At 38.2% G+C, this 576,716-nt stretch overlaps 2 protein-coding genes, 1 long non-coding RNA gene and 1 pseudogene across 15 annotated transcripts; 2 read left to right on the forward strand and 2 right to left on the reverse strand.

Moving 5' to 3' along the window:
• Positions 1-7,259: 7,259 nt before the first annotated feature.
• Positions 7,260-8,054, reverse strand: LOC108405444 (PABIR family member 2 pseudogene; annotated as a pseudogene).
• A 21,484-nt stretch (positions 8,055-29,538) lies between these two features.
• Positions 29,539-334,128, reverse strand: CCDC91 (coiled-coil domain containing 91). 11 transcript variants are annotated; one of them, XM_073223938.1, is made up of 13 exons: positions 333,452-333,667; positions 254,372-254,414; positions 252,130-252,208; positions 219,392-219,528; positions 218,232-218,435; positions 217,412-217,516; positions 168,185-168,262; positions 141,120-141,227; positions 111,977-112,069; positions 111,813-111,881; positions 108,784-108,960; positions 86,994-87,107; positions 29,539-30,542 (listed from the first exon to the last, which is right to left on the reverse strand). In XM_073223938.1, the coding sequence occupies exons 2-13, from the start codon at positions 254,399-254,401 to the stop codon at positions 30,432-30,434; spliced, it is 1,305 nt and encodes a 434-aa protein (XP_073080039.1). In that variant the 5' UTR covers positions 254,402-254,414; positions 333,452-333,667; the 3' UTR covers positions 29,539-30,431. The 11 variants fall into 11 exon arrangements, with proteins under 11 accessions (XP_073080039.1, XP_036876280.2, XP_073080043.1 ...); XM_037020385.2 differs by having other exon boundaries at positions 219,392-219,552; positions 333,452-333,659; XM_073223942.1 differs by having other exon boundaries at positions 218,232-218,367; positions 333,452-333,649.
• Positions 334,129-337,554: 3,426 nt separating this feature from the next.
• On the forward strand, positions 337,555-342,353 carry LOC140846475 (uncharacterized). The gene is made up of 3 exons (XR_012125597.1): positions 337,555-337,721; positions 341,999-342,155; positions 342,238-342,353. It is a non-coding gene; the product is annotated as an uncharacterized lncRNA (long non-coding RNA).
• Positions 342,354-504,174: 161,821 nt separating this feature from the next.
• On the forward strand, positions 504,175-515,690 carry PTHLH (parathyroid hormone like hormone). 3 transcript variants are annotated; one of them, XM_017651130.3, is made up of 4 exons: positions 504,175-504,471; positions 504,973-505,095; positions 510,652-511,074; positions 515,218-515,690. In XM_017651130.3, the coding sequence occupies exons 2-4, from the start codon at positions 504,995-504,997 to the stop codon at positions 515,225-515,227; spliced, it is 534 nt and encodes a 177-aa protein (XP_017506619.1). In that variant the 5' UTR covers positions 504,175-504,471; positions 504,973-504,994; the 3' UTR covers positions 515,228-515,690. The 3 variants fall into 3 exon arrangements, with proteins under 3 accessions (XP_017506619.1, XP_017506621.1, XP_017506620.1); XM_017651132.3 differs by having other exon boundaries at positions 504,175-504,426; XM_017651131.3 differs by lacking the exon at positions 504,175-504,471 and adding an exon at positions 504,501-504,793.
• Positions 515,691-576,716: the final 61,026 nt, after the last annotated feature.

Here is a 576,716-nt window from a genome sequence, read left to right on the forward strand (position 1 = left end):
GAAAACAGGTCTGGCTATTGTAACGAAAGTCAAAATAATTGGCTTAAAAGAGGCAGGAATTTATTTTTCTGTCCTGGTACAGTCTGAACATAACCAGTCCAGAGCTCAGAGGGCAGCTCAAGTTTCGCAAAGGCCCCTCCAGTCCTGTTTTGCATTGTCAACCTCTCGGCTTTCATCTCTGGGCTAAACTGTCCGTAGCTCTCGCCTTGACACACACCGTGGGAAAGGAGAGCGCCGGGAGCGCAGGACCTGCCAGTTTGCGCGCATCGTTCCGGCTCGCATCCCATTGGCTGGCCCTTCGTCACGTGGCCTCGTCGAGCTGTAAGACCAGCAGGACGAGGGAGGCCCCATCGGGGATGCCATGAGCTAAAATTCACGACTTGTCTTGCTAACAAAGAAAGGGAGAATAGGTACTCAAGGAAGCTGGCAATTATCCGTAGGGTTCTTTGTGGTTTCTGCTAAAAAATGTTTGACAGAAAGTCAATGTTCAATTGGTAGGAGATCACTTTTTTTTTAATAAACAAAAATTTAAATCAGTCAGTTTGCTTTTATTCTTGAAGAGATGAAAGAAAGAGGTATGTGTACCTCCACACAGACATACAGCGTGGGTCAGATGAGGAATGACTGAGGTCGGAGGTGAAGTCACTAGCGCTGCTGCTGCTGAGTTTAGGTCGCGAAGGACCCATCCACCAGCCCAGCCCTGCCCCGTTCCTCGACCAGCCCTGACCGGGCTCCCACTGGTGGGCGGCCTTACAGCGACATGAGTAGGATCCAGTGTGTCTCGGGGGGTCCAGACTGAAGCTTGGCTTTAAGGCCCGTTCATTTCTTCAGTTCATACATCTAAGCTTCGGTTGCATTTCCTCCCCACTGGTCCTAACATACCTCAGCGAACAAGCCTACCCAACACATTCCACAAGGGGACGTTGCCCCCAGCCCCGGTGTACACTGCTGTGCTGTGAGCATCAGCTTTCACACACGGACTCTTTTTCCCTCCAGTTCAAAGGGCAGCGAAGACGAGGACCATCAGCAGCCGAGGCAGTTGTAAACTCTGCCCAAGAGGGATGCATCCAGAAGAGAAATGAAGACAAGAAGAACCGCCATGCGGCAGGGGGTCTCTGCGGTGTTGAGTGGCCACACGGTGGTGCTCCGTAAGTTCCCGATCACAACGTAAGGAAACATTTAAGTCCTACCATATTGTGTATGTGTGTGTGTGTGTGTTGGGGGGGGGAGCATTGATGGTAGTGGAAGGAGGTGCTTCATGCCTCATCACGTGTTCAAATGATTCTCAACATCTAGCAGGACCCCCCAAGCAGGACACACCCACAAAGCCGAGTGAAAAGCTACTTGGCCATTTGGCAAGGTTACTTTCTAACTAAGACATTCCACTGACAACTAGAAAATTAAAATCAAACTGCGGAGTGCTTCCCTGTAAGTGTGGAAAGGGGTAACATTGTATAACAGGTGTCTTATGGATTTTTCTGTCAAAAGTACAATAGTCTGACCAATAAGACTAGGACTCAGTAATGGGAGAAATTTCTTATGGATTCTGACTATATAACTAACTCAGTGTGAGGGATCTAGTGGCCTCCCAAATTAATGTTTTATGGTTGAGAAAGCTATGGACCTGCTTAGCCCACGTGGCCACACAGTGGCAGTGCAAAATTAAAACCTATGTACTGGGGGCTCACGGTCCAGCAAGCCTCGTTGGGCACATTCTAACACCAGAGGACTCTCATTCTGCAAAGAAAATATATTTTGTGGGAAATCATTAATATGACCTTACAATGATTATTATCAAAAAGGATGAGACTTTTTGATGAGATGATGAAACAAATGCTGAGTGTATAAACACTGTCATTCAACTGTGGGCTAATGGCCACATTCCTGAGGAGTTTCCAGAGTGACAGAAGACCTCAAACAAACATTTGGTTCTGGCTGCACACTTTGTAAAAGGCATTAGAGCAAACGCTGAATGCAGGAGGGACTGGCTGACCTCAGTAGGCTGGGAATGAGGAAAATTCTATGTTAACTGACTGGGACAGAGATCAAGGAAAATGTTTATGAAACCGCCCTCTCTGTGTGAAACGATAGGACCGCGTTGAGCGGAGATGCTCCCTTGCAGTGGCCTGCTGCTCCATCTGCTCTGGGACACAGGCAGATCAGCGGGCATGAGGAGAGCAGCCGTCAGACTGTCCTTATCAGCAGTGACAGTGGGCAGTGGCTGGCAGGTGGTGGGGGGCTTTGGAGGCAGTGGGTTGAGGTGACAGTGCACGGCGCAAGGATTCAGAGGACTGCGGTTCCAGCCAGAGCTCTGTCTCTAGTTCTCCTAGTTGAAGCACTTGGGGCCAGTGACTTTACCTCTCTGAATGGGCTTCAGTTTCCTCCTCCATAAAAGGAGAGGGATCTCCTACATTTTTTTCCCAGCTCTAAAATTCTGCTTTCTGGGGATCACTATTCAAATGCCTGTAGCAGTGTTTCCCACCCTGAAGAAATCTGCCCCTTCCTCCTGGGGACATTTGACTATGTCACAACTTGCTGCCACAGGGGGGAAGGTGGGACTGCTGCTGGTATCTGGTGGGTATAGGACAGGGGGTCCCACCAAACCTCCCAAATACACCGGGCAGCCCCCACAGCAAAGAATGCTCCAGCCCAAAATGTCATAGTGCCAAGTTAAAAAACACTAACTAAAAAGAGAGTATCATGAACCTGTTTCAGCCAGTTATGGTCATGGTGCCAGATTATGTTTTGTTTCTTTTTGAGAGAATCTGAAAATTGGATTTTTTTTTATGTAAAACATGTCAAATTGAAGATATAGTAACATGTCAAATTTCTTTATAAAACACTTTGGGAGCCAAATAAAACAGGGCTTTAGGACAAATTCTGTCTGCAAGCTGTCAATTTCTGAAATGGTATTTAGCCACATACTGTCCAAGCAGTTACTGCACTTTAGCTGAAAGCTTGGGTTTTTTCATCTGCATCTAGTTATCTGAGCTAGAGCTAAGCAGGTCAAGTTTTATCCACATGTGTGCTCACACACATGCATGGCAAAGTGGAAAAAACACTACACACACACACGTGTGATAAAGTGGAAACAGCACTACATGTAGCGTCCAGAGGCTTTACCATTTATCATCTAGATAACTCTGGGGCAGGAATCACTGGCTTCTCTCCATTTTTGAGGAGGGTATCAATATCCTTCCTGTCTACTTTTGCACGTTGACCCAGAATAATAGTATCTTGGAGCAGGAAGAAACTTCAGAGATCACCTAATACACAATTAAACCCCAAGAAGAGACAGGACCTGGCCCTTGAACTCAGTCAACGGGAGCACCAGGACTTAGAAGCCAGGTGTCTTGACTCCCGGTCTGAGCTCTGAGAATGAGAGGAAGGACGGGGCGGGGCTGGGGGGATGGATATGGCCAGATGCGCCTCCCTGACACACACTCTTCCAGATGTGACCCGAGGACTAAATGAGGGGGGCAGCGACAGCGCTCCGGAGCCCGTAAACTGTCAGCGTCTCCCGGAGTAAAGACGGGCATCGCTTCTCTGGTGCATGAGCACAGGCTCTTTGGCCAGTGGCGATGCTAGTGCCTGATGCTGGTCACCACCGAGCCAGGGCGTGGGGCTTGTGGCACAGACACGTAACCACTGTGCAGAAGCCACACACATCACTGTGGCTACCGAGAAGAACGGTGTTGTCACAGTGCCATCAGGACAGCAAGCGCAGGAAGCTCCCATTCTTTGTGACCGGGGGCTCCTGGTATTAGGAGATGGGTCCCCAAGGTTCACCCGGTTTGGAAGTCAGACTCCTCTCCGCACTGCCCCTTCCCTAAGCACCTCCCAGCGTTCCTGCCTGAGACCCCTGCTCACTTCCCGCCTCCTGCGGGGCTTTCCTCATCTTACCCTCTCTCAGGCCAGGACACCGGGGCTCTCTCTGAGGCTTTGCCCTGAGAACGGGCGTGCCCTTGTGCTGTGCAGCTGGTTTTCCTGGGTTATGCCAGGTCAGGGTCCGCCTGCCACTGCCGGCTCAGACACAGGCCGAGCCAGCTGCCCTCGGGCTTCACGTTCTCAGGGCCAGTTCCAGCTTTGCTTAGCATGCTCACTGTGGCGACGTGGGGGGCCCGGGTTCTGCATCAGCCTTCGGAGCTTTTCTGTCTTCCCTAAATATCATGCTTATGTAGTGCTAAAATGTCTCCCGAGTCCCTGGTGAACATCGCTGCCAGCTGCGGTGTCTCTGCCACCGATGGGCAGGAGCACGCTGATGTCGAAGCTGCTGCCACGGACATGGCTGCCGCAGCAGGTTTTTTTTTTTTGTGTGTGTAGTGATACAGTTTTTGTTTACTTACAGGGTGTAATTATCAATATGTATTTACAACAGAGCCAGCTTGATGTGCTTACTTTTCCATTAATAGAAGACTGTGCTTTATGGAATGTGTACACCACCCTTTCCTTAAAGCTCAGCTGAAGTCTTACCTCCCTACCAGGCTTTCTGGCCAGCGTCTTTCTGCTCCAACTCCTCAGGTCTTACGTCTGTGCCACTCACGTGGGCCCACAGACTCTCTCTTACTGCTTCTTATCCCTCTGTGGTGACACATTATCTCCCTTGAAGGAGGGAAGGGCTGCCTGCTCTTTGTTCTAACTAATACAAAATACTAACCTTGCAAAACAACCAATATTTCTTACACTATTTGTATCCAGATTATGTGGCCTGGTGAATATAGGCCATATTCACTAATACAATATAAGCTGTATTCACTAGATCCCCAGCAGGAGTTCAGAGTGGCTGGAGCTATGAGGGCCAGTCTAATAAACAGTATCTCACGTCTGTGTTAGAGTTATGAACACTTAAAAAATAAGACACGAGAGTAGCAGAGATAGAGGCCAAATTACTAAGATTGAGTCGGAAGACAGCTCAGGTGGGAGTCAGCTGAGGGTCCTGGTATTGAGTGAGCAGGGCTGCCATGGGGCAGGCCTCTCGCTGCTGGGGAGAAAACGGCCCCTGGGAGCAGTGGAGACGAGTTCTCAAATAGTTCACCTTCAAGAAGAAGGGCAGAGTTATAAATCTCCATTTTATTTATCTCAAATTTACCAATCTAAAAAGCAGTTTAGCTGCCTGGAGGCCAAGTAAGTAAAGAGATGGAGAGAAACTGGGGTTAGACATGCAAATTCTCTCCATATGGAAGGACACATGAGAAATGGGGGGGGGGGAATATGTTCCCCCTTAACAATTATTTTTAAATAATGGCAACTTCCAAGTCATTTTTTCAAATATCGTTGTTTTAAATTTTGAACACATTTCTTTCAAACCTTGTCCAAATCCCAACACAATCTTCTGATATCACCTATCCTTCTGCAAATGAGTGAAAGCAAGAGTGGGTTTATGTCATAAGATGATTATATTGCTAAGGATAGATATACTAACACTTCTTAATTTATTAACTGAACTAAATCATCTCTTCAATGGCGGCATTAGTACCACCTAACACATGCCATCTGCCTCTCAGAGACTGGGGAGGGCGCCATGGAGGAACGGCTCAGAACTGAGTGAAGCCTGCCCACCCCACAGAGACTGGCAAGAAGGGCAACATCTGTTGAAGGGCTTGATTAGGCCAATTCAGAGAGTAAATTCAAAACTGGGACCAGAATTTTTTAGGCTATGGGAGCAGCATTACAAGCTTGGTAGCTAAGTCTTTTCTTGTTCTTTCCCTTTTCTTTACATAAAATACTGTATTTTTGAAAAGCAGTTTTAGGTATGCAGAAAATTGAGGAAAGGTTCAGAGATTTCCCATAAACCTCCAGCTCCCAAACCTGCTTGGCCTCCCTCATGATCAACAACCCCCACCAGGGCAGGGCATCTCTTACAATCGATGAACCTATATAGACACACATGGTCACCCACAGTCCATGGTTTATACTAGGGTTTACTCTTTGTGTTGCACATTGTACGGGTTTGGACAAATGGATGGTAACATCCATCCATCCACTAGGGTATCATACAGAGTATTTTCACTGCCCTGAAGATCGTCCGTGCTCTGCCTAGTCACCTCCCCCCACCGAGCCCCTGCCAACTGATCTTTCCACTGTCTCCACAGTTTTACCTTCTCCAGAATGTCATGCAGTTGGAATCATACAGTATGGAGCCTTTTCAGATCGACTTGTTTCCTCAACATCGTTTCATGCTTTGATAGATCATTTCTTTTTTTTTGTATCAAACATTTATTGATATTATTTATTTCATGGTGCCTGGAATGCATTTTTAAAATTGGAATAAAGTTGATATACAATATTATATTCATGTCAGATGTACAACATAGTGACTTGATAATTATATTTGCTAGTTGCTTGCCACAGTAAGTATAGTTATTCCATTATCATACCAAAATATTACAATATTACTGGTTATATTCTCTACATTGTGCTTCCATCCCTATGTCTAATTTATTTTACAATTTGCAGTTTGTACCTCTTTATCCCCTTCATCTATTTCACCCATCCCCTAACCACCCTCCTTATGGTAAACAATAGTTAGTTGTCCATATTTTGGGGTCTATTTCTTTTTCTGTTTGTTTTGCTTTTTAGATTTCACATTTAAGTGAAACCATATGGTATCTTTCTCTGCCCAGCTTATTTCACTTAGCATGATACCATTGATGTCCATCCAAGTTGTTGCAAATGGCAAGATTTCCTTTTATGTGACTGAGTAATATTCCATTGTGTACATGTACCACATCTTCTTTATCTGTTTCTCTATTGATGGGCACTTGGGTTGCTTCCATAGCTTGGCGACTGTAAACAAGGCTGCAATAAACATAGGTGTGCATATATCTCTTTTGAATTGGTGATTTTGTTTTCTTTGGATAAATTATCAGCAGTGGAATTGCTGGGTCGTGTGATATTTCTATTTTGTTTTTTGAGGAACCTCCATGTTGTTTTCCACAGTGGCTGGACAAATGTACATTCCCACCAACAGTGTAGGAGGGTTCCCTTTTCTCCACATCCTCACCAACACTTGTTATTTCTTATTTCTTGTCTTCTGGACAGTAGCCATTCTGACTGGTGTGATTTTGATGTGCATTTCCCTGATGATTAGTGATGTGGAGCATCTTTTCATGCATCTGTTGGCAATCTGTATGTCTTTAGAAAAATGTCTGTTTAGGTTCTTTTCCCATATTTTCATTGGATTATTTGGGGTTTTTTTTCGTGTTGAATTGTATGAGTTCTTTATGTTTTGGATATTAGTCCCTTATCAGACATGTCATTTACAAATATATCCTCCCATTCAGTAGGTTGTCTTTTTGTTTTGTTGAGGGTTTCCTTTGCTGTAGAATGAATTTCCATGAACTGAGATCAGACAGCTGTGCAGCCTCTGGAGACAGCATATTGGCAGTGCCTTGGAAAAGCCTCTTGGGCTGGCTTCCTGTCTCCATTTCACCTTTTCTTTTGAGAGGACCAAGAACGCTGGGCCTCATGCACTTGACTGGACTCTGACTCCTCCTGGGAAAGTGTCTTGGACTAGGAATGGGACTTGGTGGCAGCCCACTGCTGCTCACAAACATTTGTAAGGATGGTGAAAAACATTGCTTTCCAAATCCTCTGGTGGGTGATGGTGCCGGAGAAACCGGGGTGAAGTCGATCCTTTTAGGAGAATATAATTTCTCCGGCTTGCCAAAATCACTATCACTCAGGCTCAAGCTCTCATCCCATGATTGGCTTATCTGCATGGCTGTTTACACTTCCTTTCATGCGCAGCTTCTTTGTTCATCACATCCGTGCCTTCCTCCCTCCTGATTTGATGCAGTCTGCTCCTAGGAATACAATTAGGGGAGGATGACAGCAACAGGCTGTGACGGCTCATAATTGTTGTACTATTCCTCCAAGTTCTGAATGTGTACGGTTGAAAAACCTGTGAAAGGTCACTGGGCCCATGGATCAGGGGAGCGCTGCTAGATCTCCTTAGGATGCGCCATCAGATGTGTCAGGCCCGAAGTCCAGCTCCATTTTCTCCTGAGCCGTGTGAGAGCGTCGCAGGCAGGCACAGCGGACAGTGCTCGCAGCCCCCGGTGCTTAGCTACCGCAGGACTGAGCTGCTGGGGGCTGGCAGTTGGGGGCGGGGGCTAAGGGGCGGAGAAGGGCCGGAGATCCAGGGCGAGGAGGGAAGGAGGGTGAGGATGAGGAAGGGAGGATGACAGGAAGGAAGGCGAGGTGGCGGTGGAGGTAGACAGAGGAGAGAGGGACAGAAGAGGGGAGTAAAAGAGCAAGAGGGGAAAAGGACAGACGGAAAAGCAGGGAGACAGAAGGGGGAAAGGAAGAGGGCAGAGGGGAGGAAAGAGGAGCGCAAGGGAGGAAAAGAAGGGCGACGTACGGGGAAGAGGAGAGACGAAGGAGGAGGAGGGCAGGGCCAGGGGAAGGAGGCGGAGGAAGCGAGGCAGCGGCGGAACCCATGCTGCTGTCTTTCGGCCGACGACCTCAAGCGGGGCCGGGCTAGAGACAACGCGGCTGCCCTGGCAAAGCTGGCTCCGAGGAGCTGGCAGACAGGCTGGGCCCGGCCGGGCGGCCTCGGTGGCTCCAGCTCCCCATGCTCGGGGACCCGGTCCCGGAGGCTCCTCAGCCCTGTGTTCAGTACTTCTCCCCTTCCCACTCCCAACTCTCCGCCTGGAGGACAGGTCGGGGGTTCTGCCCCTCGGCCGCCCCCACGGTGCCTCTGCTTCCTCTCTTGGGTTCAAATGGCCCAGGGGAACCCCTTGGGGCCCAGAGCAAAATCTACAACCTGCCGCCTCTTCCGCCTCCCACGTTTCAGTAGCAGGAACCTCCGCGGGGCCAGATCTTCCGCGTGCAGGCACCCATCGGGTCCTCTAGATTATTTCTTTTTAACATTGATATTCCATTGTCTGGATGTACCACTGTTTATTTACCCATCCACCTACTAAAGGACATTTTGGTTGCCCACAAGTTATGGCAGTTATGAATAAATTGCTATAAACAGCTATGTGCAGGTTTTTGTGTGGACATGTTTTTAACTATTTTGAGTAAATACCAAGGAGTGCATTTTGCTGGACCATACAGTAAGAGTGTGTTTCACTTTGTAAAAAACCACCAAATTGTCTACCAAGGTGGCTTTATCATTGTGCATTCCCACCAGCAATGAATGAAAGTTCCTGTTGCCCCACATCCTCACCAGCATTTCATAATATCAGTGTTCCAGATTTTGGCCATTCTAATAGGAATATAATGGTATCTTGTTTCATTATTCCAATGACATGTGATATGGAACATCTTTTCATATGCTTATTTGCCATCTGTATTCTTCTTTAGTGAGGTGTCTGTTGAAGTCTTTGGCCCATTTTTTAATCAGGGTATTTTCTTATTATTGAGTTTTAAGAATTCTTTGTGTGTTTTGGTCTACAGTCTTTTATCAGATGTGTCTTATAAAAATTTTTTTCTCTCAGTCTGTGTCTTATCTTCTCATTCTCTTGACATTATCTTTCATAGAGCAGTTTTAAATTTTAATGAATTCTAGCTTATCAATTATTTCTTTCATGGATTGTACCTTTGGTATTGTACCTAAAAAGTCATACCCATGTTCATCTAGTTTTCTCCTATGATACATTCAATGAGTTTTATAGTTTTGCATTTTACATTTAGGTATAGGATTCATTTTCAGTTAATTTTTGTGAAAAGGGTAAGATCTGTGTCTAGATTAATTTTTTTGCACATGAATGTCCAGTTGTCCCAGCACCATTTGTCAAAAAAGATTATTTTTTCACCATTGTATTGTCTTTGCTCCTTTGTCAAAGACTTGTTGACCTTATTTATGCTGGTTTATTTCTGGACCATTTTTCTATTCCACTGATCTATTTGTCTGTTCCTTCATCAATATCACACTATCTTGATTACCATAAATTTAATAGTGAGTCTTGAAGTTGGGCAGCAACAGCCCTCCAACTTTATTCTTCTCTTTCAATATTGTGCTGGCTATTTGGGGTCTTTTGCCTCTCCGTATAAACTTTAAAATCAATTTATCCATATTCATAAAATAACTTCGGATTTTGATTGGGATTTCATTGAATCTATAGATCAAGTTGGGAAGAACTGGCATCTTGACAATATTGCTTTCCTATCCATAGACATGGAATATCTCTGTATATTTAGTTCTTCTTTGATTTCATTCATCAGAATTTTATAGTTTTCCTCATATAGATCTTGAACATGTTTTTTAGATTTATAGTTAAGCATTTCATTTTTGGGGGGTGCTAAAGTACTGGCATGTACTGATATGATTAATGGTGATATTATCAATAGCCTGTGATATGATGATTATATTAATTGATTTTTGAATGTTGCATCAGCCTTACATATTTGAGATAAATCCCACTTGTTCATTGTGTTTAATTCTTTTTCTACTTTTTTTGAATACTGTTTGTTAATAAATTGTTGAGGATTTTTGCATCTATGTTCATGAAAGATATTGGTCTGTAGTTTTTTCATACTGTCTTAGTTTGTTTTTGGTATTAGGGTAATGCTAGACACATAGAAAGAGTTAGGAAGTAGTCATTCTATTTCTATCCTCAGAAAGAGATTGTAGAGAACTGGCATAATTTCTTTTTTAAATGTTTGGTAGAATTAACCAGTGAACCCATCTGGTCCTAGTACTTTCTCTTTTCATAGGGTTATTATTGATTTACTTTCTTAAATAGATGTATATCTATTCAGGTTGTCTATTTCTTCTTATGTGAGTTTTGGCAAATTGTGTCTTTCAGGGAATTGGTCCATTTCAACTGTTATCAAATATTATTCTCCTCTTAATATCCATAGGTTCTGTAGTGATCCCTTCTTTCATTTCTGGTGTTCGCAATTTGTGTTCTCTATTTTTCTTAGTTAGCCTGACAAGAGGGTTATTGATTGTATTGATTTTTTCCAAAGAACCAGCTTTTGGTATCATTGATATTCTGTATTGATTTCCTGTTTTCAACTTCGTTGATTTCTGTTCTAATTCTTATAATTTCTTTTCTTTTTCTTGTTTTGGATTTAACTTGTTCTTTTTTTTTCCTAGTTTCCTAAAGTGGCAACTTAGACTATTGAATTTATATCTTTCTTCTTTTTTAATATATGCATTTGTTATAAATTTCTCTCTAAGTACAGCTTTTGCTACACCCCCGAGATTTTGTTGTGATCACTTTCTTGTTTTTACCAGTCCCACAAATAAGCTTAGAGTTAAGGAAATGTAATGCTGGGCCAGATGAATCCTTGGATAATAACCCTTGTGGATAGTAAGTGAAATTTCCCCAAAAGTAGGTGTTGATTTAAAAGGGTGGAGGAATAACAAAGGGAATTATTTCTGGCAAATAAAAGTAGAACTTGGGACAAGTAATAAAGTTAAGAACTAACCTATATTCTATAGGGTAGCTATAGAATACTGCCTGTTAAGACTTAAATTCTGGGTTTTTAGTTGTTTTTTTTTGACTATGGAAAATAGTAAGCAGATGGTCAGACTTTTTCTGAAGTACATCACAATTTTCTTGTTTACTCAGGATTTCAAAGAGATACTTGCAGTTCCAAGTTCACTGCTGCATTATTCACAGTAGCCAAGAAATGGAAATAAACTAAAATTCACTGATGGATGAATGGATAAAGAAAATGTGGTGTGTGTGTGTATATATATATATATATATATATATATATATATACACACACACACACACACACACAATGGAATATTATTCAGTCTTAAAAAAGAAGGAAATCCTACCATTTGCAAAAACATGGATACACCTGGAAGACATTACACTAAGTAAAAGAAATCAAACACAGAAAGATAAATACCACATGATCTTATTTACATGTGGAATCTAAAATAGTCAAACCATAGAAGCAGAGGGTATGAGGGTGATGGCCAGGGTCTAGAGCTATAGGGATATAGGGAGATGATAATTAAAGGGTATCAAATTTCAGTTAGGTAAGATAAATAAATCCTGGAGATTTACTATACAGCACAGAGCTATAGCTAATAATACTGTATTGTATACTTAAAATTCTCTAAGAGGGTAAATCTTAAGTGTTCTTATTACAAAATAATAATAATTATTATTAAGTACAGCACGTGGATTATGATTATAATAAAGGAGGTCGGAGGACACTTTGGGAGGTGAAGGATGTGTCTACGACCTTGATGACAGTGATGGTCTCATGATGCATACTTATGTCCAAACTCATCAGGTTGGGCACATTAAATATGTACAGCTTTTTACATGTAATTCATACCTCAACAGCTATGATAGCAAAAAAGATAGACATGACAGAACGATCAATAGAAGTGAAGCCCATCCCATGTTCAACCACTACCATCTTGACCATCTCTTCTATGGAACCGTTTGACGAGGTGGCAGTGACACATCCAGAAGGAGAAAGGAGAACTATACATCTTAGGTGAGTAGCCATCAGGGTGGACTCCGAAGCAAATGTAAACCAATTACCTCTTTTCTTTTCTAAATACACCATAGCAATGTGACTCTGGGAAGAAAAACCCAATCCTGGGGTTATTTATGGAAAAGGTGCTGCTGCCTTCATAATACCATTATCTATTACCTTTGCACATTGTAGCAGGAGCCATTCCATTCCATCTGAATATTTCTTCATAAACAAACATAGATCCTCACCAGGGATTTTTTAATCCCAGCATATTGCAGAATTGCTTTCTTTTCCTAACTTCCGTTTCTATGAATAACTTACAGCATTGTGCAACATGCAGATGACACATGGAGATCAGGATTACTATGTTTATGTAGACCATGTTGCTTTTTGCCTGTCAAGTGCCTCCAAATGGCTTGGAAAAGAATACTGTTTTTTATAGCTTTCAGCCAAGAGCTACCTGACGTTCAGTAGAGCATATTTCTGGGCTCCTCTATCATGCCATTCAGGTAGACTGTATCAGTGTTTCTTTTTTTTTTTTTAATTAAGGTATCATTGATATACAACCTTATGAAATTTCATGTGAACAACATTGTGATTTCAACATTCACCCATATTATCAAGTCCTCAACCCCCCAATTTCAGTTACTGTCTATCTGCATAGTAAGATGCTAGAGAGTAATTATTTGTCTTCTCTGTGCTGTACTGCCTTCCCTGTGACCTACTTATATTGTGATTGTGAATTGTAATGCCCCTTAATCCTTCTCCCACCCTTCCAAACCCTTCCCTTTGGTAACCACTTGTCCCTTCTTGGAGTCTGTGAGTCTGCTGCTGTTTTATTCCTTCAGTTTTGCTTTATTTTTATACTCAACAAATGAGTGAAGTCATTTGGTACTTGTCTTTCTCTGCCTGGCTTATTTCACTGAGCATAATACCCTCTAGCTCCATCCATGTTGTTGCAAATGGTAGAATTTCTTTTCTTTTTATGGCTGAATGATATTCCATTGGGTATATGTACCACATCTTCTTTATCTATTCATCTACTGATGGACACTTAGGTTGCTTCCATATCTTGGCTATTGTAAATAGTGCTGTGATAAACATAGGGTGCATATATGTCTTTTTGAATCAGGGATCTTGTTTTCTTAGAGTAAATTCCTAGGAGTGGAATTCATGGGTCAAATGGTATTTCTATTTTTAGTTTTTTAAGGAACCTTCATATTGTTTTCCACAACTGTTTAACTAATTTACATTCCCATCAACAGTGTAAGAAGGTTTCCCTTTCTCCGCATCCTTGCCAGCATTTGTTGTTCTTTGTCTTTGGGATGTTGGCCATCCATTTAGTGTTTCTTTTTAAGGAAAAACTGCAGTAGGGTACAGGAGAGTTGAGAATTTGTAAAAGGTAAAGGAAGAAAGCACAATAGACAACTCTTTGGAAGAACTTGGGAGAATCCTAAAAGTCACTCTAATGAAAACACAGCAGTTGTAAATATTCTGAAGGGGAGAAAAGTGGTAGGAAAGGCTTAAAAACACTAATGTGGTCACACTGCCACATTAATTGAGTTGGACAGATGTGATATCCTCAGATGGACTTCAAACTAGATGGAAAGCTTAAAACAAATGAAAATGCAATATATGAGGTGGAAAAAGCAGTGGGTTTGAAGTCACTGGAGTGTAATTAGGTCTGCCATTGACTAACCGACTGACCTTTGGCAATTCATGGAACTTCATTCTGACTCAAATTTTGAAACTGCAAAACAGGATACTAACACTTAACCTAAGATTAAAAGAATGTGTGTAAAGGTTATTTTCTGTTTTCAAACGCTGCCCTCCACACCTCCCTCTTGCCTCTGTTTCTCTTCTCTCCACCCAGGGATAGACAACTTCTCTACCAGCCACCGGCTTCATTTTCATTTTCATATCAAATTCTTCCTTAGCATAAGCCTGCAAATGTATGAAATAAAAAAAAAATACTTCCTAGAGCCACCAATTAATGTCACATTTTAAAATTAACCCATTCATTTTCAGTGTTTCTTCAAATTACATTTCAAATTAAGAAAAACATATTCCTGTCGTGACCTCTTTGCCCTTCACCCGCCCCTGCCTCCCCTTGGCCCCTAGTATCAGCTGAACTTATCCCACTACTCAGATTCCTGAGTCAGGGGAGCGGTCAGACGCAAAGGGGCGTGGTGAGGTATTCCTGTGGTCAAGTCCGAGTCTCCTCTAGACTGGCTTAGAGATGTCGCCCCAATTGTTTAGGGATAATGCTTGTAATTATGTTTCAGCATAAGTTCTCAAACTTTACTGTGTATTAGAGTCATCTGGAAAGTATGTTAGAAACACAAATTTCTGAAGCTTTGAGAAGATTCTGTTTTGGAAAGTTTGGGTAGGGGACCAGGAATCTGACTTTTGAACAAACATTCCAGATGATTCGGATGCAGATGATCCACAGACCACCCTTCAGACATGCTGCCAAAGATTACTTAGGCAATTCTACAAGTAATTTGGAGGGTTCTTATTATGGTTTAAAGAGGGAGATTTTATAAAGAGGAATATTTGCAAATAGATTTTTTTAACATTAAAAAATGTGATGACATGTCATCGGAGCAAAGGCTTCAGTTTGGGTGGTAGTTTGTTCACTTGATAACCTGTGTTTCTTAGAGAAGCTAGTTAGTTGTACTTTCTTAATACGTAACATGATAACGCCATCAGTCACTCCAAGGGGGTAATGTAGGGGTGAAATATGTTAAAAACAAAAAACAAAAAACACCTTACTCATGAAAAGTAGGCTAGAAACATTAATAATGATTATCCCTTTAGCACTGGCAATTTCAAGAACAGATTATTCAACTAAATGAAGAAAGGCTAAGTCCAGATTTTCCACAAATCAGTGTTTCACTCACATGAAGCATGAAGGCTGTGTTTGTCGGCCCCCAGGAGCACACCTAGGCCAGAGGCAGGCCAAGTTGCCATCATGAAACAATTATGTGGTTAAATAGCAGTTATCTGGCATTAACAGTAATTAAATAAAACCGACATTTGATTTAGTGCCAGGAACTGCTACCAAGTGTAAACACAATAATAGCAAAAACAATTTTTTTCTCATTTCAAAAATTCATGTCTGACAATTCTGACCCACTCTGCAAGAGAAAAGAGGGCAGAAGGGATATCACCAGCTACAGACTGGCTGGAAGTGAATTATGTGAGCTTTCCTATTATCTGGGAGCCACTTCTTATTCTGTGCAAGACGGTGTCAGGCAGATACACATCACTAATTACAAATTTATTTTGTCTGGATTTTGGAATTCAGTGAAAGACCTATAAAGGATGTAATGCCTTGTCTTTCTCCCTCCTCAACCACTTCAAATGCACATATACATGTATGTTTAGAACATTCATACAGGCAAATGCATACCAATGTATGACATACACAAACTATGTGTGTGTGTGTGTGTGTGTGTGTGTGTGTGTGTGTGTCTGTGTCTGTGCGTGCGCCATTTTCAGACTAACATTTTTTGGTAAGAAAAGTTTTCAGTAATAGTTCTCAACTTTGAATGGCTCACCTAATCCTGGGAAGTACTTTTATGGCAATCTGAGGGCAAGGGGATGCATCCGCATTGTCTCTGTATCCTAGGCATCTTGTGTTGTATGTATAAACATTAGACACCGAACAAATATTCAGTATTGTTGAAGGTGATGAGAACTTCAGAACAAAGACCTAGGCAGGTCTTGGTGAGATTCTCAAGGAAGTGAAAATGTAAATAGGCCAGATTACCTCCTGACTTTTGTTATCTTGCTAGTCATATTAAGATAGATCAGGTTTCACTGCAATAGAAAACTCAGCGACTTAACACACAACAAAGTTTATATTTTATTCAATTAAAACCATTTAATTGTGGACATTGGAGACCCTCCAAGCCAACTGCCCTTCATGTGGCAACTCAGTGATGGAGGCTGTTTTTTTCTCGTGTCTGTACAATTTTGACACAAGATCTCCTCCACGGTCAACCAGCACAGGAAGGCAGTTTGGGCTGGTGGGTCTGGCAGCAGTAATTAGATATTTGACGTGGATGTGATACGCATCGTTTCTGCTCATAGCCCACTGGTGCTGTAGCATTGGTCTACAAGCCGTGGTATAGGGCTATACAACCCGTCTTACGTCCCGGACACAGAGAACTGGATAGAGTAAGACCAGAAGTCTCTCCTATACAGTTTAAATGGTTTCTAAAGAAATACATAACACAGCAATAAGCTTCTTTTAAGAGGGGAAATCATAAAAAGATAAATTGAAGAAACTACTTAACCATATATAAAATAATATCTTAGATGCTGATTATGAAGAATTGTTCAGTACGAATACTTTTTTAATGTACCTAACTTTAAAATTGATATGTGTATTTTAAAACAACTTTAAGATGCCATGTATCTAAAATTTTATAGCAATCTATCATTTCTTTGTCAACTTATAGCTGATGAACAACTCCAATAATAAACTGTGATGATAGAAGGCCCAATGGAAAGCTGATTAAAATGCTGTTCAAAAGTAAATCTTCATTCTGTCACTAAATATATAGTATTAAACCACTGGGACTTTGCTTAAAGCAATTTTTCCTTCCTTTGATCATATACTTTTTTTTTTCTTAGAGAATTCTTAGGAAAATAAAATGTAATATAATTTAAATTTAAATTCACACTAGGCCAAAGCTTGAAGAGTTGTGACAATGCAGTTTCTGGTCATCCCCAAATCTCCATAGAAAGGGTTGCCAGAACTGAGTTAATTCTCTGAGTTCTTTAGAATAGCTTTTCTCTGGGAGTTTTCAACACTAGATCCCTGATGGATTAAAAAATGGACCAATCTCAAACCTGACACTTAAAAGCTGACACAAAGAATTTAGAACAACTAAATTGTTAACATATTTTATGATATTTAGTTTCCTTCTTTGTCACAGAGGTGTGATTAAACTTCCTGGTTCAGCCACTGGCGTTGGCTAGAGATCCTTGAACAAGAAAGAAAGAATTATACGAATTTATAAGAAAAGGAAACCAAACTTAATTTTAACCTTTGCGTGAAAGTCTTTAATAACATAATTAATCTTCTTGTATGGATGCCCTTTAGGATATTTTGAAATACCATCTGCTTTGGGAAACACAGGACTTTCTGGGGCTGGACTAAGGAAAGTCTGAATTCCCCTCCAGACCTAGGATTTGATGTGTAGACAGAGCGTGCAATTTTGCAATCTGCTGAGCCAGAAGAGGATTTAATATTACATTCAGAACTGTACTCAAATTGTCAAAAAAAATGTCCAATAAAATAACACTGCAAATCATACTTGAGTTAAACTAGCTGGCAGAGGAAGCATGACAAAATTGAGAAATAAAGCTTAGGGGACGTAGTGTTATTTACATGTTTTCGGGGCTCCCGCCCTGGGTGGCTCGCTATTTACAAGCCGGCAGTTTCCACCCTTCCCCTCTGCGTTAGGTTTGATGCAAAGCCAAGGCCTCCATCTGACTTCATCTGACTGTGGTCTAGTTCAGATTAGCATTTGTCACCACTCTTCACGGCAGACAGGGACACAGCAGAGGTGGAGGAGGAGGGGAGGGGAGGAGACGAGACTAAGGGGGCAAGGCTGTTGGAGGTAAACATACGTGAGACAAGCACAACAGTGAAATAGGAGGGTTACGTGACAGACAGATTGCTCACCACTTAATTTTAGATAACAGAAGGAAAGAGAATTTCAGAATTCTCAAAATATTTGTTGCCACCAGAAAATAAGCTCATTCAGTAAAGCATTATTGTGCACCCTCTCTGAAGATGTTTTATAGAAGTCTAAGCTTCTTACTTAGCAGCTAATGGGACATCTGGCTGAAAGATGACAGATAAATTCTTCCCAGAAAAATTAAGAGAAACTCTCTTCTGGTTTAACAGAAGAGAAAAACTATCAGAAAGAACAAATGAATCAATGTAATGCAAGTCCTTTTAAAAGCTAAAAAAATGACATTCTAGCAATATGAAAGTATTATCAAAAATAATGGTAATGAAAATATTTTAAGTAAAGATGATGTAAACAGCAACTTTTTTTCTTTATGAATACAGAACATAAACTCTTCACTATGGGCCAGACATTATTTTCATGCCTTCACATGTATTAACCTTCTAACAACCTTATGAAGTGAATTCTAGTGTCTCTCTATAACTGAGGAAACTGAGGCAGGGGGGAGGTTACATATCAGGCTGGAAAATGATGAACATGAGACTTGAACCCAGACAGCCCGGCTCCATCCTGCATAAACTGTGACAAATTATAAAAGGGAAGGACACGAATCTGTCAGTAAAGTTTTGCATTGGGAAAAATACTCCATCATGTATTTCCAAATTCTTAATTCTTGATGTAATTTCTGATGTTCCTATCACCGGTGGGCTGGATCCGTTTCAAGTAAGAGGTAAAATCTGAGGAAAGGAGCTACTGATTCTTGGCTCCGTGTTGTGCTCTATGACTCAGACTTAAAATAGCATTAAGTGATTTTATTCAGCCATTTTCATTTTCTTTTCGGAAAACGCAAGGTTGTACTGCTCATCACACCATCAAGGTATTGATTTGGACTGATGAGTTCCCTTAAGAATTGATTCGAGCTTGGGAGAAGATCAGTCTTCAGGAAGAATCTATATGGTTACATTATATGAGTTAGTACCATAGTAGCTGATTCTTTGACTGTATATTCCAACCAGTCTTTCTTGTCCTTTAGGTCATGTTTCTCCAGGTTAAATCACCGTATTAAGGAGTATCGATTTGCTTGAGCTGTGGGTCATAAATCTTTCCCCACCAGGTAAATGATAGCAATTAAATGGAATTTTGCTTAGAAGGGAAATGATTTTCCCACAACTTTGACCTGTCAGTGTAAGTCCTGACACTCCCATAAATCACAGGGCTTAGTGCAGGCTTTGTGACGAACCGCTTAGCCTAGACTGGTTGCCAGGAGGCTGTACCTGGAGCTTGCACTGAGAACGATCGGCATCCTTTCGTGGGAGATACATTACAGAAGTGAATCCACAGACTGAATGGCCAGATCAAATAGGTAAATGCAGCTGGCAAAGGAAATACTTCATCTGGAAAGTGCACGCTTTGTTATCAGGCAGACCTGGGATGGAACCCAGCTTTGCACGTTACAAAAATGATCACTGATGAGGTACTGAAGTTCTCTCAGCTCTAGTTTCCTCTTCTTTAAGACAACTGTTAAAAGCATTAACTAGTCATAATATGTCTGGTACAATGCATGACATAATAAGTGCTCAGTTGATTTTTTTAATAATGAAAGGCTACTTTTCAACAAATTCAATTATTGGAGAAGAGGTGTGAATATTTTTGAAGACTTCTAACTAATTAGACATTATTTTTCATTCATCAAAACCTATTAATTAGAAATCTGAATCCTTATTATTCAATTTCTGAATAATGAATAGTTTGAATTACTCTGAATTAATTGAATACTACTACTCTGAATTAATTTGAAAAGTATTCAAATTATTGAGGTTGTTCAATCTGCTAAAGTCATACTGATTTTCCAGGTCCCTCCCTCTCCGAAGCAAACCAAACCTGAATCTATCATATTTCCTCAAACTTCAGAGATGAGTTTCTGATTTTAAGTACTATTTTGGGCAAAGATCAGAGCTATGCCTTCTCTTCGCAGGCATTCAATCTGAAATGCTCGTAGCTCCAAGAGTCATATGGTAGTCGGGGTTATTCAAGGGTCTCTTGCACACTTTGTTTGTGATAAAACTAAGCAATCATCAACAGCATTGCCTTCTCCACCTTCTGAGGTAAGATACCCTTCCTCAGAGCATTGTCACACGCACTTGTGGTAGTGAGATGCCTCCTCCCCACGCCCATCTTAAGAAGGATGAGAGGAAACAAATCTTATTGTGGTAAAGATCAGGGGCCATAATCTAGTCACTGTTTCTCCCTGCCAAGGGAATTTTGAGATTCACACACTCCAGTATGGTAGCTACTAGTTACATGTGTAGCTACATAAATTTAAATTTGGTCAAAATTAAATACAAAACTGAGTTTCCTCAGTCATGCTAGCCACATGTCAAAGTGTGCAATAGCCACATATAGCTGGCGGCTACCATTTTAGACAATGCATATATAGAAAGTTTCCATCAGCTCTGAAAGTTCTATCTGGAAGTATTGCTAAATGATTGATAGTAGCAAAGGTATCCAATTATAATTTTTCCTTCCCATGGAGCATACTCAGATATGGGCTTCCTCTTATTTTCTTTTATTCTTTAAGAGTCAGAAATATGCAAAAGTGCTTATAGCACAAAATGTAAGGCTGAACACCATCTCATGCTTTTACTCCCATTCCTTGTTTGGACTACTTTAAATTATTTCATGGAACGGAATCACTACCACCTCCTGGTCCCGGGTTCTCCATTTCACAGGGGAGGGAAGCATGGCCACTGACAGTGACCTCAGCTTGCGGAGGCGAGCCTGACTGCCCAGTGGTTACTTGGCACATTCTGCCTCTCAAGTACTTCTACTGGTCAACTGTGTACGTAATAGTTGTAGCAGCTTTTGACAAGGGGCTGGACCTGCTGCCTAAGCCAGATAGATAGGCAGTGAGATGGCCCTTTCCGGACCTACTGCTCCTGCTTCGAGTCTCTCTGGATTTTGCTGTTTCCCTTCCTCACCCCCATCTTGTTTACGCTGCCCAGCTTGTTAGTTGTCAGTGTTCACCATAATGGCAGGATTGATGGTGCCACGTGGCAAGGAGATGAGATAATCAACTTTCCATGAGGGCTGAGAAGCCTCTGTCTCTCCCCCCTAGAAGGCTAATCAAGGCCGAGAGAATGTTGGTGCATTGCACCCCAAGCCAGGGCTCTTCACTTCCCTGTACCCAGGTCCTATGCAGCCTAGACTCTACAGCAAAGGCCCAGAATAGCCTAAGCTGCACATTCATCTGTAATATATATGATTCTGTATGAAAAAGATTCAGCATTAGCTCAAGGGCTACAGGGTAAAGAAGGGGGTGCCTTTTTAATCCCACTTTTCCTACAATCACAAATAAAATTCATAACCAATCTTTAAAAGATTATCTAAGAGACTGTGGATATTTATAATGTGGAGTTCTGTTCCACAGTAAGCCTTCAAAAAGAGACACTCTGGTTTAAAAAGTACATAATAGTGAAGAGAAGCGGGCAGGTCAAACTTTAAGCCATATAGAAGCAGAGGGGGTGGAAAAGGCACCAGCCAGCTCCCTGCAGTGACATACAGACCCGCCGGAGACTGGCAGATCGCTTAGCCATTCATTTGCCAGCTTGCTCCTTTTCATCAACTCCCTTGTGATTTCACCCTCTACACCCAGTCCTGTCAGTGTCCCTGCCCCGGTGACAGAAACCACCATGACGACTTCTATTCCTACTATGCTGTGTGTGTTCCTAGCATCCAAAGTGAAATCATGAATGCCTTTTTCTGGAGAGGCATTCGATGGTTCAATAAATGTCGGTCCTAGGAGATCATTAGCTGTAATTGGGTAACTGATTATTTAGGAGCAAGAATGGAAGCAGAGGTTCACTTATGAGGCTATTTCAGAAGTCTAGGCAAGAGATGATAAAGGCTTTCATGAGGTAGGTAGTAGTAGAATGAATGGAAAAAAGTGGATGGATTAAGGATAAGTCTTAGGATAACACCAAGTGGACTGAATTTGAAGTAGGTGGGGTGGGGGAAAGAGAGAGAAGTGGCGGGGGGCAAGAGTAATAGTGACATTCATTGGGATGGGAAATATTAGAAAAGACAGAGAAGACCCCTGGGGGCAGAGGTGGGGTGGCAATGGACAGCACTGTTTTGATATGCTAATATTTCCACATCTTGAAGTGGAAATATTAAGTAGGCAGCTGATATAGGAATCTGGATTTAAAAGAAGAGGGCTGGAGATACAAATGTGATGGCCTTAAGCATATGGACAGTATATAAAGCCATGGAATCTGAAGAGGTCACATAGGAAGAGAGAATAAAAACACGAGGGGACCAATCGTGCTACGTTTAAGGTTAGGTCTATAGAAAGTGTTCTGCTTTATGGGTTACATAGAATATATAGGCTTCTCCAGTAGAATACTTAATGTATATGATAGAGAATATGCAGATAATACTTAATATATATGATAAAGAAGGAGAACAGATAAAACACATTTCTGAACACAAGTATTCTTTATGTGAGAAACTGCCAACATAAAGGGTTTATGTTAGGTAGCATCGCTGTGACACTCGGAAAGCAGGTCATTCATAAAAAAGTAAATGTATCTTACTTTTCAGTTACTGTAGCTGGATATTTACCTGGACTGCCTGCAATCTACAGAGTTTTCTAAAACACCTGACCTGACATTTCTACCTAGTTTACTAACATGCCTATTTTGATACAATGTGTAAAAGTTCCCTGTTTTGTTTCTTTTTTTTGGGAAAAAAGACAATTACAAGAAAAATAAAATGTGTTGCTTATTTGTAGCTCTCTAAAAGTCCATGAACCTAAAAACATATTGTTTTGCCTGTAAAACTAGTATAATGAGTTTTAAAGAATAGCTCACTGAGAAAATAATGAAAAGTTTACTAATTGAATCACTGCTTAAGATTTTTATAGTTTAAATCAAACATTTCTATTTTTGGCAGTTATAGGAAGCAGACAGAAATAAAAATATTACAGGAAAAATACGTTTCATGTAAGGTAGTTCTCTTCACTTCCCAGTGGTTACTAACATTCTAGAAAAGAGTACCTACAGAAAAGAGCAAATACTCAAAATTCATTACATAAACATATTTTGCCACAAGGAATTTCCTATAATCTTTCAGTGTCTGAGCTGTGTTGAAGTCAGTGATCTGTATGTTCTGTGACTTCAGTTTTTTCTTTTTAAATCAAGCTCCCAGACTTCTGAGAACTGAATATCTGCCAGGACTGGGTCAAGGCTTTCTACCTTTTGAATGAGTTTGTTCCTTTATTTCTGTGTAGTTCTCAAAAATAGAAGGCTACAATTGTATCACAATTGGGAGACAGAGATGGATTTTAAAGACTATCAGATTTTCTTTGGCATCCAGCATCACCAGGACTCTTACACCACATTGCCACGGACAGACCCTGACGTGACCCACAACCAAACACCTCTCCTGTCCTCACTCACACCTCCTGCTGGGCCCTCTGAATCCCTTTCTCTCAATCACAAAACCCCATGCACACATTCTCTTCTCTGAACTTTCTTCCACCCTTCTTGTTGTAACTGAAACCTGATAGACCAGGACCAGTGAGTATGATGTTTACACTACAGACCACTCAGTGGGAGATTCTTATTTTTATGGCCAGGCATCTCTCTACACCATATGATTTCACATATGATTTTCCATATGTTCTTCCTACTTACATTGTTCGAGGATCTTCTAAATTTGGGTAGCACATTTCTATCAATTTAGTAGCGCTCCAGTAGCTGTGATTTAGTGATTTAGTCTAGTAGCATTTGGAAATGCAGAATTCATTTTAGTGTTCAGAAGTTTTGTTGGTTCACAGAAGGATGTTTTATGAGAGTTAAGTTTAACTTTCTTATGGGACCTCATTTAGAAACACAGCAATTTTAGGTAATCTTTAAATTAGTAGTCAGAATCTTTTAGCTCAGGATTAGTCAATCTATTACATTATAGGTACAATGAATGATTGATCTGATTATTTATGAAATCATTCATTTATACACTAAGTCCATCACGATAGGCTAGGCATTATGAAATGCTGTCAGGATGCAATAAAAAAAACAAATGTGAACAAAATGGGTATAGAGGGCAAGTACCTCAACATAATAAAGGCCATATATGATACACCCACAGCCAACATCATACTTAACAGTGAGAAGCTGAAAGCTTTTCCTCTAAGAGTGGGAATAAGACAGGGACGCCCACTCTCCCAACTTTTATTCAACACAGTACTGGAGGTCCTAGGCACAGCAATCAGACAACACAAAGAAATAAAAAGTATCCAGATCAGCAAGGAACAAGTTAAACTGTCACAATTTGCAACTGACATGATATTGTACATAAAAAACCCTAAAGAATCCACTCCAAAACTACTAGTACTAATATCTGAATTCAGCAAAGTTGCAGAATACAAAATTAATACACAGAAATCTATTCCATTCTTATATACTAATGATGAACTAGCAGAAAGAGAAATCAGGAAAACAATTCCATTTACAATTGCATTAAAAATAATAAAATACCTAGGAATAGACCTAACCAAGGAAGTGAAAGACCTATACCCTGAAAACTATAAGACACTATTGAGAGAAATTAAAGAAGACACTAATAAATGGAAATACATCCCATGCTCATGGTTAAGAAGAATTAATATTGTCAAAATGGCCATACTGCCTAAAGCAATCTAGAGATTCAATGCCATCCTTATCAAAATACCAAAAGCATTCTTCAATGAACTGGAAAAAATAGTTTGAAAATTCATATGGAACCACAAAAGACCCTAAATAGCCAAAACAATCCTTAGAAGGAAGAATAAAGAGGGGGGGATTATGCTTCCCAACTTCAAACTCTACTACAAAGCCACAGTAATCAAGACAATTTGGTACCGGCACAAGAACAGACCCATAGACTAATGGAACAGACTAGATAGAGAGCCCTGATATAAACCCAAGCATATATGGTCAGTTAATACACAATAAAGGAGCCATGGATATACAATGGGGAAATGACAGCCTCTTCAACAACTGGTGTTGGCAAAACTGGACAGCTGCATGTAAAAGAATAAAACTGGATTATTGCCTAACTCCATACACAAAAGTAAACTCGAAATGGATCAAAGACCTGAATGTAATTCATGAAACCATAAAACTCTTAGAAGAAAACATAGGTAAAACTCTCTTGAATATAAACATGGGCATTTTTTTCATGAACATATCTCCTCAGGCAAGGGAAACAGAAGGAAAAATGAACAAATGGGACTATATCAAACTAAAAAGCTTCACACAGCAAAGGACACCATCAGTAGAACAAAAAGGCATCCTATAGTATGGGAGAATATATTTGTAAATGACATATCCAACAAGGGGTTAACATCCAAAATATATGAAGAACTCACATGCCTCAACACTCAAAAAGCAAGTAACCCAATTAAAAAATGGGCAAAGGATCTGAACAGACACTTCTCCAAAGAAGAAATTCAGATGGCCAACAGGCACATGAAAAGATGCTCCACATCCCTAATCATCAGGGAAATGCAAAAACCACAAGGTATCACCTCATACCAGTTAGGATGGCCACCATCCAAAAGACAAGCAACAAATGCTGGTGAGGATGTAGAGAAAGGGGAACCCTCCTACACTGTTGGTGGGGAAGTAAATTAGTTCAATCACTTTGAAAAGCAGTATGGAGGTTCCTTAAAAAACTAAAAATAGAAATACCACTTGACCCAGGAATTCCACTCCCAGGAATTTACCCAAAGAAAACAAGATCCCTGATTCAAAAAGACAGATGCACCCCTATGTTTATCGCAGCACTATTTACAATAGCCAAGAAATGGAACCAACCTAAGTGTCCATCAGTAGATGAATGGATAAAGATGATGTGGTACATGTACACAATGGAATATTATTCAGCCATAAGAAGAAAACGAATCCTATCATTTGCAACATGAATGGAGCTAGAGGGTATTACGCTCAGTGAAATAAGCCAGGCGGAGAAAGACAAATACCAAATGATTTCCATCATCTGTGGAGTATAACAACAATGCAAAAACTGAAGGAACAAAGCAGCAGCAGACTCAACAGAACCCAAAAACGGACTAGTGGTTACCAAAGGAATAGGGGTTGGGGAGAGTGGGTGGGAAGGGAGGGAGAAGGGGATTATGGGATATTATGAATTAGCACATGTAGTATGGGGGGCACGGGGAAGGCAGTACAGCACAGAGAAGATAAGCAGTGACTCTATAGCATCTTACTATGCTGATGGACAGTGCCTATAATGGGGCATGTGGGGGGGACTTGATAATGGGATTGTAGTAACCACAATGCTGCTCATGTGAAACCTTCGTTAAGGATTGTATATCAATGATACCATAATAAAAAGAATGTGACCTATTCCTTCAGAAGGAGATATGAAAAATAACACAGACTATTATTCATGACAAGTAACACAAATTATTTAATTCTAGGAGTACTCCCTAGGAAAATACCAATATGTGTGCCGACAGCAGGGGGAGGTGGAATTTAAAGATCAACTTATGAGAATGGAAGGTCCTCCGAAAAAGAAACAGAAAACTAGACAAAAACAGAAAAATTTACCAGCTCTTTTCTATGAATACATACCAATACCAGTGACCGACGGCCAGGTAGCCCCTGCATTATGGCAGACTGGGTGTCTAAAATGTGTTTGTTTTTCAATTAATAAAGGGAAGAGTTTTACTTTTGCCCGGCTTAAAGAAAAGAATTCTGGCAGTCACAGCAGTGAATTCTCATATGCTGTTTCTGCGCTCTTGCTCCGTGATGCTGGGGGTGATTCTTAGGAGCAGCCTGTGGATTCAGAGCACTTTGGCTTTCTGCTTCTTGTTAGCAGAGTTTTTACAGTAGAGTTGTTTACTGGTATGTAAACAGAGTACTAGGAGCTAAGTGCTTTGATCCAACTATCCTTTTTTTTTGGAGTTTTAAGAATGTTTTCCAGGTTTGTACTTATGGCTTTTCCCTTCTTATCCAGGATTTATTACACAAAGTTTATCTTTTTAATTCAGTGAATGAATAATTCTTTTATTTCTATTCTTTTAAAGTGTAGATATTTCCCAATTCCATTTGGTTTAACTGTCAAGTAAAAAAAAAACATAATTGCAGACACCTGACTCAGTGCAGAGTAACACCAGTCAGGGGGACGTCCTTCTGGTTTTGATTTCAAAGCCATCAACGAGCGAGGCTCCTTTGTCTCAGAACATGAATCAGCATGTAGCGAAGCTGAGTTTAAACCTCTACTCTAGATTCTGAGTAACAGAGAACTAAGCAGGGTACTGTTTACTCAGTTTTAGGTTATCTGTGATTTACTCAGCTTTGTTAGACAATAGGGGCTTTGGTTTAGTTATATTTTTAACATTCCTTAAAATAAATCAAAGAGTGTTCCCATTTTGGTTGTGGATTATTATGGTGGCAGGAAATGAAGAATTTACGAGGGCTGAGTATCCAGAGATTATGTGCTCGACTCTGGGCTGGATTGCCATGGTTAGTATTTTTTTTGGTTGTACATAATAGAAACTAGCTCTGGCTAGTTTAAGGGAAAAAAGTAAGTGGTCCTGGCATAGGGGAAGAGTATTTAGATAGGCAGGGATCAGGGCCCTTGCGACCTCAGAGGTAGAGTTCATGTCTGTCTCCCCAGGGTAAAGTAACTGAAGTGTCTCATCTATGACCCTTAACAGGAGGCCTAGCTGGGGTCAAGTATTCACCTGGGGGTTAGTCAGGTCACAGGGGCAGAATAATATTGTTTAGCAATTGTTTGTGGGCAATCACACCTGTATTTTGCAGGCAGTTCCCAGAGAAAGGGAAATTATTGTGAACTGGTGGTCACGCTAGTGAGGTCTACTATAAGGGGTATTTTACAGACTTAATGTCTTTACAAAAAGCCTGTCAAAATCACTATTTCCACCTCACAAATGAGAAAACTGAGACTCAAACTGGTTAGGCAATTTGTCCAACACCCTGCACCTAGAATGTGTCAGAGCTAGGATTCCCACTAGGTTAGTAAGGGGGCCTAGTGTCCTTCTTAAAAGGTTAAGATAATGTGGTAAGACTACAAGATAGGAACTTCCGGAAGGTTTCTCATGGACAGAATATTAGATAAATCCAGGGCACCAGAAAGAGCAAAAACTATGTGCTGAAAGCTCTGGAATCCCAACTGTACCTGGTCCCCAGGGGCAAATAAACACTTAACCCTCTCCACTAATAAATGTGGTGTGTCCTCCCCTTCACAGGGTTATTGAGATAACAGGTGAAAAGAGCTGGCATAAAGAAGTCATTTTTGGGGGAAGGAACTTTTCTATCAAGCATACTACTAAGAATGCACTGTCTGATCGTGGCTTTATCATTCAAAACATCTAACGGTTCCCTTACTTTCCGCTTTTCAAATGGTGCCTTATTCAACATAAAGATCGGAAATGCTCTGTAAGAAGAGTTAAGGAAACCATATAATGGACAAAGAAAATCTTAAATATAAAACATTTGACTACTCTTTGAGACTTTGGGCTCATGTTTTTCAGGGAAAAACTCTTACCTTTGGTCAGAGCACAGCACTTAATCATCGAATTCTCTCAGTGACTACTACCTGAGATGGCCTATGTACTTCCGGTAAGCAGAGCAAAATCCGAATACTATTCTCCATGTGGAAATCTCTAACCTGAACACCACTGAAAAGATTATTAGCTTATTCAGTTTGGAAGGATTAATGTATTCAATTCTATGCCCAGATGATTATTCTGAGTTATCTTTAAGGTCAGCTCTGTGGAAAAAAAGCAATCCAAGAGTTTATTATTGGGCATGCTGGGTGTTGTGCAAATAGTCATGGACTGATAGGTATCAATTTGTTCCAAGTTACTTTGGGCAACAATTAGTCTATATCAACAGCAAAGGTGTGACCCCAAATGGAAGAAGAAAAAATCATTCTGTGGTGGTAAGGGGTGAAAGAGCAGTGCAGACTATTATATTCTCTTGACATTTCTACTATCTCTGCATCTAAGTCTTTCTGAATCAGTTTCAGTGACCTCTGTGCTCCATTTTCATCTAAAATGAAGTAACTTGTAAAATGCCCTATCATTTTAAATTTGATGACAGTCAAGTGATTTTAATATGACCAAAACATTGTGTTACTGGCTCGCTCCTGAATTAAAAGCCAGGACCTCCCCTTTTTACTGTGCTGCACTTAAGTCAGTGGCCTACTTGCCTTATTTCTTATTTAATTTGTAAGAGAAAACTAAGCAGTCATTAACATTTAAAGAATCTTGGTAAATACTATTGTAAATATTTTGGGGGATCCATGGATATAGAAGTTTAAGTAAGAAAAAATTTTAAAGAAGAAAACCACTTAATTTTTTTAAAAGGATTAAAGAAGAGAAGTAATAACCAAATACAATTTTGCAGCTCGTTTTATTACACCGAGAAATCCCAGCAAAGTACAAAGCCCATGAAAGTAGAAGCATTTCAGAAAACAAGACAAATTCTTTGCATACCTGTTAATGACATTTGAGTTTTGACATTAAAAAAACTCATGATTTTGCATTGAAGTATTACTGCTTCGAATTAAGTACATATTTTTAGTTACATTCTCTTTCTAGACAGTGAGTTCACCGTAAGAAAAATGACTTTATTGATTTATACTGACTTTGAAGAACAAAAATAGGAAATAAGCATATATTACAAACATACTCCTTTAAGTGGTATGTCAGATTAAAGTTGAACTAACGTTCAGTGTTTGTAATTGTTACCAGTGAAAATACATAGATTTCACTACAGAAAAGAGGTCTGGTAATGTCAGAATGTTCTCCATCAGAGCGGTGCGCTCGTTCCAAGCCACACGGATAAAAAGGTGATGCTGAAGTCCATGCTGTTGCCATCCTCAAAATCCAACAAAGGATCACATTCGCAGCAATCTTACTAAGAGTCTGTGATATTATAAATAAGGATATTTACTCTCTTTGCCAATTACAGTATTAACAGGCCACAAGGTGGTATAAAGTTTACTTAATTAACTCATGGCACTGTGGCAATTTTGAATGGTTTTTGGGTCTCATCATACTTTCTGTTGCTATTACTACTAATAAAATGATAGTAAATGAAAAGGAGAAAACAAAGAAAATAACTTAGATCTCTTGATAGTTCTAAATGTTTTGTTTTGGTTTACTCTTAAAGTGGAAATCAAGATTTGGAAAGAAAACAGAAGCATCTTTATAATTCACAGCGTGTATTTCAGAGGCCTAATGATTCATCCATTGCCAGTGTGGGTTCACTTGTCATGTCCGCTTTATTCAATGTCAACTGGTTCCGTAGCTATTAAAGCACTTAACTGTTTCTGAGCACAGGAGAGGAACAGTTCCAGGCTGGACAGGCTTCTTTGGCGGATGACTTGATCAAGCTGTTTGTTTTGTTGTTGTTTTTTAGAGAGAGAGAGAAAGAGAAAGAGAAAATACACTTAGTTGAGGGATAAACAATATGATGTCACTGAAGCCTACTGGAGAAAAGAGAAATCTTCTCAGATAATGATTTAGAAAATCAAGTAAGTGCTTTTAACTCAGAGACAGTGCAGTCACTCATTATCATATTTCTAGCTTATTATCCAAGGTGGGCTGATAATCATTGCAAGTTTATAATTGTGGTATATTTATGATTTTGGTATTCAGTTATTGGAGAAATATCAGAAATTTGGTAAGAGTGATTTTAAAAAATATAAAATTGCACAAAAATGCCAGTTCTTAATGAAAATACAGACCACACATCACAAAGATCATGTAAATATAACAGAGGCAAAAAACAAAAGAAAAACAGCATTATTACCTCATGCATAGGGTTGAAAAGCACAAAGGATAAGAAGGGGGATAAACAATTTCCCAAAGTTACAGAAAGTTCTTGGGCAAGGTGTACTTCAAGAAAAATCTGATACTGTTGAATCTTATCTGACGTGTTTTTCCAGCTGAGTTAGAGATTCCTTATTAGGATTGTAATATCAAAAACAAATTAATATAGTGAACAAACCAAGTAGTTATAAAAGTTGTATAATAAAGAACTTTCTGGATGGTAGGGAGTGCTGAGTACAGTAGTTTCCTCTTATCGGTGGTTTCGCTTTCTACAGTTCAGTTGCTCGAGGTCAACCGCAGCCCAGAAGCAGACGATCCTCCTCCCACCGTGTGGTCGGAAGGGCGGCAGCGGCCTGACGCTGCATCACAGTGGCTGTGCCATTCACCTCACTTCATTTAATCCCGTGGGCATTTTATCATCTCACGTCATCACAAGAAGAAGGTGAGTACAGTACAATAAGGTATTCAGAGAGAGACCACATTCATGTAACTTCTTTTACAGCATAGTTGTAATTGTTCTATTTTATTATTATTGCTGTCAATCTCTTACTGAGATGAAGCTTTATCATATCTTTATTATCTCTTACTGACAATTAAGCTGTATCATAGGTATGCATGTATAGAAAAAACATAGTATATATAAGACTCAGTACTAATTTGTGGTTTCAGGCATCCATGGAGGGTCTAGGAAGGTATCCCCCGTAGATAAGGGGGCACTGCTGTACTCAAGAAAAGTTTCTAACTTTTTGCTGCCATAAAAAATTTTCTCCTGGTGTAAAAATAACCAATGACAACACGTTGCCTACCGGTTACAGAGCAATGGAAGAATCCAAAAGAAAGCCAAATAAATTCCTTTTCACAATATTTACCTGTCATATTTATATAAAAGTTGACATATTCCTTCCCACAATCTCCCCCAACATAAAAGAAAAAAAAAATGAATCTAAATAAGAATTCTCTGTTAAATTACATCTCTATGAGCCACTGATATTTAAAATGACTGAAAACTGGAAGATTAAGATTCTGAAGTATCCTAAGAATTAATCTGAAAAGAATACATTATAACTACTAAGAACTCCCTATCAACTGCTAGGACTCCCTTCAACCCTAACACTTCGGGAGTTTAATATACATGTAGGAATAGGACTTCTGCTTATCCCTTTTCCTCTCTTTTTTTCCCATTCTCTCTCAGGTGATATCTTTATGTGAATATTTACCTTCTGCTTACAAGACCCTGTGAAACAATACAGTTCATTACACTATAAACCCAATGAGCAGAAATCTTGCCTGTCTTGGGGACTATGTACCTTAGCATCTAGAAAAGGGTCTGGCATTTAGACACTCAGTATATATTGGCTGAGATGGAATGAATCAATAAATACCTCTAATAGAGCAAGGCAATCTCCTAGGAAATGACAGATGCACTTTTCATTCTAAAAGTGAAAACATGCTAACCTAATCCAAAAGATGTGTAGGGTATTATAGTCGAATTATTAAAAGGTTCATTTTAATATGTAAAACACTGAGATCTAAATATTTGCCTTTTGAAAAGTTATTTTATACTTGGTCCAAATTCAAATAGTACAGAAGAGTTCCAGTCCATTCCCAGGGGCTTCTGTTTACTTTTGGATGCTTTCAAGCATTTCAAGACAGGTTTTTAAAAATATGTGGTTGAGATCTTATACTTGCAAACTATGGGAGGGTTCACACAATCACTTTGTTTCACTGCCACTACTGGGAATTTCCCTGTCTCATTTTTAAGAAATTATCTGACTGTACTCCATGATATGTTTGGCCACTTTCCCATTGATAGACATCTAAGTTATTCCACTTCCATCTTGTTTCTGAAGCACCAAGGACATTTACGATCTGAGTACATTCCATTCAGAAGATGTTCAGGGGTTTTTCTTACGATTCTAATATGTGGAATTTCTATGTCACTAGACTGGTATATTTCAAAATGTGACAGATATTGCCAAACTACTTTCCAGAATGAGGGTACCAATTTCCCAGTCCCATCTGCAATGCATGAGAGGACCCCCTTTCCCTAGTTTCTTCTTTTTAAATGGCTGTATAGTTGCCCACTGTCCATTTATAATTGAATACATGTAATGGATATTTTATAATTTAAAACTTCTTCTATTGACACACATTTGGATTGTCCCTAACCTTGTTATTATAATCCATATTGTAATGAGCATTCTTTAATACAGATCTATGCATACCTATGCTAGTATATATTGTAGAAATTGCTTAAGCCAAAGAGTATGTCATCTGCAATGTTACTTCCATGGTAAATCAGGTTTTCATATATGTATCAATCTATCTTTGGGCTCTCTAGTCTGTTCCCATAGACAATTCACCTACCCCTACAAAAATATAATGCTGTCTTAATTACTAAGACTTTGTGATAAATGTTAATATATTACCAATCATACCATCAAATATTTTAGGAGAATATAAATTAGTGAACACTTGTAATGAAATTGAATTTAAAAGTAAAAAGACTATACATAGTCTGATACCCCTTTTCCATAGCAAAATTCAAAAGTTTATTATTTTGAGTTACATGGCAATAAAACATTTCTGTTTAAGCCAGGAAATCCACAATCAAAACTGGAGATAGAGTTGTATTTGGAGCTGTACTTGGAGGGTAGAGTCAGGCACAAAGAGATACACAGATTCATCTTGCAAGTGGCTTCATGAATGTTTGTTTTATTATACTTTGTAACTTATGTGCATATATGTTAGCTTTAATAATTCAAAGTCTTTTAGAAGCTGCCTAAAACTGTTGAAAGGCATTTAAAGCATAGATGAAATTGCCTAGGAAATTAATGTAGGTAAAAGAGAAAAGGTCAGAAGATGAAGCCCCGGGGCACTGAGACACATGACCTGTCAAAAGAGCAGCGACATACGAGGCTTGACAGATAATGACCGTTACTGTAAGGGGCTGAACTGTGTCCCCCCAAAACATATGTTCAAGTCCTAAGCCCCCGTCCCTGTGAACATGACCCTATTTGGAAATGGGGTATTTATTTGCACATGTAGTTAAGATATAAGTTGAGAGGTCTGGATTAGGATGGCCTCTAAATCCAGCCCCTGGTGTCCCTATAAAAAAGGCACCAAAACAGAAACCACCTCAGGAAGACCCCCACGTGAGGATGGAGGCAGAGACCGGGTGACGCAGCTGCAGACACGGAAATGCAAAGGACAGCCGGCAACACCAGAAGGCAGGGGACAGGCACAACAGAGCGTCCGAGGCCTTCAGAGAGAGCACAGCCTGCCGACACCTGGACTCAGACTTCCTGCCTCTAGAACCGTGGCCGAATGCGTCTCTGTTGTGTCAAACCACCCAGAGTAACCATCCCCTTGGTCACAGCAGCCTTAGGGGACTACTGGCGAGGGTTTTTCCAGACTGCGGAGGCCCTTCTACACCAGAGGAGTGTTTCTCACAACGTGTAAGACACCATTTCTATGCAGCACATTTTCTATTTAAACAGCAAACAAACAAACAGTATTTTCAGTCAGGTAAGCTTGGGAAATGCAGGATCGAGAAAGCTTCCTTTCTATGGGGCTTCTCGAAGCTTCTGTGCTGGTGAGTGTTCTGAATTGCCAGATTGGCTATAGGATCGGTATGTTTCTCAAACTGTTTAAACCCTGGAATTGTATGTGCCTATTTACATAAAGCATTCTTTGGAAAATGCCCACAAATTGATTTTTTTTGAGAACTTCCCTTGACTCAAATTGCAGATACAGGGAGAAGACTGCTCTGATTCAGTATCTCCTTAATAACAAGGAATCACGGAATTTTAATTGTGATAAACTTCTTAGTTGAACATCTACATTTTATGGTTGTGGAAAACTGATGCTGAGTAGTTAAGTGGCCAATTTCACAAACCTGTTATGTCCTCTTATACTTGAAAAAAAAAATATATATATATATATTTAAAATGTTTAAATATAAACACAAATTTATCTTTGCTTAAGAAACCCTACTATGCATCATACAGATACTAGGGCCTCACTAGGTTTTTGACAATGAACAGATTAGACGTATACCCAGATGACAAGTATTACAGCCAGAAAGGGGCTCAAGACCATTCTGGGTGCTATGACCACTCTTAATGTCAATGGAGACATGGGACTAAGGATCATTATTAAAACTTAATATGCAAACATAACTGTATGACCTGGTTCATTTTATGAAATCATCCATATGAGGGCCGACAGGCTTGAAGAAAATTAAGTTACTGGGAGGTGACTATTTTTATTGTGATACTTAAACATTTTTGCTCCAAATACCACCATCTTTACTTTGCTCCTTTATCATCAAATTCTGCTTCTCATCATTCAGCCTAATAAATTTAGACTTACCTGTAACATCACTAGTTGCATTAATAGAGTTCTGTAGTATCTGTTTTATTACTGGCATACTAACAACTATAAACAGTTTCTTCTTTAAAATAGCCTTTTAAAAAATATTTTCAGATCATTAAATTTGATTGTGAGATAAATAGATTGGATATAAACTTAGGTTTGGACATGAAATCCTCTCTCTGGGAATGTACCTATATCATTATTGTAAATCATGTTGAAGGAAATTTGAACCAACTTTAGGATAATAGTGTTACATAAAATACTCCAACTTTCTAAAAGATACAACAAAATCAGGGAAGTGGTCTAAACTAAGGCAGCACCAGTTACCTTAACCTTGAACTTCAGAAAATGCAGGTCTAGCCTCTTTACCAGAACACTCACGCCATCATTCATGTCCCATGAAGGCTTTCAATCCAGAGTTCACATCTACTTTCCTCTTTGGGACTACTTTTCAACTTTAAAGTATATTCCAAGCCTATCTAACTATTTATGTAGTTAAAAAAATGCCAACACATAATGAAGTTGTGCAACTTTCTATCATGCACAAGATGAATTACAGATGCTCTTTTAAAGTAAATGAAAAACAGGTATAAAGAGTCATAAACCCTATTGGCCACAACTAAAGAGCTATGTTTCTTTGCTTTGTTTTGTTTTGTTTTAAGATGACTTAGGGTAAGTAAATTCTCTGTTTTTGAATCATCTAAAGTAAGTTCCACATATTTGGGCAATTCTGCCTTTTTATCCCAAACTACCATAGAATCCACTGGGAAATGGGAATATTCGTTTTGCTCTTCACTAAATCATCTGGGCAGAATAAACCAATAAGTATTCCAGACTCTTATGTGCAGACAAACGACCTTGGAATACAATCTTAATCGATCACATATTTTAGGCCACAGCAGGTGGCCGGGAGAGGAGGTAATGTAGTGGTGAGTGAAGGTTATACTTCTACTTGCCTGACAGCAGGCACTAGACTTCCCAGGAGAAGCTTCCACGTGTGAGGTTTTCCAAATTTGAAAAGAAAGAATTCTGGTAAGGACTGCTTTTTCCTAACTCTGGCAACTTCAAGGCAAATCTAAAAATGTCTACAACTTAAAAAAAGAAAGCCATAGATTTAAAGACATTTCAGAAGACAGTTAAGGCAGATGAAATGTATAGTAGTTGGACAGAAATCCTACCTTAGGGCTCTGACCCACAAGGTTATATTTACCTACCAATAAGTGCTGCATCCTACTTACCTAGTGTTCAGTGGCAAGTAAGAATTTCAAATACAAGACGGGTTGATTCTGGCGAGGCACACTAGAATTTAAATGTGACATTCCCCAGAAAGTTTTTAATACAATTTATTACATGCTCCTAAACCAGGAACAACCTTTGCCTACATTATTTTTTCAAGGTCTTGGTTAGTGGAAGATCTTGCAATCTGTAGGATGGCCTTTTATAAGTTAAAGATCCCACGCAAATACTGTTAAGTAACAAACTAGTCAAGTAACACACGAGCGCTTGTTGTATTTTTATTAACCCAACTTTTAAAGATTTTAGCAATTCTTTTTTGTCAGTCTAGAGAACAACACCTGCTCAGCAATTTAAATTTCATCTGATTTTGAAGCAGAAGAAAGGACCACCTGCCCTTCCCTTGTTTTGTGAGCCCTGGTACACCAGCACTTGCGTGGCAGCGCTCGCTACCCTGATGTGCACAACACATGCACAGGGAGCCTCTCGATGTGTTAATTAGTTATCTAACTGTGGAACAAATGACCCCAAGCCTAGTGGTTTAAAACAAAAAAAGAACAAAGATTCGTCATCTCACCATTCTTGTGGGTCAGGAAACTGGGCGCCGCCTGAGTGCCTCTGGGTCAAGCTCTCTACAGAGGGGTTGCAATCAAGTCGTAGGCTGGTCTGCAGCCAACTCGGAGTGCAGCTGGGGAAGAATCTGTTTCCAAGCTCACTCAGTGGCCACTGCCAGGTCTCAAAATATCCACTTCCAACAGGGCTCATGTGAGCTTGTTCACAAGGCTGCCTGAGAATATGGCAGCTGACTTCCCCCAAGAGAGGAGGGAGACCAAGAGCGCACCAGGAGCGCAAGAGAGCGAGCACCCAAGACGGAAGCCCGATCTCTTAGTAACACAGTTTCAGTCAGTCCAGCCTAGGCTCAAGTGGAAGAGATTACGTAAGTGCAGGACATCATGGGGAAACACCTACTATGTATCATCTCATTTTTATTCCTTGAACCTCTATGTGAGGCCACCAAGGATTAGAAATACTGTAACGTGCCCAATAGGCAGGGCCAGGATTCAAATCCAGCTGTCTATGATACCAAACCTGTCTTCCAAACCGCAATACTCCATTGCCTTCTCAGATAAGAGCTTCAGTTTTTACTGCGCCTTGACACAAGGTCTGTTTTGCTATAAATATGTAAGGGTTTCTTGCCTTGTATACACTAATGCAAAAACCTGCCAAAATGCCAAAAGCCCTAGAGATACAGTCATTAAAACATGTGATTATCTTCTCTTTTTAAACACTAGGTTCAGGAAGGTTTCTGTCATATTAACATACAAATGGTCCTCTGAAAATGCAACAGAAATATTTAAAGAAAAACTGGCACATAAATACATCATATAAGATACATTGCCTTAAAGAATCTGTAAACCTCAGTGGGTATAAAAAAAAAACAGACTACTTCCTTCTAAGTCCATAATGAAAGAAAGGGGAAACACACATAAGGCAGTGAGTGCTACGGATCTCACCTTGCACCTTTGAGGCCTAGACAGTCTTACTTGCTTGCCCATTTCCACTACTGACAGAACCAGCGAGGTGCACAGGTGTGAGCTGCTGCACGGCTGTGACGCGCACCTGATTCCCGTGGGGAAATCCTCAGTCGCCAGAGCTGAACCAGTGGAACAAAGTGCCATTTAATCAAATGGAAGTTAGTGTGAACAGACTTTTTTCTCCCATTTTTAAATGAATAGGACTGTTCTTTCTCATCATTCAGGATTTTATGGGGTGTGCTTGATCACTGAAGCCTTAAAGAAGAACAATACCATGTGTCTGGCACATTTTAAAACAGAGTTATCCTACTGAGGGAACCAAGTGGGAAAACGCCCTGTCGGTCCTCCTAGAAACCCTGCTGCTTCCCAGCTGGCCTGAGTAACGGAGGAAAACCCTGACCTTCCTCCTCCTTGTAAACAAGTAAAGGAGGTTTGCTTTCAATTAAGAGAGCTAAAGTTGGATTTATGGCCTAAGAATGGCAATAGCACCTGCTCAAACAGAAGATGCTGGAAAATAACAGAGGATATGAGAAGTCAGGAAATACATATGTGCGTTCTCTCTCCAATATCCATTCTTCTTTCTTACCAGTAAAATTCCAGTTTAGTTCTACGGACAATGTGAACATCCTCAAGCCATTCCCAAGACTCCCTTCCAGCCTGGGGTAGCTGAGGAGATGTGAAGGGAAGTGACTGGGCAGGACCTCCAAGAGAGCTCCTGAAGGGGACAGATACCTGCCCCCAGTTCTTTCTCCTTTATTGGTTCGTTCATTTTTCCCTTCTCCTCCATCACAAATGTGTTTACTGGAGCTCCAGCTGCCATTGTGTGGCATCTTAATGATGTAAACTAGTGCTAAAGATAGAAAAATATGAAGACAGAAGGATCCTGAATCCTTTATACTGCACTAAGCTCCTAGCCTAGCTCTAAACTGCTTACATCTGGACTTGTTTATGCCATTGTTATTTCTAGTTTCTATTACTAGGAGGCAGACAAAAATTCTGGTGGAAAAGGTACCAATTTGAACTTGTGCATGCCTACTACTACACAGGAAACTAAAATTTACTTCCTGGAGGGTAACTCAAAATGTTAAGCAAATGAGACTGAAATTTCTGGCAAGGTGGAAGTTTTAATTTGGGGGCTGAAAAACAATTAATGGGATAAAATCTCCTGCAACAGCTTAAGAGTGTACGAATGGTAGAAAATAAAGATGAAATAATCCTGATGACCACGTTATAGCAGTCGCCTGACCATATATGTCTGCAGTCACAGTGGCATGTGTCTCTTTTTTCTTTTCTCTGCTACATGGAGTGTTTGCCCACACAAACTAGGAGCGTGAAAAAAAAAAGAAAAAAAACTCCTAAAAGTGTGAAAAAAAAACATGTAATGGGGATGGATTTAAAATGATAGCAATGAGGAAAGCAGTGTATAGGCATCTCAAAAAATAAAAATAGAAATACCATCTGACCAGCAATCCCACTTCTGGGGATTTATCCAAAGAAAACAAAATCACTAATTGGAAAAGATACATGCACTCCTATGTTTATCATCATAGCATTAGTTGCAATAGTCAAAAACATGGAGGCAACAGAGAACAGACTGGTGGTCTCCCTCGGCCAGGTGTGGGATGGGTGAGACAGGTAAAGGGGATAGAGAGGCATAGAATTCCAATTATAAAATGAGTTGCAGAGACGGAAGTACAGTGTAGGGAATATAGTGAACAATATTCAGTATCCTTGTACACTGACAGATGTTACTATACTTATTGTGGCAAACATTTTGTAATGTATATAATTGCCTAATCACTATGTATACCTGAAACCAATAATAATATTGTATATTAACTATATTTCAATTAAAATATACATATATTCTAGGAAACAAAAATCATTTGCAGTAAATAAATAAATAATAAAACCACAATGAAATGTACCTAACCAAAGAAGTTAACTTGCGATGTCTGGAAAGAAATATCAAGTACTTAATCAATCAAAAATTGAGACTATTATGAATAAAATATGCTAGTAGTTTTGTCACGAGGAAACTTGAAATTGATTCTGCAAATTAACTTGATAAGCAGTCAGAACCTTATGGTTTGTATATGTGTACACTGAATCTCCATCAGTTTCACACTCATTATTTGATGCTTATTTTTCATTCACCAAGAGTTTTAACAATACATATATTTTAAGATGTCACAAATCTCTTCTGGAACAAAGAGGTATTTAAAACTAATAAATATTCCAGAAAGAGTGGGAAGAACCAAAGATATGAGATCTAAACCATACTGTTAGGAAAACTTAACTTCAACAATAAAATCACAGCACAAATAACTGACACTGAAAGTGAACATTTGATATGCTAGTTAAAGGCGTAAGCACTTTACATGTGCTAACTCATTTAATTATCATAACAAGCCTATGTGAAGTAGGTACTGTTTTTTATGTCCATTTTATAGATTAATAGAATGTGGCTCAGAGATGTTGAAGTACTTGCCTATTTACAAAACTAATAAATAACAAAGCATGATTTTAGTCCAGGAAATCCGATTCAAAAACCCACAGCCCTAATCAGATACTATGTTTCCCTTACTAAGATGAAAAGTACACCTATGTCATGCTGCAATGTTAATGTTTAAAGGCTTCCATAAAATAGGGCAATCCAGTAATGTTAAACAAATTAAGATAAGGCCAACAATCTTTCTCTTTAAAAATCTGTGGGAAATTTGCCCAGAAGAATTGGTGGTATTTTGGATAGAAATTTCGTAAGTTGACGGTCCATAGCCCAGAGACATTTGTAAACCTGGTATAAAAACTATTATATAACGTTTTAATTCTATTCCCATTATTTACTTTTCTTGTCAACTAAGTAACACTGACCTTGCTTTTTATGCATCCAAAAGAAGCAAATGATTATAAAACTAGAATTCCTACAGAAACACACATCTCAATTTGTAAAAATTCCCATTTCTCCCTATATTTAAAGAATAAAATCTGGCAGTTACTTAAAATATTTTATATAACCAGTCTTTACCAAGCATCATTACAAAAGCATTAAATAGAACTAGTAAGATTAATCAAGGTGGAAATAGGTTTCTTAAAAAAAAAAAAAGTTATCTGTAAGTGCACACTGAAGTCGAGGTGCCTCTGAAATACCACATAAAGCAACACCACAGTCCCAAGACGGGCTTTTTCTCTGCCGCACAGTGTGCTGACCTGAGCACCCAAAGAATCATGGCAGTGTAGCCAACGTGCTGAAACTTTTCTCCCTATTTTAATGTGAACAAATGTAGTCAAAACACTGAAACTCTTTTTCTTTATTTTAATGTAAATAAATGACATTATGCAAGGGAATGGAAGGATCAAGTAATCTAAATGGTGTGTGGTGAACCAAATGCAGACTGTTACCATATAGGAATTCCATGGGTATGACCTATCCAAATGACTTACCACCTCATTTACTCTACAGGTATCATTACGCTTGAATGAAAATAGAGTTTTGCTGATGTACATACAGATTATTCTAAATAAAAGACAAAATGGAGTTTAAAATTGTCAGGACTACCAAGATAGTAATGCTGCATATAACTATACATTAATAATCTATTAAATTTAAGTATGTCAAACCAAAAATCTAATCATATTCTCTGAACACTTGGATGTCTTACCTATTTTTCTGTGAGAAAACAGACAAAAAGCTACATGGCTTTGGAGGACAGAAGCGGAGGGAATATTTCCTAACTCATTCTATGAGGCCAGAGACCTAACTAAGACTTTACAAGGGAAGAAAACTATAGACCATTATCTCTCATGAACATAAATGCAAAAATCTGCAATAAAATATTAGCAAATTGAATCCAAAATGTATAGAAATAATTAAATACAATGACCAAGTATGATTTATCTCAGGCATGCAAGGCTGGTTCATTTAAAAAAAAATCAGTTAATGTAAAAAAAATCAATTAATGTAATTATCATTTCAGCAAATTAAAAAAGAACAAAATCACATGATCAAATCAATATATACAGAAAAATCATTTGACAAAATCCAACACCCATTCATGATAAAAACTCTCTGCCAAGTAGGAATACAGAGAACTTCTTCAATGTGATAAAGACTATCCACAAAAAACCTAGAGCTAATATCATAGTTAATGCGACAATCTCAAAGCTTTCCCACTAAGATTAGGTACAAGTTAAGGATGTCCCCTCTCAACCATTCCTTTTCAACATCTAATAGAAGTCCTTACTAGTGCAATAAGGAAAGGAAATAAAAGGTATTTAGATTGAGAAAGAACACATAAAATTGTCATGTTTTACAATAAATATGACTGTGGAAAATTTGGAAGAATTGCCAAAAAGTTGCTGGAACTAATAAGCAATTATTACAAGGTTGCTAGATACAAGCTTCATATATGAAGGTCAATTTCTTTCCTATGTAACAATGAACAAGTGGAATTTGAACTTAAAAAACACAAAACACTTGGGTATAAACTTAATAAACATGTACAAGATCTACATGAGGAAAACTCTGATGAGCAAAATCAAAAAACTAAATAAATGGACAGATACTTTATATGCATGGATAGAAAGACTCAGTAGATGTCAGTTCTTCTGAACTTGAATTACAGATTCAATGCAATCCCAATCAAAATCCCAGAAAGTTATTTTGTGGATACAAATAAACTAATTCAAAAGTTTACATGGAGAGGCAAAAGACCCAGAATAGTCAATTCAATATTGAAAGAGAAGAACAAAGCTGGAGAACTGACACTACCAGACTTCAAGAGTTACTATAAAGCCACTGGGTGGTGCTGGTGAAAGAACAGACAAATAGATCAGTGGAACAGAACAGAGAGTCTAAAATAGATACCCATAAATATAATCAACTGATTTTTGAAAAAGAAGCAAAGATAATACAATGGAGAAAAGATAAATCTTTTCAATAAATGGTGCTGGAACAACTGGACATCCACGGGATTTTATGTAATCCAAAATACATAAAAAACTCTACAAGCTCAGTAAGAGAACAACCTAATTAAAAAATGGGCCAAAGACTTCAACAGACACATCACCAAAGAAGACATAAAAGTGGCAAATAAGCATAGGAAAAGATGACCCATATCACATATCATCAGAGAAATGAACATTAAAACAACAAGATAACATTATACTCCCATTAGAATGGCCAAAATTTGGACCACTGGTATCATAAAATACTGGTGAGGATGTGGAGCAACACGAACTTTCACTCATTGCTGGTGAAATGCAAAATGCCACAGCCACCTTGGAAGACAATTTGGTGGTTTCTTACAAAGCTAAATGTATTCTTACCCTATGGTCCAGAAAATTGCACTTGTTATTTACTCAAAGGAGTTGAAAACTTGTATCTACACAAAACGGTGCATGTGGATGTTTACAGCAACTTTATTCATAATTGTCCAAACTTGGGAGTAACCAAGATGTCGTTCAATAGGCAAATGGATAACAATGTGGACAATGGACTATATTACTCAATGCAAAAAAAGAAACGAGCTGTGAAACTATGAAAAGACATGAATAAAACTTAAATGTACATGAGTAAGTCAAAGAACACAATCTGACGAGGTTATATGATATACAAGTCCAACTATATGGCATTTTGTAAAAAGCAAAACTATGGAGACATTGAAAAGATGAATGGCTGCCAAGGTTGGGTGGGAGGTAAATAGGTAGACCACAGAGGATTTTTAGAGCAGGGAAAATATTCTGTATATTATAATGATGGATACAAATCATTATAATTTGTCCAGACCCACAGAATGTACAACACAAAAAGTGAACCCTAGTGCAAACTGGGACTTTGGGTGATTATGATGTGCCAACATAGGTTCATCAGTAGTAACGAATGTACTAATCTGGTGGGGATGTTGATGATTTGGGAGGCTATGCATGTTCAGGGGAGGGAATATATGTGAAATCTCTGTATCTTCCTCTTAATTTCATTGTAAACCTTAAACTACTCTAAAAAATTAAGTTTCTTTTAAGCTATAAGGTCTCATTTTACATTTCTTTATTTCTTTAAATAAAACACTGAAATGTGTATATAGATATATTTTTTCTTTTTTTAAATTTATTTTTCATTGAAGTATAGTTGGTATACATTATATTGGTTTCAAGTACATAACAGTGATTCAAGAGGTATAAATATTATTAAATCCTCACCCCAAGTAGTATAGTTACTATCTGTCAACACAGAATGATATCACAGAATGGTTGACTATATTCCCTATGCTGTTCTTTCATCCCTGTGACTAATTTATATTATGATGGAGATTTTACACCTCTTTATCCCCTTCACCCACCCATTTCAGCCACCCCAATCTCTCTCCCATCATAACCACCAGTCACTTCTCAGTGTCTGTGAGTCTACTGCTGTGTTGTTCACTTTATAAAACATGGGAGTACATTTTTAAAAGAGTATATTTAGAAATACAAACTTTACCCCCAAAAAGCGGTCTTTTTGGTGATAGGAGACTTTCATATAAAAATGAAAGAAGTGTGCAGCCTTGCGTGGGTTGTTAGCTGAGAAAAAGTGGGGAAAGGTAGGGATAATGTTCAGAGAGGAAGACCACCAAACGTCTTGGAGACCTCTGCAGGAGTTGTCTTCCTTTAATGTGGATGTAAAGCTGAGACTGCAAAAGGTTCATTAGTTCAGGATTACTCTAAAAATTACCAATGTAATTTTCATTTTTGAAGAAGTTTTAAACCGTAGTTAAGAATGAGCATGTTTGAGTTTTGCTTAGTTAAGGCCGGCAGGAGGAGGAGTGATGCTGCCTTGGGGAACATCACGGATAGTTGCGACATGTATCCTGTAACTAAGAAACAAACGCGCAGCTGCTTGGTTTGAGGAACCGCGTGGAACAATCAAAAGGTGGGATGAAGTCCCAGGAAGTAAAGAAAGCTGACCGGCATTTCCCTCCCTTGGGGTACTTCATGCCACTATTTGATGATCAACACTCCACAGAGGTTCCTTGTATTGAAAAAGCCAACGATCTGCAATGGTTATTTTTAGGCAACTCTTCACAAAAAGTCATGCAAAGTATTGATATTAGAATTCAGCATTCATTCCTTCATTTCATCAGGTTAATTTAATATTTTCAAAGGAAGTCTCAAAAGATTCAGGGAAGCACTGACTGAATTATGTCATCACTCCTACTTTGATGAGGAAATAAAGACATAAAAATTTCTGTATCTGATACGATATGAGGAGGAGCTTCCGGCATCAGCACTCTCTGGAGGACTTGTGCCGGGGGATGATCATCAAAAAGCCTCCACAGGTATCTGGGCGATGCTGCGGTTGTGGCTGCATCCAGCCCACCATCTCCTGGACTTGCCATAGGAATGAGGAGGGAGATGTCTAGGCGGGCATGTGCATACAGTGAGACAACGAATTTGACCGGATCTGTATTGTTGGAACTCAACCAGGAGTTGGGAGGGGTGCAAGTTGTAGCGCTCTAAAATCTTACGATGATAGACTATCTACTGTTAAAAGAACATATGGGATGTGAACAGATCCCAGAAATGGGTTGCTTTAATTTGTCTGATTTCTCTCAGACTGTTCAAGTACAGTTGGACAATATCCATCATATCATAAACAAATTTTCACAAATGCCTAGGGTGCCTAACTGGTTTTCTTGGCTTCACTGGATATGGCTGGTAATTATAGATTTGCTTTGTTTATGTCATCGTATTCCTATTATGTTAATATGTGTGCACAAGTTAGTAGTTTAAAACCTATACATGCTTAAGTTACTCTACAAGAAGATATGTCAAAGAAATAATCAATCCTCCCATGTTTTCTTCCATATGCTATCTCTATAGCTTTTCTTCTTCCTTCCTAATTACAACCCTTAAATAGAATTCGTGCCTCATATTGAATTTACCGAGCATCATAATTCCTCCAGGTGGCAAAGATACCTCGAGACAAGTGCTGGGCATAGAAGCCACAGGGCATAAATCTGCAAAGAAATAAAAAGCTAACCTTTTCAAACAATATGGCTTCTCTCTCACTTATCAACTTTACATCTCCCTGTATGGCCCCAGAAGAGGACTGGTTAGCCAGAGACGGGTAAGATTCCTCAAGGGAGGAACAACCTAAGACAGGCACAGTCACAGGGGGGCCATCAGGTGAGAAATCGGGGAACAACAGTCGTGAAGCTTAGAACCTCACCCCCACCCTGTGTTGAGAGAAAGCTTCTGCATCCGTGGATGTTTTATTGCCCTTGTCTAGCTCAGATTAGCACATAGTCTACAGGCACAAACCTGATCATCTACAATTGCTCTCTTACAACACTGAACTATGTCTTCTACCTTTATCTTGCATCTACCTACCACTTCAGCATTTTATTAAAAATAAAAATAATAATAATAAAGGGAGAAATGTGGGATCCACATATAAATCAAGTATAAAAATCAAACGAATATTCATATTTGACCTGATTGTTTATAGTTCATAATGCATGATCAAAACTGAAAGTTTCTGTGATGAATGCCCTTGTACTGTTCACCACGTAAGAACTTGTTCGTTATGCTTCAGAAGATTGGAGACTGACGAGAATTTGGCTTGAGATGGATTAATGATTGTGCATTGAGCACTGACCCCCCTATACAGAATTTTATTGTTGTTAACAACCATTTGATCAATAAATATGAGAGATGCCCTCTCAAAAAAAAAAAATTTCTGTATCTGAGAATTGGTAGAAACACCTATTTAGAACATTTAAGTTCCTGACTCCCGCGTATACATTCATACTGTCACACTGAATTAATGTACAACACTTCATGATAGAAGATGAAGACTTAGAGAAAATACTGCTTGTGGGGAGGTTATCATTTTAAATCAACTTTAGTAAGCTGTGTAGGAAGCACAAATAACACTGTAAAAGACTATTCAGATCATAAAATATATAAACTATACAGGAAAAGTATACATATAAACTATACAGCCAAACATGTGATAAGAAAATTATAACAAAATATCCATATGTGGTAAAGACCACAGTCTACTTGTTGTCCCGGTCACATAGGGAAGGTGCTGGAAAGGCTAAGGAAACACCTTTCAAATAATGTTTGAAAAAAAATAATCACAACAAGGCAATATTTTATAATCTGGTTCTCATTATCCTGCTATTTTATCCAAAAAAGGTAGGGGGAAGGGGGAGTACTGTAAGTAAATATTAAGGATCCTTTTAGTGGCTTTACTTTTTGTATTCTTGAATTCTTATAAAGGGAACCACATTATTTTTAATTACAGACATCTCAAAATAATCTCTGGTAATGCAGAGAAGGGAAAGTAAAATTGAAAAATGTATTAGATAAGCAAAATGTCAAGATGAGAGTTACCAGTAACAAACACTCATGTGACTTACTGAAAAATTAACTTAATCATAAACTGCTTGATAAATGGACATAACTACAAACATCAGTCTGGAAGAAAATATTTCAAAGATAGTGTGTTTTACAGGCAAGAAACTATTGTTAGAAAATGAACAGATTTCACATACAAATAAGGACTATTTGTTTTGGAAATGTACTTCTAACTAAGAGATTGTAGGTGCCTGATTTTGAGTAAGAATAAACTTGTGTACAAATCTCAAAAAATGGGAAAAAGACTCAACGAAAATATTTTAAACTAGAATTATGCTTATAGAAAGCAGGCAACTGGATTAAAGCTTCATGTGAATGTGTTTTGCAAAATGATTATTAAAGATATGCACTGATACAATTCCTCAGATCAAATATGGCATTAGGGCCACCATAACTAATCAAAAGTGTATAAATATCACATACTGCAAGGAAATAATAGTGGTAGTAACTTCTTCTTGGTAAATATTTAGTAGTTTTGTGAATGAATGGTACTGACCCATGTGCTTCAAGTAGTTTCTCATATAGAATTCATATTGACTCATCCCACCCAATTCCTGGACACACATATGGCCAATGTTACCTATTTTCTTAACAGCTGATAAAGGTTAGAGATACACCGTGTCACATGGAAGGAAGAAAATGAACTGCACATCGGTACTTCACAAATCCATGACACCGTTCTCAACTTGATTTAATTCAGTGGTCTCCAAACATTTTGGCCTTGTATGCCCTCTTACACATTTTTAGATTGACATCTAGAACTTTTTATAAGTTACATAGTTATAAAAGATGGAATTTCCAGTGTATTATGCTTGTTGACAGCATAAATTCAATTACTTTTTAAATATATCCTGTAGATATGCTCCACATCACTCAGTAAAAAAATATACACATTTCTTTAAAATCTAAAAATTTTACATTCTTGCTTCTTTCCTTAAAATTATGCATTCATCTACTGTTCCTGCCTATTTTTATCTCATGTCTTATGCTTAACACTTGTACTGATCACTCTATCCTACTTCTCTGAAATGAATAAATTTAAAAATTGAAAACTGTTGTGATCACAAAGATACTGACCCCTTTTAGACTGTTATGATTTTTGAAGTCCCTTGACTATGAGATCAGACAGTCATTAACTGAGGCCCGCTCGTCTGTGAGTCTACACTAGACTCGGCAGCAGCGTTTGATCCTCAGACCTCCACCTAAGCAGCTTCTCCACTTCCCGTCTGGCAAACGTTGTTCCCTTCATCTTCTCACAGTCTTGCCTGTACTCACGTGGCCCCGGCCACCCTGTCTTTCTTGCCTTTCTCAAGTACAAGCACGCCCTCTTCTACATCAGGCCTCAGCACTTGATGCTCCCTCCATCGGAAACAACCTCCTAGATAGCTGCGTACACATTTTGATCACTCTATACATTCAAGTCTCTTCTTAACTGCCAACTCAGTTCACCTCTGAGGCCTGCTTTCACTCACTGTATCCAGAATAGCACCCGTGCTCTTCATCTGCACCACCTGCCACCAGACCCTCCCTCATTGCACTTATCATTGCCAAATATCAAATGCTTGCTTGACAGTCTCAGGCCCCAGTAAAATGCAGGCTCTGTAAGAAAACCCTGGGAAACAGAGATCCTGATGCATTTACTTCTGTATCTCCAAGACCTACAGCAGTACCTGGCACATAATAGGGCCTCAACTAAATGCCTGCATTTTTAAAATAAAGAACAAAAAGAGAAGAGATCAATAAGGGGTTGACATCCAAAATATATAAAGAGCTCATATGCCTCAACAACCAAAAAGCAAATGACCTGATTAAAAAATGGGCAGGGGATCTGGACACTTCTCCAAAGAAGAAATTCAGATGGCCAACAGGCACATGAAAAGATGCTCCACATCACTAATCATCAGAGAAATGCAAATTAAAACCACAATGAGATATCACCTCACACTAGTTAGGATCACCACCATCCAAAAGGCAAACAACAACAAATGCTGTCCAGGGTGTGGATAAAGGGGGAACCCTCCTACAGTGCTGGTGGGAACATAAATTAGTTCAACTATTGTGGAAAGCAGTATGGAGGTTCCTCAAAACACTAAAAATAGAAATACCATTTGATGTGGGAATTCCACTCCTAGGAATTTACCCTAAGAATGCAGGAGCCCAGTTTCGAACAGACATATGCCCCCCTATGTTTATCGCAGCACTATTTACAATAGCCAAGATATTGAAGCAACTTAAGTGTCTATCAATAGATGAGTGAATAAAGAAGATGTGGCACATATACACAATGGAATATTATTCAGCCATAAGAAGAAAACAAATCCTACAATTTCCAACAACATGAGTGGAGCTAGAGGGTATTATGCTCAGTGAAATAAGCCCGGTGGATAGAGACAAGCATCAAATGATCTCGCTCATCTCTGGAGTATAACAACAAAGCAAAAACTGAAGGAAGAAAACAGCAGCAGACGCACAGAACCCAAGAATGGACTAACAGTTACCAAAGGGAAAAGGACTGGGGAGGATGGGTGGGAAGATAGGGATAAGGGGATTAAGGGGCATTATGATTAGCATACATAATGTAGGGGGGCATGGGTAGGCAGTATTGCACAGAGAAAGTAGTGACTCTACAGAATTTTACTACGCTGATGGACAGCAACTGTAATGGGGTATGTGGTGGGGACTTGATAATGGGGGGAATGTAGTAACCACAATGTTGCTCATGTGATTGTATATCAAGGATACCATAATAAAATAAAAAAGAGAGAAGAGATCATTACTAAATTTATTTCAGCATTTATGCTTCAGAAAAAAATATGTTTTAATAAATGTCAAGAGTCAGAGCGTATTTTCCCCTTCAGTATAAAGGATTTAAAATTATTAAAAGAAATTGCAAATTATTTTATAAAGAACTCAGTACACCAGTGAAGGTATGCTTCAAATTTATATCTATTAATAAAATACAGTATTACATGAAATGGAGGTTTGTATCACTAAATAATGGATAGTAGACTCCTTTTTTTTCTGGTACATAAACATAATTAAGATAAATGGGGGAATAAAATAATTACTAATAATAATTTATAAAATTACTTGAAAATTATGTAACTTTGAAACTTACAAGAAAACCTTAAGTGAAAAAGAATCTGTCAAGTTTCTTAACATCTATCACTGAAAATTGTTACTGAGAATCATTGGCTTTCTAAATTTTGTTAGATACATTTAATTTACTGAGTGTTTCAGCTCAATTTCTTTATGGCATTATTGAAGTTGTACTTCTGAAACTAGAACAATAAGTAATGACATGTTGAAATCTCTCTACAAAGATAGTACTCTGGGCGGCTCCTTCCATCCAGCCGATATTCCAAGTGCTAACACAGCCTGGAATTTAGGAGCAGTTCATCAGACCTACAGGAGGCTCCTTCCAGTAGTTTCTGGATGCATTCATTCTGCTTGTTTAGGCACTTTTAATAACCAGTCCTCTGGTCTCCCTCCTCTGAGAAGTTCATATAAAATATTAGCTACATATATGCCTTTTAAAAATTACTCTTTGGCTCCAAGTCACACTGTGGAGAGAGATGATCTCTCGAAAACAATTTTGCCTGCAGAGACTTCCTAACCCGTCTCTGAGTGGAGGAGTGGCCTGAACCAGATACTGTGGCTGCACAAGTCACCCCAGAACTCAGGGGGGTAGAACCACCCTGAATGATGAATTCCGTGGGTGAGGCGTTTGAATGTGGCACTGAATTAGGAGCTCTGACAGACTGTCTCAGCTCCATGACGGCTGGGACCTCGGCTGGGGCTGAGTGAGCTTGTCTGCTCTTCACTTCAGGTGGTTGACGCTGGCCGGAGGCGAGGCCTCAGTCCCTCCGCATGAGGGCCTCCCCACCCACACAGGCTGGCTGGATTCCAAAAGTGAGTGTTTCAAAAGAGAAAGAGAGAGGTGGACACCTTATTGCCTTTAAAGATCTAGCCTCAAAGTCGCAGTGTCATATCCACCACGTCCTATCTGTTGAGGCCGTCACAAAGCAGATTCAAGGGGCTCTGCTTTTGACAATGAGGGGCAAGGGCACGCTGGACCGGGAACACTGCTGTGGCCGTTTCTGGAGACTAGATCCTGCCACAGTCCTAATTAGACACTATTTCTTAGCATTCTCAATTTCCTTAGGGTGTTAATCCTATCTCCTGCTCAGATAACTGTTAGAGTAAGTCAATATTCACCTAAATGTAGGAGGTAAATTATGGGTCTCTGAATTGTAGTCAGGAGGAATAACCTCAGTCTTTACTGACTCAAAGCATAGGAAGAAGCAAGCTTGAGAAGTAATATATATGGAAGCTTAAAACAAATAATGACAGAAATCATATGTTTGAGACATACATTATTTTCCATATTAATCTTATTTCCAACAAATCACTTGCACTTGGGTTTGCTTTTCTTAAAAAAGGTGAAACAACTTCCTTAAGAATACATCACATCTCTCTGAAAATTATGCCCATGCCTACACACACATTTCTGTCCCCACTGTTGCAGAGTGCCTTCCTCAGCAAGTAGCAAACAAGGAGAGACCCAGGTGCATTTATTCATCTTACCCTACAGACTTTACAGAAATCCGTTCTTAATCCTGTGGGTTTATATTGCTCTGTGACTTGACCAGTGTGAAAATGCTCTTTAAGCCTCAATGTAAATGTCTCTCTAGTCCTATTATACCCACAAAACAGACCCAGATGAATGAGTAGGAAACTGAGCTCAGGAACTCTTCCTGCCTGAATACCACTGTCAGCGTGGGCACTGACGTCATGGGTCAGCCTGTCCCTCTAAGAACAGCAAGATTCAAATGGGAAACCCGAACTCCAGCCTTCTCCTGCCCAGTGTACCCCAGGCCAGCCTGCATGCTGTGCTGGACCAAGCTCTGGAGAGGATTCTGAATATACTTCTAAAAGTTAAAGGAGAAGGGATGAAATACTAGACATATACAAAACAGACACAAAACAGCACAATTTATTTAAATTGGTTTTCTCTTTTTAAAGCTAAGATATAATCAATATGTCATATATTTAAACACGGGAGTATAAAGCAGGAAGCAAAATCTCTCCCATCCCACCTCCCAGAAAAGAGAATTACCTCTGTCTTTTTCTTATTTAGATATATTTGCCATACAATATACAGGTCTATAGCAAAATATATTTAAATATAAAGCATCATATCATTCAGGCAGTTTTGAAACCACACCAACAAATACAGATAAATATCACTTTTTAGGTGGACACACAGCATTCCACTGTTAACGCTACTCATTTAACCAGTCTCGTTACTGATGGGCATTTAGGTCGTTTATAATTTTGAAAGTATCAAAAAATAAAACTCTATTGTGTGATTATATGCCATGGGATACTGAACAGAAGCACAACTTCTAATTTGATAAAAATTTCCTGTTATACTTTCTGTAGTAGCTTAAAGCGCATTTGAAAGGCAAGAGAAAGCTGCTCACAGGTATACACACTTGACACTCGACAGAACAGAAACGGCAGCCACTTCAAATACGCCGGTGACATTCAGCGTCGAGCTCTCGCCAGTGAGACCCTTGGGAAAAGAGACGCTCCTCCTGAGCTCAGATTTCTGGCCTGCCGGCCACATTCTTGTTCTCAGCTTGAGTTTCGGGTACTCTTGCCTCAGATGCCAAGTTGAACATTGGGCAGTAAGAATTGTAATGACCTCTTTTCTCTCATTTGTTTGTTTTAAGGAATTTAAAGATATATAACATGAAGTAAAACAGAAAAATTAGGATGGGAAACAACTTTAAAAAACAGGAAACGATATCTGTCAAAGCATTTTCTTGGATACTGATTCAGGGCACATACGTAATTGTCAGTATAGGTTAGCATGGCCTTTGGAGCAGAGAAGACAGACGGGGAGATGATTCCTTCACAGACGTTGAAAACTACAAAAAATGAAAATACCTGAATGCATAGGGTAATGGCAGAACAGGTATTCATTCATGTTTGCCTCCCACATTTCCAAGTCTAGCTAAGGTTGCATGACTGACTAACGGGCATTATAGTGAAACTGCAACAGATTGAGTGTTGTTTTTAATCGTGAATTTTTTTCACGTAGTTAAGTCCTGCCTCTCAATTTTAAGCGAGGAAAATAACTGTTGCCCCTGAAGGCTTTCATATTAAACATGTCAAAGCACATTACCAATGATGTCAAAAGCACTTTGACGTGTTGAACATGAAATACTTCAGTTTCAGACTATTGTCTTCTTAAGATGAGAGATTATTCTCAAAGGCCTAAAGGGGTGTGTGGACTTACTAGAAGAACATTCTTACATCTCCCTGATTAGTCTTTGCAATGTAGTTTGTATCATAACAGAGTGGTTCCTTTTGGGGGGTGGTAGTGATGGAAGGAGGCCTGGGGGGTGGTCTGCGATGCTGGTATTATTCTGCTTGACCTCAGTGCTGGTTACGCAGGTGAGCTTCCTTTGTGAAAAGTCACTCAGTGGTAGTCTTAAATTTGATGTTAAATTAAAATAAAATGTTTTAATAAAAGAAAGAAGCTGAGAAGATGCAGCCTTACATAGTTAATTTCTCTTGATATTTAAAAGATATTAATGGGTTATTATTGATAATCAGCGCACTGGAATAAAGAAATGCTTCTACATTGATAAAACAACATTACATTATTGTGAATCACTATTGTGTATTTCCTGATACAGATGTGTTCTTAATACTAGGGAGTGATCAATCAAGAGCTAACCTATATGCTTTTCTTACTTTCATGCATATCAATATAATTAGTACTATGAAGGAAAACACACAATTTCTTCTAAATGATGGCAAAGACTTATTAAGCACTTATCATGTGTCATGTGTCAGGCACTGAGCTAAGTGGTTTACATGGTACTACGACTTACTCTTTAAAGAACCTGTATCTTTCCTGCTGAGAAACAACCTTCCTGAGGTGGCACATTATCAATACTCAATAACATTAGGTATTATATGCACGGAATTTCTCTTCCTTTACAGAGTCTGCATGTTCTTTCATTTGTTCAAACAGAGCTGAGGATTTATGGTATGTCAACCATGGTTCTGAAGCAATGCTGCAATCTTAAGAATCTTGTCCTATTTCTTTGATTCATCTCTTTGGGGGAATTAGGAGGACATATAGCTTGGGAAAGTTTTGCTAACAAAGTTTTGAATATCTTTTAATTTTATAGACTACCTGGGACTTGACAAAGGAAAGCACAGAACGAGGGAGGAAAGGCAGTGTAAACATGCATTGGAGATACTACAGTTTGATTCCAGACCACTGCAATCATGGGAACATTGCAATAAAATCAGGTGACGTTTTGGTTTCCCAGTACATATAAAAGTTATGTTTTCACTACACTGCAATCTATTAAGTGTGCAATAGCATTGTATCTAAAATATAATGTGTGTACCTTAATTAAAAAATACTTTATTGCTAAAAAATGCTAATCATCATGTGGGCTTTCAGTGAGTCCTAATCATTTGCTGGGTGAGGGTCTTGCCACGACGCTCAGGCTGCTGACCGATCGGGTGGTAGCTGCTGAATGCTGGGACTGGCGTAGCAATTTCTTGAAACAGGACAACAGTGAAGTTTGCCATACTGACTGGCTCTTCTTCCGCAAGTCATTTCTCGGTAGCATGTGATGCTATTTGGTAGCATTTCCCCTACAAGAGAAGTTTCAAAAAATGGAGCCAGTTCTCCTCTCAAACTCTGCCACTGCTTTATCAACAAAGTTTATGTAATATTCTAGATCCTTTGCTGTCATTTCAACAATCTGCACCAGATTGTTGCAGATTGGTAGTGATGGAAGGAGGCCTGGGGAGTGGTCTGCGATGCTGGTATTATTCTGCTTGACCTCAGTGCTGGTTATGCAGGTGAGTTTCCTTTGTGAAAAGTCACTCAGTGGTAGTCTTAAATTTGATGTTAAATTAAAATAAAATGTTTTAATAAAAGAAAGAAGCTGAGAACATGCAGCCTTACATAGTTAATTTCTCTTGATATTTAAAAGATATTAATGGGTTATTATTGATAATCAGCGCACTGGAATAAAGAAATGCTTCTATATTGATAAAACAACATTACATTATTGTGAATCTACCAGGATTAGATTACATGTTATGAAACCGTTTTCTTTGCTCCTCTATACCAAGCAACTACACACTGGTAAGAGTTTTATCCTGAGATGAAGCAGTTCAGCCACGTCTTCAGGCTCCACGTCTAATTCTAGTTCTTCTGATGTTTCCACATCTGCAGTGACTTCCTCTACCGAAGTCTTAACTCCCTCAAAGTCACCCTTGAGGGTTGGAATTACCTTCCAAACTCCTGTTAATGTTGGTATTTTGACCCCTTCCCATGATTCATAAATTCTTAATGGCATCTAGAATGGCGAATCCTTTCCAGAAGATTTGCAGTTTACTTTGCCCAGATCCATCAGAGGAATCACTTCCTATGGCAGCTCTAGCCTTACCAAATGTATTTCATGAACAATAAGACTTGAAAGTCAAAATGGCTCCTTGATCCATGGATTCTTCTCTCTGCGTATCTCCATCAGAGCTCTTGCGTGACCAGGTAAATTGTCAGTGAGCAGTAATGTTTTGAAAGCAATCTTTTTCCGAGTAGCAGGTCTCAACAGTGGGCTTAAAATATTCGGTAACCCATGTTGTAAACAGCTGTGCTGTTATCCAGGCTTTGTTGCCCCATTTATAGAGCACAGGCAGTAGGGCGAGTATAGTTCGTAAGGGCCCTGGGCTTCTCAGAATGGTCAGTGAGCAGGGGCTTCAACTTTAAATCAACCACCTACATCAGCTCCTAACAAGAGAGTCAGCCTGCCCTTTGAAGCCTTGAATCCAGGCCTTGACGTCTCCTTTCCAGCTATGAAAGTCCTCTAGATGGCATTTTCTTCCAATTGAAGCCTGTTTTGTCCACCTGAAACTCTATTGTTTAGTGCAGCCACCTTCAGTAATGATCTCGGCTAGCTCTTCTGGGCACCTGCTGCAGCTTCTCCAACAGCACTTGATGCTTCCCCTGCACCTTTTTGTTATGGAGATGCCTTCTTTCCTTAAACCTCAGGAACCAGCCTCTCCTGGCTTCCAACTTCCCTTCTGCGGCTTCCTCACCCTTTTGCTCCTTCATGTACTGAAGAGAGTCAGGGCCTTGCTCTGGATTAATCCCTGCCTTAAGGAAATGTGGCTGGCGTGATGTTCTATCCAGACCACTAAAACTTTCTCCATATCAGCAATAAGACTATTTTACTTTCTTTTCATTCATGTGTTTACTGGAGCAGCACTTTTAATTTCCTTTAAGAACTTTCCCTTTGTCTTCGCACTTTGTCTATTTGGCCCCAGAGGCCGAGCTTTCCGCTTGTCTCAGCTTTTGACAAGCCTTCCTCTCTCAGCTTCATCATTTCCCGCTTGTGACTTAAAGTGAGAGTTCTGAGACTCCTCCTCTCACTTGCACACTTAGAGGCCATTGTAAGAGTATTAACTGGCCTAATTTTAATATTGCTGTGTCTCAGGAAACAGGGAGGCCCAAGGAGAGGGAGAGAGATGGGGGACGGCTGGCTGGTGGGGCGGTCGGCACACACACAGTATTTATTGGCTAAGCTCTGTCTTATGTGGGAGTCGTTTTTGGTGCCCCAAAACAAAGACCACAGTAACACTAATGATCTCTGATCAGATATCACTGTAAAAAATATAATAATAATGAAAAAGCTTGAAATATTGTAAGAATTACCAAAATGCAACACAGAGGCACAAAGTGAGCAAATGTTGTTGGAAAAATGGCACCAATACACTTGCTTGAGGTTGGGTTTGCCATAAACCTTCCATTACAAAAAAAAAATATGCAGTGTCCGTAAAGCACAACGAAGTGAAGAGCAATACAATGAGGAATGCCTGCCTGTGTAAGGAGCTGAGCTGCACGTCAACTTGCTTTAAAAATCAGCTCATTTGTAAATGAGATTTATTTCCAACTAATAGCCATTCTGTGGTATCTGTTCTCTTTCAAGATCATACAGTTTGTAATGGATACCATTGTAACTCACCAATCACTCCTGTTGTAACAACCAATCCAGTTAATTCATAAACTCCATGAGAAAGGAGGTCATAGTTTATACAACAGGGATTGGCAAATGTTTTTGTATAGAGATAAATATTTTAGGCTTTCTGGGCATATATCTCTCACAATTACTTACCTCTGCCCATGTAGCATGCATGAAGCCATAAGTAGTAACATGTAAACAAATGGATATAGTCGTGTTCCAATAAAACTTTATTTAAAAAAAAAACAGGCAGCAAGCTGGATTTGGCACATTCGTCACATATGGCCAATCCCTGCTTTGTCCCATGATACCTTTGACAGTGCTGAACAGAGAGCTGGCCTCAGTCAGACATCTTGCTTGGTAGAGCCAATGGCATTGGAAAAGGGAACACAGAACGTGGGGAAGGAAGTGGCATTGACTCTGAGTTCTCCTAAGAATTTCCTCTGCTTCTAATCTGGAATGCACCTCTTCCTCCCCTAAATCAGATTCTGGAGCTATATAGAATCTTCCTTCTACTGATTTAAGGAGTTTTCTCTTACTAGGAAAAGGGAAAAAAATCTGACAAGAAATTCAACCTGATGAGGGAACACAAAAACTCAGTGCTCAGTGTCATATCTTTTCCCCTAAAGGTAGAAAATAGACATTTGTAGATAAGGTAAGAAAATTCACTGGAAAAAAGAAACTTTTCACAAAAGAAGGCACTGGAGAAACCAAATATGGGTGGTCCAACCAGGCAAAAGTGGTTAGAGTGGGATTTAAAAAATAAGATTAACACAAGATGTTCAGTACTGAAATCTATCTAGTCACAAACACGTGTGTTTTTAATGACATTCAGAGCCATTTCCATAAAATGAAAGAACAGAGGTTAATTTATTTCACCAAAAGCATTATGAAAAATCCTAGAGTATCCTTGAACTAAGAACCTTCTATTATTTTTCCCACGGCTGAAAATCATGTTCATCTGCCTGTGACCGTGATGGTCATGGTCATGGTGGAGATGCACAGAGCACACGACGACAGCAAAGGGCCACACCAGCACACTTTTTTGTCAACATAAAATTGACATGAGCTGCAGACACAGTACAAGGGGTCCTTCATAAAGCAAAGCGACAAAATAAGTGCAGCTTTTTCTCAGACTCTACTGACCAGAACAACTATTTTGCAGTAAGAGGACTAATCCCAGGATCACACCAAGGCCTAGCTCTTGCTGTGACCTCCACTCTCATTTACTCAGCAAATACTTGCTGAATGCCTAGTTATCAGGCACTAGTGGTATGTACTGGAACATACGGCTTTTTTTGTTTCAGAGCACATCATTCTTCTTGGGGTGAAACAACAACCATTTTGAACAGTAAACAAAATAATTTTAGTTACTGGTAAGTGCTGGGGAAAAAAGTCAGGCACTGACGCTAGGGCACAGCAGGGGGAGGGAGGAAAGCATGGAGAGATTTTACCCTAGATGGCAGGGCAGGCCTTTCTGAAAAGGGAACACTGGAAACCTTTAGAAGATTTCAAGTCTGGTAATGTGATGATCAGGTTTATGCTCTGAGAAGGCAGAACACTAGCTGCTGCATGGAAGACACTCCGCGGTGGGGGCAGGAAGCACGAGAAGGGACCAAGTAGCCCTGGTAAAGATGATGGTGGCTTGGTCTTCTGACACCGTGGTGGAGATGGGGATAAAATGACATATACAAGAGAGAGTCTGGATGCATATTTGACCTGCTGAAAAATGATGTTGCCTTGCGTTAGAGAGCGAACAACGGAAAGGGGGCAATGAGCCAACGGATTGTTCTGGAGTAGATTTTGTCAGTCTTGCTGGAAGACTTTTGGAGCTGTCAAAAAAGACTTCTAGGATTTTGGTTTGAGTTACTGGTACCATTTATTGAGATAAGACAGACTTCTGAAAGAGAAAACCTGGCAGAGGATAGGTGATAGAAATCAAGAAATCTGCTTTAGACAATTTAAGTCTTTCTCCCCAACCCTATCCTAGGATAGACTTCACAGGAGAGCAAGTTTGTGTTATGTTCCTTTAGGGAAAAATAATTATCTCATATTTCTTTATATTATGTACAGGACTAAGCACATAGTACAGGTTCAGTATATACATGATAATTTATTAAATAAATCATTATTCAACTATTTTTCAAAGTCTAATTATGTGAAAAGAATTAGCAAGTTGGATATGGAGCACGAAAGGCTTGCAGGAAAACTATTTCTTACTTTCATTTCTTATCTAAAAACAAGTTTCTCCACTCTTTCCAAATCAAGATTCAAATTTTGGTGGCTATCGTCCCTTCTACACTGGCACCTCTCCCTGCTGATATAACCGTGTTTTCAAGAGGGAATGCAAGAACGAATACCGATGTATTGCTAAAGTCTGCAAAACTATTAGCATTCCAGAAATACAAGAAGAGTTCTTGGTTCAAGACACATCAATTTTACATCTAAGTAAAAATAATACTCCTTTCACCAAACATTTTAGACTAGAAGTAGACTTGAAACATGACAATACTATATTAATGCCTACTCATAAAAAATAGAAATTCTGTAAATTAGGCTTCAGAGCCATTTTTCCCCTTCCTGTTCCCATAATTATCAGCCTTGAAAAGCAATCCAAATATAGGGATAGTAGCTAGCTAGCTACCACACATATTCTTTTTATACAGCATACAACCTAAAAATAACTCTCTGAATATGTTTAATTATGTAACGATTATCTATAAACTTATTTTTAGAGTCTGTAATTAAAACAAAATGATTAAAAAACTTTAAGTCCCTTGTGTTACCATCCAGAATTGAGCTCTATTTAACTGTAAAGTATATAAAACTTCTATCTAGAGCCTAGCACTCCTTTGTTGCTGGAAGACAATAAAGAGCCATCTGCCCTGCAATATGACACCTGCACTGCCACCACCACCACCCTTCCCCTGCCTCTAGGATTCATACCTACCTTGTCAAGACTGGGCCCCCAGGCCAATGCCATGGATGAGTTACACCTTAATTCAACCTGAGAAGTGCTGTGCCTGCTAAGGGAAGAAAGGAACTGTAGGACCTACCAACATGTACAGGCAGGAAGCGGGAGGCTCTGTATGAGAGAGTGCTGGGTCAAGGGGAGATGTTATATGAGTCTGCATAATGGAGTTTATTGATATAGAAGCATTCTCTCATTGGATTTAATACCCTAGCAAGACTACATGAGACGATGCTAAAATACTGCTATGCTGGCTCTTGGATGCATATAGAAAGCAATGGTCCACAATGGTCCTATAATGTGAAATAGAAACACTATCTGCTATGGCAGACAGCGGACGTTCTATCACCAACTACACACCCCAGAAGCTGTTGGCCTAACAGAGTAATGGAATGGTTTATTGAAGTGTTCACCTTGAAGATCATACCCTATAATCCAGTCTGTAGGTCTAGGAACCAAGAGACAGCAGTAGGAGCTGCCCTACTTATCATCATTCCTAATGACTGACTTGGAGAATTTGTGCTTCCAACTCCTGCAAACTCTAGGCATTAGAGGTCTTAATTCCTGGGAGGGTGATATTCTACCAAAGGATACAGTGTAAGTCTCGTTAAACATTAGGCCGTTACCGCCATCTGGTCACTTTGGGCTTCTCATGCCAAGAACTATAGGCAAACAAAGGCGGGGGGACAGAGCCTATTCCGCTGGCGTTGCCAGGGCTGCGGCACAGCGAGGTGACATCCCCGCGATCCAGCAGGGGTCATTCAGAATCATCTTGATCGATTTGACCATTAATAGGCAAGTTCAGCAGCTAAAGCCTGAGAAACACACGGCAACAGAGCCTAGGTCTGAGGATGTGGGTCTGGTTTATCTCATCAGGTAAGCCCCTAGAAGGTAGAGTTCAGCCAAGAATAAAAGGAATCTAGAAAAAGGACCGGAGGAGGGAGATGAGAATCGGTTGTGGCCTTGAGGCCAGCAAAAGCAGGAGTTACACCTCATCACACCAACTCTCCTTTTTTAAGTTTCCCCACAAAAGGCCAGAAGACCAAACAGAATCCTAGAGGAACTGCCCGAAGAACTTAAATGAAAGAAGTGGATTTGAGTAGTGCCAGGGATGGACTGTCGAGCGCCACCTGGAGTTCACCTTCGGAACTGACAGACCAATTCCTCCAGTTGCGGGGAGTGTTGGTAGCTGGTGGGGCTCAGCTGAGTCCCTCTGTGGGAACTGCTACCTTGGCCAAGGTCATGCCCTCCTCCTGAGAGCCTCCCACACTCAATGACTCGTCACTGAAGGGGTATAAAGGCCCAGAATCAAGGTGATTCAACTCGGAAGGGCCATCCAGCACAAGGCTCTATGGGATTGGCTGAAGCCCTTGTGCAACTGGACTGCAACCCCTCCCTTTGCCCAGTCCCACTTCCTCCACCCGGCTTAGGTCTTCACCCTAAACACAGGCCCTCATAAGTTTCCTGCACACGAATCTCAACCTGAGAGTTTCTTTTTTGGAGGCATCCAACTTAAGACAAACTGGCAGGGTTATACTAGCATCAGCTGCTTATTAGATCTGGATATGGCATGAAGATATTAATTAACTCTTACAGCTGGAAGAGATCAGGAAGAACATTCGTTCCATGGTAAGCACTTTCCCCTCCAAAAGATGAATTCAGAAAAGCAGTGGGAGGGTAGGAAGACCACTGACTTTTGAGTCCCTTGGAAAAATATCTTTATAACTTAGAATACTTATTTTCGCAAATAGAAGAATGTTACTGAGAAAATTGATAGTGTTTTGGAATTAGAGCTAGATTTTTGGTTGTTACAAATAGGGGCTGGTTGGGCACTACTAGCATCTACTGGGTAGAGGCTAAAGATGATGCTAAACATCTGACAATATGACAGCACAACACCCACCTTGTCCCCCGCCATTCCAACAAAGAATTATCTGGCCCAAAATGTCAACAGTGCCAATGCTGAGAAATTCTGTTTTAGAGGTCAGCAAGTATATTTTGCTCATCATCTCATTTCATTCTCAGGATTACAGGGATTATGTGCATGGCTTCATTACAGGTGGGGGAATATGGCTCAGTGAAGGAAACTGATTTGCCAAAGGTCAAAAAGAAATCTACCAGTAAAAAAGGGGTCTAATAGTTCATTCCATTTTACACAATTATTTCTTGTCGGATGGTAGTCACTACCTAACTGGAGAACAGTGGAAACTTTTTACTGTCTTTTAATCTCTCCCCCACAAACCAAGAGGTAGCAAGCCTATTTATAAAGCCTGACCTGCAGGCTCAAGACTGTCATTCACTGATAAACTCTTCATTATACTAAGAAACTAAACCCTGAATTTAGGGTTTTCATCACAGAAAATAACTGCAAACTTACACATTCTGCATTTATATAAATAATATTTATACCCAAAGCTTGATTTTAATAAAAACTTCCACATTATACAGGATAATTGGTGGATTTAATATATTTATATATAACATTTAAGAAAATAACGTTGTTTGTTTTGTCTTTTACTCCTAAGCAATAGGCTCAGGAAATACTGTCACCAATGATGATGTATAGACCTGTCAGGTGGGAAGCATGGAGTCTAGTTGTTAGGAAGAATGTGCTCTCTGGTGTCCCAATTCTGACATTTTTGGCAGTGTGACCTTGAACAAGTTACCTAACCTAAACTTTCTCAAAGCTTAAGTTTTCTTACTTATAAATAGTAACTGATACAAGGCCTGTTCATAAGGCTTTAACAAGACAATACACATGAAACAGCGAATAAACCACACACACTGAATAAATGAAGCTGTATTGAACATTTGTTGCATTTTGGCAAATTAATTCTTCTCCCTGGGATAGTCTGGTGGACTGTAATTAGGAGTCTTGCCCTGCCCTAGCCAAAGGGCAGGCATATAACCCTAACTAAGGAAATCAGGTATTGTCTCCCTGGAACTTACATACTGAGCAGAGAAGCAAAGATATGGAAAATGCTTAGTTTGGTCCACGCCTAGTAGTGGTACTTGACCAGTTTATTTTTCATTGTGACACCATTGTTAATGTTGCTGCCTCTGAACTTTCTAGAGATGACTTGCTTCTTTGGCCCATTTCTAAGTCTGGTGTCTAGCCTCCCATCAATTCTGCAAGCCTTCAATATCTTTTCAGGAAAATCCCTTTTCCTAAAGTTAGCCTGATGCAGTTCTACTGATTGTAAACAACAAATCCTCCAGATATATAGTAGCTATGTCTCACATCTACACAAATTATTAAATCTAATATTTAATTAAAGTAAAAGCAAGTAAGATTTAGTGACTTCTCTCTGCTTTCAGAAATACTTTTAGTCACTGACTTGTCTTTTGGTTTTAGCCCTAAAATAGTGAAATCCACATGCAGTGAAATCTACATAGGAATTGAAGACTGTTTACCTAAAAGAAAGTTTTCCTGTGGAGCAAAGGTGCTGTTTAAGCAGTCGTCTCTGTCTGCTCTCTGTTGGGGCACTTCTTGGTAGGACTTCAAGAAATACAAGGCAAATGAAAAGAAACTGAATGTCTGATTGATGTTTGATCGCCTGAGTCCATGATTCTATAGGCTCACCTGAGATCTTAAATAAGAATCTTTTCAGAGACAGAGGCTTTCATTATTTTTGGCTTCCCTTCCGCGTCTTGGATGTGGTCGCTCTTCGGGTATAGCTCTGGGGCAGACTGGGTGGTCAATCCGAATTTGCAATTACTGGCATCAGGGCCAGAGGAGAGCAGGGTATGTAGCAGTAGTCTAACTGCATGTTTCTTAAACAAGGAATAAAATGAATAATCACTTTGGTTTCTGCTTTACAGATGCTTTGACCCATTTCATTTTTCACGGTGGGAAGATAGAATGGCAATTCTCTGAGTTACCTTGGGGTTCATTTCCCAGAGTAACTCTTGCAAGGCCATGGAATATTATGCCTGTCCATTGGGTTGCAATATGAAGAAGCCAGTAAGTTAGCATTGCAGTGCAGGGTACAAAAACACGCTCCTTGCCATCGCTTGGCATACAAAATTCAGTATTCCACTAGCTTTCCCAAATCTCAGATTAAATGAGTCCAAAGGCAAACAGTAACAATTCTTCGAGAAAGGAAATCTGGAAAAACTAAATACATACTAATGAAGGGCACAGACTCCTTGCTTCTTGCTGAATAGTTATGCCAAACGCCAGCTTTTTGTTTACAAAAGTAAGGAAAAGAAGTCTATTAGCAAATACTACCATGGGTAAAGTAAGTTTTTACTGAAGTAGATTTTAGTAATCACAGTAAGTGTAGTTTAGGTTGTTGTATAGTGCCATTACCCATCTGTCATTTTGTAGCAAGTTTCTAAAACTGAAATGGCAACTCTAATAGGATCTCTGCAGATTAATTTATAGCTACGTAGAAGCTGTTCTGCTAACCTTCATTTAGGTCACTTAATGCCCAGATAGGGCATTTTTCTCTTGATCTATATATGATGAGTGAAATATATGCATAAGAATCTTTAAAGTGACATGAGCATTTCAATGAATATAGTGTAGTAATTGTTTCAAAACAAACAGAAATGTGGGGGAAGGCATGGAAATATTTAGTGATTATATAATTTATCCCTTTTCCTAGAAGTATTTTACCCCCCCCGGTAGTATAAGGAAGCAATTGATTCAGGGTGGTCTTTTTATTATTCATTCTTCTTAGTTGTAAGCTCTCTTTTCTCAGTCCACTAGTTAGCAATTCTACATTTCATGAGAAGTTTAAGGACCCTGGTTGCAAGGGATTTACTCTTCTTACGGATTTTGCTGTACCCAACACATAACAGAACTCATCAAAGATCTTTTTAATTTCTAAAGTGACACTGTCAAATTATGTCTTATGGTAATACCCTTATTCATAATAAAAAGTCAATTGTCAACAATTATGTCAGTAGGTACTTTGTAAACCATAATCTAATTTTGCAATTTATAGCTTAGTTCAAAACATGCAATGAGATGTAGAATACACCAATTTCTGCTATGAAAGCAGAGCAAATATTCCCCAGTGTATAGCTACGCCTATTCATCCTTTCACTCCCCATGGGGAGAAGAATGAGCTACCACAGTGATCCCCACTAGTCCCCTGAAACATTACTAGCCCTTTCTCACAGAGCCAAGCTGAATGCTAACTACTTTTTTTAGGTACAAAAGTAGATATGAGTGGGATGGAGAGAGAATTAAGGCCAGTAAAGCCCACTACAAGGGACTCAAAGTTAACCAATTAAAACTAGAGAGCCAGAAAAGACTCAGAGTTAATGAGTTAATCAGTCAAAGCTCAAAAGGCCAAGAACAACTTGGCCCGGAATGTCTGAATATTCCCCAGATAAAGAAAAGTTTCTGAGCTCAGCCCATGTCTTCGTTATGCCGATTAGATGATGCCATTGTAAGATTTACTTTAACCTGCTAAAAGGCCCAGCTATAAACAACATAATAAAGACATTAAGATTCCACCTTAAAGCTAAAATTCCATTTTAAAACCCAGGAAGTTAAGAAATAAGATTTTTAACATACTTTTAAACAAACAATAATTTGGCCACCCTGGGGGTAGGGTAGGTGATCTTAACTGATATGCTCCCAGACCAGGAAGCTGCTATTCTGGGAAGAAATCAGTGTAAATTTCTTATGTTAATTTTGCAGAATTATGGGGGAGGGCTGATAAGAAAAGAAACCTAATGTCTCATCAAAGGTGAACATCTTGAGACCACTTAAGTCCACAACACTAGCCCTTTGTCACATTCTTGAAAAAATCCTTAAAAGGGGGAACCCCCAACCTTTCAGTGCGCCTCTCTCTCTGAGGTGGCCCCAACTCCCTCTCAAATATATTTTCCAATTAGGAGAAATAAAACAGATCAAACAGTTACAGTCTTGAAAAGACAGTGAAACTTTCTAAAAAATGTATGAAAGTGTTCCCATCACCACACTGTCTCTTCTTAAAAAAATCTCCCAGGGTGTCATTTTTAGATATAAGTGTGAAGAAACCACCAGTCAAAAACAGAAACTCTGCACCCCAAACAAATGCTTATTAATTTATGAATACATATTGTATTTTTCTACTAATATGTTACACATGTTATGAAATATGTACTTTAAAAAAAGTAAGACTGATGTAAATGAATACGGTTTCATTATATTTGAAAATCTGGTGCAATACTTTGGAATACAGCAATTCGGCTCTAGATAATAGTTTACTTACTTAATACTTGGTTTCAATGGCCATTGTAGCTGGAAAAGATACCTCAAAACAATAGGCAGATCGACTCTGAAACAGTGTACAGTTAACTGTACTTACTAAATCATGACTCTCATTCTCAATTTTACCCATAGATTAAGTTTAGTGAAATTTTTGACACTGAATTAAATATTATATTACACTAAAAACCCATGAAAAAATTTTCATGTTTTGTTTTCATGTTTAGTGTTTTCAGAAGATGAGAGAAGAAATAGGAGGCTGGGTCATGCAGGACCTACTGGCCACTGGCAATGACTCTGGCTTTACTCTGAGTGAGACGGAGCCATTTCAAGGTTTTACACAGAGAAGTGATGTGCCTACTTAAGTTTCAGAAAAGGTCTTTGCCTACTGTAGTAAGAATAGACTCTGGAGCACAAGAGTAGACTTGAAGATACCAGTTAGCAGGCTTTGTAGAAGTCTAGGCAAAAGATGTCTGGCCTGCACAGCGGTGATAGCAATCAAGTTGGACAGAATCTGGCTCTACTTTAAAGACAGACTTCCCTACGTATTGTATGTAGAGAGAGAGAGCGGTAATTCCTAAATGTTTTAGCTTAGACATAAGTTTGCTGGGAAGGACTCTATGATCTCATTGGACTTCATTAAGTCCCCATTCCATGTACTTATTTCTACAGCACCCTTTCTCACTTCTCTCATAGCACTATCATAGATGTGGCAATTTCTGTTTATTTCCCCATATCCATATTAGCCTTGAAAGTGTAGGATCATGTCTAGCTTGTTTATAGTATATACTTAGTATATAAATATTCAATAAGCATTTGTTAATGAATGAGTAAAGTAAATCTATACAATAGAACTCACCACTCTGTTGGCAATAAAAATACTGCGAACATTTTCTTGGGATAGGACTATACAGAACCTTGGTTCTTATTCTTCAATAGCGCTGTATCACCAATATATAAAATAGTTCAGAATCACTTATATTTTATTATGAACCTCTGCAGTTAAATAATACTATAGTCTTCAGCAAATGGTATTAACTCTTGGTTACCATGTAAAGGGCAGCTAGTATTTTTCATAGTCTAATGCAAGAAAAAGTTTAAAGAACTTAAAGTATATGAGAATTGCTTTGACTGGTTTCATTTGAAATGTGAACTAGGCCAGACCATATACTATTGGACACTAATAAGGTGAGTGCAAAAATAAAACAATTACAGCTTTAGAAACGGGGATTGGGAGCATTCATATGTTGGGTATTAATAATACAGTTCAAGTCTCTATGGAATAGATACATTCTGACAATCTTTTGTTTTTACTTGGTTTTATACAGTATATACTTTGAGACAAAGTTATTGAAACAGAGCTTTAAAAGCCCTAAGTAAATTAGTAGCATGGCCTTTCATGACTCAAAACTTGATAGTGTCTAGTTATTAATTTAGCTCTTCACCATATTCTTTGTGCTTAGTATGTATAAGCCTAACAAAAAAAGGAATAGTGTCTTATCTTTAAAACTATTTTTGGTAGAAACCTTGAAGCAAAGAAGATAAATGAGTGGAACTGTCATGAGACACTGGGTGTCATATATTCTGTATAAAATCCCTTTGCATTTATCTTTAATGTTGTTACGTGCTCAGAAGAGAACCAAAGTGTATTTAGCTTATGGTGTCTCTCTCTTAAGAAGCTTCTCCGGGTACTTTTACCTTGGTGAGTTTACTACATTCAAGGGTTGGTTTTCAGCTGTGCAGGTTCAGATCCCAGATTTGCCAAAATACTAAGCATAGATCTTTCTCTCAAGAGAAGACTTGGAGTAACTCAAGTCCACAGATTGACTATAAAAACTTCTAAACAAATCATCTCAATGAACATGAGCTCTGAGCAAATGAAATTAGATTACATAAGTGTTTAATCGCATTCCTGCACTGATGAAATTAAATTTTACTGACCATCTGCTATGGACCAGGCTTATTCTAGATAACAGAATAGAGTGGTGAATATAAATATTAACAACTTTTTCTTTACTATATCCCCTCAGGAAAGGGAAACAAAAGCAAAATAAACAAATGGGACTACATCATACTAAAAAGTTTCTGCACAGCAAAGGACACCATCAGCAGAACAAAAAGGCACCCTACAGCATGGAAGAATATATTTGTAATTGTATCCAATAAGGGGTTAACATCCAAAATATACAGAGAACTCAGATGCCTCGACACCCAAAAAACAAATAACCCAATTAAAAATGGGCAGAGAATCTGAACAGACACTTCTCCAAAGAAGAAATTCGGATGGCCAGCAGGCACATGAAAAGATGCTCCACATCACTAATTATCAGAAAATGCAAATTAAAACCACAATGAGCTATCACCTCACACCAGTTAGGATGGCCAACTTTTAAAAGATGAGAAACAACAAATTTTGGAGAGGATGTGGAGAAAGGGGAACTCTCCTACACTGTTGGTGGGAATGTAAATTAGTTTAACCACTGTGGAAAGCAATATGGAGGTTCCTCAAAAAACTAAAAATAGAAATACCATTTGACCGAGGAATTCCACTCCTAGGAATTTACCTGAAGAAAACAAGACCCCTGATTCAGAAAGACATATGCACCCCTATGTTTACTGAAGCAATATTTACAATAGCCAAGATACAGAAGCAACCTAAATGTCCATAAGTAGATGAATGGATGAAAAAGAGGTGGTACTTATACACAATGGAATATTATTCAGCCATAAGAAGAAAACAAATCCTACCAAAATTTGCAACAACATGGATAGAGCTAGAGGATATTATGCTCAGTGAAATAAACCAGGCGGAGAAAGACAAGTACCAAATGATTTCACTCATTTGTGGAGTATAAGAACAAAGCAAAACTGAAGGAACAAAATAGCAGCAGATTCAGACTCCAAGAAGGGACTAGCAGTTACCAAAGGGGAGGGGTGGGAGAGGATGGGGAGAGAGGGAGAAAGGGATTAAGGGGTATTATAATTAGCACACATAACATAGGTAGGTCACAGGGAAGGCAGTACAGCACAGAGAAAACAAGCAATGACTCTATAGCATCTTACTATGCTGATGGACAGTGACTGCAATGGGGTAGGGGTGCTTGATAATATGAGTGAATGTAGTAATCACAATGTTGCTCATGTGAAACCTTCATAAGATTGTATATCAATGATACCTTAATTAAAAGAAAAATTTAAAAAGGGAATATAGTGGTGAACAAAATAGATAAGGTCCTTTCTCTCTCCAAGCTTATATTTCAGAGGGGAAGACAGACAAATAACATGGTTTTTATTGTTTTATTTAATGATGTATCCCTAGTACTTAGAGTGTGGCCTAGCACTTATTAGGCATTTGATATTTGTTGACTGAATGAATAATGTAACTTAAACTATCAACATATTTTCAGATAATGATATGTGCTAAAAAGAAAATAAAACAGGGTAGTGATACGATAAAGTAAGAGGTAGGAAAGAGAATGGCTAACCTAGATTGGGTGGTATGGTAGATTAAATTATCATTTGGCCAATGTTTATCCATTCTTTCTCCCCATCTCCATGGGAGGACAAGACTTTTCCACTCCACTAACATTAAATCTGACTATGCAACATGCTCGGCCTGATGGGGGTGGAATGTGCTTCTCTGCCTTTTGGTCTTGGGTTTGGCCATGTGACTTGCTTTAGCCAAGATGTCAGAGATATGAAACAACCAGGAGAAAGGGGTACCTTTTTTTTGTGTTTATGTGTTTGGGCTTTCCCTCTTACACTTGCCTTAGATAGCCCATCACAGATTCCTTCTGAGTTTTGGAAACTGTTCATTGGCTTAATTTCTTTCACAAAATTCAAGGCCTTTGATTATTGAATGTCTATGCTACTTTCACTCAACTAATGATGTGAGAGTCTTAAATATAAAAGAAATATGAGTGAACAAGTGGCGCTTTGGTGGAGAGGTGAAAGGAAGGAAATATTACTAACTATGAAAGCACACAATAAAAATGGCTGATGTAAAACTTTTTATTTTTTATTAATAGGACTTCTTAGTAATTTAACCACTAAAATCAACCAAGGGCAGAAGGAGGGCATGTTTGTTTAGTCCGGTGTCTAAGCTCCACCCCAGACAAGATGTTTTCATTTTCAACATATGATACATAAGAAAAGGAAAATGTGAACCACAGGAATGGAATAAATATTGAGGACAAAAGCAAAGTGTTGAATATATTACAGTCACACTAAATCTTAAATGAGTAAGCACTCTACACTATAAAGGAAAAATAAAGGAAAATACTTATTTTATATGCCAAATGTCCCCACAGATGAATAAGAAATTATGATTAATATGTTCCTGGTACAAGGTAATAATCACATTATACATGCAAAAAATACAAAAATATGAAAAGCCATGGTGAGAAGAATAGTGGGATTATTTAATGAATCAATCTTAATGTACACTGAATGTTAGATACAGGATTTATCCTAAAATACTGTACTTCAAATCAAATGTAGAAAGTCATCTACATTGTCTGGAAAGTAACACAAATGGATTGGAGGGATTTAACTTTGAAATTAACTAGTATAATAATGTTCCACTGACATGCAAGTTTTGAGCAGCTATAATCTACAACAAACCAGAATCTCAAAGAAAGATAGAAGTGAAAAGGACTGGTGAAAATAAATGTAACAAAAACTATATAGTTATGACATGGTTAAGGACTGAAGCCTCCTGTTTCTCTGGCTTAGAATTTATGTGACAATTTGATCAACAGTACCTTGCTGTCTGGGTTCTCACTGTTTTCTTCAGTTTTACACATAATCAGAGTTGAAAAAACAGCAGAGGTCATAGATCACTACTTTGATAGCAAGAAAACAGAGAAGATGTAGAAGAAATAGACCCACTGATAGGAGTATAAAGTAAATGTAAAAAACAAAGATGGTGCCAAGGACCCAACAGACAACTAATATTTAATCTAGGTGAACGCAGTAGAACAACAAGGCGAGCTCTTTTTACTTTAGTAACCTTTGGGGCCATCATTCTGTGGAAACAAGTGCTATAACTAATGTATATAAGGTGCCCCTGAATTGCCAGTGAGGAAAAAATGCTGGTTAACTCGAGGATAAGTTTAACCATTCAAGCTTAAAAACCTAAAAAATAAAATCTATTTATATATACCTTCTAAAACTATTTTTAGCATAAGTACATGGAAACAAAAATTTTATCTATCTAAAATACTGCATTTCTTCTGAATAGTGTCACACAATTTAGGCATTAACTATAGAAACCTCGCATTATTTGAAAAAGAATGAAATCGTGGTGGCCAAGTGGCAACCTTTCTACAAGATGTCTGATGCACTTGGTGATTGCTAAAGCCCTGTCTTATTAAGAATGAAATCCATGTAGTTTGGCTTCAAAGGATCAGTTTTAGAATTAGCCAAAAGACTAAAAATCTGGAAAAATATTTCTTCAGCAACCATAGCAACCTAGAAAAAAATTTCCAAAGTATGTAGTGGTCATTTATAATGTTCTCTGATTTCTGATACCCTTCCTATGTCTGATGAATTTCTAGCCTTATGAATTATGACTCTTCTAGGTAATATCCAGAAAAACTCAGTTATCTCTTCTCAAGACTGCTCGTCAGAGTCCACTGTGAAAGACTTGGAGTCAGAGGAGAACCAGAGAGGAAGGAGGCTCCGTGGAGCATCCACTAAGCTCACAGGGACAAGATGCACTCAACTGTTGGGTATCATAATGGTTTAATTAAACAATGGGTTCTCAAAGCACTTGATGGGAAATGCAGCAAAGAGGGCCTTACATGTAAGCAAGCTTTGCGGTGTAGTTTTGGTACTGCTTCCCAAAGTTTTACCTTGACTCTGGTTCTCCAGCTTTTAACAATTTGGTCAACTACTCAATTGCTTTTAATAAACTTTTCTACTGCTTAACTTGCTAAAAGCAGCTTCTATTGCTTGAAAAAAGAGCCCTGGTTGATATTAAATGGATATTAGAAGTGGCTGAAGACAATATAACCTCAGGAAAATAAAAAAATCTATGACTAGCTTTCTAACTCTGTAAGGGCTAATGGATCTAAAAATTTATGTTTTCTGAGAAAAGAAAAGAAAAAAAGTAAACTGATAATCTATAGCCTACAGTAGTAAAATAAACTATTAACTATAGTCACTTGAATGAAGTGACCAAAGGTGGAAAGTTTTTGAGAGATTCAGTGGCTACTAAAATGGAACAACAATATGAAGAATATAAAGACTTGTACCCCCTAATGTTGTTCATGTTGTTCCTGGGATGGACAAGCCAGCATTTGTCAGCAGACCTGTCTATCTTCCACAGGCCAGGAGTGCCAACATCAAGCACTGCTTTCAACGGGATGATGGGAGGCAGACCTCAGGAAGAGGCACTTGAATTCAAGAGACAGGAGGAAATGGCTACTGTTACTGCTGTGAGGGCTGAGCTGTTTAGAATGCTTTGACCTGCAGTGACCATTAGCTTTGGCTATGATTGGATGAGCCATATGGACCAAAGAGATGGGCATCCAAAAACCCCAATTTAATAAATTGTTAAGATATCTAGTTTAATGAAGAGTAGACTGACTTGAGCCACTGTAACAAAAAATGTTTACTCTTCCCCCACTTCTACTCCTTAGTCAATTCACAGACCCAGAGTTTTGTGAGTGAAGAAGAGAATGCAAGTCCTTAAAGCCATAGACTGTATGATACCAGGTGTGAACTGTTGTACTACAGCTGTGAACTCACACTGAAAACCGGGGGTCTCCTGAAATCCCACTGTGGACCAGTGGTCAGATCAGATGCATGTAGGAATGAAACTGAATGGAGCTGTAGGCTGAGTGTGCCTCGTATCCAGCCCAGTAGGGCCCTAAACATGCACAGAGTTTACGGTTGGCATTTGAGAAGAAGAGCAGATTACTAGAGGCTTAATCATACAGTGATCTCAAGTGCAGCTGCTGCCGCAGACGTGCAGCCTTGACTAGAGCTCTTAGCACAGGTACATGAGTATTAACTTGGCAAATGCATTTTCCCCTCTATCCCAATAGATAGAGAACACCTGTAATAGCTGTTTTCCTATGACAGGTACAGCAATAAACCATTTTATCTTAGGGTTACATAAATTACTTGGCTCCAAACCCACAATGTATTTCACAAAGACCACTCCTGTCTCACCATCATGTGAGAAAATAACATTGATGACATGTGTCTGCAGGACCTGGAAAGCAGGAAGTAACAGGCACTCAGGATTCTTTGTGAAGAACAGGTACGTAAAACACACCCATGAGTCCCAGATGAGTGCAGGAAGGTGGGAGACAGATCCCAGAGCTACACCTCAGTGAAGTTTCTGAAGGCCCACTGATCTTGAGCACACCAGGACAGGACAGCCTCAACAAAGACAAAGGTAACTTACTGCGCCTTGCACCTCCTGCTGCTAGGAAAGGTACAGTGCTTGGTGGGTCTCTTTGAAGGTAATATATCTAACTTTGGGTTACTTTGACCCTTATATGAAGTGACCCGAAAGCCTCTAATTGCGGGTGGGCCCCAGAGGAAAGAGGATGATTCCTAGTTAGTCCAGGCCTAGCTAGTGTATTTACCTGGCCTCCAGGACTCAGTGGGTATTAGAACCATCAACAGTGTATCAGCAGGCTATTTGGAGCCTGTGGCCAGTTCTGACAGAGGAGTTCCAGCAGAGATCTGAAGGCTATGGGACAAAGTCTTCAGGCAGCAAAGTCTTGGCCCTCTGAAAAGCAGCATTTAATTCACTACTAAGTGCTAGTCCAGCCTGTATATTTGATTATGAAACAATAAATGAGATCTGATCTGCCCCAAATGACCTTGGTTTAGCTGATTCACCTAACTATGAAATCAGTCATGCCTGGTAGCAACCCATACGAAGTGCCTGACACCTAAGGAATGAGAGCTGGCAAAGTTCTGACCAGCAGAAGTTGCACGATCTGATCAGTCACAACCTCGGCCATACTTGCTGGTGGTGGGATGCCCCAAAGACCTCAGACCATTCTCTTTATGGCTTATTTTGTTTTAAAAGGAATAGTCAAAATATTTTATTATTTTAGTTAATGTTACTATGTTTAAGTATGGAAGAATGGTGTTTTTTGAAAATTACGATTAAGTACTGGCAAAGGATGTATATTGATGTTGAATGGTAGTGAACACTTGTCAAGTTTTCTTGTTCAGATACATTTTGAAAACCCTTAACATATCAGGGGCGTCTAAGCTTCTAAGTTCTGCTCCTGCAAGGCAGAATGCACAAAAGGGTTTCCTTAGCTTCTTTTATGCCCAATACCCAGGCATGTGACCAAAATTCTACCAAACAGGTTTGCCCTATGAGATTTTAATAAGAAATGAGTAATTTTAAGGATGAAACTCATGCGGACCTCCTTGGTTACTGAGGGTGGTAGAAACTTTGGCTGTCGGGGGCAGCAGAGGTTGTGAGATGTTAGTTCAACACACGAGGCGCAAGTGGGCAAGTGGAGGCGACCACGGCTCTCTAGTGGTTGGCAGGGGAGGGGGGCAGCAGCATTTCCTCGTCGGGCCAGTTCTATGTCATGGTTTTAGGTTTTGCTTCTGGAAGCTGAGCTTCAAAGCCTGTGTTTCCCATCCACTATTATCCTTACTAAATAAATTTCTGCTTAACCAAAGTCAACTTCTATTATTTAGCATGAGGAATTTGATCTGCATTTTAAAAATTACATAGCTTTCAAATCGACCAACAGCCTGTCAAATATTTACAGGATCTTAATATTGGGTTAATCTCAAATTATCTGATAAAGGGGTACAATGATAAAAAGTATTTCTTAGAGGGTACAATGATGTGAAAGTTGGAACTTGATGTATAAAACTGAGGATTATGGAATATCATGCATGAAATCTCAACTGAACCAATCAATGATGAAGGGAATGAATGAAAAATTACTAGAAAAGGCTGTAGGATAATAAATATCTTTAAAAAGAGAAAGAATGGGAAGACATGTACACTGGTACATCATTCCCAGAGAAGGAAAAGAGTGCTGGCAAAAGTATTGCTTTGCGTTATTCATCTGGTATTCCTTGTTTATAACAAAAATACTCTGACAATTTAGTCAAAGGCTAAGTCAGACATGTAATTCACCCATAATCTAATGGGTTTCATTCAAAAAGAACCTCAGTATAAATGGTTATGTGTTTCCTCTCTGTCAGACTAGAGAGGCTCAGCCTTACTCTACAGGGTGAGCATGAAGCTTCAGAGCAAGACAGGAGCACAAAGAGGTCATGTCGGTGCATATGAATCAGCAACAACCAGAATGTCAAGGAGGTTTTTTTTTTGTTTTCATATGAGAAGAAAAATACCGCATCTTTTAGAAAATGATTTTTTCATGATATTTCCAAGGCACTATTAGTTACAAACCAAATTGTTATTTTTGCTATTTTTTTCAAAGGAAGAACTGATGGCTAAGGAGATACATAGGATGGAAAAAAACTATACAATAAATCAAATTAAAAAACTTCCAATGTCTTTTAGTAATAATACCACCTCCTTTCTATTTAAAGTTAGAGGTTTTGATAGTGGAAGGAAATAAAAAAAAGTCATTTCATTTCAAAGTACCACACGAAAAATAACTCATCTCTTAGCTATTTAACAATTGAGAAATAAGGCAAAGAAAAAGAAGCAACAGACTGTTCATAAATATTTAAGGTAGTTTAAGAGTATGAGCCTAAATGGAATATGCCCATAATTCCATAAATATAATTTCTATACTCCAATTGTTTAAAGTACATAAGAGGAAAATGCTATATTTCTAAATGTTCTACAAGAAACTCTTGTACATAAGTGCAAAGGCTGAACTGTTATTGTTCAATTATTTTATCTTTCTCATAAATCATTTCTTCTCCCTACCTAGCAAGATGAAGAATCAAAAGCCACTAAAAAGAAGTGTCAGACTGGAGTAAACACGAGGGTTATATTGCTTAGATCCATGCTAAATAGAGTGAAATTAAGTTTTTAAAAATAACATTCTCTGAGCCAACACAACTTCAAGATTTAACAAAATGAGTGTTTTTTTAAATAGAATGTATTGGGATCATGATTCAGTTTTCCTAATTTGCTACATAAAAAACTTGTTTGCCAAAATGACTTGTATATTTGTATATATTTTAAAGGAGAGAAATAACCCTGACATGTTAGTTTTATTTTTTAATTTCTAGAGGAAATATAAATCTAAGGGAGTTTGGCATTAGCCTGTATGTCAGCAGAAATGTACATTAATTCCAAGGTATACCTATGAGGACTTCTGAGAACAAAAAGAGAATTGACTAAGGGTTTTAGTTTTAAACACTGGTATTAATGGACTGGATAGAATAAAAGGTACAGATAATATTACCTGGAATAGTAGAACTAGACTGGGTTTAAAAACACAAAACTATTGTTCCATATAAACTTAGGGTGGTTTTAACTTCACAGCCCAATTCACATTGCACATTTTATAGAAACATCATCCTAAGATTTTGTTATTAATCTTTTACTACCACCTAATATGGTCATGCCAATTAGGAAAATGCTAGGCCTGTTTTTTTAATATATGAATCAAAACCTTAAAACCCTGCAGGAATGAAATAATATTTCAAGTATCTGAGCCAACAGTCTTTGCTACTCAATATCCAACTCAAAAGTTGAGAGTAGGTGAAAATGTATTTAAAAATAATATATAAATTGAATGCAATACATAATTTCAAGTAATTCTCCAAATGAGGGTGTGTGTATATGCACATTGTCCATGTCATGTGTTTCTACTGTTCTTCCTAATTTATCTGAATGGAGCTTATCTATCTATGTAGATGAAGCCCGTAAATTTATTTAATTTACTCAGATGAAGCCTGTAAAGTAGAAAGGCACAATAAAAACCTGTTAGTGGAGAAACTGACAATCCCAGAATACCCTATGAAAAATAATGCATAAAGTAAATTATCCAATAAGACTGAGAACCTCCCTCCACGGTCTGCAGTCAGGCACAGCGAAGCTAAAATCTTGAATCTCTTTCTTACTGATCCTGGGCAATTACTGACCAATCTAATAGTGATGACTCCCTATTTTCCTTGTCTGTAAAGTGCAGATGATATTTCTGGGCTATTCTGAGGGTTGTGTGTAACAGCATAAAGCAGCTACCACAGTATCTTGGACAAACACGGCACTCAATAAATGGTGGTGGTTTTATATTTTTTTTTTCTGATGTAGAACATTCCTTTTCACTTAGATTCCAGTAGAGCTGAACATTTTTAGGTATTCCTTTAGTGTTAAGGTGATTTAAGATAATGTTTTCTGGTTTCTAGACTGAATTTCCAGAGTTATTTTTTCTTTAACTGAACAAACTCAGATCTTTCAAACTCTTTTCCTAGGTTATATACTCAACAGCTCACTCTGAACCCAAGAACCCATGAAAATATCAACATTTTTCCCTAAACATGGAACCCAAAACTGGGCACAGTTCTATAGTTCAAGCACCATAAGAGAAGAGAGCAGTAACACATGGGCTCCTGGTTCCATGATCGGTCCTTTTCTGCATCACCGAGGATCTCATGCCATTCTAATTCTTCCAGCTGTTTGTGCTAAGGTTGTACCTCTTCACCAGTTCTAATTACCGTGGGCTTTTATAATCATCTTTAGATACCAGGTTCACTCTAGATAATAAAATGAAACTGATAGTACACATGAAGTTGGCAAGGCCAGACGGTGTGAGGTAGAGGGAAAGAGGACAGGCCAAGGATAGGAAAACTCAAGTCTCAGCTGTGCTATTTACCAGATGTAACCTTGAAAAAATCAACATTCCTATTATATTTCATTTTCTGGCTTTTAAAATCAGAATAATAGCCATGCAGGTGTTTTTAAGAGTCAAATAACATACGTAAAAATCTTCATAAATTTTAGTTTTTATAAACAAATATATATTGTTTATTTAGTTTTTATAAACAAATATATATATATATATTGTTTATATATTTAACAAACAAATATATATTGACTTTATGGATACTAGGGTATAAACTCTCTTGGCTATTTCATTTATCCTGCGTCCTGAACACACAGTGGTGATGATACTGGGGTTCTTGTTCAAGGAGTGGAAGAATGAACTTTGCAAACGCTCAAGGTATGCAAGTCAGGGAGAGGCTTTTATTTAGAGGGAAAGCGAAAATACGGAGCTCCTGGGGGATGGGACAAGAGTGCCCATGGCTAGGCTTTGTCTAGGGGTTTATATCCTACTGAGTTGTCTGTTTCTTACTGGTTCTTGCCTGAATGCTTACACTGAATTGCAGGTTCTCCATTGGCTCCCGCCCGAATGCGGGCATTTGTTTTAACCAATGCCACTGAAGATTGTCTATGCTCCTAATCTGGTATTTTTAATCCTAAAGAATCTCTGTGGCTCTAATTTTATTACTGTTTAACACTGAGTTTCAATAAGAGTTTCCTTGTACATTGTTATATTGTTCTGACTGTAATTATCCTGTTTTGCTTCTCCCAGAGGCCCTCACCCCACTCTATCTAAACCCACAGCCACTGCCTCATTGAGACATAAAGATGCTTAATATTTCTTTACAGAATGGAAGAAACATTTATACTGAAGTTTCTCAGTACATAGCGTAGGAACAGGGAAGGGCACGCTCAGATGCATGCTGTGTATGGACAGATCAAGACGCTGGAAATTTGGAATACCACTTCACTTTTCATTGTTTTCTACACAGTATCATACCTGGAGATGGGGCAGCACAGTGAAAAGCAATTGTGGGCCTTTAGTAAATAGTTCATGAATAAATGAAGGTGTACATATATATATATATATACACACACACATATATATGCTTTTTAACTTCTAAGGTTGGCTAAAGGGTAAATCAACAAAAACTTTTTAAAAAATCTGTACATCTCCACTGCTCACAATATGAACTTTATAACCCAAGACATTCTAGAACTACAACCAAAAAGTTTATCAAGAAACTAGAAATAGATGTTTTAATAAAAATCTTTATAAATTCGCTTACTTCTATAAAAGAGGAAACCTTTGGTTTCTGACAGACTGTTGTCCATTCTCTTTCAACTACATAGCCTAGTCCAGCTGGGTTGAAATAAAAAAGCCCACTCCAATCACCACAGCCTTGAATAAGCTTCTGGAGTTCTACTGTCAGCATAATGTTTCTGACCTTTACTCAAGCCTGCTGTGTGCTATGGTTCTGCTATAGCTTCAAGCCATTATTTTGACCTCCCATAATTACTTAAAGTACTAGGCTCTTTCACTTTCCTTCAAAAACAAGACAGCTTTTTAAAGACACGGTGCTCTTGGGTCTCCATAGCTGCTGTGATCTGGCAGATACTTCATGGCACCATATAGCTAACGAACACAGTCTCTGTAATCCTTTTGTTCTTGGCTTTTAATCTGAAAAATTTAATTTCTGACCTACTTACAGACTTTTGTCCCTATTCTGTATGGTTGCATCTTGCCCACAGAGATGATTTGCCTCACGGTTAACAGCTCAGATTCCTAGAACCAGGCTGTACTTTCCAGCTTTGTGATTTGGTGGTTAATATTACTGTGAGTAATGAATACACATACATACATAAACACACATACATTTAAATAATGCTGTGTTGTTATATATGCCCAGACTAGTGCTGGGACATATATAATGCTATATAAGCATTAGCTTTCATCATCATTGTTATCACAATCATTTCAATTTTAAGGCCTTTAATAGGTACCACTTCCTCTAGGTCTGAACTCTGGTTTTCCTTCTTATAATATCAGCTGCTCACCACTGATATTATGAAATATTTAGCCTTCGGAGTCAAAATTTCACTCGGTTTGGCCCATCTCAAGAAGCTATACCTCACTGCAGACCTTCAATGATAGTGTATCCATCCTGTGTGTAATTCCTAACTGCTACAGCTGATGACTCAACGTAGACACTTTGACTTCATTGATTTGTCTTTGATTTGAATCAATTTTTATCACCATCTAAATTTTAAGAAGTTTAGTATAGTGCACTAATGGACAAAAATAATCTGAATATTTATGAAAAAGTTAAAAACATTTTGCTATAGAATAAGGCTAATATTACAATAATTCAAGTGATTGAGTAATTATTTAGATGAACGTTTTAAATTATTACAAAAACACAGAGAGATAAAAATTTAGAAACTAAATGAACCAAACAGAGGTATTCACACTTACTATACTTTGATTTAGAAATTTTTTTTAAACAAAAATGTTACCCCCTAAAACAGTTCAAGTACATTAACTGCTGTACCAACCCAGCTCTTCTGTGCTCAGGCATTGATTTTAAATTGGAATATATGTTGTGCTCCCTGAAACAAGACTAATGGGATTTAACTTAAGCATTAAGCTTTAGCTACAGTATCTTCTCAACTACCCCACTATTGAAATGGACATGATCAATAGATTTGCCTCAACAAAGTCCATGGTTGTCATATGTCACTAAGTCCTTTTAAGGTAATTCTTAGGCAAGTGAGTGAGCAAAACAGTAAGAAAGGGGATCAGGAAGATTGTTAAAATGTATAGTGGGGGATAGAGAGAAATTTTATTTTAAAGTATATTGTACAAGATGAGCTTTCAAAGAAGATAAAGGTAAAGTGTAAGGCAGAAATACTGTAAACAATTTTAAAAACCATACCTATATAAGCTTTGTAAAACTACAAAACATTTTAAAACATTCACCTTATTGGTTTCCACTAATCCCTACTTCCAAATAGAATCAAATTCTTCTTTAAATTTAGATGGAAGGATAAATTTACAACCCAGTGGGACACCACTTTTCAGAAAGATTTGTACTAGCAATTTCTAAATCCAAATATATTTCCATTTATTTGTTATTGTACCACTTGAAATCGGTGAAATTTTACAAAGTTTTAAGGTTTTAATGGCTTGCATTAAAATACAGGTTGTATGGAGTAGATTAAACTCCCTTTGGCATAAAAAAATGAAATTCACCTGAAAGTGCGGACAACAATTCCATATGACGGTGTATACTGCGCTTTCCTATGCTCAGGTCAAATAAAAGCATTTTGTAATATGAGATTCAAATCAAAAGTTACAAGCACGCACACTGGATTGCTACTGAGCTGTTCCGGGCATAGCCAACTGAACTGTCTGCCTCACGACGGGTAGGAGCAGGGCTAACCAAGTACAAGAAGAATGGGGCCGGAGGCTGCGGAATGCCAAAAAAGGGCCATTTTTCTGAACTAAAATATAAATAATTTATATGATAATTACTATAATGCAACTGATTTATACCAAGAATTAAAAACCTGCTGGGAGTCTCATGAGTGGTCAAAGAAAACGTTACTCATAATCTTAATAGATTTGAGAACTGTAAGAGACATTAGAGATTAGCTAGTCCAACTTCCATGTCAATAAGAAGAGAAAAGTAAGACACCACAAGATGTTCAATAACTTGCCTTGAAATCATGTTTAATTCAAGTAATTAGAACTAGTAGAAACTAAAGAGAGTTCATTTTGGCCAAATATTTCTTCTTAATAAATAGTTTCAGATACAAGCACTCAAGAATATTTCAGCAGAACTGGATTAAGTGGGTCCTCTTACAATTATGAAATTCTGACAATGCCTTGACCACAAAAACTTTGAAGTGAAGATAACTGCTCCTTACTCTTTCCTAAAGATCTAAATTAAAAGGATCCTCTAATGTGAAGATTATTTTCCTGGAGGTGATTTAGAAAACACAGGCCATAATTCTGCATCTTAAGAGGAAAAAATAATAATCTTTTATTACATTTGGAAGAGATTTTATTTTTTAGGAATCACTGCCTGGCTGTGAGCAGCTGCTGCTTGCTGAATGTCATCCACACTTCCTCCCTCATAGCTAGTTCATGTGTAACGGGCTCAGCTTGTGGGATGGGTTGGAATACTTCATTCTAATCCAAGGGCCACAGGTCATTATAAACCACAAATTCATCCTCCCTGGGGGAGTGTGAAGGGATGTGGTCTTTCCCATCTCAGTTCTCTTCAATCTCCTTTAGACTAAAACAATATTTTTGGCACTAATGAGCAGATCTAATATATTGTAATACCTTATCTGGCAATTAATATCAACTACTCAATTCGGTTGCAGCATGAAACCAAAGAACAATATATAAATGAATGAATGTGTATTTCAATAAAACTTTACTTATACAAACAGGAAGCAAGTCAGATTTGACCCACTTGCACTGTAGTGTGCAATCCCTTAACTGGAATTTATAATGATTTAAGAGAGTTTTGAACCAAAATTTAAATTTTAATAAAATGTAGTATGGCCTGACAATGCAAACCACTATACTTGTAGGTACCCAACTGATTCTCAGACAAATTAAATATATTTTTTAAGCTTTTCAGGTTTTTTTATTTGCCATTTCTTTTCTATTGTACAAATTACAATGGAATTTCTAAAGTCATTTAAAAATTGGGCAATTACTATGATCTAATATGGAAACTTTGAGAGCTGAGGCTACAAAACATTAACTTTCAACTCAATAATAAATTTGTGAATATAATAATATTTTTTCTTAGATTAACAAGATAGATTTACAGAGGAATTAAAAAAAATAACTATCATTTAGAATTCTTATCAGAAAGCATTTTTATCACTGGAAAAGATTCATTATTGAATTTTTTTTCTGGCTGATCATTTTAAAAATTCTTCTTGTTTGGATATTTTGATCATATACTAATTTTTGGTTACATACTAATAATTATATACATTACTAATTACATACTAATTATTATAACTCAGACTAATAATATAAGTATGAAGTATCTGACTTAGTAAATAATGTAGGATGCAATGTCAGTGTAAATTATGACTCATTTAATTAGCACATGAATAAGTTAGCCCCCTTGGCCCTGTCCAAGGTGTTCAGACCAGGTGAATAGTAAATATTTATAAAGTTTGATGATATCCCTATCGATTTGATGCAAAACATATAAAAAAAAGCCTGGTAAATTACATTTAAAAGTAAAATATTTTCTCAGTATGATTCTGATTTTAATTCTCAGTATAACTATAATATTCAAAAGGATTGGGTAATTGATTAAAAACTTGTTGACTGCAGATACATAGAAGCAATGCTCTCTATGGTGATTTGTAATTCTACTGCATTTATATTGTAGGGAAAGTGTAAGTTACATGAAAAGTTAAGCATTTGGATTTTTCATTTTATGACACTCTGTTCTTTTAAAAGTAAAAGAATGAAGAAAAAATAAAGGGAAAAGAGTCTTCATTTCAGTCTTTCAGTGAATTTGGTAAGGGTAAGATGATGTCAAAGGAAATATTCAGAACAAAAGACATAAAGACAGGAACTAACAAACATTGGACTTCTTTTCTTTCAAAGATTTTTTAAAACTTCAAAAGGGGAAGATTACTTCACAGACTGGAATGTAAGCCCAGTTGGAACCAAGGTCTACCGGGTTTTTGAGGTGTCTAATGTTGAAAATCTCAAGTTGACTCTCTAGTTATAAAAAGCTGGACAGGAGAAAGGAAAATTTCTGTTCTGGAAAACACTGGAGAAGTGTTCTCTGATGCAAATAGAAACCCGTCTTACAAAGGAAGAAGTAGAGATGAGTTGCCCGAATTTAGTCTTTTGGAAAACATCAAGAAGATTATGAATCTGCTAAAAAAACTTTAGTTTCTACTAAATATTACTTTATAAGCTATGAGATATCTTATTTTTGGTGAAAAATTTCCAAGCCCTAAAATATTCATGAAAATTAACTTGAAACACTGAAATACATTTTGGGAAAGAAGAGGAGTATTGAGAATCTTAATTTTTAAAAAGTTATATAAAAAAAGAAGCCTAGAAATTAGTTGGTGCTTTCATTTCAGATATTTTACCCACTTCCTTTTTTATAGCATTTCTGTTTGAAGAGATGGAAAGATTCAAATATTAGAAGTATTCCACAAAGTGCGTTATGAAAAAACCCTCCAAATCCCAAAGTGGAAGTAATAAACTTCCTACTAGTACTCTGATTAAATCAGTTCGACTCTTCTGTGACTCTAGTAACAAGAACAGAATAAACTTTTAGAATCACACTGTAAACTCCAGAGAAAATAGAATGCCAAATATTAATCTGAAAAGCACATTTTTTAATCAGCAAAAAATAATGCAATTAGGAGTGTCCTTTTTTTTTTAATAATGTGGCACCACTGATAAAAATCAGAGCACATAGTTATTGAGTCCTTACTCTAGCTGTTCTATTTTATTACACACATTGATTTCTGACACTCCTTAAGATATTAAATTTATTCTCCTTAAGATAGAACAAACACAGAGAAGTGGAACTTTGGTGCAAAGAGAATCTAATGGTGTCATGATTTTGTTATTATTAATGGACTTTTCTACATGTGATGACTAGTATACCCAATACAAATGAATACTAATCCTTAAGGTAATTTGCAAGAACATATAGATTAAATGGCAGAGCTCATTGTCCATTCACCTCACACAGGGAACAAATAACTCCCATACACGCATTTCTTGCTCTCATTTTAAATATTTTTTATGGCAGTAACATCATTCTATTGAGGGGAAAATATGATTTTTACATTTTTTAATGAAAAACCTCCCATTTTGATAAAAGAAGTATTAATCTAAGATAATCTTATGAATGGGTTTGCTTTGCTATGTAATATTTTGTGCAGATTTAGCACTCAAATAAGGATTGGTCATATATTACTAAAACAACATGGTAAAGAAGGATATGCCCACAAGACATCTTAGATTCTTAGAACAAGACTTCAGGTCTATGTTCTTTCACTACTGCAGTTCCTGTATGTGTGCAAACCCTTTGTGGGATGACTTCCAAACCAGCTTATTTAAAATAAACTCTAGGGGGTTACATAAAGAAATAGGCATTTTCTGAGAATATATCACTTCATGAAAAATCCACTGACTATTTTTGGCTCAGAATTTTCTCTTCAGAATGTTTGGTCATCAAGAATTTGGGTGACAAGGCTTTTAAAAACATATTGGTAACAAGCACAAAGATTTAGTCCCACACAAAATAATTCTGTGAATGGTTAATTTATCTGTAAAGCCTACTTAGCAATTTTTACCAAAATTCTCCTTTGGTGAAATGCTAAGGTAGTAACTGGAGGTAAGAATTTTCTTTGAATCATATCAAATTTGACTTCAAATGAAGAGTGTGGGACTAAAGAGTTGTCACAAGCTTTTTACACTCCATGCCTTCAACTTAACTGCCAACTGAGGATAATCTTATATTTTCCATTTATTTTGCCATTTAGACTTCCATTAACTTAGTCTAAGCATTATGTGTCAAGTTTCTTCAAACAGTATGTTTTATATTTTATTTGTTTTTATCATATGTAATATTACATAACACAAGATATATATTGTTTATATTATATATTTATACCTAATATCATATATAATCCTAGAATATATTGCTTATATAGCATGTTGTAAACATAAAAATAAAACATAAAACACTGTGAGAGAACTTATACATTATAATACAATGTTTATTTCAGAATTTACATTAAACATCTCACCTTAAGGGATTTTCATCTTGGATATTACTTAAGACTAAAGATTTGATGAAAAGATTATCAATTAAGTTTGACCTATTATTTTTGGTCACTGTTCAGACTCACACGTTAATAAACCATGTTGTACTGAAATTTATTTTGTAAATTTCATGTTGCACTGAAATGATTAAACTGTACATTTATTTTGTAAAGCTTCAGTATACATGCTAAATCCTGACAAACATATTCTGAATTACGTTGTGGAAATGGAGCTATGGCAAAAGAGCCTTAATTTGCTGTTACAAAGTCCTTAGAACCACAGTGGTGTTAACAGGCCCGACATAAAGACTTCAACGTGGAAAAAATTAACAAACTTACAGCAAAAAGCTAAAAATCTGACACTGTCTACTTTTCATGTGTCCCATTGAATTGGAAATGCTATAGGTCATTTTCTAGGAATCTAGCAAAGAATTACTGAGTGTTGCTTCTTGGTTGATGAGATGGGTTTTATGTTTACAGATGTAACTATTAGAAAATATAATTATATCAGAAAAATAATCTTACATGGAGATTCCTAAATTAGATAAAGGACATTTTACATATTTTAAAATTTCATGTTATTGCATGTCAGTTTATGGAAGCACAAATTAAAATCCTTCAGGGGGACACTTACCCTCTTCTGCTCTTTCACATAGTCTATCAATTCATCTCTTGTTCTTTTCACTGCCTCTTCCACAGCCTTTTCACTTCGCTGCTGCTCTTCTATTATTGCTGCCTTAACAGTTTCCTGTTTGTGGGAGGAAAAAAAGTCAGGGAGGTTTGCACTATGACATATTTGTGTCCATTTCATATAAACTAAAAACTCCTCAATGAGCTGAGCTCATTCTGTTCAAAGTGTTACTGTTAAACAAGAGTAAGAAGTTACAAAATCTCTTGGTGTCTGTTAGAGATTCCACAGAATTCTTTTCTAAACTGAGTGAAAAGGAAAAGCACTGGAATAAGCCATTTATTGAAGGGAGCGCCTGACAGTCTCCAATGGCTTCCTTACCCACCTTTCATTTGATGTTTACATGATTGATTGCCTTCCTGTACTTTGCACTATCCACATAAGACTTCCAACTTGTGTTTATTCTTCCAAGAACACCCTAATGCTCTAGCTGTTTTATTCACGTTTAATTTTCCCATCATACAATAATCAAGTGTGGTCTGGGTGGTAAGATTTACAGCTAGTTTGGTCCTCTTGCCAGGTTAAGATGTTGGGAGCTGGACACCATGAATAAGGTAAAAATTCCACCCTGTGTGCTGATATTTGAAATGAGAGATTTGGGAGAAAAGTGGTATTCCCCATTTTACTGAAATAGTAATTAGGTACCTAAGAGATTTCAGAATTTCAGATAAGGAGAAAGCAAGGTAAAATGAACACTTCTCAAAAAGTAATGGATTTTCTTCTACAATAGCTTTCATGGATTGGATCAATGCCACAAAATAAACTGACTTGACTTCATTTTTCTGTATAGGTATCATCTGTTTTTTAGACAGGAAACTGATGAGAAAATAAATGCCTTGAAATTTCTCATGAGTATTTCCTTCATTTTGCCACTTCTGAAGACTCTTCCCTGTGTAGCTTGTATGTTTACATTTAGTTTTCCACAATTAAATTTAGGTATGTATATATAACCCAGAAAATATGAAGTAATATTAAGAATTTCCTTTCCTGAATATATTTCCTGTAGAAAATTCGAATACAGAAAAATATGAACACAAAACAATACACACGCACACAGACTTCAATATCTACAGAGGATGGGACTCAAACTGTACAAACTATTTTCTAACTGGCATTTTTCACTTAAAATATATTTGGAATATTTTTAGCCCTTATCTATTGTTTTATAATATGCTGTATATTCTATTACAGGGATGTATAATAATTTATTTTACCAATTCTTAGTCATGAGTATTCTGGTTCTTTTTTAATCAAACAGAGCAGTGACAAGCATCTATGGCACATGCCAGGCATTTTCTTAGAATCAATTCAAGAAGTCGATTCATGTTGACCAAAGGATAATTTTTGAAACTCTCCTATAGATTTTGATAATTTGTACATTTTTTTCTTATAAGCAGCCCGTTAAAATGGCTGTTTTCTTGCATCCTTGATTACATTTAGTCTCATTTATGCTTGAGGGAGAATGACATCTAATTTTATTCTGCATTTTTTAAAAGATTATGTGATACTGAACATTTTTCTTAGAAATATCAGCAATACACATCATTTGCTTGTTCTCTTCCCACTTTAATATTGGTATACTCATATTTTTTTGATTCCCTTCCTAATATATAAAATTAAGTCACAAATCTGAAAATCCCTGTAATACTAACTTTGAGAATTGTTACTATTTGATTTTTAATCACTGAGTACATTAAGTTTTAGTTCCATTTATAAAATAATAAGTGCTGAATTGTTTCTATAACTATTTGGAAAGATTAAAGTAGAAAATCTATAATAATTTTTAAAAGAAAAAAATAGGGATAAATAAGATTATTTAAAGTAAAAACATCTACTATTACAATTCCTACTGGTTTCACTCTAGTTTGGAACTTGAAAATGTTCAGATTTTAGAAAGGCAAAAAATGTTGCATATATTACTAACCTCCTGAAATATAACACACTAAAAGTTCTGCAGTAGAGTATGAATATTTGCACTATGTGGGTAAATTAAAAATATAAATAACTTCACGTCGGTTCAGGTCAGGTTTTGCCAACAGATGAGTGACAAAAATCCTTAGTTTTCAGGATTAGAGGAAAGCTATGCTTTCGTACCCATTAAAGCTACCACACAACCTAGTAAAGACAGGATCATGATGAACTAATGAATGGTCTGTGGTTCTTCTTTATTAGCACAACTTAGTTAAGGACTGTAAACACAATTAAATTATTTATGTAACAAATCTCAGCAATCAACTCAATTTTTTGGTGCATGGGCTGTAAACTGTAGTATCAAAAATTCTGAGGCAACTGTGTCCTTATCTAACTTTCTGTTTATATACATGATGTATTCATATTATCTCATTAAGCATTATTTTAAAAGTTGCATGTGGTTGTGGAAATGCACCTTAGAAAATAAGTCTCTGAATCATAAGTAAAGCTGCTTTATACATTCTTATGCAACAGTTAAAAAGAGGTGAGACTTTCATTCCTACACAAATTTATGAGCTCAAACTATAGTTCCAACAGTACTTTTCAGACACTGATGCAAGTGCAAATTAGATTTCCATATTTCAAAATCCATGTACTGTGCAGCTGAGGTTCCCTCTAACCTTCAGTTGGAAGTAATTAATCTGCACTGCCATGATGTGCTAAATGGAAAATATTAATAGAATAACTGAATTCTATAAATGCTTCTCAAGTGATGAATATGCTCAATTAAAATCATATGTTCACTGATTTATGTCAATATTTGGAGTACCCATCTGTATGAGATAATTTTAAAGATGAAATATGTAGAATCTCCTTAGATACCAGCATTAATGAGTATTTGCAATCATTTTTGTTGAGATACCTAACTTTGAACCACAATTAACCAAAATGTTGTCCTCCCCAAAGAGAATTCACTAGATCTATATTATAAGAAATTATTCTTATTACTCTATTTCAAATTTCATCAATAAATCTTTTATGAAGATTTCTTTTTTCTCTTGTATATAAGTACCTACACAATATTCTTGATTAAGCCTCGGCTCATGAAGCCTCTAATATTTATTATCTGGTCTTACAGAAAAAACTTGCCAATCCCTAGTTTAGGTCATGAGGCTGCAGTCTGGCAATCTGACCTGGGCTCAGCTAGACGGTTCTTTGGGTCTTGGCTGAGCTCTTCCATGTATCAGCAATCACCTACTGGGGCTAACATGGCTGCTACTACTAGAACGGCCTCAGATAGGAGGGCTTATTTCTCCTTCCTGTGGTCTACCCGTCTCCAGCACACTAGCTCAAGATTTTTCACACTGCAGCCAGACAGAATTGCAAAAGAAAAAAGTGAAAGCATTAAGGTCTCTTAAAACATGGGTTCAGAAATTACACAATGTTACTACAGCCAGATTATATAGGCCTGAGCAGATGGGTATTATAATTTGATTCCCAAATTCTTATCTAATTGTCTAAATACTTTTTCAATGTTCAAAGGTATCAGGTATTCTATTCTATTATCTTCTCAGAGACATATCTCCTAGATATCTCTCGAAACTGTATTGGTTGTTCTCTATGTCTGCTATGTAATGTCTATTCTGGGATCTCCTCAGGCATATTTCTGGGGATTTGCTACATTTCTCTTGAACTATATCTTTCTAGATAGCATCTGATTCTTCTTTCTTGATTTACTCCTTTGTTTTCAAGGAGCTCCTCCTGAATGGTTAATTTACAGTTTGGCTAACTGTAGATTTCTAGCTTGGAAATTTCTGCAGTTTTAAAAGTTGTTGAGAAGACTGATTCCTCATAATTTGCACACATTTTTTCCCTTCACAATAACTTTTATGCACTTTATCCCTGTTTTTCTAAAGTTTCATGACAAATCCATTTATAGGCCTATCTAGAAGCTCATGTCTTACAATCAAGAAATTCATGTCCTTCAATTCTGGGAGATGAAATAAGACTAATGAGAATGACAGTAATAATAATAATCCTGAATTCTGTTATTTCTCAAGATAATATGATAGAGCTAATGAATATCTTGAACTGATTACTTAATTTTCTGGTCTTTTAAATCCTATTTTCCATTACTTTGTATTTTTACACCCTTTTCTTCAGATTTCTACAATTCATCTTCTGACTCCTGCTTTTTTTTTAACCTTCTACTATAGTTTCTCATGTTTTTATTTGACTTGAAAAATATCATCCTCTTCTGTTTCATAATGCAAAATATTCTCTCACCTCTGAGGAAATTAATGATCTTTTAAAAAAAACTTTTCATCTGAATTCAGCAAAGTTGCAGGATAAAATATTAATACACAGAAATCTGTTGCTTTCCTATACACTAACAATGAGCTAGCAGAAAGAGAAACCAAGAAAACAATTCCATTCAATTGCATCAAAAAGAATAAAATACCTAGAAATAAACCTAACCAAGGAAGTGAAAGACCTATACACTGAAAACTACAAGACACTCCTAAGAGAAATTTAAAGAGGGCACTAACAAATGGAAATTCATCCCATGCTCTTGGCTAGGAAGAATTAATATTGTCAAAATGGCCATCCTGCCTAAAACAATCTACAGATTCAATGCAATCCCTATCAAAAGACCAACAGCATTCTTCAATGAACTGGAAAAAATAGTTCTAAAATTCATATGGGAACACCAAAGACCCTGAATAGCCAAAGCAATACTGAGAAGGAAGAATAAAGCAGGGGGGATCTCGCTTCCCAACTTCAAACTCTACTACAAGCCACAGTAATCAAGACAATTTGGTACTGGCACAAGAACAGACCCACAGACCAGTGGAACAGAATAGAGAGTAAAGATATTAACCCAACCATATATGGTCACCTTAATATACAATAAAGGAGCCATGGATATACAATGGGGAAATGACAGCCTCTTCAACAGTTGGTGTTGGCAAAACTGGACAGCTACATGTAAGAGAATGAAAACTGGATCACTGTCTAATCCCATACACAAAAGTAAATTCAGAATGGATCAAAGAACTCAATGTAAGTCATGAAACCATAAAACTCTTAGAAAAAAACATAGGCAAAAATCTCTTGGACAGAAACATGAGCAACTTCTTCATGAATATATCCCCCTGGGCAAGGGAGACAAAAGCAAAGCTGAACAAGTGGACTATATCAAGCTGAAAAGCTTCTGTACAGGAAAGGACATCATCAATAGGACAAAAAGACATCCTACAGTATGGGAGAATATATTCATAAATGACAGATCCGATAAAGGGTTGACATCCAAAATATATAAAGAGTTCATACACCTCAACAAACAAAAAGCAAATAATCCAATTAAAAAATGGGCAGAGGATCTGAACAGACAACTCTACAAAGAAATTCTGATAGCCAACAGGCACATGAAAAGATGCTCCACATCACTAGTCATCAGAGAAATGCAAATTAAAACCACAATGAGGTATCACCTCACATGGGTAAGGATGTCCACCATCCAAAAGACCAACAACAACAAACGTTGGTGAGGATGCAGAGAAAGGGGAACCCTCCTACCCTGCTGGTGGGAAGGTAAATTAGTTCAACCATTGTGGAAAGCAGTATGGAGGTTCCCCAAAGAACTCAAAATAGAAATATCATTTGACCCAGGAATTCCACTACTAGGAATTTACCCTAAGAATGCAGCAGCACAGTCTGAAAAAGACATATGCACTCCTATGTTTATTGCAGCACTATTTACAATAGCCAAGAAATGGAAGCAACCTAAGTGTCCATCAGTAGATGAATGGATTAAGATGTGGTACATATGCACAATGGAATATTATTCAGCCATTAGAAGAAAGTAAATTCTACGATTTGCAATAACATGGATGGAGCTGGAGGGTACTATGCTCAGTGAAATAAGCCAGGTGGAAAAAGACAAGTATCAAATGATTTCACTCATCTGTGGAGTATAAGAACAAAGAAAAAAACTGAAGGAACAAAACAGCAGCAGACTCACAGAACCCAAGAATGGACTAATAGTTACCAAAGGGAAAAGGACTGGGGAGGATGGGTGGGAAGGAAGGGTCAAGGGGGGAAAAGGGGCATTACGATTAGCAGACATAATGTAGGTGGGGGGGGCATGGGGAGGGCTGTACAACACATAGAAGACAAGTAGTGACTCTATAGCATCTTACTACTCTGACAGACAGTGACTGTAATGGGTATGTGGGGGGAACCTGATGATGGGGGAGTCTAGTAAACATAATGTCACTCATGTAATAATAGATTGATACCAAAAAAATAATAATAACTAATTAATATATAAAATTAAAAACTTTTCATGTCTCCACAGAATTTGTTTTATTATCTGCTTTTCATGAAGACTTATCTGTTCATACTTGACTATTTGCTCATGTTTAGAGTAGAGTACTAAAATGCTGAGTAACATATCTGTCCTTGCAGTTGTTCATGGACTGTAATCTTAAGAGAGGAGCAATCTGGCTGGGCTGTTTCCTTGGGGCAATTTCTGATACCAATATATGGGTCTTGTATCTTCGACTGAAAAGATTCCCTGGATATAATCCTGATTGGTTTTGTATCGGGAGCTGTCTCTCTCTTGCAGGGCCCAAGGTCTGGAGTGCCTGATGTTGGCCACAAACTCCTCACTCCTCAGGGAAAAAGTTCAATATTTTTGAGATTATCTCCTGATTGTGGTTGCTGGGGAAGAGTTTTTTGGCAAGAGTATGTGTCTGCCATACTCAACCTGCCTACTCAACCTAATGTGACCCTTTTATTCTATGCTGCAGAGGCACTATTCATCTAGTTTTCAGGACTTTTCCTGTGGAAATTATTCCATGTGTAGCTATAGATTTGTTGGGTCCATGGGAGAAGACGACTTCGGGATCTTTCTATGATGCCATCTTGAACTGCCTCCTGTTTAAAAGAGTTCTTTAAAATATTATTTAATCTTTAAATTCCACAGAATCTGAAATATTTGTTTCTTTTGTCACTCAATATATATTTTTTCTCCTTTCACATAATTTTTTGTGGATAGGAATAATGCTATCACTGCACAAGGGACTCAGCAGAAACCGCAGTGATGTGGTAAAAGAGAACCTAACACTGAAACTTGTGAAACATACACATTAACATATCTATGGGATATAATGGTAACCACACCTGGGTCAGATAAATGTAAACTATATAAAAGATGGGGAAATAGAGGGAAAAAATTATTAAATATTCTCCTTCCCGCAAGTAAAATGTGAATAGAAGGGTTATCTATTACTTGAAAATGAAGTTATTAGGAATAAATTATATAATTATAGAACTATGAAGCACTTAAACCTCACCAGTTTGTTAAAATATATTTATTTTGTTTACTTACTGTTATTCAGAACAGGGTTACACTATAAATGGTAAATTTTTTGTTGTTTGCTCCAGATACAGAGTTATTGAATTACACCCATTGGAATGAAATTTTAGTAGTCAGTGAAATTTCAAACCTTAGAGACATGTTTTATCTCATATTCTATTTCCAGTCACCAGGTTGTGTTCTTCTCTTTAAAATGTTTGTCTTTTCTTTGTCATTTCAACTGCCATCATTTGGGCTAGGCTGCCTAATTTTGCATATAAGGTATTCCGGCAACTTTCAGAATCTATTCTTAACTTCAGGCTCTCCCCAATGTATCACATTTAAGGCTGCCACGTTAATATTCCATAAAGGATATCTAGGCCTAGTCACTCATGCTCATGAAGTCTTTAGCCGCATTCTATTTCTGATAATACTAAATGTGAATTTGATTTCAAGATTCTCACAATCTACCAAAGCATATCAATTTCATATCAAAACAATTCCATCTTTGTTTTATAATACTTTTCCAAGAATCACCTCAATTCCTGTGAAACTGAAATCCAACATCAACTATGCTTATTCTCTTCTTTATGTTTTCAAATTCCTCGACCAGATGTGCCTTGTCTTATCTCATTCTGCCTTCCAGTAGAGCAATCTATGGATCTGACATATTCCTTAGTTCGTTTTGAGATCCCTGAAGATAATGGCAGATTCTCATTTATGTTTGTCACCTCTGTAGAAACTACCATTCTTGTCACACGCCTAGTAAGTAGTCAATTTGCAGTTCCCTGGACACATCATGTTCTCTCAGCTTGGAATGATTTGCCTTAATTCTTCTCTTCTGATGAGCAAGCCTATCCCTTCTTCTGCATGATTCAGTTTAAGCATTAGCAGCTCTAGTAGCCTTTTCTGAAATGCTCCAGATTTTTCACATCTCCTCACAGTGTGGGTAGATTTAGTATTGCTTATATGTGCTCAAAGTACACCCTATATTTTCTCTCTCAAAATACTCTATAACTCAGAATTGTAGTAATGGCTTTCCTTGTCTATCTTGCCAACTTAGTGAGCTGGCACTATGCTATGTGTTAAAACTACAAAGGTGATTACATGGTTGTAATAGTAATAATAATAAATAGTATCAACACCAGCAGTAGCCATCTCAACAATAACAACACATACTATGCTCCAATCACTATGCTAAGAAAGTTAAACGAATTTAAGTTGGGTTATAAGCTCGTTAATGGTACTTACAATTAAAGATTCTGTGACCTGACAGAGATCTATGTGAAAGACATAGCAGAGTTTAATAAAATATATTATAAAAGTATTAAAATAAAAACATAAAAGCAATATTCGGTGTTTGAAATTAAGAAAATAGCTATGTGAATTTTCATTTAATCCTTGTAACCACTCAGAGGCATGTATGCCCTGAGATTTAAAGCATTCTATAGTTTTATGTTTAAAAAGTGGTAATATAAGTATTTTTAAGGGATTTCACAGTATATCTGAAAGAAAATTTTCAAAAATGAAATTACAAGAATGGTTGATTTTTGGAATGTTAGTAATTGGATATAAATCTGTGGGAGTTGTAAATTGCCACATACCTCTAATGACACAGGAATAGAAATAAAGCTCATCAGAGCAAAAAATGAACATAGAAATTATATTCTCAATACATACATTCTTTAGTTTCACACCCAACCCATTCTCCACAATCCTGAATAAAAAAATGATATACTTTTTGCTAGACATTGTGGGATTTGATAGCTTCATATTGTATTGAATGAGATTTTTTTCACCTACTTCTTCTAATCTGTCCCTCTTCATCTAAATAAAACAAAAAATCCTTTTACAGCAGCCTTTAAAATAGGTGAAGAATCTTGCCATATCTATACTTTTTTGTTCTCTGACCTAAATAAATACTCCAATTCCTCCAATAATATGTGGCAAGGTTTTCTGCTGGCTTGACACAATACTATCTAATACCTGCATGATATTTTACAGTCTCTAAAGATATTTCATCCATCTTAGTTTTTATGCTTGTTTTTAACATGTTTCCAAGGGCCACACAATAACTCTTTAAAGCACATATTATTAATTCTACTTTACAGATCTGGAAATGCAGCCTTATTATACATGAGCACAGCTAGTACTCAAATCTAAGTCCCAAGTGAGCATTTATTAGATTTATTAGATTTATTTGATAATCAGTTAAAATCCTTTTTATCACAGGTAGCAGTGAATTCAGCATGAACTAACTTAAAAAAACAACTTTCAGCCTCATATAAGAGAAAACAAAAGAACCAAGAGTAGGCCCCATTCGGTGCCCAGGAACTGTGGCCGGGATGCCAGTCTCTCCCTCTCCAGTTCTCAGCACTCTCTGCCTTTGCTACTGACTCCGTTTTCACAAAAGCTCTACACATACGGTCCCAAGATGGTCACTAACAGTTACAAGTATTTTCTCATTTTCTGACGGTGAGTAAGAGTGTTTACATACCTGAGGACTCAGGTCCCAAAACGGAGTCTCAGAGGCTTGACTCAGAATAATGTGTGAATTAGTGGACTCACTAGTCTGGGGGTAGGATATAATCATTAGGTTAAGTAAATAAGGGTTTATGCCTAGATTAGAAAGTAAGTTAAATCTCACCTAGAGAACAGTTTGGGAAGAGAGGAATAGAGGCTGAGGTGGCACCAATAAATGTCTAAGATAGTCTCCTGATTTGGAAACGTCTGTCTTACAACAGTCTGTGGGGCTGAATAGGAGGCCCTCATCTTCCCAGTGAAACAACATGAACTAAAAATTCTATTTGGACTCATACAGCCACTCATCACCTTGGAGCAAACCTGTACCAGTTGTTCAAAGTAAACACTTTTTCTGGAGCTGAAAGTAATTATCCTTGTTTCTCCCAGAATACTTTCTAAGTATCTCTTGGAATAACGGTAAGAATCATTTCAGTCTGGCATCCAACAGACAATCTCTTGGAATAACGGTAAGAATCATTTCAGTCTGGCATCCAACAGACAATCTGATTAATAAATTTTTAAAGGGATCATAACATCCAAAGCATTAACTTTCAGTAAAATGTTCCATTTAAAGGCAACCAAAACTCTAAAAGAGCCAAATTGTGTTGTTGGAGATCAAGTCCATTTTTTTAAGATTAATATGTTTCCTTAAAACAGTGCTGGTCTTGCACCATCTTATAATCTATTTTGATTTGTTCAAGACTCAGCTCCTACTTTCAAGGTGCTTATAACCAAGTGGAGAAGACATAGAAACAGCTCCTTTTACTTTAATAGTGTCTGGGCAGTGGGAAGGTTATATACCAACTGCCAAAGAAGAAGGACGAACATGTGACTTAATCTAACAAGTGGAAAAATAAGCTTTCATAGATTAAAAAAAAAAAGCTAAATTATTAACTAAGAGTGGGTTTTGCAAGTTAGGACAGCAATGACACCCTAGGCTGAAGAAACAGCCTGGTGTGTGTGCCAGCAATTTGGTACTAAAAGCATGAAAGGTGAAGCAGAGGGGCAGAAGGTAAGCAGAGGTGGCAAGGACCAGGTCACTGTAAGATTTGTATTTCATGCTTTGAAGCACTTAGAGTTTGCACTAGTAGCTTGAACGATATCCTCTAAGCTATGGGGAGGCCCTGAAGAATTTAAAGTGGGAGAATGACATTTGGTTTTTACTCTAAACTGAAAGGGAACAAAACTGGAAGGAAGGAAGTCAATGTAAGAATTCAGGGTAAGCAACCCTAATTAAGATGATGATAGCAGGTAGGAAGCAAATGCATGTGCTTAAGGATTATGTAACAGGTAAAAAGGGAAGGTTTTAATGATTAAAAAGGTAAGAAAATGAGGATGAGACAGGGAGTGTCTAGGAGGAATTCCGGTTCTCTGGACTGGGTAACTTGGTAGACAGTTCTGTAACTGACTGAAGTAGGAAATGTAACAGGAGAGAAAGGTCTTAAGAGATGAGAAGGCAAGTTGATGTACTATTTGTTCACTTGTCTCTACAATCAATACAATACTTTCAACAATTAAAAGTGTAAGATTTCATGTGTAAATAATTAAATTACTATGATAATTTTGTAAATAAAATTTTAAGACAAACTAATGAATCAAAACTAAATCATTCAATACAAAAAGTTATTTCATGGTTCTAAAACTAGCCTGCTAAGCTAAAACAGAAATGCTATTTCCTTTTTTTAAAGAAGGGTCAGGTGGCAACACTAAATTTCTTAAAATTTAACCACTGATTATAATGTTTGTGGCTTTTGGGGAAAACATAACCCTAAATTATAGTGGCTGTGGTTAAAAACTATTATCAAGAGCTTCCAACGTCAGACATAGTTTAAGTGTCTGTATGCACTAGAGTTCTTTTACAGGACTTTGCTAGAACAGCAAAATTAATGACTCTCTTCTTTTTACCCACTTTGGTGTCAATAACAAATGTACTTTCCTTTCTCTAACAAAAATTTTCAAGGAACACAGTATTAATTTAATACTAAAATAAACAAAGCCACAGTCATAAACTTTCTTCTGAATCTCTCAGAAAAAAAATGTACAAGTCTAAAATCAACACTATGACTTAGTCTTAATTTATGACCAAGGCCAAACAAAATCCTCTCTCAAAAAATGCCATAATTCTTAGGTATTGTGCTTTTTGTCAGAGTTTAACATTTCTCTCCTCAGGGAAGGTCAGTATTAACACAGAGAAAATCCTGAGGTAAATTCTAAAGCAGATGCCACTTTTTCCCCCTTTTATTTCTCAGAAGTAATTTTACTTGCTTAAGTTTATACTGATTGTTTTTTGTGTTGCCATACTGCATCCTTTCCTCGTTTCTAGTGTGACTTAGTGGCCAAAGATGCTAATTTCTATTATTTACAAGTTGTATTTTCAAAATTCCTTTAATTAAAGAAAAACTTGAGTGCTTTGAAGTGCCATGAAACTTAGGATGGAAAAAACAGCTTCCAGGTTTTTATAAAACGAGTCCCTTTGGTCGGGATTCAAGTAGTCCGTCGTTTCCTGAATGGTCGCCCTTCAGCCTCCACGGATCCCACCCAGCTTCCCAAGGACTAGAGGACAGAACGAGCGCTGGCCTCTGACACTGGACAGGAGCTGGGCAGAAGGTGGAGACGCTGCTGGAATAATGGTGGTCCTAAGCTTCCCAGAAAACGTACATGCAGCTCTGGCCACGCAATCTTGGCTAACAGTGGGAAACAGAAAGCAGCGATATCCTTAACAACTTCACAATTTCATGGAAAGGTAACAACTGAAGTGTGAGACTATTTCCACTACTACACAATTAATCTGAAGTGGCCATATTTTTCCTAGGTAAAAAATAGCCACATTTCATAAAACAATGTCATATAGAGTCCTGGCCAGAAAATTTTTCTTTTTTATGTATTTGGCTTTAAACCCCAAATATATGCCTACTAATCTCAAGTTTTGATCTCCATCTCTGTAACTCACCTGAACTCCAGACCTGTATATCTGCCTACTCAACATTTCCTCTAGGATTATGAATAGGTACCTTCAATTTAATATGCACAAATCAATGTTTATCCCCATAAAACTCAACCTTCCTCACCAGAGTAAATGAATAAGAATTATAAAAGTTTATTAAAATTTATGGACATACAGTAAAATTTATCAGTATGAAATATATAACTTGATAAGTTTTGTACAGTGTAAGTACCACTATAATTATAATGAGAACACTTCCATCACCTTCAAAATGTAACCTCCCCAATCTCACCCCAGGCAACAAATGGTTTCTTTCCTCTCAAATTAATTTTGCCTTCTCCAGAATTTAATATAAATAGAATCATGCAGCATGCAAATTATTTTGAATCTGGTTTCTTTCCTTATCTAAACAAGTCCCCTACCACCAATTCTCAACCAAACACATAATCCTGATTTTTTTCTTCACAGCCCACGTTACAATGTGGAATTACCATATGTACTGTAGGTCTTGTTCAACTTGACTCTGTGCTCTAGGAGGGCCTGAGGACTCTCTCTTGTTTGACACCATATGCCAAAACTTTCAACAATGCCAACACACAGTAGATGCTCAATAAATACTACTGAAAGAAGAAATGAAAATAATCCCTTAAAGTTCTTCCTTTTTAAATTATCTATATATTAATGATCAATAAGATGAATTCTTTCTACAATGAAAACATTGGGAGGGAGAAGCGTGTGGTGGCGAGTTGCAAGGCCTCTGGAGCAGGACTGCCTGGTTTTTTTTTTTGTTTGTTTGTTATCATTAATCTACAATTACATGAAGAACATTATGTTTACTAGACTCCCCCCTTCACCAAGCCCCCCCCCACGATCCCCATTACAGTCACTGTCCATCAGCATAGTAAGATGCTGTAGAATCACTACTTGTCTTCTCCGTGGGGACTGCCTGGTTTTAAATACAGCCTCTTTCCTCTTCTAAGGAGTTACCATGGCCTTGTGCAAGCTATATCATCTCCCTAAACTGTAATTTCCTCATCTGTAAAAATGGGGACACTAGTTTCTGCCTCACAAGGTAGTTGTGAGGATTAAATGAGATCAAATATGTAAAACAATTAGCAAAATGCCTTGCACTTACAAATGAATATATGATAGCCAATATTGTTTTAATTATTGCCATCTTTGTCACCACTACCATAAGCTTACTCTTTCCTACCACCAAAGCTGAAGAAAAAATCCCATAAAAATATATTCTTAGCTAATAGCCTAAAATATTTGTTAAGAATAAAGTCTAGTAAATGAACTTGAATATGGAGAACTGTCAGTTTTCCTTATTGTTATAAGAGACAATACCATTCTGTCAACTTTTATAATGTTTAATATTCCAGATCTTTTATTAAAAGGAGTAGCATGGACATTAAATATAAATCTGAAGCTCACAGTTAAAATCCTCAAGGGTATGAACAAGTTCAGAAGGTAGGACTTCAGATTCATATCACTAGCAGCCCAGGGGTAAAGCTTACTTATAAATTATATTTCTAGTCATTCAACTAAGGAAATTTAGGGTAATGAATTAATTGCATGGGATTCTTTACAAACCTGTTGTAATACATCATTGCTTTTTCCAATTTGCTATTCTAGAAAATTAATGTGATTGGTTAGTGGAGTCTAGAAATTCATTTAAAAATTTTGGAAGAATACAACTAAATCTTAGAAAGTCATCTTCCTGAAAGTGTTCACTTCATGCATATTTATTGCATGTTTTTTTCTAAATCTACTTACAGAAATACCAGCCTATTTTCCTTGCAGCTGGTATTTTACACCTAGCATAATCCTTGTTTTTCTGAATTATTTTAATCACAGAAATGTGATTTTTCTTTCACCTTGGGGATTTAGAAAAATAATAAAATATGATCACTCCTTGCAGGTATCTTACTTTCTAAATTATTTCTTACCTGTTTCTTAAAGTATGTCTATCCCGTAAGAAAAAGAAAGAGTAATAATGTTTTACACAGCCTATCATTATTTTCATTTATTACACTGAAATTGAACTGAGAGAGTGACATCTGGTTTTCAGTAAAAAAGAAAAAAACAACAGTAAACACATGGACAGAGACAGACGAGGGGCGTCACAAATTGACATCGATACTAACATGAATCATGCTGCATGTGTGGTATCTTATGTGCCAGATATTGGCTGAGCAAAATTTTACATGCTGATGGGAAACTCACTGATGGTAGTCTATTTATTATGAGAAATGCAAGGCAATCTGAATACCAATCTAAATTTTATTCTATTCTATTTTATAGCATAATGCACTTTATTTTGAAATGTAGTGAAAACCAGTGTTACCCAGACCACTGGCAGTCTGGAACGTTCTCTCAAGATAGAATAAAAACTTAAACAATTCTTTTGTATTTGATGATCCCCTAAAATGCCAGAATTAAAATGTTAATGCAGTGTTCCCTGAACTTTGGGAATGATGTGAAATTTCTTCCTATCAAAAATGTCCCTCTAAGAAAAATTGTACATAGACCAAATCTAAGAATATACATATTATATAAAGTTTACTCTGTAATAAGTATACTCTTCTATGATAATCAACCTACCTAATTCCTCACCTCCTATCTATTTGTCTATTAAAATATCATTACTTTCTGATAACCCACATGGTGATTACTTATGTCAGGCAGAAACTTAACACTAAGAATTGTCTCTCCAAGTGTAAGGAAAAGGCAATTCGTGGTTTCCCTGTTCGTCAAATTTGGTGCTCCAGGATCGCTTGTTTTTCTCTCTTGAGCACTACTAGCAACAGCCTTCAGTGAAGAACTGAAATAAGACAAGCTTGACTACACTTCATATACTGATAGGCGCCGATGCCCTGACCATATCTCAAGCTTATCAGCCGCAGATAGGAAAGCTCGTGTATGTGTTGAGGGAGAAGGTGACAAGTTTTATAGGGTCTGGGGGCATGAAATTTCCGCTCCCTTACAATGGCAAATCAGGGTCGAGTACGGTGAGGCTATACTATAACATCAATGTTGCTATTAAAACAACTGTATGAAAGACATACCAGGGCCCAGCCCTCATGGGCCCAAGGGTGAGAATAAAACCTGAAAACAGGATGGGTGTTAGGGCTTTAAAGACCAGGACCATGTTTAGCGATTTCACTTAGACATGGTCCGGTAAGTCCTCAACTTAGCGCTGCCTTTTCAAAGTTGGAGCCCAAACCACGTGCACTTTTCACCAAAAAATGTTGACACTAAAATTTAAAGTGTCATAACAAATAACTCAAAACATTCTGTCTTCCATCTCATTTTTTTATTTTTCCTTTGTGTTATAACAAATATGGGATTCCAAATTCTGCCTCATGATATGATAAAGAGGGACTCCAAGTACCGGCATACGTAACACAAAAACTCTTGCTTTAGAAAACTGTACAAGCTGATCCAACAAAAGAAAATAAGCAAAAATGTTTTAAAAGCATCAAAGTTCTTACCAGATACAGAAAACTGGTGGCAAAAGATCTGGGAGAACAAAACTAATTTGTCTTGAGGGCATCTGCCATTCTGAGACTAAGTGGTAGAATTGAACAAAATGATGTATTTGAATAAATCCAAAATCTAGAAAACTAAAAAGACCTAAAGTTAAGAATGGAACGGATAGATTCTCAAAGCAAATCAGAGCAAGAATTAATGAATATATAGAAGATACAGTAGAAGAAATTATCCAAAAGCATAACAGAGAAAAATGGAAAATAAAGCAATACTGAGACTTAATGAAGACAGTGAAAATGTACACATAGCTCCTTTACATTTCGTGTATGTAGTACGTATCTACATATTGTGTGTATGTGTGCATGCGTGTATATATAGTATGTATTGCCTAAGTTTCTGAGATAGTTTTCAACTGGGACAGGGATCAGCAAACTATAGCCTGTGGGCCTGTTTCTGTAAATAAAATTTACTGGAACACGAGCATATCCGTTCACTACACACTGTGGCTGCTTTCACGCTACCATAGCAGAGCTGAACAGTTGTGACAGAAAATGTGTAGCCCACAGGTTGAAATGTTTAGTATCTAAGCCTCTACAGAAACTGCTTGCTGGTCCCTGCAAGTAAAATGACACCAAAGGAAATTCTGAAGGATGCACTTCAGGTGGAGGCAACAGAGGCCAGAAAGATCAGAGATGTAGGTTAAAAAAGAGAAGTATTTTATTATTTATAATAAATATAAAGAAGGATACACTGTATTAGTGCAAGGTTTGAAAATACAGAGTTAATCATAACAATAGCATAAAATTATGGAAGAAAGTAAACTGAGTTGAAGAATTTTGAGTTCTTTATATTGTCTGGAAGAAAGATAAAAATATTGATCAATTACTTTGGTAAGTGGGAGATACATCTTGTAATTCTAGGGGACCCACCAAAATAACAGAAACATTTAACTTCTAAGCTAGTAAACAGAAGACTATGCAATCACAAGTGGTATTTTCTACAATTTTGTGTTTTGATTTTGTATCAAGAAACTTACTAAGTACTTATTAATTTAGTATTTTCTGAAAAAGTTTTCAGATTTTATACATATACAAAATATAAAGGTCTTTGAATACAAAGGTTTCTTATATAAACTTTACTGCCTATATAACACTCTTCAAACAGGCAATTCTGACATTTTCTACTGCAGGGAAATAATCTTTTGCATCTCTGACCCTTATATCCTTCGAGCTTTAGGGGATGTACAATAGTCCCTTGGTGAAGTAACACATCGATTCATCACTGTCCAACTACGGAGGCTTCGTACATAAGAACTTCCACTCATATAAAACTTCAAAAGAAATATTCAAGGGGAAGTATATTATTGTTTCATATTATCAACACAGGTACATGTTCTATAAAAAGTGAAATACACTGAGCACAACTTCCCCCACCTCCTTTCAAAAAAAAGTAATAAATATGATTGAGACACTCATGAGACTCTCAATTCAGTGGGGCGGACGAGGAAGTATTTGAATCAGACGTATGCTGATTCAAAGTATCAGAAGTATATACACTCTGAGACAGGAGGTCAGGGCCTTTTCCTCCCAACAATGCACACCCTGTGCCTGCAGGTACAGTGGAAGGTGCAGCAGTGTACATGCATGTATCTGCAGTCTTGTTTTTAGAGCAGAGGATTCACTTTAAAAAATTAATAGTCAGTCTTTCAAAAACCACCAGTGATAGTTTCTAAAGAGCCATATATATACATAATATATAAGATGAGGGCTCATAAATCTTGAGAAATGATCTTTAGTTCTTTGACCATTATTTACAGTAACAGATGAAGGCTTTGTCTAGTAAGTCCCACATGAATGTAGGGTCTGATGATTGCTTTGTTTTTTCTATATATGGCCATACCTTTCTGTTTTTTTGCACATCTCATAATTTTGTTGTTGATAAAAAGTGGACATTAAGATGATGTAATATAGCAACTCTAGAAATCAGATCTCAATTTCCTGTTCGTTTAGGAACTTTTCTGGACTAATTCTGTAAAATCTGTATGCTTTATCATGTGTGGCCACTGAAGTCTCTGCTGGGTTAGCACAGTAGTCAGCTAACGATTAGGAAGGAATTTCCTTAAATGCCTTTAACCAGTGAGTCTCCCATCATTTGCCTAGGGCCTGCGTGTGTTGGGGCACACCCTCAACATGGACAGTGTACGGCTTTACCTTACCCTTCACTTTCTGTTTGCACAGAATCAAAGTCAGCCAGAGGCGAGAGACTAGGGCCTTCTCAGGTCTTTCCGGGGCATGTGGACGATCTTGGGCACTTATGTGACCTTCAAGAAATCCAGGAATATTTTCAAATATTCCCAGAGCTTTTCAGAGCTACTTATAACAATCACATTGCCCAGATCCTCCCACCCTCCTTCTTTTTGGTCAGGCTCATATTTGCAACTGGTATTTCTGTCCCAGGGAGCTGGAAGGTTAAATAACTGCCACTTACTGCTTCTGTCAAATATCCTGGAGATGGGGCTTTTCCCACTGAATAAGCTCTGCGCCAGGTCAAATATCAACAAGTCCTGCAAATGGAGATTTTCTAGGAAGCTGCCAGGCAGGCCAAATAGATGGGGTTTTCGTGAAGCTCCAACTTGGTCCGCACCCTCCAGTGGCTTATACATTGCTGGTTTTCACAGCTACCATGATAGTGACACGCCTAACGCTACTATGGAGCTGGGCCCAAGGGGGTGGGAATAAGGCAAGTTAAAACTCTACAGAACTTGCTATTCTTGCTGAGACTTGACTATTTTTCCTGAATAAATACCCCTTGGGTTGTTGATGCCTTTGGTTAATATCCAGAGTTCTGAAAAAGTTGATTTTGACAATTTCTGCTTGTTCTCACTGCCTTTATGCAGAGGTCCTTAGTCTGCCTTGGAGAAGTGCTTAGATTCTCCCTTTCACAGGATATCAATATTTGCCCCATTTCTTTTTAGTGCATTAAGTTTATAATTTCAATACTTAATGTATCTGATATTCACTGTAGCATATAAAGTGCAGAAAGAAATGGGAAGCCAGTTGCAATTATGTTTAATCTTTTCTGGGTTAATCAGTAACAAAGATACTTTTGAGAATTTAATAAAAGTTATGAACCATTTCTGCAGAAAAATCTACACATACATAGTTTTGCATAATTTCAGTAAATTCAGATTGGCTGGACAACCTTCCATGCAATGCAGATTAAAAATCCTGATTTGCTAAGGTAACTTCTTCATCTTATTTGTAATATCATCTTTACAGATTTATAAATTATGGAAAAATTTGTGTGTTTTTCTGTATTCTACACTATTTCACTGGTCTGTTTGTCTATATCCATATAAGGACCATAAGGTTTTTAATTACTCCCGGCATCCTTCTGCCTCAGAGCCACTGCAGTTGCTTTTCCCACTGCCTGAAACACTCTTTCCCCAGCTACTCACAAGGTAAACTCCTAACTTAAATGCAGGCCTCAACTCAAATGCTAGCTCCCTAGAGTTCTTTCGTGACACCCTATTTACATATTAGTTCCCTCACCCTCTAGCTCCTTACACAGCTTGACTTTTCTTCACGCAACTGATCTCTATTTCACATCACATCCTTATTTCTTGTCAGTCGTCTTCACACGCAGTCTTCACTACTATATCCCCAGAAATAAGTACATTCCCTAGAACATAGCAGGCAGTAGTTTCAATTATTAATGTGAAACACCAAATGTGACTACAGCCATTTGCTTATCTTACTGGCCTAAATAAACAAAAGATATTTGAATTTCAGCTGGCTTTCAAGAAAAGAAATTCTGTTGATTTTCTAGACTAGGATTATGAAACTTCAAGGTACCCACGGAATGACAGTTGTTGGACTATAAGCTTTTACTACAACTAATGAAAATAAAAGCAACTATTTCAGGAAATCCTTGAATACATGCGATAGTATCATATTTGAAAACCTGAGTTATTTGAAAACACTGTTCTCTGTTCTATATGTTTTCTATTCCACTCTCTTTGCCATCAGGTAGTTAAACACACACACCACACACACATCTTTCTTTATCTCACATGTGCCCAAAATATGCAGTAATTTGGAAGAAAATGCACACAATACATTTATTCATGGACATGCCTGTATTATCTTAACAGTACTCTGAAATTATGGAGAACAAATTTTAAAGTGTATCATAAAGAGTAGTGTTTCCTGTAGGTAAGAATGTTCCTGCCAAACCAGTAGAGAAGTGTGCTCTTTAAGATATGTATTTTTCTGCTTAGGTGATGCATATGTGCTGATTTATTCATGCTCTCTTGCTCAAACTCATGGTGATTAACAGCCCACATCTGTGTGAGGTTACAGGAATGATCTGTGATCAAAAAAAGTTGAAACTCTCCCAAATCAGAACTTAACCAATGATCTTGATGTCACTGGCATGAAATTCCAACCAACTGAATTTTCAGACAATTAAACATCTTACGTACAATAGCTGATCAACATGTATTTGTTGATATTAACAATAGATTACAGAAAGAATTAGAAAGAAATCACTAGTAGAAAAAAAAAAGCTAGATCTGTTGCTATACTATTACCTTACCATATATGTTACCTACAGATCTGTTTAATTTTTAAAATAAATGTATAACTGTGTTCTTGAGAATAAACTTGTGGCTTTTTAAAAAAAAAATTGTGTAACATTTATCCTTAATATTAGAAACACTGAGTTTTTCAGGGCTTTATTAAGATTAGTTAATAAGTCATAAAAGAATCTTCTGGGTTGTTAAGGGTTCAGCATTTTAGCTACATTTATAATGCATAGTTGAATGAACAATAGTAGTATATGTAACGCTTTGATCATGTTAAAGAAAGATTTCTACAAATGTTATTTTTTGCTTTTCATACTTGTTAAGGGAAAAATTATTCAGGTATCTCATTGCTTATATAAAGAAAACACTAAATACAGGTAAAATAGAACTGTGCAAATTCAATTATGGAAAATGAAATTAATGTAGTTTTTAATTGTTCTGATAAGTGATCACAAGTGATTTTGAATGTAGGCCATACTTGTTGATAAACAGTATCTTTTATGATACCATAGGGATATTTGGGAGGTTCTAATATTCATGTATAAACAGACATATGAATTAGACTTAATTAATTGAACCAAACTTTTTTCTACATACATTACTTTGTATTGATTGTGTGTGTGTGTGAAAAAGAAAAACATATATTAAATAGGAGGCTTAATGTAGTTGCAGTAACTAAATATAAATTTGGATTCTGAATTTTTCGAAAAGCCAAAAGGCAGAATTGTAAGTTATCAGAAAGTGAAAGTATTGCTAAATTAAAAATTATTAGTTTAAAAAAATACTGAAGGTAAAATAATTAAATACTGTTATGTCTGCGAAGGTGATTTTAAGTAAAATAAAACAATAGTAAGGATACTTCATTTTGAGAAAAATAAGAAAAAAGAAAATATTACAGAGAATTAATTTCACTAACCTGACTTATTTTTTTTTGCTCCTGTATAGCTTTTTGAATTGCCTGAGATACTTTCTCTTGACTGTTTGCGTGCTCAGCCTTCCATAACTCTCTTTCGTCAGCATGGGCTTTCTCCAAATTTTTTCTTTCTTCTTCTATGGCTTTTAAAACTGCATCCTTCACTGCTTCTTTTTCAAGCTTCAAAACAAATAATGACCTAAATGAAAATACTTCAAAGAGTGACTGCACAGTAATTCCTTGAATAAGACAGATTTGGGTTAACCTAAAGGATACAAATCTTTGATTCTATAGGGTTTAGTTCTGACACTGCTCTTTTTATGTAGATTTAATAACTGTTGTAAAATAAATTATTTGTTTTCATACAAATAGTCCTACACGTTTCCATGGCATTTCTCAACTTCAAAGAAACCAAGCCTCAGCTTAAAGTAGCAATTTTTAAACCATTTGGTCTTAGGATTTCCTTAGGCATGTAAAAAATATTGAGGACTTCAAAGGGCTTTTGCTTATGCTAGCTATACACATTAAGATTTACCATGCCATATTAGAAATTCAAACCAAAACAAAATAAGTATACTTATTTATTAATTTGAAATTAATAACACTAATTGCATTGTACAGTAACACATTTTATGAAAAATAGCTATATTTTCCAAAATTAAAAAGTGAGAAAATGATATTGTTATATGTTTGGTGTTTGTAATGTCTGACTTACAAAAAACAGCTAGGTTCTTGTATCTATCTTCTATATTAAACCTGTAATGACAGGCTTTTTGGTTGACATATATAAAGAAAACTTTCTCACACAGATATACAACAGAAAAAGGAAAAGTGCTTAGTAGCCGGTTTATATCTCTAAAGATATTCTACACTAAAACTTAACAAGGGGTGGTTCTTAAAAGTTAGCTGCAACAAGGAAAATCATATCATGTCAAAGAAATTTTTGTACTCTGTTACATCAGCACCTTTTCCTGCACTCTGAGTGAGTGCTTTACCTAGGCATGATTTTTAAAATATTTTTATTTGGAAAATATTGATTCAATTGAGTTATGCCTCTTCTCCAGACGTTGACACATTTTGTTATGTCATAACAAAACAGAAGGTCACATTTGTTAATATCACCAACAGTCTCATCAAAAAAGTCTTTTAAGTGTTAGAAAACAGATACAAATTTTCCAAAATTCTAATTTTTGCTTTAAAGCTCAAATTTTATCATTGGCAACAAAATTTGTCAGTTTTCTTGAGATGCTGCTTACTTTGGAGAAAAAAATGTCTGTTAAATACTGAAGTCTGTATAACCCGAGTAATTCAGTAAAATGGTGCTCCATGAAAATTTCCTCCTGCAGTTACAACTCAAACAACTGCATAAGAATTTTCCTCAAGAAAACCATCTTACTTCGGGAAGCAGTAAAGTCTGCAGACCTCCCGCCCCTGACCCCACAGATACCACTTCACTCTTGCTTCCAGGCAACAGCCAGATTTGACAGAAATTGAAGGTGAGTTACCACTCCCTGAACTCCTGTTTCACTCCACAATCTTCTCTTAAAATATCTTACTTTGCTCACCAGTGCCCTCCATGTTGTTAAATCCAAATGATATATATATATTTTTTTAATCCTTGCTTTTCTTGACCTCAAAGTGAGAGCCTACATAGTTGACTGCTTCTGTTTCCTTGAAACCCTCTCTTTTCGCGTGTGACATGACAGCAGGCTGCTTTTATTTCTCCCACTTATCTGGATAACACCGTGACTTTGTAACGTCCTCCTTTCTTTGGATTTTAAGTTTTGGAGCTCTTTCAGGGCTCATTGCTTATACCTCTTGTTACTCTAAGCTGTTGTGGGAAGTAATGACAGCGATTTCCATAGCTACCATTACCATCTATCCTCTGAGAAAAGAAAAAAGCATATTACTATTATCAGGTCATTCCCTTCTCCTGAGCTGTAAATGTCAGGTAGACTGAGCGACTTACTTGGCTACATTACAGGATACATTACATTATCTGGATACATTACAGGCAGGAGAAACAGTACTACTTTCCATGTTTTTGTTGAACCAATACTCAGGGGGTTCACAACCTGGCCTCCTTCTATAACTATCCACACCAAACATACATGTTAAGTACATCTCCTATTTACAGAATCTGTCTATTTCTTTTCTTTCCAAGCTACTTCTACTACTCTATTTCTGCTACTCACTATCTCTTACCCAGGCTTCCTATACACTCTATTAAATCCTTCCTTCCCTCTAGCCTTCGTTGCCCCTAATATCCCCAAAATTAAAGTTAACTATCATTATGTTAATTATGTTAAATAATTAATGTTAATTATCAAAAATTTCAATGTGTCTGTCCTTACAAATGGAATATAATTCAGACTAACGATTCAGAATATCAGCCATCCTTCAAGCTCATTTCAAAAGTAATTTATTGCCAAAAACTCCTATGACATGAAAATACTACCTATACACTCATAATAACTTAATACATTCCTCCGTGTCTTAGCAGTAATCATTTTTCTTATGGGATTATAAATTCTGTAAGATAAAATCATAATATGCTTAAATTTCCACCCCTGGCATAGTGATTTGCACATATAAAACTCTCAATATATGTAAATTGAAATCCAAATCTCTAAAGTTAGTGCTATATGTGTACTTGCGGGCATATGTGTATTTGCTATCTATGAGTACGCTAGTTAGGTGAGCTACTTCAAAGGTGGCTTCAAAAACCACATATCTTGATAAACGTATACACACACATCACTGTGATGATACCTATCAAATACCAAGTGGTTATTAGTTTCTCAACATTTTTTAACAATTAATAATCTAAATGTAAAGCATTTCATATCTTAATCTTACAGAACATGAATTTAATAATAATATGAATCCTAAATTTAAGGGGAAAAATAAGAAAAAGAACTCTTTGATTTTTTTATAATGAAATATTCTATGAAAAGTAGGTTGACTATAACCATTAATGAACTTGGTGTTTTAATTCCACTTATAAAAAAACACATTACAAATGGAAATACCTTTGCAGCAGATGCTAATGCCTCTTTATTTCTTTTTCTTTCTTCCTCCAAACATTTTTCCAGTATTTCCTATAAATGATAAGACAGTTGGATAGACATTACATGTATGCTTTGAGGTAACAGAGCACGTTCTTCCCGCACTGTGAGCAAGTGTAAAGTGTCACCTTCTGCTCCTGAGACTGCTGAAGCAAAGCTTCCTTTACTTTCTCCTTTAATAGTTCCTTCTCTGCATCCAGAATTTCAAGGAGCCTCTGATGCTACAAGGAAAGATAATTGGATTATGATTATGGCTCTGAGACCAATAGTCTGTTAACAAGAACAGTTAGTGGAAGTCATTTGTCTAGAAGTACTGACACAGTTAACTAGAGGAAACAATGGGAAATTTGCTAAAATGAAGGCTTAGGAGCCAATAAAATAGCACTGAATTCACACTTTCCAACCAGCTATAGTATCTTTTCTTTAGCCCTCAAACCCAACAAAGTACATACATGAACTCTAACTTGAGAACACTATTCCAAAGTGGAAAGTGAATCAGAAAAAAGTATCTTTTCACTAACTTAAATTTGGTAAAACTACTTACTAAAGTGATTATTAGTTAGAAGTAAGAGAAGCAATGAGGTAATAACTATGCTTGCTTAATGAAAACCATTATACAAGATTATCTGTGTTTGTAGTAAATCAGTATTAAACTGAAAGATTATCTGTTCTCACAGATTCAAAAACTGAATCTGTGAAAACAAAGGAACATTATGTGATAGGTAATGTTAAAATATACCAAGTTCACGAATTTATTTTCATTCTAACGTGCTAGTTAAAAAGAGCACAAAACCATTATCCAGCTGTCATGGACTAGGCACTTGGAGTTTGAATGGAGTTTTTAAAGAAAACTGAACTTCTGTAGCCTCAATATCTTCAATACAGATAAGCCAGATACTTGTTCTGGAAATTCTGATAGGAAAACAAAATAAAAAAGAAAATGCATATTCTTACATAGATTTCTCATTACTAAAGGCAAATAAGATGTTTTCTCAGACTTAGAATGCCATTTACATAGTAGCCTCCTTTAAATATGAACTTACTTGGATACCCAATATTTTAAAACAGATCTATGCCTTTCAAAGTCGTTCTGATTTAAAACACTTTTAAAAACATTTAAAACATTAAAGTAAATAGTCATGTCTAGTTAAGCTAATCTATTATTCCTATTTTTAATTATGTTACTTTTTACCTTTCAAGAAAGTAAGTCACAATTAAGATACGGTTTTTCATTAAAAACAAATCCAAACTATGATACAAATGATGACACAGTTATGAAAAATTAATGGTACCATATGAATTTGTAAAAAGCAGCTGACAATAAATAGTTACATCTGATATGCAATAACTCAGACTTTAATATTAGATTCTATGTAAGTCAAGATGTACACAGAATTTCATAGAATCAGAAATAATACCTAATACTATTTAAGATACACACCTGAGAAAATATACAAAATGCTATATCAGGCAAATAATTAGACTTAAAAATGATAATTACGATTTTCATATGAAATGGAAAATATTTAATTTTGGCATTGGGGTGGGGGTAAACATAACACAACAAGAATACAAATTATTGGAATTAAACTAGAGAATAAACTTTTCAGTCAATAATTTTGAAAATGATTTCTCCTTAACAAGACCTGTTATGTAAATAAGTAAAACTAATGGAAGTAATTAATTATAAGTAGGCCAAGGTTCTCCAGCGGTTCAGTAAGAACTAGTCAGAGGGTCCAGTAGCTAAAATGACAATGTGGTGTTTAGTAAATCCATTCCTGAATGTCATTTCTTAACTCTGACCGTACACTATAATCGATTTTTTAGTTTGCTTGTGCAAGAATAAACCTGAAATTGCCATTTGAAAAAAGCTTCCTACATAAAATATACTCTAAAATCATTTATCTACTTGAAAAAATAGTTAGGTTACTGACTTTTCTCATACATACAGATAATAATAGCTAACATTTTTTAGCACTTTGAAGAAAGGCCTCAGGCAATCTTCTTCCTCATTTTCAGATGAGTGATCTGAGACTTAGGCTAAATAACTCACCACGTCTCTAGTTAATCACTTCAGTAATAACATATCCATACTCATTATCAGCAGTAATAGTCACCTAGTTGCTAAAAGCAACCCAGTATCAACTAGTTGTTACCTAGTAGCTAGAGCTACTTAATTCAAGATGTATGAAGGTAAAGCGTCACTTCCATTTGGCCTAAAAGACTTTGACTAATCCATGCTTCTGATTTTGTTTTTTTCAGAGTAGTATTAAAATAAGATGATTTTCTGAACAAACAGCAATTGATATTAGGAAGGACGATTTGGAATGCTGAACAGCATGGGAGAAGTTGTCTTAAAATTAAACACAATTAATTTGTAAAATGAATATTCCACAACTAGCTAATCAAGAACCATATAAAGTTCAGTAAAACAGTTCTTGTAAAATTCACATGTGCTGATTGTGAAAAATGTAAAGAAGAAGTGAAATCACCCCAAGTTCGATTATCGAAGAGAACCACCAATAGCATTTGAGCAAACATCCTTTTGGAGAGCAGTGTATGTAAAAAAAAATATATATATATATATAGTAAACATTTATATAATACTATTCTGTAATCTTTTTGAACTGAACAACAGTATTTGTGACTATGCTATTATTTTTGTTTTCTTATATCAATTACTTTATCTATCAATTATTATATAGTGTCTTACTATATCCTATGTACACACACTGAGGTTGCTTGTAGCATTTCACCTTTAAAAAATGTACATGCATTTTTGTGAACTTGTACTACAGCCTTATGAAAACTTCCTAGGATTGGATGAAGGTTGATGATTGAGCATGTTTTATATTTTGATGTATATTCCTTACATTGTACTGAGGAAAGAAAATACCAGATCGCACCTTTCCTAAGAGTAGCAGGACAAAGGACAAGGGAGACTAACCTCCAGAACAGAATCATAGCCTGGAAGAGCAATTAATCAAGGAAACTGCTCCACTGTTGGAACAGAGAAACCAACAGTATTTGGTAGCTGCTATGGACCAGTCATTACTGTCTGTTTCATCATTCTTCCCTTATAAAAATGTGAATTTTTGCTGCAGCTATTTTGTTCCTCCTCTTCTTTTTGAATGTATTGATTGTAGTTTTGAGGGAGCAAAGGTCCTTCTACTTCAGTGTTACCTCTGTTTTCTTTGAAGTTCCTTATTATGTATTTGAGTCAGTAGTTTTCTCATTTAAGTTATTCCTACAATGTCTGGTAATTATTTTCTGTCCATTTATATTAAAATCTCAGACACAAAAATGCTGGTAGGAAATTCTGTGTATGCGGGTGAGCTTCACAGTAGGTGCAAAATGCTGCCTTTTCACAGTTGTGGTGGCGATTTCCAAATGTCAGGTGTAAGATACATTCTAACCGAAATAAGCAGGCAACGAGAGGCAACAAAGGACGAGGCAGTTTACTTGAGCGCAGTCGCGGGCGCGGCTCACCGGTCTGCACCGGCACAGGCTGGAGGAGTCGCGCCCAGCAGGGCAGGCAGCCAGTTTTTAAAGAAGGCAGCGGGAGGCAGAGCAGATGCACAGCGGCGCGGGGATTGGCTGGCCCAAGGCACATCCTCCGGCTGGGAGGGGGCAGCGGCCGGGGACTTCGGCACGTCGTCAGGGTCCGACGTGCTCAGCCCTCCCTCCGGTGCCTCCAGCCTTACATCAGGTCTATAAGCATTTTCTCTTGAGCTGTTCTTTTTGCTGAGGAAAAAAATAAATCCCCAGTATCCTGCCTGGTCCACTAAGTCGAACCACCAGCATTCTAGAAGTGATACGGGTTAAGGCAGAGGAAGTGGAGAGCCCAGTTAAGTAACGGAATTGGGGTTAATCTCCCAGTTTTCAGTCCCATGGCCTTACCCCTATTCTTTATGAGGTCAGAGATTATCTGGTTCGACTGTTCCTTTGTTCTGCTAGGACACACCGTAAGTCCCAGAATTAAGAATGTTGTGCAAGGAGACTTGCAACCATTCCTCCCGTTTTCAGAGCTACACATTACCTAGCGCTTCAGTTTCCTGCGGCCCCCGGTTTTGCAGGACCTGTCAGCTTCCTTCGAAGGTTTCACGTCAGCAGGCTAGGATCACAATTCTCTAGCCTCTGCTAAGTGACAGGATACGTGACCATCTGTTATCTCCTCTAGTTTACCGTTTTTACATTTTTGTTTGTTTTCATCCCTCTGGGTGTCATTTTAGTGATTTCTTTCAGGGGAGAGGTACAGAAGATGAGTGTGTTTTAATTCACCATATTAAAAAAACACTTTTTAAAGGATTTTAATTATAGCTATCATTTTTTGACTAAACATTATGTGGCAGGCACCATGTCAGGAACTTGACAAATATTACTGGTCACCCTTATAACAGCCCAACAATGTATGTGCTACTTCTTACATCTGACACATTTCAAAACTGAGTTTCAGAGAGGTCATGTAAACTGCTTACATTAACAGAACTAATAAAACAGACTGGGACCCAGTAGGGCTGAATACAAAATCCAAAGACTTTGGTAGATTCTCTAGAATTAATGTGTAACTGCTTCTCTCTGCTCCATCTCTATGGACTCTTTGACTTTTTGGATCCCAGTCAAATATTCCTATTATTCACCTACTCTTACAATTTATCAGAGTAACTTGCAAAATTATAGTTATGTTATGGTCACGGTGTGTCTCTACCCCACACTCCCACATCTGGCCCCTTAAGGGAAAGTAACAGATGGCAAGACCGTAAAAACTGGATGAGAAAGGGAAAACACTCATCCTTGACAAATAAACTTCTTTTTTTTTTTTTAAGGAAGACTTTAAAATATTTAGGTAGTTGAATTGCTCTCATTGGAATGCCAAGAAACATACAGAGTGAGCCAAAATATTTATTCATCAATCAATGCCTATTTCAGCTAACACATTTTCGTTTTCTCAAAAACACACTTTCAGCGGAAGAGATTTTTCCCAAAGAATAAACTAATACATGAGCCACAATTACAAAAACTGCATTATATACTTCTTTAAGACAAAAAAAGGTCTTCAGTTCAGTTTACATTTTGGGACATCTCCCTGGGAAGCAACATATTCTGCTAGAATCTCTGTGGGCGCTGGGACAAGACAGAGCTGGAGTCAAATCACTAGTTCTTCACTTATTAAAAGTGCAACTTAAGCTTTCCTAAACCTCTGGGGTTTTTCTTTCAATATGTAGGTAAGGCTAATGATGCCGTTTTAAAAGGATTAAATGAAGTACTGTAGGTCATGTATCTTGTTCTCAAAAATATTAACTAAACTTCCTGTCAGTTGCTAAAATTGTGAAAATGAAGTTCACCTATGAAAAGTAATTTTTTTTGCATGTAAAGGAAAATATTAGCCTCACTCAAAATTAAAGGCATCAGAAGGAACATCCACATACTTTTTAAATTCTGAAAATCTCTCTCTCTAAAATGTAAAGCGTTTCCTTTTATCATCAATACCAATTTCATTTCAGTGGCTATTGTTAAATTGTGGACTTCATAGTAAGGTCTTTATTCCTAGCACAAAGTACCTAAATCCAGGGAAAAGAAGATAAGAGTAAAAGCAGTAATTCCAGACATTTTGTTTTCAAATTTTTTAAATTCTTATGTTATTTCAAAACAAATTAAGATGGCAATGTTTTTTTGTTTTCAGCATGCTTGCTGTCTTTCTTAAAGACATGTATTCAAATACTAGCTCTCCTTGTTAGCTCTATTCTAGTCGCGTGGTCTTTAGACAACTTTTTATAACTGATTCAGTATCAACATCTGAAACACGGGAATCTGCATCTACTTTATAGGGTGGTTCTGATGATTAACTGATCAAAACATTAAATGTTTTTGGTATAAACATCACACCTAAAATAAGTGTACAATAATTTTTAGTTATCAGAGTCATTTTTCACTAAGATGAAAAATGAACTACAGAATTCTAGATATGAAGACTACAATTTGAAGACTGTCCTATGGTTGCTCATTTTCCTATCAGCTCTTAAAATTGTTTAAATTATAGATCTTCATGGTAGAAATTCAACTATATATTTTAATGTCTAACTTTCATATTAAATTGTCCTAAATTAAAGCTTACCCTTGTTTTTTTAATTTGTAAATTATACAAAATTTCTTTATCCATTCACATCTATCTACCTACCTATCTATCATCTCTAAAAATTTCTAAGTTCATTAATGTTATTTTTTCAACTACCCATACCAGAAATATTTGCTTGGTGCCTACCAATACCAACTACTATACTAGTTTCTAGGAATGCTGCCCTCAGGGACATTAATGCGTAATACACAACCCATGCAACATAAATAACACTTTCTTACATTTGACTTATAGAACTATTTTATAAAACAAATTTTCATCAACAAAGACATTAACAAAATCAGCAAAAAAACAACTTTTTAAGTAGAAAGTACCAAAAATTTGGAAATAGACATGAACTTAAAAAATACACAACAAATTTCAAATGTTCTAAAAGAAAAAAATATAGCTATAAATACTTTTAGAGGAACAGATAGCACTAAAACACAAGATGACTAATAGTTAAGACCTCAGGAGTCAAAATAATATTTTCTTGCCTTTCTTTACTAATACTAACCTTACATCTACAGTGGGAAAAAGATTATTTAATACATATAAATACCTTAAGAACAGCACCTGTTATACAGTAAGAGCTTAAACTGTCAAATGCTCTTTTTATACTCCAACTGCTACTTCTACTTCCTTTTTCTTATTGTGGTAAAATATATATATAACATAAAATTTCCATTTTAATCATTTTTTAAGTGGACAAGTGGCATTAATCATATTCACAATGTTGTGCAACCATCACCATTAACTTCTTACTTTTTTCATAATTCCCGACAGAAATTCTGTGTCCATTAAGCAGTAATGCCCATTCCCCCTTGCCCTGGCCCCTGGAAACTTCTAACCTGTCTTCTGTCTCCATGAGTTGCCTATTCTAGATATTTCATATATGAATAATCAAACAGTTGTCCTTTGTGTCTGGCTCATTTCCACGTTGTAGTGCGTATCTGAACATCATCTCTTTATACGGCTGAGTAATACTCCATTGTATTTACATTGCACTTCTGTTTATCTATTCATCTGTTGCTGGACATGTGGGTTGTTCTTGTGAGTAATGATGCTATGAGCACTTGTATATAAGTAGCTGAGTCTCTGCTTTCAATTCCTTGGAGTGTATACCTAGGAGTAGAACTGCTGGCCATGTAATCATTTTGTTTCATTTTCTGAGGAATTATCAAACTGTTTTTCTATAATTGCTGCACTATTTTCCACTTCCACCAGCAATGTACAAGGGTTCCAGTTTCTGCATAACCTCTACAACATTTGTTACTTTCCTTTTTTCTTAAATTACTATCAGCCACATTTTAGTATTCATGAAATGATATCTCACTGTGGTTTTTATTTGCATTTCCCTAGATCTAATAATGTTGAACATCTTTATAAATGCTACTTCTACTTCTGATACTACTACTACTACTACTCTTTCTCAACTGTTATTAGGATTATGTGTGCACAAAAAGGCAAATGATTTGAGCTTTCTGAAGCCCTAAAGGAGACTGTAGTAGGAAGCACACTGGATATGAGATTCATCCAATGTCTGGAATTTTGCCAGAAGTCAGGATGCCTTTGCTCTCTGGGCAAGAGATCATTTTAGCTATTTAATCACAATAAGCTAGATATTATGATGTCAATAGACAGGTTGGCCAAAAAGGCTTCAGCCTCCCTTTATTCTATCTAAAATAAAGCATGAAGCATATCTGGAGATTGCCTGTATAATACCTGCTTTCTGTCTCAATCCCCAATTCCTTAACAGTCTAACAGCTGCAGTACCCTGGAAATGGTGCACATGGCTTTTGACAGTATAAAGGATGGTAAATACTTTCTTCTCCACCACACAGCTGACCATCCCAAGGTGGAGATGTTCTGAACACCTTTTGTTACATAACTCAAGAGTCGAAATTCAACCAATGGAAACATCAGATCATACTACTCTTTTCAAATATTTATAATTTCTAAACAAAGAGAGGCTTTTTACAGAATTTGCAAGCATAGCCTTACAGTATTTTTAAAGGCATTATGAAAATTAATTGAAATTTATATCAACAAATATCATATAAGAACAGTGAAGAGTTTATTACATTTTGCTCACCTAAAATACACTATTGATTGCTTCTTAAAATTATATTGAAATTTTAGTAATTTTTAAAGGAAATTGAAAAAATAAATGCAAACTATAGAGTTCCATTAATCTTACAGAGTAGATGCTTAATGTAAAATAATTCTTTGAAATTAAAAACAAGGACAGTTCTTTGAAATTCAGCCTAAAACAAAAGGCATTCAGAAATAAGTTATGTATCTTTTCCTCTCTTTGGAAGAAATTCTTCCAAGTGAAAAATGTTTGATGCAGACTCAAATATAAATATAGAGGTTTTCTGGTTTTTTACTTATTTCTGTTAGGAAAGGAAGGAAGGAAGAAAAAGAAGGAAAGAAAGAAGGAAGGCAAGAAATGAAAGAAAGAGAAGAGGGAAAGGAAAAGGAAGGGAAGAGAGGGGAAGGGAAAAGGAAAGAAAGAAAAGAAAGAAAATAGAAAAAAATCTCTTCTTTCCCGGAATGTGAGTCACAAGAGATACTGTAAAGAGATTTAACCACAATCACACATGGACAGTTTGTGTATGTTAAATTTTAGAGTGAGCAATCATGGAAGCTCATGTTCAGGTATACAGTTATCCACTTACGACAAACCCACAGACTTCACATTATTTTATATATGTGGTATGTGTGTGTAGTATATATTCTATAATGCAAACTCAACTAGCATCTTTATTCCATTTTCTATAAAGCATGAACATTGAAAAATGTCAAGTGATCTGGTAAGGTAGCCTTAAAGCACATAAATGTATATGCCTCCATTCAATATGACTTGAAATAAACTAATGAATGTCTTAAGAAAAAGTGAGTTGCAGACCCTTCACCCATTCATGAGCCAATACACTAAATACTGTTTAGAAAGAAAACCTAAAAAAGATAAACTGTGAGATTAAATCTACTTAAAGCAGTTAACCACAAGCCCAGTAATATCAATAAACTTCTTAAAGCGAGTATAACTATAATATAAGCCATATTAGATTTACCTCAACCCAAACAGACATATTTCTAACAGGAATGAAAAAAATGTAAGCAAGTAAGTTAATGCCCCTACATAAATAGGCCTTTGACTTGAGCAAGTGATATTAAGTAAAGAGTCAAAAATTGGGAAATGCATAAGGCAGGACTGGTTTCTATTCCTATTATGAGGTATCTATATTTGGATAATGTACATTTTATTAAGTGTCAGAGTATGTCACAATACTGAATTTAGGCAGAATATTTCTACTTCAATCATTATCAAGTGAAACAGCATTTTGAAAATGCATCTCAATCCTATTATCCCACCCATTTGCCTAAGCAGAAAACAGTAAACTTATTTCAATATAACAGTAGCTTTCAGACGGACACTTGCAATAAATGTATGAGAAAATACAATATACTACGATAATGTATATAATATAATATAAAACAACACCCTTAACAATGAAGAAAAACAGAAACACTTCCCCAAAAGTGTGCCATAACTTGATGCAGTGCTTTTCAAGAAACAATTCGATGCCGTATTTCATTGTCATTAAGTCCGGTCTATGCTTCCCGCTCCTAAGATTTATCATCAGAAAATACTACGTAGTTGCCTCTTAGCTTTTCATTCTTGCTGATTTTATGAACTCTACTTTCGTACTTCGCCCATTAATATCTCTTAAGCCAGTTAGAATCACTTTTAACAAGTTGACAAATGCTTATTCTAACTTATTGCAAGGTGAAGATCTGCCAAACAGGAATCAATTTCAGAAGCACAGCTGTTTGTATTGTTTACTGTGTCAAAAATTCATTTTGTCCATATTTTACATATATTAGCTGTTTATATCTATATAATATGTAAACATACATGTAACATGGAATATATATACACAGTTTATATATATGTATATACAGTGTGTATACATATATGTGTATGTGTATATACACATGAATTAAATAAGAGAAAGAGGAAAATGATGAGACAAGTGATAGGAACACAGGTTTTATAAAATGAATGTAATTAAACTTGTTGAAAGGAATGGATACTCACCAAACAAACAAATGACAGTCTACATAAGGTCTCTAATACTGAGATAATGTAATTGAAGGATATGTCTATAAAAGTAAGGTTTATTTACTGATGTCATAATATTTTTAGCTATCTGGGAAATGAAAACCCTCTTCTATAAGCTTGTTAACTGGTGTTACATATTTTCAAAAGAGGACATTACATACTAAAGTAAGGGACTGAGTGTAATGCAAAAGAATAAAAGCAATATGCATGAAAATGTATACAGCAACGTTCCTTATAAAAGTGTAAAACCCAAAACATTTTAAATGTCCAACAGGGGGTACAATACAACAAACGAAGGTATGTCAGCTAAAAGGAATGTCATGTCATCAAGTATAAAAATATGCTTCAGTATAGAATTACGTTTATAAAAGTTACTTGAAGAAAAGCTATAAATTATTTAAAGCCATCATCATGATTATAACTATAATACAATGTTTATATGAATAAATATCAAAAGGGCTCATAAGACAAAAGACACTGTTTATTGAGGAAATGGTGGATGGAATATTATTCTTTTTAAATTTAATATGTTTTTAAACAAAAATTCAAAAGACATTAAAGAATAGAACAATTCTTGAAATGGCAGTAGAAGTATCAGGATTAATCTACAGGGTAAAGGACTAAGAGGTGCTTAAAATACTTGATAATATTTGAATTATAAAATATACTTTGTCTACATTTTAGAAAAGAAATTTAAAATTGTTCAAAATGAAGAATGTTCCACAGTCAGTCAACTCTTCATTGCTATGGGAGGTACAGGAAACGGAAGCAGGGCAAAGTCTGGAGTGTGTATATTTTCCTGGGTAAAACCAGATGAACTTGGGTATAGTGATGACTTTTTAGATACAAAACCAAAGTACAATGACCAATGAAAAGAAATAATGCATAAGCTGAACATCACTGAAATTGGAAACTTCTGCTCTGAGAAAGACAATGCCTAGAAAATGAGGAGACAAGCCACAGATAGGAAGAGAACATTTGCAAAACACACGTGATAAAAGATTTAATCAAAATATACAAAGAACTCATAAAACTCAAATATAAGAAAATGAACATGGTGATTGAAAAGTGGACAGAACACCACCAGAACAGCCTCAAAAGATGACAAGCATAAGAGATGTTCAACATCACACATCATTAGGGAATTATAAATTAAAACAACCAGATACCATTACACATCTATTTTTTAGAATGGGCAAAATCCAAAACATTGACACCTCCAAATGCTGGTGAGGATGTGCAGCAATAGAAACTCTTTCACTGCTGATTGGAATGCAAAATGGAAGACAGTTTGGCAGTTGCTTATACAACTATATACAACTATATATACTCTTAGCACTAGATCCAGCAATCTTGCTCCTTGGTATTTACCCACAGGAGTTAAAGACTTACGTACACACAAAAACCTGCACACAGTTATTTACAGCAGTCTTATTCATAATTGCCAAAACATGGAAGCAAACAATTTGTCCTTTAGTAGGTGAATGGATAACCTGTGGTACATTCAGACAACAGAGCTTTGCTCAGTGCTAAAAGGAAATACATGATCAAGGTATGAAAAGATGTGGAGGAAGCTTAAATGCATGACACTAAGTGAAAGAAGTCAATCTGAAGAGGCTACATCCTGTATGATTCCAACTTTGTGACCTTGGGGAAAAGCCAAAACAACAGAGAAAAATAAAAAGATTAGTAGTTGCAAAGAGTAGGGTGGAAGAGGTGGAGCACAGGATTTTTAGGGCAGTGAAACTATTCCGAATGATACTACAATGGTGGATGTGCACCATTATGTATTTTTGTAAATCCATAGGATACAATGAATGCTAGTGTAAATTAAAGACTTTTGATGATAATCCTGTGTTGATATAGGTGCTGTGGTGTGGGATGCTGATGGTGGGAAAGGTTGCGTGGAGGGGGCAGCAGGTATATCGGAACTGTCTGTACTTTCTGTTCATTTTTTCTGTTGAATCTGAAATCCGAAAATTGCTCTAAATCTGAAACTAAAACTGCTCTAAAATACCGTATATTTAAGAAAAAAAGACTGTTGGGTTAAACTGACAATAAATATCCAGCTGCATGCTGCTGAGAGATATTTAAACCCAGAAAAAAATGATAGTGAATGAATGGTAAAGAGCTTTAGGCAAATTCTAACCAAGATAAAACTTAGTCATATTAATATCAACAAACATACCTGGAACATTTATGAAAATTTGCCAAATACTGGGTCATTACTACATTTCAAAGATTCAGTGTCATATAAACATTCTTCTCTGACCACAATGTAATAAATAGAAATTAATAATTAAAAGAGACTGAAAAATGTCATACTTGGGTTTCCTTGGATTCTAAATACAATTTTATACCAAATCAGACATACTTATCAGTCACAGTAAACTACAGGCTGAGCAACTACAGGCCACTCCTTGCAAGGGCTGAGTATTTCTCTTTTACGTGGAAAAAAGAGGGGCATGAAATAATTTGTATCATAACACCTAAGTATGTACTTAATTATAGAGGAATTCACTGAAGGAGTATCCATCAGTAATGGAGTTCATTATCCTTTAAATAGTGAACTCTGTTATCAACGAAGCAAAACTGAAGGAACAAAAAGGCAGCAGACTCACAAACTCCAAGAAGGGACTAGCGGTTACCAAAGGGGAGGGGTGGGGGAAGATGGGTGGGGAGGGAGGGAGAAGGGGATTGAGGAGTATTATGATTGGCACACATGGTGTGGGGGGATCATGCGGAAGACAGTGCAACACAGAGAAGACAAGTAGTGACTCCGTGGCATCTTACTACACTGATGGACAGTGACTGCAGTGGGGTATCGGGGGGGGACTCAATAATAAGGGTGAATGTAGTAACCTCATGTGAAACCTTCATAAGAGTATATATCAATAATACCTTGATAAAAAATTGCACTAAAAAACTAGTGAACTCTATTTTTATGTAGAGAAATTTAATGGAATCTATATACAGCTTCTTAGATTTCTTTCCAATATATACATAATTTGTTTATAGCAAATTCAATGGAATATCTACTTTTTCTAATAATATTTTACGTAAATAAATATAACTAAATATGCTTAAACTCAGATTTCCGTTTCAGCCTATGAGCTTCTTTACAGCAGTGAATTTATCTATTTCTGAAAGGATGTGCTGAGAATGACTTTGGCAAAACAGCATGAATCCTACATAGAGCACTATTTTTGTTAAGTGTGTTGTGTGTATGTCAAAATACTCATTTTAACTATTTTTTCCCACTGTTCTGTTTCTACCCTTTCCTTTTTACAACCATCAGTTTGTTCTTTTGTTACATCTCAGACTATAAAAGCACAGAACAAGCCTGTGCATTTAATATTATAGTAAATATTTAATCATTTTCCCTTACTGATGGAAATAGTATTGTAATTTAAGACTACAATAATACATGCCAGTAAATTATAAAATGATTATTTTATAACTTATTTCCTAAATTAACTTACTAAGACACCCATCTAAATAAACTAAATTTGGAAGGCTAGAAGAAAAATATCACTGGTAAAATGTATTATATTGGATAACAATATTCAGTATCAGGAAAGTAAACCCCAAAATATTTCCATTCAAGAATTCTACTTGATATCTCTTACAAACACATTTTCAGAGTGACTACAAAGGGAATTTTGGTAGTGAGAGAACTGATTTCTCATCTTGATTTAGGTGGTAGTTGTAAATCTTTTTAAGTGTCAAAATTCAAAGAATGGTACACCTAAAATAGGTATATTTTGCCATATGTGAATTACACTTTAACAAACCTAACAAAAAAAATACATATATGTTGACCTGAACTCATACTATTACATTACATTTCTATTTATATTGTCTTTACTTTTTCTTCTAGTCAGAAACCAATCTTTCAAGTTCCATTAAAACGTTACTTCTCTTTTTAAGTCTTCCCTAAAAACTCAGGAAGAACTGCCTTCTCCCTTATCTGTAATTCCAGAGTATTTTGTTTCTATCACTGTGCATTGTGTATTATATTGTGTTATAATTCATCTTACAGTTGTCTCCCACAAAAAGGCTATTAGTTTCTTGAAGGCAGAGAACGTTTTTATTTTTTTAAAAAAACATTCTAGTACAGTGCCTAGTATATTGAACGTTCTCACTTAAGTTTATGATACCATTGTAGACACGAGTGTTCAAAACAAGTTCTACCAGTTATTAAAATGACTGCCTCAAGATAAGTTAAAGAAAAGAGTATTGGTTAATATCTGACTATGATAACAGCAGGCAACTGTTTTCTCCTGAACCATGATGAAAGAAAAAAAAGTAGTGGTCATCTAAACTTTGTACATAAATATTATTGGGAAACTAATTAAATAACTCTCCTAAGTGCAACCTGACCAACGCTTTAACAAGGTTACAGTATGAACCACACCAATCATCTGGTTTGCAAGATTTCCTGCCGGACATCAACGCCAACCACTTGTTAGACCCAAAACCACCTTGGGAAATAGCTGTGGCTGAGATTTACACAGACCAGTGATGGACTAAATTACTGGTTCAGTTGAAAAACAGGTCAGAAGCATATATAACGTGACAGAAATTGGAAAGTCAATAAAAAGAATTATATATCAGACTCCAGCCCCACTCCTCAAAATTTAGCTGAGAGTCTTAAGACTCTGAAGTTGTTGGAAGGCTTATGAGAGGCCTGACACTTTTTTCACACAAACCTTATAATTATCCTGAAATGCAGATTGGGTGAACAGCATCATGGGAAAGATTATCACATCTTTAAATATCTTTTAGGTTGGAAATGAGGTGATTTCTTAACATGCTTTCTTAAAAGATTATACTTCCATCTAGAGAAAGAATGCATAAAATCAAAAGGCAATGCCTTTTTCTCTTCCATATGTAAGAAAAACATATTTCCCAGATGAGAAGGAAAATTTCTTCAAGCAGAATATTAAATTTTCTACAGTCACATAAAATACAATATACTCCATTCTTTCCCTTCAAAATAAACTATATTTCTATGAAGTATATGAGCACACACGGTATGCATTGTGAATGGTCCTGAATGAGCACATCATGTAACAACAAATACAATATTAAATACTAACATCAATAAAAGAATGCTTGACACACCAACAAGAGAGTGCTCGGAAGGCTTGAGCGCTGGTCCAGATCAGTTTAGAGTAGGAATGAAACCTTCTCAAATTCTGGGCAGCAGAGCACTAGACACCCCACCCCTGCTTCGTCTAGAGGCACCAAGCCTTTCTTGGTCTTATTCGTAAGAAAAGTCTTCAAGAGAAGCTTTAAATGTAAGAAAACGTTATGTGACTAAAACAAATTTGCTAAAGTAGATAATGAAAAAATGTATTTCCCACTTTGGTTTCACCTTTAACACATGAAAAGCTTTGAAGTCATCATTCTTATTCTTAAAACAGGCCTAAAAACTGAATAAACTAAAAATCAGTGATGTGCTTCAGATCGACCAGAACAGCCGTGATGGGCAAACTGCCACCCCAAGACCTACAGAGACGGGCAGATGCGTTGAGCCACAAGCCAAGATCTTCTTACCTAGTGCAGAAGCCACTGGAATATAAACAGGAAGGAATACTTAGTTGGTAAATTTGAGGAATTGCTGGAGGATGTGTGAGGATGAAAGGGAGAGTGAGAACTCTTAGGAGCCAATGTCATAGGGAGTTCCCCACACTTTTATGAATTACTCCCCAAAAACCCATCAGGATCTAAACGTGAAGGGCAAGAGACTCTCCCTCATGGCTCTGTCAAGGAGAGCAGAAAAAGCAACCACTGTGAAATGTGCCTAGGGCATTCTCTCTAACAAAGGCCTATTCTTCAGGTGAAAAGGCTTTACCAAGATGCCAGCCCCCTCTAGCCTTCTCGTCTCACATCAAGGAGAGGGAGGAAGCCAACAAACACTTCGGGAAGGTTGCAAACCTACTAAGAGACTGAGATTTAATCCTAAAATTATAGAACGTTTCCCCTCCCCAACACTTATCACTAAACCACCAGGGCTCTGATATATTAAGTCAGTAACAGCTGCAAGAGCTGCAAGAGGCAGCCCCTGCCCAAGGAGGAGTTCTTCGGGAAGGAGAGGACAACAGGAGAGACTGAAAATAGGTCCCTTAGCGATCTGAACCCTCTGCCAGCTTCCAGCAACAGGAAACATTAACCACAGCTCCTCACTCCTACACAAACTAATAAAACCTCCCACTAAAAGTCTATTTACATACGATACAACATGCTTATCTTTTAACAAAAAATTGTAAGGCATGCTAAAAGGCTGAAAGTCTGAGGGAACAAAGAAAGCAACAGAAGCAGTTTCAGATGTGCCAGAGATTCTGAAATTAGTAAGTCTGAAATTTAAATAGAAATGATTAATCTGTTGAGGAACTGAATGAAGAAAGTAGATGATATGCAAGAACAGATGGATACTGTGTGGACAGGAACTCTAGGAATCAAAAGGGAATGCTGGAAATCACAACAGAAAGGAACAATGCCTTTGATGGGTTCATCAGTAGACTCAGCCCACCAAGGAAAGAATGAGTATAAATGTAGGTCAAAAACACTCCCTACACTTAAGTGAAAAGAAAAAAAAGTAAAACAGAAACACAGACCAGAACAGCCAAGAACTGTGAGACAATTTTAAAAAGCATAACATATGCAATGCCAAAAAGAGAAGAAAGAATGAAGAAGAAATGTTTCAAGTAATAATAGCAAATAGTCTGAAATTAATGACAAACACCAAACCACAGATCCAGGAAGCAGAGAGAACACCAAGGAAGATAAATACCAAAAAATCTACACTTTTGTGTATCATAGTCTAAAGGCAAAAAATCAAAGAAAAAGAGGAAATCTTCAAAGAAGCCAGAGTTGGGAGGGGAACCAGTTTACTGATAAGGAGAAAATTTACTTATAAGGATAAGAATTACAATAGACTTCTCTTCACAAAGCATGCAAGCTAAAAAAAAAAAAAAAAAAAGTGGAGCAAAATATTTAAAGAAAAAAAGACATCAAGAAGCAGGAGCAGAGATTTGCCACAGCACATATTAAGATACACCACACTGTCATAACACAGTAATAAAAAGACTAAGGTATTTATGTAAGAATAAACAGATGGATTAAAGCATGAGAATAGGAAGCTCAGAGACAGACCCATGCAGATATGGGAACTTAAAATATGATAAAGAAGTACCCAAAAACAGTGTTTTAAAGAGGACACAGTTTATCAGTTCAGTGGTTCTTAAACTTCTGAACGTATCAGGATTACCTGGAAGATTTGTTAAGAGACTGACGGGCCTAAGGTCAGTTTCTGAGCCAGCCGTCTGGGGTAGCGCTATGGAACTTGCACTTCTAACAAGCTCCCGAGTGAGGCTGATGAAGCTGCTGGTCTAAGAACTATGGTCTTAGTGTTGTCAGGACCTCGGCTGAGCTAGATAGAGTGGGAGTTTCTGATTAAGCCACAATAAGCCAAAATGAAAGTACCACAGAAGGCTTTAATCACTTAATGTGATAGTTAAAGCAAGCGACTAAAAATCAAAGAGAATGCTGACTTGTTACATTTTCCCCCATAGAAGGGTATACAAGGTGAAGGTCATGTGAATTAGCACAGATGCGGGAGTCTTCTGCCTACTGTGGGAGCCTCAAACAAAAGTCTCTGGCAGTTTTACGGACCCTGGGCTTGGGGGAGGGGGGATTAGGCACAGAGGATGAGGAATGGGGAAAGTCCTGAAGACTAAGTTTTAGTCAGGAGAAGAGTCTTCAAGGTTCTACCCTCTTCCTTGCAATAAGAGGCCTTGGCAGAAGCACCTGAAGATCTCTGCCCAGAGCCTGAGATAAAGAAAGATGGTGCCAAGCGAGGAATGCAAATATGCGGAGAGCCTGGCCAGCCTGGGGGCCTGAGTACTTGAATGCCACCTCCCTTTAAAGACTACAGTGCACAGCCTAAGTACCAAGTCTAATGTGAGGGAAGTAGTGAGGTTACCAGGTAAAGCCTTTGTAACTGTCTATCGTCAGGGCTGAAAAGTCACACATAGGTTTTTAACTAGGAGCCAGGCTCTCTAAGTATAGGCTACTAGGAAAGGGGGCTGACTGCAGAGAGGGAAATGAAAATGGGCATGGGATTTTACCTAAAAGCACATACAAAGTCAGATGCCACAGGGATAAAATACCAAAAGGGGAAAGATAAAATCATAAAGTTAATAGGATAAAAAAAGTACAGGTAAGCTGTTAGCAGTAAGGACAGTAAAAGAATTCTTAGGGAGATAGTACAAACCACAAGGCCAAAACTGATGAACAAGACTACATCAGAGTTCAGAATTTTGTTTAGCAATGGACACTGAAGACAAAGTTGGTAAACTGCTACAAATGAAAGAACCGTTTTTAATCTGAAACTCTTTAGGGATTAATATTTCAGTTTATAAAGAACCACTGAAAAATGACAAGAAAAACAGACCAACCCCAATGGTAAGAAAGGCTAATGTACGGGGCAATTTGGTAGGAAGGTAATCACAAAAGTCAACAAACTTATGATAAGAAATGCAAGAATGAACTATCACTTATTGAAAGAGTAAAATATAGAAGTTGGATAATATCAGGTCTTCTGGGAAAAACAGGGCTATAGGACTGCACCGCTGGTAGGGCTGAAGCCTGTTCTAGAGAACAATTGGCAGCATCAAGTTAAGTTACATATATGCATGACCTATCATACAGCACTTACATGCTTAAAGGGAGATATGATAGACAGTTGATAGATACATGGATGGGCAGATGTGGTTTATTTGTTGCTGTTCTTGCTTTTTCTTATACTGAATCACAAGGCCACATCCAAGTTTAGGATTGGTGAAGAGCTAAGAGACAACCTAGATGTCCATTATGGAAGAGTAGATAAAAAAAAAAGCATGGTAGATTCATATCAAGGATTCTGCCATTAAGAAAAAATGAAGCAGATTTACATATAGTAACAAATGGATGTTAAAATATAGGATTTATAGGTACACAGAGCAACAGTTTCTAATTTTAAAAGCATAATGTTTAGTGGATCTTAGATTATAACCCTTAGTAGAAAAAAAGGAAACAGAATAAATTCTATACATAATACCATGTTTGTAAAATGGAAACACATGCATATAAAACAGTAAAACAGATTCAAATAAGAACACATTTAACACTTTAAAATGGTTCCCCCAATGTGACAGGAGACACTGGACCTGGGGAATAAAATACACATATATACAAATTTTATATATGTACATATATATACACTTATACACACAGAGGAAAGGCCATGTAAGACCTATGACACTTTCTGAGGAGTATGATTAGCTTTCTTCACTGGAGGTTAAAAGAGAAAAAGATTACAATTATGCTGATAAAGTGAAAAACAGTATTACAACTGGCCTAAGAGGGAAAAGTGTGAATGAAAACAAAAACCACATTTTGCAAAATACACTTGAGTCACAGAACAAATAAAATGTGCCATGCTGTGGGTAACAGACTATCTAAGCTCAAATTTTTTAACAATACTTCATTCAAACCCATGTATTCCAAAATGAGAGCACAGAGAAACTAATCTAACAGCAACTGTGGACAGAATCATCATATGTTCTAAAGATCATAGATTCCTACAGCAACCTTTTTAAAATAAATTCTGACAAATCACTGCAAGACTATTTTATGACTGTTTGTAGCCCCCCAATCCTGTAATTATTCTTCCTACTCCACCTCTAGAGACATTCACAGGTCCCTTGGTATGTATCACCCTTGCCACAGCAAGTTTACATAAACCAAAGTTCGCTAGACTATAGGCAGCCTTTGACTTGTGGACTTTGATAGCACAACACAGTGGAGTAAACAGAAGAGACTGCTCAGCAGGAGCTGGGGGCTGCCGGGACTCTAGAGCCTTTCGCTCACTCCAGGCCCTCCCACTCTGAGGAGAGCTGGCAGGATGCTGCTGAGGGCACCACCACAAAGTCTTTAAGAGCTTCTTTTCAAGGTAGTCTATTCGTTATATTTCAACAATACGTTAAGTGAAATATAAATATTCAATGAGTTAACAGAGTAAAATGCTTAGAGTACATACATATAAAATGCAATTACACATGCTTTTATGGACATGCTATTTGTGGTAAGTTTGATGACTTTATAATCTAAACTTCAATCATCATTTAAGCCACCTATGTATTTTTTCTTTCACTCCTACTATTAAAATGTTATCAAAGGCTGTATAATGGATAAGATACAATAGGGTAGACATAGAACTCATAAATATCTACGAAAAACATTTTTGAGCTATCAAAATGTTTCAAATTTGGCTTACCATTTCTTGAAACAGACCTTTAAAGTAGTTCAACTGATAAGAATTTTAAGTGCAGAATATTATTTCAGAGTGTGATTCAGATCATCTTTGTGGTCCCTGAAACAATGCTTTGTTTTGTGAGTCCAGGTAATAAAACTGTGTTATCTAACATCAATCTTCTGATTCATGAACTTTAATCATAAGGTACCAAAAATAATTAATAGCTTTCCAGTCTGAACTATTAAATTCCTTAGTTGAGAGAGAATCCATTTAATAAAGATCTTTCTCATGCCTCCTTTTTTCATCAAAATTGTTATTTAAAACAGAATGTACACTATTTTGACCATCTTTGGGCAAAGAAAAGAAATTTGGTGGGTAGAAACTAGTTTTCAAGATAACTCTTCTATAATAAGCAGCTGTTTTACCATCATTTCTGCTATCTACTTACAAAACTTTATCTTCTAAAAGCTAACAACATTTCAAGATAAATTATTTCTAACCAATGTATTAATTTTATCCAGAGTGGATATTTTAAAGAAAATACTAATCTTTCTGAAAGAAAATATCTAAGACATAGCTTTAGAGACATTAAAAATCTTGCTTAAAAAACAAGCTGTTGGCTTGAGGAACCAAGATGGCGGTGTGAATAGGGCAGCGGAAATCTCCTCCCAAAACCATATATATTTTTGAAAATACAACAAATACAACTCTCCCTAAAAGAGAGACCAGAAGACACAGGACAACAGCCAAACCACCTCCACACCCGCGAGAACCCAGCGCATCACGAAAGGGGTAAGATATAAGCTGCAGCCCGGCGGGACCCGAATGCCCCTCACCCCAGCTCCCAGCGGGAGGAGAGGAGTCAGAGCGGGGAGGGAGAGGGAGCCCAGGACTGCTGAACACCCAGCTCTAGTAATCCGCACCGGGGTGTGCTGGATATTAGAGAAATGGAAAAGCAAAATCTGCGAGCAGGTCCCACAACCGGCTCCCCTGGGACAAAAGAAAAGCGAGTGCTTTTTGAAAGTCTTAAAGGGACAGGGTCCTCGCAGCTGGACGGAATCATCCCGGCGCAGTCAGCCTAGCAGCTGGGAATCCTGGGGAACTCCAGGTGCCCTAACCCCCTGGGCGGTAGTACAGCTCTGAAGCCCCTCACAGCAATAAGCAGCCTGCCAGTTGTTCCCCCCGGCCAGCATGGCCCCCAACACAGCAGTCCAGTAGCCTGAGGGCGGCTGTGAGCACCCGCAGTGGGGAGTGGCCACGTGCACCCAAGGCGGCAGCGGAGTGGCCTGGGAGTGTCCCTGTGGGCTGGCAGTGGTGACAGTGGAGTGGCCCGGGAGCAGCCGCACCCCAAGCAGCCGCCCAGTATCTCCTCCTGGCACACAGCCGCTCAGGCCAGACCCAAAGGCCACCGCCAGTGCGCAGCTGCCTGGCACGGGAAGAAACTGGGGCAAGGTATGAAGGGGTGCCACTCTTGCAGGAGAGCACATCTGGCGCGCCTGCCACTCCCCGCAGGGCTCTGGGCTACCCTGACAATGACCCCGCCCACAGCAGCTTAGGGGATTAACCCGGAGGCTGCTCCAGGAGTGCGGGTAACCAACACAGGTAGCAGAGAAGGGCAAGGTGACCAGCAAGCAGGAAATGACTTTGTTCTCCCAGTGGACACACGTGCTACCTGCCTACAGTCACCGCTATCACCATGAAAAGGCAGAAGAATTTGGTCCAGTCCAGAATTACCCAGACAACCCCCGAGACAGGGCCTGGGGAGATAGATATAACCAATCTTCCTGAAAAAGAATTCAAAATAAAGGTCATAACCATGCTGATAGACCTGCAGAGAAATATGCAAGAGCTAAAGGAGCAAGTAGGGAGGGAGAACACAGAAATAAAACAATCTGTGGAAGGACTTAAGAGCAGACTGGATGAGGTGCAAGAAGCCATTAATGGAATAGAGATCAGAGAACAGGAACACAGAGAGAGATAAAAGGTTCTCCAGAATTAAAGAATATTAAGAGAACTGTGTGACCAATCCAAACAGAACAATATTCACATTATAGGGGTACCAGAAGAAGAGGAGAGAGGAAAAGGGATAAAGTGTCTTTGAAGAAATAACTGCTGAAAACTTCCCCAAACTGGGGGAGGAAATAGTCTCTCAGACCATGGAGGCCCACAGAACTCCCAACACAAGGGACCCAAGGAGGACAACACCAAGACATATAATAATTAAAATGGCAAAGATCAAGGATAAGGAAAAACTATTAAAAGTAGCCAGAGAGAGAAAAAAAAGATCATATACAAAGGAAAAGATATACCAAATCCAAAGATATATACAGACTGAAGGGATGGAAAAGATATTTCATGCAACTAATAGGGAGAAAAAAGCAGGAGTTGCAGTACTTGTATCAGACAAAATTAACTTCAAAACAAAGAAAGTAAGAAGAGACAAAGGAGGACATTACATAATGGTAAAGGAGTCAGTCTAACAAGAGGATATAACTATTATAAATATCTATGCACCCAAAAGAGGATCACCTACATATGTGAAACAAATACTAACAGAATTAAAGGGGGAAATAGAATGCAATGCATTCATTATAGGAGACTTCAACACACCACTCACTCCAAAGGACAGATCAATCAGACAGAAAATAAGTAAGGACACAGAGGCACTGAACAACACACTAGAACAGATGGACCTAATGGACAACTACAGAACACTCCATCCAAAAGCAACAGGATACACATTCTCCTCAAATGCACATGGAACATTTTCAAGAATAGGTCATATACTAGGCCACAAAAAAGAGCCTCAGTAAATTCAAAAAGACTGAAATTGTACCAACCAGCTTCTCAGACCACAAAGGTATGAAAACACAAATAAATTACACAAACAAAATGAAAAAGCCCACAAACACATGGAGGCTTAATAACATGCTCCTAAATAATCAATGGATAAATGACTAAATAAAAACAGAGATCGAGATCAAGCAATATATGGAGACAAATGATAACAATAACTCAACACCACAAATATTTGTGGGACGCAGCGAAAGCTGTGCTCAGAGGGAAGTATATTGGTGCCTGGGGGGAGGAAAGAGTTGTTTCCTGCTCCCCAAGTGCAGTGCCTGTCTCCACTGTCAGAACCAGTGGGTCAAGCACACAGGTGTAAGCCTCTGTGCTTTGCATCTGTAGCTGTCACAGGCCAGACCTCCCTCTAGCTGGCCTGATGCCAGGGCAGGGACTGCCAGTTTGTGAGCCGGTGCCTGTAGGCCAGGAGGAAGGTGCAGTAGGCTGCGTTAGCACAGTGGGGGGCCTTGGAGCTGAGTAGCCATCCAGGGGGATGGAGTGCCTGAAGTTCCTGTAAGTTCCCAACCAGTTAGGTAGAGTGTGCCCAGGTAACTTTGTCCATCTATCCCTTCTCCCACACAGCAAACTCCATGCAAACCCCACCCCTTCAGCAGCCCTCTCACTGCTAGGAAGCCTCTCAGACCACTCGCCTGTCCATTGCCCCATAGTGGACAGATGTGGATCCCTGTCCTTCACAAACAGCTGGAATCTCAGTCTCTCCAAGTATTCCGCGTGTCTTAGTTTTCCAGTCCCACTAATCTCCAGAGCATCATGCAATGTAGGTTTGTGTTCCCAAAGCAGACCTCCAGGGCTGGGTGTTCAGCAGGTCTAGGCTTCCGTCCCTCCCCACTCCATTCCTCTTCCTCCCGCTGGTGAGCTGGGGTGGGGGAAGGGCTTCGGTCCTGCGGGATCAAGGCTTTGGTCCGTTACCCTGTTTTGTGAGGTTTGCTCTGTTCTCCAGGTGTATGCAGTCTGGTGCAGCCTTCTTTCCTGTTGCTCTTTTAGGATTAGTTGTAATAACTGTATTTTTGTACTATATGTGGTTTTGGGAGGAGTTCTCTGTCTCACCTCTCAGGCCACCATCTTGAATCTTATCCCACCCCTATGTTTATCGCAGCACTATTTACAACAGCCAAGATATGGAAGCAACCTAAGTGTCCACCAGTAGATGAATGGACAAAGAAGATGTGGTACATATACACAAATCAATACTATTTAGCCATTAGAAAGAAACAAATCCTACCTTGCAACAACATGGATGGAACTAGAGGGTATTATGCTCATTGAAATACGTCAGGTGGAGAAAGACAAATACCAAATGATTTCCCTCATTTGTGTAGTATAACAATGAACCAAAACTGAAGGAACAAAATAGCAGCAGACACACAGATTCTAAGAAGGGACTAGTGGTTACCAAAGGGGAGGGGTGTCGGGGAAGGGGTGTGGGAGGGAGGGAGAAGGGGATTGAGGGGTATTATGATTAGTACACATGGTGTTGGGGTAATCATGGGGAAGACAGTGTAGCACAGAGAACACACGTAGTGACTCTGTGGCTGTAATGGGGTATGGGGGGGGACTCGATAATATGGGTGAATGTAGTAACCACAATGTTTTTCATGTGAAACCTTCATAAGAGTATATATCAATGATACCTTAAAAAGAAAAAAAAAAAAGAAAGAAGTGTGTGTGTGTGTACATATATCCTTTATCAATCACCATTTACTTCTCTTCTTATATTCCAACAAATTCTCCAGTTTCTGGTCCCTTACTATCACTCAAACCATCAAAATATCTTTCCCACACACCCACCTAGATTTGGGCCACCAACATTCTCATGTGGATAATTATAATAGCTGTTTAACTGATTTATGTGCTTCTAATATTCCCTCCCATCAATTCATTTTTTATACTGTAGCCGGAGTAATACTTTTAAAATGCAAATCTGAGCAAATGTCCCTTCTCTAGTTAATGTCTTTTAATAGCACCCAGTTTCTGGTCAGACAATGGGGCAGAAAAGATCCTTTATGATCCTTTTTATGATGTTAAGATGGTCTTTCATTTGGCAGTCTCAAAGAGCCTCAACATGCTCTCCCACTCCCCACCACCAAATATTTACATTATTTTCCCTCATCTAAAGGATTCTGAAGATGTTATTCCATCTACCTTACACATGCCAAATTCTCAAGTGAAGTTCTTAAGTTCTGACCTCACTTAGATCCATTAACCCTGAGAGAACTAACTCTTCCCTTATCCAGTATGGAGTTATATAGCTCTTTAATGTACTCTCATGTAACTATTTATTCCACCATAACTTATCATGCGATTTTGCAACTATAACATCTGTCTCCACAGCCTACTTGGACTGTCTTGCTCATTGTTACATCCATACAATCCAGCCGATTGCCAGTTATGTAAAGCCCTCATTAAATAAGGAAAAAAAGGGGCAAAATTGGTCTAGCACTCGTATACTAGAAGTGGCCCAAAGGTAAATGTTTAAAGACTTAATGGTTAGTTTTCTATCAAACACAAGACAAAATATAAGTTTCAAAGAAGTAACCTTTTCTCCATAGACTGGAAATTAGAAAATGTGAGTCCTAGCCCTGGTTCTGATAGTAGCTAAATGATCTTGGCCAAGAATAAGAAAGATGATAATGATGCAGCCAATATCAACTAAACACCTAGAATGTGCCAAGTTCTATTCTAAGTACTATGCAAATCTGGTCTCACATAATACTCATAACAATCCTGAGATAGGAATTACTTGTATTAATATTTTTTAGATGAGAAAAATGGGGCACAGAAAAGTTAAGGGACACTGCAGGGTAACACAGTTAAGACAAAGCTGGCAATCACTTCAGATGGTTGGACTCCAGAGGACATGCTTGTTAACTACTCTGTTACTGTTAACTTGCTTTTCCCTTATATTCTTAATTTGAAAGAAAAAAAAAAAGACACACACACACACACACACACACGAGGTAGAATTAAATTATTCCTAGGGAAACATTCCGCTATTATTTTTGTTAAAAACACTTATTTCAAATTTCAGATGGCATCTCAACAAATATGATTTGAAAAACAAATGGGATCACCATTTCTACACTTTACATGATTTAACTTACCAATCACATACCCTTTCAGTTTTTGTGGGTTTTTTTTAATAGCATTTCATGATACTGAACTTCCTATGATCCTTTAAATGTCCTAAATAGTCTTGAGTGATCTAAACCAAATATTTCCAATTGGAGAATATGGGATGTCTTCCCACTTATTTAGGTTATTTTTAAATTTCTTTCAGCAATGTCTTGTAGTTTTTAGTACGTAAGTCTTTTACCTCTTTGGTTAAATTTATTCCTAGGTATTTTATTCTTTAAAACGTTATAAAAAATTGAACTGCTTTTGTAATTTCTTCTTTTTGCAGGTGTATAGAAACACAACTGATTTTTCTGTGTTAATCTTTTAACCTGCAACTTTGCTGTATTCTTTTATTAGCTCTGCAGTTGGGTACTTTTGACAAGACATTATGAGAAAGAGGCAAATGCCAACAGTGAATTCACAAAAAGATAATTCACATGTACAAATTACAGGTAACAGAAAAAGTTTAGAAATATGGGGACTTGCAGGGACAACCACCTTCTCAACTTCACCTTATAAAGAAACAACTGACAAAGCCTTTGAGCAACAAAGACCGAGGCTGCAATTCAGCCTGGCAGTAAGCAATAAACCAAGTCTACATCAGCTACACTCACTGATAAAGACTCAGTTCATCAAAGTGTCTCCAAGCAAAGATCCAATAAGGCTGTGACTATCCTGTATACACTTTCTCTAAGACAAAATGGTCTGGAGAAAAGAGACAAGGGATTTCTTCAACCCAGGTTTGATAAATTATCTTTAATCAGAAAGAAAGAAACACAGACAATCATGAGGGTTAAAAGCATATAAACTTATTAAAATCTAGGAAACAGGACTCTAAAATAATTGTGGGTTTGCCTTTGACAAATGGAGCTGATCATAATCAAACAGGTTAGAAGCCAGAAGAGCCATTACCCTGAACTGTGACTATCTGTTACCTAAAATGACCCATGGCTCCCATTTTCTATATGGAAAGGAAGCAGGCTGAGAAATGGTATAATCTCCATAACCTGCATTAGACGTAGCCAGCAAAGACACTAAAAAACTTAAAACCTACAAGGATCATAAAGAACAATGGACTAGAAACTTGTTGCTAAGCCTCAAAATGAGGATCAAGGTAAGTCAAAGAACAATCCCACCCCCATGGCACAGATTTTTATTTAAACTGTCCACTGAGATTTTAGAATTGCTCATACTAATTGAGCTGTGTCTCTCTCATTCTTCATCTTTTCCTCTGAGAGTGTTTACAGTAAATACCCTACCTTTAGCTTACTACTGCATACATTAGGGGTAAACAACATAGATTTTAGTTTCTAGTTTTTTTAGGTGAAAAGGACCCTGTATCTGGACCTGATAAAGTAGAGACTATGGCACATCATTCCCCACCCATCACTCAAAGATCTTGGACTATTCATAGCTCAACAGGACTTTCAGTTTTTCTCCCATGAGACAGGAAGAGCAAATTTGCCTGTGAGACAGAGACTGAGTGTTTGACGACCAAGGTGTTGACTATGGAATATCAGTGCTGTTTATCAAATATTTCCTGTTCTCTCCCTTCCAGACACATAGTAGATCTCACTACCTGGCCCCATTATGCCTGGGTAGGGCAATGTGGATATAAATGGGAAATGCAAGTTTCATTTCCAGTCCAGAATACTGAATTACTGGTAGGAAATCTCATCAGGCTTCTGATTAAGTGATGCTAACAGGCAACACTCGATACAGGCACTACACTCTCAGGCTAGTTCCTAGTGTGAGGACAACATGAGACTCAGCCCCAAAACCATCCTCAATGGACATACAGCATATGGGTAAGATGTAAATCTTTGCCACTGAAGCTAGAGAGTTCAGGGCATAAACTGGTCTGTTCTGCTAACACATGCCTTATGTTGTTTCAGTTTTATGACTTTAATTCTCTTGAGTTTTTCTCTCCATTTACAAAGTCATGTATTTCGTACCTCAGATAACCTGGTATTTCACCAACCAGAAGAGTGTAAGTGTTATACCGGATTTATAAAATTCCTTGAATATTTCCTCTTCTAAACCACTTATTAAAATGGCACTGAAAAATCTTGGGGGTGGGTGGCATTAAATCTCTGTTTGAATTCTACAACTAATTTTGATTCCTAATTCTTAGTGTATTTTCTTCCCATGATATAAATAAGGTCCTTTAAATAAAGTAGGTTTTATTTTGACCTACCAAGTTTTATGTCAACTTAAAAGCATTACTGGGAATTTCTTGCATATATTATTTATACTATGATACATCCATGAATGGTCTTCAATTGATTGTTAAATGTAAATCAGCTAATCATATTTTTAATGCACTCTACATTAAATTTTTTAAAATCAACAGAAAAGTTCAAATAGAAACCAATGCCGATATGCAACAAAAGGTAATTAAAACATAATTAAACTTCACAGTATTATTTATAAATCTTATACCACTAAAAATCACTTCACATGCCATAAAATGTTTATTGTCACCTCTATGGTTCTGTTATTTAATGAATAATATTATAACCCAGAAATTAACATAAGAATTATCATTAACTTGGAGACCCACATATTTTTAGTCTATCATAAAATTCCCAAACTTTAACACTGAGTTTACATAAGCATATTTTTTCCTCTGAAATACACCAGGGAAAGTAAATGGCATGACACTGAGTACACAGCTGTAGAGCTCCCAGGGGAGGAGAGGCAGAAGAAAGGTGTAAACATATAATAGGTCCGCAATATTATTACCTGAGCATTTAGCAACTCCTCACACTTGTGTGATTGTTTCTCAATTGCAGAAATGTACTGTTTTTCAACAGCTTCTACTTGTTGCTTAACTGAAGACTGCAGGAGTGCCTAAAAAAAGCAAAAAAGTCGTTTGGATCAAAGACAAAACTTGAGTCTACTGTTGGCATGAAAATGTTTTTGACAGTTGTACATAGCTGAGATCTGATCTTCTCGAGCTGCAACACAAAATACACATCTGTGGATATGGAAGCACGTTCATATGTAACACTGCTTTAAGCTTTCGGTTTTAAGTTTTCCTATTGCCAAGACTACAGTTTTTTGGCTCAGATGTTCCTTTCACACACCTTCTCCTTAAAAAAGGCCAAGACATAGAAGATGATAAAGAGGGTGAGTAGTTCTGTTAAATATAAATTCAGTTTAGTGAAGACCACACAGGATGAGGAGTGTATGAAAGCTGAAAAAGAAGAAGAAGAAAAAAAAAAACAGACATATTTCCCTGGCTGACAAAACTCCACATCCTCTCGGCACACTGTAATATCCCAGGGGCCAAGCAAGATCTTCAAGACCACAAGTCAAGTAAAAGCAGATGGAAACTCTGAGTAATTTCAAACATAAAAGAACTACCCCCCAGGAAGTTCACGCCCCTAATGTGGAAAGGTAGAAGTCAGAATGTGGAAGACAGAATCTCAAGGCAGTATTCATAAAGAGTAGTAACTTAGGAGACTGGACAAATTTAAGTGGGTAGTGTAAATGCTGGAACCTCAGTCAGTTAAAAACAAAGATGTTAACACTGTTCTAAAGGAAGCCAAATCAGTATTTGAAGATGTTCCACCCCTCACTTCCTTAATGGAGATGCTTAGAGTATTATCATTTTTCCTCTCTTTTTTTTTTAAAGCATTATGTGTTACACTTAACATGGTCCCAATATTATCTTACATGCTATTTGTAAGTCCTAAATCATTCTAAAGTATGTACTCAACTATATATATAAGAACTCTTTAGCAAATATTCTATTTTTGAAGGTCTATAATAAATTACTCATAATCAAAATAGTAAGTTGAAACAGACACATGTCTTATAGAAAACAGACCTTTGGCACATTCATCAAGAAAAGAAAAATTAGCCAAATCTCTTAAATAATCTCTATTTTGAAAATAGATTTACTTGGTTGGAAACAACATGCATTAAAAGCTAAATAAATATGCATGTATTTAAAAAAACTGAGACAAAAATATTTTTACAACCTCTGGGTAAGTCCCAGATTTTCAGATAATTAACTTTCTTTTGCAAATGTTAGACTGATGATGCTACTATTCCTATAGTTCTACAGCCATCGCTCTGAAGCTGTAGAAATACTAATAAAATTAGCAAAGGAAAATAAAGGTCTAGAGTTTAACTAACCAAAATATAAAGAACTGCTTAATAAAACTGCTTAAGCCCTCCATGTGTAGATTATTGTGAAGATTCCACTGTGATTATTTATATAAGGCACCAAAATTTAACCTCTTAAAATGTGACTAGACAATGAAAAGCTCTAATTTACCTCTGGTAAAATATAATGGTTGTTGGACTTCAAAAATTTAAAGAACAGCAGAGTTAGAGACATTTCTCCTGGGCACATTTACCACATCTTTTGTAGACAGAAAAATGCCATTCTTTTGGGGGACTTGGGATATGACAGAATTGTTTTGCTTTAGTGGAAAGAACAGTCTTCACTTCCTTATTGGCCACATTTCCAAACAATGCCACTGTTTATATGTCCAATTAAGAGTTTTAGTAGATTATATACCTGTTCCCCCTTTGGGACAGGGACAGGGATAGGAAAGTTAATGAAATAAAATCATGTTCTCTCACCATACTTGACACAATGGAACAGTATTTTTTTTCCTTTAGGTATTGATTTGTACACCATATTTCAACCTTCAAAGAGACAAACACTATCGGATCTGTAGGATATTGAGTCAGTACTATAGGATAATTAGCTAAGAGCCAAAGCTGTGGTTCTGGAATATGGAGAAAAGCTATGCAAAAGTAACCAGCCTTTCATACAGTTCAAACCTCTCCTTTTAGCCCCATTCAATTATTTAAAGCCACACATCTATAAAAGGGATATGAAGGCAGGTACAGGGAACATAAAGATTTTTTTAAAAGGCTGTCCTCGTTAAGTTTAGTCTATTGTTGAAGAGAAATTCTCTAGATAAAAACACACCACAGCCGTATATACACAAGGTGTGTACCAAAGGAAAAGAAATGAGCAAAGCTTTCCTGTCAGGCTCACTGCTATACACAGAGAACAGTAAATAGATACGACTAGCTGGAGTTAAAAGTGGGAGCAAATGGTAAGGCAAGAAGGTAGAAAAGTAGGCAGATATCAGATACTAAGGACCTTGTGTGCTACAATAGGGTAATTCAACAGTCTGGCCTAAACCATTTGGCTGTGGGATTATTAGTGTGACAGTCCAAACATCGGAGGTCATTTCCAAAAACTACCCTTTAAACTAGAACACTAAGCATTATGGACATACTTAGAAAATACACATTGGTCTTATCCACCTGCTTTTATGGCTTGATGTTAAGTAACTGGATATTTATTTTCCAGTGTAATATACCAAAAAAATTGCTGTTAAATTTTTCTCATATTGTCCAAGTATAAAAATCAACATTAATCTTAACATTTCCCTCCAGTTTATTTTTTTTTCCTCTGTAATTATCTCTAGAGATACCAAAGATAAAAGAAAGCCTTCCCTTGGGCTTATATGTACTCTAAAATGGTATCTGGAAGGATCATTTCCTTCATAAGCTATTTTAAACTATTCTCAACATATATAAAATACTTGAGAATCTCACAGAATGTAGAGGCAGAAAAACAAAGATGTATACAAACATTCTACCATGAAAATAATGCTACCAAAAGCAGGGAATACTTTGCTAAATTTCAACACTTTAAGGTTTTAGCTTCATTTCTATCAGAGATTTTCTGTATCATCGCAGAAGACTTAATTCACTGAACTTGAGGTAAATTATTTACCACACTTCTTTAAGAATGATCTTATAAGTGTGAACAAGATTATGGGTTCCATTAATATCAGAACTATATGTTACCCACCTTTATGTGTCATGCATAGCTTTTTACAGTTTCTTATACATAGTAGGGATATCCAATAGTTATTTGATGAACGATGATCCTTTTATTAAGATTAATATTTTAAAAAATCATAGTATGAACGGTACCACTATTTACTGGAAAATTCACTATGCTTCAAATTCTAACTACCAAGTTCAGTTACCAAATTGTTGCTTGAGTATATTTAATTTCTCTCAGGAATCTCAATTTTTTAAATATTATTTTAGACTAGCAATGTACATTCTTTCTACACCATAGGATAAATTTTAACTAAATAAAGTATGAGAAGGACTACAAACTCCTTGGAAGGAAAAGTATGCTATAAATATTAGACTGATAAAAAATGAAGGTATTAAGTTAAAAACCATCCCACCCCAACCAATACCCACAAGCAGTAGATTTTTTTTTTTAATGGAACTGATAGATGCTGGAATTTAACTGGAAAAGTATTGCCAAAGTGGACTACTGCAAGCCAAACTACAGACAAGTGTCCCATCAAATCCAGAGGGCCTTTTGAAATCAAGCACAATTTCACCTTTCTTCTATTTCAAATCTTTTCTTCTTTTTAACTGAAAATAAGTGAAACTAAAAGATACCCTCAGAATGAGTAAGTTACTCTTTCATTTATTTATTTTATTTTAATATTATTAATATACTGTGGTTACTAGATTCCCCCCATTATCAAGTCCCCACCAGATACCCCATTATAGTCACTGTGCATCAGTGTAGTAAGATGCTATAGAATCACTACTTGTCTTCTCTGTGCTATACTGCCTTCCCCATGCCCCCCTCACCCCCTACATTATGTCTGCTAATCGTAATGCCCCTTATTCCCCCTTCTCCCTCCCTTCTCACCTACTCACCTCAGTCCCTTTCCCTTTGGTAACTGTTAGTCCATTCTTGGGTTCTATGTTTCTGCTGCTGTTTTGTTCCTTTAGTTTTTTCTTTGTTCTTATACTGCACAGATGAGTGAAATCATTTGATACTTGTCTTTCTCTGCCTGACTTACTTCACTGAGCATAATACCCTCTAGCTCCATCCATGTTGCTGCAAATGGTAGGATTTGTTTTCTTCTTATGGCTGAATAATATTCCATTGTGTGTATGTACCACATCTTCTTTATTCATTCATTTACTGATGGACACTTAGGTTGCTTCTATTTCTTGGCTAGACTAAGTTACTCTTGAAGAGACACTTGTAATGGTTTTTTCTGGTCTATGTGCTCTTTTTGAACAAAGTATTGCTTCAAATTTTGAAAGGCTATTGGCTGTTAGTATGTCTTATAATATACCCTCAAAATTCCACACATATTATAAGCAAATATGTTATTCAAAAGAAGAGCCTTCTTGACTGAGATACATTGATTAATCTCAGTAATTTCACTGAATCGTTCACCTTTTCCCATGAACTCTATATACCTGTTTTTCAGATAAAGAAAGACACTGAACTCAAGAAATGCACCCAAAATCACATGAAAAGACTCAATGGAAGAGAGCACTGAATTCAGATCCATCCATTTGGTCCCAATTTGTCTTAGCTGTTCTAACTGAGTAAAGCAGATTTCTCTTTATGAATTAAGAATTTAAGTCCTATTTTTATAGTCATTAAATTATTGACTCATTCTTCACTTATTCAACTAATATTTACTGAATGCACACTTTATTCCAGACACTGTTCTACGTACTTGAGCTACAGAGTGAACAAAACAGACTGGAGCCTGACTCTGCTGAACTTACGTTATTGGCAAGGGGCTGGGGAGGGTGGGGAAGAGAAGGCAGACAATAAACCATTTCTCGTGGTGTTACATCCTATGAAGAAAATAAAAAAAAATAATAAGGCTAAAAAGTAATACAGAGGAGAAAATGTCTAGAGATTATAGTCAAGAAAGAGCTCTCTGAAGAAGCATAAACAGAGTTGAGATGCCACAAGTGAGGGAGAAAAAGCCTTGAGCCACATAAATGTCTGGGGCAGGGGGAGGTGGGGGAATCTCCATCAAAGGAGAAAGTGCGGAGTTCTAGGGTAGGAACATGGCTGATGAGTTTAGGAACTGGAAAAAAGGGCAGTGTAGGTCATATAAACCAGGGAGTTCCATCAGATTCTATAGCTACACCGGCCTTTTTTTTCCCCTATCCTTAAATAGGTGAAACTTCTCACCACAGGCCTTGTGGTCTTGCTGCGCCCTTATTCCTGAAAGTGATCAGAGAAGTAGGTAGAGTACCAGAGTCATGAAGAACCACAGAAAGGCATTTTAATTTTATTCAAATTGCAATGTGAAACCCCTAAAAGCTTTAAAGTAACGATATTTCTATAATCTGATATACTTTTAATACCTTCAAACAGTGATGCAAAGTACCAAAAGCACTCAAATGCTATCAAAACTTTCTCCACTAATGGATAATTTGTGAGAATGAAAATATGTAGCACGGAGTTTGTGGCCCCCACGTATACAAGTACATTAGTAGCTTACAACCAAGGCCCCATGCATGGACAGCATTTTATGCAGTAGAATAGGGAGCAGTGCAATTACCCTCTCTGGTAATGAAGGAGTGAATCCTACTATGAACTAGCTGAGTGTCTTTCATGTTCTCACAGAAAAGTGCCATAGATGCACTGCGTACAGTGAGTGTATCTGGCAGGTACTTAAACTTCACCTGGACGCTATCTGACAGTATGCAGCTCTTCCGCAATACTTACATTGCCCATCTTACTGGGAAGAGGCTGGCAAAAAAGACAGTTGAAAAAGAAGACACAGTGTCCAAATGAGGGCAGCTGACTAGATTTGGTTCTGAACATTGACCTTCATTTCCAACTTTCTGTCTTAATGTTCAAGGACTTGGATAATCAAAGCTACCTTGTACCAATATGGGGGTCTACAACATCAATCTATGGCTTTTACACTTCAAGCAGAGAAACTGAGAATTTGATATATCATACAAACATACAAACTGATATATCATATATATTTATAACATTTTAAAACTTATTTACGTGTGTGTGTGTGTGTGTGTGTGTGTGTGTGTGTGCTCGTGCGTGCAATTTTTAGGCCTCTGATCAGTGAGCTAGTAATCTAACTTAAGCATAGATCTGGTTTGTGTTAGAAGAGAAACATTAGATTATCTCTGAAAACAATACTTAGATGTTTTAGAAAACTTTGTTGGGATACAAAAAGAATGTGATGAAAACCTATCACGAGGGGATTTAAAAGTACAATGGAAAAAGGACTAGGGAGTATAATTCTCTAGAGGAAAAACTGTGATCTGGACTGAAGGTTTTCATTTACTCAAAATCGGCTCCAAATTCAACTTTGGGTTCACGGTCTTCTGCAACCCAGGCTGGCAAAAGATAGGCAACATTTAGACCTACAGGTTCACATTTAATCCTCGGGGAGGATGGAGGTACGAGTGCTTCTCAAGAGTAAACTCCAGATGTCTGGGGAGTGACAGTGATAGATTTGGTCATATTTTCTTTTTAGAAAGCAGGACAGAAACTACTGCCTAAAATTATGGAAAAAAAATGGATTCAAAAACAAAAGATTCCTCCCTTCCTTTTTCCATAATTTAAAAAAGGAGGAAAAGTAGTGAGGTCATGTTGAGGCTGCTGAGAATGTGTCCTGTCACAGATCTCCGTGTCTGGAACTGGAGTGAGTGAGCCTCAGGTTTTCCTACGCGTTAGAGTCACAGTGCACGGTACTCTAAGATTCAAAAACAAGAAGGTTAAATTATGGGTGTAGATCTAAACATGGAAATTCAATACAGTCTAGCCATGCTATAAAGTGCTTTGGAGGCAGTGAAAGCCAAAGAAAATCTTCCGGACAGAGGGAATCATTCCTATTGGCCTTGCTGTGAAGGGATTCTAGTAACATAAGAGTTGTTACCTCAAACACCACAGAAGTCTCCCAGTGAAAATTTCTTTTGTGCCATTGACAACACATTAAAATTAAGAAGTTTCTAAAATTAAGTACAGCACAGAGACTCTGCATGTCTGCCTTCCAGATACTTTAAACTTCTGAAAAACTGCCACAGGGATATGCCCCTCCCTCAGATGCCACAATACTATTCTGTGTGACTTGAATAAGAGCTACAGCTTCAGTTCGGAAGGAAGGAAAAGAAGGAAGGAAAAGGAAAAAGGAATTCTGACTAAAATGATCTCCATAATCTTTCATAGGATTAAACAAAGCACAAGGTTACCAGACACTAAAGCTCTCATTTTCTGAAATACCAGAGACCATGGAAATAAAGAAACCCATCGAGATGTCATATATATTTGGCTTGAATATACATATGTCAATGTCTCAAAGAGGCGGCATGATTTGTTGAATACAGCTCTGCATCAAGCTTTCAGTGGCCTGGCTTTTATTTTTTAAAACTCCTCCCCTGCTTAAAGGTGTTCGGTCAAGGCTTTGTTTTTCTCTATGTCATGGATTTCTTATCTAATAAATGGGAAAAATAGTAGTTTTTTTCTCAGCCAACAATGGAGGAATTCTGTGAAATTATGACAGTTAATTTAATGTTTATACTGATATTTCAAAATAGGATTGCTTTAGCCATTTGATTTTGAGAACTAAATTCCTCATTTTTTATGATAAATAAAACTTGTGCCATGTGGATTCAAGTTAGGATCAAGATTATTTTTTTTAATTACTAGAATTGAGACCATTAAAGAGAATAACTTTCCTCCAAAATTATTAAGTGAGATCCAGTCCTCAAATCTGGATCTCAAAGATTAGAAAAGAACTTTTTACACTAAAAAGCCATCACCAGAGAGGGATTAGAAGTTGCATTAAAATCAATTTTATTAAAGCACACATTTACAAAGATTAAATTCTCTCTGTTTTCTTTTTGATCATAAAAAGAATTAACAATGTGTAACTAGATGACAATATAAGATACTTCAACTGGGTTCTTTGAGTTAAAAGTTACCATATATTACAGAAGTGATAATGTCCAGGGTGATATGTAAAATATTTAAACCCCATTGGACTGGGCGCCGAGCAATCAGAAGTCCCACCCCCAGTACTGAGGCAGGTGCCAGAGGCCCTCGCTTTGTTGTGGGGCTGGGGAAAAGCACCTGGGAAGGGTGAAAGTCCTCAAAGTGGCTCAGAGGACTTGGTAATACACTGATAGGGAATTTTTTCACTTTAAGATGGCACAAAGTTGTACTTGCTGACTGAACATTAGCCCAGATTAGATTGTTATGATGGATTAACTGCCAAAAAATTTAGCTATGTGAATACCCTGCCAAAACACCACATACTATAACCTCTGAACTTGGCGCTCCTCACTACATGAACCGAATCAGACTGCATATGGATTATTCCTCAAACAGAATTCCTTTCTCACTACTATAGAGCAACTTGACAATTAATTCACTGCAAATGAGAGACATGACAATTTTAATTAATTGTCCCAACTCTGGAAAAGCTAAAGGGTGCGGAGCAGAAGGGGACTGATACCCAGAGAGCAATGGGAGCAAAACTAATTTTTACTATGTATATTTCTACTCCTTTTAAATTTTGTATTGGATGCATGTGTTACTTTGTCAAAAACAAGGTATTCTGAAAATCATAGGGCAAATCATTCTATTCCTTAATAATTTATCCTCGGTATAAAATCTATATTCTCATATATCAAGTTTCTCCAAAACCGATTCACAATAACTTAAGAATATACTCAAAACCCACCTTCTATTTTGACAATGGGTTGCACACTAATTAGAAATATGATAGACATCTCAAAATGGATTCTCCCAAATGTCACTGGTTTTTATGACTCCACTTTCCTTCCTCATCGTCTGTGTTTCAGAGTTCAATGGAAAAAAAAAAAAAAAAAAACAAGTCCTCCCTTATATCCTTCCAAACAGGCAAGAAATTTAAAAAATTAAAAGTAGCTTTTTACATACATATTCTCATTTGGTCTGGGAATTAGATGAATATAAGAATAACATTCATTGGTTTATCTTTTCTGTCTCTAAGTGGAGATAAACTGAAAATGCCTGAATCCAGAGAGACCTTACTAACAATTTGGTTCATTATAATAGTGAAAGATTAAGAACCACATAACTGATATATTACATTGATTGGAATGGCTACACAAATGATATTCTTTGTAGATACTAGTATATAATCACTCTTTCAGCATTATCACTATCATAAGAAATCCACTGAATAAGCTTGGCTAAAAGAAAGATTTGACCCTATCAGAAAAGGTCAAGCCTCATTCAAGTCAGTCTATAGAGTTAATATTATGGATGGAAAATACTTATGATAGAGCAACTTGAATTCTTATGATAACAAGCAGAAATCTGCAATTAATCTATATCTGGATGGGAGAGAACTAGTATTGATAAAATTTCAACTCTGATCAACATTAGCCACAAATATTAACCTGACATAATATAAAAAGGAACCCATACATTAGAAGTGCATTTTGGAAGGTAAGCCAAAAATAACTCAAGGGGAATAGGGAGCTCTCACATGTCTGAAGAAACAACCAACTAAATCAAGTCTATTCACTTAAAATTGTTTTATCTTTAGAGGTTATTTTTTAAGGTCTGCTCTGCAGCAGCAGTTCTGAAATTATATCTTCAATATCAAAATGAAGTCTTCCCCTTCATTCCTTTACTGTCAAGCTGATGATCCAGTCACAATATAAAGGCAAGCCTTAAATCTGTATTAAAAAACTTTTCTTCCAAGGTTTTCAAGGCCTTTTGGTTTTGGCCTGGCTGGAAAAACCACAAGAATAGCCTTGCATGCAAAATTCTGGCTTAGCCTAGGAAACTCAGAGGCACACAAGAACTATTCTCAACTACCAAACCTTTCTCAGTCTTCTGCTGAGGTTAAGTTAGATGGGAGGGATAAGAATGGACAAGCCAAGTGGTTAGTTCCAAACCAATCACTAGTATCTAGCATGCTGTTAGGCCAAACTTTATTGGCAACAGCAAACATCTTTATTTGTCCAGGAAAAATCTGATCATACGATAAAAGCTGGAATTTATGAGAATCCTTGTTCAATCGAATAACTAAAACTGTAAATTTATTTCATACCTTTGGGTTAACAAAATGGTGGAATTCAAAAAAGATATATGACAGATCTCACGTATCTTAGTTTTTACTTCTCCCCTCTTTGCCCATTAAGTTAGCAATCTCTAATCAAAGGGAAAATATCAAAAGAAGAGGAAAAAAAACTTGTTTCTCCCTCCTTGGAGCAGAACTTTATACAATAGAGTAATTCTAAACCCTGGGAAAAATTAGTCTCCTAAATGTAATGTTTTCCCTTATAAAACAGTACAAACAACTAAAGAGTTCAAATAAAATACTAGCAAGTAGATGCTTTTGAAAAATGGAACACAGCAGCCATGTGATACTCCAAGCTGACAATTCACATATGGTATATTGCTAAATTCAAAGCAATCCTTACCAGAAGTTATTTAAGGCATAGTTAACCTTTAAAGAAAATGTACAGAGGACCAAAATTCTCAATAAAACCAAGGTTGGTTAAAATGGGTAATGAATATATCAAAACATTTAAACAAGATAATTTCAGAAGAACTTAGTTTATGTAGCAATTTTGCATCATTTTTCACTACGAACAACAGAAAATCTGAGTGCCTAATAAGTTAAAACTCTGATGTATATGATTCAATAACCTGAAATTTAAACATAAGAGAAAAAAATCAGATAATTCTCTTCATAAGGTATTCTAAGACTTCAGAAAAGCATCTGCCTATTCTTTGATTTCTCATTAAAACAGTCAACTCTTTATAAGCACTATTCATGTGCCTAGTACTCACTGACTTCTGGCATCTAGATTGTTAATACACAAATTTAAACATCATCAATTCAGTCAAGCTTCACAAACAAAGACTGTAAAAGAAAAATGGATGTGTGTGTCTATACCTCTAGGTTAGTGGAGATACCTTGGTATGTAGTAATCTCTAAGTAAAGATGAGTCTTGTAAAGGTTCTCACTCCATTTGCTCAAAAATGCAGGCACACAGAACACCAGGGTGAGGAAAGACACCTCTAGAGTTTGACAGGAGGGTATACGAAGCTCTACCAGTTTCAGATGAATGTGTTCAACATGAACTAATTTTCCAATCATCAAAAAACTGACAAAGAAAGTATTTAGGTTAGGCACACACAGGAGAGCCAAGAAACATATACCTTAAGTCATTACAGTTATGAGTTATTTGGTGTTTGCACATAAATATTAAACAAAAATACATTTTCTTTTTTGCCCTTCTTCAGTCTATTTTTCTAATCACCATTTTTGCTACTTTGTCAATGATGTCAAAATTCAATAATGTTTCAACATTTCCTCTATCTGCTATGACTTGAAAAAATGTCTAATCCCTTAAGTTTAAACTACAGAAACAAAGAGTGTAATTTAATTAGAAAAATAAACAAATTGGGAAAGAACCAAGAAAAGAACTTGTAAATGTAATTTCAGGATGAAATAAGAATACTTTGTATGGAAGAGTTTCAAAAGGGAAACATCTTTTTCTAAGTGATCTGTCTGAAAGCAAACACCACATTTAAAAAAAAGAGGAGGGGGAGATGGTGGGAGGAGTCTGTTGTCATTGCTTGAAACAGAAGTTTCTGTATACAGTAGCATAACAAAAATTTTAACCAAAAAATATGTTCATATCTTATTATGTCAAACTGGAATGTTTAATGAACTGGACTCAAAGTAAGATAAAATAAAAACAACATGTTGAACTTCATTTCTTAAGCACTTCCCACTCACTGTTATAGCATGCTAGCAATTGCTCCAGCTTTGAACTGTAACATACTGAGTCAAGTAGTCCTTCTTTGGAAAATTCTTCCCAGAAGTTACTTAGTTAGGGCAAAAAGAAAAGTCATTTTAAGAATGTGTCAGCACCTAAAATGGCTTAAATATAAATATTTATTTTTATATTTGTATTAAATATATATATAATAGATGTACACAGAGCTACTTCTGAAAAGAAAACAAGAAGCAGACAAATCTTTGCAAGAGGTGGAGACAGTGGGATACTTTCTCTTTAGAAGACATCTTATTCTTTATGTTATAGAATTACATATATTTTGGCAAGTATTCTGTATTATTTCCATGTATGACTTTCCTTGATAGTCCCTCTGTGCTATCACACCAATCCACCACTATAAAGAAATTTTTTTCTTATTCTGGTCACCTGTCCCACATAAAGAAAAACAAGACATTAAGTTAAAAATAAAATCCTAATGTAGGATAAATTCCAATTTCTTAGTTAACAGCTAAAACTTTTGCTTCTTTTTTTAACTTTTAAAAGTAGAGAGCCATCCATTCTATAGTCATTTAGATTTTGTTAGAGAATTCTCATCTTTCTTGTATGGAAAAATTTTCTAGTAATTTCAAAACACATTCACATGCACACACCCACTTGCACACAACTTTGACAGGTTCAGTATTCGATGGTAAAAATGAGGAAAAACTGGCAACAGGCTGAAATAGGTAAAAAAGATTGAAAGACAAATAAATATGAAGGGATAAGACAATAATCAACAATCCCCTCAGGATAACAGGATGACTCCTAGAACTTTAAAGAAAATACACATACGTCAACTGATAAAGAATTTTCAAAGAATCCTGCCTTGGTATATGCATTTTAAAAAATCAACACATGTAATTTATTATGTGCTGCAAAATGGTAGAAATATGAGGCTATGAGATATGCTGATCAATGACAAATGTTGAAGCCACCTTAAACAAATCAGCATCACACTAACATAACTGCTCATTATCTTAAACAAAAATTAAGATACTCTACATCGTGGATACTAGCCTTTGAAAGAAAAAACTACAAACACAGAGAATCGCTAAGTCTGAGCCAGTATATATATACTGGAGAATGACGATTTCAAGACAAAAGCTCAATTAAACAAGTAAAGGAAAATTCTTATGTTGCTTGCACTAAACAATCTAAAGTGTGGCATGCTCCTATGGAAAGCCTTCCAAGATCTACATTTACTGTATTTGTTGTTAATTACCAGGATAAAAGATATTTAAAATCATGACATGAAAGAAACAAACAAAATTAAGTAAACATTATGGGAAAAGTTGGCATATGTAGCACATTAGCTTAGTTTTAGCTTTGTTTTCTTCTGTACTTTAACAAAATTGCACATGTCCTTTTCATCAATCTGTGCAAGCTATTTATTTTCTAAATGAACAAAAGAATGCTGGCTTTTTAACAGGAGCCCAGGAAATATGGAGGGCTAAACCACAATCTCTTTCTCTTAAGTGGTTTTTTTCTAAAAATACTGACACAAGAATTCACACTGTATCATCTTGAGCAAACTAATTAATAACTAACTAGAAGATAACGGCAATGCACTGAAATTGCTATGCTAGAAATTGATGTTAAACATAAAAATAATATAATAGCTAATATTTATTAACTGTATTATTATTATGCAATATTTGTTTTCTCACTGGATCCTCTCAGCACTCCTATGAATGGGTTATATGGTTTACTCCCCATTTACTTAGGAGGAAACCAAAATTTATATAGAAAAAAATGCCCAAGGTCAAACTTTTTAAGTACCAGAGTGGGGGTTTTGATCCAGGTTGTCTTACTTCAAATTAATCTATCAGTGTTACAAAGAGAAATACTCAGCAGTCCCAAAGTAGACAATTTTGCAGAAATGCCACACTTCTTCAGGGATTAGTAAAGATACATAAATTGCTGTACACCATTGTTAAGAGTAGAAAAACAAAAGAAAATTAGTATGTAATATACAATAGTAGCACAAAATAACTCTGGGTTTTAAGGTTGTTTTAATATAGGATTAGATTGCAGATTTTCTTTACCCAGTTCCTTCAGTGAATTAGTTGAAGTTGTATGAATAAAGAGTCACTAAATGGGCTGAATTCCAATTTGATGTGGTCAACTGATCCCTTAAACATAGGAATAATGCAAAGTAAATCAGAATTTGTAATTCCTTGTGAAAAGTTTGAATCACAAGAAAGCTTATTCTATTTTTAAATCACAAACAGCTGATCATATCATTTGGGAGCTTTAAAACATAAATCACATTTGAATGGTTTTAGGTATACAAAATATACTAACCAAAATGTATAAGAACGTTAGGGTTTTTTTTTAAACTGATTACCAATGTAAAAAATAAGACTGGTATTTAGATTATTAAGGTTTAAATTAATAGTTTAAGCCATGGGAGTTTGCGGAAACAAAATCTGAAAACATATAGTAAAGTTTCTATGGGTATAAAATCAGAATTTACTCATGCAAAAGAACAGTCCCATATCTTAGAAAAGCATTAAAAAAAGAAGTCAGAAATAATCCAAAGGTTTAGGTATTCTTATAAGGCAAGATGATGTAAACCAATCTTTTAACTCTTGTCTATACAGTAAGAACAGAAAGAATATCCTGACACCTGGCTATTCACTGATCACGATAATTTTGCAAATGAAAAACATATATATAATCAAGTAGCTATTATTTTATCATGAATTAAAAGAAAATGGGGAGGGGGAGGCTTCTGGAATGGTGATATTAGCTGCTCAGAGAAACCTCCACCCTAAAGAGTTACCTTTTAAGCAGATCAAAAAGCTTACAACAAACTGAGTAGCATTTATTCAATAAAAATTGGACAAACTTCATAAGAACAGTGGGAGGCTACATACTCAACCTAGAGACTTCACTCACCCACCCAGAGCTCAGGCTTGCAGAAGAACTGTTTCAACAGGCTCAGCACCCAAGTAACAACTCCTACCTCCCCCAACCTATCAGTGCAAAAGACCATTCCTAGTGGTTTTTGCAGCAGGTGAACATTAGCTGATTCTGCTAATTAATGGAAACTGACAAGTAGATATGATGAAATACTGACAAATCAGAATCACAAATGGGTGGTCAGGGAAACAGATGGTTAAAGAAAATGCAGCTTTAAAACAGACATTTCTGGAAGTCAGGAAGAGTATGTGCTATCTATTTGCTCTGTAGTCCTTTGAGGTTTAGGGACACAAATTACTACAATATATTACCCACAATGTCTAAATTTCCATGAAAAAATTACCAGACAATGGTAAGAAATAGGAAATTGTGTCCCATACACAGGGAAAACAGGAGTCAGTGGAAACTGCCTTTGAAATGGCCCAGGTGTTAGAATTAGGAGAAAAAGACATCAAATGACCAATTACAAAAATGTTTAGCAAACTAAAGAAAAGAATTCTTAAACAATTAAAAGAAAGCATGATAACATCATCTCATGAAATACAGAATACCAGTAAAGAGAAATTACGCAAAAGAAACGAAGGGAAATTCTGGAGTGCAAAAGTAAAATAAAAAATATGAAAAATTACAGAGATTCTAAGTAGTAGGTTTGAGTTGGGAGAAGAAATATCAGTAAGAACTGAAAATTCTCATTATCTCAGGAAATTTACAGACTTCAGACCAGCAATGACAAAGTCTTACTAAAGATACAGAAACACAGAGATAAGATTAAAGATGGTGGCATGAGAGGTGAGACAGAGACCTGCTCCTAAAACCACATATAATACCAAGTATATTGCAATTCAGGCCTACTTCAGGACAGAAGAACAATCCCATATGAACAGTCTAAACTCACAATTAATGAAATTAGGAAAAGAAGAACAAATGAGGCCCAAAGTCAGTAGAAGGAGGGACATAATAAAGATCAGAGCATAAATAAATAAAATTGAGAAGAATAAAACAATAGAAAGAATGAAAGCAGGAGCTAGTTCTTTGAGAAAATACACAAAATAGGTAAACCTCTAGCCAGACTTACCAAGAAAAAAAGAGTCTACACACATAAACAGAATCAAAAATGAGAAAGGAAAAATCACTATGGACATCACAGAAATACAAAGAATTATTAGAAAATACTATGAAAAATTATATGCTAACAAACTGGATAACCTAGAAGAAATAAACAACTTTCTAGAAAAATACAACCTTCCAAGGCTGACCCAGAAAGAAACAGAAAATCTGAGCAGACCAATTACTATCAGCGAAATTGAATTGGTAATCAAAAAACTACCTAAGAACAAAACACCTGGACCAGATGGCTTCACGGCTGAATTTTATCAAACATTTAGTGAAGACCTAATACCCATTCTCCTTAAAGTTTTCCAAAAAGTAGAAGAGGAGGGAAAATTTCTAAACTCATTCTATGAGGCAAGCATGACCCTAAAACCAAAACCAGGCAAAGACACCACAAAAGAAGAAAATTACAGACTAATATCTCCCTTATGAATGTAGATGCAGAAATACTCAACAAAATATTAGCAAACCGAATTCAAAAATACATCAAAAAGATCATCCACCATGATCAAGTAGGATTTATTCCAGGGATGCAAAGATGGTACAATATTTGGAAACCCAACAACATCATCCACCACATCAAAAGAAAAAAAGGACAAAAACCACATGATCATCTCCACAGATACTGAAAAAGTGTTCAACAAATTCAACATCCATTCATGATAAAAACTCCCAACAAAATGGATATAGAGGGCAAGTACCTCAATATAATAAAGGCCATATATGACAAACCCACAGACAACATCATACTTAACAGTGAAAAGCTAAAAGCTTTTCCTTTAAGACCAGGAATAAGACAAGGATGCCCACTCTCCTCACTTTTATTCAACATAGTTTTGGAGGTCCTAGCCATGGCAATCAGACAACACAAAGAAATAAAAGGCATCTAAATTGGTAAAGAAGAAGTTAAACTGTCACTGTTTGCAGATTACATGATACTGTACATAAAAAACCCTAAAGAATCCATTCCAAAACTACTAGATCTAATATCTGAATTCAGCAAAGTTGCAGGATATAAAATTAAAACACAGAAATCTGTTGCATTCCTATACACTAATGATGAACTAGCAGGAAGAAAAATCAGGAAACAAATTCCATTCACAAATGCATCAAAAAGAATAAAATACCTAGGAATAAACCTAACCAAGTAAGTGAAAGACCTATACCCTGAAAACTACAAGACACTCATGAGAAAACTTAGAGAAGATACCAATAAATGGAAACACATCCCATGCTCATAGATAGGAAGAATTAATATTGTCAAAATGGCCATCCTGCCTAAAGCAATCTACAGATTCAATGCAATCCCTATCAAAATACCAACAGCATTCTTCAATGAACTAGAGAAGATAGTTCTAAAATTCATATCGAACTGCAAAAGACCCCGAATAGCCAAAGCAATTCTGAGAAGGAAGAAGAAAGCTGTGGGGGACTATGCTCCCCAACTTCAAGCTCTACTACAAACAAAGCCACAGTGATCAAGACAATTTGGTACTGGCACACGAATAGACCCATAGACCAATGGAACACACTAGACAGCCCAGATATAAACCCAAGCATATATGGCCAATTAATATATGATAAAGGAGCCATGGACATTAAATGGGGAAATGACAGCCTCTTCAACAGCTGGTGTTGGCAAAACTGGACAGCTATATGCAAGAGAATGAAACTGGATTATTGTTTATCCCCATACAAAAGAGTAAACTCAAAATGGATCAAAGACCAGACCTGAATGTAAGTCATGAAACCATAAAACTCTTAGAAGACAAAATAGGCAAAAATCTCCTGAATATAGACATGAGTAACTTTTTTCTGAATGCATGAACACATGGGACTACATCAAACTAAAAAGCTTCTGTACAGCAAAGGACACCATCAACAGAACAAAAAAGGCATCTACAGTATGGGAGAATATATTTGTAAATGACATATCCAACAAGGGGTTAACATCCAAAATATATAAAGAACTCACATACCTCAACACCCAAAACACAAATAACCTGATTAAAAAATGGGTGGAGGGTATGAACAGGCAATTCTCCAAAGAAATTCAGATAGCCAACAGGCACATGAAAAGATGCTCCACATCACTAATCATCAGGGAAATGCAAATCAAAATCACAATGAGATACCACCTCACACCAGTTAGGATGGCCAGTATCGACAAGACTAAGAACAAATGCTGGTGAGGATGTGGAGAAAGGGGAACCCTCCTACACTGCTGGTGGGAATGTAAGCTAGTTCATCCACTGTGGAAAGCAAAAAACTAAAAATAGAAATACCATTTGACCCAGGAATTCCACTCCCAGGAAGTTACCCAAAGAATATAATTTGTCAGATTCAAAAAGACATATGCATCCCTATGTTTATCGCAGCACTATTTATAATAGCCAAGATACGGAAGCAACCTGAGTGTCCATCAGCAGATGAATGGATAAAGAAGATGTGGTACATATACACAATGGAACACTATTCAGCCATAAGAAAGAAACAACCCTTTGCAGCAACATGGATGGAGCTGGAGGATATTATGCTTAGTGAAATAAGCCAGGCAGAGAAGACAAGTACCAAATGATTTCCCTCATTTGTGGGATATAACAATGAAGCAAAACTGAAGGAACAAAACAGCAACAGACTCTCAGACTCCAAGAAGGGACTAGTGGTTGCCAACGGAGAGGGGCAAGGGAGGGAGGGAGAAGGGGATTGAGGGGTATTACGACTGGCACACATGGTGTGGGGGGGATCATGGGGAAGACAGTGTAGCACACACGGGGAAGACAGAGAAGGCAAATAGCAACTCTGGCATCTTACTATACTGTTGGACAATGATTTCAATGGGTTATGGGGTGACATGATAACATGGGTGAATGTGTAGTAACCACATTGTTTTCTCAAGTGAAACCTTCGTAAGAGTGTATATCAGTAATACCTTAATAAAAACATTCTCAATTAAAATATATATATATATAGACATAATAATAAGAGAGTCATAAATTCTGAAGATGTTAATAATTAAGAACATTTATGTACCTAACAAAATATCTCAAAACTACATGAAACAAAAACTGATAGAAAAACAAACAATTCAATATTAATACTTGGATATTTCAATAAAGGATTAAAAAATCAGGCAGATTATCAACAGTGTACAGAAGATTTTAAACAATAGTTTAAACCAACTGCCCCTATAGATATCTATAGCACAGTCCACCACAATCAAAATCACTGAAAAAAATTCAACCACAATGAATTAGCAATTTTAATAACAGCCAGAATACTGAGAAACTTTGCAGACATGTATAAATTAAACACAATTCTAAAGAAACAATGGGTTAAAAAGAAATCACAATGAAGATTATAAAATACTTTTATAAGAATGAGAACAAAAATAGAAAACAAGAAAACTTATGGGATGAAATACCCTAGGATTCAGAGGAAAATTCATAACTTTAAATGTCTATATTAAAAAAAGATATCAAATAAGTAACAATTACCCATCTTAACAAACCAGAAAAAATAACTAAGGCCAAAGCTAGCATAAGGCATTCAAAACAAAGATTAGAGTGGAAATTAATGAATTAGAGAGCAGAAAAACATGAAAGAAAATGAACAAAACTAACAGTTAAAATTATTTGAAAACACCAACAAAATGTACATTTAGATAAACTGACCAATTAAAAAAAGGGGAAGATTCAAATTAGAAAATCAAGAATGAAGGAAGAAACTTTACTCCTTACCTTACAGAAATAAAGAGGACTGTAAGGAAATACTATTAACAACATATACTAAGAAAATAAATCACTTAGATAAAAGAGACAAATTTCTGGAAAGAAAAAATTAAGAAAATAGAAAATCTAAAGGGAGCAACGAGATTGAATAAATTTACAAAAAGAGAAAAATCTCACAAAAAACAGCACCACATGGTTTCACTGGTGAATTCTACCAATCCTTCACAAAATCTTTCAAATTACGAAAGAGAAGGGAACACATCCTAACTCATTTTATGAGGCAACTATTATACTGACATCAAAACCAGATACAGACATCAAAGAAAACTATAGACCAATATCCTTTATGAATGTAGATGTAAAAAAATTCAACAAAATAGCAAGTTCACTCATGTGCCACATAAAAAGAATTATACACCATGACCAAGTATGATTATCTCAGGAATACAAGACTGACTTAGTATCCAAAAATCAAATGGAACACACCACATACATAAAGAAAAAACCAACCAAACAGAAATCATCATTTCAACAGAGAAATAGCATTTGATAAAACATTGCAGTCTTTCGTGATTTAAAAAAAATTCAACAAACTAGAAATAAAAGGGAACTTCTTCAACCTGAGATAAGCCATCTATAAAAAACTCACTGATAAAATAAAACTTATCACTGAATGTTGTCCTCCTATGATCAGGAAAGTGACCAGAATGTATGCTTGTAGCTCTTATTCAAATTGTACCAACTATCTAACCAGGACAATTAGGTAATTAAAAGGAAATAAAAGGGATCCAGATTTGAAAAGAGGAAGTAAAATTATTTCTACCTGCAGAAGGCATCATCTTAAATATAGAAAATAATTCAATTTCTAATGCTATCAAGAAAAATCAAATGTATACTGAAAACTACAAAACATTCAAAGAAATTAAAGAAGATACAATGAATGTAAAAACACTTTATGATTATGGACCAGAAAACTTAATATTGTTAAAATGGCAATACTTGCCAAACTGATCTACATATTTAATGCAAATGCAATCAAAATCTTATTTTGACATTTTTTAAAATTCACATGCTGATCCTAAAATTCATATGAAAATCAAAGTGACCTGGAATAACCAAAACAATTTTGAAAAAGGACAAAGATGGACAATGCACATTTCCTGATACCAACAATTTATAAGAAATTATAACCTATGTGCTTTTGACTACAGTAATCTAACATGTATGTGGTGCTGGCACGAAGAAAATATATAGTTCAATGGAAAGGAATTAAGAGTCTAGAAATAAACTCTCACATTTATGGGTTAATTGACTTTTCAATAAGTATCCCAATACAATTCAATGAGGAAAGAACAATCTTATCAAAAAATGATGCTGGGAACAACTGGACATGTACATGGGGGAAAAAAATGAAGTTGCATCCCTTCCCCACAACATATACAATAATTAAGTCAAAATGCCAACTGAAATCCATCAGGAGTAATGAAAGAATGCTCTAAAATTAGATTGTGGTGATGGCTGTACAATTCTGTGACTATACTAAAAACTAATAAATTATAAACTTCAGGTGAATTTTAGAGTATATGAATTATACTTCAACAAAGCCATTCAAAAATAAAGCTCCTAAAGTATTAAAATAAAATAGTATGACTAGCCTATGCTAAATCAAAATAATGTGATTAATAAACTTTCCTCTGTAGTGATTTTTATTGGGTTATTACTTCAGGTTCATGGAAATGACAGTGACAAATAAATAAAAGATTTCTCTGTAGATTTTAAACTGACTATAGCCTCTGAAATAGATATATGTGTAAATGGAAACTAGCTCTAATTGTTTAAATAGTTTGAAGTCTGTTAATAAAACTTTGTCTAATAAATTTCTAAGCTTTATCATGGAATAGATAATTGGAAGAAAATTAATTTGGAATAATCATAATAAAAAAATTACACCTTTACTGATATTAGCATTTTACCAGTTCAAGTTAAGTGCAGAAAGCTTACTTCTCTTTATGTCCTTTACTCTCCTTTGTTTCAACATAACTTTCTTAAAGTTTTCTTTTAAATATACTGAGAAACACATCAGTGTTGTAGTTTTTGATTTACCAAACATAATTTAGAAAACTTAAAAATACAAAGTCTATTTTTGCACTTTCTTTTGTTCTTTCCTAATGTTCCAAAATTCCTTTCTTTATCAATCGCTTTTGTTTAGATAACTTCCTTAGCTGTTTTATTAAGGTAGGTCTACTATGAAAAATTCTCTTAGTTTTCCTTCATCATAGAGCATCTAGATTTCCTCCCTTCATTCGTATATTTTCACTGGATTTAGAAATATGGGTTAACAGTTATTTTCTTTCAGCACTAGTTCCATTTCCTTCCGGACTCCAAGGTTTCTGATGTAAAATCCATTGTCATTCTAATAGTTGTTCTCCATAAGTAAAAGGTCATCTTTTTCTGGCTGCTTTCAAGATTTTAGTTTTCAGAAGTTTGACTATATATGTTGTATTCGTTAGGATCTCTAGAGAAACAGAACCACTAGGATGTGAGGTGGTGTGTGTGTCTGTGTGTGTGTGTGTGTGTGTGAGAGTTTGATTTATTTTAATGAATTGGCTCACACAGTTACAGAGGCTGGTAAATTCACTATCTGTAGGGCAGGCTGGTGGACTGAAGACCCAGAGAAGAGCCAGTGTGAGTTCCAATCTAAAGGCGGTCGGCTAGCTGAGTACCTTCTTGCTCGTGGAGGTCGGACTTTGTTCTATTAAGACCTACTGATTATATGAAGTCCACGTATATTACGGACAGTGATCTGCTCAACTCAAAGTGCACAGATTTAACTGTTGATCTTATCTGAAACATACCCTCACATAAACATCCAGAATATTGTTGGCCAAGCATCTGGGCACTGCGGCCCAGTCAAATTGGAATAAAAAAGTAACCATTATTACCATGGGTCTTCATGTAGATTTTACCATGTTTAGAGTTCACGTAGCCTCTTGAATATGTAGTTTTATATCTTTTGCCAAATTAAGGGAAATTTCAGCCACTGGTTCTTTGTATATTTTTTCAGCTCTAATCTCTTTCTCCTCTCTTTCCAGGACTCTTAAGACATGAATTTTAGAGCTTTTGTTGTAATCCCACAGGTCCTTATATCCCTTGTTCATTTGTTTATAGTCTATTTTCTTCTGTTTTCCAAATTGGTGATTTCTATTGCTCTATTTTCAAGTTCACGGATTCTTTCCTCTGCTTCTCCAGTATGCTATTCAGTCCATACAATGCATTTTTTTATTTTGGTTATTGTATTTAATTCCAAAATTTCCATTTGTTCTTCCTTACATAATCTGTTATGCTGCTAAAACTGTCTACTCTTTTGCTGAGATTTCAAATTTTTTTCATTTGTTTCAAGAATGTTCATAATTGCTTATCAAGCATTCTTATGATGGATGCTTTAAAATCCATGTTATATAATTCTAACTTTGGTGTCAGCTCAGTGTTGGCTTCTGTTCATTGCCTTTTTTTCTCTGAAAATGGGATTTTCTTGATTCTTGGTATGGGTAGCAATTTTCAACTGAAACTTGGACATTTAAAATACTGTTTGAGCAGACTTTCTCTGATATGACAATACACCAGCAGGGAAAGAGGGGAGCAGCTAGGTATAGCAGAAGTCCAAGCGCCTGACTCACTCCCCACTGACACCAGGGCATGGGGGAACAAGGATCGATCGCTGCATTATTGCTGGACATGTTCGGGAGTTCAGCTTCCTACTAGGCCTTCACTGATTATCACTCTGGTGGGAGAAGTAAGGTGTTCCCCAAATGGCCTTCACTGACACTGCAGGGGGTTGACCTTATTAGTATTGAGCAGTAATTAAAGTCCTGATGTCCATTAAACATCCCTTGACAACTTAGCAGCAGGGAAAGGGAAGAGAATCTCAGTATCATCAGGGGAGGGTGGAAGTCTAGGCCTCCTACAGGGCCTGTCCTGACACTCAGCTAGAAAAGGACTTCCTACCCAAAAGGAACTGAAGTCCTGGTTCCCCACTCAGCCACTCAGCCTTCTCTGACTGCCCCGATGGGGAAGAGGAGGGTACCTTGCAGAAGTCTAGGCTCCCTAGCCAGCCTTGGTTGGTAGGGCTACGGGTGGGGCCACAGTTAGTGGGAGTAGAATGATGATTATCTAACAGTTTTCTGTCTTACTAGGCAGAGGCTTTCCTAGTTTTTTATTTTCTTGGGATTTGTTGCCTGCATCCATTTGGTATTTGGTATTTCTGGTTGCATCTAGGGTTGCAGCAACTAGTCTGGGACAAATGAGACAAAAAGAAAACCCGGGTACCCAGCATTATGTAGTTACTTGGATCCAATTCTTGGACAGTCTGTCTTTTTCCTTCGAACTCAGGGTCTTATGTGTGTTTCATATATAATGTCCAGCGTTTCTTAAATTGTACTTAGCAAAAAGAATAGGAAGGGAAAAGGTCTACTTCATATTTCTGGAAGCTGAGGTTACTGCAAAAATAATGTATCCTAACATGCATCATTTTTTAGGATTTTGTCAATTTTATCTTACTTTATTTGGAATTTTCACTATCTTTTCTAACATTTTTTCCAACTCAAAAATGTCTTAATTCAACTTGAAGTGGGGAAAATAACTAATCCTATCTAGTCCAGGATAACCAGAAAAACATAGAGGCCAGAAACAGTGGTAGGAATGTGGCTGATTTCTCTCATTCAGTTGCATATTTGAGTAAACACCCGCACAGGTAAGAGAGGTGAAAGTACAAAGTCCTTAAAACCAAAAGCTAGGGTTTTTAGGCTCCTCAGTTTCCTGTTTATCGTTTGCATATGTGCACCACTGCATGAGTGTGGAATATATACTCCACTGAAGAAATGATTTGGTTATTTTGGTCAGTGCTGTTATCTAAAACAGTCCCTGGCATAGAGAAGGAACTCAGCAATATTTCTTGAATTAGGGAATGAATAAATGCAAAGAATGCTCACATAACTTCTGTTAGGAATAATAATTAGAAGTATTTTGGTTTGTTTTCAAGTTACCTAATGATTTAATGAATCACCCATCAAATGTTTATGTACTTTAATAAAATAAAGCTTTAAAAGATATAAGAAGTTGCTGCCTAAAAGAGAAGCATAATAAAATAATTATCCCATGAACTTCTCATCCTTGAATTTAGAGTGGGGAAAGAAAAATTGTTTCTTATTCTATAATGGATGACAAATCATCAACATTTACATTATAAAAGTGTCTACCCTACCAGGACAGGAAAGTGACTGTTTTTCCTATCTAAATTGCTTTATTTTTTTTCCACATTACTATGAAGTTGATTTTCAATATATATTAGAACTCCTTGGTTATAAAATTTTATATAATTAATGTATCAGATGTTATTCCTCCTCAGTTACCTTAACATCATTGTGTAAATATGAAGCTCATCAGTAAATCAATATAGAAATCAATATGAAATGTATTTACACCCAAGTTTCCTATTATAAAAGAATTCATATAGTTCGCATATTACAGTAACAAATTTAATTAACTTTGTAGAATACTTGATTTGATTCCTAATTGTTTTAAGCAAATCAGAATACCTAATGCCTGAAACTTTTAAATCCTCTCTTTCTAAATGAGTATCAAATAATGATACTAGACAAAGTATTATAGACAGACCAGAGGTGAAATGAGTATTTCTCAACCAAGTTTCTTCAAAATGCAATATGCTTTTAATTTTTTATAGTTGCCAGCATTGAATGTAATACAAAATAAACATGTTTTCAGCATAGAAAATAATATGGAACTAGAACCAAAAGAGGATCTAAGATATGAAATAATGAGCCATACAGTAAAATCCGTAAGAACACACACACGTAAATACTTTCAAAACATTTAACCTAGAATTCATAAACAAAAATAAGTAAAATTCAAATCCACTGATGAATAAATTACTTTATATGCCAGGAAAATTATGCAAGTTCCAATATCTTAATTCTTCAAACCCTTAGCCTTGGAAAAAAAAGAAGACAGTTCAAAATTTATCCTATACTTTTTCCCAACTCAATTAGTGTAAAGCTGGTTTATATTAGCAGAACTAAAAATTCACAACATTATAAAAAAGAGCTAATAATCACAGCTGTAAAAACCAGGTATTTTTTAATGACCTTCTCAACAACAGCACGAGTTTCTATATAGCGTATGGTTATGAAAATGATCTTTCATGTCCCAAGATACATGTACCAGACTATTTTAATATCTTTGATTAAAACAAGAAATCGTACTTAATTTTACCTGAATTGATTCTGAAACTAATTCTTTTACTACTTTTATCTAAGTGACTTGTTAAGAGGAACATTTTGACATTAAATTATCAGCTAACTAAAATGACATTAACTTCTATTAAGTCTAGGGATGAAATTTAATCAACAAAAAATTTTTATATTCTACATATGATAAAAGGACTTTTGAAATATTTAGTGTGATAATGAACAATAGAAAACAAATTAAGGGCTTACTTATACAAGTATGCTAAAACCAATTATAGTACACACACACACACACACACACACACACACATACAAACACTGTGGAATAATATAGAACAGTGAAAAAAATAGGGTGAGTTTATATATACTGCCATGAAAATATCTCCAGGTCATACTGAAAACAGCAAGAAACAAAAGACTAGATTGAGTAAATAACATTTTTATAAAAGCAAGTCAAAATTACATAGCAGCTATGAGCATATATGAGTAAACCTGGAGAAAAACCTCTGGAAGGATGCATATCAAATTGTGACCAGAAGTTACCTCTGGGGAGGATTATCTAAATTTGATTTCAACAAGAATGTATTCCTCTATCCCTTGTGGGAAAAAATGATATAACATGAAATTTCAGCGGAGGAGGGTTTTGCCATTCCCTTTATATGATTAAGCTTATGCAGGTATAGAATCAAAAGAAGAGTACTGCATATATCATGGATATTGACGCTTATCATTTCTGTTATTAATTAAGTGCACCCAAGTCTATCCAAATTGCTTTAAAAAGAAAAGGTATAACAAAAATTTTCAGATTTATGCCATGTCTTTTTTTTCTGTAAGAGGTGAAACCACAATAAAGAACAAAAAAGCTAATCTAGCAATTAATTCTATAGTGTTTCATTTTCGAACTTCTTCAGCTGCCTATCCTGTATTCAAATATTCTGTAACTTCTCAAGCAACGTCTGGCATAACCTTTGTAATCTACCAAGTGTGCTTTCAATGATCAATCATTAGTCAACTGGAAGGAATTCTGCACCAAATAAGACTACACCGTAACTCTATTAGTAGCATATGTTTGCATATTCCTATGTGTGTAAGTTTCTTACTAAAAGAATAAAGATTCTCAAACTTCTACCTTGTATTCATCCACAATAATGCTGAGGGCTTCATGACCAGCTTTCCTCATATCTTCCAATTCTTGTTTATGCTTTTCCTGGAAGAAAAAAGAAACTAAACCATGATTTGTTCTTATGTTTACTTAACAATAAAACCATTGACTTTATCTTCCATGAAAGATAGAGTGGCTTGGGGCACACCAATTCTGCAGCTCCAAACAAAGAGAAAAGCTATTTAAAAAAAAAAAGAGAAAAAAGAAAAAAGTTCTGTTTAAAGCATTATGGAGGGCTGTGGCAAAGAGAAATTAGAGAGAAACAGTAACTAAGAAAGGAAAACCATGCTGAGAGGTGAGGTAACATACTGCAGTGGTGTCACCCCTTGGGGCACTGGGCGATCAAGAGACAGGTGGCCCTGTCGTACTTCTACCAGCCTGGGCCTCTTCATATTTTTAACTGCTTCCAAGGAAACACACATACCAATAGTTTAATATATAACAAAGTCTGAAAGCCACTGGATTAAGGTTATCAACCCTCCAGTTTACCTTCCTAGGAAAGGAAAGGATGAACTTTCTTTGGAGAAGGTAAACATCCTAAAGGAGCCTCTCCAACTTCTCAAACACAGTGTGTAGCTTTCAAGACAGAAGCATCAGAGATGACAACAGATGAAACCAAAAAGCCCAGAGAAGAAAGAAGAAATAGACCTGTGGGTGACTCAGTATTAGTTACCAAAGAGCTTAAAATATGTGTGATTAATATGTTTAAAAAAATGGAGGAGAAATGGAGAAAAGGGATAGGATATTTTCAACAGAGACCTAGAATTCATCAAATAGAGGTTCCACAGCTGAGAAATATACATTCAATATTGAGAGAAACAGTAATGAGACACAGCAGAATGCCAGATTAAAGAACAAAAAGACAGTGAGGAAAAAAAAAAACTTTAAGAAGGCATGGGACAGAGTAAAATGATCAAATAGACATTTAACAGAAGAATCTTTAAAAAATAATCCAAAGAAAAGGAGAAAAAAAATGAAATGAAGTAAACAGATAAAATAAAGTGATGAAAAATGAAAACACAAATTTCCAACATCATACATAAATTCAGGCTATTATATAACCAACAGATATTTCTAAAAAAATAGGATATTAAAAAATATTATATCAATGAATATATAATTCTAGATGAAAAAACTTAACTGAACTAAAAGAAGATTAAATAAAAAAATCTGAATAATCCTATATATGGTAAAGAAATTGAAGCTGTATTAATTAAAAAAAAAAAACAAAACTGGCCAGAGTCTCTAAACTGAGATAACTTAGCAGGTAAATTTTAAAAAACATTTAAGAAAGAAGTAACAGAATTCTTACACAAACCCTTACAGAGAATAGGAAAGGAAAGACTGTTTCCCCATGTATTTTACTAGGACAGCTTATCCTTTAATTAAAAATCTGAAATATATTTAAGAGAAAATAAAATTATGGACCCATCTCTTTTATGAATATAGAAACTAAAGTTGAAAGCAAAGTACCATCAAATTGAATCCAGTGTGTGGTGGGGACTCAACCAACTGAGATATATTTTAGGAATGTCAGGTTGGTGGAAGTGATGTACACCACTTCAACCTTGGATTACAAAAACCTCCCACACAATCCTTTCTTCCCCTATTTGTTCGCTGCATGCCAAGTCCCAAGATGACAATGAAAGCCACTTGTAGCAAACAGCACAGCCTCTGCCAGCCTGGGACCCTGAATGATTTGCAAGGAATGACTACATCATCACCTCAGTGGACTTAAAGAGCAAATTCAATTTCAACTCTATGTAAAAGAAAATGCCAATTGTTCTTGTTCATTTACTGCTAAACGCTTGCTCATTCAATCCGCTCAGTCATTATGCCTTTTTGATTGAACAGGTTCTACTTCATTATGAGCATCTATTTCCCCTTTCTTGTATACCCCTTTTATGTATCTTATTGCAATGAAACCACTATTTCCCCAAATTACCTAAACATAAAGAACCATCAGGGGTACTTGTTATGACGATCAATCTATGGTTCATGGCAGCCATCTTTTGAAAGTCATTTTTCTATTTCTGTGAGAGTTGTTTTAGTAGAGAATATAACAGCTAACTCCAATTACCTGGGTTAAGCAAGCTCATGCATTATATTACACTGAAAACAAGCAAGCAAACGAGAGAATCGCTGCCAACTCATCACCCTGGAACTCCCATTCCTGTCAGGTTATCTCATAAATGGTACGGAACTGGTATGGACTTGGGAAGGCAAAGACATCAATCCATGATCTAAGTATTAACATAGTTTTTTTTTTCCTATTCAAGGTCTTAAAAAAGTAAATACAAATTGGTATTCTGTAATTTTTTTTACTACAATAAAGTATCTTAGGCAGTTATTGGGAAGTATATAGAACTACCTTAGGACCACTGTTATATGAGAAGCATACATAAAACAGGCTACCACAGTCAAACAAATTTTGGACATTAACAATATATATTAACATATTAAACTCTAATATACCCCAGAAGTAAAGAAACAAGCTGAACTTCACTAAAATCAGCATTTTAAGGATTTAATAAATCAAATATTGTAATGGGGTGTGTGGTGGGGACTTGATAATGGAGGAAATCTATTAATCATAATGTTGCTCATGTAAGTGTATATTAATGACACCTAAACAAATAAATAAAATTAAATATTTACTTCTTTTTTTCTCTCTTGACAATACCCTTTACTAAACAATCTCTTCCATTTAGAATTGAGAAGCTGAGGACCAGAAAATTCAAAAAGCTTTTTAGGATTAAGTAGTACAAAGCAAAGCAAACTAACCTAGATCCAACTACGTAAAACTGAGAATGTATTATTCCTTCATCTAATTAATTACAAACTGAAGATGAATATGCACCGTTTCGATTATAAAGTTTGATCGTTCAGTAACTATGGTCCTGAATAACGACACACAGGAGCACACAGAGTGCAATGTATTAAGCATAAAGTTCATATAAAAGATCTTTTCTTAGAGACATTTTACAGATGATCAAAATGTTATATGACATATTTTTTAATTGAAAATGAACACTTGTTCAATGACTAGCCTCTCAGCTAGAAGGAACAGAAATCTAGTGCTTTGCATAGTGACTTAGTACACAAAATAGCTGTTGACAAACATTTAAGGATTTATGCTGAAATTCTCATTATTGACATAATGGATTTCTGCCATCATTTTATGTATCACAACTAAAATACTGGCTACTATATTAAAAATGTATACCATAAAATTTTTTTAAATAATGTAGAGATAGATACTCAGTTACTATTTATCATAATTCAAGGTGGATGATGTAGACTCTCCAAATACCATGAAATTTAGTTATTTATCACCTAAAATTTTCCCAGATATGATTATTTTATACCAAATTTTCTCAGTAAATATTATGTTTAATTTAAACAATTACTATATGCCAAACTCTGATAAGCTCTAGGATAAAAGATGATGACAATATAACATTTATCTTCAGACTGGTAATATAAAAGATTGAGTAACCTGTATAAAGGGATCTGAAAGTGAGGAACATGCATACAGTGATTTTGTTAGTGAAGATAAAAATAAAGTATTGTTACTACTACTACCACTGGTATTACATTTGCCTAATTTTCAATAATGAAAAGAACCCCTAGACAAAAGCAAAAAAAAAAAAAGACTGAACAATGTATAAACCAACAAGGAACAAACAACTGTACAATAACATTTCACTCAACAGCAGAATAATGCACATTCTTCTCAAATGAACATGAAACATTGTCCAGAGTAAACTTAGGCCATAAAACAAGTCTCAAAGTTTAAAATAACTGACATAGAAAACATGTCCTATGACCAAAAAGGAAAAAAAATTGACATAATTAACATAAAAAATAGGGAAATTCATAACTATATTTAAATTAAACAATACACTCCAAGTAATCAATGAGTAAAGAAATCACTAAAGAAAGAAAAATCTCAAATCAGTAACTTGAACTTTCACCTTGGGAGACCAGATAGAGAAGAAAAAAACTAAACCCAAACAAGCACAATGAAGGAAACAAAAAGATTAGAAAGAAAATAGATAAAATATAGAAAAGCAATGGAGAAAAACAATCAGACCAAAGTTAGTTTTAAAAAATGAACAATATTGACAAACCTTAGTTAGACTGAAGAAAATAAAAAAGGGAGAAAAATGACTTAAATTACTAAAATCAGAAATGAAAAAAGGACCTACTATTGAATTTAAGAAAACAAAAAAGAATAGAAGAGACTATTATGAACAATTGTATGCCAACAAATCAGGTTGTAATGGGCAAATTCCTAGAAATATGCAACTACCAAAACTGACTCAAGAAGAAATAGAAAATCAAATAGACCTACATCAAGAGTTTGAATCAGTAATCAAAAAATCTTGCACAAAGAAAATCGCAGCATCAAATGGCTTCACTGGTGACTTCTAACAAATATTTAAGAAAGATTTAACATCAATCTTTGTAATACTTTTTCTAAAAACAGGTGAGAGAACATGTCCTAACTCATCCTATAAGGCCAGTATCACACTAATCCAAAGCCAGACAAAGCCACTAACATGAAAAATATAAAGCAACGTGCCTTACAAATATGATGCAAAAATCCTCAACAAAAGAACTGCAAATAGAATTCAACAACCTATTAAAAGGGTTACACACTAAGACCAGTTTGAATTAATCTCAAGAATGCAGAAGCAATTCAACATTAAAGAACTGATCCATTTAATATACCATATTAAAATAGTAAAGAGAAAAAAAAACCTATATGATCATCTCAGGATGCAGAAAAAGTAACAAGATCAAACATAGATAAAAATACTCAATAAACTAAGAATAGAAAGCAACATCCTCAAAATGATAAAGAACATCTGTGGAAAACCCACAGCTAACACCATACTATTGGCAAAAGACTAAAAGCTTTTCTCCTGACATTAGGAACAAGGTAAGGGTGTCCACCCTTACCACTTCTATTTAACCTTATATTGAAATTTTGGCAAGGACATTACACAAGAAAAATAAATAAAAGTTAACCTTAGACAATACTAGATTAGAAATGAAGAAGTAAAACTATTCTTATTTGCATAAAACATGATCTTGTACATAGGAAATGCTACACAATTATTAGATATAATAAACAATATACTATTAGATCTAATAAATAAGTTTAACAAAGTTGTAAGATACAAGGTCAACATACAAAAATCAGTTGTATATCTAAACACTTGCAATGAACAATCCAAACACGAAATTCAGAAAACAATTCAATTTACAATAGCCTCAAAAAGAACAAAATACTTGGGAATAAATTTTACCAAAGAAGCACAAAACATTTATTAAAAACCACAAAATATTGTAAAGTCTTAGTAAGTGGTAAACATCCTGTTTTCCAAGATTGGACAACTTATTAGTATGTTTAAAATGTCACTACCCCAAAATTTATCTACAAATTCAATGCAATTTCTATCAAAATTCCAGCAGCCTTATTTTGAAGAATCAGAAAAGCTGATCCTAAAATTCATATAGAATTGCAAGGGATATGAAATAGCTAAAACAACCTAGAAGAGCAAACTTGGAGCACCTATATTAACCAATTTCAAAACTTAGCACAAAGCTACAGTAACTGAAACTATGGTACTGACATAAGAATAGAAATTTAGTTCAATGGCAAATAGAAATGAGAGTCCTAAAATAAGCCCATACATCTATAATCAAATGAAGAGCAAATCAAATGTGACAAGATAATTTTATAGGGAAAGAATAGTCTTATCAACAAATGATGATGGGACAACTGGATCCATATGCTAAGAATAAATCTGGAACCCCATCTCATACACTGTATAAAAATTAACTCAAAATGGATAAAAAACCTGAATGTAAGAGCTAAAACTAGTAAACTCTTATTAAAGGAAAAGTAGGTGCATATCTTTATTAGGCAATGTTTTCTAAAAATATGACACCATAAACACAAGTAAAAAAGAAAAAAACACATAAATTGGACTTCATCAAAATGTAAAACTTTTGTGCATCAAGGACACTATCAAGACAGCAAAAAGTCAACCCACTGAACATCTGCAAATAATATATCTGATGACCCAGAATGTAAGAACAACTCTCATAACTCAGCAACAAAAACAAAAGCAAATTTAAAAATGGGCAAAGAACTCAAACAGGTATTTCTCCAAAATACAAATACTCAGAATCATTAGCCATTATGGAAATTCAAGACAAAACCACTCATGTCCACTAGGAAGATTCTAAGAAAAACACAGAAAATAAGTGTTGGCAAGGAGGTGGGGAAACTCAAACCCTCAATGGCTTTTGGAAATGTAAAGTGGTACATCCTTTGTGAAAAACAGTTGGACAATTCCTCCAATAATTAACCACAAGAGTTACCAAACGTCCTAGAAATTTCACTTCTAGTTAGTACCTAATGGCACTGGAAACACAGACAAACTTTACATAAAATTTACACCGCATTATTAGTAATAGCCAAAAAGCAAAAACAATGCAGATTTCATTAGTTCATCAACTAAAGAAAAGATAAACAAAATGGAGTATTATCCATGCAATGGAATTATTATTCATCCATAAAAGGAATGAAGTACTGATACATGTTACAATGTAGAGGAGCCCTGAAACCATTACGCTAAGGAAGTAACCAGACACAAAGGTCCACATATTGCATAACTCCGTTTTATATGAAATGTCCAAAATAGGCAAATCCAGAGACAGAAAGGAAATTAGCAAGTAATAGCTGCTGTGAGAGAGAAAAGGGAGTAACTGCTTAATGCACATGGGGTTTCTTCCTGAAGTGATGAATATGTCTGGCATTAGATACTTAAGACAGTTCACCAATACTGTGACTATACTAAAAAGTCACTGAATTGTATACCTTAAAATTGTTTGAATGGTGAATTTAGTGTTAAGTGAATTTTATTTTAGTATAAAAAAATTGGTGCAAGAAAAAATAGTACGTTTACATAATTTTAATTTCTAAGATGAATGGTGTGTTTAGTTCTTTGATTTTGTTATTCATTTCTAATTTTGTTTCATTATGATCAGAGAATGCTGGTTTTCTAATTTTATTTCTTAGAATTCATTGAGATGTCACAAGGTTTCCTCATAAAAGGACCATAAGAATAACATTCTCTAAATTCTTTAATGTTGAGAACCATTTGCAACTTTTAAAACTGAAAAATCAGGTGTATAGTATATAAATACTAGATTCACATTTTTTCCTTGAGTATCTTAATTATGTCACATTTTTTGATAGAATGTGTTTTTTTAAAGTGTGATGTGGATCTAATTTTCTTTACCTTATATTTAGGTTGACTATATAATTCACCTTCTAAATTGTGTCATTTTTGAGAGTTAAAGGGGTTCCTATTAATAATAGATATAAATACAGACTGTTCTGGGCAAAGCAAAAAGTCACTGTATTTATAGATATCTGAGGTGTTCTTTTGAAAGTTACTTTTCTTTAAAGTCTCTAGAATGTGTGTCATAACTGACTGACTGGGTCTATTTTCCCAGGTACGCATGTACATTTTCAAAATATAAGGTCCTAGCCTCCTCTTATTTCCTGGAAGTTCACTGAATTACATTTTTCATATAACTTGATTTCACCTCTGGTTTTTTTCTTTAGGGACTCCATTTATACACATACTGGATCAGCTTTGCTGTTTTCTATGATTATTCCTTTCTCTCTAATCCTTTCTTCATTTATTTGATATTTTTCATTTTTCTTTTTGCTTCCTCTTATTTTTTTTCCTTCCTCTCTCTGGTATTACATTCACTTTTACTCTTTTTAGCTTAGGCCTCATTTTGGAAGTTTTGTTTTTATTTCTAATTCTCTTTGTGTGTGTGTCAACTGTATCTTCTTACTTAACTATCTTTTCTCATTTCTGAACTATTCTACTTCTGATTTATACTATTCCTCAAAAACCTGCATATTTGCACACAGTTCTAACACACCTTTTTGATTACCTATGTTTGTTTACTTTTAGGAAGAGGTTCCTGAATAAGGGGTGAGGTGAGCCTGAACAGCTTTCTTAACCTTATGATTCTAGGGTTCCCTCTTCTGTTGTTATTACAAAAAAAAATTTTTTTCAGCTGTTGTCTTCAGATCTGTCTTCCAAATCCTCTACTCTGACTGAACTATTCCTTTTAGGGTAGCAATGTCTGGGTCCCTAGGCTTCTGGCACCATCCTTAATCCCATTTATGTTCCTCTTTGTTTCTCCAGCATAGACATGATAGACACTCAAGTCTTGCTGTCAATAGTTCGGCTCCACCATCTTCTGCTCTAGAATTTATATAAACAACTGTAACCTACTTTTTTGTTGAAGGTGTGCCTATGAATTTTTCTTTAATTATCTTAGTCTAGTTTTTTAAATTAAAGCATCATTAATATACAACCTTATGAGGGTTTCACATATACAAAACAGTGGTTCAACATTCACGCATATTATCAAGACGTCACCCCCTCCACTGCAGTCACTGTCTATCACCGCAGTAAGATGTTATAGTCACTAATTGTATTTTCTGTGTTGCACCACCATTCCAGTGACTTACTTATGCTGTGACTGAGAATTATAGTGCCCCTTAATCCCCTTCTCCCTCTCCACCCAGCCTCCCCACCCAGCCTCCCCAATCCTCCCCCTTGGTAACCACTTGTCCCTTCTCGGTGTATACGAGTCTCCTGATACTTTTGTTCCTTCTGTTTCACCATGTTTTTATACTCCACAAATGAATGAAATCATTTGGTATTTGTCTTTCTCTGTCTGTCTTAATAATTTTTAAAGAAAACTTGGGAAGATTCAAAAACTATGCAGCCTCTGTTGCTGCCATCACCGTGTCAAATCTGCCCCTTCCTTCTTGAAGTATTTCCTTGGTTCGCCTTTTATCTTTTCCTTGCCTAGACTTCAAAATGCACGAGTTCCCCAGGGATCAGACCTCCTCTTTAATTTGTTTAACCTTGAATTAAAACTGCCCCCTATGGCCTTTAAGTGGGTATCTGAAAGGAATCTCCAAGTTAACATGTCCAATGTCAAACTTCTGATTTTCCGCTAACAATATTTCAGTTGCTCAGAACTAAAAATCTTGAAATCATTTTTTAATTTCTTTCCTTTTTACCCTCACAATCCACATGCAATGCCTCAGAAAATCCTACTGGCTTGATCCTTATTTTTATTCCTTTAACAAACTCCTAAATACTATGACTGTGTGCTAGGCACTGTTCTAACCCCTTACAAATATTGGCTCATTTGCTTTACTTATTTAAACCTCCTATTATCCCCATCTCACGTCCACAATCTGAGCACTTGTCAATATCTCCACTGCTCTTTCTCCAGTCCACATAACAATCATTTCTCAATAGGATTACCATAATAACGTCCTAGTCTCTTTGATTCTACCCTTCTTGCAAAAAGTAGTCAAAACAACCCTTTTAAAACAGGGTGATTGTAAAGAATGCAAGATGTAATCTCCTGGTTGGAATTTTTCAGTTATATCCACAGCACCCAAAATAGTACCAGGCATAGTGTGGATATTCAATAAATATTTTTGAATCATGAATAATAACCACACATCTGACAAAATTCCCATGTAGCTTCCATATTACTGCAAATAAACTCTACAATCCTTCCCATAGCCCAAAAGTATACCACTCTCTCCCTAAGTCCTTCCAACTGTTACCACTGCTTTCCTCAAATCATTACAAACACATTTATACTCCATGGCTATTGAACTGGTTATCATCTGCTATGCTTGATATACTCTTTACCCCATATATCCCATGCTCATTTCCTCTAGATACTGCTCAAAAATCATAACACCTGGGAAAAGTTCCCTGACCCACACTACATAAATAAAAGAGCACACTCATCATTGTCCAAATAATCATGCTTTATTTTTATTCATAGTACCTATCACTACTTACTGTTCTGTATTTATCATTAACTGCTGCCTTCTCCTTTCCACTGGGAAAGATAATGGTGGTACTCCCTAACACTACGGTCCTTGAGAAGGTGAGGAAAAGACAGCCGCTAGAGAGATTTCAAAGTCTGACATTCAGTTCAACTTGGGAAGGTGAAATTTTACTTGCTAATGAATATCTGTATCTCAGATGGTGCTTATATATAATATAAGCTTAGTAAATAAGGACTGAATAAAGAAGAGAGAGAATGAGTAGGACTTGAAGTCCAGATACATTTGGGAACTGAGAAAGATGTTCCATTCTTCATCAGAAAGAGGCAGTTATTTAACATCATAATAAAAATATTAAAAATGTATTTAAAACCTGTCTTCAGTTAGTTAACATGTTTGCCCAGTGAATGAAATTATGATCAACATTCTTTTCATAATTATATGCTCAGCATATAAATTAACAAACATTTTGGGGCATTTTTATCTGTTAAATGAGGGAGAGCTGGATTAAATAATTTTTAAAATACCCTTCCAACTTTCTTAATACTATTCTGTGATACGGTGTGCAAAAACTAAATCAGTCACCCCCCGCCTCTGCTTACTTCAAAGCTACTGGTGGCAATCATACAACCACATTGTAACAAACCAGTGACCAAAAGAAAACACAGGACTAACCAAATAGTCAGACATGACCTGAAATTTTTATTTCAAGAATAATACAGAGCCAAAAATTTACAACCTATCTTCAAAGTAAAAACCATCTGACCACAATGATAGCTTTCTTTCAAAATGTCAAACCCAAAGCTATCACTAGAAAAGAAAGATTCAGGAAAATGCCCTCAACTTAAATAAAACTACAGACATTTTAAACAAGAAGAGGCTTTAAAGGTAAGCTATTCCAATGTACTCATTTTATAAATGAGGAAACGGAGGCCTAGTGAGGTCAAGAAGTTTGTTCAAGATCCCTGAGTGCAATAAGGGCAGGGTGAAGCCTAAATCAGATCCTGAGAGGCAGCCCAAGGTTCTCTGAACAATATCATTTGAAAGACTAAACTATTTGAGATTATTCCCAACTCCTCATCAGAACATTTGTTTTTTTCTATGTAAAATTCAGTAATACAAAGAATCACAAGTTATAAGCCATGCCTTCAGATGAAAGAAAGACACACTCTTGGTAAAACTTGAAATACTCATTCATCAATTCATTACTGTCAACCAGAAATTAGAGTCTGATGAAAACAGTGCAAAGGAGGTACTTTTCAAAGTTTACTCAAGCATCTTCCAACCAATTCTCCACTCTAATACCAACTCCTTGCAAATTATGAAATATACATAAGTCTAATACCCTTAATATGCCTGGGCATGACGTATTGAAAAATTATTTATTGAATAAATATGTTTGTAAATAGGTATCACATGATTAACAAACAGAGGTACTTAACACAAAAATGAGAACTCAGCAAATTTTTTAAAGTAATTATCATTGGTATATTGATGACAAAACTCAATTCAGATAGTTGAACTGAAATTTATGCAAATTTTTTTAAAGCCCACACTGACAGCACAAATGGAAACATTTCTCAATTCACATTATATCACTGTTGGCCATTGCCAAACCAAGTAGAATCCATATTAATCACCTGTAACAAATTACTCCATCCATAGTGCAGAATCCTCTGCGACAAAAATGATTAAAAGCCACCATGACTGATGTATTTGGAATGAATTACTATAGCACTTAAAAAAAGAGAGAGAGAGAGAAAGAAAAGCCAAAGGCCAATCAACCATTATAATTCACCTATTTAGAAAGAAGTGGCTTCTCACTTTCTAAATTCTTTGGCCAAGAGCAAGTCTATGATTAGACTGAACATAATTAGTGAATGTAATTAGTCTGACTGAGAAGGTTTTCCAATACAGGCTTCACCACCACTTCCTCTGAAGCCACAAGATTACTACCTTTCACAACTAATCAACTATATTGAATTAGGCAGCCATAAACACCTCCCAATATTCCAAAAGGAAATTTGCAAGAAATCAAAATAAAGACAGTGAGAATAACATCCAACCAATGCAACTTATAGGTTCTGACAAAAGGGGTACAATGTTACCACCAAAATCTGAAGACGTAACATACCAAAGCAGCCTTTGTAAACGGTAAATGTCAGGGAAGCACACAGATTAATTATCCCATTCACACCTGCTTTGTCAAAACAGAACAAAAACAGCACATCACCAATTTCTCTCTCACCAATCCCACATTTGAAAGCTACAAGCAGCCTAGTTGGTGTCTAAAGGAAGTAGGTTTCTCTGGTGTGACACAGCAGCATGAAACAGGAAGTCTTTCCCATTGAACAAACGTTTAATCTCTACTTATTCTCTCTCATTTCTTAGTCTCTCCATACAATCAGTAACAAATAAAAACACATGATAGACTTCCTCAAAATCTTACAAGTCAGTCTTACAGACTAATTCCAATATTTAGCCAAACATAAAATGAGGGGAAAAAATAACAAAAGCATGTAACAATCAGTCTAAAGGTATAAATAAAATTGTATTACATATGGAAATAAAGTATTTTTGCCATAGTAAACCGTATCCAGAACTGAAACAGACACCCTTAATAAGCCTGTCCCTTTAACTTAAGAGTTTGAAAATCTTTCAAAGGATCAAATTTCATCTCTGGCCCTACCCATTAATGGCCACCTTAACACAATGCATAGACTCCATCAACAGTGTAGTCATCATCTTTGCTGGAATTTTTCAAACAAAATAAAGGTAACAAAACAAACTCCTTCTGGAAGATTCCTAGCAGTTACAATGATGAAAGTATGCAAAGAATTCTACATTTCTTCATACTGGTACAGAAGTAATTGGTTTTCCTAAATGCTAGCTTACAAAAACCCAGATGTGACCATGTCACATCCATGTGTAGACCAAACTTTACAAAATAAGCAGTTAGCAAGTGAGGATCAAATAAAGTAGGTCCCACCTAATTCATCAGTCTGAGGATGAAAACAACTACTCAGGTGAAATTCCTAACAGAAAATTATACGTTTACACCAGTATCATTACTGGGGTGACTATCATTTCTCCATTAGCACACCTCCCAACCAACCACAATTTGTTAAAGAATAAAGGCCAAATCCTGTACAGTCTGAGAATAGCCCACTTGCATAATCCTGGCTAATTTGCTGATTTGATTGGCTCTGTTCCAACTGCAACTTCAATGTCGTCTTATTATTTGCTCCAACAGGAAAGGGGGAAAGTCCATGATAACCAGATTTTTTTTTTACGTTAGTATTCACCTTCAACTTTGTTAGATTTCAAAGGCAAAGTAGCCTGAAAATCAGATGCTCAAAACTAACTCAAGCCAAGCAGGGAAAAATGATAGGAATGTAAAGAAGAAAAGGAAGAAAAAAGGGGAAGAAGATGTATGGAAGGAAGGAGAAAGAGAGAGGGAGGGAGGGATGAGCAGACAGTCTGCAATCATAAGAAGGGCTGTACCTACTGGTATTAGGACAATAAGTCATCCCTACTCTGAGGGTATCAAGGAACAATTTCCGGCCAGCTCATGTTAAAGAAGAGACTTATGCATTATAGATACATTAATCTATGACCATTATCCCAATCATAGGATGTAAACCTCTCTGAAATTCTTCTGTTTATGACTTTTCCCATTTTATGTCTACTCTTCAACATTTGACTGTATTTTCAGTCTAGTAACAGAAAGCGACTAATAACATAGCTCCTCAAAATATTTAATACTTTGATGTAGAAAAGAAAAATAGCTTATTAATGAAATTACTTTTTAATGTTTTGGTCATTTGTCTTCATAATCTAAGTGTTTGTGTACATAGTATTATAATTTGCCTTCACATTTTTAAATATACTGAAATTCATCTCTGGAGCTTGCAGTGAGTTGAACTGTGACCCCCAAAAAGACAAGTTCAAGTCCTAATCCCTGGTATCTGAGAATGTAATCTCATTTGGAAAGAGGGTCTTTGCAGATATAATTAGGCTGGATTGGATTTAGAGTGGGCCCTAAGTCTTAAGATTAGTTTCCTTATAAGGGAAAGGAGAGTGAGGTTTGGGACAGAGATACAGCAGAGAAGGCCACGTGTAGGTGGAGTCAGAAAGGGAGAAATGCCGCCGTGAGCCAGAGAAACATGAGGTGCCAGCAGAAGCAGGAAGAGACAAAGGAAGATTCTCCCCTGGAGCCTGTGGAGGAAGCAGAGCCGGCCGACACGCCCATTTCACACTTCCGGCTTACATCGCTTTGAGAGGATGAATTCCTGCTATTTCAAGCCACCAAGTCGGCGAAACTTTGTTATAGACGCCTTAGGAAACTAAGACAGATTTTGGTGCCAAGAACGGGGTGCCATTGTAACAAGTACCTAAAAATGAGGAAGTGGCTTGGGAGCTGGATAGTGGGTTGAGGCTGGAAGAATTTTGAGGTTGAAGATAGCAAAAGCCTAGCGTGCTGTGAAGGTGTGGTTGGCAGAAATATGGACGTTAAAGGTGCTCCTGGTACAGGGCTCAGAAGGAAGTGGGGAACATGGTAGAGAAAGTTATTTTAGACAATAGATGTATCATCATGAACACAATGTTGGTAGAAATATGAACATTGAAGGTGCTTCTGGAGAAACCTCAGAAGGAAAGGTGAAACATATTGGGAACTAGAATATAGGTGATCTGTGTTACAAAATGGTAGAAAACTTGGCTGAATTGTGTTCTATGATGTGGAAATTAGAATTTACAACTTACTAACTTCCATATACAGCTGAGGAGATTTCTAAGCAAAGTATTGAAGATGAAGGTTCTTCTTGTTACTTATAGCAAAATGCAAGAGGAAAGAGGTAAACTGAGAAAGGACATGCTGAACAAAAAGGGACCAGGACTTGATGATTTGGGAGGTTAGTCTATTCAGAGTGCAAAGGATGCTAACTTTAGAAAACTCACTTTTGTGAAAACGTGCTCTGGGAAAATGTCAAGGGGGTACTGAACAACCTTCTGCTCAAGATATTAGGTGTGTGACTCATGGGTCCAATCAAACATCTCAGCAAAAGCCAGAAAAAAAGAAACAAGATTATGTAGAAAGGATATATAGAGAAAGAACCCACTTGTCTATTGACACAAATACCTTCAACTTATACAGGAAATCACCAAGGTTTTTTCAGAATATTATACCAGCAGAAATCCAGCAAGCCTGGACTGAAGTGGACGGATATGGAAGGAAATGAAGGCAGGCTGTTGGAATACCAGGATTCTGCAGTGAGGAAGTAGGCTGATAGGGCTACGTGGCTGCCGACATGCACTGCTTCAAGAAAAAGCAGGAATGACACTGAAGGCAGAGCCCAGCTGCCATCGTCAACTCCACCCTCGGGTGCAGAGGCTGGGGCCATGGGCCCAGATGCAGGAGCTCCAGCCATAGGTGTAGAGGCTGGTAGAGCCACAGGCACAGAGAGTGGCAAAGCCATGAGCATGCAGGGTGAACAGGCTGGAACCATGGGCACACAGGGCAAATGAGCTGCAGCCACAGGCCAGATACTGACCAAATCAGAGCCACAGTTCCATTAACATTCCTCAAATGCCTCAACTTTTGCTTTGTCCCAGGACATCAAGTATATTGACACAATAAGGTATTTCTCCAAATGATACCATAACATAACCTTTTCCAGATTTTCCTTACCTGATATTATTTAATGCATTATCTCTCCTAAATAAAATATTACCAATTTAATACCAATCTCACCCACCACCACCATAACAACAGCAGATCTTAAGAAAAGATGGCAGATGACACAGATATTTACTGTTGCAGTCACTTAAAATACCTGGAGTCTTGCCTTTCTTGTTTCCTTTCATGTTTTGTTTATAATAATATGAAGCTATACAGGCAAAAAAATCAGAGAGTTGAGGAAACAGAAGATGGAAAGCAGATGTATGTGTGCTAGCTGAAACAGCAAGACCAAGAAAGCTGCATCTCAGAGAAGCGGTGTGGAAAGTTGAGAAGGAAGCTAACCGTGCTGCAGAAACCCCACATATTCTGGATCAGGCAGGAGCAAGTACTCTGGCAGTGAAGGGGAAGGGAGTGCTAAAAAAAAGGAGGAATGCCAGAATGTCTTTTAAGAAGCAGTCCCTCTAAAGCCCTCCCACCAATTTGCAGGGGCTGTGAGGCTGCTCTTAATCAATGACAAGTAGAAGAATGAAGGTCTGCTCTCTGGAGAGGGCAATACATTAAGATCTCTAAACTGGGAACACAAGGTACAGATGAGGGTAAGAGGCACCACTGAAAACAAGAGAATCAGCAAAGTTTACATAATCAAGTATTAAGCCCCTGAAATTTCTCTCTATTTAGTCTGTATTATCCCTACCAGGCAGGAGACCAAATGGGCCTTCAATAAGGCATGTAACAAAATCTAGCAAAAAAGATAGGACTAGCTACATAAAATGTACAAAATTTCAAGATGGCAATTACACCAAGAATGGGATCTGTGTAACTGCACAGCCTTGTGCCAATGCGCGTGCAGCCAGACCTACCTAAAGATAATGACAATAGGAAAGGGTTGGATAATCAACAGCCTTGGCAGAAAAACCCTACAGTGAGGCCTACTCAACAATATGTTCACCAGCACTGAGCTTCCAACCAACCTTTTGTGCTCCACTCCTAAAGGCAGAGAGCTATGACTCACCCACCATTTAAAGGAAGCCTCTCTAGGTGGAAGACAAAGGCCAGAGCACAGTAACAGAAAAAGAAAGAGATCTTGGAAGAAACAGGTTATATAAGGATAAAAAAATAACATTAACATCCTCAAAGAAACGAGAAGATACAATGTGCATAAAACAAGAACCAAATGCTATAAAAAGAAAAGACTCAAAGAACAAACAAAAAACTCTTGGGAAATTTCAATATAGAATACATAAGAAAAAGTCAGTAGAAGGACTTGGACAGTAAGGTTAAGAAAATCATCCAGAAAGAAGAGGGGAAATAAACATGAAGCAGATACAATAAGACAATCAGAACAGTGGATCCAGGACCCAAATAATAGGTGTAACAGATAATAGGTATTATTATCCAAATAATAGGGAAGTAACTCATTAAAAATAATTCAAGAAATTTCCCAGATCTAAATATTATGTATGGAGGGATGCTTAGAGTTCCTACTCAATTGACAAACATAAGTCTAGGGATGTTATCTCAAGTAACTATTTTATATTTAAAAGTACCTCCAGTACAAACACAACTAAATCATATGCACAGCTTAATGTTTGCAGTATTGCTGGCTAGAGAGGGGGAATTTCTAAAGAGGAAAATAAAAAGGAAAACTGAACTGAAACCTAGTTCTTATATGGGAATCATTCCTAAACATCAAGGTTGTGTCAAAAACATAGATCACTCTATAGGCTTTTCAATCAGAGAAGCAAGTCCTGGGTGGCAATTAATAAAAATAACTAGATTAGACAATTACTACAATGGAGAGCCCACAATGCACCAGCATCCTGCCAGGACTAGGGAAACCCCCAGCTCCCGAGAGAAGCAAGCATGGGGCCCAAGAATTCAAGTAAGATGAAACATAAATGAGTTCAAAAGAATTAACAACAGCAAAAATTGCATGGAAAAAAATATCACAGAATACAAAAAGGCAATATTTGTTTCAAGATTAAAAGTTATTCAAGAAGGGAAAATTAATTGTAATATATTATGTGATTTAGGTGTAAACAGCATTTACATAACCAATATAATGTAAATAATGAATGCTGATCTAATCAAATTTATTATATAACATTTCTAAGAAAAAGAAGGGAATCTAAGTGTGGATGGGAGGTAAGAATTTACAAAAATCTGAAAAATCAAGAGATAGCAATATTCTTAGAAATACGGGCATAAAGACAAATTTAACAGGTTGAAAGTGGCTACTGTTGGGGGACAAGGACAATGCAATGAGCAGGGAAAGGACCTGGGAATGCTATTTTCCATAATGAGCCATTTAGAACTATATGACTTTTTGAACTATGTTTATTTGTAATATTAGTAAGAATTTTCAAAAATGGAAACATTACCTGTGCTTAGATCACATACTCTGCATTAACTTTAGATAGTAAATGAATAAGTAAGTAACCCAAAACCCTAGACTTAACATATTTAGTAAGTGTCTAAATGCATAAGGAAATATTCACAAGATGACTGATGTTGAAGGTCAGAACCCATGTTTATCATGCGGAACTTGTTAAATAAATGGAAGTACATCTACACAACGGATTACTATTATTTAATAACCTTAGTAGTGAATTCTTTAGTTTCATAATTATAGATCTAGACAATACCAAAAATAATGAAAAAGACATAATCCTCCCCCCTACTTCCTATTTTATAAATAATGAAACTGTAGGTAATGTTGTAAAGAAATTGAACTCTTGGGAAAAACTTTTCCCTAAGTTTATTATTCCATGTGATCAGAAACTCCAGGAATTCTTTTGGCCTCTTGACCCATCCACCCACCCACCCACCCACCCCCCTCCTCTCCTACACACAGAAGATGAGGTGCTTTATATAATCCTTGAGTTGGTAGGAAAATGTTGAGCATGTGTGACTCAGAACCCTCACCACTCTCTCTCAGGCTGTTTCTTTTCATCTCTCCCTTTCCCACCCTGCCTATACAGCTATGAGTGTATGTATGTGTATCTATGTATGTATGTATGTATGAATGTATCTGTCTATATGTTTATGGGTATTCACATCCTCAAACATGTGCATCATCTATATCACACTTAAGTTAAAAGCTTTATGAGAAATTGATAGGGATATTAATAGAGGGGATATATATGTACATGTTATATATAGATGTACATACATATGACTTAATGTATACATTATCCCCTTCTCAATATTACTCTCAATCTCTCTCTCTCATGATTGCAAAGCACATGTATTTTCTACTCTTCAAAGCCTTAAATTTGCAGGGCCAGGCTCTAAGCAGAATATCTAAGATTGTCTAGCTGCACAACATAAAAGGGCAAGTAGGTCTGCCAAATTGAGACACACAATATTAGTGGTCCTGTCTGTCCACAAATCTAAGCCTATTACTTGACACCTTCCCTTCTCTCTCAAACCTCCAGTATCTCCACCCTCCTCACTACATTCTCATACAAGGGAAGCTACCAGAAAAGACTCCTCACGTACTCCTACTATCACATCTCCTGGTCCACCTGTGTCTGTGCCCACATACACAGTTTTCCCTACTGTTGTTGTGAAAGCACTGAAGGTAACAGTTCCACCTGAAAATAACACTTCTTACTCACCTGCTAGATCCTATACTCCTCCATCTATTCAAGGACTTTGAACTCCCTGGCACCTCTCTCACTTTATCATTAATTTTCCCATTCAACTCAATCTTATAGTGATATAAAATGCTGTAATATTTTCTATTAAAAAAAAACAACCTCCCTTGCCCCGAAGAATTAGGTCGCCTCTTTGTGTCTCCACTCCCTAATCCACTTCAACAGGCCTTCATTCCCACCACTAGGCCACTTCGCCTTTTAAAAACACACCAAATACAACCTCACCACTTAACAGTTCCTCTGTCTGCCCCGCCTTCCCGACACTCAGAGGTTTATCAGGCCTTTACCTTTCTTTACAAAAGGTCTCTTGTCAGACAGGCTTTTCACTACCACCCTATCATCATCTCCTATCATTTTCCAATTCATTAATCTGTGTTATTTTTCTTCATCACGCTTATCATGACCTGACAAACTACACATTTATCTGTTCCACATCTATACCCCCAGTGAAAGGTAGACTCCATAAACTCAGGACTTCATCTCTTGGATTCAGAACTTCTTCCCCTAACTATGTCTGGCGAGCTGGTGCTCACTGCTAATCACTTATTAAGTTATTAATCTAGGAAAAATTTCACGATAAAAACAATAGTTAATACACATAACATAAAAAGGATTTATCTTAAGTTTATGAGAAATATTGCAATCCTAAAAGGAAAGTGTTCAAAATATGAGAATAGATGATTAGTAAAAGCAAAAAAAAGTACCCAATTAAAGTATTTTTAAGTCCAACAGTATGTGCAATTTTTGAGAATTAAAATTTAAAGATGATACTATTTTAAAGTTTCAAATAACAAAGCTCTTTTTGAAATGCAATTTAAATTGACGAGTAAGGCAAGTATGAGATAAGCACAGACAATGTAACCTGGCCCAAAATTTCATGAAACCAAACTAACTTTGTTATATTTTCATCCTCTAATCTGGCAATTCCTCTTCTAATAATTGATACTAAGTAAAAAATTATAAATCAAAACAGGCCTTTTCTACATAAAGATAACCAAAGATAACATTATATTAAAATAGTAAAGAAAATATAAATAATCATCTAAATGTGCAATAAGCTGATTTTGAAAATTATTGCTCATTCCAATGATGGAATATTATATACAGTTATGTTTGTAAAGAATTTATAAGAATACAGGAAATGTTTAAGTTATGTTAGATGGATAATAACATACAAATAGGGTGACATGTGGCCACATTCAAAATATTCATTAAAAATAAAAACACATCAAATGAATGTTGTTTGGTAAAAGTACTGTGGATAATTTTATAATTCTTGATATGAAAGACACTTCTCCAAGGAACAACAATTCCTTCAAAATTATACCATAAACTAAAGACTACAGTGAAATTAACCATTTCAAACTGAGGACAAATGGCCTGGAAAAGCTACTTAACCCTGAGACTTAATAAGCACTCAGAAACTCAAACCAATGATGATGGAAAAGCCTTTTGTATATCATCCAGATAAAACACATTGCTGTTAAAACAGAGGTATTCATTTGAATAAGCATGTTGAAAAACTGAAAATACCTTCTTTAACCTAGAAGCAACTCTTTAAAAAATGGAAATTTAATGCAATGGACCCATATAATATACAAAGTTAGAATAGTTATCGAATTTTACTTTAGAAAAAAATTTTCCCCACAATGGGATTGTATTTTTCTTCTTCCTCAAGGTCATTTCAACAGTGAATTACCTGTGGCAACAAAAGCATAAACACACAGACCTTCCTATTCTCTTGTCTACTTTCATGTTTGTAATCATTCCCAAAATGCTTCTTCATTTTCTAGGAATAAAAAATACCGTGTAAGCTAGAAATAACAATTTGTTCGGATTTGAACAAAACTATTCAAGCTTTAGAAAATAAATTAGTCAACAATGGACTAAGCCCAACCCTGTCAAATGTCAGCCTAAAACAAAATGTTGAATCATTAAGCCCTCTACAACTTTAAAGAGAAATGTCACCACAATTACAAAAATCAGCACATGTAACCACTGCTAAAATATCCAATATGTGTAATAATACAGAGCATAAAATGTGTTTGTTCCAATAGAACTTAAGGAACATTAAAAAAAAAATCACATTTAGCAGTATTATATGGATATGTCCCAATTTTCCAATAATTTTTATTCTGATTAGTGTATCTATGAATCAGATTCTCTCCCTGCCCTGCCGTCAATTACTAATTACTTTCCGCTCACAGGTAACCAGGCTAGACAAGAATAAAATATTCCAACCAATTCCACCCTGGGAGTGTCCCACTGTGAGTAGCATCTGACAGTTGCCTGTTTATTTTTTCCATTTATTGCTAAGAAATTAGATAAAATATTATATTTGTGTTTCTTTGGGAAGGGATCTGGGGTAAGAAAAAAGCAAGAGGAACTGCTTGTTTTTTAATCTGCTGCTCAATTCAGCACAAACATTACTCTCTGACAATAAACCAATAACCATTTCTGAGCAAACTAAAATTTATGCAAATATTTCTGCTATATATGAGATGAAGACAAAATAATTGTGACGTTTTTCTCTTGGTTTTCTTTTATGGACAGCCAGTCCTAACTCCTCTACAGTCCATGAGAGCAATTTTATTTACATATCAGTATAAAATCAGTGTTCATAAGCTGTCAGTCCACCAAACAAGTCATAACGGATGTTTAACATAATTCCCAAAATAAAAACAGAAAGAAAAAAAGGGGGGGGCGGGAATGGGAAGATGTTTGCCATATGGTAGAGTTCTATTCAAAATGGTTAAAATATTTAAATTATTTCAAAAATTAAACCCTGAACAAAACAGTAATTAATACTTGTTATCTCCTCTAAAGAAATCATTACAGTAAAATTTCACCTCTAATCCCCCCAGTGTAATAAAAAGAGCACATATGGTCAGGTCAACCCAATTTTAAATATGGGGAATGGAACTGTTTGACCTAGGACAAACAATTTACAATCTCTATCACTTTCTTCAACTGTAAAATGGGATTAATAATGCCAATCACACTGTCTTACAGTAGAAATTAGGTGAAAGTATGTCAAGTGGTTAGTATAGTATTTGGTGTATAGCAGATAATGAAATATTGATGTGAAGAGGTATCTTACATGGAAATTGGGCTGTAGTCAGAACACAAGGAAAAAAATCATCTACCATCAAAATTACTCCTGACAATTCCTTGGAAAGAGACACACTAGAGCTCAACACACTGTATCTTCTCTCATTATCCAAGACAACTGGCTTCTCTAGCACTAAAAATAAATCATTCGCTCTCCCACTAATCATCAGATGAACTAACGGACTTTCATTAAAAGGTCATATTCTATGGAGAAAAATGCTAATGGCATACAAAACGCTCCGAACAGCCTGCCTGAGGGCAGAGCACACCTACACCTGCCGCTTCACATTCTGGGCACATGCTAATTTGGCTGTTTGGAGAGAGGGGCTCTTATTATTATATTTGCCGCTTGCTTTAGGGCCCAAATGATTTTCCTTCTACCAGTACATAAAGTTAAATATCCTATAACCTAAATATATATAATGCTACTCCACTAGATTTCCTTACATTAAGTAAACCAGAAGAACATTTTTTAAGTAAAAAATAAAGTAAATGCATGCTAAAGGAGCAAATATGGATTACAAAAAATTGTGCTCCAGAATTTATATACTTTACATAAAGGAGACTACTCCCAAAGCCTAATGCAGAAGCCACTAAACCTTCTTCAAACTACTCTCCCAAGGCTAGCTATCTGGTTTCTAAGCTTTCAGCAAATTAAAAGAACAAGGTAAAGAGAATACTGTATGTTGGGATAAGGAAAAAATAAAAGTACATGATTTTAAGCCAACTGATCTCTTTAGAGGAAAGGAACTACTTGTTTAAAATACCAAGAAAATGATGAGTTCATATTAGGTGTTTTTTTAAAAACTGCTTTAAATAAAACCAGTTTTCTTCTTCGAAAATCATTATTTTAAATTGCTTGAGACAATCAGATAGGAAAAAAGCAACAGAAACATGCCAACAAATTGACTCCCACACTAAATGTGATAAAACAACTGTTCCATATAGAAGAAAACTCCCCTGCTACCTTCAGCATCTCACATTCCTTAGGCTCTCAGAGTTCTGACACTTCACCCCATTTGAGACTTTAATACTAAAAGACACACGTACACAAATTCTGCCAGAAATTATTTCAACTGTAATTAAAGGACAAGCACAGAAGACCACCTTAAAAATACATATAGAAACCAAAATAAATCATCACATATATTTTTAAATGGTAATAACTAAGTAATTGTAGGAAAGGTTTTCTACAGAAATATTACTATAAAAAACCAGGCAAGTATTTTGGAAAATGTGTAAGTCATTAAAACTTAAAGGACAAAAATGTGAAACTAGACAGTCATAAAGACTCTATGCTCTGAGGTAAGGAGAGGCTGTACAAAACGATCCCAGTTAAGTCCTAAATGTAAAGCTGCAACAGATGCTATGACGAACAGATTTTAAAATGTAATAAATAAAATAATGAAACATGAGATTTCCTGAAAAGGTCTCCAGAAATACAAAAAGATAAGAATTAAAATGAAAAACAAAAGATGATGCACCAATAAAGCCATTTATTACCAGAGATTACTGTATTCACAGATTCCATATATGTGAATTCACCTACTAAAATTTATTTGTAACCCCAAAGTCAGTACTTTAGGTACTTTTGTGGTTGGTCATTTGTGGACATACATGAAAAATCTGAGTTGCCCAACACATACATTACAAGATCAACCAAGGTGATGGTCTCTACCTTCTTCAGCTCTTATTCTATAAAAAGTATCTTTTTCATAGTCTGTTCACTGCCATGCTTCTACATTTTTGTGCATATTATTTAATTTCATTGTTTAAATTGTCCCCAAGCACAGTGCTGAAGTGCTGTCTAGTATCCCTATGTGCAAGAAGGCTGTGATATGACTTACAGAGAAAACAGTTGTTAGATAAGCTTTGTTCCAGTATGTGTCACAGGGCTGTTGGCCATGAGGTCAATGCTGATGAATCAACAACATATATTAAATAAGGTGATCTTAAAAGAAACCATAAAAATAGGTTACACATTGGTCAGTTGATAAAAATGTTGTGTGTGACTGAATTTTTTCAGGAAACCAACACTGTATTTCCCCCAAGAGCAATGGTTCAGTGTTCATTAATTCAGTGTTTACAGGGATGTTATATAATATAGCTACCCTAAAATGGAAATCAACTGTATTAGAGTAAGAAATTTCAGAAAATAAAGGGACAAGATGAACAAAGTGAAAAACTTTCTTGAACTGAAAAAGCTCAGCTTAAAAGAAACCATCAGAGGAAGGCCCTTTTCAGATACTAAAGAAACAATATAGGGAAAACACGTCTAACAATATGAAAATTTTAAATTATGTGCTTTTGCAGTTACAGCCTTAATTGTTCACACCTCCCAGGCTCTTTTGGTAATGCCTTTCCATGGGGGCTCTGGATGTGGTCATGTGACCAACTTGAGTGAATTGGTTGTTAGCAAGTATGATGCAAGCGGAAGCTCAGAAAGTGCTTGCACGTTGGACTTGCCTCTTGGAAACCTTCCCAGCCCCCACATAAACACATTCAAAGTAGCCTACAAGATAATGAGAGACATGTGTTCCTTTTCACCCTGTCACCCTAGCCAACAACCAGCCAACCACAGCACGTTAATGAGGCCAATCTAAATGCACATACCCCAGCCTATCAATAAACTGACTGCACGTACGTGGAGCGCCCTGCCAAAATCAGCTGAATCTGGCCTAGATCAGCAGAACCAGCTGATTCATATATTCATGAATAATAATAAATGTTTGAGGTTTTAATCTACTGAGTTTTGAGGTAACTTGTTATTCATCAATACCAAATCAATACATAGAATTAAATAAATATCAAGTTAAGACAGCAGAGTAACCTAGAGCATATTATCTTCTTCTCCCAGTATCAGTGAGATTTGTTTTCAAACAGAGTAACTTAGTGTAGAAGATTAGCACAACAGAAACAGACAGGCAGGCATATCATGGCACTGCACCCAGCCCCAGTCACCCAGTCCCTCTTGGGCAATTCCCAAGAACTTTCACTGATATTCTTAAGAGAAACAAACTGGGGAATATCAGAAATGTTTCAGGTAGATTATGGGTTGACCAGAAGACAAGACTCCTTTTCATTTCCTGATCCAATAACCCCAGAAAAGATGAGTTACCTAAGGTAAGTGGTCACTTAAACAAGGAGCAGTTAAAGCACAATGTTTCCCTTAGTCCTTGATTCTATGCTAAGGTACATGGGGTCCTTTCAGATCTGGGAAAAACTGTGACTAAAACTCTCCTATTTCCGAGGCTTTTATCAACTATTCAGGAAGAACTTACCTTAATAATCCCAGACTTTCCACATAAGATACTGTTTATAAGCACCGGATCTCCTAATTCCTAAACCAAACTCGGCACTCTCAAGGTCACAAAGAAAGGTGGGGTCTGGGGAGAGGAACGGAGTCGGGGCAGGATTCTCTCCCTCGGGCTGTCAGCTCTCTTAGAAAGCCTTTTCCCAACAGTCAGTACTTCTTTTCTTCTTCTGAAGAGAGAGCACACAGCGGCTAGATGACGTACATGGAAATGAAGTCCTCATAATACAGCCTCCTTCAATGGTGAGAAAAAGATCGATCCAAAGCTCAAAGTTATCAAACCAAGAGAAAAGAATAGGCACTTTGCACCCTGTCAGAAAACATTTAAAAAATCTGCGAAGAGGTCAGAGCCAAGCATCTTAACAAACTAAGTGCCAGTGCAGCTGAATGTTGCTGGACCGCAGAACTGCTGCCTTATGTGAAAGGCTTCCCGATGCACCTCACAGAGGAAAGGAAGGTGAACTCAAGATAAACATGGGGAAAGAATCAAGGCGTTTATATCTCAGCAAGTAGAAGTTCTGGACAAAGCCACCCAAGCATGAGCAACACAGAACGAAAGGAACCTGGTAACTAGGCCAACACATGAACACTGCTCCCTCCACCACACACACATACACAAAGACTAGAAAAGAACAAAATTTGTGAGAGGATGATGATAAGGATCTTTTCTGTCACCTCAGAACTGCAGTTAAGCCTCTAAACTAAAGACAAGAGACACAATGCGCCCTCTCACTCCCAGTTTACCCAACTGTGGCAGAACTGGCACTACCACTCCCAAATGCCTCTGCCTCTGTCACCCCTTAGAGGACAGCTTTCCCTGACCCCCCTCTAGAGCATGTTCACTGAATTCCAGTTGGCAGAAAGAACGGCCTGGCAGAGAATCACTTATAGGGAGCAGTATGTGAAGAAAGGGCGACTGGCATCTTGGTGTTCCCCTAACCTTGCTAAGATGCAAAAAATGCACTTTGCCCTGGCACAAAGCCAAGCACAGTGAGGGAGGTGCTGGGAGAAGCTGACGTGTGTCCTCTGGAGCTCTCTGGAGTCTGTGGGCATGCATTAATACCTAACATAGCTGGGAGCATCAAACCCTTTCAGAGCCCATGTCAAAACAGGATTTATGATAGCTGCTGTGTAATGGGTTTGGAGAAAAAAATGGAGCCCACCTCCCATATCATCTTACAGGGTTCTCCTGACTCCAATTCCCTGGATTTGCTGAGGAAGCTGCTGAACTAAAGGAGCAGCCCGACCATCTACAGAAGAGACTGGCATCCTTCACTGCTGGCAGCGTCAGTAGATGACAAAGCTGAAGAAGTCCTCAGTAAAATCTATTGCTGAGGTGAATGTCAGCACTGCTCAAGGAAAACCATGCATCATCCACATGGGAACCAAAACTTTAGTAGGTGCCACCATCAGCCAGCAAATTCAGAGCTAACCCGAGGGAGAACAGATGTGCCTCACATCACCAACGGTCAGGTGCAAAGGCCTTCCGATTTCTCTACCTCTTCCCAATTCACTAGAGGAGCTGCAGCCTAGAAAAGTTACAGGGGAAGAATAGGCACCAAAATGGATTTGTCTATTTTATATTAATCAAACATTAATATGCCCAGGCCTTATTATTTCTCAAAAACAATAGTATGAAAAACCAAGACAAGTAGTCTGAAAAAGGATTTTTTTCCTCATTTGTTAATTTATTCCTGTGAAAGGTAATAAACAGGTATATAAAAGTAGTATTCTTTCAATAATGATTATTAAAAAAAAGTATTTTGAAAAATTCAAGATAAAGTTCACCATATTTATAAGATCCCCTTTAACTCTTTAGGAGACTCTTTTCTGAATCCCCTCCAGATTTTTCAATGTCTTAGTTAAAATATAAACTGAAAAAACAAGGGAAGTCATTCTTAAAATGCTCAAGAGCTGGCAAATACATCCTAACTCAAGCTAATATATCACCATCTTACAAGCTGGTATTTTTATTTACTGATTATTTTTTTTTTGTCATTACTGAAAGAATAAGTCTCACCTGGTTTGACTGTATATCTATCAATATTTTACTTACAGAATCAGTGTACAGTTTAATTATAATACCTTGTATTTTTAATTTCCTAGTAAGTATAATTAATGATCCTGAATCCCTTCTTTCCAAGTGAAGTATATAAATTTATATAATAATTTGTACAAACTTTAATAAAACATTCAATTATGAAAGAAATGAACAATTCCTTTAAGGAGAGATTATGGCTTAAAACACAGCCCCTATTGTATAAAATTGATCACGTATTGGCTTATCTTGTATTATCTCACCTCCAATGTTAGATTTTAAGAATAGGTACCACTTCTTTGTAGTTTTCCTTTACACATTTTTTATATCCTTCATAACCCATTCCTAGAACTTACCAAAACAGGTTGGTAAGAATTTTTTCAAGGCCTAAGAAATCTGTTCTCAAAGAAAGTGCACTTGGTTCTATTTTTACCTCCCTTTTGCTTACTGAATAAATGTATCAGGGCAAATACAACTGTACAAAAAAACAGTGAACTGTCTCCCAGATGAGGGTAAAGAACTCCGGCACACAAAGTAATCTTTCCAAAAATAGACTAATTTGTTATGACTATCATCCCTTAATGTCCTAGGCTTCAAAACAAGGGGAAAAAATTATATTTCAAGATCTGTGACATTTCTACAGTGTTTTAAAAAGGATTTTCCAAAAGGGTTTATGGCAAAAACTACACCGCCATCACCATTTTCATAGAATACAATACTTTTGCTTCTCTTTTGTCCTGTAATTTTAGCCCAGTTGACTTTTTTCCCTCACATGAACCTTTGTCAGGAGGACACTGTGTTGGCTACTAACAGCCAGCGCACAATATTCATCCTGGAGATCACAGACAACTCGAAACCACAAGCATGGAGTTAAGGCAGCATTCAAACATGCCTCTGGGGTTAGAAAATAGTATTTGGCCTGCAGTTAAGGTGAAATAAATAGAAGAAGAAATCTTTAAATGAGTATCTTTGCCTTAGAATATTTCTTGATCTTTTTAATAACTTTAAAAACTACCAGATCACACCACTGACAGAGGACTTTGACTTGGATACTTAATTGAAAACACAAAAATAAATTATAATCTGGGAACATTAACTTTTTTTGCTGAAATAAAAAAAATAACAAAAAGAACAGGCTAAAATCAATTTTATGATTCTTGCTAGTGATGACTAATATTCTCTTTTCAAGACATTCTCCCATGATGAAGTTGTTTTTTTTTTTAAAGCAAAATTTTGAAGCATAAGAAATGGTGGTAGCTAACTACCTACAACCCATTAGATTGTAATAAATTCCACAAGAGCACAGTTCCCCTGGCTTCTTATTCACCAATCTAGCTCCTCAACACCTAGCAGTGTGCCCAACGAGGTATTCTATTAAACGGCGTTAGCACCTATCTCAATGTTAGAGAAAATTTTCCAAATAATATCTGATAATTTCCATGACCTATGTACTCACTATCTATAGCCATCTTTTGGTCACTAATTTGGCTCCTATACAATTACAAAGTGTACCAAGCAGATGTGGACTCAGTGATATAAAATACAATACAGTACATTTAGATATATGCAAAGGGGCTGATAGCATATGGACAAACAGTTCCTTTATGGACTCTATCTTTAGGTTTTAGATCCTGTATATTTACATTTGTGCCAGGGATGCAAAAGGATAATCTACTGGGAACGAAATACATTCCAAAATACTATAAACAAGTGCTTTAAAATGAATAAAATCAAAGAAAGTCAACCAAAGGACACAGGTGTTAAAATCCAATCCAAACACCTTGCTTTAGTAGTACTTTTATAAACCTTTTGGCCCTTGAAGCCCAATGCTGAACTGAATCATTATCTACATAATAAGGATCTGATTCACACATTAACTTGCTTTCTTGAGTATTATTTTGGGAAGACTTGTTTTCCACTCAGTACCATATGGAAAGTCCAGGTATGAAAAATGTATTATTATTTTTGAAAAGACTGATTTTATAAGGTTAGTGGAAAGTAAATGGGCTACAATTTTTCTGAAACACCACCATTTCTCATTTCTTTTCCATTCTCTGAAGCTGATAATTTGCCTCTACCCTCAAGCCACCAGCTAACAGAAAATTTCCTATTTTAAACGTTTATTGTCAATTAAATTATCCTATAGCAGAGTGGCCTAAAAAGGAAGATTAAGAATAAATTTCTTGAATCTGGTGGGGAAAAAAGATGGTGGCGTGAGAAGTGAGGCAGAAAAACACCCTCCCAAAATCACATAAAACAAGAAAATACAGCAAAAACAACTACTCCTGAAAAAGTGACCTGAAGACAAGAGAAAACACTGCTTACATCTGGGGAAAAAGAAAAGGGTAATATACCCACAGAAAAGGGTAATGTAGCAAAGCCAGGATCTGGCAGGACATAAGCTCTCCCCCAACCCCAACCCACAGGCCAGAGGAAAAGAATGGAGCCAGGAGGGAGTAGAAGCCCAGGACTGCTGAACAACCAGCCCTGGAGACCTGTCCCAGGAGCATGAACAAACATCACATGGTGCTCCGGAGATTAGTGGGGTTAGAAAGCAAACACAGGAGGAATACTCAGACAGACTGAGATTCTAGATGTTTGTGGAGAACAGGGATGCACAACAAGCGCCCTGGTTCAAAATTAAGTTGGGCAGTTTGAAAGACTTCCCAGCAGTGAGGGGGCACTAGAGGGGTAAAGATTACACAGAACACACTGCCCAGAAGAAAGGACAGGTGGACAAAACTGTCCCAGCATGCTCAGCCAAGGAGGTTGGGAAGACTCAGGGCTTCAGATGCTCCATCCCCCTGGCTGGCAACATAGCCCCAAGGACACTGACTGTGGTATGCAGCCTGCTGCTCCTTCCTCCCGACAGGCATCAGTCCTGTTCACCTGCTGCCCCCACTATCACACCAGGCCAGCGGAGGGTGGCCCCAACTATGGCAGCTACAGGGGAGTAACAGAGGCTCCTCCCTGCAAGCATGGCCCACAGGAAGTGGCAGTGGAGTCAGGGAAGGAAGAAAATCCTCCTAAGTCATCTCTGTCCTGCCAATAGATGCCAGTATCACTCACCTGCAACACCTGCCATTGCTGCAGGTACACAGCAGCTCCAGAAAGTAGAGATTCTGGACACTAAAGAGTGTGGCCTACACAGTTATTATTCCATAGGAAACACTAAAAAAATGAAGACACAGCAGAATTTTGTTAAAACAAAATCACAAGAAAAAAAGCTGGAAAGATGCTTTAGTGAAACTGAAATCACCAATCTTCTTGATAAATATTTCAAAATAAAAATCACAATCATGTTCATAGAGCTACAGAAAAATATTCAAGATCTCAGGGAGGATATCAAGAAAGAGACAGAAACTTTTAAAAATACAGTATCTGAATGAAACATACAATGGAGGAATTTAAAAGTAGATTAGATGAGGTAGAGGAGACAGTAAATGAAATAGAAAATAAAGAACAGGAAAATGAAGAAGCAGAGGCACAGAGAGGAAAAAAGGATCCCTAGGAATAAAAGAATAAAAAGAGAACTGTGTGCCCAATCCTAACAGAATGATATTCACATTATAGAAGTTCCAGAAGAAGAAGAGAGAAAAAGGGTTAGAAAGTCTCTTTGAGGAAATAAATTTCCAAAAACTTCCCCAGTCAGGGGTAGGAAATAGTCACTCTGGTCATGGAAGTGCAAAGATCTCCCAACATAAGGAAGCCTAGGAAGACAACATAGAGACATATAATTATTAAAATGGCAAAGATCAAGGACAAGGAGAGAGTATTGAAAGCAGCCAGAGAGAGAAAAAAGATCACTTATAAAGAAAAGCCCATCAGGCTATCAGCAGACTTTTCAATAGAATCCTAACAGGCTAGAAGAGAGTGACATGATATATTTAATACAACAAAACAGAAGGGCCTCCACCAAGAACACTCTATCCAGAAAAATTATCATTTAAATTTGAAGCAGGGATTAAAGAATTTCCAGATAAGCAAAAGTTGAGGGAACTCACCACCCACAAATCATCCCTACAGTGTATTTTAAAGGAACTGCTCTAGACGGAAGTGCTCCTAAGGCGACATAGCTGTCATCAGAGAAAATAAAATCACATAAAAGGAAGTAAAAAATTAAGAAACAAATGCAAAATTAAATCAACTACTCACAGTGTTGATCAAGGGTTATACAAAGAGTATAGAATATGACACCTAATATATAAAGAGTGGAGAAGGAAGAAGAAAAGGAGAAAAAAAACCTTTAGATTGTATTTGAAATGGCATAATAAGGGATTTAAGATAGACTGTTAGATAGTAATCTATCCTTGAACCTTTGGTAACCACAAATCTAAAGATTACAGTGGCAATAAGTACATCCTTATGGATAATCACCCTAAATATAAATGGACTGAATGCACCAGTCAAAAGACACAGAGTAGCAGAATGGATAAAAAAGAGACTCACTTTAAATCCAAAGACATACACAGACTAAAAGTGAAGGGAAGGAAAGATTTCATGCAAATAATAGAGAGAAAAAGCAGGAGTAGCAGTACTTACATCAGACAAAAGAGATTTAGAAAACAAGAAAGTAACAAGAGACAAACTAGGACATTACATAATGACAATTTGCCAGCCAGGGAGATAATGATAACAAAAAAACTCCTGGACGAGATGGCTTCATGGCTGAATTTTATCAAGCATTTAAAGAAGACCTAATACCCACCCTCCTTAAAGTTTTCCAAAAAGTCCAACAAGAGGACATAACTATTATAAATATCTATGTACCTAATATAGAAGCACATAAATATGTGAAACAAATACTAACAGAATAAAAGGGGGGACAGAATGCAACGCACTCATCTTAGGAGACTTCAACACACCACTCACACCAAAAGACACATCAACCAGACAGAAAGTAAGGAGACAGAGGCACTGAACAATGAATTATAACAGTTGGACCTAATAGATGTCTACAGAACACTCCACTCAAAAGCAGCAGGATACACATTCTTCTCAAGGGTACATGGAACATTTTCCAGAATAGATCATATGTAAGGCCACAAAAAGAGCCTCAGCAAATTCAAAAACATCAAAATTGTGTTAAGCAGCTTCTCAGACCACTTCTAAGGGAGGAAGTACTTCTAAACTCACTCTAGGTATGAAACTAGAAATAAATTACACAAAGAAAACAAAAAAGCCCACAAACATGTGGAGGCTTAACAAATGTCCCTAAATAATCAATGGATTAATGACCAAATTAAAACAGTAATCAAGCAATATATGGAGATAAATGATAACAAAAACTCAACAACTCAAAACCTGTGGGATACAGCGAAGGCAGTTCTAAGAGGAAAGTACACAGCAGTACAGGCTTACCTCAAGAAAGAAAAACAAACCCAAATAAATGGTCTAAATCACAATCAATGAAACTAGAAAAAGAAGAACAAATGAGGCCCAAAGTCAGTAGAAGGAGGGACATAATAAAGATCAAAGCAGAAATAAATAACACTGGGAAGAATAAAACAACAGAATCAATGAAACCAGGAGCTGTTTCATCAAGAAAATAAACAAAATAGATGAATCCCTAACCAGACTTATGCAGTAAAAAAGAGAGTATACACACATTAACAGACTCAGAAATGAAAAAGGAAAAATCACGATGGATACTGCAGAAAGATAAAGAGTTATTAGAGAATACTATGAAAAACTGTATTCCAATAAAGTGGATAACTTGAAAGAAATGGACAACTTTTTAGAAAAATAGAACCCACCAAGACTGACCCAGGAAGAAACAGAAAATCTGAACAGACCAATTACCAGCATGATACCTAACGGGTAATCAAAAAACTACCTAAAAACAAAACTCCTGTATGAGATGGCTTACTGGCTGAATTATATCAAACATTTAAAGAAGACCTAATACCCATCCTCCATAAAGTGTTCCAAAAAGTAGAAGAGGAGGGAGTACTTCTAAACTCACTCTATGAGGCCAGCATCACTCTTAATACCAAAACCAAAGACGCCACAAAAAAAGAAAATTACAGACCAATATCCCTGATGAACAAAGATGCAAAAACCCTCAACAAAATACTTGCAAACTTAATTCAAAGATACATCAAAAAGATCATCCATCATAACCAAGGGGGATTTATTCCAGGGATGCAAGGATGGCACAGTATTTGAAAATCAATCATCATACACCACATCAACAAAAAGGACAAAAATCACATGATCATCTCCATAGATGCTGAAAAAGCATTTTACAAAATTCAACATACATTCATGATAAAAACTCTGAACAATAAGGGCAGCAAAAAAAAAAAAAAAGCAATATGCAAGTGACCTAATTGTCCATCAGTAAATTAATGGATAAAGAAGATGAAGAAGTGGTACATATACACAAAGGAATATTATTTAGCTATAAAAAGAAAACAAATCCTACCATTTGCAACAACATGGATGGAGCGAGAGGGTATTAAGCTCAGTGAAATAAGCCAGGCAGAGAAAGACAAGTATCAAATGATTCATTTGTGGAATATAACAAGGAAGCAAAACTGAAGGAACAAAATAGCAGCAGACTCACAGACTCCAAGAAGCGAGTAGTGGATGGGGAGGGAGGGAGAAGGGGAATAAGGGGCATTATAATCAGCAAGCACAATGTAGGCAGGTCACGGGGAAGGAGGTACAGCATGGAGGACAAGCAACGAGTTATAGCGCGTCACTACGCTGATCAACAGTGACTGCAGTGGGGTGGTGAGGACTTGATAATAGCGTGAATGTTGAAACAACAGTGTTGTTCATGTGAAACCTTCACAAGATTGTATATCAATGATTGAATAAAAAATTAATTTAAAAAAGAACATAGTTCTTTTGAAATTCCACATATAGAATCCCACTACCACATAATACAAAGGGAAGCTAACACACACACACACACACGAAATCTGTTTACATCACATCTAATACCTTTAGAAAACACAGCAGTAATAATTCTTATTAACCACTGGATAGGCATATGGATAATGAGATGCCTATCCCATAAAATAGACAACAGAGCATCAGTATAGATAAAGAAGTTTTATCCTCTCACCACATCTTGTACTCACTACAACTACAATGCTTCTAAGCACAAGCCCTTTAACCCAGATTCTAAGGCCTCATTACTGCAAAGTCTTCTCAACTTCCGGGAAACTTCTGCTAAGAAAGGAATAAGATGTTCTTTATAAATTACGAGGTTGCCTTTTCTAAGTAGCAAAACTAGTAATCTGAGAATAAAACGTGTAGCTCAGTTTTAATAAATGTGTAGAAATAACTATGTACACCCTGATTTCTCTCTTGGCCCGAGCATTCCACTCTTCTGGCACGCTCCCTGAAACTTTTTTTTTTAGTTTTCTACCTTGTTGTTTAAAATTTTTAAGAGACACTCAACACTTTTGTGGAAAGAAATGAGTTATAAATAAGAAAATATAAAAAATTACAGTAAATTTTTTTTGCTGACAGAAAAGAACTAAAGGTACAAAAAGCTGAAATAGAAATTTCAGTTGACATGTAGCCCACATATCTTTCTCTAGATAATGATGTAAGATATACGCAAATTTCTTTGGTCCATTTTTCCTGTAGTCTTTGTAAGATTGATAGCAATGCAAACATCAATTAAATTTGTGATGCCTTTGAAAGGTACAGATATTTAAAAATAAAATCACAGTATTCAAATTAGCATACTGCCTCTATATTATCAAGGATATAGGCTACTTTGAATTCTATATACAAAAAACCTATTTTGCTCATCACCTTGCATTTCTTTAAAAAATACTAGCTATGAAATTTTCTATAATTTTCTATAAATTTTCTAATCTCAATACAATGGAGATTTCAAATTGTCTTAGAAACTGGCTTTAAAAAATCATTAAAATATTAAATCTGCTAGATGTGTTATGTAAGAAATATCCCAAATGCCCCATCGAGTTCAATATTGCTTAAAAACTATCCTAGTTTGAGTCACAGCCATGTCTCACAATTTTAAGAGGAATAAAGATGCATTTGTGTTGTACTTGTAAGCAGAATATAAGCACCATGCTCATAATGGCACAGAGAAAAAAAACGAGAGAACCAAAGGAGTAAAAAATACAATTGCACAATATTTTACACAAAAAAGAGCTTAAAGAAAGAGTGATGGCGAGCCATGTGTGAGTTACCCATAAAGAGTTTTACTGATGCTGGCCAGGTCTCATCTGCAAGGAAGAAAATAATGCTATCAAATGACAACAGACATCCTGTTTTGCAGAACAGAAAGTCTGTTATTTCTTAAAACTACTTCTTACTGTGGCAAACTCTTTAAAAACAATTTGATTATATCTATACATTTTTTAAATGTAAAACAGAACACACTTCTATAAAAATAAAATAATTTTCCCTAAATAAAAGTCAATAAGCCCTCCCTTCCCCTGTTCACCTCTATTGTTAAGTGACGTCATCTCCTTCTCCACGTCCCCCTCACTCAGGCTGCTCTGGCCAGACTGGTCTTCTTGTAGGTTCCTGCTTTGGAGCATTTTCATTGACTCTTCTCTACGCCTAAACTCTTCTCCCTCACAACCTTCACGTCTCTGCTCAAATGTCCCCTTTTAAATGAAACCTTCATCGCTGCATTTAAAATCGTGATCTACCTCTCCACACACACACCCTTTCACAAGCCCCCTTTATCCTGCTCTATTTTTCTCATCGTTTACTCACTCGCTACTTCCTGATCAACTTATTGCTGTGTTTAGAAACACTCCAATACACTAAAATGTAGGGTCCATGAGCAGTGATTTGCTGCTCCATTAATGTATCTCAAATACCCAAAACAGTATCTGGCACATAGAAGGCACCTAATAACATTTCCTGGATGGATGAACACATGAACAAATTCATCTTTCAACAATTTCAGGAGAAAAAGTACATTTAAACCCCACAGCAGATCATTTTCTTCTTGTATAAGAAAATCACCTATTAAGTAAGACATGTACCCAATTTGGTTAAGAACCCGGTGCTGGCGCTGTTCTCCTTCTCTGTTTGCACATAATCAATTACTTTGCTATCTATTTATCTAATATCTTTCTTCAAACAATGAAAAGCCTTTCAGAGCTGCTACCTTACAACAAATGCAACTGGTCCTTTTCTTAGCAATACAGGATACTGTGAACTTTCATTCTCTCACTACATTATAACAAATAGCACAATTCTACTACTTTAAAATTTTTGAATCTAATCTGTAAGGTATGAAATTACGGACAACTTCCACTGAGTCACAAATTTCTATAATATTTGAATTTTTCACTAGACTATGTTGCTAGAGAAATTATGTTCCTTTTAAGTAAAAAAAACTCATCAGAAACAAGAAATGAAAGAACATAAGATGGAAGAACTAATAAGGCAGGCAGAGAAGGTATATTTAGACATATAAAATGAACACATAGCAAAAAAAAAATGAAACTATCTAAGAAGCACATTATTTGGGAAAAATAAACTGTAACAAAATAGAAGAGAGTTCAAAAACCAAGTGGGGAACAAGTTTGAAATGCTAGGCAGAAAAGATCTCATGAAACCAAAAGCAAAAGGTCAAGGCCTTTAAAAATGCGTGAGGTCCCTGGTGAAGGTTTCAAGCAGAAGCATGACTGGAGCAGCTGCCACATGCATAAATTCCAGTGCGGTAAAGACCAGGTCAGTGTTTGCTGTGAAGGCTGCCTTTTTCAGATTCTGCAGGTTTCCTGTAGCTCTGTGACTGCAGACAGTGCTTTAACTTGTGAAACCCCCTGGCAGCTAGTCTGTAATTTTAGAAGCAGACGGAGTAGGTAGCATATTAACATATACTTTTCATTATTAAAAGGTTCTCTACTCTGTACCTACAGCTAAAACCAAATTTAGTATTTTCTTATAAGATGTTATTTAATAGGATACAAAGATAATATGTGTATCTTCCAGATACTGAAAAGTATCTGGAAACAAAACCTCCTTCAGAAATCATAAATTCCTTTAGTAGCTTTACAATATGAACTAAAAGTATTTCATCTTTATCTTTTCAAAAACTGAAAAGATCTGGCACATAGAAGGCACCTAATAACATTTCCTGGATGAATGAACACATGAACAAACTTATCTTTCAACAATTTCAGGAGAAAAAGTACATTCAAACATATATTTTTCATTATTTTAAGTAAATTTTAGCATGGAAAACGATCACAACCGGATCATTAAACGGAGGAAGAAACAATACACACAGCTTTGACTATGAAACGCCTATACTCCTTGTCTTATTCTGCTCAGGCTGCCATGACAAAATATCCCCAGCTGTGCGGATTAAACAACAGAAATTTATTTTCTCACAGTTCTGGAGGCTAGAAATACAAGACCAAGGTGCCAGTATGATCAGTTTACAGTTAGGGGTCTCTTTTTGGCTTACAGAAGGCTGCCTTCTAGCTGTGTCCTCACATGGCAGCTGGAGAAAGACATTGACTGGTGTCTCTCATTGTCACGAATCCGCTCATAAGGGCCCCACCCTCATGACCTCACTGAAACTAACTGTCTCCCAAAGGACCCATCTCAAAACACACTCTCGTGGCAGGTTAGGGCTTCAATGTATGAATTTGGGCATGGGGGTGGGGAGAGACACTCAATCCATAGCACTTCACAAGGGACACATTTCAACCAACCAACCAAAGAACAAACACAGCAATTACTGTGGAGCTGATAATGTAATGCTGCAATAAGACAGAAAACATCTCCCTCCAGGAACTTACATTCCAGGAAAAAGGAAGAATAGTCCAACAATAAATACGTAGGTAAGATTCTGCTAACTAGTTCGAGGAGAGTACAACAGGAGTGGGAGCAGGGAGGGACTACTTTAGCCAGAGAAGTCAATGAAAAGCTTTCTCAGGAAATGGTCTTTCAGTTGAGAGCTAAATCAAGAAGGTGTGTGAAGGTGGAGTAGCAACGAATAAGCTAATTAATTACAAAATGCTCAGAAAGCACTTATTCCACATAATCATCTTCCTAAAGCTTCAGATTTAGGCCACTATTTCTGTAATGTGAAACAGTTTTACACTGTAAACTTCTTGCCTATTCCCTTCAAAAGCACAGCATTTTTTCTTCCTCAGGTAGAATATATTAAGACCTTCTCAAGAAGTAAGCATTCAAAGAGCTCTTCCAAGCAACTCTTAACACAGACCAAGTATCTCTTCGGTCACTTCTTTCTCCATTAAATGTTTCTACCTGAGAAAAGTCCAAAATTAAAAATCCATCATATGTACAGAAAACACAGACCCTGGGAGCCATCAAACGCTGCCCCTCAAAAGTCTCTGGTTTTGGAGCTGTGGTGTGTCTTCTCCTTCAACATTCACTTCCGGCTGCTCTGCGTGAAAATGCGTCCTTTCTCCTCTACTTCACACTCAACTGTGTCACTGAGAGACAAAGGCTCCATAACTCACCTCCTAAATAAAGTACACAGATTTTAGAAGAATTTGCTTCAAACCAATCTTTTCATTTACTGCTGAGGTCTGTGGCTTTGTTCTAAAATGGTTGAGGTCAGAGTTTGACCTCAGATAAGTTGGGAAATACAGTAAATACATCCCTTGAGAATGTCAACTAGAATATTCAAAAATAACAGGTTTGCCTCACCACTGGATGAGAATAAGGCTTAGCCACACTAAGTTCATGTTTTCCTATTTTTTGGCAATACCATTATGTACACACACAAAAATCTATCACTAAACCCTTCTCAAAAACATTTACTGGGTAGAAAAAAATCTACACAATCTAAGAATTCTTTTAGGTCTTTAAAATCTAGTAAAGAAGATAAAACAGTACATCCGCCAACCAAAGCAATAAATATACCTACAAACATCATAATTGCATAAACATGACTGTGAACATCAAAATTAGATTCTACCAGATCATATGCTCCTGCAAAGCAGTGACTGATACCCACTGGAGAGGTCAGCAGGCCCACCTGAGGACAGCAGCTGAAAGGGAGGGGCCTACACAGTAGGTTACGGAGTATGTACAAGTGGTCCTCAGTAAGGTATCAACGGCCCAGGACACACTGGGCCCAATACACTCTAAACACTTGCAGAAGAAAGCTCCAAACTGAGGAGAAATAGCTGAGAACAGAGTCCATACTGACCAAGCCAGAGACAAAAGACAGAGAAAAAAAAGTCAAGACAAAAGTGGAAGGGAACAGAACCAGAAAAATCTTAAAATGTTGCCATTTTTTTTAATCTGACAAAAACATGAGAGCCCTATAGAGTTATGAGGGGAAGAAAACAATCTTAAACCACTCCTCCATTTAATAAGTTCAAGAAAAGTTAATTCCATATAAAAAACAGAAAAGCATTCATGTCAAATTCCATAGAATGTTGTGATACTAAAAAAAGAACAGAATGACAACCCTACAGAAATATACACTAAAAAGAGAAACGTAAAACTCTACACTTACATGTCAAAGTGAGCTAAAAGGATAAGAAAGTGATACAGATTAAAAAACAAATATTAGAAAAACTCAGAAATGTGAGAAATTTCAGAAAAGAATTGTAACATAATTACCACTTCAGAAAAAATGACTTAACTAACAAGAACATAAGATCAAATAAGATAAAGTGAAAATACCTGCAGAGAAAATGCAAACTTCTGACCAGGATACTTGTGTGGCCTTGATATTGCCCATTGTATACATAGCCTGTTTGCGTATCTATGGGCAGCAGGATGTTTACAGGGGACTGGGCGGCTGGTCAGTCACCGGAGTACTGGCCCAGGGGAGGAGGATAGGGAAAACACCTATTCTCTCCTCTCCGCAGTTCCTGCTATGTACTCAGTCCTGCATTGGCCCATCACCATGGAGACCCTCCCAGTGCATGAGGGGTGGGGCAGCAGAGAATGGGAGAGAATGGAGAGAGAATGGAGAATGGGTGAGAGTGGAGGGTGGAAGCCTGGAGGGAGAGCTGGGAGAGAATGCAGACCGGTGGAGGGAAGCCGTGCAGCCCCGGTGCTGGGGACCAGGAGGGAGCGGGGCCGGAGCTGGGAGAGCTGGTAAGTCTTTGCCACTTGTACATAGCTAGTTGGCCACCCGTGAGAATAAATGTGGTATGAACCCCTTTTAACACCCCCCAACTTGCCCTTGTCTTTATTTGGTCTCCCTCAATTCATAATGAACTTGCCCAGAGCAGGGAACCCCCTCCTCCCAGAGCAAAAATATTGTAAGAGAAGCAGTAAAAGGAGAAATGCATTTTAGATCAAAAAGAAAGGAAGAAAGATAAAAAGGATTCAAGACTAAAGACAAACATAAAAGACAAAGACTGTCCAACACTTAGAAAGAAGAGTCACTAGAAGGAAAAAAACACATAAATAAAACAAGTATTAAATTTATAATTAATGCAAACTGAAATTAGAAAAAAGAACAGAATTAGAATTATATACATTAAAAAGACACATTGAAAATCTAGGGAAATTAACCCAGAATGACCAACACCAGGACATATTCTAGTAAAATTATTTGACTTTAAAGAACAAGAAATTGGAAGAATTACACTGAAACTAAGACTGTGACAGCAATACTTTACAATAAAAGAAAATGGATATATTCAGATTCCCATGAAAAAAGAATAAGTAATCTCTAATCAACCACTCTAGAAGGGCCTCCAAGAAATATTCTTAAATAAGGAGGGAAGAGGGACTTTATAAAACAAATAATGAAAATGTATGTTTTAAATACATTACCATCTGTATAGAAAAGAGGGGAGGGGCTATTTACCTACTGCTGGCTTTTGTGCGCACTATGAAAGACTGTGGGGGACAAAAACAGGCCAACAGTGCTCACTACTGAAAGGCACAGGCTAGAGGATGGAACATCAAATGAGAAATGGGATTTTCATTATCTACCTTTTTTACTACATGTACTTTTAGTGTTTGAACCATTTGGACGCATTGATTTACTGGTGTGGGATGGTACTTGAGCATTTTTTAAGGCTTTCCCTGGAGATTTTAATGTGAATCAGAATTGAGGACTACTTTCTAATTTAAAGGAAGCTGAATCAGAGAAGAAAAACACATAAAATGAAGAGGTAACTGAAAACTACTACATAAAGCAGTATTTTTAAATATATTATCTTGACCTTAAAGTCTTAATTTTAAGAAATGTAAACTAATGCATTTAGTGAAATGTCCTCAAAATGCTTATTAACTAATTCTACCAGTATATTTTGTACAAACTTTTTTAGAATATATAAACTTGTTTCAACACTTACTGTTCGGTACAGTCTGACAAAGAAAATCATCCAAATATTAGTATTTGAGATGTATTTGATGATTCGATTATTCAATTCATTTTGGAACACTTAGATGTATCTCTCACTATGACTCCCCCTCAGAATGATTCTCCCTTTACGGGAGTTGTGAATCGGATGGGTTTCTTAACTCAAATCATTTACCAATATCTAATCCAAGCTAAAACATTAAAGTATTAAATGAAAGGCATATGAGACCAATTTTCATTTTCCTTTCATTTTTATCCCTCTTCTTCAGAATGTTGTTAATCATTCTTAAAGATAGGTGAATAAATATAAGGTCTTCAAGCTATGCTTAATTTCTACTTCCATCAATATTCTCTAAGTAAGATTGCAACTACACTTTGGGTTACCCATGCACAACTGGTTAATTCCTCACCTAACAGGACATCAAGTGAAATGCTCAGGGTTATCAAGCCACTGCTCTAATCTACCTCTAACCAAATGCCATAAAGCACAATTGTAGCCTCTAGCTAAGGGCCCAACTGTCCAATACCTAACTAGTACTCACTTTAAAATGTACATAAAAGTATTGAAATAATGTTAATTTATATTTTAGTAATGTAACCTGTGAAATCAGCAACAGAACATAAGTAGTAATCTAAAGCATGTAAGTCCATTTACAAGATCAATTCATGGTCCTCTGAAACACTATATTTGCACATAACTGTTTTTTTCCTAAATTCTGAAATAGAACAATCAACACACTATAGCCAGGATGCATTTCAATAGGATATGACATTTGGAAGAATAAACCTAGTCTTTAAGAAGTTTATACAGAAAATATCCAAAGTTAGGCATACCTACCAATATTGACAACTACCAGAAATAATAATGTACTATACAGCGTGTCTGTTAATTCAACTTTTTTAAGTGGTAGGGAGCTTTATGAGATGTGCAGTCTGATAAACTGTCAGGTCTCTTCAGAGCTCATCACAGGTGTGGACTCACTTGCATTGGGGGGCAAGAGAAACAAGACAAGAGAGACTGGGATTCCAGTCGTACTTAGGTGAGTTCTCTATTCAAGTTCCCTGGAAAGGCCTTTAAACAGCTACCTCAACGAATGCACGTGACTCACTTGCCTTCCTCTCAGGCTCACACCCTGGAGAGGGCAGGAGAGGAGAGGCGGCGCTCACCCCCACCGTGCTGCCCAGCTCCCGGTGTTGGCCATGGCCCTCGGTTACCGGCACACTCACACCCCTCCACCTCTCCCGCTAATGACACCGTCTCACACAGAACTACACTGTCGGAAAGAATTCTCTGTTAATAGTTCATCGTTTAAAAAAACGTTGTTTAAAACTTTTACAAACATTCCACTGACTAATCACTCTTTCTTTAGTCAGGCTAATTTTGACAAAGGCACACCCAACACTGGCCTACGCGAGGTAGATTCCTTTACAGAACTGAAAATTCAAGCCCTGTGTTTTGAGATCACATGAAAATACTGGAGATTTTCACTGTGATGCGTGAGTGTGAATTTTATTTTCCACAAGAAACAAATTTATCCTTATAAACACATAAGCATATTGACATAGTTTAGGGAGAAAAGCTTTTCAGCTAATTTAATCTAGTCTTGTCAGTACAATCTTTTTGGTATTACTAAGTGTTTTCCTTTTTTTAGAATACCAGAGAGGCAGGCACCAATATCCTTGTCATCATGAACAGCAGAGAATTTCTTCTGTTTCACTAAGCTCCGCAAATATTTAGGACACCTGGATGTTATATATGCTTTAGTATAAAAAATATATGGATTGCCATATTCTACAGAAAATATATGATAAATATATTGAGTTTCAAATATCTAGGGATGATTGGCCAACCATAAATTCAAGCAAGAAATTTAATATATATTCACTATTTAAAAAACTCACTTGCTAAATGTTTCATATATATATTTGGCATACAGTGGCCTCCTTAGATACTCACAAATTTAATCACATCTCCCATGCCTAAGAAATTATTAGATAGAACTAACTTAGTACCAGTTTGAAAAAAAAAAAAAGGCTATATTCCAAGAAAGAAATGGATCACAGAAAGGAATTCTAAGATTTTCTAAAGTCTTGATCAATCAGGTCTTTACAATATAGTTTAAATATTTTTACTGACGATACCTTCCAGAAAGTCTAACAAAAACACCTGTGCATGCACAAACTAGGTAACTATAAAGCAGATACAGAACTTCATGGATCATCTCCCAGTCTGACGTATCCATATTTTTATTTGCCCCTTCTCTATCTACAATAACTCCATGAGTTGTAAACTGTTTTTCTTTTAAAAACGTACTGAATATATGCTTTAAATTAATATATTTTATGATTGAAATTAATTTCCTGCTATAGCTACAACAAAGAATATTTAAAATTTTAAATGTTCATTTCTATTTCATTTTCAGACTAAAATGAAGCAGACATACTTCTCCCTATTTTTCTCAGTAAGTATAGCTAAAAGGCCTGGGCAATATATTTAAAACAAATATGATTCTAGAAGGTGGCAAGAAGTCAGACCACCTAGGGACCTGGGGCCAGGAACGTCACAGCCTAAGTTCTGCGAGTTTTCCTTCAGCCTCACACATCCCACGCTGGGACTGGAATGGCCCGCAACCAGGAAGGGCCAATGTGCACAAACACACACAGCCCGGAAAGCTGTCCGTCTCTAGCCAAAGGACCACTGAAGGCGCAATCTAGCAGAACCGAAAACTTTTAGATAATACATCCCATCTGATCACTAAACCCCACAGAAAAAAATATGGCCCCACTTGCAGCTCTGTGAGCAAAGGCCAGAGTACTGAGCCCAAACCTCCCTCACGCAGCTGTGAGGAGGTGCTCCCCACAACCACCCCACCCTGAGGTGGTAACAGAAAACCAAGCGATCTGGAGGCACTTTTAGGATTTGCATCTGCACCCACAGATAAAGAGGCTCTCTCTCTCCCCGCCACTCTTTCTGGCACCAGATGCAGCTGAGCAGGGAGCTAGAACTTTGAAAACCACTCAGAAGTAACAAGGCCTCTCCTCTCCATGTTGGCAGGATATGCACATGGGAACAACGATGTGCCTCTTCTCCTCCCAGCCAGGGTGGGATAAGCCAAGGCCTACAAGGGGCCTGAAATCCTACCTTCTCCCAGGAGTAAAGAGGCACTCCCTCTGCCCAGGGCCTCAAAGGAGGCTGAGTGGGAAACAGAAGTTTACCCCGCACCTGACATTAACAAAATACCCTCTACCTTTCCCCAACCTGTGCAGTATCAGAGGACACCTGTTAAAACACGAGACTTAAACAAGATTGAAGGTAACAGACAAAATATCCAAAGCACATAGGATATAATTAAAAACCACCCATCATGCCAAGAATCAGGAAAATCTCAACTGGAATAAGACAAGACTGTGAACAGACAGCAACACTGAGATTACACCAATGACAAAATTATCTGACTGGAACTGAAAGTGACCATCATAAAAATGCTTCAACAAGCTACTATGAACATGATTTAGACATGGAAAAAATTTAAAAGTTTCAGCAAAGAAATAGAAGACATAAAGAAGAACCAAATAGAAAATTTAGAACAGAAAAATACAATAACTGAGTAAATAAACAAAGAACTGGCCCACCAGCACAATAGAGGCAAGAGGAAAGACTCAATAAACTAGAGGATAGAACAATCTTTAAAAAGCTTTAAAAAAATAACAAAAAAATGTCCAGAACAATGAGGACTTGTGGAATTATAACAAAACTCTTTCCTCAGATGGTGAACAGACATACAAGCTAAACAAAATGCCTTCCTTTGAGTTCAGTTTGGCTATGACACCTTCAAGTACATTTTCCTATCACTTATTTAGACAAGGTGATAAAATATACCATAAGTTAGTTTACTTTTTAATGTACATGGTGTAAAAAGGAAGACAGAGGCACTTCTTGGTGCTGAAGTAAAATCATCTGAAAAAAGTATTCTTTGAAAGTATTGTTTCCTGTAAAAAGAAGATCTTTTCAAGTTGAATATTAGTTTTGAAGACTCAAGCTGTTACTCTTATATTATTACATTAATAGTAAAAGCAGAGAGAGGACCACGATAATACTACTGGGTAATGGTCTTAACCACGAAAAGCTCACAGCGTGGTACGCCAGCTGTAAGCCTCTCAGGTGAGCTGTCATTCTACTCACAGAGAAACTGAATTTGCAAAGGGGTATATCTCACTACAGGGCTCAGAATAAGTCATTCAATGTAAGTGGAAGAAAACAGAAAGTTCTCTCAATATTCAGTACTGTGCCTTCTAATAAACACTGTAATTCCAAGTATGGGAGTGGTAAGTGTGGCCGAATACAATGTAATTAGCCCTTGGGGAGCAGAGTGCATTACATTAGTGAATTTATTCACTCATTCAAGAATATTAGCCAAGCCCACACTGCACAGCTATTGCTCTAGACACTGGGAAGGGAAGGTCCTAACCTCATGGAGCTTACACTAGAGCGGGAGGAAAACAAAAAATAAGCAGATCAAAGTCAAATAACAGATGGAGATAAGTGCTATGAGGAGGGGGTAAAAGCAAAGAAAGGGGACTAGGGAATGCTAAGCATGTGCACACTGCACACAGGGTCCGTTTTCTGTAGCACGGTTAGGCAGAGCCCCCACGAGAAGGGAGCATTCGGGGCGGTATCCGGAGGAAGCCAGGGCTCGCTGAGTTACAATTTTCAAAAAGTTACAATGTGACTCATACAGATACAAACTGACATGCCAAAGATTCAGTTTATTTACTTACTAATAAATGAATTATTTAAGACTGAATGAATCAATGCTAAGACTGGTTAAAAGAGCATTTGAAAAGGTGTGTATGTGTGTGTGTGTGTGTGCAATATATAAAATTTAAATAACCATTAAAGTAAGAAAGAGAGCTAGATTAGAGACAAAATTGATGACACGTTCTATAGGTGAATAAACAATATTCTCTGAAGTTACCTCTTCTAACAAATTGCATCTCTTCTTTGAAAAATGAATAAATTAATATGTAGTGTCAACACATCTGAGACTTTGAATCAATAGTAAACAGTAAGTCAAATAAAGGAGATTCTCCTAAATAATTCTTGGGTAGGTTTATGAAACAATGTCCCCATAGGACACTGAAAGAACATAGTGTCATCCTTTTCCTTATTTTCAAGTTCTGCATTTTTTTTTTTGAGAGGGCATCTCTCATATTTATTGATCAAATGGTTGTTAGCAACAATAAAATTCTGTATAGAGGGGCCAATGCTCAATGCACAGTCATTAATCCATCTCAAGCCTAGTTCTCTTAAGTCTCCAATCTTCTGAAGCATAACGAACAAGTTCTTACATGGTGAATGAATTCTTACATAGTGAATAAGTTCTTACATGGTGAACAGTACAAGGGCAGTCATCACAGAAACTTTCGGTTTTGATCACGCATTATGAACTATAAACAATCAGGTCAAATATGAATATTCGTTTGATTTTTATACTTGATTTATATGTGGATCCCACATTTCTCCCTTTATTATTATTATTATTTTTATTTTTAATAAACTGCTGAAGTGGTAGGTAGATGCAAGATAAAGGTAGAAAACATAGTTTAGTGTTGTAAGAGAGCAATTGTAGATGATCAGGTGTGTGCCTGTAGACTATGTGCTAATCCGAGCTAGACAAGGGCAATAAAACATCCATGGATGCAGCAGCTTTCTCTCAACACGGGGGGGGTGAGGTTCTAAACTTCACCACTGTTGTTCCCCAATTTCTCACCTGATGGCCCCCCTAAGCTCTGCATTTTTTTTAACAGAGCTGTGCAGCTATCTGGAAGCAGAGCATTTGGGTGGGAGAGCCCGTGAGTGAGTCACAGACCATGGCCTCCACTCAGCACTCTAACAGCCAAGGAATGTCCTCCCCAGCACACTCACCTGGACCTTATCATGAAGCCTGATGCACGTAAATAGCTGGGGGTGAACTGGAAAGGCTGGAGAAGCTAGGAGATGGACACTGGAAGAAGAACGAGGATTGAGGTTGGGAGAATATTTACATTTTCAACACACTACCTGCTGAAACAAAGACTTATTAGGGAGAGGGGCAAGGGTAGAAGCTACGGGACCTCTTGGGAAACTATTAAAATGATCTAAGCAAATAAACAAGTAAATACACAAGTCTGTCAGATATAAAGTGTGAGGTGGAGAAAAATAGAATATGGGAAGGTTGGTAAGGGACATCAGCGCTGTCTGGAAAGGTCTCTCTGCTGAGGTGACATTTACATAGAGATCTAAATGATATCAAAAAGAAAATCATGCAGAACAACTGAGGGAAGAGTATTTCAGACATAGGGATAAAGCAAAATAACCGAGGGAAAAGAGGCAGGGAACAGACAGGGAGAAGGGATAAAAGAGAATGCAGGGCCTTGCAAACCATCTTAAAGACTTACATGACTTTTAGTTTGGGTGAGATGAGAAGCCACTGAAGGTTTCAGAGCAGAGAAATGACACGATCAGCTTTAAGGACTAAACAGGTGACAGTGGCTGCAATGTGAAGAATGGTCTAAAGTAGGCAATGACAGAAGCAAAAAGACTAGTTACAAGATCTTTTAGGAATCCAAGGGAAAAATAAGGATGGCCTAGAACAGGCTGGTAGCAGCGACCATAGTGGCAAAGTCGAACCCAGGGTATTTGGAAGGTAGAGCCAACGGTTTTGCTAAAGGAATAGACATGGAGTAAGCACAAAAGGGAATAAATGTGGGTCTCATCCTCAGCGACTGAAAGACAGAATTGCCATTTAGTGGGATGGGAAAGACTGCAGAAGAAACAAGTTTATTAAGGAAATTTGTGGAGATGAAGAGTAGACACTGGTTTCGATCTATCTCTGTTTAGGGTTTACAGGATTCTAAGCTCATTTCAACTGTAAATACAATAAGAAAAATTAGAATGCCTAATTTCCAAGTTTCATCATCAGAAACAATATTTTTCACCAAACTGAGTTTCAAACAACTAACCCTCAGCTTCTCACAGATTCATACTTTCCAAAATGCCATTTCTTACTCATTTCATCCATGTTGGTCAATATTTTACATATTTAAGCAAGTATCTGATCCTTCACTCATAAAGCATCTATTGAGTACTTTTCAAAGTTATTTTATATGCTCATCAAAAGGCCTACATATTAGTATTTTTAATTCACTGAGTTTACCTGAAGTTGTTTGTATCTATCTTGAAGAGAAATGGCCTCTTGTTCTTTTTCTTTAAGGAAATCTTTTTCTAAGACACTATGATTTTCCATCAAAGATTCCACATCCTAAAAGAAAAATCCAAGCATAAATAGTATAATATTCCATGGCATAAAATATAGTTTTTCCAATCAACATACCAGAAAATATTTGGTAAGGAAAGAACTGATAGGAAATATGATTTAAAGTTCAACAGTATTGCTTCCCTCTCATTTCCAGACCAGTATCAAACATTTATATAACACTAAAATTATTCATGCTGATAAACGATTAAAAGCATCTAAACTAAATACAGTCAACACAAACTATCTCTATGTATAGTTTCTATAAATTTTCTAGAGTCTTTTTATAGGTAGGAGAACATACACAAATAATTTACTAAAACAGCTGTATATCTAAGTACTCTTAGCAAATATCCCATGATGCCTGACTTCCCATAGGGACAAGACAAAGTTACAAATCTTCTGTTCTGCATAAGAGACATAATACTACCTGTGTTTGAAGCAAGTAAAAGCAAACCAGAAGGAAAGCATTATTTAGAGTTGAAAAAAATCTAGTAGAAAATGTTCATATGTTAAAAGTACATATTTAAAACTTAAGATTTCTTACAAAGACTTTCCAAAGTGATAAACTCCTAAAACTGATTTAACCTATAGCAAAGGGTTGGTATCTTCTACAGTATCTCCTTCCACTGCTGAGAGTTTTTAATCAGAGATTGGGATTATGTCAAATTTCTACTACATGCAACTCGAATATTTGTTTTTTAGGCAAATGTAAATATACCTTTTTAATTCTCTGTTTTTCTTCTTCAGAAACTTTGAGTTTAGTCTCCAGACTTGAAATTTTCTGCTGAAGCTGTATGTTTGAGGCATCGGTTCCAGGGCCCTCAGAATCATCCTCAAGAGCTATGGTTCCATTACTTTTCTCATCAGTTAAATGTAATGGGAAAAGGGAGATTTCCAGATGAGTACGTGTTGATTGCTGAGTCTAAACCACATTAAAAAAACACATACACACACAAGAGAAAAAGTTTATACTGTACCAATAATGAAAACATCCAAAGGGCACCAGAAACCACATTTGGAAATTAAGTTATAGAAAAGGTTCCAAAATTATTTCATCCTTTAAATAAATCAACAGAAGGCCTCAAACTGGTACAACAACCCCATCTTTGTAGCAAGAAACACAATTACCTATAAACTTTGGAGTCTAAGGCATATTATTATACAAGCGAAGCATTAAAAAACTTTTAAACTTTTTCTTATGCTTAAAAGTATATACTTGAATATAAATACATATGATACCAATTTTGGGATTTACACACGTACACACAATCTGTTTATATTTTAGACAGACATAAACAAATATTTCAAATCAGAATTTTAAATTTATCAATTACCTCTAATTGATCATCACTTTCTAATAAAGATAACAGGTGACTCAAGATTATGTACAGCACTTTGGAAATCTGGACTGATACCAGCATGTAGCACAATGCTTAGGTCAATAAATATTTGAATGAATAAGCCCTATTGACCATTGTCTTTTTGGCTTCTAAAATTGCAAGGAACATACTAGTACCTGATAACATATGGCAAAAGATATATTACATAGAAAAGGAAATATTGTTTTTTGTTGTTTTTTTGGTAGTTATTTTCCCTTTTGAAGTTCAAGATTTAAATGCAAGCTAAATCAATTTCAATAAATGACATACTCAAACCATATTCTGGTAACTCGTATTTGTGGAACAAAACAAGATATTATTTAGTTGTTTAAATTCTAGATATAAGCCTCAAAGTTAAAATACCCAAAGAAATATTTATTAGAAAAGGTGGTAAAAAAAAAAAAAGAAAGAAAGAAAGAAATCAGAGTCAGAGAACCTTCAATTAAATCAGTACGCAATTTAAGTATGCAAACTTCCTATAAAAATATGCTTGTCCTACCTGTGCTTTAGGAACAGTCTGGCTGACCAGGCTGTTGTCTGCGCACGCATTCTCTGGTGACGGAATGATGGGCTCAGAAGAAGGGCAGCCGGCGGAAGGGGAGCAGCCGTCATGGTCCAGCACAGTCTCAGGAGAAGCTGGAGAAAGATGGACTCCAGACACTGAGGGGGGGGAACATAAAGGATTGTCAAAGAGAAAATACAAGACAGGCTGAAGGGAAGAAAGAGAGTAGAGGGAGGGGAAGGAAAAGGAAAGTAAAAGCAATGAGACTGAAAATGAGGATTTTATCCTTATTCCTCAGGGAACATTATTTGAAATCTAAAATTAGTGTTTCTAAATTTAACATAGATTTCCATTGAGACCAAGGCAAACAGAACTGTTTCATAATGCCTTAGTGTGTAGATACTAACACATTATCCTAAGAAGTGCATTTCCAACTGATGGAAAGTATTCAAACACACTACCTGTCTATTCAGCTAATTAAGAAAAAGCACAAGTGCGCCTGCTGGTACCAGGCAGGGACACCAGGCACGGAGGAGACGGCGGTGAGCAAGAGAGATGCACCCAGACACTCAGTGATGTTCTGGCCCAGGAGGTAAGGCAAATCCATCAAATACTTATTACAATAAAGTGAGCTAAGAGGAATAGCAATTACTTTAAAATAACTAATCCAACTGTCTGTGTGTTACTTCTCTTGAAACAGACAAAAGACTTGATGTTAACGTCAACTTTAGTTTGCTGAGTGACTTCCATAGAAAAATTAATGTTAAAATAAATTCTGTAATTAGTTTCACAACAAAACATTATTAGATAGTAATTAGGGCTCAGAAAAAGGTCATGAAAATAAATCGCCAAGCATGAAATAAGAACATTGATGAGGGCAAAATAGATTACATATATATATATATTACTTTATTTTCAAATATTCCTTCTAAAAACTCAAAAACATTGTATTATGTGTTTTAAAACTCTAAGAAGAGTAACTCATTTTTAGCAGTAATCCTTTTATACTTCTGACTTTCCAAATTATAAAGACCTTTATTCCACATTGGCATCAGTAGCAATGTCAACGAAGTTCTACCATAAATTATGGGAGGCAGCTCACAGTGGAAATTGCATTTTTCCCTGAAGAAAGACATTTATAAAGTCACTAAAGAATGTATCAAATTCTGATTAGTACTCTATGAGGTCATTTCATTATACTATATATACTTTCTTTGTGTAGCAATATTGTATTTTATTGCTACGCAAGGTAGCAATATACTATGTACTATACTGGATAAGGTATTCTACCACCTTGCCCCACAGGCATTTCACTATTTTAACTAAAATACAGAAAAATTAGAATTTTAACTCATGTTTGTACTTGATACAGCTTTTCCAGAAACTTACTTCTTTTGTAATCTTCACTATTCTACATGCTAACAGATTTCCCTAAAATATCAAAATATTCTAACTTCTAAGTCTGAATTATAATTTATAATAAAAATATTACTAATGAATTTCTGAAGGCATGAAAATAAATACTACAGTATAGTAAGAGGGAATAATGCAGGCTTACAATTAAAAGCATAGACTCAGGGACCATATTACCAAACCACGTGTAGATCAAGTGACAAGTTTACTTAACTTCCCTCAGTTTCTTCATCTGCAAAATTGGCATAGAGTTACTGCTGAGGTTTAAATGGACTAAAATACTTAAAAGTTCTTAGCCAGATGATGATACTATTGTCCTTATTATTTCAAAGGTGATTAAAATTTGTTGGACATGTATATTTATTTCTAGGCATAAAGAGTATGTGTGCTATGATCCTGGGTTCAAGAAACTCTTAAAAATATCATTCTATCTAACACTTAAATATTTTAACATCTCTTTATGTCATTCATATTAGCATAATCTAAGACATGATGTCATGTTGTCCCAAGTTAAATTCTCATTCTGTAACATTAAATGTTCAAGTATATCATATTAGGGGAAGATGGGAAAGTGGGTAGAATAAAGGGAAGGAGGGAAAGGGAGAAAAGAAGGACACGATAAATAAGGGGAAGGGAAAGGGAGAGGTTGAGGGAGGAAAATGGGGGGAGTGGGTGGGAGGCGCCCTCAGCCTCACCCTCCACCAGCTCCCATCACCCTATCACACTTTCCCTTCATCATCAAATTTTTTGTCTCCAGTGATTCCTGTCTCCATTTTCTGTTTCCTCACCCAAACCTCATCACTCCACTGGACCCCATCATTTAAGATATTAAATTTCCTTTCAGTTACTATTAAATCAAAGAACACTTCTTATTTTATCTTTCTTTAGTTCTCTAGACCATGTGACTATAATGACCCTCCCTTTTCCTTGAAATTCTTCCCTTGGCACCATGGCAGCTCCAGCCCCTAGATTTCCTCCTAACATATTGACTATCTTTTCCCTGTTTCCGTTTTAGGCTCTTTCTCCACTCAATTAAGTTTCGTTGTTTTCTCTACCTCTAAGCTTCTCTATGTTCACATTATTCTCACCATTTTTCAAATGCGTTATTTAAATTATCACCTATAAGCCAATGACTTCTAAATTCACATCTCTAGCACAAACCACTCTAGAGACCTCCAGATCCATAAACTCACCTAATTACCAGACAGTTACATTTAGCTGTGTAGTAGGTACACTGCACTTACCCATCATGTTATATAAACCTGCTTTGCTTCATGTTTTCCACCTTAGTTAAGAGCCCCTCAGCGAACTATTTTGCCAAGCCAGAAATGATACCGTTTAATGCCAACTTCACTCCAGTCACATGTGCTAACAGTTCCCTGATTATGCCATACTGTTGAGTACCTCTGTGACATCACAATATCACTGCCTAAGTAAAACCGATGGCTGTGGAGTCAGAAATGGATTCAAATTTGAATAACAACTTAATGTTATAAAGACTTGGGCAAATTATCAAACCTCTCTAAGCTACAGTTCCTCTTCTGAAATAGGAAAATAGTGTGTACCTCAAAACAATGTCATGCAGCTTAAATTGGATAATATATATAAACTACTTAGCTGTACTAGATAGGTACATGGTAAACATCCAGTAAATGTAGGCTGTCTTGGAAATTATCATTTGTCAATGTTCAAAACAAGCTTTTCTGGGAATCTTTTCACCTACTCTATCGCCCCAACAATAATAATATAATTTTAATTTCCCACTGTCAATATATTACAGATAAGAAATAATGTTATTTAAAACATTACATATCAATCTATGGAATACATTTAAAGCAGTGATTGGAAAAAAATCTATAGCCTCGAATACTTCAACCAATGAAAAAAGAGCAATGAGTTGAGCTCCCAGTTCATAAACTAAAATAGAAACACTAATAACTTAAAAGCACAATGAAGAACATAAAGATAATGCAGATATTTAAGTAAATTAAGAAAAAAATAAATCTAATCAAAATCCCAAATTTCTAAAAAGCTAAAAAAAAATTTGTTAACTTATTTATAAAAAAAAGTACAAAAATACAAATTAAATGACAAGAGGAACATACTTAAACCAAAAAAAATTTTTGATCATAAAATTCCACTATAGAAGTTTAAGTAAATAAATTTGAGAATCTAGATAACATGGGCAATTCTCCACAGAAATATAATTTATAGAAGATACTCTGATTAAAGCTTAATGAAATACTCTTAAAAATAAACTTATTTCCTAGGGGAAAACAAAGTTATCAGGCAACTATCGCACAGATAAAGAATTTCAATTGGATTTCTACCAAAAATTCAAAATATGGATAATCTCAATGCTCTAAAATTATTCCTGAGCCTTGTGAAATGAAGGAAAATGTCATCAGCATTATACATGATTAACATAACATTGATAGTTAAGCCTGATTTTTAAAAAGGTATATAAAAACAGACAAGATTTTTAGAGTATCACTTCTATTTGTCAAGGTAAAATTCTAAATGAAATATTAATAACAGAATCTAACACCATACTGAGAAAATAATATGCAGTGAACAAGTCAGATTTGCTTCAGGAATGCAAGGCTAGTTCACTCTTAGGGAATTCATTAATATAACATTACATATTAAAAGACTTGAAGACAAAATGATGTAATGATCTCCATCTAAGACTCTGAAAATCCTTTTGATAAAGTCAAACACCCACATCTGTTAAAAACAGTCAAGAAACAGGAATTGATGGATACTTTCTCAACATGATATAGACCTTAGGCCTAAAGTCAGCAAGTTAATTAACAGAGAAAAACTAAAGGTATTTCCTAAGATCAAAAACAAAACAATCAATGCCTACCATTTCCATACCATTTAACACCACACTAAAGGCATGAGCCAATGCAGTTAAGCGAAAGACACTAAATAGAAGCAAAGGGGAAAACTATCTCATGTTCCTACTAACTCAAACAACATATTCAATGAAGTAGCAGGATCTAAACTTAACAAAAAAAAATCAGTAGCATTCATATGAAAAAACAGTAACTATTTAGAGGGTATAATGGAGGAGAAAATACTATTTTCTATAGCAAAAAAGAAGATGAAATAGTCTGAATAAACTTGGCAGGAAATATAAGGAAGACCTTTAAACACTTCTGAAAGACTCAAAGCTAGACCTCACAAAGGTAAAGACATCTCTTCTAAACGGATATGGAAACTAAACTCATAAAGATGTCAGTCCTCTCTTAGTTTATATGCCTAATAATAACTTCATGGAACTATCAATAAGCTGTTTTTTACAAAGGATCTAAATAAATGGACATTAAACTTCACATGGAAAAACTAAAAACTGAAGGACAGACAGGAAAATACTAAAAAGAAGAGGTATAAGGATTCTAGCCCTGCTTAATAAAAAATACTATTTAAAATATACTTATGACTATATTAAGATACACTGTAATAAATGATATTAAAACATGGTAAGTACTTTATAATTAAAAGTGTATTTATTTGGTAGAGTAATAAACAGACCAGAAGAACACATCAGAAAGTCCAGAAATAAATGCATTGTGTGTGAAACTTAAAATATAGGATAAAAATGGCACTTCAAACCACAAAGCAAGGATGGCTTATTAATAAACAGTGCCAAAACAACTGATTAGACATTTGGAAAATGATGAAATAACATTCATATTTCACACTATAGACAAAAAGTTAACTCCAAACTGTTCAGGGATATAAATATAAAAAAATGAAACAATGTAACTATTAAAAGAAAATTTGAGTTGAGTTCCTCTTTACCTTGGGTATAAGAAAAGGCTTCTTACTATGACACAATTCGAGATACAATAAAAGGAAAAATTGCCAAATTTGGCTGTAGAGTATATAAAAATTTTTTCTGTCAAAAATTATCTTATTCTTCATGTAATTGTAGATTAATAACAAAAAATATCTTAAATAAAATTAAGCAATAGCTGGCAAACTTAAAAAAATGCTATGTGTAATATGTATCACAGATAAGAGTTATATTCTTAACATACAAACAATATTCAAAACTTGGGAGAAAAAGATTGAAAATAATAGAATAATGGACAAAAAATGAGAACACATAATTCACAAAAAAGAAAACACACAAAGACCCTTAATTATCTGAAAAGATAACAGATACCTGCATCCATTCATTTGTCATAAAGAAAACACAGAGAAGGTAAAGCCAGAATTAATGAGACTGAGAGTGGAGGATGAGTGGAGTGAAGTGGAAAGACAAAAGAAATGAATGGTGTAAATATTCCTTCTGTGAGTGTAGTTTTTTTAATATGGTTCTGATTTTTTGGAACTAAGTTAGTGTTTTACATACTCAATGAAATAAAAGCAGAATGGGGGGACTGGGTTCTAAAATGGAAAATACAGACCAACAAATTAACTAAACCATATTTCAAATGAATAATCTAATCACATTACAAGGTTGGGGGCTGGCAGTGTGCACAGTGGTGGAAGGCATAAACTAACCCAATTCCCTTTGGGATGCAGTACTTTGACTATACAGCCTTAGCATACGAATAAAAGTACAATAAATAAACACTGAGAAGAGGAAGAAAAAAAGAAAAATGAAGAGACAGGAAAGGAAGAATAAAGATAAAGCAAATATGATAAAATGTTGAGATTTGAAGAAAATGGATGAAGCTATATATATGTGGGCATGTGCGTGTGTGTGTATAACCATTATATCTATGCACCAACAAAGGAGCACATACATATTTGAAATAAATACTATCAGAATTAAAAGGGGAAATAGAATGTAATGCATTCATTTTAGGAGACTTCAACACTCCACTCACTCCAAAGGACAGATCAACCAGACAGAAAATAAGTAAGGAGACAGAAGCATTGAACAACACATTAGAACTGATGGACCTAACAGACGTCTACAGAACTCTCCACCCAAAAGCAGCAGGATACACATTCTTTTCAAATGCACATGGAACACTTTGCAGAATAGACCACATACTAGGCCACAAAAAGAGCCTCAGTAAATTCAAAAAGATTGAAATTGTACCAACTTCTCAGATCACAAGGGTATAAAACTAGAAATAAACTGTATGAATAAAAACAAAAAGGCTCACAAACCATGGAAGCTTAACAACATGCTCCTAAATAATCAATGGATCAATGACCAAATTAAAACAGAGATCAAGCAACATATGGAAACAAATGAAACCAACCGCACAATGCCCCAACTTCTGAGGGATACAGCAATGGCAGTTGAAAGAGGGAGGTATATAGCAGTCCAGGCCTATTTAAAGAAGGAAGAACAATCCCAAATGAATAGTCTAAATTCACAATTATTGAAACTAGAAAATGAACAAATGAAGCCCAAAGTCAGCAGAAGGAGGGACATAATAAAGATCAGAGCATAAATAAATAAAATGGACAAGAAAAAAAAATAGAAAAAATTAATGAAACCAATAGCTGGTTCTTTGAGAAAATAAACAAAATAGATAAACCCCTAGCCAGACTTACTCAGAAAGAAAGGCAATCTATACACATAAACAGAATCAGAAATGAAAAAGGAAAAAATCACGATGGATACCATAGAAATACAAAGAAATTATTAGAGAATGCTATGGACACCACAGAAACCTATATGCTAACAAACTGGATAACCTAGAAGAAATGGACAACTTTCTAGAAAAATACAACCTTCCAAAACTGACCAAGGAAGAAATAAAAAACCTAAACAGAGCAATTACTGGCAATGAAATTGAATCAGTAATCAAAAAACTACCCAAGAACAAAACTCCCGTAACAGATGGATTCACCGCTGAATTTTATCAGACATTTAGAGAAAACATAATACGCATTCTCCTTAAAGTTTTCCAAAAAATAGAAGAGGAGGGAATACTTCCAAACTCATTCTATGAAGCCAGCATCACTCTAATACCAAAACTAGACAAAGACACAACAAAAAAAGAAAATTACAGACCAATATCCCTGATGAACAAAGATGCAAAAATATTCAATAAAATATTAGCAAACCGAATTCAAAAATACATCAAGAGGATCATACACCATGATCAAGTGGGATTCATCCCAGGGATGCAAGGGTGGTACAACATTTGGAAATCCATCAACATCACCCACCACATCAACAAAAAGAAGGACAAAAACCACATGATCATTTACACAGATGCTGAAAAAGCATTCAACAAAATTCAACATCCATTCATGACAACTCTCAACAAAATAGGTATAGAGGGCAAGTACCTCAACATAATACAGGCCATATATGACACACCCACAGTCAGTATCATACTTAACAGTGAAAAGCTGAAAGCTTCTCCTCTAAGACTGGGAACAAGACAAGGATGCCCACTCTCCTCACTTTTATTCAACATAGTACTGGAGGTCAGAAAACACAAAGAAATAAAAGGCATCTAGATTAGCAAGGAAGAAGTTAAACTATCATTGTTTGCAGATGACATGATACCAAACATAAAAAACCCTAAAGAATCCACTCCCAAGCTACTAGATCTAATTACTGAATTCAGCAAAGTTGCAGGATACAAAATTAATACACAGAAATATGTTGCATTTCTATACACTAAAGATGAGCTAGCAGAAAGAGAAATGAGGAAAACAATTCTATTTACAACTGCATCAAAAAGAATAAAATACCTAGGAATTAAACCTAAACCAAGAGATTAAAGACCTATGCCCTGAAAATTACAAGACACTCATGAGAGAAATTAAAGAAGATACCAATAAATGGGAATACAGCCCATGCTCATGGATATGAAGAATTAATATTGTCAAAATGGCCATCCTGCCTAAAGCAATCTACAAATTCAATGCAATCTCTATCAAAATACCAATGGCATTCTTCAGTGAACTAAAGCAAATCATTCTAAAATTCATATGGAACCACCAAAGACCCCAAATAGCCAAAGCAATCCTGAAAAGAAAGAATAAAGTGGGGGAGAATTACACTCACCAACTTCAAGCTCTACTACAAAGCCAACAGTAATCAAGACAATTTGGTACTGGCACAAGAACAGACCCATAGATCAATGCAACAGAATAGACAGCCCAGATAGAAACCCACACATATATGGTCAATTAGTATATGATAAAGGAGCCATGGACATACAATGGGGAAATGACAGCCTCTTCAACAACTGGTGTTGGCAAAACTGGGAAACTACATGGAAGAGAAAGAAACTGGTTTATTGCCTAACTCCATACACAAAAGTAAACTCGAAATGGATCAAAGACCTTAATGTTAGTCACGAAACCATAAAACTCTTAGAAGAAAACATAGGCAAAAATCTTTGTAATACACAGATGACCAACTTTTTCCTGAACACATCTCCTTGAACAAGGGAAACAAAAAGCAAAAATGAGCAAATGGTACTACATCAACCTAAGAAGCTTCTGCACAGCAAAGGACACCATCAGCAGAGCAAAAAGGCATCCTACAGTATGTGAGAATGTATTTGTAAACAACATATCCGATAAGGGGTTAACATACAAAATATTTAAAGACTTCACATGCCTCAACAACCAAAAAGTAAATAACCTCATTAAAAAATGGGCAGAGGATATAAACAGACACTTCTCCAAAGAAGAAGTTCAGATGCCCAACAGACACATGAAAAGATGCTCCACATCACTAATTATCTGGGAAATGCAAATTAAAACTACAATGAGATATCACCTCACACCAGTAAGGATGTCCAACATCCAAAAGACAAACAACAACAAATGCTGGCGAGGATGCGGAGAAAGGGGAACCCTCCTACACTGCTGGTGGGAATGTAAACTAGTTGAACCACTGAGGAAAGCACTATGGAGGCTCCTCAAAATACTAAAAATAAAAATACCATTTCACCCAGGATTTCCACTCCTAGGGATTTACCCAAAGAAAACAAGATGCCAGATTCAAAAAGACATATGCACCCCTACATTTATCGCAGCACTATTTACAATAGCCAAGATATGGAAGCAACCTAAGTGTCCATCAATAGATGAATGGATAAAGAAGAGGTGGTACATACATACAATGGAATATTATTTATCCATAAAAAGAAAACAAATCCTACCATTTGCAACAACATGGATGGAGCTAGCGGGTATTACAGTCAGTGAAATAAGCCCGGCAGAGAAAGACAAGTACCAGAGATTTCACTCATTTGTGGAGTATAACAACAAAGCAAAACTGAAGGAACAAAACAGCAGCAGACTCACAGAACCCAAGAAGAACTAGCAGTTAACAAAGGGAACGGGTGGGGAGGGTGTGTGGGGAGGGAGAGAGAAGAGGATTAAAGGGAATTATGATTAACACACATAATGTAGGGGGGTCACAGGGAAGGCAGTATAGCATAGAGAAGACAAGTAATGACTCTACAGCATTTTTCTAGGCTGATGGCAATGACTGCAATCGGGTATAGGGGGAACTTGACAATATGGGTGACTGTAGTAACCACAATGTTGCTCATGTGAATTCTTCATAAGATTGTGTATCAATGATACCTTAATAAAAAAATAAAAAAAAGAAAAAGGAAAAGATATATATGGAACCTACCAGATTGAAAGAGCCAGAAAGGCAGTTAAAAATGTAAACTTGAAGCTCTAAAGAAAGTCAAGCATAAAAGCACCAACCAGAATATCCTCAATTGAAAGATTTCACCAGTGAAAAAACAAAAGGGTCAAGGATAGAACCATAGAAAACAATTTTTAAGGAGAAGAGAGAAAGATGATAATAAAGTGAAGAAGTCAAAAGAAAGGATCAGAGAGGTAGGAGAGAACAAGAGTGCAGCATCATAACCATCAACCTGGGAGAGAATAGCTAACAGCATGAAATGACTCAGAAAAACAGGACTTAACAGAAAAGAACAGTCATGTCCCGATCCAGTGAGGATCAAGGGAGTTGGAGAAGTGACTGAGGAAAGCTCAGTGCAGGACATTTAAACTACGCCTTGAAGAAAGCATGTGACCCGAACCAGTGAGCAGCAACAGAGAAGAATATTTCAGCTGGAGAGCAAAATCAGACCAGAGAACCAGAGTAAGAACATAGCGGGAGCACATGCTGGGAAGCACAGGTCACTTCCGTCTACCGGACCACGGGAATGTCAGGGGTAGCAGTGAGTTAAAAGTCAACATAGGCCAAATTCAAATAATCGTGGACCTTGAATGCCTGACATGAGAACATGGAGTTTGGACTCTATAAAGACTGTTCTGGAAACCATGTATACAATAATACAGAAGATACAGAACACAGTTAAGATAGTATTTATAATAGCTTAGATGAGATATTATATAAATGTGAACTCTCTGAGAGAAGTGAAAGCAAAAAGGGGGGATGATGTACTAAACAGAATAAACTGTTTATTAAACACAATAAACTGAGCACTGAACAGTGCAATTATATTCAGCTTTTGCTCAAGTTAAATAAATGGATTAACCAAAAAGGCAATGCCATTTCAAGACACAGCTATAAAATAAAGAGCATTTTATATACCAGAAACTGATTACCCTATTAAAAAAAAACATTAACTTAATTCACATATTATCTATAGAATTCCTGATGAATATTACATATATTCTTTCACAATAATTCATTTACAAGTCTCTAAATTGTTCCCTTACTATGAAGGTGAGTTTAAGACTTATTCTTATAAAAATATATTTGAACATAAATCTTTTCAATTCTGAAGCATTTATTAATTTTAATGTCCACTTTACATGGTGTTACATAGAAATGTTTATATTACTTACCAAACCTATAAATACATCACTGTAAGTTTTGGGCTTGGGAAATATGGCTTCAATTAGCCTTTAGGAGAACTACTAGCGTATCTTTGAAATTTAATTTCCCGTAAGCCTGAGCAGGAAAGTAAAATATAATTATAAAATTAAAAATCTAAAAACAAAAAGCTGAAATTTCTCTAAATTACACATGTACTAACCATATATTAACCCATACAAATATACATATAAATTTCAACGAATGCAAAAATGTTTACAGTAACTATTCTGTTACATCATATTTTTTTAATCTACACAGAAGTCTTTACAATAAGCAAAACAATGAAGAGCTCTTCTAAACTAAAACTTGAAAGATTGCTTCAAACTCAAAAACCTAAGAAACTGACTCAGCACTCTGAATAGAGCAAAAATTACAATCTACCCCCAGTCCAGCCATTAGCACTTGACAGGATACACACCAAACTATAATATGTGTACAAAAGAAATATGAAAATGTGTGAACTACTTTCCAGAAGTGAACAGTTCATGTAATTCATATCCTTCTCATCAAGGGAAAGAAGACAACTATTATTTTCATTAGATACATGTGATGTACGTTGACTGTTTAGTTCACTTTAACCATAAGAAAACATAGGAAACAATATTTGGTTTATACCCACTGAATCCAAAATGACATACATCAGGCTTAAACTCTAAACACTATTATCATGACCATTAACAATGCCTTTTCTTTCTAAAGAAATGTAACTCAAAAATCGTAAGAATCATACATACAAAACATTCAATTAATGTGAAGATACCATTCTTAAAGATAACCAGGATACATAAATTTATGGTTTACATTATTCATGAATATAAGAGGAAAAGAATTTTAATACAAGCACATCTGGCATGTCTAATTAACAAATATATTGCAGTGATACAAGACTAACACACAGTAAGATACATACATGTCTTAGCAGTTGAAACATATCCATTATGAAAATCTAGCAAACAAGCACCAGAAGCTTAATTTTTTAGGTAAATATTTTTTCACTTTCAATGAAATCAACAAAAAACAGGCATCAAGAGTAGAATATATGTGTAAAGAGTTTTTAATTTAAAAAATCCTGGAACTTGTTTCCAAATGTATGGGAGACTGGGAACCTGATTAACCTCCGAAGAAAGCAATTAATGTACAGAGTAATATAAAAAAACTAAAATCAACTTAACTGAGGATCTGGTGAAAACAGAAATACTCAGGCAAAAGCTAAGTAAACTATGCGACAAAAAGAAATAGGCAAGTTTTTGCATTGAAGACATCTGCCAAACTTTGTAAACCTCAGCTTTGGTTTTCATGACCTCAAAGACACAGGACACAAAAGTGAAGTTCAGGACCTACTCAAGGACTGTCCCCCACAAACCTCGGCCCACAAAGGACTATATTCTCAAAGTAAGAGTGAACTAAATATAATATATTGATCCTAGAACCCAAGCTCCCAGTTGATGTCAAGCCTCAGATAGCACCTGATACAAGACAAATCTCATCAAAATAAAAATAATTTGTACTGAACTACTTTCTCAGGCCATAAGGCAATCAAATTAGGAAACAATAAAAATAAAAATAACTAGCAAACTCCTATAGTTATAAATAAGAAATACTTAAAACCACAAGCATCAGTTCATAACAAATATTAGAAAATATTTATAACTAAAGGATTTCTTTAAAAAAATCAAAACTGGCAAGATGCAGTTAAAGTAATTATCTATGGGAAAATTATAGGCTTGAATGCTATTACTTTAAATATTTAAAAAGAAAGGTTAAATGATACAAGCATCAAATATTTTTAAATTAGGAAAAATAGAAGAATAAACCTGACAAAACAGAGCAAATAATCAGATGATTAATTAAAAATTCAGAAAATAAACATAAAAAATTAAGAGTATTTTCAATGTCAAAAGTTAATACTTAAAAAGCAAGATGTTCTACTTTTTCCTGAACGCATCTCCTCGAGAAAGGGAAACAAAAGCAAAAATGAACTCATGGGACTACATCAAACTAAAAAGTTTCTGTACGGCAAAGGACACCATCAACAGAACAAAAAGGCAGCCTACAGTATGGGAGAATATATTTGTAAATGACATATCCAACAAGGGGTTAACATCCAAAATATATAAAGAACTCACACACCTCAACACCCAAAAAGCAAATAACCCAATTAAAAAATGGACAGAGGATATGAAGAGACACTTCTCCAGAGAAGAAATTCAGATGGTCAACAGACACATGAAAAGATGCTCTACATAACTAATCATCAGGGAAATGCAAATTAAAACCACAATGAGAGATCACCTCACTCCAGTAAGGATGGCCAGCATCAAAAAGACTAAGAACAACAAATGCTGGCGAGGATGCGGAGAAAGAGGAACCCTCCTACACTGCTGGTGGGAATGTAAGCTAGTTCAACTATTGTGGAAAGCAGTATGGAGGTTCCTCAAAAACTAATAATAGAAATACCATTTGACCTGGGAATCCCACTTCTTGGAATATACCCAAAGAACACAACTTCTCAGATTCAAAAAGAAATACGCACCCCTATGTTTATCGCAGCACTTTTACAATAGCCAAGATATGGAAGCAACCTAAGTGTCCATCAGTATATGAATGGATAAAGAAGATGTGGTACATATGCAAATGGAATACTATTTAGCCATAAGAAAGAAACAAATCCTACCATTTGCAACAACATGGATGGAGCTGGAGGACATTATGCTCAGTGAAATAAGCCAGGCAGAGGAAGGCAAGTGCCAAATGATTTCCCTCATTTGTGGAGTATAACAACGAAGCAAAACTGAAGGAACAAAATAGCAGCAGACTCAGAGACTCCAAGAGGGAACTAGTTGTTACCAAAAGGGGAGGGGTGTGCGAGGGTGGGTGGGGAGGGAGGGAGAAGGGGATTGAGGGGTATTATGTTTACTACACATGGTGTGGGGGATCACGGGGAAAACAGTGTAGCACAGAGAAGGCACACAGTGAATGTGAATCTGTGGCGTCTTCCTACACTGATGGACAGTGACTGCACTGGGGTGTGGGTGGGGACTTGATAATATGGGTAAATGTAGTAACCACATTGTTTTTTCAGGTAAAACCTTCATAAGAGTGTATATCAATAATACTTAAATTAAAAAAAAAAGCAGGATGTTCTTTCCATTTCCCTCTTCTCTGCTGCAAAGCTTCCACCTCCATTAGACAAGCCCTTCCCCTCCTGAAACATCCTAGGACTTTGCCCTCCTGGCCCCTATTTAGATTCAGGTAGTGGTCTAATATCCTTTCTGGCTATAATGCAGCGCCCACCTCACCCTCTGTTCCCACTATTCTGACACCTTGTATCGAGCCTTAAAAGGATATCCCAGTGTCCCGCCCGAGGGGGGATTACTGCCAGGCAAGTTCACTCCGGATTCGGTAAGACAGAATAACAGCAGGATGTTAGGGGTAAAAGGGTTTATACCAAACTTTATTCTCACAGTGGCAGGTTGAGTGCTGGAATCACATCTGCCACTGGGGCCTTCACAATCCGTCTCTGTCTCTGCTTCTGGGCAGGGCTCTTTACATACTAACACCAATAATAATGGCGCATTGCCAACAAATATGTAAACACTAGCCTACAGTAAGGCCAATTACATCAGCAAGTAGTTTAGGGTCAGGTGAGGATGCTGGCCATAGGAACTTTAATGTTCACTACACCTAGTTATAATTAATTAATTATCTGTAATTATTTGTTTAATTTCTGTGATCAGCCTGAGCTGCTCCGTGGTATTGCTGCCTCAGCATCCATTTTGGTGAAGCAGCCCCAGGGGCCTAAACCAACACTAGCCCTCTCACGCAAGCACGCTCCCTGCATAATAACCCACAGAGTCACAAGCAAATGTAAATTCCTGATATGACTTCCTCAACATCCTTTATAACAGTGTCCCCTGCCTCCCAGGACCTTCCCCGTGTGCACCTCTTAGATAAGACCCTCATGGAGATTACCAAAATCCTGCTCTTTTGTTTGAATTGACCGATCCAGCCTTAGCCTGGGAACCCCAAAGGCTCCACACACAGACCCTAATAATGGCACATGTCCCATGTACTATCACTCTTTGCACTCTACCTTGACCTTCCTGGGTGGCCTCTTGAGTCATGCTGTGTCCTTCCTCCAGGACCTGTGAGTAATAAACTTTTCTATTTCAATTTCTCTTTTGGCCAGTTGTTAAGCCACAACTCATCCTCTAGCACCCTGTGCTCCACTTAACAAAGGTTAATGTAACAAATTACGGCATCGTTTATCTTGTTTGTCATCCACTGTTCCCCCTATTCTTGGTAAACAATGAATAATTATTGAACAGGAAAATTAAAAGATCAACAAAGACAAAGCAGAATGTAGTCTTACCCCTAACTTCAAACAGGATCATAACCAATGAGAATCTAATCTATCTTTAAAATTTTAGGAAAAATACAATTCACAAATTTCATCAGGCGTATTCCATCAAAGCAAAGTACATGCTTAGATCATCAGACCAAAGATTTAGAATACCTGAAGATTTTTCTTTTAGGAAACTACTGGATTGGTAAATCCAGTAAATGTTTACTCACTAGGCAAATCAACAACTCCCTCAGCAAAAAGTTCCTTTATTTCACTTGCTGTTGTTTTCCACACAATGTTAAGAGAATGGTTTAAAAAAAAAAAAAGAGCAATTTTGTTGGCTAAATGGTTTTTTAATAACTACACTAATGCAATGCTTGATTATAGTGTTTTGTCACCTCTGTGAGGTCAGCCAAATTAAATTAAGATTCCTATCCCATTAGCTGAAAATCACATTTGGTCTGTTTTCCTTTATTATGACTTCAGACTTGACAGACACAAAATGATCAAAACATGTATGTCAGGCAAAATTTCTATAGGATTAATTAGGTGAAAATTTTACTATTTAAGCACAGTTTCAAGCTATATCCCTAAGTATCTTTCTGTTCTGATTTTTAAGTACTTTAGGTAGTCACTGTGTTATTTATTCTAAAATTACTTGGCCATTATTAAAGGTCCATTATGCACAACAATCTATCTGAGGCAGTCCACAATAACATTAGCCTTTATCACATTCAATTCAAGAAAACAAACCTCAAAATATTTTCAATTTTAATTTAAACAACAGAAATTTTCACAATGAAATTACTGAAAATGATTATATCTTCACTTTAGCAAGGCTTTACAGCAAACAAAAATTTGAATACATAACTGGCTGCAAGCCAATAGAGTAATGTAAATTAATTGCAGAAATCAGAATGGGGTTAATAAAGACTTTGATTAGGCATAACAGCAATGCCCAAAGTATGCAGGATTTATAACTGCAATTATTTTATATGATTTATTCAAGAAAATATCCTAATAGGCACAACTTTTATACCTGATGTAGAGATTACAACAAAATATTCACAGGGGTATCATAGTAATAGGTCAAATTTAAAACCTCCAAAACTAGTCAAGTAATGTGTTTTATACTTTGATAGTCAGGAATCTGCATAAATGAAAAAAATCCTCAACACTTCTAAACGTTAAAATGAAATTCCACAAATAACCAACACTTACTGAGCATTCAATGTGCCCCAGACCCGCGCTATCACTAAAAGAAAGGAGGGAAGAGCATAAGAGTATATGCAGGGAAAAGGCTGCTAGTCATATAGAAAAGATAAGACGGTGGCCTTTCCTGGGGTCCTACCCAGGGGAGTAGAGAAAAACTTAAAAGATTCCCACATTTGACTAAAATTAGAACCTATGGAATTTGCTGATAGATGGGTTGTAGAATAGATAAACACAGTAGGAAACAGGAGCAGAAAAGAATCCGAAGATTCAAGAATCTCAAGAAACCATGGTACTCCCCAGAGAAGAAGTACCAGGAATGCAGTGTCTACAGATGAGAAGAGCAGCGAGGGCTTGGAGACACTGTCTGAGGAGATCAAATACCCAACCTTCAGAACAATGGAGGAAGTACCTGAGAACTCAACCTGGCTGGGCACAAAGTGCAAGCTGATATAAAATCCCTATTAGCAAGATTACATCTTCACTGACAACAGTGTTCATTAGAGACACCAGTCCAGAGACATCAAAGAAGTGTGAGCAGCAGAGGTCAGTCAAAGCCTCTGGTGATGCTGGTCCTACTGTCCCGTCCGTCTCATGTTCCTGTGGGCCACTCAACCCTCTGGCCACTCGTGAAGCCTCAAGCAGGAAAATGAACTGTTTCCAGCTATAGACAGGCGTTAAGAATCTCCTCAGAGCTGAAGGGAGGGAAGGAAAGACTGGCACCTAGATCTGTAAGCCTCAGGTCTGGCCTTGGCCTCTCTCTAACCTCCACACCAGAGAACTGAAGCACACGGAAACTGACCCCAGTCTCATATTGCACTGTTCACATACAGTCCCTACAGCTGAAGTCTACTCTACCCTCCCTGCCTCATGCCATGCCATCCTGAGTCAACAGAATGGCACTGCTGGCCTTAGAAGATTCAGACGTCATGCTTGCTCTGAACCAGTCATAGGCCTGGCTTTCAAGCCAAAATGTGGAGCCCTCATCTTCATGAAGAACAGTAATTCCAAGCTCCAAAGGGAGGCTGATGCTCTAGACTTCACAGATTCCAGAACTAGCATCTGAAAGTATGTAACAGTTTGTCAGCTGAGACCTCTTATTGATCCCTTAAAGAGACTATGCGGAGCGTACGTATGTTCATGAGATTCTTTCGTGTTGTTACACATAGCTGAAGTTTGTTAATTTTCCAGGTATGCAGGGTTCTACTATATAAATATACCCCAAAATATTAAACTTTCTACTTTTGATGGGCATTTGGGTAGTTTCTAGTTTGAGGCTACTATAAACAATGTTACAGTGAACATTATTTTACACATTTCAAAAATACAATGTGACAACTAAAGAGCATTTCAACTTACCATACTACCACTAAAGTCCATGGTCAACTGAAGATTTAATTTTCAGTGTCCTCATAAAATTACCAACACCTTCAATGTAATCAGTGTTTTCTTATATTTGACCATATAAATATGAAATTTCACATTATTTTGACTTAGAAAACATGTTTTCTCTATGCTTATATGAGCAAAATAAGTAAGTAAATTATGTATTAATTTTAAATAACCTTTCTATGAAGTCACAAAAATTATATAAATGATCATCTAAATTCAAATAGCTTTGCTGAAAATATGTACAGGAATATTCTTCACATCCCTTTCTTTGAATCCGTGTTGGGATCTCTCCCCAGAAACAATCCTGAACATGGTAATAAAGTACAGCACGTGATTCTCTGGAGCTTCCAAACACCCCAAAAAATAGGTACTCCTGTAAAATAAATCTTACTAAAATATGATATGAGAATGTCAAGAATCCACAGGGTTGTTTCTAACAGCAAAAATTGGGAGGAAAATAACTGGTTACCTGAGCAGACACACCCACGCAAGAGAATACCGTGCAAGCACTACAATGAGTCTGAAGACCCACATGCAGTCCCGAAGAAATACCTCCAAGTGAACATGGGGAAAAAAGCAAGAGGTGCTGGTATGCATACATATATACAAAATGCTGTCATCTGTGTGAAAAGAAGGATACATTCACATTTTTATATGCCTGGAAGATATCCAGGGGGTTGAACAGAAAAGGTAAAACTAGTTTTATCAGGGGAGTAGGACTAGGTGATGAGGATAGAAAAGAAATTTTCACTGTGTATCTTTACTATGCTTTGCCTTTCCTTTCATGCCTTTGTACTATGTGTATGTATGTGCCTGTCAAAAACAATAAATATTTTCTGAGGCCAAAGAACATAACTCAGAATGATAGCTAAATAGAAATTTATAAAAATTGGTATAACAGTAAAAATGATTTCTACTATTAGTTACTGAGCCAAATACAAATATTTTGGGGGGGAGGGGATAACTCTGGATCATGATAATAGAGTCGGAGCACTATCTTCATCTTATAATTAAAAAAAAGAGATTTGCTGCCAAACCTTCATTTTTAAGAAATACAAGAAAAGTTTCTTACAACTCTCTATTTAAAAATTTTTTAATGTATTCTATAATATCCTAAAAGTCAAACCACTGCCTTTCTAAAAAGCAAGTTCAGAATCAGATAGAACAGATAAAGATTGTGCCATAAAATACTATATAAGAAAAATCAGTTTAGAGAGCAATTAATAAATATTAAAATATATAGAAAAAGATCAAGTTTCTCTTATGTATTGTAATTCTTCACATCAATATTTGTGTTCTATGTTTACAGCTGCTCTTGGGGCAAATGGAATTTCTTAGGTTAGTCCTGTCAGTTGGACCACACAGTTAAAACCAGGCACTATGATTCACCTAGTGGAAGCTACTCATATTATGACACCCTAACCAGAAAAAAATTAAAAAATAAACTTGGAACTCAAAATCTGGAAGAACACTTAGATATGGTCTAGTTCTCAATTTATAGATTAAATAATTGAGTTTCAGAGAAGTTACACAGTTAGCTGAAGGCAAAGCCAGAACTCCTCACTCAACAGTCAGAGGTATTTGACTCTAAACCACACCACAAACCTAATCTTCAAAGTCACAACAAATCATCACTGATATATTCCCTATTCTACGTACTAATGAAGACGGGAACTAGCATAAATGGTGAGAGCCCACATAAGGATGATTGTCTACATGTAGAGTAATAATAACTCACAGCTTTATAGAAGCTATCATCTTAGTTATCATTTATAAAAACTGGCTCCAGAATAAAAGAAGATGAGGTAATAACCTGGGAGGTAAGAAAAAAAAACAGAAAGTACAAGAAACTATCTGGCAACCTTCCATTCAATAATCTTTATGAAGATACTAAAAAATTACTACACTACAATGCAAATTCAGTTTATGTCCTGGCAAAAATGTCTAAAGTGGATACAAAAAGGAAGGGATGGAAAGTTTTTAAACATTACCCTTATTGCCTATTATAACACAGGTATGGGAATATGTAATAAGTCACCTTCAAATTCTACTTCAAATATAGATCAGACCAATGAATTCAGTTAATGTTTATTATGACTTTGTACAAACCACAGATTAATTTGAAGAAAAATATCATGACAATTTTTTCTCAAACAAAAATGTGTGGACTCAGGTTCTGAACTCTTGTAGATGTGTAACACAGATTCAACTGGAAAAACAGGGTTAGCTAGGAGGGTAATAGGATATTAATAAAATGACCGTTTGTTGTCCTAGTTTTCCTGGCCAGGAGAATGGAGAATGGAAAAACTGAACCATGAAATCAAAAAGGCATCTGTCTTCCAGGTTTCTCTCTGCCAATGTCTTGAGAAAAATGTTTGAACTTTCCTGTTGGCTTTATATGCAAATAGCTCCAGATGCAAAGTGAACCACATCTAAGTTATTTGGTTCAACATCTGCTGGTCCAATTCCCGTTATTCCTTCTAAAGGGTCGGCTTGTGACAGACAGTTTAGTTTGCCCTCTATATAAGCTGTTTTGAAGGAGCTAATTTGGATTAAAGTATCTATCTAGACCACTTGTTTTTTCCTTTGATGGTCAATGCATTCTAATGTGGTCTGTGTAGTGCTACATGGAACTTAGAAACACATTGGAAAGGACAGTATTCAAGGTTTTGCCTCCCACCTCACCTTCTAGAGAATTTATATTTCTACAGTTAAAAGTAAAAAGTGAGCAGCCATTTGCCTCTAAAACAGCACCACCTACACTGTACACAATGGCAATACACAACACTTTCTGACCTAGTATTCTTTTCATGCAACCCCTATCCAAGATCTGAAGCTAAAGTTATTGAGAGCAAAGCACTTGACAATATTAACAATACATTTCATGGAGCATCTTGCCATCTGAGATGACAATTTTTATATGGTTATCACTGAAAATGGAGTAAAGTCCACAGCACTTAGGGTCTGATACATGGTACACCTTCAAACATAAGTTAAATGAGTAAATTAGTGAATGAATGAATGAATAAATGGGTGAACAAACTAAAGAATTAATTCTGAAACTCTGAATCTACTGTGACCAGAAAATACAACCAAAAAACATACTGAAGCCAAACTAATGTTCTAATGTTCTTAGAACTTGTAAGGCCAAGTAAAGATAAAGTCCTTCCTCCAGAAGGGTGCTATAGGAAAGAGAACTTGCACGGGAAGGTAAAAGTGGGGAAAAGGGATGAAATCAGAGTATCTATGTATATATGTCTATAGTCTCAAGTAGATACAGAGACAGACACATACACATTTACATTTATATGTACAAATATACATGTGTGTATTAGGGGACACTCATTTTAAAACATTAACTTCCTAAAAAGTAGAGCATTGCCAATCTTACAACAATTTATGAAAAATAACTACTTGAGAATCATTTGAAAAAAAGATTTTTTTAGCCTAAATAATCTTTGTCTAAAAAATTCAGTTCTACAAGTGGCAACTCAAAAATTTTCTGATATATGCTAGGCAAAATTTGGAATGATTTTCCTTTAGAAATATGTTTAGAAAAATAAGAAAAGAAAGATGAACAAACTGGACACTACTATTATTGTTTCTAGACCTCTAATATTTTGAACTAAAGTTTAGTCAGCAAAATAGCTGTTGTCTGTTTCTCAGAATCTCTTACACCTCTTGTTAATCATTAGTTCTAGTCATTAGTCTGCGTTAAGAATGACGAGAAAAGTTAACTAGTAGGAAATAGCGTCTTAGCCGTCTTTCAGTAATTATCTAAGATTTCCAAGATTACTATATCTTTTAGAGAAAGTTCAGATTTGCCTTCCTTTAACTTATGAGGTAAAGACTAATTACCTCCAAAGAATTAAAAATAGCCAAAAAGAGTTACTTCAAAGTAAATCTGCTCTACCAACAATCACTGAGCATTATTTATTAAAGACGCACAATGCTGTAGCCAGTACTTAGGGTTGAAAAGGGTTTAAAACACAGTCTCTGCCCTCCAAGGCTTGGACTAAAATAGACATGTAAAGAGAGATGGCAATCATATTGATAAAACAGTATTTCAAAAAATACAAATTACTACACCCATGTTCACAGCAGCATTGTTTACAACTGCTAAAGGAAGCAACCTGTGTTCATCTACAAATAAATGCATAAAAAATGTAGGTTATACATACAATGGAATATTATTCAAGCTTAAAAAGGGAAGGAAATTCAGACATATTCTACAACATGGAAAAACCTTGAGGACAAAATGCTAAGTCAAATAAGACACTCACAAAAAGACAAATACAGTGTGATTATTTACAAGAGCAATCTAGCGTAGTCAATTTCAGAGATAGAAAGTAGAAAGGGAGTTGCCAGGGGCTGGGGAGAGGCGGGAGGGTAGCTATTGTTTAATGGCTCTAGAACTTCGGTTTTACGAAAGGAAAAAGTCATAGAGATTGGCTACATGCCAATGTGAATATACTTAGCAATACTGAACTGTACACTTAAAAATGACTAAATGGTAAATTTTATGTTATCTGTGTAGTACCATAATTTAAAAAAATCAAATTGGCATAAGATAAATTCAGCAAAAAATGATACAGTTGTTCAGAAGAAGGACTAGTTGGAGATACAGATCAAATTCAGTGAACACTATATACCTTTTCTAGGAAGAAATGTAAGAGTTAAGCAAATAGATGGGACATGAGGGAGGAGGGTATTACGATCTGGAGCGATGGCAAGGAGATGGGAACAGGCATCATCTAGACACACAATGGAGTTTACAGTTTGGCTAATAGTCTTCAAACACAATAGCCACAGAAAATAATCTAGAGGGAAAGGCTACACAATACAGAAGAAAATGCTTGAATAAGGCAATGCCTCTCACTGCACAGCTTTCACTGACATGAAGTAATAACCACCACTCTTCTACTGAAAGTGATGGCAGGAGGAGGAGACTGCAATTGCATATGCATTCCTCTCTTATTTACATTCTTCAGCTCCTATGATACAAGAAGCATAGACACATATCTTGTACATTAGATGCCATCACAAATGAGATAAAAACATGTGTATTTCATTTATTCTGACTGGCAATTTATTAATTTCGGGACTGTGCAAAATATAGCATTTTAAAAGGTCCCACTATGTAAATAAAACTAATATTATAGTGACATGAATGTCCTGAAGTACTTTATTTCCCTAACTGTATTGCAGGCTCTAAACAAAGAGAGATTAATTTTCCCAGTTGCCGTTATGAAATCCCCCTCCTACAATATATTGCCAGCCCTCAAGTAGGATAATCACAAGGCCCACTAAGTGAACTATACTGTTCTTAACAAAATCCTTTACCCTAATCTCAAGAATGAAAATTTCAACTCTCCCCGAGTACTATAAAAACTTAAACCAACTGTTTCAGAGTAATCTTGGATTTTAACCTGCAGCAAAACCTGGTTAGTATTCATCTCTTCTAAATATCTTTTCATATATATTACAGATACCTAGAGTATACATAGAGAAACAGAGAAAAAGAGTATCGGTCCTTTCTAAAACTGAAAAGGATCTTCTTTAGCTCTACTTTTATTATTATTATTATAAAAGTATCATTGATATACACTCTTATGAAGGTTTCACATGAAAATCATAGTGGTTACTACATTCGCTCATATTATCAAGTCCCCCCCCATATACCATTGAAGTCACTATCCATCAGTAGAGTAAGATGACATAGTCATAACTTGTTTTCTCTGGGCTACACTGTCTTTCCCGTGAACCCTCACAAACCATGTGTACCAATTATAATACCCTCAATCCTGGTCGTCCACTTTCCACAGCCACCCTCCCACACCCCTCCCCTTTGGTAACCCCTAGTCCCTTCTTGGAGTCTGTGAGTCTGCTGCTGTTTGTTCCTTCAGTTTTGCTTCATTGTTACTTGTCTTTCTCAGCTTGGCTTATTTCACCAAGCATAATACCTTCTAGCTCCATCCATGTTGTTGCCTATAGATTTTGTTTTCTTCTTATGGCTGAATAGTATTCCATTGTGTAAATACACCACCTCTTCTTTATCCATTCATCTACTTATGGACATTTAGGTTGCTTCCATATCTTGGCTATTGTAAATAGTGCTGCAAGAAACATAGGGATGCTAATGTCTTTTTGAACCTGAGATGTTTTCTTTGGGTAACTTCCTAGGAGTGGAATTCCTGGGTCAATGGTATTTCTATTTTTAGTTTTTTGAGGAACCTCCACATTGCTTTCCACAATGGTTGAACTAGTTTACATTCCCACCAGCAGTGTAGGAGGGTTCCCCTTTCTCTGCATCCTCACCAGCATTTGTTGTTCCTAGTCTTTTTTATGTTGGCCATTCCAACTGGTGTGAGGTGATTATCTCATTGTGGTTTTAATTTGCATTTCCCTGATAATTAGCGATGTGGAGCATTTCTTGATGTGTCTGTTGGCCATCTGAATTTCTTCTTTGGAGAATTGTCTGTTAATATACTCCACCCATTTCTTAAATGGGTTATTTGCTTTTTGAGTATTGAGGCATGTGAGATCTTTATATATTTTGGATTTTAACCCCTTGTTGGATATGTTGTTTACAAATATGTTCTCCTATCCTGTAGGATGCCTTTCTGTTCTACTGATGTGTCCTTTGCTTTACAGAAGCTTTTTAGCTTGATGTAGTCCCATTTGCTCATTTTTGCTTTTGTTTCCCTTGCCCAAGGAGATGTGTTCAGGAAAAAGTTGCTTATATTTTTATTTATGAGATTTTTGCCTATGATTTTTTCAAGAATTTTATGTTTTCATGACTTACATTCAGGTCTTTGATCCATTTTGAGGTTACTTTTATGTATGGATTTAGACAATAATTCAGTTTCATTCTCTTACATGTAGCTGTCCAGTTTTGACAACACCAGTTGTTGAAGAGGCTGTCATTTCCTCATTGTATGTCCATGACTCCTTTATCATATATTAATTGACCATATATGCCTGGGTTTATATCTGGGCTGTCTATTCTGTTCAACTGATCCATGGATCTGTTCTTGTGCCAGTACCAAATTGTCTTGATTACTGCTGGCTTTGTAGTAGAGCTTGAAGTCTGGGAGCTTAATTCCCCCTGCTTTATTCTTCCTTCTCAGAATTGCTTTGGCTCTTTGGGGTCATTTATGGTTCCATATGAATTTTAGAAGAATTTACTCTGGTTTATTGAAGAATGCTGTTGGTATTTTGATAGGGGTTGCATTGAATCTGTAGATTGCTTTGACAATATTAATTCTTCCTATCCATGAGCATGGAATGTGTTTCCATTTATTAGTGTCCTCTTTAATTTCTCTCTTGAGTGTCTTGCAGTTTTCAGGGTATAGGCCTTTCATGTTCTTATTTAGGTTTATTCCTAGGTATTTTTGATGGAATTGTGAATGGAACTGTTTTCCTGATTTCTCTTTCTGTTAATTCATCGTTAGTATATAGGAATGCAACAGATTTCTGTGTATTAATTTTGTATCCTACAACTTTGCTGAATTCAGTTATTAGATCTAGTAGTTTTGGAGTGGATTCTTAGGGTTTTTTATGTACAGTATCATGTCATCTGCAAACAGTAACAGTTTAACTTCTTCCTTACCAATCTGGATTCCTTGTATTTCTCTGTGTTGTTGTCTGATTGCCGGGGCTAGGGCCTCCAGAACTATGTTGAATAAAAGTGGGGAGAGTGGGCATCCTTGTCTTGCTCCCGATCTTAAAGGAAAAGCTTTCAGCTTCTCACTGTTAAGTATGATGTTGGCTATGGATGTGTCATATATGGCCTTTATTATGTTTAGGTGCTTGCCCTCTATATCCATTTTATTGAGTTTTTATCATGAATGTATGTTGAATTTTGCCAAATGCTTTTTCAGCGTCTATGGAGATGATCATGTGGTTTTTGTCCTTCTTTTGTTGATGTGGTGGATGATGTGGATGGATCTTCGAATGTTGTACCATCCTTGCATCCCTGGGATGAATCCCACTTGGTCATGGTGTACAATCCTCTTGATGTATTTTTGAATTCAGTTTACTAATATTTTATTGAGTATTTCTGCATCTATGTTCATCAGGGATATTGGCCTGTAGTTTTCTTTTTTTGTGGTGTCTTTGCCTGGTTTTGGTATTAGAGTGATGCTGGCCTCATAGAATGAGTCTGAAAGTATTCCCTGCTCTTCTACTTTTTGGAAAACTTTAAGGGGGGTGGGGATTATGTCTTCTCTACATGTTTGACAAAATTCAGCGCGAAGCCATCTTGTCCAGCAGTTTTGTTCTTAGATAGTTGTTTGATTATCAATTCAATTTCATTGCTGGCAATCGGTCTGTTTAGATTTTCTGTTTCTTCCTGGGTCAGCCTTAGAAGATTGTATTTTTCTAGAAAGCTATCCATTTCTTCCAGGTTATCCAGTTTGTTAGCATGTAATTTTTCATAGAATTCTCTAATAAATCTGTATTTCTGTGGTGTCCATAGTGAGTTATCCTTTTTCATATCTGATTCTATTTATGTGTGTAGACTCTTTTTCTTGATAAGTCTGGCTAGGGGTTTATCTATTTTGTTTATTTTCTCAAAGAACCAGCTCCTGCTTTCACTGATTCTTTCTATTGTTTTGTTCTTCTCAATTTTATTTATTTCTGCTCTAATCTTTATTATGTCCCTCCTCCTACTAACTTTGGGCCTCATTTTTTTCTTCTTTTTGTAGTTTCATTAATTGTGAGTTTAGACTGTTCATATGGGATTGTTCTTCCTTCCTGAGGTAAGCTTGTATTGCAATATACTTCCCTCTTAGCACGGCTTTCACTGCATCCCATAGATTTTGCAGTGTTGAGTTACTGCTGTCATTTGTCTCCATATATTGCTTGATCTCTTTTTTTATTTGGTCACTGATCCTTTGATTATTTAGGAGCATGTTGATGTTGTTAAACCTCAACATGTTAGTGGGTTTTTGGTTTTCTCTGCATAATTTATTTCTAGTTTCATACCTTTGTGGTCTAAGAAGCTGGTTGGTACAATTTCAATCTTTTGAATTTACTGAGGCTCTTTCTGTGAACCAGTATATGGTCTATTCTGGAAAATGTTCCATGTGCACTTGAGAAGAATGTGTATTCTACTGTTTTGGGGTGTAGTGTTCTGTAGATGTCTGTTAAGTCCATCTGTTCTATTGTGTTGTTCAGTGCCTCTGTCTTTATCCTTACTTTTTTTCCTGGTTGATCTGTCCTTTGCAGTGAGTGATGTGCTGAAGTCTCCTAAAATGAATGCATTGCATTCTGTTTCCCCCTTTAATTCTGTTAGTATTTGTTTCACATATGTAGGTGCTTGTGTGTTGGGTGCCCAGGTATTTATAATGATTATATCTGCTTGTTGGTCTGACCCTTTGTCATTATGTAATGTCCTTCTTTGTCTCTTATGACTTTCTTTGTTTTGAAGTTTATTTTGTCTGATACAAGTACTACAAACCCTGCTTTTTTCTTCCAATTAGTTGCATGAAGTATCTTTTTCCATCCCTTCACTTTTCGTCTGAGTCTCTTGTAGGCAGCATATAGACAGGTCTTGTTTTTTTCTCCATTCAGTGACTCTATGTCTTTTGATTGGTGCATTCAGGCCATTTACATTTAGGATCATTATCAATAGGTATGTACTTATTGCCACTGCAGGCTTTAGATTTGTGGTTTCCAAAGGTTCAAGGGTAACTTCCTTACTATCTAACACTCTAACTTAACTCACTTAGTATGCAATTACAAACTCAAAGGATCCTTTTTTTTTCTCCTTTTATTCCTCCTCCATTCTTTACATATTACGTATCATATTCTGTACTCTTTCTCTATCCCTTGACTGACTTTGGGGGTAGTTGATTTGATATTGCATCTGCTTAGTAATTAAAAGTTTTACTTTCTTTACTGCAGTTTTATTTCCTCTGTTGATACCATTTAGCCTTAGGACCACTTCCATCTATAGCAGTCTCTCCAAAATACACTATAGAGATGGTTTGTGGAAGCTAAATTATCTCAGTTTATGCTTATCTGGAAATTGTTTAATTTCTTCTTCAAATTTAAATGATAATCTTGCCGGATAGAGTATTCTTGGTTCAAGTCCCTTCCTTTTCACTGCATCAAATATATTGTGCCATTCTCTTCCAGCTTGTAAGGTTTCTGTTGAGAAGTCTGATGCCAGCCTGATGGGTTTTCCTTTGTACGTGATCTTTTTTCTCTAGCTGCTTTTAAAAGTCTGTCTTTACCCTTGATCTTTGCCATTTTAATTACTATATGTCTTGTTGTTGTCTTCCTTGGGTCCCTTGTGTTCGGAGGTCTGTGCACCTCCATGGCCTGAGAGACCATTTCCTTCCCAAGACTGAGGAAGTTTTCAGCAATTACCTCCTCAAAGACACTTTCTATCCCTTTTCCTCTCTCTTCTTCTTCTGGTAGCCATATAATGCAAATATTGTTCCATTTGGATTGGTCACACAGTTCTCTCAATATTCTTTCATTCCTAGATTTCTTTTTTTCTCTTTGTGCCTCAGCATCCTTGTATTCCTGTTCTCTAATTTATATTTCATTTACTGCCTCCTCTACTTCACCTAATCTTCTTTTTTTTTTTTAATTAATTTTTATTGGAGGGTAGTTGACACACAGTATTACATTAGTTTCAGGTGTACAACACAGTGATCACCTAATCTTCTTTTAATTCCTTCCAATGTATGTTTCATTTCAGATACTGAATTCTTCAATGTTTATATCTCATTCCTGAATTCCTCTCTGAGTTCTTGAATTATGCAGTTCCATGATCATGTTTATGATTTTTATTGTGAAATCTCAGGAATATTAATGAGTTCAGTTTCTCTTGGCCCTCTTTCTGGTATTTTAGTTTGGACCAGGTTCCTTTGACATTTCATGTTTGTATGTGGTGCCCTCTAGTTCCCAGAAGCTCTGGGGCTGCTCATCCCCTGGAGTGACAGTGGGGGTCACAGGTGTGTGGCTCTGGTGCCTGGAGGGAGGAAAGAGCTCTTTCCTGCTTCCTGGCTACACTGCCTGCCCCCACTGCCAGGGCCAGTTGGCCAAGCACACAAGGAGAAGCCTCTATGCTTTGCACTTATAGCTGCCGTAGGCAGGGTCACCCTCTGGTTGGCTTGGCACACTGGGGGGGGGGGGGGGGAGCCAGTTTGTTTGCTGGTGCCAGCTGAGAGGAAGGTGCACCAGGCTGTGTATGATGGTGGGGGGCCTCATGTCTGCATTGCCAGCCAGGGGCATGGAGTGCCTGAAGCTCCTGAAAGTTCCCAACCTGATGAGCAGAGCGCACCTGGACAATTTTGCCCACCTGTCCTTTCTCCTGTTCAGCAAGCTCTGTGCAATCCTTGCCCCTTTAGCAGCCCTCTCACTTTTAGGAAGTCTCTCAGACTGCCCACCTTCCTTTTTTCCCAGAGCAGCCGGATGTGGATCCCTGTTTTCCACAAACGACTGGAATCTCAGTCTCTCCAAGTATTCCACCTGTCTTAGCTTTCCAATCCCACTAATCTCCAGAGCACCATGTAATGTAGGTTTGTGCTCCCAGAGCAGATCTCCAGGGCTGGGTGTTCAGCTGTCCTAGGCCTCCACCCCCTCCCCACACTGTTTCTCTTCCTCCCTCCGGTGAGCTGTGGTGGGGAAAGGGTTTGGGTCCCTCAGGATCACGTCTTTGATACTTTACCCTTTTCCTTGAGGTCTGCTGGTTTCCCAGGTGTAGGCAGTCTGCTGCAGCCTTCTTTGCTGTTGCTCTTTCAGGATATGATATATTTGCTATATATTCATATTATATGTGGTTTGGGGAGGAGGTTTCCGTTTCACCTCTCACGCCATCTTTAATCCTCCTATCTGTTTTAGCTATCATAAAGGTTCCTATCTTTTCTGGACTTCAGTGTAGAAATGATTAAATTGTTATGCTAATTAGTTGCACACATCCATCTTGTCTAAATAACTTCCAGTTATCTGCATCAGAGGCAAACTCTCCAACACCTAGAGGAAGGCGATCTTCCTTCAACAAAGGAGAAAGATCACTTTGGCTCCCATGGTAACCTATCACACATGTAACCTCAGCTCTTGGACACGTTCAGTTCCCTTCAGCTCTGCAAGTCAGTGAGGAAATCCACAAAAAGTACTTTCTTCAGATCTGATTTTTTTTAAGGGAGTATGGGAAAGACTCTGAGTGTGGGGGTGTGTGTGTGTAACTAGAGTGATTTCTTTAATTCTCATTTCATTAGGCTTTAAGATCATGACCTACAAACACACAGATTTATGTACATGTGACATATAATATTCAATCTTGAAGAACAGGAGTTACATAATTTACCCACAATATGTAATTCTTTATACATTGCCATAATAATTATAGGAAAACAGACTGTTCCCACTTTCATACAAATCAGAGAAGTACAATTAGGATTCACCTTCCCATATACTGAAACCATTTCCTTAAAATCCATTTAGAATTGTGTGTTTTTTCTCAGTCTCAAATCTCACTGACCTCTCCATAGCCTTTGACACCAGTAACCATACCTTCTTTGAAATCTTGTACTAGTGTTGCAGCAGTTACACATTCTCTTTTTATCTCTCAAATCTTCAGTTTTCTTCTTCCTCCTTCTCACTAATTATGGACATCCAATTTCTCTACTTAACCTATTCTCTCTACATACTATTTTCTCCACTGATCTATAATGTCAATTGTCATTATCAATGGAAAAACTCCAAAATCAAGAACTCCAACCCTGACTTTTCTCCTGAACTCCAGGTACCTTAAATACTCATGACTAAGACAAACTCATTAAGACCTCTTGCTGTCCCAAACTAACTGTTAAATTCTCTATTTCTGTTCATAGTAACAGTACTCTTTCAGAACCAAAACAGGAAACCTCAAAAATCAATTTTAACTCCTCCTTCAACCTTAAATCCAATTGGCCAGCCAGTCTTCACATTGTTGTTGTTTTTCAAAAACCAGTTACTAAAAAAGAACTGAGGTAGAATCCAAAGGACTAGATTTCATTTCTAAACATATTTTATCTTTATCAAACTCCTAAATATGCAGAAACCATCATTTTGTCATCTGTACAGAAGGCATAGCATAATTGCCCTGCCTCCTTCACAATAAACAATAAATGACAGCACACTGAAAATCTTTAATCATGTATAAATCTTCCTGTTGATTTCAACTGCCACCCTAGTCTACTTCATTCATTCACTTACTTATTCATTCGTTCTTTCTATTTTTGATTTCATTATTCTTTTTATAAATATTTCCTCAGAGCCAATTGTAAGCTAGGCTCTATGCTCAGCATTTAAGACCAACAATAGGACAAACAGATAAGAGTGACTAACCCCACAAAATTTATAGCCAAAAATTAAAGTTAGAAATTAGGTATACATACATAGACTTAGAAGGGATCTGTAGGAAAGCTTCCCAAAAAAAATATATACAAGCAAAAAACAACACACAGAACAAATAGGAGTCAGTATGGTGAGAAAGTGGAAGAGTGGCCGTGTTAATAAGCAAGGTGGGCAATTCCAGGCAAAGGAAACAACATATATAAATACCTCACGCAGAAATGAGCATCCTAACTATACCAACCTCTTTCCCACATTTACAGCTTTGTTCCATTTATCTGTCTCCCGTTAAAATCTTTCCCATTCTCCTATCTCTACTTACTGAAATTATACATACCCTTCAAAGCCCAGATCAACAATATATACCTAGCTTAAAGGATAATACTTGGCTCACAGTACACATGAATTAAATATGTGCTCAACGACTGGGTGATGAAATCATCATTGTTCCCAAATCACAAATCTGCTTCATATTACATGTATGAAGTACCTGCCCCATCCTCCCTTGAAATAAAGGGCCTATCCCCACAGTGCCTCCTAATAAGCACTGAAAACATATTTGTAGGATGAATAATTTCAATAACCTAAGATTAGCAGAGCTGTTAAACAATATTTCATCTTCTACTTTTGACTTTACAGTGATTTGGCAGAACAAAATGTCTAGAAAGCTCAAAATATTATTTAGACATGAATTATATTTAATATCAAACATTAGGTCTTCCACAAAATCTCTCTCAACAATGGAATTTATCTTTGTATTTAATTTCTTAGATGGTTTAATTTTAATTTTTAATACTTCTGAATCACTTTTCTGCACAATAACTTCTAAACTTAAATACCAGTGAAGATAAATTATTTTAGAATATTTTTAGAATATAAAAAGGAGTCTTAATTAATGAACTGGGCAACCTAAAAAAATTATTTGGTACCTTACCTTCCTAAAACTAAGATAAATTATGAAATGTAAATTGTATTTTAATTTCAATTAATGTTCATGATACTATGTTTGGAGTCACGCCTCAAGCCACCACTGGAGAATTTGTCATGCAATTCGTTACAGGAAAAAAAAAAAAACCTGGATTAAATCTGGGTCATTCCATTTTTCAGATCAGAGAAGGCCAAGTGCAAATGCAGAAAGAGGCTTTCAAAGAAAATGTAAAACTGTTACATAGGAAAAAAAAATTCCTCGTCACTATATAGTAGTACCTGTAGGAAAAGCAGCCCAAGGAATGGCAGGAGATGTAGTTTGGGTTTCACCATTTCCACCATCAAAAATCTCCGCAGCCTAGAAAACAAAGATAAAATAATTTTAGGAGAAGTTAAAAATGCCATTTAAGCTATAAAGCATCTCACTTCCATAAGCATACTCTCTGTAATACACCACACATCCTCAGATTCATTCTGAACACTGAATTACTCTTCATTTTTCACTGCTATGACCCCCACCACTACCCTCCATCCCAGCATTCATGCTCTACTATCTTTAAGTAAAAGTTTTCCTTCCTTTCTCAAATACATGCCCTGCCAGGGAAATTGTTATTTTTTATATATCCTTAATCACATTTACACTTTTATACTTTATAGCCCAGTACTCTAAACTAACTCACTATATTTACCCATATATACTTAAAAAATCATTTTTCTTAAAAAATCTAGAGAAAAAATCATTTTCATTAATTAGCACAAGACCTAACTCAATGTCAATCTAAAAGAAACAGGATTGGTCTATATTCTTGAATGATCTACCAGCTCAATTTAACTAGCATTCAACATTTAGAGTATCCCTAAAGCTGACATTTTAAATTAACAGGTCCTCATATTAAACAGTGTTAGAAGTACGGGACAGTCAATTACTGAGTATTGAGTTTGTGGGTAAGAGTACAGAGTTTTCTGTCTCTTAACTGTCCAAGTCACAGCAAAACTGTCACTGAAAACAAGAGCCAGAATTTCAGTTTGAATTCTGCACTGAGTTGTTAGCCAAGAAACAGTCATGGGGGCAAATCTGCCACAGGAGCTAAGGTACAGAGAATACAGTAGCTACTCTCTGCAAACTATGAAAAATGAACATGGTTTATATAACCAGGAAGAGAGACCTTTCACATTTCTACAACAGGATATGGAAAGAAAGAAATCTAATAGTCACAGTGAGGTTGGAATGGTTGGTTAACACTGAACCTATATCACACTGAAAGGAATAGACCCATAAGATTAAAACACTGAGGTATACTGTTACTCTAACAAGCACTGCCTATCCACTCGATTTTTTATCAAGCATGGTTTTAAATAAAGGACACTATACTAAGTTTTAGCCTGCAAATAACTGACTTCTAAATAATAAACTGAGATGGTATCTGAAACATATATTTTCTTCAGAATGGAAGAAATCTTAACAGAATTTTAAATGTTATGTTTCAATAATTAAGATGCCATCATCCAAAAATCAAAATATTAGGAATGCAGAAATAAAGGAAATGCAGAAAATCTACAAATGTGCTAAACAAAACCAGTTTCAGATGAAAATGCAGAAAGTATGTTCATATTTTAAACATCTCCATGACAGATATTCAAGATCAACAAAAGAGAAAATGATCCTACCCTTAAAAAACTCACACCTTTCTTTCAGAACACTGAATATATACTTAGTATCTTATTTCTCCTATTAACACATTCATTATACTCTATTTTTAACAATCTCCTTTTTACCAATTTCCAAACTAGGTGAAAGCCTTACTGAGAAAAAAAAAAAAAATTTTTTCCCTATTCACACAGCTCACTTGATGGTAGTTCCAGGACTTGAGCTCAGGCATCCTGACTCCTAATCCAGAGATTTTCCTGCAAAATTATACTGGCTCCATAAAAATGACTGGTTACAAATATTTCAATAAAATGAATACACACTGAAAAGTACTGAGGAAAAGATAGCGCTTCCTCAGCTAACAATTTCCATTTACAAGCATCCAACTCAAACCTGAGAGAACAATGTAACACCACAAACATACTGTAGCTCTGCAAACCACCAAAAGACTATGTAGGTAACAAACTTTATACATCAGGCTTATTACAGGTGTAGACACGAAAATGTGGCACAAATCTTCAACACCCCTCCCTCATCTCACCAGTATCTCCTAATAGACATATATCCCAGTACAGTCATCTGCTGACAATTTTTAAGACCTCTTTAGTGCTTCCACTAGTAGTAGCATTTAATTAACTCAATTTAAATCATTCTGACAGGCATGTTCAATAATAATAAATCGGTTTTAACTTTCGGAAAGCATGTATGTTAACTGTCCGTGACTTCACTTGTTTTATTCCGGAGTTACATTCAAAATGATCAGAATCACGAACATCAATGACCAACAATACACCTTCAAAATAGTGCACTCCATCATGATTCCACAAAGCCAAACTGCTGACGAAAACTAAATAAGGTAATAACAGTGCATACCTCAAAACCACCAAAGTCGTCATCATCCATTTTTCAAGTTCACCTGAAAAATAGCAGAAGACATTGAAAGAGGCCCCCACACAGAGTCATTTATTTACATGTCAAAACACTTCTCTGACTTAAAATATATACCTTTTGATTTGTTAATTAAAACTATTTTTGTTTGGGTTAAAAAACAGGTTTTGACTATATGTGGATGCATTTTTTAACACAAAGACTGGGGGGGTTTTTGGTTAAATTAACCATTCTGGCAAAATGAGCAACTTGTGTGACTTTTTCAGCAACCATGTATTTTGCCATTTTATGTTGAGATGCCAGGAGTGGAAAAATATTCTTTTACATTTTAATTTGCTTTCCCCAAATTGGCGCTAGGGCTCAATTCAATAATGCTTCCTGCTTTTTGCATCTTTTCCTCAGTTGTCTGGCAACATCAGCACAAACTCCAGCGAAGAACAGGACTGTGGTGAATTTTTGGAAATCTGTCCCCCACCACAAAGGTTCTTCCCTCGGTTTCATGGCCGAGGTTGATTTAGATTTTCAAAATTGATCAGCATTTTTGAGCTGTGGCCACAACTTCTGGAGCATTTTGATATGTGTATTTTTAGCTGAAACTGCTTTGCACTTTTGGAAAAATGTGGAGCAAGTTACTAGGCTGATCAAGATAAATCAAGCCATGTATTCATGGGAGACCAAAGAGGAGAAAAACACAAGTGAATACCCAGAATTCCTCTCTTCTTTTTGCCCTTAAACTATGTGAGAGACAAGCAGTAGGATAATATATGCTTTATTTTGTCCTAAATGTATGTCATAAAAATAGGAGAAAACCATGAGTACCTGGGTTTTAAGAAAAGAAGATAAAGGAGAAGTTTTTAATCTGACCCATAAAAGAACTAAAAACCTGAAAAGGTTAAACAATAGATGGTATACATTATAATGAAAAATTAATTCACAATAAATTGTGAAGCAGTAGCCTCAAGTGATACTCTGGTCAGTAATAACTGGTTTCCTTTTCTATCTTTCAAAAGTGAACATACCCAAATATTAATTATAGTCTCTTTGACTCACTAACACAAGATGGATTTGATTACAGGAAACAATCTTCTCCAACTTCTAAAAAAAAACAGCTAAACAAATTAAACCATATGTTAGGCAATAATTCTAAAGGCACTTTCTGGGGCATTTTGCTGTGAGTGAGAAAGTAATAGTAATCTATAGCCATATTTTGCCCTGTCAATGAAATTAATACTATAATGCCTTCAAACATAACTCAAAAAATAGTCAAAAAAAACACAGTAAAAAACATCTCAAGGATTGTTTTAATAGGCAAAGAAAATTTATTTTCATAGAAATTCACTAGGTAATGACACTATAAAAGAAGTTATGTAGACAGAAATACATTATAAAAAGGAAGGACATTAACCAGAACATGATACAAGTATTGTCACCATTACCACAATTTCACTACCTGGTAAAAAATTTTTTTAAGATGTATTTCTCCAAAAATCAATACTAAGCAAGTCATTCACATACAACACTTAAAAATTCAAACCAGACTTTCAAAAACTTCTTATGGTGGTTAGTTGGAAATGGAATTCACATTAATTTTGTATTGCAAGCAAACAGAAATCTGTATGTGATTATATTTTTTCATGAAGAAATTATGAAATGAGTGATATGGATACTGAGAATTAATCAAGTCAAACTATAAACACCAAGTTTGTCTTGCCCATATGTATCCCATGAATCTCAGGAGACAATTAAACTGTATTTTTAGCATCTACAAACACTGTACCCAAATATACGGTTTCAAAAGAATGAAATTTCTAGGGTAATGCTTGTATGTGTTTTTGTAAGTCACATCCCAATAAATTACTTGTAAGGTGTCAGAAAATCTGAAAACAAAAGCAAATGCCTGTGCTTAAATTTCAGCTTCTTCACCTGTGGTGATGAACTAATGCCATCGGTTTCATAAGTACTGACTCAGCTCTACAAAAGAACATATTAATGATGGCTATTTTCTCTACCCTGCAATTTTACATATTAAAATACAGGTAACAGTCTTCCTCTACATTATTTTCAAATAAATATTAATACATTAGAAAAGACAAATGTCTCCTTGGTTTCCTAATAACCATAATTATTTTAAAGCAAAAACCTTCCTTCAAATAATTAAGTTTCAAATCCTACAATAGTTTGTTTCTTTCTGAACATTTTAAAGCACAGAAGGAAGGAAAATTAACAGCACTGATTTGTAAAAGTCAACTTCACAAAATACAAATTCTAAAAATCAGTTTTTAAAAGGAAATATTACAATGTGGGCTTCTTTACAGCTTTAGCTACTCCAATACATTTAAAACATTATTTTATCTATACAATGCATTTATAAAATTTTTAGAATATTTCTAGCACTCAACTACAAGAATGCCATAAAACTACAGATACAATATAACATCACCAAATATGTCTGTTATCTAAGTTACAGAATCATGAGCCTCGCCAAAAAATTGCAGATCATGTAGTTCATTCTTTCAGGGCATGACAAAAAATGAGATGTGTATTTTTCTATGATTGGGTATCTAAATTGAAAGATTTCATAATTTCTAGCTTTTACAATTCTTGGACTTCTTTCCATCTGAATTTAATCTTTTTTGTTGCACTATTGTATCAATTCTCTCCTTTATTATCCTCAGTATCAATATGCTACTGATATTTTATAAGAAAAACATAGACAGACAATGCAACAAATTTTTGTTGAGCAACTCTGTAGACAAAATCACTCAAGGGTCCTCAAGGAGGTCTGGTTTGGGAGGGAAAGCAAGAGTGCATGAAAAGCATACAGATACAAGTAATATGAGAGATGAGACATGAACGAACCTATATAAGAAGAAAAACATCCAGTGTGGGAGGAGAGATTTCCAGACAGTGTTATATCTCACTGGAGCTAAAGTATATGCTTCAGGTAGGAGGAGACATTTGAGATCTATTTCAACAAACCTAACAGTTTTAGATGATCTTTAAGAACATGCATTTTATTCAGGTATTTTGCTCAAAAGGTCCTCTTAAAAGACAGCAAAGATTTGTTTTGACTGTTTACTTCTGCATAAACATAGAGTCAAACAAATATGAAATGTGAAAACTATAAAATAACTGAAATCAAATACAAGGAGATGAATCTGGACAGTGCCAGTGGGCAAAATGAGAATCAATGCATGTTTGTATGAGAGAATCCACAAAAGGCTCATGGGCAGCACTGCAAAGTTGGGTAAAGGTGAAACTCAAAGTAAAAGTTGCAGATATATCCCCAAATCCCCTCCTAGAATCTGCACAACTGGGCACCTTACAACTCCTCATTGTAACAAAAGACTGCATGTTTACTCCCCAGACAGGGTAAAGCTAAGGGTCTCTGGACACTGAGACAGGTGAACTAAGTCTAAGTTGTATTAATGCTGACACCCACTGCCCCAGTCCTCTTTCAGCACTCAGCAACCAGTCTGCCAGCAGCTAGGCTTCAACCTCTAGTCAGCATATTAGGTTCTTCTCTGGACCCTGTCAACCAACCCATAACAAAGGGCCTCATCAGAGGTTCCAAAGATAAACAGCTCACTCAGGTAATACTACTTTAACAAACCCTACCCACTGCACATAACTTCCAATTTGCCCCTGATTTCACTAAAGGCAGAAGAGTATAAAGGTTAAAAGGACCGTTAAAAGAATCAGGCTCCCTGGATTCAAATTCTATCACTGCCACTTACCAAATGCATTACACTGGGCAAGATACTAAAACGTACTGTGCCTCAGTTTCCTCATGTCAAGTAGGGATGATAATAATGGTAACATAACTCCTGAAGTCTTTATGAGGATTAAATAAAATAGATTAAGAACTTAGAATAGTATCTGACACATTCTATGTATTATATAAATAATTGTTTTTTACTAATTTATTAGTAGTACCATACTGTTACATATGAGCAGACTGCAAAGATGTGAAGGAAGTGCCTAATATGAAAAGCAAAGACCAAAACAAAACAAAAAAACCAAAAAGATGGAAGAAACTGAAACTACACAGAAGAGAAATTCTTCAAAGAAATAAAAAAAGCTATAATACCTTTAGAAGGGTAACAGAAGATAGTTCATCAGGAAATAAGAAGAGCAAACCTTACTTTACTTACTTTACTCACTCATTTATTTATTTAGGAGGCAAGGGGCAGAAGGGAGGGGTGCACCAAGACTAAGTTTTGAAAATAAAAAATGATTGCCAAAATGAGTAACTGCAGGATGGAAAATAAAGCTAAGGAAATCTTCTTTAAAAGGAAAAGTATTTTTAAAAAAGAAATCAAAAATCAGAGTACAAACATAAGAAAATTACAAGATCCAATCCCCAGAATGTGCAGTATCTAGTTATTAGGAATTCTAGAAAGACAACAGAGAAAACAAAAATGAAGAAATCATCAGCAAAATAATTCAAGAAAATTTTCTAAAACTAAAGGATATGATTCCCAGACTTGACTATTCCTCAAGTATCCAAGAAAAGAGAGGTAAAAACCCACACTAAAGCACAGCAGAGACAAGAGAAGATCCTACAAGCTTCCAGAGAAATAAACAGGTTTCATACAAAAGATAAAAAAATATAAGGACATTAACTTCAGAACAGCATTATTGGACAGGGAAAGAAATAGAGCAATGTTTCTGAAGTTGTCACGGAAAGTGATTTACAACATAAAATTGTAAAATCAGCCAAACCAACAAGTAATTAAGTTTAGGAATGAATAAAATCATATTCATACCTGCGAAGTCTAAAAAAAATACATATTTCCCAAACACTCTTTCCTAAAAAGCTATGGAGTAAACCAAAGGAATAAAACATGAGAAAGACAGGATTAGGAAACAGCAAATAAAGTAGAAAGCAAAGGGAATTCTCCCAGAATATTTGTTGAGTAGGTTCCTAAGATACCTAAGTAGCAAGAATAGAGAACAAGCAATCCTAATTAGGGCAGATCCGAGAGCTCTGGGGAGATGCATTCAAGCAAATGAAATTAATAGACTGTCTCACGTGTTTTAACCATAGTAAGAGTAATTTTAAACAACTGAGGGAAAATTTAGGGTTAAATTAGTGATTAGAAAATTAAAGGAAAACAGAATACAATATGTTGCACAAGAAATGTAAATATTATATACTATGTTTTTTAGTTGTGACATTTACAAAATTGTAATAAATTAAACAACAAATAACCAACCGCACCAAAATTATAATAAAACCATATTGGGAAGGTAAGAGAAAGGAGAGGAAGTAGGTGGTACAGGGTAGAGGGAGTGGCGAAAGACAGCTAAAGCCTCATCGTCCAAACTGGAAAGCTGACAGGCATAAAACTGAAAAACCAAGAAGCAGCAATAATAAGGATGTTATTTAGAGGCACACTGGTTACTTAGAGATAAACAGAATCAACTCTGTGTGCTGACAGCTTGCTTCTAAAAAGCAAGAAATAGAGAGGATGGAAAAGAAGGAAGGGCACAGGAGATGGTCCTGCTTCATAACAAGCCTTTTAAAACTTTAAATAGTGGACGCACATAACTGGCGTTTCATAAATAACAGTATAAAAAATATCATGGCACAATGAGCCAACTACCTATTTTTATCTAAATACTCGGGAAAAAAATCATTTTTTTAACAAAACTAACACTAAAAGAGGCTTAAATGCTTCAAACTAGCATTTAAACAGTGACTAAATTACAAATTTTCATATGAATGTCTTTTAAAACATTTTCCCATATTACAACTATTTATGCAAAATGTAAAAGCACATTTCAAACACTGAAGTTCCTCAAAACGTAACAAAATGAAAAATAATGCCAACAGAGAAAATAAAAAGACACTTAGGTAACTGACTTCAAAAAAATATAATTTCCAGAGATCATCGAACTTTATCAGTCATCCCAAAGTGCCCTACTAGTTACCACTGTCCACTTAGCATTTAACTCAATCTCTATCCCATCTGGGAAACTACTGGCTACCAACATCCTCATGATCACAATATTTTTCCATTTGATCCTGTTTCATGCCATGTTTCCTAGAAGCAACAGCCAAGTGATTTTCTTTTTTTCTGACTGTCCCAAGCAAACATAAATTGTTAAAAGGAAACAGAACAAAGGAAATACACAAACACACACACTCTCTTAGTTAAGGTTAAAAATGAATGGCTATTAAGACTGAATTAATTGGAATTATCTAATCTTATAAAATCAGAATTTCAGGTTTATCTGTTCAAGGAAATTGTTTACCTAAACTTCTATAATAAGTTCTTCTGAGGTAGTATAGGGACCATTTTTTAATTTTTTTTTTTTTTTTACTACCCTAGCAACTAGAACTGAACAGCTCCTAGCACATAGTAGGGGCTCAAAGAACACTTCTGAATTTATGCTTTTGGAATAAATAAGTGAATGAAAGCAAAGGAGAAGCTAATAGTTCCCACATGACTTCCCTTTCTCTCTTATTTCTCCAAAAATAACATGTAGGAGCTCGAGCAGTAGAAGATCAAGTTGCTGGCACTAACAGTTCTACCCATATTAAGGCATTAGCTTGAAGGTCTACATCTGAAGCTAAATTGTATTGCTACACTCCTCTCTTCAGGATCCAATTTTTATTGGGGCTAATGATAATTTTGAAACTTACTATATAAAGCTGAATTAAAGAACTACTGCTAACTATAAATACTACTGCCAATGGCAAAACATTATCATATTTAAAAATAGCAGATATGTATTCACTATCTGAAAAATATTCTGTTCATAAATGATCAGAAAGGAAAACCTCCTAACCACTAATAATTCTAATAACTAAGCATTTTCATTTACATAATTTTCATCTGTGCTATCAGTTAACTTTTTCTTTTTAGCAGATTTCATTCAGAAAATGTACATGCCCCAGAAGATAAGGAAAATCAAAAATTGGAAAGTACTTAAAGACTTGCAAACCCTTGTCTACTTTGCAACCTCTTTGGTTAGTACTTCTGCCACCTCCAACTTGTTAGCAGCAATCTTTCCCTTGGTCGATGTACCTGTGACCCTATTTCATTATCCTCTCTTTCACAAAGTGCACTCACTCTCATAATCTTATTGCACTGCCCAAATTTTCCAGAATTAACCACCTCACTTGGGCTAATCATTATTTCCCAACCAAATAATGAATATTCTTGTGTGGACATCCTGCCAAGTCAACTCAAAATTCTCCCTGTATGAATTGTACTCCTGTACAGCAAAATATCAGCCTCAATGAATGTTACTGGGTAAATACATCACCTCTTCTTGTTAACTGAGTAAAAAAGTGGCATCTCTTTTCCGTACTGTATTTGTCTCCTTTGCTGCCTTACCCTTGGGTCCAAAAGGAAAAAAAGGAAACGAGGGGGCTTCTGCTCATCCCTGCAGCCCTGCACACAGGGCTTGTTGATCATCAAAAGGAATTTTGTTTAGTTTGGGGTTTCTGCAAATAGCTCCTGAATCTTGCCTTCTCCAGGAGATAGAGAAATACCTATGGAAATAATGACTGCCTCATCACAGAGTTTTAGGAACATTGTGACCAGACCTAGGTGGGTGAGTCAACTAACCAAGGACAGAGAGTTTCTCAGCTCTCCTCAGACCCTTGATGGCACCCAGATATCTGCAGCCTTCAGTCACCCACTAACCTAATCCCCATACTGCTCCCCTTTCCCCTAACATAAAAGAAGCTTGCAATCAACCCTGAGTTAAGATGAGGCTTTAGGACATAAGTCCAACATCATCTCAGTCTGCTGGCTTTCCAAAGAAAGTCACTTTCCTTGCCCCAACACCCGGTCTCTCAACCTACTGGCGTGTCATGTGGCGAGTGGCATGAGACTGGACTCAATAACATTCTCACATTAAAAGAGGACACAGGTCTTTTCCTGATAGAAGGAAACAAGACTGAAGAAATTCCACAATCCCATTCTCTTTACTAAGACAAAAATAATAGTAATAATGATATGAGCAGAACATCCATAGGTTTGTTGCAATCAATTAGTCAACATGCATGCACAGTACAAGCTTTTTGGGTGAATCACTGGAACTCTGTGACCATAAAGAGTGTACTCTTCCTCTAGTCTAGCTCCAATGAGAGAAGACTTCCACCAAAGAAAAAGTTCATTTTCTTAGCATAGGGATGTCCTTTTTAACCTGTGACTGGATGAGTCAATTTAATATAGCAGAGAATTTGTGGGAGACCCCATTTCAGCCTCAGTCCAAGCCACATTTACATTAAACCTTTAACAATAAAGCCACTTTCCTGATTCCTATGACTCAGTTCCATTTCTCAGCTGATTCAGAATCCAAAGTAGTTACAAGGCAATGGAAACGGTTCCCCCCAAGAACTACCAACAATATCCAATAACCCGTCTTCTGCTGAGAACTATCAGAGAATTCACTGTACAATTCATGTTCCGCATCTTCAACTGGATTCACAATGCTGCCTATCACACCCACTTCTCTAAGGCTCTTTCTCTCGTTCCCCAGAAGCTACTTCAAAGATTCTTCTCTCTCCTCAAACTTATCTTTCTATTCCTTCCAGGCATCAAAGCACATGACCAGCCTCCTGCTAAACAGAAGTCATTTCAAGAGAAGCTCCTTAACTTCCTTCTACCAAAGCTATTACCTACCAGCTATTCCACTTCGTTCTGCTGACAAAGAAAGAGGAATCCCTCCACCTACTTTGAGGCTAAGTCCTTCATGTGCTCTCAAAGACCTGGCTCTCATAACTGCACCCTCTCTTAAATATCCAACTCTCCCCTACTGCTTGGCTCCTCCCTAAACACTGAGACATGTTCCAGATCCTACATTTTTAAAAATGAAACAAAACAAAAACAAAAGCAAAACCATCAACTACACATTCTTCTTCAACCACAGCCCTCTCCTGTTCACAGCTCAACTTCATAAATGTTCTATTCTTACAGCCCATGCCTGCAACCAATTATTCCTTTACACCAAATGCAAAAACACACTTCAATTCCTTGTCTTACTTAAACACTAACAGCTTTTGACCAGTCTTTCCTTCTCCAAACACTCTCACTCCACGGTTTGCAAGACTCCCTATTTCTCTGACTGATTCTTCCCAATCTCTACAGGTTCTTCTACCTAACCTTTAAACGCTGGTGTTGCTCAGCACTGCAACCTAGCCCCGTTTTCATCTCAACTCACATACCCTCCCTGGACTACCTCATTCACTCCTTTGAAGTCATTTACAATTATAAGCTAAGTTCAGATCCATCTCTTGAGCTTCACACACACAACAGACAATCAAACAATTTCTCTTTCAATCTAACAGGCATATAAAATTCAATACAACCAAAACTGAACTCAAGATCTCTCCCATGAACCTCAAATTTACTCTTCCTCCAGGATTCCTTCACCCTGTGACTGGTACTACCATCTATACAACGCAGCTGGCCAAGACAAAAACCTGGAGTCATCTGTCTCCTCCCTCTCACTCTATATATCCTGTCAATCACCAAATCCTTAATCCATCACCTCCACTCAATCTGCAATAGCTTCACTTCAGTTAAGGCTATCATTATCTTTCATCTGGTTTATAGCAACAGCCTTCAAAACAGTTCTCTGCTCCTGTTTGCCCCTTTCTACTCCACTCTCCACTCTGCTACCCAAGTGATTCTTCTAAATTGAACATCTTTTGGTGGCTCCTCATCATTTTATGGATGAAGCCAAACTTCTTTCTTAACATGAACTAATGAACCTTTGTAACCCAGTTGCTACCACCATCCTCATCACTAGCACATCCATATCTTGTAGTCTTCCAGGAATTTGTATTTGAGCCAGACGACTCTGATCGAATCCCCACACCTCTCTCGACGACAGTGTGCCCGTATGTAAAATGAACAAGGTGATTAGATGACATCTAAGATACTGTATTATAAAATCCTCTAAATATAATATTCTATGACTAAAATCAAATTCCTCTCTTCTCATGAAGGACTTTCTACATGCTTTCTCTTCTGAATGTTATTTAGAGTTGTGGTCTAATTCGATTCTGAATGTCAATAGAATTATCATTCTCTAATCCATCCTGAATGCAGAAACTAGGCATCACCTTTTATTCATCACTTTACACTTTACACCATATGCCATTCAACCCATGTTATTTTGCCCACTCGTCCTTTCCTTTCTCCTCCCGTGACTTTCCTTGGGACTCAGTTATCTATCACTATTTCTTGAACATTACCAAAGCTTATTTCTAGTCATTCTGCTCTCCAATCCACTCATCACAATGAGTAACTCTTTCTAAAACAACAAAGTTTTAAACTGTAAGACCATCATCATGTCAATCTCAACACCAAATACTTCAAAATAAAAATGACAAATCCATGCCTCTTATGGACATGAACTTGGAAGCCTCCTTTATAAGCATAACGACAAAGTTGTGACTTCCACTGGCACTAATGACTAAAAGTAAAAACATGTTCTTAAAAAAGCCTACACAATTATATCACAATATTAAGACACAAAAGAGTACTCTATACAATAAAGTATTGGGTGACCGCTCAGTAAAAATCAGTGTTGACAATATTATCAAGTGCAGATCACAATGTTCTAAGAAAATACTTCATATCTCTCATGGTCTTATAGGCTCTTGCCTGTTTTTTTATTTATAATAAAGTCATTCATCTGGACAAATATATCTAATAATCACAGCTACCTGGAACATGGCTATTCTGACACTGTAGGCACAAACTCTTTTGGGTAGACAACAGTGATTATAAATGCAATACATCAGTGTTCAAATACTTTATTCAGACAGTTTGAACACTTGTTGGAAATTTGTTTGCTCTTCTATTAGATACAATTAGGTCTCCAGTATCCCTCTGACTTCACCAAACTTCCCCTGACTCACTCTTCTAACTACATAATCTCCCACTCATACTCCTGCCTCAAGGCATCTGGTTGCTTTCTTACTATTCAATAAAATCAGCATATGTAAACTCATCACCCAGCATAAAACTGAATACCCCAACAATAAATTACATACAACTCCTCTCTGTACCTCCCTCAACTCACAATCCTCAATGTATTTTTCATAATTCTCTTGCTTTCAAATCAGTGAAGTTTCATCTTATCTATACCTACTATTATAAAGCATTTTTTAAGCTATTTTTAAAAGGTATCTTATGACATATAAATTTGAGGGGCTTTACTTTTTCACATAACATTACACTACTATTTCAGATACCATTCATTTGACTACTATATCACAATTTTTTAGTCACTTTCCTGCCAATAGATATTTGAGTGGTTTATAATATTTTGTTCTTGAGAACAGAGCTGCTATGATCATTCTCCAACACATCTACTTTTGTGTATCCACAGAATTCCTCCAGGTATATGCCTTCAAGCACAATCACTGGGCTGTAAGATTTGTCTACGTTTAGCTTCACAGGTTAATGAAAAACTATCTTCCAAAATGGCTGCACAAATTGTACTTGCAGAAGCAACGTATAAAAGTACTGTGAGGCGGAGCCAGGATGGCGGCGTGAGTAGAGCAGTGGAAATCTCCTCCCAAAAACACATAGAGCTATGAAAATATAACAAAGAAAAATCTTCCTAAAATAGAGACCACAGGACACAGGACAACATCCAGACCACATCCACACCTGCAAGGAACCAGCGCCTTGCGAAGGGGGTAAGATACAAGCCCCGGCCCGGCGGGACCCGAGCGCCCCTCCCCCCGGCTCCCGGCGGGTGGAGAGAAACCAGAGCGGTTTTTTTTTTTTTTTTTGGCGAGCGCTTTTTGGAAGCCTTAGAGGGACGGGCCCCCGTTGCTGGGGAGGCAGGGTGGCGGGACCGGTGAGGAGGTGCCTGGGAACGGCGCCGGAGGACAAAGAATATACCGCGTTTCTCCCTGCGAGACCGGGGGGCGGGTGCCTGAGACCGGTGCCTGAGGACGGAGGAGGTCGCGCGTTTTTCCCCTTTTTTTTTTTTTTTTCTCTTTTTGGTGAGCGCTTTTTGGAAGCCTTGAAGGGACGGGGACCCCAGTGCTAGGGAGGCAGGGTGGCGGGACTGGTGAGCGGGTGCCTGGGACCGGCGCCTGAGGACAAAGAATATCCCCCGTTTTTCCCTGCAGGACCGGTGGGCGGGTGCCTGAGACCGGCACTTGAGGACAGAGGAAATCGCGCGTTTTTCCCCTTTTTTTTCCTCTTTTCTGCGAGTGCTTTTTGGAAGCCTAAAAGGGACAGGGACCCCGGTGCTAGGGAGGCAGGGCGGCGGGACTGGTGAGCGGGTGCCTGGGACCAGCGCCTGAGGACAAAGAATATCCCGCGTTTTTCCCTGTGGGACCGGTGGGTGGGTGCCTGAGACTGGCACCTGAGGACGGAGGAAATCGCGCGTTTTTCCCCTTTTTTCCTCTCTTTTTGGCGAGTGCTTTTTGGAAGCCTTGAAGGGACAGGGACCCCGGTGCTAGGGAGGCAGGGCGGTGGGACTGGTGAGCGGGTGCCTGGGACCAGTGCCTGAGGACAAAGAATATCGAGCGTTCCTTCCCTGCGGGACCGGTGGGTAGGTGCTTTTTGGAAGCCTTGAAAAGACAGGGACCCTGGTGCTAGGGAGACAGGGCAGCAGGACCAGTGAGCGGGTGCCTGGGACCGGCACCTGAGGACAAAAAAAAAAAAAAACATCGCTTGTTTTTTCCTTTTTTTTTTTTTTTTCTTTCTTTCTGTTCCCTCTCTCATTGTTGCTGTTGTTGTTTTGGTTTGGAGAGTGCTTTTTGGAAGTCTTAAAGGGGCAGGACAGGTCACTTAGACCAGAGGCAGGGAATCTGGTGATCTCTGGGCACTCTAACCCCCTGTGCAGCAGAGAGCACAGAGGCCCCTTACGGAGATAAATAGCCTCCTGCCTGCTCCCCCTCCAACGGGGCTCCACCATTTTGGAGGAACAGCCCCAGCCAGGCCAAGCCCACAGCAACAGCGGAGATAAACCCCAAAGCAACTGGGCAGGAAGCAGAAGCCCTGTCTGCACACAGCTGCTCAGCACAAGCAACTAGAGGTCGCTTTTCTCCCAGGAAAAGGCTACAAACCAACAAGAAGGGAAGCTCTTCCAGCGGTCACTTGTACCAGCTCTGCAAACTATCTCTATCACCATGAAAAGGCAAAACTACAGGTAGACAAAGATCACAGAGACAACACCTGAGAAGGAGATAGACCTAACTAGTCCTCCTGAAAAAGAATTCAAAATAAAAATCATGAACATGCTGACAGAGATGCAGAGAAAAATGCAAGAGCAATGGGATGAGATGCAGAGAAAAATGCAAGAGCAGTGGGATGAGATGCAGAGAAAAATGCAAGAGCAGTGGGATGAAGTCCGGAAGGAGATCACAGATGTCAGGAAAGAGATCACAGAAGTAAAACAATCCCTGGAAGGATTTATAAGCAGAATGGATAAGATGCAAGAGGCCATTGAAGGAATAGAAGCCAGAGAACAGGAACGTATAGAAGCTGACATAGAGAGAGAGAAAAGGATCTCCAGGAATGAAGCAACACTAAGAGAAATATGTGACCAATACAAAAGGAAAAACATTCGTATTATAGGGATACCAGAAGAGGAAGAAAGAGGAAAAGGGATAGAAAGTGTCTTTGAAGAAATAATTGCTGAAAACTTCCCCAAACTGGGGGAGGAAATAATCGAACAGACCATGGAATTATACAGAACCCCCAACAGAAAGGATCCAAGGAGGACAACACCAAGACACATAATAATTAAAATGGCAAGGATCAAGGACAAGGAAAGAGTTTTAAAGGCAGCTAGAGAGAAAAAGGTCACCTATAAAGGAAAACCAATCAGGCTAACATCAGACTTCTCAACAGAAACCCTACAGGCCAGAAGAGAATGGCATGATATACTTAATGCAATGAAACAGAAGGGCCTTGAACCAAGGATACTGTATCCAGCACGACTATCATTTAAATATGATGGTGGGATCAAACAATTCCCAGACAAGCAAAAGCTGAGGGAATTTGCTTCCCACAAACCACCTCTACAGGGCATCCTACAGGGACTGCTCTAGATGGGAGAACCCCTAAAAAGAGCACAGAACAAAACACACAACATATGAAGAATGGAGGAGGAGGAATAAGAAGGGAGAGAAGAAAAGAATCTCCAGACAGTGTATATAACAGCTCAATAAGCGAGCTAAGTTAGGCAGTAAGATACTAAAGAAGCTAACTTTGAACCTTTGGTAACCACGAATCTAAAGCCTGAAATGGCAATAAGTACATATCTCTCAATAGTCACCCTAAATGTAAATGGACTTAATGCACCAATCAAAAGACATAGAGTAATAGAATGGATAAAAAAGCAAGACCCATCTATATGCTGCTTACAAAAAACTCACCTTAAACCCAAAGATAAGCATAGACTAAAAGTCAAGGGATGGAAAAACATATTTCAGGCAAACAACAGTGAGAAGAAAGCAGGGGTTGCAGTACTAATATCAGACAAAATAGACTTCAAAACAAAGAAAGTAACAAGAGATAAAGAGGGCCACTACATAATGATAAAGGGCTCAGTCCAACAAGAGGATATAACCATTCTAAATATATATGCACCCAATACAGGAGCACCAGCATATGTGAAGCAAATACTAACAGAACTAAAGAGGGAAATAGACTGCAATGCATTCATTGTAGGAGACTTCAACACACCACTCACCCCAAAGGATAGATCCACCGGGCAGAAAATAAGTAAAGACACACAGGAACTGAACAACACACTAGAACAGATGGACCTAATAGACATCTATAGAACTCTACATCCAAAAGCAACAGGATATACATTCTTCTCAAGTGCACACGGAACATTCTCCAGAATAGACCACATACTAGCTCACAAAAAGAGCCTCAGTAAATTCCAAACTATTGAAATTCTACCAACCAATTTTTCAGACCACAAAGGTATGAAAGTAGAAATGAATTCTACAAAGAAAACAAAAAGGCTCACAAACACATGGACGCTTAACAACATGCTACTAAATAATCAATGGATCAATGAACAAATCAAAATAGAGATCAAGGAATATATAGAAACAAATGACAACAACAACACTAAGCCCCAACTTCTGTGGGATGCAGCGAAAGCAGTCTTAAGAGGAAAGTATATAGCAATCCAGGCACACTTGAAGAAGGAAGAACAATCCCAAATGAATAGTCTAACATCACAATTATTAAAACTGGAAAAAGAAGAACAAATGAGGCCTAAAGTCAGCAGAAGGAGGGACATAATAAAGATCAGAGAAGAAATAAACAAAATTGAGAAGAATAAAACAATAGCAAAAATCAACGAAACCAAGAGCTGGTTCTTTGAGAAAATAAACAAAATAGATAAGCCTTTAGCCCAACTTATTAAGAGAAAAAGAGAGTCAACACAAATCAACATAATCAGAAATGAGAATGGAAAAATCACGACAGACTCCACAGAAATACAAAGAATTATTAAAGACTACTATGAAAACCTATATGCCAACAAGCTGGAAAACCTAGAAGAAATGGACAACTTCCTAGAAAAATACAACCTCCCAAGACTGACCAAGGAAGAAACACAAAAGTTAAACAAACCAATTACAAGCAAAGAAATTGAAACAGTAATCAAAAAACTACCCAAGAACAAAACCCCGGGGCCGGACGGATTTACCTCGGAATTTTATCAGACACACAGAGAAGACATAACACCCATTCTCTTTAAAGTGTTCCAAAAAATAGAAGAAGAGGGAATACTCCCAAACTCATTCTATGAAGCCAACATCACCCTAATACCAAAACCAGGCAAAGACCCCACCAAAAAAGAAAATTACAGACCAATATCCCTGATGAATGTAGATGCAAAAATACTCAATAAAATATTAGCAAACAGAATTCAACAGTGTATCAAAAGGATCATACACCATGACCAAGTGGGGTTCATCCCAGGGATGCAAGGATGGTACAACATTCGAAAATCCATCAACATCATCCACCACATCAACAAAAAGAAAGACAAAAACCACATGATCATCTCCATAGATGCTGAAAAAGCATTTGACAAAATTCAACATCCATTCATGATAAAAACTCTCAGCAAAATGGGAATAGAGGGCAAGTACCTCAACATAATAAAGGCCATATATGATAAACCCACAGCCAGCATTATACTGAACAGCGAGAAGCTGAAAGCATTTCCACTGAGATCGGGAACCAGACAGGGATGCCCACTCTCCCCACTGTTATTTAACATAGTACTGGAGGTCCTAGCCACGGCAATCAGACAAAACAAAGAAATACAAGGAATCCAGATTGGTAAAGAAGAAGTTAAACTGTCACTATTTGCAGATGATATGATACTGTACATAAAAAACCCTAAAGACTCCACTCCAAAACTACTAGAACTGATATCGGAATAGAGCAAAGTTGCAGGATACAAAATTAACACACAGAAATCTGTAGCTTTCCTATACACTAACAACGAATCAATAGAAAGAGAAATCAGGAAAACAATTCCATTCACCATTGCATCAAAAGCAATAAAATACCTAGGAATAAACCTAACCAAGGAAGTGAAAGACTTATACTCTGAAAACTACAAGTCACTCTTAAGAGAAATTAAAGGGGACACTAATAAATGGAAACTCATCCCATGCTCATGGCTAGGAAGAATTAATATCGTCAAAATGGCCATCCTGCCCAAAGCAATATACAGATTTGATGCAATCCCTCTCAAATTACCAGCAACATTCTTCAATGAATTGGAACAAATAATTCAAAAGTTCATATGGAAACACCAAAGACCCCGAATAGCCAAAGCAATCCTGAAAAAGAAGAATAAAGTAGGGGGGATCTCACTCCCCAACTTCAAGCTCTACGACAAAGCCACAGTAATCAAGACAATTTGGTACTGGCACAAGAACAGAGCCACAGACCAGTGGAACAGATTAGAGACCCCAGAAATTAACCCAAACATATATGGTCAATTAATATTTGATAAAGGAGCCATGGACATACAATGGCAAAATGACAGTCTCTTCAACAGATGGTGCTGGCAAAACTGGACAGCTACATGTAGGAGAATGAAACTGGACCATTGTCTAACCCCATATACAAAGGTAAACTCAAAATGGATCAAAGACCTGAATGTAAGTCATGAAACCATTAAACTCTTGGAAAAAAACATAGGCAAAAACCTCTTAGACATAAACATGAGTGATCTCTTCTTGAACATATCTCCCCGGGCAAGGAAAACAACAGCAAAAATGAGCAAGTGGGACTACATTAAGCTGAAAAGCTTCTGTACAGCGAAAGACACCATCAATAGAACAAAAAGGAACCCTACAGTATGGGAGAATATATTTGAAAATGACAGATCCGATAAAGGCTTGACGTCCAGAATATATAAAGAGCTCACACGCCTCAACAAACAAAAAACAAATAACCCAATTAAAAAATGGGCAGAGGAACTGAACAGACAGTTCTCCAAAAAAGAAATACAGATGGCCAAGAGACACATGAAAAGATGCTCCACATCGCTAATTATCAGAGAAATGCAAATTAAAACTACAATGAGGTATCACCTCACACCAGTAAGGATAGCTGCCATCCAAAAGACAAACAACAACAAATGTTGGCGAGGATGTGGAGAAAGGGGAACCCTCCTACACTGCTGGTGGGAATGTAAATTAGTTCAACCATTGTGGAAAGCAGTATGGAGGTGCATCAGAATGCTCAAAACAGACCTACCATTTGACCCAGGAATTCCACTCCTAGGAATTTACCCTAAGAACGCAGCAATCAAGTTTGAGAAAGACAGATGCACTCCTATGTTTATCGCAGCACTATTTACAATAGCCAAGAATTGGAAGCAACCTAAATGTCCATCGGTAGATGAATGGATAAAGAAGATGTGGTACATATACACAATGGAATACTACTCAGCCATAAGAAGTGGAAAAATCCAACCATTTGCAGCAACATGGATGGAGCTGGAGAGTATTATGCTCAGTGAAATAAGCCAAGCGGAGAAAGAGAAATACCAAATGATGTCACTCATCTGAGGAGTATAGGAACAAAGGAAAAACTGAAGGAACAAAACAGCAGTGGAATTACAGAACCCAAAAATGGACTAACAGGTACCAAAGGGAAAGGAACTGGGGAGGATGGGTGGGCAGGGAGGGATAAGTGGGGGGAAGAAGAAGGGGGATATTAAGATTAGCATGCATGGGGGGGAGGGAGCAAGGGGAGGGTGGGCTGAACAACACAGAGAGGACAAGTAGTGACTCTACAACATTTTGCTAAGCTGATGGACAGTAACCATAATGTGGTTGTTAGGGGGGACCTGATATAGGGGAGAGCATAGTAAACATAGTATTCTTCATGTAAGTGTAGATTAAAAATTAAAAAAAAAAAAAAAAAAAAGAAAGAAAGACAGAAAAGGGGGATTACTCCTTAACAGGATAAAACTATTGGTAAATCAAAGATCAACGCATGCTTTAAATATCCTTAATGTTGATCACTTAAAGGGTGTCAGATGATCAGCTATGGAGGTACTCTTTTCTGATAATATTCCTTTCTCTTAATTTAAAAAAAAAAACAAAAAAGCAGTTACTGTGTGCTGACCTCCAATGAGTTCTGCACAGTGGTATAGAGGGCATGTCAAAGTGTGGGCAAAGGGTCTGTTTGTTTCTATGCAGAAGATCAAGGCCTAGCTTGGATACCCAGAAAACAGCAGTGGAATTACAGAACCCAAAAATGGACTAACAGGTACCAAAGGGAAAGGAACTGGGGAGGATGGGTGGGCAGGGAGGGATAAGTGGGGGGAAGAAGAAGGGGGATATTAAGATTAGCATGCATGGGGGGGAGGGAGCAAGGGGAGGGTGGGCTGAACAACACAGAGAGGACAAGTAGTGACTCTACAACATTTTGCTAAGCTGATGGACAGTAACCATAATGTGGTTGTTAGGGGGGACCTGATATAGGGGAGAGCTAAGATACGATATGAGGAGGAGCTTCCGGCATCAGCACTCTCTGGAGGACTCGTGCCGGGGGATGATCATCAAAAAGCCTCCACAGGGATCCGGACGATGCTGCGGTTGTGGCTGCATCCAGCCCACCGTCTCCTGGACTTGCCATAGGAATGAGGAGGGAGATGTCTAGGCTGGCATGTGCATACAGTGAGACAACGAATTTGACCGGATCTGTACTGTTGGAACTCAACCAGGAGTTGGGAGGGGTGCAAGTTGTAGCACTCCAAAATCTCATGACTATATACTATCTATGGTTAAAAGAACATATGGGATGTGAACAGATCCCAGAAACGGGCTGCTTTAATTTGTCTGATGGTTCAAGTACAGTTGGACAATATCCATCATATCATAGATAAATTTTCACAAATGCCTAGGGTGCCTAAATGGTTTTCTTGGCTTCACTGGAGATGGATGGTAATTATAGATTTGCTTTATGTCACCATATTCCTATTATGTTAATATGTGTGTGCAAATTAGTTAGTAGTTTAAAACCTATACATACTTAAGGTACTATACAAGAAGATATGGCAAAGAAATAATCAATCCTCCCAAGTTTCCCTCATATGCTACATCTATAGCTTTTCTTCTTCCTTCCTAATTACAACCCTTAAATAGAATTCGTGCCTCATATCGAATTTACCGAGTATCATAATTCCTCCAGGTGGTAAAGATACCTCGAGACAAGTGCTGGGCATAGAAGCCACAGGGCATAAATCTGCAAAGAAGTAAAAAGCTAACCTTTGCAAACAATATGGCTTCTCTCTCACTTACCAACTTTACATTTCCCTGTATGGCCCCGGAAGATGACTGGTTAGCCAGAGACGGGTAAGATTCCTCAAGGGAGGAACAACCTAAGACAGGCACAGTCGCAGGGGGGCCATCAGGTGAGAATTTGGGGATCAACAGATGTGAGGCTCAGAACCTCACCCCCCCTGCTTTGAGAGAAATCTTCTGCATCCGTGGATGTCTTGCTGCCCTTGTCTAGCCTGGATTAAAACTTAGTCCATAGGCACACACCTGATCATCTGATCATCTACATTTGCCCTCTTACAGCACCAAACTATGTTTTCTACCTTTATCTTGCATCTACCTACCACTTTAGCATTTTATTAAAAATAAAAATAATAATAATAATAGGAGAAATGTGGGATCAACGTATAAATCAAGTACAAAAATCAAACGAATATTCATATTTGACCTGATTGTTTATAGGTCATATTGCATGATCAAAACCGAAAGTTTCTGTGATGACTGCCCTTGTACTGTTCACCATGTAAGAATTTATTCACTATGTAAGAATTCGTTCACCATGTAAGAACTTGTTCGTTATGCTTCAGAAGATTGGAGACTGACGAGAATTAGGCTTGAGATGGATTAATGATTGTACATTGAGCGTTGACCCCTCTATACTGAATTTTATTGTTGTTAACAACCATTTGATCAATAAATATGAGAGATGCCCTCTCAAAAAAAAAAAAAATAGGAATGAAGTAGATGGCCAATTAAAATTTTATTATATTAAAAAAAAAAAATTCACCTGACAAATGCTATTGTTTAGATTTTTGCTTCTGGCATTAATAAAAGAATAATTTCAGTGTCAAAAAAAAAAAAAAAAAAAGTACTGTGAATCCCGGGAGAACAGTGCAGCACTGAGAAGGTACACAGGGGATCTGTGGCGTCTTACTACACTGATGGACAGTGACTGCATTTGGGTATGGGTGAGGTCTTGATAATATGGGTAAATGTAATAACCACATTGTTTTTTCATGTGAAACCTTCATAAGAGTGTATATCAATCATACCTTAATTTTTAAAAAAAGTACTGTGAATCCTCATACTTTCCAATGCTTAGTTTTAAATAGTATCTCATGTACTTGTCTTCCCCAAGTATTAATGAAGTTGAAATCTCTTCATATCATTATTCATCTTACATGTTTCCTCCTTTGTGAAATATCTACTTATAGCTTTCATTATTTCAACTATATTATCTGCACTGTTTTATTTGTCTGATTTTTTAAAATAATCTTGATATTAATCATTGTCGGCTATGCAAACTGCAAACAGCCTCTACACCTTGTTTTTCACCTTCTTTAAGGCAGGCTATAATGAACAAAAATTAGTAATGGTTAATTGTTAATTGTATCCATCTATTCTTACAACTTACCAGTTTTTAGTCTTATTTTCAAAATCCTTTCCTATCCCTAATCTTAAAAGACATACACCTGTATTTTCTACAAAGAAAGTTAAAACCTTATTTTTAAAATTTAAGTACTTAGCCAATCCACAGTTTAACTTCTGTATGTGGTGGAGGCAGAAATCCGTCTTTTTTTTTTTGCCAATATGGATAATTTTTTTCTAACTTCACTTACTGAATAGTAGGCTCCTTTCCTCACTAAGCTGATAAGACATTTTTATCACATACTACAGTTCCATAAACATGTGAATCTGTTTCTGGCTACAGAATTATTTCAGTAGAAATGAAATCTTAAAGATATTGAGCCATCCAGTGCATGTGACTTATGACAAAGATATACCATGATTGTCTTTTTATTAATGCCTATTAATAAAGTACTATAATTTTCTCCAAAGAAGTCTTGCACCTCTCCTGCTAGGTTTATTTCTAGACACCGATATTCTGGGATACTATTTTAATGTCTTCTTTAAAATTATATTTTCTAGTGTTTTGCTGCCATTGTATAACAATACAATTTACTTTTGTGTATTAATCTTATATCTATCCATCTTCGCTAAACTTAGTTTACCTGTATTTTTCTATTTTACATGTAAATGATCATATTGCATCCACATAACAAGTTTTATTTCTTCCTTTGCAAGTCTTATATGTCTAATTTTTTCTTATCTTGAAGCACTGGCTATGTCCTCCAGTACAATGCTAAGTACGAAAGGTAATGTGATGATTACTTTTCAAAGAATGATTATTGAAAATATCTCCCAATACACATATTCTTCTAAGAATGTAACACAAATGTTCCTCCCCAAGAGTTGTAAGGTCTCTGTCCTCTTGTCTTGAACACACGTAGATCGTTATGGCTTCCACAACCATTATATTGCAGCAGAATCAACACTGTGTAACCTCCTCAGCTCAGTCATAAGACTGCAATGCACTTCTGCCCTGTGCTCTTGTACTGCCTGCATTTGGAATCTAGCTGCCAGGTGAGAAAGGCCAAACCAGCCCACTCGGAGAGATCACATGGACAAGGCACCTGCCATTTCCCCGACTGCTTGAGTTCTGAGCCAACAACCAGAAGCAAATCACTGGACATATGCATCAAGGTATTTCAAATGATCCCAGCCCCCAGCTATCAAGTCACATCCAGTGTTCAGGACATCCCACTGAAGCACTAATAAAGGGTAGAACAGTAACAAGCCTTGCTATTTCGCACTGTCTAAATTCCTGACCCTCAGAATTCATATGCATAATAAAATAGTTGTTTCATACCATTAGGCTTGGTATGATTTATTATGTAGCAATAACTAGAACAGGTGACAACAACCATGCTTAACTGTTCTCGTTTTTAAAGGGAATGTTTTTAATATTTCCCCATTTAAAAAGATATTTGCTGATGACTGTTGGTTTTTAATAGTCCCAACAGGTTAAAGAATTTCCCTCTCTTCCTTTTTCACTAAGCATTCTTCTCATGAACTTACATTGATTACCAAATGCTTTTTTCATATCTATTGAAATTATCATATGAATTCCTCTTATAGTCTCTTAGTATCATTTACATTTATAGTAAGACATTCATCATACCTGAAATAAACCCACCTTGGTAATAGTGTTTCGTGAATGGTGGTTACAATTTGTTCATACCTAGTTCTAGATTTCTACATCTACATTCATGAGTGCCATACATCTGTAATTTTATTTCTTATAATTGTCTATCTGATTTGAATATCATGGTATCGTGGAGCTTTCAGAATTAGATATGGCAATGTCCCTCTATTTCTGTTAGTTAAAAGAGATTGCATCAGATTAGAATAATTTATTTCTTAAAATTCTGGTAGAAACTTGCTTAACAAATCATCTGGTCTTGTTGCTCTCTTTGTGGGAAGATATAATTTCTTATAATTATAGGATGATTCAGACTTAATTTCTCCCTGTTTTTGTTAAGTAATATTTTTCTAGAAATGTGTCTACTTCTGAGTTTTAAAAAAAATAGTTAACTTATGATCAACCATTTTTAAGTTCAGTGGTATTAAGTACATTTAAATTGCTGTGCAATCACCAGCAACCATCTCCAGAACTCTTTAAATCTTGCAAAACTGAAACTCTATACCCATTAAACAGTAACTTCCTGTTCTCCCCACCCCCAGTCCCTGATAACCACCACTCTTTCTGTCTCCATGATTTTGACTACTACAAGTACTTCACATTAGTGGAATAATACAGTATTTATTTTGTGACTGGCTTACTTCAAAAAGCATAATGTCCTCAAAGGTCTTCTATATTGTAACATTTTTCTTCTTCTTAAGGCTGTATAATATTGCATTGTATGTATATACCACATTTTTCTTATCCACTTATCAATGAACCCGTTGGCTGTTTCCATATTTTAGTACTGGGACTTATATTGCTATGACTGTGAATGTACAAAAAATATCTCCTTAAGACCCTGCTTTTAGTTTTTTTAAGTATATATCCTGAAATGGAATTGCTAAATCATATGGTAATTCTAGTTTTAATTTTTGAGAAACAACCACAGTGTTTTCCACCACAGGTGTACTATTTTGCAGTCCCACCAACAATGCAAAAGGTTTGATTTCTCTACGTCCTCACTTACTATTTTGGGGTTTTTTTTTGTTAATAGTAGCCACCCTAATGGATGTGAGATGGTAGCTCATTACAGTTCTGATTTGCATTTCCATAAAGATTAATGATGCTGAGCATCTTTTCATATGCTTACAGGCCATTTATATATCTTCTTTAAAAAAATATCTACTCAACTCCTTTGCCCAGATTTTTTCATCTGGTGGAGAAGAGGGGGAAGGGAAGGTTCTTATTTTTAGGGGCTTTCTATATATTGTGGATATTAATTTCTTATCAGATATACGATGTGTAAATATTTCCTCCCATTCTGTAGGTGGATTTTTGAACTGTTTGGTAGTCTATACCTTTGGACACACAAATCTTTTAAATTTTCATCAAGTACAATTTTAAAAATTTTCTTTTGTTGGCTGAGTCCTGGGTGACATATCCAAGATATGCTTGTCCAATCCAATGTCATAAAGTTTTGCCCTATGTTTATCTTAAAGTTTTAAAGTTTTAGACTTAGGTTATGACTCTGAGTTCATTTTTGTATATGGCATTGAGAGTCTAACTTCATTCTTTCCACATGGATATCCACTTTTCTCAGCATCTTTTGTTGAAAAAACTTTCTTTTCTTCATTGAATGGTCTTTGCACCTCTGTCAAAAATCATTTCACTGTACATGGAAGGATTTATTTCTAGGCTGTCTAGTCTTTTCCATAGACCTACCTATATGTCTAGTACTACACTGTTTTCATTATTTGGTTTTTAGTCCATTTTCAAATTAGGCTGTTTTCTTCTTCTTTTCAGGATTATTTTGGCTATTCAGGGTCCCTTGAGATTACATGTGAATTTTAGGATGGGTCTTTCTATTTCTGCAAAAATCACTGCATGCCTCCCTCACGGTAACCACTAGTCCCTTCTCAGTGTCTGTTAGTCTATTTGTTCTTCGTTTTATTTCTTAGATTATATATGTAAGTGAAATCATATGCTATTTGTCTTTCTTTCCCTAGCTTATTTCACTTAGCATAATACCCTATAGGTCCATCCTTGTTGCAAATGGCAAAATTTCTTCTTTTATGGCTGACCAATATTCCACTGTACACATGTACCACATCTTCTTTACTCATTCATCTACTGATGGACACTTTGTTTGCTTCCATATCTTGCCCATTGTAAATAATGTGGCAATAAACAGGAGTGCATGTATCCTTTTGCATCAGTGATTTGGGTTTTTTTTTTATGGATTTCGTGGTCATGTGGTATTTCTATTTTTAGTGTTTTGACAAGCCTCCATACTGTTTTCCATAGCAGCTGGACCAATTTACATTCCTAATAACCATGCAGGAGGGTTCCCTTTTCTCCACATCCTCACCAATACTTGTTATTTACTGTCATTTGGATAGTAGCCATTCTAACTGCTGTGAAATGATATCTCATTGTGGCTTTAATTTGCATTTCCCTCATTAGTCATGGAAAGCATCTTTTCATGTGAATGTTGGCCATCTGTAAGTCTTCTCTAGAAAAGTATCTATTCAGGTTCTCTGACCATTTTTTAATTGGTTAATTTAATGTTGTGGTGTTGAGTCATATCAGCTCACTTTGTGCTTTGGATGTTAGCCTTTTATTGGATAAATCATTTGCAAATATATTATCATATACAGTAGGTTGCTTTTTTGTTTTACTAATGGTTTTCTTTCTGTACAGAGGCTTTTTAGTTTAATGTGACTGCACGTCTTTATTTTTGCTTTTGTACCCCTTAACTGGGGAAACTTATCCAGAAAAAAAGTACTCATGCTATGCTTAGGAGATTCCTACCTCTGTTTTCTTCCATGAGTTTAATAGTTTGATGTCTTTTATTTAGGTCTGTAATCCACTTAGAGTTTACTTTTGTGTACGGTGTTAACAGTGACCCAGTTTCATACTCTTGTTTGTAGCTGTGCATTTTTCCCACAAGCATTTATTAAGAGACTGTCTTTTCCCCCCATTGTATATTCTTCCCTCCTATGACATATATTAATTGACTGTATATGCGTGGGTTTATTTCTAGGCTCTCTATTCTGTTACACTGATCTCTGCATCGATTCTTGTGCAGTACCATGCTGACTTGAATCACTATAGCTTGAAATCAGAGAACGTGATACCCCACCTTTGTACTTCTTCTTCAAGATTGCCTTGGCTATTTGTAGTTTTTTGTGGATCTATATAAATTTTAGGATTGTTTGCTCTAGTTCATTGAAAAATGCAATTGGTATTTTGATGGGGATTGCACTGGATCTGTAATGAATCTGTAAATTGCTTTGGGCAGGATGGCCGTTTTGACAATATTAATTCTTCCTGTCCATGAGCATGAGATAGACTATCATTTTTTTATGTTGTTCAATTTCTTTCATCAATGTCTTATACTTTTCAGAGTAACAAGTCTTCTAACCTTCTTGGTTAGGTTTATTCCTAGGTATTTAATTGTTCTTCATGCAGTTGTAAAGGGAATTGTTTCCTCATTTCTCTTTCTGCTAACTCATTACTAGTATTTAGGAATGCAACAGATTTCTGTATATTGATTTTGTATCCTGCAATGTTGAATCCATTCCTGAGTTCTAATAGATTTGTGGTGAAGTCTTTAGGGTCTTCTATATATAGCATAATGTCATCTGCAAATAGTGACTGTTTTATTTTGTCCTTACCAATCTGGATGACTTTTAATTCTTTTTCTTATCTAACTGCAGCGCTAGGACTTCTGTTACTATGTTGAATAAAAGTGGCAACAGTGGGCATTTGTATCTTGTTCCTGATATAACAGGAAAAGCTGTCAGCTTTTCATTATTGAATATATTAGCTGTCAGTTTGCCATATATGGCCTTTATTATGTTGAGGTATTTTCCCTCTAAATCCAGTTTGCTGAATGTCTATCATGAATGGATGTTGAATTTTGTCAAATGCATTTTCAGCATCTATTATCATATGGATTTTATCCTTTCTTTTGTTAATGTGGGTTATCACATTGACCGATTTACAAATAGTGCACCATTCTTCAATCCCTGGACTAAATCCCACTTGGTCATGATGATGACACTTGATGTATTTTTTAATTGAGTTTGCTAATATTTTTTTTGGGATTTTTGCATCTATGTTTATCAGGGATATTGGTCTGTAGTTTTCTTTTTTTGTAGTGTCTGTCTGATTTTGTATTAGAGTGATGCTGGTCTCATAGAGTTTGGAAATATTCCCTCCTCTCCTACTTCGTGGAATACTTTAAGAAGGACTGGTATTAGCTCTTCTGTAAATATTTGGTAGAATATAGCTGTGAAGCCTTCTGGTCCTGGACTTCTGTGTGTTGGGAGTTTTTCTGATTAACAATTCACTTTCATTACTAGTAATAGGTCTGTTCAGATTTTCTGTTTCCTCCTAGGTCAGTCTTGAGATTTTATGTTTCTAGGAATTTGTCCATTTCTCCTAGGTTGTCCAATTTATTGGCATATAATTTTTCATAGAATTCTTTAATAATTCATTGTGTTTCTGTGGTAGCTGTTGTGACTATTCCTTTTATGTTTTCTGCTTTTATTTGTTTACTCTTTTTTCTTGCTAAGTCTGGCTAGGGCTTCATCTCTTTTATTTTCTCAAAGAACCAGCTCTTGGTTTTGTTGATTTTTTCTATTGTTTTATTCTTCTCTATTTTATTTCTGCTCTGGTCTAATGTCCATCGTCTACTAACCTTGGGTTTCATTTGTTCTTCTTTTTCTAGTTTCCTTAATTGTAAGTTTGGACTGTTTATTTGGGATTGTTCTTATTTTTTGAGGTAGGCCTGTATTGTTACAGTATTCCCTCTTAGAATGCTGTTGCAGTGTCCTACAAATTTTGGACTGTTGCATTTTTTTCATTTGTCCCATATATTGCTTGATTTGTTCTGTTTTGATTTGTTCATTGATCCATTGTTTATTTAGAAGCATGCTCTTTGGCCTCCATGTGTTTGTGGGCTTTTGTTTTCTTTCTGTAATTTATTTCTAGTTCCATAGCACTGTGGTCTGAGAAGCTGACTGATACACTTTCAATCTTTTTTAATTTACTGAGGCTCTTCTTGTGGCCTACTATGTGATCTATTCTGGAGAATATTCCATGTACACTTGAGAAAAATGTGTATCCTGTTGCTTTTGGGTGGAATGTTCTGTAGATATCTGTTAAGTCTAATGTGTCATTCAATGCCACTGTTCCCATATTTTGTTCTGCCTGAATAATATATCCATTTGATTTAGGAAGGTGGTGTTAAAATCCCATAGTATTATTGTGCTACTGTCAATTTTTCCCCTTAGGCTTGTATTTGCTTTATATATTTAGGTGTTCCTATGTTGGATGAATAGATATTTACAATTGTTACGACCTCTTGTCAAACTTATCCCTTTAACATTATGTAACATCCTTGTCTCTTGTTACTTTGTTTTGAAATGTATTTTGTCTGATATATGTATTACTACTCCTGATTTTTTCTCTTTTATTTTCATGAAGTATCTTTTTCCATCCCTTTACTTTCAATCTATGTATGACTTTGGTCTGAAATGAGTCTCTTGTAGGTAGCATAGATGGGTCTTGTTTCTTAAAACTATTCAGCAACCCTGTGTCTTGTGATTAGTGCATTAAGTCCATGTGCATTTAAAGTAATTATTGAAAGGTATGTACTTATTGCCATTTTGTCAATTGTTCTCTGGTTCTTTTGTTGATCCTTTCTGTACCTTTCTTCCGCTTTTACACTCTTCTCTGTGCTTTAATGGTTGTCTTTAGTGGTATGCCCAGATTCCTTTTTTAAATTTGTTAATTTATCTATTATAGGCTTTAGGTTTGTGATTATCATAAGGTTCATTTTTGCTTTCTAAGTATGTAACCATCTATATTAAGCTGATGGTCACTTAATTTTGAACACATTCCAAAAGCACTAATTTTTAATTTTTTTTCCTTCACCACATTTTATGTGTATGATGTCATAATCTACATCTTTTTCTGTATTCCTTAATTTTGTGTGTAGTTGAATGTACTAATTTTGTTTAACTTCATGCTTGCTTTGTAAGTAATTGGTCTACTTCCTTTAATATAGGTTTATTTTCACTGATGGAAAATATTTAGATATAAGAACATCTCCATCTAAAGAAGTCCCTTTACCAGTTTAGCAGTGCTGAATTCATTTAACTTTCATTTATTTGCAGTGCTTTTAATCATCCTTAATTCTTAGTGAAAACTTTGCTGCATAGTGTGTTCTTCTTGGTTGTACATTTTTCCTTTTGAGTACATTAAATATCTCATGCCATTCCCTTCTGGCCTAAAGTTTCTGCTGAGAAATCTGCTGATAGCCTTATGGAGTTCCCCTGAAAAATAACTGTCTGCCTTTCTCTTGCTGCTTTTGGGATTCTCTCTTTATCTTTTAGTCATTGTCATTTTAATTACTATACATCTTGTGTTGGCCTCCTTGGGTTCATCTTGTTAGGGGCTCTCTGCACTTCCAGAACCTGCATGTCTATTTCCTTCCTCAGACTGGGGTAGATTTCAACTATTATTTCTACAAATAGACTTTCTGCCACTTTATCTTTTTCTTCTCCTTCTGGCACCCCTATTATGTAAATATTGCTTCATTTGGCATTGTCATAGAATTCACTTAGCATCTTCTCATTTTCAGAAATTTTTTTTCTCTCTGTTCCCCCTTATTTACTCTAGACTTTTCTATCTTACATCTCACTGATCTGTTCTTTCACCTCCTGCAGCCCACTGTTCATTCCATTTTGTTTTTCATTTCAGTTATGGTGTTCTTCACCTCTGAATGGCTCTTTTATATTTTCTATCTCTTTGTTTAAATTCTCTCTGGGCTCCTGCATTGATTTCCCCATCAGTGACCATCTTTATGACTGTTACTTTGAGTTCTTTATCAGGAAGAATGCTTATCTCCATTTCATTTAACCCTTTTTCTGGTAGTTTATCTTGTTCTTTAGCTTGGAACATTTTCCTCTGCCTCCTCATTTTGTCTAAGTCTCTTTGTTTCTTCTTTTGTATTAGATAGATCACTTACGCCTCCTGGTCTTGAAAGTAGTAGCTTTAAGAAGTAGGTAGGCATCCTGCAATGCCCAGAGGCTCAATATCCTCTGCTCACCAGAGCCCAGTTCTCTGTTGTGGTTGGTAGTTGCTGTTGGTGGACTGTGGGTGGAGTTCACCTTCCTCCCTGTCTGCCAGAAATGGCAGATCCCCACAGTTAGCCTCTAGGTGCCCTTTGTATGATGTGAGGCACTTCTGGTGGGATTTGCTGTGGGTGGAGCTGCCCTCTGCCTGCCTGCCAGCCACAGACCACTGGTGAGCCAAGCGTGCTGGGTGGGGCGGCTGCTCAGGGAAATGCCAGCACTGAGCCAGCAGAACAGGTGGAGAGTTTCAGAGCTAGTCCCTGCAACCATCTGGGCACGTGGGCTGAGGAGGGGCTGGGCAAATGTTGCTGCCTGCCCTTTCTCCTCCAGAGAGAGCTTAAACCCTCAGACCATAGATCCTTGCCTCCCCACCCCCAGCACACTACCTCCAGCTAGCAATTATTTCAAACTACTGCTTCTGTGTTGGGTCTCAGGTGTAAATGAGAGAGCACACTCATCCTTCAGAAGTGACAGGAGTCTTAGGACCTCACAGTGCTTCAACTCTCTCTGGTGTCTAGCCCCATTAGTCATTAAAGCCCAGTGCAATGTGGAATCATATTCCTGGAGCAGATCTCCACAGCCAGTTGTGCTCGATGCCTGAGCATTTATCTATTCCTCTCCCTCCAGCTTATAGGCTGGGATGGGGGAAGAGCTTGTTCCCCATTGATCACATCTCTGCCCCTTTTCCTTCTCAATATTGTCTTCTCTTTATAAGGTTTATATGGGTTCTGCACTCTTCAGGTCATTTTCAGGGCTGGATGTATTTGATGTAATTGCTTCCTGGGTGTATACATGGGAGGAGATTTTCTCCATTCCCTCCTATTCCTCCATCTTCCCAGATGGTTCATTTAGTGTATAGAAATGCACCTGGTTCCTGTGTGTTGACTTTGTGCCCAGCTACTATGCTGAATTCATTTATTAGTTCCAACAGTTATTCTGTGGAATCCTTAGGGTTTTTTACATATAACATCATATCATCTATGAACAAAGATAATTCTACTTCTTTCTTCTCAAATTAGATGCCTTTTATTTCTCATTATCTTTTTAATCTCTGATTTATCTGTGGTTAAGTCTTCTTTTCATTTTATACATATTAAGTTCTGCTTATGTCCATGAAGTAAATTATTTAGGTCTCTATCCTCACTTTTCTTTTTTTAAAAAGTAAGTTGAAATTTCCCACTATAATAGTAGAGGTGCCAATTTCTCCCTGTTTCTTTTCATTTTTTGCTGTGTATTTGATGATACACATTTTTTCTGAATTTAACCTTCCATCCCCATAAAATGATCAAGTACTAATATGGCCTTTAGTTGATGTGGGGTATTATTAATACAGGTAGCCAGCCTTCTTTTTGGTAATGCTTCAGGACTTCTTATGGACTGTTCTCTCTACCTAGACAGAGAGATTACTTGTTACACAGGTAGTCACTTGACTAACTTTCTTACCTCCGCCGGATGTTGGTTCAAATATTACTTCCACTATATTATCCAGTTTTGAATGACATAGCCCTCCCCTCCGCATTCCTGCTTCTTCTTTCCCTGTTCTGTTTTCCACAGCACTCATGATTTTCTAACACACTTTATCTATTTCTTTAATTATTACATTTAATGTGTTTTCCTCCACACCCACACTGACTATAATAAGCTCCACAAGGTCAGGCACTGATCAGTTATCAGTTTGGTCACCACTGTTCCTCTGCCACCTAGAAGCGCCTGACACAGAGGTGGTGCTTAATATATTCTAGTTGAGTGAATGAATAAAAAGGCTCTCAACCTCAGAGACTATCAGGAAAATACAAATTTTAAAATAGTAATATGCTACTCCATATCCAATGAACACAACAAATTTAAAATGTAGATAACTACTCAAATGCCCATCAAAAAGACACCACTTCTGATGGTACAGGCAGGGAGGAAATGACTGGCTACCTATATCCCAGAACCATTCTTCCCAAAGTAAAAGTAAGCTTCCACCTAGGCAAAAGGCAGAAAACCCTCCCACCTTATCAAACCAAGCTTAGGTTAGTAGAGAAGATACTTATTCTACAAAAACTTTTTCAGATTAAAAGGAGAGGGAATATTTCCCAACTTTTTACATTTTATTTTATGGGTTTTATTTTATGACCAAGCATGTGGTATTTCTTGGTAAAAGTTCTATGCACACATGAAGAGAATGTATATATAAATGTCATCTAGGTCACTGGTTTGAAGTATTGTTCACGTCTTTTACACCGCTTTTATTTTCTGTCTACCTCTAACAAATATTGACAGAGAGTAAGAATCTTTAACTACCTTGCAAATTTGTCTTTTTCTCCTAAGTGGTCACCTTTTCCTTCATGTATTTTGAAGCTCTGTTATTAAGTGCATACATATCTAAGATTTAATATTTAAAGGTAATCCTTTGCAAATTTCTGAACTTGTACTTCTCTCCATCTCCCTCTCCAGTACCCTAACTGAAAATTCCAACTGTCTCAGGAGTTCCCAAATTCCAAGGTTTCCTCCACCCATCAAAATCGCAACTCCCCTGTTGGACTTTGTGAGGGAAAGTGCTCGCAGGCCAAAAGCTGGGAAGAATATGATCTTTACCTCATTTATTTCCTGTCTCTCAAGGACCACATCTGTGCTGTCTTCAAATGCCTGAAAATAGTTGCTTCACATGTTTTACCCAGTTATTACAGTTGTTTACAGCTAGATGGTAATCCAAAATGTGTTATTCCATCATTGCCAAATTCAGCAAGTTCCTTGGTTTACTTTATCTATATTATTCAATCTGTTTTCCTATTAAATTAAATTATGATAATATGTGTGCTTACATATGTATATATACAGAGAGACAGACAGAGACAGAAGCAGAGAAAGAGAGAATTACTTTTTTAAATGAGCTACAATGTTAACATTAGGGAAATCTGTATCAAGAGTACTCAAGAATCAATTGGGCTATTTTTGTAACTTTTCTGTATGTCTGAAATTACTTTAAAATATAAAAAATGCACCATGCTATGCCAAGACAAGCTACAGACTGGGAGAAAATATCTACAAATCAAATATCTGCTGACAAAGGACACAAGTCCATACAAAGAACTCTCAAAACTCAATGGTTAAAAAAAAACAAGCAATCCAGTAGAAAGTAGATAAAATATATAGGCACTTCACCAAAGAAGAAATATAAAAGGGATGGTAATCAAGCAAATTAAAAGACTTTCAAAATCATTGTCATTAGAAAAATGACAAACTAAGACCATTATATCAGTACACACCTATTAGAACACCTACAATAAAAGCAGTGACAATACCAAATGTTGGCAAGAATGTGAAGATACTGGATCTTTCAAACAATGCTGGTGTAAATATGAAATGGTGCAGCCTTCTGGTAAATATATTGTCAGTTTCTTTAAAAGTTAAACTAATTGCACTCCTAGGCATTTTTCCCAGAAAACTGAAAACTTGTGTCCACACAAAAATCTACAAATGCTTGTTCACAGCTTTATTTTTAATAGCCAAGAACTGAAACCAAAATATTCTAAAATAAATGAATGATTAAACAAATTGTTTCACATCCACACCATTGTATTAGTCAGCATTAATAAGGAAAGAAGTATTGATACATGAAATAAGTTGGATGGAACTAATGGGCATTATACTCAGTGAAAACAAGCAAATCCTAAAAGATCATATACTATATGATTCCATTTATATAACATCTTCAGAATAACAAAATTGTTAGTATGGAGAACAAATTACTGGTTTCTAGAGGTTAGGGATGGTGGGGAGGAAAGATACAGGACTGACTATAAAACAGTAGAACAAGGGAGATCATATTGGTGACAGAATAGTTCTGTATTTTGATGTGGTATTATACAAATCTACAGATGTAATAAGATGACAAGAAACTATATGCACACATTGTACCAATTTCAGTTGCCTGGTTTTGATACTGTAACATAGTTGTATTAAATGTAACCACTTGGGAAACTAAAGGAAAAGTGAGCAGTACTTGTGTCTAATGTCTTTGCAACTCCCTATGAATCTATAAGTATTTCAAAATGAAAAGTATTTTATATTGAGATTGAAATTTGTATTTCAAAACTGAAAAGTATTAATTCTACATATCTTCAAAAAATTCAAGTATCTATTATAACAAAATGTAACTGTCTCTTTTTAAAAATGCTTCAACTGCATTTTCCTTTGAATTTGTTCAGATTTATCAAATATCTGCTTTAGTTTCATAATACATTAATTTAGTATGTTTTAGAAACACCAACACCAATGACTTGACAGAAAGTGTGCCCATTTTGTGACATAAATATAATTTGTCTTTTACAGTGACAAAAATTTCGTAAGACAAACAAAAAAGAAAGAAAATTGTCAAGAGACAACCCAACAAAACCAGACAAAGAGATGATTCAGATGATGGAAAGTTTAAAAAAAAAATGTGACTAATGTAAGAATATAGCAGAAAAGCAGAAAACATGCATGGGTGACTATCAACAGATAGAAACTATCAAAAATAATAAAATGGAAATGCTGGTAATGAAAATTACAAAGTATCTGAGAGGAAAATACCTCTGTGGACGTATCATCAAAATGAACAAAACAGAAAAAAAAAATTAGTGAACTTGAAAACAGATCAATAGACATTATCCAAACTGAAACACTCACAAACACTACATTGATGAAAAAGAGAAAAAAGCATTCACCCACAGACTGCAGAAGAGTATCAGAGGGTCTTCATATGTGTAACTAAAATCCCAGAAAGAGAAAGGCAGAGAATAGGACAAATAAATATTTGGAGATGATGGCTGATAATTTTTCAAAATCACTTAAACACAGGAAACACAATTCAAGAAAATTCAGAGACCACACCAGGTAAAAAGTGTGCACAAATGCTCATAAAACCTAATGTGAGGTAAGATACACTACAAACCCCAAAACAGTAAAGCATATGAAAGATTTGGAAAGATCGCTCAAAGTAAGATAGGAGATTAAAAGCAAATTCTCTTTCTCCTCTAATATATGATAAATATCTCTGCTGTTTATTCCTTATACCTTTTTCCAGATCCAAAGAATGTGTAAAGATTTTAATCATTAAATAATCAAGGTACAATAGTTAAACTGTTATGGAATTGGCTGTCTCAATCTACACCAATATTGTGACTTAAGCAGCATGTAATTATGCTAATTACTTCCAAAGACTTAAAGTTTTTTTCTAGTAAGAAATATGGTACATGAAACCAAAGATTTCTTATTAATAAATAATGAAGAGACTGAAATTTCTGCAATAAGTTACTGAGCAAAATACCCAGCTGACTCTGAACAGTTGGCAAATGCCTAAGGCATAATTTAGAAAATTGTTTTATCACAAATAAAACCCATTACAGAGCTAAACGTTAATTTTTAAATATAAGTTAATTTTAAGACAAGTATTTCTTCTAAATTTTGCTTTATAATATTTGAGGTACACTTTCCTCCAGAATTTTACTGTCAAAACAAAATAAACCAATTCACTATAATTCCCCATACTGTTTTCATTTTATACTACCTACTCACTTCCATTACTCAAATATATGCACATATATTTAAATCATACATGAAATTATAAGTTCCTTTTTCATATATTACATCAAAAATGTTATAAATGGCTTCACAATTATACTCTTCATAATTGTATTATTCATGTCTGCATAATATACCATCAATGTGACAGTTTAACCATTTTCCTATTTTTAAACATTTAGGTTTATCAAACACATGCCCTGTCACATAGCTAACACCACAATGACCTCTCTATGCATTAACTTTTTTCTTCCTTTTGGGTATTGCCTTAGCATAAACTCCCAGACACAGAATGACTAGCTCAAAGAGTATGAGCAAGCTTGGTGAACTTGGTTGAATCAGTTCTCAAAGGAACTATATACTAATTAACACCACTATGTGCAATTTTTAAAAAACATTTTAACATACAATAAATGTGTACTTTTAACTTTAAAGAATAAATATGATCATACCATCATAAAGCTTGTTTTCAATGCAGTCTTTTTCCTTTGTGGACATCGTTTCCTATCTCACACACCACTCCTCTCTCTGCGCCCCACATGACAGCTCCACTCACCTGCCCACCCACATAGTCCAAGTTAAAATCTAATACTTATCTACCCTGTATTTTATTTTAAGATGTCACACATTTTTCATTAACTTATTTTTTCTCACATAATAATACCCAACAAAAATCCCTCCTGGACTATGGTGTCTGATTCACTCTTTTTAATTGCTGTAAGATTCCATCCTGCAGATGCATAATAAATACATATTTATCCAACCATTCCTCTATTGATAGATATGTACTTTGTTTCCAGTTTTTTTATGTGTGCCACTACAAATAAATGCTTATACAGAATCTTTTGCATGTGCACTTATGTTTCTATGGGCAAGATTCCAAAGAATGGGATTGCCAGGTTTACAAGTGTATATATATATATATTTTTTTTTAATAGATGTTGTTTAAGATTCCATCCTGCAGATCTTCTTCCAAAAAGGCTCTATTAATCCATATTTCTACCAGCAAAATATAAAAATAACTTTTTTCCTTAGGTCCCTGCCAGCAAAAGATTATTGTTTCTCTTTTTTTTTCTCTTCAGAAGGACAGGGCTCAAGGAGACAGTGTGATACAAAGTTTTATTACATTGCTACTTTACATTCCTCTACTAGTGAGTTCAAACATCTTCCTATATATTGTTGGCCATGTGTATTTGCTTCCTCATATCCTTTGCTCTTCCTACATTGTCCTTTGTTCGCTTTTTTTAACGTCAAAGCAGTTATTTCAAATGACAGGTATCAACTTTGTCCTTCCTCTGCACTGCAAAATTTACTAACACCACTGTTCGCATGGCATATTTTTCATGTGAAAGTTAAGTTTCAGACAGTCAAATGTATCTTTCTTTATAGTTTGTAGATTTACAATTGTGGTTAGGATCTCCCAAGAATGCACATGTAATCTCCTATATTTAGAGCATAATTTTTGTTATTAAGTCTTTCCATGTGGCATTTATTTTTGTATATTGTGTAAGATAGGGATCCAATTTTATTTCCCCCAAATGAATAGCCATATGTGCCAGAACTCATTCTCCTGAATCGAATTTTCATATATAACATTCCTGTATATATGAATATCTTTTTTAAAATTGCTTTTGTTCCTCCCAAGTTACTTTAATCCAATGCTTTTCAATACTACTTATCAAATATCCTCTTGGCCATCATATCCTCAGTGTCATGCCCAGTGGCTGACATGCTATAACTGTTCCATCCTTATTTGCAAAATGAAAAAACTAACCTTATTAAACAAATAAAATATTTTTTTATTTGTGGCTACTTGATAACAGTGCCTTGTCTATTTTCTTTGTAAGTGTATGTTTTGCTCCCACTTCTATCCACCACATACAGCAGCATAAAACATTTGATAATTAAATAAATAATAACAAAGTAGATTTTGATGGTTCCCTATTAAGAAGTCACTTTGTTTCCTAAAGTTCATTAACTTTGTTGAGTCCCTAGAATCTAACGGATATCTCCTTAGGGTTAAGATAGTCTTACCAACCATGTAAATATTGTCCATAAATTATATTTATAATGCTATGGCTATTTATGAGTTAACATTTAAAGGAAATACCCAAATATGGAATCCAGTCTATTTAGGGTATGTAACTAATTTTATTCTAAACCATTTCAGCTAAAACTAATATATTTTAAAAAATGGCATCCCAATATACAATTAGGCCTAATAAGTAGAAAGTTAATACATTATCTAAAACTAATATATTTAAGAAAATGGCATCTCAATATACAATTAGGCCTAATAAGTAGAAAGTTAATATATTATCTAAAACTAATATATTTAAGAAAATGACATCTCAATATACAATTAGGCCTAATAAGTAGAAAGTTAATATATTATTTCCACACAGAACTAATATGGACTCTAAAACCTTAAAAAGAACAATTATATATCCACACAAAAACCTGTAGGAGAATGTTTATAGAAACTTTATTCATAATGACTCCAAATTGGAAGCAACCAAGAAGTCTTTCAATACCGGAAAGAATAAAGAAACTATGGTACATCCACATACTGGAATACCTTCCAGTGATAAAAAGAAATGAGCTATCAAAACACAAAAAGACAAGAATGAATCTTAAATGCACAGGATTAAGAGAAATAAGCCCATTAAAAAAGGCTACATTCAATATGATTAGAATTATGTGACACTCTAAAAAAGGCAAAACAGACCAGTAGTTGCAGGGGGTTAAAGGTAGTCATTTAGTAAATGTTGAATAGATGAAGCATAAGGGATTTTTTTAAGGAAATTAAACTATTTTATATGATACTGTAATGGTGGATGCATGATGTCAAAATCCACAGAACTTTATAATGCAGGGTGAACCTTACTGCAAGATTTTGTAAACCTTTTAGAAAGCTGAAGGACTGCAGAGTAGAATGCAGAAAGTGATGAAATAAAACCCTGTAATTGTATTACAAATGTATTAAACAACCTCACAGAAGAGGGTTGCAGGAAAAGGGGGCTAAGAACTAGAAGATGTTTTGTAACAATAAAGGCAAAAAAGAACTGTACATAAGCACTATATTCTAGTATTCTAGTTTTGAAACCACTATATATGTAACTGGAATTGAATTAAGTAATGGATAGCGGTTGGTGGGAAGCAGATGTCTTACTGTTGGAGAGGAGGTTTCCAATACGCAAGAGAAAGCAGCAAGAATGACGCTTGCAGTAATAGATTATAGTTGGAGAAATCAGTATGAAGTCATGCTTAGTTTAATACAGATACAGATGGTTACATATAGAAATATTTATAGATATGTGTATATATACACATATATTATCTTCCTCTATCATCTGAGAAAGTCTAAAAGCATCCAAACCTTGATACCAGTGAGAATACCTAGCATGCAAACCTTGGTTTCTAAAACCATTCTCCAATAAAAGAAACGAGAGCTTTTTAGGAAAATGTCTGATTCTAGGACTTACACAGGAAAAATAAAGATGAACCTTAAAAATCTTGGGGTGTCAGAAAGTAAGTACTAAAACACACCACACACACCACTGAATGATGGGTTAAGTCAAAGAGAACCAACTGAAAAGAACCAACTGGCCAAAGCTAGAACAATTTGAACAAAATGAAATAATACAGGATTAAAACTCGAAGTATAAAATGAACATCCATGGGCCCATTCTCATATAAATAAATGCTTGAATCAATAAATAAGAAAGAACAGACAAATCTTTCATGTAGAAAAATTTCAAATAATTTATGTAGATACCGTACTCTTAAGAAGGCAGACTATATCTCCCCAATCTTTAGAGAGTAGTACAGAAAACAGGTTAGGAGAGTAACTCTACAATGGAAAAATATGAAAAACACTATTTCAGCCAGATGATCAAAGTCATATCAACAGTGGTAACAGACTGACAATATGAATCCTTATTATGATGTGATAAAATGGCACTTTACCTCTATGGTCTTCTCCCCAAAGACCCATAACTCTGGTCTAATCATGAGAAAAATATCAGACAAGTCCCATCTGGATGACAATCCACAAAATACGGGACCAACACTCATCAAAACTTCCAAGTCATCAAAAACAAGCAAAGCTTTAAGAAACCATCACAGCCAAGAGAAGTCAGAGACAGATGACTATTGAATGCAACGTGGTATAATGGAATTCTAGAGTAGAAAAAGGACAGGTGGTAAAAACTACACAAATCTAAATACAATATTCACTTAATAATTATGTATCAATATTGTTTCATATCAATGTGAAATACTAATAGAAGAAAGTGGTTGTGGAGTGTACAAGAACTCTGTACTATACTGAAATATTTATCTGAATCTAAAACTATTCTAAAATAAAAGTTTATTGTAAAACTAACTAGCATTTAATGAGTACTCAGTATATGTCATCATCTTACACACACACCTCATTTCTGCAATACCCCTTCTGAAAGAACCTCATCTATCTAATACAATTACACTCATTCTTCAAGACCAAGGGTAGGAGGGTAGATTGGAGGGAGAACAGATAGGCAGGACAATTCAAAAACATAGTATTTTACAAAATCTTCAACACCCCTCTTCATTCACACATCTATCTTATGTCATATATAACTGCCCTATACCACACACAAATCTAAAAGAAAAAGCTGGAACTATCTGGCCACTAAAATACTTCACCATTATATCAACCTTAACAAGCAAGATGGTATAGTCAGATCGAAAAATAAAACCCACTGAAATGACCAAAAGATGTATATGATTGAATGCAGCTTAAAATTCAAATAATCACGTCTTCCCCTGTAACTTCATAATTTATAACATTTTTTTAGACATTTGTAATTTTTACTATAGTACAGAGTTTTTATAACCCTTATTATCCTCACTTGCCCTCCTCTTTAGCCAAAAGCAAATACACCCACCAGGGTTGACGTCTTTGAAGTACTACATAACATGTTTTCTCAATCATAAAATAATGTCTCCCTTAAAATCTGTATTATAGCTGTCTAATTTTCCTTAATGGACTATACAGCTCCCATGAGGAGAGAGTCTACCTTTCAATCTCGTCTTTATATGCCTCCTTCTAATCCTATACACTACTCTGCAAGCAGTATCCAATAACTGAAAAACAGCTGCCTGACTTGCTTTGTACTGAACACTGGAAACGCTAAAAAGTGAAACGACCTATACACATTTACAGGCTTAAAAAATAAATGATTGATAAACCTTCAGCTCTCACTCCAAACATTCTCATATTTTTCTTTCTCTTTTAGAACCCTGTATCAGTGATTCAAAGAAGTATGAATAAATCTAGTCAGCAAAATGAAACAGCATAGAACAGAGCAACAATTGGTTCAGGTAAAAAGTCACATCATTTATAAAGCAAAATATACAAAGACTGACTAGATCACTGTAGATCTAGAAAGACATCACTGGACTGACCCAGACTAGTGTGTAATATCATAGCTTTAGATTCTTCCACCTACTGCTTTTCTATGGAAAAAGTCCCTTAAAAATCATGCCTATTATATTCAAGTGAAAGAGACTAAAGGGGTAAGTGTTAAGTTTCATAACAGAGGTGGGCTATGAACAATTTATTTAAAATTTTTTATTATTATAGTTTGCTTGTGCAAAAGCACAAAGTATTAAGTACTGAAAAACACCGAACTGTACAAACATTATCCATACTATATATCTATATTATACATGAAAATATATTTTTCAACAAACTTTGGGGAAAAAACATTCCATAATGAAAATAGGTCCCAGTCTGTTTCCATTAATGAGATTTTCATAATTTATGTGGTCCTAAATTTGACTCACCTATATTTTACAGTTTTTAAAGATACCCTAGTTACTGAGAAAGGCTCTTATATTCACCAAGTGGCTAATTTTAAGGTAACAATGACTATAAATCAATTTAGATGACTTGAGCAATGTTTTAATCTGGTATGTAAACTTTCATATTAAGTGTTTTGGATATAGCAGTCTCAGGTCTTTTGGGGTTTTTTTTCACTTCATCTAAAGAAATGATACTTCAACATAAATACAACAATTAACATAATTCATCAAAATAAAGTAATTTCTACCAAGAAAGACTGAATGGAAGAGCAAAAAAGCATACTGTAACAGTAGCACTGAACTTAGAAATCTAATAAATCTAATTTTATACTACTATTCAAAATACTTATATTACATATAAAAATTATAAAACCAAACAAACATTATTCTATAGAAAATTGCCTCTACCTTCTAATACATAGTATTTATGAAATAAAGAAGAAAAAGGTAATGACCACAAAATTAATTTATTTCTATGAATTACGTAAAAATAAAAGTACATAAGAAGTCGAGATTCAAGATGGCGGCATGAGAGGTGAGACAGAGAGAACTCTTCCTAAAACCACATACAATATGAAAATTTGGTTAATACAACTAATCCTAAAAAAGCAACAGGAAAGAAGGCTGCACCAGACTGCATACACCTGGAGAACAGAGCAGACCTCACAAAACAGGGTAACAGACCAAAGCCTTGATCTGGCGGGACCCAAGCCCTTCCCCCACCCCAGCTCACCAGCAGGAGGAAGAGAAACAGAGCGGGAGTGGGTGGAAGCCTAGGACTGCTGAACACCCAGCCCTGGAGGTCTGCTTTGGGAGCACAAACCTCCATTGCCTGGTGCTCTGGAGATTAGTGGGGTTGGAAAGCTAAGACAGGTGGAATATTTGGGGACAGTGAGATTCCAGCAGTTTGTAGAGGACAGGGATCCACATCCGGCTGCTCTGGGAAAGAGGAAAGGCAGGTAGGCTGAGAAGCTTCCTAGCAGCGAGGCGGGTGCTGAAGGGCTGGGGTTTGCACAGAGCTTGCTGGGTGGGACAAGGCATAGGTGGACAAGGTTGTCCCAGCACGCTCTGCCCAGAAGGTTGGGAACTTTCAGGAGCTTCAGGGGCTCCATAACCCTGGCTGGCTGCTCAGCTCCGCGGTACCCTACTGTGACATGCAGCCTGCTCCTTCCCTGCCAGCCTGGCTCACAAACCAGCAGTCCCTGCCCTAGCATCAGGCCAGCAAGAGGGAGACTCCACCTGTGGCAGTGACAGAGGCAAAGCAAAGAGGCTGACACCTGTGCACTCGGCCCGCTGATTCTGACCATGGAGACGGGCACTGCAGCCGGGAGGCAGGAAACAGCTCTCTGCTTCCCCCAGGCACCAGTGCTGCTCCCCTGCAACCCCCAACATCAGTCTAGGGGCTGAGCAGCTCCAGAGACGAGAGCAGCTGTGCACTAGAGGACACCACATACAAATATGAAACGTGAAAGTAATCTGGTTCAAAAAAAATCTTAGAAAAACCAGAAAAAAGGCCAAATGAAATTCAACTCACCAATCTTCCTTCAAGAGCATTCAAAATAAAAATCATAAACATGCTCATGTAGGTACAGAAAAATATTCAAGAATTCAGGGACAAATTTCAGACAGAGATTCAATCATTAAGAAATTCCATATCTGAGATGAAACAAACAATGGAGGTATTTAAAAACAAAGAAGAGGTAATAGAAGAGAAGGTAAATGGAATAGAAATTTGAGAGGAGGAATACAAACAAGATGAGGCACAAAGAGGAAAAAAAGGATCTCTAAGAATGAAAGAATATTGAGAGAACTGTGTGACTAATCCAAACAGAACAATATTTGCATTATAGGGGTACCAGAAAAAGAAGAGAAAGGAAAAGGGATAGAAAGTGTCTTTGAGGAGGTAATTGTTGTAAACTTCCCCAATCTGGGGAAGGAGATAGTCTCTCATGCCACGGAGGTGCACAGATCTCCCAACACAAGGGACCCAAGGAAGACAACACCAAAACGTATAATAATTAAAATGGTAAACATCAAGGAAAAGGACAGACTTTTAAAAGCAGCTAGAGAGAAAAAAAAGATCACCTACAAAGGCAAACCCATCAGGCTATCATCAGACTTCTCAACAGAAACCTTACAGGTCAGAAGAGAATGGCATGATATATTTAATGCAATTAAACAGAAGGGACTTGAACCAAGAATACACTACTGGGTGAGATTATTATTTAAATTTGAAGGAGGGATTAAATAATTTTTGAATAAGATAAAGCTGGGAGAATTTATCTCTCACAAACCACCTCTACAGTGCATTTTGGAGGGACTGCTATAGATGGAAGTATTCCTAATGCTAAACAGCTGTCACCAGGGGAAATAAAACCACGGCAAAGAAAATAGAACAATTAATTACTAAGCAGATGCAAAATCAAATCAACTACCCCCAAAGTCAATCAAGAGATAGACAAAGAGTACAGAATATGATACCTAATATATAAAGAATGGAGGAGGAAAAGAAGGAAAAAAAAAAAAAAAAGAACCTTTACATTGTGTCTGTAATAGCATACTACATGAGTTAAATTAGACTGTTAGATAGTAAGGGAATTACCCCTGAACCTTTGGTAACCACGAATCTAAAACTGCAATGGCAGTAAGTACATACGTATCAACAATCACCCTAAATGTAAATGGTATGAATGTACCAATCAAAAGACAAAGAGTCACTGAATGGATAAAAAAGCAAGACCTATCTATATGCTGCCTACAAGAGACTCACTTCAAACCCAGACATATACACATGGAAAGCAAAGGGATAGAAAAAGATATTTCATGCAACAAACAGGGAGAAAAAAACATGAGTTACAGTACTTTTATCAGACAAAACAGACTTCAAAACAAAGAAAGTCACAAGAGACAAGGACATTACATAATGATAATGGGGTCAGTCCAACAAAAGGATGTAACTATTATAAACATCTATGCACCCAACACAGGATCACCTACATATGTGAAACAAATACTAACAGAATTAAAGGGGGAAACAGAATGTAATGCATTCATTTTAGGAGACTTCAACACACCACTCACTTCAAAGGACAGATCAAAGAGACAGAAAATAAGTAAGGAGACAGAGGCACTGAACAACTTATTAGAACAGATGGACCTAATGGATATCTACAAAACACTCCATCCAAAAGCAACAGGATACATATTCTTCTCAAGAGCACATGGAACATTTTCAAGAGTAGATAATATACTAGAGCACAAAAAGAACCTCAGAAATTCAAGAAGATTGAAATTGTGGCAACCAGCTTCTCAGATGACAAAGGTCTGAAACTAGAAATAAATTACACAAAGAAAATGAAAAAGTCCACAAACACATGGAAGCTTAATAACATGCTCCTAAATAATCAATGGATCAATGACCAAATAAAAACAGAGATAAAGCAATATATGGAGACTAATGACAACAATAATTCAACACTGCAAAATCTGTGGGGACGTAGAAAAGGCCGTGCTAAGAGGGAAGTATACTGCAATACAAGCCTATCTCAGGAAAGAAGAACAATCCTATATGAATAGTCTAAACTCTCAATTAAAGAAACTAGAAAAAGAACAAATGAGGCCCAAAGTCAGTAGAAGGAGATGCATAATAAAGATTAGAGCATAAATAAATGAAATTGAGAATGAAACAATAGAAAAAAAATCAAGGAAAGCAGAAGGTGGTTCCTCGAGAAAATAAACAAAACAGATAAACCCCTAGCCAGACTTATCAAGAAAAAAAGAGAGTCTACACATATAAACAGAATCAAAAATGAGAAAGGAAAATTCAATACAGACACATCAGAAATACAAAGAATTATGAGAGAATACTATGAAAAATCATATGTTAACAAACTAGATAACCTAGAAGAAATAGATACAAAATTAATACACAGAAATCTGTTGCATTCCTATACACTAACAATGAACTAGCAGAAAGAAAAATCAGGAAAACAATTCCATTCACAATTGCATCAAAAAGAATAAAATTCCTATGAATAAACCTAACCAAGGAAGTGAAAGACCTGTACTCTGAAAACTACAAGACACTCACGAGAGAAATTAAAGAAGATACCAATAAATGGCAATACATCCCATGCTCATAGATAGGAAGAATTAATATTGTCAAAATGGCCATCCAGCCTAAAGCAATCTACAGATTCAATGCAATCCCTATCAAAATAACAACAGCATTCTTCAACAAACTAGAGCAAATAGTTCTAAAATTCATATGGAACCACAAAAGACCCCAAATAGCCAAAGCAATCCTGAGAAGAAAGAATAAAGCAGAGGGGGTGGGGAGCGAGGGGATTATGCTCCCCAACTTCAAGCTACTACAAAAAAGCCACAGTAATCAAGACAATTTGGTACTGGCACAAGAACAGACCCATAGACCAATGAACAGACTAGATAGCCCAGATATAAACCCACGCATATATGTCAGTTACTATATGATAAAGGAGCCATGGATATACAACAGGGAAATGACAGCCTCTTCAACAACAGGACAAACTTGGCAAAACTGGACAGCTACATGCAAGAGAATGAAACTGGATAACTGTCTCACCCCATACACAAAAATAAACTCAAAATGGATCAAAGACCTAAAGGTAAGTCATGAAACCATAAAACTCTTAGAAAAAAACATAGGCAAAATCTCTTGAATATACACGAGCAACTTTTTCCTGAATGCATCTCCTATGGCAACAGAAACAAAATAAAAAATGAACAAATGGGACTACATCATGCTAAAAGCTTCTGTACAGCAAAGGACACCATCAGCAGAACAAAAAGGCATCCTACAGTATGGGAGAATATATTTATAAATGACATATCTGACATCCAAAATATATAAAGAACTCACATTCCTCAACACTCAAAAAGCAAATAACCCTATTAAAAAATGGGCAGAGGAGCTGAACAGACAATTCTCCAAAGAAGAAATTCAGATGGCCAACAGCACATGAAAAGATGCTCCACATCGCTAATTATCAGGGAAATGCAAATTAAAACCACAATGAGATACCACCTCACACCAGTTAGGATGGCCAACATAGAAAAGACAAGGAACAACAAATGCTGGCAAGGATGCGGAGAAAGGGGAACCCTCCTACACTGCCGGTGGGAATGTAAACTAGTTCAACCATCATGGAAATGAGTAAGGAGGTTCCTCAAAAAACTAAAAAGAGAAATACCACTTGACCCGGGAATTCCAATCCTAGGAATTTACCCTAAGAATGCAGCAGCCCAGTTTGAAAAAGACATATGTACTTCTATGTTTATCACAGCACTATTTACAAGAGCCAAGAAATGGCAGCAACCTAAGTGTCCATCAGTAGATGAATGGATAAAGAAGATGTGGTACATATACACAATGGAATATTATTCAGCCATAAGAAGAAAACAAATCCTACCATTTGCAACAACATGGATGGAGTTAGAGGGTATTATGCTCAGTGAAATAAGCCAGGCGGAGAAAGACAAGTACCAAATGATTTCACTCATCTGTGGAGTATAAGAACAAAGAAAAACAGAAGGAACAAAACAGCAGCACAATCACAGAACCCAAGGGAAAGGGACTGGGGAGGATGGGTGGGAAGGGAGGGATAAGGGCGGAGAAAAAGAAAGGGGGCATTACTATTAGCATGTACAATGTGGGGGAGGGCACGGGAAGGGCTGCGCAACACAGAGAAGACAAGTAGTGATTCTACAGCATCTTACTACACTGATGGACAGTTACTGTAATGGGGTTTGTGGGGGGGACTTGGTGAAGGGGGGAGCCTAGTAAACATAATGTTCTTCATGTAATTGTAGATTAATGATACCAAAAAAATAAAAATAAAAATAAATAATCTGTAATAGAAATCAGAAGAGAAGATCAATAGAATGAGACACAGTGTTACAGAGAGAGACTGATCACAATGAGAATTAAAGAACTTTCTGGGGAAATGGAAGTATTTCATACTTTGGGGAACAGTTACAAATTTGTCAGAACTCAAACTATATGCCTCGAATCTGCACACTTCACAATATATGCAAATTACACTTTTTTTTTAATGTGGGGATGAGAAAAAGGCTGGAAAGTAGTAGTTAATTCAGGTGAGTTTCCCTCTGAAACAAAATACATAATTATGTTTTATCACTAGAATTATTACACAGGGCCGCTTATTGAAAAGTAAACTGCTCGTCAATAAAAGAACAAGGACATGCTGTAATTTAATTAAGGTTTTAAAGATAAATAAAGCATCACCATTCTTGATTACTTAAACTAAAACAAGATATCCAGAAAGACTACAAGACTTAGCTTCCCTCAGGTTAGTCCTAATTCCTCCCCCCTACTTCAAGTTAATCCAATTTAACTCAACAAACCCATTATACTTACTCTATGCAAATTATTATGTAAAAGCTAAGCTTAACAAAACACAAAGATGAATATATAGTAACCTCTATCTTAAAGGCATTTATAATCTAGTGGATAGCATTGCACAAGTAGATAATATTTGCAATATTCAAACTGAAATCCTGTACAATCATACCAGTACACTGAAAGGTGAAATTTTTTTAAAAGTAAAGGTGGCTCATGCTCTAGGCTTATCCCCTACTCTTCCCTTTTTATTACCAGAGCAGGAAAATTCTGGAAATATCTTTGTGTTTCCAAGAAATTTGAGAATACAAATATAAATAGTCTGCTGTAGTTTTACAAATAAAGATAAAGAATTCATGGTTACAGTTCTATGAGTGGGTGAGTAAAAGCTTCCACCATATTTCTTACAGTGAAGGTTATTCAGTTTGATTCCAACCACTGACAGTCAATGTTCCTGGCAATACATGGGAAATCACAGATTTCAGACTTTTCTAGAGTGAACTATTTTGCTTTAAAAGCTGAACCTCTAAAATTAGAATTATGAAGTGACAGAAAACATCACAATCTGAATTCTACTTATACAAAACCACATGATTTTCAATGCCAACTTCCTAATTTACAGCTAGGAAAATCACCATTGAAGATAGCTAAGCCTAGATCAGATTCACTTAACATAAAACCAGATGTTGACTTCAAATTACACGTGACATCTCCAGCCACTCATAATAGTAATAATAATACAAGCTCAACTACAAAAAGACCTTTTCTACATTTGACCACCCTAAAAGTAACTACACTGTTCCTTTCTTAAAATTCTCAAATGAAGGAAGAAAGGAAGGAAGAAAACATACATGTCTTCATTTGAGTACAATTAAAATTTTTTAATTACTAATTACAATTGTAGGGAAAGTTCTTTAAACAAATCAAGATATTCTGGAGATTGAAATACACCTGTCATTGAAAATAGATAAGAAAAAGCCCATTAAGATATTAAGTCTTGGCATGTCTTGTCAGAACTCTTCCCCAAACTGTCACAGTGAACAGAACAAGCTGTACTAGGGATGTACAAAGATATTCCTCTAGTTGTTTGCATAATCAACTACTCATTTCCCACTGTAAGTTAATAAAACCAAATGAAAGTCAACAGAAGCATGTCTGCAACTATAAAATGACTTACATTATTTGGCTTCAGAAATTTGCACCCTACAGAAAGTCCACTGAAATTTTACCTGGCACACATATGCTAAAATATTCTGTTTGCCATTCGAAGCCACACCAGATTCCAGCCCACAGAGACAGGATTTCCAGTTTATTTCTCACAACCCAAATGTACAAAACCCAAAATTACACCTAAAAGAGCGTTATTAAAATTCTGTAATAATAGTAAAGCAAAGTAGTTCACCATAGAGCTCTATTTCTCAGGAATGTTTTAAAGCCTCCAGTATCCATAATATATATTTCAACATCTAAATTAAGTACTCAAACACACGTTGGAACTCTAATATAAGGGTTCTTTCTTGGTTAGGAATCAAACCTAACCTAGCTCATACACTGTAAATTGAATAATGGCATGATTTTGTAAAAAGAACATGATATCAAATACTACAATTATTGCACAGTTTATTAACAGTATAACTCATATTCAGTTCTTTAGAGAAATTAGCTGCCTGCTTCTTTATCAACACCTACTCCATGTGACATCAAGAATTTAGATTGCCATGCAAAATCACATAATGCTGATCTGAGGCAACTATATCATTTCTGAAACATCAAAATCTAGTACCCTTAACAGCGACTACTACTATGAGTCCACTCACTGCTGTAAGGAATTCAAAACAGCCACATTGGATCTAAGTTTTTAATACTATCAAAAACCAATATGCAAAAAAAAATCCTACAAAAAAAAAACAACACTGAATATTTGGAATATAAAACAGTATGGGTTAAAGTTTTCTCAGTTATGCAGAAACATCTGGAAACCCCTTTTGTTTTCAACTTTAAAAATGCTTTCTAAAATACACTGCCTTAGTATATTTTTTTTATATTTCCATGCCTTAGTAAATAAAGTACAGAGAGTCCCCAGATTACACATGCCTTTCACACATGAATGGCTATTCAGGGAATGGAATGGATATATTTATAAGATGCGCTGAGACTTGCATCTTCTCTTTCCACTTTTTACCCTCACCAGTACCACGGAGTGTTAAAGTAATACATGTTGTAAAGGATTCCTTTCAGAGAAGAATGATGAGATAGTGAAAAAACTATAAAAGTTTAACCTTGATAAAAAATCAACGAAGACACAATAGTTATCTTCAAGTATGTTAAGACAAAACAGCTAACAAAATGAAAAGCTTTTTACCCATAAGGCCTATATAAAGTGGCATCTCTTAATTTTGTCAACCCAACACCCTTCTCTCCTAGTTTCTTCGAGCGGTGAGGGCAGGCAGTTATTTCAAGCTCAACTAAACAACGTAACACCATGTGTCGGCCATGATTGGTCATAAGGGTAAGAAACTATCTCCAGCTGGATCAACCCATCTTTCCTTGGGATGTTTCCAACTACACATAGAAGGGGGAAGATCCTTTCTGACAACAAAACTCTCCTCATCTACTAACTTCTGAACCCAAATGCCTTATCTTACTTCGTGAGCATCCCAAGTTCATCCTCATTTTAGAAATTTGGCCTGAGTTTCCTCCTGATGGTCGAGACGCTCTTCCTCCTGGTAACTGCAGGGCTTGCTATTTCTTGTGATTCAGGTCTCAGCTTCAATGTCCCCTCTACATAAAGGCTTTCTTTTTTTTTCTTCTTCTTTTAGTAAATATATATTTATATATTTATTTGGTTTTTTATTATTAAAGTACATTGGTATACAATCTTATGAAGGTTTCTCACGAGCAACATTGTGGTTCCTGCATTGACCCATATTATCAAGTATCCCACACACATCTCACTGCAGTCACTGTCCGTCAGCACAGTAAGATGTTACAGAGTCACTACCTGTCTTCTCTGTGTTTTACTGCCTTTCCCATGACCCCCTACATTATGTGTGCTAATCATAATACCTGTTAATCTGCTTCTCCCTCCCTCTCCAACCACTGACCCTAACCCCTTTCCCTTTGGTAATCGCTAGTCCCTTCTTGGAGTCTGTGAGTCTGCTGCTGTTTTGCTCCTTCAGTTTTGCTTCGTTGTTATACTCCACAGATGAGGGAAATCATTTGGTACTTGTCTTTCTCTGCTTGGCTTATTTCACTGAGCATAATACCCATCAGCTCCATCCATGTTGTTGCACAAATGGTAGGATCTGTTTTCTTCTTATGGATGAATAATACTCCATTATGTACGTGTACCACATCTTCTTTATCCATTCATACATTGATGGACACTTAGGCTGCTTCCATGTCTTGACTATTGTAAGTAGTGCTGTGATAAACATAGAAGTGCATTCTTGACACTGGGCTGCTGCACTCTTAGGGTAAATTCCTAGGAGTGGAATTCCTGGGTCAAATGGTATTTCTATTTTTAGTTTTTTGAGGAACCTCCATATTGCTTTCCACAATGGTTGAAATAATTTACATTCCCACCAGCTGTGTATGAGGGTTCCCCTTTCTCCACATCCTCACCAGCATTTGTTGTTCCTTGTCTTTTGGATGTTGGCCATCCTATCTGGTGTGAGCTGATATTTCACGGTGGTTTTAATTTGCATTTCCCTGATAATTAGCGATGTGGAACATCTTTTCAGGTGCTGTTGGCCATCTGAATTTATTTGGAGAAGTGTCTATTCATATCCTCCGCCCATTCTTTAATTGGGTAAGCGCATTCTTGATAAAAGAACATGTGAGAAGGGAGAGGCATATAAAACACATAGTATGGCAAGCCCAAAACACAACAAATAGTATGGAATATACTGGATAAATTGGCTATGCTGGGAGAATAGCCACAAAAGAAGCTGCTGGATAAGTGGCTAGAAGTCAAATTGCAAAGGGTCACGCTAACGAGTTTAGAAAAATCCACAGACTCATAAGGGTAACTGTGTTTACTAGTGCACTAGATTTGTACCAGACACACATCTTAGACATACTATCACTTTTCATCCTCTGAAGATCCCTATCATAAACTTCTTAAATAAGGAAACTTAGCTTAGAAAGAAACCAAGTAATTTGCCTAAAAATCACAGTTAAATTAGTGCCAGAGACAGAATCCATTAACAGAATCTGAGAAGGGACATGAGTTATGGAATGCTTTGAATAAGTGACATTTATTTTAGAAAAATGGCTATGAGGCAATGTGGATAATGGGGGGGTGTAGTAAAATAGGCTAGTTTTAGGAAAAGGCAACAGACAAATATAATCCAAATGAGAGCTACGAAGGGAGTGGGAATCAGGAAAAGGAAAGCTAAAGGATTTCACTGGTTTCTAGCTTGAGCAAGCAGGTGGATAAACAAGTTTGGGTAGAAGAAATGAGGCATTAAATGAAGAAGATGAGATATAACGATTAGTTTGAGCATAGGTAATATGGACATATTTAGTTTGAGGTTTCAATAAAAGAAGGACCAATGGAATATGGTCCAACAGGGAAAGCTTTTTGTAAAACAGAGGTAAGAGGACTTGCTAAGATAAACATATTTGAAATTATCAATATACATAAGCAATTTGAAAGCCAGGCCAAGCAAAGGAGAAAACAAAAATCCACAAATCTATACTGATAAAGAAAAAGAGGGAGGGAAGGAAGGAAGGGAGGGAGGGAGGGAAGGAGAGAGGGAGGAGAAGGTAAAGAAAAGGAGGAGAAAAGGAAAAGAATGGATAAATTTTCCATGCAGAAGAATTCCAAGTAGTTCTATGTTCATACACTGCCTTCAAGGATACGGAACTCCCCACTCCTCGGTGTGGGCTACAAACAGTGACTTCCTTCCAAAGACTACAATATGGGAAGCAAAGAATAATTTTAAAGCAGAGAAGCCTGACAAAACCCATCTCAGACAAATGACGCAAGTCCACATCAACAATAAGTAATGTTGACAGTATGTACCCTTGATGTGATGTCACTCAAACAGCACCTTACCTCTCTTGTCCTCCTTCCAAACACTTGTGATTCCATTCTAAACAAGAGAAAGACATCAGACCAACCCCAACTGAGTGACAAGCTACAAAATACCTGACCAGTACTCCTCAGAACTGTTAAGGTCATCAAAAACAAGTTTAAAAAACTCACAGCTGAGAGGAACCTAATGACACACAATCACTGAATGTAACGTGGTATCCTGAACAGAGAAGTCTGGAATAGAAATAGGATGGTAGATAAAAACTGTGAAAATGTGAATAAAGCATGGACTTTCGTTAATAATTATGTATGGACATTCGTTGATTAATTTTAACAAATGTACCATACTAACAGAAGATATTAATAGAAAAAACTGGGTGTGGGTATGTGAGAATTCTCTGTACTATCTTCACAGTTTTCCTGTAAACCTAATACTATCTTAAAAAATACATTTATTTAATTAGGTTAAGAAGTAAACCATAGAAAACCATTATTATTCAGAGGGTAAGTAGAGGAAAGAAAGTAGGTTAGTGAAAGAAATTATCCATAAATACAAAGAAAAATCAATGCTCTAGAAATCGTAAGAAAAAAGTATACAAAGATGGAAATAGGTATAACAGAGAGCAAAGACAGTAAGAAATGACTAGAAACCACCTGATGTAGGAGGTCACTGGTAAAAGGAATGAAAACTCAGTGAGACTACAAGGATGAAGGCAAGTCACCATGGTTTATGGTGCCTTTATGAACCGTGTTCTGTGATTCTCAGTCACAAATCTCAAGAGATTTTTCTACTTTCAAATATGTTGAAAGTCTTTCCTCTTCCTTGAATTCACATCAGTTTAGTTGCCAAAACCTAATTCTTATTGAATCTTATTTCACAGTGTAAGGAATCAGGAGCTTCATCAGATAGCATACTTTCATCTGGAAGTAACAGAAAATTCCCAAGGCAAAACAACTGACTTAAACAATAAGGAAGTGTATAACCATTATCTCATACGGTTAAGAATTCTATAGGTACAGCGGGCTCTAACCACTGCACATCAGAGCTGCAGAAAGTCTCTGTAATTCCCTTGGATCTGACCTCCTATGCAGCTTCAGCCACAGGCTGAAAGCCCATCTGTGAACGTGTCACTAGCAAAGAAAGGGAATTGCCACGTTTCATTTAGACTTACCAAAATCCATCCTGGACCTAGGAACGGGGACCCCTTCCTCCAAGTCACATGAAGGAGGATTAGATCCCTGAATAAAGGTAGACAGGAAAGGAGTGATGCTAAATAGGCAACCAACAGTAGCCAACACGGGACGTTCTTGTTTGCAAGCTTTCCTAACTTTGGGAAAGTCTTAAAAATTGCTTTAATACAATGGAAAATAGACCTGAATAAAATAAAGTCAAACAATTTCCCTTCTCAAATAACCAAGTGATAACTTCAGAGATAATCAGTACTGTTTTACAGATCAAAAGAGAGAATGTGGTATGAATTTGCAAGCTTTCTCTTATCACGCCAATTTATATCACAAAAATCAAATATTTTGGGGTGTTTTAAAGTCAGAATCAAATACACTTTAAATTGTTATTTTTTAGGGGGATAAGACAGTAAGAGATCCTGTGGGCAAAACTGCAGTATTTCCAGAATCTCTTACCTGGCCTTAGTGCATCTCCGTATCAATAGGTGTTTCCAGGGGGTAGAGAGAAGTAGTCAATCTCCAGATCAACAGGAATGAGGGCATATCTGGACCAGAGACACTAGGCAGGGTCCCTTTTTGCAGCCAAACTGCAAGACACAGGCGAGCAAAAGTGGACAATTGCTTGTGAACAATAAATGGGTTTCTCCCACTATTTCTCCCTTTGACTGATTTCGGTTTCAAAGGCATTTTGCCACAGGCTGGGAAAATATTTTCCCCCTGTAGTCATAGACCCTAAAGTAGTGGAAAGAGCACTGGACTTGGGAGTCAGGGCACTGAGCTCTATCCTAACACTTCCACTGAATTGTAGTGTTATTGCAGATGGTCATCTGATCATCCTAGGTTTCAGTTTCCTCCTCTACTAAATTAGCAAGTTCGGAAAAGTGATCAAGTTTTCTTTCTGGTTAATTCCTAATTACAAATAATATTCACTAGAAGATTTACGCAAACCATTCGAAGCTGAAATTAGGGGCAAGCCAAATCGTAAAGATGCTCTCCAAGACTACAAGACGATGACATGAAGCTTTTCCTACAAAATTTCACTGTCACGAAAACCTTCACTGTAGCCAGAAATGTTACAACTTCTGAAATAACTCAACAATTTAATTTAATTTCTCTTTAAACCCAAATTCATTATTAAAAGGTTGCAGTGTACCTACAGAAGCAAACCCTCACGGGTGGATAGGGCAATGGAAAATGACAGAAACTTAACCTCTTTGAAATTCAATTAAAGATAAGATTTCTAACCACTAAGCCTAAATGAGGAAAAAGATGGAAATCAAAGCACAATGTAAAAGCTGGAATTCAAGGCATAATCAGAAATGGAAATTTCTGCAGAGTAAGAAACAGGGGGAGAAATACCCCCAAGAAGTAAGACCAGTATATAGACCTAGAAGAAATTAAATCTAAAGGTCTCATGAATTTCTCTTAAAGACTGTTTATTTACACAAAATTGATAGAAATAATTTCCAAAATCAGGCTGGTGACAATGAGAAACAGAAGAGGAAACCATTACCCTGCCCTTTGGGAACCTCAAATTAATGGATGTTGGCAAATCAGACTCAAATCATATGGGATGACTCTGGGTAACACCCCATTACTTTAGCCAACTGCATTATGTCCTGGAGTTCATTCTTCTCAAAATTATTAATAACAAAAAATACTTACACAGGGTACATACGACTGCCGGAAAAAAAAAAATGCACTTCTTTGAAACAGTTTTTTTAAAACAACAAACCACCCACAGAAACCACATGGGCACAAAACGGAACAATTCTGGTCACTGATCTGTGGAGCATTTAAGCACTCCCCAGGTGAAAGACTCAACCTGAGGCTCTCTTTCGGGGACAAGCAGAACATCCATGAAAATACCTGATTTGGACCTACCAAGAAAACAGTGCAACCACACCTTTGCTGGCCTGAGTCAAGAGGAATAATTTTCTTCAAAAAAAGCCTTACAGTTTTAAAAAACTGCTTACTTTTTTAAGAGACTAATTACTTGTTTTAAGAAGACATTGCTTTTCCTCACAGTAAGAATCTAGGGAGAGCCTTAAAACTCTCAAAGGTACAATAAAACAAATTTCAAAGTATTTAAAGTAATATTAAACACTTATAAATTAAAGACTCTTGGAATTGTGAATTTAAATACAAAAACTCCCCACTATCAGTAGCAGCATCATTAATATATGACGATTACTCAATTTATCAAATTATATAATAATGCCCTAGTGAAATGGCATACCAGAGGTGCAGGTTTTAAAAGAGGAAACGATAAATATAGAGGAAGAAATATTGCTCAGGAGACTGGCAAAGGAGAAGGCAGGAGTTAAGGGGCATATAGGTGCACTGGAACACTAGAAGCTGAGCCAGGTACATTAAATAGGTAAAGAGACCCAGAAAAAGGCATCCAAGAACACCCAGAGCCAAACACGGTCTAACCCTGTAGCACTGCCTAGGGTAAAATGCAAAGACAACATAAGGATTTCATTTATGTATAGAAATATCAGATATTTACTACATATATTAACAAGATAGAAAGTTTATCTCTTAACCCTCAACACCACAAAAAATTCACCCATTCCTTTAAATAAATATGGAAAAGAAGTTTTTCTGCCATGGCCTATATTGTATCAACCCTACAAAACATAAATGAACAGAATAAAAGCCCAATAGCATGGAAGCTACAAGTTACATATACCTACATACATGCTCTTCACCATACTTGCAATTTTCTGACACAATGCCATAAAAGTTGGGGATTTTTTCACTTGTGTTTTGGCTCCAAGTAAGGTGCTGACTTTTCTCTTGGATAGGCCGGCAAAACTCAGCTTGTCAAAACTTGCATAACCTTGAAGAACACATATAATTTCCAGAAGAAATAAAGAAAGAATGGAAAAATAGAGGAGTTTCCAAGAGAAACAGTCTTAAATTGTACATATCTATAGTCCTCATCCTTTAGAAATGAAGTTACTGGTGGTATTTATTACCACACGCATGAATTCTAAGAAGAACAAAGCACGGGAGGCATCCGAGTGCAGCTGTAACTATCTTTGAAACTACAGTTTCAGTACAATGAAAAGAACAATAACGCCAAGAATGGAAAGCCCTGGGATTGTCACCTAGTCAGAAAGAATACAGATCTTAAGAAAGATCAACTTAGATTCATTTTAGAAAAGAAACAGAGAAGCCCATAACTATACTGAGGATCACTAATTAACCAAATAGCAATTTTTTTTGGTAAAAGTTGTACACCAAAATTCTTCACATTATTTGTGTTTCTAAATAGCTGCTGAGTACAATGCTCTATTATGGATACAAAAATAAGAAATGTCTGGTTTCTCAAAGTTTATAAAGAATAGGAAGTAGTGTGTTTAAGACAGGAAACTACCAAAAAATATGGTGCATATTCTAGTGTGTAAATTTTATGCAAAAATTTAATGACAAATTAGGAGAGACTTTATTTTTTATGAAGTAGATATTTAAAACTATACTTCATAATGTAAAAGACAGAAAGATTAAATGAAAAAATAAAACACGCATTTCCTAAATACAAGCAGTAGTTTACTTGCAGACATCTTCACTACCACCCATGCCTGGAGTATCAACTATTGTCTGCACAGTAGTTATTTCAAAGTAAAATTATGACAAAGGTTGGAGGATAATTTATATATAGTATATGGACAGCATTCTTCCTCTGATCAAAATGGACACACAGGGAACAGATTTAATATCCCAACCAGAACTAATATACTGAACAAATATATGAAAAATGTTTTTCAGATACTGGCCAACAGGCAGCACACAATTATAATTCCTAAGAGAAAACACAGACAAGCATTATAATTGACCAGCTTACAACCTAGAGTCAGTTTATGGGCCAGGAAGCATGGGTAGGGGAACCCCAGCAAATCTGGCCTAACACCAAGCTGAAGGGACAGAGTTCGATGTTTACGAGGTAGCTAGAATTTGCAGGACCAAGAACTGGAGTAGAGAGAACTAGACCAAATCAGGATTCCAGAGATTTGAAAGGTCTGCTCAAGTCTTGGGCTGAGGACTACCTTGTACACACAGGAAGGAAAACTACCCAAGGCCAGGGGAGGGGGAAAAGGGTTTAGGCAGAACAATAGCTGCAGCTCACATACAGCTGTCAATAGTTTGTGCTCCTACTAGATAGAGTATATGAACCTCTTCATACGTACAGCGCTCAGCTGAATCCCCGGGAGACCATCTATTTAGTAATGGGGCTAAATGAAACCTACATCAAAAGGCCATTCTGGACATACACTAACAAATCTTAAAAACATGCCTCAAAATAATCCAACTAATAAAAAATAATAATAATAATAATCCAACTGATTCCAAGTAATGTAACTGATGGCCAGAACAAAAATACAACACTATCTGAAGTAGTACAACAAAATTCTGCAGTCGACAAGATAAAATACAAATCAAAAATTAAGAGGCATACAAAAAAAAAAAAAAAAAGCAGGAAAGTATGAGCTATAACCAGGAGAAAATTCTCACAACAGAAACAGAAAGAGATGATGGAATTTGCAGACAAGGTTATGAAATCAGCTATTATAAATATCTTTCATGTATTTAAGAAAGTGAAGAAAAAAAGACCACAGATGATGGAAGCTATGAAAAACTCACATGGAAGTTCCAGAGGAGACTTAAAACAAAAAACACACAGGACAGGATTTATAGCAGATTAAACACTGACAAAGACAAGATCATGAAATTTAAAAATTGCAACAGTAATTATTTAAAATGAAGCACAGAGAGAAAAAGTACCAAGGAAAATGGGGGTTAATAGCAAGTAGCCTAAAACAGGTGTAACTGGAGGCCCAGAAAAAAAGGGAGGGGTGTGAGGCAAATATTTAAAGAAATAGAGTTAAAATTTTCTAAATTTCATAAAAATTAGATCCAGAGATCTAAACAACAGCCAAGTAAAATAAACACAATGAAATCAAAACAATGCACATCATACTCTACTACAGAAAATTAATAAAATTTTTAAATAAGCCAGAAAAAGGGCACATTACATATACAGAAATAATAATTAAACCAGATTTCTTGTCAGAAACCATGTAAGTAAAAAGACAAGAGAGAGATATCTTTAAAGTTTTGAAAGGGGAAAAAAAATATGGCAGCATCCAGTTCTTCATCCAGGGAAAATACCTTTTAAAATTTTTACCTGAAATAAAGATGTTTCTCAGACAAACAAAAGTTGACACAATTCTTTGCCAGCAGACCTGCACTAAAAGAAATTTTAATAAAGTTCTTCAGGAAAAAGAAAAATAAAACCAGATTGTAATTTGGATCAGCACAAATGGAATTATGAGTGTCAGAAATGGTAAATATGTGGGTAAGTATAAAAAGTTAAAAGACAACTGATGACGTAAAGTGAAAGTAACGATACCTTGTTGGCTTTATAGAATAGGTAGAAGTGAACTAGGTGATATCAATACCACAAATATGAGAGAGAAAATGAAAGTACATTGTTATAAAGCCCTTACATTGTACGTGAAATGGAATATTATTTGAAAGTGGATAATTAAATGATATATATTGCAGAGCAATTAATTAATTAGTGAAAATAGACACCTAGGAAGCCCCATAGTGGGCATAAAATGAAGTAATTTTTTTAAAATAACAATAGCTTCAAACCCAACATAAATTAGGAAAAGAAGAAAAAGCAGAAGGGGAAAAGGGAATCTCAACCACATTGGCAATTACATTAAAAGCAGACAGTCCAAACAACTAAATTAAAAAGTAAAGACTGTCAGATTGAAGAAAATGTGAGAACCATATGTCACAAGAAATTCATTTTGGCTAGCAGGACAAAAAAAAGATAAAGGGCTACAAAATATGTATCATGTGAGTATTATTAAAAAGAAAGCTGAAATGGCTATATTAGTTATTAGAAAAATTAGACTCAGATCAAAGAACATTTGGGCATAGAGATTTTAACAATAATAAAGAAGTCAATTCACCAAGCAAACTTAACAATCCTAAATGTGTATGCACCTAATAACAAAGCTTCAAAATACACGAAACAATGATAGAACTAAAATGACAAATAGACAAATAAATCAATCACCATAATTAGAGATTTCAGTACTCCTTAGTAATTACAAAATAACTGAAATCACAGAGTATCTTCTCTAAGCATAGAAAAAAGACATTTAAACTATCAATGAAAAGTCTCCCAAATACCTGAAAATTAAACAACACACTTCTAAATAACTCATTATAAATCATAATAGAAATAGAAGGATAATTTGAAGTGAATGTAATTGAAAATACAACATGTTAAAATTTGAGGGATACAGCTAGAACAGGGCTGTGAGGGCAATTTATAAACAAACACATTAAAAGAAAACACAATAGAAAATAATATCCTGTATCAACATACATGCAAAAACCTTCAACAAAGTTTGAAAAATCAAATCCAGCAATACATAAGGAGGGTAATATATCATGAAAAGTAAGGTTTATCCCAAGAATGCAAGCTTGATTGGCTATCCAAACATAACATAATTTACCATAAGAAAAAACCATATGATCATCTCAATAAATGGAGGAAAAAATTTTCTAAGAAAATTCAAAACCCATGAATGCTAAATATTCTTAGCAAACAAAGACTAAAACAAAATGTCTTCAATCTGATAAAGGCTATCAATGAAAAGAAAAAGAAAAAAGTTCACACTACAGGCTTATGAATCTTACTATGTAGCCAGAATAAATCAAGATAGTGCAGTAAGTACAAAATCCAGAACACACACACATTTATGCCACAAAGCTTTCAAAATAACACAACAGGGAAACAATAGCCTTTTGAGCAGTGGGATATCCATATGCAAAATGAATCAGGATACTTACACTTATATTACAAAAGTAAATAAATAACTTGAAATGGATAAGCCTAAAACTACAGAACTTATAAAGGAAAATGCTGGAGAAACTCCATGAGATCATGATTTAGAAAAAGATGTTTTAAATAGAACAAAAATGTACAAACTATAAACAAAAAAAATAAAAAAAGACTTCATCAAAATTAAACACCTCTGTTCAAAAAAACACATCTGCCTGTCCTCACTTCCAAAGAGTCTGAATCGGTAAACGGGGTGACATTCGGGAACTGTACCAGAGGTGAGCCTCCAAAACCTAGCCAGAGGGAGTCCATTTTGTTTAAAGATGCCATTTAAGAACAAATTACTGAGCTGCACTCCTGGACTGATGGATGTTCCAGGATCAGCGGGGAGCTCCTCTCTGGTCACATTAAGCTGGGGCAAGGGATAAGGAATGCAGGGCTGTTTTGTGTCTAAAGGAAAAATCAAGATAAAATGAACTCCACTCTTGCCTGCTTTCCAGCATACAATGATTGCATTTCTGCACATAATCCGCTCCCCCACCACCACTCGTTCCTTGATAAAAGCTAGCCTGACATATAGGAGGGTGGCAACTTCAGGGGAGAGCTGCCCAGATGTCATACATGCTACATTAAGTAGCCCCTGAATAAAACTCATTTACTCGCCAAGCTGGACTTGTCCATGTCATTCTTTGGCCCATCAGGTTCCCTCATAATTCAGGGGATGGCATTTCCTTTACACCCTCCAGGAAATTCCTGTAACAGGAACCTGCATGTATAACAAGTTATTTTTTATTCCATTGGTTGCTGGACCACCATCAGAGAAACACTAATTTTCAGAGCAGTGCATTAACAAAGGTGATGGCTCTTATGGAAATAAAGGAACAGGTATGCAAGTCTGAAGCATTTTTGGCCACACTCTTCCTATACTGGTAGCTCTTTGCCAGTGGTTCATTGTCTAAAATAACTAAGCCCATTCATTAAACCAAAGGGTAAAAAGCAAATAGACTTTAAAATACCGTGGGTCTAGGAAAACAGTATGGTAGTTCCTCAAAAGATTAAACAGAATTACTCTATGATCTAGCAATTCCACTTCTGGGTACATACCCAAAAGAACTGAAAGCAGTGACTCAAGCAGGTAATCAAACACTCATGTTCATAGCAACATTATTCACAACAGCCAAAAAGTGAAAATAATCCAAATATTCACTTATAGATGAATGGATAAACAAAATGTGATACATACATACAACTGAATTAATTCAGGCCTTAAAATAGAATGAAATTCTGATACATCCATCCACATGGATAAACCCAAAGACATCATGTTAAGTACAATAAGCCAGGAAAAAAAGGACAAAAATTGTATGATCGCACTTACATGAGGTAATAAATCATCAAATTCAGAGAAAGCAGAATAGTGGTTACCAAAGGCTGGAGGGAGGGGAGAATCAGAGTTATTTCATGGTGCATAGTTTCAGTTAAGAATGATGAAGAAGTTATGGAGATTGACAGTGGTGATGGCTGTAAAAAATGCGAATGTACTTAACTGCCACTGAACTGTACACTTACAAATGATGAGAATGATAAATTTTGTTATGTATATTTCACCATAATTTAAAATTTTTAAAAACATATGTAACTTTAAGAATATAAAAAGACAAACCACAGATTAGGAGAAAACATCTGAAAAACATCTGATAAAGGACTTACATCCAGAATATAAAAAGAACCCTTACAACTAAACAAGATAAGCAACTGACTTTTTAAAATAACAAAAGGTAAGAATAAACACTTTCTAAAAGAAGGTGTATGAATGGTAAGTAAGCACACTCTGAAAAGATGTTCAACATCATTAGCCATTAGAAAAATGCAAATTAAAACAAAAATGCAGGTACCAGTACAATCTACTAAAACAGCTAAAATTAAAGACTTAAAATATCAAGTGCGGACAGGATATTGAACACCTGGAACTTTCATAAACTACTGATAAGAATTCAAAATGGTACAACCATTTTGGAAAATAGTTTGACAGTAGTGTAAAAAAATTAAACATACAACTTGCCACATAACCCAGGAATCTCACTCCTATTTACCAAAGAAAAATGAAGACATACATCAACATAAAAACCTATAAGAGAATGTCTACAGCAGTCTTCTCCATATTAAAAAACCAGAAACAACTCAAATGTCTATCAACTAGTAAATGGGTAAAGAAATTGTAGTAGTTCCATACAATGAAATACTACTCAGCAGTAAAAATGAAGAACCTTCTAATGTTCACAACAACATGGGTGAATCTTAATTATGCCAAGTGAAGAAAGCCAAGTTTACAAAAAAATCTATGATATTCCTTTTATATGAAATTCTTGAAAAGGCAAAATTTCAGTGACAGAAAGCAAATCAGTAGTACCCAGAGAGCAGGAGTGTGGGGATGTGATCAACTGTAAAAAGGAGCAAGGTCATGTCTCTTGAGTGATGGAAATGTTTTATAACATAAATGTAACAATATTTTCTCATATGCAAATGTCTGCCAAAAGTCATCAAATTATTACTGGTGGTTTTTAATTTATTTTTTTAACATTTTTTAATATTATCAGGTTTATTATTAGTTATTTTAACTGCATAAATGTTATATCTCAATAAAATTTATTTTTTAAATCACCACAGTATCAAGAAGTAGGTAGTGGAAAGGAACTTTTAAGACTTTTATCGCTGCCTCAACACTTGTCACAAGTTGCTAAGTCTGGACCTTCCTCTAAGCAGGGGTGGGAGTAGAAAGAGCACATTAGTCAAACAGTACAGCTCATGAGCATTTCTTGAAAGTAAGGCCAGAAAAAATATTTCTCTTAGGCAGAACCACAGTTGCCACTGTGAAAGGTGCAATGAAATGGCATCACTTGTGTCAAGGAGTTTTAGCGTGGAACCAGGGGGCCACAAAGGAGGAGGGCCTTATGCATGTCCTCACCAGGTGGAACCGTGACCTGAACTCAGCCAAACTGTGACTATTCCAAGGACTCTGCAAGGACACCTGCAACTGTATATGGATACAGCATGGACGCCTACTGTAACGGACTTCTGCTTAGTGACGGCCCTAGTAACCAATGATGTGGAGCCAAGAGTAGCTTTCTGCTACCAACACAAGTCAAAATTCTTTGTAAACAATGCAGATAAGCACCCATTTGTCTTTAAAAACCCATGATTTTTGTTCCCTAGTGGGATACAGTTTGTGCTACTAAACAAATCTGTGTTCCCTGAATTGCAATTCTGGGTCCCTGAATAAATGCTTTTATTTCAGTTCTGCCTCTTTTCCAGCAATTTTCTACCAAAATCAAAGAGGGGAGGGGCTGTGAAATAGAGAAAAAAGGTGTGCAGTATGTAAAACGCCTCAAGATATTTACACAGGTAAACTTAGAACAGGGTGTCCACAAGATCAAACACAGGAAGGGGAGTGAGAATGAAAAATGCAGCCACTGAAACAGAAAACCGAGGGAACTGAATGAGAGAGGGAGAGATATAATAGGAAAACAGGAAGATGGTAAGTACACAGAAGATGTCACCTGCATCGGACTTTTGTAAAGCTCTCTACGTTATTCTACATACTGGAGAAGCTGTCAGGCACACCCAAATTACAATCACCCTTCTGCTTAGTAAAAGTTTCTGTCTTATTTTTCAAGTTTCTGCCTTACCACCATCTTTTTTTCCCAAAAAAAGTCTTATTTTTTCAAACTGTTACATAACAGAATGATTACATACTGAAATCCCACTGTGATCATGTTACTTTGTTGGTAATCTATCCCTAGAGGTCCTAGGGTCCTTTAATAATTTGGCTCAATTTTACATCTCATCATTTTTTCTCTTCCAGCCATTCTGAAGTTTACCTTTTTTCCCCCACAGAACAATAGTTCATTAATAAACATTAAGTATTTTTTACTGATTTACTGACTTTAACTTCCAAACATCCAGGAAAAAAATCTGAAGCATGCCTGTAACTATGAATATAAGATTAGGCAGTCAGTTCAAAACTGTAATTTCAGACAACTTTTTAAAATCTTTCCAAGAGCTACATACAACTTGAATATGCACAAACCGATTTATAAGCAAACTACTACTACACTGAGATATCTAAAGGATACAATGAATTGGAGGACTGCAACATTCCCAGGCAATTTCAAGTGAAATATATACACATGTGTGTGTTTACATATACATATTTTCAACTGTATGTCCTATTCTGTACTAGCGTCTCTACTGTCAGTACCACAATCCTACCATCCAGCTCATTTTGGCATATTCCCTGGCAATATGTTTAGAGCTTAATCTGCGCCATGATTTTCTCATTGAGAGAAAGCTGTATGTACTGTGGGTAACAGGAAAGCAATGGTAGTGATGTGAGCGAAAGTGCAATTCTCCTAACTGCTCCTTCACCGTCATTATAAGGGATTCCCTGATGCTTAGGATACTGGCTTCATGATATTCTGGAAGGCTAAAACAATGAACCTCTTCAAATGAAAACAACACTCTCTTCAACACATACACACACATGAAGTTGTCAGTAAGTTTCCATTTCAGTTTCACAGAAGAGCAGTTATAACAGCACTTGCCTGACCAATTGCCCATTATGTTATTAGGAATGAATAAGAATAACTACATAAAAGAACGTTCCAGTTCCTACACACACAAACACACACCTACTTCTCCACATAAGCAGTGGTGTTCTATCCTAGTGTTAAGATTGCCTTCTTCCTAGAAGGTTGACAAAGTCTACCAATTCATTACAATTATACACAGGCTCCTGAGATTAGAGTAACTTGAGTTCTTTGACAATTTTGAGGCACAACATATATTTTAATTGATGAAACCATGTTAAAGTAACTGAACTGTAGGAAGAATGAAGATATGCTCTGCTTAGAAAATAAGCCTGAGAACCAACAAAAATTTTCTATATAATCCAACATCACAAAGAAGTCTACTGAAAACTGATTAAATGAAAAAACTCTGAAATGATGTGCACGACTCCAGACCTCAGCATTGCTACACAATCACAATGGAAAGAATGTGTGGTAATTAACCAGCTTTAAATGCTAGAAGTACCCAATCATTCTTTTCCCCAAAAAGCTTTTTATAGAAGGGGGAAATCCTATAGCCTTCATGATTACTCCTTCAGTTTACTTTATTTTTTTCAAAAACGCAAACACACTAAGCCCTGAGCCCTGCTGCTCACGCACTTCTCTCCATGTCAGCAGCACCCTATCTAGCATGTACTGTACTCAATGAACCTCCGCCCAGTATGTCTGATTGGTATCCTAGCTTTCAACAGGGAGAACAGGGGCATAATGACTATCTTTCCATAACTTAAAATGAGATTGTAGTAAAAATATAAGCTCAAAGAACAAAAACTATAACAGTACCTGAGTTTTACCCAAATACACTTAAGCTAAAAGCAGATACTTGTCAGTTATCATCATAGAATGTTGTTACATGTCAGTATACCTGGAATTACAGGTACATCATTTGAACATACCTATAATCTAATTCTGAGGTCTTAGCCTTAATTCTAAGAGTCTCACTATAATGTCTCTCCTTATAGGACTCAGCATCTTAAGCATCTGATTGTTTTTTCATCCCCTTCTCCATAGCATACACAGCCATTTCTTTATCAAGTTGGCTTTCGGCTACTGCAAGAAATGAAGCCAATTTACAAAGTAAACTACAAGGCCATTCTTCATGATAGATACAGTGGCAGGAGGGCCAAACATAATTTAAAATCTTTAGCTCCCTATTTGATATTCGACCATGCCAAACATAAACCTGAACCAGGAAAGAGGTAACGAAATTTCTGCTTCTATGGTGAATATTTCTATATAATCAGAGAGACAGACAGACAGACAGATTTAAAGGAACTGGGTCATGAGAGCACAGAGGCTGAGAAGTCCCCAAATCCACAGTTGGCAAGCTGGAGACCCAGAATAACTGATGATGTAGTCCCAGACTGCACCCAAAGCCTGAGCACCAGGAGAACCATAAATCCCAGTCCCAGGACAGGAGAAGACCAATGCACCAGTGCCAGCAAGCAACCAGAAGTTCCCTTTTGCTCAGCTTTTTGTTCTATTCAGGTCTTCAAATGACTGGATGAGGACCATCTGCTTTAGAGAGGGCAATGTACTTACTGTACTAATGCATATGTTAATTTCATTGGGAAACGGATACCCAGACAGACTGAAAATAAAGTTTGATAAAATATCTGGGAACCCTATGGCCCAGTCAAGTTCACACATAAAAGTAACTATCACTAATCCACTACTGATCAACTTGGCTCCATACACATCTTAAACCATAGTTAATCTCCAAATAAGGTCAATGATAAGGTCATAATTTTGTGTACCTGTGGGAAAATATGGTAAATCACCCTGATTAAGCCAAACTGCCCTGATAGCAGCTGTCAGCAATTCCAGAAGTGTCTGATTCCCTGAGTGATGGGAACTTTGCAACCGCTGCCGGAGGGAAGGGTGAGTGGTCAGGGAAGCCGTCTACTCATCTTAGTACCTGACATAACAATGTTTTCCACCCCATATCCTAGAGATGTAAAAGCCAAATAGGCAGAGATTCCGGTGACTCCTGCCTATACTGAGCACTCATGTCCACCAGCTTATCCTGGGTGTAGGGGTGGAGCATGGGGTGCTCCACAACCTGGGGAGGGGGCGGCTCCTCGCCCTGAGGAGCCCGCGGTTGTTCCGTTTTTATTTTTTTAATTATAGCTGGGAGGGCCTTTAATTCAGGAGAGGCTGGTACCAGGGGCAGTGGCTTCAGCAGCAGATGGGCCCATGGCCCTGCCTCATCTCCCCCACACTCCTCCACCATCTCCAGGGATGAAGGCACCACTCTTTCCTCCCTCTGCCCCACAGCCTACATAATGTTATGAATTTAATGGACCAGTCTGATACCTTGTGGAAGAGAAAGATGGTACAGATACATGCAAACTAAACTGACAGGGCTGGAAAATCGATATATCCCTGAGGTAGGGTGGTGAATTATATTGCTGACCTTGCCAGGTAAAAGCAACCTGCCTCTGTTGGACCTTGTTGACAGGGATTGAGAAAAAGGCATTTCACAGATCAATAGCTGCATGCCAGGTACTAGGGAATGTGTTAATTTGCTCAAACAATAAAACCATATCTGGTACAGTAGCTGCAACTGAAGTCACCACCTGGTTAAGCTTATGACAATCCACTGTCATTCTCCAAGATCCACCTGTCTTCTACACAGGACACACAGAATGAATGGGGATGTCATAGGAATCACCATACCAGCATGTTTCTAGTCCTTGATGGTGACACTTATCTGCAATCTCTACAGGAATGAGATATTGCTTCTGATTTACTATTTTCCTAGGTAGTAACAATTCTAGTGGCTTCCACTTCGCCTTTCCCACCACATTAAGCTTTCACTCCACTGGTCAGGGAACCAAAGTGGGGATCCTGCCAGTTGCTAAGTATATCTATTCTGATCAAGCATTCTGGAACTGGGGAAATAACCAAAGGAAGGGCCTGAATACTCACTGCTCCCAATGTGAGATGGAACTAAAACTTCATTATCACCTGATCTCCATAAGCCCCAGTTCTGACTGGTAGATCACACGGACAGTTTGGGTCCCATGGATTAGTGTCAGTTCACAGCCAGTGCCTAGCAGTCCCCAAAAAGTTTGATTAGTTCCTTTTCTCAATGCACAATTACCCTGGTAGAAAGCAGTAGGATCTTGTAGGGAGGGCTAGAAGAAAGATTGGCAGTATAAAATTTTGGAGGTATAATGGGGACTTGCCTCAAAGGGACCCTGTCCCCACTTTTCTCAAGGAGCTGTCTGGGTCTGTAAAAATTCAAGTCTCAGAAATGATTGAAGAGTAATGGCTGTTTTTATGATTCAGCTATAACATTCCAATCTCTCTAAACCTTTTAAAATCCTTCCTCTACATTGAACCAAAGCAGGTCAAGCATTTTCAACTCACTCACAGTGGGCCACTTTTTGGTCTGTATTTCAGCCCAACAACCAACTAAACAGTCACAGCCCTTTCTAACGCCCTGAGCTGAAACATTAAATGCAGAATCTCTGCTTAGTGAGCCCATATCAATAAATTCTGCCTGATCCAACTTTGTTCCTTCCACCATTACCCTGTACCCTTAGTATTCATTCCCACACATGTTCCAAAAATTTGTCTCTATAAATTAGAGAAAGGCAGCTGATCCTTGAATAATGTATTCAATGTAATGAGATCAGGTATGCTGACCCCATGTAGTCAAAAATCTGCATATAAAAACTTTTGACTCCCCAAAAACTTAGCTAATGAACTACTAATAGCCTACTGTTGATAAGAAGACTTGCTGAATAACATAAAGTTATTATTTTGTATATGTATTATATGCTATATTCTTACAATAAAGTAAGGTAAAGGAAATGTTTTCTCAAATTGTCACAAATCATCAAAAAATTTTCCATTTTTTATTGGAAAAAATCTGCCTATTAAGCTAGACCTTTTGTTTCTCTATTTGTTTCTCTATTGAATAAATACATAATCAAATAAAAAAATGCTAGCTACTAGGTGCTGGCACTGACATCAATTAAGTTTTATTTACTAAGTTTCTTTAATTATATATTAAGTATTTGTGTATCAATGTCTTACATTGGTGTTTTTATATTTTACATTACCTAGACACCACAGAAGTTTTAGCTATACTTCTAGAAACCTACTCTTATCGCCTCTGGTAGCTTTATGGTGACCCTTTGACAATGATATATGCCACCCAAACACTGGACATCTGGTGACAAATAAACACCTGGCCTGGAAGTACACATAATTCGAACATACTAAGAAGTTTAAAAAAAAAAATAAAAGGCAAACACATTCAGGAAGCACCTAATCTCACTCTCCCTTGCAAAAAATTCAATAATATAAAGCAAGTCCTTTATATATCCTTAAATTCATGGTGAGTGTGGAAACCTGAAATTGCTTGTTTGGGGAGTTGCTGATTTTTGCAAAAACGGTGCAATGTCCTGAAGAAATGTCAGCATGCTTCACTGCAAAGAGAAATAAATGCACCTCAGGACAGGCTAAAACTGCATTTTAAAAAATCATCTCTAATAATCATTTACAACATTAGCAAACCAGTTATGTCTTCCTCAAAATGAAAGGTGAGTAAATTAAGTAAAATACATATGTTCACATTTTAAGAACCCAAAGATATAACTACATTTTTAACCTCATATTCTTATCAACTGTTTTAACACAACAGTCACCCTAATCTCTTCTACAGCACTGGAAATAACATTCCCAATTATGACTCTCAGTACCACAAGATACTAAGCCAATCAACTAAAAGCTGGGGTATAGGGAAAGAGTTGGTTCCATCACCTTCACTTACTAAGGCATTAAAATCCTAGAGACTTTCACCAGTTCAAAAAACAAAAAACTGGGCTTCTGCTTGTTTTTCTTTACTAGAAAATCCTATTAACCAGAAAATCCAATTTCTCCAAGTCATATGTTCAAGAATAACACACAGTAAGTGTTCAATAAATGTTCCTTTACTTTCTTTTTCAGCATAATCATTTTGACAGTTCAATTAACTTTCTAATTATAACTCACAAGCCCCTACTAAAGATTCACTTTATTTAAATAGGCCCAATTATGTAAGATGAACTGGCATAATAAAACAACTAATAATGCCCAGGGCCACACAAGAAAAAGAATACAGAGTTAACATAAAAAGTTTACCAGGTCATTAAACAAACAAATAACAACTGCAATAACAAATCCTGGGGAGAACTGAATCTGATTTCTAGAAATTCGAGAGTTGCTGCATTTATATATATGGGTGTGTGTATGTCTAGTTTTCAACAAAAACTATGGAACATGCCAAGAAACAAGAAAGTATAACCCATACACTGAGGGGTGGAAAAGGCCATCAAAAGTAAATATTCCTGAAGAAACTCAGACATTAGACTTATTAGACATAAACATTAAACTCAACTACTTAAATACATTCATTGATGAAGTCTCAAATCACTAAAGGAATCATGCCTAAGTACCAAAAGGAAAGTATGCAAATAATGTCTCACAAAAGCGAATATTAATGAAAAGTTGGGAATTATAAAAATTAAACAAATAGAAAAACATGGGAGTGAAAAGCACACTAACTGAAATGAAAAATTCATTAGAAGGCCTCAAAAGCACATTTGAGCTGGCAGAAGAAAGAACCAGTGGAGACTTGAAGACAGGTCAACTGACATAATCCAGTCTGAGGAACAGAAAGAAAAAGGAATAAAGCATCAGAAACCTGTGAAAAATAATCAGGCATACCATCACATGCATCTGCATAATGAAAGTACCAGAAAGAGAGGAGAGCAAGAGGCAAAAAGAATATTTGAAGAACTAATGCTAGAAAACTTTACACATTTGATGAAAAGCAATCCATACAACCAAGAGGTTCAGCAAATTCTAAGTAGGATAAATTTAAAGAGATTAACACTTCTATGTGTCATTACCAAACTTTCAAATATCAAAGACAATGAGGGAAACTTGAGATCAGCAAGATAAAAGCAACTCATCACATACAAGGAATTCACAGTAAGATTTTTAATCAGACTTCTCATAAATAACCCCCATAGAGACCAGAAGGTAGTAGGATGACACACTCAAAGTGCCGAAAGAAAACAACTTTCAACCAAGAATTCTATATCTAGCAAAATAACATTCAAAAAAATATGAAGAAAAAATTAAGACTTACCCAGATAAACAAAAACAGAGAATTCATCACCAGCAGTTCCTATCTATGAAAAAATATTAACGGGAGTCCTTTGTGCTGAAAAGACAGGACAATAAACAATACCTGATACCACACGAAGGAATAAAGAACACCAGTAAAGTAATGACACAGGTAAATATAAATAACAATACAGACATACATTTGTTTGTAACTCTTTTTTACTCTTATCTGATTTAAAAGACAACTGCACAAAGTAAAAACCACAAATCTGCATTGATGGGCATTCATGCAGAAAGATGTAATTTGTGCAACAGCACATAGGGAGGGGAGAAAAATGCAACTATACAGGAGCAAACTTTTTATAAATTTGAGATTAAGTTGGTATGAATCCAAACTAGATACAAAACACACTGTTATAAATTAAGATCTTATATGTAATACCAAGGCAACCATTAAGAAAATAAAAAATATTTTTAAAAAAGACACAAGGGAATTAAAATGACACACTGTGGGTAAAACTGTAACATTTCCAGATTATCTCGCCTGGCTTTGGTGCATTTGCATATACTCAGGGGTGGAGAGAAGTTCATCTCCACGTCAGTGGGTAATTACCTGGGCAACCGAGGCCATGTCTGAACCTGAGAGTTTAAAGGGGAGGAGCTGGCTGGCTGGCTTGCTTGCTTCTTCAGGAGCAGAGAGAGACGGCCGTGGACTGCAGTTTGTAAGCAATAAACGAGTTTTAAACTTTATTTCTCCCTTTGACTGATTTCAGTTTTTAGAGGTATTTTGCCCCAGGATTTCCTCTCCACGGACTTACAGTAGCAAATATCCATTTAATACTATGCCCCCTGAAAACCATCAGCAGTTATTAAACAAACACTTTTTCCCATTGAACAGAATAGAAAATAAGTATTCATTTCAACTTGTCTTCTGATTCAGGGCAGGAAGGCCCATTTAATGCTATTCAGTTTTCACAGGTTTTTCAATTTTTCCTGCCCAATTTGGGCAAACTTTGAATGAAAGGTGTAACTTTATTTTAAGCTGTCTTTATTAAATTCATAATTAAAATGATACTTAATCTCACTATCTTTTATTGATGTCTAAGCACATACTTTTTCAGTAGTTTTCATGTAAGCCCCTGTCTATCAGTGCAGCATATTGATAGATTGATGGATCTTGCATAATGCTATAGCACTGTCTTTACTACAATTGCAGAAGTACTAAATTATCATAATATAAAAGCATCTTGAAATGATTGTGCACACCCTCTTACCACAAGGTTGGACAGAACATAAAAGGCAATTTGGCTGGCCTCTCCCATTACCTAGGCCTGCTTTTAGTAGGAGATGCACATGGTCTATGTTAGCAAGGCTGGCAAAAAGGAAGGAAGTCAATCTGTCTGAATACCAGGAAAAAGTGATTTCACACTTTACAAAACTGGTAATTTCACTCATATAGTTAGTATATCTGACTCTATGTACTGGCCTACAGTATGTAAATACATACCAAAATGTACATGCCCTACGAAGGAAAACAGTTCTATTGAATTATAATGTACTGCATTTTAAAGTAGCTAACATTATCTCTGATCTTCATCCTTACACCTGTAATGAACAAAATTCTTCCCACTTCAAAATTTTAAGTGTTGTATCCTCTGCTAGGGGCAGTAAATGTATCCCAAATTATTTAAGTAGGATTCTATGACATATAATGAAGAATAGTTTTTGTTTCCCCTTTTTGGGAATTTGGCAAAGGAAAGAACAAGGCACAGGTCAAGAAATGTCTAAACTAATTTAAAATTAGAAAATATGAAAGGACATAAATTTGGATAAGCATATTAGAAGTAACTGATACTGTCTCACATTGATTTTTGATTTGCTTAAAGAGTTTCTTCTAAGCATTAAAATAAAACATTCAGAATAAGCACAATATATACAAAATGCTTACAAGAAAAGCTCAATACTGGTAGTATAGCCTATGAATAAAAGCAGATTCAGGAAGACTAATCATCAAATTCTACTTCTTATTATTAATGCAACCACGGATGAGTTTGCCCACTTGTGTGAGACTAGGCTTCTTTGTCTACGAAATGGAAATGATACTACCGACCTCAAAAGATACTGGTTAGAATTCAGTAAAACAGCATACATACAGGGGTTTTGCACAATGTTAGGCAGAAAGATTTCTACAAATCTAACCAAAAGACAAAGATGGAAAGTAGTACTTTATATTATACAAAACACATTCTATCTAGGAATTCTTCTAGAGCATTGGCAGCAATGTAATAATGTGGGTGGAAAAATCATGTAATTGTAGCCATATCTCATTGTATCATGCTTCATTTTATTGCACTTCAGATACTGCAGTTTTAGAAAATGAAGATGTCCTCAATCTGATGAAACCTGTATTAGAAAAAACCCACAGCTAACTACTTAATGTCAAAACACTATGTGCTTTACCCACCAAGGTGAGAAGCAACGCAAGGATGTCTGCTCTGACTTCACACTTCACCACACTGGAGGTACCAGACAGGGCAATTAGACAAGAAAATAAAATAAAAGGTAAACAGATTGGAAAATGTGAAATAAAACTGTCTCTACTGGCAGACAAGATTGTCTACATAAAAAGTCCCAATGAGAAATTCAGATGGCCAAGAGGCACATGAAAAGATGCTCCACATCACTAATCATCAGAGAAATGCAAATTAAAACAACAATGAGATATCACCTCACACCAGTAAGGATGGCCAACATAGAAAAAACAAACAACAATAAATGTTGGCGAGGATGTGGACAAAGGGGAACCCTCCTACACTGCTGGTAGGAATGTAAATTAGTTCAACTGTTGTGGAAAGCAGTATGGAGGTTCCTCAAAAAACTCAAAATAGAAATATCATTTGATCAGGAATTCCACTCCTAGGAACCCTAAGAATGCAGCAGCCCAGTTTCAAAAAGACATATGCACCCCTATGTTTATCGCAGCACTGTTTACAATAGCCAAGATATGGAAGCAACCTAAGTGTCCATCAGTAGATGAATGGATAAAGAAGATGTGGTACATATACACAATGGAATGTTATTCAGCCATAAGAAGAAAACAAATCCTACCATTTGCAACAACATGGATGGAGCTAGAGGGTATTATGCTCATTAAAATAAGCCAAGTGGAGAAAGACAAGTATCAAATGATTTCACTCATCTGTGGAGTATAAGAACAAAGAAAAAACTGAAGGATCAAAAATAGCAGACTCACAGAACCCAAGAATGCACTAACAATTACCAAAGGGAAAGGGGCTGGGGAGGATGGGCAGGAAGGGAGGGTGAGAAAAAGGGACATTACGATTAGCACACATAATGTAGTGGGGGGGACACAGGGAAGGCAGTATAACACAGAGAAGACAAGTAGTGACTCTATAGCATCTTACTACACTGAAGGACAGTGACTGTAATGGGGTATGTGGGAGGGACTTGATAATAGGGGGAGTCTAGTAACCATAATGTTGCTCATGTAATTGTACATTAATGATACCAAAATAAAAGAAAAAGTCACAATGAGTCTACAAAAGCTACCAGAACTAATAAGTGAATTCAGCAAGGTGGAGGATTCAAAATCAATATAAAATGTCTACTTATTTAAGTAAATAAGTAAACTGAAATTTTTTTTAAGATTACAACTTACAACAGCACCAAATAACATGAAACATTTAGATACATATATAACAAAATATATGCAAGATTTTTATGCTCAAAGCTTCACATCATTAAGGAGAAAAATCAAAGACATAAAGAGAAAAAGATTCTTTATTTATTAATGGATTATAAAACAATATGTAGATGTCAATTCTCCATGAATTTATAGCATCAGTGCATTCCCAATCAAAATCCCATAATGCTTTTTTATGGAAATAGACACACTGATTCTAAAAATTTACATGAAAAGGAGCTAAGATACCTTAAACAATTTTGAAAAACAGCAACAATATTGGAAGACTCAGTCTTTCCAAAGCTACAGTAATGAAGACAATGTGGTTTTGGCCAAAGGAAAGACACACAGAAAGATGCAACAGAATTGAGAGTCCAGAAATATATCCACAAACACAGTCCATTAATTTCTGACAAAGGCACCAAGAAAGATTTACTTCAGAAAAGATAGTAAGGATAGTCTTTTCAATAAACAGTGCTGAACAAATTGGGCATATACAAGGAGAGGAAAAAAGAGAATCTCAACCAGTATCTTGCACCACATTCAAAAATTGATCAAAACATTCCAGAGACCTAAAGGTAAAATCTAAAACTACAGAAGTTCTAAAAGAAAACATAGTTAAGAAAAAAAATCTTTGTACCTTTGGGTTAGGCAAAAAATTCTGAGGACACAAAAGCACAAATCAGAAAAGAATAAAAATGATAAACCAACCAGACTTCTTCAAAATTTTAGATCAGTCTTTGAAAGACTGATACAAAAATGAAAAGACAAATCACAGGCTGAAGGAAATATTTGTGAATATATGTATCTATATATATATATATAAAATAAAGGATTTGTATCCAGATTATATAAAATTTAAAATGCAGTAAGAAAATAATCCAAAAACAAACAAGATTTGGATACTTCATCAAAGACGATACACAAATAGCAGACAGCAAATAGCACATGAAAAGATGTTAACATAACAGTCAACAGAAAAATCAAATTAAAACATGAGATATTACTAAATATGTATTAGAATAGCTAAAATTAAAAATAAAACGACAAATGCTGACCAGGATGTGGAACAAATGGAACAAACATCATTGATAGGGATGCAAAATGAAACAGCTATCTTGGAAACCAGTTTGGTAATTTCTTATTTGCCACATGATCCAATAATCCCTCTCCTACATATTTAACCAAAAGAAATGAAAACACATGTCTATACAAACACTGTACATGAATGTACAAAGAACTGTACATAAATGTTTATAGCAGCTTCATGCCTAAATGCTGATAACAACCTAAATGCCCAACTGGTGAATAGATACATTATTACATATTCATACAATGAAATAGAATAGAACTCAGCAATAAAAAAAGAACAAATACATGCATCAATATAGATGAGTCACAAAAGCATGAGGTGAAAGAAATCAGAAACAAATTCTACATACTATAAGATTCCATTTATATGACATTCCAAGAGACAAAGCTATAGGGGCAGAGAACAGATCCATGGTTGCCAGGACCTATGGGTGAAGGGAAGGAACTAATTACAAAGGGCATGAGGATGGAAATGTTCTTTTTATGGACCCTGGAGGTGGTTACATGACTATATGCATTTGTCAGAGTTTATAGAACAAAATGCTAAGATTGACTTTTTTACTTGTAAATTATACAATAAGCCTAAATTTTAAAAGACACAGGACAAGCCCTTTTGAAAAATATGTATCAAATTAAATGAGCTAAACCCAGCTTATTGGGCATGAGAATAGGAGATAGCGGGGAAACAAAAATCCTTAGAAATGTTGCAAATCAAAAAAAATTATGATTAGTAAATAAGGAGAAACAGACAGACATTCATACCAAGAGTTAATCTAAAAGGAGTTGCCTCTTTTATTAAGTTCTCATTGTTTGGACAGAAAATAACAAAATCTGATGAACTTTTAAGGAAGATCAAAAGTCACAAGGAACCGGTTGATAAGGAGCATTGTGATTATGAACTAGAATTTAGCAACAACTTACCTAACACTCTCCTTTCAATTAACCAACGGAGAGAGTCTTATCCACCCCAACTTCTGCTATCAAGAAAAAGATAAATCTTCATACAGCTTTCTTTATTCGTAACAAACCTATATACAAATCTTACATCTACAGCTCGGGATACAAAATAAAATGCCTCTTGATAGGCAAATTCCTATTAGTGCATTTAAGCTTCAGACCAGCTCACTGTTAACTACCTTTCTATTTTTCTTAGTGGGGGGCAGGGGAGGGAGGGGAGTGCTGTCACTCTAATAACTTTCTGCAGTTTCTTTTTGTCTGGTATTAAGATGATTAAAATAAACAGTTCTCATAAGTTCTGTGCTGAACCACTCCAATAATAAGATGCATTTTTCCATTTAATAAAGTTAAGAGGTAAGTCGTAACTTTCATCACTGTTTTCTTTATGTTTATTCCATTTGGCTTATACTGTTGCTAGGAAACCAGTTCACAGTAAGATTTCCCGGCCCACAGAACCACCACCAGCCAGCCTGGAACCAGGGCAATTCTCTACTACACAATTTACAGGGGAGCTAGCACCACAGGTGCACGCTCCCTGATATTGACATGCTCCGTTCACGTACAGACGGCATACGGCCAATTCCTTCCCTCACTGCATCAAGAACTATAGCAGAGGGCAAATGGGATCAATCATAAGAGTTCACCGAAGTTCTGAGAACAGAGCCAATTTATTGTCAATCCTTGTCACCCCACCCAACTAAATATCCTGGGTATTTTGCTTTACATTATGGGGTGAAATGTTAGCGTACCCCAATGACAAGATGAAATCTCAGCCCGCCCCACTCACTCCACCAGGCAACATACAAACTATTTCCAAAAGCAATCAGCCAACTACGGCCCGGATAAATATCTGGGGAGGCAGGTGTCACGAGTATCTTCACAGTTCAGAAGCGGAGGGAAGGACAAGAGTGGGAATTCTTACGGGGCCGCTGAATCATCACTACAGCTGTGGCCAGGACTTGACCCTCCAGGAAACCAGGCTCTGCCCCAAATCTCACCAGGGAAGCAAGTGAGAGGAGCAGCAGCAGCATCCCACCAAAACAGCGCTCAGCGCTTTTAATACGGTTGCCACTTCTTAAAAGTGAAGCCAAAAATACGTTTCCTGTCCAAAGCTTTCCCCCGCAGTACGCAGCACGGGCAGATGGAAGAAACAGCTCTACTGCGGGGAGAAGGGAGCGCACTTTGGGGATGCAGGATGCCTCGCCTCTCGGAAAGTTACTGGCTTCTGCTTCAACCCTGAGAGGCCACTATTACTGCAACCTGTGGCCCTAAGTAACTAAAAGGAAACGTGGCTGACGGACGTTGTAGCGCTTTTACCCGGTGGACTTGGCAAAGAGAAGGGAAAACATAAACAAGCGCGATCGGTGGAAACTCCGCGAGGATCGGTCACCGTCCGGTGTGAGCGCCAGTGACACAATAATCACGTGCACTTGTGCGCAGACTTTCGAAAACGTTTGATTCTGGAACGCGCAGGGGCCGAAACCCAACGGCGGGAGCGAGCGCGGGTCAGCACGCCCTGCCGGGGGGCGAGGCTCCACTCCAGCCCCAGGCGGGTCACGCCCCCGACCCCCCGTCCCGGCGCCCTCGGGGGGCGAGGCCCGAGCGCACGGCGGCGGAAGGCCGGCCCCGCTCCAGGCCCGCGCGCAGGCCGCCTCCGGTCGGGCGGCCGGCCCGGCCCCGGCCCCAGGCCCCGACGGCGAGCGTCCACTTACCTGCTCCCCGCTCTCGCCGCCGCCACCGCCGCGCCGCTCACCCGCACGGCCAGGTGAGCCGCCCCCAGCGCGCAGGCCCGCACGCGCACCCCCCGGGCCCGACCCCGCACCCGTGGACGCTCCGCGGCCGCCGCTGCCCGAGCTGTGGTAGCCCACGGACCCCCCGGCTTCGATCACCTCTGCCCCCGGAAGTTGATTTCCGCCAAGGCCCGCCCAACGCTGCGCCTGTCACTCAACCTGCACGCGCGTCACGTGACCCCAGGCGGCGCCCCGAGTTTAGGGCCCATCTTCAGACTCCCGCCAACCCTGGGTTGAGTGATCCGTGGAGGGTTGCCCTGTAAAAGGGGGCCATTCAGGAGCTAACTCCTGTTAATTACACTGGACTGACAGGTCCTGTGTCTATGTCTGATCCTTGCAAAGAAAACCGTCCCCACAACGATGATACTCCCAACTAGGACTCGAGGATTGGTGAGAAGAGCCCGGCCTAACCTCGTCCCTACCTACAAGCACAGCTCAATAAAAACTAAGTGTAGTAAGTGACATGTAGCAAGTGCCCAAGAAACACTTGACGGGACAAATCCATCTCATCCTTGCAGATCTGAACACTCAAGCCCCGGATGTACCTGAACCCAGAACTTATCCAGACCACCACTGTATGACTTCATTAAAGAACTTCTGCTCAGGAATTATTTTTGTTCTTGCCCTGGACTCCAGATCACAGCAATTTATATATGCCATCCGTTTCAGAGACAATTTTCAACTGCCATTGTCATCCCCTTTTTTCCAGGCCTTCAAAGAGTTGCTCCTGAAGAAAGAGAAAAGAGATTGACATAACTGACAGTTTTATTTGGAAGGAAGCATGGTTGTATAAAATTATTTTTATCCATTCAGACTGTCAGTAGCTGAGAAACAGTCAACCAGCAGGCTGCTGTTAAAGATTCTCCCACTTTCGATGTGGAAGAATTTGAAGAACATTTATTTAATAATTTTTTTATTGAATTTGTACTTTGCTGGGTCAGGTTCTGACAGTCTAGAAATGGATAAGATACATTCAAGAACTTTGCCTTCAAGGAGTTTAGAGTTTAGTAGAAAGACACTTTACCTCGAACTTTGAGCAGAAGTCTTTGGAATATTAACATTCATTGTGTGACAGACATTCTTTTACATTTTGGGCATTATTTTTCTCATCTTTTCATTGAATAAAATTGGCTCAAGCCAGCCTGTAATCATCTCTGCTCTCTACTGGATGCGGAAAACTTCAGCAAGGAATCCTATCTATTCTCCACTTAATTGCTGGCTCAAGTGGTTATTGAGCCGTTTCAATATTGAGCACAAATGTCATCTTTTATACTCTCTTGTCCTGTCCACCATATTCTTTACACAGCAAACATTTATATTATGGAAATAAGGTGCTTTCTGTACCTGCTAGACCACCAAGCCAAGGACCACATCTCATTTGTGTGTCTGACAATCTACTTCTCATTTGTCTTTGTATCTCCAGAAGTCTAGCAGTAGCTAGTGGTTAGAAGAAGGGATTCAATAAGTGTTCCTTAAACTGAGTACAATTACCTAGATATCATTTTGGGTCTCATCTCTCTTTCTGCTGGAAACTTCAGATGAGTTTTTGAGTTTCCACTGATACAGCTACATGCTCTCCCATCCCAGTTAATCCAATATTCAATATTAAACTGATTTACAATGGAAAATAACAATGGAAATTGTTATTGAGCACTTTCTAGTGACTGGAATTGAGCTAAATATTTCAAATCTATTATCTAACTTGTCTTCACATGAATCCTCCAAAGTAAGTATATGAAAAACATATTCACTTTTTAGATGAAGATACTGACGGAGGGGGGTTGACTTGACCAAATGGCAGAGTAGGATTCAAAGCCAGGTCTGCCCAACAAAAGGGTTTCTTCAGTCACTACGACACATTACCTCTGCTTTTCACATCATGTGTTTATTAGTGAATCCAAATCTTGATGCCTCCATGAAGTCTTCCTCCCCTCTGCCCAGTAATCTGTGCTTTTTCTTTTTTATTATGTAATTTAGTGGGTTTTAGGATTCACAGTGTTCTGCAACCATCACCACAATCCACTTTATACCATTTTTATCACCCCCCAAAAACCCCTCAAACCCTTTGTCGGTCACTCCCCATTCTTCCCATTCTCTGTCCCCCAGTCCTTAACAAGCACTAATCCACTTCCTGTCTCTATAGATTTGCCTGTTCTGGGCATTTCGTGTGAATGAAATCATGCAATCTATGACTGGCCTCTTTCACTTCACGTCATGTTTTCAAAGTTTGTTTATACATTCATCAGTTGGTGGACATTTGGGTTGTTTCCATGTTTCAGCTATTATGAATAATGCTTCTGTGAACATTCATTATACAAGTTTTTATATCAACATAATGTTTTCATTTCACTTAGGTATAGACCTAGGAGTGAAATTGCTGAGTCTATGACATCCCTATGTTTAACCTTCTGAGAAACTGCCAGACTATTTTCCAAAGTGGCTATACCATTTTACATTCCCACTGGCAATGTATGAATGTCCTAATTTCTCCTCAACACCTCTTTTTATCTCTTCTAGAATATATATGTATTAAATGTATGGCTCTATTTCTCTAGAACTTACAGCTCTATTACATTTCAGGGGACTTTCCATAAGCCACCTTATATTAATATTTATCTTGGTTATGTATGTATCTGAAAGCCCATCACCCTACCAGTTGTGACCTTCTGAGATGATAAACATAGTCCCTGCTCTCTGGTGATCAAGTTCGGAGAAAAGTATAAACAAATCAAACAGTGATAATAAGCACTGAAATAAAGTTTATTGTTAAAATACAGAGGAGGAATATCTCACTCAACCTGCATTAAACAGGAACAAAAGTGTGCTCTAGACAAAAGAACACGTACCTTTGTATGTATTTCCTTGCCTGTTAACTGTGAAGATAAGAATAGGTTCAGTGGAAGCGAGGGTGGTGGTGGGTGGGAATGGGGCAAGAGAAATGGGAACTGTATATGGGGCAAGATGGATAGACAGTTCTGTAAACTGCTAATGAGTTTGAAATCTATCCTGAAGGTATTGGAAAATAAATGGGTTATTTAAGCAACACTGTGGGAGAATTACTTCAGCAGCAATGTGGAGAATAGATTATTAGAGAAGGAAGAGGTGGCCAAGACTGGAGAAACAGAGAAACCAGGTAGAAGACTGATGAAATAACTAGAAGGAGGAATTGTAAAAGCATGTGGGCAGTAAAAAGAAATAGGAAATAACTGAAGATGTATCCCCAGTTTATGATTATTCAAAGAGGCAGGGGATGCAGGAGGAAGATGGTGCATTTGCTGGTGAGAACAAGGAAATGGCGTCAACTCACTGTTGCAGTTTATATGCTGTGGGCAGCCACCCACAGAAATGATACGGACACACACCTAAAATTTGGCTCCTACTTCAGGACTTAGGGTGCCACACCTGCATCAAGGGGGTATAAGAAGGGTTGTGACTCACATAATGAGACTTTCAAGTAAGAGCAGGGTAGACTTACCAAACAAGTCCAAAATAACTGGAAGGGGATAAGTAGAAGTGAGAGGAGAGACTGGCCTCTGATGGTTTTAGGGTGGCTAAGGCATGGAGCTAGGGTGAGAATTTCCATGTAGGTACCAGGGCTTGTGTGGCTTGAATTTCCCACTGTCACCCAAAAAGCGAGCCCCCAGGCTTTCTTATCAGCCTGCCCAGATGCAGAGCAAAAGGGAACAGGTGAGGGCTTGAAAGTTGTCCACAGTCAAACTTCAAAAATGGGGTCAGAGTCTTTAATACATACACTCAGGATCACTTGGGTTATTTTTATACCTACAAAGAAAATAATATAGTGGTTATATATTTAAATGCTTTGAAAATGATTGTAGTGGGCACTTGCCTTCCCAACATTTATTCTACTCTTCCTACATTGTGCAGAATACACCTGAGAGGTTTGAGTGGAATTAACTTGCCCCTCATCCCAAAATTAATCCCACCAGGATCATCTAATCCTGACCTATGGTGTTACCCTGGCCACAAGAAATGGATTGGGATTGAGTACCAATCACAGGACTTTTGCCCAAAAATTGATGTGAATAACAAAGCATGTGGTCCTTGTGGCTGCAGGCAGTCATCCTGAGACCAAGAACGTGGAAGAGACATGGAGCTGGAACCCTGATCAGATAAAGATCTGTAAACATTGTGTACAGGTGAAAGGATGTAAAGAACACACTGAAAGTTTTCAGTAAGTACTTTTCTGGCTCCTTCCTTTTCCTATACTGGTTTATTCAGTTACGTGAGGCTTTAAATCAACATAGAGTCTGATTTTTCTTCTAGTGATCCTTAGTATTGAATAATGAATATTATAGTAAATGTGTAAATCAGTTTGAGTTTCTTATTGTTAGGCTTTACCTCAAAATACTGTAAGGAATGTGTTATAAACAGTGTGTTACTAAATTTTTTTATCCTCTATGGCTCTTACTAAATTTGCTTTATCCTCTAATCATTGTCAATTGCCTTCATTTAGAATCACTTTAGAAGTATTCAGCTGATATTTAAAGATAAAGAATGCATTCCAAACATAGCAAAAATAAATGCTTCAGCTATCATTATCTTCCATTAACACCTGATGCTTTGGTAATCAATAAAATGAATGTTCAAATGGGCTTTCATAGATGAAATTAGGGGTTTGCTGACTTGCATAATAGATATTATAAATTGACTCTCATTGATGAGCCAGAGGTGTTCATGATATGCAGATTAGATCAAATAAATGTTTCAGAGACAGTCCCTATGTTGCCTGACCAAGTATATAAGAAGCTAGCAAGCTCTGTAGTCTATACTTTTAGGAACAGCACCCTTCAGATCTCAAACCTAAATATCTAAAATCCTAAAAATCTTAAACATGCCAAAGGTTGAAGAGTTTAATTTCTGCTTAACTAAAATAAGAATCACGTGCATTATGGAGATGATGGGTGACATCATGCTTATTATAGAGATAAGAAATAAATTTTGCTGTTTTTCCTTCCTAACTGCAAGCTCATTTTTAGAATATCCCCAGTGCAGATACTATTAAACTGAGATCTCAAGATGGGCCATTAAATCCGGACTGACAGATCATAAAGGTCTACTAAGAAATAAAATCCAAGATACAAAAACTTGCCTATATAAGGTCCCTGGCCATGGTTACTTGCCTGCAAAAATAACAACAAGCAAATTGTTGAAAAATCTAATATTAAAGGGAAAATATACTGTTAAGTAAACTTAAAGGCTATTTGATTATAGCCTGTGACTACTTAATCTTAGGACAATCCTCAGACTTCTATACTCAACCTAATAGGAAACGAGCTACCAAAATAGTGTAACCTCCTCTAAAGAGCACCTTCCCCAGTGGCCATCTCAGATGTGTTCATCAAAGAACACATAGCACCACCAGCCAAGGGTCCTCACTATTCCTGTCTACAGAATATGACAAGGATCAGTGGCCACTGCATAATGTTTCCAAATATCCTCTTTTTTAATTGGGAGGTTTTATTGCCATTACTCTGTTATTTCTCTTACGTTGCATTTTGCATTTGTTGGGAGCCAATAACTGGCCATTGGTTGCTGGACCATAAGGAGTGCCAGGTGAAGCTAACACACTCTGGAGAGACAGCAAAAAGGTATCCTACAGTGGATGTGATAGTTGCTATCCAAACATGCATTTCACTCTCCTCCACCAGGGATCATTCAGGTATAGCAGGTGAGATCAACCCTAATCTTTTCCAAGGTTAGTCCTGATGGTGTAAGCCAGAAGTTACTCGCAACCACCTTACCACGGCTATTGGGAGGATGGGGTGGGAAACCAGTCCTAAATCAATTACAGCATTACCCTAACCATGTGAATTATTTCAGGGATTATCTAGCAAGCACAAAGCTTCGGGACAGTTGTTCAATGGTTGTTGAAAGGTCAGAACTTTGTCTCTTCCTGAGGATATAAATGAAGAAGCATGTTGTTCCTATTGCTTTTAACAATTGTCTTGTGACCATAAAGGAAACCGGTCTGCAAATAAAAGCAAATACAGATAATAGAACAATGCTGATGTAATTCAGAGAAATGGAGCTAAAGCGTTGATCGAATCATTTCTAAATCTTCCTTCACCTTTATGGGAGTTTTCATTTATATAAACAATTTCTGCTTATTATTTAATCCTATTTTAATTAGGTTTTCTGTTACTTTCAATCCCAAGTGTTTTAACTGGTACAAGGATTCTGTATCCCTGGCTTCATTTTAAATGTCAGTAAATGAATTGTCATCTTCTTAAAATGGAAAAGAGCCTTATCCACTTCAGCCTTTGTCCATGTTCATGCCAGAATCAGATTGAAAAGAAGCTACTGTCCTAGAGAGCGATTCTTTCTAATTCATATGGTACCCATCTCCCACATTAAAACAATAGCAAGCCATTCAAATATTGAACTATAACATTACAGATAAAGAATGTGAAGAACAAACTGTGAAAGTTTTAAATAAGCATCTTTCTGGTCCCTCTTTTAATCAGGTCTCCTGTGAAATCTGTGCAACATATAACCCATTTGTGAAATCTCCATTATGTAGGAGATACATGATCCTTAACTTCTCAGTCTTTTGTTAATTGTCATTGGCCACCAGTTGGGTTTACATAGTTTAGTTAGATTCATAATGGGGCAAGAATCACTCCATTAATGTCCAGAAATTCTTTTCACAGTGAAGAAAACCATCAACAAAATGAAAATGCAAGCTACTGAATGGAAGAAGATATTTGCAAATAAAATATCTGTCAAAGGATTGATAACCAAAATAAATAAAGACTTCATACAACTCAATACCAAAAATACCAGATAATCCAATTAAAAATGGGCAGAGGACCTGAACCTTTTTCCAAAGGAGTCATACAGATGGCCAACAGAAACATGAAACAATGCTCAACATCACTAAGGATCAGGGAAATGCAAATCAAAACTACAGCGAGATGGCACCTCACACTTGTCAGAATGGCTAGGATCAAAAAGACAAGAAATAACAAGTGTTGGTGAGAATGTGGAGAAAAGGGAACCTCATGCACTGTTGGTGCAGCCAGCTATGGAAAACAGTACGGAGATTCCTCAAAAGATTAAAAATAGAACTGCCATACAACTTCACATCTGGGTATTTATCTAAAGTAAAAGAAAATACTAATTTGAAAAGACATATGCACCCCTATGTTCACTGCAGCATTATTTACAACTGTCAAGATATGGAAGCAACCTAAGTGTCCATTGATAGATGAATGGATAAAGAGCATGTGGAATATTACTCATCTTTAAAAAGGAATGAAATCTTACCATCTTACATGGACAAACCTAGAGGGCATTACACTGAGTGAAATAAGTCAGAGAAAGACAAATACCATATCATTTTGCTTATACACAAAGTATTTTTAAAATAATAATTAAAAATGTATGATATCACTGCAAACATAGAATTTTGGAGGTTGGACCTTAGATGCTATTGTATGTAAATCTCTTTCTGAATTTAGGAGTCTATTTACCTGCATTTAAGCAACTTAGCAGAAACCAGTGTTAAGCCACCAACAGAAGATTTTTTTATTTGAAAATAAATTAACAATAAGTAAAAACCAGTTTATCAAGTTTGCATGTAAACGGTCTCCGAAAATTAAAAGATTGAGACTCAAGAAAGGATTTTTAGTTCTAGTATAATTTAAACTTTCAGCTACACAATGAAGAATATAAGGGAAAATACATTTCTACTTTAGAAGGCTAGAATGTTCTAAAGCAAGATCAGAAGCTTGGAGTTTAAGTCAAAATTCTAATTGAAGGGAATTTAAAAAAATAAGATTGGCACTCCCTTAAGCAACAAGATGGTACTTATTCCATGTTTCTACAAGTCTTTTTCTTCTTTAGAGAGAAAATTTCCACTTACTTGAAAATGATCCATTACTGGTATCACTCTTTCAAAAGGTAGTTCCCCAAATTTAGGAACAGGATAAAAAAAACAACAAAACATCCTTGTGTAAAAACAATAAATACATTTGGTAACAGAAGCCAATGCAACACCTCAGTGGATGCTGGGTTATTAGTATCCTTCCTAGAATATGAGTTTTGAGTAGATCCATGTCTATTCTGAAACTTCTGATCATTTGGTCATGGATGGTATTTGGTCAGGTGGTAATGAATAAATGAATAATATCACCCAGCAATATGGCAGTATTAAAATGGTCAAAAGCCAGATATACTTGTGGTCCTTCCAAGCCAAACAGTAATTCTAATGTTATTAGGTCAGTTATTTGGATTTTGGCTTTCCCTTTAAGTATGAGAGAGCTCTCTATTTTTATAGATGAAATAGGACTTGTTAATGTGGATGTAGGAGAATTTAGTACATCAATTACTAAGTCTATTTTCCTTACAAAACTAGGAGAATGTTTTTTACCATTGTTCTCACAAAATGCCTTGGAAATACTTGAAGATGCAGGGAAGTGTGGTGGAAGTAATAATATTTCTTTAAAGCTTGGTTTAGGAAGACGCATTACAACTATGCTGTATCCATTTTTGGCAAGTGAAGAGGAAAGTTGTACCAGCTGATGGCCGTTTGATGACCCGCATGGAAAGAATCAGCGTCAGACCCTGGAGAGCACAATTGAGAGAAGTGATCCCATCACAAAAGGTGACCTCATCCTTTGGCACCAGCTGGCACTCTGGGCATGGGGAGTGAGTTAATGCTCTCCACCCTGCATTTTCCCCTCTAGATTACCCCGGTGGCTCACCAGAGGGCGGTGTGCGGTGATCAGCCCTGTTGCTTCCTGCCTTGCATGTGTCCTATGGTACAGCCAATGCCAAAGCATCAGAACCAGACACAGGCAAGAGGATAGGTGACGGAAGTCGCTCTGTTGGGTTTGTTATACATGTGCCCCCTGCATGGAATTCTTACTATTGAGAAGTTAATTGATCACTGCATGAGATATAAAATGAGTTTTTAGTAAATTCTGTATTAGTTCCAAATTTATGACTCTAGTTTTGGGATTACTGAATTCTGCTGTCCTCTTTAGACTTAGAAACGCATAATATTATTCTGTCATATATATTATTTGAATGATAATATAATATTATTCAAAGGTGGGTAAATGGCCTTCCTTCACCTATTTCAGGGGTTTCTCTGAATTCTTGACGGTTTGCAATCTTAAACACAGATTAAATAATTCAGTGAATATTTATGGAACAATTGGCAAATGAGATATAATAAGATAAAGCACTTCTAATTCTACTCAAAGGGAGATTTAAATCTATCAAGGGGATAAAGTGTAAATAAAAAATTAAATACATGATCAAAATTATACAAAGGGGGAGATACATTTAAAGCAGTATGAGAATTCGAAGGATGAAGAGATGAAGGCTTATGGGAAGGGCTCAGAATCTCAGCTGCATCTTGCAGGTGAGGCAAAATTCAGTTTAGACATGTGATAAAAGCACATCCTAGATAAAGGAAACATCATGCGTATGGAAAACTAATGGACTTAAGAGCTTAGAGTTTATAAAAATGAGTAATGGGAAATGAAGAGAGCTATATTGTCAATAGGTCCTTGAGGGTACTGAATACCTGGCAGGCTCCAAATACTGAACTAACAAGGGAAAGTTGTAAAAGTAGCAAAAGGTCAGTGTTAGCTTTGTATACTGAAAACATCTAGCAGCTGTGTGTGGGATGAATCAGATAAGTAAGGGTCCAAAGGTAGGGAACCAAGTAAAAAGGCTATTTCAATTTTTTTAAAAAGATGCTATTTCAATAATCCTGTAAGCTTTGAAATTTAAAGAAAAAAAAAAGCAAGCAAGGAGTCCTATAAAAGTAGAGATGGTTTGAGCAAAAACTAAGGAGATGGGGATTGGGTAAAGAGAGAAAGGAGTCAAACACAGAGGTTTTGAGTTAAGTGGGAGGATGATGACTTCATTCATTGAAATATAGGACCCAAGAGAAGCAGGACTGGGGAAGAAACTGAAGTATTTACCAAAAATGTTAAATAGAAAATCCTAGTCAAAATATTTATGAAGCTAACTACTCACTTCTGGTTTTTTTAATAAATTTAATTCAGATGAATTTAGACATGTGATATTATGTCTAATATCTATTTCATAGATATTAGATCTATGAAAAGAAAGACCAGAGATTTTAAATTCTCTTTTGCCTTCTGATCCTTGGGTAATAACTATAATGTCATTTCCTGATACCTTCCTTTTCCCCCTTTAGGAAATACCAGTCAGTGCTGTGAGCTTTCCCCCTGCTAGAAATCTTAGCACCAGGTGACTTTTTCACTCCCTCCTTGTTTTCTGACAAGTTGGTGCACTCAAAGTGTTTCTTAAACTAGACACTCTCTTTCCCTTCAGATGGCTTACATTCCAGCAAGGGGTATATAAACGAAAGAAGGGGCAATCATATTTTTGTTTGTTAAAATGGTTTGAAAATTTTGAAGAGGAGTTTACTGTGTACTCAAGGTTAACAGATGAAATACATCATCACATTTATTGGGAGGAACTACAAGGTCTTCTCCCATCACTGAGGAAAATAAAGTTTGTTAAACTTTATTGTTGTTAAAAAATCTAAGAATACCCCAATTTTACCAAATGGTGAACTTCTGCTTAATAAAAAGGAAAGAATTGCAACCTTACACTGATGCAACCATGTTCTATGCATTTTTTCTTATAGGAAAATATGGTAAAACATTTAAAGGAATCAGTAATAAGCTTGTTGAAGAAACAGAAAGAACAAAAAATAACTTCCTTTAATATTTTTAAACATCTTTAATATATTAACTGAAAAAGGCTATGATGGAGTCCCATTTGCTCAAGCACATTGTAATATTTTCCCCCAACTTGGTTGACAGTTACAAAATTCAGAAACAAGCAGAAAAATTAACTTCTCCAAGTAAAGTATCTGCTTTTGAGGCAAGTTTTTCAATCAATCATACAGGAAGTTTTGGAGTTGCCTTTAGTTCATCTGTTAGTTTTTCTACTCAAATCAAATAAATGATATCATAAGCGGCATGGACTTGTTTCTTGGTTGCTAAAAAAAATCTGGTAGTAAATTTTCCACACTTAATTGAGCTCTATAATTTTATCTTGCACTCTTGACCCTTGAAACATCTGCTAATCAGATAGCTCTTGTCCATACTTGTGGGCCGTATAGCTTGAAGTTCTCTGCTGCGTAAACCACAAAGGAGTCCTCTACATGTTGATCATGTCCTCTCCACTCTGTCCTCATACCTATATAATTTAGAACAAAAAATAGCCTTTCATCTTGATGAGCTATTCTATGTGGTATTTCTTGGTGTACATCTTGTCAAATTAGAACAGTAAGGCTTATGCTATTATCAACATCACTTTGCTTAGTCACCTAGATGTGCTAAGGTCCTATAGGAAGGCCTCTTTTATTCAACACCATCAGACTTCAGGTGAAATTTCGGAAACTGACACCACCACGTGGTTATGATTGCCCCTTCTTTCGTTTATATACCCCTTGCTGAATGTAAGCCATCTGAAGGGAAAGAGAGTGTCTAGTTTAAGAAACACTTTGAGTGCACCAACTTGTCAGAAAACAAGGAGGGAGTGAAAAAGTCACCTGGTGCTAAGATTTCTAGCAGGGGGAAAGCTCACAGCACTGACTGGTATTTGCTAAAGGGGGAAAAGGAAGGTATCAGGAAATGACATTATAGTTATTACCCAAGGATCAGAAGGCAAAAGAGAATTTAAAATCTCTGGTCTTCCTTTTCATAGATCTATCTCCAACATACCTTTATTTGTGTATGTATATGTTTAATTAATTGATTGATTGTGTTAAAATACACATAAAATTTACCATCTTAACCATTTTTAAGTGTGTAGTTCAGTGGCATTACACACATTCACATTGTTGTGCAACTATCACCATCATCCATCTCTAGACCCCTTTTCATCTTGCAAAACTCTGGACCAATTATAAATCTCTATTCCCTCCATCCCTCAGTACCTAGAAACCACCATTTTAGTTTCTTTCTCTATTGATTTGACTACTCAAGGCAACTCATATAATGGGATCAAGAATTAATTTTTTCTTTGACAGGCTTATATCACTTAGTATAACATCCTCAAGGTTCATCCATGTTCTAGCATATGTCAGAATTTTTTTCTTTTTTAAGGCTGAGTAATACTCCATTTTATATACTACACTTAGTTTATCCCAACATTCTTTTTGTATGTAGCTTGCCAGTCACTCCAACATCATTTGTGGAAAAGACTGTCCTTTTCCCTTTGAATGGTCTTGGCACACTTGTCAAAAATCATTTGACTATATATATGCAAGAGTTTATTTCTGGACTTTTCATTCTATTTTACTGGACTTTTTATTCTATTTTTATTCTATTTATAATATTTATAATATTTTACTATTATATGTGTCTTTATTCTAGTACCACACTGTTTCAATTACTAGAGTTTTGTTACCCAAAAGTTCTAAACTCTGCTGAATTGTTCTCTCCAGATGAAGTCCAAAAAAACTTTCTCATATATGGACTCAGGAAGTATACTACCCAAATATTCTTAAGGAAAAAAATTTCAGAGATAATGTCCCTGTTCAAAGGGAAATGCATCAAAATAAAAAATGAAAGAGGAAGAATGATAATAAAAAGGAGTTGACATGAACATCAAGGGCAGTTGGACATAGAATAATATTTGTTGAAATAACTGATGCAAACCCAGTGCAAATGTCAAAATATTCTCAAGATGTATCTAATATAAAATATTTTCTAAGATTAAAGGTAGTCACTAATAGAATTTAAAACACTGCAGTAACACAAAGATTAAAGAGATTTATAACAGTCTTATGAGATTGGATGTCAGTTTGTCAGACACTATAAGTAAAAGAATATGGCTAATCATTTTATATGATAATTTGATAACACATTGTAGAATTTTCCTAAATACATCTAGTGAAATTTGTTCGAAGGACTAAACAGGTATCATGCAAAAATTTACATATAAGAACAGTCTTTGTTTATAATAGAAAAAAATAGATCTATCATTCTCCCATGTCTTTGTCTCTCCATTCTTTTTCTTTAAACTGATTTTATTTTCTGCAATGTTTCTTCTTTGCTCGCAGATATTTAAAAATCCTATTACATCATCAAGTTATTAAGTCTCTTTTCTAATTCAGCTACTTCAAAATGTTGTCCTTTTTAAAAAATTACCTATCTTTGTCCCAATTAATAGACTTGCTCTCTGATCTTTCCTCCCTTATGCAGTTCAAACTTTCTTGAAATTTATTTAAAATCCCTATGAGATGTCCTTTTTTCCCAATATGGCTGCACCTACACTATAAACAGTAGAAACCCCCTGAATGTCATGGAAGTGGTACCCTTCCATAGGTTCCAGTGATGATGCTGAGACTATTTTTTGTAATAATCTATTAATAACTTACTCAAAAGTAAGATATTAATAGAAGAGTTAGGCAGCTGGGCTTATGATACTGGATCAGCAAGAAGTGACCTTAGAATGGTGCTCTATCCAGCCGTGAGGGCAATGTGATGACTCCAGCAGCAGTGTGAAAACTGGGTAAAGGGGATGTTCACATCTTAGGAGGCGGGACCTACTGATGAAGATGTAAAAATATTCTGAGGGAAACAAGGTTGAGGGTCCAAACTATGCCTTTTTCAATGGAATTGTGAAGAAAGGGCCAATTTGAAAACGTTTAAGTGGTACCAATAACAAACATGGTGATTATTTACGTGGGAGTTGAGAGAGAGAAAGGATAGAATAGAGAATTGATTCAGAATACCTACCTTGGATGAATGGGTTAAGGATAGATTGCCAAATGACACAAAAAATAAAGGAGGAAAATCAGACTTCCGGAATTTAGAAAATAGTTTCAGTTTTGAATTTACCGAGTTTGGGATATTATAGGAAAAACAGGTGGAAATGTCAAATAGACACTTAAAATATGGAACTGTATCTCAAGTTTTGGAGGTGGAGGTAGGAATTTGACCATTACCAATAGACAGTAACTTAAAAACCTCTGAATTAGTCCCCCAGGCAGAAGGTATAGCATGGACAAAAGGCTGGGGACAGAAAACAGAAGAACACCAAGATCTAAAGAATGGTTAGAAGAAATCTAGTGAAGGAGGTTAGAGGGAACAGTTTAGTAATGAGAATCGGAACTAGGAGAATATGGTGTCACTGAAGTCAAATTAAGAAGAAAAAATTTTTGAGCTACCCTAATGTAGAGAAAAATTTAAAAGGAAAGAACGGTCAAAGAGTCAAAGATACCAAAGCCAACACAGGAGGTAAAGATTGAAAAGTGGCCATGAAAGATGGGAATTCTGTTACTATCAATCATATAAAGAGCCATATCACTGGACTGTTGAACAGAATCTTCTAGAATGATGTAGTGGATTGAGTAGTAACAAAAAGCTGAGGAAGCTTGAGACAAGAAAGGAAGATATGTCTTTAAATATGTGTTAAATAATTCCCTGTGGTTTTTTTTTTCTCTTCAATTTTACATACATTTTTACTAATCTATATAAATTCAGGAAAGTGCACAAATCCTAAGTGGTTGGCTCAATGAATATTCACAAAGTGAATATACTCATGTAACCAGTACACAGATGAAGAAACAAACTATCAGAATCTCAGGCTCTTCTGTGTTCCCTTTTCTTGTCTATCCGCCCCCCACCTCCACCAAGCTGAACCATTATCTTGGCATCTAACATCATAGATCAGCTTTGTTTTTTCTGTACTTCCCTGTCTTTTATAATAAAATGTAACTCATCTAATTAAACTTTCCATAACTCAGAATATTTATGAGCTCAAATGACAGGATAAGGCATATCCATAGTCTGGTGGAGTTGTTACCAAATTAATTGAATGAAAGAATAGATCTTGATAATCAGTTGCCACCCTACCAGTTTTTCTATTCCCTGAACTTTGTATGACCTTCTCAAGGCCATTGCGACTTCTTTGGCTTGAAATCATTCTCTTACTACAATGTATGGGAAAAAAAAGAAAGAAAGAAACAATGGAGGAATATGGCAAGAGAGATGCTTTATCAAAATATTAAAACTATTCATTTATTTCTAGTTGAGACACATCTATTAGCTTACGTCTTTCTTCAGTATTTGTATCACTTCCTGTTCGTTATTTCTGACACTGCTCACGACTGCCTCCTAACAACCTTCTGGAACAGTCTGTCAATTCTGCAACTCATTAACAAAATCCCTGACTCATTTTTTCTGCTTTAGGTTCTTTTATAGCTTTAATAAATGTAGCTGCTGTCATTAATAGCAAGATCCTTAAGAACTAGACTTTATTTTATTCCTTAAATCATAAAGATAAATCCTAAAATCATATAGCTTTACCTACAACTCCAAATATATGTATTTTTATTGCAGAAAGCATTCATTTGTAGTGAAAAACAGCTGGGTGAAAATCTGACTAAAAAGCAACTGTCATTGATTTCATATGGCTCTGCTAATTGCCTACCATCCCTTCCACATAGTCTTTTTATAATTTCATCTGATACCATTAAAATATTAACCTCAAGGAAACTTACAGGGATTCAAACGTTTATGATCAAAACCATAAGTTAAAGCTGCTGCTTTGCCCATACTCTTCATGCTTGTTCCTAAGAAAAACAGATGAAATGAAATTTTTTCTTATATTTGGACAGTGCATTTAACTTTGCCTGAACAATATGTCCATTATGACAAAGCAAGATTTCTTTTATGAATGAGGGTAGAGATAAAAATTTTTTTTTTCTGTTCAGGAAAATAATTCAAATCCTTTTTGGTAATAGCTAGGTTGTATTGCTATATCAAAAGCTCATTTGTGAACATAAGGGTCTCTGTTATCAAAAACAAAGCAAAACATTGATAAAGTGCTATTTTTGCTCTAGTGAGCTATAAGGAGGGGAAAAAATCAGATATGAAATATCCCACAGCTCTAGGAAGAACAGACTTTTTGAACTGCAGATGTTTTAAGTGAACGAATAGGAACTGGTAGTCCTAGATATTCTAAACTAGAGTATTTATCATTTAAAACCTACCTACTTTACACAGAAAAAACACAGATATAACTGATGATTGAAGCAAATATAAAAGCACAGAAGTCAAGAAATATAAAAGGGGAAAGGGCACAAAAAGCAATTTGGTTTTACCAGAAAGCCTGAGCTCAGGATAACTACTGATTCACCAAAAAAAAATCAGGTTTAACCTTCTTGACAGCTAAGCAAGGGGGGAAAAAAAAGAATATACGAGTTACACAGCTTTTCTTTATAGAATAAAATACTTGTTAGAAAAACTTCTTCCCAGCATTAAGCTCTAAAAAAACTTACACACATCTTCATATTGAGCATACAGAACAAGGTAATAGTTCTTTTTTAAAATACAGATTTTATAGAAGTTTTTGAAATACTGAGGGCATTATGGAAGTTTATAATATCTAAAAAGAAGTTATGGTACTTTCAAGGCAAAAAAGAATTCATTTATTAATTGGGTTTTCATGTCAGTTTTAAACTACTGACATTTAATATCTTTAAACATCTTTACATTGGCAAAACTTTTCTTAAAAAGCAAAAGTAAGAAGTGGAGGCAAGAAGGAAAGAAGCAAGGAATTGACATTAACATTTATTGAACAAGTCCTGTTTGTTGACTATGGCATCTGGGTCATTTTTTTGGTTACTTTGCCCTGGATTTATGATGCATGAAGCTATGAATAATTTAGAAAATTATTCTAAATCCTTTGGATTCTGTAAGCAAAAATAAGGACATATATTTCGGTCTCCAAGTTTTTCCACAGAACAGCCCCTTGGTTTCTTCAAATATGTGGTTTTATAGTATATAATGATTTCAAATATTTTTATCAACACAATAAGCATTTGTTATTTACAACATGGGCAAAAAACTGGACATTTCTTTCCGGACAAATAGAGACTCACATCTAATTTGCTCAACTGTCCTCTTTTTTAAAAAACTGCTTTATACCTGAATTTTCAAATGATTTCTTTAAGTAAAATATTATATCAATGAAAGTAGGTGTAGAAGATAGCAATGCTTTCTTCCTCAATAAATAAATGTTTATTTCCTTGTGGTCCTGCTGTTTTATTACGTATTTTCTACACTTCTCACTTCCATCACAAGCGCTAGAACAAAATCTGAGAATATAAGATTCTTGAGCCCAAAACTTTGCAGTAGAGTAAGAAATGGTACTTATAAACCACCTAGGGTGCTGCAAACTTCTGGCAATTAATTTCAATTAAGTTATTTACAAGGTGCGCCACTACTAACTTGTGCCCAGATGTTTCAGTTGGCAAAATGTGATGGCCACCAATGTAGTCAATTTCAGTAACAATCACTCATTGATGAAATTTTCACACTGAGTTCACAGCACCTTCGTAACATTGGTACATGATGTCATCACCCTTTGCCTCATCATAACCATAAAAATGCCAATACGAGTTGCAACAAATTACTGCAGGCAATTGCTGAATTCTAGAGATGTTGTAGTGAACACCTGGGCTGGCTCAGACTCCACCAGCTTTCAAAGTTTTGTTACCAGATGTTTGTGGAACAACTTATGCTTGTATGGAAAACAGATACTTTTTTTTCATTTGTACGAACGGTTACCAGACCTTTGGAAGTAGTAGTGGAAACACATGTTTTGTGAAAATAGTTGGCCAAATAAGAATTTTTTAGGGAAATATTTTTTATTAAAATCAGCATGGTTAGTCTTATACAGTGTGAATTAAATCTGCCTAATTGTAATTATATGAAATTATTTGTTATATAATAAGATACATCACAAATTAAGTGGTACAGTGGATTATACCTTTCTTGGATGAAGAAAATAAGAACATAGGGAAGTTTAATTAATATTAAAATTTTAAAACCACCTGTTTAAGTCTGATTTTGCTTAATCATTTTGTATTTGAGTAATACTAATTTAATAATTATGTCTTCTTTTTTTAAATATCCTGTCTTTCTATAGAAAAAGACAGAATCTAAAATTGTCCATATATGTTTATTTTTGCCATTAACTTAACATACTATTGATCTTCAGTATAGTTTAGAAAAATTTCACCTTGTGATTCAAATAATATTTTTAGAAAACAGTTATCTTTGTCATTTCAAAACATTTTCCACCCATGAGAATGTATGAATAGGAAGAAAACCACTGCTAATTTTTTTTGATGGGTCTATTTCTTAGAGGATTCTTATTTTTAATTCAAGGAAAGGATGATTTTTAACTTTTTACTGAAATACTAGTTTTGTAAAAATAAACAGATATCTCCTTTAAGGTTAAACTATTGGTTCTGTTGTAATTCACTGTATTTTACATATAAGGACCTGACATGGGCCACATTTTCCTCCCTCTGGGCAACTGCAAGAAGTTGTTAAAACTGTTAACATCTGCCTGGTAACTGTTAAATTCTCAGGGATTTCTTTTAGTTCAGAAGAACTCTAAATTTATCCACGTGCTAGATATACTAAGTCCTGGATAAAAGCAAAGGATATTCTACTAGGGATGCATTTTAGGATTTGATGAATACTCTATGTTCATAAAAAAATCGTATTTCTGCGAATCCCTAAACAAAAAGGTAAGCGAATATTAAAAAAAAAAAAAAAACCAACCCTCCTGTCTTGTTTAAGAAACAAACATTTCAACACCTTTCCTGAGAAATGAGAATTACACATACCACTGAAACAGACCCATTCACTCTCCAGGTATAAACTGAATGAAGTGCCAGGAGCAAATACATATTAATAGGCTGGATAGTAAATATGGAATGAAAAAGCTTTTTGCAGCTTTAACACTTAGGAGATGGATACACATCACTCTTTGCACTGCTGTGAAGTTCACGGTGGTCCTGGGGTGCTGCCCTGATGACTTAGCTTGCCTTTCCTTCTTATATGTCCAGGAATCCCTCCACACGTCCAGGGAGTCATTATGAGCTGGGTGGAGGTGCTGCACGCAGGCGCCTCGTGGGCATCTCTAGGGAGGCGCAGCCCAGAGACACACTAAGAGTCACTGTGGAGCCCGCAGTTTCTCATACCTTGTTTGTTATGAGACTTGGGCCCAAGGGGGTATGAAAGAATGCCACGTGAATATAGTGCCCTATGTTTCGTTAAGAAAATGTAAATGTCTCACTGTTGCAATTTTAACCTGAAATGATCCTGAAAGTTTAATCTTGACCCAAAGGCAAACTAACAGAGTACCTCTCAGTGCCCATGTTAAAAATGAGTTGCAATTTGTTTTTAGTCCTTGGGACATTTTTACACTCCCATTAAATAAAAGAAATAATCACAAAGGAAATTAAACCACAAAGAAAATATGTTAAAGCCATGTTTAGCATCTGACCTAAATATGTAAAACAAAGGAAATACGTGGCTGTGGTTAGAACTTGGGTCTTTCACCAGTCTGCCGCATTTACAGCACACACTACATGGTAACAATGTGTCAGCGAGATTCTTAAGCTGTATTTTCTGAAAGCAACATATTTGGAAGAAGAGTGAAAGAGTCACTGAATTACTCCAATGCTTATTCATTTGAAATAAAACTCCCAATTTTTAGAAGTGTCAGTAATGTTGGAAAGGTCAGATTTGGTCTGATGTGGGGGCATGATTTGGGGGTATTTACTAATTGTATCTCCTCCATTTGCAAATATAATTTCCATTGAGAAAAGTTGAAGATCCATGGGTAGTACAAGTCACCCATGCCGGCATGCTTGTGAAGCCCTAGCCTCTATAGGCAATCTGGTCAAAACAATTCCTATTCCTACCCCTTCACCCTTATATTTCCCAAAGAATGGAAAAGCTAATGGAATTTGGCACTGGCCCCCAAAATGCCTTCCAGTATCTGACTTACTGTCATACGTTAGATAAAATGTACCACATTTGTCTTGTGCTCTATTTGATGTCCATAAGCACATATAGTAATGGATTGCACTCAGAATCTCAGCTTTATATTTGAAGGGTTGTCCTAAGACCACTCTGAGACCCAGCCTTTACCCGACCACAGGACTCTGTCATCTCTAATTGAACCTTCTGGATTTTAGCCAATCCAAAAATTCAGTCCAGTTTAACCTGCAGGTAGTCATATACACATTAGATCAGATAATAAAGTAGAAATTCGTCACGGGCAATTAAGTGGTTCGCATTATGAAAAGATGAACACAATGTTTTTATTATTACCTGGAGACACCGCACAGCAGGTATGATATTTATACAGCACATTGTTTGGCAGATTCGTATTGGGTTGCTAAATATCGGATGTGTTCTGTATATTCCAAGCCAGTCAGGCAGTTATGGATCCTCCTTATGCATGGGCGAGTGGCTGAAGAAACCCACTAGAGTGGGAAGACATGCTCCTGAGATAACCTACTGGGCCTATTTCAAGGCACTAATGGAGGAAGTGGAGTTCGGCCATCCTGTTGACATGAATCATACGGTTTTTTATAAATGTGTCTTTGGGAAGTTTGTTTTTGCTAAAATAGTATTTTGATAATATCTTAAATTTTCCTAACTCTCTGCAAAGATTTTTTTCTACATGTATTTTCTCACTTAATTGCATTCCAGCTTTCCACATTAGGTTCAGATGAACTGATTATTTTTGGGAGAATGTGGTACCAAAAACAACTAGAATACCTGGAATAGAAGAAAGAAAAATTAAGTTCTTTGTTGAAGTACTTAACTTTTATCATGATTAAGTTTGGTCCTTATTTGAAGGGACCCTTAAAAACTGCATCATACCAAGAGGATCTAACAGCATAATAACACAAAGTGTCTATGTCCCAGGGAGCTGGCCTATCCAGGAGGACACTGTTATGCTGAATCGTGATTGGGGTTGGCTTTAGCATCTGGGCCAAACCTTTCATTCAACAGCTGTTGAAGTCCTGAGAGACAACCCACAGAACAGCTCAGGGACAAAATTAGACTTGGGAGTTTCCTGACCCTTAATTAAATTTCAACTGCCTTCTGCAGTGACAGGACTTCAGTTAGAGAACAAGTTCAAAGAAAACTTAACATAGTTACCTGTGGCTATATTGTAAGCTTGAATGCAGTCCAGGGTTTGGGGAGCACAATCTTAAGGGAGCCTTCTGTATCTAAACAGTGACATGGTAAATTCATATAAATCATGAAGCTCAGAGGGCAAGTTTCTTTTCTTTGTGGAGTTTTTTCCTAAGTGTTCTAATCCACATATATGAATCACACATAAATACAGTTCTTGGGGAGACTTTTTCCCATTATTAAACATGAAGTATACATTCCACAAAAACCACCCACTAAAGCTGCATCTAAGATGTTTCACATACCCCAACAAATACTAGCCCTAAATAATGCTGGCATGCTATAAGTATTTCTTATAAGGTTTAATGTTCTCAAATAGTAATGAAAATACCAGGAAAAAAGAGTAATATCTTTCTTATGATCTTCGTGAGGTTTCCAAATTCTCAATGTCTCCAATCTTCTCGAAGCAGAACACATAATGATTTCTTCAAAATGTCACTTAAAATTTGTTCCTCTTCCCCGCCACTTAAACTGAGTATGGACCATCCATTTCAAGTCAACGTGTTCAAAAAGGATCAACTGAAACTTGAACAGGCAGAAGGAAAAATGTTTCCACTCTGACTAGACTTAAAAGAAGTTGGGCATCTTTGCATAGTTTTCTTATTAGCATTGTAATATGAAACATCTGTATTAATTTAGTAAATCAAACACATTAAAACAACAAATAAAAGAAGCTGTAATGAATAAAATGCAGAAGACCCCGTGTGGGTGCCTGTTCTTTCCTTGAGAAACAACGCAGACAAGTAGCTAGAGCCGTAAGTAACTGCGCTGGCAGGGGGACAACCAATGAACAGGATGGAGAGCCGCCATGTGCTAATATAAAAACCAGCTTTTCTTTATTTTATCACCTTTGCAACAGAAGGTTAGACTCTGCCATTTCTTTCCAATTTGCTTACTCTCTGTGGAAAGCACAGTCCCCTAACTCTTTTTTCCTTTACTGTTCTTGTCTAATCTCGTTTTCCCCTACCTGCCAGTTTTCTTTTCTCTGTCTTTCCATTGCCAGAATTCCCACCTTTATCCATACTGCCAGATTACTGAAAACGTTTTGAGCTCACCCCTTTCTCTTCATTCAAGTTTGACTATTATACAGTAGTGGAGAACTTTCTCCTCAAAGAATTCTCCACCAAGAATTTAGAGGGACAGACAATGGCTTCATAGAGAAAATCTCCATTTTTTGATCTAGTACTTACAGACCTCTCTTACCAGGTCCTTCTGAATTATGCATTTTCATTTTTATTATTCCACCCATAGAGTCTCTGAACTTCATACAGGCCATTTCTATTACACCCCCAGTTCATACAAATATATTCATGGCTCACACCTCTTTGGCTTTGTGTATCCTGGTCTCTCAAAAAATGAATGATTGCCTACTTCTTTCATTGTGGCAATCTATACCTGGGGACTGCAAACTGAAAAATTTTCAAGGGGAAGGCAGGCAACATATTCATGACAGAGTAAATGATGAAGTAAAACAGAAAGCAGTGACACAAAGTATGGCTAAACTGGAAAGAGCAGATTCCATGTAAAGGCATTCAAATTTAAACTGTTTCTTAAAGCCCCATGCTGGCCCAACAAAACATAAGCACACCTGATTTGGCCTGTGGCCATAAATTAGCAGCCTCTGAGGTATAATCATTATCTTCTTTAAGATCTGTTTAAGAGTTGCTGTCTTCAGAAAATCTCCCTAAGAATTTCCATGTTTTGTCCTTTTTTAATATTCCTTCAATAATTTAAATGCAGTTTGGCTTAGAGAACTACATATATGATTTTGCTCTCTATCTTGTTCATATGTGGATATGTTCTCTTTTCAGTTATTTAGGAAACTTATTCGGGGAAAGCAGAGGTCATGCGTTTTGATTCTTCTGTCCTCATATTCTAGTGATGACTTTCTTCCACTTATATACAAACATGTTTATTGATCATAAAGAAGAACTGATAAATTAATATACATTTACCGTGGTAAAATCTTCTGAAAAATCATCTCGGTAACTTACATCTAACATTTTCTCTAATTTTGTAGAGAGAAACAGAGAAGACAAGAAAGGAAAGGGGACTATGGGGTGCAGACTGATAGAAAGAGAAGGAAACTGGTGTTTCGGGATTGCTTGCTTAATGTTAACCAGCCTACTGTCAAGAAAGCCAAATCCCACATCGAAAGAGAGCTGGACTGGGAATTCTCACTTTACAACCTTGGCCAAATAATGTAGAATTTGGGGAATGTTTCCTTACCCATAAAATGCTGTGTTTGGGGCAGGGGATTTGGACAAGGTGGGACTAGCTTTTCTGATGGACGCCTTTGGAACATCTGCTTAGCCTACAATGGTCCCCTTAGCTATATAGACTATAGTCTTGGAAGCCATGTTTAGACAGTGTGATCCTCACTTCTGCACCACAGCCGATTGGACTATGAGTGGGCATCAATCAGTGTCTCTTTCCCAGGGCTTTGAAATGGTGGTAGAGAGAAAGAGATTTAATATTTAATGTTATTTGGGAATATTTAATGTTGTAGCATGGAAACCTGGGCCATAGTCTACCTTACTGACCAGGATACAAAAGTAGGAGGACTGAAAAACACAGAAGAATGAGGCAGAGACAAGAGATAAGGGATAGAGTTTGTCCTGGTCAAAGACACGCTTCCTGTTTTCAGTTCCCGTCATTCTGCTTTGTAACTGGCAACAAACATTCCTAATCTTCAAGATGCTTCTCAGCCCTAAACTTCTAGGAAGCTATACATTTACATGTACTCATCTATAAAACAGAGACTGTGAGTGGATAATCAGTTAACAGAGAAGGCCGTTTTCATGGGCCTTACAAAACCAGGTAGTCAGCCAAAACTGTCTGCAAAATGTATTTCCCGGGATGGAAAGCAGAATTTGCATAATGACATATATCTTTCCTTCCACCTGAGGTGATGATTTGGAGATCAGAAAAAAAAATAACCTCAAAAGCTGTGAGGATAACTAAGGTAATATCTTAAAGAGGTCTTAAATTTCCCAAATATAAGAACCATATGGATTCAAAACACTTTATGCATTACATTTCTTTTTATATATGTTAGGAACCGGAGGAGAGAGAGTCCAGTATGTTAGTGTATATTTGTCATAAAATTATCCACAATGTTTCAACTTTGTACAACATAAATGCTTATGGAGTAGTTTCTAAAACTAAGGTTCCATCTATCAAACGGACTAAATAAAATGTAATAATTTAAAATAGAAGGATAGGTATTACACCCTTACACATTTAGGTGAAAGGACTTAATTTTGCTGAGTGATTTTCAATCTCAGTATTCTTGGACTTCCTGGCTGGTGGCCCCAGGGCTCATACTCTTCTAAGTATAGGGGGATCTTGTTGTAGGACCAAGGACTGTGAACATGGAGGCTGGCTGGCGATGGATCACACTGTGCTCCTGAAAACATAGTTACAGATGAGAAAAACCTAATGTGAAAGAATTGTCTCCAAAAGCAGGTGCATGTAGTAGAATCCCAAATCAGAGCCCCTCTGTAGAATAACACCTCTTTCCTTCAGGTTAGCTTACAAATCTTTCCTTTCCTAGAAAAAAAGAGAGAAGAAGGAGGAGGAGGAGGAGAGAGAAGAGAAAAGAAGAGAAAAAGAGGAAAAATGAAATGGGGAAGAGAAAGAGGAAGACAGGAAGAAAGCTTTCCTTCTTCACCTCTAGTCATCCTCAACCGTTCTTGGATGAGTGACCCACCCAGATGCCACCCTCCCCTCCTTTTCTCTCTTGAACCCACTGCGAATGGTTTCTCCCTCCGCTCTCAGAAGATTGGTCTTGTGATGGACTCCAAAGACACTGTAGCTGCAAAATGGGAACTTATCAATCATTATCCCAACCGATTTTTTATGGAATTGAAAATATTCAGCAAACTCCATTTGAAATGCTTGCCTTTCTTCATTTATGGTGCAATCACTTGGCCTTCTTCTGCCTCTATTTGTTCTCCTTCACCTTCTTTGGCTCTTTTTCCTACATGCAGTCCTACGTCACTCTGTTTTTTTCTCCAAACACTGTGTGTGCACCCTCTCCTCCCCTCCACTGGCTCCCCCGCGGCAGCCTCATCCATTCCTATGGTCTCATGTACCCGCATTAGGACTCTCGACTTTTTATCTTAGCACAGACGTTCTTGACCTTCAGATGTGTATTTCTAGGCTCTTAATAGACATCTCAACGAGATCTGTCACAAACACCTTACACTGAACATATCCCGAATTATATCCTCTTTTAGCCCCTTTCCAACTCTGCTCCACTGAGCATCTAGTCAGAAACTTCAGAATCACTTCTCTTTGTTACTGCCTTGACTGATGAGTTGTTACATCTGTGGGTGTCTCTGAAATCCAGTTCATGACGGTTGTTTCTGTCCTTCCTCGGACGCTCATCATTTCTTGCCTGTTGTGCTGCGGTGGCTCCCTACGAGACCTCCCCACCTGCAGGCTTTCCCACCTTTCTTTCCTCCTGAATCTTTATTCTCCATTATTGCCTCTGGTCTTTAAAGCACCAAACTAGTCCTGGCTCTTCTCCCCTTGACACTTTTCGATGACTTTTCATCATGTATAAAAAATATACATGATCAGCTCCTTGCCTTGATGAACATAAAAGGCCCTTAACTGTGGGGCTCCTCCCCGCTTGTTAGCTGCATCTCCCCACTTTCCCTTAGTCGCTCCCTATGGTTCAGCCTTAACTGTCCCCTCACAGCTTCCCAAACATGCCCATGTATTTCCCATCTCCAAGTTTTTCGATAGGCTGAAGCATTTGCCTAGAATACTCTTGCCCGCATGTGCACCTGGGAAATTCCTCCTCAGTATGGTAAAACTTCATAAACATCAACCCGCCACCCCCACAACATGGATCTTCCTATGACCACGGAGGTACATGTCTTCATTAGCATTTTCCTCGCTGTGTCCTAGGTTATACCAGGAGGGGGCCGCCATCAACCCTTGAGGTCCCTGAGACATATCTTATTCATCTTCATTTCAGGGTTTATACTCTGTTGGGAGCATAATACATGCCCAGTGCTTGTTGGTTGAATGGATGACAGATAAGTAAATACAGAAAACGACTAGAGGGACAGAGACCAGCTGGTTGAAGGTGTCTGACACCCCTTTCCTGTGTCACTACACTGTGTGTAATACTATGCCACAATTTTCTTATCTCTTATAAGCCAAGTTTCAGAGAAGCAGGGCACTGAACAAAAAAAAAGCACAAGTTTGAAAACCAAGCTCCTTTATAACTAAAGAAGTGTTTTCTTAACTGAAGACAAATATCCAAACTAAATTCAAGGAGAAACTTTTTCCTGTTGTTACTAACTGATGAAATAAGAGCAATTAGGTTTGGCTTTCTCATTGTTAATTCTTCCACTAGAAATATTTGGAAAAGAGTAACCCATTTTAACAGCCTGTGGGGTCAGTTCTACCCTGTGAACAAAACATGGACGAGTGCGTCACCATCCACCTTGCAAAATCCTCTAGCAGGCCTGCACCTACATGTACGTCTCTGATTTTATAAGATCCTGTACGTGACAATAAACACATCAACGGTGCGTCTAGACGACGAGGTCATATTCAGACACTTACGACTTCAACAAGGGTGGAGATTGTGGGGGAACAGAGCCTAGATCCGGTGAACTCCTAAATAGAAAAGGCATTTGTGTGTTCATGCAAAAAGGGAACAAGGAAAGAAACATGTTAACAAAAGAATGACTTGTCATAGTTCTGGGAACTATTGGAACAAAGAATTACGAACTTAAACAATTCAATACCTGGATAACTGTAGCGACAGATAAAGCTTTTCAGGAAGACGATTTCTACTAATTCTTGGATAAGAACGGGTGAAGAATACTACCAAAAGTGCAGATTAAGATCAGTTTGCCAAAGACATTTCCATTTAAATTAAGAAATTTGTTTCTTCGGATGATATGTGAGGTCAGATTGGAAACACAGAGACAAGCCAGAAGAATATTTCTCTGAACAGGAAATAGAAATGAAGGAACTTCCATGAGCCACAGGCCTGAACAGAATCTTTCCCTCTTAAATGTTTTTTTATACTGTTCCCTCTTCCTCCCTTGCCACACTCCGCTTTTAACCCCAGGTCTTTCCCCCTTTTGTCTGCAGTAATTGTTCATATCTTCCCCAATAATTTTTCTCTTTTTATTTAGGGTGACTACTAATTTCAGAAACCAGAGCATCAGGCAAAAGCATAACCAAATGCTATTAAACTATAAGCCAAATTGGAGCACCAAGTGTACAGAAAACAGAAAATACAGCAGCATTACCTTTGTTAGCTTTTAATCTTCCTAGCAAAATTATTTTTAAAATCTGTTCAATTAATATTTTCACTTATATCCTTAAATTACCAATTTTGAGTACAAATAAATGGAAAGTTGTCATGACTTCATATTCCATTAATTTGGAATTCATAATGGAAAAACAAAGGGCTTTTGGTCAGACCCAGATTCATCAACTCAGGGCTCTTTCTCGGAGTAATAAATGTATTATGGGGAAACATGCGGGTTGGATTTCCTAATGTCAAAATACAGTGTTTAGAATTATACTCCCAAATTCTCCATTTTCTTTTTATAATCTAATGTTAATTTTACTTTGCAATAATTCTCTTTCAGCCCCTTTATATATATATATAGTCTCCATTCCCTTCTGACAGTAATGAATTCCAAATTTTCTGTCCTTCTTATATATATATATATATATGTGCTTTCTTCTAAATTCCTGCTTCACATAGTTTATGGGGCTCTTCCCCTTTTTAATAGGATTATCAGTACACTTCATGATTTTAGAAACTTTGTTGCTTTTCTTTTTTGGACACTCAGCCATCATTTTCCAGCCATAGATTCTTAAACTTTTTCTGCTCCTCCAGATCATTTACGCCATGTGTGTGACTTTATCTAACTTCTTGGGTTAAAACGTGTAATTATGGTTTAGTACAAAAGCCATTGTCATGAACTTTTTTTAGCTTGTTTTGATTGTGGTTACATATTGGGCTGCTGTTACCTGATTTCTCCAGCAGTGGTTTTCAAGGACCTCAAGTGTCCTGTTTGATTCACTTTTTGAAATGAAAATGTATTAATTTGTAAAGCATTCACCTATCAGGTCTATTAGTGATCACCATAGGTTATGCTGATACGAAACTTCTGTGCAGTTTGCCATTTGTCTGTATAGGTTTTCTTTTGATAATAGAAATTTATGATGCCTATCCATTTATCCTTTCTGTTATGATTGTTGGTGTCCCTGACTCAAAATTATAACACAATTTACATCTATTAATATTATCATTTCTATGTGCTTTTAAATCTTGAATCCATCTGAAATATATTTAGGTATTTTTGCTTCTTTTTTTAGCAAACATTATTCTGCAGTATTCTAGCCTTAATTTCTGATTATTCAACAGTCTAAATGGTCATTACATTTAATACTGAAATAAGTCATTTTGCACTTACTGTTTTTATTAATGCTATTAAAATATAGTGTTTTACCTCATTTTTTCTCTTCTTTTTCTTGTCAATTGTAAGCATGGTCTCTTAATTATATACACTACATATATGTTTTTTTTAAATATGGAGATATTAATTTATTCTGTTTCCATAGACTCTATATAGCCATTGGGATTGTCTGGGTATTTCAAAAGTGATCTAAAATATGACATGTCCTTGTTTGCTATAGTTCCTGACACATGGCAGGCTCTTGAATATGGCTAGACAAACAAACCAAATATTTATATTGTAACAAAGACATAGCACCGTAATCTCACAAGCAATGTGATGTTTTTACTGATCTTCAGCATAGATTTGTTAACCATTTATTCCCTTCCTCATGATAATGGTAAGCACGCTGTTTTAACACCCTGGGATTTCCAGTCTCCGTTTGTCACACACAGCCTGGTCATCTTTACTTACCTCATCACAAGATTGTCGGAAGACTAACAAGATACCGGCTCTGCCAGTGCTCAGAAAGAAAATAACTTCTTCCATGAAAAATGCTGCCATGAAAACTATAGCAGCGACCACGGCTGGTCTGTTGCTGTCATAAAAACAAATCAAAGCGTGATAGACCAATCAACATGTGCCCAACTGGTCAACAAAGGTTTGTGATTTTTATTCTGAAATAAAAATGAATTCCCTTCACAAAAATTCATGACGACAGGCATCACCTGTCCTGCCAGACCGCAGTGAGAAGGAGATGGATGGCAGGCCAGGTATTTCCTGTGGGCTCGGCTGTATCTGTGATTATAAGTGGTGAGTATGCATTTTTCAGAGTTGATGCGTGTTGATGACAGTCTACACTCTGTGGCTTGCCTCCATGGCCTTCCACATCACAGCCAAGCCGTGATAGGAAGAACTGCATTATGTAATAATGACCCACTCACCTCCTTCTTACATAATATTTCACACTCTCATGGTGCTTTGCAGCCACATAGCAATTATTCCTCACAGAGTTTTGAGGGAAGAGGATATACGTTATATATGTTATAATGTACATGTGAGGTATAGTAATATGTGCCATATTAATTTTTCATTAGAAAAGCTCATTTTCAGAAGTCTGACTTAGTGCACTTAAAGGCATATGCTCCACAAGTACTGCCTCAGTGGTAAGATCAGTACCAAAACTCAGGTTTACCTACAAATATTTATTTTGAAACTACTGTGTCTAAAATGATGGTGAGTGCAAGAGCCAATTGTTTTTCCTTAAAAAGCTCATGGTCTGACTTAGAGAGGGTAAAGACTTGAAATTAAAAACATAGATGTAATTTAATAAGCCAGTACACCTCAATGGCAGTAGCTACCTCTTGATTTAGCTTGTGTAAATCAAGACAGTGAAGGAACCAGATGCTTTCAGGCCAAACCCAGGCACCCAGGCTCACTCACAGCCCCAAATGATGGAGGAGCTGGGACTTGCAGGTTCCCAGGAAAGGTTTGAAGCTATTTGTCAGTGAGCACATTACTGGGTTTTTGGGTAGTGTAACTCTTTCTGGCGCAACAGTGGCAGAGGGAAGGGGGGCCTTCAGCATGGCAACTCTAGAGTCCCCACACCTTTCCAATGCCTGCTTTGGACTGTGGATACATTTCCTGGAGCCCTGGAAGCAGGTCCCAGCAGAGGTGAGAACTGCTTGACTGTGGGATATTCCAAGAATACATTTTGTCTTGTTAGCTCATTTCAGCTGTGAAGATCCACGGGAAGTCACAGAAAGTAAAATTCCTTTTAGTTCAGAGTGACTGTGATTAATCCAGCTTCTGGCTTTCCAGGCCAGTCATTCCATTTTCGAGACAACTCCATCTGTTAGGAAGATTCTTAAAATAAGGAGGCTACGACTTCCGGTCCAACATGTGGGTTAAACTCTTGCGCACCATTAGCAAACTTCACCAAAATCACAATAAAAGGATAAGAGTTCTCAAGGACCAAGAAAATGCGAGAGGAGGTGATATTGGCTGTAAAGTGTAAGCCTAATCATGACGCTCCCTACTCAAAGGCTTCCTATCCCACTTAGTCTGTAGTCCCTGCCACGGCGACGAGACCTTGCAACAGTGTTGTCACCACCACTATTCTCTGACATCACCTCCTTTCCAGCCACAGCAGCCCCTTTGCTGTTCCTTACACAGGCCTCACTAGGGCTCCGGCTTCAGGTTCTGCAATGCATGTGTCTTTGCCTGGAGCACCCTTACCCCAGATACCTGCGTACCTCATTCCCTAACTTTCTTCAGGCTTCCGTTTAAATGTTACTGTACAAGAGAGATCTTCTCTGTCATGTAAAACAGCCATTCCATCACCTCCATCTCTCTCATGCTAATTTATTTTTCTTCATAACACTTATTGCCATTAGACATAGTTAATGTTTTTAATATTTGTCTCCTTCCCTAGAACATAAGCTCTAAGAGGGCAGGGGCAACATGTAGTCAATTAACTGTCAATCCATGGATTGAGGACTGTAATTTTTTTTTTCAAAAATGGGAAACAGACATATGAGAGGTAACTGACCTGACAGAGAAGAGAAGCTGAAACCTAAATATCTGCAGATGGAATGTCAGCAGAAGGCAACCAAGTCTTATTGCAGAGGGAATAGGTAATTTAGGGAGGATAAAAAATACTTTAAAAATGATTAATATCCTTTAAGAAATAAGAGATAAAAATAGGTTGCTATTTTAATAGGATACATTTAGAGGACAAGAAAAAATGCATTGTGAATGAAAACTATGACAGAAGAAATACTAATTCAATAGAAGAGTTGCATTGTATAGAAAAAGATGGAAAATATGAAAGGACATAGAAGAAATTTAGAAGATCAATCTGGACAGTCCTAACCAAGTAATGGGAGTTTCAGAAATAGATACAGAGGAAAGAAGAAATTATCCAAGAAATAAATTGAGAAAGTTTCCCAGTACTGACATATATGAATTCCTATTTTGAAGAGGCCTCTTAAATTCCCTTCATAATGAAAGAGAAATGATCCATATCAAAGCAGGCTGTCACACAATAACAGAATGACCTTACAGTCCTCCAGAGAGAGAGAGATTAAAAAGAGGAAGGTTGCAAATATCCATCAATAGATAAATGGATAAAGAAGATGTGCATATACATAATGGAATATTATTTAGCCATAAAAAAGGAAATTCACCCATTTGTAACAATATGGATGGATCTAGTGGGTATTATGATCAGTGAAATAAGCCAGGTGGAGAAAAACAAATACCATATGATTTCATTTATTTGTGGAGTATAAAAACAAAGCAAAACAGAAGAAACAAAATAGCAATAGACTTAGACACTGAGAAGGTACTAGTGGTTACCAAGGAGGAGTTAGACAGGGTGTGGGGGAAGGGGGAAGGGGAAAAAGGGGTACAATAATCTGCAATCACAATATAAGTTGGTCACAGGGATGGTAGTACAGCTTGGAGAATACAGTCAATGATTCTGTAACATCTTAGTATGTTGATAACAATCGCACTAGAGGGGGTGAGGATTTAATAATATGGGTAACTGTTGGACCACTGTGTTGTATATTTTAAACCAACATAAGACTGTATATCAATGATACTTTAATAAAAAAAACAAAGAAAACAAACCAAAAAAAACACAAAATGATTCAAATAGCAGTAAACTAAAAAAAAAAAATCACTTCTAGGAGCTAAAGGCAACTAGAAAAGACTTTAAAATTCTGAGAAATGATTTCCAACTTAGAATTCTAAACTCAACCAAATTTTCACTCAAGTATGAACTTAAGCAAATTTTTATATATGGAGTTGTAATAGTAGGATCAGGCTATTCCTTAGAATAGAAGTTATTTCTCATGTGAAAACACAGGGTTATGCAGTCCAGGACAGCCATGGAGGCCTGGTTCTGTGACACCCTCAGGGACTTAGGCCCCCTAGGGCATCTTGCCCTGCCATCCCTAGGTTTGAGCCATTTCTCACAGTCCAAGATCGAACCCATTCTATGGATGAAAAAGGGTGCATTACAGCTCTCTTTCATGAAAGGTCCCTGAAGATACCACATAGTGTTATTTCTCCAAGTCCATTCTCTAGAATTTAGTCACAATGTCCCCATATAGCTGCTTAAGATGCTGTGAAGTGCAGTCTTCATTCTGAGCAGGTAGCCATGGGCTCCACTAAAAATACTCCATCAGTATGAGAGAGAAGTATTGGTAGCAGCTAGGAGCTTCTGCCTTGCAAGAACTCAAACAATATACCTTACCTGCAACTTTCTTAGGCAGCTATTGGAGTATATGTGCCACAAAAACAGGGACATAAATAGAAAAGATGTAGGATACAGGGCAGGGAGCTCCAATAGAAGAAATAAATTCTAAAATAATGGCAAAGGAAATCCCAAGAGAGCACCTATGTAGTGCACTCCAAGAACACTCCATTTAGACCGGAGGAAAGGAGCAGAAAATGACAAGGATATGACTCAAAGAAAAAAAACAGGAATTGATAAATTACCCTGCACGTTTGAGATTGTATCCACAACAGTTTTTTAGATAGATAAGATGAAGAATTTGAGCATATGATATGTACCTAGAAAACAAAGAAACTGAATACAAACAAACAAGGTTTATGTTACCTCTAAAGAAAACAAAAACGTTGTGTAATAAAGGAAATATAATCAGTCTTCTATTCTCCTCGTAGAAGTGGAGGAAAAGTGTGTGTGTGTATGCGCGTGCACATGCGTGCACATGTGTATAGCAACAATTTCCTCTCCCATATTTGGATCAATACATACATTCTAATATCGAAATGCAAGGAAAGACTGGGAAAATGTCACCACTAGAAGGGTGTTTGGAAAGGCCAAACTAAAGGAGTTACGGGATCACCTCTAGGGAGCAGGATCTGGGTGGAGAGGGGACCGTGTACGCAGCCCCTGTTTTCCATCATCACATGCTTTTTATATGGTGTCCCTACAGTACTTTGGTTTAAAAGGAGTAGAAGGGACAGCCAATAAAGTTGAGGTGAAATCCAAATCTTTTCTATCAAGGGGACATGGCAGATACTCATTCCCTGCCCCTGCCTGTAATAGGAGAGGTAGAGAAGGTTTCCAGGGGTCAGTCCTGTGTCTTAAAATTACTAGTCCATTGGCAGAATTAATACTGTCATTAGACAACTAACACAATTCGAGCACTCACTATGCGCCAGGATCAGGATCGCTTAATTTAACCCGCAAAACAGTCAAGTGGATCACATACTATTTTTGCCCGTATTGTACAGATGAGGAAACTTAAGCTCAGGGCAGCTCCCGTGACCTGCCCAAGGAGGTGTGGCAAGTCAACAAGAGTTTACAAAAGCAAGATCGTTCAAGAGAGCAACTCACTTACTGACTTATATCCCAGGAGTTCCTTACTCTGACCCATGGATATGATTTATCCTCTAAAAATACCAGTAAACTTAAGGCAAATGCCATTTAGAAATTGGTAGCACCTGTAATCTATCCATGATCAGACACCCAAGAAGTTTCCCACAGGCAGCCCTGCCAGGGAACCTCTGGCCTGGCCTGCAGCAGCCCAGGCACTGGTCTCTTCTGAATCAAGTAGGCCAAGAACACTAGATTATATGAAATGGTGTCAGGGCTTTCTTTATATAAATATTGCACCAAGGTTTTGGGACTACATCAATAACAGTTCAGTTTATAAATGTTTTATTGAAAAGTCAAATTATGCAGTGATCACCTCTCTGTCATGTCTGATGAAAATATGCATCTAAGAGGTGAAAGGAGCAGCGGAGAGAAGAGAATGAAAGAAGAAAGCGGACCATCCAATTTCATTTTTCTGTCTTCACCTTTTTCCAGCCAGTGTTGAAAAATTCTAAGCCCATTTATGAAAGTTTCTGACCAACTTCTCCCAGCAGAATAACGAAGTAGGAGATGCCCCTTTTGCAGTGCCTTCCATTCCTTTTTTAGAAAGGTTTTGGGTGTCCTCAATTTTTCTGACCCTCATTTCTTCATTCAAAGAATTGACTCCTTTGGCAATTTGAATAGAGAAGAGAGGGGTTAGTACATAAACAGAAAGCTTGAGGGAAGCATTTTATCATTAAAAAATAGGACTAGTTTCTAATTTAGATGAATTGCTGGATTTGGTATGGTTAAGCTAAAAGGGTGAATCCTGAGAAAGGAGCAGGGTTGTTGAAGCGAGATGAGCTGAGCGTTGAGGAATCTGCAGAACATCCGGGTAGAGATGCCCGACAGGCCACTGTCCTACTCAGGGCGATTCAGCAGCAGAATCCAAGAGATGCCATTGAACCCAAAGTAGGGGGACTGTGCTGAGAAGAGTTTCAGTCTTACCAGGATGTGGTGCCATAGTCTGGACCAAAAAGACTGTTTTCCCAGACATCAAGGGATGGATGGAAACAACTCAATCCTTTGTTTTAGTTTCACTGCCTCCTTTTACCCTTTGGAGATGCCCTTTCTAATTATCCTCATCTGTTTCTGCTTTAATTGCTTTTCTGGCTCACCGTTTACCCCAGGCTGGGGCTTGCAGACACCATGCTGCCATCCCACTCCTGTGCCCACAGAAGACATCGTGGACTAGACCAGACCCTCCTGCCACTGAGTCCAGGTGTTCAATAACGCTTCTTTCCCAGTGTTCCCAGCAGCAACCACCAAGCAGGGCTGGCATGGGAGAGGATGCCCACCTCTCTCCCTGGACTTGCCCAGACTTAGGCTCCCTGGTGTAGAGCCAGTGATTGGGGTTTTCTTTGAGATCATTTTCTCCTCTCACTTTCTAAACATCTCTACACAAATTTGCACATTTCTGCCCCACCTTGGTTACCGGTCATTATCTGGGGCTATCAGCTTCCAGACCAAGACTACAGATTGAACAAATAGGAATTACAGAAATGCAACAGAAAAGCATGGGCTGTGAACTGAGACAGATGCGGGTTTAAATCCTTGTTCCATTACCAGCAAATCACGTGACTTGGGCATGCTACCTGATGTCTCTAAGCCTGTGTTTCCACAGCTGTAAAATGGTGGAAATAATAGCTACCTTGCAGGACTGATTGTTCAGAGTCTAGCTAATTTACATAAAACTTGGTATATAGTACATGGTCAATAAATATTTATTTTTATTACTGGCTCATTCTCTACTTCACACAGTTCCTCTAGAAGACCTTAAGTTCCCTGAGAGCCAACTGCTTGTTTTATTTATCTTACCAGGATAAATAAATATTTATAAATACTATGCCCACCACAGCATAGGTCTTCAATATGCCCTCTATCTACTCTTTTTGGATAGGTAAATTACTGGATGCATTTTTGGGGGTAGGGACCTATTATTTTTATTTTAAACAATCAGAGCCTATTGAGGCATAGAATGCAAGTGATTATCTTCAAAATAATCAGAGGACACCCAAAACCGAGTGCCCACTGTATGCCAGGCCTCCTGTGTAGGTCACTTGAATTAGCTCGTCCCATCGTCCCAATAGTACCCTATGAAGAGGGTATGTTAATATCTCCACTGAACAGATAAGGTAATTGAGGAAGAGGAAAGATAGGCTATTTGTCCAAGGTCACACAGCTAATAAGAGATGACATAGAGATCGAAATCAGGCCATTTGACTTCATAAACCTATGTTCTTAACTTCTTTGTTATATGTACGGGAAATCTGAAAAAACATCTGCTTCTGGCCACCCTCCTCAGGTTTGACCCTCTCCTAACTATTCATCCTTGACTCTGGTTAGGTCAATTTTGGTGAAAAAGTTAGAGAAACTGTGCTAAAGAAATCTTAAGGCAAACATCCAAGCTCAAGCAACTCCCCATCAGCAGACACCCAATGTCTAACAAGGTAGATGCAGAATATTTCATCAAAATAAAACCGAAAGAACTGACTTCAAATAAGAAAGCCACACTAGGTGGTAGACAGACTGTCATGCTCCTCGTTCCCCAGGCCTAACTAAAAAGTTGTTTACTAGCAGAAACTGACGACTTGCTCATGCCATTATCCATTTTCAGGTTTGATTTATCCATCTTCATATGCAAATACAGCCACCTTCCTGTTTCTACAAACCTATGAGGGCCCCTGGAATTGTGACACAAGAGGTAAAGCAGGCAGGGGCAACAGTGGGTGGTGAAGCTGGGATGAGCAGAGATAATACTGTAAATGAGGTTTAACATATTCCTCCCCACCCCCCACCCCACCCTCCGCAGCTTGCATCCCTTTCTCTTTGCTGCACATTTCCTCCGAGGAAGACCCCTGGGGGAAACTATGCCGACCAGCCCCTGCTCTAGCTCACCTGCACCCAAAGTGCTCCTGCTGTGTACCCACACTTTGCAGATTTGGGGAGAGGTCTTCAGTAGTCTGCTCAAGCACCTCGTGAATTCTTGGGAGGGCAGACACACTTTTTATTTCTTCTTGAAAATTTTTCTTAATCTTCACCTCTTGCTTTGTCATGGTTCTTTAAAGACGTCCTGGTTAAATAAGGAAAGGCCATAGAGAGCAATTAAGCAGAAACATCAAGCTCCATCTAGTGTAGAACTGAACACTTTTTCTGTCCAAACTCAATCTCTCTGCTCCCCCAGCAATAAAGATCAGTGACCAGAACTCCCATCTCCACTGGCTCTGATGTTGGTGCACAAGGCAAAGCTTTTGTCCAGGGCGGGAGATGCAGAGCGTATCTACAGAGGCTTGGCCAAAGACGAAGAGTAGACCGGTGTTAGGGAGGAAAGGACAGTAGGCTGAAGATCAGAAATGCTGGGCCCTACTCCGTGCTGTTAATTAAAAACAACCTTGGGAAATTCACTTTGTCTCTTGACCTTGATTTCCTCATTTGTAAAATAATAATAAAAAAGCTAACATTTGTGATATATTACTAATAATACCTTCATTTTGCAGATGAGAAAACTGGGGGACAAAAGGGTTGAGTAACTTTCTCCAGGTCTCAAAGCTCCTAAGTGTGAGTCAGGACTCTCGCCCGGCGGACTGAGTCCAGACTCCATGTTACACTTGCACGTCTAGGGTCCCTTTCGATTCTAAAATGTTATTTTATTCAGATGTCCTCCCTACCACCACTGTCAAAATCAATTCCAAATGCACGTATTGGTAAGAGTTTTGAAGGCATGCTTTATAGAGATTTAAAAGAGCTTGGAATTTAAAAATACCCAACAGTTCAGTAAGGTTATTCAGGTTTGCACTTCATTAAAGAATTTAAATTTGCATATATGATCTGTTTTCTTTGGCTGAAGCATCTCATTTTCACGTAGATGTTGACAGGCCAACTTTAAGTATAATCCAGAAATGAGAAAACTAGACTAGACAAAATTTTAAATATTCACATACTGTCATGTATGAGGTGGAATAATAATTAACATTTGTTAGGATCCTTAAGTTAATCCAGACCCTGTTGGGAGCACTTTATATATACTATCTCATTTAATCCTCACTCATAAAATGACAGTCTTGGGAGATATTATCCCATTTTACAGAGAGGTCAGATAACTTGCCCACAGTCACATGGCTTAGCAAAAACCTTATAATTTGAAGGCAGTCACAGTCTTGCCCCAAAGCCATCTTAACTTCTTGATGTGGAAGGGAAGATGGGTTTTTGGAGGAATGTAAATACTGGAATCTGGGGAATGCTATATTAAGTGATTTAAAATCTGCTCAAAGGTTTAGAGTGGCAAAATTAAAAGATGAACAAAAACCAGTCAATTATGACTACTGACCTTTGCCAGTTTAAGCATGTCATTAGCATTAAAATTAATTTTCCATTATCTGGGTCATCTAGGACTTGGAAGAGCACAAGGAATTCTAATTCTCAGAAGAAACTCAGACCTCATTTTAGTCAGGAGTTGCAACCTTTTCCCTGACCAGACATTTTATAGAACAGCCTAGTTATTACAGTTTGTAAAATGGAATGCTCTGGAATTCTGTGAGCTCTTTTTTCCTCTCTGATTAATGCTTCAGTATGAGGTAAACTCTAAGTGGATAAAAGGGTGTTAGGAGAAAGAAAAGTTGGGGAGAAACATGTCCTGTCTCTGGATATTATTCCAGATGAATAATCAATTTCTTGTTAATATGTTTGCCAGAACTCCTCTAACATGTGTAGCAGGTAAGATACCGTGGTTAGCATTTTTTATTTTCAAGTTTCCACTTTAAAATGAGGGGAATTGAGCAAGTCTGAAGGCCCGTCACACAGCACCCAGGGAACACAGGCTAATAGATAAACAAGAAATGCAAGATAGGGCAGTATTTTATTTATCTAAGAAGCCACAAGGTTTTCCTTTGTTCTGAAATATTCTGTATTACCCATCATGGAAGCATTATTTCATGATCACCACAGCAAAAGAGGTCAGGATATACCCTGAGAAATGTAAACAGACACTGCTGGAACGAGTTGGGTATCTTCTTTACAAGCACAAAGCAATGGGAAAGGACTTGTTTTTTCATTCTTATGCTCCCATCAAATTTTTGCCATAAATACATGGTGTGCTGTAGCAAACTAAAGTTTAAACATTGGGTTTATAAACTTCTTTGTTGGTTTTATAGCTACAGAGAAAACCCACCTTTTCTTAGCTTTTAGTATCATGAATCATAGACCTGTTATTTCCTCCTTCCCATCTAAATTTTGCAATTCCAGACAGAACCCTGTCTCCAGAAAAGCAGTAATTTCACTTCTGCCATTATGTTCTGCATTCAGTTTCTATTTGTTTCCCAGAGCCTGAAAGGAACCCAGAGAGATCATCTGGATCAAACACTCCAGGAAGGCATTTTACAACCTGCCCTTCCTGGATAGATGAGAGATCCTCTCTTTGACATATGGTTCTCTTACACTAAGATGAGTATGTACTTCAATTCATCACCCGACTAGTATTTATTTTTGTGTCCAGAACTGTTACAGACTTCATTATAACATTATAGGATCAGAGAATCATTATAACAAGGATTGGGAAAAAAAACAACATTGTATCACATTTTTCTTGCCTATAAAATAGAGGATCATGCTACCTACCAAGAAGTCTGCTGAAATAGTAAAGCACCATTAACTTGTTCTGCAGATAAGGAACCTAATATTCAGAGAGTCAAAGGGCATCACTGAATTATTCTGTGCTAAAGTCCCAGAGCTACTGAGTGGCAGTCTTGACCTCAGATCTTTGGATCTCAAATTTTTTTCTCCCCTTGTTGTTTCATTCCCTTCCTCTGCATACCTTATATTTATGTAGCTGTATGCATCCTATACAGTTCTTCCATATACATTCTTGTTTTAAGTAGATATTCCTATCTTTATCTCACAGATAGGAAACTGTGACATCGAGGAGATGGTTTGGCTGTGGGCTTTTGGCTGGGGAGGCAAGCCAGGTCCTAGACAACGTTCTTCTGATCCAACGTTTTCCAAAGCACCGCAGCAGTCAGCAGAGCTGACAGTCTTACTTAGAAATCCACAAAAACACACACGAAACAAAGAAATTCAGTCCTAAACTCTCCACCCCTTACAAGGACAATGGGGGGTCAGAGTTCATGAACTAACATGATTTTTCAAAGTTTTCATACTTCCTCCATTCTTAAGGGCTCTTGTGATTTTCCGAGCCTTGTATCATTAAATCTTTCCATTCCCCTGGACCGTTTTAGTCGGTCTGCTTACTTTTCCTTGAACTTCATTTGACACATCTATTAAATATTTCCAAGTACAAGTATTGCATTCTTTTCATCTTTAAACATGGCTGTCTTCATAAATGTTCAAATTTGCTTAGAATGATTTCTCTCTTTGTTAATTTAAGAGATGGATTGCTCATTATTACACTGCATTTACGTGTTCATGCAGATTGCTAAATACCTTCCATTTTATTCCCCAGCTTGTGTGGCTGTGCAGAATTCTCAATGACTCAACTTCAGCTTCGTGCCAAATACTATAGTTGTGAGCAATCCTTTTAACGGCACATCCCATGTCTTCCTTTGTCTTCTGCTGAAAAGCACATCGGGGGTGGCCAGTCTTGGATTGTTATTTCTCCAGTGTTTTGCCCTCGCAGAAGACCTTGTACATTCTATAGGTTCCTTGTATTATTCTTAATGGTAGAGTTAAGGTGAGTGAGGAAATAATTTGAGTGGCACTGCAAGCGCTAGGGCCACACCACCTGAGCCCAGGGCTCGGCAGTGCTAAAGCTGGGTCACCATTATTTAGCTAATCCTTGCTTCAGGTTTCTTATTCATAAAATGGGGATAATAAGTAGCCACCCCCCTAGAATTATTGTGAGGATTAACTGAGTCAATGAGCATAGAGTGTTGGAACACATAGCACTCAATGTATTGTATCACAATCTGAGTTCATTAGAATACAGCTGGCATAATCTAGGAAAGGTCATATGTTATATTTTACTTAGCTCATTGAACCAGTTTTCAGACACTGAAAAACCAGTGTCATTATCCTCATTTATGATGAAGACATTGAGGCCTAGAGAATAATCAATTTGCCTAAGTCAGTATAACTAGGAAATGGTAGAGAAAGAAGGTGACCTCAGATCTATCTGATTCCTGTATGCCAAATAATAATAAGACCTGACATTTATTCAATGCTTATGAGATGCCAGCCACTGTGTTATTTTGTCCCTCACAATAACCCTTAAAATAGGCACTGTTATGATACTCCTTTTATAGTTCAGAAAACAGAAGCTTAGTGAGTTCAAATAACATGAACATTAAGTCAAACCGATCCTGACTCACAATGTAAAATTTTGCTGATAAGAGGTATATCTCAAAAGTAGAATGTTAAAATTGAGCAAGCTCAGTAACGATTTTGGCAGACGGCAAATCTTTAATGGTACAAAGCATAAGGGCAAAAAAAAAAGAAAGTTCTCCAATTGAGGATTAAATGTCAAACCATTTAAGCGTCTCTTTAATGGGTTACCTATAATTTAATGCATTTCTAAATGGAGCCTGAAAGAATCCAGTTCTTCCTCTTCCAAATTACTCCATAAGCTGTATTTCATCAACTCTAAGGCACGCTTTTTTTTCCATATTTGAACATATCCAATTAAGATTCTTATTAAAATTTTAATTGGGAAAATTATCTCTTCTTTAGTGATACATAAGATAATAGTGTTTCTTACAGCTGATTTCTTAAGAGCCAGTAAAGACTGGTATTTGTGTATTTGTTTTCTATTGCGTGAGCTCATTATTACAGCCTTCAAGCTTGTTTTTTACTTACTAGCAAGCAAGCTCTTGGTTGAGCTTCGGGAAAGAATGAAAACTCCAAAAATGCTTTTTCATTCGCAAAGCTCCATATCTCACTGGTAGATATAATAAATGGCAAGCTGATACTTCATGGAGGGAAATATCTTACCCTGGACAGATTTAGGCTAGTTCTATACAAGAAAAATGGTAACTAAATGAGGAGGTCAGCATGTTGCTTGGACATTTCTTTTCTCAAAGATTTCTTTTGGCTTTATGAAGTCACAGTTCAAACACTTCCACGCTCTTACTTTTGAAAGACACTAATGACTCTCAAAGCTCCCCTATTAGCCTCTTTATTTGACATTTCTTTCTCTGTGACCCTGATATCTTCCCAATTCCCACCCTGAGTTTTAGATTTTTATCCATCCCTTGCAGGTGACAGTTTTAAGAACATCTAGCTCATCTGCTTGTGATCAATTTTACATCACTCCAGACTCCCCAGAATAATACTCTTTTGTTATAAATTTCTATCAGTGTTTCTTAGTTTTTGTAATCCTAATGATTGGGATGCTCTGCATTCTTAGTTCAGCTTTTCCCCCTCATCTCCAGGACACTCGGTAACACTGTAAGGAAATGATGCAAAGCGTTCTCCCTTCTAGGAACTGACTGATCTCTTTTGTCATTGTTCCCTCACTTACCGTGTGTGTGATTTCAACTGCATTTCTTCCCACACTTTTGCTCATTGAGAAAGCAATTTCCAAACCCACAGAATGTACAACACAGAGCAAACTCTAATATAAACTATGTAAAATACAAATGCAATATAAAATAAGTTATATATATATGTAGTAAAAAATATATAATATAAATTAAAAATATAATATAAAACCAATATTAGTTCATCAAATGTAACAAACATACCCACTAAAATAAGATGTAAATAATAAAGGAAACTGTGCGTGTATGTGTGAGTGTGTGTGTGTGTGTGTGTGTGTGTGTGTGTGTGTGTGTGTGTGTAGGAACTCTGTACTTTCTGATCAGCTTTTCTGTGAACATAAAACTGTTCTGGAAAAAATTCTATTAATTAAAAAAAATTCAATTTCCCCAAATTAAGAAAGTCATATGGTCACAGCTTTATGGACTTGAAATGCAATTCCTTTAATTATCTTCCAGAAGCAGGCTCAGACCTGGTGACCCTGGAAAAGTACAATCTCCTGGTACTTTTTCCCCCAGGAGATGCCCACAAAAGACTAAAAGAAGGAAACAGTGCTAGTGATTCAAGAGTAACATGTTCCCTTTCCTGAGTCAGTGCCATTAACGCACTTACATAGCACTTTAGGTTTTCAGATTGTTTAATAGCTGAGCTTCACAATACTGCTGTGAGGTAGGTGGTCAGCAGATACCTCGGTTAGCAGTTTCACTTGAGCAACATCATGCCCAGAATAGTTAATGACATACCCAAGGAGGAGTGAGTCAGGTTGCTGGGGGGAAAGTGGACATGCGAATGTCTTCTGAATGACTTATTCTGCCTCATTGGCCTTCACCAACCAGCATGCTGTTGGGTGTGTATTACGAAAGGCCTGTTTTTTTGTGTTGTAGCTATTTAGAAGGTAAGGATGTTTGAGTCTGAGATAGCAGGACTTTGCACCCCTGTGTCTTCTGTGATCATAAATTGCATGTGCCAATTTCCTGAGCTTAATATTAGTAAGGGAGAAGGTGACCAGAAATCTTCATCAGAACAGTTTCCCCAAAGGTGAAAAATGAAATGGAAATTGATGGAAAAATTCTTTCACACTTCTTTAAAACTGAGAGTGCTATTATCAGTCTCCTCATGGTTAGAGCAAGAATAGACAGTCACTGTTGCACCTGTCAACCTCAATAACTGTGTTACCCTGGTCCACAGTCAGTACTGCAGAATGAAACTGATGCGGTATTCAAGGGTTCTTGTCCATAAACACAGAATTTTAATTCTAGATGTGTGTGCATTCTGTAATTTAGAATTCTAGAGTCTTCTAAAATGAATGGTGTTTCTTTTTTTTCATCTTTTTATACTTATGTAATAGTATGATATTGTGAAAAAAGACATTCATTGCTTTTCTACACTTAAAACTACTTAGTCATTTCTGAAAAAAAAAAACAGATATTAAGGGAAAACATAGATCTGTATTTTTTACCTTTATCACATCAGGAGGATGTTCAAATTTTTTCCAGAGCTAGTGAAGCAGAGGAAAGCAAAAGATATTGGTCCTTAGGTCATTAGTATAAATCAGATAATCACCCTTACTTGCCTAATGGTCTCTTGGGGGGAATAGGGAATTAATAAAATGTATGGCAGCATAATAAATGAAACATTAAATGTGAGTGAGTTAATTAGCAACCAAACACTGAAGTTGGAGAAAAATCTACAATGAAGACTACCAAAGGAAGTATTTACAGTTGAAAGAAGGCCAAGCAGAGACCAAGTTATTCAATAAAATCTTTTTTCTAGGAAGTGAACAGGGAAGTTTGCATGAGATAATTTTATGTGAAATGATACTGGCTTCACAGTCTTTCAAAGAACAATTACTTACTGAGCACCAACTACGTACATGGCTGTACCTGTGTGTTAAAATGAATACAAAGACGAATTCTCCATCAAATTTGCCAAAGAGTTGTAAGCTAGTAAAATTTTTCTACAAATGAGAATAAAAAATTATAATCAAAGAACATTTATTATAGCATTCAAATTCAGTAGAGACTTGTTTTGTGATTGATGATAATTCATATATAAAATGTTTAAAATATAAAAATTTGTTCATTCTCTTTAACTGAATGAATGCCTTATCACAATAATCACAATATTATAGCTACACGAATCTTAAAAAAACCCACAACAATCGGCAACTGATATCTGAAGAACTCATAATTTCCAAGATAGTCCTATGTTGTTCAGTGATTAGTTTTAAAAAATAAAACATTTGAGGGATCTCTTGACACACACTTACATATATATCTTATGTATCTTTACAATGAGATCTGGGATTATCTCAATTTTTGTTGCAAGATTGTATTTGCTAAAAGTGAAAAATTCCTTAATCTTGAAATTGGACATTGTGACTAAATACAGTGTTAGATCTTAAACTCTGTCATCATTGAGGACCATTTTAATTAATTTAATTTAAATTAATCAAGGAAAAACATTGTCACAATTATTTGAAGGACTTTCTGTTTACAAAATTTTTAATTAAAATGGAGAAAAAAATTACTGAGCGTAAGAGACTAAAAAAAGAAATTCCCCCAGATTTTCTCTTATAATACAATCTTTACTCCTTTAATTTACCCCATTGTTAAAGTCCTTTTTAAAAGAATCTTCTTTAAAGTCCCAGCACTTTGAAAGCTAGAGCAGACCAGATGCTTGAGAGCATTTCAGTTTTATTTTGGTCTGTATGTGATGTGTGATACCTTTTTTTCCTTTTCTAATGTGAAACACAAAAAGTGCTAGAGACCCTTTCGTTATCAGTATGCATCAGAATATGAAGAAAAGTTAGACACAAAATATTTCTTGGAAGAAGAATAAACAGATTATGCCAGTTATAACAAGCCAAGGAATTTAGAGCTACAGTATTTGTGAAGCTATTAGTAAATTAGGGAGACTGTGGGGGGAGACCCATGATCAAAATGTTTGCAAAACACTGAAAAAGAGAGAGGAAGATATTTAAAGAAATGTCCTATTTTCACTGTATGTTTTCAACAAAGCTAGGAACTGTGTGCCCAAGCCGGCTGGCATTCTAGCCTATCTTTGTGGATTTCTGTGGCACTTCTCAAGCTATGAGAAATTTGATTAAACATTACATTTGTTCCTGACAGCAAGAAATTCTCTCATCTACTCTAATTCTAAATTCTCTCATCTGCTGTTTTCATCCAGTTTTCTAAAGGAGAGAAACTACCGAAATAAAGGTCCATTCTGTTCAATAAAGAATTAAACTCACTCTCACCGTCATTAACACAGAAAAAAATTCGACCTGACCTTTCTCTGTTACTGTTTATACCCTGGGGCTTGAATTTGATTTTTCTTCATTGCTTTGAGGATGTCAAAGTATAAACTTCAAAGGTATAAGATGATTGATACATGGTATTCATAATAGATTGTTTTAAGTAATACATGTATGTAGTAATTAATTTTCAACATTCCTTTGATAATTAAAACCTCATTCTTAGAGGAAATATTTAGAAACAAGGCATCACAAAGAACTGTTACGATATCTGCCTCTTTTTGTATACATGTCTTTAAACGTTATTCCCTAAATATATTCAATTCTTATACATTTATTTCATTTTTTGTCTACATAACTACCTGATCTTTTTAAACTTACATATTAAAAAAATTTTTGACTTCATGTAGAAATTGCTTTTCTGTTACGATGTTTTCTTACTAATCTAATTTTATCTTAACTATAAAGACTTTATTTTGTATTTATTTTGTATCTTTAACTTTTTTAGTATCAATGCCTTCCTTTAAGCTCCTTTCCAAATTTCATAAAAATAAATTATTTGCAATGCACAGGAGAGATGCCTCAGATTAAATTCTGTAGCAAAGACGGAGCTTTTAACATTTCAGAAAAAAAGGAAAGAAAACCTAAATTTAAAATTGGTTAAAAGTGGTGCAATTATAGCTGTTAAGGAATAGAAAAAGTCATGATTTCCATTTATTCTTTACATGAGACCAAGTCAAACCTGCTTGACAGGGACAAAGGAAGTGGAAGGGAACATACCACGTATTTAAATGTGCCATTAAGATGCCCATACCTTTGATTAGGTGGGCAATACGTGTAGCTAGCAATTCTCTTACAAAGATAAAATCGCAATTTATAAGCCAGAGAATTAGGTGAGGAGTATCACATATGGTTTCGATAATTACCTTGAAAAACCTATCAGAAGATTTCCACCTCTTCGTAGTAAAGGCAGCCTTAGCTTGGTGGGGAGGAGGATCCCCCTGAAGCCACTGGTCGCAGGAGCAGCCCCTGCAGCCCTCTGCCTCCAAAACTGACCAAGGTCACAGCTTCACCCTTCACTAGCATTTACACACCACCTGCATTTTAACGCCTGTATTTTTAAATGAGCATTTTAGAAAACAAAGAAAATAAAATTCCTAGTCAATGCAACTTAGTGTCAGCATTATTCAACAGCTCACAATTGCTGAATAAATGTGTTATGTAAATACATTTTGCCTAAAATAGGCATTGTTTTTGTTGTTTATTTAAAAGTTCAGAAAGAAGACAAACCCAACAATGAGGGGTATTTATTTCATTACGATCGGGTCAGTCGTTACTTCAGTGGGAGGAAGGCAGACCTTCGCCTCCTCACAGGCTCTGGGGGGATAAAATTCAGCAGAGTCAAGTCGTGATATGGGGCAGTTGGGCCTGCGGTAGGGCTCTGGGAAGTAACACACTGTCCCTAGCGTTCGACTAGCCCAGAAGATAATTGGCCCACTGACCTGGGGGTGACACAAGCTTCTTCCAGATTTCTGGGTCAGGAGAGGGCAATTCATGTTTTGCTTTTGTTCCTAAAAGTTCTGTAAACTGGAAAACACTCACAGGGACCACCTCCTCCACCTGTGGAACTGACACCAGCCATGTGATGTCTCTCTAATATGTTTTGTCTCATATTTAGCAGAATTCCTCCTCTCATAGGATTTAGGTCCTTCAGCCGCCTATAGACATTTGTATTTTCTCTAATCAGTTCATGCTGCATATACTTCTTTAGCCCTCTTGTCAGAGTTGAACCCATCTTTTTTTCCTTCCCTCTTCCCTCCCTGCCTCCTGGGGCTCCTCCTTTCCCTCTTTCCTTCCTGCTCTCAATTTCTCCCTCTTTGTGTCTCTCCTCCCCTCCTCTCTCCTCCTCCTCTCTTCCTCCAACTTTCTCTTCTTCTTTCCTCTCCGTTCTGGTCTTCTAACAGACCTTCTGCTCAAAGAGCAGCTAGTGTGAAGTCTTCCAGAACCCCTTTTTGTCAATTTACTTAAAATACTTTCTTCAGAGTAAATTAACTCCGTGGAATTAACTACTTTTAGTCTGATCATTAATAGTCCTCGTTTGTGTAATTTTAAGCTAGAGTATTTAAAATCTATGAAGGTTTTTCTAAATGACTCAAACAGGTTCTTATTTATCTTCTAACACTTGCATTAGCCCTGCAAGGGGACAGTACGTTATCTCATTTCAGAAACTAAAGAATAGAGGGTCCCAGCGCTTAAATACATTGATTGCTTCAGATTGAATAATCGTGTCTGTCATGCAAAAAAATAAAAGGACCACATGTGTATTTGTTAAACTGAACACACCTAAGGTATAGTTACTAGGAGGTAAAACGAGTATTCACAGCTAGGTTAGTGAGATTCCAAAGTCCCTATTCTTTAAGCTACCACACACAGTGTTGAAGTCCTACACCAGAATGAGCTAAAGAAAGAAAGAAATTAAGAATCACGCCAAAGAAAATGCAACCAAAGTTGATTTATTTGATTCTGCTTAAAAAGAAAAAAACTAGGTCAGCCCTACTGGACTGATTTTCTTTTTTTTAAGTTTGTATCACTTAAAAAAAAAATGAAACTAACTCTGGGGTGTTAAAATGATGTAAAACCCAACACAAAAAAACTGTGCATACAGAAAAGATTAAAGGAAAGTAAAGGAATGCATCAACTTTAAAATAGGAGTTATCTTTAAATGAGGGGACTATGGATTTTTAATTTATTTTCCATTTTCTACTTTTCTGTAATTTTCAATTTTTCTATAGTAAGTAGGAATTGCTTTTACAATGAAATAAATCTTTAGTGAAATTAATTAGTATAGTTAAATTAGTAGAAAATAATTTTTTTTTGCTGCTATCAGCTTACATTTTTTACCATGAGATTAAAAAAAACAACTATATAATATCAGGTGATTGTACACTAGGTCTGTAAAAAATATTTTAATCCGGGTTTAGCGAGTTTAGGAACCCCCTGCGGTGACAAACATGTCTGTTCAATGGAAGAAAAAAAGTCTTAACTGAGTTAAGCTTTGGAGTTTAATTTACTGTTTGAATGAAGCATTAAGACTTTAAAACCCAGCTGGACATGAACTCAGGACCTCTGACACAACTGTTTTAATAAAGCTTCAGAAATTGATGCCACACAGTAGACAGGGGCAAAAAGAACCAACTCAGTGACTTCCAGTATCGAGTCTGTACTTTATGAAGGCTGCAGCCTGTCTTAAGAAGTTGCGGAAAGGGGAAATCTGCTTGGTTAATTTATTTTCAGGCTCTGAAATTTCTCCGCCATCCTACATTTTAGCCTAAGCTTCCCCTTTCAAGTTTATTTCCAACTGAGAAGGAAATAGCCATTCTAGGAAATTGTTTTATGACTTTGGTACATCCAGCTTAAATCATTTTAATTGAAATATATTTAATTTGAAAAGTGCAGTCTCTGATCCTCTACCAAATCAGCTTCCATGAAGGCAGTTCAGGGTTCTCAGTACTCATTCACCAAGAGACATTAGTTAGATTATGGACAATTTCAGTCTCAATTTACAGAATACTTCAAGAAGCATTACTGTATTCATACATTCAGATACTGATGATAAAAAGACAAATATGAAATTGTCCTGGCCTTCAAAACATCAGGTGAGGGACTGAAATAAGTCAATTATTAATTTCTTAAACCCATCCCAGGGTTTGTGTACATGAGCACACACACATATACTTTTAATAGCTCTAGCTTTGGAGTCATAAAACCTGATTTCAAATTATAGTAATGCCTCATACTGAATAACTATACAAATATGATTTAATGAAAAACTCAAACACTTCTTTCAGTTATTAAATTGGCAACATATAATTTATTCTGGGGGAAAGAGAGAGATGACTTTTTGTTTTGAGGATGGGTGACTTCTAGGTAAAGGATTTATGGAAGAATACAAAATGAAAGTATATAGTAAAAAATGGTGTTTATATTTAAATTTTAAAAATTATTTTAATTTTAAAATAAATAATATGTCGATGGGTTCAAAAGAATATATAGCAAATAAGTTTCTCTCATCTCCTTGTCCCCAATATACAAACAACAGGCACAACTGTTAGCAGTTTCTTGTTATTCTTCCAGAGGTATTTTATGCTTGTAAATATATATATATATATATATATATATATATAAAACAAATAATAGGATATTATACATCTATGTGGCACTTTGGTTTTTTTTGCTTCATTAAATGTTGAAAAGTATTTTGAAACATTTCGAACATATAGATAATGTACTGTCTCTTATTCCATACAGGCTGTGGACCTCACAGCAACCCGGAAGAGCCTTCACATTGATTATGTGATAGATTCTCTCTGGAGTAGGGCTGCCCTCTATGGAGAGTAACAAATGATGAATATCCTTGCATCCCACTCCTCACATAGCTTTATGGAAATGTAAGAAAATGTCAGTATTTGCTACAATTTTTTGAAACTTAGATACAGCTGAGCTCATCTGAGTATACCTTCTTGATCTCATTATCTTGACCTCCTACCACAGCCACAGATATATATATATATATGGATCCCATTGTGTATATATACACAATCACCTGATACATTGCATGTGTGTGTGTGTGTATATATATATATATATATATATATACACACAATATTCCACTATATGATTATACCACAATTTATTAATCTACTCTCCATTGAATGACATTTCCACAAAAGTTTTTTTTCATTAAGAACCTTCAATAAATATTTTTATATCCATCTCCTTCCATTATGTGAAATTTCTCCAATTTTTATACCTGGCAGTGGAATTGGTAATTTGGACAGTATGAATGGCAACATTACCAGATATTTCAAAATTGCTTTCCAAAATAGGGATACCAATTCACACGCTTACTAGCAGTATTCAAGAGTTTATATTACTCTACAACCATGACTACTCTTAGTAATTTAAATTTAATAAATTGAATTAAATTTTGCTATTTTAATAAATTTAATTAATTAAATTAAATCTGTGACACTATCTTACTGTTATTTTCCCCCTAATTATTAGTAGACTGAACATCTTTTAATATGCTTATTATTAAGTTACTTTTTCTTTGAATCGCCCTTTAATGGACTCGGTTCATTTTTATTCAGTTACTCTGAAAAAATTCCTTTGTCATTTATAGGAGTTATAAATATCTTTTCACAGGCTGTGGTTTATTTTTTTGCTTTATTTTTGTGTCTTTGGTGAACATAAGAGGCTTTTCAAATTCATCTTGGTGTCATCAAATTTGCCAACATTTTGTCCTACTTTTTGTGTCTTGTCTAAGAAATTTTTCCACATCTATGAAGATATTCCATTATTTTCTACCAAAAGCTGCATTTAACATTTAGATCTTAATCCATCTGGAATTTATTTTTATATATGGTGTGAGAACAGGATCCAATTTTACTTTATTTTTTCCATATGGTTAACCAATTGTCCCCGTACCATTTATTGAATAGTCTTGCCTTTCTTTGTTGATTTCTAGTACCACCTTGGTCGTATTTCAAGTTTCCAAGTATGCAAGTATCTGTTTCTGGGCTCTCTATGCTGTTCTTTTGGTTTATTTGACTCTTCATATGCCAATACCACACTGTCTTATTTTCTATAGCTCTATAAATTTTTGATATATTGGGTCAGACAAATTTTCCCCTCCCCCCCAACTTATTCTTTTTCAAATTTATCTTGGCTATCCTTCAAAGAATGTCAAGTTCCATAAAGTATCCTTTTGGATTTTAGTTATAATTTTATTAAGTTTATAGAGTACTTTGGAGGGAAATTGACATCATAACAATTCCTGCATGTAAGAGTGTATGTCTGTATTCAACTTTTTGCTCTTCAAATATATTTTATTTTCCTGTTGGAGGTCTTAAATCATCATGTACTAGGTTTATTACTAGGTTTTGTATATGTTTTTCTTTGCATTTAATTTTCTAGCTGGCTTGTTGACATCACAGTGGCTTTAGTATGCTGAGTCCGGTAAACGTATGGAACTTTCATATTATTTCTAGTAACCTAAGAAACTCTTGGATTTTCTTTGTTTAAAATTACATTGTTTGCAAATAAAGACAGTTTTGTTTCTTAAATTTTAAGCCATTTAATCTTTTTCTTCTTGTATTGCATTGGATGAGACCTTCAACACACTGCTGTTGTGTAGCAAGTGGTGATAGTGATATTCTTGTCTCGCTGCTGAGTACTTTTCAACATTTCACCTTTAAATGTGATATCTGTAGGTTTTTCATACATATTCTTTACTACGGTTTGTTCCTAGTTTGCTGTGATGGTTATGTGTGTCAGCTTGACTGGGCCATGGAGTGCCTAGACATTTTGGTCAAACATTATTCTGGCTGTGTCTGTGATAATGTTTCTGAATGGGTTTAACATTTTAATCAGTACAGTAAGTAAAAGAGATTGCACTTTCTCATGTCAGTGGCCCTGTTCAAACAGCTGAAGGCCTGAATAGAATACAGGGCTAACCCTCTAGGGAGTAAAGGGAATTCCTCCTCCTTGACTGCCTTTGAAATGGGACCTTCATCTTTTTCCTGCTTAAACAGGAACAGTTGGCTCTTTCTGGGTCTCAAGTCTACCATCTGTCAGACTGCAACTACATCCCGGGCTCTCCTGGTCCTCAGGACTTTGGGCTTGAACTAGAACCACACCATTAGCTATCCTGGGTCTTCAGTTTGCTGACTGTAAATTTTGGAACTTGTCGGCCTCCGTAACTGAACAAGCCAATTCCTTATAACAAAACAAACACATATCTCCTATTGGTTCTGTTTCTCTGGAAATCCCTGACCAATACATTCGCTACCAGATTTTTGTCTATGAATCATTTTAATCACTCTCAACACTGCAACTACCCTAGTATGAGCCACCACATCATTTCACCTGGGGTACTACCATTTCCTCTGAACTGGTTTCCCCCTTTTGACTGGTTTTAACATCAATATACATACCCTAGTATAGATTATTCTCTACACAGTGGCCAGAGATGTTGATTAAAATGCAAATCAGATCTTATTACTCCTCTTCTGAATACCCTCCAAGATTTTCGCATTAGATTTAGGATAAAATACAAATTCCTTATTTTGGCATACCAAACCATACACGACCTGGGTTAGAGCAATCTCTCCTGTTTCAACTCTTATCTTTTGCTCACTCCCTCTACCCTCCTTTAGCTCCTCATGCCTACCAAGAATTCTTCCAAATGTTCATCCTTGAACTTTGGTCCAAGCCAACTCCTACCCTGGAACCTTTGCATGAAGAGTTTTCTCTGCCTAATGTGCTCTCTCACTAAAAATTTTGTTTGTCTCAATTCCTCATTTCATCCAAGTATCTGCTCAAACTCGAGATCACAGTCTATCTCATTATCCTTCTTTTTCTTTCTTTGTAGCAATTATTACATCATAACATTATACAACTTAGCTGTTTATTTGATTATTTTCTGATTTATCCACTTGAATATAAAATTCAGGAAGCAGAGAATTTTTCTGTTCACTTATCTGTTATATCCCTCATTGCCTTGGGCAATGCCTAACACAGAGTATGTGCTAACTCAATGTTTATTGGATAAATAAATAAATAAATAAATAAACATGTCAATATTTTTACTTTTTCCTGCATCTATGATTTGATCACATGTGAATATACCTGATAGATTTTCTGATAGTGAAACAGCCTTGCATTCCTGGAATAAACACTACTTGAACATGATGTGTGTGCAATTTTAATGAACTAAAGAATGTAATTTATAACATTTTATTTAGGATTTTTATGTGTATATAGAAACCATTCTACAGATTCCTTTTTTTATAATGTCCTTTCCTTGTTTGTGTATCAATAGCATATTAGTAGCCTCACAAATTGAGTCAGTATTTATTCATATTCATTTTCCAGGTCTGTCATTTTCTCTCTAGTCCTTCCAATCTCTAATTTTCCATTCTATTTTGCTCCTTACAATATTCCATATCCTTTACTGTGCTGTAGTAGAGTCTAATTTTCCTTTTTTGTGCTTCCAATGTGGTCTTTATTTCTGTGATGGTTTGGTTTTTTCTTCCATTTCTTTGGAGCTTGCCAACCTGTTTCATTACATTCTTTCGCCTCATCCTATTTTTTTCCTACACTCTCATGTCTACACTTAGAATTCCTACTTAATAGAAATAATAGTATAATTAACATTTAGAATTCATGGCAAATACTTGCTTACAGATTTTAAACAATTCTATAAAAATATTTATCTGATGGAGGTTTATTACCTGTCATTCTTTTTCCTTTTTTAAATGATATACTTGGGTAGTTGTATGGCAGTCTAAAAAAAATACTCCTATTTGAGTGAGGTTACATTTTCTGCAACTAGCTCTCTATAGGATGATACATTTGAGGGGAGCTACTCCAATATTCTAGACCCAAAGGAGGATTCCTTTAGATGTTAGATGATGAATACGAATGAGTTACTTCTCCCCAGCTAATGAAGGTTGGTATTTTAGGGCTTCTCACATTTATCCTTTCCCCCCTGCCCTGCTACAACAGACTGCTTCTGACAATAGGGTTTATCTTTGTGTTCGTTATCGACTCATTCAGTTCCATCTTCCTCTTGTTTCCACTGTGCCCTAAGGAAGATTTTGCCATTAGACACTTTTTTTAACTATATTGTCCCAGACAAAGAAGAGTTGAGCTTTGCCAGCCTTGATTTAGATCTGTCGCCTCCCTCAGAATTTTCTTGCATACCTCTTTTACTTCAGAAGATTTGGCAGCCTTATTCTTATGTCAGAGTTCAGAGTTAAAGGTATCACTTTGTGTCACAGAACATGAGTTTTAGGTTGTTCTTTCTTGTTGTTGTTTATCTGTGTAACTTCTCATAGGCCAGGATGAAAATATCTTTGTTTCACCTATTTTAAAACTGCAAACCCTGTATTCAAATTTTAAAGAGTTTCTATGATGAATTACTTTTAACCACTCCCTTTGAATGCTTCACTGTTTGCATTTATGACTCTTTAGTCACGTGCATTCCTTTGTTTATGATGATCTACATCTTATTTCAGGCCTGTTCAATTAAATTTTAGAAATAAGGGCATAGTCCTTACAAAGCATGGACAGCAGCTTACTTACAAACTCAGGCATATACTTCAGGATTGTATTATTTTTCTCAATCATCACTTCTTAGTATGGAATTGCAGTTAAGAAAATTTTATAATTATATATCCAATAAAAAGACCACAGTGAAATTGTGACTTTCTTTCCTATATGATAAGCAGAAAGCAGGATGATGTATAATGTACAGATGAAGTGTCAGAGTTCACTCCAAAATATACACATTACCATAAGGTCATTATACAAGAGTCATGCTTTATTTTAAATTGGTAAGCTGATATAAAAGGCATTATTTTAAAATAGCATGGCAATTAATGGTGAAAAAGTATGTCCACATACATTTTCATATCAAAGACTACAACCATTGAAAATGTCTTTTCCTTTTGTCACTTGAAGAATCAAATATACTCAGACTAATAGGCAATTTTTAAAAATAAAACGTTAGTTTATCAGTTTGGTAGGGGAGGCCCAGGTCCATGACACATTCCAGCTACATTTTATGGAAGTATAGGGTTTTATTAAACTTCCTGTTTCTGCTGGCTGCTTGCTTGGGTAGCTGGGAAGGGCCATGGGATTGTAGCAAATGCTGGATGGAAATTTCTAACTTTGGCATAAAATGAAAGATAAAATTATCGGAAATCTGAAAATGTTTTTGCTTGTCTAACAGTTTGATCTTAGAAGTTACTGTACACCACCTTAGAGAGGGAGAGGGACAGAATTAATGTCAACAGTCTAAATACTGGCTTGGGCTCCTGGCAAGTTTTCCACGGGAGGCAGTGGGGGGTGGGACTATGCTTACCAAAAAGAACTCTGAGATATTCCCCATCACAGGCCCACACATAATCTGTGTGCTGGAAAATGTTAAATGCTGAGTCCCCAGATAACTAAAGCAATTTGGCGCATTGCAGCATGAAATCTAGACTCTAGAACTCAGTAATTCTAGTTAAATTAGTAAAAATGAGATTCAAATTTTACATCCAGAGTTTTTAAGACAAAATAACTAATCAACAAAGGCACACGAGAAGGGTGTCCTAGTAAATAAATGAAAGATAATTCTCTGCCTTGAGATGTATAGCTTCTTTTCTCTGTACTCACACGTCACAGGCACTTACACATCAGATACCCTTGTTCTCCTAACAGTAAGGTGTTCTCATTGCTGCACCGCGTCTCTCTGCCTGCTCTGATCTTTCGGAGGACCAGAAACCCGAGTGGTTTGTTTCTGTACATAGAGACTTGGCGGAATCACAGAAGAGGCTGATAACAGTTTTGGACTCTGACTTCACATGCAAAAATAAAAACATACATCCGCAAAACCCTCTTTCCCTCTCATTCCTCAGCATGAACACCAAAGATGTCGGAGCTGGAGTTTGCTGCTTACACTATATGCCCGAGATGGTCAGCTGGGTCTGCTCCTCATTGCCAGCCTCACTCGGGGACAAACGGCACTGCTGATAATATTGCAGAAGGAAGGAAGAGAAAAGGGGGGGCACCTGCTGTCCCTTACAGCTCCACAGGGAAGGGACATGTGAGAATGTCCTGCCACATTCCATTGGGAAAAGCAAGTCCCGTGGCTTCCAGGTATTAGAGATTATTAGAGAGTATTAGAGATTAGCAGTACAATCCACCACTTTCTCTTTTTGTAACAGGTTGGGTGTTTGATGTGTAGGAACATTTTTTTCAGACCATTTCTGCAAGACATGAAAAGCAAAGCTATTTCCTTCCCCTCTAGGATGACAGATAAATAAGTAAGCCTGAACCATCATAAAAGGAAATAGAAAAATGTCACTAAGTAATAAAGACCGCCCCTCAAACTGTTGCTGTTTTTAGAGTCCCCTAGTATTTCAGAACGTGAAAAGTCATTTAAAGACAATGTCATGGAGGCATGTCGGGCATTCTTTAGAGCTCTTTAACAATTGTTCTTTGGGAATTATTCACTTTATAGTTACAATTGCCTTGTTCTTCTCTACTAGTCTTTATCAGCCTAAACCTAATCAATATCCCTAGAAATTATATTAAAAATGCGATGGCTGGTTTATTCTCAGTGCATATTAATACAATTATTTTAAGGGTTTTATTGTATTCCTGTTTATTTAAGAAGCATTATGCCAACCAAGAAGTGGATTATGACACACTGCCTGCCCTTGAGGACATGTGGACTTAGACGGAGGCGAAGGACAGGGTGGACAAGATGCACAGTAAGTGCTTAAGGAATACATGCCAAAGCATTTCCAAGGCAAATGGGTTTTAAATTGGTTGTCGTGGCTGAATCCTTCCTCATATGAAATCTGATACGTACGTCGAAGTTACTGGACGCAGAAAAGCCGAGCTCTTCTGATGGAAATGCAATGGGCCGCCATGGGTATCTTCTGCCAGATCCTTATCTTAACTCCTTGCCCCCCTTAAGTTTCTTCTATGCAAGCTCTTGGGGTTTTCAGAGCATAGTTCAGTGATCCTTACTTGACACAGACTCATATTTATTTTGTCATCTAAGAGAAAGTAAATATAAAAATTTATTTTCTAATTCAGGATGGATTTATTGAATGTATACTAGCCTTTGATAGGTAGCAATTTCCCGCCCTGTGTGTTGAAATGGCCATGCCGCGGACTAGAGTATGATTTTAAACTAGAAGTAGAACTAAACGGAGGATGAAGAAAAGGTAGAAAAGAAGGAGTGAAGGATGGCCCTTGGGAAGGAGTCCTTCTCATCATATTACAGAACTAATCAAATTGATAGATGATAAACAAAACCAGATGTTTCAAATCCAAACTTCTATCAATAAAATGTTATGAGAATTATTTCCAATTTTGCCCCTCCCATCTCCCCAAATGATTGGATAGGTATTAGGGGACACTATGCAAACATCTCCACACCTTTGAAGGATTCATGTGCTTAGTAGGATGCACTGTGCACGTTCCGGCATTCTAGACAGGTCTTAAGGTTGAGACAAATCAGGGATAAGCTCACGATTTTAGGTGACCCTTAGAAGCCAGCCACATTCTGAGAGACCAGTTCATTCTGTCGTATCAAAATCTGTGAAGTGAGTGCCTGAGTATAAAAGCAACCTACAGTTTTAGGTATTTAACCTAAAAGATGGTTTTTCTGGTACTAGATGTTAAAGCTAAAAAAGAAGATGAGACCCTCACTCATTTATTTTATATTCACCCTTACCTTATTAGGGTAAGGGCAGGAAAACAAGTATGTATTTTTTTAGTTTGGGATTTGGGATGCTAGAATTTCCATGACATGCTGTTTAGATATTCAGTTTAGTGATTTAGTACCTCATGGTCAGAGAATTCATGGACTTTCTCATCCAGTGATGTTGAAGAGGATCTCTCAAAAAGAACTTAGCCAGAAATATGGGTGCATTATAATTCATGAGCAGCCAAGTGAAATAATATTAGATTAATTGGAGGAGCAGAGCCTCCAACTGAGAAAAAAATCTAGGGAAATTCATAGAGGAAAGGATTATTAGTGAGAGGGTAGTAAAAATAGCTCCTATGTAAACGCTGGAGATAAACTCATGTTCCCAACTAAATATGCACTTGGGAAAGAACTATATAGAAGGAGAGTTACTGGAATTTGGTGACAGAATATTATTAGTAGATGTTTCTTGTTAGGAGGATGCACATTAATATTGATGTGATATTCCAATTTGGTTGCAGTTCCTACAAAACTATCTAGGGTAGCTGCTACATGGAGCCACCGCATATGGGTAGGCAAGTTGTATACTTCACAAGGTAGCACATCTAACAGGGTGACAGAGATTTCATGGATTTGCAGATTTATTATAACAATATTCCCCTTGAACTAAGGTGTCATGAGAAAGTGGCACATTTTCTACTTCACAGAGGGGTCATATGTGTTAGCAACAGTCCTACTATATATTATTAAGGAAGTGTTAATTCTTCTGTAGAATCATTTCAACTCTATCAGAGATGTTCCTTGGCCAGAAGCATAGATGAATCATTTCCCATTTCCTTGTCTTATCATGCCCTTAAATGAAGTCTAAAATGATCTTTGGACTTTTCTGGCATCCTAAAAGATGGTTGGCATCCAAAAGTTTGGGAATGAGCCCAAAACAATTTGCTTTACTCATACAAGATAGGGACTGGGTAGTTCCAAACAGAAAAAGAATAATTGGATTTGGCAAAGGAAATGACATTTTTTTTTCTGGATTGTTTACTGCCTGGCACATAGTAGCCACTTAAGAAAATATTTCTGGATGATTTAATGTCCATAGAAACCATCATCTCTAGAAGTACCCAAGGCTTCTTTTATTTTCAAGATACGTCCAGAAGCTAAGTGTTGACAGCTTTATGTAGGATAAATAATTACTGACAAAGGTGATGATGAAATTGATAATACAGTGTAGTGCTTCACATAGAATCTACCAACTGATCTTTACTACACTCCTGTGGTTTCTAAAACATGTCTGTTCTATTATATCCAGTCAGACATTCTCCTTTCTTTCCAGTTAGCCCAATGTCCACTTTCTGGACACATAATCTTGGCACACTTGACATTTTCATTAGGGGAAGGAAAAACATTTCAAGGCCGAAGGATAAGCACCATCATTGTAAAAGGTCATAAAACACTAGGAGTTGCTCTTTAGCAATAGGGTTTCGAAGATAAGTCCAAAGAAAACACAGGACATGGTCTGGAACCAGCATGAGTATACTTCCTCATCAGGGCTGTGATCCACAGTCAGAGGAGGCTTCGGGGGAATTCAAACACCAGTGGAAAGGAGGGTTTTGCTTGCATTGGCCATAATAAATATGTTTTTACAATAAACAAATGGGTGGCCGTAAGACATGCATGTCTGATGTTGAAGGAAAGCCTATTTGCACCAAATAAATTACAGAAACAGTTCAAGAGCAGTTCACATAAGTGAAAATATTATCCATGAACTACTGGCAGGGTCAGTGTCAGGTTATCTTTTGTACGAGTGCCAACTGCACTTGCCAAACCTAAGGGTAGTCTGTTGTTACCTGTAGACACTTTTTGGTGTGTTCCAGAAATCTTATGCCCTTTTTATATTAGTTACATACAAACTCCACTTACTTTTCTCCTCTGGGGATACATTTCTCCTCCGACTTTCTTTGAGCTTGGAAACCACCCCGCTTGCCCTCATGTCCCCTGCCCCTGCCCTGTCCTATGTGACTGCATTCCAAATGAATCCCTGGGAGGAAAGCCAGGCTGAGGGATGCCAATCCCATAAAAATCATAGAGCAGACATGACTGATTCAAAAGGCAGTCCTTTAGTTCCCCGAAGGCGAACAGCTTTTAAAATATGGCCAGCAAACACAACGAAGTAAGACGCTTTGGGGGGCACTGATTACATCAAAATTTTGTAACAGTTTGTAACGTTTGCTTTTTAGAACAGTACAGGACTTATGTAGTATTAAGATAAAATGGAATAACTCAGCCTGGCTTCTGGTCCCGTGGTTGACCAAGTCTCTGTACAAAAATGAATACAGAATTAGTGAAATGGCTAACAAGACATATGGATACTTCCCAGTGGCAGGCAATAAATATAGCCTTCACGTCGGCAATTACCACATGCATTGCTCTGAGTTGCAAAGGCTTACAAAGAGAACAAAAACTTCAAGTCAGTAGTCTAGCATGAAGGAATTACTGAGCCCTTGTAAACTGGAATAGCTACCTGAGAGAAGTGATCTTGTGGCCTCTTGTCTCAATTACTTTTCTGTCTCTTTGGCCTTCAAGTTATTTAGGAATACATGTCAGTCAAATAATTGGTGTTGTTACTTATAATGGTATATCTTTCTTGGGGAATACGTCCCTTTTTAATTTTTTTAAATAGTGAAAACAGGTGTTCCTCTTTTTTCTGCTTGCGGTATATTGGTGGTGAATTGGAGAAAGACCAGCGCTTCAAGGCAAAAGAGCATGATTTGAGTTTCAACTCCATCACTTAACACATAGGGAAATGACTGGAACTCTCTGGGCCTCAGGTCCCTTCAACCATAAAATGAGGGTGATAGTAAGAACCTCCTCATGTAGTTTTGGTGAGGATTGGAGAGCATAATGTATGAAATGAAGTAGTCAAGGCCTTTATAAATATAACTTGTCATTTTGAATTGCTTTGTATGATCTGGTGAAGGCTCATGACGCCTAAGAGAACAATCTGGTACATGCCACAGTGACCAATGGAGTGAGAAACAAATATAACACACGGGCTCCACCATCAGCGATCTGCACTTAGCAGCCAGGGGCTGGGCAGACACCTCTACTTAAATGTACCACAAATAGACCAAGCTTTGAGAACTCCTGCTTTAATATGTAAGAATCCCCTTCTCAGGATGCTTCTGTGTATATGATTCATGCATCTTCTAGATGGGTTTGACTTACAAATAGAAACCTGATTTCCAGGAAAATCTGTGATAATCCATCTGCTAAAAACTCTGGTAAACTAATGATAGGTCCTAAACCTCTAAATTTGAGAATCCATGTAAGTTAAGGTCTACCTGGTGGTAAGGATTTGAATTAAGGGATGGTAAGGGAAGCTGATACTAATTCATTAAAATACCTGCCATGTCATTGATAATGTCTGGGAAATATGCTAATTAAACTGACCAATCATTCTAAAGATTCTGCAATTCCGTAAATGACATTTCAGTCAAACAGTGTGAAAAACAGGAGGAAATGCTCATTTTTATTTCCTTCTTTACCACAGATGGGCTGAACTATCAATAACATCTCTAGTCTCTCTTAATGCATGAGATGTACAGTTACTAAAAGTGACTCAATTTGTTCTTACTTTGCCCCAACCCCTGAAAAAGATCAATTACCATTTTATTATTTTCATTCTCATTCACCTCTGAACTTCCTGGGTCTTTCTGGGGCCAATGTAAAAGTTGCCAAAACACCACGGGAAAGGCTGCTCTCACAGTATTTCTGGCTCACCAAACATTTCTTGAGAGAGCCAGTTTCCATGATATTTCAGTTCCAATTTTACAGACCCAAGAAAACTCAGGGTAGTTCAGATGAAGTTCAGATAAGCATTTGAATTTTCAGTTACTTGCGCCAGAAGAACCACTAAGTCATTTGATGTTCAACATCACTGCTTCAGGATGAAAAAAAAATCAGCTAGAATTTTGATACAATGTGGACAATTTTGGAGGAGTACAATATACTGAGAAGCCACTCCAGATCAATGGGCAATTTGTTCTTGCTTTAAACAAATACAAATGCAAGATACAAATCAACACCCAGTGGCTTATTTGGGGTATAAAGATTTAAATGAAGTAACCTAGCAACATCAAACACTGAACAATAGCTTGTCTGAGAAAAGCTACTGTGGAAACCAACAAGATAAAACTTGCAGGAACAATACTTTGCCCACTTATTTTTCTTTCTTAGCTCTCTCTTCCCCGCTCTTTCCTTCAAAATGGAGATGGTAGTGCTAAGAACACAAAATGTTCCAGGAGGGATACTGAACTCCCAATCATTAGACCTAAAACTTCTCTGAGCATCAATTTTTCCTATTGGCATGGGGAAGGAAAGGGAGGAAAAAGATTATTTTAACTTTCAAAGAATCATGTAAAAACTTACCCTGGGGACTAGAAATTATCCTCTGAGGCAAAAAAAATAAATTGCGAATGTTTCAAAGGGTAGGTGATTTGACCATGAATTTACTCAACCGGGAATCAAGATCCTCTCATAAACCATCATCAAAGAAAACCACTGCGTGTACATCAGAGTCTCATTATAACACAGCCCACCATGGTGTGAAGTTACGTTATAGGAAAGTTTTATTCTTGGATCTCATCCAAAGAGATTCAGTTTTGTTTACGTTCTAGAAGAAGGTTGCTATACCACAGTTCTACCTATAATACTGTTTTGCGGCATGAGGCCTGAGAGAGTGAGACAGCCCAACCCTATCATGCTTAAATACAGTAACACAAAACTAGACTGTAAGACACTGGAAGAAATTCCCGTTCAAAAGGAGCTTTACATGTTTATTAATCCACTAAAATTTTAATCGTCTTCTTTTATCCCAGGAGACGCATAAGCACTGGCAAATAAAACCAGCATATTCCTCACGCAGCATAAACCATCACTTCTTCTTAGCTAATGGGAGAGAACCTACTTGCCAGGATGAGTATAATGTTTTGGGTTTTTTGGTTATTGAATTTATAACCACAGAAACATTTGCAAAAGAATATTTCCATTTTGAATTGTTTAGGTAAGAAAAAATTGATTAATATCTACAATTTAAGTGCCTATACAACTTCTTTCTTTTTACTCCACCATCCTGCCACCCAACCTGAAAACTGAATCACTCATATTATTTGTCTATATGTACCACCACACTTAGTAAATACTGATTTATACTTCAGAGGGCTAGACCTGTACATAAGCTTCCAAATACAAGAATAAATGTGTCTTCGTGTCGTTAATTATTCAGTTTTCAGGAAGATGAAGCAATTAACGCTGGTCGTGCATTGTCCCTAATCAACATCAAGCAAAAGTACAAATTATCGATAACTTACAGCATTAATCAAAATTTGTATTTCAACTCTAACTTAATATTTATATATTTCGAAATGAATGAATTTCTTGAAAGAGAAAATATACCAAAATTAATATACTATGAAAATATGAGTCTAAATATTCAGTAGACTGAAAATCACTTGAACAATGCAACATATTTGCTGACTCATGCAAATTGGAAAATAATAATATATCTGACATCCTTCTCTCCCTCAACCACTCATCTGAGTAGGAATATGACTTGTAGTAAACAATGAAGGGATTATAGAAATGAGAAGTCTTAGAAAATACAGCTAGATCTGGACTACAAATATTTAAATCATTAATTACCTTTTGATATAGCATCTACTCTTTATTAAATACAACTAACTGGTACTCCCTAGGCATGGTACACATGTTGTGTCTTTAAATTTGCTTTAATCTAAATTTTGCAAGAGCAACTTCTACATAGGTACTGTTATCACCCTATTCACAAATGGGTAAACTGAGGCTGAGGAGAAGGAAGCTAACTTGTGCATGTTCACACATCTAACAAAAGAGAGAAGTGATTGATTTTTAAATCTAGGTCTGTTTCTTCTGAAACAGATCTATAGAGTCAGGAAATATACTATTGGTTACCAGAGTGGGGAGGGTTTGGGAAGGACAGGCAAAATAGATAAATGGGATTTAAGTGATACAAACTTCCAGCTATAAAATAAGACATGGGGATGTAATGTAGAACACAGGAAATACAGTCAATAGTATCATAATAACTGTGTATGGTGACAGATGCTGTTTAGACTTATCGTGGGGGTCATTCCACAATGTATAAATATATCAAACCACTGAGGTACATCTGAAACTAATAGGATATTACATGTCAATTATACTGCAATAACAAGAAGCTAGGTCAGTTTGACTTAAAAGTCTATTCACTGTTCACTGTGAATTTTTTCCTAAATGAGTATAATATGCTTTATCACCCTATAAATATTACAATGGCAAATATTAAGATGGCATAAACTAACAATGGAAGTTATCTCAGCTATAATTTCAATTGGATCAAGTGCTGTTTGTATCTTTTATTTGCACCAATGAATTTGCTACTCATATAATTTCAATTACCTTCTCTATATAAATGCTTCCAGATCTACATTTGAGACTTAACTACTCAGTTATCAGATTCAAGTTTTGGTTGCTTGCAAGGCACCACCAAAAACCTGATATACAACATGTTGAAAATTGAAATGATTTTGCCCATCGTGAAAATGACACCTACCGCTATATGTGCACTGCCATTATTGTACATGAAAGATTCTTTTCCTCTCTATTTTTAACTTTCTTCTGGCTATAAGAAGCAAAAAGACAAATAATGTAATCATTAGAGTATTGGGGTAGTCCATGAAGCTGAAACTCTGAGCTATAAAAGTCAAAGAATGAATCAGAAACAGGAACTAAAAAGATGATTAAATGGAAGACTCACTGGGGTGCAGAGCTGATGGTTAATCCTGGAGGAGAAGTAATGTGAAATACAGGATCCCCGAAAATGGTGTCATCCTTTAAGAGCACTTGGATCGTTTAGGACACCAGCAGTCCCGGAGGCTGGATGGGCTTGACTCATGAGCAGATCCAGCATGTATATAAAGTTTGTGAATAGGCCTCAGACAACCTGAATAGTGCAAAGAGACCATCAGTGATGAAGAGAATCAATACAATACAAGAATGTGCTCCTCATAGGATACGAGCCTATATAATCTTGAACATGACATTCAGTCTCTTGTGCAACAGTTTTCTCACCTGTAAAACTGTCTTTTTAGGATCCTGAGTGGCTGAAGTAAAATAATGATTATGTAGGCATACTAAAAAGAACAAGAACTTTCTCCATGTAGCTACTATGGTTCCAGAAGGTTCTCCTTTAGACCTCTGGCTACAGAGAATGGCACTGAGCAAAATAGTTCTTTGATAAGCTATTCACTGCAACTGTTATTGGATTCTCTCACAAATGCTTTCCAAACTTCTTCAATCGAAAATCTTATTTCTATACATAAATTACAAATGGCTCAGGAGAAATAAATTATTTTAGGAGATGTGGGAGGTAAAAGGGGCTGTCAATGGATAGCAAAAACAGATCCCTAGTATGGGCTAAGAGTGGACTAAAGCCTAGGATAAAAATCTTTGGCAAATTTCTTCTGCTTCCAGTGAGTCAGAAGCAATGACAGACCCTTGAGGAAATAGAAGGCAAATGTGCAGGGAATCCTGGGTGCAAAGGCAACCAGCTAGGAGTTCAAATGCAGAGAAGAGAACGCCTAAGGGTGCTCTTGGCCAGAAGAGGTAACTCACCAAATCTCTACTCACTAGGGATAACTGGAAACACCCATGCCACCCTGATTTGTGTAAGGATGTCTAGTGTCCACACTGCTGGACAATTCAAGTTGAGGAAAGGAGATAAAGTATGAATGCTCCATTAGATCTTCCAGCCAAACTAAAGGCAAATGGACATTATACGCTTTTTGATAAGCAATCTGTATCAGTCAACTCACATTTTGATGAATTTTAAATTTTGGAATAGATTTTTCTGTTACGGTAGGAGTAAAATTGCTATGAAAGTACTTTGAGAAAAAGTTTGATCTCTAATGAACTGAGAACAGGAATTTGTTTACTGCTGTATCAAGGTAGGGGGGAAAGAGTTGAGGGCCCCTAGGGTTCGGGCAATTCCTATGTTAACTTTGGAAGGAAGAGTTGGTGGAAAGAGACAGCTGATCCAGCAGCTTCCAGCCTTTCTCCCTGGCCTTCCTCTTCCTCCGTGCATCTCTCGTGCAGAGTATTATTGCATTTCCAGAACATCGAATGGACTACTGCCAGGGCCAAGGGCACCCAGTAAACCTGAACATTCTCATCCATTAAAAATGTGGAGACTGTTTCAAAGGGTATGGTTATTGGGCCCATGAGCTGCTCTGACACAGGGCTAAATGAAAAGTTAGGGGCAGAGGTTCTGAGTTTTGTTTAATAAAGGCGGTAGGTTATTGTTGCAGCTATTGTTTCTGTCTCCCCATTCTCCTTCTCTATAGAGTCAGAAGAAAAGCTGTAAATGGCGCAAAAAAAAAATTCAGTGAAACCTCAGGATCCTTATTGATGGAGATAGCTGTGAGATACCACTCCTTTCCTGTTCCCTGCACACAAAAAAATGTCATTGCTGAAGTAAGTGTAGTATTTACCTCTGTACATAAATCCAAATACAATGTTTAAATGATCTCCCAAAACATTTTGCAAATTATAATCATCATTTTGGACTACAGTGCATACGTCTGAGCACCTAAATTGGGCAATCAGCACTGCTAATTAATACGCTGCTGTGGCATTTGCATTGTTTTGTGTATGTTCATCTTGTCTTCCTAAATTGCTGGAGGGCAAAGACTACTTTATTTTTCTTCCACATCCCTCTGTCCAGGGAGATGCTTCTCTGGACTCTGGACACAGACATTCTTTACTCTTATAGTCCTAGATGCATTCTATTTATCGTCCCTGTTAAAATGTCTAGCACTTGCGCTTGTGTGTGGAAGGCAGCTGGTTGACTTACGAGCCCATGGTGTGCAGGAGTCCAAACACGGGCTCAGAAATCAGAGCACGCAGACCTCTCCCCAACTCTACGTTCAGTAACCTTGCCTTGATAGCTTGAAATAGGCCATGGTATGAAAATTACATGATGGAAATTATCCAGTTGATTTTAAGTGTTCTGCATACAAGCACTTTGTCTTCTATTTCCTTTTTAATTCCATCTAGTTTGTAAGCTGTTTTATATTTAGCAACCAATCTGTCACGTGAGAACTGTACTTTGAACAACTATGTTTACCTTCTTTAAAAATCATTTTTAATTGATTAAAGAAAAGCAATTATTTTGTACGTCTTTTTATATAATTTTGGACAATCATTTACAGATAGGGCAATTATTCCTTTACATGGTTTATATAAACAGTAGTTATTAAAGGAAAAAGGGCTATTCTATTTTTGCCAAAAGTGTTATTAAACAATTCGTGAAGACTCTACAATTTCCTTTTTTTAATGACCAGGAAATTAAATTGTCTGGTTTATAAAATTAGAAAATGAGTTTGTGTACTAGAAAGTTAATTCCATTGCACTAAAATTAGTCTTTGGGGGAGTTCTATTACTATCTGACAAAATAATTTCTATTTTAACCAAGTGCATAAATACTTTTTGTCTAAAATGGGTTTTGGTGATTTTCAAATATGAACTGTCATTTTCCAGAGCATGCATTGGAGAGACTAATGCAAGACCTTTTGAGGTTCAATTAACTGTTTAGTGCAAAGTATGATGCCTACCACCCTGGAAATGCAGAGGAGTTCTGTGCTCAGGAGGCAAGACTCGGGGCAAACTGCCAGGGTTCTTGTCCCAGATGTTCCCATTATTATCTGTGTGACCTTAGGAAAGTCACTGAACTTCTCAGTGCCTCAATTTCCTCATATATACAATGGAGATGATAGTAGAACCTGCTTCACTGGTTTATGGTGAGGATTAAGTACATAAATACTGTGCATGTGAAACTCCGGGAGCGATGCCTAAGCACTGAGTGTTTATAAGTGTTATTATTATTATTTCTAGGCACAGAATCTTACACATACTGGATACTTAATAAAATATTTAAATTGATTAATTAAATGACAAATTACTAGCCTGGAGCAAAGACTGAATGCCATCTGAGTATAACTGTTACAAAAAGGAGATAGAAAACTGTTCTCACGTAACTGTCCAAAGCCAGACAGTCCAAGGTTCTACAAGACTGTCCAGGGATCTGGTCCTCTGCCAATCCTAGGTTATTCTCTGTAAAGTCCTGGGTGGCTCCTTATCACATCCACACTCCAAGCAATGGGTAGGAGGAAGGAGAAAGCACAGGTCCTCTCCACTAAGAGAGACATGGATAAGAAATTATGTTCTGTACTGCTGTGCATAACCCACTAGGTAGAACTGCTCATAGTCAACGTATCTACTAAGGGGGCTGACGACAGATCTGGAAGGACAGCTGATAGTTTTGGCCACATTCCATCCCTCTGGCCATGTCTGCTTTATTCATTCTCCAGAGAATACCCTCATTCCCTTCCCAAGGAACATGATCCCAAAGCCTCCCTCCGGTTTCTGCATCTAGACCAAGGTCGAGGATTCTCTGGTGAGGTCAGCCCTCTACATCAAGGACCCTAATGCAGCTCTGTGTAATATGCCTACAATTAACAGACAGGTCATCCAAACACCAAAAATAAAAGGAAGGAGCAGGGACAGGATGACTGAAATAAAATTCCCGTTGGAAAAGGGAAAATGGGAAACACACGGCTGTCGTCAATCTATCAGAATCATCAAGTCGTGTTGGAAGGGAACCGTGGAAACTCCGAGCCTGCCGGTGGTACGAGTCCCTCCGCCAGCCCATCTGGCAGCTGTGGCTTCAGCCTTCTGGGAAGGTTTCTTTTGTCCATTGTCTCCCACGGCCACATCTGAAGCAGACGCTGGAGAATATACTTTCTTGGGGCCACCACAGCTTCCACGCTCTGCTTCTTGCTGGTGTCGATTTATAGGTCCAGGGGCCGGGATGATCTGTCACAGGGTTTTGGCAGGCTGGTTTTCTGGCTGCTTTGGCAATACAATTCCTTTATAATTATAAGAATGCCTTCCAGGCCATTTGTTTCTGCTCAGTTCCATGTGTGAGTAATCACAGCTAAGGCTCTGGTCTTGATACAGATTTTTAATACCAAGGGTTCTGGTCTTTATAAGGACCACAGTGTCACTTAGATTCCCAAAGGAAAGATTCATTTGTCACAGAGACGCTTACACTTTTCCATTCTGCGTTGACAAGGGTGTTAAATCATAGCTCACTGGTCCATCAGAAGAGTGCTTGTGGGTGACCTACTTGGTCCCAGCCACGGCCTGGGCCCCTGGATGGAGACCCACAGTGTTCCAAGCTGTCCTTAGGCCCACAAGCACATGTCACCTCTCAGCCTGAGCTGGGAAAGAATTATCACTCATTCAGACCAACTTTTCAGCAAAGTCTGTTTCCTTTCACTAAGCCTCCCAATCAAGGCCATCCTCTCTCTCGTTTGTCCACGCAACCACCTCAGGGTACAGAGGGCATTCCCAGAACTTCAGAAAGCAGTTCTTTCGTGGTTTCCTGCCAAAAACACGTCTCTTCTAGTTCCGCCCAGCACCTTGCTCATCTTTAAAATGACACCTTCGACTAGGTGACCTCCATGTCCCTACAGTTTCTATTTTACAGCTTTTATAAATGTATGTGAATATATGCATACACACCACACACACAAACATATTTCTTGGTTCTGGTGTCCTTATAATTCCTCTTCGTTGGTTAGACATTCCCCCCTAAGGTACCATGCGTCAAATGTTAAGGGACTGCCAAATAGCTCTCTAATCATTCCTGTTTATTTCTATAAGGCACTTAAAATATGTTATGCAAATTTAGAAAGCCCTTTACAAGAGTTGTAGCACATTTTAACAGAATTCTTCTGGTTAATTTCACCATAAAATTTCAGGGTAAATTCCACGTAGTAAAAATACCGTGGCATTGGCAATCAGACATGGGTTTAATTTCACATTCTGCCATTTCAGCTGTGCAGTTTGGGGCAAGTTACTAAAAATAATTAATTGCTTACATTAAGAATCAAACACATTTTGTTGAATAGCCCTTCCCTATTCGATGACGACATTTCAAGCAGAGTCCATAGCATTTAGGTTATGTGTAGCTAAAAAAATAAGCAGTCTGATTTCATTAGTTCAGAGTCACTTTTAGGAAAAAGCCTTATGAAATTTAATTAATGTCTCAGTCTCAAAGGGCCTGAGCTGTGGCTTGAGGATCTGCACCGGGTAAGGTATGATGTTCTGCTCTTTCCCTCCTCGTTTATTCCCCTCCCAGAGTCAGGAAAGAGGAACATAGATAAATGTGTCTGTTCCAGCCCGACCGGTCCTGCTGTTATAGCTCCTTTGGCACGAACGTCATGTGGACAGGCTGACTGCTGTGGAGTCAGATATGGGCCCCCTTGTGGGGCAGAGATGTAGGTCCTTTAGGAAATTCCTCCAGCCACCTTCAAGTTCATGTTCATGTAACTAATGAGTGTCCCAGCCCAACCCCTGTCATCCTCTCCTTGACTTTGGTCCTACACCTCCAGTCTCCCACTGCTGATACTTTTCAGCTAGGGCCCAGTATTTTAAGAAGATCCAAGACATCTGGCTTTCAAGGCATTCTCCAACCCATAGAGAGCTCACAGGTCCTCAGCACATGAGACCTTGACCCTGTCAGCTGTGCTCTTCTAGTCCCCTCTCCTCACTTGCAAAGGCTGCTCCTCCAGAATCCAGCAGGGCAGAAGCAAGCGTGAACCAGAGAATTCATCAGACTTTCAGACTTCCCAGAATCCTCTCTTTGTGCTCTGCTCCGGGCGCAATGCCAAAGCAGCCTACAGAGGCCACAGCAGGGCGAGCCTCCAGGGGGGAAGGAGGTCCCCATCTCCCTCCAGGGACCTCACAGCTTTAGAGCCAATTACTTGTCTTGGGGAAATACCACAGCGCTACCCACTAGATGGAACATGTACTAGTCCTATGAATCCTCTACTTCGAAGGACTGTTGAATTTCTAGTCTTTTCTCTGTAGGCAATAGGGGGTCTTGATGGAATCAGGACTACAAAGCAACATTTCAATAAGTCTTGAAAAATCCAGCAGCTCCTCTTTAAAATATGGGAATGCTTATCATCTAGCATTTCCAACTTTGAGGCTTCACCCGATGTCTGAGATCATGAAAGTCTCATCTAACATTCTGTTGCCAAAAATAATAATAATGGTAATGATTATGGTAATAATAATATTAGTTAACATTAAAACTATATATAGGCATCACTCTAACCACTTTTGATTTATTAAATGTTTAACTCCCTACCAACTACACAAGGTGTGTCTTCATTTACAGATGTGTAAACTGAGGCCCAGAAATCTTTAGAAACTTGCCAAAGTCTGTAAGACTAGTAAATGTCAGATCTGGGATTCGCAGGCAGGTAGCCTAGCTGTACAGTGCGCACCCTTACATGCTACACTGTCCTGTCTCTTCCTGTTCAGAGATTCGTATTGTATCCTGAAGGTGATGGAAAGAACTTGATTTTTCCCCTTTATTATCCTATAAAATAAGGATGATAAAGCCCACCTTATACATGGATTTGGAAGGTAATAAAGACAGTGACTCTGGAACTAGCCCTGATGAGCAGTAGGAACTTGATAGCAAGTGATAATATTTACCGTTATCTTTCTCTTTCTGCATGAGGTAGGTGGTACCAAGTGAGAACAGAACCATCCAAGACAATCAGGTTAGTCATTCCTGTAGAAATAAGATGGAACCCACACTCAACCCCAAAGCCCCACATTAGCAGGCAGAGATATACAGCCCCACCCGTGATTTCGCTACATAGTAATCAAAGGATGAGATTAGTACCCCAAATCAAAGGACCACCAGCTATGACCATATGCACTAATTTGTTTCCTGTTCAATTTATTCCTTTGAAGACTGAGCCAAAGAATCAGAGACAAGTTTGAGAAAGTGAGACTGGATCTCAGGACTGATCCCCTCGATCAAGCTCCCAACCCAGAGCCTGGATTGGGCAGCAGCTGGAGAGACACCCTAAATTTTATTTTCTCTGGCAGGCAAAAATGTTAAAATCAGTCCCAGACCAAGGGCAGTGCAAAACCAGCATGAAGTAAATCCTCTCCACGCGTTGAGTTGACCTTGAGCATTGGAGAATGCCAGTTTGAGGCTAATGATACCTGTACAAACTGGATGGGTTTTAGTTTCTATAAAGCCTGGGTGTTAGAGAAAGACTTGGTTACCAGAGGCTTAGTGTGAATTAAAAGGCAGAGCAGTGACACAAAAGCTGTCATTTACCTTTAAAGGGAGATTAAGTCCACACTTACTTTATGACACTATGTTGCTAAAAACAAATGACAGTTTCTCACGTGCCCTAGGAAAAATGTGAAGCTTATGTAATTTTTCCAAATTATGGGGCATTGTGCCCAAGACAGGCAGATAGAAAGGGACTAGAACCAAATGCACTCAGTCTTACAGTTCACCAAGGGACATGGGAACAATAGTTTGATTTCTGTTTTTCCACCCATACAGAAAGTTGGTTGCGCGTCAGGGAAGAACCGGGTGTCACCCCCATTTCTGCTGCTGGAGTCCCATGTCCTTGCAGGAAAACAAATCACCAAACAGTGTTGTCTCACTTTCTTCATCTGTAAATGGGAAGCCAGACTCTACAAGTCTGAGTTTGGATTCTTAGGAATTTAATTATTATGGCACCAATTTGAAGGGTATAAATGAAAAGAGGACGAATGTAAAATAGCAGGGCACTGAGTCAGGACGGGTGGTTCAGTGAGCTGGGTGTCTGCCTTTTGATAAAGGCTTCCTTCCCTCTAGGAACTTGACAGCCCTTGGGACACTCTGTGGCTCCCCAGGGGAGTGAGCCGAGGGTGTGTACAGGGCAGTTACACGGGCCACTTAGATGCTTTCCCAGAACCCACCGAGAGTCCGGGCAGCCCCACTTGTGGGATGCAGTGGTCTCTCCTGCAAGTAGGTAGAATTTTTCAGTGCACCAACAAATATGAAATTCTCTGTTTCTCTAGCATCCAGAAAAATCCAAGAATTTAAGATTGATTCAAAATCAAACCCAGATTAAACTAATGTTTTGTGATCCAGCGCTTCTTCCTGGGCTGATACTAATTCTGGAGGGCACAGCTCTTTGGGTACCAGGGACATCTTACCAGGAGTGTATGAAAACATAAAATAACACACTGGATTTGCAGTTCGAAAGCAGAGTCCCTAAACCACAATATCTCTCTGTGAGGAAATAGACTTCCTGTCTGCTATTTTTTTATGTGCCCAATTAAGTGCAGATTTTTGGCTGCGTGAACAACGTAACTGCAGCATTCTTTCCAGAAAAACCAAGAAATGAACTAAAAAAACTAAACAAGAAAAAGTTTTATAAGAAGATCGTCTGATAAGTGTTGTGAGATAATATTTTTTTCTTATTTTATACCTGATATCTTCTAACCTGGATATGCCCAACCTTGAGCAGAGTGATTTTAGATCACATTTCTTATGTGCTGGCAAGTCCCCATCCCAGAGGGATTTTCACTGAGTAAGGTGAGTACATTTCAAGGCCTTATATGGAATAAAATAGCAGGGCATTGAGTCAGGATGGGTGGTGCAGTGACCTGGGTGTCTGAGAATTAAAAATCAAAGTTAACCAAGATTCCTTGGAGAAAAATAGGGGCTGGGTGACCAGGTTCAAAAGAAATAAGAACCTGCCTGAAACCTAGCTGCCAAAATAAAATTGAACCTGAACAGGTGAGGATTAAAAGAGTTTAGGGATTTAAATTTTAGTCCAGAGTTACACACACCTGGGCACTTCCTGGCTTAGGCAGGAGCGAGAATGCTAGAATTGAACCCAACGAGAAAGACTAATTTGGAAGACGGGGCCAGCACAGTACCCAAGCTCCCCTGGTATTCCCTCCGCTATCTCAGAGGGACCCAGAGAGCTTTCAGTAAGCACACATACACTCCTCAGTTTGGACAAAAGTTCAAGAGGTTTCAGTGAGGTTGTTCTTTTTCCAGTAAGTAGTCACCGAAAAAGTACCTCGATCCTCCGGCTGGACCCAGCTGCAGTTGTGAAGCAATAAACAGTTTGGCAGCACCTCCTGTGTTTCTTTGTTTACCTTGTAGAAGGGCAAAAACAATGTTTTTAGGGAGATGTCCCACCTGCTAGAAACAGAGGAGCCGAGAACTCTCTCTAGAGCATCCCTTCTAAATAAATAGATGTGCTTTTTTCTGAGCTTTTGGGTTCTCTGCTCTGGCTTACCAAATTTCTGAATTGACATTTGTATCAAGATACGAAATAAGTCAAGGTTTAATTTGCACGGTCTTTTTGCTCTGGTAAAAAGTAGAGAAGATTTTCCTCTATGCCTCTCTGGACCTACTCCTTAGCACAATTTTAACTCAGTTGAATACCCCTAAAATTTTACTGTCGGCTTGGGTAAGCTACTTAATCTTCTCCCTCCATTTTCCTCACCAATTAAATGCATTTGGAAATGAAAGCTGTCGCTACTTCCTATTGGTGGGATATGGCAAATCAAATAATACAGCTAAAGATGATTGAAGAGCCTCCAGAAAAAATATGTATTTATTATGAGTATATTATATGTTACATGTGTAAAATTCAGCCCCATGGTAAATCCAAACCATAATCATTGTTTTCAAAATAAAGATTATAAATAAGGAAGCAAAATAAAAACATATGCCTCAGCATAAACTAGTATGTAAATTCAATGCACTTGTAGGCTTAATGGAAAATGCTGACTTATAAGAAGGGGGAAAGAAAAAAGCCCAGAATCCCAGCTGTAGTGTCAATAGGTAGAGTTTTGTTTGCAATTAACAAGCTGTGGCAATTTTGATAATGTTACTACATGTTTATATGTAAATGTGTTTTGCACTCCTTGTTGTCATTTAAAGTTGCAGTATGAATCCTGGTTTGAAATGTCAGTGATATCAAACACGAAATAAGCTTGTTCAACTTGGAATCACACCCTTTAGGAGTCTGCATTTCTTGTGAACATAGCTGTTCAAAAAGTATCCTCCTAATGAGGCCAATTCTGATGAATGCGTATTCCAAGAATAATACTTGACCAAAATTGAATGCAATTCTCTTGTACTTACTATAATTTTCTATGACAGAGAGCAGAGGCTAAATTCGGTGAAAGTATTGTTTTTCTTTTAAACTTGGGTCTGCCAAAATCTGTTTTTATTTCTACGCTGCCCCCCACCCTACCCCCAGTCATCGCTTTTGGAACGATGGGATCCTAACCAAACAGGAAACGTGCTGGCATCTGTGCCCTGACCAGTTTCACCACTTTCACCCCCCCTTAGATAGGTTTTTGGTACTGAATGGAAATATTCCCAAATGGAAGGATCATTAGCAGCAACAATGTCGAGGGCAGCCTTGAAATGAGGCATCCCATGCCCCATACATATGGTGCCCTTACCGTACAGACAGTGTGAAAGCCATTTGAGGTCTGTAACTTCCTTTGTGCGCAGAAGGAAATGCGGCTGGGAATCCAATTGATACAGGAATTTTAAATATGTGTGGTCACCCAAAGTTAGAGAAGATTATAAATTCAGCATTAGAAACCAAAAGAAAAAAAAAATTAGCCACAGGTAGTATTCTCAGATTTTATTTGTTTGAGCTGTCAGGACAAAATACTAGAGAGAAATATTTTTATGACATGGAAACTGAGGTCTGCTTTCCAAAATTATTTTCCACTAACTTAAAGCTATGTATCTTTGTGCAAACCTGAAGACTCCTACTACCCATGTAGAATCAAATATTTATCTTCTAACTGGTGAAAGGATGTCTACTTCATATGTGCGAGCTTGCATGGCAGTGATGGGATCTAGGCCCTGCAATAACGCTCTGGGAAGCAGGGCTTGCTCACAATCCGGGATCAAATGGTTTTGCCATGTTGTCATGATTGACGCAGAGCGGATGCCCAAACCCCTCCTTTCCTCAGGTACAGAGGGAAAAAGCGATTCTATCACAAGGCAGGCTGCTCTCAAGAACTTTAGTAAGAGTGTTTATGTTAAGGATAGAAAAGATGTCAACTCTTTTTTGTGAATTAAAGGGGAGGGCATGCGGTTCTAGGGCCCGGCAGTGCCCTCCCTCAGTGTGGTGGGCAACTTGTCTCACGGGTCTTCCGTAGGTTTGTTGACCTTGGGAACAGGCCTACCGTCTAGACTTGAAGCACACAGTGCAACTCACTGTATGTGTATTTGTGTGTGTGTGATTTTTAAAAATGAGGATGGATATAAGAATTCACTGGAAACTATGATATGGGGTTTCAGTTAGTTTAGATGTTTTTCCACCCAAAGCTCCCTGCATGCTTTTCCATGCCTTTCCCATGACCCTTAGTCATGTCTCCAAAAGGTCTCCTGAAGCAAATATTTAAATTTTAAGAACAATTCCTGTGAAATTATGTAGACTTTGCCATATGTTCAGCCTATTGTTGCTGCTGGATTTTGCAATAAACCAATAAAGCAGGTGTCTTCTCCTTCCTTTTTTTCTGCGTCTTCCCTTTATAGGGCTTACTGATGCCAGGACCAGAGTGCAAATGACTACTGGCACCAGCCCTGCCTCTGCACGTGCCCTCAGGAAAAGCACAGAAGAGCCAGTACCTGCCACGGCTGCTGACCTGCACACCTTGTCCTGTTGAGCAACCTCTCTGGTCCACTCAGGATTCAGGGCATATGAGTACCATGGGCCATTCAGAGATGTGACAGCCAGGTCACCAGGGCAAAAATATTTGGAGATCCTTTTAAACATAGAGACTATTGTGGGTAGTAATGTTGGAGAAGGGTACTTGTAGTTTGCAAATATTTATCAACAAGGAATTTTTCAAATGAGAAAACTGGGCACTGAGTAGTTCATTCATTCAACAAGTATTTACGGAGAGCTTGCTGTATATCAGACACTGTTCTAGGCACTGGACATAGAGTAGTGAGCAAGACAAAATCCCTGCTCTGCAGGACTTGCATTCTAGTTGGCAGGAAGAAGGGAGAGAGATGATAAATGAATACACAGGTGAAAGAGATCGCATGTCAGTTGGAGATGAATGGAGGAAAAATTATGATTGAGAACAGTGACTAGCGTATCATGGTAGAGAAGGGGAAGGTTTTCTATTTTACGCAGGGCAGTCAGAAAGGGCCATGTTGAGAAGGTGGCACTTGAGCTGATAGCTACAGGAGGTAAAAGGGCTAGTCAGACAGCTGTCTAGGGCAGGGGACAGGGCAAAGAGCAAGGAAGACCCTCAGGCAGGAGCAGACTTAGCTTGATTGAGGAAGTGCCCAGAGGCACTCCTGGCTTGCAAGAATGAACAAGTCTGGAAGTAATAGGAGATGCAGCCACAAATGTAGGAAATAATCTCATCAACATGGAGACTGGTTTTTATTTTGAGTGAGCTGGCAAACACAGGTGTTACCCAAAATGCTTGACACCAGGTTAGCGCAGACTCCAACCCACCGGCATGAAGGTCTGGCCACAGCACGGAAGCCACATCCTGAAGGCCCTCCTGAAGTGCCAGGCATTATCCCATGTGTTGGTGCATTCTGGGGAGGCCCACCTGATGGATTTCAGGGAGCAAGAACTTTGGGGAGAGCTTATCTGCCAAGAGGGACAAGAAGGATTTCAATATTTTCATAACTGGTGCCCCAGAACAACAGACCATGGCTGGGTCAGAGTGGAGAAGTGACATGATCAGACTCACTTTTTAAAGGATGGTTCTGGCTGCTGTGTTGAGAACAGACCCCAGAGGGGCAAAGGTAAAAACTAGGAGACAGGTTAGGCAGCTAGTAAAGTAATGAGGCGAGGGGACAGCGTCCTGGGTAATGGTGGCAGTGCGGGAAGCAGCACAAGGCTTTGGGCCGGAAAGATGGTTTTAAGGCAGGGATAAGAGGACTTGCTAGTGTGTTGAATCAGGTGAGAGAGTATCGACATGACCTTAAGGAACTGGAAGACTGGATTGCCATTGACCGGGAAAAACTGGAGTTGGAGCAGGATCGGGAAACAGGATCACCAATCTGACTGTACAAGAGGTCTGAGATGAGTTAGGCTATGGAGCCCCAAGCACAACACTTCTGTGAGCTGAGGACAGTGTTATCATCATTTTCTGTATGAAACAGCTGTGGCTCAGCAAGTGGAGGTGAACTGCCCAGAATCACACAGCAAGGAAATAGCACCACAGGGACTGGAACAGGGCTTCTCAATCCCGAGCTGAAGGCTTTTCCCAGGCCGCCACATCTGAGAGTCAAACAGCACTACCAAAGTGGGTCACTGATGAGAACTTCCTTCCGTGTAACCCACTCTAAGGCTAGATTTAAATAAAGACTTTCAAACTCTAAGATCTAGGGAATCTGATGTAAAAGGGGAGAAGAGTTTAATCTCCAATTCACTTGGAAAACCAAGAGGGTTTTTTTTTTCCTTAAAAAATAAAACCGAGGTGAGCCTAAGGCCAGCATGCTGATTGCATTAGAGAGACAAAGATGAAAAGAGGAGAGAGGAAAACGGGCATGAACCCTAAATCAGCACGTTAGCGGGGCTGGCCTGAGGCTTGTATATCAGACATTCGACACAGAGGGACGTTCTTGTGCGGGCTTAGGAGAAATCTGAAATAACACATTAATTTTAGGTCCTTTGATATTTTTTCCTGGAGATGTTTGGTTTTGATACATCCCACAATAGCCAAAGAGGAAGCCTCAGCATACAGACATAATAAAACAGTCAAGGATCCGTAGTCAGAGAAGCCAAGATCCCCTGTCTTTGTTTTGCCCAGCCCAAATCAGCAGCTCATTTTCAGGGCACAAGACATCCTGGAGAATTTAAAGAGTGAGGCTCAGCTTTTCAAAGATCCAGGGTCAGGAGGTCCTCCTTCAGCTCGTGGCTTGGAGACCTGTTAAGACGCAGACATTCCTGGGAAGGGTGATGTCTTACAAGTGGTCAGGATGTCACTGAGCGTGTTGGAGGGACTCAGAACCAGTGAATTGTGCAGCACTGGAAAGTCTGTCATCCATGTGTAGAAGGTTGGCTTCCAGGGGTTTTGAAATGGGGGAGTCCCACTGTTTGTGCAAAAAAATGAAGGGGGGATTGTGCACTCATCTACCAGCCCGCATTGGTTGTCCAAAAGGAGTAACATAACTATTAAAACAGATGGGCAGGGGGGGGGAGTTGGGAAATGGTAAAAGTGAAATAAATTCCTCGTGTTTTACAATACAGAGTCCAAGATATTATATAAAATGGATAAATCAATAAATATAAAGGCAAGAACTAAAACAAGGGATTGTCTGGTGGTTTTGGGGGGTAAAATACTTGTATTTTATACTCTTTTGCGCTGCTTGCCTTAAGTGTGTACGTGCATGTATTCATTTATAAATTTAACTTGAATAAGTATATTAAATTTTTATTTATATGAACAAGGCTCTGGGAACAAATGGTGAATGAGATGCACATGTTCCCTGTTGTCACAGAAGCATCTGATGGAATGCTCTGAAGCACAGAAAGAGGCATGACAGAGGAGAAAATAAAGGGGAGTTTTATTTTTCCCTTGAGGGAAAACCCAGATCTCCTTTCTGATAGTGCCTCATTCCTCTGCAAAAAAATTAACTTAAAAAGAAGCAAGGACATAATATGTGCCCAATGGCTGGACATTTGGTAGCTATACAAGGCAAGCCCGGCTCTTCCCTATTTCCTGCATATCCCTCCCAGATTCCTTCTGTCCTCCCTGCAGAGAACAACTTTGGGGTTCCTCCCTCAGCAGGAATTGAACTTCCCATAGAAGAAGGTGTGCCGGGTGGGTGAGGAATAGACAGGGGAGAGGAAGTCAGTTCTTTCAGACGGTTCCCTTTGATTCGAGAACTCTGACCTTACCCTCCAGACCCCCCAATGGAGCCATAAGGAAGATACTTCCAAAAACAAATTGCCAGGAGCAAAGGAGTTAAACATTTATATATATGCTCCAGGAGAATCCTTCAGAGAACTTGAGACTTCAAACATGCAACCACTAAAACTCTTGGAGTTTCTCCGAGTTCTGTCCTCAAAAAGTGGAGGGAGCCAGGCCCCCTTTGTTTTAATAGCAATGATAACTCTTTCTTCACATAATTGGTTTCAGTGTATCAAGACCTTTCTTAGGCTACATTGAAAGATTCCTGATTTGGTTAGTTCCCTAGAAAAACCTTTTCAAAGCAGTGTGTCCCACAGTTACTATAAGCCCAGGATAATTTTGTACCCTAATTTTGCAGTAATAACTCAGGTTTTTTGCTGATAATCATGCTAGTTGACATTCGCACTCAAGCATTCAATAAAATTTAATAGTGCCTATAGTGTCCCAAAATTATAATAGGTGTAAAAATACTAGGATGGAATAAAAATATGCTTTTAAGGAGCGCATGGTCTAGTTTAAATCAAAATGAAGTGGAGTAAATGCTTTAATAATATTATTGCATCTTTCCCAACACTTAAGACCATCTGCATTGTTTCCTATTACCTTTATAGATTAGGGAGAGGAGGAGGATTAAATGCCATCCAGAGATGAATTTGCTATAGGAAAAAGGCCCTTTCATAGAAGAAAAGGAAGCAGAAAGCATGCATCACCCAGCTTGCAGGATTCTGAGGAAAAGACCTGATGGTGTAAGGTGAAGAGGTCAGAGCCACATATGCACATTTTGTCACTACCTCCCGCCTTGAAAAAGATGCTTGGTTTGGGTGGAATATATAGAAATAGCAATACAGGTATGAAGATACCAGGGATAAGGGTAGCCAGCAGATACTGCATTTCTCTAGAAGTCAGCATTCGGCTTGAGGAAGGACCCCGATATCCTGCCCACAGTTTATACTCTAATTCTTCTTCCTGACTTTCCCCCAAGGGACCACACCATTTACTTGGTGACTGTGCCCTGAGGAAGGGAAAATAACCAGTGTTTGGGGGGACACTATTGGACACTAACGCTAAACGGACACTGATTCCTGAGACCCAGAGACACGGTGGCCCTCCAGTCAGAGCAAGGGCTAATGGAGGTTAGGTGATCAAGGTCATTTTAGCCCAGTGTATCTCCAAAATCACCTTGTGATTCTTTTCAAGATTCCAGAAGGCATAGTTGAAACATCCTCAGCAACTGGCAGGACCCCCATATTGGTTCTCTGACCGATGCGGTAAGGGCTATTATGGTAAGAAAGGCCAGTTGGAAACCCCTAGAATTTTTCCTTTACACACAAAATATTAAACCAAAAGCAATACCACATTCCTGGAAGGACTATAGGGATTAATGCCTTCATTAAGGACTTGAATGATGCATAAGTGGTTCCTAACACATCCTTATTCAAAGAACCTCTTAAGCCTGTGCATAAGACAGATGGATTCTGGAGAATGACAGTGTATGATCAGATGCTGAATCAGGTGGTGATTCAAACTGTATTTGCCATTACAAATGTACTTTCTTTACTAGAATAAATCAACACAATCTCTAACATGTCATATACAGTTTTGAGCTGGTGAATGTTTGTCTGTTATTTTGTTTTGTCTTGAGCTTGATAGTAAGACCGGCAGAAGCTTTTTACTTTCAGTCTCAGGGTTTGGCTGGAAGCGTTCCCCCGTATACATTCACTGTCCTACCACTGTTCAGGGATGTATCAGCTCTCTATACTCAGTCACAATTTCATCCACAGGCATTTGGTTACTTCTCTATTCTGCATCCCAATATACTGAAGATATCATGCTGACTGAATGTGATGAGCAAGAAGTAGCAATTACTCTGGAAACATCGGTAACACACATTAAGTGCTTGAAGATGATAAATCCAGAAAAATCCAGGGGCCTATGACAAAGTTACTAGGACAAGACACGAACAATTATGAAACTGGACAAAAATATGTAAAACACAGTGTTCATGCATTGGACAGCAGACAGCACAGACTGATCTCTAAGAAAAGGGGACAAATAAGGTGAGACCTAGAATCACCCTGATTTTCTGCCTGGAAGCACTTTCCAGCCAGCAGTGCAGAGCATCTGAATTTGAGGAGAGGAGACAGAAGTCTGAATCGGAGGAGGGTGAGGCCCCTGAACTTTGTGAGACTGAGCACCAGTGGGAAGGAAGGTGTGCAGAGAGAGAAAGCTCTAGAATCCTAACTGCAGGTCCCAGTCCCCTTGTGTCTTTTGCTAATTAATAAACTGTCCATTTTGTTGATCGCTAAGCTGTATACAGTGAATCTCCATGAGATGAAGCAAGATAAACTATTAGGAGCTATGGGATGAATTTCCCGGTGTTTACACAGGGGAGGGACATTTATGTTTTGACCAATCAGAGAAGAGAGACCTCACTGAATACTGGGACCATTCAATAGTCTCCAGAAAGTCACGTGTTAATAGTAGGGTTAAGCCAGCCCCAGAGTAATGGTTACTCCAGGTCCACCCTAAAAAGAGTTTGAAAGGAATCTGGAAAGGATTCAACTAATCTACAAGTATTTTGCCTACCAGAACAAAGTCCAATAAACTTTAAAGGAAGACAGTCAAAACCAATAACTCAACAACAGAGCATTCGCAGTGTCTGACATCCAGTCAAGAAGCAGCAGGAAAACATGACTTATCACCAAGAAAAAAACTGGTCAAAAGGAGTGGATCCAGAAACATTAGAGTTGATGGAATTAGTGGACAAATAGTGACGTTAAAACAGCTATTGTGAATGAGAGAAGAGAAATGAATTTTTTTTAAATATCTTTTTTTTAAAAGATATTATAGAACTTCTATAATATCTAAATGATAACTTTGCTGCCTGAATTGTGTCCCCCAAAGAGATATGTTAAAATTCTAACCCCTGGCACCTCAGAATGTGATTTTATTTAGAACTAGGGTCATTGCACATATAACTAGTTAGGATGAGATTGTGCTGGAATAGAAGGCATGCTTAATCCAATATTACTGGTGTTCTTATAAGAGACAAGAGACCCACAGAGAGAAGGTGGCCATGTGACAAGAGAGGCAGAGAATGGAGAAATGCATCTACAAGACAAGGAATGCCAAGGACTGATGACAAAGACCAGAAGCTAGAAAAGATAATAAAAGATTCTCCCCAACAGGGTTCAGAGGGAGCACAGGCCTGCTGCCACTTCGATTTCAGCTTTCTAGCCTCCAAAACTGAAACAATAAGTTTCTGTTGTTTTTAACCACCTAGTTGTGATACTTTGTTATGGCAGCCACGGGAAATAATACAGCCAAATTATCAGGTTGTTACTGTTCAATTATAATTATAACTCTATCTGATCATCAACTGGAGAATAGATCCTATCTAAACCTAAGCACAATGGAGAAAGACTAACAAAATTTAACAAAGCCTCAGTATGTGAGATAATATCAAGCGATCAAACATGTGTAGTTAAAGCCCCAGAAAGAGGAGAGAATGACAAAAAAAAGTTTTTGAAGAAATACTGGATGAATTTTTTCCAAATTTATTGTGAACCCACATGTCCAAGAAGCTCAACAATCTCAAAGAAGAGATAAACACAAAGAAAACCACACCAAGACATATCATAAATCAAATTGGTAAAAACCAGTAATATAGAGAAAAAGGTTGGATGCAGCCACGGAGTAGAAGGGGGTAAGGGTAAAGATGCATTACATATAGAGAAACAAAGATAAAAATTTGTGCTGACTTCTCATTTTAAAAAATTTAAGCCTAGAGATAAAGGAATGACATATAAAAAAACATCCCCAGAAAGAAAAAAGTAAATTCTATATCATGTGAAACTATCCATTAAAAATAAGGAATAAAATTCTTCAACAAAGCTGAGAGAATCTGTGGCCAGCAGACCTGCTTCCTAAGAAATATTAAAAGTTCTTTAGGCTAAAAGAAATGAAATCATATGGAAACTCAGATTTACACAGGGGGAAAAAAAAGAGAAACAAAATTATAAATATTTATTTATAATTTATTGTGAACCCACATGTCCAAGAAGCTCAACAATCTCAAAGAAGAGATAAACACAAAGAAAACCACACCAAGACATATCATAAATCAAATTGGTAAAAACCAGTAATATAGAGAAAAAGGTTGGATGAATAAATATAAGATATTTTCTTTTTTCATTTCTTAAAATTAATTGAAAATTTGAAATAAAAAATACTAGCAAAATATTGGGGGATTATAACATACATTGGAGTAAAATGTATGGTAACAATAACACAAAAAATGGGAGAAATGGAAGTATATTCTTTTAATGTTCCTAAATTATACATGAAGTGGTATAATATCCTTTAAAGGTAGATTGTGATAAGTTAAAGGTACATATTTTAAGCCCGCGAGCAATCACTAAAAAATAAAGCAAAGAGAAATAGTGGATACATGAATGAAATAAGAAAGAGTACCAAAAAATTCAATTAATCCAAAAGAAGTTAGAAAAAAGATGAAAAAGGAAAGATATCAAGATGATAGATTACAACTCAACTATTTTATTAAGTATGTTAAGTGTAAATGTAACAAAAGTACTGGTTGAAAGGCAATGGTTTTTAAATTTAAAAAGCAAGACCCAAATATATGCAGTCTACAAGTACCACCTGAAATATAAAGACACAGGTAGATTTAAAGTAAAAGGATGTTAAATGAGATAGAGAATGGAGATAATTATCGTCATGATTTAAACCTACAGTATCTTAATTATATTACAGAGGTTTATGAGATGGTATTCATAAAACACCAGGCAGGATGCCTGGCTCAAGGCAATCGCTCAGTAAATATAAGCTCACCTTCCTCTTTTTATTTCCTTCGACTGGTTACTCCTCTCCTACATTAATAAATTAAAATAAAGGGATCAGTTAGTTTAATGCTGTTGTAAGGAGGACAACATTTGATTTGGGGAGAGGGGAGAAGCAGTGAGTCCGCAGATTCACATGCCCCCAAGAGGAACCACGAGAAGTCTATTTTTAGGAAAGAGGGGTGAACTGACAAAGATGAGGTCTGGGGGGACACAGAGTTTATGTCAAGAAAGGGACCTGCTTGGGCTCACCATCAATAACCTTTCACAATGACCTTAGAGTATGAAACACGCCGTGGTTTCATTTACCCAGATAATTACATTGGTTCCGCGCTTGGGGCACCAGAGGACAAGAAGCTGTGGCTGTGCTTCAGCCTGAGCTGCCCTTTGGAAACTGAATTTTCTCCCTGAGTGAACTTCACAACAGCCACAGCTGAAGGAGACCCCTCTGCTCTCCTGCGAGCTAGCAAGTACAGACTTGGCCTCGGAGCCACATAAATCCAGACGGTATCGGTCCATCTCCAAACACTCGGCATGTCTGCTCCATCCATTAAAAAGCCATTAGAAAGTTCAGCACAATTAGAGCTACCATGCATTTCCATATCCACTTTTAACATCTCCATTTTGTCAACTAAGACCTCTGGTCATTAGTTTTTTATTAAAAGAAGGGGGTGAAGGGGTGGGAAGAAAAAGTCACAGACTTGCTTCTCAGACAGGTTAATACAAGCTCTTCCTCAGCTCTATTCTTGACTTTACGGAACATTCTCCAAGGGAGACCAAAGGAGTCCGGGGCTGTATGGAAAATCTGACTCAAACCAAAGACCCAGCCAACACCACAAAATGGATTGGCGTCAAATCAGATAAATAGAGAAAGAAAAGAATACAAAATATTTTTGAATGACGGTATCAGAAAGGTTAAAAAGCTTAACCAGAACCTGATTCAAAATGTACAGACCACAGGTTAGCTTCATCCTAACACAGTGCTTTGAAGTACTGATTAGATGATGTTTCCTTTCCTGTGCCCATAGAAATGTAATTAAATGTTCACAAACATATATATTCCTCTTGGATTCAGTTTCTGTAACTACCAAAAATAATGTTTGAGAAATCACCCAAACCTCCCAGTGCATTTATTAATGTAACCTAGATATCTCACAAAAACAAAATGTACAAAACTCTAGTGCCAGTTAGCATGTGAAAATATCTGGCAGCGGTCTGTTTTTACTTCTTTGATAACTGTATTGTATTTTTGTTATAATGGAAAAGGATTAGGAAGGCTTACCAAATAAACAGAAGCTTCCTTAGAGAAATCGACCCTTGCATTTTATAAAAACCAGAAAATCAATCCTGAATAGAATATGGGGGTCTTTGACAGACTAATGGAAGGCAATCATCAAGCCTACTACTTTGAAAAGATATGGGCCAGATGAGGATTTGGGCTAGGGATACATTTTGAAACCTTCTATTTTAAGCACCCCTAAATATAGATGCTCATACGGAGCTTATCCAATTTTTTCTAAAAAACCCTTTAGTCTGCAAAACTGTGTGTGCTCTTCCAGGACTTTTTGCCTGTATTTGGCCTGGAAATGATAATATCTATGATATTATATCTTGCCATGCACAGGTGTGCTCAATGGAAAAAGAATAATAATAATAATAAATGAACCAGACACTTTCAAATCTCAAAAAAATGTTTGGTTTAGTAAGTGCTTTGGGCGAAGGCTCAAAGAGTGGGACAAAACACATCCTGAGAAATCCACACAAGTTCTCCTTATTCTCTGCTGAAACTAGGTCGGTATTTTTCCAAATGTATTTATTTATTTATTTATACTGTATGTTAAAGAAGTGAAAGAAAGGGGAAGAGATGAAGGGGAGCACAGTTTAGAATTTAATTTTTGGCAGGAAACTTAAAGTACTGAAGTAGAATCGAGACATTTCAAATACATGTCAGCTCTCGTACTGTCTGAGGTTACATCACCTGTTTAAGACCAAAACCTGATTTGTGGAACAGTACTGCCCTTTTTCAGCCAAGTCCATGTTTGAATCAGCTTTTCTGTATCACTCTATCAGTAACCTGCTTTCTTGACCACTGTCTAATCTGAGCTCCTGAAATCAACACCCTGGTACACCAACTGAGAAAACCTATAGTTTATGCCAACACAGGGTTATCACTAGGTGATAAGCCTTCAACTTAATTTTCTTCTGTCATTCATATTAAGGAAGTTCTTGCTTCCGAGATAATTAAAGGTCAGCAGATTCATAAGTAGGTTTGCAATGCCTCTTTTTTGTTCATGTGTTTTATTTTCTTCTCTTAAGAACTGGCTTAACACCTTTACATAATAAAAAGGTCAGTTGGCTCCAACTAAGTACTCGTAATAGCTGGCAGCCTGTCCCACTGCTATCAGCATCATTTAGCTAAGCAGAAGTGCTGAAGAGTTAGGAACAGAGAGACAGTAGAGCATTTCTAGGAGCACAACAGTGAGAGGGCAAAAAAGGCCAGAGGGTCTTTGAAAGACAAAGCTGAGGGCAGCCACGCTACCTAAAAAACAGCGGCGTGATTGCTTTTGAAGGTGTCAGCAGGCTTCCTTGTCTGCCCAGGAGATTATCCTGAAGAAATGAATGTCTTGGTGGGGCTGAAAATGGAGTTACAGAGGTCAAGGCTAGACATATATGAAGGACAGGCCAAGACATGGCATATCCACTCACTTCTACTTTTCAGGATCAATAATTCTCTGCATGGCACGCAAGCAAAACCTGCCATAGTCCGATAAACGTTTAAGGAGATCCGTATGAATGCAAAAACCATCATCGTTTGAAAAGTACGGACACATTCTGGCTACAGGTCTTTATTATGTACCTTAAATTGAGTTGCAAGACATTGCTGATATTTGACTATTTTTGACTTACAAAACAAGCCATTTCATATGGCTCTATCTATGTTTACAAATAGAAATGGAATAAAGCTTTTCTTTGGATTTGAAAATCAATCTAATCCTGTGGTATTTTCAAATTCAGTGCATTCCAAAGCCAAAAACTAAGTTATTTGTGACTCTCCTTTTCCTAGGGTATCTATCTCTTGGCCATTTTCATGGATACCAAGTGAGTGTTCCATAGATATCTGGCCCCACACGCCAAGTTGTGAGAAGATGAAACTCTCAACTTAGTATGAAATCAAAGATGCCATTCCTGGTGAGGCCGGTAAACCCTGCACAGGAAAAACTCCTTGTTCTGCGGCCATCTCCGGTGTATCTTGTCCTAGCCAATTGGCCAGCAATTGTTAATCCTCTTCCTAAGAAAGACGGGTGGAAAAACCGCTGAGCTTAGACAAAGCAATGACTAGTAGCCTCCTGATACTAAGGGAAACATGTTCTTACCAGGCAACGGGGTACAAGTCCTCATTGGAAGACCTCACGTCATCTCTCTGGGCCTCAGGACCTTATGATAAGTTAGACCACATGAAGAAAGAGTTCCCTTCCTGTTCTAAATTCTGCTTTTTTACTCTCCTATTTACAACTGTTAATGAAATTGTTATGGTGGGCTAATGAGTCAACATAAGGCCTGCTATAACCTGCTTTAAAAGCACACAGACATGAACCAATGAACCTAAATTATAGTATACTGTACATTTGCTGTAACAAACTTCCTATTATCACTATTTTTATATAAATGATTGCTCACTCTATAAGTAGGAGACAAACCACTTAATAATTTCCAGGTTAGTGAAATTTTGCCCAACTTCAAAATAAAGTTGTTATTTCTCTTTCAACCAGAGTTTAGATCTATGAAGCCTTTTGAGAATGCATTGCCGGGAAGAAAAAAAAAAGACTAAGTCATCAATATGCTAACAATGTCAGATCAAATGGTTCCAAGTGTTTTATTTTCTACCACATGCCTTCATACGTGTTCATCTCAATGAATATTAGGGTGTGGGTGGCCAGATAGTTACCATAAAGATGCTTCTATTCAGAGACTCCATCAAGATTCTTAAGAATAAAAAATTTCATAATAACTTTAAGGTAACATTCTCACACACACACACACACACAAAAAAAAAAAAATTCCAAATTTCTGTACTGCAAATTGCCAAGAACTGAGATCAAGTCTTGATGCCTCTACCGATATGCCCTGGATCTGGAAACAAGTCATCTTCTCCCTCCTTTAAGGTCTTAAAATTCATGTTTTATCTGGATCATTTATGTCATAGTAATCAAGGTTTCCCAAGAATGAAGTGGGATTACATGGCCTCTTAGATTCCTTTCAAAGGTGGTGTCACTGTTTCTTTCTCCTTAATTAGTTGATGATATTGCCAACCTTTCCCCAAGGCATTATATTTATTCCAGCAAATTCTTATTTAGAAAGCTCACATTACAATGATCCTGTACACTTTATCTGGATTGGCAAATTTAAGCCCCCATCCACTAATTTATGTTTTATTGAAGCTGATTTAGTTAAGGGAGCATATCTAAAAGTACTGCAACTAAATTCCTTGAAGACCAACTGCAAATTAAAGGCTATGTCAAATCCCATTTATAAGAGTAAATATGTGTGTGTGCATGAGTCAGTCTACATGGCTGCTCAGAGGCAGGGAGGTAACCATGGTGTGAATTAGGAATGCCCCCCCATGGCCAACGTGCCAATGAGGACGACTTTACTCTAGAAGAGTTTGTTCAGTGATGGGAGCAAAGTGGCTGGTCCCAATGTAGGACTGACTATTTCATTTCCTGTTAGGACAACCTGCTATAATGAGGCAAATAATATATCTCACCCTCTGTAGGTTTGGAAGATGCATTTAAATTATGTAAGAAGAGCCAGTACTGTTAGATAAAAGAACTGGGAAATCAGGTAAAAAAAGGTGGTCAAGCATTCCTACAAAGGAAAAGTATGATTGTAGAAAGGAATTCAGGAACATAAGGGAAAGGGAATACAAGGAAAATACTGTAAACAAAACTGAGAAAGGAAAAGTGAATTATTAAAGAAAAAGATGATGATAGGGGAAGATCAATGAATGAAGAAAACTATTCTATCTTCTAAGCCTGAACATCAAACACTATCCTTGGTCATTACATACAGGAATTCTAAAGCCCTCAACAGTTCAAATGGGCTATTTTACTAAGTCTTTTTTTTTACAATCTCAGAAAAGCAACTCATTCTGACCTAACAGAGGATCTTACTGACACTGTAATGGGTGTCTCTGGCTTAGGAGATATCTTTCCTCATTTAAGGCAGGAACATTATCCCAGGTAAAGACGGAGCATCTTGTAGAAACTTCCAGACCTGGGAGCTCAAGAACAAAGTGGGCCACCATCACTTTTCATTGTTTTGGCCCTGAACTCCAACTTCTCCTTTGCCAAGAATGGTGGAACTTGATGCCCTATTTCAGGAATTGCCCTTAGTCAGAATGCTTCCTTAACTAGCACAGAAGCGCGGGAGAGCTGGGCCCCTGCCAGCCTACCAATCCAAATCCCGTGATTTAAAGGCAAAAGAAAGTTCCAAAAGTATTTCTTACTAGTTCCGCCATGAAGCTTTAAGGCACTGACAGCAAGAAATGTTTGTTGAAATAAGGTGAGAGAAGGGGCAACACTTAAGGCCAATATGCTTCATTATCTCATTAGAGCAGGTAATTTAATGGCTTAGGAGGCTGTCACCTGGAAGAAGACGACTGCAGGGGTAAGACATGAGCTGCATGTTTTTAATTGGGATAGAAAGGAAGGGAGGTCCACACGGGGCTGCTACATGGGGCTGCTTGTGGGGGAGGGGCAGTACAGAGGGAGGCCGACTGGGTTGGGTAGGTGTGGGGCAGTTGGAAGGAGAGGCGACACGGGACTGAATGAAAGCCGATGTTTGGCACTTGGTGTGTGGAGTGCGTGCGCATGCGCATGCGTGACGTGTGTGTGTATATATGTGAATGCCCTCCCACCATGTGTACTGTACCGAAAAATCTGTGCATTTGAGACCTGGGAAGTGGAGAAGATAACATACACCGAGCCCAGACAGGGCTCCACTATGCTTCAAGAATGTTCATGAAATAAGTCTCTCCTTTTAATTATCCACCACAAACGTCAGTTTCATCACAATGCCAGCCTATACTCTGAATAACACTGCTTCATCCAGGTTGTTGGACAGCAAAAACCCAGAGGCATTGTGCATCATAATCTCCTACAGAATTTGTGTTAAATTAGTGGAGTCACTGCTGCTACAGCTCTGTCCGTAAGTCTCCCTTTGTATGAAACAAGGTCAGTGGCTCACAATAAGCCTCATCAATGTCCACGGCCTGATTGAATATTGATGAATACTTTGCTTGGGTCTTTAATACCACCTTCATAGCAGTTTCACAGATGGTTCTGTGATACAATTATTTGATACAATTATTTTCATTTGCAGAAGAAGAAATTCAGGGAAAAAAATAACTTGCCAAGATTACCCAGGAAATGTGGGTCTTGTGTAGAAACCAGACCTCCCCACTCAGAACACTGAGTCCTGGTTCTCGCCAAGACCAGTGATGGCTGATGGGCTCCTCATCTGACGCTGACCATCTTGACCACGCTCAAGTTTCATAAAAACGAGGGTAATTATTAAGAGGTTATCTCTACGTATGACTCTCCTGTTTACTGACCTTGGAGTGATGAGTTGAATCGTGTGCCTTGCCAAGAACCGATTCCCGGAGTTACCATTATAGTTAAGAAAAAGTCGTGGAGGCAGAGTAAGGAACACCAGGCACCGATCAGTTGAACCCCATTGAGACAGAACTACCCACCCCTTCTCTCAGGAGTTTCCAAGAGAAACTGCTTAAGGAGAAAACTCATGGGAATTAAGTCAGGAGTTCCGTGTATTTATTTAGTATAAAGGAGAGAGAAGATGGGAATGTCTGGGTGGTTGCAGTTACCTGATATTTAGGAACTTACCCCAGTTGAATTCAGATCCCAAATAATTTTTGGAACACACATCTCTAATGTGTCTAATTGCCAACATCTTTACAAATGGACTTAATCTTTAGCTAGAGAGAGAACCAGGCTGTTCTACATACTGTGCTGGGTTTTCCCGGTAAATAAACTTCTGCCCTTCAAAGAAGAGGTACCCTTAACTCATTTGATCATTTAAAGGAAGCGAGTAAGACAATTAAGTCCACATCAGCACATGGACCATTTGCAGCCTGCTATTGTATTTCAGGACACGATAGGAAAATTTCCTCTCTTACTATAATGAGTGTGGAAAATCTGATTACAGGATGGAAAAAAGAAAGAAATAGGAAATCACAAAGATTAGGAGAGATAAGGGAGCCAAAGGGTAAATGGTGGAAATACATGGCAGGAACTTAGCAAAGAGAAGAATTAGAAAATTCAAGAAGGCAAAAGCTGGGGAACCAGGCTTTTAAGAATAATATAGAGATTCTTCAAATATATCAAGGTCAAGAAAAATAAGGTAAGGCTGAAGAACTATTACAGACTAGAGGAGACTAGAAAGACAAGCAAATGCTATGCATGATCCAGGACTGGATTCTGTATCACAGAGAAAAAATACTGTAAAGGAGACTATTGGGACAATAAAAAAATTGGAGTATGGATAGTAGTTAGATAAGTTTTACATTAGCATTAATTTTCCTAAACCTGATAGCTGCACTATGGTTATGTAACCTATGGTCTTCTTCTTACACACGGAACTATTCAGGCATAAAGAAACACAATGCATCCAACTTCCCTTCAAAAATTTAGGAAAAAAGTATGAATAGTTATAAATGAATAAATAAAATTATTTCTCTATTTCTCTCTCCATATGTATGTAGAGATATGTATGTATGTGTGTGTATGAGAGAGAGAAACACACAGAGAGAGTGATAAACCAAACAGGACAAAATATAAATAATCAGTGAATCTAGATAAAGGCTATCTATGAATTCCCTGTCATACTTCCTGTAACTTTTCCATATTTTTGAATTTAGAACAAAGCAAAAAAGTTTCAAAAAGTTAACACAGAATAAAGGAACTGACCAATTTCTTAAACACACAGCCTACTGCATGCTCAAACACTCCTGAACACCCCGACATCAAAGTTTTCACCCACCCAGTAACAGGATATGTAGAGAGAGGTCTGGGAAAGCAAAGACTCCTGTGTCTGCTCTTAAAGGTTCCTGTTGACTTTCAACAGCAATCGCATACCCTTGTCATCACTTGAAGTTGTCATTTCTATATCTTAAAAATCTTAAGATTCAAACAAAAATCCTTTGTTCCCAGTCCTAACCAGCTTGACTCAAGGTATTGACAGCTGCTCAGAACCACAGAAAACACGTAAGGAGGAAGTAGATGTAGTGCTCTCCAGACGGCTGTGTGGACCCCCACTGAAGAGGCCAGGAGACTCCAGTATTTTTGTCGGCTACAGAGGTTTTCATTCCTCAGAGGCACCCTGAGCCCTGATACTTGACAATCTCTCCTAGCAGTTTTGAGGGATTCTCCCAAACCCTTAGGGACATGATGTTTAATTACTTTTCAGAAAGCCAGTAGTGGTATTTTGACACACACAGCTAACACACACAGGCACAAAAACACATCCTCTCACGAAATCAGTCTCTGAGGCTGCATGACTCACTGTCTTCTCTTCAGATAAACAGTGTGTTATGTTTGGCTGGAACACAAAAACAGGTAGCTTAACTAGTAGCATGAGCATGTGGCCTTTGTCCATAGCCCAAAGGAGATCACCTGCTGGGTCCTCGTTAGAATTTCCACTCCCTATCCAGGTCAAAAATATAATTGAAAAAAGATGCTGCTGGTCTCCAGGTGTTTCTTTGAATTGGCTCATTTCCACCTTCACCGTTGTGCTTCCCAGGAATGGGAGGTCTGAATTGAGTGGTAGTTGGTGAGGTTAGCACAAATACCGGATAGGAAATGGCACCCAACCAGTCAGACAGGAGATGGCTTTTTGAGGGCACTTAACAGCTCTCATTCTCTTTTTAAAGAATGCTCACATCTTCATGAGTCAGAACCAGGCTGTGCATAATTGATATGCTCACCACCTGATCCACCTTACCATCCCCCCAGGTTTATCCATATTGATGGATGCCTCCAAACCCTTTTAAAATGTACTTCTGGGAAGTCTCTACAGAGGAACTTCCTTTGATCCTGTCTATTACCCTCCTTTATGTTCTCTCAATACTTAATCATTACTGTATCGTTCTTCACAAAACATGTATTCTTGAAAAGTTGAATGTAAATGTCATCTTTAAAAACTTGACATCTGTTAGTCAGCTCTTGGTTGCAAGCAACAAAAATACATTCTGACTTAAGCAAAAAAGGATATTATAAGCAGTATGTACAGTGTAGATGGCACAATCAATAGGAAGGCTGGAAAAGAAAAAGTTACGGGGAAAAGACCAGAACCAAAGAAGCTAGGAACCATGTATCAGTTCACATGAAGAATCTGTGTAGGAACAAAGACCTCCACCGTAGCTGGATACCACTACACCAGACGACAACAACTGCTGCCCCAGGAATCATTTCTGAACCATCTTTGTGCCTTTGTACCACTCTGTCAAAATTCAGAGATGTACGTGGGAACATCCAAGTGGCTGAGCCTAAGTCGTTTGTTTCAACCCCAGTAGTGTGTACCCTAACCAGAACAGGTTTAGATTCTGAGGAACAAGAGCAAATGCCTATATATTTAAAAACTACAAGGAAACAAAAATTGAACAACTCTGATTAATTTGCACATTGAAAAACTTTAAACAGTTGCCCCCTCGGTTGAGCTCCCTCATAAACATATTTCTGGCACCATGAATGTATTCACTCAATCCTCACCACCATTTCTGTAATATCCTTTATTCCCTTTTGCATTCACTCTAAAAATGGAAAGTTATTTCAGCATCTTGGTCCTAGCTTTCTAAAATATTTGTGAATTTTCACCCATTTATCATCATGTCAATGGGCTAAAGAGCAGGAATAACTGTATCTAATCAAAAATGAAGTTAATTGGTCTCTTCCTTTGCATTTCCTTGGCAGAAGGTGCAGGATTACCAGATTTTTTAATGCATTTCCTCCTCTGTCTAGTAGAAGAGGAAAGCTAGAGCTGTTGGCTGGCCCTTTTCCTGTAATTAAAGGTTCGTAGTAAGTAGTAAGTCTTAGAGAGAAATAAAACATAAAGTATTCCATTGAAACCACTACTGAATATCTCCTTCACATACATGCAGATGAAGCCTTGAAATGCATTAGTCAGTTTTCACATGAGTAAATGAAGGCAAATATTTTAGGATATCTATTTTCCAATGATCTGTCCTCCTTAAGGAGGCATCATAGACATAGTATGTCTTCCCTGGGATCTAGAACATGCTTATAGAGTCAAAGAGAACTAACATATGCTGGGTGCCTATAGTCTCCAAGATTTTTCATAAGTACTTCACGTATGTTATTGCATTTAATCCTTACAATGATTCAAGGGAAGTAATAGTATGCCCTCTCCTCAGATGAGTATACTTCAGCTAAAATAACCAAGTTACCCAAAGTCACAGAGTACTAAAGAAAGTCAGGATTCAAACACATACAGAACCCCTGCTCTTTGTACTCACACCATGAAGCCTTGAAAATGTCTGCTATGTAGTCAGGTATTGTACTTTATCTGGTCCCAGGTGTTTTCTCTGTAATCTGGAATTTCTATAAAATATGACATTTTTTTTCCTCTACTAGAATAGCCAATGTGGCCATGGATGAGTTTGGAAGCCACAACAACTGTCACGAATGCCAGTTGAGGTCAATCGCTGAAGGGATCACATGTCTCGTATTCATTCACAGGGCACGTTGTCTTACTTCCTTCTGTGCCACCGGACACTGTATTCAGGCGCTGAGCAAAGAAAACTAAGCCCTGCCTTCCAAATGCCTCCTCCTGTTTGAAGTCCTGCGTGGGACACTTCTTTCTGATCAGAAAAATACACCCAGGATATAATGAATCTAGAATATAACAATGTATAAGAACAAATTAAGTTATCCATATTGATTGATTTGGTTAATATATCTAAATACAAGAAAATCATAGGACTTTAGTTTTCAGGGTAGAAATCAACTCAAACTCCTCTAGGCTGTTTCTCCAAGCCCACCAAGGCAAGAGGCTTCATGTGAGCGCTCATAAAAGCAGGGTATCAGAAACACAATATTCACTTCACAACTATTTGATTAATTAATCTCACCTAATTTGATCCCTGGCAAAAGAGGCAAAGTGACAGTTTTCATGATGAAAGGCTGATAGAAATCAAGCAGTGGGGACAATTAATTATCCCTTCTGTATAATTATCCCTTCTGTAGCCAAAGAGGATGCCAGCAGAAGCCAACCCAGCCTGATCATTGTTGCCTGGCCTCCCCCTGCATTTTTCATCTCATGATCATCGGAAGAGATGTGTAACTGAGATGGATTCATTAATCCAGTTAACAAATATTTACTGAGTGCCTACTATATGTTAGGGTGGGCCTGGCAGGTCTGCTAGGTGTTGGGAATTCAGCAATGAGTAAGACAGACAGAACTCTATTCTTCAAGGAAAACAAATGAGAAATGTGTTCAAAGGCACCAAGCCCTTGCATCTGAAATTCCCAAATGAACACCAAGTATTTCTGTGCTTTCTAGATTTACACCAGGACTGGGGGAACAAACCACCCCACCACCACATGCAGAAAGGCAGTGTCCAGTGAAATGTGGTGTAGGTAAAAAGAGGCTCCAAGTCGGAAGGCAGTTTAAGGCCCTGAAGCCAAGATAATAGGTTGGGTGATTGGTTTTTCCCTCCCACCCACTTAGGGAATTGGATCTAAAGTCATACCCAACTGAAGAGGAATATGAGAAAGCGTGACGATTTCCCCCAAGGGTCCTGAAGAACACTGTCTCTTTTTCACGGAGGCTTTCCTGATGCCTTTTCTGTGGGCAGATAGATTTAAGCTGCTTTAAGCTGATTTCTGGGTGTAGCAGGTTTCTCCCACCTTTGTCCAATACAACACACCCAAATTACCACATAGAGTTCCCGGTCTCGAAACGATGGACGCTTTTTTGAAGAAAGGTCTCTTTGGCCTTCCAGCACTTGTAAGTTACAGAGCTCTTAATGCCTTTTTTATTTGCTATGACTGCCCAACATGGACAAGTTACAAAACTTTAATTTGGGAAAACCAGCCTCATCAAGCTACACAGATGCATGTTCATAAATTGTCTCTCCACCCATTAAGTTTCCACCTATTTGTTTATTTCAGAGATGGTTTGCATCTCTTTCTAGCCCGCCCTCTGTTTCCTGTTTGTGAGCAGAGGCTGCAGGGTGGCACAGGTATGAAGATACTCAGCGACAGAGAATGTTGAAAGGCACGGGAGCTTTTGTCTGGCATCTACCCTCTCCAGCAGATGTTTTTAGTTGCTAACAAAGGACACAGAGAACCTTCTCATTCAGTGTCTGTATCAGTTTCTCTCTCACACTTGTGGAGCGACTGACTCATCATTATTTGCTGGAGGGAATTGGTATGGGAGGAGGATAAAAGAAATGCAACCCCCCTTGCCATATATAATCCACTACTTTGAATAACAAAGACGAAGAAAAAGAGCCAACCAAATAATCTAATTTCTCATTCTAGCACTGCCACACTAGATCATTGATTCTCAGTGTTTTTTTTATATGAAGACCTTTTCATTAAAGAAAACCAGTCATGAACACATACACCCCGCCCCCCGACCCCAAATGCACATATGGTTTTACTTTTAGTGTGTGTTATTTAGGAAAATATGTCATCAGATGCTACTACTAGGTATCAGGACACATTTAAACAAATTTCTCTTTTAACCATAAGAACATCTATATACTTTTGAAAAATAACAATGCATATACGTAGAAGATATTTTTAAGCCACAGGTATGTTTGGTACACCAGTGGATTCCTAGACTCCTGATAGTAGCACTAGGTTTTTCAAAGACTTGGATCGGCCTACAAGTTGAAAAGTTCAATTGAGACAGAAACTCTGTTCTTTACTTGAGTTGGATCAGAATCCGGACAGGCATCTCAAGACCTCGAGTTCATGTCTGTGCCATGTGGCTGTGTTGAACTTGGGCATGTTGCTTAATCTCTTTGGGCTGTATTTTCTTAATCTGTAAAGTGTTGATGATAAGATTTAATGATGTTAATAATGATTCTCAAATCAGTTAATAGACATGAAGGTAAGAGAAGTCCTCTCTCTATTTCTCTCAAACATGTTTCTGTAGCACAGCACAGCCAATATATACTTGCCTCCTAAGGCCACAAATAATAGACATTTCCAAAAGACTCAGACCGTATTTGAAGTGACATTTATCCACCACCAGCTGTGCTGAATTTATGCTGATGACCTACTCACAAAAAAGCCTTGGTGTCTGTTTTCCAACCTACCAAGTCATTTCCCAAACAGAAGCTCTGCTAATCCCTACATCTCCCTGATATAATATGCAATGTTGCTTGCTTATGAGCTGGCCTTTCTACTTATTATACTTTATACCAATATTTGCAAAGAGTATGAATTCACAACAGAAATGGACTAAGAAAGTACCACATTTGTAGCTGAAATTTTTAGCATTTTGACTCCATAAATAGCACCCCTTATGTAATCCATTATTCTCAGCAAGGATCCGTGGGCTCAAGCCTATTTATTTTAACTCAGTTTTTCTCATGTCATCTGGTACAATTTAGCCATAGCTGTAGCAGTTGCAGGCCAAATTACCATGCTGCTCAGAACAGGCTCGTAGTGAGCTATCTATGATGACTGTCTTTTTTTCTCGTAGAGAGCTTGAGCGTGTGGGTCCCATGCTAAGCGTGCATTCATATCCCAGGAGTGAGCCGGGCGGTACAGGGACAGGGACATCCCACAGAGAACTGCTCAGTGCGCCGCAGCTGCTCACCCCAAGGGCAGCTAAAACGTCCAGATCAGGGGGAGCTCAGAAGGAAAGAAGGCGCAACCCTAATTCAATATAGGAAAATTGCTGTGACTGTAGTACTTAGTTCATTCTTCCAAGAAAACAGAAACAAAAGACAGGGTGGTGGAGAGAGAGGGAGAGGCAGGGGGGGGAAGACCAAAAAGATCCCTAAAATCAGGCTCTGGCATCAGGAATTTGTCTGCCAAGAAAGAAGGCATACCCACTAGGCTGAAGGAGGCTTGTTTTCCTAGGTTAATTAGAGTACTTTGAGTCTGCTTTTATTTCCAAATGTGCTATTGCCAAGGTTCGATGGAAGCCACTTCATTCCTGTCATGCAAGCTACACAATTTTAATAAAACCCAAGGAAAAGTGAAATCCATCTAAGGTTGAGGGGCTAAACCAGGAGATAGGTAATCAGCGGCTGGGTTAAAAAAACCTACTAAATCCACCCCAGGGGGTTTCCTGTTGACTCCTGTCCTAAATTGGTTGGTAAGTCCTTTTTTGATAAACAGAACGGTAAAATGTAGTCACTACCATGAGAGTCAAGTATGATGATGGTCAAAGTTCCTCCAAGGAAAGACCAAAGAAATATGGGAAAAATCACACTTTCCACTGCAGAAGTTTCATTTTCAGTCTGGTTTTGGGCCACGATAGATCTAAAACTAGGCAAAAGCAGCAGAAACATTTTATTGGGAGGTTTTTGATCCAAAATATCTTCCCACTGTGGCTGACAGTGAGCACCGTCCCCCTACTCCCATTAGCCATGCCTCAGAGTTAAGACAAGTTTCTAGGAGGCACAGGTTCAAATGCCAGTACGGTTACCTGGGAGGGTGACACATCAACACCCACGGTCACATCGGTTTACCAGGTTGCTTGGTGATGGACCAAGGCTCTTAGTCTAAAAAAGAGTGGCAAAGCTAGCGCGTTCCCAGGAGCGAGGGTACACCTGAGGTGGAAAGCAGTGCTCCCTGCAAAGCGAATTCCTGCGGGGTGTGGTCCACAAGGGTTGAGGACCAGCACACCCACCGCCCACCACAGCGGGCAAAGAGGACTCCGGGCTCTGGAGGGATCTGTAGTGACCCCTCCTTTAGCTCCAGAACAAGAACACAACAACAGAGGCTGCAGTTTTATCTTGTAATTCTTGAGTTGCCACCTTCCAAGGTTTTGATCACGACACCCATCAGTTTGATTGGAAGCACCACCCACTTAAGCCCAAGTAATACATTTAGAAATAACAATCTTAACCAAAAAGATAATAGTGCATGGATTAAACCTTCCTTTACTGTATCATTTTAGACCAAGAGGAATGTATTCACAATCATACAGTCAATCTCCTCTGCATTTGCCCACATCCAGTAATTTCTAAAGCTGCATTTTCTATATCCTATACATACTGGCAAAAACTGAAGGATTTAACTTAGAAAAAAAAAGTGAGGGTCTTTGTTTTGTTTTGTTTTAAACTTAAGGGCTACACCATTTGTTTCTAGTTTCATACTGCTCTACCGCTCATTCAACACTGTAGAGTAAAATTAAGTGAGGAAAAGATTCATATTTACTATGTTTTTTGGAGATCATCCTCTGTATTTATTGCTACCTTTTCTACCATCGATGTGTGTTTCTTTTCATGCAATTTCTAAGTAGAGAAAAGTTGAAACAGGGAATTGATATTAATTTCACAATTTCCAAGTGAGCAAATCCTTCAAGATTGGATGGGATGCCTTTCTTTTCCAGCAAGGGTGCTTGCTCTGTATCGGAGCTCCACGTCTCTTCAGCTCTGAACGGACGGTGAGGTTTCTGCCAGCTCTCCTTCTGAGTTTATTGGCATTGTGTGTCTTGTGTGAAAAGCAAGTATCTACAATGACATCTAATTGTTAATTCCTATTCTTCCTAGGGCAGAGGAACGTAGGCGGAGAAGACAGGTGCTTAAGGATTTCCTCTATCCATTTTTTATTGTTAATTGGAAGAAAGGGAAGTTGGGACAGGAGAGGACAAAGGGGAACTTTAAGTAGCTATCAGGACTGCTGACACCCGGTTCTCAGAATTTCCGGGCTCGGCCCTGCACAGGGGAGGCGCAATAAGGCTTACTAACAGCACAATGAAGCTCATTGCTCAACACTTCTAGCTGAGAATCACCTTTACAGCCAAAATCTTTCCATTTCCTGGTAACTTGAAAAATTAGCCAATTCACTGCCCAACTCTAGCATCCAATTGTTGTAGGCATTTCTACTAATTTGCATAAAACAGCACGAGGGAAGGCTCTTCCTCCAAACCTTTCCCTGAATTCATTAGTCATGTTCTTAAAGGACTCTGCTCTTTAAAAAGATCAGTGTCTTCTGAAAATAGGATCGTGCGTAACATGACAGAAGGATGAGATGCTTCCAGTGGGTCTAAGAAAAGACTGAATTCTTCAGAAACCAACTGAAGTCTCCAGGGTGAGGAGTAGGAATGCCATCCCATCCAAACTCCTCCTCAGTGGAGTGAGAGAATCTTCTGCACGCATCAACAGATGGCTGGCCAGCCTTCACTTTAATATCATCAGTGTGCAACACAAAGAGCCCACGTGTTTGCAGAAGGGCTCATTTCTGCTTTTCAACAACTCCAGCATTTAGATTTGTGTTAATATACAGTTGGCTATATTTTCATTCATCTGAACATTTCACTCCCCCATTCAAGACACTGATAACCCTCCAGTGGCTTGCAGATAAATACAAACGCCTTAGCATGGCACTCTCAGAACTTTATATTCTACTTCTCATTTTTTCACCCAAATCTACTTCCATTCCCCTACTGCAGCCATATTTATTCAACAAATATATTGAACCTCCATCTAAGTGTTGGGCACCGTAGTAATGCTGGCATCACAAGGATGAAAGAAACAGTCTCTTGAACACTGGAGCTCTGCTGCCCAAGCCTCCCGAGTGCTGGCAACCAAGCTGTTAGCTGTTTCTCCAAATGTCATATATTCTCACACCGTTGTGGGACTGCCCTGTCTTCCTGAATTGCCCTTGTCTCCTTATAGTTTCTGGCAGAAATTCTACTTATCAGTGCTACCTCCTGAGAGAACCCTTTACCTACATCAAAGGCAGAATAGAACACTCGCTTACGTGTCCTCCCACAGCATGTAACTTCTAGAAAAGAAGGTCCAGGACCACATCCCTCTTGTCCACCAACATCTCTCTATTCCTAGCACAGTGCCAAGTCAGCACTAAACAATCGTTTGTTGAATGACTGATTGTGATGAAAAGAATAAGTAAACAAATCTCCATGGTGGCACTTGCCAGAGTCTAATCTGTGTCACCACTGAATATGCATGTGTCTCCCCACCAAACTGTAAGTTCCTTGTCAACAGGGGCCTCGCTCTGCTCTTCCGTGTCTTCCAAGCCCAGCACGATGCCTAGCATTTGACACGTACTAAAGTGATGGATTTGAACTGCTTCATTCAGTAAATAGTAGTGAATGACTAATGCATGTTGTTAGTCCAGGGAGGGGAAATCCCAGGGCAAAATACCTCTAAAAACCAAAATTAGTCAAAGGGAGAAATAAAGTTTAAAACCCATTTATTGCTTACAGTACTGCAGTCTGGGGCTGTTTCTCTCTTTCCTGCTCCAGCAGAAGCCAAAAACCAGCCCTCCCCTCACCTCTCTGGTACAGATAAGCCCTCCTTGCCCAGGTAATTACCCAAGGATATGGAGATAAACTTCTCTCCACCCCTGAGGAATGATGCAAATGCACTAAAGCCATACTTCCTTCCACCACCAAATGCCTATTGATATGTAGATGTACTAAAGCCAGGCAAGATACTCTGGAAATGTTACAATTTTACCCACACATGTGCAGGGCACTGTTAGGTCCATGCACGTCTTGAGCGCTTGCTCTAAGAGAGTTTATAATCAAATAGGAAGGATAAGATATTCACAAATAAAATCATCAATATGCCAAAATTATTATCCTGCTCATTAAGTTTATGATGAGCCATTAGAAGAGAATCTAACTACATAGCTTTTGTAAAATTCCAAGTCAAAGCACCTTCTATCTAAATATCAAGAGCTGATATTTTATTGACTGCTTATACTTACTACATGCCAGGTCCTGCTCTTAGCACTTTACGTGTCTTCTCATACACTCCTTATAACAGCTTTTATGGCACATGATGTAACTTTCCTAAGGTCACACATATAATAGTTTTCAGAGGCAGGATATGAGCTCAGCCCATACATTTGACCACGAATAGCGTCTTTTTGGCAGAAGAAATACACCTCACCTTAGGCAATAGATTGTCTCCTGATAGTTAGGACAGAAGTCACTGCTTTGAAGATTTGGAGCAATGTCCATTTTGCTAATATTCCCAACTATAATAGGATACTCACATTGATGTCTTCTGTATGAATAGCCTTGAAGATATTAGAGCAGATTCTGAGACAAAGGGACATCTAAGTATACATACCAATGGAAAAAATCTAGCTAACATAAGCAAAGATAGAAATCTACTGAGAGGATATGGACTACCTGTGAGAATGAAAAGGGCTGTCGGAAAACCAGATTTCTGAATCAACAGGAACTGGTGTAGCTCTTTGGCACTGGTATGCAGACACTAAGGGCTTTTTGACTGGTCAGAGAGGGTCAAACTTTGACTGACAATACTAGAAAGGCTGAACCCAGTGTGGTGGGGCTGTTCTCTGAACCACAGTGCTTATATCATTACCAGAAAAAAAAAAAAGAGAGAGATTGTTGCATGGCAATGAATGTTATAGCTGTAAGAGTTATCATTTTTTTTCTGAGTAAAATCACTTAGAAATTCCGAGACTCCTGATTTAAAAGTAGATAAATTCATATGTGTTAGATACATAATAGGATGCTAATAAAGAAAGGATTAAAAAGCATGGCCTAAAAAAGTTTTATTGTACATATGCTGTAACAATGCAAAACATTTTTAAAAGGCAATATCACCCATTTTTTTCCTATGCTTCCTTCCAATACTTGATTATGCACATAAAACCTTAGCAGAGAGTTGTTTCTTGAATCTCTCCCTTATTTCACCCTTTTTACTATGTCATATATATTTCCCCAGATTCCTTCAGTCTTTATAATATTTATTTTAATTACCTTATAAGTCTCCTGTATGTTTCTAACACACAGTTGGCTCACTGAAGCCCTTGCATGTTTAGAATTCTAATTTTTCTCTCACATAATTCCATAATTAATGTCTTCATGTATTTAAATTTTCCCTTCCTTGTATCATTTCCCTAGGACAAATGCCAAAAAGTGCTATTTGGGTCAGAGATATAAAGTATGAATATTTTATTGATCCTGAAATACTTTGTCACATTATTTTAGAAAAGGTATAGCAGTTCATACTCTAACCTCCCAACTATAGCCTTGCTATCGTTTGCTAGTCATTAAAGTGACACTTTAATTAGTATGATTTGTGTTAGTTGATTTGCTTAATATATGGAGGAATTCTCCCAATAGATCCCCTTATGCCAGTGGAAGAGACAGCTTGATCTGCAGCTACCATTTACCTGTTCTCATGTTGAATTTCTGCATTCTTTAAATTCACCTAAAAACCTTATTCATTCCAGCAAAACCAATTTGTTAGTTTTCCAATGTACATAACTATGTAACTGACTTTTGGGAACCTGCAGGTATTTTGTTGGGCAGAGGAGATTATTTATAAACTCACTTAATTTTTTAAAAACTTTCAATTTACTGACATTACACATTAAAAAACCCAAACCCCTTATGTTCACCTTAGAAAGCTCATTTTACTAGCCTTAAACCTTCTAGCAACATCTTAGAAAAACACTTAGAATATATTATTTCATTTATAAACTTTACTAAAGATTTTCAAATAATTTAAATGCACTGATGCATTTAATATATGTATATATTTTTAAGTTCTGCTACTATGGCAATACTTTTTCTGAGTATTTTTGGAATGTTATCACGCCAATGAATTAGATCTACAAATATGATGAACTTTATGTTTCCTAGTATCTTCGAGTACTCTAAGCTCAGTCAATTTAAACTAAGAAACACAAATCTAAATCCATTATGCAATTATGCATTTTAAATTGGAATTACAAGGCAGATCTATTATTGCAGTAGGCCCAAAGAGTCTCACACATTCCAAGATACAATAATACATATAACAGATTCTTTATCATAATAGCAAGCATGCTGTATGTGTGATTTTCTTAAACACCTATAATTAATGCTAAATCTCAGTAGGACACCTTCTTCACTAACTCTGCTCCGCCACCAGAGACTTGACCTGGGATGACTGCCTGGCTTCTTGCTGGCAACTCTGGGGAACATACTGAGCCCATTTTTAGTCTATAACAAAGAGTCCATAACTATAGAAGTTTCAATTTCACAGCCCTTTGGCTTCATTCCCAATATGGAACCTCTGTGTACCTCACAGGAGCCTGAACCTCCTACCCAGACTGGCCGCTTGACTGGCCTTGGCACTCAACGGGCTTCCAGCTCTAAAATCCTTTGAACCTGACAGTTCTGCCTTCTTTTTTCATTTCTGTCCTAGTAGGTTTACGCAAGTCTTATGAATACTAAAATAATATCCACCTGAAATCTGGATATCTTTCATGGTTTTGTCTGACTACTAGTCATAACTTCCAAGTTCATTCTACTGACAGTAACAAGTTAACACCCACTTTTATTTAAGTTAATTTTATCCTCCTTGGAATTCACTTTCTCCTTTCTATCAGCAACGCTTTAAGATAAAATCTTACAAAATTTTGATTTTGTAATCCAAATTTGATACGCTTTATAATTGCTTAAAGGACACTACACGCCTTTACACTGTACGTCTTACATTGCCAGTCTCCTTAACTAGTTATAGCTTTATTATAACAATGGTTTGTAGCCAGAGCATCTAGAAGAAAATACCATGTAAAAAGGTAGAGATTTCCCCACGATTAGAATAAATATTTGTCATTGTTCTAGCTCTTACCATATCTAGGTCTACCAGGTATTTGATGAACGTAGGAAGATTTTAATGACCACACCATTAACAATAATTACCATGAATCGAACAGTCTCATGCCAAGTGTTTGTATTCTTTTATAAGATGGCCAGTCAGGTACGGCCACAGGAGGAGACAGACAAGAAGCTCAGAGAAACAAAATGTAGTATATGCACAAGTCCTGGAGGCAGGAGACAGAGCACAGCACACAGGACTACTTGGGAAATACACCAGAAGACCGAAGACAGGAAGACGTGGAAAGTGCTTAGGCCACAGCCTTTATTTGAGTTTCTGCTGGCAAAGCAAAGCAGGACAGGGTAAGCAGTCTAGGACTGTCTAGTCTGTGTCACCACAGTGGGCTTTAGGCCACAGGGGCGGTCTCTAGCTGTCAGATACCTGGCCCTCTGATGATGAAGACAGAGGAATATTGCCTCCTAGGGTGCTAGGGCCAGACAGAAGGGTGGCTCTGGATTGGTTGGTTTGCATGCCAAAGACATGCTCCCAGCGGGGCCTCTCCTGTCTCTAGGAACTGGCCAGCCCTGGGAGGGGAAGGCTCTTCCCAGTCTGTGCCCAGGAAGTTTTCTTTAAGATGTCAAAACATCATAATATATAGGACATGTAAAAATAAATACAACTCATTATTTATTGACACTCACTGAGTTCTCAGCATATGTTGGAGCCTCTGAAAAGCATTCTTTCTGCTTCACCTAATCCGATCCCTTTAGAACCCAAGGAGTGGCAGGTTTCATGACCTGGCATTCTCTCCAAGGGGAGAAAAGAGTTCGTAAGGACAGAAACCTGCAGGTGGCACGTAGCTTGAGAACACTTAAGAGTTGGTAAACAAAATGTCTCCTGAACAGGTTTGGGGTGTTCTTCCTTCTGTGTGTTAATCAGCCATACACATCACATGTGAAGTCGTTGGAATGTTCGGAATCAAGTACCAGGCCACGAGGGCTGCAGGGGGTGCCGACCCTGTGCCTAGACACAAGCATTCCTACCGTGTGTCACTTCACGTGATCGTCCTACCATGGCTGCCGCGCAGGGCAGTCGTCCTGTAGACCGTCCATTTCCATCCTATGGGGCAGGACTGTCTGCCAAAGAGAAGGGGAGAGAGTGAGGAAGGGTGGGCAAACCCACACGGTGCCACCTGGTTCTGGTCCTCCCCCACCACCCCCACTCGTTACAGGATCACCACCACCGCCTCCACTCGGTACACCAGCTTCTCCCAACTCTGTCTTCCCCCGACCATCTTCCCCTCGTATCCAGACACAAGCAAGAAATGCCACCATGTATGTGACAGCTGAATGACTTAACTCCTTTATGTACATATAGTCCTAAGGTTAGCCTTTCTGCACACACCTTTTCAAGCAAACCAGGCTGGGGGAGGATAAAGGAGGAGAAAGATGGCATTTGTGACCCAGAGGGATCGGCAGAGTCCACACTGGCAGTTCTGGAGCTGGAGCAGAGCAGCTGACATGAGGACCAAACGCCCCAAATAAGCAACCCAGTTGATGATGTGGCTCACAGGTGGGTTTTAATAACAAAAGCTGCGCCATCTGGCAGCTGCCTACATTAGCTAATTATTTTTGGTAAGTGCGTCCTAAGCTTCTAAAAGCATTGTTTAATTTTTTTCATTCTTTTCTTGTCACCCTCCCTCTATATTTTGGGTTCCTGGGGTAAATCCCTGCCCTAGTTACTCTTCTGGGGGAAAGCCTAATTCTTAGCAGAAAAGCCTCCAAGTAAACCTCAAAAATGTTTCCTTTAGCACTTCTGGTTCTCTAAATTTCCCATCAGAAGACACTACCCTAACAGCAGGGTTCATGAAGGGAGTACCCCAGGGGGCTAAGGCTGCAGCCCAAAGCAGCCCTCACTAGCAGTCTTGCACTATCCCTTCAATTTCCCACCAAGCTTGCCCCTCCTTCCCCATTAGATAGGTGACTTATTGGAATATTAAAAGGTGGCACAATTCCCATTGAGTAAAGCTGCATCTCCAGGAAGATACATCAAATTGTCCTGTGATATTACATACCCTTCGGACCACTGCCACATTGCAAAAGTGTATTAGGAAAATGAGTGTAAGAATGCAGGGAATACAGAACAGCAAGGTGCTGGTCAGGCAATAGCAGTGGAAACAAAAAGCAGGTAAAAATGATTTCCAGAAGGAATAATGAAAGTAACTAGGAAGTAGCCTAGATGTAAGAAATGATCACTGAGAAATTACATCTGCCTAAGGCATTGGCCCCTAAAGCTGGCTCAGCCTCACGCTTCACTCCAGAGACCCTGACCTTCCTCCTTTCCCAGCCCCAGGCCCTGTGAGGCAACTCTATGCACCATCCTTTAGACCCAGCCCAGGAAAAGGGGAATAAAGGGAATTTGTGATACAGATACTCCAAACTATAATTCTGAATTCTTTGAAAAAGCATGAATTTCAAAGCATCTCTCATCTTGATTCAAATCCCAGCCTCTTACCCTCAGAAGCTGTTTAATTTGGGGCACAATTACTTCAGTTTCCTCAGTGGTAAGGGTGTAATTTCTTATAGGACTCTTCTAAAGATTAGATGAGGTTAAGCACACAGTAGGTGCTTTTAGTATGATAAATGACATAAATTTATGAAATGTACAAAGATATTCAAAGAAAAGAAAGCTTCTTTATGTCGTATAACAAATACCCTAATAGAGTTTCCGCTCTGCTGGGGGTGGGGGGTGAATAAGGAGAAGTGAGGACCCATTTGTCAAGTGACAGTAACTTCGTGCCTTCTAGGGGGTCTGTGTCCAGCCCTTGGTTTTCCCTGCCCTCTTGTGAAGAATGTCAGGGCAGGTCCCTGGAACCGCCATGCTGAAGTCCTCTGCGGTGTGGCTGGTGAGCCCTGGGGCTCTGTCTCCGCTTGGCCTGGCCTGGTGAGGACCCCCGAGGGCATTCTCCCAGGGCAGCAGGCTGCCCTGCAGGGCTGTCTCCTTGCAGGAAATGCAAAACGGCCGCAGGAAGGAAACAGCCTCCCTTCTCCGGGTTCCTTTACTCCCTCTCAATCCCTCCTTGGTCTTCAACAGGCAAGCTTAACAATTTGCCTCCCCTCCCGTCTCCTGCTGTGCACTCCCACCCTTCCGGCAGCAGGCAGGCCTCTCCCCTGGTACTCTGAGGTCCCCCAGCCCTGGCTTACGGTACCGCGACGTTCTAACTCTATAGATATGTGGCTATGTAATGGGTGGTTAGGACATTTTTTTAAAACCCTCCCTCTCTGGATAAATTCTAGAGTTCAAGACTATAGTCTCAAAGATTCTATTCCAGTTATCAAAAACTGCATAAAGTCTCTTTGTACTCCTGTGGTAACAATCCTAAGCACCCCCACCTCGCCCCGTATGAGTGGACGCCTCTGGCAGATCAGAGAGAAATACAAACAAGAAAAGGACACTGACTGATTTTAAAATGTATATTATCCTCATGACACTATTTCTTTTTCCATCAAGGCAGTATTTTAGTTGGGAAGGAGGTTTCACAGCACAAGCCTGTCAATACCATACTCTGTGGGATGGGAGTTAAACAGGGTTTTATGGGTTGGCTTAAGAGTATAATCCTCATAAATAACACGGTTTCTATGGGAAAATGTCTTGAGAGTGCCTAATAACTGACTTCCAAATGAATTTTTGGAACATTGCTCGTCGGTAAGATGAGAATGGACAGTATTCCTTTTTAATACCAAAAACTTCCCCCAGTTACACAAAGTGAAACCTAAGAAAGATGATTATCTTGGACTAGAAAAATTAATATTTCTAGTTTCTCTGCTTTTATAACGTACTTCCTTAGCTTTTTAGCACAAGTATAATAGACCAGAGAGACCAAATTTGAACTATAAACTTGAGGCTGTGGTGAATTAAATGTATTTGCTTTGTTCTGCAGATGTTAAACACAATTCCCACAAAATTTGAAAGGTGGAGTTAATTCTGACTTAGACGAATCTAATGAGCATCTGTTTTGATTTTTCTAACCATTGATCTGATTTTCTTTTAACTTGATACTGGTTGGTTTATACAAGTCCGTGTGATAATTGCAAATAGCCAAAGGTGAAGTCATTCCAGAACCCCCAACACAGGTTTTTTTATCCCTTAAAACATCAAATGATTGTTTAAAGACAGTTAACAATTTTGTATGAATACAGAGCAAGTGACGCATAAGTATATGGACATTTTACATCTATAAATGTGCCTACACACAAATACATAATCACATAAAAATTGAGAAGTTGGGTGTTGCTTTCCATGAAGGGAAGAAGGTTCCTTACCAGGATATGGAGAGCCCTGAAATGCTCTGGTATGGGCTGAATTGTGTACCCCCTGCAAAATTCACATACTGAAATCCTAAACCCCTGTACCTCAGAATGTGAATATATTTGGAGACACAGACTTTAAGGAGGGGATTAAATTAAAATGAGGTCATTAGGTTGGGTCCTAATCCAGTATGACTGATGTCCTTATAAGAAGAGGACGTAGGGATACAGACTCAGGTGCAACGGGAAGACCATGTCAAGACACAGGAAGGAGGCAGCCATCTACCAGCCCAGGAGGGAGGCCTCAGGAGAAAACACTCTGCCAACACCTTAATCTTATGTCCAGCCTCCAGAACTGTAGGAAAATACATTTCTGTTGTTCAAGTCACCCAGTCTCTGGGGCTTTGTTATGGCAACCCTAGCAAATGAATACACTCCATAACCTAAAACCGTGTCTAGAGGTATAAAATATAATTAGGTTACCTTATGGAATAGATATTTTAAACTATATTGACAGACCACAGGTTTTCAAAATAGCTTACATGGTGGTATTTTGGGTTTTTTGCATCTCTCTAGTTGGAATTCCACTTTATATTTTAAATATTTTAAAACTGTAGTAAAAATAGTCAAATTTAGTAGGCATCAAAATTTGGCCTGTTGCAGGTCTTCGTTCCGTTAACTTGCACTGCTGGGTTGTAGCATCAGGTAGTTAGTTCTCAGAATGAAGTTTTCTTCACATCACCGTGCATGTATTTTAATCACCAGCAAATAGTATCTTCAATGTTACAGCTTTGCACTAATTTTTTTTAAATACTGTCCTAAATAAAATGTCTATGTCCAGTAGTAATTCTCTAATTTCACCCTATTAAAGATTATTGAACTGCCAAAAAAATTATATCTTCCATAAGAAAACCTGAAAATAGGAAGAAATATTCCCATATTCTCACCCCATAATTATATTAGTGATTTCTCTGTAGTCTCTTGTTATACAATTAGTTTTACCTTATTAGAGTATTAAGACATGCATATGATGAGACTTAAAAATAAGAAATATGTAATTTTTAAGAGTAAAGTTGATATATAATATGCTTATTGTAAAACATTCCAAAAATGCAGAAAATAATAAGAAATAAACTCACTCAGAACTCTCCCCACCCTTCCCCACCACACACACAAAATGCAGTTCTGCATATATCTGCCTGCATAAAATTATGAGTATGTTCCTTTTGTACAGAGAGTTGAATACAGGTATGCCACAACCAAATAAATGTCAGGTAAGGCGCCGGCACATCCATTCAGTGCATATCCTTGTTATGGTATATGTCATAACAAGTTGTATAAGAAGGAGAGACTACCTTGATCTGTTGAGTCATGGTGACATCACATGACAGAGTTTTGGCCCATATCATAAGCTTCCTGTATGACTTATGTATGCGTCATAAGAAAAGCAAGCAGTTGATAGATATGATTAGCAGCCAAATTTTGAAGCAAAAACATCCTGGTAATCCTCTTTCGAACACCTACATCAGTTTAATTCAAGAGAATCCTCAGATTTTAATGAGACCTGCTTTAAAAAAACTATAATTCTTTCCGCTCACATCTCCTCAATTCAGAAGATAACCGGATGTTGATGCAAACGTATAGCAATAAGCTATGAACCTCCATGTCAGTGTTTTAGTTTTGAAGGTAGAGTCCCATTGCTATCTTTAAGTAACACTATAGTAAGGAAATATTATAAACGTGAACTTGTAAACAATTATACATTAATTGAATGCTGGTTTCAGCTCTATATCAATGTAAGATTTCATTTGAAAAAAATCTGTGAAAACCACTGACATGGAGACCTCAGCGAAGGAACCGGGGTCCTGAGGTGGAGAAGAAAACTGAAGGGAGGTATGTAAACTGCCGTCCTGCATCCAAAGAGGAGTTTGTGCTGGTTGCTTCGGAAAGCAGGAGGGTGGATGGATAATACAGATGGACAAATCTCGGCAATATAAGAAAGAACTTTGCCACAATTATGTAGTTCTTTCTGAAAGTAGAGGGTTGCTTCTGGAGCTTCCAAGGACCCCGGTGTGGGAGGTATTCAGACAAAGATTGGGTCTTTAAGGAGTTCTGTTACCAGGGAGTCCTCCTTTGGAAAAGATAGATGAACTCCAATTCAGAGCTCAGATCCAAGGAAGAGCAACCCATTGAGAAGCAAGCAAGCGTGTTGGCCTGCCTGTTTTAGGGATTTGGGAGAAAACCCTTGAGTTTTCTGCACCCTTTATCATGTGAACAGGAAGATTAAAAAGTCACATACAACCAGAATGTTCTGCCTGATTCAGCACAGCGCTGGAGCAGAGTGACTTTAAGACAGCTCCCTCCTTCTGTGAGAACACACAAAGGGGTGTTTGGAAAGCACTAAGCCCCAGGGAATTGTGGGGGTTTGTAAGGTAGGAAACACAAGAGAAGGGATTCAAGAAATTACACCATGAAAAGGGAAAGTAGTAAATTTGAGTTGACTTACATAAGAACATTTTACATGTTTGGGTTTATGACACTAAAAAGAGAAGCAGGGGAACCTTATCAGTGAGAATGCTCCCAAGTCCGCCCTGTATTAACAGCTCATTCAAGTTCTTGGGTATTTACTTTGGTGGGAAGTTGAGGCATGCACCTTGTAAACTGGCTTACTGTTGAACTCACCCAGAGAGCTGGTGTGACATGAGTTGGCAGGGCACCCTCGGCAGCCCGACTTCCTGGATTCAGTGCCTGGTGATACAAAGAGTGAGAACAATTCACCCTGGCTTGCCAGAGGCTTTTCTGATTTTAGCCCTGCAAATCCCATTGCATGAGAGCCCCCTCAGTCCTGTGACAAACTGGGGCCTCTGGGCACCCTAGCTGTATAACTGGCCAGTTGGGAAAACTACCTACCACAGTAGTGCTTAGCGGATATAGTGACTAGTACATGTAAAGTGGGCAAAACAGTATCTATATGTGTTTACGTTCAGTGAACACGAGGGATTTTTATTATTGGTGATCAGGTTCTGCTCAGACAGCAATGTGGCCTTAACATATCAGTCCTATATACAACCTTTTTTGCAACTATTTAAGTCAAGTCTCTCATTGTCTACCTCATGGTCCTACCAATAGCTGAATTACTAGCCAGAAGAAATAGATTGATCTATTTTAATATTAATCTAGTGATAAATCATTTAAATATTTCTGTTCTTTATATTCATCTATGGATCAATCATGAGAATCCATATGTTCAAATCTACATATAAATTGCACATACAGTTCAATTCATAGCTCAGAGAAATTTTGCAAAAGTGCTTTCTCTGAGGAGGATACAATGGGTCTTGTAATCTCCTAAAAGGGTCCTGAAAAGGGTTTTGGAAAGATGGGGAAAAGAGACCAAAGACAGAAGCGACTATTGAACTGGTGCGTCAGAGTGAGGATGTAGATTCATGCAAATACTGACAGAAGGGAAACACCAAGGAAACGCTTGAGTGCGGTGCTAGTTTGTCATCATTTATATGACTTTCTGACGTGCACCATTGGAAAAAAACATGAAAAATGTGGAGTATCTTCCAAAATGATCACACAAATGTGCAATTTACCGCAAAAGACTCCTTGTCCCTAAATATGTTCAAAGATGAGAAGCAGGTACAGCTGTAGAAAATAAATACATAAATAAAATGCAGGACATAGATTCTTAAATAATACTGGGTAAGAACTTCTCTTTATAGCCTAAAAAGTACCCCAAACCTATTTAGGGTGAAAGATTGAAAGTGGGAGAAAAAACACCTTGCCAGAATCATCGAGGGCATCTCATCTGCTTTGATGTGATAGCGCCAGACCTGTTGTTATCATGATATTATTTCTACCTTAACAGAAGGGGGATGGGTGATCTTTGAGCATCCCTCCAGAAAAAAACAGAAAAAAAAATGGGGGGGTTGATGATTCAGAGCTAAGAAAGTTAGTAATGATCACTAAGACAAAGCAGTTTAAGTAACACCAGTGAAGAGTCAAATGTGTGTGGACAGGGTCGTGCAAACCCCTTTTGCTGGGGGCCTGGGTCCTGCCTTCTGCCTTACAAGCAGCTGGTGTGGGCCTGAGGGGCAGGAATTGCAGGCCCTGCCAGGTGTCCTTCCTGCCACCAATCCCTCTGGGGATAGGAAATTCGCAAGTTGTTCGGCTTTAAAGTATTTTTCCTTTGAGATAATCCAGAAGTAACAGACCACATGAGTTCTGTTCATTCATGGAATAGTTTATTCACCTTAGAGATTGGCTTAGACAAAATAAAGCCTTAGTCAGCTGGAGCCTAGTTTACTACAACCTTTAATTAACATTTTTCCTTTTCATGTAGCTTCAATGAGAAATGAAGTGAATCACAAGAAAGGAATTTCACATGAAGAATTTATCCCTGAACCAACAATTCCAAGGTGTAACCAGGTATTAGTAAAGACTTTCTGACTCATCTTATTCATCTTTTATATTTATAATCAAATGAAGAATGTGAATTTATGCTCAGATTAAGCATAGAGTGGTGTGAGATATTCAGAATGATTTCCACGACAAGGTTTTCAGTTAATTTGCAAACCGAATATTAGATTTTTAGAATTGGAAGGAACCATAAAGCTAGGGTCGATTCTGTCTAGTTCATGCACTTAGACTCGCAAGGATGTCCAGGTGTGGATAACAAATCCTTTGCTCACTATACTAGATCATTTATCAAAAGTGATTTTAAAACAATTTCAGCAGCAGAATCCTTTTACAAAACTAAATCTTACACGGGGCTCTGATATACAGACAGAGCAATAGCCGTCCCAGTTTGACCAGAACAGTTGAGGGGTTTATAGATGAAGAATATTCAATGCTAATACTGGCACAGTCCAGGGCAAACCAGGATAGTGGTCACCCAATCATAAAATAACAGAAGCTCTGTTTTGCCGGTGTAAATGTATTCTTATGAATACAACTTCATAATATTCATTTATTATTAAGCCAATCAATGAAAAAAGCAAGGCCATCTCCATGACCACAAAAGAGAAAATGTAATATTGAGAGTGGTGGTTGTATTCTTTCATGAGCCTCGGAATCCAGTTTATTTCAGAATTTGAGGTGGTTCCATAATTGTGAAGAAATTCTGATTCACATGAATAAGCAGTTGTAAATGATTGTTATTGTTATTATAATAGTCTTCCTTAGAAGTTCAAGATTCTTTCTAATTAGACTGATCCAGAAGTTCATAAGAGGAGAAGCAGAAAATAGGTTTGTCATAATGTCAAATCACTAACACTATCTAACACATTTTTTTATGACAAACACAAGTCAGATCAGAAGCATCCAAAATGCACAAAGGGCATAAAAAGTCTCCATTAAACCATATGTACTTTGATGTGACATGTCAAAGCTTTGCCTCCTATTGCTCAGCCACCCTGGTGTCAGACACTGAAGTGCCTGGATCTGGCTGGCTTTCTTGTCATTTCATTGAGATTCTGGCATGTGTCTACAATAGTACATGTGCTGGCCTGGATTTTAAGAAGCATCAGCATTCTTCATCAATATTAACACAAAAATGACATCTGCCAGCAGAAACTTTGTCCAGTGTCTACACAGAAAAAGTTAAACAGGTAGCACAAATTAAAAGGCTGTCACTGTCATTGTTTTGCATGTTGACATGTAACATATTTTTGTTGCATGCTATTTTCAATAATCAAAAATGTAATTTAACATGATATTCAAATTATATATTTGTAGAACTGGATTCCAGAAAACATAGAAGTTAACCATGATAGGGAAAACTTCTTTACGCAGTTTGCTATGTGCCGGACTCTAAATATTAACTCATTTAAACCTCACAACAACCGACATAGCGTTTATCTTGTTTTGTTTTACCAAAACTGAAGTTCTGGGATTAGTCATTTGCTGAAGGTCACAAAGCTATCACATGACAGTGGGTGAGAGTTCCAGGGTCTGCACTGGTTCAAGTCTGTTCCTAGCCACCAAACTTTACCCTACCAGTCATCTCGGTGTAAGAACACTGCTCTAATATAGGAAACTTGCTCCTGTAAAGGCAAGGGACTAGATGGAGGCCATGCAATTTGTTAAAGGTAGAGTTCTGGAAACTGCCTCTCTGATGCCTACCTCAGAGTTCTCCCTCCCATAACCTGGCCTCATACAGGGCACTCTGCCTAACCCAAATTGTATGGACATTGCAAACAGAGTACTGTGTTCCCTATCTCATGCCATTAGTTCAGGAAGACTTTACTAACTAGAAATGATCACTTTATGACCATTTGCTCAGCAAAACCCATGGCTGCACACTACTCAGTCTCAATGGGCAGTAAAAGAGCGAGTGAATAAGGTCCTGGTTCCATTACGAAGAATAAAGAGAGCCCCTTTCCTTGTACAGTTATTTCAGCTATAAAGGATCTGAAGATCTGTTTACAATTACACAAATATGGCCTGTTTTGTTCCTGGCAGACCCCTTTAAAACATCATAAGCAAGCTGCAAAAGTCCAGAGGGTGGGCCCCATTCCTCTCTGAGCATTAAATAACTCCATTAACTTCTAGAAAGCTACAGCATTTCTTCTTTTCATCTTCCAGTGGAAGAACAACTGTCAATTTGGTACATATCACTGAATTACCTCTCACATAGACACAGAAAAATCTGAATAAGGGAAAAATCACAACCACTTTAACATATGCATGCCATTCCCTATTTAATGTGTTACTAAAATTTGATTATAAAGTGGTTACTTTAATTTCTAATACTTTCCAAAGAAACATTGCAAACAGTAGTGAGATTACCACACTATCTTCTTTCTTGAATGTATTTGATCCACATGTAGCTGAAATAATGTGCATTTCTAATCAAAAAGAGAAAAAGATGTTGCAGAATGCATTGCCCTTAAAACATCAGTGTATGTTTAATCCTATACCATGAAATGTATTTTAAAAATAATTTTTTAAATACAGCATTTTTTAGAATGTGTAGGACATTTGTAACTAAAAGATATTGAAAACATGATGAAATAACTGGTCTTAGTTATCGTTAATTCTGATGCCTGAGGAAATGTAGATCTAATGAGAGAAGACAAGATGATAGGTGGCAATAATAGTGCTGAAGGAAACTTCTGGATGCTTTCAAGGGTTTAAAACTAGAAGGTGAGAGAAATGGTTTACTGGCTTAAATTTTACTTGAATTACTATCAGCTGACTTCTCAGCAGAAACTTTATAGGCCAGAGGGAGAGGCATGAAGTATTTAATGTATTGAAACAGAAAGACCTTCAACCAAGAATCCTCTACCCAGCAAGATTATCACTCAAATTTGAAGGGGAGATTAAATATTTCCCAATAAACAAAGGCTAAACCAATATTAGAGGACATGTTAAAAGTGACTTCAGCAGATGAAAATGTTCTTAAACTTAAATAGTTTTCACCAGTGAAAATAAACTTATAGGAAAGGTAGTAGACCAATTACTTATCAAGCAAATACAAAATTAAAACAAAAGTAGTAAAACCAATTATACACAAAACCAGTCAAGGGATACACAAAAAAATGCAGATTATGATATCAAATACATAAAGTCTGGAGGAGGAAGAAGAATAAAAAGGAAGTACTTTTAGATTGTTTTTTTGAAATAGAGCAATAATCAACTTAATATAGACTGTTATATAGTTAGGAAGTGATACGTGAACCTTATGAAAACCACACCTAAAGCCTCTAATAGATACACAAAAAATTAAAAAAGAGAAATTCAATCACAACACTAAAGAAAACTATCAAACAAGAGAAGAGCATAAGAGAGGAAGAAAGGAACAGAGAGGAACTGCAAAACAACCACAAAACAATTAATAAAATAGCAAAAGTACATGCCTATCAATAATTACCTTAAATGTAAATGCACTGAATGAACTGATCAAGGGACATAGAGTGGCGGAATGGATAAAGAAACAAGATCCATCTATATGCTGCCTATGAGAGACTAATTTCAGACCCAAACATATAAACAGACTGAAAGTGAAGGGATGGAAAGGATATTTCATGCAAATAATAGGGAGAAAAAAGCAGGAGTAGCAGTACTTATATCAGACAAAATAGATTTCAAAACAAAGAAAGTAACAAGAGACAAAGAAGGACACTACATAATGATAAAGGCATCAGTCCAACAAGAGAATATGAACATTATAAATATTTATGTACCCAACAAAAGGACACCTAAATATGTAAAACAAATACTAACAGAATTAAAGGGGGAAATAGCCTGGAACTTATTCATATTAGGAGACTTTAACACACCACTCACATCAATAGACAGATCAACCAGAAAGAAAACAAATAAGAAAACCGAGGCACTGAACAACACATTAGATCAGATGGACTTAACAGATACCTACAGAACACTCCACCCAAAAGCAGCAGGATACACATTTTTCTCAAATACACATGGAACATTCTCCAGAACAGATCACATACTAGGCCACAAAAAGAGCCTCGATAAATTTAAAAAGATTGAAGTTTTATCAAGCAACATTCTCAGACCACAGTGGTGTGAAACTAGAAACAAATTACACAAAGAAAATTAAAAAGCCCACAGACACATGGAGGCTAAAAATATGCTTCCAAATAATCAGTGGATCAATGAACAAATCAAAACAGAAATCAAGCAATACATGGAGACAAATGAAAACAAAAATGCAACAGTCCAAAATTTGTGAGATGCCAAAACAGCAGTTCTAAGATGAAAGTAAACAGCAATACAGGCTGACCTCAAGAAACAAGAAAATCCCAAATAAATAGTTTAAACTCACAATTAAAGAAACTAGAAAAGAAGAACAAATGAAAACCAAAGTTAGAAGGAAGGACATAATAAAGATCAGAGAAGAAATAAATAAAATATAGAAGAATGAAACAATAGAAAAAAATCAACAAAACCAAGAGTTAGTTCTTTGAGAAAGTAAACAAAATAGACAAACCCCTAGCCAGACTTATCAAGAGAAAAAGAGAGAGAACACAAATAAATGAAATGAGAATCAAAAAAGAAATAGTCACAACAGATACCACAGAAATACAAGGAATTACTAGAGAATTCTAGGAAAAATTATATGCCAATAAATTGGACAACCTAGAAGAAATATACAAGTTCCTAGAAAAATAAAACTTTCCAAGATTGACCCAGGAAGAAACAGAAAATCTGAACAGACCAATTACCAAAAACAAAATTGAACTTGCAATAAAAAAAGTCCAACACACAAAAGTCCATAACCAGATGGTTTCAAAGCTGAATTCTGCCAAACATTTAAAGAAGAGCTAATACCCATTCTTCTTAAAGTATTCCAAAAAGTAGAAGAGGAGGGAATACTTCCAAACTCATTTTATGAGGCCAGCGTCACTCTAATACCAGAACCAGAAATGACACTACAAGAAAAGACAACTACAGACCAACATCCCTGATGAAAACAAAAAAATCCTCATCAAACTATGAGCAAACTGAATTTAAAAATATATCAAAAAGATCATTACAACCAAATGGGATTTATTTCAGGGATGCAAGATGATGTAATATCCATAAGTCAATTAATGTCATACCCCATATTAACAAAAAGAAGTATAAAAACCACATGATCATCTCAACAGATACTGAAATGCATTTGACAAAATTCAACATCCATTCATGGTAAAAACTCTCAACAAAATGTGTATACAGGATGCATACTTCAACATAATAAAGGCCATATATGGCAAAACCACAGCCAACATCACACTTAACAGCAAAAAGCTTTTCCTCTAAGATGGGGAACAAGACAAGGATGTCCACTCTCACTATTTTTATTCAATATAGTACTAGAGGTCCTAGCCATAGCAATCAGACAAAACAAAGAGATAAAAGGCATCTGAATTGAGAAGGAAGAAGTTAAACTGTCACTATTTGTAGATGACATGATATTATACACAGAAAACCCCCAAAACCACCAGAAAACTATTAGAACTAATAACTGGGTTCAGCAATGTTGCAAAATACAAAATTAATACACAGAAATCTGTTGCATTCCTATATGCTAAGAATGAACTAGCAGAAAGAGAAATCAGGAAAACAATTCCATTTACAATTGCATCAGAAAGAATAAAATACCTAAGAATAAACTTAACCAAGGAGGTGAAAGATCTGTACTCTGAAAACTATAAGACACTCATGAGAGAAATTAAAGAAGATACCAATAAATGGAAACACATCCCATGCTCATGGATAGAAAGAATTAAATTGTCAAAATGGCCATACTACCCAAAGCAATTTACACATTCAATGCAATCCCTATCAATATACCAACAGAACTTTACAGTGAACTAGAGCAAATAATCCTAAAATCCATATGGAATTGCAAAAGACCCCAAATAGCCAAAGCAATCCTGAGAAAGAAAAACAAAGCTAGGGGGATTATGCTCCCTGACTTCAAGCTCTACTACAAAGCTATAGTAATCAAAACAGTATGGTACTGGTATGAGAACAACCCATAGATCAATGGAGCAGAATAGAGAACCCAGATATAAACCCACACATATATGGCCAATTAATATTCAATAAAAGAGCCACAAATATACAATTGGGAAAAGACAGCCTCTTCAATAACTGATATTGGGAAAACTGGACAGCTATATGCAAGAAAATGAAAATGGATTTCTACTGTCTAACTCCATATACAAAAGTAAACTTGAAGTTGATCAAAGACCTAAATATAAGACATGAAACCATAAAACTCTTAGAAGAAAATAGGCAAAAATCGCTTGAGCATAAACATGAGCAATTTTTTTCATGGACACATCTCCTTATGTAAGGGAAACAAAATCCAAAATGAACAAGTGGGACTACATCACACCGAAAGGCTTCTGTACAGCAAAGGATACCATTGACAGAACAAAAGGGCATCCTACACTTTGGGAGAATATATTCATAAATGATTTATCCACTAAGGGCTTAACATAAAAAATATGTAAAGAACTCATACACCTCAACACCAAAAAAACAAATAGTGTGATCAAAAAATGGGTGGAGGACTTGAACAGACATTTTCCATAGAAGAAATACAGATGACCAACAGGCACATGAAAAGATACTCCACATCGCTAATCGTCAGGGAAATGCAAATCAAAATCACAATGTGATTTCACCTCACACCAGTTAGAATGGCCACTATCCAAAAGACAAGAAATAACAAGTGTTAGTGAGGATGTGGAGAAAAGGGAACCCTCCTACACTGTTGGTAGGAATGTAAATTGGTGCAACTGCTGTGGAAAGCGATGTGGAGGTCCTCCAAAACTTAAAAATGGAAAAACATCACATAGTGCTTCTGGGGGCTAGCTGATGGGTGGTCCAGCTCCAGGACCAGAGGTTGTAGCACGAGCTGCAGGCTGGGTCATGGCCATCGTGTTGCCTGCAGGACCAGCTGGCCTTGGCCATGTTGGCCCCACCCACTGCCTCATCCCTGAGGTCATATCCATAGCTAATGGGCATGAATATTCCATCTTTATATTTTCAGAGTAAGAGGAGAGGTAATAAAGAAGCATTCTTGATGAAAAGCAATGATCCTTGCTCCACAAAGGGAAAATATGAGAAAATGTATGCTTTCATAGACAGGAGATTGAAGAACAAATCCTAACATCCATGACCCAGGGGCCCAGAGCAAATCCTCTGATTCAGGTGCTCAGTATGACAATCTTTCTGTTAAAGGCAGCTTCCTCTAAGAACCCACCCTGCCTTTGTGTGATAAGTAAGGAGCCCTCTCAAGTTCTCATGGCACCTAATCAGAGCGCCCATCATGCTGTCCCCTAACCCCCAACCTGCTCCTCTTCATTCCTCACTGGACACTAGTGTAGAGGTGAAGGGCATGGATCTAGAATGATCTGACTCTGGTCTGCCCTTCTAGCTTTGTGACCTTAGCTGTTTCTTAATTACCTAAATCTCAATTCCTTTATCTCTAAAACAAGGGAAATACTACTACTTACTTTATAGGTTATAGCTACTAACACATATTATACTTATTAAAGTTCCTTGTGCAAAGGTGCCCTGCACCTTTTTTTTTAACTGGTATCACCAGCCCAGTCACACTGCCTGGCCCAGAGAGGGTGGTCAATAAATATGAAGAGATTGAATCAATGAATAATGCTCAGCTACGGAATGAAGAAAGTGCGAGATATGAAATGATGGTGTTCCGCAAGGCAGCTGGTGCTGAGCTCAGTTGCCCTGAAGGTTTTCTCAGCACCTGATGCTTCTGATTTTCAGGTTTATATATGGCCTCAGCTATTTCAAGCACTGAAGAACACCCTTGCTCTGTGAAATGCTGTTTCACAAACAGGCCACCATCTGCAGCAATGATAAAAAACTTTTGGCTCTGAATTTGCTGAGGTTCTCAGTAATGACATGCCTGATATTTAGAACGCTTACTTTTTCATGGAGCTGATTTGGGAGGACAGAAAGCTTCTGGGAATACTGCCCTACATAACTGCCCTTTACAACCAGAACAGCTGGGCCATAGTTTTTAGTGTTCTGGGGCTGAGAATAGGAAATTAACAAACCCTGAGAGCCAGGCCCCATTTCAGGTCCTCACAGGGTCCTGTTCCAGGGCTGTGCACACTCCAGGCCGCACCTAGCTCTCCAGCTTGGTTTCCATCTTAGTCCTTAACACTGTGTGCCAATACAAAGTTTTTAAAGTTACTGTAATGGATATACATCTCTTTCCACAACATTGATATGCAAGGAAAATGTTTTAGTTTTTTTCTTCCTATAACGACTTAATTTCTATTTTGAGTTCCCATTTCTTGGAGGTTGCAGAAATTGAATTATTGGTGCAATGAAATTCCCTTTACTCAGAGTTCACAAGGGAGACCCAAGGGTTTGCCCACTACCAAGATGGTGCAGGGTCTGAGAAGTAGCTGATTCTCTAGGTGCTGTGTCTTTGACCAGTAATCTATGGACCTTCGTGCATTGGTCCCCGAGCTTAGCCCTGAAACACCTTGCCCCCGTCTCCTGGCCCCTTCAGGGACCACCCTTGGGAGGAGCACAGTCATTCTGCGGCTTCCTTAGAAGGTGAGGTGTGGGATTCTGTGTGGGGCTATGGCCCTGTTGGTCAAGACTCCCTGCAAAACCATTCCCTTCTCTGTGGCCTCTGGCAGCTCAACTCGCACGTCCTTTTGGGTTTAATGGCTCAGCTGTCAAGGAGGCCGTGTGGATCTCTGCTATCTGGGACCAGTACCCCGCTCTCCCCACCCCATCTCTTCTATGGGGATTCGAGTGACAATCTGGAGAACCCTAACATTCACAAGACTCAACAACATGGATAATTCCACAATCTTCTGCCCTCCCCCAAGGCTGTGGGATTTGGAAACAAGAAGAGACACCTTTTTTCCTCTTCTTTCTGCTCCACCACAGTCATGCCCTGAGACAAGGAAGGACGAGCCGCTGCAGGGAGGAGGCAGTAAGGGTGCAGACAGAGAAGGGGAGAGTATGGACATGACGGGGGATGGACATAGTCAATATTCCAAAAATCGCCTTTCCACAGTACTCTCCTTGCCGCAGTTGAGTCTCACAAGGTATGTGCAGTAGGCGACCTCACTTATCAGGGGAAGAAATGGATTTGGAAAGGTTAAGTGCTACATTCAGCACCTGCCTCTGTTTTGTTCTTCCTCCAGAGGCCTGGGCCCCAACCAGCGTGCACACTGCAGGCGCAGGGCTCCTTCCCGCACTCTGCTCCCAGGCAGGCTGGCTTCCTCTCCATCGTCCATTCATGGCTCATCTTCACACTGTTCTTCACCTTCTCCTCACCCTGCGGACTGTCCTCCCCACCACTGCAACCTGACAAAATGCTCCCCGTCACATGTTCTCCACAAAGCCTTTTCTGATCATTCTGGGGAGCAGTAGCCTTCCCTCCCCAAACCCTTAGGGCGTAGCTCCCTCGTGCTGCCACCTCCATGCTGCACTGCGCCTCGGCCATTTATGCTCAGGCGTCCTCAAGCCTACTAGACAAACGTACAAGTGAATGAATGAATGGATGGGTGGATGGATTTAAATAGCTGCTCCATGGCTTCAGAGAGGAAGGAAGAGGCTCAGCAGCCTGGCATCTAAAGTTACTCTGTAGGAGGAGAGCAGGAGGTGCTCAGGAATTGCAGTGTGAGATGGATGGGAAGAAGCTCTGTGGGCTGCAGGTTGGCTAGTCTAGCAGAATGATGAGCATCTATGTATGGAAAGAGAAGACAGCTGGACCACGGATAATTGAAAAACTTCTGCACCCCAGACACGGGGGGCCTTGAGTGAGAGGTCTTCATATGTCTACTGCTTATTACTTTGGGATTCTCCGTCCTTGTCTCAGTGCAGAAATAACAGTATCTTCATTGCTGTGAAGCAATCCCTTGAGAGAATCATTTTTGAGAAAAGCATAGTAACTTCCATTTAATGGAGTCTATCATGTACCATTCCTATGCCAAAGATTGTGAAAGAAAAAAATTCCTCAATTCTACCTATCAGTGGTTAAAGATTTAAAAATAGCTATCAGAAATGGCTTTATTAAATTCTACCCATCAACAGGGAAGATGTTCAAAAGAACAGGGGGGTGGCAATTGAAATTTGTGAGACTAGGGGGATGTTTCCTAAGTGGCCTGCCCAGGGACTTTGTGGTTATCTAGAAGGAAAACTAAAATAAAGAAAAGAAATGGCTGGTTGCTAAGTGTCCTCTTTCCATCAGCATCCCTCCTCCACACTCAATGACGTCAGAGGAAGTAAGAGTCCTGTGTAAGAGCCATGAGCCCAGGGCTTCTCTGAGGCAAGTTCATCCCAGGAGAATGGCCTGTCAGGAACTTAGTCGGCCAGTTCATAGGAGGCTGATCAACACAGATCATGGGTACAATCAGATGTATAACAACCAGATGCTATGAGATACCTGTCTTAACTGGTTAATGATAATTTGACTTCTCTCTCCCTTAAATGCAGCAATATCTAATAATTTTTAGAAGAAACACAAAGCCCATTCTCCTTCCACAATCTAAAGGAGTACACTGCAGCAGTGAAAAGGTTTTAGATAAATAACTGATGCATGTAAATGTCCCCTACTTATCCTTCTTCACACATGCTGTCTGGGAGTCCATCCCTCCAATGGCAAAAGTGTGGGATAGGCTCCTGCCAGTATCCTTCTACCTTTTATGGTGCCCTGATTTGGTAATAGCTATGCCCCTAAAAAAAGAACAATAAACACAACATGGTATGGGCAGCTGATAATTAAGAATCTCTCATACTTTCCAGAACCAAGAAAAAGTTCTTAGGCATAAAGGTAAGGATTTACTGAGCCAGATACCATGCCTGACATTTAAAAAATTAAAATACAAAAGTTCTAAGCAAGCTCCAGCCCCCCTTGTCCTAGGCAACCTCTGGGATGGCCCCCAGTGATTTCCTCCTCCAGGTATCACATCTTTGCATCATTTCCTTGTCTTGAATATGGGCTGGACCTCTTGACTCACCTCTAACAAATAGAATAAACTGAAAATGATAGGCTGTTACTTCTAAGATTATATTACCAAAAAACTGTATTTTCTCTCTTGGGCTTCCCCTTTCACTGGCTTGCTGTAGGGAAGCTAAGTGCCGCATTAAGAGCTGAATGCCCCACACGACAGGGAACTGGTGTCTCTCGCCAACAGCAGGAAGGATATAGCACCTGCCAACAGTCTCGTGAGTGAGCTTAGAGGTGTAACCACCCCACGTGAGCCTTAAGATGACTTGAACCCCAGACAACATCTTAACTGAAGCCTTGTGAGAACCCCAGAGCCATAGACACCCAACTAAGCTGCACCCGCATTCCTAATCCATAGAAACTGAAATAACAGATGTTTGTTGTTTCAAACCACCAAGTTTTGAGGTATTGTGATGAAGCAATAGACATCTGGGCTGAGGGAAATAGTTACATAAACAAGAAGTAACTAGCATATGCATTGTCTCTATTATGTGTCAGAAACTAGACTAAAGGTTTGACCTGCATCACCTCATCTATTTCTCACAATAACTCTAGGATATATTATTATTATCCCCATTTTACAGATGAGAAAATTGAGACATAGAGAGGTCACTTGACTTGCTTAAAGACTGCATTGTTAGTAAATGGAGGATCTACGGTTCAAGCCCATGTCTGACATAAAAGTTCTTACTGCAAAGCCAATGAATACTGCCTCCCAGGCATGGGCAGTGGGTTTAAAGCAACAGTGAAAGCATATAAAAACTCCAGATATGATCAAGGGAAAGAGGCAGCAATGATGCCTGAAGATTTTAGAGATTTTGTATTTATATTGGGTCTACAAAGATAAGAAGCTGATCAGACGTTGAAAAATGGAAAGCCCATTATAGGCAGAAAGACTAACATTCAAAGGCATGTTGGATAGAAAAAGCTCTTCAAATCTGAGAACTTCTGGTATACATTTCAAAGTTGTGGGAATTGAGGCTAGATAAATCGATAAAGCCAGACTGCAAAAGAGTTTTCTCTTATTAAATAAAATGCTAATTTTTAATTGGGTTATCCTTCCTTTATCTTTCATCTCTTAAATATAAATAATAACATACCATTTCAAAGTCATATCAAAAAATAGAAATAAAATGTATAGACTATGGACCTTAGACCTTACAACTGCCCATGATTTTTGTTTAAGGTTTTAGACTCAGACTATAATAGACAGTTTCAAAAAATTTTTACCTTTTCCTGTAAGGCAGTATGACAAGTACATACACAATGAACAGACCTAAATGTTTCTTGACCTGAATATTTCTGTAAATATTATCTCAGCCTTTATGATTTCATCGCTCTCACATCAAGTGTGTGGTTAATAAACCCATCTAGGTTTATTGCAACCTTCGAGGGGACTCTCTGATTTTAGGTACAGAAAACACCAGCAATGTTAAAGTCTCATGTCTAGAGACAGTAGTTTTAATATGTAGAAAAACTTGTATAGAAGTTCACCTGGCATTTGCTATGTCAAATATTACATTTCTTTATGCACAAATAGATCCCAGATGGCTTGGAGAATTGCATATAATCATACAACAGAAAAACTATCAGAAACTTACATTTAATAAAACAATAACTTACCCAACTTTAAAACATAGAAGAAATAAAAGCAAAAGTAGAGAGCTTTTAAAATATAAAATTTTTATTTTATAAACTGAAAAGAGAAGAGCAACATTTGGGGGGGAATTATTTCCACCAAATAGGGCATAGGATTAACATGTATGAAGAACTCCTGAGTCCTGTAGGAGGGCATCAATACTCCAGTAAGCAATAATAGTTGTTCCTAAAGTACCTATTATGTTTCAGATGCTTTATCCATCCTCTCATTTAATTTTCTCAATAATCATGTAAGGGTAAGTATTGTTATTCTAATTTGGCTGTCGGGAACACTGTAGCTTAAGCAAAATTAAGTAATTTACCCAAGTTTATATCACTAATAAGTGGCATAGCCATCTTAGAAATAAGACTCCAAAGTCTTATTTTTTTCTGCTTTATCCTACAGTATAAGTGAAAACAGGAAGACCCTGACCAGAATCTACATAGGGACTCTATTAAACTAAATAGTTTTTATAGTCTTTTATATGACTTACTTAAATACCAAGTAAAGCAAACAGAGGTAAGTTTTAAGGATTCTAAATTTTTTTTTAGTTTAATGATAGTACTACTACCAGTATAGTTTTGGAAACATAAGGAAGAAGGAAACCTTGTACAATATCGACATTATGACTTGTCAAAACCTATCGGGAAAGAAATTTGACAAGCATTTTTTTATTTTTAATTCTTAAGAACTATCTGATTATCACGTTCACTCGGAAGCCTTTGCTGGTGTCTCCTTGTCCAGGAGGAGTTATGCACCTTTTCTCTGTACTTCGAACATACTTATCTGGGTCCCCAGTACATAGGAAGTGACTGGCATGAACAGAAAAGCTATTAACAAATATTCATTGACCAAATGGAGAAATAATTCATCAGAAGAGAAAAAAGTCATATACACGGCAGCATTATTTATAATTGTAAAATATTAGAAACCAGGTCAACAAAATGGTTAAGCAAAGAACCTTACGACAGCCTGACTGACTATTCACAGTCTAAAAATAATAATGTACAGTAATTTGTAAAGCCTGAAAAATATTTAGCCATTATGAAAAAAATGAATACAAAACACAGTGTGATTGCCCTATTATTAAAATATGTTTGATTAAAGACAAAACCTAAAAATTAATATATTTAAAAAGTAAAAGTTATAGTTCTGTGAAAGTGGCAGAATGAGTTTCTTTAATCCTCTCTCACAATTTTCTTTAATGCGGTTATTAAATGGCTTGTAGTCATCTCAAAAAATGAGCTAAATTGCTCATAAGATTATTTGGAGGACAAGAAAAGTTTTTTCAAGTTATCAAAACTTCAAGTTTTTTCAAGTTATCAGTAACTTCTTTGGCCAGTTGTTTCTAATGCAATTATTTCCTCTACTTCTACTATTATTAATATTTAGTTCTTACCTTTTACTCTCCTGCTAATGCTTTGAGGACTTTATTATATCTGTGCCTTTTATTATAAGCTGTTTCATCTCCTTTTTGGAAGTAGAAGAACTATAAATAAATAATAATAAAGGCTTCCATATACTAAGTAAGCCACAAAATACTATGACACTACACAAGGAATTAAACAGATGCTATTAGCTGTCTAGAAGAACTATCTGAAGGCTAATGAAAACTAACTCCTTTACTCTTTCAAACTTCACCCCCCTACACTTACCCCCCAAAAGAATGAACCCTTACACTAAACTCTACTGCATTGTTTACCCACGATGGCTTTTTATTTAAAATTTGTAACAGTAGCAACTACCTCAGCACAGGATGTGCTGTGAGTATGAGGGTCAGCTGAACTGCACGGCATCATTTGCTCCCATCTGGACATCACCCCCCCATTCCCACCCATCCACCAGTCCCCTCCTCCTCCACAGCCCTTTTCCTCTCAGGATATGACCCGTAGTTTAATCCTCTTGCTCCATTTTAATGCTTTGTATTTTTAGCTGTTTTGTCATTCACTAAAAGCAAGACTCACATAACTCAGTTATTCATTTTGTAAGTGATTCCACTCACGGAACCAAGTTGCTCATTTTAACACAGCTGTTAGACTTAATGACTATATAAGAGTACATGAGGATTCATTGCATCAGATTCTCTTTTGAGGTTTATTAACACCCCTTTCCATATAGGTTTCTTTAGAAGAAATGCCATCTAAATAAAACCAGCCTGAAAAAGTACAGAAGACTAGTTTGAGTAAGATATCAAAAGACTAATTATCTGAATGGACTAAGGCACATATAATGACCATGAACCCCTAGGGTTATTATCAACCTCGGCTTCCACCTTTCCCATTCATTCTATCACCTTTGATATGAATTGGTATTGAACAGAAAATTTAAAGTATCAATAGCATATTATAGTGTTTCATATCAAAGTTGGAATTGGAAAAAGAAAACCCAAACAATATTTATATGATTTGACTCCACCTTCATGTATAATTTGAATAACTTTCAAGGATTTGAAAGATTAAACATTATTTTCAGCAAACAAAGGAAATAACTTACTTGATACCAGGCAACTAAGCTTTTGCAAACTCAAGAGTTGACGTGTTTTACTTGATTTATACCAGAGTCAAAATTGAAAAGAGTTGATAGAATATATTTTGCAAAGTAGGTTCAACTCTAAGCAAACCTTATCTGTTTTAAGTATCCAACAATATTTTCCCAACTGCCTCCATTAAAAAGGATGAATGAAGTGGAAGCCTGCACCTCTGCCTAATATTTCAGGACATGGATTGCATTTTTAATAGTGTTAAACAGAACGTCTTGATAGTCATTTCAAAGGGACCACTAATACAAAAAAATTGTGCTGAGAAAATACCTATTATGGACTTGTTCTTGCTTCTGGCTGGCTGACTAACAAAAGAAACACCGCTTGGGATGTTCCCATGAAATGAGCACCAACATGATTTTTCCTTAGAAATGTGAGCCCATGGATGAATGAAGTCACTTCAAGAAAGCATGTGGCAGCAATTATTGCTACCTGTGGCATAATAATATGATTAATAGCTATAGAATCATAAATCCTAGCTCAACAAAGCCCTTAAACTACATCGAGTCTCCCACCCCTACTTTACAGGACAGGAAATATGAGTAAGAGAGGTAAAGCAGCTCACCCTGAGTCAAAAAATTAGTGATAAACAGCATCAAAACTAGGATTCTTAATCCAGTGTTCTCACTACTGTTTCCCATACTATCTTTCGTCTGCCTTCCATCTGTCTATCCAGCCAGCCAGCCATTCAGTTCACACTACAGGCCTTTGTGAGGGCTAACTACGTGCCGGAAGCAATGTGTGGCCCCGACGGATCTTTCCTCCCTATGTGCAATATGACTTTGCTGTGCCTCCCATCAGGAGGTATGGTTTATTTCGCCACCTATTGAATCTGGACTGACTTTGCCACTTGCTTTAACTTTGTAAAAATGTTGCAGAAATAACATGATACAACTCCAGAATCTAGACCTCGAGAGGCCTAGCAGCTTCTACTCTCCCCCTCTCGCTGCTCTGAGACTGCTGTATAAGGAAGCCTGTCTTAAAGATGAGAAGCCATGTAGCCATGTGGCAGAGAACCAAGACACCCCAGCCAACAGCCCCAGTCAACTGGGTACATGCCAGACATGTACATGAAGCCAAATAAGAACATCCAGTCCCCAGCAGATGTGCCAACTGACAGCAAATGCATGAAGCGCTCAGCCAATACCCCATAGTGCAGACACCAGACATCCCAGAGGAGCCCTACACATGTTCTTGACCCACAGAACCATGAGCAAATAAAGAGATGTTGTTTGTTGTCTCCAACTTTGGGGGTGGCTTATTATGTAGCAACAGATAACTGATACACTATGTTAATTGTTAGACTCTAGAGAAAGAGATCTCCAAAGAAAGAGATGAGTAAGACAGTCTATGCGATCAAGGAGCTAGTGATGGACACAAACAGAAAAGCCAAAGCCATCCTTAAGGAAAAGGGGTCATCAGTTTCATGCAAGTTTTCTAAGGGAGAAATTGTAAGGGGTTAAATCAAGGTATTGAAGGGAAATCCAATAGGGTTTGATGACTGAACAGAATGGTTGAAGGAGGAGTTTGCTATGATGTCTAGCTTAAAACGCTCAATCAATGCTGCTAACAACTGGTTGCAGAAAGCCTGAGGAGAGGTTTTGGGGAAAAGGAGGGGAAGTTAGGGAGTTCATATTTGACATGTTGACTTTGATGAAGAACGTGGAAGTTTTAAGATTCATCTTCAGTTCAGGTCTATATAACTTCCAGGAAATATAAGCCTGAAGTTCTGGAAAGCAGACTAGATCAGAGAACAATCCTGAGAAACATCTAGAACTATTGATAGTATGTTAAGCCACGGGCAGGGGTTAAGTTGACTAGAGAGAGCGCATCAAGAACACTAGCAGTGAGGAAGTGGACAGTCAGTGGACCACTATTTCAGGAAATTTTCTGGAGTCATAAGGAGAGAACACAAAGGGCGCATCAGTTGAAGGGCAACTTCATTTTTTGTCTCATGTCAGACTCAAAGATTCTGCACTTCACCTATTACCCTTAAAGGAAAGCAATTGTACAGAGCATCAGCTAGACAGAACATTTTCTTAACAATTTGAAACTGGGCATGGGTAGTTCCATCACTCAGCACATGTCATTTCTTTCCAAGGATCCCCATTAGATAAGTCTTTCTAAGTTACTCATCAGCTCACCGGCTGTTGAGTCTCATTCATTCTTCCGAGACACTTCCCTTGTATGTTCTTATATCTATGCCCACCTCCTTCTTATCCAGAAAAATTGACCTCTACCTTGTTCTCTCGGAGCCTCGGTTTGCAAATATGCCCAGGAGGCCCAGCCTCTGAGTGGGCTCATCAGGGCATTCGTGCCACAAAACACTTCATGGGGGGATTGCTAAGGGAAAAAAAGTAAGATTTATTCATCTTGGTACGTACTAAAATGAATTTCCAGAAGGCACACAGTGTAAAGAGAATAGATCAGCAGCAGGAAGCATGGGGCAGTGCCAAGCTTTGCATTTAGGAGACAGATGATCAAAAGTTCTGCAGCTGAATCTCTGCCAAGGATGATAAGGATAATAAATCGACCTCAAGGCTCTGAATCAGGCCCTGTTGATTTCTCTTTAACTAACTTGACCTACTGTTTTTCTTTCTAACTGAAATATGGTCCAGTTCCATGAAGACCTATAAATCAAAATGAGGAACTTCTTGTAATTTGAAATTTAACCTACAAACCATGAAAAATAACTAAAAAGCAAAGTTCTCCTTCAACTTTTAATTAACACTGCAGACCTACAAGAAAACCACATATTCAACCATTCTAGCTTTTTCATTAGCATTTTCTGTTACAGTGACTAAGACTGCACAGATTGTTGAGGAAATAATTATCTCAATTTTTTAAGCTACTATACAATGTTGGAATTTCCAAAGATCTCTAGCTTTATTTCCTATGCCTTTTGTAAAGCAGAAACACCACTGGAATGAACTCTGAACTAGAAACTGCTCCTTATAGAATTAGAAAAATAATGTCTGTTATGGCAATTACCCTTGTCCCCCAAAAATCTTCTAAGGTAAGAATTAATAGTACACCAAATTCTCCATCTACTCAGAGAAATAAAAATTATTCCAATATGTATCCAGTGCATCTCAAGGGAATTTTTGTGATGTTTTCATGTCTTACCAAACCACATAAGAGTTTTGTGATACAAGCAAAAAGAGTAATTTTAGCTGGCAATAAAAATAATACTTCAAAAATGAAAGAATTGGCTAATAATTAATTATACTAATTAAGATTAAGAAACGAAGACACTTCAACAAATATTTTAGAGTCTGATATAAAAGTCACATTTTTTCCAGGAAGTGTTAATATAAGTAATTAAAAAATAGAGCGTTCATTGCTATTAAGTAGATCTCATATATCTGATCATTTTCAGAGGCCCAGATGGATAAGCACACAAACATTCTAATCCCAATAAAGCTGCTTATTTTTGGATTGTGGGAAGAGATTTTTTTCTTAAAGATTTAAGAAGAAATTCAGATAGCCTTAGAAGACCTGAAGACTCCCCCTGCCACCAAAATTTTCCAGCCGATCTTTAGGATTCATATTTTCTACTACCACTGCTGTAGTAGGGCTTGACCATCACAGTCTCAACAGACATCCTCTGAGACACTTGTAGTTCTCCACATCCTATCAGAGCACCATTATGTGACTGGAAGTGTAAAGAAGATTCTCTTACCCCAAAATACCTTGCATCTTCATGTCACAGTAACTGAAATTTCACCATGAGAGATTTTATTGTTTGGTTTAAAAAAGTTCTTTGTTCTCAATGAGCAAATGTTTGAGCATTTACTAAGTTATATGCTCAGGTGTGTGCTATATGCCCTGAGAGTTATAGAAGAATACAAAAGAGACTTGCTGCATTCAAGGAGAACATTTGAGCTGGAAAAATGCGGAGACTACACAGTCCAAGGAAAATGTCATTGCATTGATCTGTATCTCTCGGTAGGTCAGTCAGAAGGGAAAAGACACCACAGAACACAGAGAATGCTGGAGAGCACCGGGTGTGTAAAGCGACGTAGGGATATTCAAACAAATGTCTGTTGCACTACAATTCTGCCTAAGGCCAAAACTGCGGAGGACCGCAGCAGCGCAGCGGTCAGGATGACTCGCCTGGGAGGGTCAAATGCCAACATGCAGGTTCCTCTTTATTGAAAGATGTGCTGTCAGTGTCTCACCAACCCCTGACCATTTTCCTACCTTCCACTACCCTCCACCCGCCTCCCTTTACCCCCTGCATACACACTTAGAAGTAGAGCAGAGAAGGGGATTCGGGTAAGATGGGCCGTGGGGGAAAGAACTCAATGTGGAGGTGGTCTCAAGGGACCCTAAGACATAGCCAGTGAGTAGGAAAGTCTTTTAGGGTGTCCTGAGTCATGCAGGATTAAAGAAGGCACCCTCAACTTACACTCTTCTTATTTCCCTGGAAGTACAGGATGAATGAATTCATTGTATGAAAGAAGGGAAAAAGGAAAGAAAGGCAATTGCTCGGGACAGGTGGGGATGTGGAGAAAGTCAGAGGACTCCAGGCAGTCGGCAGGTGCTCTCTGCCCCAGCTCGGGCCTCAGGGCCACCTCCGTGGTCCCACACCTGGGCCTGGAAAGGCAGCTCTGCAAGGCTGTTCATAAGTCCTTGTGGCCACAGCTCGGTCCTGGGCTCATAATGTGGTGTGAAAATAAATAAAACACCACCTTAGTCTGTAGCAATTTAATAATGTGTTATATTTAAACACAATATTAAAATAAAAACACAGTCCTCATTGTGGCCTTAACCCTTTCTCCTTTTAATGATCCTATAAACTTAAATAGAAAAAGGGCTCTCCCCTAGCTGCAAAATATGAAATGGGGGAGTCAGAGATTCCTGTAAATACATTTTAAAATGTGTTTCTAAAACAGGGTCCTGGTTTACGGGCTCATTTTACCGACCTTTAGCTTGCTGGTTTACAGATCAGCTTTGAGCAAAGCCCAAAACAGGCCTCCAGCTGGGCTCTGCTTCCCAAGAGAAGGGGCTCCCACTGCAAGTGCTCAGCAGGTTGGGGGTACAGGGATGTGAGTAAAGATTCATTCGGGGAGTAGACACAGGGTGTGGATTGGTAGTGAAAGTAGATCCCCAAATTAGTTTCAAAGAAGGCTGATAAAGGTATCCATTCATTTCCTTCGGCCTTGCAGATACAGGAGGCTTTATCGTCAACAGGTCATGAACACTATGGCGCCGGGCCTCTCCCCATCCCATGAAGTCAGTCAGCCTCATTGTAGTACCTTCCTTCCTAGCAAGCATCCACCTTCATCATTTCCTTCTCCATATGCCACCTATATAGGACCAGGAGAGTGACCACTGCACAGGCCCGTGAGAGAGTGCGTTTCCCACTCTAAGTCAGGAAGGAGAAAATCCCAGAAAGGACCAGTGACTCCTACGCGCCCCATCTCCTCCTGCCCCAACCACAAATGAAAGGCAGATCTCCTGTCTCGTGAGAATGACTCAGTAATGTTCCCCAGGGCCTTTGCTCTCCCCATTTGAAATATGCTTCCTTCTCTCTGCTCAAGGCTATTTTCCTTCCTCTGCTCAAAGCCTCACCCAGCCAGCCCACCCAGGCTGAGTGGTCCCTCCTTGGGATCCTAATATTATGATCACCTCCACTCCCAAGCCACATCCACCATGGATTACCAAATGTTGTCAGAGAGGGCCATTGGTATTGCATTTCTGGGCCCCTGAAACCTCATTTTGCCAAAGATTCATTTAGGGAGAACAGTATTGATGTAAATTTCTTCAGATTTAGGACAGCAGAATCTAGGAACGTACATTTTTAATCAGTTTCCCAGGTGACTCCGGTGCAGCTGGTCCAAGAATCATCCTTTTAGAGATACTGTCCTAGACACACACACACACACAGAGGAAACTCTCCTTGGAATTTTCTTATACCATTAATAAACAAATAAAAATGAAATGCTTTCATAACATCCACCAAAAAACAGAAAGGAAGGAAGCCCACTGTGGGGCCCAATATTTTAAAGCATTTGTTTCCTAATTACTAGTATAATAACATCTCTAACAAAGAAGGCCTTAGTGTCTTCATCCACTAACCCCACTCAAATCAATCTCTGTTTTTCAAGACTTATTCTACAATCTAACCCAGAACATTGAAATGGAGCCCTTTACCTTTAGAAGGATAAACCAGAAGGTCATCACTGTCTAGAGAGAAGAAAGATTTCCCCTACTCCCTGAGGACTAGATAAACTGGGAGAATGACGACCTGATCACACTCTCTTCCCATTCCTCAAAAAATCATTATTGAATTTTAAGGAAGATCATGGAGTTTAGTAAAAGACCACTTCCATCCTGCTTGATGGACCCTCTGAATGCCAGAATGTAAAGATTTGGTGCTCAGATTCAAAGATGAGCCAATCTACTCTAAAACAGAGACCCCCAGACCTACTGGGACGGATGCACCCGTTGCCCTCCTGGTGATTTCACACGGAGGGATCTGGCGAGACAGCTCTCCGGACCTCTCTCTCAGGCTCACTCCCACTTCCGTTTTGGAGAAAAACCTGAGTATTTTCCCATCCAGGTGCTAACCAGGCCCAGCCCTTCTTAGCTCCTGAGGTCAGAGGCCATCAGCCATGCTCAGGGTGGTTTGGCTGTAGAAGGACCCTGAGTATTTCTGGTGGATGCTGTTGGACTCACAGAGCAGGTGTGTTCCACTCTCCACAGGCAATGATCTGAATGGTGCAGGTCCCCTGGCATGGGCAGACTGCAGGCTCCTGACAGCACCCCGGCGGGCACCAGGGAGCAGGTGATAGGATGCCTCATCGGGAGTGGGGCTGGAGCAAGCCCTTGGGCCACGTATCTGAAGCCACTTCTCCCTCAGATTATCACTAGGAAGCTGCATTTTCTCTCTATCTCCCAGACTCCTGTGTTGTATTTATCACTCGGAATGAAGGGAAGCGTTCAGAAAGAAAGGAAGCCAAGAGAGGTCATTGCATTACTGCATTCCCTACAAACGGGAATTGTTCCCTGAAGCTCCGGGCTGAGCGGCGATTGCTCTGCCTCTGACTTCTGGGGCCTTATCTTACCTGATAAGCAATAGAAATTTCCTAGTCAGGAAACATCCGTTTTCCTGACTAGGCTGTAGGTCCTTGAGGACACGAACTGAATATTATTCATATTTCTGTCCCAGAAGTTAGGAGAGTCTGGACCAGCACCATGGGCATGTGATCTGTACTGTCACACAAGGTCCTGAGTTCGGTTTAATGCTCTATGTTGCCATCTTGACTTTCTTAATTTTTGAACTAGGGGTCCCATGTTTTTATTTTGCAACAGGTCCTGTAAATTGCGTATCCAGTCCTGGTTGTTGTAGGCACTCAGTATCACACATTAAGATAAAAGACAACACAGGTTCAGCTACTGACTCCTGGCTCTGCCACTTGCTATCTTATTTATTTGACCTTTGCAGTTATTTAACTTCTCTAAGCCTCAATTCCTTCATCTCTAAAATTGGAATAATAACAATAACAACAATAGTTATAATGAAAATTAACCAGTCCAGTATTTATACAGTATCTGACACATAATAAAGTTCCAATAAATATTCAATATTCCACTTCCTACTATCACCACTGCTGATATGACTATTTCTACAACTAACATAAAAATCAATCGCATCCCAAGGATATTGATATGGGCACAGAACAAGTATCTTCAGACATGTTCTGTGCTGCAGGGCCTCCAGCTCCCAAACTTCTGTCTGCTAGCTTTGAAGAAACTGCTGAGAGCATTGAATTCACCATTTCAACTTCTGAGAAACAAGAGACAGCAAAGAACATTTGCGATTCCCACCACAAGCAGTAATCCTCAAACTAGATCTCTTGAGAGATTTCTGTTGGGAAAGTAAGGAGAATGCCTGTCCACTACTTTTCCATTCTCCTCTGTCCCACCCCACAAGGGAACATCTACGTTCTCTTCTCCTTCCTCTCATCTAAGGAAAAGTCTTTAACAAGTCCGTGGTAGCCTTGGGTAGAATGTGACTTCCCTGGGGGAAATAAGAAAGCATTGTCTCCCTGTGAGGCAATGTGCACCCTCATCATTTAGGAACAACTCTTTTTTTTGGCATTTTGGTCTCTTTTTCTAGCTTTTAATTTCTTCTTTCAATATACTTAACTCCCAGAGGAGACATGTCATTTGAAGCAGGTTTTCTCAGAATGTGCTCAATTTGCCACTTCCTTGCTAATTCTCTTGCACTTTCCTAAACTCACTGGAAAGTTTTGAATCTCTATTTCTTCTTGACCAGTTGTGTCAAGTGGGCTTCCAGGATGATTAGAATCCAGGTGTTTCCAGAAGTGGTGGGTTAAATATCTCTACTCTACAAGTGAGATTTTTATTATTTCTCTCTCTTAGTTTAAGAAGAGGAGAGGATGTCAAACGTATATAACGAAAGTCTTACGCTGTGACTTAGCCAACTTTAGAGTTTATGTCTCACCTTATCAAATCTGTTCTTAAATAGATTCTATCCTTAATATTGACTCAGTTTACCTGCATTGCTTCCCAGACCCTTAACTTCAAACCACCTACAGTGGTTAGAACAGAACAAAAATCTGTTTTAATAGGCAAAGGGCACTCGCCTACTCCCTCTAACTTTAGGCCCAATAATCTCTACTTCTTTCTCATGAGAAATCTGTGGAAGAATCCTCATTTTCAGACAGTTTAGATTTTCTTCTCTTCTCCGTCCAGTAAGTCCTAAAGCAAGGTGGTGCACTGAAGCCCTGCAGGAAGAGGACATCTGCTCATGACCAGCTCATCTCTAGAGCACCAGAGACGATTATTAATTTCACAGAACCTGCATTACTCAACACTCATCTGTATTTTAATTTCTCTCCTTCTTTGACTACATGCAGAGGCATCTGTCTTCCAATTTTTAGATGCCATGAATCTAGGAGACATTCCATTAATTATGGTTAATTATAATGTACGACTGAAAATATTTTCAGATTGTTTTTGTGACTGTAAGGCCTCCCTTAATAAAAATATTTAAAAGTAAGAGTAAGACTATATTCTAAATACTGTTAAAAATATACAGCCAAGTTACCAGGACTCAAGAACACCCTTCAGTTGGCGGTCATGAATCTCCGTCCGCAAAATCAGCTATATAAGAGACGTAACTTCCTGTATTTGTCTTAACTAAACTTAATTTTAATAATAGCTCCTTGTGCTTCAGGTACGAGAAACATAAACCAGCAAAGAGCATTTTCAATTTAGGCCTCTTATTCTCTTCCTGGGGTTGTGCCTAATTTCCAAGAAGTCTCATGTAGTACCACAATGTGAGAGGGGTGTCATTTTATCTGAGTCATCACCTGTCCATGATAACAGCTGCCCAGACGATTCGTTTCTAGCTGGCCTCTGACTTCATGCCCATGCAGGTCTCTGCTCAGTAGTTCTCCCTTCCTGTCTACCAGGCTCCTTCATGTCTGAGTGTTTCATCTGTCTGTCTGCTATGTCTCTCTCCACTAATATCCATGCTTCTCTTTCTGGGGCATGGGAACCTCTGCTTCTCTTACAAAAGGATGGGCTACAGGAAAACCAGTGGGACTATCCATAGGCTATCACTATGTCTGAGCTACTATTGGGTGCACGGGGATAATTGTATAGCATCAGAGCCTGTGGAAATTCTGTGAGGCCACTTCCAGTCCATCATCCTTGACACACTCCATAGCAGCCTTTTTACTCGCCACTTCCCAAAGCCCTTCTTGAGAAAGGGAACCCAGGCCTCCACTGCTCTCAAATCCCCAAGACCAACGTGAATTTCAATGGTCTTACTCTGAACCTAAGAGAGCCTTTCTTTCTCAAGAACTCCCCCCCAGCCTGTTCACTTCCTGCCTCCCTTTACACCGTCCCCCACTCCATGGTCTAGGGACTCTTTGCTGGGGTGTGTACTTGGGGGACAATGCCGCAGGAAGCCTCCTTTTTGCAAAAGCTTTCTCCTCAGTCTATTTCACTTCCTCTGCATGAAGCTTTCCTTACCCTGTAAGGACCTAGACTTTTAAAATTCAAAAGCCAGGGAGAAAAGTTCTTACTCCTCTCTTTCTGGTTTGTCATCCCTCTTTTAACAGTTTTCATAGAGCACCCAGGAACTTCCTGAATGGAAATAGAAGTCTCGTGAGCTGTGCTATCCAGTAGGGTAGCTGCATGTTCACGTGAGTCTACTGAGGATGGGCTAGGCCAACCTAAGATGTAGAAAGTACATATTAGATTTTGAGGACTTAGAAAAAAAAATGTAAAATATCTTGTTAGTCATTTTTTATGTTAATACCATGTTGAAATGAAAATATTTTGGAATATTTGTTTAAATAAAAAATACTATTAAAATTAATTTTACCTGTTTACTTTTTTAATGTGGCTACTAGAAAATTTTAAATTATATATGTGGCTTGCATCTGTGGTTTACATTATATTTGTATTGGACAGCACTGTTCTGGCAGAAGAAGTAATGGGAACTAAAAATAAATAGGCCAGTATTTTAAAACTATTATCACACATCTGCAGCATATCATGGCCAAATTTGCTATTCAACAAACACTCTGAAATTCAGTCATTATTGAATATATGTTATGTTCCACATCTGTACAAGGAACTGGGTGAATGAAGATGAATAATGTATTATCATTTCCATCAGAGAATTCGTGTCTTGGTAGGACAGAGTATGTAGCCACAGACCAAGTTCAGAGTGGAGGCATTATTACTCCTTTCGGACAGTAGGGGAGGAGGTAACATGAGAGACAGGCGGCTCAGAGGGGCTGTTGTCTGGGATATGTAGACCTTGGTGGGGGAGGACAGATGACATTCTAGGCAGAGAGACACACAGAAGAATCAATGCGGTCAGGAGAGAGTGTGGCGGAGGACAGTTGGGTCGGAAGGGAAGAAACTTTGAGAGCAGATTATGAAAGGCCTCTGGTACCTAGCTGTGGGGATTGGACTTATCTTCTAAGGGAGTGGGAACCCAGCAAGGACTTTTTTTTTTAATTCATTTTGTTATCATTAATCAACAATTACATGAAGAACATTATTTTTACTAGATGCCCCCCTTCACCAAGTCCCCCCAACAAACCCCATTACAGTCACTGTCCACCAGCGTAGTAAGATGCTGTAAAATCACTACTTGTCTTCTTTGTGTTCCACAGCCCTCCGCATGCCCCCCCCCACATTATACATGCTAGTCGTAAGGCCCCCTTTCTTTCCCCCACCTCTTATCCCTCCCTTCCCTCCCATCCTCCCCAGTCCCTTTCCCTTTGGTAACTGTTAGTCCATTCTTGGGTTCTGTGAGTCTGCTGCTGTTTTGTTCCTTCAGTTTTCCTTTGTTCTTATACTCCACATATGAGTGAAATCATTTGGTACTTTCTTTCTCCGCCTGGCTTATTTCACTGAGCATAATACCCTCCAGCTCCATCCATGTTGTTGCAAATGGTAGGATTTGTTTTCTTCTTATGGTTGAATAATATTCCATTGTATATATGAACCACATCTTCTTTATCCATTCATCTACTGATGGACACTTAGGTTGCTTCCGTCTCTTGGCTATTGTAAATAGTGCTGCAATAAACATAGGGGTGCATCTGTCTTTTTCAAACTGGGCTGCTACATTCTTAGGGTAAATTCCTAGAAGTGGAATTCCTGGATCAAATGGTATTTCTATTTTAACCAGCAAGGACTTTTAAGCAGAAAAAAAAAATGCTTGGTTAGTTTGGGATTTTAGAAAGATAACTCTGGCACAAAATATAGAGAATAAACTAAAATGGGATGAGACAAGAGGTTGGCAGGTGGGTGGGGGTTAGGTTCTTATCACTAGATTTCCTGTGACTTCAGGAGAGGCTGATTCCACAGCAAATCCATTTTGGATATATTTGTTTAAATAAAAAATACTATTAAAATTAATTTTACCTGTTTCTCTTTACTTGTTTGGTCTAATCATTTGGTCTAATGATTTGATCTAATCATTGCTCATACTTGAAAATACAGTTAAAAGACACTTTTTCCAAAATCCTGATTAAAACAAAACTTCTCTAGCCTTCGGTTCAAGACTAGCTTGACAATATTCTATTTCTGATTGCTCAGTAATCAAATGTTCAGGAGGAAAAGATTTGTCTATTCCTAGAGAACACTGAGTCCATTTAGGGCTTCAGTTGATTATATGCAGTTAACTCTTAAATTTCCTTAGTTCCATTTTCAGGGTTGATATGAAAAAGCTATACGTAAGGGTTTGAAGTGTTTGGAATTTACTCCTCTACCTACTCCAGGGAGGTGAACAGATTGTGTGTTCTCTCTTCACTGCTCTAAAAGTGATCCAGCAGCTCATCCTCCCACTACTACTCAACACAAGGCACCATGAAAGTGCTGGTGTCAGCCCCAGTCCACCCCTTAGAGAAACAACCGCTCATAAATATCTCCCAGAATTGCCTGGAACCATTATTTACTACTCTCAGTTTGCATCTTTGCTGACGGATCGTTTTATCAGTTGCTAGATGAATCTGGGAGAATATGCCATGCTCTTTCAAAAAGCAATGGGTTCCTTTCTTAATATGCTATTTTGTTGGTTAGATAGATATGTAATCATTCTCTGGAATTAACTGGGGGGAAAAAAGCACTATGGACAGCAGTAGAATAAATCTGTCTGAAATAATGTTTAGAAATCAGCAAAAAAAATTTTGACTCCTCTAATATGAGATGCCTCTTAGCTCTCCTGAAGCTAACTACCATAAACAGTCGTCCATCAGTCCTGTGTTGTATCGCCCTACTGCTGTGAACGCCATGATGACTTCTAAGTGCACAATTTAAGTTATAGGAGAGACAGTATGTGATAGTTGGCTCAGAGTTGGAATTTTTTTTCCCAGTAAATATTTCTGAAAATTTCATAGTCTATGTCAGGAGATTCTTGAGGGTCATCCTTGGATCCAGATAAATATGATAATTACATCTGGTATAATCAAGGCTGTGTTTAAAGGGGTATTTCTACCTAATTGCCTACATTTAGCTGGTTAGGTGAGTGGAAGCTTTTGGCCCCCTGGCTCTTAGGCTCAAAAAAGAAAGAAAATAATTTAGAACAAAGCTAAGAAAATGCTATCAGTAAACAATAAGTGATCACAAGAGTTAAAGATAAGGTTCAAAGAAAAACCTGCCCAAACTCTGCACAGGTTGGGGTCCCACGTGAGGACAACAAAGGCTTTGCAGGGAGCTGACTTCCTTGCCTTTGGGGACCAGGCCAAACGGGTCCCAACCAGATCCCAATGTGGACACAATCGAACAGAACTGGGAACTGTCCAGATTATGCCTCATCACAGGAAAGGACCTGCTCACTGAGAGGGAGGCTATATAGATGGCCCTGTCAATCAAATAGCCCCACCTTGTCACTCAAAGAGGCTCCTCCCAACCAGCATGTAATACACAGGCCTCCAACCTAACGGATCTGGGGCCTTTGTCTACCTCAACTCTGGCCCACTCCTCCCTGGGAGTGCATTCAAGTGAAATTGTGGCTCTGCTTCGTTATTGTGTCTCTGCCTTTTAATTCTTTATTATTGCGGGACAAGAACCAAGAACAGACTCGTCCCAGAAGTGCTGTAGTTCCGGGTGCATGGGTGAGCACCAGTCCCAACCTCCATTTGCCTCTTTCCTCTATAAAGGGAGATGTAAGCTATTCTAAAAGTGAATAAATACCTTGACATATTTTTGGAGGTAGCACATAAATCAAGAACAAACTTGCTCCAGTTGACCTAGACTTAAGAACTTTTGCAATTACATGGTGTGACTAAGCCTGCTAAATGTTTAATTTCTACATAGTACCATAAAGAATCTGACTTGGAGCAGTGCATCTGTAGTGAGACAGGGACCGTGGGTGTAGTCAGAGTAAGTAAAGGCGTCTGGAAAAAGCAAGGCAGGATATCTGCAGTCAGAGTAATGTAACTACATGCAAGGAAACCCCCTACTAAAACTCTGTGTTAAACATTCAGCTCTAGGGTCATTCTTCAGTGAGATAGGTTAATATTCCCCAGATAAAGAAGAGTAGCACATGTTTTTATTATGCTAATCATTTATAATCATATGTAAGATTCTCCTTAGCATGCTAAAAGGCCCAGGCCTATGTGCTATCTTTCCTCCTTCAGATCTGATGAGGTGATTTTGCAAACTGGGCAACTAATTTAGCAAGTAAGCCCAGGTATAAACAACACAGTAAAAGGCAAGAAGGATTCCACCTTAAAGATAAGATTGCATTTTAATACCCAAGAAGTTAAGACATTAGAAATTCTTAACTTACTGTGTAGCAAACAATACTTCAGCCCACCTTGGGGGCTGAGCGGGTGGCCTTGTTTCATATGCCCCCAGACCAACATGCTGACATCTCAGGGAGAAATCATCAGAGCAGGAAGTTACTTGTGTTAAGTTAATTCTAAAATATTCTGGGACCACTTAATAAGTCCACACCCCTAAGCTTTTTTACATGTTCTCAAAAAATCCTCAACTGCCTATAAAACCCCTAGACAACGCACCACCCTAGACTCTCTTGTCCCCTCCTGGCATGAGCCAGGAGCTCTGTCCTTTCTCTTCATGTCTAAATAAATAAAAAGTTGAGAATCCCACCATTGGACTATTAACAATACCACAGATCCTGAATGTACTGTAATAAAGCACCTTCTTTTCTTCTCTACTTAACTGTATTTGAGAGCATTGCAGATTGTCTTACTATATTCAAACAACATAGAATTAATGTGCATAAAACAAACACTTACTGTCAACCAAAATTCTAGCTCTTGACGGTACACATTTGGAAATCATTCCATACTTCTGTTGTGGAATCTCCCATCCCTTAGCAGGCATAGAGTTTGCATATCTTCAAAATTAAAACCACTTTAAACTTTATAATCTCTGCAGATCATTTGTTTTGTTAAGGCATACCATGCTGGTTTCATCAACCCATCCCATCTTTGCCTTCAGGCAGACATTTGCAGTTGTTGGCCCCCAGGTGCTAAAGAATCCCTGTGCTTCCCAACACGCCCCCTAAAGAAAAAAAAACCTCCAGGAAGTCTGCAGGTGCAAGTGTGTTTTCGGGGAAATTAATGACGGATTGCATATTCAAATAGGTGATTATGTGTTTGCACTGATGTAGTTCTGGCCTTAAATACACAGAACATGAACTCAGAGCCTTTTCTTGGTACTGGTGATCGATGGAGTTACCCTCTCTCTTGGCCAAAATATGTATCTTTAAGAATGCTGACTGAGGTATTGAGGAAATGAGTTTTCTAGGGAAAAAAAACAAACATCTCATGAATCCTAGTAAAGGACCACGGACACCAGAGAGAATAAATGCGCTGATGCTGTTGCCCCCATCAGTCTGGACCCCAGCCTATGCTGAGTCAGGATGGGCAGGGCTGTTTTGTTCCCAAAGCAGAAGACAATGTGAAGTGGATGGCTTGGCCCCAAGACCCAGATGCCCAAAGCCACTGATGGCCACATGCTTCTTCACAAATTTTTGTTCTTTAATCTTTTGGTTATTTTCTTCTTTTCTGTTCATTCAAGAATCAACTCTTATACTTTAATCACAATACTCCCTATAGACTTACTCCCAGCAACTACTAGAAATATGATTCATCCTCTAGACATGGGCAAGGTTGAATTACCTATATCAAATCTAAGGAAAAAATCACTTGGTTATCCTAAGAAGGGATATATGGATCATGTTTCATTTAAGTAATTTCTTATCTCAGTCGTTGCTGTAACTAAGTGTGAATCACTCCAGAGCCACTTTCACTCCACAAGATTCTACAAATAACTATCCAAGAAAAAGAGTTGAAGGCCTTTCACTGGAGATAGCAAACAATATATGATCACAGACAACTGAATAGGGATACAGATCTAGATTCATCATTTCCCTGAGAAATAATGACCTATCCTTCTACTTAAACTCAGCGGCTGGAGGGGAGATTGACAGATGAAAACGGCCCTGCTGGCAGCTTGCTGGTGAGGAGGTACTAAGAATTGAAATGTAAATCACACTTCCCAAACGCCATGACACACAAAACAGACAGACTGAACCAAAGTATGACATGAAGACTAACTAAGCTCAAGCTCTCTTAACTCCAGCTCATTCACACCCAATTCCTTTAGTAGTAACTCCATATGGATTCATGGGCTCCAAAGATAAGGCCATTGGGTGCTCCAGTAGCTCACCCAGTTTGCACACTCTTGAGCTATCCCTGCAAAGACTTTCCTACGACACTTCTGCCCCGCTACGACACACCTTACCTTGTTGTTCCCTGTTGAGGCGACTCACTATTTCCATGATAGGCTTTTCCTTTTCCTGCAGCAACTAATAAAGCCTAACTTTGTTTGACTAAGTTATGTTCCCTTTAGTCTATGGACTTTAACCTAAGTACACATGGAAGGGAGTATGCTATAATATTATGGTTAAGAGAATGGACTCTAGAACCAAATTGCCCAGGTTCAAATCCCAATCTACTACTTAGCAGTTGAGTGACCTTGGCCAGATTACTTAATTCCTCTGTGCTTCAGTTTTCTTCATGTGTGAACTGGAGATAATAATTGAATCTACTACGTAAGTTTGTGGTGAAGATCGAATGAGTTAATATATATATAAAATGCTTATAAATAATGCCAGGCACATAGTAAGTTGTTTTTACCATTAGAGGTAAATCAAACATTTGATAATCATCAGGGAAATGCAAATCAAACTATGATGAGCTATCACCTCACACATGTTAGAATGGCTTTTATCAAAAAGATAAGAAATAACAAGTGTTGAGGAGGTTGTAGAGTAAAGGGGACTCTGTGCACTGTTTGTTAGAATGTATATGGTGCAGCCACTGTGGAAAACAGTATGGAGATTCCTCAAAAACTTAAAAATACAACTACAATATGATCTAGCAATTCTACTTCTGGAATATGTATCCAAAGGAAACAAAAACAAATTAACTTGAAAAGATATCTGCACCCTCATGTTCTTCGCATCATTATTTAAAATAGCCAAGATATAGAAGCAACCTAAGTGTCCCTGAATAGATGAATGAATACAGATAGATGAATGGATAAAGAAAATTATATATATATTTATATATATAAATATATATATGTATGAATATTATCCAGCCACTGAAAAAAAGGAAATCTTGCCATTTGTGACAACGTGGATGAAACTTGAGGGCATTATGCCAAGTGAAATAAGACAGAGAAAGACAGATACTTATGATCTCACTTATATATGGACAAACAAACAGAAAAAAAAGAAAACTCACAGATACAGAGGACAGGTTGCCAGAGGCAGGGGATGGGGGTGGGCAAAGCGGGTGCAGGTGGTCAAAAGGTACAATTTCTAGTTATAAAATAAGTAAGTCCTGAGGAGGTAATGTATAGCACGGAGACTATAGTTAATAAAACAGTACTATATATTTGAAAGTTGCTAAGAAAGTAGATCTTAAAAGTTCTCATCACAAGAAAAAAAAACTGTAACTATGTGAGGTGATGGACGTTAACTAAACTTACTGTGGTGATCATTGTGCCGTATATAAAAATAGCAAATCATTATGCTGTACACCTGAAACTAATATAATGTTATATGTCAATTATATTTCAATTTAAAAAAAAGAGTTTAGAAGTCAGAATCACTCGGTGAAAATTCTCTAGGCAAAGAAAAAATTAATCCTAGAAAAGTACAGATTGAATGGAACAAAAGAGGAAGTCTCCCTCTTGGACATCATCTTGGGCTGAATTATGTTCCCATAACAGGCATGCACAGCAAATGGCACTCCCTGGCTGCTTAAAAACAATTCCCAATTCCCTTTTCACTGGCCACCTCCCGCCATGGTCTGGAGAGCCATCTACTCACATCCCCAGACTTCCGTGCAGCTAGGGCAGAAGGCCAAGTTCTCGCCAAAGGAAACAAGAAGTCTCCTGGGACAGATTTTTCTTTCTAGATTACAAAAAAAAAAGAACCCTTCACTCTTGATCTTGCCTGAATGTGAATGCAATGCCTGAAACTGTGCTGGTTTTATGCATGAGGAAGAAAGCAGGCCTATGAGGATGGTGGGAGATAAAGGCAGAACCGATCTGAATCCTTGATGGCACTGCAGAGCTACTGAGCCAGTGCCAGCAGACACCTAACTTCAGATTTCTTGTCATGAGAGAGGAAAAAAGCACCTATTATTTAATCTGCTATCAATCAGATTTTTTTATGTTGTTTGCCCCAAAAGCAGTGCTATCAGACACAACATGTATTCAGAGACTTTTATGTATATGCATGTGGAGAATTAATATCAATGCTTGCCTGTGTCCCATCTGTCCTAATAATGAGTCCCTCACACTCCAGGGTTGTACAAATTAAATACTTATCAGAATCACCTGGAAATCTTTTAATAAATAGAAGTTATTGCAACTAATACCCAGAAATATTGCTTCAGGAGATGAGAGGAGCAGCCTGACCTGGTGCTCACGGCTTGGCAGCCACATCAAGATCCATCCTATCTCAAGAGCTAAGTGAGTGATCTGAGACAGTCCCTTTCTAAAAGAATGAAGAAAGTCTAATAGCTATGAACACTCTGTAGCTATAACCCAAGACAATTCAGGCAATCAAGAAAGGAGCACACACTGTGGGACTCTGTTTCTTAATCTAGGGTCTTTGGAGCCCACCCCAATGATACTGAAGCAGATATTCTGAGGTTGGGACCCAGCCTGGCAGTTTAATCAAACATTAAACAGATTCACGATTCCTCTCCTCCAGATGATTTTACAGACTGTCATTCATTCCTTCAACAATATTTCTAAGACACAGGATCAGTCACCACATACCAGGCATTGTTCCAGGTACTGGGCTCCCAGCTGTGAACAAGAGAGACCAGACCTTTACCCTGTGTGGCCTACATGGTGGTGGGGGTGGAGTAGGGAGACAGGCAAATCAACAGAGAAAGGAACAAATCAATAAGAATTTCACATAGTAGTTTCTATAAAGAAAACAAAACATGACGATGGTCATGGGGCATGTCCACTTGGGACGGGAGGAAGCAGTCAGGGAAGGACCCACTAAAGAGGTGCCACTGAAGCTTAGTTCTGAAACAACAAAGAGGGCCAACCTTGCAATGAACTGGGAGGCCAGACTGCCAGGAAGCCACAGGCAAAGGCCGTGAGTAGGAGTGCGCTGGCGTAGGTGGGAACGGAAACAAAGCCAGCTTAGAGGGAGAGGAAAGAGGAGATTGGAGAAGAGACGCAGGCTCTCAAGTCGCAAAGAAATACTGCATTTATGGGAAGCCAGTGAAAGGATCCTTTGGAACAGTTTCTCTATGCCATAAATTAGTTAATAATGGAATTAGGCTCAATCATCTATAAGTCACGCAGAAGATTAAGGAAGAATGGGGCAATTGAACCATTAGAAAAATGTATTTTTCTTTAAGCTCTTCCTACTAAAATTGTGGTTCATGGGCCAGCAGCGTCTGCATGATCTGGGAACTTATTGGAAAGGCAGAATCATGTTGAGTGATCCTTAACAGAGCAAATGCAGAATCTAAGGCCATTCTCTAGACTTCCTAAATCAGAATCATATTTTAGTATCACCCCCCAGGGGGTTCCTGTGCGCACTGACGCTTGAAAAGTATTGCTACAAGCCAGAGGTCATCAAACTTGGCTGTACATTGGAATCGCCTTGGAGGCTTAAAAACACTGTGACTGGGTCCCAACATCAGAGATCTGATTTGACTGGGGGACAGATGTGGGAGGTGGAGGGGACATCAGGATGTGGGAGGACAAGCTCAGCAAGCATCAAGGCCTGATCGTTAAACATCGGGGTGCAGAAGATCACCTGGGAAGCTCAAACAAATGCGGATTCTCCAGCCCTCCGCAAAGATTCTGATTCAGAAGCCAGAGAGGGGTTTCAGGAACCTGCATTTTTAACTAGCACACAGGATTCTGGTGTAGGTGGCCCACAGACCACAGTTTGAGAAACACTGCATTAAGAAACCGTGGAAGGAAAAAGACAGAAACACTCTGAAATGAGGATGCCAACTAATTTGGTTTCTGATTGGTGTGTATCTCTGGGTAAATCTACTTAGTGACTGCACAGCTTCTAAAACCGTAATAAAATAATGTAGATTTCTGATGATTATCAACAAGATCAGAGATATCCTCCTGTCAGAAATGATGCTGGCTGTAAAGATTCTATAAAACATTATATAATATAAAAGGGGCCACATCATGCACAAGCCTGTGTCAAGGAAACCTTGCATGTAGGGAGAAATTTCTTCCCAGGCTAGGGGAGGAAGTTTGCTTTTAAGCCACATGCTACCTATTGGCTGACAACTAAATCAAGGAGGTCTTTATCATTTTGGAGAGTCTAAAAAGCAGGATAATACCAACAATAGCAATTGCATTTGCCTTTCTCCTCTCTGGTTAGCCAGCTCTTCCCAGCTCTCTGAGATTCCCACCTTTCCCAAGATTCTGTGGAGCACTCCACCTCCAGGGCTTTCCTCTTGTCCAGCTTTTAGTGGGCTCTGAGCCTGCTTATTACCTGATTCATTACTGTTTCATTCCTTGTTAACCGTCTTGTATGTGATAGTTTCATTTTCTCCATTGTTAAACTGCTTGAAGACCAGGATCATGTCCTTCTAATATTTTTATTTCCCACAGTGCCTAGAACATTGCTGAACACACAATAGAAGCTTAGCAAATAGCTGTTTGGTTGAATAATGACAATGAATACTTTGTAACATCTTCCTGAATTGTTTCATTGATCGTGATTAGTGATCGTTAACATAGCAAAGGCACAATCATTACTGGGAAATTCTAAATATTAAGCTGTTCATCACTATTAAACTGTATTAAAATAGCAAGAAGAATAGCAACCAAGAAGTTTTATTGCACTTTATAGTTTTTCAAAGATTTTATGGGAATTGCATCCTTTAATCCCCAGGACAACCTTGTGACAAAGGTTAGAAAGAAGTTTTGTTTTTGTTTTTTAAATTATTATGGTAAGAACAATTAATACGAGATCCATCCTCTGGACAAATTTTTAAGTGCACAGTATAGTAGTGCTAACTACAGGCACCAAGTTGTACAAGAGATTTCCAGAATTTACTCGCTTACATAAATGAAACTATTTACCTGTTGAACAGCCGCTCCTCATTTGGCCCAACCCCCAGTCCCTGGCAATCACCATTCTACCTCTATTTCTATGAGTTTGATTATTTTAGGTACCTTGTATAAATGGAATCACACAGTATTTGTCCTTCTGTGACTGGCTTATTTCAGTTAGCATAATGTCTTCTAGGTTCACCCAAGTTGTCCCACATGGCAGGATTTCCTTTTTTTTAAAGGCAAATAATATTCCATTGTGTGTAAATACCATATATTCTTTATCCATTTCTATGTAGATGGAAATTTATGTTATCCGTATCTTGGCTATTATGAATTATACTTCAATAAACATGGGAGTGTATATATGTCTTCAAAGTACAGATTTTAATTCTTTTAGATATATACCCAGAAGTAGGATTGCTGGATAATATGGCAATTCTATTTTTAATTTCTTCAGGAATCTTTATATTTTTTTCCATACTGAACAGCAGTCTATTTCACCTTCCCACCAACAGTGTACAGGGGTTTCAATTTCTCCTTATTCTTGCTAAAACTTACCTTTTTTGTTGTTGTCGTAGTTAACCATTCCAGTAGGTGTGAGGTGATATCTCATTGTGGTTTTGATTCGCATTTCCCTGATGATTAAGGATATCGAACATCTTGTCATATATTCATTGGCCATTTGTATGCTTTCTTTGGAAACATGTCTACTCGAGTCCTTTGCCCATTTTTAAAAATCAGGCTATATATATATGTATGTATTTAGCTAATGAGTTTAGGAGCTTTTTGTTTATTTTGGATATTAATCACTTATTGAATATCTTGTTTGCAAATATTTTCTTACATTCTTTAGGTTGTTTTCTTACACCATTGATTATTTCCTTGCTGTGCAGAAGTTTTCAGTTTGATATGATCTCACTTGTCTATTTTTACTTCTGTTGCCTGTACTTTTGGCATCAGACCCAAGAAATCATTGACAAACCGATGTCATTAAGCCTTTCCCCTATACGCTTCCAGGAGTTTTACAGTTTCAAGTCTTATATTTAAATCTTTAATCCATTTTTAATTTACTTTTGTGAATGGTGTAAGATAAAGGTCCAATTTCATTTTTTGAATGTGGATATCCCGTTTTCCCACCATATGTTGCAGAGATCATCTTTTCCACATTGTCTATGCTTCGTTCCCTTGTCAAAGACCAGTTGGCTGTATATGCATGGGTTTATTTCTGGGATCTCTGTTCTGTTTCATTGATCTATATTTCTATCTTTATGCCAGTACCATACTGTTTTAACCACTGTAGCTTTGTAATAAATTTTGAAATCAGGAACTGTGATGCTTCCAGCTTTGTTCTTCTTTCTCAAATTACTTTGGCTATTTGAGGGTCTATTGTGGTTCCATATTAATTTCAGGATTGTTTTTTCTATGTCTTTGAAAAATGTCATTGAGGTTTTGTTAGGTATTGCATTGAATCTGTAGATCACTTTGGGTAGTATGGACATTTTTAACAATTTGAGGCCTTCCAATCCATGAATACATAATGCCTTTCCATTTATTTATCTTCTTTAATTTCTTTCATCAACATTTTGTAGTTTTCAGTATACAAGTCTTTCACCTCCTTGGCTAGGTTTTTTCTTTCCTAAACATTTTATTCTTTTAATGTTATGGGATACTTTCTTAATTTCCTTTTCAATAGTTTGTGGTTAGTATATAGGAATTATTTTTGTATGTTTATTCATATCCCACAACTGAATTTGTTTATTAGTTCTAATAGTTTTGTTTGTAGGGTGTTTAGAGTTTTTTTACCTATATGATCACTATATCTGCAAGTGGAGATTATTTTACTTCTTCCCTTCCAGTTTGGATGCCTTTTTTCTTTTTCTTGCCTAATTGCTAGGCTAGGATTTCTAGTACTACAGTGAGTAGCAGTGGTGAGAGTGGGGCATCCTTGCCTTATTGCTGATCTTAGAGGGAAAGTTTCGGCTTTTCACTGTTGAGTACGGTATTAGAACTATGGGCTTTTCATATAGACCTTTATTATATTGAGGTAAATTCCTTCTACATCTAGTCTGTAGAAAGTTTTTATTATAAAAGAATATTGAATTAAGAGTTTTTTCCCTCCTCAATATGTAGTTGACCACACTGGGGCTCAGAGAGCTTTGTTAATCAGGATGCCACTGGCCTATATAGTGCCTGTGTATGAATTGGAAAAGATTACCCTTTCTCTAGAGGGAAGCAGCTGGGATGCTGATTTGGTGATTGGAATGCCCCCTCTGCCTCACCTAGGTGACCTTGGGAAGGCCATAACTTCAAATCGTGGCAGAAGTTTTATTTGCGAGAACTCAGCCATCATCTCTTGACACATCAAAACAAAGAGCAAAGGCTTAGTGCTCTTTCCACCACCCACAGTGGCTGGGCCAGAGTATACTTGCTTGGGTCCTTAAGAAGGCAAAAGAGCAAAATTTCCAGTCTATAACCAGCAAAGTGAATAGAAGAAAAACAACTTTGCCCAGCATAGATTTTGCAACTGGAAAACAGTAGGGGAAGACATACCAGCCAGTCACTCTATCTTGAGAAAAAGTGATTGATTGGGACAAACTGCAAAACTGGCCATGACACACGATAGCTCCTCCTCCATCAAGAAGAGTTCACTCCCCCACCCCTTGAGTTTGGCCTGGCCTTGTGACTTACCTCCATCAAAAGAGTGTGGAGGAAGCTACGACATAAGAGTTCTTCACCTGGGCCTCCACAGGCCTCACAGCTTTCAGACTGTTGGTTGGTAAGAGGTATACGGCCCAGTCACCCCCATACTCCCCATCAACAGTGAGAGAATCACCAGAAACAGGAGTGAGGCCATGTTCACTCACACACAGTCTCAGCCCAGCCACCAGCTGACCACAGACATGAGTGAGTCCAGCTACTCAGGTGTCTGCTTCAGATCAGCAGAAGCATATCACAGACTAATAGCTCATGAGCAATAATGAATGGTGGTTGTTTTAAGCCACTATGTTTTAGGTGCTTTGTCTATAGGAAAAGTTAACTGATACAATTTAGTGTGGAAGCTAAAATGCTAACTGCAAATAGTAACAGCCATTGCAATTCTAAAGAACAAAAAGACACTGCATGGCATAGAAATTGCTTATCACATCGGTTTTTTATATCATACTCTCAGAGTTGGTAGTTGTCATTAGCAGTATATTTAAAAAAGAAGACAATGAACAGAATACACTGTATGTATAATAGCTTGTGTTTGAAAAGTACAAGCAGAAAAATCCCAAGTAGCTACAGAGGCATCAACCATTTGATTTATCGATGACAGAATCCTTGTGGCTCGCTACTCCTGCCAGCGCATCCTTCCTAGAAAACTAAGCTGGTAATGAGAATAGATGAGGGCGGCTCTTCTTGAAATGACTGGACTCAGCTATTTCAAGCTTGGCTATAACCCTTAACCTATATTCACGTCCCATCACAATGGAACTTCACTTATAATTTTTATAGCGTGAAATGAGATTTTGCTTTGAAGGCCAAGAGAAAAAAACAAAGAGAAAGGGATAAAATTGTTAGACCAACACCCATTCAATACTGAAGACTTGCATGCTTCAGCATGTGTCCTCTGACCTTTCTTCCAAACCTCAAACCACCTCATATTTTCTTGGCAGAGGGCAGAAGAAAGGATAGGGGAATGTGTAAAGGATAGAACCCATGTCCATAGCGGACACGATGACCATTTTAGAAAATAACTATATGATGTAAGTATTTCATAAAGAAAGTTGCCCTGAAGATGAGGTATCTAATTAAGTATATATGTATTTTTAGTACCTTAGGAAATCTATGAGTAAAGAAAAATTAAGTATGAATGCAGATCCTTTTTAAGCTCCCAGAAATAACCTTGAATCCATATTGCCCTTCTGGGAATATGCTGGGGTCCATGGATCATTTAAAACTAATGGAGCCACAGCATCTTCCACTTCCCCACACTACTAGTTTCATATGGCCCCTGAAATACAAACTCCTAAAACTGAAATCCAAGACCTCCCACTATTTAACTCCACTGTACCTTTCCTATAATGCCCATCAATGTGCAACTCCTCCCTTTCCCCAAACATTGGAGATGCTTTTCTGCTTCCATACTAATTTTTCGGCTAAGAACATCTTCCCCAGTTACCTCTACCTACTAAAAACAGCAACTAACCTTGGAAATCTATCTCAAATGTCATCTCTTTATTGAAGAACGGCTACTTTTCTACAATTTGGGATATTCTTATATCCTGGGTCTCATCTCCCCACCAAAGAAATTAGAAATCATATCCCCAGATTCCTTTATAGTTAGGAAGAAGCCATGTGACTGAGTTTAGCCAAACAGGAGTACCCACTTGATGCACTGATACAAAAAAGAACAAAATGAGAGGCGACTGTGCTGAGAGGAAAGAACCGTCTAGCAAGTATCATAGAGGTATCTAGTTTTTCAGTGACAATGGGATCTGAGCTTCTAGTTACTATCCTTCACTGAATGAATCTCAGATGCACCGTTATTTCACATACCTCTAATTTTTCATATTGTCAATCAAACTATGATGTAGTATGTTCTTAAAACTTAGAATTTTTATTTTGTACTTACTGAAAAAAGACATATAGACATGAGCTTTTCATAAAATATATTGGTTAAGTTATTCACATGCAGAACCTGACTTTTCTGAATGACTTTCAGACTCAGAATCAACCATGGCCATGTTTTGGCACCAATAACATCATTTGTGCCATCAGGACTGTTAGAGATGCAGCATTTCTGAAAAGAGTGCCCCACTACTGTGCCTAGGAATTTCTTCTAAGACACTAGAGTCAATTCTCTGAGTTTTGATGCACATCAACAGGCAAAGATAGTTATATCATGACTGCCGCTAGGTCAAGAACAATTGTGAAATCAAGTCCAATGTTAGAGCAGTACATATGTTAGGGGGAAAAAAAGTGTCTTAGAAAACAGTGAAATGTGCTCCATCTCCACTGGCAATTCCAGAGTTGTGGATCACTCTCCTTTGCTGTATGTCAGAGTCCATCCAGTGAAAAGCTGGATGGTGACACCTAAAGGACCATAAACTGGGACAACTACCTCTATCCCTGGCCACCTGTCCTACAGTTTCCACCAGCCTACCACATAAGACTCTGACACAAATTCAAAGTCATTTACTGAGGGGTTATAATATGCAGTTCAGAAGAAAGGAATTGCGCTCCAATTAAATCAACACTGACATCCACATCTGCCCAGTCTCATGGCATCTGGGTGAAAGGTAAATTTCAGGTTCCTGGCAAGGCGAAGACGGGCTCTCCCAGACCACAGATGGCTGGTGAGACCTATGGATGTGCCGGTTTCCTCACACAGTAACTGTATCTGTCAGAAAGATCTCAGCTGCAAAGAAGAGGACACTCAACTCAAGGTGGCTTAATATTTATAACATTTATTATCTCTCCTAAGGTAAGTCAACCTCGAAGCATCACGGAAGGGACTTATTTTATATAGGCTAATCCACCCCCTAAGTCTGTAAACCCCTCAAGGGAATAGATAGGGCCTTTTACATATTTATAATTTCTTAGGTAAGTCAACCTCGAAGCATCGCGGAAGGGACTTTGACTCCGCTTCTCTGACACCCGCCTGGGCTGGCCTCCCTCTGTAGGTCAGCTTCGTCCCCAGACCAAGAGCAAGCGAGCTGCCACAGAGCCAGGCACCGTACCTAGATACAGCAGCAGCTCAGAAGGAAGACGTATTCCTCCGTTTCTCTTGGAAGTAAAGAAACTCTTCCCAGAATCTCCCAGTGTCCCTCCACTCCAGACTTTATTGAACAGAAATGGATTGCATGCCTGTACCTAATCAATCACTGGCAAAGGGACAGGACCACCGTGATTGGTTTAGGGCACACCCCAAGGGCTGAGGGTCAGCTCTGGAGCCTGCCCACCCCAAAGCATGCGGTCACACAGAGAGGGTTAGCTGCCTGAACAAAACTGGGGTCCTAGAAAGGAGGAAGGATGTGTGACAAAAGACATTAGGTGACCAATAGTATCTACTATGAAGGTAATCTCTTCTTAGGGAGATACACGCTAGTCATTCCTGGTGAAAGAAACCTTACAGCGTCAGGGCTGCACCCTCGTCCTCAGGAATAAATGCTATTGTGCAATGGCACATGGGGCTCTTTTCTTCCACACTGGAAGCCAGGTGCCATCCAAAGGAAGTAAAGGCTTTTAATATGCCCTTTCTTTTTTGTTGGAGAAATGACAGTACATATGGTTGAATTATGTTTATTCAAGTTATTCCTCTGAGAGAGCAGTAAAAACAGAGGGCTTAATTATATTATATAGGCTAATCTAACCCCTAAGACTGTAAACCCCTCAAGGGAATAGATGGGACCTTTTTCATGTTTATATATCCCATGGAGCTAGTCTCATCTAGTAGGAACTCAATTCAATAAATAAGTGATGGATTGCATTGCTAATCTCATTAATTCTTTCCAGGATAAACCTCAACATTTAAGACAGCTAGTTGGGGCTTTGCACTCAGTGTGGGCCTTGTCCAACCTGTCAGCATCAGCAAAGATCCCTGGGCTCGGATACTGTTCTCTCTGTGACTCTAATCACCCCGGAGCAGGAACTTTCAAACTGGAATTCTAATGCTCTTAAGATCACCGTACGGCCTTAGTGGGGGAGAGGTGGGCAGCTACAGTCCCTAAAGCACAAGCAATACCTGGAGAAATTCATCCTTTGATCAGACCTTACCAATCCATTTCCTCCCAGCTTTGCCTATCAGAGGGATCCTCATTCTTAAGAATTAGTGGGTTGAAAATCCCCTAGGAGAGAATATCAGAAGTTCAACATGTTCAGAGTGATATACACACAAATAGTACGTTTAAACAAAATTTCTATATAATCTAAGATTTTACTGGTTTTCTCTTCACTATCTTGTTCCCTTATGCAATCTCCCCAGTTAAAGGGTTTGGGGTTTTTCCCCTTTCCTTGGGCACAATGTATTTGCTGAATATGCTGACTCATGTCCTCTGGTTCTTATTCCTTGACTTCTAATCCCTATCTCTCTATTCGGACCCCAGCCTTGAAATTTGTTGTTACGTCTGAGAAGTCCTTAGATACCATGGTTACCCGAAGGGTCAACCTGACTCTCTCCACAGCTGCACATTGCTGAATCATGGGATGCCATGGGGATTGTTAGAGCCACAGCTGAGATAGGTCTCCCAACAAAGATGCTTAGAGAATAGCAGCTATTGAAAAAGACCAACCCCTATTACAAATCAATCAGCTACCCTTTATTTAAAAGATATTCAGTATGGCATTCATGCTGGGAATCAGGAAGGATGGTATTTCCTGAACTGATTTACACAATGCTAATATTTAATAACTAATGGAAGGAAAATACTGAGAGTAAAAAGCCAAACAAAAATTCTCACTGCTGAGGTCATTTTCATTGTCTAAGTGTCCCAAAGTGTTATCAAGTGCTCATCTGATTGCCTGAGGAGGGAATAATTTAGATTAAGATCTATGTATTCTATGTAGAATATGGTCAAGTGTAATATATGCATTTAATCAAAGATCTCGGTGAGGCTTTCCAGCTTATAAAGTAACTTTACCTGTATCATTTCCCTTGATCGTATGCCAGCCTGTGAAGTATATGCTAATGCTAGCCCCATTTCACAGGTGCATAAACTCTGACTCTGAGAGGTTCTCTGCCTTTTTTTAAGCATATAAAACTAGCTAGTAAAAGGGAGAGCCAGGCCCCAAATCGAGGTCTTTTCAGTGCCCACATCACCAATAGACATTCATGACAAACTATAGAGACATATGCTCCTTATTGTCTGAACAAATGCAGCAAAAAATCAAAGCCTACAGATTGCAGCTCAGGGGCTCCTTCCTGTGGCTTTGCCTTCCTGTCCATTTCTCTTTGGTTTAATGTAAGAACAATTAAGTTCCTTTGAGGAGCATTTGGGAAGGAGCACCATTCCTAAGGGGACGTGGAAGGTGTAATGTGCTGAAGGCTGGCTGAGAGACACCATTGAGTACTTTCCCACTGAAATTGTTAAAGCACTCATTTCCCTCTGATGCTCACAGCTCATACATTCACTGTTTCTTAATTGAGTTCCATTCTTTAAATCAAGAGTATGACACCTTGTTAAACATGTGGTGATCTGATGTTCCTTTCCAAGCAACACTTAAGGTCATGCTGCTCAATTATCTCCGGTTCATAATATAAAAGTAGTTTCCACTACCCTGGGCTCTCTGCCTAAAACATTGCCAACTCATGTTCTTCCAAAAGCTTCTATTAGAGCTTGAGATAAGTCCCATTCAAACACTCTTCCTGCCAAGAATTCTAGGCCAAGATCTATGATGACCAAACAAGACAGCAACTGTGATTTTCAAGTCCTATCTAATGATGTGTTGTCAACATTCAATGAAATGTTGCTTGCATTTTAGCTTTTATCCTATCAGTCTTTGCAATAGCCTTTCTTGACAGGATTGAAAAAGAACTCAATGATAAGGCTTCATGCATTCACAGATGTCTGAAACTCCAATGACAGGTAACATATAGAATACAAGAGCTAGAATTTACAGATCAGATATCTTCTAGATTTTCAATATAATTCTGCATGTTTCTGAATTAATATAGCAAATGTATTAAGTTCCTAGCTCTCTGGTGAAGTAGAAAGCTATTGCTCAGAGCTATTATAAGGAAAATGTAGCACTTAAACCATAGCTACAACAGGTCACTTGAGGGGAAAATGTGCTTTTAAAAAAATAACTGAAAAATGCATCCATAGGCATTATTATACAATTGAATGTGGTGGTCAGGGAAGGGAATGGGGGACTGACTCAGGTATGACACTATTCTGCCCAGCACATCTGCCATGACAATAAAACATATTTGCTTCCTGTAGGAAAAAAAGACAGATTCAACAGACATAAGGCTTCGGTTGATTAATGATCCAGTTATGTTGGAACCACCTAAAGGACAATGACTAGTCTTTCCCATTAGGAGGACTCATTACTGGGCTGTGGTCAAATAACATTCTCCACTTTCGGCTGCATGATCTGATAATAGAGAGCATTCTAATTGTGTTTCTGTTAGGGAGGTAAAATGAACACTCACAGGAATGAAAATAGGACCTGCCTTTGGTGGTAAAAATAATTCATTTCTGGGCAAGTGTAACTTATTATTACTTAGGATGTTTTAAAAGATAATTGGATTTAAGCTGACATTATTTTCATTTATCAGTAATCCTTTAGTTTATTGATATAAAATAATAAGAGCATGGCCAAGCCATCATAAAGAAAATTGCTGACTCAGAGTGGAAATCTCTCTTATCAAAGAAATATGCATATATGTGTATGTGCCAGGATATATTTAGAGGAAAAGTATTTCCACCTTTCCATCATTCTTTCTCTCTTTGAAATATTATTGACTGCCTACCATGTGTCAATCACTGCTCTAGGTTCTGGAGGTACAACAAAAACAGACAAAAATCTTGGTCTTCACAGAATTTGCATTTATACCAGTGGGAGAAGACAGACAATAAATGATGTGAGTCAAATATCCAGTATTTCAACATTCAAAGATTCCTAATAATAAAATTAGTCAAATATTTAATAAATAAGAATTAAGGAATTCACAGTTCTAAAGAGACTGCAAATTCTATGACATCAGTGTAATCCCAGCACCTAGCACAGTGCCTGGCCTACTAGGCATTGAGATGCTTGTTGAATGACTGAATGAACAAATCAACAGACTTCATGTTCTCTAGAAATAGCCTTGACACTATCTGAACCTAATGCCAGATTTTCTTTTCTTGCCTGCTTACTTCCAAAAACAATTTGAAGCAACTTTCAACAAAAAGGTAAAGAATATAGCCCAAGAAATGAAGGAAGAGATCTAGTCATGGTGTATGGCTTTTTTATAAATCTAGAGCACAGTAGGTCAACAAATGAAATGAAAGTACATTTGATAGCTAGTTCCCAAAAGATACATGTTTTTCACATGACTTTTTCAAAAATATCCTATATCCCTTAACAAAAGCTGAGATGTGCAGGTCCAAATGTGATTGTGAAAGAAAAAGGGGGGAAAAATGTCCTCATAAGGCACTTCTATGGGCACTAGAGCAGCAACAATCCAATGCATGTGGTTTTCTTTGAAGTTCAAATAGAATTCAGCATAAAGTAGAATCTCAACAAATGTTGAATAAGACCTTCATATAAAGTTGGTTCTTGGACTATTTTGGTAGCATGGTAATAAGATCATGCAATCAGCAGAAGAAACAAAACAAAACAATGTTCTTTTTATTTTGGTGTGTAGAGTTAGAGCATCCTATGGCTTGCTTTTCAGAGAAGATGTTCAGCATCTTAATAACCCTTGATCAAAGAATGGTTCTTCTCAACCTCGTCAGCTAAGTGTGCAGCTTTCAGGAACCCACAGAAGACCACAGCTGCCTAGACAGTCACAGTCACATCAGCCCATCCATTAGTCAGATCAGCGGATATGAGATGAGGCATTCTAGAGAGCAATATAATGTCAGACGAGACTGAATTCAATTCCCAGTTCTAGTAATTATTTACCCTAGATGGGCAAAGTAATGCAGCAATCTATTGTGAATAAAATAATACTCTGCAGCCATCACAGTGCTAGGTACGGGAGCTCAATAATATTTGTAATTATTGCTTTAAAGGTGGATAGCATTTGGGATTTTTCAACACTTGAGTTCTAGGATATCAGCAGCAAATAAATTTAGGAAAATCTTATGGTAGGGTGAAAAGAATAGGCTTCATGAAACTTTGGAGTATGAACTAGGTAGGACTTTTAGATAAAACAGTCATCTCAAAATGAGGTATGTATGGCTTACACAGAAAACAATTGGGGACTTTTCAGTGGTGACAAAGATATGAGATAGGACGGCTTGTAAGCTAGAGCAGAGCTGGTCTACCCAAGTCCAAATCAGCAGGGGGCAAGGCTCCTGTAACATTCCACCTCTCCCTCCCTAAGTGTGTGGAGGAGTTTAAGAGATTATTTTCAACCAGCAGCCAATACAGCTCATCTCCTTCTTTGAAAAAGTGCTGAAAGTGACCTTGATAATAAAGAAAAATACCTTCTCATGTCCTGCAGACAATGGACAGTACCACCAATGGGCGGGCATGGGTGTCCTCATTGATAAAGAAGCCCTTCCTTTAGTTCCTTCTTCCTTCCATTCTACCCCTCCCTTCCTTTCCTTCTATCATCCCTTTCTCTTCTTTCTTTCCAGTTCTTGTTTCTTTCCTACTTCAGTCTACAAGGGTCTAAGAAGGAGTGATTTCTTTGTTGTTAGTTACCACTGGATTCTGGATAAGTTAGGTGCTAAAGGGTGCTCTTCAGGTTTCAGTGTGCTTGGATGACACCTGATGTGTATTTCATTCTCCCATTTCCACATCTCCTAATGTAGAAAAGTGCAGCCTTCAGCTGAAAAATACATGGTTCATCAAGACAAGTTCTCCCACTGGAGAACAGGAAGCCTGTGATGACTGCGAATGACTCTCTGGGAACCAAACAAAACTCAAACAGAAATAGAATCCAGATGCCAGCAATCATGAATACAGGGCGCTACTTTGCCTCCAGTTTATTTTTAGCAGAAATGTTATTAAAGTATTTTCAGTACTATAATTAATTTTCAAGGATTGCTATTAACCTCATAGGTTAAGTAAAATGGGACAAGAAAATGTTTGCATATAAGGTTTAGGGGGAAATAGTGATGTTTAAAGTAGTTTGCTGTGTATTTGGCGGTGGTTGGGATGTTCTATGGTTTTTGGTTTTCCCACTTTGACCTAGGAGTAATGAATCTCTCACCAGAATGTACTCCATCTTTAGATAATGGTGGCTGTTTATATATTTAGGATGGGTTAACCTCCTCGAGGCTGAGAAGTATCATAGCCTAATATAATATTTGGTTCTCAAATTTTGGGTGTGCAACAAGAGGACCAACAGTCTTGTTAGCTAAAATCTACCCAAAGTATGAGAGTTTGGACATGAACTTGGCGTGCCCATGCCAGAGGGAATACAAGTGCCTTCTTTCAGGCTCCGAATGAAATCATTAATTATGTCCACAGCTCCAGCGATAGACCTGGAAAAACTTTGCTCTACTTAGCAAAAGCTACCTTCTCAACTGTTTTGAGGACTGGGGAAGATCTTAAATATCTGTCCTCATGGTACTTACACAGCCCTTTCCCTACAGATCCTCAGACTCTCCTTGATCCTGTGACTCTTAGGTTTTACCACACTGGGGTTGGAATGAGATGAGGGATATATGTGAATGTGGTGCCCAGATTGTATTACAGACCTACAAGTACATCCTGGTAAACCTTGACAATGAAACGCTTTTAAAATGAGGTGTTTTTGGAATTTTGGAACCCTATCAACCTTACTTGAGTTGCTGCCCCATTTAAGGCCATCATAGGTCTTTTATAGAGCAATTTAACTGCTATCGACATGTACATTTTTGCCTGTTAAGAATGGCTTTACAAGGAATATGACCTGTGTTTATAGGACAAAAAAAAATTTTTTATCCTTTCCGCAAAAAGCACTTCCTTTTTTTAGCCATTACAAGTATCTTGGCAGTTCTACGTCTAATTAACACCTTAGCAGGATGAAAAGTAAGGGAGCAAAGTACAACAAAATTCTGCTCAGGTCAGCTTAAATTTTCTTAACATAAGTACTCCCACATAGTAATTGATCTCTCATAATATATTATGACGCATCAGGAGTTCACATTTCCCCCCTCATTTCCCAGCCTCTTGGAAGTGAAGCACAAATGAAATGAAAGGGGAAATGTCTTCAGGAGAGCTTGTAATACCAAACACTGAGCATTAGGGAAACAGACTTTTGAGACTGAATGAGAAACCCGATGCCCCCCAAATCTACCTTAATTTTTGAAAGAGTAGGCTTTATGAAAGGCTCCCAGCAACAGATCAAAGAGCTTTACATATGGAAAACAGACCTAAAAGATGGAGAACAAGTCTAAAATATTTAAAAATAGGCTTTCATTTCTCAAAAATGTAGGTAGAAAGAACCTCAATTCCGTTTGAGTCCACAGATACCTTCATAAGGCCCACCCTGGGCTCACTGAAGTTCTAGGCACATTGGGAAGAGAAGCAGGACACAAATAAGAGACCGCTGGGTTTTCCTTTTTTTAAAATTTCTGACTCATAGTTATACCAGTTGATTTCTTTCCTCTTAAAAGCTGAAAAAAATGTCTAACAGCTTTAACATAACTGCTAGTAGGAAGAATTAATACTCTCCCTAATAAATTTATCAAATTTAATGGATAAAAGAATGAGATCTTAAAAATCTAATAAACAAGCAGATAGGGAAAACAAACTTTTTAAAAATAAAAAACTGAAGGAAATTAGATGAACTTTACTGAGAAGATTATCGAGAAAACTCTCTGCAGGTATCACCACAGGAAAGAGGAAAATGTTAAGCTACCAACGGAGAAGGAACAAAAAGGAAGCTCCCTAAGTTATATAAGCACATAAAGGATAAAAGTATAGAATTTATTTGTCATTTTATTTTTTCTCCTTTCATAGAAAGGAGAATACAGAGATGTATAAGCAAACACTAGCTCTGAAGAGTTCATAGAACAAAACTTTAAAATTGCAGCATAATAATAATATGCCAGTTTATTTCATACTTTTCAGGGAACAGAGTACATATTCAAATCTTATTTCATTAATTTTTATAAATAGAGAAAGGGAAAGTAAAGTGTTTTCTATCAGTTTTATTGACTTGGGAAAATATTTAGAAAATTATGCAGAAATATTCCATTTTTCCTTATTATTTTTATTTTATAAGCCTAGAAACAGAGAACTATGAAAAATTATAGGATCATATACTTTTTACTTTATATTAGGCATCCCAAAGTTGTTTATAAGCACACATACACCCCTTTTTTTAAAAAGTACCACACCACAGTAAGAAAGAAGGATGGAAACAACAAGCAGTGTATTCCAACCTGACGTCTTGTATGGAAATATATAAACTGTTCTGGTACATAAAGGGTTCTGGCTGTTAATTAGGTGTGCTCCCATAAGTAAAGGCACAAAACTCAAATAAGAGTTATAAATGTTCACAATATTTTGTAGTTTTTTTTCATAGTATTTAAGGGAATTTGTTATTCAGACAAATAGGATGGAATGGGATATCTCCTAGAGATAAGTAGGGGGGGAAATTGCCAAGAGAATCTAAAAGACAAAGGTAAAATGTGATCATATAAAAGGTAAAACATTCTTTGCTTTAAACATACCCAAGAGATTAATTCAGTTCATAAGCACTTCATCATAAGGACATGTCACAAGAACTGGGCAGAACCATATTTCACAAAGACTGGACCTACAATATTACACTATTACTTGCCGATTTCTTTGCTTCCCCCTTTGCGAAGGGTAGCAGTGAGACACTGCTCAGGGCTCTGATGAACAATAAGTCCCTCCTCTGAACAAGATTCTACAAAGGACTACAGCCCCCAGGGAAAGGAAAACTGCTGAGATTCCTGAGACACCTGACCATCTTCCAGCAACTTTTCCCATGGGATAAAAGCGGCGTGTGGAAGTTACCATAGCGACACCACACCATACAAAAGCAATAGTCAGTTCATGCATGCTTTTAAGAATTATGAGGAGCCCAACAATATTATCAGCTTGTTTTCTCGGTCCTTTGAGAATAGAACCTTAGAATACAGAAGGGAGGTAGGTTGTTGGGTGGACCAGTGGTCCTCAAAGCACGTAAAATGTTGCCAGAGGGGGAGGAACACCTTCAGACAGGGGCTAAAAGGTCACCCCCATTTTGGACTTGAGAGCTTTTTTCCGTCTGTCTCTGGAATTCTGTCTCTGTGGACGCGCATCCCTGAGTTGTGCAAACGAACACGTCCAGCCTCGTGCCCCGCGCACCCGGCTCGGTCTCCGGGCAGGCTCGGAGCGAGGGCGTCGCGGCCGCGGGCGGGCGGGGGCCGCGCTTTGCCAGGACGGCCCGCACACGCACGTCAGGGAGGCTCAACCACCATGGACAGCTCACTGGCTTCCCCGGCCCGCTCCGCGCTGTTCGCAAGCTCCGCGGGAGCCCCCAGCGCGGCGGACGCGTCCGCCCCGGACACACGCCATGGGTTCCACGGTGCGCGCCCGCGAGATCGCCGCTGCAGCCAGGCCACTGAGCAGCTGCATGTGGACAGAGTAATGCGCTTCAAGAACTAGTAACAGTCTCTGTGCCCTCACAAAAATCCTTTAAGGTGCCACCGGACTCTGAGAATCAGACGGAGAGCGTGGGCAGAGAGAACATCGGTCCCCGTCCCTTCCTGTCCCCCTCGCCCTCAGCCCCTCGCCCCGCCTTGACTTCGCCAACCGTGTTAAATGAAATAAAGCAGACGGGTCCTGGGCTGCACGCCACGCGCTCCCCCGGCCGGGCCCCGGACCACCACGGCACCGGGAGGCGCGGCGCACCTGCCCCACCCTTCTTCCCCATCTCCACCCCCTTGGGATTGAGCGTCCCCGGGCTGCTGGGGACTCGAGTCAAGTTTGTGTCAAACCGCATAAAAGGGAGAAGTAAGGGAAGAGCCCCGCTCGGAGGAAGTTTGCGCGCGCTTTCAGTCCCCGTCCTCGGGTCACTCTGCTCCCGAAAGCTTCCACCCTCCGCAGCCGGAAGCCGGGCCCTCGGGGAGCAGGAGGCCGGCGGGCCAGCGACTGCACCGCGGTGCCCAGCCACGCACCAAACCCGACGGGACGCGGCCGAGCGCCAAGGCTCGGGTTCTACCGCCCGGGCCGAGCGGATTCTGTGCGGCAACCCAGCGCCCGGATTCCCAGGGAGAGCAGCCCGGGAGCCCAGGGACGGAGTTAGTGCCGCCAGTAACTCCCAGTCCTTTGAACTTCCCCGAAGCCCGCGGGCTCCTCGGGGATCGTAACCGCAGTGGGCGACCTAACTCTGGAGCTGGAGGTGGGGGGCTGATAAGGATGGTCCAGTCGTGCTCAGACCACTTCCAACATGTTAGACCCCTGCCCTGGTAGATCCACGCCCCCCAGCTACCGCCCCCACCCACTTGCTGCAGCCGGCGCGCCGCCAGGCGAGGGAACCCAGAGAGCGAGGGCAGGCGTTGGCCTTAGCTCTGGCAAGAATCCCAGGAAAGGCAGGCAGGGCCCGCAGACACCGTAATCACAACCTCAGAACGGGGACCCTAGGTCGTGTACTGCCCTGGGGAGAGGCTGCAAGCCGGCCGGTTTTGCAGCAGGGGAAAATGGTGCTGGGGAAGCAAACCGCTTCCCAGGTCCCAGCGACCCCTTAGTTCTTGAAGGAAGGCAGTGCCTTCCAGACTGCAGGGCTCACATTTTAAGAAAGGGCAATTCTTCTGCTCACCGGGGAGCTGGGCGCCGGCCAGAAAGGCTGTGTGGCACCGCCTGAGATCAGTTTCAGGCTGAGAGGTTGTCCTCTGAGCCAGGTGGACTTGGAACTCCCCCTGTGGTCTCGCACAAGTCCAGGGCTGCCTGCTTCCGGGAGCCAAGAACTCGGCCCACCAAGGGCATCCGGCAGGCCTTGGTCCAGATAAGGGCTTGTGCACCACACATCATCCATCCCTGCCACACACACACACACACACTCCATCCCTGGCCAGAAGGCTCCTTCTCAAACGTGTTTTGATGGTCATGGGCTGAGGAGGTTCACAAGTGTTTGACCTTGAGAACAAGCCTCTAGAGACCCCTGTTTCCTAAAGACCTCCTCATCTCACCATGGCTGGGCCCTCAGGGGCAAACTGCCTCACCACTGGACTTTCCCGTCCCTTAGGGAGAAAGCCAAACATTGCCCAAGAAGTAAGGAAGGGTGAGGATGGCGTGAGCACTTTTCCAGTAAGAGAATCCCATCTGCTTGGGGCAAGTCTAGATACTTTCTCTCTGAGCCAGTCCCATTCCTGGAGAAGACATCCCCCATTTGAATCTTATCCTTACTTAACTACAGAAAGATTTAATAACAAAACACACCCTTTCCTATTCCTACCTAGGATTTAAAGGCATCCCCTTTTTTGCTACTATGAGGTCAGTTTGGCAAACCCTCCTCTCAAGACTCAATCCAAGCAAGTGATTCGAACAGCATTTAATGGAATCAGATAATAACTTTACTTGAGCTAATGAGGCAGATTTCTTTATGGAAACAAAGAGAAAGTCCAGAGAAGAAAAGGGATGAGTTTAGTGTTTGGTTTCATGGGATTTTAGAAATATAGCTTGGAGCTACCGATTGCCAAATGTTAAGTCTGGATGCTTATTGGCAATGAGCTGAGATAATTTCTGAGCCCAGGTGCACAGTTTAAAGAGCCATAGGTACTTTTTTTTAGTTTGTATGTTTGCTTGTTGTTTGAGCTTATGGGAAAAGGGAGAAAGATGAAAAAAGAAAATATAAATGTTAGGGTTTTCTTTTCTAAATTGAAAAAGGAGATATTCTTGGAGATATACATCAACTGGTTATTTTAAACATGGATTTTACAGTAAAAGTGTTCTTAAAAATTTAGAACATCTCTTTTTAAAACTTAGGTATAATGCCACCATTGGGGAGAAAATGGAGGTCTGGGGCTTGCTCATGGGCTAGGCATTTGTGTAGGTGTAGATCTCACAATGCTAAACTGTCTTCATGTGGAAATACTTCACATTAAAGACAGGCCTTCAAATCCTGTTTGCTAAGGTGCATTGATGTGATAGCAAGGCCTAAGCAAACATTCAATCTCAATTGGCACTTGTTCTATTCCTAAACCTTAAAAAAAAAAAAAGCCTAATGTGGAGTCATCTCATTTGCAGTCATGTGTCCTCAGCATTATCATGGAGGTTACTCAGTTATACTGGGAACTAGATTATGTCAGAAAATACCCTTTTCAGAAAGGCAAAAAGTAGGGTCCTGGGTATATATTGAGGAGAATTTCCACAGCTTAAAAGAGGTGCCTGCTTTCTAATACTACAGGAAGTTTTTATTCATCCAAGACCTTTTTGAAGAACAACAAAAAAATTATTTCTGGAATAGAAAGCTGAGAAGATCTCCCCCCTTTGGCCAGAAGAGCAGAAAAGACTGTAAATCAAGGAAAAGGTGAATATTAGATTATGAGAAAACTTCAGTATTCCAAGTATATAAAGATTATTTACTTTTCCTGTGTCTATATATTTTCTCTTTTTGTGGAGGAGAGGAAACTCTAAAAATATATGATAGATGTTTTGCCATTAACACCAGAAAAGTGTGTGGGGGAAAAAGAAAGGAGGGAAAGAGCAGGTGGTCAATATGGTTTAATTAGTAGAAAAAGCAACATAAAGCAGTCCACTGATGCCAGTTTTAATTTATAATGTTCTGAGAATATAATGGATTTATTTACAGAAGAAGTGATTTAATCTTTTCAGTCTGATTTTTGTTTTAACCATTCATTAGGGACGGTTGATATTTTAAAGCCGGGGTAGTTTGAAACTTGGCTAAGTACCTTTGGGCTTTTTATTGTGGAAGCAAATATTATCATTTTAATGTGAAACAACTTGCAAGAATTAAAAGGCTCATTTGTGATTTACTCTTTTACAGATTTCCCCCTTCAGAACTAACTATTGCATTAAGGCTCTTTGGCAAGAATTTATTATAAATCAGAAAGTGTTAGAGGTTCAAAGGTTGACATTTCTGAAGGTTGATACTGTCTTTTCATGCCATACAAACAGGTCTAACATTTAGAAATTCTTAAACGTTCAAGAGAAGTTGTGGAAATTCCCAGCCTTTTTTTTTTTTTTTTTTTTTTTTAGTAGGAGGAAGCCAAGTTTTTTAAAGTATGGAGGTTAAAGTAATCCTATGAGGGAGATAGGAGCTTTTGAGAAGAGGTGACCTCCACCCAAAGTCAGCAGCACATGTTAACTAAGCGAAGGCAAAGGGGAGCTGAAATGAGCGAGGGTCGGTGAGAGGGCGCTATTTCACCCACCCCGAGTGGAATCTGTGGAGCATCAGCCAGAAAGCCAGGCTTGATAAAGGTCAGGTTTCCGTAATCATCTCAAATCTCTAAATCACACCGGCCTCCTAGGAAGTATTCAAACCTACCGAAAGGATTGTCTCTCTAGAAGACAAACATCCCTTGAATGGTTCCCAACCACCCGCGTTCATTTCAGAAAGATAGAGGAGCCGGCTGGGCGGGCGCTCACATCCGCCGCAATGCTTTCCCAGATGATACTGCCCAGTAATTCACAACAGTCTTCCTTCCCCGCCCAACCGCTTTGGGAAGAAGCCCCTGCTTTCCCTTCGCTTCTCCGAGGCAGCGCCGCACACAGCGGTAGTTCCGCTGCATCTGCAGGCTGAAGCGACAAGGAGTCGTTCCAGAATATGTAACAAGGGCCTGGGGGAGGGAGGGCGACCGAGTAGGTTGTCGCGGAAAGGGCGGTGAGCTTCCAGCGGGCGGGCAAACAGCCGCGTGCGCTCCGCAGGAGTGGCGGCCCCTCCGCAGTTCCCGAGGGGGTCTCCGTCGGTGCGCGCGGGGTGTTCTTGGACGGGGTCCAGATGTCCTCAGCTGTTCTGAGACAGCAGCAAATGCAATCTCGACCTGAAGTCTGGAACCGCTTTTACTCTTTTAAGCAAAGGATGCCCCCCCCACTTCCCTAGCCGATGCTCCCCACTCAGGTCGCCCCACGCAGGAGCTCAGGGAGGAGGGTTCCTGTCCCGCTCCCCGAGCTCCCGGGCGGGCTGAAGGCCCCTTACAGCCACCGGCGAATGGCCCGCGACCTCCGCGCGGAGGATCCCGGGCGCCCGCGCTCCTCTGCCCCGGCTCCTTGGCCTCCGCCTTGCCGGGCCGCCCGGGCGCGGCTGCTGCGGCGCGCGGGGACCGGGACAGCCGGGGCCGGCCGCTCGCCCTCGGGGGGCCTCGGCGCCCAGACCCGCCGCGCAGTCCTCGGCCGCAGGACCCGGCGGGAGCGCGCGGAGACGTCCACGCCCCCGGCCCCGGGCTCTGGGGTGGGGCTCGGCCGCGCGCGGGGCAGCGGGGCGGGAGGCCAGGGCGCTCCGCCACTCGCCGCGCCTGCCCGGCTCGGGGCTCCCCGCGCTCGGGCCGCGCGCCGCCGCCCCCGCCAGCCCGCGCCCTGCTCGCCCTGCGCGCGTTCCTAGGGCGCCACCTCTTTGCGACTCGCTCACTTCCCCGGCAGGTTTGCCTGGGAGCGTGTGAACATTCCTCTGCGGGGCTCTCAGCTCGCCTCCAACCTGCGCCGCGCGGCCGGCATGCCTCCGCGCCCGTGAAGCGGGGCCCTGCCGCCCTGCCGCCCTCCGCGCCGCTCTTGACCCGCCCTCGCGGCCACCTGGCCCTCCTGAAGGACGGCACACGCACTTGAAACTTGTTCTCAGGGTGTGTGGAATCAACTTTCCGGAAGCAACCAGCCCACCCGAGGAGGTAGACAGGCGGCTATGTATATATATGCGGGTCTCTGCAAGCGCCCCTGAAACCAGACGGCCGAGTTCGCGAAGAAGCTGACTTCAGAGGGGGGAGCTTGCTTCTCTTTTTAGGAAGGGGTTAGCCCCGCTCCCCGAACCCAGGAGAACGGCCGGCCAGATTAGACATGTCAGCTCGTGGCTCTCACTGATGCATAGATAAAGCCATTTCATTTTTGTTACTAAATCAGAGGAAGCGCCTCTGATTTTTCCCCTCCTTTTCGGTCCCTTTTAGCCTGTGTGGTTTGGAAAAAGCACAGTTGGAGTAGTTGGTTCCTAAATAAGTAAGTGCTGAACGGCTCCAAGAGAAAGTTTTTCTTTTTCTTTTTCTTTTTTTTCTTTGCAACTTGGGAGATGCCCTTGATTGCGGACGCAGTTTGAGAGCAGGCTAAAGGGGGAGCGGTGCCGTGCGGGGTGACGGAGATTCCGGACTGACACCGGCCCCCTTTCCACTCTGTTGCAGGTTCCGGGAGCGAGAGGATACGATGCTGCGGAGGCTGGTTCGGCAGTGGAGCGTCGCGGTGTTCCTGCTGAGCTACTCGGTGCCCTCCTGCGGGCGCTCGGTGGAGGAGCTCGGCCGCCGGCTGTAAGTGCCCTGCCCTCCCCAGGGCGCCGGGCGCGGGCTTGGGAGGCCAGAGGGGGAGGCCGCCAGGCTGGGGCGCTGCCGAGCGAGGGCTCGCGGCGGTCACAGGCGCTCCTCGCCCGGGTTGGAGATCCGGAGAACGGGCTCCCTGCCGGGGGCTGAGCCGCTGTCCTCTAACCGGGCTGGAGAACTGAGTGAACCCCAACGGGAGACCTCAGGCAACAGGCAAAGTTTGCGTGAGTTTCCATAAATGGAAGCTTTTCACAGAATCTCCTCTAAGCAAAGATCCTCTGCCTCCAGTGAAAGAAAAGAAGCGATTTTCAGGACCTGGGGAGGATTTGTAACCCTTAGGATTGCAAGAGGTATGTAACTCGGAGGAAGCCGAGGGATTCAGGCCACATAGGTGTGCGTACGCGTGTATACATGCTGAATGTGGGTGGCAGTTTGTGTCTGAAAAGCAAAAACCTTACGTCTAATTTTATTATGAATGACATAATTTTAAGCATATAAAATGGACCACATTACATAATGAAGGCGTATTATATAATAAAGTAACAACTTTGCAATGGCACAACTCCAGCGTTCGTATTGATACAGTTCAGGAACGCTAGTGTGCTTGATTCCAAAATGAATATTCCAAGAAAATACACATTTTCTTGGAGTTATTGCTAACAGTTCTTTAATCCGAAGCCAGCTATTTGCACTGTAGACAGAAAGCTTATATTTTGGCAATCTCATTTGGTGATTCTTTTAAGGACAGTTGTGATTTTGAAATAGCCATATGCTTAAGCACATCAGAGAAATATCAATAGGTCATACGACTGAAAAGTTGGAAGAGTGGCAGAGTAACATTATCTTATCTGTTGGACCTAGCAGTTTGTCAATGTATGCAATACCAATTGGGTTATCTTTAAGCTGCAGATTCTGTTCAGAATGGGAAACCATAAAGCTAAAGCTTGAGAACTGAGAAGAGTTTGCCTCTGGAGAAGGAATTAAGGAGCTTTCACACTAACAATAAAAATAGCAATGTCCAATATTTACAATCAAATTCATGGTGCTTCCTTGTAAATTCCCAAGGGTGTACAAAAAAAGGCAACTATTTAATATGTGCCCTTGGTCCATTATTATTAGAGCAGAAAATCTTTAAATGAAATTACTTTAGACATGTCTGAACCTTGGCAACAAAATGAAAATCTATTACAAATCTCCTAAGGCAAATTGTGTAGGACATTGTACTGAAGATAAAGCTGCATTGTATTCTTCAACGTTTTGCTGATGCATTTCTGAAAATTGTCTTCAGAATTTTTGCTTATTTTGAGACTTGTATTATTTAAAATCCATTTAGAAATACAGATTAAGACTGGATTTTTAAAAGTATGCTTAAATATTAGCCAAGAAATATTGTCTTGGAACAAGGCCAATTTTTCTCTAAAGGTGCTTAATACCTGTTTTCTTTTTTGAGAAACAGTTAATGGACCATAATTAAATCCACTGATAAGGCATAAAAATCGTACTAAGATGTCCTGAAGGCTATTTTTAACTCTTTCTTTGTTGCACCTTGCAAAATACACATCAGAAACTATTTAGCAGCCAGAGACTCTGTTACAGTTTTGTTTGTGGGTGAAATATAATATTGTAGTTAAACACTCACACTCTCAGCAGATGGTTATAAAACTACCACAAAACATTCTTATAGTTAATGGCTAGTACATCATCACATTACAGCCATGGTTCTTCATGGAGACTGAAATCATCAGTAGATGAAGATGTTTCACCAAATTATTCCAGCCAAATGGAGTTTAAAAAAACAAGTCATTATTTTTGCATTGCTGCCAAGTAACATTACATGTTGTGTGCTAGACAAAACATTCGTCTACTATTACCCTAAATCAGCCTATTTCTTGAAAGAAACTTTAACATATAATCAAACCATATTACTCCTCAATTACTTTTCACACCAAGTCTTAGGAAAACTGCTCGAGATGTTCTTCTAGCTAGGGGCTAGCTTTTAAAAGAGAGGAAACTGCTACAACCAACCGTAACACTTCCTAAGCCATGCAGAGGTGGCAATTATAAGTTGTTATAGTCCAAAAGATTTTAATTAATGGGCTAGAGCATGAGTAAATTGGAAGTGGAAAATCAACATTCTTGTCCAGATGTTTATGGCTTTGAGCAGGTAGCAACCTTTGTGTCTAAGTTAGAGGGGGAACCCCAACAGATTCACATACCTAAAACATCATTGACTGATTTTCTTGAGAGCCAGACTGGGTCTGTTCCATTTAATGAAAAGCATAACTTTCGACTGAGTCATTTGGGTTGGAAGGGACTTCTGGTGAGTCATCTTAACTCTAACACCCTAACCCTGACTCTCCCATGTACCACAGAACTTTTCTTCTCAACCCCAGACTCTTTCCCTAGAAGACTCACATCAGCACAACCCTGCTGCTGTTTCCTGTGCTGGGGAGGAATTCCCATCAGTCCATTTATTCCCTGTGTTCCTTGATAGCTCCTTAGAAATTAATCTTTCTCAAAAACTCCCTTGAGCATGATGGTCCTTTAAAGCAGAAGAGCTATATTTTGACTGAATTTTGAGTCTTCTGTAGTAAGCATTTCCCTTACCCCCCCACCATTTTTGGTTTTTTTTTTTATAATAATCAAGGGAAACTGGCAACATACTTGTTTTTCCATGTTGGTGTCTAGATATGTAATAAACACCGTGTGAACCATTGTGCTGTGTAATGTTTACAGACATATGTAGTGACAGACTATTATAGAGGCTGTATTTACAACTTAAATATTTCAGAATTATCTAAACTGAAAGCCTCCTTAGTTTGACTTATTCCTCACTGCCTATGTACATCTAGTTTGTACATGCCAGTCATTTATCTTTGTGACATTTCATGTCTTATTTTGAAAATAAATAGAACACTCCGTGGACCTTATGCCTTGTAGATGATAAAAAATACTATTACACACTTGGTCCTCTCATGCAGTTATGCAATCACAAATTCATTCTTCACAATTTTTAAATGCAGATGTCTTTGAACTGTGAAGTAAATTATGTAACAACATTTCAGATGTGGCATTGAAGAAGATCTGTGTTTTCTATAAAACAATTACCTCTACCAGGCAGAAAAAAGTTTGTACCTCACAAGAGATGTACTATTTTAAACTGGACAAAGTCATACCGTATTGTAGCTTTTTATAAAATAGAAGAGTAGAATGACCACTCTTATTTCCCATGCGAATCATCCTGGGAAAGTGCAGTGCTTGACTTAGGAAGGCACTGTGACTCACAGTTGACAGGCTGGCCAAGATGACAGGCATATATGCCAGTCAGAAGGGGCATGAGCAATGCGGGCCTGATTAGAACAGACCAACCATTAAAAGTTTTGCCTTCAAGTTAAGCTACAATGGGCTGTGTTACACATTTGGAGAGCAATACAGATGGGGTGGTTATCTGCCAGGAATTGAGAAAGAAAGAAAAGCCCCCATATTATAAATGATCACTGGTTAAGAGCTTCTTTTAATGTGACATTTTGCTAAAAGGTAACTGATTAAGCTACAATACTTACTAAGTATGCAATTATATTAGTCCTATTATTCTTTAAAACTTACTAAAGGACATAAATGTGTTGTACCAAAGCCTCAAATTTGTAGATTATTAAAAGTTTCCAGAATACTAACTATTGCAAAACAAAAGTAAGTGAGTTTTAATCTAGTCACATGTGACCCCTTCAAAAAGGAAGAGACTTCTTCATGCCTCGTTTAAGCCAGGCCCCTGTTAAATTCCTTTCCATTAAGCCATGTCTTTTTTGAACAAGTTACATGGCTCAAACTCAGTCCACACACTAAAATGCTACAATGAAGTTGGCATTCTGGCTGTAAGGGCTGGAGAAATAATGTCTGTATTTCCATGGCTTACTCTTCTTTGACTCACAGTGTAACTAGACAATCTCTCAGACAATCCAAACTCTAGGGACCCTGGTTCCTTATTTTGATGATGAAAATGGACTTCTTGGGGCAATAAACCTGATCTTCCAAGGAAACCGGTAAATTGCCATCTGTTCGCCCAGTGTCATGGTTCCCGCCACAGGCTCTACTCTGGGCGCCTCCCTTCTTGCTTCATCGATGTGCGCTTCTGCTTCGACAAGAGAAAGGGTTGAAAAGCAATCTGGGTTTTAGAATCAGAAGACCTAGTTTCTGGAGCCCTGGCTCTGCCTGTTCTCATTGTGTGGGTAAGGAAGGGCAAGTCATTTCATCTCTCTGTCTATAAGATGAAGCTAACACTACTTATGACTGTCATTTTCCTCTGTGGAGTTAAAAAAAAGTTATATAATGAAGGCAATCCAAGACCCAGATACCGTCGTGTCAGGGAGGTAAGAATACTTGGGAGGTAGCCCTGTGAAATACCCTCAGATGCTTTTGAAAAGGAACCACTTTGAAGGGTTATTCAGTGGTCCAAGCTGGAGTTAGGGGAGGCAGAGTTGTAGCAGGCATATGAATGGTTAATGAGTGTGATTCTTAAGAATGGTTAATAATACATGCAGAGAATATTAAAAGAGTACATGCATGGACTTCTAAGCAAGAGTCAGGGTGCCATCTAAAAGGATTGATAGAGAATCAGTTTACTTTTTCACTATATTTTTACTGGAATGTTGTTTAGGTAGAAAAATTGGCTCAAATGTGTTCCTAAAGATATTTTTAAGACCAAGAGAACAAGTAGTGAATTTCTCAATTAAGTACTGATAATGCCCTCTGAAATTCTAAATAAAAAAAAAATTGGCCCAGAAGAGAAACAGAATGCTCTCACTTAAACACACAAAGAAACCCATTTTAAAAAGACCACCCACTACTTTACAGAAAAATACATACACTTTCTCTCTGACAGCTGGCCTTCAAATATAGATTCTTGGTAACCATAGTCTAATATCATGTTAAAATTCAGTCTCTTAGGTGGTTTCCAAGAAAGGCTTCACTGCTCACGTCATCCTGCAGCCTTTGTTTGCTTTTTATTCTTAGTTTGCTGTTCTTGGAGATTCAGTATCATTAGTTCTATTGGGGGAGCAGTGTGTACATGCACACGCATGTGGGCGTGCCTGGATGAGTACTCAGGTCAGATAAAATCAGCCTCCTTTTTATCTGCCAGGCCAGGACTTGGGGATTTATTTCCCTAACACAACTCTAAAAAACAGTGGTATCTGCCCATTTCTGAGAATCACTCAATCATTATATTTTAAATTGAGAAAAGAGCATAGACGTCTCTGAATCTGACTCTTTCCTTTTAAAGAGATGAGGCTGCCAAGGCCCGTGAATGTTCACGCTGTCACCAAGGTCACAGACCTAGGGAGCCCCAGGTCTCATACTGGGACGTGGAGCAAGCACCTCCTAAGCTGCGCAGTCTCCCTTCCAGCCTGGCGGGCCTGCTGCTCTTCCAGGTGGTGCTTTGTCATCAGGCCAACTAGAACGCTAAGGAGCCTTCCTGTCCTTTGGTTGTGGTCGCTACCAATAACTAAAATGTCCCTGTTTTCTTCCTCTCCTGCTGTCTCTTCCTTAAAGCAAAAGAGCCGTGTCTGAGCACCAGCTCCTCCACGACAAGGGGAAGTCCATCCAGGACCTGCGGCGACGATTCTTCCTTCACCACCTGATCGCAGAAATCCACACAGCTGAGATCAGAGCTACCTCGGAGGTTTCCCCCAACTCCAAGCCTGCTCCCAACACCAAGAACCACCCCTCCCGATTTGGGTCGGACGATGAGGGCAGATACCTAACTCAGGAAACCAACAAGGTAGAGACATACAAGGAGCAGCCACTGAAGACGCCCGGCAAGAAGAAGAAAGGCAAGCCTGGGAAACGCAAGGAGCAGGAAAAGAAGAAACGGCGAACTCGATCTGCCTGGCAAAACTCTGGCATGGCTGGGAGTGGGCTCGAAGGGGACCACCTGTCTGACGTCTCCGCGACGTCGCTGGAGCTCAATTTACGGTAACTGGCTTCCGCGGCAACAGCTTCTGGGCACTCTCAGCCGCAGAGGCTCCCCTGCCTTGGCTTGGAGAACCCTAGAATTTTCTCCCTCATGGTCCCTCTGTCAATTGCTCCACAATTTAAAAGCTTACAAAACCAAGATGGCTCAGAATATACCGCCTGCCTCAAAGCAGTGTCTTCTTGCCTTTCAAGGAGTTCACTAAATCCATGTCTCCTTCTCCACCATCACAACCCCAAAGCCAGTCCTTTAGCATCCTATTAAATTATTTCATTTCTTACTCAACCTTCAGAAGCTCATGACCACCTCCTTCCTTTGCTATAGAAGTATATTTATTCCCCCACTTTCACACCTTGGCAAATTTTCTTCATTGTTTTTCATTTCTTACTTTTCTTTCACTTCAAGAGAGAACATAGAAGCCTTTGATGTGATTTACAAACAGGACGGAACAGTATCTTACCATAAACAATTCTGAGCCGTTCACATTTTTATTTAAATTTATTTAAAATTTTAAGTTTCATCTAAATAAATTAAAAATTTTAAACACATTTTAAGTTTATTTAATTAAGTTTAACCTTGGTTTCTACCAAGTCATGAAGAAAAGTCATGATTTCTGAAAATTTTTTAGGTATTGGCTTGGGAAGAATATACGTTTTTCTTGTATATCAATCCATCCACTGGCAAGTTAAAATATTTTTTCTAGGGTATCTAGGAATAATAAAACTTCACATGTATGTGGTTTGTTTATCCTTAGTTCACAGATACAGGTACTAAGGACATTCACAGATTCAGGAGTTGAATATCCTAGGTTTAAGCCTTGGGTCTGAACTTACTAACATTTATAGCCTTGGGCAGGTTACATGGACTTTCTGAGATTCACTTTCCTCTTCTGTGAAAGGAGAATGATAATTTAACAACCTACTAGAGTTGGGTAAAGATTAAATGAGATTACAAGGGTTAAATGCTGGCCATGTAGTAAACATTCAATAAAGCACAACATTTTGGTGCTTTTTTATCTAGTTCCAATTGTTCTGTCCTGCTTAGGTGGGTGTAAATGTTTCTGTGAGGCATAAAAGCAACAAGTATTCATCTCATAAGCTAGAAACCTAGGGCCTCCTGCAGCTGAAGTCCTGACGCAGTCCTGGAAACTGGGGTAGGACTTGGAACTGAATTTATCCATTTATTTAAAACATGGATTTATTTCTGGGCACTGAGGCCAGTGCTGTGTTAGGCTGCCTCTTGCTCTGTGCCTTCCCACTGATAGGATCTTTTGTGTTTTTACTTTTCAGTATAGCACTTCTGAGGGATTTGAAAGTAAGAAACACAAAAATGCATCATATGCAACTAATGACCTTATTTAAAGAGTACATTCTTCTCCAGTCCTTTTCTCTGGTAGAGATAGGATTACAGAGTGAGGTTTCAAAGGGGAGTTTTAACCTCTTTACTATCACTTTTCTACCTGAATTAAGTTGACAAAACCATTCATTAAATAGCATATGAAATAACAATTGGATAAGTAGTACAGCTTCATTAACCAATGGGCAGTGGCACTAGAGAAATCTTTAACACAGTGAATGACTTATTCTGCAAAAATGTAATGGAGCTATGAGGGGTAATATTCAATGTATTTTAAGATATGATCCTAACTGTACATGTTTATAAGTAATACAAGGGCTTTACTTTGTTTCCAGAGCCTATTTTTATCTATTGTCCTACTGTATGTGTGTGTGTATATATAAATACACATATGCACACATATTAGAGTCATAAAAACAAATGTATAAATACCTTTTTATGGGTCTTATATATTTATTTAAGATTTGCAATGCTCTTGCGTATCTGGAGAATTAATGAAAATCAGCACTTGTCAATTCTTATCCCTAAAACTACCCCTGAATTAAAGGAGATCTAGTGAAAATTACGCAGTGGCCTAATCAAATCCAGACTTAGGACTGAAAAAGCTAGAATGTTTCTGATTCTCTCTATTCCCTGGTTGTAAGGGACATTCATGGAAAGCTCTGTTTGGCAGCTGTATGTTGGCACTCTCCCAATACAGCCCAACAGAGATGCAGGGAAAATTGGGGAAATTTAGGAGTCTGCTGGTGAGAACATAATGGGGCTTTGCTCCATTTGGAGTTTCTAATCCAAACAGAATCTTTTCAGAATAACTACTTTCAAGTTTTATAAGCAGTTGTTTGTTAATGTCCTCTCTTCAGTCTATTTGCATAATTACATGATGATTAAGAGGTCTGGTGATAAGGCAAGCATGAACATTATTATAATAGATGTAGTATTTCTTCAAAGAAATGACTGAGCTAAACCTGGCCTCCTCACATGAACCAATGGGAAATATATAGCTTTAAATTTTGGAAATTACATTTTGGAATTTTTGATGTTGCTAATGAGATGTCCAGATACAGTAGGACTCATTAAACAGACTAGAAATAAAATCTTCTCAATACAAAAAGGAGCGAGGACTCTAAAGCACTGTCTCCCCTTTCTCTTTCTCTCACGCACACATAATAAACATACACATATATTTTCAGGTCATGATACATGTTTTGCTTGGCTCTTCCCATACATGCCTTGTTAAAGGTAAATAGAAGGAAGAATAACAAGCGAACTGGCCAGGCAGAGGGAAATATAATTAAAGTATCTTTTCCTTGGCCCTTTAGTTTACTCCTTTTTTCTTTCTTTCCTTCTAAGGAATCAATTATTCAAAAGACTGTTCATTCCCTCCTTACTTGTGTTATTCTTAAACTCGGATGACTATATACCATTTAGTTCAGAAACATCGTACAATTGGCCTTGTACACAAATAATTGAGTTTTACAGTCATCTTTGGGGTTTTATTTACAATAGCCATCCCCATCTACCTGCCATTTCAAATTTTAATCTTAAATTCTTCTTTTCTCTGCAATTAAGAGCTTTTTTACCATTGCAGCCAAAACTATTGGTGAACAGGTCAGTTCCTTAAGACATTAAAAAAACTCTTAATGCTCAGCTTGCTTTTCTGTCTTCAAGCTGCACAGAAAACTTCCTAAATTGTCAGGAGTTTGCTCTTTTGTAGCAAAGATGAAAGAAACTTAGTCCAGAGAGTTACACCCGTGTAGGTCTGCCATGTAAAACTGCCCACAGCTCTGGCTGTTAATGCAATGAATTCCATTCTATGATGCTTCCTTAGGAACCAATACCTACTCACTGGAGTAGACCATACAAGAGAGAAAGGGAAAGAGAAAAGCAGAAAAAAAGCTGTTAGCCCATTTAAAAATACTATCAGTACGGTGTTTAGAAGGGTTAAAAAAGGTAGCAATCCCAAGTAACTTCCTCTGAATAATAAAACAAACACAGTGGTGTGAAATACTGCTATTTTGTACCTTTAACTCAAGTGATTCTTACTCTCTAATTTAAAATCGACTTTCCCAATGTTTAATGCTAGGCCCATTTCAAAAACCAGCAGAGTGAGAGATAAATAAGACTCAGTTTGGCCTTCAAAAATTAAAATACAAAATTAGTTCTATTCATTAGTGTTTAGGGACCGTTAAAGAGATGAGAGATCATCAAATCATCAAGCAAACAGTTTAATTGTGCATCCTTCCAACAGTCACCCCAGATCATACACCTCGCCTTCACCTTAGCCCATTAAATTAGGGAGAGATTGGCCAAATGAGAACCTGAGCAGAATGAGCAAGCTTTGGATCACCTATGTCAGGCCACACTGGGGAATAAACTTCTAAGTATGGGGTATTTGGTGATGGACCGCACAGCCTAGCCTCCTCTAGCGTTATTTCCAAACTCTCGAATTTGGCCCACCTCTTCCCAAATTTGCAAACTGGCCACTTTGGAAAATTCTCACAGAGTCTCCTGCCTCTGACAGAGTGTAATTAGAAATGCAAGCCCTTTCTCCTTCTGTACCACATTGATCATTTGGGCATATGAAAGACTCTGCCTGTAAAAGAGGTTCCAAAGGAAGGGGCAGGTGGATCCTAGCGATCCCTCCCACTAGTAGGTATTTACAAGAAGTCCCTGAATTTCTATCCATTGTAATTCTGTGATCCTTAATTTGTACCCTCCATTTTATATCTCATTTGTAAGGAGAATTAACCTATTTCCCCTTTTCTTTCTGTTCCCTTTTCTTTTTGCAGGAGGCATTGAAATTTTCAGCAAAGACCTTCAGAGGACATATTGCAGGATTCTGTAATAGTGAACATATGGGAAGTATTAGAAATATTTATTGTCTGTAAATACTGTAAATGCATTGGAATAAAACTATCTCCCCCATTGCTATATGAAACTGCACATTGATTATTGTGAATATTTTTTTTTGCCAAGGCTAATCCAATTATTATCACATTTACCATAATTTATTTTGTCAATTGATGTATTTATTTTGTAAATGTATCTTGGTGCTGCTGAATTTCTATATTTTTTGTAACATAATGCACTTTAGATATACATATCAAGTATGTTGATAAATGACACAATAAAGTGTCTCTATTTTGTGGTTGATTTTAATAATGCCTAAATATAATTATCCAAACTGATTTTCCTCTGTGCATGTAAAAATAGCAGTATTTTAAATTGGTAAAGAATGTCTAATAAAATATAATCTAAATTACTTCATGACTCAGAAAGTGAATTATATATATATCCTTTAATATTTCTAGTTAGAAGGAACACGACGTCATTTTTTAAACCACATTTGATTATGGTCTGAAGTTTCATGTGTTTATATTGGTACATACTCCAACATTTTCACATTAGCTTTTAGTTAAACAACACTTAAAATGTACTTTGTCCAATATTTAAGTTCAATTCAACAGAATGGCTGAATACATAGACATCATTTTATGAAGTACATCCAATTTGAAGTGAGGACAGGAGAGCTCAGAAGAAAAGCAAAGAGAAGTCAGGAGAAAAGATTAAAGAAACTTCATCCAGGGAGTCAGCCAGAGCTGGAAAAAAGGGATAGAGGCAGATCGGGCACTTTAAGGCCAGGGGTAATTTTAACCAATGTAAAGTTTGATTTGAGACAGGTTGCTCTCACCAATAACAATAATAAGCATGAAAGAGCTACTTGAGAATTCTATCAGCAAAAGTAAAGAGGCTGTGGTGTGGAAGATAAGTGACAGGTCAAGAAGCCTTCAGCAGTGAAGGTTGCTTCCCAGTGACATCACAGTGCCAGGCTGCAAAGAGCACGGACGTAATGGCTGAGGCAACCCCCTCTCCATTTTGAGTATCATCCTAGTCTTTCCTACCTCTATAGTCAGATGAAAACACAAACATCTTTCCTCCTACAGAATTCTTTTTCTTTAACTGCTTGTAGCTCAGGACACATCAGTAACACTACACAACAAAACAAAAAGCTTGTGGATCAAGCAAATACATATTTAGGAAGTATTTCTATTTATGGCCAAATCCTGTTTGATATCTGTTAGATGTTTATGGGATACACAAGAATTAAAAGGCTGTAACTACCTTCAAGACTCTTTCCAGTGTGTAGATTATATATGCATACACATGAAATAACTAAGTGCTGTATTTAAGAAACTGAAATGATCCACAATTCTATCAGCATTTTAAAAGACGGGGTTGTGGGGGGTACACACATAGAGATAGATTAGTCTGAGCTGGATGTGAGTAGGATAATATTTCTGGAAGGAATGTTCCAAGACTGATCTTATTCATATCTTCACTTGAGTCCCATAACCTTCAAAATGGGACCCATCGTACTATTTTTTGGTAAGAAATCTGAATCTATGTTAATAAGCAAATACGAGCATTTGGACTAAGCTTCACCGATGAATGTGTTAGATACAATTTTTACACCTAAGAAATAATTCGTAAGTTTGAGGCCAATACACTAAACCTGTATAAAGCAACCAGTTTGGAGTACCTTAAAAACAAACACAACCACATTTTGCAAAATTCCATCTGAAATTCTAAATCTTAAGATTGCACCAAATCCTTGTAAAGTTTTTAACATGAAAAAAATGTTTTTTTTAACTCTAGCTTCATAAACACTTGGACATTTGGCAGACACATCAGATTCAAGCCATCTTTAAGTTTTTCTTCACAAAGAGCCCATTCCTGAAAAGAAAAGGGGGAAATGGGGATCTGGGGAATCTGGGTATGTATAGTTAGCAATTCTCATTAAAGCATTATCAATGCAATTATTGCCATTAGTCAGACTGTAGGTCTTCTAGACAGAGTGGGAGATGAAAGAAATAAGAAAACCTTTAGAGAAAAATGTTTATGACATTGTCATTTTCTATGGAAGAAAGACTGAAATACAAAATTTAAGATAAGAGGTGTTAAAGTGTAAATAAACTCTTAGCAAATTGCAATCTAAGTGAATATGGTTCATTCCTGACTTCAGCAATGTTTATAAAGCAGTAACAAAGATAAATTGGACTAAATATTCTGATATTGAGAAAACAAAACCTAATATACTAACTTGCTATTACCTTCCTCAAATTTTACTCAGTCACAGATTTCGTATTCAATTAGATAATATGTATTTATGGACATTGTGGAGGCCAATTCAAAAGACAAGTAGTAATACTTAAGTGCAAAGACCCTATTTTCTTAGCCATCATTGTAAAACATGTGCATTCTAGAACATTGTGCTTACAATGCAGCTAATGTGTTCAGGGCAAACATTAAGTTATGAATCAAGATTGGTGTTGACAGTATTGGTCCTGAAAAAATTTAAAGTCAATATTGGCATCTCCCTTCCTTGTTTGAAAAATTAGTTTGGAATGCAGGCAGCATCAAATATGAGAAATATGGAGAAACAGGCTTTTCCTGAGGAAAAGCATAATGATCCACCTTGATGGATAAGTATTTAGTTTTAATTTTCTATTACCTATTACTGGTACTAGTTGAGTAAATCAGGTATTTAACTTTCTGTGTCTACCATACAAGGACAATGGCAGTGAATCATTTTAAAATTCAAAAAGTTCTTTCTAAGACACTATCTAATGGATGCAATAAGAACAAAGTATCACTTCAATTTTACCTCTAGTCAATTCATTAAGTAAATTAATACTTAAATAAGGTTTAACAGAGGCCCATAAATGCTTAAAGAACATGAGTTAGTGCCTTTTTGTAGGAAATTCTGAAATAGTTATACCATCACAGAGTATTAACTTAAGGATAATCTTGAGTTTAATTCTAGAGTATCACACAGTTTAATTGCTGTTTTCCCCTTTGGCCACAAAGTCAATGGAAACAGAACCAGCTGTGAACAGAAACAACATGCTGAAGCTGAGAGGATTCATCTTCTGCAAACAGTGGGTACTTTTATCGAGAGTTCTAAGTGTTCCCAGGAAGTGTCCCCAGCAGAGCCATCATTCCTTCCTCAGATAAAGGGTAACCGAAGTTCCAAGCACAAATGTTTGCCGTGTCTCCTTATTTAATAACCCAGAAGGTGTAAAGAATAAGACTATTACCAAATATTCTATCAAATAGTTAGCAAAATGCTGCCTTACAGTCAGCTCCTCCTAATGACTCAACTGAACATACCAGAAGGTGGTAGCTACTCAGATTCCAAAGGCCGAATGCATCACTTCAATAAATTATATTACCATGTGTCCTGGGGTTAACTCCGTTAACAGAAGCACTATTCCTTCCAAGTTGCTAATGTTACTTTTTTGTGTGTGAACTTCTCAAGGGCAGCAACCTTGTCTTATTCAATACATACCATCCAATACTAAATAACAGCATTAGTACCCATCGCAGGTGCTCAATATATGTCCACTGAACACAGTGTCAAAGTTCTTTGAGTTTCTGGGTGCATCAACTGAGAAGCAGAATTAAGCAAAAAGTTGCTGAAGTCAGGTAACAATCAGCGTTTTGAGTATTCAGACTCCTATATCATGCCATTCCCTAATTTCAGTACCAAGGAGCTTAGCTTATAACTGCTTTAAGTTATCATCTGCTCACCAGAGCACCCTTTGTTTATCAGCCTCTGGTTGAATAGGAGCTTTTCCAACCCTAAGGACAAGAAGCAAGGGTTTGTGTTAAAATATAGCGACCTCCCAGAGGAAAGGAGGAGAGTTTAAAATACCGGGTTTTCTTACTATGAATACATTGCACGGAAGTTACCCACAGGGCCCAGTTGTGCAAAAGAGACACACTGCTATGTTGTCAGAAGATGAATGTACACAGCTCTCGACCAGAGCTACCCGACGTCACAATGAGAACATTCGCATCGCTGTGTGAGTTCCTGATAGACTCATATTTACAAGTGCAAAGCACAAGGGGTATGTTTCAAACAACATTTTAATTAAATTTCGAACTATCCTCCACAGAATGTCCTTACATTTTCTGCCAACTTGGAAGACACCCACAAATCAGAAAACAAAATGTGTCACCCCTGAGAAATGGATTGTTTTCACGGTGACGACGACTCCTTGCCAATCTACATTGCTTTGGGGTCCGAAAAGCAAAATCACGCATCCATCTTCCCTTTGAGTAAGATGATTGATGGTCACAGCTAACTGGGTTGTGATTAAAAAAGTAGGAAGTAGCTCTGTTGTGTTCCATGGTCTTCAAAATAAACGCAAGGCAATAATAAACCATGCCACGTTGGAGTCAGCGATCCTGTGTTTACATTACTCTTTCCTTATGAGTTTTAGTAGACCCTGGAGTCGATGTAGAATACAAAACAATATGTTAAGGAGTTGTATCACAACTGTCTGCAGGTGAAAGAAACTGGAAAGCAGGCGTGTTTTCTTAAGGAGAATTTTTTTTCTCTTCAGAGGACACAGTGAGAGATTCTTAATTGCCCTCTTCCTCAAGAACTGGAAATTTTATGCCATAGCAACATTTTATAACATTATAACAACTAGTATGCCAGAAAGAGTAAGTTAGCATAACACCAAGCCAACATGTAAGAGAGCTAAGATTTATTATTTTTTATGAGTTTATTATACACACGCTGCACTAACTTAATTTACGCTGTACCTCGTTTAATCCTTCCAAGCATCTGGCGAGGTAGAAATTATTTGCCGTATTTTCACACGATGGAGCTTTCTTTCCCTGAGACGGACTGGATGACTTGCCCAAGGTCACACAGCCGGTCACACAGAAGAGACAGGACTCAGAGCAACCTCCTCTGCCCGGTGAGGCCCTACTCTGCCATCCCTACAACTTGCAGTCAAGCTTGGTGTAGAATAAACGTCTTCTTTCACCCAACTATTTTTGTCTTGTTTTGAGTGAGTTCAGTGAAATCACAGGTCTGAAAAAATCCTATCTTGCTCCACTCTCTACCTTCCTACGAGGGCATCGTTTTATCAGCTTCTGTCCTGCATGGCATCTTCTGAGGCTGACTGCAGCCTTCTATTCCACAAAGCTCATAAAGTGTGCCCTCTTCTCTCTAGACACACACACACACATGCACACACAGCCAAGAAGCCCAGGTGTTTGCACAGTCCCATGAATGAGCAGCTGTTGCTTTAAAAGAAGGTAGCAGAGGAGAGTGAGGGAGGCTGCCTGGCAGGCGGGTGTGTAAACGTATACAGAGAGCCACTTTCTGTAAGAAGGCTGAAACATATTTAAAATGGGACCACCTCGGAGATGAAATCTTTCCCCTCCTGTTACCTCTCAACCTGCTCCAAAACGCCAATATTCAGTTTTTCCAAGTCTCGCCGTCCCTCCCCTACCTCCCTGGAGAATGCCGATTTTCTTCGTGAACCCTTGGCACATTGCAGAGCAGTTCTCCTCGCTCGTTTCACAGTCAGAAATAATTTCAGCAGCCGATTATTTCCCGATGAGCAGACACTCTGCGCATCCTCGTACGTGGGCCACACAGGGGCGAACCCTGGGCATGCTGTCAACCTTTCTTGTCAACAGGTTTTCATCTCTGGGGCAGCTTTTGGTTGCTTGTTTATTTAGTTTTAAGTTACATGGGAAAGAGGGAAGAAAGAAAAGGTTTCCACTGAGGGCGACTTGATTTGGGGAAGAATGCCGGCATCGCGGGAGGGCGCTGTGGGAAGCATGAACCCCGCCTGATGAGCTGAGCTTCTCTCCCTTTGGGGGCCACGTGTAAATCACACACCAGCTCCTGGACTCGCCTGCTTGACTTGGCTTTGAAAGCACAGGCTACTGAAGGCCCTTGCATTATCCCCACTTTCCCGTGGACAGTCTGACACTCCCTAATGTTTGGAGTCAAGTATGTATCTTCCATTTCTACAGCTCTTCATCTAATTGTGAAGACTCTGGCCCTGCTCAAAGCTGTCATTTATCTTACACTAAGTGAATCTTTTAGAGATTTGCAGCTAAATATGTTATTGCCCAAAGGAACATACATCTTAGGGTAATGGCTGCACAGCAGTACTGACTGACTGCATGGGGGTTGGGGGAGAGATATTTTGACATTTTACTGTGCTAAACTGTTAGATAATTTCCCTACCACAGTTCTCCTCATCCCACATTTCCCAAGAATCTCCTAGATTCCTAAGCCCAAGCAATGAAGGCTACTCTGAGAACTTAAGGCACACTAAAGTCTATCTTCTCCCTGGGGGTAATAGAGTGCTACGTGGCACTGATACCACCTTCTGCAGTGTCACAACCAAGAGGCAATTGGCTCGAAAAATAAGTGTCAGAACAAACTGTGTTAAACTGACTTGACTGTTGGGCCAGCAGTTCATGCACTGCCTGGTCTGTGTGGATACTATATTGAATCTACACTTGCTTACTTTATCTTTTCTTATTCCATTTATGTTTTTAACCATTATTTCCTATAGACTTTGTGTTTTTCTTTGAAGGTTGGCCTAGCAGCAGCCTGTTGGCTAGTAAATACATATATTGATAGCTGGGAATGACTGGATCCCCTGGAAACATCTTATTTATCGGAGTTGGATATTGCCTTTCATTGTATTCAGCATAGACTGCAGCTTCATGCAAATCCCAGTCTTGATCAGCTTTTACCGCAGCTACAGTGGCAACAATAGTAATAATCCCTCATGCCGGTTAGCGTTCAGCTAACTACTACAAAAATGATGTCCTTGAAGAACCAGAGTTAGCCTCAGATAATTTATAATAAAAATTCAAACTTTTAATGTTTTGAGTATATACTGCATGTTGTAGTAATAAAAGTACAGGCTTTTCTGCTACAGAGAATGAAGAGCTCTAGAAATGGTTCCAGGTTACATAAAGGTAGGGAGGGTTTCTATTGTTCCAGAGAAAGTCCGCATGCATCAGGTGCCCTATTCAACATTCATTACACACCCTTAATGAACATTGCTCATGTGGTAGGGCCAGAGGACACAGGGATAACTGAGGCATAATCCCTGTCCAAGGAACCAGTAGATTATCTACAGCAATCCAATTTAGGTAAGCCTTCTTCTGGTGCCACCTGGAACCAGAGGGAGAAATCTCTCTCCTTCAGATGCTGCATCCCTTGTTTACGGAACACGTGCGGTTTGTCAGGTGGACGGACAATATTTGTGCTTCCAGCTGAAAACTATGCAACTAGATTCTAGAGAAAACTTCTCTGGGTTATCAGATTCTGACGCTGTGGGGGTTATCTTACAGTTCCGTGAAGCGTAGGTAACTGGTAGCAATGCAAAATAATTCTTGTCTATAATTTTGTCCTGTCTAGTAGAGATTCAGCTGATTTCCCTATCCCCCCACTGAGAAAAAATAGGTATGCCTCCATTTGCACATTTGGTTCAATCTTTGACATGTATCTGGTCCCTCCTTGATTAGCGCATAGCATAAATCTTGAATATGCTCATTTATATATTAGACTTATGATTTTTTTTTTAATTCTCTTGTAACACCAGTGTCTTCCGTCTGAGGGATCCAACCTTTCTCCATTTCATGTATTTGGAGAAAAGGAGGGTTAAAACAGCCTCCTAGTTCACAGAGCTGGCAATGACCCACACTTAATAGAAAAGAGAACTCCACTCTCCCCATCTCCATGATTGGTTTAGTGATGGGCACCTAATCAGAAATGGCCAATCAGAGTTCCCCCTGCACTTTTCTGTTGAGCATTATGAGAATAATATTCTTGATTCCTTTGCATTCTTGGGTTGTAAAACAAATGTTTACATTTTTATTGTGCTCATCATTTTCCCCAGTGGCATGAAGGAAATTGTCCAGTATGAAAGGGAAAAAAGCCAAATTATAAAGAAAAGAAGAGACCAGAGATGAAAAAAGATAACCCTGATACCATTTGTGCCTTGAATCTGCTCATTCCTAAACTTTTTGGTTCAGCGGAAAGAGGTGAGGGAAGCAGGAGCAGTGCCCCTTTTCTTAAACTTGTTACATTAGGTTCTGTCCCTTGGATCTAAGGGATTCTGAAAAACGAGCTTGACTTCTGACTTTTTCTGGTGTTCCCTTCTTCTCCACAGCAGTCTATCTACTCCAGAGAATGTTGGTGAGCAGCTAAGTTGCAGTAACATATCATTTTAAGACCGCAGAGATAAGTGGGATAAAGGAGTAACACACTACTCACTATATTAGGACAGGCTTAAAGCAACAGGCAATCACTTCTGGGGTTTCTCGTCACCACACATCTTTCAAGGCTGCCATAACTTCCTCTGACACTTGGCCCCTGAGATTATAGTTCTTTTTTTATCATCTCAGACAGATGACTGCATCTTCAAGCTCTGCCCACCCCTCTCCCTAACCCAATAATATGGGGTGCCTGTATTAGTCTGGATTCTCCAGAGGAATACAACTGATAGAGACAGACACAAAGATAGAGATAAATAGAGATGTGGATAAGGATTGATTTACTCTAAGGAATGGGTTCACATGATCATGGCGGCTATGTCCATGCTGAGCCCAAGATCTGCAGCCACTAAGCTGGAAAAACAAGAGAACTAATGGGGGAAGTTCTAGGCCAAGTCCACATGCAGGAAAAGACCAATGCCCCAGGCTGAAGACAGGCAGGGAGAAAGAATTCTTTCTTACTCAAGTCTTTTATTCTATTCATACCCTCAGCAGATTGGGTAAGGCCCACCCATACTGATAAGGGCAATCTGCTTTACTCAGTCTGCTGATTCAGATGTTAATTCCATCCAGAAACACTCTCATGGACGCACCCAGAAATAATTTTTAATCAGCATATGGGCACCCTGTAGCCCAGTCAAGTTGACACATAAAATTAACCATCACTGCACCCCTTTCACATGCTCTTATAGCATACTGCAGAACAGAATCAGGACCAAGAAAGATGAGCCCACTATGGTGCCTTTTCAAATCAATAAACATTTAAAATATTTATATAGAGGAGAAGCCAATTACTATTTGGGGTAAAAGTAGAGAGGGCGAACCCCTCGAGGTAGCCAGCAATCAGCCTCTCTTTTGTTGCCTGTGAGCGGCTCCCCTATAGCATCAGATTTGCATCCCCAGTTTGCTGAAAGGAAAGCCCCAAAGATAACTCGCCTCAGCCTCTTCTGAACGCAATTTAGTGATCCATTACTATTCAAGCACAGCCCCCGTGTGCTCACTTACCCACTCCAAGATGCTTATCAAAATAGTCCTTCAATCACGATCATACTTCCCCAAGAAACACAACTTGCTCCCTTCTGTACACATTTGGTGATATTTTAACACCGGGCACAGCTATCCACCTCTCCAGCCTAGCTCTGGCTCTCTGGATTTTCCCTACAGATATTCTTTTTTCACTGTATTTTAATTGCCTACCTACTTCTCCATTTCCTGATAGACTGTAAACTTCTTGAGAACTGTATCTTTTATTCCACCACTAGGACATGCCCAGTATCAGGTGTTCGGTAAGAATTTGTTGAACAGGTATGAATATGTTACCTCTAAATTGTAAGTTCCCCAAAGGCAAGGATCTGCCTCACCTCTTTCACTATATATTCATCAGAGCAGTGTGTGACATGCAGGAAAAAAGTAATATATATATATACACACACACATACGTGTGTGTGTGTATAATGTATTTATTATCATTATTATTCCTTTTGGCTTTCCCACAGAAAGTCTCTGACAGACCCCCCTTCTAACTTGGGCACTCACCTCATTACCTGAGTTCTGTGAACTGAATCGCTCACTCCCATCAGCACAGCCATTTGTTCACTCATCATTCAACACACACGGCTTACTGATTTTCAGATAGAGGATATAATAAATATGTACTCCTTATAAACTGTGCTCATAGGGCTACAGCTTCCAAAGTCATTCCTTTTCTGCTTCCCTTGTTCATCAGTTTGACCATATCCTCAACTGAATTGTGGCCTCATACTGATTTCCTTTTACACTTTGAGTTAAACAGAGATTTCCGAGTTTTCTTTCAAAGGCCCCTCCCAGCTGGACCCACCCTCTTGACTGTTTTCCTCTACTCTAACCCAGCCTTCACCTCCCAAACCAACTATATTTGCTGTCATGTGGTTCCTTCCACTCCTTCTTCCTCTCCTGGCTGTGGGCCTTTGCTCCATTTTTTCCATATCTATGAAAAAACAACCAAACCACAAGTTTCTCCTTTTTAAATCACAGCCCAAGGACCAATGGCTCCGAGAAGATTTGTCCCACCCATCTTCCAATGCATCAGACCATCACTGACCCCAGCTTCTACCACAACATAACCTTGAAAGGACTGGATTTATAAGTATGGTGTGGCCGTAGTCCAACTTCTGGCTTACGTCAATACTAATGGCCTAATCTCACTATTAATCAACGTTACATTTGGAAAGAACCAAAGAAACGTCCGAGAGTCATGAAGTCACCATTGTAAAATTTAGCATATTCGGGTGAAAACAATTATTTCATTTGAGTTTAATGAATTTTTTCCCTGCCTCATTCCACAAGGGATGTGAGATCACAATAACACATGGCATACAAGGACAATTAAAAATAAATATCAAGATTGGGGAAAATGTGGATAGAATAAAGCAACAAGATTATAGAGAAAACTGGAATGTAAAGAATTGGGCCATAGAGTCCTCCATGGTTATTAAAGTTGAGCTGCCCATTTAGCTCTGATACTGGCACTAAGATTATTAATCATTAAACCCTATTTTTTTACTTGATATTTAGAATTAATTCACCCTCTTTGAATGATGTGAAAATTATCAGGTTACTAGTACATTTTGGAGCGATACTGCAGTAGAACTTAGTGTTTCCAAAAGTGTCTTGCATGAAACAGTCCCAAAAGACATGGCATAAAAAGGGTCTGTGTTCAGTTTGGGGTGCTTTGCATAATCCTACAGAAAATAACCCTGTTTTATTAAAACTCAGTACTTCCCAAACAAATTTGACTCTCACCTCCCAACTTCTTTCCCCCCACATAACACCCCACAGAAGTAGTTTCCAAGTAGCTTATTGGAAAAAGCTGGTGTAGGACAATAACAAAGAAATTAGAACCGAACACCTTAAGATACTTTGATTGATTGTACTTGTAACATCTTAGTTCTTAAGCTAGGGGGGTGGGTGTATGGATATTCATCCTATAATTGTATATCCTTTTTGGTGTACTTGATAGATTTCCTAATTACAAAACAAAAAATTAAAAAACACCCCCTTCCTGGAACTCTAGGTCCTAGCAGCTTCCCCAAAGCCATGAGCAGAGGGAAAGGGGTGCTTACTTTAGTGGTGGAATGGCCTCTACTGCATGTCTCAATTACCGGAAACAACCATAACAACGCCAGCACATGCTGAGCACTTATTACGTGCCAGTCATTCTTTTCAGGTCTCTACTTGCATTAATTCACTTAATCCCTATTGCGCCATCGCTATTATTATCGTGCTTTGCACATGTGGAAACGGAAGCACAGAGAGGCTAAGTAACTTGCTGTAGGGAAGGGGCAGACTGCACCCCAGAAGTCTGACTCCTGAATCTACGTGCTTTACCCATGTCTGTGCTCCATGAACGCTGCCATAGGTAGGGCGGGCAGGGACGACCTCCAGATACGAAGACATTTGAGCAGAGCCCAAAGGAATCAAGAGAGTCATGTGGGCGTCTGGAGGAAAGGTGTTCCCGCAAGACGGAATGTTGTGAGGAAGGTGCACTTGGCCAGTTTGAAGAACTCTGTAACATCAGTAATCCTGCATAAACAAAGCCCTGAGGATCAACCCAGACTCCACTTTATGTCTTTATGTTCATTTATCCATTATTTTTAGTTCCCTCAGCATGCCTCCTATTTCTCTGACTTCTAGAATTCTCTAGAACGACTCCTTTTCTCCAATCCCCCCCCACCCGACTGTGTTCCTACCTTTATCAGGCTAACTTCTTTGGATCCTGCCTTATGTTGCATCTTCCACATCTTCTCTGGCCTCCCCGTAATTGGCCTGTTTCCTGGGTATCCCACCCTCTGTGTTTTTCTTTGCAATAGTTAACACTTACTAGGTAATCCCCATGAGCCAGGATTATGCTAAGTACTTGGCTGACATCATACCATGTAAATCCCTTAAAACCCAAATGAAGAGGTTCTGTTCGTGCCTCCATTTTATGGTAAGGAACGTGAGGCTTAGAAAGACCAAGCAACTCACCCAGTATCACGCAGCAAGAACTCGGGTTCAGAGGGGACCCATGCTACGCATTCCGCTGTGTTGTCTGTCTCACTCTTACCACACCGTTCTGTAGTTGCAACTTGACCCACCCACCAAGCTCCTGAGGCAAGGTCTAGGTCACGTGGAATAGTGTAGGGAATGGCTTCTGCTACATGAATGTGTGTTGACAAGTGAGTGGAACATAGCAGCTCTCTTCATAAGCACTGTACCCCTGGCTTCAGGGGAACCCAGTCTTGGTCAGGACACTGGGAGCCGAGTTTGGATTCTGATGTTTAGCAGAGGCACCCTCTCCGCCCTCTCTCCAGCCAGAGCACACACCATGGGTATTTCAGGTTCTGCATTTCTGCCCACTTCATCGCCCCTGCTTGGATACCTTGGCCACCCTCCCTCGCATCTCAGGGTCCAGCAGAGATGCCGGTTTTTGTAGCCAACAAGCCAACAAACCAGAACTTTGCCAACATACCCCCTTCTGGAACATTCCATAGATTAGTTCCTTACTCTATTTCTGGCTCTGAACTGTTCTCTGCATCCCAGTGGTTTTTGTACTGAATTGTCCCATTTGTATTTTCACTTCTGGAACATCACATCACAAAAGACTCTTCAATTCTATTTCCCTAAACGACATTGCAGACAACAATAAATGCTTTAAGAGACCTAAAATGGCATTTAGGAGGCTTGTTTACTAAAATGATTTTTAAATTTTAACCAAGAAATGCTTAAATCAAGAGTTATTAAAGCTTTACCTTAAAGTCACTGATGTACAAGAAGTGGTTTTAAATATTTTGGAGTAGGAATAAACTTCATGTGATATTACAATTATTCTTATATTTATTAAATTAAAACTTTATAAACAGGTCTTACTCTAGATCAAGTTCATATCCTTGTTTCTATTCTGAACCCTCTGTACAGGACTGACATCTAAGGAAGAACAGGCTCTGACATCCATAGTGACCATGATTTCTTCAAAAGCACAACTCCTAAATAAAAGTTACTGGACATAGATGTCAACCATTCAACACACACACACACACACACACACACACACACACACACACACAGTTTTAAGGACATCACACCACTGATTTGATGGGGACACTTGAGTAATGAGGCTGTGATAATGATAGACCTATTTCATTACCAAAAATTCCCTTCATTTGTAATAATGTTGGCTCTATTTGAGCATTTCTTTATGAACCAGGCATCGCAAATGCCTTATATGCATAATTTCATTTAATCCTTACCAAAACCTCTCTGAGTTAGTAGGGTTTTCATCCCATTTTGCAGATGAGGACCGTTAGATTCATTCATCCAAGGAACATATAACTAAAAAGGTCATAGTAAGAATTGAAAACAGGTCATCTGAGTTCCAAATCCTCTATTTATCATAAAATACAGATTCAGTCATAAGTTGAGACAACATTTGGGAATTTAAGAAGTAGGAAAGTTTGCTACATAGGCTTTACAATTGATAAACAGGAAAAAGAAAAGGGGAAAAAAACTCAGATGCATAAGGTGAGATTTTGGAATATTTACATTGATTAGATGTGTATGGTCTATATTTTTCTTCAGGAAAAATTAACATTTCTCTTTAATTACAAAATGGTTTAAAATTACGGTATAAAGTTCTTATTTTGTGTCATATTTATTTAAAAGGTACTACTTAGCAAGCACCACAGTTTTTTATATTAAAATATATTTTTTTGGAGGATCACGGAAAGATGGCGGCATGAGTAGTTCATAGGAAATCTCCTCCCCAAAACATATATATTTATGAAAATACAATAAATACAACTATTCCTAAAAGAGACACCAGTGGATGCAGTACAACAGCCAGGATACATCTACATCTGCGAGAACTCAGCATCACATGAAGGGGGTAAGATACAAGCCCCAGCCAGGCAGAAACCAAACGCTCCTCCACCCCAAAACCCGGCAAGAAGAAAGGAGTCAGAATGGGGAGGGAGTGAAAGGCCAGGACTGCTAAACAACCAGCTCTAGAAATCCGCACCCGGAACGCAGACACAAGGTGCACGGGGTGCTGGATATTAGGGAAACGGAAAAGCAAAACCTGTGGGCAGGTCCCCACAACCGGCACCTCTGAGACAAAAGAAAAGTGAGTGCTTTCTGCAAGTCTTAAAGAGACAGGGACCCCATAGCTGGACAAAGATGTCCCAGCAGCTGGGAATACCGGGGAAACTTAGGCGCCCTAAATGGAGGCAGTGCAGCCCTGAAGCCCCTCACAGGACTAGGCAACCTGCCAGTTGTTCCTCCAACTGGCACAGACCCCAACACACAGGCCCAGTAGCAGGAGAATGGGAGCGCACGCCGGGGGCAGAAGCACCGGAAGGAACCGAGAGCAGATGTGTGCGCCTCAGGAGAGGCTTGTGCTACCCCGCAGCGGTGCGACCGAACAGCCAGGGGGGCGTGGCTCGTGCACACCGGTGGCAGTGAAGCCAGAGCCCGGTAGAAGCCTGTGCAGAAAAGCCCCGTGCGCACCGGCAGCGGAGCCAGAGGGAGCAGGTGCGCTCCCAGGAGCTGACCGGAATCCCAGCCCAACACACAGCTGCCCGGGCCTGACCCAAAGGCCGCTGCTGCCACACAGCTGCCCGGCAGGGTCACCGCTAGCATGGAGGAGCACACCTGGCATGCCTGCCACTCCCCGCAGGGCTCCGCACTGCTCTGATGGACACCCCGCCCACAGCAGCTTAGGGGACTAACCCAGTGGCTGCTCCAGGAGTGCAGGTAGCCGTCACAGGCAGGCGAGAATGGCAAGGCACCCAGCAAGCAGGAAAGGACTTTCTTCTGCCCTGACACACCCGCAACCTGCCTACAGCCACTGCTATCACCATGAAAAGGCAAAAAAATCTGGTCCAGTCCAAGATAGTTACACCTGAGAAAGGATCTGCAGAGGAAGACCTAACCAGTCTCCCTGAAAAAGAATTCAAAATAAAAATCATAAACATGCTGACAGAGTTGCAGAGAAATATGCAAGAGCTAAGGGATGAAGTCCGGAGGGAGATTATAGATGTCCGCAGAGAGATTACAGAAGTGAAACAAACTCTGGAAGGATTTATAAGCAGAATGGATAAGATGCAAGAGGCCATTGATGGAATAGAAACCAGAGAACAGGAACGCATAGAAGCTGATGCAGAGAGAGATAAAAGGATCTCCAGGAATGAAACAATATTAAGAGAACTGTGTGGCCAATCCAAAAGGAACAATATCCGCATTATAGGAGTACCAGAGGAAGAAGAGAAAGAAAAAGGGACAGAAAGTGTCTTTGAAGAAATAATTGCTGAGAACTTCCCCAAACTGGGGGAGGAAATAGTTGCTCAGACTACGGAGGCACACAGAACTCCCGAGAGACGGGACCCAAAGAGGACAACACCAAGACACATAATAATTAAAATGGCAAAGATCAAGGAGAGGGACAGAGTATTAAAGGTAGCTAGAGAGAGTAAAAAGGTCACCTACAAAGGAAAACCCATCAGGCTATCATCAGACTTCTCAACAGAAACCTTACAGGCCAGAAGAGAATGGCATGATATATTTAATGCAATAAAACAGAAGGGCCTTGAACAAAGGATACTGTATCCAGCATGATTATCATTTAAATATGAAGGAGGGATTAAACAATTCTCAGACAAGCAAAAGTTGAGGGAATTTGCCTCCCACAAACCACCTCTACAGGGTATCTTAGAGGGACTGCTCTAGATGGGAGCACCCCTAAAAAGAGCACAGAACAAAACACACAACATATGAAGAATGGAGGAGGAGGAAAAAGAAGGGAAAGAAATAATCATCAGACTGTGTTTATAACAGCTCAATAAGCGAGTGAGGTCAGACAGTAAGGTAGTAAACAAGCTAACTTGAACCTTTGGTAACCACAAATCTAAAGCCTGTAATGGCAATAAGTACATATCTTTCAATAATCACCCTAAATGTAAATGGACTGAATGCACCAATCAAAAGACATAGAGTAATAGAATGGATAAAAAAGCAAGACCCATCTATATGATGCTTACAAGAGACTCACCTCAAACCCAAAGACATGCACAGATTAAAAGTCAAGGGTTGGAGAAAGATATTTCATGCAAACAACACAGAGAAAAAAGCAGGTGTTGCAATACTAGTATCAGACAAAATAGATTTCAAAATAAAGAAAGTAACAAGAAATAAAGAAGGACATTACATAATGATAAAGGGCTCAGTCCAACAAGAGGATATAACCATTATAAACATATATGCACCCAATACAGGAGCACCAATATATGTGAAACAAATACTAACAGAATTAAAGGAGGAAATAGAATGCAATGCATTCATTTTGGGAGACTTTAACACACCACTCACCCCAAAGGACAGATCCACCAGACAGAAAATAAGTTAGGACACAGAGGCACTGAACAACACGCTAGAACAGAAGGACCTAATAGACATCTATAGAACTCTACATCCAAAAGCAACAGGATACACATTCTTCTCAAGTGCACATGGAACATTCTCCAGAATAGACCACATACTAGCCCACAAAAAGAACCTCAGTAAATTCCAAAAGATTGAAATCCTACCAGCCAACTTTTCAGACCACAAAGGTATAAAACTATAAATAAATTGTACAAAGAAAGCAAAAAGGCTCACAAATACATGGAGGCTTAACAACATGCTCCTAAGTAATCAATGGATCAATGACCAAATTAAAATGGAGATCCAGCAATATATGGAAACAAACGACAACAATAATACAAAGCCCCAACTTCTGTGGGATGCAGCACAAGCAGTCTTAAGAGGAAGTATATAGCAATCCGGGCATATTTAAAGAAGGAAGAACAATCCCAAATGAATAGTCTAATGTCACAATTATCGAAATTGGAAAAAGAAGAACAAATGAGGCCTAAGGTCAGCAGACAGAGGGACATAATAAAGAAAAGAGAAGAAATAAATAAAATTGAGAAGAATAAAACACTAGAAAAAATCAATGAAACCAAGAGCTGGTTCTTCGAGAAAATAAACAAAATAGATGAGCCTCTAGCCAGACTTATTAAGAGAAAAAGAGAGTCAACACACATCAACAGAATCAGAAATGAGAAAGGAAAAATCACGACGGACCCCACAGAAATACAAAGAATTATTAGAGAATACTACAAAAACCTATATGCCAACAAGCTGGAAAACCTAGGAGAAATGGAAAACTTCCTAGAAAAATACAACCTTCCAAGACTGACCCAGAAAGAAACAGCAAATCTAAACAGACCAATTACCAGCAAAGAAATTGAATCGGTAATCAAAAAACTACACAAGAAAAAAAACCCCAGACCAGATGGATTTACCTCAGAATTTTATCAGACATACAGAGAAGACATAACACCCATTCTCCTTTAAGTTTTCCAAAAAATAGAAGAGGAGGGAATACTCCCAAACTCATTCTATGAAGCCAACATCACCCTAATACCAAACCCAGGCAAAGACCCCACTAAAAAAAAAAAAGAAAACTACAGACCAATATATCCCTGATGAACGTAAATGCAAAAATACTCAACAAAATATTAGCAAAATGAATTCAAAAATACACCAAAAGGATCATACACCATGACCAAGTGGGATTCATCTCAGGGATGCAAGGATGGTACAACATTCGAAAATCCATCAACATCATCCACCACATCAACAAAAAGAAAGACAAAAACCACATGATCATCTCCATAGATGCTGAAAAAGCATTCGACAAAATTCAACATCCATTCATGATAAGAACTCTCAACAAAATGGGCATAGAGGGCAAGTACCTCAACATAATAAAGGCCATATATGATCAACCCACAGCTAACATCATACTGAACAGCGAGAGGCTGAAACCTTTTCCTCTGAGATTGGGAACAGGACAGGGATGCCCACTCTCCCCACTGTTATTCAATGTGGTACTGGAGGTCCTAGCTATGGCAATTAGACAAAACAAAGAAATACAAGGAATCCAGACTGGTAAAGAAGAAGTCAAACTGTCACTATTTGCAGATGACATGATATTGTACATAAAAAATCCTAAAGACTCCACTGCAAAACTACTAGAATATCAGAATTCAGTAAAGTTGCAGGATACAAACTTAACACACAGAAATCTGTGGCTTTCCTATACACTAACAATGAACTAATAGAAAGAGAAATCAGGAAAACAATTCCATTCACAATAGCATCCAAAAGAATAAAATACCTAGGAATAAACCTAGCCAAGGAAGTGAAAGACCTATACCCTGAAAACTACAAGACACTCTTAAGAGAAATTAAAGAGGACACTAACAAATGGAAACTCATCTCATGCTCCTGGCTAAGAAGAATTAGTATCATCAAAATGGCCATCCTGCCCAAAGCTATATACAGATTTGATGCAATCCCTATCAAACTACCAACAGCATCCTTCAATGAACTGGAACAAATAGTCCTAAAATTCATATGGAACCACTAAAGACCCCAAAGAGCCAAAGCAATCCTGAGAAGGAAGAATAAAGTGGGGGGGATCTCGCTCCCCAACTTCAAGCTCTACTATAAAGCCACAGTAATCAAGACAATTTGGTATTGGCACAAGAACAGAGCCACAGACCAGTGGAACAGAATAGAGACTCCAAACATTAACCCAAACATATATGGCCAATTAATATATGATAAAGGAGCCATGGACATACAATGGGGAAATAACAGTCTCTTCAACAGATGGTGTTGGCAAAACAGGACAGCTACATATAGGAGAATGAAACTGGATCACTGTCTAACCCCATACACAAAAGTAAACTCCAAATGGATCAAAGACCTGAATGTAAGTCATGAAACTATAAAACTCTTAGAAAAAAACATAGGCAAAAATCTCATGGACAGAAACATGAGTGACTTCTTCATGAACATATCTCCCCGGGCAAGGGAAATAAAGGCAAAAATGAACAAGTGGGACTATATCAAGCTAAAAAAGCTTCTGTACAGCAAAGGACACCATCAATAGAACAAAAAGGTATCCTACAGTATTGGAGAACATATTCATAAATGACAGATACGATAAAGGATTGACATCCAAGATATATAAACAGCTCACACGCCTCAACAAACAAAAAGCAAATAATCCAATTAAAAAATGGGCAGAGGAGCTGACTAGACAGTTCTCTAAAGAAGAAATTCAGATGGCCAACAGGCACATGACAAGATGCTCCACATAGCTAATCATCAGAGAAATGCAAATTAAAACCACAGTGAGATATCACCTCACACCAGTAAGGATGGCTACCATCCAAAAGACAAACAACAACAAATGTTGGCAAGGTTGTGGAGAAAGGGGAACCCTTACACTGCTGGTGGGAATGCAAACTAGTTCAACCATTGTGGAAAGCAGCATGGAGGTTCCTCAGAATGCTCAAAATAGAAATACCATTTGACCCCAGGAATTCCACTTCTAGGAATTTACCCTAAGAATGCAGCACTCCAGTTTGAAAAAGATAGATGCACCCCTATGTTTATCGCTGCACTGTTTACAATAGCCAAGATATGGAAGCAACCTAAATGTCCATCAGTAGATGAATGGATAAAGATGTGGTACTTTTACACCATGGAATATTACGCAGCCATAAGAAAAAAACAGATCCTACCATTCGCAACAACATGGATGGAGCTAGAGGGTATTATGCTCAGTGAAATAAGCCAAGCGGAGAAGGACAAGTACCAAATGAGTTCACTCATATGTGGAGTATAAGAACAAAGAAAAACTGAAGGAACAAAACAGCAGCAGAATCACAGAACCCAAGAATGGACTAATAGTTACCAAAGGGAAAGGGACTGGGGATGATGGGTGGGAACGGAGGGATAAGGGCAGGGAAAAAAGAAAGAGGGCATTACAATTAGCATGTATAGTGCGTGGGGGGCACGGGGAGGGCTGCGCAACACAGAGAAGACAAGTAGTGATTTTACAGCATCTTACTACACAGATAGACTGTGAAGGGGTATGTGGGGGGGACTTGGTGAAGGGGGGAACCTAGTGAACATAATGTTCTTTCTGTAATTGTAGATTAATGATACCAAAATAAAAATAAAAAATAATAATAAAATAAATTAAAAAAATATATATATATATGTTTGAATCTCAAAGTACTAAACTGAGGATTATCTGATCATCTACTTTAGGAAGTTTCTTATTACAAACTAATAAATTGACAAAGAAAATATCGAATTTGCCAACTTAAAAAAGTTAGCTGTATCTATGTCTTAAGATCATCATTCTTCTAAAACCTCTAGTGTTTTTTCATCATTATTAAATATTGAAATTTTTAAAAACCCAAGCCATCAGAATTTATTATTGTGAATTATGCCATGTTTCCAGAGTTTCAAAAGTATTTTTTCCAATTTCAACCACATAAAAGAGAGTTGGAAGAGATTTGAAAAGGTCACTTGCAATCAAGATTAATATCAAAAGAGAGATATTTCAAGGTCATTACTAGAATAATGTAAACCATATTCCTAGATCATGCTGTGATTATTTGATATGAAACAAAATGTTACTGGCATAAACTTAAATTCTGTTGACAACCTGCGAGTTACCACTAGGTGGCAGCACAGGAGACAGTCAGCCCTTGAACTGAACTTCAATTAGCATGAATGAAGGGGGAAACCGAGGCCAGAGAAAGGTACAAGAGGGGATTAAACAAGCCTCTCCTTCTGTTATAAGTTTCAAATTGCGTGGCTTTGCTGGCTATCCCTGCTATGGGTTAGAGAAGACAAGAACAATTTTCTTTTAATGAAGGAAAAACAGACACCCATAAGCTTACTCCCTTTAGATTTTTCCTTCATACGCATGTTTTTGCATAGTTGTAGTGAACATACAGTTTTATATGTATCTAACCCATTTTTCACACTGTGGTCAGATCAATGTTTTCCAAATGTAAATGATATAGTTCTATATGCCTGCTTTCAATTTTTCAATGACTTGTCCTTACTTCTTCCAAACGGCCCTGGATGGTCCGTCCTTCTGGCCTTTCTCTCTTCAAAGTGATCTCACAGGCTACAGAGCCAGCACCGTGAAAAGCACTCAATTTATATTTAGTGAGACTTTAAACTTTTTAAATTACAGTTTTAAAAAACCCACCTGGCATAAAATGTACTATCTTGACCAATTTTGAGTGTGAATGTGTTACATACATTCACATTGTTGTGCAACAGGTCTTACAAATCTGAACCTCTATACCCATTAAAAACTTCCCACTTCCCCCAACCTTGGCAACCACCATTTCACGTTTTGTTTCTATGAATCTAACTACTTTATATACCTCACATCAGTAGAATAATATGGTGTTTGCCTGACTCCAAAACCAGGGGTGATCATTTGATTATCTGTGTTTGAGATTATACTACAGTCATCTGTCCTTCACAGCATCTTCAAGCAATTACAGTGCTTGTTAATTTGATAGGAGAAGAAAATATGCTTATTATTTAAATACACATCTGTGATTACATGCATGGAGGAATATTTTCCCACATTTTGTTCACTATTTCCTTCCCCCAAAGCACATGGACATTTCCTTTCTCTGCACCACCACAGCAAACAGCCTTTTCAAAACAAACATTATTATACAATTTTTCTCCTGCCTTGAATTGTATGATCTCTTTTGTGAGTTCCCTTTTTGTATATTCAGCCATTGTTTTATTTTTATATCTTATCAAACTATTAATCTCTTCTAGAATAAAGCTAGTCATCTTTATCAGTCATATTTTTCTAATATGTTCTTTGCCAATCCATTTTCCTTTTTCCTAGTGTTTTTTTCCTATTTACATCACATAATTCTTAATTTTTACATATTTCTTTTTAATGTGGTCATTTTTATCTTGACTATTTAATGTGGTTTCTTCTATTGTTTCTGAGCATCAAAATTTATTTTACCTCCATATGTAAATACCTGATATTTATTTCTATCTTTTGTTTTTCTCTGATACAGTTGTAATATTTAAATATTTAATCCAAGAGTTCTTTTGAAGCACAGTATAGATGTAAATTTACTACTTTTTCAGTTGTGAAATAGTCCCAATACCATTTATTGAATAATTTTTCCTTTCCTCACTGTTCTGTAATGCCTCAATTATATAAAGTCATTTGCATGACTTAATTAACTTTTAATAACATAAATAAGTTTACTGAGGCATAACTCATGCTAAAGCGCACACGTACAGTTTTTGTGGATCCACAGTCGTGCAACCATCACCCGAGTCTCATGCCAGAACATTTTCATTATTCCCCAGAGAGACCACCTACCTGTCAGCCGCCGCTTTCCATCTCCTCTTCCTCTAGCATCTGGTCTATGAATTTACCTATTCTGGGCATTTCTTGTAAATGGAATCACGCAGTTCGTGGCCTTTTAGGACTGATTTTTTTTTTCATTTCCTTTCAGTGTTCATCCATGTGGTCACATGTATCAATCCTTCATTCCATTCTGTGGCTGAATAATATTCTAATGTAATGATAGACCACATTTTGCTTATCCATTTAATAGTTGACAGACATTTGGGTTGGTGCCACTTTTTGGCTATTACAAATAATGCAGTTACAAAACTCAGGGGCAACTTCTTGTGTGTGTGTGTGTGTGTGTGTGTGCGCGTGCGCGTGTGTGTGTGTGTGTGTGTGTGTGTGTGTGTGTGTGTGTGTGTGTGTCTGTATTTTTTCCTGTTGGGTGTATACCTAGAAGTGGAATGCCTAGGTCATATGGAAACTCTATGTTTAACTTTTCAAGGACCTGTCATATCGCCTACCACAGCAAATGCATCATGTTACATTCCCACCAGCAGGAGTTCCAATTTCTCCCCATCCTCATCAACACATGCTATCATCTGTCTTTTTTCACTATAGTCATGCAAATGGGCGTGAAGTGGTATTTCATTGTGGTTTTGATTAATAATGTTAAACATGTTTTCATGTACTTATTGGCCATGTGTCTGTCTTCTCTGGGGAAATGTTTATGAAGATCCTCTTCTGTTTAATTGGGTAATGTATCTTTTTATATTTGAGTCATAAGAGTTATTTACATATGCTGGCCACAGTTCATCAGGTATATGAGGTGCCGATATTTTCTCCCAATCGTGAGTTCTTTTCACTTTTTTGATGATGTCCCCTAAAACACAAAAGTGTTTTCTTTTCTTTTTTTATTTTGATGAAGACCAATCTATCTCTCTTTAGTTGCTTGTATGCCTATATTTTCTTCTAAGAGTTCTATAGTTTTAGTTCTTTCATTTAGGTCTAAGCTCCATTTTGAGTCAATTTTTGTATATGGTGTGAAGTACAGGTCCAGCTTCATTCTTTTGCATACGGATATCCAGTCGTCCCAACACCACTGGTTAAAAAACATGATTATTTCCCTATTGAACTTAATTTCTGGGCCAATTATTTGTTTCAGTGTTTTCCATGTTCTAGAAGGTCCACGAGGTTTTCATTACATTTGTTTTAAAATCAGTTTAACACCTGGAATAACCACCTCCACCACTGTCCTCCCAACACACACACTCAAAAGAATATTCAGTTCTAACCCATTCATTATTTTAGACCAACAGTTTACACACTTGCTTTTCTAGAGAACAAATTCAAGGTTTATGGCTCATTGCTTGCATATCGACTTAGTGATCATTTCCTCCCTTGCTGAATTGCTATTCTTAATGGTTCATGTATTTTTCTCAATCCATTGTTCTCCTTGAATAGAACAGGAATTAACTCCACTTGAAAAAATTAAACAAAAATTGAAATAGATACACTGCACAAAGATGTTCAATTATGTGACTCGACCTAGTTCACCCAACTAGGTGGCAAAAACATTTGAATATCTCAATTTCTATGAAGTTTATTTCTGAGAATCTTGCCATTTAAACCTCAATGCTTTCAATCTAGTAATCTGGATTTTTTTTAAAAAGTCGGGGTGGGGGGGATGTGTGCCAATCAATTTGTCAGTACTTTTTTCTCCATACTGGTTTATTGTTGAATATCACCCCACAGATTTACAACTTTGGTAATGTAAATCTGTCAAAGCAGCTGCAACTTAGAAGAAGCTCCTAGCTGTTGGCTAAGTCTGATTGTTATTTTAATTTTAATTTATGAGAAATATTCCCAAGTATGGACAGTAGGATAACCTAAAGTGGTGGGAAGATATATGCTGCTTAGGACACGTAATATTTTTATTGTTGTGCTAATACATGCTACAGTTAGTAAAGCTCAACACACTCTTCAGGGGTGGCAGAACATACCAAAAATAGAATGAGAAAACATTGTAGTGGACATGTATTTATCCCTCTCTCAAAAAATAATGTGAAGACACAATTTCAGAGAATAATCTTGCATCATTTTCCAGCTCCAGGTCTATATAAACCAACAAAGGTGTGATGTAAATTGACGCTATTTGCCAATGACTGAGCAATGCAACTTGCTGTCTTTCAAATATATAGCTATGCTCCCAGTAAGAAAAAAATTATCTATATGCAATCTAGATAAGCTCTTTATAATAGAAATAAAATGTGAGCCACATATAGAAAGTCTTAAATTTTCTGGTGGTCACATTTTAAAACAGTTATTTATCTTTTTCAACCCATTATATCTAAGATATTCAATATGATCATTATAAAAACTATTAGTGAGATATTTTCCATTCTTTATTCATACTAAATCTTTGAAATCTAGTGCGCACTTCCCACAGTCATCTCAATTCAGACTAGCCATGTGTCCGGTGCTCCGTAGCCACAAGGAGCTCATGGCTACCACTCTGGACCTCACAGATCAGGACAGAAGACCTCAAGAACCTCTCTAAGCCAGAGAGCTACTAGTAGACAGGGAGGCATAGGAAGGAAAGGAGAAAAGATGAAAATGAGTAAAAGGAAAATGGGAAGAGTGGAGGTAAAATGAATGAGGAAATAAGACAAAGATGAATGAAAGGAGAGAAAGACGGTGAGTATTTTTCTGAACACCTGTGGCTGAGTATAATGGGAGGTGCTCAGAAGCTTCTTGGCAACAATCTTTAGCATCCTCTGTGTCCTCAAGTAAGAAAGCACACATGCAATGAAGTATTATTTCTGGTGATGAATTAGTAAGTTAGAGAAGTACTTCAACACTCAGTCATGGCAAGGCGTTATTCCAGTTCACATGCTCAGAGTATGGAGACAGATCTGCCCCTGGCATGGAGAATAAACCAGTGAGAGAGCTGCACTGGAGAGAAGCTGTTTCTCATACTTCTTTTTCCCCATCCAAAACACCGAGACACAATACCAGCCATCCCCTCAGAGGAGATACATTGGGAATGAAAAGGGGGGTGGGGGGAAGGAATGAAGGAGGGGAAAGAGAGCTCTCTGTGACCTTAGTGAGTTGGGGGGTTCTTGGGCTCCCCTGAAGTTGTAGGTAAGCAACCCATGAAAATTGGGCACATGTCAGTACCTACTCACTACCGTATAGACCACCCATTGTGAGCGCTGTGTGACGGTGTAGCTTCTTCCCCCATTTGAGTTGGGAAGACAGGCCAGGTCTCTGCTTTAGATTTGGGTCTAAGAACTTTGATCTTGGAAGTGGGCAGAGCTGACTTTCAACTTTGAGGAAGAAAGCAGAGGGTAACTGAAATGTTTTCTTTATGTGAAGGTGGTCCAGAAAGCAAGGGAAAACCCCAAGCGTCCACACCAAGGGGGAGAACAAGACGAAAGTCCAAACAAGAAGCAGGCAAGGAGGAGAAAGCTCATCAAGTGGAGCCTGGAGGTCACTGTATACTTGTGGAGAGAACTTTGGCTGAGCCTGTGAGGGGCAGGAGCTTGTAAAGTGTATAAAACCATCTCAACTCCAGTTTAGTGGATGATATGTGAATTACCAGCAAAATATTAAGCATTCATTTTTTATAAATGGATTTTATCTATTTACCAAATAACTTAATAATAGTCCCGATACATCTGTCAGACATGTACCTTAAGTGCCCCACATAGATGAGTTGCAGTGAACTGAGCAGACCAGAATTTTCCATCCTAACTTAACTCAGGCCTGGCCTCTACGTAAGGTCTATACGTAGGATTAGCGCATTGTAAATCCATGTTGTTTTTTGCTTGTTCCCTCAACTGGAGCCATGCTCTTTATACCCCCATCCAACCTGGAAACATGGAGGCCCTTGCCTTTCTTAGACCACCTCCAACCCAATGGAACAAGCTACAATACTCCAAGCCAATGGAACCACTGCTTTAAAAAAAATATTCAAGGCACTATTCATAATGTAAATACAGAGTTTTCTTTGGGGTACTGTATTCCTTTTTTTCCCAGTTATTTATATTTGCTCTTTTTACATTTGCAAACCATTCTAGAAGTATCACTCACCTCTTTGTTTTCTACTTCTTTTAATCAAGTTGGAAAATTTTTTCATCTAAGTCTTTAGATATTTACTGTCTTTCTCCTTGGGGGGCACCGAGGAGCCCTGTCACTTTGATTGCCACAAACTAATGGCCTCTAATCATTTTACAGTGTTATTCTTGGCAAGGGAAAAGCCTTTAGAAACTGGACCTTGAATTAAATGCAAGTTCTCTGCCATGCCTGATATCACTTTGAAGATGCCGAAGAAATGTTATCATCATTTAAACCCATCCCAGATTTGGTGCAGGCTACCTGAAGAGCAGCCCGTGCTCAAGCCATTGTGAAACCAACACAGTACATTTCCAAACACAGAAGAGAGAGAAAAAATATTCATGGTCTGTGTGTTTCTGGATTTTACTTTTTCAAAAGTTGTTGTGTTTAAATCAAAGGTTACCATTTGGTTTCTTTAATTACCTGATGTGAGTGGCAGACGGGGGCGGGGAAGGGGTTGAAGGAAGAGGAGCCATGTGGTGCCAGGGAAGAGGCGAAAGAGGAAGTTTGAGGCAAAGCAGAATGGCTGAACCATGAAGAACACGGAGTGAAGTCATGGTTTGGAATCCGGGCTTCCGTGCTCTGCGGCTGGGTGACCTGGACAAGCTGCCCAGTTCTTCAAGCTCGTTGCCTCAGCTGTAAAGTGGGACTAATACTCAAATCTACCCGACGGAGTTGTTAGGAGAACTGATTAAAAGAATGCATTATAAAGCAATTAACAAATATCTGGCCCACACTGGTCACTAAGCAGTACCGATCATGGCCACAGTCAGGAGTAGTGGGGCAGATGGGATTCACCGGGCTGAGGCAGAACCGGTGCTGCGCTCCATTCTATTCAGTCCATTCCTACAGTTTTACATGCTGACCTTCTCTCTTTGGTGTCCAGGGAGAGATGTGGTAATGGAAACAGGATGGGTAGAAAAGTGATTCGAGAGAGCAGACTTATAGATCGCAGCGCAAGCGCCATGGGGCCGCACCCCGGCTTCCAGGAACAGAACGTGGCCAAAGAAAAGTAATTATGAGAACATATCTCTTGACAATCACCACCCTGAGCTCTTTAACCAGAACTGTTATAATACTTTCTATAAAGTAGAAGTAAAAATAATTTACTGATCTGTTTTCCATTTGATAACTCTCCAACCCAGACAATATCGTCACTCCCAGCCTCTGTCTCATCACTCTCGGTGCTGGGCCTCGTGAGGGTCCCTGGTGACTGTTCTAGAAGCAGATGAATTCCCATTGCCCCAACCTTTGCCACCTCCACCTTGTGATAAACTGTCTGAACAAAACTGAAAAAGGATGGGAGCCAAAAGGAGAAAAGAGAATCTTGATCTTTTCCAGACATCCTACAATTTCATGCACAAGCCTATTCTGAGTACATTTTATTCAGATAGTAACAATTGTAACAGTGAATTTCTTGCTTTTTTTGCAAAGTACGGTATTGTCCCAGCTAAAGAAAAGCAGTTTATCCCACTCAGTGAGTCTGAGAACAATGAGCCCTTCTGGGGGTGAATGTTCTGTGCAAACTGACTGAAGCACTTAATACCTTCTGTCTGGGTTACCTGCAAATGTTCCCGCTCTCCCTTTTAAGGTGTTCTTTTTCTGGTAGCACAGTAATGTTCTAGAAAACCTAAATGAATAGAGATCAGGGGGTGGCAGCCAACTATCAAGGAGGTGGCAATGATAAATGCTGCTCAATTAAATTTATAATTCACACCACACACACAGATGTAGCATGTGATCCACACATGATGCTCTTACTAACATCAGCCACATATAAAGGAACATAATTACTGTCTTTACAGAATAAAGTAAAATATGTTTTTGCATATTGCAGTATATACTGAGTGGAATGAATATGTGTGTGTATACATACATAATTTTATGTTATATACTGAAATATATTTAGAATCTATCTAGAATATAAGCTTCACGGGGCAGGCGCTTGTCCATTTTTTCATAGTAGGTACTTGATAAATCTTGCTGAATGAAAGAATGAATATATAATAAATTCTTTCATTTGATGCTCAAGGTAACCCCATGACTCATGAATGAAAAGTAATAATACTGTCAGCATGCTGTGGTTGGCTTGGCCAGGGTCACCCAGCCAGGGAGCAGCAGAGTCGTGTCGAAGCCCAGGTTAAGTGAGTAGATCTAACTTGTGCTACATGAGAAAACAAAAGTTGCTTGTTTCCTTCTTTGCCAAGTAATGTTGCTGAGCTAAATTCATTTCACCACCTATACCAGGTTTTCTTGGACCAGGTCTAGCTGGAGCCTGGGTAGAGTTACTGTCCGGTTCTTCGGGCAATTTTCTTTGTTCTCCGAGCCAGTCCAGAGCCGTCAGGACCCCACCCGCTTCTCAATCACCCTCCCGGTCTTCTTCTCCCTCCCTTGCTGTGCTTTCTCCACCTCTCCTCCTCCACTGAGTCAAGCAAGTAAGAGAAAATAAACACACTCTCTTGGTGGGAAGGAACCATTTGGAATCCTTTCTGCTACTTCAAGCAGTTGAGCTATATTCCTAAAAAGCCACAGAGAAAAGAAATGAAAAGCAAAAGGTCCATTTACAGGAGAGAAGGGGAAGCATAGCTGACACTCCAGTTGCTACACATACACATATGTGCGGCACACACATGCCCGTGCACACGCACGCACACACGCACACACACCCTCCTTCATCCTTAAAAAAACCTTGATCTTGGGGAGAGACGTTTGGATTTTGAGTGAATCATTAGTCCCTCGTTCCTTTCTTCTTTCCACCAAACATGAGGAACACTGGTTAATGTGTCCAGTCAGTGGCTTTTTTATTAACCACTGGATATGAAAAAAAAGAAAAGTGCTCAGCTGGTATATCCATACACCCAGTCAGGAGATAAAGGGACGATGGACAAAAATTGAGGATTTGCTTGAAAACATTTCTTATTTTAGGGGAGAAGAATCCATGTCTGTGAAAATCATGGTGTCCGTGGGTATGAATGCCCACTTAGTATTTAGCCTGTTCAGTTTCTTGCTTCCAGGCCCTCCTGGCCAAATTTATTACCCATGGCTGAAGAAAGGATTTTTTTTTCCCCCATGAAACTTGTTTTGGCCTGAAGTAAAGTTCAAATAATATTTACCAAGATTATTAAAAAACTTTAAAACTTTTTTCTTCTTCAGCATTCAGGGATGGAATGTCAGAAAGTGTTGACATTAATTTTTAAATTAATATTTTTGGAAGAATTTTCTTTAATAAAAGATCAAATGATAACCACAGGGCTGGCAATTGGCTGCTGATTGGTAACAATGCTTGTCAACAGCGAAGTTCAGAACTTCAATGCGTGCTCTCCAAAGGGTCTGCGCACAATGGAAATACAAATTATCTTCTCAAATACAATTTTTGTGCATTTTCATTCTAGCTCATCTTCAGCTCTAAGGCTGAAATGCTGACGGCAAAGACATCTTTGCTCCCAGCAGGAGAAACAGCATTTAACTGAACCACATAGTCTACATCAGTTCTCCATGGCCATGTGCTGAAGAATTCTGCAACTGCTCACCAGGTGATTGGAAAAGACTCCAAAGTAAGAGACAGCCTGGCACTTTCTAGTCTTCTTTGTTTCCATATGCAGCTAAGGCAGAGGGCAATAAAGAAGAGAATGAGCGATAAAATTAAAGACTTGAATCATTAATTTTATACAATGATGGTGATAACAGATGGTAGCTTTTTTAATACTCTTTACTCCAAAATAAAAAGGTGGCACTTTAAAAAAAAAAAAGAAAGAATGAGCTTTGTTCAAACAGACTTGCTTTATACTTGAAGCTCTACCATTCAGCTGTGTGGCCTCAAGATACAGACTCCTCTCGGCCTCAGTGTCCACATCTGGAAAACTAATAGAATAATACCATTCATTCAGAATCTCAGCACTCCCAATCTTCATTTTTTAACGTTATTTTTCTCTGAAGTTATCATATTGTAAGACACTCCACGTCATGTCCTAAGTCTGGTTGATGGTCTATACATGCCCCCTTCCCATTAGAAGGCCAGGTCCAGGAGGCCAGAGTGACTATCACTCCTCCTATCTCCTAGCCAGCAGGTAAGAGGTGCTCAATAGCTATTTGTTGAACGTTGAATAAATGAAAATAAGTCTGCAGCCCAAGCCTGGGGTGGAAGACCCCCTTCCTCTGAGCATACCCATGAACCCGCTCCTGTCACTGTGAGGGACAAAGAGGGGAATTAGATGGCGTCTGTCCAGGAGCCCTTGCTTCTCTCCCAACCCCCTCACCCCCCTGCTTTGTCACTCTGCTTTCTCTTCCTGCTTTCCTCTTAACAGTCGTATCTCCCATCTTGGTAGATCCAATCTAGAAGATTCTGAATCAGGATTGAACCATCCTGGGAACAGGATGAGCTAGATTGGTGGCTCGCCAGACCAAGTGGCCTCATCTAACCTGAATTCCCTCTTTACTTTTTATTTGCTTTGGCTTTTTTATAAAAAGTAATACTCTCAGTTTCTCAAGGTAAAATAGGAGTTCTCTTTGCCATTCTTCTGTGCCCAGGCCTGGAAACCACTTGCCCTGATTACCTGACACATTTACCTGGACCCCACATGCCAGGGACCCTGATTCTCCAAATGACCAGCCTTCAGGAATGCCCACAAAGCTTAATTCCCCCAGGAAGGAGACCAGCTAGCTCCTGTTTTTACTGGAGTACAGCTGGAGTGAATGAGAATGGAAACCATCAGAGTAGATATGGATCTCAAAATATTCATAAATTTTAAAACCAAGGTCAAAATCTGTTCTCCATTCCTGAAATCAGTCATTTATTTTTAATTCCAAAGACCCAAACTTTGTCTCAAGGTGGACAAAACCAGAGCCCTAATTTCTTCCTCTCCTTTCAAGATGAAAAAGATCACAAAGCCTTGGGGGTGACCCGATCTGGGCTGGAATCCTGACTATACATGCATACAGGCATCTGTACACCCTTGAGAAAATTGGAATTTCCTCTTGTAAGATGGGATAGTAACACCTCTCTGCTAGGATTATGATAATAATTCAATGAGTCAGTGCTTGTAATCCTTCTAGTGCAGAGTTTGGTATACAGTAAGCATTCCATAAAAGTTTATTTGGTTCTCCTTCCCTTACTTATGCAGCCCAGTTCTCTCTCATTAACTACGTGAACCTGAGTAATTTATTTAACTTCCCTAAGTCTGAATTTCCCAGGTTCTAAAATGGGGATAACTCTTATCCCACAGGCGACAGTAAATGAGAAAATATTACTGCTCTAGCTCTAGACTCCAGTGTTTCATAAGCACTCAACACAGAGCAGTTATTTTTATTATTATTACCTACCATTTATTAAGCACCTGTTTTGTGTCATGACCACACGACCTGTCCTCCAGGCATTTTAAATATACATGACCTTGTTGGCTCAGTCTTCAGAACAACTCTCACTGTGAGGCAGGTATTCTTATTTTTATATCAGAGATGAAGAAACTAAGACCCAAAAAGTTAGGTAACTTGGCAGGATTACACAGATAATGTCACAGCTGGTATTTGAACTCATGTCTTCTTGACCTCAAAGTCTATGTTCTACCCTATAAATATGCTATAATGACTCCCAAACTATTATTGCTGATATTAATATAATTATCACTATCTTATTATCATCTTTTTTTCTCTCTCTCTCCTTCCTTTGCTAGAGCAGGCCAGGTCTATCTAACACATCTGTCACCAGGGCCCAGCCATGCCATCTAAATAGTTTATGCCCTACTGGCTCACAAAACCTGAAATGCCAAGTCCTGAGCAGGGTACAGGCCACATTGTGACTGTTTATAGGCTTTTCATCATCCTTGTGAATGCTCTTTCTTCTCTGCAATATGTAATATGTAGAAGAACATTCAGAAGCCAAAGAATCGTCTTCTGAATGCCTGCAGAATGGTTAGAAATTCAAGTACCAGCAAAAATCTGCAGCAGGCAAGAGAAATATAAAGTTACAGCAAACTCCATTCAGAGAGTTACGTGTCAGCTAAAGGGAGAAGGGGGTTCAGTGCCAGAATACAAATATCCAGGGCTGGCCAGGAGAGTCAGGCTAATGATGGTAGAGAGCACCACAGCTCTGACACATAGCAGGCACTCAGTAATATTAGATGGATAAATGAAGGAAGGAAACCATGTTTATTACATCAATTGATGAGCATTAATTCTTAAAAATCACAAGAACAGAACCTAGGCCCTTTGTGTGATGGTCAGATCATGGGGGTGTCCCATCCCGAACTCCTCCCATTTGGACTTCACCAATCTTCTCCTGAGGCCTCCAGGCTGACAGCTGTGGCTTCTCCCACCCTGACCCCATTGTTGAAGGGACCTCAGAGATCATGCATCCTCACTTCTGGCTTCCTGTTCTGTCTGTCCTAGAGTTTCTAAGTCAAACGTGGGGTTCAAAGTGACTAGGGTAACCTGAGAGATGCCAGGGGAGGGACCAACACAGGGCCAACTCATTAGGGGATGGAATGCTTGAGATTAATGAATGTCCTAAGAATTCTTAATAGGTTGCCATTGTATATGTAATTTTCATCCTTCAATGCTGCATAAGATCTAGAAAGAGGACAAGGGAGAGATGGCCTTCTCAGAGAGAGAGGTGAATGCCAGAGCTTCCTCTTGGCTGTAGCTCCATCCTGGCCATCAAGCCATGTCAGCCTCTTCACTCTGCTCCCACCTGCAGGCCTGGGCACATGGTTCCAGACACTGCATTTTGCCTTGGCAAGAGGCATACATGAGGCTTCTTGGCAAAGGCAGTTGCCTTGGTTTCCAGACATCCCTGCTGCTGGTTCCTGCTGTCTTGTTCCTCACTCTCTCTCCCCACCCTACTTAGCCTTCACCTCATGAACCCGGAGTTTCCTGGCTTCTGCCTAATTCCTGGCTCCAAAACATGTCATGCTTGCCAGATCCTGGGCACTCCCCAAGCCAGCTAACTGCCTTGTCTGGCCCTGATCTTTCCTCCCAAGATCCCTCTGGCTCTCCTCGTCTTGATGCTCAACCTCGGCTCATCACCTCTAGTCCTTCACAGCTCGGGTTTAACGCCCACTCACCCAGCAGCTCAGACAGTGCGTATGTCCTCCAGGGATGCTTTCTAAGAACTTCCTGCAGACAGATCTAACACCATGACCTTCTTTATTATACCCAGGTTAGGATTAACCAAGACATGAAGCTAAGAGTTTTCTTTGTGATAAACAAGGAGCCCAGGAGGAATATTTTAGGAAGCAGATCTCCAGTCTTCGAGGTCTCTGTAGGGAAGGCCTCCCCTCCTTCTCCCTCTTAAAGCATCTTCCACTTAAGAGCAACCAGGCATAAAAACCTAGGACTAAATTCCTTAGCACCATCTTTCAGACCTCCCGATTTTCTCACCACCAACCTCCACAACAACTACCAATCAATCATTTTAACATTTTAAATACTTCTCCCATTCTCTTGTTGCATATTTATTAATTCTTTTATTCATTTAACATACTTTCTGTATGTTCCAAAATATGCAATTCATGGCATGAAATCATTTGTTTAAAAAGAACACTTCATGTGTCAAGAACAGAAGCTGTTTTTGAACTAATGTTTGACTGAGCTTGGGGAATACTGATGTTGGGGTACAGGAGTGCTTCCAGGGGGCACACAGGCATTTCTAACAGGTGAAGGTGTGCAGTGTACCATGTCTATAGACAAGGCACAGCTAAGTCATCTCAGTGCTTCCCGAACCACTTCATGCCCTCATGTACCTAAAAAGAGGGACTATTATGAGGATGTGGGGTGAACGGAGACAACAGCTTGCAGCAGGCCTTGAGTGCTTGGGTTTTCCGTTGCCCCACCTGCTGTCAGGCTGCCTCAAGGGCTCAGGATGTTACTATCTCAGCATAGCTGCAATCCACTGGTGATACATCAGAGGGTTGTGACACACTGATGGGTAAGCTCCCACTTGCAACGATGGCCATTCTTTCACTCATTCAAATACTTACTTTGAGTTCCTACAACTACTTTGAATGATTGTGCCTATTTTGAATGATTGTTTCCAATGGAAGGACACATAAGAAAGAGGTATTAAGTGCATAAAGCAACGGGTGCTAAAGCTGTGAGGTGGGATGAGTTCTGTGGAATAAAGAGGCAGGGTGAGGAGACGGAATGGGCAGGACAGGATGGTTGGCTGAGTTAAACAGGATGCTTGGGGTGGGCTTCACTGTGAAAGTGAGCAAAGGCTTGAAGAGAGTGAGGACATTCGCCAAGTGGGTACCTGGGGCAAGAGCATCCCAGGCAAGAGCATCCCAGGCAGCAAGAGCAAAGGCCCTGAGGTAGGAAGCACCTAGTAGGTTCTAGAAATAGGAGACAGGCTGGCTGGAGATAAGAAAGTGAAGGGAGAGACAGACACAGGATCCAGGTCAGGGAGGCAAAGAAAGGCTTCTGATTTATTTATTTGTGTGTGCACTGCAAGTATCCTTCCTGCCCATAGCTTACCTTCTCAGTTAGTTTACGTATGTTTGTTTTACAGAAACTTTAAGTTTAATGTAGTCAAATTGATCAACTTTTCAATTTTGGTGTGTGGTTTTTTGCATCCTCTTAAGGAAAGTCTTTGGAACAGAATGTTGTATGTTATTAAAAGGCTTTAAAGTTTTGGGTTTTCCCATTTAGATCTTTAGTAAGCCTGGAGTTGAGATTTTAATATGATAATAAGCAAAGGTCTTTATGTTATTTTTTTTCCACAAGGATATTCAACAGTTTCAGCATCCCTTATTGATCAGTCTGGATCTTCCTCCATTGGTTTTTAAGCCTCCTTCTTGCTGGTCTCCTCTTTAGGTGAATGGGATTGTCCTACCCAGCAGATCACCACAAGGCAGATCGTCATCTGCCCTCGCCCTGCTCTTATTAGTTGGGACCCAGAAAGAAACTATGGAATGAGTGATTTCTTTTTTTGTTATAAAGGGGCAAGAGGAAAGCAACAAAGCATGAAAGCCTTAAAAACAGGGACCATCTGACCTAACTAAGTTCATGTATTAATGACGCTGCATGCTGGCAAGTTGCCCAACTCAAATGCCAGCAAGAAGGCAGCTAATATCCTTGCTGAACTCCGAAGATTGATCTGTTCACCAGTGGCACTCCCCGTAACCTGGGGCTGCCCTCCTCTGGTCCCTGAAGGTCCAAGTCCACTAGATAAGGAAGGCTCAGACAGGACGGGACAGGCGGACAGCTACTTGACATACAGAAGGAAACAGGAAGTATGGCTGAGGCCTGTGGGACACTGGGAGGAAATCCCACTCAGCAACCATTATTTCCAAGCTTCTGCTCCCCTGCCCAAGCTTCTCATTCTTAAGTAGAATGACATGCACCCTAGCATGATGACTGAGGGCCAACAGCCTAAGTTCCTGGAAGGTGCAAATGGACTCCCCCCTCACAGACCCCGTCACTCCCTCAGTGTCCTGCCTAGAGACCCAGGGCCCATCCCCAGCCCAGTATCCAGCCCCACAGTTTGTAGGTCTTGCATCTCTCATGAGAATGAGGGTGTGAAAAGGGGCACAGGATGTTTTTCTCCCCAGTGTGAGGGTCAGGAAATCTGGTCAGGTTCCTGTCACCCGACTCGGAAAAGTCAAGCAGCTCGAGCAGAGGAATGATTACAGGGATGCAACGTTCACTTCTGCTCTAGGCCTGGCGTTTGCTGGTCTGCAGTGTCTGGGCAGGAAGCACGATGCTTACAGCATTTATATTTTCCATGCTGCGGTGAATTTGGAAGCTTCACCCAGCTCAAGACAGAATAAATTTACTCCAGCACAAATCTCTTGATCATTTCTCCTTCAAATGTGGGAAAACAGCACAGAGAATATGTGGAAAGTGTGGAGCACATCATAAATCCAGGGACACAGGAACTCAGAAAGCTGCATGAGGCACATAAAGGAAGCACTGTGCTTTAATATTATTTTCTGTTTAAAATCGACATGTGTGGTTTCAGACAAAGGCCTTTTAGTGTGGAGGAGAGAAGGTTCAGTGTTTCTCTTTTTGAAAAGCAGAGGGGTGTCTGGGAGAGACAGTGAAGAGATGTGCTCTGAAAGCAGCTAAAAATAAAACACCCATACTTTCGAATAACTGCCCTTAGGACATAAAACCACGCAGCTGGTCCCCCAGCTTGGGAACACATGTCCTCACATGCCAGTGATTTCTGCCTCAGTGTGTTACAGTTGAAGGGCAACAGGTGTTGACTGATAAAATCTCCAGTCGGGTCCATCGGGAGGGATTGCTAACTATCATTTAAAATATCCCTCTTTCTGTTGTTCCTTCTCTGCACTATAGGAAAGGTTATCAGAGCCCCACATTCTCTTCGGATATTTCGGTATTGAAGTCTATTTTGTTGTACAAAAATGCAGAGGTAGCTAGCATGGTGGATAAGGGCACAGCCTGACCCGCGCTGCGCGGGTTTGAACCTTACCCAGCTGCACAGGGTACCAGCTGTGCCACCCTGGGTGAGTTACTGACTTCTCTGGGCCTGTGTCCTCTTCTGTAAGATGGTATGGATAATAATGCCTACCTCTTGGGGTTGTTATGGGGTCTGAATTAGTTAATAAATGGAAGTACTTGGCATATACTGACTCATACGCGATGCTCTTCTCCATGAATCTCCCGGATAGCTTGAATTTGAATGCTAACCCTAGTGTATTGGCTTTATGTGTTTTAAAAAAAGGGGGGCATTACTCTCAACAGACAGAAAATAGTTTGTTTTTTTTTAAAAAAGGATTTGCGTCTACTCGTCCTTGCTTGAATCCACATTTCTCAAGTCTGGGGGCCGTTGTGGGCTTCGCCCGCTCAGCACCGAGAGCCTCTCTGACCGCAGCACCGCGGCCTCACTGCAGACACCCCCCTGCCTCTGGGTGCCTGCTGCTCGCGCTCCCCCGAGGGGCCTAAATACACCCCTCCCGCCAGTCCCACAGCTGTCCCCAGCGGAAGGCGGCCTGTGACCCCGGCCTGGCTCACCACAGTCTCCTTCCTCGGCACCTGTACCCTGAGTAGAGTGACCCAGCGATTGGGGGAACGGCGGAGGGCATTTCGTCCGGCTGCCCCGGCCCCCGAGCCGCCCCTGCTCCTGCCCCCGTCATGGCACCTGCGTTCAGCTTCTCCTTTGACCTACTCCAGATTCTTCCAATACGTCGTCCCTTTGCCCTAGGACGCCCGGAATGTGTCTTTTTTTTTTCTCACAACCAAACCCCTGACTGATGCGTCTCGCTCCCTCCCGATCGCCGTGGTCTCTCAGCCCTGCGCCCCCAGGAACCCCCTGCAAACCCGTCCGCTTCTGGCCACTGCTGTTGACATGACGATGATCTGAGAACTCCGTGTGGCCGGAAAGCAAGGTACCAGGAAATACACACTTCTGTTCCCTGCAGGGAGGCCCCCGTGTTTAACAGCTGGCAGGTCTTAGGAGGCCCTGAGTCGTGTCACCGAGGTGGCGGGCCACCCGCCGTCCCGCAGCGCTGGAGCCGCACACAGAGGACCAGGAGGCGCTGCAGGCAGGAGGCAGGTGCCCAGTAAGGAGGGCCGGGGAAGGGGGCACACGGAGCAGTCAGAGGGGACAGGAGGAAGGGTGGGTAATGTAGAGGGCGGCGAAGTGCCAATAATGGGCGCAATGGCACAACTATTGAAACACAAACATCAAGGATGGGGGCTCAGTATTGATACTGATACCTCAGCGCTTCCACGAGCCCAGTACCTCTCCCTGCCGGGCAGCTGTGCAGAAGGGTACGGGCAGCAGGAGAGGAAAAGGGGGTCCAAAACTCAGCCCTTGACTCTGAATGTGGGTGGGCTCGCAGGAGACGGGGAGCAGGGGGTGGGGGAGAGGGCGCTGTGCTGTGACGGGGGAGGCAGGGAAGGGAAGGGCAATGAGAAAGAGGAAAATGGCCAGGAGGAGCCAAGGACTGAAGTGGGAGAAGCATCCAAGCGGCCCGCGCAGGCCTCCTGCACGCCCGTTACAAAGAGAACAAACCTCCCCGGTAGTGACTGACCGGGGCATTTGCAATAATGGCAGTGAAATATTAGTGACGCTTGGTTCAGGGCGTCAGCATTAATATTCTAGAGCATCAGCATTAATATTCTGCTTTGACTCTACTTAGCACTGTCTAAAACCCTAATGTTTCAGAAAACCCATGAGACCTTTGGATTTTCTCCTGGCCTAGCAATAGGTTCTCTCAACTTATCTTGGCATAACATCTGAGACGAGGACCCAAAGTGAAGGTCAGGAGAAAAGTAGCCATCCAAAGAGCAGGACGTACAGCAGGATTAATTAGAGGATGCAGGGCCCACATCCCATTTGGGGAGGAATCTGGTCCAAGTAGAAGAGGGCCAAACTCGGCCCCAGGGAGGCCAGCGCTGCCAGGGAACAGATGTGCTTTTATCCTTTCAGTGTGAAGACAAGTCTCCCCCGCAGAAGGGCATGAAGCGTGGGCGAAGTGGTAGATTTTACAATTATTAATGATGCACACGGTACTCACAAATCAACCTTGTTGTACCATTGCAACAGTAATGTGGATTATAACCTTAATTTAAGTTTTTGTCCTCAAATCCATTTAGTGCCCCCCACAGAGACAGTCTTTCTGCTGAGTCATAATAATAGAATAGAGCTCTAGGTAACATTGGCTGCAGCTAGCATGACCCACTTCACCTAACAAAGAGTGTGGGAACTAACACACAAATTAGAGATAGCACAGTCAGAAAAAATGCTATAGATAAGAGTTTTCATTTTAAAAAAAGACATTTGGATGTTAATGCCCTGTTATTTACATCCATGGCTTTATTTATCATGGATTCTCAGACTGGATGTACAAATATTTCATTACCAACAACAGAAATTATCTTTTGTTCATGGCACACATAAAAGTCATTTTTCCCTTTGAAGGGGAGAGATAATTAGCATGTGTTGAAAAGGAAAAAAAAGTACATAACCATATTCTACAACATAAAAGATAGTCAGAGGGTTACTGTTCCCCTGATTGCCTTTCGTCAGATATTTCGGGAGGCCTCTCACACAGAAGCATGTCTGTCCCACACTTGCCATAACCTGATATTTAATAATCTCATTTCCTGGGACATTTTTCCTTCATGCAAACCTAAACTCATCCTTCTCTTATTATTTTTTATATCTCTTCTGTGAAATTGATCCATGATATGCATTTCCACCTAATTATTAACATTTTATATAGAAGGGAAAATCATTTAAGACAAGTATTAATCCTGTTGGTAGAAATGTCATCTGTCATGCCATATTAACTGACATACTTCTTTAAGAAATTATCTAATCGTATCATCTTTTTTCTACTTTTTTTAAATTATAGAAGAAGTCAAAACATGCAAAAGTAGAGAGAATAGTGTAGTGAAGCCCTATGCCCATCACCCAAGTTCAACAATTACCGGCTCATGGTTATTTCTTGTCTTTTGGATGTTGGCCGTCCTAACTGGGGTGAGGTTCTATCTCATTGTGGTTTTAATTTGCATTTCCCTGATGCATAATCCTCATTTCATAAATGAAGAAACTGAGGTACAGACAAGATTATTTGCCCAGCTAACTAGGGACAGAACTGATATTAGAACCCAAATCTTTCTCACTCCAGAGACCTGCTGTCAAATACTCTTTTTTTCTAATGTTTCTGACCTAGATTTAGCCTTCTCCTCTGAAGGCTAAAGAATATGCTTTAACATTCATTCTCTCTCCTCCTCTATTCCCTGTGTCCTGTGAGATAGCACATTTCATTTCTATTTCCATGCCCATGGTTTACAGTTTCACATATTTCAAATGTTTCCGTTTATAAAGAAAAGACAGAGATGTAATACCAAAAAGATTTGAAAGCCCTGCTGGCAAGTATCAGGAGTACCATACACTTTAGCAAAAGCTTTTAGACTTAGAATGGAATTGAAATTATGTTGCAGGAAAAATTTTACTTTTAATTTCAACATTTGAAATCAGTACTTCACAACATTTTACATTTTTCAGGTGACTGATAACACATGATAATAATGTCATTTGTGTCATCTGAATGTAAAAGAAAACAACCAAGATCCATCTCCAGAGGAATTCTTGGCAGAATAGGAAGGAGAATGCATATGGATGACCCTGCAAATGAGTTAGATTTGACCTACATTAGAGGAATTCTGCCAAAAGTTTTAACACTTCTATGGGTTTGTCTTTAGAGGAGCATGTTAACAGGCCTTTTTAGATACATAAAGTTTGGCCCAGAACTGAGGAAGAGGGCTAGAGTCAAACATCTCCCTTTTGTATAATAATAGGGACTTCGAGCCTTCAGATGGCTCTGACCCGGGGTCCCCAGAGCAGAAGAGGGGGTGGAGAAATGACCTTGGGAGAGCAAGGGTGCCTGAATGAAATGAACGCAATGGATATTGGGAAAAGACATCCCACAAATGCCCTGCTGCGATCGCCCTCTGCGATCCCCAGTGTGGGATGGCCCTGCTGCCCTGTGCTTTGGGGAATGACAGGGAAGGAGCTGGAAGCAAGACTATACTGACAGAGAGGAGTCCCAGGCAAAGCCATGCAGCTGCAGTGCTTATACGCTGCGGGAATGGGAGCCCCTTACTTTCTCGGGGTGGAGAGATGTGCCCCAGGCCACCACTACCCACCTCAGGCGTCCTCAGGGACCTTAGGAAGGTGCTGACCTACCCACAGAGCACTGCATGTAGATATTATAGGAAAGCAGCTCCCGGGAAATCAGAGGGTGAGCATATTAAGATGATAATAAAAATAGGAGGCCTGTGAAAAATGCTGTATCGTGTTCATTTTAAATTGAAGATTAAAGCTAGAATTATCTGCAGGCTTAGCTCACCTATGATGAAAAACATTTGTGACTTTAAAAACAAAGGAGAGAAATCGATATTCATTTTCATCACTGAGAGCTTCAACTGACTGCCTCCAAAATGCTACTGTGAAAAGCTACAAAATGACCAATAAAGACAGGTCTGAGCACCAAAGAAAGTTCTGGGGTGGAGTGGCAGAAAGGGGTGAAGCCATACAAGAGGCGATTCAAGGCAGCCAGTTACTTGATGTTAAGTTCAATAACCATTGAACCGGCCTCTAAGCACTGAGCACTTTAAGTGAGAGTCATCCGATCAGTCCTTTAAAAGAGAGCGGACTGAAGAAGAGCTCAGAAGCAGACAGCTGTTGCGGCTTTTATTCATGCTGCCTTTCAAGGAGAGAGCTTGACTTTGTTTCCTAGTGCATTATTTCTCTGTCATAATCAAATGATACCAAGTACCCACATATATACTCTGTCACGCTAGATGTTTCCTAGGTCCTGCAAAAAATACAATAGATAATTCCTTGTCAACTAATGGAATTGTTAATATGTATATGTATTCGATTCTCAGAAATGTCTTATCAAGACATATTATTCTAAATATAGCCCCTTCTGCCTACACAAAAAAATGGGGCCGTTTGTTCATGGGCAGGTTCTTTCATAATTCTAAGGCTTCCAACAAGGAAAAAAGCCTCTTCTTTGTCATGGGGTAGTTTCTATAATGTATTTTCTAATTTGCTTCATAACAGTTAAATTCATATCATGATATATATATATCTTATTATTAGGCCATTCCAGCTCATTGGAGCCCTCTCTTCAAAGGGACCAATTGCTTTTTATAAAACAATTCTTTTGAATTTTTTTCTAAATTTAATTTGAGGATTTTATTTTTCTGCTCTTTATGTCAAATCGTATCTTTGTCTCCTAGAATTGCATAAATAGGTTAATAGCATGCGTTAACACTCAAGGGCTAAATAAATGGCATACTCTCTTGACACAAGAATCCCTACTTGTCGTGAAGAAGTGATAAATAAAGTCTAAAAATGAATTATTCCTCATGCAAAATGGAACCTAAAAGTTTGAAGGGACATTATAAATCATCTCTTATTCCTATCTAATGTGTTATATGTAGTATGACTGGCAATTAATAAATGCTTTTGTTCATTTATTCAACCACTCGCTTGTTAAAAATATTTATTGATCACTTACTGTGTGCTGAGCATCATGCTAGTTACTGGGATGAGATAATAATGAGTAAAACTAGACATGGTCATTACCTTTCTGGAGATTATGGTCCAGAGGGGGAGAGAGGCAAAAATGTAAAATTATGACAAGCGCTATAAAGGAAAGGTGCTGTGAACCTTAGAATAAGGAGATTTGACCCAAGAAGGAGGTTGGAGAGGGTTTTCCTGAGAAAACAGCATTAAAGGTGAAATCTGAAAGAAAAATAGAAGCTGTCTATGGTGCAAATGGAAGGGGAAAGTGTTCCAAGTAGAAGAAACTATACATGCAAAGGCCCTGTGGCAAGTTTGTTTTAAAAGGGAAAGATCAGTGTGGCTGGTGAAAAAGCGAGGGGGCAGGCTGTGACTGAGTCTACACAGGACTTCCCATACTGGGTTAAGGTAGTGCAGGGCCATTGAAGAAAAATATGGTGGGACCAGAGCAGCATCTGATAAATTCATTCTGACTACTGTGTGGAAAATGAAAGAGAAGGAGACCAGAGAGGTAGACTAAAACTAGTTAGGAGGCTAATAGAGTGGTCCAGGGAAGAGTTTTTTATACAAATTTTTTAATAAAATATGTTTTATCATAGTTTGGACTAAAGATGGAGAAAAGCAAACAGATTACAGAAGTATTCAGAAGGTAAAACAGGGCTTATTGATGGACTATATACAACAAGCGGTCACCCAGGTGTGCTGCACACCCACGAGCTTGGATCAATCGGCTTTCTCTGCTCTTTGGCCACCACATGCCCTGGAGAAATGTGCAGAACCACGTAACCAGGTTCCTGAGGTCCCTTATCTCTGTCCAGCTTCCAACACCATCTGTCGAACTGTGTACTGCCTTGATCTCTGTTTTCTCCAACGATCAAACCAAATCGTTGCCACTGCTGAACCTCTAGCCCACCCCCTCCCTATACTAAACCTTCTCACTCTCCACAGGTAACTGCCTCTTGATTCACCAAGAAAATAGAAGCCATCAGACACGAACTCCCTCATTCACCCTCACCTTCATCAAGCTCATTAACAATCACATCCCCATTTCCTGAGCCCACTCTTCCTTCTCAGAGACCATGGGGCCCTCCTCAGGTTCAAAGAAAACCCTCCACCTGTGAAGCCAGTGAACAGAGTTAAGAATACGAGCTTCGGAGTCATTCTCATGAGCTAAGGAACCTTAGATAAGTTACTTAACATCCCTAGATCTTGGTTTTTCTCACTGTAAAATGGACACAATACTATAGAATGTTGTTGGGATCATTTAATAAATACTGCATGGTTTGGCATATAACAAATGCTCAGTAAGTGCTGACTACTATTATTATTAGCCTTCTGTAGATTAAGACCCTGTTCCGTTTCTGTTCTGTTAACTATCCTTCCTTTTCTGTATTGCCCAAACTTCTCCCACTCTAAGACATACAACAGTGTTTTAGAAAGAACGGCAGCTTTGGAGTCACTGTTATCCCAACTTGGGAGTCTGTTAGCCCAGGGTTCAAGTCTTGGGCCCACCACATCCTCACTGAGTGGCTCTGGACAACATTTCCCTTCTCTTGATAAAAGAAAATAGATATGCCCAACTTGCACAGTTGTTATGAAATTTAGGAAAAGGCTTGTGGCACGATGCTTGTTATATAAACTGTGACAGGTTCTAGAAAGACGATGCATCTTTCCCTTCAATAAATGGTGGTGTTGGCAGAGGTGCTGGTGCTGATGGCGGGGGTAACAGCAGTTGTGTTATTTCCTTTCTCTTCACTCTGCTAGAAAAAAAAATCTTCCCTTCATCCTGAGCTTCCCTAGGAGAACTACCCCGCCTCTGTACCAATTCTCGCCCAGGCCCCAAACTGTAAATATATTACCTTCTTCTCTCTCCAACTCTCAGACCCTCTTTGCTCCTCTGGAACATGACTGCAGCCAGCCTGCTCTGGCCACGGGGCAAGGCTCTCCTGGTTTCCAATCCACGGGACACTTTACAGTTCTTACTCTGCGGCATTTGGCCCCACAGACGCCTCCCTCTTCATGTGGTTTTCTCCCTTGGAGTCTTTCCTGGTCTCCTCTGCTCCCCTCTTCCTCCATCTGTTGGTATTCCCAAACATTTATCCCCAGACCACTTTTTCTTCTCTGCACAGTATCCCTGGGAAATTTTACCCACTCTCATCTTCCCATGTGCTGACAGTACCAAATCCGATGCCTATTTCCAGTTCTGGTCTCTCCCCAGAGCTTTTCCTACCTACTGAAAACATTTCAAAACATCACCCTTTCCTCCCCCAGTACATACACACACACACACAATCCTCCTTGACGCTCCTTTATATTCTCTTTCTTGATGAGTGGAATCAACTGCATTGATTTTGTCAACAGGTATCTATAGGGTGTTGCAAGTACTTGCACCCCTCTAGCCAATAGCCAAAGCTGGACACTTCAGGCATTGCAACCTGTCTCTCTCCTCTCATTCCCACATCCAGCTGTGCACGAGGTCCTGTACGTTCTCTCCCAGGAACACGCTCATGACAACTGATCCCTTTCTCCCTCTACCCCTACTGCTTCTGAATTAGTCTCATTGTGCTGCAATCACCCCCTAAACTGTGTTCTGGTCATCAGTCTTCTCCACTCTGGCCCACATGCCATGTGGCTCCAGACACAGTCTAACAGTATAATTCAATCACATTATTTCCCTAGAGAAAAGCGTCCATGGACTCTCCATTGCTTACCAGAATCTAGAGCATAGCTTTAAAAAGGGACTTGCAGTCAGCCCAGAACCTCATTTATTTTTACTCCCCTCCTCTAGGTGCCTGAGTTTCTCATCATTTTCTAGAATAGATTATTCTTGGTCCATTTTCTACACTACTTACATCATAAAACTTAGCTCCAGATCTCCTTCTCCAGGAAAATTTCATCAAGTCTTCAGGTAAACAAGTGCCCCTTTTCTTCCACTGTCCCGGTTTTTTCAAACTCGAATCCTAGCACTTCACAGGATTCATTACATTTACTTATATGTTAGTCTCTCATACTAGACTAGACCATGGATTTCTTGCACACAGGGGTCTTGCTTACTCATCTTCATATTTCCAGTGCCTAACACTGGGCCTGGCGTACTGTAGACGGTCAACAAACATTTGCTGAATAAATGAACCAATGAGTTAAAAGTAATTGCAGGCAGAGAACAGCATGTCCAAGCCAACAGACTAGGCAGATTGTGCCTTGGGAAGGTCTTAGCAGCTCAGTCTGGCTGGTACTTAAGACAGCTGAGAAAGGATGCAAGAAAAGAGCTTGTAAAAGTACGTTAGGGTCAAATTGTGAAGGAACTTGTCTGTCAGGCTAAGCGCGGATTTTATCCCATAGGTGACCGAGAGCCTGTGCTAGATCAGCCTCTGATTTTTAGTTTGAAATTCTTTCTGTATGATTTTCAAGAGATTGTCCTTTGAAATTCCTACTGTAGGATGTTTATTAGATCTTGGTAGCTGAAACAGAAGCCACTCTCACTAATTTAAGCAGAAAGAAATGTTTGCTACCCTATCAGGTAGTTCACAAACACATTGGAAGGACCGGAAGAGCAGACCGCATTTAGAATCCAGGTAAAACTCTCAGGCCCAGATTCGCAAGATCCCTGCTTAGCATGCAGTGCTGCCATTTCCTATGCAAAAGCCACCGAGTCAGGAAGTTTCTGCCATGATCCACCATGATTTGCACCAACCAAAATGTTTGCCTTCTTCCACTTAGTTTCAAATTCAAGTTTCACACAACTTCATCTGATTGATGGAAAAAAAATCACATTTGAAACCTTAGCTGCAGGGGAATCTGTTTTGCCCCATGCTTCCTCTCTCCCTTCCTCCCCTTCACCCCTCAGCCACGGGCACCATGAGCATGCCACTTCCCTCGGTGTGTCTGGGCAGAGAAACAGGTGGAGAGACACTGCCACAGAGGCCCTGGGCTTTGTTAGACGAAGGGAAGCATGGGAGGACTCTGAGATGTGCATTTGCACGCACCAGCATGTGGGTGTTTCCGGGAAGCGGTAGATATGTGGCCATATTTGCATTTTAGAAATGTGACTTATAGCTTTCCCAACCACTATGATACTAGAAGGAGACTGGAACAGATGATGAGTAACACAAGCTAGTTTTTCTGTTCCAAAGGATGTATCTTACTTTACAGTCAATGAGAGCCTGTCGCTCCCTCTATTACAGATGGTATGTCAGTCATCTATTACTGTAATTATGCCAGGTGACTAACAACCCCAGACATCTCAGTGGCCTCCAACCACGGACATCTCTTTTCTTACTCTTGGGTCTGCAGGAGGGCTGGGCGGCTCTGCCTCAGGCTGGGGTTGGGGTCTTGTCCCTTCCATGCACCTTCATTTTGGGTTCCAGGCAGACAGGGCAATAGCCCAAGGAGCACCGTCCTCCCGTGACAGGCCCCAGGAACGCGAGAGGGAAAGCCAAACCCCATGAGAAAAATAAGGCGCCTCCCATCACAAAAGAAGCAAAGTACCCCGAGGAGATCCACTCCCCAAAGCCAGAGAATCGCAGCAGGGCATCTCACATAGAGGTCGGACAGGAACTGGGAAGCAGACAGGCGGCCTTCCGAATCAGCCCAGCCCTCCACGGCTGGCGCATGATAGACTGAGACGAGATGCAGGCTGCCTCAGAGCCTGGGGCACCTGGGGGGAAAGAAGCTAGGAGGGCGTCAGAAACACGTCACTCAGATGATGTCATGCTTCTTGCATCATGCTTGTGAGTGTCCCTTTTGTCATCCCCATTCTTCCATAAACAGGTACTGAGCACCCTCTCTGTGCCAGGCAATGTGCTGAAGGCCTGGAAGTCCACAAAAAGCAAGGCAGATGTGTTCCTGGAGGTACAGAGGCCGAGATGGTCAGGCTTGGGGACAATAGTGTGGTAAGTGCCAAGGCACAGGGAAGCACCAATCCATAGGGGGAACACCCCACCCAGACCGGAAGGATGAGTGAAAATTGAGCAGAAAAGGGGAGAGCATTCTGGGTGCCAGGGACAGTGTGTGCAACAGCCAGGAACGTGGGCACTAGAGACACTGCGGCTGAAGTCTGTGTGGCTGGAGGAGAGAAAGGGAGTGTGAGGCGTGTGCAGCTACAGAGGTGAGCAGGCCGACTCCCACATGGCCCAGCAAGGGCGAAAGCGTTGTGCATTTGCCTCTTAGTACTTAGGAAGGTTTTTCTCACAGAGGAGATTTTGTCTAGTGTCATTGAGAGCTTTGGGGGACCGAGGATGGGGTTTCTTTCCTGGTGCTATTCACAAGGGGAGTTGGGAGGGATGGTGCCTTGAACCTCTTCCTCATTCAGAGAGGTATATCAAAATTATGCTGCGGGTTTCTCCATGCACATCATAGCCGTTTTACCACATGCTTCCTCCCGCCCTCCCCTCAGCCATGGGGCCAGTGAGCGCACCACTGCCGTCAGGTGTGACCAGCGGAGAAACACGGCCGCAGAGGCCCTGTGCTCTGCTCGAGTGAGTGAAGCCCTAGGGGATCTCTGAGATGGGCCTGTCGTGTGTGCACATCAGCATGCGTGTGTTTCAGGCAGAGCCGGGTACCTGCCATGCTTGTATTTCAGAAAACATCTCTGCTCCTTGGGAGGAAAAGGTGGTTGGATCAGCCAAGATGCTTGTGCAGTAATGAACCCCAGGGGAGGTAGTGAGACCCGCACGAAGGCCATGGCTGTAGGGATGGACAAAGAAGCTGCCCTGCACAGGCATTTCAGAGGTGGCACTGAACCTGAAAGAGGGGAAAGAGAGAAACTAAGGAAGATCCTGAGGCTTCTGGCTTGGGTTTGCAGAACCCTATTCCTTATTCTTTCTGGAATCTTCCTGGTGCTGCTGCCTCACCTCCCGGAGTCCAAGGGTCTCTAACGCCTCCTGCTAACACTAGGGCCAAAATAGATCACCAGCTTCTGAATCACCCCTTCATTCCAATATTTAACAGGGAAAATATTTTTTAATTCTTTCAAAATAAACTTTGAAGCTTGCCCACATAAATCTATATAGGGAACATTTGCATGTATGCTCTGGGCTGAATCACCTTATCAATGACTTGCAGACAATGTAGATCTCTTAAACCACCTATGTAGAGAATTAAATAACCACCTTACAATATGAAAGAAAGATCTCCTGAACAATTTAGTGACCAGGGTAGGTCAGTCCAATTATTACTGGCTCTAATTATCACCCCCACCCCCAGCAGTTAAATTCTTTACCTGCAGCAGAGTAGAACTTCAGAGGTGAGAAATTCTTTCCTGCCTTTGAAAGCACCAAGGAAAAAAAACCGAAGGAGTAACTTCCAATATGAACCTTAGAAATCAAACCTCCGCTGGCATGAGGACGGGGCAGGCAGAGAGAAAAGCACCAGCCAACATGGAAAATCACTTACTGGAAAGTCAAAGGTCTAATGTTGATTTTATTTAGAAATTACCTCCTACTATGACTTGGGTGTATACACCTGGGGGCTGAGGCACTCAAAAGCAGCCAAGGGCAAAAAGAATTAAAAAATGAAGAGTAAAAAGAAGTAAAGTGCAGCCAGTTCCTGTAGTATTTGCCACTGATTCATACTGAATCAAGACATGAAGATGGAAAGCTGGGCCATCAGTCAGACACACGGAGAAACATAATGGATAGACACAAGGAAATGGCACAGGGAGCAGATCCGATGCTATGGAAGGGCTCTTAACCAGAGAATGAAAGCTGCTTTGATGACGTCCATTGTCTTTGAAAGAAAGGGTAAAGGGGACTCTAAAGGGAGAGAGGGCATTTCTGTGAATGACCTAATTTTCCAAATACTTCACCCTCTCCTGCCGAATTTATTGTCTGAAATGTCCATGAGCATCAATCTTACAGGAAATATCAGCATTCTAAATAAACAAAATATACAGCATTGACAGCTTCCCCAGCTGCTAAAGAACATTCATGAGCAATGAACATCCCCCGTAGTCCTGTAGGTGACATCACATCTTAGTGTCAGTGTCCTGCCCTCTGTATCCCTTTGTTTTCCATGTGTACTTACGCCTGCAGTAGAGACTGGTAACACACTAAACACGAAGGGAACCACATGAAAGATGTTAAAAGCCAGATCTCTGAGCTCACACCCCCAGACTCCTGAAATATGATAAAGAGATTTCCCAGGAGGCTTCAGACTAGAACTGAAGCACACAGAGAGGAAAAGGAGATAATAAAGGGAAAGGCCTGGAATGCACATTCACAAAGGGCAAAAATTAGACGTATGTGTGGTTACATGAGTCCAAGTCTGTATTAAAGACTGATTTTTTTTTAACTCTGAGACTGTTTTAATAAGAGCCACAGCTTCACCATCATGTGACAAATGGCCCTTATTTTCTCTCCTGTGTTTGTATTTCTGCAAGAAGTTCAATTTATTTTTGTCTATACTACGAGCATTTACAAAATCTGTCTAGAAACCAAACAGAATAGTATTAGAAAAAATCAAATATGACATTGACACCCTGGGGGACTCCCTCTACTGAGAAAGGTGACAATGTCCTATTCTCTGGTGGCAGATCATCCTTCACTGCCCACTAGCCCAAAAGACACAAAGCAGCGGCCCGAAGCCGATCACCACAGTCATCTGCGCCTGTGAAATGCAAGGGAGTGTGTGCTGATTGAATAACTAGATTTGCATTTAGGATTATTATTAGGCTATTCTTCTAACTTTGCTGATTTTAATGGTGGGAAAGCCCTTATGTCTACTGATTTGCCATGTAATTAAATTTATGTGGTCTAAGGTGTCATCTAAAATTGTGTCCCAGGGCCTGAAATCCAGAAATTATGGTAATCAACAAAAGAAAGAGTATATTCTTATTCCATATCTCAAGACCGAACAGAACGTACCAGAGCTCCTGACGCTGGCAGTGAGACCCCACAGGACAGCGGGCAGACCTGCTCTGGCTGCGCGGCAGGGACAGCGATGGGGGCCGCATCGCACAGGAAGGGGCACGACGGGAACCGACTGGGGAGCCACCGGGCTGGGTTCTACCTCTACTCACTGTACGGACTTGGGGAAAATCACCAAATCTTTCCAAAGTTCGGTTTCTTTAGTTACCAACGTCAAGGCAATACTATTTACCGTCTTTGGGTTTTGGAAATGATCAAATGGTATTTGTAGAAGTCATAGGTCCGGGGCCATGGGACACGCTCAGTATTAGTCATTATTACGGTCAGCAGTCACCCCCATCATCATCAGGCTCCTGCTAGGATTCTAGCAGGAAACAGAGGGGCAATTTGAGGGGGGTCCAATAAGGGGCTTTTTTACAAAGGAAGCTAGACAGGGTGTAGGGAAATCCTGGGCTGTGGTACCTCTGGGCTATTAAAGGCTGCACTGCACCCTTGGGCCCTAAGCCTGACAGAGCCCACAGAGGACGACTGCGTGGAGGGCGCTGCCTAACAGGAGCCGTGCTTCTCCCCAGGGAGGAAGCTGGGGAATAAACACCCCTCCCCCTCAGTCTTCTGCTGGGTGGTCCCTTGACCAGCGAAGGGGAAGGCCAGAGGGTGAAAAGCCCGTCCATGGAGTCTGTACCGTTCAGCCTCCCAGGGCCCAGACCAGGATGAAGAAGAGCAGAGGGGCAAACAGAAGGTGTCAGCACGAATATGGCACATGTGAGGCCAGTGTTACATGACCCGGCTCAGTCGCCATTTACTGAGAGCCTCTGACAGTATCTAGCATGCAGTGGGTGTTCAATACATATTTTTAAATAGCTGAATAAATTACCCTGTAAATCAGATTCCAGTTCCTCTATACATATCCTACCTTTTCCAGCATATGTATGGTAAGTAAATCACCTATCATGTATCCCGTAGTTTATATAAAGTTAAGTTTAAACTTCAGTCTGAAAAATAAGGTCTATCCCAGAAGGTAATGGAAGTCTAGAAGTAAGGGACCTGGAACTGGGTAGCAAGGTGTTTGGGTTAGGGTGTTTGGGTTGAATCCTCCAAACACATACACACACATGCACGCACACATGCACACATGCACATTCTTGGCTGACCATGTTGACAAAGCCTGGGCTGTGTCTTCAGCCTTTTGAGCCATAACATGTGTGGATGAAGAGTCATCACATCTGAGCAAGCGACTAAAGATGCAAGTCCGCTCAGCTCACGTTTTCCTTTGCTAAGACATGAAAGGGGAGGTTGCTGCTGACTTTGGGAGTCAGTGCTAATGGATGATTTCACTTGAAAAAACAACATGCGTGTAACACTATAGCTAGCTCTTGGGGATGAGGGAGTAAAACATCATTTGAGAAGATAAACAAGTGGGCCTAGTCTTACTACGTGGCACAGCCAGAGACCTGAACCAGAGAAAAGCTGTGAAGCTCTACACAGAGAACCTAAGCTTACTCTGAGATGTACTGGAATTCTACATGCACATTAATCCATGATTCAAACTTTGGTAACAGTTGTTATATAGTGTATCACTTTGGGAAAAGGGAGAGGGTGGAGCTGAATATGAAGAGCGCAACAACCAGTCTTACAAGCGGGCCACGCTTCCTGCTAATATTCGTAGCCCAAACCCTGCGACTCAGGAAGGGAGAACTGCCCCGTCACTCTAACCACTTTCTCACATCACCAGAGCAACCCAAAAGTCTAAACTATAGGAACGACTTTTTCTAAATTTTAGGGAGAGAAAAACTGAAAAAATAATCATTTTAAATCTTATCATCTATAAATCAAATGCCATAATCTATACTGACATATATCTGCAGGCAATCAACTATTGTAGGAGGAATCATATCTTTGAATACCCCAACCTCTATGCTTTAAAGATAAAAATTGATACAATAGGGAAAGGACAGCCTCTTCAATAAGTGATGTTGGGAAAACGGGACAGCTACATGCAAAAGAATGAAACAAGGTCACTGACACCATACACAAAAAATAACTCAAAATGGATTGAAGACTTGAATGTAAGACCTGAAATCATAGACTCCTAGAAGAAAACATAGGCAGTAGCCTCCTTGGTATTAGTCTTAGTGATGATTTTTTGCATCCAACACCAAACGCAAGGGAAACCAAAGCAAAAATAAGCAACTGAGACTATATCAAACTAAAAAGCTTCTGCACAACAAAACGAAAGGCAACCTACTGAATAGGAGAAAATATTTGCAAATTATATATCTGATAGGGGTTAATATCCAAATATATAAATAACTCATAGAAAAAAAACCCAAATAATCACTTTAAAAATGGGCACAATATGAATAGGCATTTTTTCAGTGAAGACATACAGATGGCCAACAGGTACATGAAAAGTTGCTCAACATCACTAATCAGGGGAATGCAAATGAAAACTATGAGATACCATCCCACACTTTTTAGAATGACTATTATTAAAAAGACAAGAAATAGCAAGCATTGGCAAGGATATGGAGAGAATGGAACTCTTGTGCACTCTCGGTAAGAATGTAAATTGGCACAGCCACTATGGAAAACAGTATGGAGGTTCTTCAAAAAATTAAAAATAGAATGACTTATGATCCAGCAATCCCACTTCTGGGTATATATCCAAAGAAAATGATACTAACTCAATGAATGAACACTAACTCAAAAAGGCATACACACACACACCCCATGTTCATTACAGCATTATTTGTAATAGAGATATGGCAACAACCTAAGTGTCCACTGATGGATAAATAAATAAAGAAAATAAAAAAGAGAAAATGTGTGTGTGTGTGTGTGTGTGTGTATACACAAAAAGCCAAAAGGTAGAAGCAACCTAAGGGCCCATTGACAGATGAATGGATAAACAAAATGTGATATACAACTATAGTGGAATACTATTCAGCCTTGAAAAGGTAAGAAATTCTGATGAACCTTGAGGACATTATGTTAAGGAAAATAAGCCACTCACAAAAGTCACAAAATGCTATGTGATTCCACTTATATGAGGTCCCTAGCGTAGTCAAATTCATAAAGACAGAAAGTAGGATGGTGTTTGCCAGGGGCTGGGGGAAGGGAGAATGGGGAGTAAGTGTTTAAGGGGTATGGAGTTTCAGTTTTGCAAAATGAGAAGAGTTCTGCGAAGGGAGGGTGTCAGTGGCTGCAGAACAATGTGAATAAACTTCACACCATTGAACGGCCCACCTGAAAATGGTTCAAATGGGAAAATTTATGTTAGGTATATTTTACCACGATTTTTTTTAAGTACATTTTTGAGTAACCGGATGTTCCCAGCTCTGTATAAGACTCTGATAACTCATAGAAAATATCTTAGTTGTTTTCTGATGATAACTTTTAAATCTTTGCATCAAATAAATGATCACAAAACAGTAAGCACCATAATGGACAAATACTTTGATAGCCCAGGAAAGAGAGAGAGTGCCGAGGACAGAGGTCGTTACGTGCATTTCATCTCATAAAACTGGCTATGACCTGACTGTATTCAGTGAGTCATCAGAAAAGACTTACTGAACAACTACTTTCAGTCAGATGCTGTCACGTGGAAATTAGATTTCCTGTGAGAAAAGTAACTAACAGCCAGACACACCCTCTGGGCCAGAGATCTGGACTCCTCATTCAGATTGGGAAATAAAAGATCTTCCAGAATTTAAGGAAAAGCTCTTTCTCGTGGGACCTCCCAAAAGAGAGCAGGAGCTTCAAAAAACTCCTTCTGGTAGCACTAGTCGCCTAGATGTTAAAGTCTAAGAAATAAAACTGACTGTCTTTAACTTATAAACTTTTCTGCGCCAAAGAACAATCAGCTTATCTACTTTAAAGTTCCCCTTTTCCACAATCAGCATTATAAAGCAGTGCATTCAAGGCTTCTGGGGTTCTTAACAATGTGCAACTGCTAATTAAGTGGGTCTGGAGCAGGACCTGTTCTGTTTTTCTACTGAGGTGAGGTCGATGCTGCTGGTCCTGGGCCACACTTTGAGCAGCAAGGGCCCGGATAACAATTATGAATGATCCGTATCACCTCCATCCCTGAAATCACAGGTCGCCCATGTCTGCTTCGCAGCGCTGGTTAAAATCAGTGTTGCTCTGATCAACACTAAGTACAAAATATTACAGCTTGTCTCAAAGTAAAAATATTTCAAAAAAAACAAATAAACCTTTTAAGTTGGATGGACCTCTGTTTTCTAATTATAGGGCTTTCATAAAGAAAGTCTTAGGGTAAGATTAGTTTTAAGTTCATCAACTACTTTCACTCAAGGAAAATTGAGGGTTGCCTGAATTTGACAGGGATTTAATTGCACCAAAACAGAAAGAGGTGCTTGATTTCCCAGAGTCCATTATAATTAAATATTTGCATATTCGTCAGCTTATAAAAGGTCAAGGTCACATGAGGAAGCTGAATTTTTAGGGGTTGGAGTGTTGGGGGGTTTTTTTTCAATTTAATTAAGATGTGAATAAAATTGTTCAGTTTGGAAACAAACCTAACAGCCCCTCAAAGAGAAAAATCAATGCATATGTACAAAAGAGGACTGCTTTTTAACTCTTATAATTTGTCATGATGAAAATTCTGCATAATTTACCATTCTCTTTTTGTTTGTCCCAACTTGTTAAATGAGCAAAAATTATTAACTCTTAACAGATTGATCTATCCTTTTCAAAACCCACATTATGCAGGAAAGGCCTTCTCAGAAAAGAGATGAATCTTTCCTGCAAGGTTATTTAGCAGTCTTAAGAATATGTTACACACTTCAAGAACACATCACTGCTTCTAGGAGTCAAAGATTATCTGTGATATCTATGGTCTTAGTTGTTTTCCAATGATAACTTGTAAATCTTTGCATCAAGAACTGCAATGAGTAAAAATACATTCACAACTTTTTTCCCATAAGCTACAAAAAGATCATTAACTATTGTACTTAGTTTTTCCATTTTGAGAGGTGAACCAGAAATTCAGAGGCTAATTCTCTATCATTAAGTTGTACTTTTTCTTCCATTATTCCGTTATTTCATAATATTTTGGTCAAGCTGTCATCAGAAGCACCATCCAATCTGACATAGGTTTAAATTCAGGCCTGTAGATATAGCTGAGATCAAGGTATCAAGATTCTGCAAGTGGCATTAATCCAGTCTCGCATTTTCCCCTAAAACAAATCTAGTTCCAGAAAAGCCCACAAGATATGCAGCAAATTCCTATGTGACCACAGATCTTCTCACTGACTCTGCCTGTTAATCCTTGAAAACTCTTTGGCTGGCCAACCAGCAGAGATAGCACAATAAACTTGCCCAGTTGGCAAATAGATGACTTATAATTGTGATAGTTTCTTATTTCTTTCTGTGACTTTAATTAAAATGGCACTTGTATTGAAGTCTGCCATTTCTTTCTGACCAGCCATGCAAGTAATTATATTGTCTAGGGTAGTCAAGGAAGCAGGCCAACCCAAAAGGAAGTCGGGCAGATGCTTAAAAGAATCCGACCAGGACTCTAAACACAATAACCTCTGCCTCTCTTCTTGTCACCTTTCTGTCAGGTTTCTGGGAGAATCTGCCTTCCATGTTTATAATAACCTAAGACAGAAGCACAAGCAGAGGAAGTGATGCAATGCAAATCAGATGGGACAAACTATCTTTGCAGGGCCCACAGACTGAACGGGCTGCGGTGTATGACCCTGACTGGCCCTTGAGGGGACCAAAATTTTCCCATGCCAAGTCCCCCTAGGTCTCCCTCTTCCTCCCCCTGGCTCTCTGAAGTGCCAGGAGCCAGACCTTGGCATCATGGCCTGCCTCACCACAGGGCTGTCTTCTAACTTACCTCGCCTTACGGGCACCCTGAGAGCCACTTTCTTCCTGAGGGAAATTCAGCTGCTAACAGACCCCTCCAAGGCCCATGTGAGCAGACCGTTAGCCTACCTACGAGCCTTCGGGTAGACCTTTACTGAGACACCCCACCTTTTGCATAGGCAGTTGCTAATCACTTCTCACAGTCGTTGCTTGAATTTACTCATAAAAACTGGGAAGTACAGCCCCAAGTTCCATTTCCCCAACTTTCTTAACACCTTTACATCTTAATTTGCCATCTTCCTCTCCATAGCGCTAGAGGAGTTCAGAAGTGTTTTCCACCTCCCTCTTAAAAGTCCAGGTTTTTCAAATGACAACCAGGATCAGCGGTACACATCCTCTCTGCCATCGATCTAACAAAAGTCCCGATTCGACCCAGGATCCCTTCCTAGTATTTAAAATTCCATAGTCATTATACTAATAAAGGCAACTAACAGTTTTCTTATTTCTTATTTGTCTATGAAAAGATAGAGATACCTTCCCTAGTACCAAGAGTGGAATTTTTTTTTTTCAGTTTAAAGGTTAGTTTCCTGAGTCGTTGAGGCATTAAGCCCAGGCCTTCCGGAGCCGCGGGTCTCTCCGGGCTCCCTCCTTCACTCCCGCGGTGCGGCAGTCCTGCGGCCCTCCTGCTGGCACAGGTGACGCAGGCCTGGCTTTCTCCCAAGCCTGTCAACACTGCTCCCAGTAAATGCCAGAGAAACCATACGGTCTGTCCACATCCTCCCCTAGGGCCTCAGCTTGCTATCTCCCAAGGGACCCACAGCCCAGAGCAGGGCGGGAGATGGAAGAAGAGCAAGCCTGGGGGCCCGAGCCTGACCTGGTCCTTTTTTTCTCTGCCGCTATATTGCCAGAAAGAGTGGGATGTACAATATAGAGGTTTAGTTCATTTGTGACTCAGTTATTGGGCTAGATCAATTCAGTTCTATTCTCTGATGTCAGAAATGCCCGGGAAATACCTTCTAAGTCCAACACAGTTGTCTCCAAAACAGTTTATGTACTTAGGGGTTAAATAGCTTTTTTAAGAGTATTGTGCTTTCTTTGTCAATATCTTCACCTCAGAGGATTTGGAAGACGGAATACAAGTTGGAAGTATTTCTGGAAGCTGCTATTCAAAGGTGGTGTGGCAAGGTAACTTTCTCAGTTAAAGAGAAAAAATAATGTTACCTGGGTGCAATATTGCAAGAGTTTTAAAAATCATTATGATTTTCCTGTTTCATAAAAGAGTTCTGTAGAATTTTTCTTTTATTTTTCATTACTTCCTTAAACAGGACATTCAGCTCAGATTTAGAAAATAGGTTTTCACAGGACCCAAAATCCCTCTGAAAAACTACTATTGAATCTCCATGTCCCCACCTAGTCACTTTTATTTTTATTAGAATGCATACATACTTGCGGTCCCCCGGTATCAAAATTTAATTTTGAAAAGAGATATTCATACCCGTACTAAAAGACGAAATTGGATGTTCAAAATTAGTTTTATGAGACAATAATCACATGAAAGTCCAAATGTCTGACCAGACCACTGCTTTGGGATTTGACCGGGACTAATATTTCCACCCACTACTCCTCATAAGCCATCCCACTCAACACCTCATACACTGAGAAATCCTATAAAAAAAAAAAAGTGCCATGTTGAAGGGACTTTCTAAAACGCCAAGAGACCACAGACTGTATCTGATTGGCCTGTCTGTTCCCCATACTTGCCTGGCTTCGTTATGAAAAGATGCCAGAAATAGCATTCCTACAGAATTTCCAGTCCAGAGACCACAAGAATGTTCTTTCTCATGATAGGGCAACTGTACAACAATATGGCATCATCTGGAAAATTACAGTCTTGGAGACAAATATTTTTTCCCTCTCCAATGATTTAAAATAGACAGGGTGTCGCCCCAAAATTATGCTTTCCTTTTGTATAAAATGGAAGACTCTTCTTAGAAAGCTCCCGCTGGGGGCAACACACTTTGCCGCTGAAAACCCCTGGAAGACACGCACACAAACTCCTTAGATGGTCCCCCAAGGATTTTGGAAGCCACTCAAAGCGTGTCCACTGAAAAGGAGGGCGTTTTAGAGAATACTACTATCTAAAAATTTCTAAGTTGACATGATAGCAGTGCATACTTACAATGAACATTCCACAGAGCTCACATTTGCATATTATGGGAAGTATCGACATTATTATGGCAGTCATTATTTTTTGTAACACTGATTTTGATTTGGCATATATTCGGCACACAAAAAGAATAGTAGCCCTCAGAGAACTAGCAATCTAACTAGGAGAACTTATATACAGGGTATTTTTAAAGGAAGGATCAAAAACATAAGAAAAAAAATATCCCAGAAATGAAGAGAGTGAGTTCCGTAGAGGCGTGTCTGCCTGGCTCAGAGCTATGTTCCCTATACCTACTCAGTTTGGACTCATACTAGATACTCAATAACCTTGTGTGGAAAGAAAAAGAGAAAGACAATGGGGCGATGGGGAAGTAGAGCAAGAATAAAGGGTGCAAAGTAGCTGAACTCAATGTGGTGGTAAACGAAGCTTACTAATTAGAAAAATAGCTCCGTCACTTGCCTTCCTGTGCAGAAGCGTCTGCAGCCCCCTCACTGAAACGAGAGCTGCCTTTCACGAATGGCGAGTCAGGCTGCAGGCTCTCAGGAGGGCCCACCGCCCGCTCGGACCCTCACCCTCGGGCATTTCCCATTTCTGTTTCTTCCTGCACAGCATCCAGTCACGTCACGAAGACTTGCAGTTGCCTAGAGACTCCTGTGAACATCCTGACTCTCGTTTCCAGCGTCCTCTCATGATCTGGGTTGTTTGCATGGGTTAAACGAAGGTGTTCATGTTTAAAAGGTCATAAATAAGAAAGAAATAACCAAAAGTGTATGGAAGGTTATTTTTTGCTTTAGGGAAGAGAGACTCTTAGTTCTAGAAGAGAGTTCATGAAAGGGATGTATCTCTAATTTTTAGCCTCTCAGCTTCTTACATTTCTTGAAACCCTCTCATCTCCAACCCCAGTGGTGGAGGATTTACTGAGCTCCCACAAGCAAAATTACAGAAGCCAAGGTCATTGGAACAAGGGCAACACTAGCTTACTCACAAGCAGAGACAAGGGATGGTATAGATAGGTTTGAGCCCAGCCCTCTGCAAGGGGAGACACACACACACACTCCACAAAAGCCTCTTGGGCTTCAGACGGCTCCCTGCGTGTAAAGAGCCTCCCTGTCTACATAGTCAGTACCTCTCGTTGGCAGTTTCCCCAAGCACCATCTCAAGTTTCTGGGGGACGACTAGAGCAACAGCTCTGGACTGGCACCCTCGTGAGCTATTACCTTGATATCCACCGAGGGGGAGAAAGGAAGTTGGTTAATGATTGAAAACCAGAAAATCAAGTAACCGAAAACATATTTTCTGGCTCAGTTTGCCTTCTCCAAAGCAGCTGAAGGATGATAACAGGGTGTGGAGAGATGGAATCAGCAGTTAAGTGGATATCCGTCTGTCACTTAGCCTTCATTACATAGCATTAGAGACCAGCGTCTGGCCAGCTTGGCCCTCTGTCTTCCCACATTGCCCCACTGGCAAGATGCTTCCCCAAGGCCCATGGCCTCCAGCCACACCACTTTGGCCTGCGGTTCCGTCACATCTTACAAACTGTAAGGGGCTGGACAGTACTTGGATGAGATCAGGGGTGAGTTTGGACTGGATTCAGGCCTGGTTCAACAAGGTTTTGCACAACTTGTTCATCCAGTTCCCCCTTCTCTTATTTCTTTACCTTTCTGGTCTTTGTATTTTGAGCAGCCCTTTTTCCCCCCAGGTCCAGATGAGCTTCTGTTTTCCTAAATTCTTCTCACCATTACTAGAGCCCCAAATCTTCCTTCCTCTGTCTTTTAGTGTTTCCCCTCTTACTGCACTTCATTTCTTTAAAACCAACATGAATTGGCTGCAAGAAAAATAAACAGATGCAACTAACAGAATCATAAATCACCAAATTGGAGAATGAGATTCCTCCCAATACAGGGAAACCATCTCTCAGTTGGTTTGAGAGGAGATAAAGGAACAGAGCTTTAGTTTCCCTTAAATGTCTTGTTCCCCTAACAAGTCTTCTGGGATGAAATAGGAAGTGTGCTAGACAGATCAAATATTCCGACTGAGTGTACATACAGTGAATCAAAACCCTCCTCCCTGTAGACACCTTCCTTACTAAATATAGAAAGCAAATACAACTCATACTTCTAGAAGTGATGAAAAAATAGTGAAAATGACCTTCATGTTTTGGGGTACATAGCCATAGCCTTTATCCTTTCTGTCTCCTCTCCAAAGTCATTTCCTCATGGATGTTCCCTGCCCACCATACTAGACAGACAAGGACTCCCGCTTAGCGTTCTCAGAGCACCTCATCCTTTCAATCATACTGCACCATCAGACCTTGTTTGATTGTTTGCTGCTAAACCGTAAGCTCTGGCAGGCAGGAAGCATGTCTGTCTTTTATGCCACTATTTCTTCAGCATCTACTACAGTACCTGGCATGTGATGTATACAAAAGAATGTTTGTTGAATAAATGAATACATGAGTATCCAAGGTAGTCTAGTAAAATGTTCCAAATTCTTCCATAATATTCTTAGTTGCTTACCTATAAAGACTGTAAAAGTACACTAATTAAAGGCATCCAAAAAAAAAAAAAGTACAGGCTCCTCGGTAAAGAGGAATAATGTAGTCTTTAAAGAAATTAGAGTTCAGTATATAACTCAATGAATTGGTATAAATATTGAGTAGTTTATTAAAATGCTTTATTTAGCACTTTAATGTGGATACAGGCATAATCTTTATTAACTTTTCTTTCTATACTTAATGCTGTGGCTGATCATTGCCCCCATATACAAACAGGGGGCATACTACCTCACTAGAATAATCTTACTATCCTTGACTCCTTAAGCAAGTACAATGTCATGTCAAGCCTTTTTAACAGCCACAGGTATAAGAGCTACAAAACTTTATAGAATACTAGAAACCACTCATGTAAGTAAAATCTGATAAG

The sequence above is a fragment of the Manis javanica genome, chromosome 15, assembly GCF_040802235.1.
Source record: "Manis javanica isolate MJ-LG chromosome 15, MJ_LKY, whole genome shotgun sequence".
Classification (NCBI taxonomy): domain Eukaryota; kingdom Metazoa; phylum Chordata; class Mammalia; order Pholidota; family Manidae; genus Manis; species Manis javanica.

What these genes read in the sequence shown, in the direction of transcription:
- CCDC91 (XM_037020385.2), bottom strand. Translation starts at nt 254,401, where the DNA reads ATGGATGATGACGACTTTGGTGGTTTTGAG. An exon ending in ATAGATACAAACAACTTCAG is followed by an intron (nt 168,263 to 217,411) that starts GTAAACTCAGTG and finishes TTTTTCTTCCAG; the next exon opens with GAAAAGCATAAACAAGAATT. An exon ending in TTATTGTGGATGAATACAAG is followed by an intron (nt 141,228 to 168,184) that starts GTAGAAGTTTGA and finishes TGCTTTTTTTAG; the next exon opens with GCACTCCTGCAGTCTTCAGT.
- PTHLH (XM_017651130.3), top strand. Translation starts at nt 504,995, where the DNA reads ATGCTGCGGAGGCTGGTTCGGCAGTGGAGCGTCGCGGTGTTCCTGCTG. An exon ending in GAGGAGCTCGGCCGCCGGCT is followed by an intron (nt 505,096 to 510,651) that starts GTAAGTGCCCTG and finishes TCTTCCTTAAAG; the next exon opens with CAAAAGAGCCGTGTCTGAGC.